This window comes from Erythrolamprus reginae, chromosome 2 (genome assembly GCF_031021105.1).
Source record: "Erythrolamprus reginae isolate rEryReg1 chromosome 2, rEryReg1.hap1, whole genome shotgun sequence".
NCBI lineage: Eukaryota > Metazoa > Chordata > Lepidosauria > Squamata > Dipsadidae > Erythrolamprus > Erythrolamprus reginae.
The window spans coordinates 32,370,914-32,910,913 of NC_091951.1; the positions used below are offsets into that span (position 1 = coordinate 32,370,914).

Genomic DNA, 540,000 nt, shown 5'->3' on the forward strand with positions numbered 1-540,000 from the left:
AAAAGGTTGAAAATCACTGCTCTAGTCCATCCCCCACACGCCACCACCCAAGCAGGAGTCTTTACACCAGTGATGGTGAACCTTCTCTGCCTCTGGTGCCAAAAAACATATGGCTGCGTGTGATTGTGTGCGCACTTCGTGCCCACACACACAATGCAATGCCCTTCCCCAATGTAGGGACACAACCCCCACACTGCCTCCTGCACATGTATACAACATCTTTCATGCACACAGGACACACTGAAGTCTCCGGACTTCCCGTTGGCCCATTTTTTGCCGTCCCCAGAGTTCAGGACTTCCTGAAGCCTGGGGAGAGCAAAAACAGCCAAAAAGGCCGGAAATCTGCTGGCGGGCGTGCACATGTATGTTGGAGCTGACATAGGGCAATGCTTCACCTGCCCTCATATATGGCTCTGCATGCCACCTGCAGCACGTGTGCCATAGGGTCGCCATCTGTGTCTTATACCATCTCTTGTCGAAAGCTTCCAGCGATGAAGCTCCCACAGTGGCAGTGGTGGCTGTGGCTTCTCGTCCTCCTCATCTGGCCGCTAGCCACTCCGAGCGCTTTGGGAATGCCCGCCCCACCCAGCCCCTCCCTTCGCTGAGAGTGCTTTCATCCCGGACTATCAGCAAGGGGGCTGCAGGAGAAGCGGGGCGGGCGTTCTTCTCACAGTGGAGGCCCGCGAAGGTGATTTAGAATGTCGCATGTGCGCACGCGCTTTCCATCCCCCTGCCAGCCCGCCTGGCACATTCAAAATAAGAAAAACCTTCACCGGCCTCCGCAAAGAAGAAAGGAACAGAGAGAGAAAACAAGCGAGAAAGAGAGAGAGCAACAGACAGTGAGATAGAGAGAAAGTGAAAAAGAGAGAGAGAAAGAGGGGGGGAGAAAGAGAGAGAAAGTGAGAGAGAGAGAACAAGAGAGTGGAAGTGTGTGAGAAAAAAAGCAGAGAGACAGACAGAGCAACAGACAGAGCGAGTTAGAAAGGAGAGAGGGAGAGAGACTGAGAAAAAGAGAGAGCAATGGGGGAGAGAGAGAAAGAAAAAGAGAGAAAGAAAGCAAGAGAGAGAGAGAGGGAGAGAGAGGAAGGAAGAGAGTGAGAGAGTGAGAGAGGAAAAAAGCAAGAGAGAGAGAGAAAGCAAGAGAGAGAGAGAAGCAGTGGAAGGAAGGGAGATATGGAGAAATGATAGAAAAAAGGGAAGAAATGAATATTTTAAAGCATGGATTTATTAATAGTTGTTTTTGGTTTTGCTGGTTGTTTTAGTTTTAATAGTAATAGCCGCCCCGAGTCTGCGGAGAGGGGCGGCATATAAATCCAATAAATCTAATCTAAATCTAATCTAATAGATTTTGGTTTTGTTTTATTATTAGAATAGAATAGAATAGAATTTAATTGACCAAGTGAGATTGGACACACAAGGAAATTGTCTTGGTGCATATGCTCTCAGTGTACATGAAATAAAATATACATTTGTCAAGAATCATGTTTGTTTTGTTTTAATAGTAACAGATTTTGGTTTTTGTTTTATTATTAATTTCTTTTAATAAAAAAGGATTTTTTTCTTATCTATCTATCTATCTATCTATCTATCTATCTATCTATCTATCTATCTATCCTTCTATGCCGCCCAGTGCCAAGGGGGACTGCCGCTCAGACGCTATACTTTTCCGCCCACACTGAAAAATTAGAGGGAACATAGGTCTCTCCTGGCCCTTCTCCTCAATAGACTAGCCATGCCCAGTTCCTGTAAGTGTTATCAACCTGGCAATAGAAGCTTTCTAAATATCAAATGGTTCTTGAGGATTAGCCAGCTACACCATCTAATCTGCGTCTTCTGAGCTTTCAGACTTTAAGTCCCTCAGGAAACCTCTCTTTCACACCCGAATGTGTGCACTGAGCTGTTCTACACATTGTATTTATGTGGTGTTTAGTTGTGTGTGGTTTGTAGTTGTTCAGTGGGATGTTGATGACCAATTATTAAGTCATTCATTGTTGTTTTCTTGTGTTGTCCCATCCTTTGCCTCCTAAGTACTTGGTAAAGCTGGTGGTAAATCAGCACTCCTGTTGATTGATAAGGGCCCATTTCCCAGACTTCAGTCGTTTCTCTGGCTAGCTATTCAAATATGGGCACGTTAAGTGTACAATAGGGTTGATATTCCTGGAGGCATCTGTAATATGGTAAATGATTTAGCTTTACTGGATAAATGGCCAAAGCAATGTAAACTGCAGTTTAATGTTTCCAAATGTAAAATAATGCAGAATGCAGCGCGAGACCCATCGTGGGGCTTCCTAGATTCGCCCATGTTTCTGCAACACTCCGTGGCCTGCACTGGCTGCTGATCAGTTTTCAGTCACAATTCAAAGTGTTGGTAATGACCTTTAAAGCCCTACATGGCATTGGGCCAGAATACATCCGGAACCGCCCTTCTACCGCACGAATCCCAGCGGCCGATAAGGTCCCACAGAGTTGGCCTTCTCCGGGTCCCCGTCGACTAAACAATGTCGTTTGGCGGGGCCCAGGGGAAGAGCCTTCTCTGTGGCGTCCCCGGCCCTCTGGAACCAACTCCCCCCAGATATTAGAACGGCCCCCACCCTCCCTGTCTTTTGTAAATTACTTAAAACTCATTTATACCACCAGCCATGGGGGAGTTGAGATAGCTCTTCCCCCTAGGCTACTACAAGTTTGCATGGTATGTTTGTGTGTATGTTTGGTTTTGTAATAGGGGTTTTTAGTTGTTTTTATTATTGGATTGTAAATGTTGTGTTATTATTGTTGTTAGCCGCACCGAGTCTGCGGAGAGGGGTGGCATACAAATCCAATAAATTATTATTATTATTATTATTATTATTATTATTATTATTATTATTGTATTTATGTGGTGTTTAGTTGTGTGTGGTTTGTACCCTGTTTCCCCCGATAGTAAGGACACCCCCGATTGTAAGACGTATCAGGGGTTTCAGGGGGGGTCGGCTAATATAAGCCGTACCCCGAAAGTAAGACATATGTCTTACTTTCGGGGAAACATGGGGGTATTGCCGCCTCCCTCTCATCTAGCTGCGCGCCGCCTCCTGCCCACGTCCGCACCGTCCCCCCTCTCCATACGTCGCCGCGTCTGCCACCTCCCTCTGATCTTAATGAGCGCCGCCTCCTGCCCACTTCCGCGCCGCCCCCCCTCCATACGTCACCGCGTCTAAATGTTAATTTTATGGTTAAAACAAAAAATTCGACAATTGTTTTCCAATATAAGACAATACCCTGAAAGTAAGACATAGTGGGGCTTTTGGGGAAACACGGTAGTTGTTCAGTGGGATGTTGATGACCAATTATTAAGTCATTCATTTTTGTTTTCTTCTGTTGTCTCATCCTTGGCTCCTACGTACTTGGCAAAGCTGGTGGTAAATCAGCACTCCTGTTGATTGATAAGGGCACATTTCCCAGACTTCAGTCGTTTCTCTGGCTAGCTATTCAAATATGGGCACCAGGGCAACTCAGTGGATCCTGATCCAGAACTGCACTCATTCACCTTCATCAAGTTAAACAAGAGATCTAGCAATGGCAACTAAGTTTCACTTTTGGGTTCCCTACTCTGGAAAATTCTTGTGAATCTCTTGGCCAAACAAACGGGCTGTAGCTTACCAAATGACTGATGACCAATGACTAACATGGGTGTCACATGTAATTAGACAATGGATATAATGTTCAAACTGATCTTGATGGATTCAGGTAAGGCAATGAAATCGCACTTATACATCACCTCAATTTCTGTCTATTTGTTAGCAACCATTTACCATGGTTTGTCAAAAAAATGACTTACAACATTTCCACACTTAACATCTATCACAGTGTCTCTGTAATCACGATTTGTTTGCTTGGCAACCAGCATGTATTTATGATACTTGCATTGCTTAGAAGAGCTTAGACTCAATAAGTGGATAAAATGGCAAAATTCAATCTAAACACCTGACTGACTGTGAAACCAACCAACTGTGAAACCAACTGTAATAATTTAATAAAAATCAACTCTAATAATAAATAAATAAAAATAAAATTGATCATATCAAATATTGTTAATTATATTGTGTTGAGGTTATCTGAGGAAATGTCTAAAAAGCCCTGAAATACACTATGTTGTCTTTACATTAAAATACTGCTAAATACAAACAGCTGTAAAGAAAAGGGTGGATTTACTTACTTCTTCAAGATGCTTCCAATGTCCTAAAAAAATAAAGAGAAAAAGCACTGAAAGGAGCCATTTGCTATGCAGAAAATTAAATTCTTACATTCACAAAATAATGAGTAATTTTAATTTTAAAAATCTCATTGTTCTTCCCCCCCCCCCCCCAACTGTTCAACTTGTTGAGTCCAGCCAGAATCTTACAATCTTTTCACTATTATAATTTGAATTAAATTTATGGAAAAGAAAAAAAGGAGCAATAAAGATGATAAGGATTCTGGAAGCCAAACTGTACAATGAATGGCTAGGGGAACACGGCATGCTCAGCCTCACCAAGAGAAGGCTTAGGAGAGACACAACAGCCATCTTCCAATACTTGAAAGGCTGTGATAAGGAAAAGGGCATCAATTCAGTCTCTGTAACACTTAAGGGGCAGAACAAGAGGTGAAGAGTAGAAGCTCCTCACAAAAAGATAAAACCTAAAATAAGGAATAATTTCCTGAGAGTCACAATTATTTATCAGCGCAACAGCTGCCCTCACAGAGTTGTGTGTACTGAGTCACTGGATGATTCCAATAATAATTTGGACAACCATTTTTTAGGGAGAATATGAGGGGCTCCTGCTTTAGGCAGAGGATTAGACGAGATTACTAGAAGACCTCCAAGGTCCCTTCCAGCCCTAGTATTCTATGATCTCAACTTCCTGCCTGACCTGTAAGAGTTTGCTGGCTGGTTCCTGAAGCTTCTCTTCTATCTCCTGGATGAGATGGTCAAGGGAGCAGAGTTCCTCCATGTGCTTGGCCAAACCCTTCTCTTCTCTTGCCATAAGATCCTTTTCCATCTCTTCCATCCTAGTCAATAGGCGCTGCTCCTGTGCTTCTAACAAGAGTTGAAGCTCTCTGAATTCAGCCATTAAATCTTTTTTCACTTCTTTCATCTTGTCCTAGAACACGAAGGAGAAAAAGCAAAGAGCATATTTTTATTCTTATTATTTTATTTTTATTTTTATTGCTATAATAATTAAATAGATTCCTTAAAGAATCTAGAAGTGAGGTGGAAGAATTTTCTAAGAAGAAAAAAACCCCTTTTGATATTAAAAAAACAGGGCGGAGGAAAATATTTTTAATAAAAAAATAGAGTTTAAATGATCTCTTATGAAAATATTCTTGGCAATCCGGGATTCCAAATACAGTGGTACCTCATGATACGAACCCCTCGTCATACGAACATTTCGTGATACGAACCATTTTCACCTTACGAACCGGAGCCGGGGGCGTGGGCTCTCTTACTGCGCATGCGCTCTACCTTATGCTCTCTTACTGCAGCAGAGATTTCCCTGCCTTGTGACTGTCATTTCCGGAATTTCCTATTTGCTTGATGCCCCGCCGGGAGTTCCTGCCTCCTTTTACTTGAGCTGGCAGTCCCGAGGCGGGGAATCCTGGCCGTGGCAAGGACCTGCACTTTGCCTCAGACAAGGCTCCCTGGCTCTCCCTGGGTTTCCCCCGTCACGAAGCCCCCCACTGCCGCCTGGTCCTCCGCGGGGGGGGGGGGGCGGAGCTGTGCCTGAACCTGGAGCCCGCTTGCTCACTTCCTCTTGCTTGTTCTTCCGCAGCTCTTCCCCCCCCCCCCGTGGAGGACCAGGCAAAAGTGGCAGCGGGGGTGTTGGGATCTTTGCTGCTTTAAGGTGACAGGGCGAGCCAGAGAGCTTTGTCTGTTCCACAGCTGGGATTCCCCACCTCGGGACTGCCAGTGCAAGCAAAAGGAGGCGAGGAATTCCATTTGCCCCGGCGGATTCCCTTCTGGGAGGTTTTGTTTGGATGAACTCCGTCGAGCTCATCTCTCTCTCTCTCTCTCCTTCCCCCCTCCCTCTACCTCCCTCCTTCCCTCTCTTCCTTCCTCCCTGCCTCCCTCATCTTCCTCCTGTATTCCGCCTCCCTCCCAGCCTTCGGGCAGCATTCGCCTTCCTCCGCCGCCATCGGCACCCAGCTCCTCCTTGTCTTCTCACTTCTTTACAAGTTGACAGTTGGACGGCGGCGCAGAGGCTGGGGGCGGCGAGGGCGTGTGGAAGAGGTCCACGGGAGAACTGGGGGGAACCGCAGCCACTGCTCCATGGAAGGGACCCAGCTGGGAAGCTCCCGAAGGTGGTCTTTGCGTCGTCCGAGGAAAGCAAGCAGCAGGCATGGGCTGGGGTCTTTCCCCTAGGGGCAAAGGTGGTGGTCGCGGGGTGGTTTTGCTGCAGGCAGGTGTCTAGGCACCGCAGCTCCCCCCAGTTCTCCCTCGGACCTCTTCCACACACCCCGACTCCCCCAGCTTCTGTGCTTTTCTTTCGGCTTCTGGATGGATGGGAGGAGCTAAGCGGCCGGAGGAATCAATGTAAAATGCCGCTGGGCTGGCAACATCTCCGGCTGCTTAGCTCCTCCTGTCCAGCCCGAAGCCGAAAGAAAAGCGTGGAGGCTGCGGGAGTCGGGATGTGTGGAAGAGGTCTGCGGGAGAACCTGGGGGAGCTGCGGTGCCTAGACACCCGCCTGCAGCAAAGCCATCCCGTGACCACCACCTTTGCCCCCAGGGGAAAGACCCCAGCCCACGCCTGCTGCTTGCTCTCCCGGAAAGACCCCAGCCCACACCTTCGGGAGCTTCCCAGCCGGGTCCCTTCCACGGGGCGGTGGCCACAGCTCCCCCCAGTTCTCCCACTGACCCTTTCCACACACACACATCATCCACAGCCTCCGCACCGCCGTCCGGCTGTCATCTTCTAAAGAAGCAAGAGGAGGAGGAACTGGGCACCGGTGGTGGCGGAGGAAGGCGAATGTGGCCCGGAGGCTGGGAGGGAGGCGGAATACAGGAGGAGGAGGAGGAGGGAGGCCAGGAGGGAGAGGGGAAAGGAGGGAGGGAGGAAGGAGAGAGAGAGAAAGGTTTCTGCCTGAAGTTACAGATAGGGGTGGCGGCGCAGCGCGAATCCGGCTAGGGCTTCCCCAACCTTTCCCCAACCGTTACCGGACTCCCGCAAGATGATCCTAGAACCCCAGTGGGGCCTCCCAGACACAAAAATTAAGAGAAGACGCACGTACAAACCGCCCGTGTGTTTCCCTCCCTTCCCTTCCAGTCATTGCAAGCCGGACAGTAACTGTTGACTTTTCGGTTAATCCACCCAGGAGGCTCCCTCCGGGCAGCCTGTGCTGTCTCCCCCCCGTCTCCCCCCCTCCACCCATCCCCGAACAAAATCCGAATGCCGGCGGTAATGAGGCAAAAGGGGGTGAATTTTGGGCTTGCACGCATTAATCGCTTTTCCATTGATTCCTATGGGAAACATTGTTTCGTCTTACGAACTTTTCACCTTACGCACCTCCTCCTGGCACCAAATAAGTTCGTAAGACGAGGTATTACTGTACTTTATTTACTTTATTCAGCAAGCCAAACCCTTTGTATAAAACACGGTACACTTAATCCAACTATGTCATTCAGCGAGTGGTGACATCTTAGTCCCCAGGTTAAGAACAAGTTCTCTGCCCTAACACAGTCATTAATTTGAATTTCATTGGAAGAGGGGCGGGGTCAATGGTCGGATGATGGATTGAAAGTGTTATAATTAGTATAGGGAAGATGATTACACTGGCTATACAGTGACTTTTTTTCTTTTAAGAATAGGGCAGGATGACGGATTGAAAGTGTTATAATTAGTATAGGGTAGATATTCTGGGTTTGTTTAGTAGAGCATGATGAATGTATGGAGTATTTAGCTTTGTTTTTATTCTCTCTTTTTCTTTTTATTTTCCTTCTTATTTTTCCCCTGCTATCTTCTAATCTTTAATCTCTATTTTTATTTTGTATTTTTATTCATGAAAGGGAATTATTTTTAATTAGGTTTTTTTAAAATTCGGCGATATTTGGGATATACAGTGATCCCTCGATTAGCACGGTCTCGATTAGTGTGAAACGCTACAAACACGGTTTTTCAAAAAATATTAATTAAAAAATAAGTCCGCGGTTTTTTTTCTACACCACGGTTTTTCCCGCCCGATGACGTCATACTGATTGCTGATTGGCCAAAATCTCAACCAATCGTTGCAAACGCAAAAAAAAGCTTTGCAACTGTTGGAACTTGTTCAGACTTGTTGGAAGATGCCTCCTAAACGTTGCACACGGAGTGGAGGCGGCGACGCTAAAAAGAGCAGGAGGATACTCACAATTAAAGAGAAAATTGACATTTTGGACATGCTGAAAGAGGGACGCTCTTATGCAGATGTTGGTCGGCAGTATGGGATCAACGAATCGAGTGTGCGAACCATTCGGAAAGACGAGAAAAAGATAAGGCAAAGTTCTCTGATAGCATTCAACAAGGCTGCAAAAAGAATGGTGATGCCTAGAAACAAACGCCATGAAGATGGAAGCTGCTTTGTCCCTGTGGGTACAAGACTGCCGCAAAAAGAGCATTGCTTTGGATACCAACACCATAAGGACCAAGGACCAGCAATTGTACAACCGTCTTGAAGACACAGAAGGAGGCGATGCAGATGAGGGAAACTCAGGTAAGGGCTGGGGTTTTTTATTCTGTCATTACATACTGTATTTAAGTGTTTTTTAAGGAAGGAGCAGGGAAGGAGGGAAGGAAGGAAGGAGGGAAGGAGGGAGGGAAGGAGGGAGGGAGGGAGGGAAGGAAGGAGGGAGGGAGGGAGGGAAGGAGGGAAGGAAGGAAGGAAGGAGGGAAGGAGGGAGGGAAGGAGGTGGGCATTTACTATACAGTACTGTATGCTTTCATTCAAGTCACTTCTCTCTCCCTTTCCTGTCATTCTTCTGCTTCTTCAGCCCCAGCCACATTCACAGCAAGCAAAGGGTGGTTTGAGAAATTTCAACGGCGCTATGGCCTGAAGAGTGTGTCATTGCATGGAGAAGCTGCCTCAGCAGATACAGGTGCAGCAGAAAACTTTGTCCAGGGCACGTTTAAAGACCTAATTGCAGAAGGGGGAGGAGCTGACCAGGTCAGCGAGTGAAGAAGAGGAGGAAGAGGGAGCTGAAGAAGCTGAGGAAGAAGATGTTGGCCTAACGCTTGAGCGGCTTGCAGAAATGAACAGAACTGCTGCACATCTGCAACACATGGCGGAACTTTGGGATCCCAACATGACTCGCTCTATACAGTTTAACGCCTCCCTTGACAACATCTTTGCACCATACAGATCCATGTTAGGCCAGAAAAAGAAACGGCGCCAACAACTGCCCATGACCATGTTTGTCACGAAAACCAAGAGGTCTGTCACACCATCACCTGCAGCGTCCATTGTAGAAATGGTGATAGAAGAAGATCCCTAGTTATCCCAGTTATGCTAACCCCCACCCCACCCCAAAAAAATGTAAATAAATATGTTATTGTTCATAACTTAAGAGTCTTATTCAATGTGTACAGGTACAGGTAGAGGTACAGTAATGGGAAGGGGAAATGGTAATTAAGGGGATGGGAAATGGTAATTTATGGGTTAAAAGTGTTGGGACTGAGTGGCATACAGTACTGTACATACTGTACAGAAGAATGAATGACTGAGTGAATGAAATTCAAACACAGGTGAGGGCTGGGGGGTTTTATTCTGTCATTACACAGTACAGTACAGTATTTAAGTGCTTTTTGAGAAAGGAGGGAGAGAAGGGAGGGAGAGAAGGGAAGGAGGGAGGGAAGGAGGGAGGGAGGGAGGGAAGGAGGGAGGGAGGGAGAGAAGGGAAGGAGGGAGTGAAGGAGGGAAGGTTGCCATTGCCATTGCCGCCAGCGCTGCCCCAAGAAAGCCGGTGAGAGGAAGGAAGGAGGGAGGGAGGGAAGGAGGGAAGGTTGCCATTGCCGCCAGCGCTGCCCCAAGAAAGCCGGTGAGAGGAAGGAAGGAAGGAGGGAAGGAGGGAAGGTTGCCATTGCCGCCAGCGCTGCCCCAAGAAAGCCGGTGAGAGGAAGGAAGGAAGGAGGGAGGGAGGGAGGGAGGGAGGGAGGGAAGGTTGCCATTGCCGCCAGCGCTGCCCCAAGAAAGCCGGTGAGAGGGGCGAATCGGGCGGGCGGGGGGTAGCGGCGAGGAGTCCGGAAAAATCACCATTGCATTGCCAGCCTCCGAACTTGCGTCGCTCCACCTTCTGCGCATGTGCGGCATGGAACAAAGGGCGCGCATGCGCAGATTGTGTTTTTTACTTCCGCACCACTATAACGCGGAAATCGATTAGCGTGGGAGGTCTTGGAACGTAACCCCCGCGCTAATCGAGGGATCACTGTACTATATGGTGGCTTCTCCTCTTTTGCCCTCTTTATATATATTTTAACTACTTTTTGGCAATGGTTGGTTTTAATTTAAATACTGTGTTGGAGGTAATCTGAAAGTTTTGCTCCTTTTCTTTTCCCTTAATGTCCTTTTTCTTTTTCTCTTTTATTCTAGAGGGCATTTATTATGGAAGAGGGTACATGAAAGCATATATGAAAATTGATATGGAGGAGATTTTGAGAAAATTAAAAACATTATGATGTAATTAATTTGATGTGATTAAGAATAGTAATTGGAATAATTATTTTTTGGTTCAGATGTCAAATGGTGAGGAGGTGGCATTGGTTAATTTATATATAACGAAATTGTAAAAATGATATACTGTATTGTAAATTAATTTAAAATAAATGGTATCTTTTTTCTGTATAGGTAATTGGAGAAGAAGAAAAAATTACACCCTCCCCCCAAAAAAATAATTTGAATTTCATTTAAGTCAGAACTTGTACTTACGAATAGGCTGTCTATCATTAAAGATGGCGGATGGGGGTCTCCTTCCTATTAGCTCAGAAAATCCTCACCGTTGGATCAATACTTACAAGTATTTCCTGCACTGTTTTCTCTGTGTCTCTTTTGTATGTAGATATTTTTTCTTTCTGCGCCTTCTGAACCTTCAGGCAATTCTCAGCATTGATCTGAAGAGAAAATACAAGTTTTGAGTTTCTTTTCTGTAAAGAATTTAATTGGAGGGTGTTCTGTCGAGCTCTCTGGCAGACTCCTCCCAAAAATTCACAGGTACAAATTTCAGACACACACACATTTGAAAATTCAAAACAATGTTCTTTATAATGAAAAGTCACTTCAACTAAGCCCTCTTTTGGTATAGCAAAGAGCACTCGTCTCCAAACAAACTGGTAATTTGTACAAGTCCCTTATCAGTTCTGTGATACTTAGCTTGCAGCTGTGAGGCAATTCACAGTCCTTCTTCTTTCACAAACTGAAGCACACTTTGCTCTGGTTTAGTTTCAAAACGGGGAAAAATCAGCACACAAAGTCAAAGTCAGTAAAGCAGTCACGAAACACGGGGATCAGATAATCCTCCACAATGGCCAAACCCACAGGTGGCCTCATTTTCTTTGATAATAATCTCTCAGTTGTTGTTGTTGCCTATGCATCGCTCTCCTCATGAGTGGCTGTATCATTAACTCTTGTTCTGAATCCAAGGAGGAGCTAGATAATTGATCTCCTTCTGAGCTGTCTGCCACAATCTCCTCGTCCCTGTCACTCATGTCTTCTTGGTCAGAGGAGCCTTCATCAGCAGATGGGGGGGGCGGCAAAACAGGCCTGCACGATGTGGATGTCTCCCCCACATCCACAGTCCTTGGGGAAGGAGCAGGGCCAGAGCTAACCACAACAGAGGGAAACTCCAGTTAGAAGATATAGTACAGTGCTCAAAAAAATAAAAGGGAACACACAAAGAACACATCCTAGATCTGAATGAATGAAATATTCTAATTGAATACTTTGTACTGTACAAAGTTGAATGTGCGGACAACATGTGAAATTTATTGTTAATCAGTGTTGCTTCCTAAGTGGACAGTTTGATTTCACAGAAGTTTGATTTATTTGGAATTATATTATGTTGTTAAAGGGTTCCTTTTATTTTGAGCAGTATATATTTCAGTCTTCAACATGGCAGTTGCCAAGCATCCAAATTTTGATCATGTGACCACATAATTCAATGCCTGAGGAGTGTGAAAACAGCTTCTCCCCTCCCCCACCCAGGCTCTCTAGCGGCTGGAAACATCCAGTTTCCCAAGTTCTGGTGGACCCAGTAGGCTCATGTTTCACCCTCCGCAGGCTCAAAAGGCTTTCCTGAAGCCGGGGGAGGGTAAAAATGACCTCCCCCTCCCCTCTGGAAGCCAAAAACGCCCTACCAAAGCCTCGGTGCTAGCCAAAAATCAACTGGCCGGCACACACATAGAGGTTGGAGCTGAGCTAGGGCAACAGTTCGCCTGCCAGCAGATTTGGCTCCAGGTGCCATCTGTGGCATCCGTGCCATAGGTTCACCATCACTGTTCTAGCTTATTATAAAACACACACGCCTTGATAAAGAAAGATTAGCATAAAATATGAAATTTCTGAAGGAGGTCAAAGTAGGTCAAGGCAAGGAATATAAAAAACATTTCAGGGAACCTGTGAGTCAAAGAAACTTAATCTTAACTGTATCAAATTTGTCTTTGTATATGTGGTTGGAGTCTTGGCTCCTTTAATCTCCCCCCCTCCTTTTTTTCTGTTGACCTTTATTAGGTTTATGTTCAGTTGGACTCAGTGTGTATGATTGTGTAGCAGGTAAGTTTTTTAATGACAATGTATTTTAAATCAGTTTTTTAATTTTTTAAGTATTAGATTTGTATTTATACTGTATTGTGATGTTGTGAGCCGCCCCGAGTCATATTATTATTATTATTATTATTATTATTATTATTATTATTATTATTTATTTATTTATTAAATTTGTATGCCGCCCTCTCCGTAGACTCGGGGCGGCTCACAGTAATAATAGAAAAACAATATACAGTATAATACAAATCTAATAATAAAAACTGAAAACGCATAATTTTAAAAATATGCAAAGAACATATTATTATTATTATTATTATTATTATTATTATTATTATTATTATTATTATTATTACTATTATTAAACAATTGCTGAGACCCTTTTGCTGAAGTACTTCAGTACAAGTTTCTTGGATCTTCCCTCGAGTCTGCTTCTCAGTGATGGTTCTGCCCCATGATAATCCCATTTTGCAGACAACAGAGGAAGCAAGTAAATTGGTTCAAAGATTGCCAGGAAGGCAAAGGATTCTAGCTGCCCCTCCGCAGCGATTCCTCCAGGCTGATTCCTACCTTGTATTTCGGGAAAGCCTCCTCCGGAGGGATCACCGAGTGGCCCTTGTGCTCTTCGGAGAACATGCAGTCCACACACATGAGGGTCTCGTGGTACTTGCAAAAGAGCTTGAGGGGCTCCCGGTGCTTCGGGCAGAACGTCCCTACTTCCTCACCCCAAGGACCTCCGCATCGCTTAGCCACTTCCAGAACCCGCGCCAGCTGCCTGTTGGGGAGGACGCTGAGGAGCGCGAAGGTCTGTCTGCACTGGGGACAGGAAGGCTCCGATTCCGACGTCTCCCAACTGCGGGTCAAGCAGCCCCGGCAGAAGTTGTGGCCGCACTCCGGGATGAGCACGGGGTCCTGGAAATACTCCAGGCAGATGGAGCAGGTGGCTTCCTCCAAGAAATCCTGCAAGGGCGCCTCGGACGCCATCGCCGTCTCCAGAAGGAAAGAGAAAGTTAAGTTTCGAAACTTTTCCTGTGAATCAGGTGACCGCCTTTGGGGCTCTGCCCAGGCAGGAAACCGAAAGAAATTGTTGGTCTTCTTTTGGTGAGCTTCTCTGGCTTCTTAAAGGAGAACAGCAGTATTTTAAAAGGGAGAAATTGGATCAAAGATTCACGGGACGGATCCCAAATCGTTTATTATTCGCGCAACCAGCTCGTTAAAGGGGGAGATTGTTTTAAATGCTTGATGGGAAGTAAACCTCCCTGGGACGAAGCCCAATTAAAAAACAATTGATCCTAGCATCCTGTTAAAAGAGGGGGGGATAAAAACACGGGAGAGTGCCCCCCCATCAATTATTGATCCTTAGATCCTGATAAAAGGAGAGGTGGGGAAGTATGGTCCCTTCCTGAATTGTGGGTTTCAAATAGCGTGTGTTTGTGTTATATCTCCTGGGGGGGGGGGGGGGGGCGTGGCTTATGCAAGATGCCCTGCATTTTCTTTCAACATCTTTCAGTGGAAATTGGTTGCTCTGGGATGGAGCTCCATTTTCCCTACCCATTGCGCCCTCCCCCGTCTGGGCAGCAGCCCTCCCCCCTGATATAGGGTCTCCTGTTTGAGCAGGGGGGCTAGACTAGAAGACCACCAAAGTCCCTTGCAGCTCTACTCTGAGTAATTGGTTTATTTATTTGTTTAGTCCAATACAGAGTAATACACAATGAAGGTTATAGAGGATATAGTAGGGAAGATATAGGAGAGACTATAGCACAGTGCACAGAATGCATTCTAGTACGCTTATGTACACCCCTTATTGACCTCTTAGGAACCTGGAGAGGTCAACCATGGATAGTCTACGGGTAACATGTTGGGAGTTAGGGGATGATACTACAGAGTCCGGTAATAAGTTCCACACTTCGACAACCCGAGTACTAAAGTCGTATTTTTTACAGTCAAGTTTGGGGCGGTTAATATTAAGCTTGAATCTGTTGTGTGCTCTTGTGTTGTTGTGGTTGAAGCTGAAGTAGTCTGACAGGCAGGACATTGCAGCATATGATCTTGTGGGCAATACTTAGATCATGTTTAAGGTATCATAGTTCTAAGCTTTCAAGACTCAGGATTGTAAATCTAGTTTTGTGGGTGTTCTGTCAATGGTAGAAGAGTGAAGGGCTCTTGGTTGGTTGGTTGGTTTCAACTCCTGAAAGGGTCCCTCCTTTCCAACCATGCAGGCCCCTTCCCTGCTACAGTCCATTCCTTGTGGATCCAACTCCTCCACTCTGCTCCCTTTGCTCAAGCACCTCCACTTGCCCTACTCGGCTGGACTCTTGTCCTTCCAGCCAGCTGCTTCTGCATCTCTGCAGGCCGATCCTGTGGTTGGGTGGTTTAGTCCTTCCTCTCTTTGCTCTCTCCTCTCCCCTGCTGCTTGCCTGCCTACCACTGCCTCTGTCTGCTCCTCTGTTGATCCCCCTGCTTGTCTCCCTTTCCCCCACATCTTTCCCTCCCTCCTTTCTCCTCCTTTTCTCAACCTATCCCCATCCATTGACCCCCCCTTATTCTGTGGGGTGGAGGCCCCATTACCCTTCTCTGCTCCCTCTTGCCATCTCTCTTTCCTTGGTCTCCTCCTTCCTACCAAAACCTCCTCCTTTCTCTTCCCTTCTCTCTCATCCCCCATGAATTTTTGCTCTACCATGTTTCCCTAAAAATAAGACCATCTTATATTTTTCTGAACCCTGAAATAATTGCTTGGCATTATTGCCATGCACTCAAAAACCCAATTGGGTTAATTATCAGGGGATGTCTTATTTTGCAGAAAACAGGGAATCTGTCTGTCTGTCTGTCTGTCTGTCTGTCTGTCTGTCTGTCTGTCTGTCTGTCTATCTATCATCTAGAGAACTAGAAGGGAAAGAGGGGACATGGTTGAAACATTTAAATATGTTAAAGGGTTAAACAAGGTAAGGAAAGTGAACACAAGAACAAGGGGGCACAATCTGACATTAGTTGCGGGGAAAGATCAGAAATAACATGAGAAAATATTTTATTGAAAGACTAGTAGATGCTTGGAGCAAACTTCCAGCACATGTGGTTGGTAAATCCAAAGTAATTGAATTTAAACATACCTGGGATAAACATATATCCATCCTAAGATAAAATACAGGAAATACTATATGGGCAGACTAGATGGACCATGAGGTCTTTTTCTGCCATCAGTCTTCTATGTTTCTGTCTGCCTGCCTGTCTATCCTATTTTTTATTGTGTGTCCTGCTTGTATTCTTTTCATAAGTAACTCAATGTGACAAATATATCAAATACATCTTCCTCCTATTTTCCCCAGAACAATCCTATGAGATGTGTTGGACTGAGATAGAATGACTAGTTCAGTCACTCCTTTTGCTTTCATGGCTAAAGCAGAACTTGAACTCAATTCTCCCTCTTTCTAGCCTGGTGCTTTAACTACTAGATCAAACTATATCTGAGGCCGCCCATGTCAATATCGAGGCCACTTTTGGGCTGCTCCAGATTGTTGGCTCCTAGTGTCTCTCTGGACGGATTTCTCTCTAGTTTTCTCCACTTACTTTCATCTCCCCAGAAATTCTCCCCTTCATTCCCTCTCCCCACGGTTCATGGAAGCCTGTCACCACATAACAGTGAAGCACAAGTAAGCATAAGAGGGCAGCTGACAGGCTTAGTTAGAATGGTTTGTTAATACAGATCAATTTGCCATGTCCATCCTGGGTAAAAATCTGTGAAATAGACAAGGCAAAGGTACAAGGAAAATCCTAAAAAGTACCACTTATTTAATGACAACATCCAGCACAAAGAGTTCCAAGAATGTGAACAGAGAAGATTTTTCTTACTCCTGGATTCAGGAAGGGAACATTTTTGCTCCTTGTTCTCAGCACCTAGAGAGGATATGAAGATGATTGCTATATGTTTTTATTCTGTTTATTCTGAACTGGAAAGATATGGCAATGAAATAAATCATCTATTTGTCTGCCTATCTATGAATTTATTTACTTGCTTGCTTGCTTGCTTGCTTGCTTGCTTGCTTGCTTGCTTGCTTGCTTGCTTGCTTGCTTGCTTGCTTGCTTGCTTGCTTGCTTGCTTGCTTGCTTGCTTATTTCAACTTCTATGCTGCCCAATCCTGAAGGACTCAATTAATGAATGAATGAATAGCTGGTCCTCATATCTTGATTTCATGCAATGTTCTCTTTCTCTCTCTCTCTAATCACCCTGGTCAGTTTTCAATGGCTTAGATGCTTTGAGATTTTCCAGAGAAGTGCTGTTAGCAATCAAAGTCACCACATCAGAGTTCAGTTTCACTCCTGCTATTATTTATTTTTTACAAATAACTCAAGGTGGAAAACATATCCAAAATATCTTCCTCCTCCTATTTCCACCAAAACTATCCTGAGAATAAATGACTCGGTCACCCAACTGGCTTTCAGATCTATGGCAGGACTTAAACTCCGAGTTTTCTTCTTTCTAGCCTGACACCTTAACCATTAGACCAAACTGGATCTGACCACCCATCTCAATATCAAAACCAGTTTTGGGCTGCCTCGGATTTTTTTTTGTTTTTTTAAAAATATTTTTTTTACTGAATTTTAAACAACAAAAAACAGAGAACAAATAAAAAATGCAAAGAAAAAACATAACATTTGAACAAAAACATTAAAAACAGTACAGAAATACCACTGTACAATACATACATATATAAGCCAGTTACATAACACACCCTTATTTCCTTATTTTACATTTCTAGTAAATTCTGAAAGAAGAAAATTATAATCTCTATGGTTTCCCTATCTATCAACTATATTTCCAGCTGTTTTCATTAAATTTATTATTTACAATTTTCCCTTTATTTTGTAATTATTTATTTGTATTATCTCTTCTGATATCTAGCTACTTGTAGAGGTTTTCCCATACGGTAATGAAGTTTTTCTCTTGTTTGTTTTGTAATTCATGTGTAAGCCTGGTAATTTCAGCACAGTCCATTATTTTATTAATTATCATGTTATCTGACAGGAGATTTTTGTCTTTCCAATGTTGGCCATATGCCAATCTTGCGGCAGTTAGTATATGGATAATTAGATAATAATTTGGTTTAGTATATATTGTCCTAACATAATTCCTAATAAATAGGTCTCAAGTCTTATTTCAATGTCACATTGGGTCATTTCTTTTAGCCAAGTCTTAATTTTTATCCAACTATTTCGTGCCATTTGTCATGACCACCATATATGGTAATATATTCTGTGTTGTTTTTTACATTTCCAAAATAGGGGACCTATGTTGGGATGAATTTTGGTGAGTCTGGCGGGAGTGAAATGCCACTGATAATACATCTTATATAGATTTTCCTTGTAAGGAACCAATAGTGTTAATTTATAGTTTTCTTTCCAGAGTTTGTCCCAGTCGTCTAAATGTATCTAGTATCCAAAGTTTTTCATCCAGGAAGCATGTTAACTGTTCGTTCTATATTATCATATTGTATTAATTGTACATTACATCTGTCTCAGATTGCTTGACCCCTGGTGACCACCTGGAGGAATCTCCCTCCACTTCTCTTGGTCAAGGTTCAGGAGTGGCTTGCCATTGCCCGCTTCCTAGGGCTGAGTGAGAGTGACTGGTCCAAGGTTGCCCAGCAGGCTTTGTGCCGAAGGCAGGATTAGAACTCATGGCTTCTAGCTTGATTTCTTAACTACCACACTACATTGGCTTCTTTTACAGCTACTCAATACAAGGCAGAGTGGGACTTAAAGCAAGAAGGAAAAAGGATGTTATCTAGCATCTTGTCAACTAATGTATTTATTTCATAATGAATTTAATTTTTACAATTCCATTAACAATTCTACTTGAATTTTGGCTTGACCAGGTGAAATATTTAGTTCATATAGCACTCACATCTCCTATGTTTATAACAGATGGTCTGTTTTCTTTTTGTCTTCTGTGTGTCTTCGCGTTCTATGTATGTACAGTATTACAGTGAATAATCACTGATTTGTTTGATTTCACAAAACATAAAAGTAACAACGCCACTCTAAAATAGAAATAAAATCTCATATTGGCAAAAATGAGATAGAAATACATTTATTGACATAAAATTGCAAAGGAATGAACTATAACCCAGGAGACAATCATAAAATTACAATCACTGGTTGCAACTAAACATTAAACAAACAAGCAAAGTACATTAATGGGCAGGAGAACTGTGATGGACATCTAAAATCCATGATTTATGGGTTTGGCTGTAACATGAGCTATCTTTAATACTGATATACCTTAACATATGACATTACATCTTATCAAGCTTATATTATTATTATTATTAATAATAATAATTGGATTTGTATGCCGCCCCTCTCCGTAGACTCGGGGCGGCTAACAACAGTGGTAAAAACAACATGCGACAATCCAATACTAAAACAGCTAAAAACCTTTATTATAAAAACCAGTCATACATACAAACATACCATCCATAAATTGTAGCAGCCTAGGGGAAAAGAATATCTCAGTTCCCCCATGCCTAACGGCAGAGGTGGGTTTTAAGGAACTTACGAAAGGCAAGGAGGGTGGGGGCTATTCTAATCTCTGGGGGGAGTTGGTTCCAGAGGGCTGGGGCCGCCACAGAGAAGGCTCTTCCCCTGGGGCCCGCCAAATGACATTGTTTAGTTGATGGGACCTGGAGAAGGCCCACTCTGTGGGACCTAACTGGTCGCTGGGATTCGTGCGGCAGAAGGCGGTCCCGGAGATAATCTGGCCCGGTGCACACCCCACCTTCTTAGGTTGATTGACTGACCCATTCCTTAAATTTCCAATGCTACACATCTCCAACCAATTTGGTATGGCACATAATAGACAATAAAGGAAGCTGAAGTAGTAAAAAGCTAAGGAACCTCTGCTTTAAAGGCTTTCAGAGATCCCTGCTTGAAAAATGGGATTTTTCCAAAGTTTTGCTTATGGAGGTCCCATTTTTTAGGGGAGGGTCATGCGGGAATCCTTGGCAAAATAGAAACAGGGCCAAAGGGTCTCTCCAACCAAGGAAGCGTCAGAGAATGTATGGAGCAGAGTTAATGTCCTGGCATCAAAAAAGCTCACTTGTCCCCCTTCGCAGTTGAGAGAGACCTGGATCCTCATGGGCCTCTCAGTCAGGACCAGATCAGAGCATCCTGATGGAGACTTGGCCATGTATTTCCCATCCCATTCCCCAATCTGCCAGCAGCTGGTCAGCAGGTAAACATTTGTTACATTCTCTGGCTTTTTGGCAACCCCTACAGCCCATCCTGTTCCATCCCCTACAATTACTTCCCAGAAGTGTCTCCCAGTTGAGAACATCTGACAGCCAAGAACAAAAGGATTATATTCATATCTTTCGGGGTATGGGGAACGAGGAGGATATATTGCTCTACCTAGCAGAAATTTTAGGATGCTTTTTCGATCTCCGGAGATTTGAAGGCTGTTAGGATCGGCTGTGCCTGGGTCCAGAGTTACATTCTCTGTAAGGGGAAAGGGAAGGAAGGATGGAGGAGAAGAAGAACTTCAGTTAGAGACCTTGCGTGTGTCTTCACCTCCAAGAGTTTAACCCTCTTGTGTGAAGGGAGTTCAGCTTCCAAACACCCCGTCCAGGACTGGAAGACTCATTGTTTTCTTTTAAATACCTAAGCTTTGCCTTTTTAAGAGTTCTAATCAAGCAGTAAAATCAACAGGATGTTATTAGTTTGGTACAAATTCAATATTCTTTTCAGTCCCAGGCCATATTTTCCCATTTCTCTAGATCTTTCATTCTACACCAAGATTGATTTCAATTTTCTAGATCATGTATAGAACAGAGCAGAATGGAGTAAAGTGGAGTGGTGTGGAGTAGAGGAGTAGGAGTAGGAATAGGACAGGACACGAAAAAAACAAAACAGAGGAGAGGGCCTGTCACTCAGACATCAAGTTTGGCAGACAGCCCAGGAGGAGATCAATCACCCCTATCATCCCTGGATTTGGAACAAGAAGTTATGACACATCCACACATGCGTAGAGTGATGCACAGGAGAGAACAACTGAAGGATTATTACAGGAGATAAATGGGGCCACCTGTGGTTGGGTGGGGCTGCTGTAATTAGTGCTACAGATAAAAGAGCAGCCTGGTGTTTTAGCCTCATGGCAGTTTATCTGATTCATTGTTTCATCAAGATCGTGGTTTTTTGCCGTTCCAGACTGTGTGTGGACTTTCTGGACTTTAGAATTGAACTCAATGTCCCAGTTATTGGGTGAGCAATTTGACTGCATTTAACCTGTGCCTTGTGTGTACCAGAAAATCCCTTTGACATTTTAAAAAGGGAGCTGTTTCTGTTTTTCTGTTTATAAAGACTTTTGGGGTTTCCTTTTATTGTGTGGTGTGTGTCTTCCTTGACTAATTACCCTGTAATTATGGGCAGTTGAGACACGCCGGCAGAACATAAAGCAGAAGGATATTAATTTAATAAGGTTTTAAAGAAAATTAAGCTTGAATTCAATTAGAAGAAAATTAGATACCTAGAAGACAAAATTAGAGGTCAAGGTTGGGGGGTGGGGCTGGATTGACACCGGAAGTAATTAATTTGGAACTAATAATTTTTGGGGGGAGATTAATTATAAAGAACGTACTAATTAGATACTGTTTTTATCATAATATGAAAATGTTTCCAAATGTATTGAAGGAGTTTGTAAGGAGAAAAATAAAAATAAATTACCCATTAAAAAAAAGAACAGAACAACAGGTTTATTTGCCAAGTGTGATTAGACACTTAGACCCACAAGGAAGTAATAGTTCAAAAATCATAAAACCATTAAAGTTTACTGGATCATCATAGTCTTTAGGGTAACTATTCTTATATTTTTCTTTTTTGTTAATTATCAGATTTCTCTTAAATTACTGGCATCAGAGCTTAAAATTCTAATAATATTTACCTTCCTGTAGTTGAAGTCCACTTTCCAGAGTATCTGGGGAAGAAGAGGGAGGCATTCAGCATCTCATCACTAGAATTCAAGCAACAGAAGGGCCTCCCTACAGATATCCTGGTTTGCTTTCCTTGGACTCAAATCAGGAAATAAGGAATATGGAAAACCAGAAGCCAAAATGTCATTGGTGGCTATACATAGTCCATCAGGTATAAATATATTCTACTATATATTCCATAGGCATGAATACAGATAAGTCAACTTACCACTATATGTGTAGAGGAGTTACAGCGGCACCGAAAAAAGTGATTTATGACCAATTCTCACACTTATGACTGCTGGAGCCTCCCCAGTCACATGACCCAAATTCGGGCACTGGGAACCAGCTTATATTTACCATGGTTGCAGCATCTGGGATTGTCCTCTTCGACCTTCCTGGGGAGCTTCTGACAAGCAAAGTCAATGGGGGAAGCCAGATTCATTTATCAACCACAATTCACTTAACTGCCAGGATTTTCTGAATAACTGTGACAAGAGTCCGTAAAATGGGCCACTGCTCACTTAGTAACTGATTTGCTTAGCAACAGAAATTTTCAGCTCAACTGTCATAAGTCATAAGTCAAAAACTACCTGTATATATATATACATTATACCTGGTGGTAGTTTATTCTGCTGTCCCACTGATCAGTGCATATGGATTTGGGCTACAAAAAATACAGGCAAGTCTCGTCTTACAATCATAACTGAGCCACTGATCCTGAAACCGATCCCTCTTTGATCCATATGACACTGAACCAGAATCTCTCTTGGATGCTCAAAATGTCATCCAGGGCAAAACCCCAGCGGCTCTATTTTACCTCTCAATTTTTTATTGGCCCTTTTCAGAAGCGCAGGGACATCACTGTAATCCCAGATTGCCCTCTTCGGCTCTAGAAGTAAATCCACTGGATTCTCATACGTTTTCTCATCCTGGTACCTGTCAAGTCAAAATAACAGAATAAGAGTGGGAAGGTCATCTAGTCCATCCCCCACCACACCGCCACCCAAGCAGGAGACCTTGCACCAGTGATGGTGAACCTTCTTTGCCTCTGGTGCCAAAAGTGTGGCTGTGTGTGATTGCGTGTGCACTCGTGCCCACACACATAATGCAATGCGCCCCCCAATGCATGGACAAACCCCCCACATTGCCTCCTGCTTATGCGTACAACATCTTTCATGCACACAGGACACACTGAAGTCTCCGGACTTCCCATTGTCCGTTTTTTCGCCATCCCCAGAGTTCAGGACTTCCTGAAGCCTAGGGAGAGCAAAAACAGCCGAAAAGGCCAGAAATCTGCTGGCGGGCGTGTACATGTATGTTGGAGCTGACATAGGGCAATGCTTCACCTGCCTTCAGATATGGCTCTGCATGCCACCTGCAGCACATGTGCCATAGGGTCACCATCAGTGCCTTACACCATCTCTTCTTGAAAGCTTACAGCGATGAAGCTCCCACAGTGTCTGGAAGGCAAGCGGTCCCAGTGGTTCATTCTCTTCAGTCAGGAAATGTATCCTTATTTCTAGGTTGAACCTCTCCTTGATCATTTTTCATCCATTATTCCTTGTCTGGCCTTCAGGTGTTTTCGAAAAAAGGTTGACCCCCCCCCTCCTCTCTGTTACAGCCCCTGAAATACTGGAATGCTGATATCCCATCTCCCCTCATCCTTCTCTTCATTGGACTAGCCATGCCCAGTTCCTGTAACCATTATCAACCTGCCAATAGAAGCTTTCTAAACCATCAAATGGTGCTTGAGGATTAGCCAGCTACATGATCTAATCTGCATCGGTCACCAGAGGTTTTGTCTTCTGAGCTTTCAGACTTTTAAGTCCTTCAGGGAAACTCTCTTTCACACCTGAATGTGTGCACTGAGCTGTTCTATGTGGTATATGTATTGTATTTATGTGGTGTTTAGTTGTGTGTAGTTTGTAGTTGTTCAGTGGGATGTTGATGACCAATTATTAAGTCATTCATTGTTGTTTTCTAGTGTTGTCCCATCCTTGGCTCCTAAGTACAGTGGTACTTCATGATATGAACTTAATTGGTTCCAGAAGGAGGTTCATAAGGTGAAACGTTCGTAAGATGAAACAATGTTTCCCATAGGAATCAATGGAAAAGCGATTAATGCGTGTAAGCTCAGAACTTAGAAACCCGGAAGTCAGGCCGTCATCGCGAAAGGAGTCTTGAGCCTCCCGTTCTCCACCCCCGCCCCTTCGCCGTCCCTGTCTTCCTGACTGAAGCGCTGGGGAGGGAGGCAAGCCGGCCCTTCTGCTCCTCCCCAGCGCTAAAAAGAAAAGTTGACAGCCACCGCTGCCCCTGCGGAGTGCTGAGCCCCTGTTCTCTCCCCCCCCTGCCCCTTCGCCATCCCTGTGTTCCGAGGAGAAGCGCTGGGGAGGGAGGCAAGCCGCCGTTCTGCTTCTCCCCAGCGCTAAAAAGAAAAGTTGCCAGCCAGCGCTGCCCCTGACGGAGTGCTGAGCCTCCCGTTCTCTCCCCGCTGCCCCTTCGCCGTCCCTGTGTTCCTGGGAGAAGCGCTGGGGAGGGAGGCAAGCTGGCCCTTCTGCTCCTCCCCAGTGCTTCTCCCGGAAGTTCGAGTTTGGCGTTCGGGTTCGGGAGGCCGTTGGGAAGCCCCCCGGCTGTTTTAAAAGGTGACAGCTGGGCAGTGGGGCTTCCCAGCGGCCTCCCGAACCCGAACATTTGCCGAACTTCCTGGTTCGGGGTTTGGGAGGCCGCCGAGAAGCCCCACCACCCGGCTGTCACCTTTTAAAACAGCCGCGGGGCTTCTCGGCGGCCTCCCGAACGCCGAACCCGGAAGTTCGGGTTTGGCGTTCGGGTTCAGGAGGATGCAGGGAAGCCCCCCGGCTGTTTCAAAAACCGACAGCCGGGCGGCGGGGCTTCTTGGCAGCGGCGGCGGGTTCGTAAGAAGAAAAAAGTTCATAAGAAGAAGCAAAAATTTTCTGAACCCCGGGTTGGTATCTCAGGTTGTTCATAAGACGATGGGTTCGTATCATGAGGTACCACTGTACTTGGTAAAGCTGGTGGTAAATCAGCACTCCTGTTGATTGATAAGGGCCCATTTCCCAGACTTCAGTTGTTTCTCTGGCTAGCTATTCAAATATGGGCACCAGGGCAACTCAGTGGATCCTGATCCAGAACTGCACTCATTCACCTTCATCAGGTTAAACAAGAGATATAGTAATGGCAACTAAGTTTCAGTTTTGGGTTCCCTACTCTGGAAAATTCTTGTGAATCTCTTGGCCAAACAAACGGGCTGTAGTTTACCAAATGACTGATGACCAATGACTAACATGGGTGTCACAAGTAATTAGACAATGGATATAATGTTCAAACAGATCTTGATGGATTTAGGTAAGGCAATGAAATCGCAGTTATACGTAACCTTCAATTTCTGACTATTTGTTAGCAACAATATTTTCTCACAACATCTATCACAGTGTCTCTGTAATCACGATTTGTTTGCTTGGCAACCAGCATGTATTTATGATACTTGCATTGCTTGGAAGAGCTTAGACTCAATAGGTGGATAAAAGGACCGTTGAACTTACCTGAACGGTCTTCTCGCTGCACTGTGAGGAGAGTCCAATGTGGTTGTTCTTCAGCCTCATTGGCAGGGACTGAGTTAAAAATTAACATAATTATTTCCCGCCCCCCTCTACCTCCTCAGGTTCAGTCAAGAAAAACGAAGGAATAGTGTAAACAAACCAATTTTATTAACTAAGAAGTTAAACTGGTAACGAACTGAACCTCTGGGCCAAGAAGCCGGGAGGGTTTGGACTCTCCTCACAGTGCAGCGAGAAGACCGTTCAGGTAAGTTCAACGGTCCTTCTCCCCTGCACTGTTCGGAGAGTCCAATGTGGGATATACCCAAGCAAACCAACTAGGGCGGGATAGGCTGGACCAGGGGTGTCTGAACACAAACCCGTTGCAGCACTCTGCGACCGAATGCTGCTTCCGATGAAGCGAATGAGTCTATACGGTAGTGTCTGATGAAAGTCGTGGGGGCCGCCCAGGTTGCGGCCCGACAGATGTCATCGATTGACGCCTGTGTGTTCCAGGCGGCAATGGTGGCTGCACTTCTGGTAGAGTGAGCCGTGATTGTCCTTGGCAAAGGTGTCCCACGTGTCCTGTATGCCTCCATAATGCAGGACCGGATCCATCGGCTGATAGTTTTAGAGGACACCTTGTTGCCCATGGATCCTGGGAAGAAGGAAACGAATAATGCTTCTGATTTCCTGAAAGAGCTGGTCCGTCGAATGTAAATCTTTAGAGCTCTACGGACGTCCACTTTGTGCCAGCGTAAGACTGACGGGTGTGAGCCGTGGGTACAGAAGTCCGGTAATATTATGTCCTGGGATCTATGAAATCTTGTGTTGACCTTCGGCAGAAAGCTGGGATCTAACCGAAGAGTAACCCGATCTGGGTGGAACACGCAAAGGTCCGGCCGGACTGACAATGCCGCGAGTTCCGACACCCTGCGAGCAGATGTGATGGCCACTAAGAACGCTACTTTGATTGATAGAAGGCGAAGCGTGATTTCTCTCAGTGGTTCAAAAGGAGGTCCTGTAAGGGCCTGTAAGACCAAAGTCAAATCCCAGGATGGGAAGTGATGGATAACTGGAGGAGAAAGATTCGAGGCTCCTCGGAGAAAGTCTTTAACCCATGGATGATGGGAAATCGATCGAAGGGGGTCTGGTCTTAAGACCGTGGCGATAGCTGCCACCTGCCTGCGAAGGGTGTTTGGGGTCAGCCCTTCGTCCAGCCCCTTCTGTAGGAAGTCTAATAGATGTAAGATGGAGGCTGAGCGAGGGGGGAGCTCTCGAGCTCTGCAGAATCTACAAAACGCTGCCCATGTTGCTTGGTAAATGCGAGTCGTTGACGGGCGTCGAGCCGATTGGATGGTATGGATGACCTTTTCCGACAGGGATTCCGCCCTCAAGCGGTCCCCCTCAATCTCCACACGGCAAGCCTCCACCACTGAGGCTCTGGGTGCACCAACGACCCCTGGGTGAGGGAGAGTCTGTGGTATGGGATCCTCCATGGCGGGGAGGTTGAGAGGTCCATCAAGTCCGCGAACCATGGTCGTCTGGGCCAAAAGGGGGCGACGAGAATCACCTCCGCCTGCTCCGAGAGTATCTTGGAGACTATCCTGGGTAGAAGGCAAGTCGGAGGGAAGGCGTAGAGTAGACCCCTTGGCCATGGGGAGAGGAGCGCATTGATACGGTCGGCTCCCGGGCACGGGAACCGGGAGTAGAATCGGACCACTTGGTTGTTGAGGTGGGTCGCGAACAGGTCCACTACCGGTTCCCCATAACGGTGTATAATGTCCTGGAAAACCTCCGGGTTCAATGACCATTCCCCCGGGTCGATGGTTGTGCGGCTCAACCAATCCGCCTGGGTGTTGTCTGATCCTGAGATGTGTTCTGCTTGGATCGAGACCAGGTGTGTTTCCGCCCAAGACATCAGGGAGTGAGCCTCCTCCATCAAACGGCCCGACCTCGTACCTCCCTGATGATTTATATGGGGCCTTGTTGCTACGTTGTCCGTCATGACGAGGACATGCTGTCCCTCTACCCGGTCTTTGAAGGAGTGGAGTGCCTTGAAGACTGCCCTTAGTTCTAGTAAGTTGATATTGGGGTCCCTCAGGTCGTCTGCTGTCCAGAGACCCTGGGCCACTCTGGAGCCGCAATGTGCTCCCCAGCCGGAGAGGCTCGCATCTGTAGTGATCGTCACCTCCCGATGGTGTAGGAAGGGAGAGCCTCTGGTCAGCGCTTGGGACGTCCACCAGGGCAGAGAGTGACGGACGGGTAACGTGAGACGTACCTGGTGTTTGGAGTGGCTCATGCGTGCTCTTTGGAAGGGGAGGAGGAGCCATTGAAGCGGGCGGGCATGCAGCCGCGCCCATGGGACGATGCTGATGCAGGAGATGAAGACTCCTAGCAGCTGGGATAGAAGGGCCAAGGGGATCCTGGTGCGGTGCTGAATAGAAGCTATCAGCGTCCTCACCCTCTGCTGCCTCTCTGATGACAGGTAAACGATTCCGGCTGCAGAGTCTATCAGAGTTCCCAAATGTAAGAGCTGTTTGGTTGGATTCAGGTGGCTTTTCACATAGTTGATCGTGAAACCACAGGTCTCTAGAGAACGTATTGTCCGTTGTAGATCTAGTCTGGCCTGTTGAGGGCTGCTGGACAAGATGATTACGTCGTCCAGATAGGCCATGAGACGAATGGATCTGGTTCTCAGGTCGGCTGTCAGTACATCCAGAAGCTTGGTGAAAGCTCTGGGGGCCGATGAAAGTCCGAAGGGCATTGCCCTGTACTGGAAATGATGGTCCTGTATACAAAAGCGGAGGAAACGTCGATGATGTGGATGAACTGGTACGTGCAGGTACGCCTCTTTGAGGTCGATGGAGGTCATCCAGTCGTGGTGTCGGATGGATGCCAGGATTGACTGTAAGGAATGCATCTTGAAACGTTGGTAGCGAACATAGATGTTCAGCTGCTTGAGGTTGAGAATCAGGCGGTAGCCGCCGGACGTCTTGGGGACCAAGAACACGATAGAGTAGAACCCCTGTCCTTGTTGATGTACTGGCACCGGTTCTATTGCCCCAATGTCCAACAGGTGTTGTACTTCCCTGGCAATCAGGGAACATCTTGGTTGAGATAGCGACGGGCATTGTAGGAATCTGTCCGGAGGAGTCTGTAGGAAGTTGATGCGCAGACCATTCTTCACGGTATCTAGCGCCCAAATGTCGGTGGAAATAGCCGCCCAAGAGCCTGAGAAGGACTGCAGGCGTCCACCGATGGGTACCTGGATGGGTAAGTCATTTTTGTTTTCGGTACCCTCCTCTGTTCCCGCCCCGAAAGGATCTGCGGGGCTGTTGGAACTGTCGGTTCCTGTCTCCATAACCTGTTCTGTCGGACCTGAAGGATGGCTGCGTGTAGGAGCTCTGTCCATATGGCCTGGTGTTTGAGGCCGCAGGCGCGGCCGTGTCCGCTCGAAAGGGCTGCCTTCTGTAGTATGGGGCCGCCCGCCTGTCTTGCCTCCTCGCCGACCTTGGCAGCACCTTTTTCTTGTCTTTATCCTCGATCAAGACTTTATCTAGTGATTCTCCAAAAAGTGTGGTCCCTTGGTAGGGCGCGGTTGCAAGACGCCATTTCGATTTGGCGTCCGCTTGCCAAGAGCGGAGCCATATTAGGCGTCGAGTGGAAAGGTTGGTAGCCATTGCCCTGGATGAAAACCTAGAAGCAGCCAAGGTGGCATCGGCGGAGAACTCCGTGGAGGCGATCAATTTATTAATGTCTTGGCGAAGGCGAGCGTCCTCCGGGCCCAACCTGGGGAGGATGTCTCGAAGCCAAAGGATTGAGGCCCGGTTGAAGAAGGAGGCTGCCATAGCAGCTCTCAAGGACCAGGCACATAGCTGGTGCATTCTCCGGATCAGGTTCTCGGCCTTCCTATCATCGGGCCGCAAACCATCCGCCATCTCCGATGGAACCAGGGCATTGGAAATTAGCGAGGTAACCGGGGTATCCACAGCCGGGTATTGGAGCAAATCCTCTATTTCTGGATCGAAGGAGTAAAGCTTCTTGTCCAGAGCTGAGGGACCCAGAGCTGCTGCTGGTTGCTGCCAGGGCCTCTTTATGTTTTCTGCAAATATGGGCACTGCAGGGATAGTTTCTGAGTCCCTTTGAGGCTCATTAATGAGTCTGGAAGCGGGTAATGTGCCCACATCCTGGTCAGCCGTCTTTTGGGCACTGGTCAAAGTTAGTGTGGTTCTGGCCTTGTTTAGGAGAACCCTGAAAAGGGGTGCCTTGAATAAGCCTGCTAATACAGGCTGTTCTGGTAAGGTGGCTTCATCCCCCGACAGCTCATTCTCTGGGTCTGAAAAGGCCTCTCTGAACTCTTGCTCCTCCTGAAAAGAGTCATGCAGGGAAGGTGCAGGTGCAGGAGCTGACCAGATATCCTGCCTGCTGGGGCGAGGTGGCAGGGGGGATTGATGTTGTTGTTGGGCCCCAATTGCTATGCCCTGTGCATAAGCTGAAGCAATCATGTCTTGTACCGAGGGAGACATGGCTTGCCAGTTATCTGTAGAGCCCCTGAGCCCTGCTGCTGTGGGCGTGAATGTGGCTGTAGCTGCTGGAGGTTGAGAGGCAGGCCTGCTCCATTCTGATCTCTGAAATCCCTCAGATGGTGGGGGGGCACTTAATGGGCGGTCTGGTGAAAGACCCCCAGCGCTTTGAAAGGGAGGCCCCTCGAAGGTGGCCGATGACAGGGGAGGAGGACCCAGCGGGCTTTGATAAACGGGTGGAATAACCATGGCTGAGGGGCTAGGCCCTTGTCTTGGTTTTGCTTTGTCCAGCTGGGCCTCGAGGGCCTTTATTTTCTTCTCAGCCTCCTTTAGTGCATTGGAGGACTGAGAGCTTTTCCCCTTAGATTTTGAGCTGGGCCCCTTGTCCTTACTTTTATTCTTGGAGGAGGAGGGCACAGGAGCGCTGGGACTGGCTTGAGACATGTTTGTAACAACACCGAGCCAAAAAACACGAGGTTACTGCTTAAAAGCAAGTAAAATGGTGGACTAGGGAAGCTGGTGTCCCCTAAATAACATGTCATCTGTTTTTCCTGCTCGTGATTGGCTGGATACTAGGTAGAAGCCCATAATAGCTTCGTTGTCCTGGCAACGCCCTGAAGCAAGATGGCGGCCCTGGGATAGGCTGAAAAGAGCCTAGTCACTCTGACCCCTTAGCAAACAAGATGGCGGCCGTGACATCAGGCGGGAAAAGCTCTGCTTCTCAAACGGCCGGAGGGGGACTCAGAGGCTTTGGCCCTGCGCCAAAATGGCGGGCGCAACTTCGGGCAGCTTGGCAATCACCTTCTGCACCCCCCCCCCTTCAATTCCTTCGATCTCTGCTCCTCTGAGCGATCGGGAACAAGGTGGCTGCAAAGGGCCTCCGAACAGCTGATCTTTTTTTCTTTTTCCATTGCCGATCGGCAGGAACGCTGTCTGGGAGCTGCTGGGATCGCCTTACAGCTGATTTCCCCCCATGGGGAAATTCTGTGTACTGATTGCTCCTCTGATCGGTAAGAACCGATACTCGGAGACTCGTTGCGCTGGAAAAGTGGTTGGGGGGGGGTCTGATCGCAGGCGTCAGGGACCCCAATCCAGCAATCCCTTTCAGCAAGGCAATACTCCGGAGAGCAGTGGCCTCTCAGGGATTGAAGAGACGGAGAACAATACCCCGGAGGGCAGTGGTTCTCGAGATCCAGGTCTTCCTCCTATAGAGAAAGGGAAAAAAAGGAGAAAAAATTATTGTTAGTAAACATCCTATAAATCTCACATACTGTGAGAAGAAAACTCATAGTCCCTACACTATGACTGAGTTTTTAAGACAGAACCTGAGGAGGTAGAGGGGGGCGGGACATAATTATGTTAATTTTTAACTCAGTCCCTGCCAATGAGGCTGAAGAACAACCACATTGGACTCTCCGAACAGTGCAGGGGAGAATGGCAAAATTCAATCTAAACACCTGACTGACTGTGAAACCAATCAACCGTGAAACCAACTGTAATAATTTAATAAAAATCAACTCTAATAATAAATAAATAAAAATTAAATTGATCATATCAAATATTGTTAATTTTATTGTGTTGAGGTTATCTAAGGAAATGTCTAAACAGCCCTGAAATTATTGTTATTGTTAGAGTTATTGTTAACGGCGAGTATTCTGAGCAGTCAGGTTAGAAGCGGTGTGCCACAAGGGTCTGTTCTGGGTCCTATTCTTTTTAATATGTTTGTGAGTGACATAGGGGAAGGTTTGGTAGGGAAGGTTTGCCTATTTGCCGATGACTCTAAAGTGTGCAATAGGGTTGATATTCCTGGAGGCGTCTGTAATATGGTAAATGATTTAGCTTTACTAGATAAATGGTCAAAGCAATGGAAACTGCAGTTTAATGTTTCCAAATGTAAAATAATGCACTTGGGGAAAAGGAATCCTCATTCTGAGTATTGTATTGGCAGTTCTGTGTTAGCAAATACTTCAGAAGAAAAGGATTTAGGGGTAGTGATTTTTGACAGTCTCAAAATGGGTGAACAGTGCAGTCAGGCGGAGGGAAAGCAAGTAGGATGCTTGGCTGCATAGCTAGAGGTATAACAAGCAGGAAGAGGGAGGTTATGATCCCGCTATATAGAATGCTGGTGAGACCACATTTGGAATACTGTGTTCAGTTCTGGAGACCTCACCTACAAAAAGATATTGACAAAATTGAACGGGTCCAAAGACGGGCTACAATAATGGTGGAAGGTCTTAAGCATAAAACGTATCAGGAAAGACTTAATGAACTCAATCTGTATAGTCTGGAGGACAGAAGGAAAAGGGGGGACATGATCGAAACATTTAAATATATTAAAGGGTTAAATAAGGTCCAGGAGGGAAGTGTTTTTAATAGGAAAGTGAACACAAGAACAAGGGGACACAATCTGAAGTTAGTTGGGGGAAAGATCAAAAGCAACATGAGAAAATATTATTTTACTGAAAGAGTAGTAGATCCTTGGAACAAACTTCCAGCAGACGTGGTAGATAAATCCACAGTAACTGAATTTAAACATGCCTGGAATAAACATATATCCATCCTAAGATAAAATACAGAAAATAGTATAAGGGCAGACTAGATGGACCAGGAGGTCTTTTTCTGCCGTCAGACTTCTATGTTTCTATGTTTCTAAATACAGTATGTTGTCTTTACATTAAAATACAGTAGTCCCTCACTATACCGCGCTTCACTTACTGCGGCTTCACTTCATCGCGGGTTTCTGAGGAAGTCGATCGGCAGATTTAAACAGCCCGCCGAACTCGATCGGCAGGTTTTTTTAAAAAAAAAATTATCTAAAATTGTAAATACTGTATTTAAATACTGTATCTTAAATAAATACTGTGTGGGAAGGGTTTATAAACACTTAAAACAATGAACACTTACCAAACAATTACAATATAAATACTTAAATAAGTACTATCAGTCGATAAATTCCCCATCGCGGATTTCACCTATCGCGGCCAGTTCTGGAACGTAACACCAGCGATAGGTGAGGGACTACTGTAATGCTAAATACAAACAGCAGTTCTCAAAATAGGAAAACTGCTGAAAGATCTGCTGAGAATCTGAGACTGTAAAGAAAAGGGTGGATTTACTTACTTCTTCAAGATGCTTCCAATGTCCTAAAAAATAAAGAGAAAAGGCACTGGAAGGAGCCATTTCCTATGCAGAAAATTAAATTCTTACATTCACAAAATAAATGAAGAATTTTAATTTTAAAAATCTCATTGTTCTTGCCCCACCCCCAACTGTTCAACTTGTTGAGTCCAGCCAGAATCTTACATACAGACATGGAAAAATATATCAATCACCACAAGAGAAGAATGGATGGAAAAAGTAATGGAGGTAGAGAAAAAATGAAAAAATTGACTACTTTAATTAGATTATCACCCAATGTTTCTACTTGGAAGTTGGGTCTAAACTTTGTGCTCAAGATACAAAACAATGAACTCTTAATACTTGATTTTGCTTATTAGACTAATCTGTTTTTCTTGGCTAATAATTGCTAAATGTTCAAAAATAAAAGTTGTGGCTGTTATATTATTTTGCATTTTACTGTACAGAAAAAAGTTGAAAGACAACGTGAGGTCTTTTCCTTTTCCCTTTATCCTATACTTCTTTCCCATTCTTATCCTTCTCTATTTCCCTATTTTCTTTATTTCCGTTTGCGCTTTTCACTATTATAATTTTAATTAAATTTATGGAAAAGAAAAAAAGCAGCAATAAGGATGATAAGGACTCTGGAAGCCAAACTGTACAATGAATGGCTAGGGGAACACAAATATAATTAATTAATTAATTAATTAATTAATTAATTAATGCTCAGCCTAACAAATAGAGGGCTTAGTGGAGATACAACAGCCATCTTCCAATACTAGATTACTAGAAGACCTCCAAGGTTCCTTCCAGCCCTAGCATTCTATGATCTCAACTTCCTGTCTGACCTGTAAGAGTTTGCTGGCTGGTTCCTGAAGCTTCTCTTCTATCTCCTGGATGAGATGGTCAAGGGAGCAGAGTTCCTCCATGTGCTTGGCCAAACCCTTCTCCTCTCTTGCCATAAGGTCCTTCTCCATCTCGTCCATCCTAGTCAATAGGAGCTTCTCCTGTGCTTCTAACAAGAGTTGAAGCTCTCTGAATTCAGCCATTAAATCTTTTTTCACTTCTTTCATCATGTCCTAGAACACGAAGGAGAAAAAGCAAAGAGCATATTTTTATTGTTATTATTTTATTTTTATTTTTATTGCTATAATAATTCAATAGATTCCTTAAAGAATCTAGAAGTGAGTTGGAAGAATTTTCTAAGAAAAAAAAACCCTTTTGATATTAAAAAAATAGTGCGGAGGAAAATATTTTTAATCAAAAAATAGAGTTTAAATGATCTCTTATGAAAATATTGTTGGCAATCTGGGATTCCAAAAAAGGAGACAGAAAAATGTTTGAGTTCACAATTTTTTCCAATTAGATGAAATATGGTTTGCCTTACTTTATTCAGCAAGCCAAACCCTTTGTATAAAACACGGTACACTTAATCCAACTATGTCATTCAGCGACTGGTGACATCTCAGTGCTCTAACAGTGTCATTAATTTGAATTTCTTTGGAAGAGGGGCGGGGTCAATGGTCGCAATGATGGATTGAAAGTGTTATAATTAGTATATGGAAGATGATTACACTGGCTATACAGTGACTTTTTTTCTTTTTAGAATAAGGCATGATGATGGATTGAAAGTGTTATAATTAGTATAGGGAAGATATTCTTACTGTTTTTTTTAGTAGGGCATGATGAATGTATGGAGTATTTAGCTTTGTTTTTATTCTCTCTTTTTCTTTTTATTTATTTATTTATTTATTACTTAGATTTGTATGCCGCCCCTCTCCGAAGACTCGGGGCGGCTCACAACACGTGGAAACAAATCGTAAATAATCTGACAATTTAAAATATTAAAGATTTAAAAAGACCCCATATACTAACAAACATACACACAAGCATACCATATATAAATTAAACATGCCCAGGGGAAGATGTTTCAGTTCCCCCATGCCTGACGGCAAAAGTGGGTTTTAAGGATTTTACGGAAGGCAGGAAGAGTAGGGGCAGTTCTAATCTCCGGGGGGAGTTGGTTCCAGAGGGCCGGTGCCGCCACAGAGAAGGCTCTTCCCCTGGGGTCCGCCAACCGACATTGTTTAGTTGACAGGACCCGGAGAAGGCCCACTCTGTGGGACCTAATCGGTCGCTGGGATTCGTGCGGCAGGAGGCGGTCTCTTTCTTTTCTTTCTTATTTTTCCCCTGCTATCTTCTAATCTTTAATCTCTATTTTTATTTTGTATTTTTATTCATGAAAGGGAATTATTTTTAATTAGGTTCTTTTTTAATTTGGCTTATTAACTTGGCGATATTTGGGATATAGTATATGGTGGCTTCTCCTTTTTTGCCCTCTTTATATATATTTTAACTACTTTTTACCAATGGTTGGTTTTAATTTAAATACTGTGTTGGAAGTAATCTGAATTTTTTGCTCCTTTTCTTTTCCCTTAATGTCCTTTTTCTTTTTCTCTTTTATTCTAGGGGGCATTTATTATGGAAGAGGGTACATGAAAGCATACATGAAAATTGATATGGAGGAGATTTTGAGAAAATTAAAAACATTACGATCTAATTAATTTGATGTGATTAAGAATAGTAACAGCCTAAAATGTATATTGGCAAACAGGTTTCTTTAAAAAATTCTTATCATATAAGGAATTGGAATAATTATTTTTTGGTTCAGATGTCAAATGGTAAGGAGGTGGCATTGGTTAATTTATGTATACCAAAATTTTAAAAGTGATATATTGTAAATTAATGTTATCTTTTTTTCTGTATACGTGATTGGAGAAGGGAAAAAAATTCCCCTCCCCAAAGAATAATTTGAATTTCATTTCAGTCAGAACTTGTACTTACAGATAGGCTGTCTATTATTAAAGATGGCGGAGGGGGTCTCCTTCCTATTAGCTCAGAAAATCCTCACCATTGGATCAATACTTACAAGTACTTCCTGCACTGTTTTCTCTGTGTCTCTTTTGTATGTAGATATTTTTTCTTTCTGCTCCTTCTGAACCTTCAGGCAATCCTCAGCATTGATCTGAAGAGAAAATACAAGTTTTGAGTTTCTTTTCTGTAAAGAATTACATTAGAGGGAAACTCCAATTAGAAGATATAGTACACTGCTCAAAAAAATAAAAGGGAACACACGAAGAACACATCCTAGATCTGAATGAATGAAATACAGTGTTCCCTTGATTTTCGCGGTTTCGAACTTCGCGAATAACCTATACCACGGTTTTTCAAAAAATATTAATTAAAAAATACTTTGTGGGGTTTTTTCCTATACCACGTTTTTCCCCACCCGATGATGTCATATGTCATCGCCAAACTAATAATTTTTACAATAATAATTATTGTTAATAAATAATTATGTTTATAAATATCAGGATCACTAAGTGTCTTATTCAATGGTGAGTACCAGTAATAATGGTGAGTAAATGGGAAATGGTAATTTAAGGGTTTAAAGTGTTAAGGGATGGCTTGTGATACTGTCCCTAGCCAAAAATGGTGTACAGTGATCCCCCGAGTTTCGCGATCCCGATCATTGCGAATCGCTATATCGCGATTTTTCCACCCGGAAGTAAAAACACCATCTGCGCATGCGCGACCCTTTTTTCTATGGCCACGCATGCGTAGATAGTGGAGTTTGCGTTCCCCCGGCAGATCAGCTGCTGGGCGGCTTCCCTGGGTCTTCCCCCTCTTGCTGGCGGGAGGGCGAGCGGCGGGCATCAGCGAGGAGCCGGGGTTTCCCCTTTGCGTGGGCGGCCGGTAAGACCCCAGCGCCGCTTCCCAGCTGAGTCCCGAAGCCAAACGCGGAAGTTCGCCTTTGCCTTCTGGCTTCAGGACTCAGCTGGGAAGCGGCGCGAGCAAACGGCGTGGGCGGGCGAAGGGCGGGTGAGCGGCGGGCGCGCGGGCAGGCAGGCGGCGGACAAGCGGCGGGCGCGGCAGCAGCGAGGAGTTTGCGTGGGCGGCGGGGAAACCCCAATCTTCGGCTCCTCGCTGCTGCGGTGGAAGTAAAAACACCATCTGCGCATGCGCAGATGGTGTTTTTACTTCCGCACCGCTACTTCGCGAAAAACCGATCATCGCGAGGGGTCCTGGAACGGAACCCTCGCGATAATCGGGGGACACCTGTATTTACTTCTGCATCTCTACTTCGCGGAAATTCAACTTTCGCGGGCGGTCTCGGAACGCATCCCCCGCAGAAATCGAGGAAACACTGTATTCTCATTGAATACTTTGTTCTGTACAAAGTTGAATGTGCTGACAACATATGAAATTTATTGTCAATCAGTGTTGCTTCCTAAGTGGCCAGTTTGATTTCACAGAAGTTTGATTTACTTGGAATTATATTGTGTTGTTTAAGGGTTCCTTTTATTTTGAGCAGTATATATTTCAGTCTTCATAAACACATGGCAGTTGCCAAGCATCCAAATTTTGATCATGTGACCACATAATTCAATGCCTGAGGAGTGTGAAAACAGCTTCTCCCCTCCCCCACCCAGGGTCCCTAGTGGCCAGAAACATCCAGTTTCCCAAGTTCTGGTGGGCCCAGTAGGCTCATGTTTCACCCTCCGCAGGCTCAAAAGGCTTTCCTGGAGCCAGGGCAGGGTAAAAATGACCTCCCCCTCCCCTCTAGAAGCCAAAAACGCCCTACCAAAGCCTCCCTGCGAGCCAAAAATCAACTGGCCGGCACACACATGTAGGTTGGAGCTGAGCTAGGGCAATGGTTCGCGTGCCAGCAGATATGGCTCCGGGTGCCATCTGTGGCATCCGTGCCATAGGTCCACCATCACTGTTCTAGCTTATTATAAAACACACATCCCTTGATAAAGAAAGATTAGCATAAAATATGCAATTTCTGAAGGAGGTGAAAGTAGATCAGGACAAGAAATATAAAAAACATTTCACTGAACCAATGAGTCAAGGAAACTTAATCTTAACTGTATCAAATTTGTCTTTGTATATGTGGTTGGAGTCTTGGCTCCTTTAATCTCCACCCCTCCTTTTTTTCTGTTCACCTTTACTATGTTTATGTTCAGTTGCACTGAGTGTGTATGATTGTGTAGCAGATAAGGTTTTTTTATAACAATGTATTTTAAATCAGTTTTTTAATTTTTAAAATATTCGATTTGGATTTATATTGTATTGTTATGTTGTGAGCCGCCCCGAATCTATGGAGAGGGGCGGCATACAAATCTAATAAATTATTATTATCATTATTTATTTATTTATTTATTAAATTTGTATGCCGCCCCTCTCCGTAGACTCGGGGCGGCTCACAGCAGTAATAGAAAAACAATATATAATACAAATCTAATAATAAAAACAAAAAATCCATAATTTTAAAAACATGCACAGAACATTATTATTTATTATTATTATTATTATTATTATTATTATTATTATTATTATTATTATTATTATTATTATTATTATTCTGCTGAGACCCTTTTGCTGAAGTACTTCAATGAAAGTTTCTTGGATTTTCCCTCCAGTCTGCTTCTCAGTGATGGTTCTGCCCTATGCTAATCCCATTTTGCAGACAACAGAGGAAGCAAGTAAATTGGTTCAAACATTGCCAGGAAGGCAAAGGATTCTGGATGTCCCTCCGCAGCGATTCCTCCAGGCTGATTCCTACCTTGTATTCCGGGAAAGCCTCCTCCGGAGGGATCACCGAGTGGCCCTTGTGCTCTTTGGAGACCATGCAGACCACACAGATGAGGGTCTCCTGGTCCTTGCAAAAGAGCTTGAGGGGCTCCCGGTGCTTCGGGCAGAAGCTCCCTCCTTCCTCACCCCAAAGACCTCCGCATCGCTTGGCCACTTCCACCATCCGCGCCAGCTGCCGGTTGGGGAGGACGCTGCGGGGCGCGAAGGTCTGTCTGCACTGGGGACAGGAAACCTCTGATTCCGACGTCTCCCAACTGCGGGTCAAACAGCCCCGGCAGAAGTTGTGGCCGCACTCCGGGATGAGCACGGGGTCCTGGAAATACTCCAGGCAGATGGAGCAGGTGGCTTCCTCCAAGAAATCCTGCAAGGGCGCCTCTGACGCCATCGCCGTCTCCAGAAGGAAAGAGAAAGTTAAGCTTCGAAACTTTTCCTGTGAATCAGGTGACCGCCTTTGGGGCTCTGCCCAGACAGGAAACCGAAACAAATTGTTGGTCTTCTTGTGGTTAGCTTCTCTGGCTTCTTAAAGGAGAACGGCAGTATTTTAAAAGGGAGAAATTGGAGCGAAGATTCACGGGACGGATCCCGAATCGTTTATTATTCGCGCAACCAGCTCGTTAAAGGGGGAAATTGTTTTAAATGCTGGATGGAAGTAAACCTACCTGGGACGAAGTCCAATCATTACAATTTATCCTTGTTCTCAGCACCTAGAGAGGATATGAAGATGATTGCTATATGTTTTCATTATGTTCGTTCTGAACTGGGAAGATATGGCAGTGCAATAAATCGTCTGTCTGTCTATGAATTTATTTGTTTACTTACTTTCTTAAATAATTATTTAATTATTTCGACTTCTATGCCGCCCAATGCTGAAGGACTCAATGAATGATGGAATGAATGAATGAATAGCTGGTCCTCATATCTTGATTGCATGCAATGCTCTTTCTCTCTCTGTTTTTGTCTAATCACCCTGGTCAGTTTTCAATAGCTTAGATGTTTTGAGATTTTTCAGAGAAGTGCTGTTAGCAATCAAAGTCACCATATCAGTGTTCAGTTTCACTCCCTTTTGTTATTTATTTTTTTTACAAATAACTGAAGGTGGCAAACATATCCTAAACCTCCTCCTATTTCCCCCACAACAATCCTGAGAATAAATGACTCAGTCACCCAGCTGGTTTTCAAGGCTATGGCAGGACATAAACTCCGAGTTTTCCTCTTTCTAGCCTGACACCTTAACCACTAGATCAAACTGGACCTGACATCCATCTCAATATCGAAACCAGTTTTGGGCTGCCTCAGATTGTTGGGTTTTTTTTTGTTTCTTTTAAATAAAAATTTTATTGAAATGTAAACAAACAACAACAAAAAACAGAACAAAGAAAAAATGCAAAGAGAAAACATAATATTTGAACAAATCATTAAAAACAGTACAGAAACATCACTGTATAATTCATACGGTACATGTACAAGGCAGTTACATAACACACCCTTATTTTCTTATTTTACAGTTCTAGTATATTCGGAAAGAAAAAAATATTAATCTCTATGCTTTCCCTGTCTATCAACTACATTTCATAGAAACATAGAAACATTGTTTACAATTTCCCCTTTATTTCGTATTTATTTATTTGTTTATATTATCTCTTCTGATATCTAGCCACTTGTAGAGGTTTTCCCATACAGTCCCATTCTCTTGTTTGTTTTGTAATTAATATGTAAGCCTGATCATTTCAGCACAGTCCATTACAGTATTCCCTCGATTTTCGCGGGTTCGAACTTCACGAAAAGTCTATACCACGGTTTTTCAAAAATATTAATTAAAAAATACTTTGCGTTTCCCCCCCCTATACCATGGTTTTTCCCGCCCGATAATGTCATATCACCTTTAATAAATCATTTCATCCACCTTTAATAAATATTTTTTTAAATAAACTTTAATAAATAAACATGGTGAGTAATAATCTAAATGGTTGCTAAGGGAATGGGAAATTGTAATTTAGGGGTTTAAAGTGTTAAGGGAAAGCTTCATAGCCAAAAATAGTGTATTTACTTCCGCATCTCTACTTTGCGGAAATTCGACTTTCGCGGGCGGTCTCGGAACGCATCCCTCGCGAAAATCGAGGGAACACTGTACTTCATTAATTATCATGTTATCTGATGGGAGATTTTTGTCTTTCCAATTTTGGCCATATGCCAATCTTGCGGCAGTTAGTATATGAATAATTAGATAATAATTTGGTTTAGTATATTGTCCTCTCATAATTCCTAATAAATAGGTCTCAAGTCTTATTTCAGTGTCACATTGGGTCATTTCTTTTAGCCAAGTATTAATTTTTATCCAACTACAGTATTTTGTGCCATTTGTCATGACCACCATATATGGTAGTATATTCGGTGTTCTTTTTTACATTTCCAAAATAGGGGACCTATGTTGGGATAAATTTTGGTGAGTCTGGCGGGAGTGAAATGCCATTGATAAAACATCTTATATAGATTTTCCTTGTAAGGAACCAATAGTGTTAATTTATAGTTTTCTTTCCAGAGTTTGTCCCAGTCGTCTAAATGTATCAAGTATCCAAAGTTTTTCATCCAGAAAGCATGTTAACTGTTCCTTCTATATTATCATATTGTATTAATTGTACATTACATCTGCCTCAGATTGCTTGACCCCTGGTGGCCACCTGGAGGAATCTCCCTCCACTTCTCTTGGTCAAGGTTCAGGAGTGGCTTGCCATTGCCCGCTTCCTAGGGCTGAGTGAGAGTGACTGGTCCAAGGTTGCCCAGCAGCCTTTGTGCCAAAGGCAGGATTAGAACTCATGGCTTCTAGCTTGATTTCTTAACTACCACACTAGATTGGCTTCTTTTACAGCTACTCAATATAAGGCAGAGTGGGGCTTAAAGCAAGAAGGAAAAAGGATGTTCTCTGGCATCTTGTCAACTTTTTTTTTTTTTTAAAAATAGTTTTTATTGGTTTTATAGGTTTACATAGCCTGACATCTTATCGGGATTAACACATTTAGAATAGGGCATGATGATTCCGCAGGACATGCAGCGTTAAGGTTAGATTAGGGCATGATGATTTAGCTGGGTATACAGCATGTTTCTCTGGAGTTGATCCTAGTGAGCCAGTGGGGGGATTTTTCTTTTCTTATTCACTGCCTCATTTTATTTTATTTTTATTTATTATTTTTTTACAGTATTTATAGACATATGACTTGGAGAAGGTTGGAGGTAAAAAGGAGTTTAAGGCTAAAAGTTAAGGTTTCATGAATGCATTGGTTCTGTATGAAGGTAGGAGATGAAGTATAAGAAGAGGAGGTTATTTTTCCATTTCTTCTCTTGTGTTTTTCTCTTTCTTTTCTCTTTTTCCCTTGCTTTTCTTCTATTCCTTTTTTAATGCTTGTTTTCCTTTCTTTTTAAACACTTCTTTCTCTTTACTTTATTTTTCAGCTTTTACTCTTAAATTTTATTTCCTTTTTGTTAGTTAGTTGTTATTTGTTTATAATTTTTTTATATAATGGAATATTATTAGGTTTTGTAATTCTGCAATTAGGCTAATTGGGTGTTTTTAGGAGTTGCTATTTGTTGGTTCCTTTTTTTGACGGGTTCTCTCTCCTCGAGTTTGTCACCTGTAGTTTTTTTGGTTGATGTTCTTTTTTTCTTTAGAAGTTTCTTATTAATGGGCGATTATCATTTAAAAAGGTTATTAATTACATATGAAAATTGATATAGAAGACATATGGAGAAATTTGAATTTTATAGCCTAATCAACTTGAGACATTTTAAATCTAGAACAGCTTAAAAGAGGTTTTAGCTAACAATATTTTTGTACAATATAAGAAATTGAGTAACTAATTTTTATCCAGATGTTAAAAGTCAAGGAGGCAGCATTGATGTTTGCATAAATACAATTTGTAAAAGTGAACTATTGTAAAGCAACTTGATGTTTTTGGTGTTTTTTAACTGTACTGTGAATGGAGAGGGGAAAAAAAAATATTGGATAAATGTATCGAGTATCCAAAATTTTTCATCTAGGCAAGCACGCTGTCTTTAACTGTTCCTTCTAAATTATCATATTGTATTAAGTAATTGTACATTACATCTCCCTCAGATTTTTTTACCCCTGGTGGCCACCTGGAGGAATCTCCCTCCACTTCTCTTGGATTGATTTCTTAACAACCCCAATAGATTGGCTTCTTTTGCAGCTACTCAATATAAGGAAGAGTGGCTTAAAGCAAGGAAAAAGAGTGTTATCTGGCATCTTGTCAAGTACTCTAATGTATTTATTTCATAATGAATTTCATTTTTACAATTCCATTAACAATTCTACTTGAATTTTGGCTTGACCAGGTGAAATATTTAGTTCATATAGCACTCACATCTCCTATGTTTATAACAGATGGTATGTTTTCTTTTTGTCTTCTGTGTGTGTTCGCTTTCTATGTACGTACAGTATTACAGTGAATAATCACTGATTTGTTTGATTTCACAAAACATAAAAGTAAGAATGCCACTCTAAAGTAGAAATAAAATCTCATATTGGCAAAAATGAGATAGAAATACATTTATTGACATAAAATTGCAAAGGAATGAACTATAAGCCATGAGACAACCATAAAATTACAATAACTGATTGCAACTAAACATTATACAAACAAGCAAGGTACATAAATGTGATGGATATCTAAAGTCCATGATTTATGGGTTTGGCTGTAACATGAGCTACCTTTAATACTGATACACCTAAACATACGATATTACATCTTATCAAGCTTATAGTGCACACCCCACTTTCTTAGATTGATTGACTGACCCATTCCTTAAATTTCCAAGGCTACACAACTCCAGGCATTTTGGTATGGCACAGAATAAACAATAAAGGAAGCTGAAGTAGTAAAAAGCTAAGCAACTTCTATGTTAAAGGCTCTTAGAGATCCCTGCTTGGCAAATGGGATTTTCCCAAAGTTTTGCTTATGGAGGTCCCCTTTTATTAGGGGAGGGTCATGCGGGAGTTGATGGTGAAATAGAAACAGGGCCAAAGGGTCTCTCCAACCAAGGAAGGGTCAGAGAATGTATGGAGCTGAGTTAATGTCCTGGAATCAAAAAAATTCAGTTTCCCTTCTTCGCAGTTGAGAGAGACCCGGATCCTCGTGGGCCTCTCAGTCAGGACCAGATCAGACCATTCTGATGGAGACTTGGCCATGTATTTCCCTTCCCATTCCCCAATCTTCCAGCAACTGGTCGGCCGATAATCATTTGTTATATTCTCTGGCTTTTTGGCAACCCCTACACCCCATTCTGTTCCATCTCCTACAATTACCTCCCAGAAGTGTCTCCCAGTTGAGAACGTCTGACAGCCAAGGACATAAGGATTATATTCATATCTTTGGATGTATGTGTAACAAGGAGAATATATTGCAGTACCTATAAGAAATCCTACAATGCTTTTTTGATCTCCGGAGATTTGAAGGCTGTTAGGATCGACTGCACATGGATCCAGAGTTACATTCTCTGTAAGGGGGAAGGGAAGGAAGGATGGAGAAGAAGAAGAGATTCAGTTAGAGACCTTGCGTGTGTCTTCACCTCCAAGAGTTTAGCCCTCTTGTGTGAAGGGAGTTCAGCTTCCAAACACCCCGTCCAGGACTGGAAGACTCATTGTTTTCTTTAAACATGACCTAGGCTTGGCCTTCTTAAGAGTTCTCCAACTCTGACAATCGTAAGACTTGTGGACTTCAACTCCCAGAATTCCCTGATAGGGCTGCCAGTGTCCAGGGACCCTGTGTTCCCCGTTTTTCCCAATCACTCAGACTCTCCCCCTCTCTCAGTCCCATCCTGTTACTTGCCAGCCTGTTTCATCCCTCTGACATCTGGCTTTCTCATTCCATTCACTTAGGTTGCCTTGGCCACCTGCCACTCAGCTGCAAGCCCTCAGGATCCCTGAATTATTTGTCCTGCTCTTGGCTCCAAGGCTCAGTTGTTCATCTCTTGGCTCCACTGGTCAATTCCTTTAGTCTCTAGTCTCCTATGTGGTCACCACTCTGCTGATTGACCATCAGGTTAGCAATGCTGGGTAGGGAATTTAGGGAACTGAAGCCCACATGTTTTACAATGGTCAAGGTTGAAGACTTATGGCCAAGTCCTTCAAACCCTTCATAGTGCTCCACCTCTTCGAGCTTCCCGGCACAATTCTCTTCAGCTTCCATCTTGCAGATGAGATTAATGGGATTGGGAGTGAAGAGTGGTTGGCTTTGCCTTCACTAATTTGGTGAGACAGCCACTGCAGTTTCCATTGCTTTGACCACTTATCTAGTAAAGCTAAATCATTTGCCATATTAGATGCCTCCAGGACTTCAATTTTCTAGATTATGTATAGAACAGAGCAGAACGTAGCAGAGTGGAGTAAAGCTGAGTGGCTTAGTGTGGAGTAGAGAAGTAGGAATAGGACACAACAGGACAATAGCTTTATTTGGCCAAGTGTGATCAGACACACAAGGAATTTGTTGCATTTGTATATATAAATGGCAAGTAATCATTCATAAATTATAAAACCATTAGAGTTTACTGGATCATAGTCTTTAGGGTATCTAACTCTGTATTTTTCAATTTTGTTAATTATCATATTTCTCTTAAAGTTACTGGCATCAGAACTTAAAATAGCAAGCAACTAAGATTCTTATATTCTTATATTTACCTTCCTGTAGTTGAAGTACACTTTCCAGAGTATCTGGGGAAGAAGAGGGAGGGATTCAGCATCTCATCACTAGAATTCAAGCAACAGAAGGGCCTCCCTACAGATGTCCTGGTTTGCTTTCCTTGGACTCAAATCAGGAAATAAGGAATATGGAAAACCAGAAGCCAGAATGTCATTGGTGGCTATATATATTCCATCAGGTATAAATATATTCTACTATATATTCCATATGCAGGAAGTTCTCAACTTGCAACTATTTGTGTAGCAAAGTTATCTTGGGGAGCTTCTGACAAGCAAAGTCAATGGGGGAAGCCAGATTCATTTATCAACCACAATTCACTTAACTTCCAGGATTTTCTGAATAACTCTGGCTGTTGTGGTTAGCTCTGGCCCAGCTCCTGCCCCAAGGACTGTGGATGTGGGCTGCAGGCCTGTTTTGCCCTCGGTGGAATCTGCTGATGAAGGCTCCTCTGACCAAGAAGACATGAGTGACAGGGAGGAGGAGAGTCTGGCAGACAGCTCAGAAGGAGATCAATTATCTAGCTCCTCCTTGGATTCAGAACAAGAGTTAATGATACAACCACGCATGCGGAGAGCTATGCATAGGCAACAACAACTGAGAGATTATTATCAAAGAAAATAAGGCCACCTGTGGTTGGGTGGGGCTGTGGTCATTAGTGAGGCTGCTATAAATAGCAGCCTGTGGGTTTGGCCATTGTGGAGGATTATCTGATCGTTGTGTTTCATGACTGCTTTAGAATAGAATAGAATAGAATAGAATAGAATTTTTATTGGCCAAGTGTGATTGGACACACAAGGAATTTGTCTTGGTGCATATGCTCTCAACGTACATAAAATAAAATATACATTTGTCAAGAATCATGTGATACAACACTTAATGATTGTCATAGGGGTCAAATAAGCAATGAAGAAGCAATATTAATAAAAATCTTAGGATATACGCAACATTTTTGTGCGCTGATTTTCCCCCGCTTTGAAACTAAACCAGAGCAAAGTGTGTTTTTTACTTTGTGAAAGAAGAAGGACTGTGAATTGCCTGACAGCTGCAAGCTAAGTATCACAGAACTGATAAGGGACTTGTACAAATTAACAGTTTGTTTGGAGACCAGTGCTCTTTGCTATACCAAAAGAGGGCTTTAGTGAATTTTCCTTTTATTAAGTGAATTTTCCTTATAAAGAACATTGTTTTGAATTTTCAAACGTCTGTGGGTCTGAAATTTGTACCTGTGAACTTTTGGGAGGAGTCTACCAGAGAGCCCGACAGAACACTGGCAAGAGTTCATAAAATGGGGCACTGCTCACTTAGTAACAGACTTGCTTAGCAACATAAATTTTCAGCTCAACTTAGGTCGTAAGTCAAGAACTACCTGTATATATTCCATTATACTTAGTAATAAGTATATTTTACAATCAGACTGAGCCAGAATCTCTCTTGGATGCTCAAAATGTCATCCAGGGTAAAAAACCAGGGGCTCTTTTTTACCTCTCAATTTTTTATTGGCCCTTTTCAGAAGCGCAGGGACATCATTGTAATCCCAGATTGCCCTCTTCGGCTCTAGAAATAAATCCACTGGATTCTCATACGTTTTCTTATCCTGGTACCTGGCAAGTCAAAATAACAGAATAAGAGTGAGAAGGTCATCTAGTCCATCCCCCACCACACCGCCACCCAAGCAGAAGACCTTACACCAGTGATGGTGAACCTTCTTTGCCTCTGGTGCCAAAAAAGTGTGGCTGCGTGTGATTGCCTGCGCACACATGCCCACATACACAATGCAATGCCCCCCCAATGCATGGACACAACCCCCACACTGCCTCCTGCACACGCACACAACATCGTTCATGCACACAGGACACACTGAAGTCTCCGGACTTCCAGTTGGCCTGTTTTTTGCTGTCCCCAGAGTTCAGGACTTCCTGAAGCCTGGAGAGAGCAAAAACCGCCAAAAAGGCCGGAAATCTGCTGACCAGCATGCACCTGCAAGCTGGAGCTGACATAGTGACTCATGACTTTGGCTAGCTATTCAAATATGGGCACTATGGCAACTCAGTGGATCCCGATCCAGAACTGCACTCATCCACCTTCATCAAGTTAAACGAGAGATCCAGCAACAGCAACTAGGTTTCAGTTATGGGCTCCCTACACTGGAACATTCTTGTGAATCTCTTGGCCAAAGAAATGGATTGTGTCTTACCAAATGACTGATGACCAATGACTAATATAGGTGTCATATGCAATTAGACAATGGATATAATGTTCAAACTGATATTGATAGATTAATAACAATAATAATAATTTATTAGATTTGTATGCCGCCCCTCTCCGAAGACTCGGGGCGGCTCATGACAATAATAAAAGGCAATATAACAATAGGACAAATCTAATATTAAAAAGAGATATATAAAAAACCCCAACAATTAAAACCATACAGCACATACATACCAAACATAAAATATAAAAGCCTGGGCGAGATGTCTTAGTTCCCCCATGCCTGGCGATATAGGTGGGTCTTGAGTAATTTGCGAAAGACATGGAGTCTAATCTCCGGGGAGGAGTTGATTCCAGAGGGCCGAGGCCGCCACAGAGAAGGCTCTTCCCCTGGAGCCTGCCAAACAACATTGTTTGGTCGACGGGACCCGGAGAAGACCAACTCTGTGGGACCTTATTGGCCGCTGAGATTTGTGCGGTAAAAGGCGGTTCCGAAGGTATTCTGGTCCAATGCCATGTAGGGCTTTAAAGATCATTACCAACACTTTGAATTGTGACCGGAAACTGATCGGCAGCCAGTGCAGGCCAGAGAGTGTTGTAGAAACATGGGCGAATCTGGGAAGTCCCACGATAGCTCTCCCGGCCACATTCTGCACAATCTGAATAATCTTAAGATAATGCAATGAAATCACACTTACACGTAACCTTCAATTTCTGACTAATTGTTAGTAACTAGTTACAATGGTTGTCAAAAAAAAATGACTTACAACATTTTTCCACTTAACATCTATCACAGTGTCTCTGTAATCATGATTTGTTTGCGTGGCAACCAGCATGTATTTATGATACTTACATTGCTTGGAAAAGCTTAGACTCAATAGGTGGATAAAATGGCAGAATTCTGTCTAAACACCTGACTGACTGTGAAACCAACCAACTGTGAAATCAACTGTAATAATTTAATAAAAATAAATTCTAAGAATAAATAAATATTAAAAATTTATCATATCAAATATTGTTAATTATATTGTGTTGATGTTATCTGAGGAAATGTCTAAAAAGCCCTGAAATACAGTATGTTGTCTTTACATTACAATACAAACTAAATACAAACAGAAGTTCACAAAATAGGAAAACTGCTGGAGGATCTGCTAAGGATCTGAGACGGTAAAGAAAAGGGTGGATTTGCTTACTTTTTCAAGATGCTTCCAATGTCCTAAAAAATAAAGAGAGAAAGCACTGAAAAGAGCAACTCCCTATGCAGAAAATTAAATTCTTACATTCAGAAAATAAATGAGTACAGTGGTACCTCTACTTATAAACTTAATTTGTTCTGTGACCAGGTTTTTAAGTAGAAAAGTTTGCAAGAAGAAGCATTTTTTTCCATAGGAATCAATGTAAAAGCAAATGATGCATGCAATTGGGGAAACCACAGGGAGGGTGGAGTCCGTTTCCTGCCAGGAGATTCCTAGAAAGGCCCCACAGAAGCTTCTCCCTGCCTTTTCTGGTTAGTTTCGGAGGTTCGGGTTTGTAATTCGAAAATGGTTCTTGAGAAGAGGCAAAAAAAATCTTGAACACCTGTTTCTTATCTAGAAAAGTTCGTAAGTAGAGGCGTTCTTAGGTGCGGTACCAGTGTAATTTTAATTTTAAAAATCTCATTGTTCTTTTCCCCCCAGCTGTTCAACTTATTTTAGAGAAGTATTGTTTTTACCTTTTTGCTTAAGAAAAATTATACGCTGGTTGAGTCCAGCACAATTACAGATATGTATGTATAAACATAATAGCAAAAACAAAAGACCATTTGAGAAACAAAATAGTGCATCAACAGGATAGAAAAATCCCCTGCATTTATGCTTCCAGAATCAAAGCAATTTGGAAAGTCCAAGCGGTTATAATACTTTGCATAAGGTGATCAGTATTGTGTTTCTCCTTGCCCTGGAAATTAAGGGGAGGGGGAGATCCTACAAATAACACCCACAACCACATCCCCTAATAGGGGATAAGAACCTCAAATTATGAAGAATATAGAGATGGTGACCAGAACTTTGAATTAATTCTTGCTTTTCCCATGACGTGCTTTTTCTGAATTACATTATGTATGTATCCCTAATTTAATCCATTACAGGTAGTTCTTGACTAAATAGTTCATTTAGTGACCATTCTTTTCCATAGAAAGAAAAAAAGATTACTAAATCAGGAGTTCAAAAAAAGATTTTGAACTTGGTTGAGTGCAGCCAGAAATCTACATGCAGACATAGATAGATATATCAATCTCCACAAGAGAAGAATAGATGGAAAAAGTGATGGAACTAGAAAAAAATTGACTGCTTTAATTAGATATTACCCAATGTTTCTACTTGGAAGTTGGGTCTAAACTTTGTGCTCAAGTTACAAAACAATGAATTCTTAATGCTTGATTTTGCTTATTAGACTAATCTGTTTTTCTTGTTTTGTTTAGTAGACTGATCTGTTTTTCTTGGCTAATAATTGCTAAATATTCAAAAATAAAAGTTGTGGCTTCAATATTATTTTGTATTTTACTGTACGGAAAAAAGTTGCAAGACAATGTGTTTTTTCCCTTTTCCCTTTATCCTACACTTCTTTCCCATTCTTATCTTTCTCTACAGGTATTTCCCCATTTTCTTTATTTCCATTTGCGCTTTTCACTGTTATAATTTTAATTAAATTTATGAAAAAGAAAAAAAAGGAAAGAGTCAAAAAGTGTATTCTGTGGAGGGGCTAAAGAAGGCTATTCCATTTCATCATTGATACAAGATCATACAAAAAAAATGCTGAGACAGAGAGGAGCAATAAAGATGATAATGATTCTGGAGGCCAAACTGTACAATGAATGGCTGAAGGAACAAGGTATGCTCAGCCTAACAAAGAGAAGGCTTAGGGGAGACACAACAGCCATCTTCCAATACTTGAAAGGCTGTGATAAGGAAAAGGGCATCAATTCAGTCTCTAGGACTTGAGGGAAGAACAAGAGGGGAAGAGTAGAAACTCCTCATAAAAAGATCCAACCTAAAACAAGGAATAATTTCCTGAGAATGACAAGTATTTATCAGTGGCGCAGCTTCTCCCACAGAGTTCTGGGTACTGAATCACTGGATAATTCCAATAATAATTTGGACAACCATTTTTTCGGGATGGATAAGGGCTCCTTTCTTGGGCAGAGGATTGGACTAGAGGACCTCCAAGGTCCCTTCTAGCCCTAGTATTCTATGATCTCAACTTCCTGCCTGACCTGTAAGAGTTTGCTGGCTGGCTGCTGAAGCTTCTCTTCTATCTCCTGGATGAGATCGTCAAGAGAGCCGAGTTCCTCCATGTGCTCGGCTAAACCCTTCTCCTTTCTTGCCATAAGATCCTTCTCTGTTTCTTCCATTCTAGTCAATAGGAGCTTCTCCTGTGCTTCTAGCAAGAGTTGTAGCTCTCTGAATTCAGCCATTACATTTTTTTTCACTTCTTTCATCATGTCCTAGAACAAGAGAAAAAGCAAAGGGCATATTTTTATTATCATTTTATTTTTATTGCTATAATAATTAAACAGATTCCTTGAAGAATCTAGAAGTGAGGTGGAAGAATTTCCTAAGAAAAAAAAAACCCTTTTTAATATTTAAAAAAACAGGGCGAAGGAAAATTTCTTTAATAAAAAAGGCTAGAGTTTAAATAATCTCTCATGAAAATTTTCTTGGCAATCAGGGATTCCAAAAAAGGAGACAAAAAAATGTTGAGTTCACAATTTTTTCAATAAGATCGAATATGGCTTGCATTAATTTATTCAGCAAGCCAAACCCATTGTATAAAACGCAGTACACTTAATCCAACTATGACTCATTCATCCCGTGGTGACATCTCAGTCCCCAGCTTAAGTTCTCTGCCCTAATATAGTCTTTAACTTAAATTTCATTTAAATCAGAACTTGTACTTACAGGCTGTCTATTATTAAAGATGGCGGAGGGGGTCTCCTTCCTATTAGCTCAGAAAATCGTCACCGTTGGATCAATACTTACAAGCATTTCCTGCACTGTTTGCTCTGTGTCTCTTTTGTATGTAGATATTTTTTCTTTCTGCTCCTTCTGAACCTTCAGGCAATCCTCAGCATTGATCTGAAGAGAAAGTACAAGTTTTGAGTTTCTTTTCCGTAAAGAATTACATTGGAGGGAAACTCCAGTTAGAAGATATAGTACACTGCTCAAAAAAATAAAGGGAACACTCAAAGAACACATCCTAGATCTGAATGAATGAAATATTCTCAATGAATACTTTGTTCGGTACAAAGTTGAATCTGCTGACAGGTGAAATTTATTGTCAATCAGTGTTGCTTCCTAAGTGGACAGTCTGATTTCACAGAAGTTTGATTTACTTGGAATTATATTGTGTTGTTTAAGTGTTCCTTTTATTTTGAGCAGTATTTATTTCAGTCTTCATAAATACATGGCAGTTGCCAAGCATCCAAATTTCGATCATGTGACCATGGAATTCCTGCAATGATCACAAGGGTGAAAAACTTTACATCACTTTAAAAAAATTATTATATTATTTACATTAAAAACAAAACAAAAAATACAATAATAAATTAAACAAACACTTTAACGACTTATACAGTGTAACCCATACAGCAATTCATATCAACGATTTACATTTATACAATTTGTATAGTTTACACATTCCTCTATTTTTTCCCTAATAGTATATTTTCTTTACAACTCAGTCACAACAAATATAGTCTCATTAACAGTCCTATATATATTGTTTATTTGTTATTGTTATTATTTTCCCTCCTTTCCAACCAATCGTAAAACAAAGTCTAAATTTCATAATACTCCGAGTCCTCCTTATCTTTCATTTCGTTTATTGTCATTCTAATTTCAAATGGTTTTAAGTTTTTAGTGTAATGGCACTAAAGTGAGCTGCCTGAGTCTCCTGGTTGCAGTCATCCCAGAAGCATCAGTGAGAAATGAAACTTTGGGCTGATCAGCAGGAGTGCTTTTTGGAGTCTGCACTCAAGGTTTTGGAGGACTGACAATTTCACTCTAGAGCAAATGTGGAAATGGAGCTGGCACAGGTAACTTATTTCTCCCTATAGACAAATTTATGTTGCTAGGCAAGACTGGGTCACTGCAACCATCATAAATAGATGCCGGTTGCCAAGCATCCCAATTTTGATCAGTGGCCACAGTGTCATAGGTATGAAAATGGACATCGGATACTTTTTTCAATGTTGGAGTAACATTGAACAGTCACTAAACAAATGGTTGTAAATTGAGAACTGTGGTAAATCTGTCTTCAAAAAAATTGCAGGCACAAAGGATAAAGCAGGAGCTGAAGGTTTCAGGTTGGAATTAGAGAAGATTTTTTTTAAAGAAATGGCGGAGGCAGAAAATTGCAGATTAGTAAGACCAGTAAGGAATTCCTGCCTAGCAACAAGAAAATTACAAGAAAATTAGGAGGACTCTGGTTAGAAGGATGCTAGTTAAGGTACATAGACATAAACTTCTAACTTATTATAAATCACACACCCCTTTTGATAAGAAAGCTTATTAGCATAAAATATGCAATTTATGAAGGAGGTTAAAGAAGGTCAGGACAAGAAATATAAAAAACATTTCACTAATGAGTTAGTCAAGGAACCTTAATCTTAACCAGGGCCGCCGATAGACTGGGACTACTGGGAGTTGCGGCCCAGGCCCGGGGAAATTGAATAATGGGGGGGGGGGGGCCCGGTGCTTCTCCTGCTGAGCCCAGTCCTCTCCTGGTGGCTTTCGGCTCCTCCCGCCGAGGAGCTGCAAGGCTGGCCTTGGAACCCCACGCGGCCAGCGTTCCCTCGTGCCCGGCGGGCTCCCCTTTCCTAAACCCCCGCCAGCCCCCTCTTTCCCTTCCCGCCCTGCCCTCCTTCCCCAAGGCGTCCCTTGCCCATCATCCCCTGCCGGGCAATGGGGCAGCAGGACTGCTAGATGGGCAGCTCTTCCGGCGAGGGTAGGCAAGGCGCGCCCTTCTCAGCTCTCGGCCTCTGCCCACGCAGAAAGCATCCTTCCTCGCACCCAGCGCCGGCCATGGGGGCTTCCGCCGCCGCCTTCCCGCAAGGCCCCCCGAGGAGCCGCGTGGGTCTCCAGCCTTCTCCTGGTGAGTCACCACGGCAAGGATGCGGGCGAGGGAGAAAGGGGAACCCGGCGCCTCGGGTGCTTCCCTCTTGCAGTAGACTGGTAGGTGGTTTGTGGGGAGCGGGGGAGGGAATTGTAAAAATCACAATTTCTTTCGTTGCTTTTTCTTTCTTTCTCTATTTCTCTCTTGCTCTTTCATTCTTTTCTTTATCTTGCTTTCTTTCTTTCTCTTGCTTTCTCTCCTTCCTTCCCTCTTTCCATTTCTTTCATTACCCCTCTCTTTTTATTTCTCTTTCATTCTCTTTCTTTCCTCTTTCTTTCGTTTCTTTTTCTTTCTTTCTCTTTCTCTCTTGCTCTTTCATTCTTTTTTTCTTTCTCTTGCTTTCTTTCTCCCTCTTTCTTTCTCTCCTTCCTTCCCTCCTTCCATTTCTTTCATTCCCCCTCTCTTTTTATTTCTCTTTCATTCTTTCTTTTTCTTTCTCTCTTTTACCTTCCCTTCCTCTATTTCTTCTTTTCTTTCTCCTTCCTACCTTCTTCCCTCCCTCCCTTCAGTCCTTCCTCTTACTCTCCCCTTTCATAAGTTTCCTTCCTTCCTTCCTCCGTTCCTGTCCCTTCCCCATTTCTTTCTTTCTTTCCTTCCCTCCCTCCATTTCTTGCTTTCCTTCTCCTTCCTCCCTTCTTTCCTCCCTCACTCCCTTCTTTCACTCCTTCCTCTCTTACTCTCCCCTTTCACACCTTTCCTTGCTTCCTTTGCACCCTTCCTCTGTTCCTGTCCCTTCCCTCTTTCCTTCCTTCCTTCCCACCCTCCGTCCATTCATTCACCCATTCCTCTCTTGATCGCCCCTTTTACCCTTCCTTCCTTCCTAGCTCGCCCTCACCTTTCTTCCCTTCCTTCCAGTTGGGAGTGCCCCCTCAAGACACCCGCCTGACTGCTGGTACCCTGCTTTTTCTCTCCCCTCGTCCTTTCCAGCTCCTTTCCAGTGGCTGCCGGGTGTGAGATCCCCCTCCCCTCTCCCCTCGCTAGAAAGCACATGGTTTTGTCAACAAGGGAGAAATGCCAAGGAGCCATAAATAAGCCACATTCCGCCTGACTGATGCCAGGAGGCTTTTTTTCCTTCTCCGCTCCGGCTTCTTTCTTTCTCCTGGACGAGTCCACACAATCGGCTTAACCCAGTTCCTGAAATAGCCTATGGCAGTGTTTCCCAACCTTGACAATTTGAAGATATCTGGACTTCAACTCCCAGAATTCCCCAGCCAGCATTTGCTGGCTGGGGAATTCTGGGAGTTAAAGTCCAGATATCTTCGAGTTGCCAAGGTTGGGAAACACTGGCCTATGGGACCGCCTCGCGTGGCGTGAAGCGGGAAATGATCTCCGGGGAATGGAGTGGCTTGGCGACTTAAAATAGTTTTAAAATGGCGGGGGGGCAGACACTTAGGCTGTATGGGGCCCCAAAATTCCTGATGGTGGCCCTGATCTTAACTGTATCAAATTTGTCTTTGTATATGGTTGTGATCTTGGCTCCTATAGCTACTGAAGTACTTCAACACAGGTTTCTTGGATCTTCCTTCCAGTCTGCTTCTGAGTGATGGTTCTGCACCAGGATAAATCCACAGACAACAGAGGAAGAAAGTAAATCGGTTCAACGATTGCCAAGAAGGCAAAGGATTCTGGATGCCCCTCCGCAGCGATTCCTCCTGGCTGACTCCTACCTGGTATTCCGGGAAAGCCTCCTCCGCAGGGATTGCCGAGTGGCCCTTGTGCTCTTTGGAGAGCAAGCAGACCAAGCAGATGAGGGTCTCGTCGTCCTTACAAAAGAGCTTGAGGGGCTCCCGGTGCTTCGAGCAGAAGCTCCTTCCCTCCTCACCCCAAGGATCCCCGCATCGCTTGGCCACTTCAGCCACCCGCGCCAGCTGCCTGTTGGGGAGGACGCTGCGCGGCGCGAAGGTCTGTCTGCACTGGGGACAGGAAGCCTCCGATTCCGACGTGCCCCAACTGCGGGTCAAGCAGCCCCGGCAGAAGTTGTGGCCGCACTCCGGGATGAGCACGGGGTCCTGGAAATACTCCAGGCAGATGGAGCAGGTGGTTTCCTCCGCCAAATCCTGCAAGGGCGCCTCGGACGCCATCGCCGTCTCCGGAAGGAAAGAGAAAGTTGTTTTCGCGCCTTTTCCTGCGAATCAGGTGAGCGCCTTTGGGGCTCTGCCCAGGCGTGGAAACCGAAATGAATTGTGGGTCTTGTGTTAGCTTCTCTGACTCCTTAAAGAACAACTGCAGGATTTTAAAAAGGACAAATTGGGGAGGAGCAAAGATTCACGGGACAGATCCCGAAATCGGTTATTATTCGCCCAACCAGCTCGTTAAAGGGGGAAATTGTTTTAAATGCTGGAGAGAAGCAAACTTCCCTGGGACGAACCCCAATCAATTACAGTTGACCCTAGCATCCTGTTAAAGAGGGAGGGGATAAAACTAAGGAGAAGCCAACATTCATGGGGTGCCCCCCGCATTAATTATTGGTCCATAGATTCTGATAAAAGGAGAGGTGGGGAACTATGGTCCCTTGTGGGTTTCAAATACGTGTGTGTGAGTGTGTGCATTATATAAGTTCTGTTTGTTTGTTTGTTTGTTTGTTTGTGTCTATCTTTCTATCTATCTATCTATCTATCTATCTATCTATCTATCTATCTATCTATCTATCTATCTATCTATCTATCTATCTCAGGGTCTCCTGTTTGACCAGAAGGATTAGACTAGAAGACCTTCAATCCTGTTCCCGCTCTATTCTGGTTGGTTGGTCTCAACTCCTGAAAGGGTCACTCTTTTCTACCCTCCAGGCCCCTTCTCTCTCGTCCCCCATGAATTTTTGCTCTACCATGATTCCCTGAAAATAAAACCATATTATATTTTTCTGAACCCTGAAATAATTGCTTGGCATTATTGCCATGCACTCAAAAACCCAATTGGGCTAATTATCAGGGGATGTCTTATTTTGCAGAAAACAGGGAATCTTTCTACGGTATGTATCTATCTATGTATCTATCTATGTATCTATCTATGTATCTATCTATGTATCATCTGAAGGCAGAAGGGAAAGAGGGGACATGATTGAAACATTTAAATATGTTAAAGGATAAAAACAAGGTTCAGGAGGGAAGTGAACACAAGAACAAGGGGGCACAATCTAAGCTCCCCCCAGATATCAGAGTTGCCCCCACCCTCCTTGCCTTTCGCAAGCTCCTTAAAACCCACCTCTGTCATCAGGCATGGGGGAATTGAAATTTCCCTTCCCCCTAGGCTTATAGAATTTATACATGGTATGCTTGTATGTATGAGTGGTTATTTAAATTGGGTTTTTTAAGATTATTTTTAATATTAGATTTGTTTACATTGTCTTTTTATATTGTTGTTAGCAGCCCCATGTCTTCGGAGAGGGGGGGGCATACAAATCTAATAAATACAAATACAAATAGTTGTGGGAAAGATCAGAAATAACATGAGAAAATATTTTATTGAAAGACTGGTTGATGCTTGGAACAAACTTCCAGCACATGTGGTTGGTAAATCCAAAGTAACTGAATTTAAACGTGCCTGGGATAAACATATATCCATCCTAAGATAAAATACAGGAAATACTATAAGGGCAGACTACATGGACCATGAGGTATTTCTCTGCCATCAATCTTCTATGTTTCTGTCTGTTTGTCTATCCTATCTATTTATTGTGTGTCCCACCGGTATTCTTTTCATAAGTAACACAATGTGACAAACATATCAAGTACATCTTCCTCCTCCTATTTTCCCCAGAACAACAATCCTATGAGATGGGTTGGACTGAGATAGAATGATTAGTTCAGTCAGCCATTTGGCTTTCATGGATAAAGCAGGACTTGAACTCAATTCTCCCTCTTTCTAGCCTGGTTCCTTAACTACTCGATCAAACTACATCTGAGGGCACCCATCTCATTATCGAGGCCACTTTTGGGCTGCCTCAGATTGTTGGCCCCTAGTGGCTCCCTGGATGAATTTCCCTGCAGTTTTCTTGGTAAAGATTCAGGAGGGGCTTCCCATTGCCCATTTCCTAGGGCTGACGGTGACTTCATACAATATAAAAAATACATTTTTAAAAAAATAAATTACCTTTTGGGAAAAGACTAGCCAAGCATTCACTGTGTCAGGATCCAGAGTTATGTTTTTCTTGGGGCGAAGAATAGGAAGAAGAAAGTAAAAGGCAAAGGAGAGGAAGCTTGAGGTTGGTAGTATAAAAAGATATAATTTTATACACACAATACTAGTAAAAGAGAAACATTAGGACAGGGGACAAAAGGCACTCTGGTGCACTTATGCATGCCCCTTACTGACCTCTTAGGAATCGGGAGGTCAACCGTAGATAGTGTACGAGTAAAGTTTTGGGGTTTGGGCAATGATACTATAGAGTCAGATAGTGAGTTCCATGCATCAGCTACTTTGTTACTAAAGTCATATTTGAGTTTAGAGCGGTTTATTTTAAGTTTGTATCTGTTCTGTGGTCGTGTGTTGTTGCGGTTGAAGCAGAAGTTGTCATTTACAGGAAGGACATTGTAGCAGATGATTTTATGGGCTATGCTTAGGTCGTGTTTAAGGTTATGTAGTTCTAAGCTTTCTAAACTGTCTCTCATTGCCTACCTCCATGTTCAGGTAAAGAAGCTTTCTCCTTATTCCAGGCAATTGACCTCGAGGCAGCATCTCCAAGTGGTACAACCATTACTTTCGTCTCCCCAATAATTCTCCCCTTCATTCCCTCCCCCCCTTCATGGAAGTCTTTCACCCCATAACAGTGAAGTACAAGTAAGCATAAGAGGGCAGCTGACAGGCTTTGTTAGAATGGTTTGTTAATACAGATCAATTTGCCATCTACATCCTGGGTAAAAATCTGTGAAATAGACAAGGCAAAGGTACAAGGAAAATCCTAATGAGTACCACTTATTTAATGAAAACATCCAGCACGAAGTGTTCCAAGAATGTGAACAGAGAAGATTTTTCTTACTCTTGGATTCAGGAGGGGAAGAAATTGACTAACATTTTTGCTCCTTTTTCTCAGCACCTAGAGAGGATATGAAGATTATTGCTTTATGTTTTTATTCTGTTTATTCTGAACTGGGAAGATCTGGCAGTGCAACAAACCTTCTGTTTGTCTGTCTATCTATGAATGTATTTACTTACTTACTTACTTATTTCAACTTCTATGCTGCCCAATCCCGAACGACTCAATGAATGAATGAATGAAAGAATGAATGAATGAATGAATAGCTGGTCCTCATATCTTGATTTCATGCAATGCTCTCTCTCTCTCTCTGATCACCCTGGTCAGTTTTCAATAGCTTAGATGCTTTGAGATTTTCCAGAGAAGTGCTGTTAGCAATCAAAGTCACCACATCAGAGTTCAGTTTCACTCCCTTTTGTTATTTATTTTTTACAAATAACTCAAGGTGGCAAACATATCCAAAACATCTTCCTCCTATTTCCACCAAAACAATCCTGAGAATAAATGACTCGGTCACCCAGCTGGCTTCCAGGGCTATGGCAGGGCTTAAACTCCAAGTTTTCCTGTTTCTAGCCTGACACCTTATCGGGATTAACACATTTAGAATAGGGCATGATGATTCCGCAGGACATGCAGCGTTAAGGTTAGATTAGGGCATGATGATTTAGCTGGGTATACAGCATGTTTCTCTGGAGTTGATCCTAGTGGACCAGTGGGGGGATTTTTCTTTTCTTATTCACTCTCTCATTTTATTTTTTATTTATTATTTTTTTTACAATATTTATAGACATATGACTTGGAGAAGGTTGGAGATAAAAAGGTATTTAAGGCTAAAGTTAAGGTTTCATGAATGCATTGGTTCTGTATGAAGGTAGGAGATGAAGTATAAGAAGAGGAGGTTATTTTTCCATTTCTTCCTCCCCTTCTTTTCTTGTTTTTCTCTTTCTTTTCTCTTTTTCCCTTGCTTTTCTTCTTTTTTTAATGCTTGTTTTCCTTTCTTTTTAAACACTTCTTTCTTTTTACTTTATTTTTCAACTTTTACTCTTAAATTTTATTTCCTTTTTGTTAGTTAGTTGTTATTTGTTTATAATTTTTTATATAATGGAATATTATTAGGTTTTGTAATTCTGCAATTCGGCTAATTGGGTGTTTTTAGGAGATGCTATTTGTTGGTTCCTTTTTTTGACAGGTTCTCTCTCCTCGGGTTTGTCACCTGTAGTTTTTTTGGTTGATGATCTTTTTTTCTTTAGAAGTTTCTTATTAATGGGCGATTATCATTTTAAAAGGTTATTAATTACATATGAAAATCGATATAGAAGAGATATGGAGAAATTTGAATTTTATAGCCTAATCAACTTGAGACATTTTAAATCTAGAACAGCTTAAAAGAGGTTTTAGCTAACAATATTTTTGTACAATATAAGAAATTGAGTAACTAATTTTTATCCAGATGTAAAAAGTCAAGGAGGCAGCACTGATCTTTGCATAAATACAATTTGTAAAAGTGAACTATTATAAAGCAACTTGATGTTTTTGGTATTTTTTAACTATATTGTGAATGGAGAGAAAAAAATAAAAAAAAATTTGGATAAATGTATCGAGTTTCCAAAGTTTTTCATCCAGGCAAGCACGCTGTCTTTAACTGTTCCTTCTAAATTATCACATTGTATTAAGTAATTGTACATTACATCTGCCTCAGATTGTTTGACCCCTGGTGGCCACCTGGAGGAATCTCCCTCCACTTCTCTTGGATTGATTTCTTAACTACCCCAATAGATTGGCTTCTTTTGCGGCTACTCAATATAAGGAAGACTGGCTTAAAGCAAGGAAAAAGAGTGTTATCTGGCATCTTGTCAAGTAATGTATTTATTTCATAATGAATTTCATTTTTACAATTCCATTAATAATTCTACTTGAATTTTGGCTTGACCACAGTGACATATTTACTTCATTTAGCATTCACATCTCCTATGTTTGTAACAGATGGTACGTTTTCTTTTTGTCAACTATCTTCTTTGTGTCTTCGCTTTCTATGCACATACAGTATTACACTGAATAATCACTCATTTGTTCGATTTCAAAAAACATAAAAGTAACGCCACTCTAAAGTAGAAATAAAATCTCATATTGACAAATAAAATGAGATAGAAATATATTTATTGACATAAAATTGCAAAGGAAGGAACTATAACCCGTGAGACAACCATAAAATTATAACAACTGATTGCAACTAAACATTAAACAAACAAGCAAGATACATAAATGTGATGGACATCTAAAGTCCATGATTTATGGATTTGGCTGTAATGTGAGCTTTCTTTAATACTGATACACCTAAACATATGACATTACATCTTATCCAGCTTATATTGCACATCTCACTTTCTTAGATTGATTGACTGACCCATTCCTTAAATTTCCAAGGCTACACAACTCCAGGCAATTTGGTGTGGCACAGAATAGACAACAAAGGAAGCTGAAGTAGTAAAAAGCTAAGGAACCTCTGCTTTAAAGGCTTTCAGAGATTCAGAGATCCCTGCTTGGCAAATGGGATTTTCCCAAAGTTTTGCTTATGGAGGTCTCCTTTTTTAGGGGAGGGTCATGCGGGTGGTGTTGCTGAAACAGAAACAGGGCCGAAGGGGCTCTCCAACCAAGGAAGCGTCAGAGAATGTATGGAGCAGAATTAATGTCCTGGCATCAAAAAATTTCAGTTTCCCTTCTTCGCAGTTGAGAGAGACTCGGATCCTCGTGGGCCTCTCAGTCAGGACCAGATTAGACAATTGTGATGGAGACTTGGCCATGTATATCCCTTCCCATTGCCCAATCTGCCAGCAGCTGGTCGGCTGATAAACATTTGCTACATTCTCTGGCTTTTTGGCAACCCCTACACCCCATTCTGTTCCATCCCCTACAATTACCTCCCAGAAGTGTCTCCCAGTTGAGAACGTCTGACAGCCAAGGACAAAAGGATTATATTCATATCTTTGGATGTATGAGGAATAAGGAAGATATATTGCTCTACCTAGCAGAAATCCTGCAATGCTTTTTCGATCTCCGGAGATTTGAAGGCTGTTAGGATCGGCTGCATATGGATCCAGAGTTACATTCTCTGTAAGGGGGAAGGGAAGGAAGGATGGAGAAGAAGAAGAGCTTCAGTTAGAGACCTTGCGTGTGTCTTCACCTCCAAGACTTTAACCCTCTTGTGTGAAGGGAGTTCAGCTTCCAAACACCCCGTCCAGGACTGGAAGACTCATTGTTTTTTTTAAACATCACCTAAGCTTGGCCTTGTTAAGAGTTCTCCAACTCTGGCAATTGTAAGACTTGTGGACTTCAACTCCCAGAATTGACTCAGCCTTCCATCCTTCCGAGGTGGGTAAAATGAGGACCCGGATTGTGGGGGCAACAGGCTGGCTCTGTTAAAAAGTACTATTGCTAACATGTTGTAAGCCACCCTGAGTCTAAGGAGAAGGGCGGCATAAAAATTGAATGAATGAATGAATGAATAAATAAATAAATTCACTGATGGGGCTGCCAGTGTCCAGGGACCCTCTGTCCCCCCTTTTCCAAGCACTCAGGCTCTCCCCGTCTCTCAGTCCCATCCTGTTAATTGCCAGCCTGTTTGTCATCCCTCTGACATCTGGCTTTCTCATTCCATTCACTTAGGTTGCCTTTGCCACCCGTAAGTCCTCCTGCCACTCAGCTGCACGCCCTCAGGATCCATCAATTATTTGTCCTGCTCTTGGCTCCAAGGCTCAATGGTTCATCTCTTGCCTCCACTGGTCAATTCCTTTAGTCTCTAGTCTCCTATGTGGTCACCACTCTGCTGATTGCCCTTCAGGTCAGCAATGCTGGATGGGGAATTCAGGGAACTGAAGTCCACACGTCTTACAGCAGCCAAGATTGAAGACTTATGGCCAAGTCCTTCAAACCCTTCATAGTGCTCCATCTCTTCGAGCCTCCCCCCACAATTCTCTTTAGTTTCCATCTTGCCGATGAGATTAATGGGATTGGGAGAGAAGAGTGGTTGGCTTTGTCTTCAATGAGTTGCTGAGACAGCCAAGGTTGAACAGGGACTCTGCCTGGAGCATTAATCCAGAAGATCAGGCAGAGCAAAATGCTGCCATGTTTCAATTCTGAACTGGCAGAGTCGGAAGGATCCCCCAGAGATAACTTGGGACACAGGATGGGATGTGAGGAAGCTCCGCCCTTTTCTCTATGAGCTTCAGGGTATCACAGGCATTGAGAAAAGGGGAGGATCTTGCACAGGAAACCTCTGCATTCACCAGTTTGATGGCCCACAAGGTGGAAGCAATCTGATGCTCCATCTTTGCTATGTGGTTTGACTAAAAGAACCTAATTTCTCTGCTCCTTTCTTGTAAGGGTTTTGAGAGAATACATAAGAAGTAGGAGTAAGCACTATGGCGTATTTGAAGTATTAATGTATGGTTACGATTGTGTAGTACTGATTGTTTTTAATGATAGTGGATTTTTAGCTATAGATTTAATCATTAGATTTGTATTGCATTGTTTATTGTTGTTGTGAGCCACCCTGAGTCTTCGGAGAGGGGCGGCATACAAGTCTAATAAATTATTATTATTATTATTATTATTATTATTATTATTATTATTATAGGAGAAGGATATTAATTTAATAAGATTTTAAAGAAAATTAAGATCCAATTCAATTAGAAGAAAATTAGATACCTAGAGGACAAAATTAGAGGTCAAGGCTAGGGGGGGGGGGTTGGATTGACACTGGAAGTAATTAATTTGGAACTAATAATTTTTGGGGGAGATTAATTATAAAGAATATACTAACTCGATACTGTTTTTATCAGAATATGAAAATGTTTCCAAATATATTGAAGGAGCTTGTAAGGAGAAAAAAAAATTACCCCTTTAGAAAAAAGAACAGAATAGAACAGAACAACAGCTTCATTTGCCGAGTGTGATTAGACACTTAGACACAAGGAATTTCTCTTCGCTGCTCAAGGTCATATTGTACATATAAATAGCAAGCAATACTTCAAAAATCAAAAAATCATTAAAGTTTACTGGATCATCCTAGTCTTTAGGGAAACTAATCCTATATTTTTCTTTTTTGTTAATTATCATGTTTCACTTAAAATTACTGGCATCAGAGCTTAACATTCTAATAATATTTACCTTCCTGTAGTTGAAGTCCACTTTCCAGGGTATCTGGGGAAGAAAAGGGAGGGATTCAGCATCTCAACAGTAGAAATCAAACAACAGAAGGGCCTCCCTACAGATATCCTGGTTTGCTTTCCTTGGACTCAAATCAGGAAATAAGGAATATGGAAAACCAGAAGCCAGAATGTCATTGGTGGCTATACATACTCCATCAGGTATAAATATATTCTACTATACAGTGGTACCTCTACTTAAGAACGCCTCTACGTAAGAACTTTTCTAGATAAGAACCGGGTGTTCAAGATCTTTTTGTCTCTACTTAAACCATTTTCTACTTAAGAACCCAAGCCCGGAATAATTTTACAGGAAATTTGAGAGCAGCACGAAGGCCCGGCCAGTTTCCTGCCATTCCCCCTTTAATCCTGGCCATCTAGGGCTTCTCTGGGCTACCAGAGGAGCCTTTCGGTGATGCTGAAGGAGGTTTTGGCAGTCTAGAGCGAAGAAACCATTTTCCTTTCTCTGGGTGCTTGGAGAGGAAATAAATCTCTGCCAGCGCCCAGAGAAAAGAAACATTCCCTTCGCTCTGGGCAGCCAAGAGTGAACAGAGCGTTTTCCTTTTTCTGGGTGCTGCCTCAGAGTCCCTCTTTTTTTAAAAAAAAAAGCCTTAAAGTTTTGGATTTTTTTGATTCCCCTCACCTCACCTTCTTCCTTCGGCAGTGACTGTCCTCCTCTTCTTCCTCCTCCTCCTCCCACCCAAATTCTGAGCTTTTATTTCTTTCCTAATGGGTTTGCACACATTGTTTGCTTTTACATTGATTCTTATGAGAAAAAATTGCTTCTACTTAAGAACATTTTTGATTAAGAACCTGGTCACGGAACAAATTAAGTTCTTAAGTAAGTAGAGGTACCAGTGTATATTCCATAGGCAGGTAGTTCTCAACTTACAACTATTTGTGCAGTGGAGTTACAGCGGCACCGAAAAAAGTGACTTATGACCAATTCTCACACTTATGATTGCCGGAGCCTCCCGGAGCTCTTTTTTACCTCTCAATTTTTTCTTGGCACTTTTCAGAAGTGCAAGGAAGTCATTACTGTAATCCCAGATTGCCCACTTCGGTTCTAGAAGTAAATCCACTGGATTCTCATAGGTTTCCTTAGCCTGGTACCTGGCAAGTCAAAACAACAGAATAAGAGTGGGAAGACCATCTAGCCCACCCGCCACCACACCGCCACCCAAGCAGAAGACCTTCCACCAGTGATGGTGAACCTTTTTTGGCTCAGCTGACAAAAAGGTATAGGTGCATGTGATAGCATGCCCACACCCATATTGCAATGCCCTCTCCCCCCACACGCATGGAAACAACCCCCATGCTGCCTCCCATACATGCGTACAACCTCCCCCATTCATGCGCACAGGCCACACTGAAGCTTCCAAAGCAGTTCAAGGACAATTTCTTGAAGCCTGTTGAGAGCAAAAACAGCCAAAAGACAAGGCCAAAAATCTGATGGTCAGGGTCTGCATGCATGCTGGAGCTCACGTGCCCTCAGGTATGACTCTGCGTGCCACCTGCAGCACATGTGCCATAGGGTCATCACCTCTGCCTTAGCTTCCTGAAGCCGAACGCCAAACCCGAACTTCCGCGTTCGGAGACTGCTGGGAAGCCGTGTGGCTGTTTTAAAAGGTGACAGCTGGGCTGGGGGGCTTCCCAGCAACCTCCCGAACTGAACCCGGGGTTCAGAAAAACTTTGCCTCTTCTTACGAACTTTTTTCGAGTTACGAACCGGCATTCCGAGGCTGCTGGGAAGCCCCGCCGCCCGGCTGTCACCTTTTAAAACAGCCGCTCGGAAGTTCGGCTTTGCCGTTCGGCTTCGGGAGGCTGGTGGGAAGCCGCCCGGCTGTTTTAAAAGGTCGCAGCCAGGCTGGGGGACTTCCTAGCAGCTTCCTGAACCCCGAACTTTTGCCGAACTTCTGGGTTCGGGAGGCTGCAGGGAAGCCCCCCAGCCCGGCTGCGACCTTTTAAAACAGCCAGGCGGCTTCCCAGCGGCCGCCAAACGCCGAAAGCGGAAGTTCGGCTTTGGCGTTCAGCTTCGGGAGGCTGGTGGACTACACTGGGGGGAAAAAAGAAAAGGAAAAAAAGATAATCTTACCTGTGACATTCTGGAAAATGAATACAGAATTATTATTAAAAGATTTATGGCGAGAATACCATTTAAAAGATAAACAATATACTTTTTATTCTAACCCACACAAGACCTGGTCCAGGATTGCTATGGCTTGGGCTCCAGCTCATATAATGGAACAAATTAGTAAAATAGAAATAGAGACAAATACATGGGCGGATCATAACCCTTTATTTATACATTGGAAAGGTAAAAGGAAAATAAATAATTGGTCAATGGATAGAAATATAACAAAAGATCCAGAGTATAAAAAATGGATAGAGAAAGAATTAGAGATTTTTTTTAAAATAAACAAAAATGGTGATACTACCCCTCAAAACCTATGGGACACAACAAAGGCATATATACGTGGGTTAACAATATCTTTCATAGCAAAAAGAAAAAAGAAAGAAAAGAAAATACATTATGAAAAATTAGTTGAAGAACTTAAAAAATTAGAATTATTAATGCAAAAAGAGGAGAATCATGACAATCAGAGAAAATTAATAAAGCATAAATTGAGATTGATAGAACAAGAACCAATAGTAGAAAAGATAAAGAGAGCAAAACAAGAATATTTTGAACATGCGAACAAACCAGGAAGATGGTTGTCATATAAACTAAGAAAAGAGAGGAAAAATAAAATTATTAAAAATCTGATAGATTCTAAAGGTAAAATAAAACATAGAACAGAAGACAAAAAGGAAATAGTATTAGAATTTTATAGACAATTATATAAGAGAGAAGAAATAAATGAGGATTTAATTTTTGAATATTTGAGAAATATGGAATTACCAGTATTAACTGAAATACAACAAAAAAGATTAAACAAACTACAGAAATGGAATTAAAGCAATCTATAAAGAATCAGAAAAATAATAAAGAGACGGGCCCAGATGCAATACCAGCAGAATTTTATAAGTTAGATATAGAAATACTCTTTTCAAATATGTTGGATATACAATCAAATAGTGGCAGAAGGTAAACTACCCATAACATGGTCAGAAACTTTAATAACTTTAATGCATAAAGCGGACACGGAAAAAGAAAAAATTGAGAATTATAGACCAATTTCATTGTTAAATGTAGATTATAAAATTTTATATAAATATTTGCAAATAGGTTTAAAAGTATTATAAATGATATGATACATAGTGATCAAAATGGATTTCTGCCAGGAAGACAAATTAAAAACAATTTGAGAACAATAGTAAATACATTAGAATATTATGAACAGCACCCAGAAAACAAATGTCACTGATATTTTTAGATGCAAAAAAAGCATTTGACAACGTGGATTGGAATTTTATGAAAATACAGTTAAAAAAGATGAAGGTCGGAACAAAATTCTTTTAACATAATAGATGCTATATATTCGGAGCAATCAGCTTGAATCATAATAAATAGTGAGCAGACAGAAAAAGTAGCAATACAACGAGGAGTAAGACAAGGTTGCCCAATATCACCATTATTATTTATTTTAACCTTAGAAGTATTGTTGGTAAAAATAAGAGCAGATAGGGAAATAAAAGGATTGAAGATTAAAAAACAGACTTATAAAGTACAAGCGTTTGCAGATGATGTGGTGTTTATTTTAGAAGACCCTACAGTATCAATCCCAAGGTTAATAAACTCAATTGAAGAATATGGGAACGTCGCAGGTTTGAAAATAAATAAAGAAAAGACACAGATATTAACAAAAAATATGACAGAGGCACAGAAGAAAAATTTAGAGGATCTATCAAATATGAAAATTACAAAAACGGTGAAGTACTTAGGTATATGGATGACTTCTAAAGCTATATCTTTAAAAAAAGACAATTATTTAAAATTATTAGCCAAGATTTAAAAAGATCTGGAAGTGTGGAGTAATCTACAACTATCACTAGTGGGAAGAATTTCTACAATTAAAATGAATATTCTCCCTAAAATTTTATTTCTCTTTCAAGTTATCCCAATTAACCCTGGAACGAAATTTTTTGTAGAATTAAACAGGATAACAAAAAAATTTATATGGCAAAGTAAAAAACCAAGAATAAAACAAAATTCACTAGAAGATCGTAAAGAAAGAGAAGGCCTAGGCGTTCCAAATTGGAAACTATATTACCAAGCCACTGCCCTAACATGGATAAAAGAGTGGTTGACCTTAGAAAATCAAAGGTTGCTTAATTTAGAAGGACACGACTTAATGTTGGGCTGGCATGCCTTTATATGGTATGAAAAGGTAAAAACAGACTCATATTTTAAAAGTAATATTATTAGGAAAGCGCTGATTGATGTATGGAATGAAATAAAGAAAAATCATTTTTTAGTGATGCCAGAATGGATTTCCCCTATTGAGGCTATTTCACACCCTAATTTTATAACAGAAGGTAAGATTTGGAAATATAAGGATTTATTGGATAATCAGTTGAAACTAAGAACAAAACAAGAATTACAAGAATTAGGAATTGATTTGGACTGGTGGCAATATATACAGATTAGTTCCAGATATCAAATGGATATTAAAACCTATATTTTTAGAAAAGAAAACAATGTGTTAAGTAAATTATTACTCCAAAATCAAGTGAAGTTGATTGGAAATGTATATAAATATTTAATAAACCATAGAATGATAGGTTGGATATTGAAAGACAATATGATCAGTTGGTGCAAAAATTTTGACAAAGAGATAAACTTAGAAACATGGGAAAAGGTATGGGTATATAATTGGAAAATAACAAAATCAATTTCCTTTAAAGAAAATCAAATTAAGATGTTCTATAGATGGCACCTTCCACCATATAGGATTTCCAGAATGTTTCCGACAGTTTCACCTGTTTGTTGGAAATGTGAAAAAAGAAACTGGCACATACTTTCACGCATGGTGGACATGCTCTGAAGCCAAGAAATATTGGAATAAAGTAGAGAAATGGATAAATGAAATAACAAAGAAGATTAAAAAATCTCCTGAATTTTTCCTACTGGGTATTTCAAATATGAGGTATAAAAAAGAAATTTATTATTTAATAATACATATATTGGTTGCGGCAAGTATTATATTTGCACAGAAATGGAAAGAAAAGGAAATACCAAAAGGCGTAGAAGTATTTTTAAAAATTATAGAATGTGCGGAATTAGATATGATGACAAAACGCTTGAATAACCAAGCTGAAACAGAATTTTATAAAATATGGGATAAAGTATATAAATGGTGGAAATTTAAAAAGTTTTAAAAATTAAAAAAGCAAGAATTTATAATTATTTGTACTTATTAATTTGATGGTAAACCGTATGCATATATGAATATGACATAAACATAGGGTATTTTTGCAATATGATAAATTTAGAAGCGATATATTTTATATTTCATTTTACACTAAAACACTCAATATTTGATTTGATAGATAATGAAAATTAATTAATATAGAGAATATAGAGTTAAAATTAATAAGAATATAGTATGTATGTTATGCTTTTGTATCGATCTGATCATAGTTAGGCTATTTCTTTTTTGTATTATTTACACTTCTATGAGAAGCGGAGCAATGGTAGCTCCTTAAATGTTGAATGTTGTCTGTCTTTTGAAAAATCAATTAAAATTTTCTTTAAAAAAATACTGCTAAATATAAACAGAAAATAGGAAAACTGCTGGAGGATCTACTAAGGATATGTGACTGTAAAGAAAAGGGTGGATTTACTTACTTCTTCAAGATGTTTCCAATGTCCTAAAAAAAATAAAGAGGCAAAGCATTGAAAGGAGCCATTTCCTATGCAGAAAATTAAATTCTTACATTAATGAAATAAATGAATAAAACGTCTGGACAACTAATGGACATATAATGTACAGTGATACCTCGTCTTACAAACGCCTTGTCATACAAACTTTTCGAGATACAAACCCAGGGTTTAAGATTTTTTTGCCTCATCTTACAAACTATTTTCACCTTACAAACCCACCTCTGCCGCTGGGATGCCCCGCCTCCAGACTTCTGTTGCCAGCGAAGCACCCATTTTTGCGCTGCTGGGATTCCCCTGAGGCTCCCCCTCCATGGGAAACCCCACCTCCAGACTTCTGTGTTTTTGTGAGGCTGCAGGGGAATCCCAGCAGCGCAAAAATGCAGAAGTCCGGAGGTGGGGTTTCGAGGACGTCGGTGTTTTTGCGATGCTGCCATTTCACTGATGCTCCCTTCGCTGGGAAACCCCACCTCCGGACTTCCGTTGCCAGCAAAGCACTTGTTTTTGCGATGCTGGGATTTCCCTGCAGCATCGCAAAAACACAGAAGTCCGGAGGTGCGGTTTCCCATGGAGGGGAGCCTCAGGGGAATCCTAGCAGCACAAAAAACGGGTGCTTCAGCTGGCAAAAGGGGTGAATTTTGGGCTTGCACGCATTAATCGCTTTTCCACTGATTCCTATGGGAAACATTGTTTCGTCTTACAAACTTTTCACCTTAAGAACCTCGTCCCAGAACCAATTAAGTTTGTAAGACAAGGTATCACTGTACTTTCAATTTTAATTTTAAAAATCTCGTAGTCCCCCCCGCCCCAGTTGTTCAACTTCTTTTAGAGATATCGTTTTTACTTTTTTGTCTAAGAAAAAATGTACACTGGTTGAATCCAGCATAATTACACACAAATACACACACACACACACACATACAGTATTTGTATATAAGAGAAGACTTAGGGTTTATACCTTTTATAAATTAGTCTAATTAATTGTGATTTTTAAAATAATGTTGTGTTTATTAATGAGGGGATTATTTATTGATTGTAAGATGTGTGACTGTTTAAGTTCATGAACGTGAAGATCGACTTTATTGCTGGTAGATATCTGGAGATGAAGGCCTGTGTTACCCCTGCTGAACATGAAATAGAAGCAGGAGGGCCCAGGCTAGATACGTTGGAGAGCTATGACTGTTGGATTGGTATGAATGTGAGATATGACCTGCCAGACACAATGGAGGCTACAGGCGTGTGGGACGGTGTCTCTGGGAAGACTGAGAAACAGAGCGTCACGATCTTAACTGGGAGAGGTGGATATGATGGGAGCCGGGGAGGGGCAGGCGGCTCACGGTGAACAAGGAGTCGCTGCTTAACAGGGATTCCTTGTTCTGGCCCCTCTGTTGTTAATCCATCTAACTCAGCCCGTATAGCTGGTGATGAGCGAGATCAAGGCCCTGGTCTCAAACTGCTGCTGCTCAATGCCAGGTCAGTTGTTAATAATGTTCCCCTCGTCCGAGATCTGATCTTGGATGAGGAGACCGACCTGGCATGTGTAACTGAGACCTGGCTGGGAAAATAGGGTGGGGGTGTTTATTTTATTTATTTATTAGATTTGTATGCCGCCCCTCTCCGTAGACTCAGGGCGGCTAACAACAGTAATAAACAGCATGTAACAAATCTAATGTTTAAAATAATTAAAAACCCTTATTAAAACCAAACATACACACAAACATACCATGCAGAAATTGTATAGGCCTAGAGGGAAAAGGGTAGTTCAGTTCCCCCAGGGCTGACGACAGAGGTGGGTTTTAAGGAGCTTACGAAAGGCAAGGAGAGTGGGTGCAATTCTGATCTCCGGGGGGAGCTGGTTCCAGAGGGTCGGGGCCACCACAGAGAAGGCTGGGTCCCACCAGACGACATTGTTTAGTTGACGGGACCCGAAGAAGACCGACTCTGTGGGACCTAACCGGTTGCTGGGATTCGTGCGGCAGAAGGCGGACCCGGATATAGTCTGGTCCAATGCAATGAAGGGCTTTATAGGTCATAACCAACACTTTGAATTGTGACCGGAAACTGATCGGCAACCAATGCAGACAGCGGAGTGTTGGTGTAACATGGGCATACCTAGGGAAGCCCATGATTGCTCTCGCAGCTGCATTCTGCACGATCTGAAGTTTCCGAACAATTTTCAAAGGTAGCCCCATGTAGAGAGTGTTACAGTAGTCGAGCCTCGAGGTGATGAGGGCATGAGTGACTGTGAGCAGTGACCCCCAGTCCAAATAGGGCCGCAACTGGTGCACCAGGCGAACCTGGGCAAACGCCCCCCTCGCCAGAGCTGAAAGATGTTTCTCCAATGTGAGCTGTGGATCGAGGAGGACACCCAAGTTGTGGACCCTCTCTGAGGGGGGTCAATGTTTTCCCCCCCCCAGGGTAATGGATGGACAGATGGAATTGTCCTTGGGAGGCAAAACCCACAGCCACTCCGTCTTATCAGGGTTGAGTTTGAGTCTGTTGACACCCATCCAGACCCCAACAGCCTCCAGGCACTGGCACATCACATCCACTGCTTCATTGACTGGACATCGGGTGGACATGTATAACTGGGTATCATCTGCATACTGGTGATAGCTCACCCCATGCCTTTGGATGATCTCGCACAGGGGTTTCCTGTAGATATTAAACAGCAGGGGGGAGGACCGACCCCTGAGGCACCTCACAAGGGAGAGACCTAGAGGTCGACATCTGACCCCCCACTAACACTGACTACGACCGACCAGAGCGGTAGGAGAACCACTGTAGAACAGTGCCTCCCACTCCCAACCCCTCCAGTCGGCGCAGAAGGATACCATGGTCTATGGTATTGAAAGCCGCTGAGAGGTCGAGAAGCACCAGGACAGAGGATAAACCCTGGGCCCGGGCCCGCCAGAGATCATCCATCAACGCGACCAAAGCAGTTTCCATGCTGTAGCCGGGCATGAATCCTGACTGTTGAGGGCCTAGATAATCGGCTTCTTCCATGGACTGCTGGAGCGCCACCTCCTTCTCAACAACCTTCCCCATAAAGGGAAGGTTGGAGACTGGACAATAGTTATTGAGAATGGCTGGGTCCAGGGAAGGCTTCTTGAGGAGGGCGCTTGAGGAAATACCTGACTTGCTTGCCCACAGTCCGGCAGATTCCCTGGTGTTAGCCTGGAATAAGGCTTCATCGGGGGCCTTAGACCGGATTGCGTAGTTGGCAGTAGATCCTGAAGAGCTCCTTGGTTCTCTGAGGAGCTCTGTGAGATGAAACACCAGAAGAGACGTCTAGAGCGACGCTGGAGAGCTAGTAAATCTGAATAAGACCGGACACTGCTAAGATCCTTCATCAGGACTTATCTAGTTGTGATCCGGGCAGCAAAACGTTCGCATTTTTCTGCTCTGATTGCGTCCGCAGAATCTCACCCAGCCACCCTGTTTAGGGTGACCCACTCCCTCCTTGATACAAAAAGAGTGGGTGAACCCTTGCAGGGTAGGGCTGAAGAATTTATACAGCTTCTTGAGTATAAAGTCGCTCAGATTTATAGACAGACCTAGACTCCGATTGTGCAATGTCAACAGAGATGAAAGGGACAAGTCTTACTCCTATTGTGTGGGACGACTTTGAATGTGTCACTCCTGATAAAGTGGCCAAAACCATGGGACCGATGAGCTCCTCCACCTGCTTGTTGGACCTCTGTCCCTCCTGGCTGGTATTGGACAGCGGAGAGGTAACACAAGGCTGGATCCAGGCATTGGTCAACACCTCGAGTGAGGGGTCCTTTCCAGTTTAAAGGACGTGGTTGTACAACCCCTCTTCAAGTTGTCAATGGATCCAGATAATTTTAAAAACCTCCAGCTGGTCTCCAACCCTGCGGTCTTTGGATGAAGCCGATTATCTGGACCCGTATCAGTCAAATTCAGGTCCAGTTACCTGAGCGCAATCTCTGGACGCAATTTAAGGTGTTGGTTATTACCTATAAAGCTCTACATGGCATCAGGCCAGACTACTTACAGGACTGTCTTTTGCCAGGTGACTCCCAGCGACTGACTAGAGCCCAAATGGTTGGCCTACTCCAGGTCCCGTCAGCCAAACAATACCGACTAGCAGGACCACGGGAGAGGGCCTTCTGTGGCGGCTCCAGCTCTATGAATCCAACTGCACCCAGAGACCTTCTGAGAGGCAGTGAAAACGTGGTTACGTTGGCAGGCCCTTGGGCCCTAGAGATATGAATGTTTCTTGAATGAATATGCTATTTTGGCATTTTAATCAGTTATTTTATTACTGTCTTTACTGTACTGTATTATTTTATGAGTGTACACCACCTCGAGTCTGAGTTGGACGGCTTAAAAGTTAAATAAATTAAATTAAATTAAATTAAATTAAGGGAGGCACAACAGCCATCTTCCAATGCTTGAAGGGCTGTGATAAGGAAAAAGGCATTGATTTAGCCTCTGTAGAACCTGAGGGCGGAACAAGAGGCAAAGGGTAGAAGCTCCTCATAAAAAGATCCAACCTAAAATAAGGAAGAATTTCCTGAGTGAGAATTATTTATCAGTAAAACAATTTTCCTCACAGAGTTTTGAGTGCTGCCTCACTCATACCAATTTGGACAACAATTATTTCGGGATGGATAAGGCTCCTTTCTTGAGCAGAGGATTGAATTTGAAGACCTCCAAGGTCCCTTCCAGCCCTAGGATTCTTCCAGCTCCATGAACTCAACTCAAGGCACTGGTGATGAGTGTAATTCTGGCCCTGGGCTCAGGCTGCTGCTACTCAATGCCAGGTCGGTGGTAAATAAAGCTCTCCTCATCCGGGATCTGATTCTGGATGAGGAGGCCAACCTGGCTTGTGTGACCGAAACCTGGCTGGGCCTGGAGGGAGGAGTTCCTCTCTCTGAAATTTGCCCAGCCGGGTTTCGGATATGGCATCAGCCCCGACCCCAGAGAAGGGGGGGAGGAGTGGCTATTATAGCCAGGGAGAGCCTTTGCCTGCGTAGACTCGTTGCTCCGGAGATTACGGGATGCGAGTCCCTCCTCGTGAAGTTGGACTTAGGGGTTCAGGTGGGCTTGTTACTCACGTACCTGCCTCCCAGCTGCGTGTCAACAGCCCTGTCTGTGCTGTTCGAGGAGGTAGCTGGGCTGGCGGTGGGGTTTCCCGGACTTATTGTCTCGGGGGACCTCAACCTGCCATCGCTCGGTGAAACCTCAGGACTAGCACAGGAGTTCATGGCCACCATGGCAGCCATGGACCTGACTCAAGTAGTACAGGGTCCGACTCATGAGGGAGGGCATGCACCCGACATGGTATTCCTCTCTGGGCAATTGAGTAATGATCTGAGACTAAGGGGCTTAGAAGTGTTGCCTTTGTCATGGTCAGACCATTTTCTACTGCGGCTTAACTTCCTGGCTCCAATCCTTCCCCACAGAGAGGCGGAACCAATTAGGATGTTCCGCCCCAAACGCCTGATGGACCCAGAGGGCTTTCAGAGGGCACTTGGGGGTATTCCAGATACACTCGTCCACAATTCGGCTGAGTCTCTTGCTGAGGCCTGGAACAAGGCTGCAGCAGAGGCTCTTGACCGGATTGCACCGTTACGACCTCTCCGCGGCACTAGACCCCATAGAGCTCCATGGTTCAACGAGGAGCTCCGGGAGTTGAAACGCCAGAAGAGACGTCTAGAGAAGCGATGGAGGAAGAGTAAGTCTGAATCTGATCGAACACTTGTAAGAGCTTATATTAAGACTTACAAAGTGGTGCTCAAGGCGGCTAGATGCGCGTACCATGCCGCCTTGATTGCAGCAGCGGAATCTTGCCTGGCCGCTCTGTTTAGAGTGACCCGCTCCCTTCTTAATCAGGGGGAAGTTGGGGAGCCGTTACAGAGTAGTGCCAAGGACTTTAATACATTTTTCGCTGATAAAATTGCTCGGATCCGGGCGGACCACAACTCCGATTGGATTGCAGAGTCGACTGACAATGAGTCAGTCGAGGTGACTAGGGCCCGTACTTGTCCATCTGTCTGGGAAGAGTTTGATCTGGTGACACCTGATGAAGTGGACAAGGCCATTGGAGCTGTGAGTTCCGCCACCTGTTTACTGGATCCATGTCCTTCTTGGCTGGTTTCGGCCAGCAGGGAGGTGACACGGGGCTGGGTCCAGGAGATTGTCAACGCCTCCTTGGGGAGGGTGTCCTTTCCGGCTCCTTATAAGGAGGCACTTATGTGCCCCCTCCTCAAGAAGTCTTCCCTGGACCCAGCCGTACTTAATAACTATCGTCCAGTCTCCAACCTTCCCTTTATGGGGAAGGTTGTCGAGAAGGTGGTGGTGCTCCAGCTCCAGCGGTTCTTGGAAGAAGCCGATTATCTAGGTCCTCAGCAGTCGGGTTTCAGACCCGGTTACAGCACGGAAACTGCTTTGGTCGTGTTGATGGATGATCTCTGGCGGGCCCGGGACAGGGGTTTATCCTCTGTCCTAGTGCTTCTTGACCTCTCAGCGGCTTTCAATACTATCGACCATGGTATCCTTCTGCGCCGGCTGGAGGGGTTGGGATTGGGAGGCACTGTTCTCCGGTGGTTCTCCTCCTACCTCTCCGGTCGGTCGCAGTCGGTGTTAGTGGGGGGTCAGAAGTCGACCCCAAGGTCTCTCCCTTGTGGGGTGCCTCAGGGGTCGGTCCTCTCCCCCCTGCTATTTAATATCTACATGAAACCGCTGGGTGAGATCATCCAAGGGCATGGGGTGAGGTATCATCAGTACGCTAATGATACCCAGCTTTACATCTCCACCCCATGTCCAGTCAACGAAGCAGTGGAAGTGATGTGCCGGTGCCTGGAGGCTGTTGGGGCCGGATGGGTGTCAACAGACTCAAGCTCAACCCGGATAAGACGGAATGACTGTGGGTTCTGCCTCCCAAGGACAATTCCATCTGTCCGTCCATCACCCTGGGGGAGGGGGGAATTATTGACCCCCTCGGAGAGGGTCCGCAATTTGGGCGTCCTCCTCGATCCACAGCTCACATTAGAGAAACATCTTTCAGCTGTGGCGAGGAGGGCGTTTGCCCAGGTTCGCCTGGTGCACCAGTTGTGGCCCTATTTGGACCGGGAGTCACTCATGCCCTCATCACCTCGAGGCTCGACTACTGTAACGCTCTCTACATGGGGCTACCTTTGAAGAATGTTCGGAAACTTCAGATCGTGCAGAACGGAGCTGCGAGAGCAATCATTCCAAATATGCCCATGTTACTCCAACACTCCGTAGTCTGCACTGGTTGCCGATCAGTTTCCTGTCACAATTCAAAGTGTTGGTTATTACCTATAAAGCCCTTCATGGCACCAGACCAGGATACCTGTGAGATCGCCTTCTGCCGCACGAATCCCAGCGACCGGTCAGGTCCCACAGAGTTGGCCTTCTCCGGGTCCCCTTGACTAAACAATGACTGGCGGGACCCAGGGGAAGAGCCTTCTCTGTGGCAGCTCCAACCCTCTGGAATCAGCTCCCTCCAGAGATTAGAACTGCCCTCACCCTCCTTGCCTTTCATAAACTCCTCAAAACCCACCTCTGTCGTCAAGCGTGGGAGAACTGAGACATCTCCCCCTGCCTATGTAGTTTTAGTGCATGATATGACTGTATTTATGTTTTTTATTTTGGGGTTTTTTTAAATGTACAATTGCTATTTTACATTTTAAATTATTAGATTTGTCAATACATATTTTTCTTTATCACTGTTGTGAGCCGCCCTGAGTCTACGGAGGGGCGGCATACAAATCTAAGTAATAATAATAATAATAATAATAATAATAATAATAATAATAATCATCATCATCATCATCATCATCATCATCATCATCTCAACTTCCTGCCTGACCTGTAAGAGTTTGCTGGCAGGCTGCTGAAGCTTCTCTTCCATCTCCAGGATGAGATTGTCAAGAGAGCCGAGTTCCTCCGTGTGCTTGGTCAAATTCTTCTCCTCTCCTGCCATAAGATCCTTCTCCATCTCTTCCATTCTAGTCAATAGAAGCTTCTCCTGTGCTTCTAACCAGAGTTGTAGCTCTCTGAATTCAGCCATTACATTTCTTTTCACTTCTTTCATCATGTCCTAGAACAAGAGAGAGAAAAGGCAAAGGGCATTTAAAAAATTTTTAATTGCTACAATAATTCAATAGATTCCTTGAAGAATCTAGGTAGAAGAATTTCCTAAGAGGAAGAAGAAAAAAATCCCTTTTGATATTAAACAACAGGTGATGGGGGGAAAGATTTCTTTAATAGAAAAAGGCTAGAGTTTAAATAATCTCTCATGAAAATTTTCTTGGCAATCAGATTCCAAAAAAGGAGACAAAAATGTTTGTGCTCACAATTTTTTCAATAAGATGAAATATGGTTTGCATTAATTTACCCTTTGTAAAAAACACGGTTCATGGGATAGGGGCACTTAATCCAACTATGATTCATTCAGCCAGTGGTGACATCTCAGTCCCAATTTAAGAACAAGTTCTCTGCCCTACCGTCTTTAACTTGAACTTACAAACAAGCTGCCTATTATTAAAGATGGCGGATGGTGGTCTCCTCCCTATAACCTCAGAAGCTCCTCACCGCTGGATCAATACTTACAAGCATCTTCTGTACTGTTTGCTCTTTGCTTCTTTTGTCTGTAGATATTTTTGCTTTCTGCTCCTTCTGAGCCTTCAGGCAATCCCCAACCTTGATCTGAGGAGAAAATACAATTTCTGAGTTTCTTTTCTGTACAGAATTACATTGGAGGGAAGTTCCAGTTAGAAGATATAGTATATTCAATCTACATAAATACATGGCAGTTGGCAAGCATCCAAATTTTGATCACGTGACCACGGAATGCCTGCAATGATCACAAGGGTGAAAAACCTTACATCACTTTTTTTATTGCCATTCCATAGAAACATAGAAGACTGACGGCAGAAAAAGACCTCATGGTCCATCTAGCCTGCCCTTATACTATTTCCTGTATTTTATCTTACAATGGATATATGTTTATCCCAGGCATGTTTAAATTCGGTTACTGTGCATTTACCAACCACGTCTGCTGGAAGTTTGTTCCAAGGATCTACTACTCTTTCAGTAAAAATATTTTCTCATGTTGCCTTTGATATTTTCTCATGTTGCCTTTGATCTTTCCCCCAACTAACTTCAGATTGTGTCCCCTTGTTCTTGTGTTCACTTTCCTATTAAAAACACTTCCCTCCTGAACCCTATTTAACCCTTTAACATATTTAAATGTTTCGATCATGCCCCCCCTTTTCCTTCTGTCTTCCAGACTATACAGATTGAGTTCATTAAGTCTTTCCTGATACGTTTTATGCTTAAGACCTTCCACCATTCTTGTAGCCCGTCTTTGGACCTGTTCAATTTTGTCAATATCTTTTTGTAGGTGAGGTCTCCAGAACTGAACACAGTACTCCAAATGTGGTCTCACCAGCGCTCTATATAAGGGGATCACAATCTCCCTCTTCCTGCTTGTTATACCTCTAGCTATGCAGCCAAGCATCCTACTTGCCTTTCCTACTGCCCGACCACACTGCTCACCCATTTTGAGACTGTCAGAAATCACTACCCCTAAATCCTTTTCTTCTGAAGTATTGGCTAACACAGAACTGCCAATGCAATACTCAGATTGAGGAGTCCTTTTCCCCAAGTGCATTATTTTACATTTGGAAACATTAAACTGCAGCTTCCATTGCTTTGACCATTTATCTAGTAAAGCTAAATCATTTACCATATTACAGACGCCTCCAGGAATATCAACCCTATTGCGCCCTTTAGAGTCATCGGCAAATAGGCAAACCTTCCCTACCAAACCTTCCCCTATGTCACTCACAAACATATTAAAAAGAATAGGTCCCAGAACAGACCCTTAACATTCCAATTTCAAACGGTCACTAAACAAATGTTTTTAAGTCAAGGCCTACCTGTAATGGCACTAAAGTGAACTGCCTGAGTCTCGTGGTTGCCATCATCCCAGAAACATCACTGAGAAATGAAACTCTGGCCTGATGCAGCAGGAGTGTTTTCCAGGGTCTACACTCAAGATTTCAGAGGTCTACATGACAATTTCACTCTAGAGCAAATGTGGAAAGGGAGCCAGCAAACGGAGCCTATTTCTGCCATTACTAAACCAGAGGGGGAGGTGGAAGAATTTCCTAATTTCTGTTGCTAAGCAACGCAGGGAGACTCAACCGTCATAAATAAATACCAGTTGCCAAGCGTCCCAATTTTGTTTTTGTTTTTTTAAAAAAATTATTTCAAATATATACATTTAAAAGGACATTTTCTCAATTATTACATCTTTATGTTCACCATCAAAGTGGGCAGAAAAAGAAATGAAAGAGAAAACCATAGACATAACAAAGACAGACTGTACATAACCTCACCCCACTGTCTCATCGACAGCTGAGTTTTAACTTATCAGTTTATCATACGGTGAATATTACCAGCGGATACTATTCGGACATAAGTATAACAAATATTCAAATAACTTATATTCCTTGATCCTCTTTCCTTATCTTTTTGCATATACAGTGATACCTCATCTTACAAATGCCTCGTCATACAAACTTTTCGAGATACAAACCCGAGGTTTAAGATTTTTTTGCCTCTTCTTACAAACTATTTTCACTTTACAAACCCACCTCCGGACTTCCGTTGCCAGCAAAGCACCTGATTTTGCGCTACTGGGATTCCCCTGAGACTTCTGTGTTTTTGTGATGCTGCAGGGAAATCCCTGCAGTGCAAAGAATGGGCGCTTCGCTGGCAACGGAAGTCCGGAGGTGGGGTTTCCCAGCGAGGGGAGCATCAGGGAAATCCCAGCAGCGCAAAAATGGGCGCTTCGGCTGGCAAAAGGGGTGAATTTTGGGCTTGCACGCATTAATCGCTTTTCCATTGATTCCTATGGGAAACATTGTTTCGCCTTACAAACTTTTCACCTTAAGAACCTCGTCCCGGAACCAATTAAGTTTGTAAGATAAGGTATCACTGTATAGTCAATTGTTACAAAGTTCTTAAATAAATCTAATATTTTAAAACCCTTTTAAACTTTGAATCTTCTTGGTCTTTAAGCTCCATTGTCATCTTATCTGATTCTGCACAATCGATAATCTTTTTAATCAGACTTCTTTCGGATGGTGTTTCCTGCTTCCAAAATTGTCCAATATTTATCCTTATTGTGTTCCCAATTTTGATCAGTGGCTACAGGAATACTACAATGGTCATAAGTGTTAGAATGTCTAGGTAATAAACCTTCAACAAACTTTAAGTAGAGTTAATGTAGTAATGTGGGTTAGTTAGTCAATGAATCAGACTTGGTAAAAAATAGAACAATATTACAATAGGCAAACAGGCAAATAAGCAATAGTAGTTACACAGTCCAAATATCATACACATATAATCCTAACAATGGTTTACAAACCAGATTAACACACACAGCAGAATATACACACAGCAAATGTAAATCTCTCTAGTATAAACTCCCTCAAGAGGAACATTGTTGGCTCCCTCTTGTGGCCAACCAGCAAATGACTCTTAAAGATACAATTTTAAACTTACATTGTTAGCTTCTGTATTGTAACACCTAACATAGTTACATACAGTATACTAACAATAAGTTGGAAAATGGTCATAAGGTATTTTTTTCAATGGTAGTGCAACACTGAATGGTCACTAAACAAATGGTTGTAAGTCGAGGACTATAGTAAATTGCAGACACAAAGGATAAAGCAGGTTAGAATTAGGGAGGTTTTTTAAAGGAATGGCTGAGGAAGAAAATTGCAGATGAGTTTAGTAAGATCAGCAATGAATGGGGGGACACTGATGCCCTGAGGTGGCGCAGTGGGTAGAGTACAGTATTGCAGGCGTCTAAAACTGACTGCTAGATCTGCAGATCAGCGGTTCCTAACTCATCACCGGCTCAAAGTTGACTCAGCCTTCCATCCTTCCAAGGTGGGTAAAATCAGGACCCAGATTGTGGGGGCAATATGCTGGCTCTGTTAAAAAGTGCTATTGCTAAAATGTACTAAGTCTAAAGAGAAGGGCGGCATTAAAAAAATCAAATACATACATACATACATACATACATACATACATACATACATACATACATAAATGCTTAGCAACAAGACACAGCGGCTGTGGGTACTGCCTCCCAAGGACACGTCCATCTGTCTGTCCATCACCTGGTTGGGGGGAGGAATTGTTGACCCCCTCAGAGAAGGTCCACAACTTGGGCATCCTCCTTGATCCACAGCTGACCTTAGGACTAGATTACCTGCGGGTCCGCCTTCTGCCGCATGAATCCCAGTGTCCGGTTAGGTCCCACAGAGTTGGCCTTCTCCCGGTCCCGTCAACTAAACAACGTCGTTTGGCAGATCCTAGGAGAAGAGTCTTCTCTGTGGGGGGCCCGGCCCTCTCGAATCAACTCCCCCCAGAGATTTGCATTGCCCCCACCCTCCTTGCCTTTACTAAGAACTTGAAAACGCACCTATGCCGGCAGGCTTGGGGTCAGTAGACCCCAGTCTCAACCCAGTAAATGTATTGAATGTGATAGTATGGATGTGATTGTTCGTTATTTAAATTACTAGTTTTAAGACAATTTTTAAAGTACAGTGATACCTTGTCTTACGGACTTAATTGGTTCCAGGAGGAGGTTCATAAGGTGAAAAGTTCGTAAGATAAAACATTGTTTCCCATAGGAATCAATGGGAAAGCGATTAATGCGTGCAAGCCCAAAACTCAGAAACCCAGAAGCCGGGCCACCACCGCCGAAGGAAGCTTGAGCCTCCCGGTCCTCCACACCCCTTCGACGTATGTGTCAACCTGGGTGAAGCGCTGGGGGGAGGGAGTCAGGAAGGTCCTCCTGCTCCGCCCCCTAGCCAAAAACACAAAGGCGGTCTTACGCCGCCCGCTTGAGCCAGGATGACAGCCAGGGCGAAGCGGCGTGGAGCAATGGGAAGCTGAAGCCGCCGGCGGTTTTAGCCTCCCTTTGCTCCACGCCGCTTCGCCGTGCCTGTTGTCCTTGGCGAAGGGCAAGGAGGAGGGACTCAGGAAGGTCCTCCTGCTCCGTCCCCCAGCCGAAAACACAAAGGCGGTCTGCCGCCGCCCGCTTGAGCCAGGATGACCGGCAGGGCGATGCGGCGTGGAGGAATAGGGGGCTCAAATCCCCTTTGCTGTTTTCAGCTGGGAGGAGGGTGCAGGAGAGCCGGCCTGACACTCCGCCCCCCAGAGCTTCGCCTTCCACCGGCCAGGAGGAGGAAGGGGGGCATCTTGGCCAGCTGCTGGAAAGCCAGGGGAAAATCCCAGGCGCTTCAGCTGGCAGTCAGGAGGTGGGGAATCTCGGCGGGGGCGGGAAACGAATGGGAAATCCCATTGGGTGTAGTCACAAGGCAGGGGAATCCCTGCCTCAGTAAGTGAGCGCGCGCGCAGTAAGAGAGCCCAGGGACCCGGGCTCATGTTCGTAAGACGGAAAGGGTTTTTAAGATGAGGCAAAGAAATCTTAACCCCCGGGTTTGTATCTTGAAAAGTTTGCATGATGAGGGGTTCGTAAGACAAGGTATCACTGTAATTATTTTATTCTATTAATTGGCTTAGAAATGTTTTATATTGTATCTTTTTGTCTGTTGTGAGCCGCCCCAAGTCCACAGAAAGGGGCGGCATATAAGTCCAATAAATAAATAAATAAATAACAAGAAAATTACAATAAAGTTAGGAGGACTCAGGTTAGACAGATGTTAGCTAAGGCAGATAGACATAAATTTCTGGATTATAAAATGCACACCCCTTTTGATAAGAAAGCTTATAAGCATACAATATGAAATTTATGAATCAGGTTAAAGTAGCATATTTTGGGAGTATAAGATGCATCTTTTTCCACCCTAAAAAAAGCTGATCATTTGGGTGCATCTTACACTATAAATGGAGTGTAACAATCTTCTCACTCTTACCTTGCAGGCTCTTTCATTGTTTCTCTCTGCAAATAATGTTTTTCAAGCCCTAAGTCTTTGCAGGGTCCGTTTCATTGCTCTAACTTGCTCCAAATAAGTTTCTTTCCAGCCCTAAGCAGCTCTTACCAGCTTGCAAGCTTCTCTCTGAGAAGAAAGTTTTCCAAGCCCTAAGTCTTTGCAGGGTCCTTTTCATTGCTCTAACTTGCTCCAAATAAGTTTCTTTCCAGCCCTAACCAGGTGCTAAAAACATTCCCAGCTCTTACCAGCTTGCAAGCTTCTGAGAAGAAAGCTTTCCAAGCCCTAAGTATTTGCAGGGTTTTTTCCATTGCTCTACTTGCTCCCACTGTTTCTTTGCAGGTGCTAATGATGTCCCCGCTCTTACTGGCTTGCAAGCTCTTTCATTGTTACTCTCTCAGAATAAAGAGTTTTTTACGCCCTGACCAGGCAATAAAATAATGTGCTGAAAAATGCTAGCCAGATGGTAAACAGATTCTTTTCCCTATTTTCCTCCCCAAAAACTAAGGTGCGTCTTATGACTGTAACTTGTTGCTTGTATCCTAAGATTTTTATTAATATTGTTTCTTCATTGCTTATTTGACCCCTAGGCCTGGCAATCATTAAGTGTTGTACCACATGATTCCTGACAAATGTATCTTTTTCTTTTATGTATGCTGAGAGCATATGCACCAAGACAAATTCCTTGTGTGTCCAATCACACTTGGCCAATAAAATTCTATTCTATTCTAAAAATACAGTAGGTCAAGAAAAGAAATACAAAAAACATTTCAAGAAACCAATGAGTTGGTCAAGGAACCTTAATTTTTACTGTATCAAATTTGTCTTTGTATATCGTTGGGGTCTTGGCTCCTTTAGTTGCTGAAGTACTTCAATAAAAGTATTTCAATAAAAGTTTATTGAATCTTCCCTCCAGTCTGCTTCTGAGTGATGGTTCTGCCCCATGCTAAAAGTTTGCAGAAAACAGAGGAAAAATGTAAATTTGTTCAAGGATTGCCAGGAAGGGAAAGGATACTGGATGCCCCTCCGCAGCGATTTCTCCTGGCTGATTCCTACCTGGTATTCCTGGAACGCCTCCTCCGCAGGGATCGCCAAGTGGCCCTTGTGCTCTACGGATCGGTAGCAGACCACACAGATGAGGGTCTTGTGTTGGTTGCAAAAGAGGTTCAGGGGCTCCCGGTGCTTCGAGCAGAAACTCCCTCCTTCCTCGCCCAGGTGGCCTCCGCATCGCTTGGCCACTTCCACCATCCGCGCCAGCTGCCGGTTGGGGAGGACGCTGCGGGGCGCGAAGGTCTGTCTGCACTGGGGACAGGAAGCCGCCGATTCCGACGTCCCCCAACTGCGGGCCAAGCAGCCCCGGCAGAAGTTGTGGCCGCACTCCAGGATGAGCACGGGGTCCTGGAAATACCCCAGGCAAATGGAGCAGGTGGCTTCCTCCAAGAAATCCTGCAAGGGCGCCTCGGACGCCATCGCCGTCTCCAGAAGGAAAAACAGAAGTTAATTTGGCGCCTTTTCCCGCGAATCAGGTTGGCGCCTTTGGGGCTCTGCCCAGGCGTGGAAACCGAAATGAATTGTGGGTCTTGTGTTAGCTTCGCTGACTTCTTATAGAACAACTGCAGGATTTTAAAAAGGACAAATTGGGAAGGAGCAAAGATTCACGGGACGGATCCCGAATCGGTTTATTATTCACCCAACCACTTCATTAAAGGGGGAAATTGTTTTAAATGCTGGAGGGAAGCAAACCGCCCTGGGACGAGCCCCAATCAATTACAATTGATCCTAGCATCCTGTTAAGGAGGTGGTGGTGGGGAATAAAACTGAGAAGCCAACATTCATGGAGTGCGCCCCGCATCAATTATTGGTCCATAGATTCTGATAAAAGGAGAGCTGGTGAACTGGTCTCTTCGAGACTTGTGGGTTTCAAATACGTTTGTGTGCGTGTGTGTGTGTTTGTGTATTATATAAGATCTCCTGTTTGTGTATGTGTATCTATCCATCCATCTATCTATCTTGGGTCTCCTGTTTGAGCAGGGGGACTAGACTAGAAGACCTTCAATCCCGTTCCCGCTCTATTCTGGTTGGTTGGTCTCAACTCCTGAAAGTGTCCCTCTTTTCTACCATCCAGGCCCCTTCTCTCTCGTCCCCCATGAATTTTTGCTCTACCATGTTTCCCTGAAAATAAGACTATATTATATTTTTCTGAACCCTGAAATAATTGATTGGCATTATTGCCATGCACTCAAAACCCCAATTGGGCTAATTATCAGAGGATGTCTTATTTTGCAGGAAACAGGGAATCTATCTATCTATCTATCTATCTATCTATCTATCTATCTATCTATCTATCTATCTATCTATCTATCTATCATCTGAAGACAGAAGGGAAAGAGGGGACATGATTGAAACATTTAAATATGTTAAAGGGTTAAACAAGATTGAGGAGGGAAGTGTTTTTAATAGGAAAGTGAACACAAGAACAAGGCGGCACAATCTGATGTTAGTTGCGGGAAAGATCAGAAATAACATGAGAAAATATTTTATTGAAAGACTAGAAGATGCTTGGAACAAACTTCCAGCACATGTGGTTGGTAAATCCAAAGTAAATGAATTTAAACATACCTGGCATAAACAAATATCCATCCGAAATACTATAAGGGCAGACTAGATGGACCATGAGTTCTTTTTCTGTCGTCAATCTTCTGTTTCTGTCTGCCTGTCTGTCTATCCTATTATTTGTTGTGTGTTTTGCCTGTATTCTTTCCATAAGTAACTCAATGTGACAAATATATCAAGTACATCTTCCTCCTCCTATTTCCCCCACAACAATCCTATGAGGTGGGTTGGACTGAGATAGAATGACTAGTTCAGTCACTCATTTGGCTTTCATGGCTAAAGCAGAACTTGAACTCAATTCTCCCTCTTTCTAGCCTGGTGCTTTAACTACTAGATCAAACTACATCTGAGGCCGCCCATGTCAATATCGAGGCCACTTTGGGCTGCTTCAGATTGTTGGCCCCTACTGGCTCCCTGGACGAATTTCTCTACAGTTTTCTCCACTTACTTTCATCTCCCCAGAAATTCTCCCCTTCATTCCCTCTCCCCACGGTTCATGGAAGCCAGTGAAGCACAAGTAAGCATAAGAGGGCAGCTGACAGGCTTAGTTAGAATGGTTTGTTAATACAGATCAATTTGCCATCTCCATCCTGGGTAAAAATCTGTGAAATAGACAAGGCAAAGGTACAAGGAAAATCCTAATAAGTACCACTTATTTAATGATAACATCCAGCACAAAGAGTTCCAAGAATGTGAACAGAGAAGATTTTTCTTACTCCTGGATTCAGGAGGGGAAGAAATTGACTAACATTTTTGCTCCTTGTTCTCAGCACCTAGAGAGGATATGAAGATGATTGCTATATGTTTTTATTCTGTTTATTCTGAACTGGAAAGATATGGCAGTGCAACAAATCATCTATTTGTCTGCCTATCTATGAATTTATTTATTTACTTACTTACTTATTTCAACTTCTATGCTGCCCAATCCTGAAGGACTCAATGAATGAATGAATGAATGAATAGCTGGTCCTCATATCTTGATTTCATGAAATGTTCTCTCTTTCTCTCTCTCTCTGATCACCCTGGTCAGTTTTCAATTGCTTAGATGCTTTGAGATTTTCCAGAGAAGTGCTGTTAGCAATCAAAAGTCACCACATCTGAGTTCAGTTTCACTCCCATTATTTATTTTTTACAAATAACTCAAGGTGGCAAACATATCCAAAACATCTTCCTCCTCCTATTTCCACCAAAACAATCCTGAGAATAAATGACTCGGTCACCCAGCTGGCTTTCAGATCTATGGCAGGACTTAAACTCCGAGTTTTCTTCTTTCTAGCCTGACACCTTAACCACTAGATCAAAGTGGATCTGACCACCCGTCTCAATATCAAAACCAGTTTTGGGCTGCCTCGGATTTTTTTTGTTTTGTTTTTTAAATAAAATTTTTATTGAATTTTAAACAACAAAAAAGAGAGAACAAATAAAAAATGCAAAGAAAAAATGTAACATTTGAACAAAAACATTTTTTAAAAAGTACAGAAATACCACTGTACAATACATACATATACAAGCCAGTTACATAACACACCCTTATTTCCTTATTTTACATTTCTAGTAAATTCTGAAAGAAAAAAATTATAATCTCTATGGTTTCCCTATATATCAACTATATTTCCAGCTGTTTTCATTAGATTTATTATTTACAATTTTCCCTTTATTTCGTAATTATTTATTTGTATTACCTCTTCTGATATCTAGCCACTTGTAGAGGCTTTCCCATACGGTAATGAAGTTTTTCTCTTGTTTGTTTTGTAATTCATGTGTAAGCCTGGTCATTTCAGCACAATCCATTACTTTATTAATTATCATGTTATCATGTTCTCTGACGGGAGATTTTTGCCATATGCCAAACTTGTGGCAGTTAGTATACGAATAATTAGATAATAATTTGGTTTAGTAAATTGTCCTCTCATAATTCCTAATAAATAGGTCTCAAGTCTTATTTCAATGTCACATTGGGTCATTTCTTTTAGCCAAGTCTTAATTTTTATCCAACTATTTTGTGCCATTTGTCATGACCACCATATATGGTAGTATATTATGTGTTCTTTTTTACATTTCCAAAATAGGGGACCTATGTTGGGATAAATTTTGGTGAGTCTAGTGGAAGCGAAATGCCATCGATAATGCATCTTATATAGATTTTCCTTGTAAGGAACCAGTAGTGTTAATTTATAGTTTTCTTTCCAGAGTTTGTCCCATTTATTGTCGTCTATTTATTTTATTTATTTATTTAATTGGATTTGCATGCCGCCCCTCTCCGAGGACTCGGGGCAGCTCACAGCATATATATAAAAGAACCAGAACAATAATTTAATCCAATTAATACTACAATTTAAAAACAATTAAAAGAAAAAAATTAACCAAACAATTAATTTATTTACCAAACATTCAGCAGTGATACTTAAGGCATTCAGTGGTCAGGGGAAGATCTAAAAGTCCTAAGCCTGGTGGCAAAGATGAGTTTTTAAGCTATTTCGGGAGGCAAGGAGGGAGGGGGCAGTGCAAATCTCTGGGGGGAGTTGATTCCAGAGGGCCGGGGCTCCCACAGAGAAGGCTCTACCCCTAGGTCCCGCCAACCGACATTGTTTGGTCGACAGGAGCCTTAGGAGGCCAACTCTGTAGGACCTCACCGGTCGCTGGGATTAAAGGTATCGAGTATCCAAAGTTTTTCATCCAGGCAAGCATGCTGTCTTTAACTGTTCCTTCTAAATTATCATATTGTATTAAGTAATTGTACATTACATCTGCCTCAGATTGTTTGACCCCTGGTGGCCACCTGGAGAAATCTCCCTCCACTTCTCTTGGATTGATTTCTTAACTACCCCAATAGATTGGCTTCTTTTGCAGCTACTCAATATAAGGAAGAGTGGCTTAAAGCAAGGAAAAAGAGTGTTATCTGGCATCTTGTCAAGTAATGTATTTATTTCATAATGAATTTCATTTTTACAATTCCATTAACAATTCTACTTGAATTTTGGCTTGACCACAGTGACATATTTATTTCATTTAGCACTCACATCTCCTAAGTTTATAACAGATGGTACGTTTTCTTTTTGTCAACTTTTTGTATGTGTCTTCGCTTTCTATACACATACAGTATTGCACTGAATAATCACTCATTTGTTCGATTTCAAAAAACATACAAAGTAACGCCACTCTAAAGTAGAAATAAAATCTCATGTTGACAAATGAGATAGAAATACATTTATTGACATAAAATTGCAAAGGAACTATAACCTGTGAGACACCCATAAAATTACAACTGATTCCAACTAAACAATAAACAAACAAGCAAGGTACATAAATGTGATTGACATCTAAAGTTCATGATTTATGGGTTTCGAGTAACATGAGCTTTCTTTAATACTGATACACCTGAACAAATGACATTACATCTTATCAAGCTTATAGTGAACACCCCACTTTCTTAGATTAATTGTCTGACCCATTCCTTAAATTTCCAAGGCTACACAACTCCAGGCAATTTGGTGTGGCACAGAATAGACAATAAAGGAAGCTGAAGTAGTAAAAAGCTAAGGAACCTCTGTTTTAAAGGCTTTCAGAGATCCCTGCTTGACAAATGGGATTTTTCCAAAGTTTTGCTTATGGAGGTCCCCTTTCTTAGGGGAGGGTCATGCGGGAATTCTTGGAGAAATAGAAACAGGGCCGAAGGGTCTCTCCAACCAAGGAAGCGTCAGAGAATGTATGGAGCAGAGTTAATGTCCTGGCATCAAAAAAGCTCACTTGTCCCCCTTCGCAGTTGAGATAGACCCGGATCCTCGTGGGCCTCTCAATCAGGTCCAGATCAGAGCATCCTGATGGAGACTTGGCCATGTATTTCCCTTTCCATCTCCATTTCACAATCTGCCAGCAGCTGGTCGGCACATAAACATTTGTTACATTCTCTGGCTTCTTGGCAACCCCTACACCGCATTCTGTTCCATTTCCTACAATTACTTCCCAGAAGTGTCTCCCAGTTGAGAAGGTCTGACAGCCAAGGACATAATGATTAAATTCATATCTTTTCATGTATGAGGCAGAAGTAAAACTTACTGCTTTACCTAGCCGAAATGTTAGGATGCTTTTTTGATCTCCGGAGATTCGAAGGCTGTCAGGATCGGCTGTGCCTGGGTCCAGAGTTACATTCTCTGTAAGGGGGAAGGGAAGGAAGGATGGAGAAGAAGAAGAGCTTCAGTTGCAGGCCTTGTGTGTGACTTCACTTCCAAGAGTTTAACCTTCTTGTGTGAAGGGAGTTCAGCTTCCAAACACCTCATAAAGGACTGGAAGACTCTGTTTTTTTAAAACAACAACACCACCTAAGCTTTTCCTTGTTAAGAGTTTTCCAACTCTGGCAATTGTAAGATTTGTAGACTTCAACTCCCAGAATTCACTGATGGGGTTGCCAGTGTCCAGGGACCCTCTGTACCCCTTTTTCCAAGCACTCAGGCTTTCCCACTGTCTAAGTCCCATCCTCTGTTAATTGCTGCCCTGTTTGGCATCCCTCTGACATCTGGCTTTCTCCTTCTATTCACTTAAGTTGCCTTTGCCACCTGCCAGTCTTGCTGCCACTCAGCTGCACGCCATCAGGATCCCTCAAATATTTTTCCTGCTCTTCGCTCCATCGCTCAGCTGTTCATCTCTTCGCTACAATGGTCATTTTCCTTAGTCTCTAGTCTCCTATGTGGCCACCACTCTGCTGATTGCCCTTCAGGTCCGTCATGTTGGATGGGGAATTCAGGGAACTGAAGTCCACACGTCTTACAGTGGCCAAGGTTGAAGGCATATGGCCAAGTCCTTAAAACCCTCTTCTAGCCTCCTTCACAATTCTGTTTAGCTTTCATCTTGCAGATGAGATTAATGGGATTGAGAGTGAAGAGTGGTTGGCTTTGCTTTCACTAATTTGGTGAGACAGCCAAGGTTGAACAGGGACTCTGCCTGGAGCATTCATCTAGAACAGGGGTCAGGAACCTTTTTGGCTAAGAGAGCCGTAAACGCCACATATTTTGAAATATAATTCCGCGAGAGCCGTACGTATCTCCCTTTCTCTCTTTCTTTCTCTCTCTCTTTCTCTCCCCCTCTCTTTGTCTCTTTCTATCTCTTTCTCTCCCGCCCTCTATCTTTCTCTTTTTATCTCTCTCTTTCTCTTTCTCTCTCTCTCTTTCTCCCCCTTCTCTCTGAAGTGGGGAGGGCCGGGTTGGCACCAAGGGAGCTCGAGACGGGGTGCAAAAGCAAGCTACTCTGCTGGCCCAGGCCCACATCGGAAGGAAGGAAGGAAGGAATGGTAAAAGGGGCGATCAAGAGAGGAATGGGTGAATGAATGGACGGAGGGTGGGAAGGAAGGAAGGAAAGAGGGAAGGGACAGGAACAGAGGAAGGGTGCAAAGAAAGCAAGGAAAGGTGTGAAAGGGGAGAGTAAGAGAAGGAGTGAAAGAAGGGAATGAGGGAGGAAACAAGGGAGGAAGGAGAAGGAAAGCAAGAAATGGAGGGAGGGAAGGAAGGAAAGAAAGAAAGAAAGAAAGGGGGAAGGGACAGGAACAGAGGAAGGAAGCAAGGAAACTTATGAAAGGGGAGAGTAAGAGAGGAAGGACTGAAGGAAGGGAGGGAGGGAAGAAGGTAGGAAGGAGAAAGAAAAGAAGAAATAGAGGAAGGGAAGGTAAAAGAGAGAAAGAAAAAGAGCAAGAAAGAAAGCAAGAAAGAGAGAAAGAAAGAATGAAAGAGAAATAAAAATAGAGAGGGGGAATGAAAGAAATGGAAGGAGGGAAGGAAGGAGAGAAAGAAAGAGAAAGAAAGAAAGCAAGAGAAAGAAAAAAGAATGAAAGAGCAAGAGAGAAAGAGAGAAAGAGAAAGAAAGAAAGAAAGAAAGAAAGAAAGAAAGGCAACTTCAAAGAAAGGCTCACTGAGCATCTCTCACTCTCTCTCTCTTTCTATCCCTCTTTCTTTCTCTCTCTTCCTTTCTATCTCTCCTCTTCCTTTCTCTCTCCTCTCTCTCTCCCTCTCTTTCTACCCTCCTTTCTCTTCCTTCCTCCCTTCTCTCCCTCCCTCCCCTCCCTCCCTCCTTCCTTCCTCTCCATTTCTCTTTCCCTCCCTCTCTTTCCCTTTTCTTTCTTTTGGTCCACTTCTCTCTCTCTCCGCTTCTCCACTTGCCTCCCCCTCGCGCCTCGCCCTTCCCACCCGGCCACCCGCGCGCGCTTACCAGCAGCAGGAATTCAAGTAAGCCCAAAAGAAGCCATTGGCTCCGGGCGGCGTTCATGGCCCCCCCGAACCCCCAGCCCAGCTGGAGCTCCCTCTCGCCGCCGCCATCTCCCTATGACTGCCTACGGCCGCTGCAGCTCCCCCCCCCCCCACCGGGCCACAAAGGACACTTGCCGACGCCAGTGAAGCTTCAGCTGGGCGGGGCGCTGCCGGTACTTCCCTCCTGGGGCTCCCGCTCGCAGCTGTCCCCCGGCTTCTGCTCGATGCCGCGGTTTTCGGCGTTGTCCTGCTGTGCCCCAAAGACGGAAGGCGGGAAAAAGGCGAGAAGAATGGAGCCGGCGCTGGGTGTGAGGGAGGATGCTTTCTGTGCGGGCGGAGGACTACCCTCGCCGGAAGAGCTGCCCATCTAGCAGTCCCGCTGCCCCATTGGCCGGCAGGGGATGATGGGCAAGGGACGCCTCGGGGAAGGTGGGCAGGGTGGGAAGGGAAGGAGGGGGCTGGCGGGGGTTTAGGGAAGGGGAGCCGAGGCCAGCCTTGCAGCTCCTCGGCGGGAGGAGTCGAAAGCCACCGGGAGAAGACTGGGCTCAGCAGCAGAAGCGCCGGGCCCGCCCCCCCCATTATCCCATAGACAGGCAGGAGTCCTGTCTGCGAGCCAGATACGGCCATCAAAAGAGCCATATCTGGCTCGCGAGCCATAGGTTCCCGACCCCTGATCTAGAAGATCAGGCAGAGCAAGAGGCTGCCATGTTTCAATTCTGAACTGGCAGAGTCGGAAGGATCCCCCAGAGATAACTTGGGACACAGGATGAAACCCGCTGGGTGAGATCATCCAAGGGCATGGGGTGAGGTATCATCAATACGCCGATGATACCCACTTATACATCTCCACCCCATGTCCAGTCAACAAAGCAGGGGAAGTGATGTGCTGGTGCCTGGAGGCTGTTGGGGCCTGGATGGGTGTCAACAAACTCAAACTCAACCCAGACAAGACGGAGTGGCTGTGGGTCTTACTTCCCAAGGACAATTCCATCTGTCCGTCCATTACCCTGGGGGGGGGAACTACTGACCCCCCTCAGAGAGGGTTCGCAACTTGGGCGTCCTCCTTGATCCACAGCTGACATTGGAACATCATCTTTCGTCTGTGGCGAGGAGGGCATTTGCCCAGGTTCACCTGGTGCACCAGTTGCGGCCCTATTTGGACAGGGAGTTATTGCTCACAGTCGCTCATGCCCTCATCACCTCGAGGTTCGATTACTGCAACACTCTCTACATGGGGATACCTTTGAAAAGTGTTCGGAAACCAGATCGTGCAGAACGCAGCCGCGAGAGCCATCGTGGGGCTTCCAAGATTCGCCCACGTTTCTTCAACACTCCGTGGCTTGCATTGGCTGACGATCGGTTTCCGGTCACAATTCAAAGTGTTGGTTATGACTTTTAAAGCCCTACATGGCAGTGGACCAGAGTACCTTCGGAACCGCCTGCTACCGCACGAATTCCAGCGACCAATAAGGTCCAACAGAGTTGGCCTTCTCCGGGTCCCGTCGACTAAACAATGTCGTTTGGCGGGCCCCAGGGGAAGAGCCTTCTCTGTGGCGGCCCCGGCCCTCTGGAACCAACTCCCCCCGGAGATTAGAACTGCCCCTACTCTCCCTGCCTTCCGTAAACTACTCAAGACTCACTTATACCGCCAGGCATGGGGGAGTTGAGACACCTTTCCCCCAGGTTTTTTTATACTTTGTTTTATGTTTAGTATGAATGTGCTGTTTGGTTTTTTAAATAATGATAGGGTTTTATATGTTTTTAATATTAGATTTGTTCCACTGCTATATTGTTTTTATTACTGTTGTCAGCTGCCCCGTGTAGTAGTAGTAGTAGTAATAATAATAATAATAATAATAATAATAATAATAATAATGTGAGGAAGCTCCGCCCTTTTCTCTATGAGCTTCAGGGTATCACAGGCATGGAGAAAAGGGGAGGATCTTGCAAAGGAAACCTCTGCATTCACCAGTTTGATGGACCACAAGGTGGAAGCAATCTGATGCTCCAACTTTGTTATGTGCTTTGACCCAAAGGACCTAATTTCTCTGCTCCCAAAGACTGCATGTCTCACCAACTTACTATCAGGCAGTAAAATCAAAAGGAGGTAGGAATTCAATATTCCTTTCAGTCCCAGGCCAGAGCATTCATTCTACACAAAGATTTACTTCAATTTTCTATATTATGTATAGAACAGAACAGAACGGAGTAAAGCGGAGTAGTGTAGAATAGAATAGAATAGAATAGAATAGAAGACAATAGAATAGAATAGGATTTTATTGGCCAAGTATGATTGGACACACAAAGAATTTGTCTTGGTGCACATGCTCTCAGCGTACATAATAGAAAAAGATACATTTGTCAAGAATAATGCGGTATAACACTTAATGATTGTCATAGGGGTCAAATAAGCAATGAAGAAACAATCAATATTATAAAAATCTTAGGATACAAACAACACGTTACAGTCATACAGCCCGAAGTAGGAGGAAAAGGATGATAGGAATGATGAGAGAAACTAGTAGAAATAGAAGTGCAGATTTAGTAAAAAGTCTTGACAGTGTTAAGGGAATTATTTGTTTAGTAGAGTGATGGCATTTGGGGGAAAACTGTTCTTGTGTCTAGTTGTCTTGGAGTAGTGGAGTAGGAGTAGGAATAGGACAGTACAGCTTTATTAGGCCAAATCTGATCAGACACACAAGGAATTTGTCTCTGCTGCATAAGCTCATATTCTATATAAATGGCAAGTAATCGTTCATAAATCATAAAATCATTAAGGTCTACTGGATCATCATAGTTTTTAGGGTAACTAATCCTATATTTTTCTTTTTTGTTAATTATCATGTTTCTCTTATAATTACTGGCATCAGAGCTTAAAATTCTAATACTGTAATATTTACCTTCCTGTAGTTGAAGTCCACTTTCCAGAGTATCTGGGGAAGAAGAGGGAGGGATTCAGCATCTCATCACTAGAATTCAAGCAACAGAAGGGCCTCCCTACAGATATCCTGGTTTGCTTTCCTTTGACTCAAATCAGGAAATAAGGAATATGGAAAACCAGAAGCCAGAATGTCACTGGTGGCTATACATACTCCATCAGGTATAAATATATTCCACTATATATTCCATAGGCAGGTAATTCACAACTTACAGCTTATGGATTTTGTAGCAAAGTTACCTTGGGGAGCTTTTGACAAGCAAAGTCAATGGGGGAAGCCAGATTCATTTATCAACCACGATTGACTTCACTGCCAGGATTTTCTGAATAACTCTGGCAAGAGTTCGTAAAATGGGGCACTGCTCACTTAGTAACAGACTTGCTTAGCAGCATAAATTTTCAGCTCAACTTAGGTTGTAAGTCAAGAACTACCTGTATATATTCCATTCTACTTAGTGGTAGCTTATTCTGCTTCCCCAGTGATCAGTGCATATGGATTTGGGCTACAAAGAATACAGGTAAGTCTCATTTTACAATCAGACTGAGCCAGAATCTCTCTTGGATACTCAAAATGTCATCCAGGGTAAAACCCCAGGGGCTCTTTTTTACCTCTCAATTTTTTCTTGGCACTTTTCAGAAGTGCAAGGTCATCACTGTAATCCCAGATTGCCCACTTCGGCTCTAGAAGTAAATCCACTGGATCCTCATACGTTTCCTTAGCCTGGTACCTGGCAAGTCAAAATAACAGAATAAGAGTGGGAAGGTCCTCTATAGTCCACCCACCACCACACCGCCACCCAAGCAGGAGACCTTCCACCAGTGATGGTGAATAGTAATTATTAATGATAATAATGATAATGATAATGATAATAATAATAATAATAATAATAATAATAATAATAATAATAATAATAATAATATATTAGATTTGTATGCTGCCCCTCTCCAAAGACTCGGGCCTGCTCACGACAATAATAAAAACAATGTTACAGTGGAACAAATCTAATATTAAAAAAGGGGAAAAAAACATATAAAACCACATCGTTTCAAACCAAACAACACATACATACCAAACATAAAATATAGAAGCCTGGAGAAGGTGTCTCAGTTCCCCCATGCCTGGCAATATAGGTGGATCTTGAGTAATTTACAAAAATAAAGCCCTTCATGGCATCGGGCCAGAATATCTCCGAGACCACCTTCTGCCACACGAATCCCAGCGACCAGTTAGGTCCCACAGAGTTGGCCTTCTCTGGGTCCCGTCGACTAAACAATGTCGTCTGGCGGGACCCAGGGGAAGAGCCTTCTCTGTGGTGACCCCGACCCTCTGGAACCAGCTCCCCCCAGAGATCAGAACTGCCCCCATCCTCCTCGCCTTTCGTAAGCTCCTTAAAACCCAGGCATGGGAGAACTGAGACTTCTCCCCAGGGCCTATACAGTTTATGAATGGTATGTTTGAGTGTATGTTTTCTTTTTAATACGGGTTTTTTAATGATCTTAATTATTAGATTTGTCATATACTGTTCATTATTGTCGTGAGCTGCCCTGAGTCTACGGAGAGGGGCGGCATACAAATCTAATGAATAAATAACTAAATTCAGGAGGACTTCCTGAAGCTTGGGGAGAGAAAAACTGCCAAAAAGGCTGGAAATCTGCTGGCCAGCGTGCACCTGCAGGCTGGAGCTGAGATAGGGCAACGCCTCACGATATGGCTCTGTGTGCCACCTGTATCACACATGCCATAGAGTCGCCATCAGTGCCTTACATCATCTTTTCTTGAAAGCTTCCAGTGATGAAGCGAATACAATGTCTGAAGGCCAGCTGTTCCAGTGGTTCATTCTCCACAGTCAGGAAATGTCTCCTTATTTCTAGATTGAATCTCTCCTTGATCACTTTCCATCCATTTTTCCTTGTCTGGCCTTCAGGTGCTTTGGAAAACAGGTTGACCCCCTCCTCTCTGTAACAGCCCTTGAAATACTGGAACACTGCTATCATGAGTACGGTTTTTACCATTTTTGAGGCTTTCAACAATGCTAATGAGCTACTAATGTTATTAGAATCTTTGACTATCATAGACCCTTTTAAGGCCTTCTAAAGACCTTTTTGGGACTGTCGGGAATATCGAGTGCCCACCCGCGATCACCTATGATCTGAGGAGGAGATAAGTGAGCGCTGGCTAAGCGAGCGGCAGAGTGAGCCAGTCAAATAAGCTGAAACAAACAAGAAACACCAAGAAAACAAGACCATAAACAAGCTGAACAATAAAGTGGGTGAAATTGGGCAAACAAGTGAGCGAGCGAGCGAGCGAATTGGTGCTGGAGCGACACCAACTTCTCAACAACCTTCCCCATAAAGGGAAGGTTGGAGACAGGACGATAGTTATTAAATATGTCTGGGTCCAGGGAAGGCTTATTGAGGAGGGGGCACACAAGTGCCTCCTTGTATGGAGCCAGAGAGGACCCCTCCCTCAGAGAAGAGTTGGTAATCTCCTGGACCCAGCTCCGTGTCACCTCCCTGCTGGCCGAGACAGCCAGGAGGGACATGGGCAATGTTCACTCTAATTTTTTTTCGGTGTGGCCAGAAAAGTATAGTGTCTGAGCGACAGTCCCTTTGGGACTGGGCGGCATAGAAGTATAAATAAATAAGTAAGTAAGTAAGTAAGTAAGTAAGTAAGTAAGTAAGTAAGTAAGTAAGTAAGTAAGTAAGTAAAAGTAAGTAAGTAAGTAAGTAAGTAAGTAAGTAAATAAATAAATAAATAAGAAAATAATTCCTTTTTTATTAAAAGAAATTAATAATAAAACAAAACCAAAATCTATTACTATTATTACTATCTTCTCCTCTTTTTTCATCCCTGTCTCCTCCCCCCTTCTGTGTGTGTGTGAACTCTTGAACCATTTCCAATAACAGGTGAGCCATTGGAAATGGTTTAAGAGTTTACACACACACACACACACAAACGGCTGGGGTTTTTTCTCTCTGTTATTATTTGGGTGCTTTTTACCATATGCTTTAAATTAAGAGTCACTTCTCTCTCTTTCTCTCTCCCACTCTGGCTCTCCCTCTCTCTCTCTTTCTTTCTCTCTCGTTTTCTTTCTCTCTTTCTATTGCTTTCTTTCTCTCTCACTATTTCTTTCTATCTCTCTTTCTTTCTCTTCTCTCTCTTGCTATCTCTCTCCCCCCTTTCTCTCTCTCTCTCTTTCTCACTTACTTTCTCTCCCCCTCTCTCTCTCTCTGTCAGTGAGGGGGCTGTGACAGCGCTTTCTCCGAGCGCTTCAGGAACGCCTGCCCTGCCTCTACTGAAGCCCTCTTGCTGAAAGTCCGGGACGAAAGTGCTCCCAGCGAGGGGGCTGCGAGAGGGGCATGGCGGGCATTCCTGAAGCGCACGGAGAAAGCCCTCTCTCGCAGCCCCCTGGCTGGGAGCGCTTTTGTCCCGAGAAGCCGCAGCCGCCCGCCACTGCCGCGGAAGAAGTCGCGCCCCAAGGCAGGAGGTGGCGGAGGAGGAGAGGGGGCAGATCGGGCAGGCGGGGGTCAGGGGCGAGAGGTCAGGGGTGCGAGGGGGCTGGAGGCACCGTAGGGAGGCAGGGGCAGCCGCGGCTCCCTTTCCTCCTACTGCCGGCACCTCCCCGCCCCCCCCCACACCCACGAGATGGCAGGGGGATGGGGAGTGCATGCCCATGGAAAAGGGTGCCTGGGGGGGTATTTTGGGGCACGCGCACGCGCGCAGCTTACAGGAAACACTGGACATGGGTCCAGCAAACAGGTGGTGGAGCTCACAGCTCCAATGGCCTTGTCCACTTCATCAGGTGTCATCCGGTCAAACTCGCTCCAAACAGATGAATTAAGCCGGACCCCGTCACCTCGACTGACTCATTGTCAGCCGATTCTGCGCTCCAATTGAAGTCAAAGTCAGTCCAAATCTGAGCGATTTTGTCTGCGAAAAATTTATTAAAAGTCTCGGCAATACCCTGCAAGGGTTCCTCAACTCCCCCCTGATTAAGAAGGGAGCGAGTCACCCTAAACAGGGCGGCCGGGTGAGATTCCGCAGACACAATCAGGCCGACATTGTATGCACGCCTTGTCGACCTGATCTCCACTTTGTAAATCTCAATATGAGCTTTTACAACTGTTCGATCAGATTCGGATCTGGTCTTTATATATGAATTATAAACTTCCTTATCTTGTTTTTTGTTATTAACTATGTAGGCTATTATTAAGCCTCTAATATATGCCTTTAATGTGTCCCAGAGATTTTGGGCTGTTGTTGGTTGTTTTTTATTTTCTGCAAGGAAGAGTTCTGTTTCCTTATTAATAATCTTTATATATTTTTCGTCGTGTAGTATATCTGTAATTATTGTCCACCTCCTAAATTCATTCCTTTCTCCCTGCTATGTGATCTTGAGGGGATTGTAGTGGCCCCACATGTTGGGTTCTATATTGGCTGATTTTAATTTTTTGTACATTGTTTTGCTTGTCCATATCATGTCAATTCTAGAGAATGAGTTATAAGGATTGGAATAGAATGTAAATTCGTCCACCATGTTAATAAATGAAACAGGTAAAGTTGTTGTCTTTGTCTTTTTAGTACCTCCCATCATAAAATCTATTTTTGGATCTACTATTCCATTAAAATCCCCAATAATGCAAATATTTTTTGAATCTATTTTGAGAAGGGTGTCATGTAACTTTTTGTAGAATTGTTTCTGATTTTGGTTTGGGGCATAAATGTTCACTATGATTAATAATAATGGTAATGATAATGATAATGATGATAATGATAATAATAATAATAATAATAATAATAATAATAAGGCTGTTGGGGTCTGGATGGGCACTAATTGCATCCCTATTTGGACAGGGAGTCTCTGCTCACAATCACTCATGCCCTCATCACCTCGATGTTCGACTACTGCAACGCTCTCTACAGGGGGCTACCTTTAAAGAGTGTTCAGAAACTCTAGATTGTGCAGAATGCGGCCGCGAAAGTTATTGTGGGACTCCCTAGATTTGCCCACGTCTCATCAACACTCCACGGCCTGCATTGGTTGGCAATTAGTTTCTGGTCACAATTTAAAGTGTTGGTAATGACCTATAAAGCCTTACGTGGCATCGGACCAGAATACCTTTGGAATCATCATCTGCCGCATGAATCCCAGTGATCGATTAGGTCCCACAGAGTTGGCCTTCTCCGGGTCCTGTTGACTAAACAATTTTGTCTAGTGGGCCCCAGAGGAAGAGCCTTCTCTATAGAGGCCCCAATCCTCTGGAATCAACTCTCTCCAGAGTTCAGAACCACCCCCACCCTCCTTGCCTTTCGTAAGTTACTGAAGACCCACCTATGTCATCAGGCATGGGGAAATTGAGCCCCTGGGTTTATATTATTTATCTATGGTATGTGTTGTATGGTTTTAACATGGTTTTAACAATGGGTTTTAAAATGTTTTTAAAATGTATTAGATTTGTTTACATTGCGGTTATTGTTGTGAGCCGCTCTGAGTCTCTTAAATCTGAATCCGATCAAACACTTGTAAGAGCTCATATTAAGACTTACAAAGTGGCGCTCAAGGCGGCAAGATGCGCGTATCATGCCGCCCTGATTGCATCAGCAGAATCTTGCCCGGCCGCTCTGTTTAGGGTGACTCACTCCCTTCTTAACCGGGAGGAGTGGGGAACCCTTGCAGAGCAGTGCCGAGGATTTTAACACATTTTTCGCTGATAAAATCACTCGGATCCAGAAGGACCTTGACTCCGATTGGATAGCAGAGTCGACTGACAACAAGTCAGTCGAGGTGACTGGGGCCCATCCTTGTCCACCTTTCTGGGAGTAGTTTGACTTGGTGAACCTGATGAAGTGGACAAGCCCATAGGAGTTGTGAGTTCCGCCACCTGTTTACTGGATCCGTGTCCCTCTTGGTTGGTTTTGGCTGGGTCCAGGAGATTGTCAATGCTTCCCTGGGGAGGGGGTCCTTCCCGGCTCCTTACAAGAAGGCACTTGTGCGCCCCCTCGTCATGAAGCCTTTCCTGGACCCAGCCGTAGTTAATAACTATCGTCCTGTCTCCAACCTTCCCTTTATGGGGAAGGTTGTCGAGAAGGTAATGTCTTTCCAGCTCCAACGTTCCTTGGAAGAAGCCGATTATCTAAGCCCTGAACAGTCAGGATTCAGGCCCGGCTACAGCACGGAAACTGCTTTGGTCGCGCTGATGGATGATCTCTGGCAGGCCCGCGGCAGGGGCTTGTCCTCTGTCCTGGTGCTTCTTGACCTCTCAGTGGCTTTTGATACCATCGACCATGGTATCCTTCTGTGCCAGCTTGAGGGTTTGGGAGTGGGAGGCACTGTTCTTCAGTGGTTCCCCTCCTACCTCTCCGGTCGCAGTCGGTTGTAGTGGGGGATGAGAGGTCGATCTCTAAGCCTCTCTCTTGTGGGGTGCCTCAGGGGTCAGTCCTCTCCCCCTTACTATTTAATATCTACATGAAACCTCTGGGTGAGATCATCCAAGGGCATGGGGTGAGGTATCATCAATATGCTGATGATACCCATTGTACATCTCCACCCCATGTCCAGTTGGTGAAGCAGTGGAAGTGATGTGCCGGTTCCTGGAGGCTGTTAGGGTATGGATGGATGTCAACAGGCTAAAAATTAACCCTGACAAGATGGAGTGGATGTGGGTTTTGCCTCCCAAGGACAATTCCATCTGTCCATCCATCATCCTGAGGGGGGAATTATTGACCCCCTCAGAGAGGGTTCGACACTTGGGTGTCCTCCTCGATCCACAGCTAATATTTGACCATGTTTCAGCTATGGCAAGGAGGGCGTTTGCACAGGTTTGCCTGGTGTACCAGTTGCGACCCTATTTGGACAGGGAGTTATTACTCACAGTCACCCATGCCCTCATCACCTCGAGGTTCGACTACTGTAATGCTCTCTACATGGGGCTAACTTTGAAGAGTGTTCGGAAACTCCAGATCGTGCAGAATGCAGCTGCGAAAGCTATTGTGGGGCCACCCAGATTTGCTCACATCTATTCAATACTATGCGGCCTGCATTGGCTGTCGATTGGCTGGTAGACCCGGGGCAGGGGCTTGTCCTCTGTCCTGGTGCTTCTTGACCTCTCAGTGGCTTTCGATACCATCGACCATGGTATCCTTCTGCGCCGGCTGGAGGGGTTGGGAATGGGAGGCACTGTTCTTCAGTGGTTCCCCTCCTACCTCTCTGGTCGGTCGCAGTCGGTTTTAGTGGGGGGTCAGAGGTCGATCTCTAAGGTGGTGTTGCTCCAGCTCCAATGGTCCTTGGAAAAAGCCGATTACCTAAGCCCTCAACAGTCAGGATTCAGGCCCGGCTACAGCGTGAAAACTGCTTTGGTCGCACTGATGGATGATCTCTGGAGGGCCTTATCCTCTTTCCTGGTTTTTCTTGACCTCTCAGCGGCTTTCGATACCATCGATCATGGTATCCTTCTGTGCCAACTGGAGGGGCTGGGAGTGGGAGGCATCATTTTACAGTGGTTCTCCTCCTACCTCTCTGGTCAGTTGTAGTCGGTGTTAGTGGGGGGTCAGAGGTTGACTCCTAGGACCGTACCTTGTGGGGTTCCTCAGGGGTAAGTCTGCTGTTTAATATCTACATGAAACCGCTGGGTGAGATCATCCAAGGGTACTGGGTGAGTTACCACCAGTACGCTGATGATACTCAGCTGTACATCTCCACCCCGTGTCCACTCAGTGAAGCAGTGGAAGTGATGTGCTGGGGTCTGGAGGCTGTCAGGGTCTGGACGGGTGCCAACAGGCTCAAACTCAGTCCAGACAAGACGGAGTGGCTGTGGGTACTGCCTCCCAACAACACTTCCATCTGTCCGTCCATCACCCTGGGAAGGGAATTATTACCCCCCTCAAAGAAAGTCCGCAACTTGGGCATCCTCCTCGATCCACAGCTATCTTTAGAATACCACCTTTTGGCTGTGGCAAGGGGGGTGTTTGCCCAGGTTCACCTGGTTGCAGCCCTATTTGGACAGGTAGTCCTTGCTCATGGTTACTCATGCCCTTATCACCTCGAGGTTCGACTACGTGGGGCTACCTTTGAAGAGTGTTCGGAAACTTCAAATCATCCAAAATGCAGCCACGGGAGCTGTATTGGGCCTCCTGAGGCATGCCCATATCTCAACATTACTCCGTGGACTGCACTGGCTGCCGATTAGTTTCCGGACACAATTCAAAGTGTTAGTTATGACCTATAAAGCCCGGCATGGCATAGGACCAGATTATCTCTGAGACAGCCTTCTGCTGCAAGAATCCCAGGATCTGGTTAGGTCCCACAGAGTTGGTCTCCTCAAGGTCCCATCAGCCAGACAATGCCAGCTGGCGGGGCCTAGGGGAAGACCTTTTTCTGTAGGGAACCCGGCTCTCTGGAAGCAGCTCCCCACAGAGATTCGCGCTACCCCCACCCTCCTTGCTTTCCAAAAAAGTTTGAAAACTCATCTTTGCCGCCAGGCATGGGGCCACTAGATCTCTCTCCCTGACCAATGCGCTTAGAGTGCTCTATTGAGTGAATGATGAATGGAATGTTTTTAAGTTTTTAGGATCTTTTTAAGTCTTTTAATTATAATTAATTGGATCAAATTGTTTTACTATGTATTCTATGTTTGTTGTGAGCCGCCCTGAGTCCAGAGAGAGGGGCGGCATACAAATCCAATTAATAATAATAATGTTTTCCATGATTCCTCTCTTCATTGGACTAGCCATGCCCAGTTCCTGCAACTGTTATCAACCTGCTTGTCAGCGTTCTAAATAACATCTGAGAAATAAAACAAGTCCCAGTCCATTTCTCTCAATGAGAGCTTGATTTATTAACAGAACCATGTTAGCTACGCCATTGTCATTCCGATTCTGAGTACTTCCCAGAATCCCACCTAGGTTAAGGTTCATCTTACATCCCCCACATCCACAAGTTCATCACGAGAGCCAGTCTGTGTGCAGGAGCTTATCAACTTCCTCTTCTCTTCAGTTGAGGCAGAACAAACGGTGGCCTTGGCATGGAGAAAGGAATATTTGGATTCTTTCCCCTCCAACTACTCACTACCCCCCCCCCTTGTGTTGCGTCAGGCTGAACTCTCTAAACTCCACATGAAGACTCAGGCCTGACACTGCGCTTTCTAAACCATCAGATGGTGCTTAAGGATTATTATTATTATTATTATTATTATTATTATTATTATTATTATTATTATTTATTGGATTTGTATGCCGCCCCTCTCCGCAGACTCGGGGCGGCTAACAACAGTGGTAAAACAACATGAACAATCCAATTAATAAAAACAACTAAAAGACCCTTATTATAAAAAACCAAACATACACACAAACATACCATGCATAACTTGTAATAGCCTAGGGGGAAAGGATAACTTAACTCCCCTATGCCTGGCGACAAAGGTGGGCCTTAAGTAATTTGCGAAAGACAAGGAGGGTGGGGGCCGTTCTAATCTCTGGGGGGAGTTGGTTCCAGAGGGCTGGGGCCGCCACAGAGAAGGCTCTTCCCCTGGGGCCCGCCAAACGATCTAATCTGGGTCGGCCATCAGAGGTTTTGTCTTCTGAGCTTTCAGAATTCAAGTTCCTCCAGAAACTTCTCTCTCACACATCAGAATACGTGCATTGGGCTATTATACACATTGTATTTATGTGGTGCCTGGTTGTGTGTGGCTTTTAATTGTTCAGGGGAGGGGGTGTTGATGGCCAGTTATTAAGTCATTGATTGTTGTTTTCTTGTGTGGTCCCATCCTTGGCTCCTAAGTACCTGGTGGTATATCAGCATTCCTGTTGGCTCCTAAGTACTGGTGGTATATCAGCATTCCTGTTGACTGACAAGGGCTTCAGTCATTTTTCTGGCTAGCTATTCAAATATGGGCAACCTGATAACTGAGTGAATCCTGACCCCGAACTTCACTCATCCACCTTCAACAAGTTAAACAAGAGATCCAGTAACGGCAACGATTTGGGCTCCCTACTCTGGAAAATTCTTGTGAATCTCTTGGTCAAAGAAATGGATTGTATCTTACCAAGTGACTGATGACCAATGATTAACATGGGTGACATATGTAATTAGACTATGGATGTAATATTCAAACTGATCTTGATGGATTAAGGTAATGCAATGAAATCAATTTCTTACTAACTGTTAGCAACCAGTTACAATGATGGGTCAAAAAAATGACTTACAACATTTTCGCACTTAACATCTAACACAGTGTCTTGTAATCACAATTTGTTTGCTTGGCAACCGGCATGTATTTACGATACATTGCTCGGAAGAGCTTAGAATCAATAGGTGGATAAAATGGCAAAATTCAATCTAAACACCTGACTGACTGTGAAACCAACTGTGATAATTTAATAAAAATCAATTCTAATAATAAATAAATAAATAAAAAAAATAAATAAAATAAAATTGATCATATCAAATATTGTTAGTTATATTGTGTTGAGGTTATCTGAGGAAATGTCTAAAAAGCCCTGAAATACAGTATGTTGTCTTTACCTTAAAATACTGCTAAATACAAACAGCAGTTCACAAAATAGGAAAACTGCTGGAGGATCTGCTAAGGATCTGAGACAGTAAAGAAAAGGGTGGATTTACTCACTTCTTCAAGATGCTTCCACTGTCCTAAAAAATAAAGAGACAACAGCACTGAAAGGAGCCATTTCCTATGCAGAAAATTAAATTCTTACATTCACAAAATAAATGAGTAATTTTAATTTTAAAAATCTCATTGTTCTTCCTCCCCCACCAACTGTTCAACTTGTTTTAGAGATGTCCTGTTTTTATTTTTTGACTAAGAAAAATTATACATTGGTTGAGTCCAACACAATTACAGATATGTATGTATGTATGTATGTATGTATGTATGTATGTATGTATGTATGTATGTGATTTGGTTGGCTTCAGGCCAGATCCTGTGGCTGTGGGAGCCGTCTGTTTCCAGAAGGCCAGTCTAGCTGCAGCAAGAGTCAGACCAGTCAGACAGCGAACCAAGGTCAAACACAGGGAGAGACAAAGAGCAGGAAGGGACAGCAGAGACAGAGAGGGGAATAATTTCCTGAGAGTGATAATTATTTATCAGTGGAACAACTTCCCTCACAGAATTCTGGGTACTGCATCACTGGATGATTCCAATAATAATTTGGACAACCATTTTGGGGGGATGGTATGAGGGCTCCTGTCTTGGACACAGGATTAGACTAGATTACAGTAGTCCCTCACTATACCGCGCTTCACCTACTGCGGCTTCACTTCATCGCAGGTTTCTGAGGAAGTCGATCGGCAGATTTAAACAGCCCGCCGAACTCGATCGGCAGGTTTTTTTTTAAAAAAAATTGTCTAAAATTGTAAATACTGTATTTAAATACTGTATCTTAAATAAATACTGTGTGGGAAGGGTTTATAAACACTTAAAACAATGAACACTTACCAAACAATTACAATATAAATACTTAAATAAGTACTATCAGTCGATAAATTCCCCATCGCGGATTTCACCTATCGCGGCCAGGTCTGGAACGTAACACCAGCGATAGGTGAGGGACTACTGTACTAGAAGACCTCCAAGCTCCCTTCCAGCCCTAGGATTCTATGATCTCAACTTCCTTCCTGACCTGTAAGAATTTGCTGGCTGGTTCCTGAAGCTTCTCTTCTATCTCCTGGATGAGATTGTCAAGGGAGCCTAGTTCCTCCGTGTGCTTGGCCCAACCCTTCTCCTTTCTTGCCATAAGATCCTTCTCCGTCTCTTCCATTCTAGTCAATAGGAGATTCTCCTGTGCTTCTAACAAGAGTTGTAGCTCTCTGAATTCAGCCATTACATTTTTTTTCACTTCTTTCATCTTGTCCTAGAACAAGAAAGAGAAAAAGCAATGAGCATATTTTTATTGTTATTATTTTATTTTTATTTTTATTGCTATAATAATTAAACAGATTCCTTGAAGAAACTAGAAGTGAGGTGGAAGAATTTCCGAAGAAGAAAAAATCCCTTTTGATATTAAAAAACATGGTGCAGAAAAAGATTTCTTTAATTTAAAAAAGGCTAAATTTTAAATAATCTCTCATGAAAATTTTCTTGCCAAATTTGGAATTTGGAATCAGTGATTCCAAAAAAGGAGACAGAAAAATGTTTGAGTTCACAATTTTTTCAATAAGATCGAATATGGTTTGCATTAATTTATTCAGCAAGCCAAACCTTTGTACAAAACACGGTACATTTAATCCAACTATGACTCATTCAGCCCGTGGTGACATCTAAGTCCCTAGGTTAAGAACACGTTATCTGCTCTAATATCGTCTTTAACCAGAATATCTCTGGGACCGTCTTCTGCCGCACGAATCCCAGCGATCAGTTAGGTCCCACAAAGTTGGCCTTCTCCAGGTCCTGTCGACTAAACAATGCCGTTTGGCGGGACCCAGGGGAAGAGCCTTCTCTGTGGCGGCCCCGATCCTCTGGAACCAACTCCCCCTGGATATCAGAGTTGTCCCCACCCTCCTTGCCTTTCGTAAGCTTCTTAAAACCCACCTCTGTTGTCAGGCATGGGGGAATTTAGATATTTCCTTCCCCCTAGGCTTATAAAATTTATGCATGATATGTCTGTATGTATGATTGGTTGTTTAAATTGGGGTTTTTAAAATTACTTTTAATATTAGATTTGTTTATATTGTCTTTTTACTGTTGTTAGCCGCCCCGAGTCTGCGGAGAGGGGCGGCATACAAATCAAATCAAATCAATCAATCAATCAATCAATCAATCAATCAATAAATAAACTTGAATTTTATTTAAGTCAGACTTTGTACTTACAAACAGGCTGTCTATTATTAAATATGGCGGAGGGGGGTCTCCTTCCTATTAGCTCAGACGCCCCTCACACCTGGATCAATACTTACAAGCATTTCCTGCACTGTTTGCTCTGCGTCTCTTCTGTATGTAGATATTTTTTCTTTCTGCTCCTTCTGAGCCTTCAGGCAATCCTCAACCTTGATCTGAAGAGAAAATACAATTTTTGAGTTTCTTTTCTGTAAAGAATTACATTGGAGGGAAAATCTAGTTATAAAATATAGGATACTGCACAAAGAAAAAAAGGGAACCCTCAAATAACACATCCTAGATCTGAATGAATGAAATATTCTCATTGAATATTTCATTTGCACAACTATTCCATTTGTACAACAGTATGTGAAATAGATTGTCAATCAGTGTTGCTTCCTAAGTAGACAGCTTGATTTTATAGAAGTTTGATTTACTTGGAGCTACATTGTGTTGTTTAAGTGTTCCCTTTATTTTTTTTGAGCAGTGTATATTCAGTCTTCATAAATACATGGCAATTGACAACCATTCAAATTTTGATCATGTGACCACAGAATCCCTGCAATGATCACAAGGGTAAAAAACTTTACATCACTTTAAAAAAATTATTAGATTATTTACATTAAAAACAAAACAAAAGAATATAGAAAAAAAATTAAACAAACACATTAACGACTATACCAGTGATGGAGAACCTTTTTTTCTTCGGATGCGGAAACAGTGTGTGTGCGTGCTATCGTGCATGCATGAGTGCCCACACCCATAATTCAATGTCTGGGGAGGGCAAAAACAGTTTCCCCTGCCCGCCCCCCCCCCCCCCCGGAGGCCAGAAATGGCCTGTTTCCCAAATTCTGGTGGGCCTAGTAGGCTTGTGTTTCTCCCTCCCCAGGCTCCAAAAGTTTCCCTGGAGGCGGGAGAGATTAACCCCACCCCCACGGCTCTCTGGAGGCCAAAAACGCCCTCCCAGAGCCTCCGTGCTGACCAAAAATCAGCTGGCTGGCACACACATGAACATTGGAGCTGAGCTAGCGCAACGGCTCAGATGCCAGCGGATATGGTTCCGGGTGCATAGGTTCACCATCCACAGTGTAACCCCTACAGCAATTAATATCAACAATATACTTTATTTATTATTTTATTTATTAATCAGATTTGTATGCCGCCCCTCTCCGCAGACTTGGGGCGGCTCACAGCAATAATAATACAATGTAAACAAATCCAATATTTAAGTTTAAGTTAATTTAAAACCCCAATTTAAAAACCAATCATACATATTTTTACATATTCCTCTATTTTTACATATTCCTCTATTTTTCCCAATAGTATATTTTCTTTACAACCGAATCACAACAAATATAATCTCATTAACATTCCTATATATTTTGTTTATTTATTATTGTTATTTTTCCCCCTCCTTTCCAACCCATTGTAAAACAAATTCCAAATTTCACAATACTCCGAGTTCTCCTTATTTTTCACTTCTTTTATTGCCGTTCTAACTTCAAATGGTCACTAAACAAATGGTTCTAAGTTGAGGACTACCTGTAATGGCACTAAAGTGAGCTTTTGGAGGACTGACAATTTCACTCTAGAGCAAATGTGGAAAGGGAGCTGGCACAGATAACTTATTTCTCCCTACAGGCAAATTTACTAGGCAAGACCGGGATACTGCAACCATCATAAATAGATGCCGGTTGCCAAGCATCCTGATTTTGATCAGTGGCCCCAGGAATACTACAATGGTCATAAGTATGAAAACGGTCATCAAATACTTTTTTCAATGGTGGGGTAACATTGAACAGTCACTAAACAAATGGTTGTAAGTCAAAATCAGTGTTCTAATAATTGCAGGCACTAAGTATAAAGCAGGAGCTGAAGGTCTCAGGTTGGAATTAGGCAAGTTTTAGGAATGGCCAAGGCAGAAAATTGCAGATGAGTATAGTAAGACCAGTAAGGCAGTGATTTTCAACCTTTTTTGAGCACATTTTTTACATTTACAAAACCCTGGGGCACATTGAGGGGGGGGGGGAGGGGGCTAAAAAAAGTTTGGACAAAATTTTTCTCTCTCTCTTCCTCCCTTTCGCTCAATTTCTCTCTCCCTCCCTCTTTCTCTCCCTTCTTCTTCTTTCTCTCTCTCCATCCCTCTTTCTCCCTTCCTTCCTTCCTCTCTTTTTTGCTCTTTCTCCCTCCCTCCCTCCCTCCCTGTCTTTCTCTCTCCCACCATCCCTTCCCCTCTCTCTCTCTTTCTTGCTCTCTCTCTCGTTCTTTCTCTCTTGCTTTCTTTCTCTCTCTCTTTTTCTTTCTCTCTTGTTTTCTTTCTCTCTCTCTTTCTTTCTTTCTTTCTTTTTTCTCTCTTTCTCATTCTTTTTCTCTTGCTTTCTCTCTCTCTCCCTCTTGCTTTCTTTCTCTCTCTCTCTCTTTCTTTCTCTTTCTCTTGTTTTGTTTCTTGCTTTCTTTCTCTCTCTCTCTTTCTTTCTTTCTCTCTCTCTTGTTTTCTTTCTCTCTCTGAGCTTCACGGCACACCTGACCATGTCTCACGGCACGCTAGTGTGCCGCGGCACACTGGTTGAAAAACACTGCAGTAAGGAATGGGCCGGCAAGGGGGGGGGATGACATTGCTGCCTAGCAACAAGAAAATTACAAGAAAGTTAGGAGGATTCCAGTTAGAAGGATGCTAGCTAAGGCACATAGGCATAAACTTCTACTTTATAATAAAACGCACACCCCTTTTGATAATAAACCTTATTAGCATAAAATACGCAATTTATGAAGAAAGTCAGGACAAGAAACACAAAAAACATTGAGTTAGTCAAAGGACCTTAATCTTAACTGTATCAAATTTGTCTTTGTATATGGTTGGGGTCTTGGCTCCTTTAGCTGCTGAGACCCTTTTGCTGAAGTACTTCAATAAAAGTTTCTTGAATCTTCTCTCCAGTCTGCTTCTAATTGATGGTTCTGCAACAGACTTAACCCAGTTTGCAAACAACAGAGGAAGCAAGTAAATTGGTTCAAGGATTGCCAAGAAGGCAAAGGATTCTGGATGCCCCTCCACAGCGATTCCTCCTAACTGATTCCTACCTGGTATTTCCGGAAAGCTTCCTCCGCAGGGATCGCCGAGTGGCCCTTGTGCTCTTTGGAGACCATGCAGTCCACACAGATGAGGGTCTCGTGGTCCTTACAAAAGAGCTTGTGGGGCTCCCGGTGCTTCGGGCAGAAGCTCCCTCCTTCCTCACCCCAAAGACCTCCGCATCGCTTGGCCACTTCAGCCACCCGCGCCAGCTGCCTGTTGGGGAGGACGCTGAGGAGCGCGAAGGTCTGTCTGCACTGGGGACAGGAAGCCTCCGATTCCGACGTGCCCCAACTGCGAGTCAGGCAGCCTCGGCAGAAGTTGTGGCCGCACACCGGGATGAGCACGGGGTCCTGGAAATACTCCAGGCAAATGGAGCAGGTGGCTTCCTCCAAGAAATCCTGCAAGGGCGCCTCGGACGCCATCGCCGTCTCCAGAGGGAAAGAGAAAGTTAAGCTTCGAAACTTTTCCTGGGAATCAAGTGAGCGTCTTTGGGGCTCTGACCACGCAGGAAACCGAAATGAATTGTCGGTCTTGTGGTTAACTTCGCTGGCTTCTTAAAGAACTGCAGCATTTTAAAAGGGACCAATTGGGAAGGAGCGAAGATGCAGGGGACGGATCCCAAATCGGTTATTATTCGCCCAGCCAGGTCGTTAAAGGGGGAAATCGTTTTAAATGCTGGAGGAAATCGTTTTAATGCAAACCTCCCTGAGACGAACCCCAATCAATTACAATTGATCCTAGCATCCTGTTAAAGAGGTGGGTTTAAAAAAGGGGGTGGGAGAAGCCAACACTCATGAGGTCCCCCCCCTTAGGAAACGACACTGATTGACAATCAATTTCACATGTTGTCTGCACATTCAACTTGGGGGTGGGGTCGAGGCGGTTTACTTTCAGTTTGTATCTGTTGTGTGGTCATGTGTTGTTGTGGTTGAAGCAGAAGTAGTCATTGACAGGAAGGACGTTGAAGCAGATGATTTTGTGGTAGATAAATCCACAGTAACTGAATTTAAACATGCCTGGGATAAACATATATCCATCCTAAGATAAAATACAGAAAATAGTATAAGGGCAGACTAGATGGACCATGAGGTCTTTTTCTGCCGTCAGACTTCTATGTTTCTATTTTATGGGCTATGCTTAGGTCGTGTTTAAGGCAATGTAGTTCTTAGCTTTCTGAACTGTCTTTCATTGCCCACCCCTATGTTCATGTAAAGATGTTTTCATAAAGGTCAGTCCAAGCTTTGGCATGCAGCTCCCTCCTTCTTCCAGCCAAGTGACCTTGAGGAAAGCATCTCCAGGTGGTACAACCCTTACTTTCATCTTCCCAATAATTCTCCCCTTCTTTCCCTCTCCCCCCCCCCTTCATGGAAGTCTATCACCGCGTAACAGTGAAGCACAAGTAAGCATAAGAGGGCAGCTGACAGGCTCAGTTAGAATGGTTTGTTAATACAGATCAATTTGCCATCTACATCCTGGGTAAAAATCTGTGAAATAGACAAGGCAAAGGCACAAGGAAAATCCTAATAAGCACCACTTATTTAATGACAACATCCAGCACAAAGAGTTCCAAGAATGTGAACAGAGAAGATTTTTCTTACTCCTGGATTCAGGAGGGGAAGAAATTGACTAACATTTTTGCTCCTTGTTCTCAGCACCTAGAGAGGATATGAAGATGATTGCTGTTTTCATTCTGTTTATTCTGAACTGGGAAGATATGGCAGTGCAACAAATCGTCTGTCTGTCTGTCTATCTATGAATGTATTTACTTACTTGCTTGCTTGCTTGCTTACTAACTTATTTATTTTGACTTCTCTGCCGCCCAATCCCGAAGGACTCAATGAATGAATGAATGAATGGCTGTTCCCCATATATTGACTTCATGCAATGCTCTCTCTCTCTCTCTCTCTCTGTGTCTGTCTGTCTGTGTTGTAATCATAGGTTCTTAGGTACTGAACACTAGGATAGGACATTACCGGAGGACGGTGTTGTAGCCTAGTGGGTGCTGCATAGAATCTTTATTCCTCCTCTAAAAGAGAGGCAGCGAGTCCAGAAGAGTGGAGCCGGAGTGGCGCAGCAGGTAGAGTGCTGTACTGCAGGCCACTGAAGCTGACTTGTAGATCTGAAGGTCAGCGGTTCAAATCTCATCACCGGCTCAAGGTTGACTCAGCCTTCCATCCTTCCGAGGTGGGTAAAATGACCCGGATTGTGGGGGCAATAGCCTAGCTCTGTTTAAAAAGTGCTGTTGCTAACATGTTGTAAGCCGCCCTGAGTCTAAGGAGAAGGGCGGCATAAAAATTGAATAAATTAATAAATAAATAAGGGCGACAAGCTAGAGTCCATGATCACGTGGTAAACAAATAACTCGATACAAAAGTAAGAAGCCCTACATGGCATTGGACCAGATTACCCCCGGAACCGCCTGCTACCGCACGAATCCCAGCGACCAGTTAGGTCCCAAAGAGTTGGCCTTCTCCGGGTCCCGTTGACTAAACAATGTCGTTCGGTGGGCCCCAGGGGAAGAGCCTTCTTGGTGGCGGCCCCGGCCCTCTGGAACCAACCGCCCCCGGAGATTATAACTGCCCCCACCCTCCCTGTCTTTCGTAAACTACGCAAGACTCGCTTATGCTGCCAGGCATGGGGGGTTTAAGATACTCCTTCCCCCTAGGCCATTACAAGTTAAGCATGGTATGTTTGTGTGTATGTTTGGTTTTATAAGGGTTTTTAGTTGTTTTATTAATTGGATTGTTACATGCTGTTTTTATCATTGTTGTTAGCCGCCCCGAGTCTACGGAGAGGGGCGGCATACAAATCCAATAAATAAATAGTAAGTAAGTAAGTAAGTAAGTAAGTAAGTAAGTAAGTAAGTAAGTAAGTAAGTAAGACATAACGCAGAATTAACTTACCATATAAGGAAATGTATGTCTTACTTTCATTCTTCATCCAATCACACACAACCTAACGGAAGCGCTGTAACAGAGCTTCCGTATAATCATCTATAAGGAAGTCATGAGGAGGTTGCCTCGTAAAGCGCATGACTGGACAGCAGCTGGGGGATGGCTTATTACATGTGGCGCTCGCGGATTGGTTATTTTGTACCACATGTCATGAAAAGTAAAAAAAACAATAAAAGGAGCGATCCAGATTCAATCGGGGTCGTCTCACCCCGAGAAAAACTTTCTCTGTTGACTCTTTTTGTCGCGGCAATTACGGCACCCTGTGCCTTCCCAAGGTCGACCCGCTGGTAAAGGGGTGGATCCCTTTATGTCTGTGTCTGTCTGTCTGTCTGTCTAATCACGCTGGTCAGTTTTCAATTGCTTAGATGCTTTGAGATTTTCCAGAGAAGTGCTGTTAGCAATCAAAGTCACCACATCAGAGTTCAGTTTCACTCCCTTTATTATTTATTTTTTTACAAATGACTCAAGGTGGCAAATATATCCTAAACCTCCTCCTCCTCCTATTTCCCCCGCAACAATTCTGAGAAAAAATGACTCAGTTACCCACTGGCTTTCAGGGCTATAGCAGGACTTAAATTCTGAGTTTTCCTCTTTCTAGCCTGGCGCCTTAACCACTAGATCAGTGTTTCCCAACCTTGGCCACTTGAAGATATTCGGACTTCAACTCCCAGAATTCCCCAGCCAGCATTCGCTGGCTGGGGAATTCTGGGAGTTGAAGTCCAAATATCTTCAAGTGGCCAAGGTTGGGAAACACTGCACTAGATCAAAGTGGATCTGACACCCATCTCAATATCGAAATTAGTTTTGGGCTACCTCGGATTGTTTTTTTCCAACCAAGTGACCTTGAGGCAGCATCTCCAGGTGGTAGAATCCTTACTTTTTTTTTAAGGGTAATTTTTTTTTAAAAAAATTCCTCCATACCAACATTTTTCCATACATTTCAAAATACAGTGGTACCTCATCTTACGAACGCCTCTTCTAACGAACCTTTCAAGATACGAACCCGGTGTTTAAGATTTTTTTTGCCTCTTCTTCCGAACTATTTTCACCTTACGAACCCAAGCCGCTGCTGCTGGGATGAAAGGGTTTCTTTCCCCCCCACTTTTTTGAAGAAAGAAAAGGGAGGGGCGGCTTGGAGGGGGAAAAGACTGCATTTAAATAACTAGAACAGCGTATTTGCAGGCACTGAAAGGGTGTCTTTTGAAGAAAGAAAAGGGAGGGGCGGCTTAGAGGAGGAAAAGACTCCATTTAAATAACTAGGAGAACACCAAGTTTGCAGGCACTGAAAGGGTGTCTTTTGAAGAAAGAAAAGGGAGGGGCGCCTCCCTTGCCTTTCTTCCTTTCCACTCACCCTTTAGCCTAGCCTTGCTTCTTCCACCCGCCCCCTTTAGCTGCTCCTCCCTGCCCTCTGTTCACCTCCCTTCTAAAGTTTGGGATTTTCCTGAAGGATTTGCACGCATTATTTGCTTTTACATTGATTCCTATGGGAAACATTGTTTCGTCTTACAAACTTTTCACCTTACGAACCTCCTCCTGGAACCAATTAAGTTCATATGATGAGGTACCACTGTAGTCAGATTACAATAAAAGCAGTATTTAGTTAGTAAGTCATATATAATTATCCCCCCAAAAATTAATAGTTCCAAATTAATTTTTGGTATTAATCATATCCCTCCAACCTTGACCTTTAACTTTGTCATCCAGATATCCAAATTTTCATCTAATTGAATTCCACATTGATTTCCTTTAACCTTATTACAATAATTTCATCTTATTCTTACAGACACAATTAAGTCACTATATTTGCTCCCCCTTTTCATGTATTCTCCTAAAAAAAATAACTAAAAAACCCCTACTACCTCTTCCAAAATGGAATGAAAAAATTTATTTATTTATTGGATTTGTATGCCGCCCCTCTCCGCAGACTCGAAGATCTCCAAAGATCAGATTTTAATTCCAAAATTTCAAGAGTAAAGCAAATGTATAATTCATGGGTTCTAGTTGATTTTTAGATCCATTTAATGTTAAATAAAAAATCCTTTGATAGTCCGGCTACTTCCATACTTCGCTCTAGGTCAGGGGTGGGCAATTAATTTTGCCGTGGGGCCGCATGAGAAATTGGGATGGTTTTAGAGGACCGGACTAATATACTTAACTCAGTTCTACCCAATACTGTATATATGTTAGACCAAGTATAGGCAAAGTTGGCTCTTGTATGACATAGGCACTTCAATTCCCAGAATTCCTGAGCGAGCAAGGTACATAAATGTGATGGACGTCTAAAGTTGGCAGTAACGACTTCCGGTCTGGAGGAGACTGCAGCGGGATCTCTTTGGCAGCGCTCTGCCCCGAGATCCCTTCTACCCCTCCGAAGGTCGCAAATCGCGATCGGATCGGGCTCGGATGGCCCGATCCCAGAACAGGGGGCTCCCCTCTGCCCGAGGAGCCGTCGCTGAAGCTCCGGAGGCAGCGGTTCACCCCGCAGCTTCGGAGAAGGGAGAACCGATCTTCCTTGCCTAGGAAGATTCGGCCAGCGCATTCTCCCCTCACCCAGCGGGAAGCAAGAAAAAGTTTAAGAAAGTAAAACTATCGTAACCTTTCCAACTGAAAAGGAATACATCACAGAAAAAGACCTAAGGTAAAAAAACTCTTTTTTCGTTCCACGTTTAAAAACAGAAGATTTGATCGCAGCGAAAGCTTTAAGTGAAAGGTTTTTTTTTCAATAAGGCGAAGGTGAAAGTTTTTTTTTCTTCGTTTGGATTCATCCGCAAAATAAAGTTGGCAGTAACATGAGCTTTCTTTAATACTGATACACCTGAACAAATGACATTACATCTTATCCAGCTTATATTGCACACCTGACTTTCTTAGATTGATTGACCCATTCCTTAAATTTCCAAGGCTCTACAACTTCAGGCAATAGAATAGACAACAAAGGAAGCTGAAGTAGTAAAAAGCTAAGGAACCTCTGCTTTAAAGGCTTTCAGAGATCCCTGCTTGACAAATGGGATTTTTCCAAAGTTTTGCTTATGGACGTCCCCTTTTTTAGGGGAGGGTCATGCGGGAGTCTTTGGTGAAATAGAAACAGGGCCAAAGGGTCTCTCCAGCCAAGGAAGCGTCAGAGAATGTATGGAGCAGAGTTAATGTCCCAGGATCAAAAAATTTCAGTTTCCCTTCTTCGCAATTGAGAGAGACTCGGATGCTTGTGGGCCTCCCAGTCAGGACCAGATCAGACCATTCTGATGGAGACTTGGCCATGTATTTCCCTTCCCATTGCCCAATCTGCCAGCAGCTTCTCGGCACATAAATATCGGTTGCATTCTTTGGCTTTTTGGCAACCCCTACACCCCATTCTGTTCCATCCCCTACAATTACCTCCCAGAAGTGTCTCCCAGTTGAGAACGTCTGACAGCCAAGGACAAAAGGATTATATTCATATCTTTGGGGGCATTGAGCATAAGTAATATATACTGATCTACCTAGCAGAAATCCTACGATGCTTTTTCGATCTCCGGAGATTCGAAGGCTGTTAGGATCGGCTGTGCCTGGGTCCAGAGTTACATTCTCTGTAAGGGGGAAGGGAAGGAAGGATGGAGAGGAAGAAGAGCTTCAGTTAGAGACCTTTCGTGTGTCTTCACCTCCAAGAGTTTAACCCTCTTGTGTGAAGGGAGTTCAGCTTCCAAACACCCCGTCCAGGACTGGAAGACTCATTGTTTTTCTTTAAACATCACCTAAGCTTGGCCTTGTTAAGAGTTCTCTAACTCTGACAATCGTAAGACTTGTGGACTTCAGCTCCCAGAATTCCCTGATGGGGCTGCCAGTGTCCAGGGACCCTCTGTAGCCCTTTTTCCAAGCACTCAGGCTCTCCCCCTCTCTCAGTCCCTTCCTGTTAATTGCCAGCCTGTTTGTCATCCCTCTGACATCTGGCTTTCTCATTCCATTCACTTAGGTTGCCTTGGCCACCTGCCAGTCCTCCTGCCACTCAGCTGCACACCCTCAGGATCCATCAATTATTTGTCCTGTTCTTGGCTCCAAGGCTCAATGGTTCATCTCTTGGCTCCACTGGTCAATTCCTTTAGTCTCTAGTCTCCTATGTGGTCACCACTCTGCTGATTGCCCTTCAGGTCAGCCATGCTGGATGGGGAATTCAGCGCCTCTGTCCCCCTCGCGCCCGTGGCTTCTCGCTGCTGCCTCCCACCCCTCCACCCGATCCGCCATTTTTCTCCTCCCGTTTCCCGCCTTGGGACGTGACTCCTCCCGCAGCGGTGGCTGCAGTGGCGGTGGTGGCTGCAACTTCTCATCCTCCTGATCCATCCGCTAGCCGCTCGGAAAACTTTGGGAACACCCACCCCACCCCTCTCGCAGTCCCTTCACTGAGATCGCTTTCGTCCCGGATGTCAGCAAAGGGGCTGCAGGAGAGGCGGGGCAGGTGTTCTTCTCACAGCGGAGGCGGGCGAAGTTTAGTTTGAATGTCGGGCTTGCGTGCCATCCCCATCCCCCTGCCAGCCCGCCTGGAACATTCAAACTAAGAAAAACCTTCGCCTGCCTCCACAGAGAAGAAAGGAAGAGAGAGAAAGAGAGAACAAGAGAGAGACAGAGAGAGAGAGCAACAGATAGAGCAAGATGGAGAGAAAATGAGAAAGAGAGATAGCAAGAGAGAGAGAGAACAAGAGAGAGCAAGTGTGTGTGTGAGAGAAACAAAGCAAGAGAGAGAGAAAGAAAACGAGAAAGTGTGTGTGTGTGAGAGAGAGAGAGATAGAAAGGAGAGAGGGAGACAGAAAGTGAGAAAAAGAGAGAGAGAGCAAAAGGGGAGAGATAGAGAGTGAGAAAGAGAGAAAGAAAGCAAGAGAGAGAGAGAAAGAAAGCGAGAGAGAGACTAGATAGTAAGGAAGAGAGAGTGAGAGAGAGGAAGAAAGCAAGCGAGAGAGAGAAAGCAAGAGAGGGAGAGAAGAGTGGAAGGAAGAGAGAAAGAGAGAAATGATAGAAAAAAAGAGGAGAAAAAAGAGAAATGAGAAAATGATTGAGGCAAAGAATGACAGGAAAGAGAAGTGACTCTTGATTTAAAGCATATGGTAAAAGCACTTAAATAATAACAGAGAAAAAAACCCCCAGCCCTCACCAGTTTTTATTAATAGTTATGTTTTTGGTTTTGCTGGTTGCTTTAGTTTTAATAGTAATAGATTTTGTTTTTGTTTTATTATTAATTTCTTTTAACAAAAAAGAAGGGATTGATTGATTGATACTTCTATGCCGCCCAGTCCCAAGGGGACTGCCGCTCAGACTTTTCTGTCCACTCCGGAAAAAAATTAGAGGGAACATTGCTTACAATGGCCAAGGTTGAAGACTTATGGCCAAGTCCTTCAAACCCTTCATAGTGCTCCACCTCTTTGAGCCTCCTGGCACAATTCTCTTTAGTTTCCATCTTGCAGATGAGATTAATGGGATTGGGAGAGAAGAGTGGTTGGCTTTGTCTTCAATGAGTTGCTGAGACAGCCAAGGTTGAACAGGGACTCTGCCAGGAGCATTAATCCAGAAGATCAGGCAGAGCAAAACGCTGCCATGTTTCAATTCTGAACTTGCAGAGTCGGAAGGATTCCCCAGAGATAACTTGGGACACAGGATGGGATGTGAGGAAGCTCCGTCCTTTTCTCTATGAGCTTCAGGGTATCACAGGCATGGAGAAAAGGGGAGGGTCTTGCACATTAGAGAAACATCTTTCAGCTGTGGCGAGGGAGGCGTTTGCCCAGGTTCGCCTGGTGCACCAGTTGCGGCCCTATCTGGATCGGGAGTCACTGTTCACAGTCACTCATGCCCTCATCACCTCGAGGCTCGACTACTGTAACGCTCTCTACATGGTGCTACCTTTGAAGAGTGTTCGTAAACTTCAGATCGTGCAGAATGCAGCAGCGAGAGCAATCATGGGCTTCCCCAAATATGCCCATGTTACTCCAACACTCCGCAGTCTGCATTGGTTGCCGATCAGTTTCGGGTCACAATTCAAAGTGTTGGTCATCACCTATAAAGCCCTTCATGGCACCGGACCAGGGTATCTACGAGACCGCCTTCTGCCGCACAAATCCCAGCGACCGGTTAGGCCCCACAGAGTTGGTCTCTTCCGGGTCCCATCAACTAAACAATGTCGTTTGGCGGGACCCAGGGGAAGAGCCTTCTCTGTGGCGGCTCCGACCCTCTGGAATCAGCTCCCTCCAGAGATTAGAACTGCCGCCACCCTCCTTGCCTTTCGTAAACTCCTTAAAACCCACCTCTGTCGTCAAGCGTGAGGGAACTGAAACATCTCCCCCTGCCTATGTAATTTTTTGTGTATGATATGACTGTATGTATGTTTTTATATATTGGGTTTTTTTTTGTTTTTTAGACTTTTTAAATGTATTATTGTTATTTTAGATTCTAACTATTAGATTTGTCATTATATATTGTTTTTATCATCATAGTGTTTAGGAAAATTAATCCTATATTTTTCTTTTTTGTTAATTCTCATGTTTCTCTTATAATTACTGGAACAGAGCTTAAAATTGTAATATTTACCTTCCTGTAGCTGAAGTCCATTTTCCAGGGTATCTGGGGAAGAAAAGGGAGGGATTCAGCATCATTTTCCTAGAAAATTTGAGAGCAGCACGAAGGCCCGGGCAGTTTCCTGCCATTCCCCCTTTAATCCTGGCCATCTTGGGCTTTTCTGGGCTGCCAGAGGAGCCTTTCGGTGATGCTTAAGAAGGCTTTGGCAGTCTAGAGTGAACAAAGCATTTTCCTTTCTCTGGGTGCTTGGAGAAGGAATAAACCTCTGCCACGCCCAGAGAAAAGAAATGCTCCCTTCGCTCTGGGCAGCTTAGAGCGAACGGAGTGTTTTCCTTTCTCTGGGCACTTGGAGAGGGAATAAACCTCTGCCACGCCCAGAGAAAAGAAATGCTCCCTTCGCTCTGGGCAGCTTAGAGCGAACGGAGTGTTTTCCTTTCTCTGGGCACTTGGAGAGGGAATAAACCTCTGCCACGCCCAGAGAAAAGAAATGCTCCCTTCGCTCTGGGCAGCTTAGAGCGAACGGAGTGTTTTCCTTTCTCTGGGTGCTGCCTCAGAGTCCCTCCTTTTTTTTTTAAGCCTTAAAATTTTGGATTTTTTTGATTCCCCTTACATCACCTTCTTCCTTCGGCAGCGACTATCCTCCTCCTCTTCTTCCTCTTCCTCCTCCCACCCAAATTCTGAGCTTTTATTTCTTTCCTAATGGGTTTGCGCACATTATTTGCTTTTACATTGATTCCTATGAGAAAAATTGCTTCTACCTAAGAACGTTTCTGATTAAGAACCTGGTCACGGAACAAATTAAATTCTTAAATAGAGGCACCACGGTACATTCTTGGTGTGCTTTCCTTGGACTCAAATCAGGAAATAAGGAATATGGAAAACCAGAAGCCAGAATGCCATTGGTGGTTATACATAGTCCATTGGGTATAAATACTGTACATTCTACTGTATATTCCATAGGCAGGTAGTTCTCAACTTACAACTATTTGTGTAGTGGAGTTACAGCAGCACTGAAAAAAGTGATTTATGACCAATTCTCACACTTATGACAGCTGGAGCCTCCCCAGTCACGTGACCAAAATTCAGGGGCTGGGAACCAGCTTATATTTACGATGGGTGCAGCATCTAGGTTTGTCCTCTTTGACCTTCCTTGAGAGCTTCTGACAAGCAAGGTCAATGGGGGAAGCCAGATTCATTTATCAACCACATTTATCACTTCACTGCCAGAATTTTCTGCATAACTGTGGCAAAAAAGTTCATGAAATAAGGCACTGCTCACTTAGTAACTGACTTGCTTAGCAACAGAAATTTTCAGCTCCTCTGAGGTCGTAAGTCAAGAACTATCTGTATATATTCCATTATACTTAGTGGTAGCTTATTCTGCTTTCCCAGTGATCAGTGCATATGGATTTGGGCTACAAAGCCTGCAGGTAAGTCTCGTTTTACAATCAGACTGAGCCAGAATCTCTCTTGGATGCTCAAAATCTTATCCAGGGTAAAACCCCAGGGGCTCTTTTTTACCTCTCATTTTTTTCTTGGCACTTTTCAGAAGTGCAAGGACATCACTGTAATCCCAGATTGCCCACTTCGGCTCTAGAAGTAAATCCACTGGATTCTCATACGTTTCCTTAGCCTGATACCTGGCAAGTCAAAATAACAGAATAAGAGTGGGAAGGTCATCTAGTCCACCCACCAACACACCGCCACCCAAGCAGGAGACCTTACACCAGTGATGGTGAACCTTTTTTTGGCTCAGGTGACAAAAGGACGCAGGGGCGTGTGGCAGTATATCCACATGCCCACACTCATAATGCAATACACACAACCCCCACGCTGCTACCCACACATGCATACAACCTCCCCAGTACATGCGCACAGGCCACAGTGAAGTCTCCAGACTTCCAGTTGGCCCGTTTTTCTCCATCCCTAGAGTTCAGGAGGATTTCCTGAAGCTTTGGGAGAGCAAAAAGAGTCAAAAAACAAGGCCAGAAATCTGCTGGCCAGAATGCCCATGTATGCTGGAGCTGACACAGGGCTATACCTCACCTACCCTCAGATATCTGCAAGACCGCCTTCTGCCGCACGAATCCCAGTGACCGGTTAGGTCCCACAGAGTTGGCCTTCTCCAGGTCCCGTCGACTAAACAATGTCGTCTGGCAGGACCCAGGGGAAGAGCCTTCTCTGTGGTGACTCCGACCCTCTGGAACCAGCTCCCCTCAGAGATTAGGATTGCCCCCACCCTCCTTGCCTTTTGTAAACTCCTTAAAACCCACCTCTGTCGTCAGGCATGGGGGAATTGAAACATCTCCCTTTTGCCCATATAGTTTTTGTGTATGATTTGATTGTGTGCTTGTTTTTTATATACAGTAGTACCCCTAGATATGAGCATAATTTGTTCCATAAGGGAGCTTGTATCTGGAGGCACTCGTATCTGGAACAAGTTGTTTTTCACCTCCGAGATAACCAAAAGCAAGGATTCTTGCGCCACCTAGTGGATGCTCGGCTCGTATCCCGAATTTCAGCTCGGAAGTAGAACAGAAATGTCTCTCCCCTCCTAGCTCGTATCTTGAAATGCTCACATGTAGAGCAGCTCGTATCTAGAGGTACTACTGTATTGGGGTTTCTTTTTTTGGACTTTTTAACCTAAAACTGTAATTTAGATTGCTAAATATTAGATTTGTTACTATGTACTGTTTTTTACCATTGTTGTGAGCTGCCCCGAGTCTGCGGAGAGGGGCGGCATATAAATCCAATAAATCTAATCTAATCTAATCTATGACTCTGCGTGCCACCTCCAGCACATGTGCCATAGGGCCACCATCAGTGCCTTACACTATCTTTTCTTCAAAGCTGCCAGTGATGAAGCTCTCACAGTGTCTGAAGGCAAGCGGTTCCAGAGGTTCATTCTCCTCAGTCAGGAAATGTCTCCTTATTTCTAGGTTGAATCTCTTCCATCCACTATTCCTTGTCTGGCCTTCAGGTCCTTTGGAAAACAGGTTGACCCCCCTCCTCTCTGTTACAGCCCCTGAAATACTGGAACGCTGATATCATGTCTCCCCTGGCCCTTCTCTTCATTAGACTAGCCATGCCCAGTTCCTGTAACCGTTATCAACCTGTCAATAGAAGCTTTCTAAACCATCGAATGGTGCTTGAGGATTAGCCAGCTACACCATCCAATCTGGGTCGGTCACCAGAGGTTTTGTCGTCTGAGCTTTCAGACTTTAAGTCCCTCAGGAAACCTCTCTATTTCACACCCGAATGTGTGCACTGGGCTATTCTGCACATTGTATTTATGTGATGTCTGGTTGTGTGCAGCTTTTAATTCTTCCGTGGGGTGTTGGTGGCCACCTATTAAAACATTGATTGTTGTTTCCTTGTGTTGTCCTGTCCTTGGCTGCTAAGTACTTGGTAAAGCTGGTGGTAAATCAGCACTCCTGTTGACTGAGAAGGTCCTGTTTCCCAGGCTTTAGTCGTTTGCTTGGTTGTCATAGAGATGGGGAGGGGTAGATAATAAAGGGGGGTTTGGGAAAGTGTGCAGGAGGTGAAAAGTTTTGTTAAGTTTCTATTTCCCAGATGTCGGCGAGACCGTTAGACTGGCAAATTCCTGAGATGCCCGGGAGGAGCATCTTGGACCACCTGATGCGTCTGGACAATGGAGATTGGGTGGATGCCCAACAGGGGGGTGGAAAGGGGTTTTTTAGTATGTGGGTTACGTGCCATTTTCTTCAGATTTTGCTTTGCTTCTGATGCTTCAAGTTGATTTTGATAAATTCACTTTTAACCTTAAATGAAAAGACTCTGAGTTTTATTTGTCTGAATTCTGACTGGCAGCAGCTAACATTTTCTCTGGCTAGCTATTCAAATATGGGCAACCTGGTAACTCAGTGGATCCCGATCCAGAACTTCACTTATCCACCTTCATCAGGTTAAACGAGAGATCTAGTAACGGCAACTAAGTTTCAGTTTTGGGCTCCATATTCTTGAAAATTCTTGTGACTCTCTTGGCCAAAGAAATGGATTGAATCTTACCAAGTGACTGATGACCAATGACTAACATGGGTGTCACATGTAATTAGACAATGGATATAATGTTCAAACAGATCTTGATAGATTAAGGTAATGCAATGAAATCGCACTTACACGTAACCTTCAATTTCTGACTATTTGTTAGCTAACAGTTACTATGGTTGTCAAAAAAATGACTTACAACATTTTTGCACTTAACATCTATCACAGTGTCTCTGTAATCACAATTTGTTTGCTTGGCAACTGGCATGTATTTATGATACTTACATTGCTTGGAAGAGCTTAGACTCAATGGGTGGATAAAATGGCAAAATTCAATCTAAACATCTGTGACTGTGAAACAAACTAACTGTAAAACCAACTGTAATAATTTAATAAAAATAAGCTCTAATAATAAATAAATATAAAAAATTGATTATATCAAATATTGTTATATTGTGTTGACGTTATCTGAGGAAATGTCTAAAAAGCCCTGAAATACAGTATGTTGTCTTTACATTTAAATACAAACAGACGTTTCCAAAATAGGAAAACTGCTGGAGGATCTGCTAAGGATCTGAGACTGTAAAGAAAAGGGTGGATTTACTTACTTCTTCAAGATGCTTCCAATGTCCTAAAAAATAAAGAGACAAAGCACTGAAAGGAGCAAATTCCTATGCAGAAAATTAAATTCTTACATTCACAAAATACAGTGGTACCTCTACTTAAGAACTTAATTCGTTCTGTGACCAGGTTGTTAAGTAGAAAAGTTTGCAACAAGAAGCAATTTGTCCCATAGGGATCAATGTAAAAGCAAATAATGCGTGCAATTGGGGAAACCGCAGGGAGAGTGGAGACCGTTTCCTCCCAGGAGATTCCTAGAGAGGTCCCACAGAGGCTTCTCCCCACCTTTTCCGGCCCTATTTCCACCCAGGGGATTCCTAGAGAGGCCCCACAGAGGCTTCTCCCCACCTTTTCCAGTCCTATTTCCTCCCAGGAGATTCCTAGAGAGGCCCCACAGAGCCTTCTCCCCGCCTTTTCCAGCCCTATTTCCTCCAAGGAGATTCCTAGAGGCCCCACAGAGCCTTCTCCCCGCCTTTTCCGGCCCTATTTTCTCCTAGGAGATTCCTAGGCAGGCCCCACAGAGGCTTCTCCCCACCTTTTCCAGCCCTATTTCCTCCCAGGAGACTCCTAGACAGGCCCCACAGAGGCTTCTCCCCACCTTTTCCGGCCCTATTTCCTCCCAGGAGATTCCTAGACAGGCCCCACAGAGCCTCCTCCCCGCCTTTTCCGGCCCTATTTACTCCCAGGAGATTCCTAGACAGGCCCCACAGAGGTTTCTCCCTGCCTTTTTTGGTTAGTTTTGGAGGCTCGGGTTTGTAAGTGGAAAATGGTTCTTGAGAAGAGGCAAAAAAATCTTGAACACCCGGTTCTTATCTAGAAAAGTTCGTAAGTAGAGGCGTTCTTAGGTAGAGGTACCAGTGTAATTTTAATTTTAAAAATCTCATTGTTCTTTTCCTCCCAGCTGTTCAACTTCTTTTAGAGAAGTATTGTTTTTATTTTTTTGCTTAAGAAAAAATATACACTGGTTGAATCCAGCACAATTACAGATATGTATGTATGTATAAACATAATACCAGGATAGAAAAATCCCCTGCATTTATGCTTCCAGAATCAAAGCAATTTGGAAAGTCCAAGCGGTTATAATACTTTGTGTTTCTCCTTGCCCTGTAAATTAAGGAGAGGGGGAGATCCTACAAATAACACCCACAACCACATCCCCTAATAGGGGATAAGAACCTCAAATTATGAAGAATATACAGAGATGGTGACCAGAACTTTGTATTCTTGCTTTTCCCATGACATGCTTTTTTTTAATTACATTATGTATGTATACCTAATTTAATCCATTACAGGTAGTTCTTGACTAAATAGTTCATTTAGTGACCATTCTTTTCCATAGAAAGAAAAAAAGATTATTAAATCAGGAGTTGAAAAAAAGATTTTGAACTTGGTTGAGTGCAGCCAGAAATCTACATGCAGACATGGAAAGATATATCAATCTCCACAAGAGAAGAATGGATGGGAAAAGTGATGGAACTAGAAAAAAATTGACTGCTTTAATTAGATATTACCCAATGGTTCTACTTGGAAGTTGGGTCTAAACTTTGTGGTCAAGTTACAAAACAATGAATTCTTAATGCTTGATTTGCTTATTAGACTGATCTGTTTTTCTTGTTTTGTTTATTAGACTAATCTGTTTTTCTTGGCTAATAATTGCTAAACATTCAAAAATAAAAGTTGTGGCTTTAATATTATTTTGTATTATACTGTACGGAAAAAAGTTGCAAGACAATGCGTTTCTTCCCTTTTCCCTTTATCCTACACTTCTTTCCCTTTCTTATCCTTCTCTATTTCCCCATTTTCTTTATTTCCATTTGCGCTTTTCACTATTATAATTTTAATTAAATTTATGAAAAAGAAAAAAAAGAAGAGTCAAAAAGAGTATTCTGTGGAGGGGCTAAAACAGTCAATTCCATTTCATCATTGATACAAGATCATACAAAAAAAAAATACTGAGACAGAGAGGAGCAATAAAGATGATAATGATTCTGGAGGCCAAACTGTACAATGAATGGCTGAGGGAACACGGCATGCTCAGCCTAACCAAGAGAAGTCTTAGGGGAGACACGACAGCCATCTTCCAATACTTGAAAGGCTGTGATAAGGAAAAGGGCATCAATTCAGTCTCTGTAGCACTTGAGGGCAGAACAAGAGGTGAAGAGTAGAAGCTCCTCATAAAAAGATCCAATCTAAAAATAAGGAATAATTTCCTGAGAGTGACAAGTATTTATCAGCAAAACAGCTTCCCTCACAGAGTTCTGGGTACTGAATCACTGGATGATTCCAATAATAATTTGGACATTTTTTCGGGATGGTATAAGGCCTCCTGCCTTGGGCACAGGATTAGACTAGATTACTAGAAGACCTCCAAGGTCCCTTCCAGCCCTAGGATTCTATGATCTCAACTTCCTGCCTGACCTGTAAGAGTTTGCTGGCTGGCTGCTGATGCTTCTCTTCTATCTCCCGGATGAGATCGTCAAGGGAGCCGAGTTCCTCCATGTGCTTGGCCAAACCCTTCTCCTCTCTTGCCATAAGATCCTTCTCTGTCTCTTCCATTTTAGTCAATAGGAGCTTCTCCTGTGCTTCCAACAAAAGTTGTAGCTCTCTGAATTCAGCCATTACGGTTTTTTTCACGTCTTTAATCATGTCCTAGAACAAGAAGCAGAAAAAGCAAAAGGCATATTTTTATTGTTATTAATTTATTCAGCAAGCCAAACCCTTTGTATAAAACACGGGAGTCTTAATCCAATTATGACTCATTCAGTGAGTGGTGACATCTCAGTCCCCAGGTTAAGAACAAGTTCTCTGCTCTAATATCGTCTTGAATTTCATTTAAGTCAGACTTTGTACTTACAAACAGGCTGTCTATTATTAAAGATGGCGGAGGGGGTCTCCTTCCTAGTAGCTCAGAAGCCCCTCACCCCTGGATCAATACTTACAAGCATTTCCTGCACTGTTTGCTCTGTGTTTCTTCTGTATGTAGATATTTTTTCTTTCTGCTCCTTCTGAGCCTTCAGGCAATCCTCAACCTTGATCTGAAGAGAAAATACAAGTTTTGAGTTTCTTTTCTGTAAAGAATTACATTGGAGGGAAAATCCAGTTATAAGATATAGGATACTGCTCAGAAAAATAAAGGGAGCCCTCAAATAACACATCCTAGACCTGAATGAATGAAATATTCTCATTGAATATTTCATTTGCACAACTATTCCATTTGCACAACAGCGTGTGAAATTGATTGTCAATCAGCTTTGCTTCCTAAGTAGACAGCTTGATTTCACAGAAGTTTGATTTACTTGGAGCTATATTGTGTTGTTTAAGTGTTCCCTTTATTTTTTTGAGCAGTGTATATTGTTTGCTGAAATTCCTAAAAAGAAATAATCAAAGTTTTATTTGGGCACAGTAATCTCGCTAATGTCCCAAGCGGTTTGCAAAGCACGATGACCCCCCCCCTTAGAGGTGCACAGTTACAGAAACAAAATGCAGGTTAGTTATATCCTAACACAGACCCCTCCCAGGTACGTCAGCTAATCTGATATACTGGGTTACAAATTAAGTTCATCTCCTGATATGTGCATTTCTCCTATCCCCTATCCTTATCTAAAAAGCTACATGCAGGTATTTTGGTTTTCTGTCTCTTAAGATGAAACACAAACAATAGTAGTTTAATCTATGTGTGGTATCTTTCCCAAGTTCCTACAATACTTTGTGTTACAAAGGTCACTTTTAATCAGTCTCAAAAGGGAAGTTCATACAATGGCTACATATTTTTATATACAAAACTTTAATTTTTAAAATCTTCAGCTCTCATATATTCACTCTTCATAAGTACATGGCAATTGCCAAGCATCCAGATTTTGATCATGTGACCACGGAATCCCTACAATGATCACAAGGGTTAAAAACTTTACATCACTTTAAAAAAATTATTAGATTATTTATATTAAAAACAAAAAAAAGAATACAGAAAAAAAATTAAAAATACACATTAACGACTATACCAGTGATGGTGAACCTTTTTTTCTTTGTGTGCCGAAAGAGTTTTTGTGTGCATACTATCGTGCATTTGTGAGTGCCCACACCCATAATTCAATGCCTGGGTAGGGCAAACACACCTTCCCCCGCCCCCCGGAGGCGAGAAACGGCCTGTTTCCCAAATTCTGGTGGGACCAGTAGGTTTGTATTTCTCCCTCCCCAGGCTACAAAAGTTTCCCTCGAGAGAGTAACCCCCCACCCCACCCCGAGGCTCTCTGGAAGCCAAAAACACCTCTGTGCGGGCCAAAACTCAGCTGGCTGGCACACATGTGCACATTGGAGCTGAGCTAGGGCCATAGGTTCGTCATTACAAACTTCCAGCAGGCGTGGTAGCTAAATCCACAGTAACTGAATTTAAACATGCCTGGGATAAACACATATCCATCCTAAGATAAAATACAGAAAATAGTATAAGGGCAGACTAGATGGACCATGAGGTCTTTTTCTGCCGTCAGACTTCTATGTTTCTATGTTTCTATCACTGGACTATACAGTGTAACCCCTACAGCAATTCATATCAACGATTTACAATTATACAATTTGTATGGTTTACATATTCCTCTATTTTTTTCCCAATAGTATATTTTCTTTACAACTCAATCGCAACAAATATAGTCTCATTAACATTCCTATATATTTTGTTTATTTATTATTGGTTTTTGTTCCTCCTTTCCAACTGATTGTAAAACAAATTCCAAATTTCGTAATCCTCTGAGCCCTTCTTATCTTTCAGTTCTTTTATTGCTGTTTTAACTTCAAATGGTCACTAAACAAATAGTTCTAAGTTGAGGTCTACCTGTAATGGCACTAACGTGAGCTGCCTGAGTCTCCTGGTTGCAATCATCCCAGAAGCATCAGTGAGAAATGAAACTTTGGGCTTATCCAGTAGGAGTGTTTTTCGGGGTCTGCACTCAAGATTTTGGAGGACTCCATGACAATTTGGCTCTAGAGCAAATGTGGAAAGGGAGCTGGCACAGGGAACTTATTTCTCCCTACAGGGAAATTTACATTGCTAGGCAAGACCGGGACACTGCAACCATCATAAATAGATGCCGGTTGCCAAGCATCCCAATTTTGATCAGTGGCCCCAGGAATACTACAATGGTCATAACTTATAAGTATGAAAATGGTCATAAGATACTTTTTTCAGTTGTGGGGTGACATTGAACAGTCACTAAAAAAATGGTTGTAAGTGGTAAATCAGTCTTCTAATAATTGCAGGCACAAAGGATAAAGCAGGAGGTGAAGGTCTCAGGTTGGAATTAGGGAAGTTTTTTTTAAAGGAATGGCGGAGGCAGAAAATTGCAGATGAGTTTAGTAAGACCAGTAAGGAATGGGGGGACACTCCTGCCTAGCAACAAGAAAATTACAAGAAAATTAGGAGGATTCCAGTTAGAATGATGCTAGCTAAGGCACATAGGCATAAACATCTAGCTTATTATAAAACAGGAACCCCTTGAAAAGAAAGCTTATTAGTATAAGATATGAAGGAGTTTAAAGAAGGTCAGGACAAGAAATACAAAAAACACTTCAAGAAACCAATGAGTTATTCAAGGAACCTTAATCTTAACTGTATCAAATTTATCTTTGTATATGGTTGGGGTCTTGGCTCCTTTGATCTCCCCCCCTCCTTTTTTCCTCCTTGACCTTTATGTTTATGTTCAGTTGGACTGTGTATGATTGTGTAGCAGATACGTTTTTTATAACAATGTATTGTAAATGCAAGGGGCGAGTACAAGTGCACTAGACTGCCTTCCGTCCCCTGTCCTATTGCTCTCCTATACCTTTCTTCTATTCCTATATCTCTTCTTCTATTCTTTCATTGATATGTTCTATTCCTATATCTTCTTTTCTATTCTTTCATAGATATATTTTACTATGAGTATCTCCTCTATAGCCTTCATGTATTTTACTATGTGTGTGTGTGTGTGTATGTATGTGTGTATGTGTGTGTGTGTATGTATGTATGTGTGTATATATATATATATATACTGTACTATATATATATATATATAGTACAGTGGTACACACACACACACACACACACACACACACACACATATATATATATATATATATATGTGTGTGTGTGTGTGTGATGTTCCTTCAATATACCAGGGTGATTCGACACAAAATGTAACCCTTCCCTGGTACAGAGCTGAAGGGATTGGATACTGTAGCCTAGAGGATAATTCTCTGCCTTAGAAGGCAAAGGTTGCAGGTTCAAGTCCCAGTGGGTATGGCTAGCTGATAAGGCCAAAATAAGGCCGAAATAGATCTATCCTAGTCTCCCTTAATTTTCAAATTCAGCTTAAACATGTGACATATATATATATATATATATATATATATATACACACACACACACACACACACACACACACATACATAAACATACATACACCCCCCCACTAAAACCCTCATTGTGTATTGGAAAAAATAAAAAAATAAAATAAAATTAGTTTTTTAAATTTTTTAATATTAGACTTGTAGTTATATTGTATTGCTGTTATGTTGTGAGCCGACCTGAGTATTCGGAGAGGGGTGGCATACAAATCTAATAAATAATAATAATAATAATAATAATAATAATAATTTATTGTTGTTGTTGTTGTTATTATTATTATTATTATTATTTAACTGCTGAGACCCTTTTGCTGAAGTACTTCAATAAAAGTTTCTTGAATCTTCTCTCCTGTCTGCTTCTGAGTGATGGTCTGCACCAGGATAAATCCAGTTTGCAGACAACAGAGAAAGGAAGTAAACAGATCTAACGATTGCCAGGAAGACAAAGGATTCTGGATGCCCCTCCGCAGCGATTCCTCCTGGCTAATTCCTACCTGGTATTCCGGGAAAGCCTCCTCCGCAGGGATCACCGAGTGGCCTTTGTGCTCTTTGGATCGGTCGCAGACCACACAGATGAGGGTCTCGTGGTCCTTGCAAAAGAGCTTGTGGGGCTCCCGGTGCTTCGGGCAGAAGCTCCCTCCTTCCTCGCCCCAAGGATCCCCGCAGCGCTTGGCTACTTCAGCCATCCGCGACAGCTGCCGGTTGGGGAGGACGCTGCGGGGCGCGAAGGTCTGTCTGCATTGGGGACAGGAAGCCTCCGATTGCGACGTCTCCCAACTGCGGGTCAAGCAGCCCCGGCAGAAGTTGTGGCCGCACTCCGGGATGAGCACGGGGTCCTGGAAATACTCCAGGCAGATGGAGCATGTGGCTTCTTCCAGGAAATCCTGCAGGGACGCCACGGACGCCATCACCGTCTCCAGAAGGAAAGACAAAAGTTACTTTCGCGCCTTTCCCTGCGAATCAGGTGAGCACCTTTGGGGCTCTGCCCAGGCGTGGAAACCGAAATGAATTGTGGGTCTTGTGATTAACTTCGCCGGCAACTGCAGTATTTTTAAAGGGACAACTTGGGAAGGAGCAAAGATTCACGGGACAGATCCCGAATCGGTTTATTATTCGCCCAACCAGCTCGTTAAAGGGGAAAATTGTTTTAAATGCTGGAGAGAAGCAAACCTCCCTGGGACGAACCCCAATCAATTACAATTGATCCTAGCATCCTGTTAAAAAAAGGGGGGTGGGTTTAAAAACACGGGAGAAGCCAACACTCAAGGGGTGCCCCCCAACAATTATTGATCCATATATCCTGATAAAAGGAAAGGTGGGGAACTATGGTCACTTCGTGAATTGTGGTTTTCAAATGGTGTGTCTTTGTGTCTGTGTATAGAGGCAATCAAGGCAAATAAGCCCAAAATAGATTTTACTATGAATCTATTTCGGGCTTATTTGCCTTGATTGCCATTATCAGCAAAAATATGACACACACACACACACACAGATAGACACAAACCTATATTGTATAGTCTCCTGTGTGTGTGTATATATATATGTAGGGTCTCCTGCTTGACCTGGGGGCTAGACTAGAAGACCTCCAAAGCCTCTACCAGCTCCATTCTGATTGATTGATTGATTGATTGATTGACTGACTGGTTTCAACTCCTGAAAGGGTCCCTCGTTTCCACCCATCCAGGCCCCTTCCCTGCTACAGTCCATTCTTTGTGGATGCCACTCCACTCTGCTCCCTTTGCTCAGGCACCTCCAATTGCCCTACTCGGCTGGAGTCTTGTCCTTCCAGCTGGCTACTTCTGCATCTATGAAGCCTTACATGCCATCGGGCCAGAATACCTACGGGACCGCCTTCTGCTGCACAAGTCCCAGCGGCTGATTAGCTCCCTCAGAGTTGGCCGTCTGGCGGGTCCCATCGACTAAACAATGCCGTCTGGTGGGACCCGGGGGAAGAGCCTTCTCTGTGGTGGCCCCTGCCCTCTGGAATCAACTCCAGAGATTTGAATTGCCCCCACCCTCCCTGTCTTCCACAAGATGTTAAAGACCCACTTATGTCGCCAGGCATGGGGGGACTGATCCCCCCCCCCGTTTGCTGATTATAGCACTTGAGAATGGTATGATTGTGTAGTATTGTTTTTTTAATATTAAGGGATTTTAACTTCAGTTTTACTAATATTAGATTTGTACCGCTGATTATTGTATTTTATTATTGTGGTGAGCCGCCCCAAGTCCTTGGAGAGGGGCGGCATACAAATCTAATAAATTATTATTAATTATTATTATTTCAGCAGGCTGATCCTGTGATTGGGTAGTGGTCAGGCCGCCCAGTCAGTCCTTCCTCTCCTTGCTCTATCCTCCCCTGCTGCTTGCCTACCTCTCTGCCACTATTTCTGTATATAAACCACTGTTAATTCTGGGGAATTCTGGGAGCTGAAGTCCAAATATCTTCAAGTTGCCAAAGTTGGGAAACACTGATCTAAAGGCTCTGTGTGCTGTGTTTTGCTCCTGGGTTTATTCCATAATACTAATCATGCTACCAAAATTCTTTTTTGTTGTTTTATTTTAATGTATTAAGCTACCCAAAGTCAAGATAGGAAGCAAACAAATTAAATTTACTTAAATAAATAGTCTCTCCATAGTATTTTATTCATATCTTTTAGCTTTGTATAGAGACAGTCACTAAGTCACTAAGCAAGGACTATCTGTAATTTGAGATCTGGGAGCCACGAATTCAGTCAAACTATTTGCCACTGAGTGACTGCAGTATTTTGTCAAATCCAAGATCTTTTCAATGGAAATCAAATATAATTTTACGATGCAGAAAATGTTATGCCAGGCATGGAAATAAAATTTGATTTTATTTCCATGGTTGGCATTATAGCAAAGGTCTTGGTCAAGAGCATACAACCTTTGCAAAAATTAAGGCATCCGTTTTGCCCCTTAAAAACTATCCCCACATCCCCCAAAATGCAGAATAATGGAGGGGTCACACATATTAAAACAACAGAGATATTAATAAGAACTAACATTTTGTATCCCTGGTTATGAGTAATTGATATCAAACCCCTGTTCAGGAAATATGTCCTTCAGAAGGCTCAGAACAGTTCAGGTTTGACGGTTTTAGGATGCGGTAATATTTCTGCAGCTTTTCCCAAGGGTGGTTGGTATTTTAAGGCTTTCTCCTTCCCGTGAAATTTCTGGTGTTTCACTATGTGCGACCGGTGAGTGAAGCACTTCCCACACTCCAGGCATTTGTAAGGTTTCTCTCCCGTGTGGACCCTCTTGTGAGCCAAGACGTTGGATCGGTCTGAAAAGCGTTTCCCGCACTCGGAACAGGTGTAAGGTTTCTCCCCCGTGTGGACCCTTTTGTGCCTGGCGAGGGAGGAGCTGTCCGCAAAGCGTTTCCCACACTCCGAGCATACGTATGGCTTCTCTCCTGTGTGGATGCGCTGATGTTTGACCAGGCCTGACCTCTGGGCAAAGAACTTCCCACACTCCAAGCAGGTGTAAGGTTTCTCGGCTGTGTGGATACGGCAGTGCTTCACGAGAGACGAGGGCCGCGGAAAACATTTGCCGCACTCCAGGCACTCATACGGTTGTTCTCCTGTGTGGACCATCCAGTGACTCACGAGGGTCGAATGCTGGTCGAAACACTCCCCGCACTCGGAGCATTTGAATGGGTTCATCCCTCTGTGAATCCTCTGGTGGGCTACCACGTGGGACCTGTCCGCGAAACACTTCCCACACTGGAGGCACTTGTAGGGTTTCTTGCCCGTGTGGGCTCTCTGGTGCCTCACGAAGGCCGGGTGGTCGGCAAAATGTTCCCCGCACTGCAAACATTTGTGTTGTTTCTCTTGGAGGTGAACCTTCTGGTGGCTCAAAAGGCCCAACGCTTGACCAAAACACTTCCCGCATTCCAGACACACGTGGTGGCGGTGCCCATCGGCAACCCTGTCCTGACAGTGCGTGACAAGAGCAGACGACCACGGGAAACTCCCCCTGCAGTCTAGGCACTCGTAGGCCTCTTCTTCTGCGTTCATCCTCCAGTGGTCCATGAAGGTAGAAGATCGCCGAGCCTGTTCCTCACAGTCCATACATTCATAAGGTCTCTTTGCGGTGTGCTTTCCCTGTGGCGTTGCAGGGCCTGACCAGCAAGTAAAAGAGTTCCCACAAGTCTCACACAGGAAGGACTCCTTTCCCACAAGGTGGTTCTGATGCGCCTCATTGTAGTATTTGTCATGCAGCAGAGGAGACAAGCCGTTTTCCACAGAATCATCTGGTGGAATAAAAGACAAATACAATTTACCTTATGACCACGGTTGACCCCAAAATTTCTTTAAAAAAAAAAAAATTATTGAATTATTTATATTAAAAACAAAACATAACAAAAACATTGAAAACATAGAATGTAAGACACACAAAAAGAAAAAAAGAGAAAAGAATATGAACATAACAAAACAAAAAAATACATCACTTAATTAATCATTTTGTACTTACACAAGGTGGCTTACATGGGTGAGTGGGCGGCAATATAAATTTTCTAAAACAAATATAAATAAATAAATAACTACTAGATTAAATAGCTCAATAGTTTGATTACTAAACATTTACCTGCATTGGTATTAGATATCTCTGCATCATCCAATATGGAGATTTCTGGCAGCCACGGCTCTTCCCCACGTTCTATCTGAGAGATAAGGGCAGGCTTGAGGGCTAGAAAACCTGAAGGCAAAGTAGATATGGAAGAATGTGATGGGCAGGTCAGGAGCAGGCGTGCCTGAAGAGCATAGTTTTTTTAAAAAAAAACAAGATGGTGCTTGCTAAAAAGTAGGTGGAACTTCCATCATGCCCTTTGTGGCTGCCATTTTGACTCTTTTTTTAAAACCATATCTTGAAGCCACTCTACACAGAGCAAAACATGGCAATATAATAAGAGAATTAAAAAACAATTTTATTGTCATTTTTTTTACTGTGAGTACACTGGCCCAAGTAAAAAAATAGGTTTTGTTGCCTACTGTCACGAGGAAGTTACATCTATCCAAACACCTACAAAAACACACATATACACAAGATAAATACATATCTGCATCATATATATGTATATATACATATATATGCATGTGTGTATGCCGGGGTGGGTTCCAACTTACCTTGCTGCTGGTGGGCTTGACTTGTGGGTATATGCACGCATGCACAGTAACAAAAAATTAAAAATATATAAAAAGCTGGAAAAAAGATGGTGACCACCTGCACAGTGCCAGAACTCACTTCTGCACATGCTCAGAAGGAATTTAAAAAAATAAAAAATAAATAGAAAAAAGATGGCAACACCCACAGATCGGCACCAATCAATCTGACATCATCCACCAAAACAAAAAATATTACACAAATCATGTTTACACACTACAAACAGTCCTAAGTCGTCTGGCGGGACCCAGGGAAAGAGCCTTCTCTCTGGCGGCCCCGGCCCTCTGGAATCAGCTCCCTCCAGAGATTCGCACTGCCCCCACCCTCCTCGCCTTTCGCAACAGTCCCAAGACTCATTTATGTCACCAGACATGGGGCAATTAGATCAAGCCCCTTCCCCTGCTTATGTGATGTAATGTGTGGTTGTGAATGAGTTGGCTGACTGATTTTAGTATACATGGGATTTTAGTAGTAATTTTTAATTAATTAGATTTGTTGTTGTGTTGTTTTTTGTATTCTGTGAGCTGCCCCGAGTCTTTGGAGAAGGGCGGCATACAAATCTAAATAATAATAATAATAATAATAATAATAATAATAATAATAATTCTAAGACCAACAGCAAAAGTTCAATAATCAAAATTAAGGACCAAAAAGTGAGTTTTTAGAAAAATAAGACTTGAGAGCCACCAAACCAGTAGCGAGTTGCTACCGGTACGGTTGAGGACGGCACACTGGTAGCGCACGCAGCCCAGCGTGTTTTTGCTTCTGCGCATGGCAAAATCTCATATGGGGATGAGCGCACATGTGGAAGCGAAAAAAATCAGCAAAATCTCACATACACGTTGTTAGTACATGGTACATGGTTATTTGGGATTGCCATCTTAAACTGCCTATTGTAGTTTTTTGTATTTAAGTAGTAATATCACTTTAAGAGTTTTAGCTGGTTCACCATAAGAGGGCGCAGTACTCTCTCCTACAATGATGCTGTATTGCTCATTCGCTTTTGCCTTTACCTTGAGGGGGGAGTGTGTATTGCTTAGTGCTTGTTATATGCAGTTTATATTGTATTGCTTAGTGCTTGCTATGTGCAGTTTATATTGTATTGCTTAGTGCTTGCTATGTGCAGTTTATGGATCGTTTCTGTTTTATGCATATATGTAAATAGTACTTAATCAGCATAACTAAGTCTGTGTCATTATTGGCTATAACACACACACATCCACACTCTTCTTAATCTCTGCTCGGTCTCATAGCCTAGCTATACCGAGACATACCAACACACGTACATTCCCTCGTGAGATTTTGGTTCCTGTACATGCACAGAAGCAAAAATATGCTGGGACGCACATGTGCGCACGCAGGAGAAGTGAAGCTGCGTGCGCAGCGTACCGTTAGTGGCGGTAATGGGAATCCGCCCCTACACAAAGCCACACCCACCTGAAGGGGGTGAGGGGCACTGAGTTTGTAGCACCAAGAAGGCGGTGGACTGAAAAAGTTTGGGAACCATGATCTAGCCCCTTACCCAGCGAGGCCACAATCCCATAATTTTCCACCATGACATCTTCATACAAACGTCTCTGTTTTCGATCCAGCAGAGCCCCCTGGTCCTCTGTGAAATACACAGCCACATCTTCAAATGTCACTGAATTCTGTAAAGAAAGTAACATTTATCAATATGTATGCGTTCATATGGATCTAGCTAGCTTATTCATTGTTATTCTGTGACTTCTTCCCGCATGGATCCCAGCGGCCACAGAGTTGGCCTTCTCCAGGTCCCGTCAACTAAACAATGTCATCTGGCGGGACCTAGGGGGAGAGCCTTCTCTGTGGCGGCCCCAGCCCTCTGGAACCAACTCCCCCCAGAGATTCAAATTGCCCCCACCCTCCCTGTCTTCCGCAAGATGTTGAAGACCCATTTATGCTGCCAGGCATGGGGATATGAGAGTGGTGTGATTGTGTAGAATTGACTGTTTTTTTAGTAATAATGGGTTCTTAATTTATTTTTTGTATTGGATTTGTATGGTATTGTATTATTACTGCTGTTGTGAGCCGCTCCGAGTCCTCCTGGAGAGGGGTGGCATACAAATCTAATAAATTATTATTATTGTTGTTGTTGTTGTATTTATTTATTTATTTACTTGTTTGTTTGTTTGTTTGACTTATATGCCACCCCTCTTTGTGGACTTGGGGCGGCTTACAACATTTTGATAAAAAGATACAATATATAAAACATTTCTAAGCCAATTAATAGAATAATAAAGTTAGAAATTATCTTAAAAACTGAGCATTTAAAATCAAACTGTCACATACATACTATCACATTGAATACATTCCTTGGGCAGAGGTTGTGGTCTAATGACCCCAAGCCTGATGACATAAGTGTGTTTTCAAATTCCTACAGAGGGCAAGGAGAGTGGGGGCAGTGCGAATCTCTGGGGGGAGTTGATCCCAGAGGGCTGGGGCTCCCACAGAGAAGGCTCTTCCCCTAGGCCCCACCAACCGGCATTGTCTGGCTGATGGGACCATGAGGAGACCAACTCTGTGGGACCTAACTGGACGCTGGGATTCGTGCGGCAGAAGGCGGTCTCGGAGATAATCTGGTCCTACTCCATGTAGGGCTTTATAGGTCATAACCAACACTTTGAATTGTGTCCGGAATCCAATCGGCAGCCAATGCAGTCCATGGAGTGATGGTGAGATACGGGAGAAAGATCAAAAGCAACATAAGAAAATATTATTTTACCGAAAGAGTAGTAGATGCTTGGAACAAACTTCCAGCAGACGTGGTTGGTATATCCACAGTAACTGAATTTAAACATGCCTGGGATAAACATATATCCATACTAAGATAAAATGTGTCCTCCTCCTCTTCTTCCTCCTCCTCCTTCCACCCAAATTCCGAGCTTTTATTTCTTTCCTAATGGGTTTGCATGCATTCTTTGCTTTTACATTGATTCCTATGGGAAAAATTGCTTCTACTTAAGAACGTTTCTACTTAAGAACCTGGTCACGGAATGAATTAAGTTCTTAAGTAGAGGTACCATTGTAGATCCAAATCTCTCTTATCCAATTCTGATGTACTTTGCAGATTCTACATCCGTGTTTCTCAACCTTAGCAACTTTAAGATGTGTGAGTTTCAACTCTCAGAATTCCCCAGCGAACAGGCTGTTAGAAAAATTCTGGGAGTTGAAGTCCACACATCTTAAATTGAGGTTGAGACTGCTCTAAGTAGACTCCAATGCTGCTTTAAAAAAAAAAACCCTGTCCATTTGCTGACATCAAGTTTCCCAGCATTGGATCAGTTTTCCCCAGCTATGTGGACTACCACTCCCAGAATTCTCAGCAACATCCCTGCCAGCAAAAGAATTTTTGGGGCCTTGGCCCCTCAGTCTGTAGATTCCTCATATGCTGAACAGCATTTTTATTCATTTTGTGAAAAGGAAGCCAACTTTCTCACCTTAACGTGATTCTCAGGAATTATGGTCAGTGGACTGAAGTCATCTTCCATTATCCCAGCCAAATGTATTACTGGAGAAAATGATCATAGCATTTGGAGCTCAGTGCGCTGTCTGATTATTTTACCGCTGTGGGGACATATACAGGATTTGTTTGTTAGTGACTCAGTAGTTTCAACTAATCGACATATTCAGGCTTCAAGCCAAGCAATGAAAGATTTGGAGTAGTTTATGTCTCCTTTTTTTCTTTCACCATTCCTCATTTTCTACAAAAATCCAACTTAGGCATTTTACTGGCTGAACGAAAACACATCTTCACCCCAGCCTGGACATTCAATATCCAAAGGCCACCAAGTTATCATACGTGAGGTTCCCCCCCCCCCCCATTCTCAAGCATTTAAAATATAACAACACGAACATATTAACTAGCGGATCGACTCTTGCAACTTCAAGACAGCACATTCTTATTTGAAAAATAGTGTATTTTTCATAGCAAGCAGCTTGTGACACATAAGGGGCGTGCATAAGAGCACCACTGTGCCTATCATCTCTGTCTTACTGTCCTATTGTCCTAATTTACCTGTACCTACTTTGCTTATGTTTTTGTTTACATCAATACCTGCTATCTTGTGCACGTTTTTGACAAACAAACAAACTGTTGCAGGGTACCTCTCTAAAACTGGAATAAGATACGGTATGGAAGACAAGAAGCAACCCACAAATGAAATAGATCTTTTTTTTAAAAAAAATATTATTTTTGAAGGACGGTGAGGGTAAACGGTTCCATTTAGGCAAAAAGTCTTACTTAGCCTCATCTCTACTTCCATAACCCTGAAACGTTAATCCTTAGTTTACGTCAATACCCCCCCCCCCACGTTTGCTACCTGCTAAATGCATCCGACTACAAATCCCATCAACGCCACTAAGCAACCAAACGAAGAGACTGATATACAAGCCAACACATCTGGAAAGCATAGGTTGGAGTAAGCCCTGCGATGCCCTTAAAGGAAAGAGAAGGAGAGACAGATCACCCCGCTGTTGCTTACTCCCACGTCTCCCTCCCATCTCTTTTCCCAGATCACAAAACTTGGCGATCTCTGGCGACCAACTCTCCACCCAATAGCAAAGCAAGAATCCAGGAAGCATATTGTTTTTTCTTTCTCCCTCCCCACCCCCTGCAGCTCTGTGATGCAAAGTTTTTGCACCCCCTCTAAAAGTACGGCCAGAGGATCCCCGCCTTTGGCTGCTTTCCACCCGCCCGCTCGTGCGCTTCCTTACCCGCCCGGGCGCCTCCGCCGCCTCCATTCTTTTGACAATTCCAATTTTGACGTCTTAGTCGCCCCCAGCCAATCCAACCCTTCGGAATCTGGAATCAGGAAGCCTAGTGGCCACTGGGATTTGTGGTCCAATTCGCTTCCCTGCCGAACGGAACCAGAGGCGCTTCTGGGACTCGTAGTCTTCCTTTCCTTTTCACGCCTCAAAAAGTTCGTCTTGATTCCAGGCGCGATAAAGAAGGTTGGACTTCAACTCCCAGAATTCTCTCCCCCCCCCCCCCATTCTTCTCATCCAAGCTGAAGAATCTCCTTGGATGAGAAGCGAAACGTCTTCCCAAAAAAACCTCTTAAAAAAAATCCACTTGCCTCTTGAAAAAACACTTTTGGGTCTCCCAGTTAGTATGATCTGCACTCAGTTTTGGAGATCCAACAAAGCAAGACATAAAAGTGAAGGCAAGTAGACCCTCCACGTTTTATTTATATAGCGTTTATTCAGATATGCTATTCCTGAATCTGGAGGCTCAATTTAAGCATCGTGGCTCGAGTGTTATTTTTGTTGTTGTTGATACAATGGAGTCTATGGAAATTCTCAATCATCCAGGTCATGGTTGCCTCAAAGGGGCTTTTTCAAAAGGCAACTGGACTTTCTTCCCCACCTCCCTTCTCATTCAAGAACCTCAGTAGTAACAGCCCCTAACCCCCAACATTTCTCCCTTAGACTATCCACGATTGACCTCTCCAGGTTCCTAAGAGGTCAGTAAGGGGCATGCATAAGTGCACTAGTGTGCCTTCCGTCCCCTGTCCAATTGTCTCTCCTTATCTCATTCATCTTTTCTTCCTTTCATATATCTTCTCCTCTATTTTTATATCTTTTCTTCGATCCTTTTCTTTAAATATAATACTACATGTCTATTCTCTTCAATGTGTATTTATTGTGTATTGGACAAAATAAATAAATAAAATAAATAACCGAATCAGCTTCTTGGCTGAGAAGCTAAACATCTTCAAATAAAAAAACAAGGAAGTCCAGTTGCCTTTTGAAAAAAAGGACCTTTAGGACATAACCATTTCCCTCCCCCCACCTAGTTACTTTTGCAAAAATGTGCAATAATTTGCCTTCCATGCATAAACTGAAAGTATCTCATAATTCTGAATTGATTTAGCCATTTTTAAAAAATGTTACAGCACCATGTTTTATTTATTTTATTATTAGATTTTAACTTTTCTAACTAAAGCACTGGAACTTACTACGTATAAATAAAATGGTGTATTCAGTGGTGGCGGTGGTAATGGCTGTTGTATCTTTTGTGATTTCTGTGCAACTCAATGTTTATACTTTGTAACTGAATAACTGAAGTTTATAACATATAACTGAATATGCCCCGAGTCCACAGAGAGAGCGGCATATAAATCCAATAAATAAATAAATAAATCTTCTAGTTTATAACATTAACTATAAAGGTTAAATTAATAATAATAATAATAATAATAATAATAATAATAATAATTTTATTTTATTAGATTTGTATGCCGCCCCTCTCCGAAGACTCGGGGCAGCTAAAAGTAGGTACGTGTCTGCTTAAAAGGAAGGAAAATGAAACTGGGCAAAGGGTTGTTTTATGTATATATATTTAATTGATGACAATAACTTTATAAATTACTAATGCAAAAAATTCTTTTTTTTAAAGAAACAGTTTATATAGAGTTGTACATCACAAACTTCTCAAACCAGGACAATTTCAATTTAAAGAAATCCAGCAAAGGTTTTTACAGACAACTCACCCCTCCTTCTTTGTCCTCCAATGTAATATTTAATTACACAATATCAATTTTTAAAGCTTGCACCAGATGTTTTCAGGATTCAAGTCTGCAAATTGCCAAGTTTGAAAAACGCTGCTCTAAAGAATCTCCAAGCAAGCACTTTTCAGGTGAGCTGGAAACAACCAACCCTGTCCTGCACTGTGCATTACTATATCTCAATTTGTTCAAAAAATGAAAAAAGATGGTGACGTCTATGGACAGGCACCCACCAAATTGGTCCTGTGACATCATCAATAGTTTGCTACCAGTTCAGGCGAACTGGTACAAAACAGGAGGAACCCACCTCTGGCAAAGTTTGACCTGCAGCTAATCATAATAATAATAATAATAATTCATTAGCACAGACTCAGAGCTAAACCCACCAATCCTCCAATAACCATAGGTCTGGATCAGTGGTGGGTTGCTGCCAGTTTGGACCAGTTCTTTAGAAATGGAAGCAGAAATTTGCTGTCACTTGCCAAACTGGTAGCGATGACTGACGGTCCACGATCCTGAACATATCTTCCGGTCACCTTGGCTTGCAAAAAAACCCCTCTGCGCATGCGCAGAGACTTCTGGGCAGAGTCACTCTTGTGAAGTGACATCAGCGCATGTGAGCAAAATTCGCACTTCTGTCGCAATGCGAAGCAGTAGGGAAGGCAAGTGGAACCCAGTCCTGGTCCGGATGCTTTGAGGAACAGGATGGTGAAACAGCAATGCTGTGTAAATAGGATGTGGATTTTTTGTCTTGATATTAATGTGTGCTGGATTCTTCCTGGTGCTTCTGTTTCCTCCAAATCCTAATGGAAAAGCCCAGCGGGATGCATTTTTTGGAGTGAGGGAGGCTAGGAAGGTGACCCTAAGGGCCAAGTCCCAGTAAAGATTCATGTCTAACCACTAGGTGGAGCCCAAGATACATTGAAGAACAACAATAGCAATAAAAATACATAATTAATTACAATAGGTAAAGTTTCCGGTGGAAGCATGACATCTAGAATTTGGGAGCATGCTAACTGGGGCATTCTGGGAACTGCAGTCTTATTGCATCAGGAAGTTGTAGGATGAAATTTCCCCACAGTTAGAACAATTAATCAGTGGAACAGCTTGCCTCCAGAAGTTGTGAATGCCCCAACACTGGAAGTTTTAAAGCAGATGTTGGATAAACATCTGTCCCAAGTAGTGTAGGGTTTCCTACCTAAGTAGAGGGTTGGACTAGAAGACCTCCAAGGTCCCTTCCAACTCTGTTCTTATATTGTTATTGAATATAGCATTAATTTTACCCCCGTTATTTCTAGACTAGCAATCATGAATATGCAGAGCAATGAGGCAGCAGTTTGCAAGGTCCCCCGCTCTCTTTCTGTGCCAACCACTGTTTCCTTCATAGAAAGTATCCTCCTCCTCCCACAAAACGTGGTTGCAGCTTGAACCATGGGGAAAAAAACCACAGAAAGCACCACTTCAATAGAGCCATACAAGCATTTACCCTCCTTGCTGTGGCTACCTTGCTGCTGTTTTAAAACACTTGGGAAGTTGTTATTTCTGTATGGTGGAAGATAAAACAACGGACAAACTGATGAACCCAAAACGTGGGACGAACAATATGGACAAGTGAACCAATTGCCCTACATCAGTGATGACGAACCTATGGCACAGGTGCAACGGGTGGCACGCGGAGCCATAACTGCTGGCACACAAACCATTGCTGTAGCTCAGCTCCAACATGCATATGTGGGCCGGCCAGCTGATTTTTGGCTCACACAGAGGCTCTGGGAGGGCGTTTTTGGCTTCCAGAGAGCCTCCGGGGGGATGGGGAGGGTGTTTTTATCCTTCCCCAGCTCCAGAGAAGCCTTTGGAACCTAGGGAGGGCGAAACACGAGCCTACTGGGCCCACCAGAAATTGGGAAACAGGCCGTTTCTGGCCTCCAGAGTGTTGGGTTTAACTACTCTACTACATGCTTGCACTGTCTTGTAAACACATCTCTATGGTCAGGTCGCAATTAACTGACCAGTGTCACCTTTTGATGACCAAAAGGGGCAGGTACTCTGCAGACTATATAAACCTCTGAAGAGTAGATGCTCCTCCCTTCTCTTCTACCTTCTTCTTCTGAACTCCTGTGTGATCCATTGTCCTCGGCTGAGGACACATGTGTGAGATGAAATCCAAAGCCATCCTCACACGTGGGACCATCCAGAAGTTATTAATATGGACTGGAATATAAACGTATCTGCCTGCAATCTATCAATTGCATGAATCGACATAATTGTAAGTAAAGATTGTATTTTTCATCTTTATGAAGGAGTGGTCATTCATTGCTAACAAATGGGATTCTGAACCACGTGTCATTTCTTGCCATGCTAAATCCGCTGCAAATTAAGCCAGCTGAACTCTGCTAATACAAATAATATTAATAATAATCAAAATACCCAACACAGAGGACTTCCGGGAGACAGGAGAAACTGCTTTCGCCCTCCCTAGGCATTGAATTATGGGTGTGGGCGCTCGCGCATGTACAACATTGTGCGTGCATGCTCTTTTGGCACCCAAGGAAAAAAGGTTCACCATCACTGCCCTGCATAGTACTAGCAGTAGCATTTAGTCTTATATAAAGGTTCCCCAACCTGTGGGCAGCAGCCCCCTATTGAGATGTGGCCTATTGGCCGCAGGACTGCGAGAGTGGCTGGCCATTGTGGGCACATGTGCACCCCACACCCCACTCATAGTAGTGTCGTTGTGAGTGCCACATAGGCGCTCCTATTGCCATGTCACACGCACTTGCAGCATTGTTCGTGCTTCTGTGAATACAACGTGCCCATTTGCCTGCCCCTCTCCCCTCCGGGCAACCAATCCGGAAAGGTTGAGCAACTCTGCGAACCCCAAAACATAGTTTTTTATAGCAGTCTCTGGGTGATTTATAATTATATAAGCATATATTGTAAATCACCCAATATAACCAGCAATCCTGCGCCTCATTTTACCGCCCTCGAAAGGATGAGTCAACCTTGAGCCTCGTCAGGATCGAACTCCTGGCTGTGGGCAGTGATAGCCTATGTTACTACACTTTATCCACTGAGCCACTAGGGTTTCAAGTGCAACTGCCATTAAAACTCAGTCCTTCCCACGTTTTAATTGTACATCTCTCTTCAACATTGGTTCTGCCATCAGTATATCTGTCTTCCTTCATCGGCATCTATGAAGCGTTTTTTTAAAATAACCTTTTTTTTTTAAAACCTAAATGTAAATTATTCAGAATGTAATCCATTTGAGTCCGCCGATCTATACTGAATAACATTTCCTTGGCCTTCAAAGCCATCGTCCCATTTAAGGTCGTCAACGGGCCTAACTCCGCGAATGAACTCGATGGTGGACCTTGAGATGGTAGCGTCGCCTAAAACATTTCCCACACTCCAAGCATTTGTAGGGTTTCTCTCCTGTGTGGATTCGCTGGTGCTTCACAAGATTGGATAGCTGGGCGAAACATTTCTCACACGCCAGGCAGTGGTACGGTTTTTCTCCCGTGTGGACTCGTTGGTGACTCACGAGAGCCGAACGTTGAGAGAAACACTTCCCACACGTGGGGCATTTGTAGGGTTTCTCCCCCGTGTGGACTCTCTGGTGATTCACAACATCCGAATGGAGCATAAAAGATTTCCCACAGTGTGGGCATTTGTAAGGTCTCTCCCCTGTGTGGATTCTCCTGTGTTTCACAAGATCAGATTGTTGGGCAAAACTTTTTCCACAGTTCAAGCATTGATATGGTTTCTCCCCCGTGTGAATTCTCTGGTGGTTGACAAGGTTCGACTGATGAGCAAAGTGTCTGCCACACTCCTGACACTTGTAGGGTTTCTCTCCAGTGTGGATTCTTTGATGGCTCACCAGGACAGACTGACGAGCAAAACATTTGGTACACTGTAAGCATTTGTATGGTTTTTCTCCGGTGTGGACTCTCTGGTGGTTGATGAGAACCGAGTGACGGGCAAAACACTTCCCGCACTCCAGACATTTATAAGGTTTCTCCCCCGTGTGGACCCTTCGGTGTCGGATGAGTTGTGACCTCTGAGTGAAACGTTTCACACACTCCAGGCACTCATAAGGTTTTTCTCCTGTGTGGATCCGGTGATGGTTGGCAAGCACGGACTGCCGTGAGAAACACTTTCCACACTCCAAGCATTTAAAGGGTCTCTCTCCTGTGTGGACGCGCTGGTGTTTCACGAGCTCTGAGCGATGAACAAAATATTTTGAACATTCCAGGCATTTGAAAGGTTTCTCTCCCTTGTGAACTAGTCGATGTATGGCAAGATCCGATTTCTGAACGAAGCATTTTCCACATTTACGACAGTAATTTACTTTCCTCAGGGCCCCTGAGGAGAGAAAAACAAATCTTGAAAACAGAAGAGACAACACATTTTAAAGAATTCCTGAATGAGCATTTAGTTATCTATCTATAAGAAAGCAATAGCTAAATGGATACTGATATTTTGTAATAAATATTATTTTTATAGAAACATAGAAACATAGAAACATAGAAGTCTGACGGCAGAAAAAGACCTCATGGTCCATCTAGTCTGCCCTTATACTATTTTCTGTATTTTATCTTAGGATGGATATATGTTTATCCCGGGCATGTTTAAATTCAGTTACTGTGGATTTATCTACCACGTCTGCTGGAAGTTTGTTCCAAGGATCTACTACTCTTTCAGTAAAATAATATTTTCTCATGTTGCTTTTGATCTTTCCCCCTACTAACTTCAGATTGTGTCCCCTTGTTCTTGTGTTCACTTTCCTATTAAAAACACTTCCCTCCTGAACCTTATTTAACCCTTTAATATATTTAAATGTTTCGATCATGTCCCCCCTTTTCCTTCTGTCCTCCAGACTATACAGATTGAGTTCATTAAGTCTTTCCTGATACGTTTTATGCTTAAGACCTTCCACCATTCTTGTAGCCCGTCTTTGGACCCGTTCAATTTTGTCAATATCTTTTTGTAGGTGAGGATATATATACTGTGTGTTGTGAGTTGTCCTCGAACAACTCTGGTAACGATAGATCCTCAGGAGGGTGAGCCAGGCCCATCTTGGTACACTGGGCCAGTGGTTTTGCCAGCTGAGGCAGAGAGTGAGAGTGAGGGAGAAATAGACCTGGATGAACCTGAAGGACCATCAGAGGTGGCAAATATGCCAATGAGAGTAGGGTCTGACTTAGAGGAGGAGGAGGAGGGAGGAGGAGGAAGACCATGAGCCTTTGTTAGATACCTGCTTTAGAATACTAAGAAAAAGACAAGAATACTTCTATGGGAAAAGGAAGTAGATCAAGCTATTGGCCTTTTTTTCTCTCTCCCCCAAGTTTCCTGGAAAACCTGGCACGGAGTCAGAAGCCGGTTCTCTCTGAGAGGACATTTTTTCTAAATAAATTAATTTTAAAAATAAATAAATAAATAAATAAACAAACACACACACACACACACACCACCACCACCACCACCAACAATAATAATAATAATAATACCACCAGAGCTGTAACCAGCCCTAGGGCGAGAGGCCAGTGTGAGGGCTCACACGTTCTGGCTAGGAAGAACATTGGCAAAGGGGATCATACTGCAACCAGCCGGGATCCCTCACCAGGCTTAAAGCTTGCCTGCAAGTGGCTCCAAGGCAGCCCTAACGGCTGAAGGAGACAAAAGGAGCCGGGGGGGGGGGGGAGGACCCAGGGCCCTACCCACCAGCAGATAGAGCTGTACCAAAAGGCCACCGCACCCTACTGCTTCCTCAGGACCAATTTTAAACTGATTAATTTGGAATTACTAACCTAATGAAGATTATTTATAAGGAGTCACAGACAAAATAGGTTATGCTGCCACGAGGTGTCTCTGTTAGAAGCGAGTCGAAAAACTGGGAAGGCATTAATTGCTCACCAAGTGACTCAGCCAAGCTTTAAGCCTCTGTAGATCTTTTTTCACCATTCTAGAGTAGTCTGTAGTTTGTAACTCTAGTTGTTCACCATTCCCCATAGGCTGTGGGAAATTCAGGGTGGAGTTTCAACATTTTGTAATAGAGTCAGTTGATGTTTGGGGGTTCCAGCCATGTTACGCTAGCCAACTGTTATTTTTCTGCTAAACTCCTTGGAGTAAAGATGCCTTGTCTGCGGGGAATCTGGAAAGCTCTAAATGTAAGTCAGTGAAACTAGAGACTCTTTATCTCATAAAGAAATGTGCAATTAGCTTTGATCTTCAGCAGCAGCCTAGCTGCTGGCCTGTTATCTTTTAACTACTCTCACTGAGACGCTGCCATGATGAATTCACGTGCATGAATTTGGCTTGTATAAATAATGCTTTCTATATAAAAAGATTGCTCCTTTGTTTTCAACCTGCGTAGGCCCGGGATAGGACACAGTGGGTTTGGGCGGGGGGTTTCCCCCCAGGCTTTACACAACCCAGAACATTATTGCTTGATCTGTGTAGTTTTATAAATCTCAAAAATAAATAAATCCATGAAGGCCTATGTGATTAATTGACGGCCTTGCCAGTATCATATAAACTTTGGCCAGGAGTTTAATACCATAGTTCAGTGATGGCTAACCTTTTTTGGTTTGTGTGCTAGTTTGCACATGTGTGCTAGCACACACCCATTCCTTCCCCCAATCATGTGCACCCCCTAGTACCCAATGTTCCCTCTAATTTTTTTCCGGTGTGGGCGGAAAAGTATAGTGTCTGAGCGACAGTCCCTTTGGGACTGGGCGGCATAGAAGTATAAATAGATAGATAGATAGATAGATAGATAGATAGATAGATAGATAGATAGATAGATAGATAGATAGATAGATAGACAGACAGACAGACAGACAGACAGACAAACAAATAAACAAATAATGAATAAATAAATAAGAAAAAAAATCCCTTCTTTTTTTATTAAAAGAAATTAATAATAAAACAAAACCAAAATCTATTACTATTATTATTATCTTCTCCTGTTTTTCCATCCCTGTCTCCTCCCCCCTTGTGTGTGTGTGTGTGCGTGCGAACTCTTGAACCATTTCCAATAACAGGTGAGCTATTGGAAATGGTTCAAGAGTTCACACACACACACAAACGGCTGGGTTTTTTCCCCCTCTGTTATTATTTGGGTGCTTTTTACCATATGCTTTAAATCAAGAGTCATTTCTCTCTCTTTCTCTCTCCCCCTCTTGCTCTCTCTCTCTTTTTCTCACTTTCTCTCTCCCTCTCTTTCTATTTCTCTCCCCCTCTTGCTCTCTCTTTCTCTCTATCTCATTTTCTTTCTCTCTTTCTATTGCTTTCTTTCTCTCACACTCTTTCGGGTGGGCGGGGGGCAGGGCCGAGAGGCCAGGGGCGCGAGGGGTCCGGAGGCACCGTGGAGAGGCAGGGGCGGCCGCGGCTCCCTTTCCTCCTACTTCCGGCACCTCCCCGCCCCCGCCCCCCCCACGGGCTGGCAGGGGGGTGGGGAGCGCACGCCCGTGGAAAAGGGTGCGCGGGGGGTATTTTGGGGTGCGTGCATGCGCACGTGCGCAGCTTACAGGGAACGCTGCTTCGTACCCTGCCCCCTGTGCTTAAATACTGTAAGTATGCAAATTGCACCTAGTTCAATGGTAATGGAGCATACAATTATTCTGCTAGCTTCATTTGTGCTCATTCCACTGCTTCTACATTAATCAATTACTCATTTTACTGCTCTACGTATTAATTATATCTTACTCTGTTTTTGCAGGATGGCAAGTTAATTTTGTCCAGTCAAATTCTATGAAGATATTATACTTGTTACCATAAGAGGGAGTTCCTAAATAAGGAATCATTAACTAATTAGTCCGAAATAAGAAATCATTAAGTAATGACTATGTGGTCGTTTAGGACAGTGTTTTTCAACCAGTGTGCTGTGGCACACTAGTGTGCCGTGAGACATGGTCAGGTGTGCCGCGAAGCTCAGAGAGAGAAAGAAAGAGAAAGAAAGAAAGCAAGAGAGAGAGAAAGAACAAGAGAAAGAAAGCAAGAGAGAGAGAGAGAGCAAGAGAGAGAAAGAAAGCAAGAGAGAGAGAGCAAGAGAGAGAAAGAAAGCAACAGAGAGAGAGAGAAAGAGGGAGGGAAGGAGAGAGAGAGAAAGACAGAGGGAGGTAAGGAGGGAGAGAAAGAGAGCAAAAAAGAGAGGAAGGAAAGAAGAGAAAGAAAGAGGGATGGAGAGAGAGAAAGAAAGAGGAAGGAAGGAAGGGAGAGAGAGAGATATAATTTTTTGTCCAAACTTTTTTTAGCCCCGCCCCGCTCAATGTGCCCCAGGGTTTCATAAATGTAAAAAATGTGCCGTGGCTCAAAAAAGGTTGAAAATCACTGGTTTAGGATCATCATGGGTTTGATGGCACATGATCAATTAGAAGATATTAATGAAATGAATTTAACTTCACAGAGAATTTAATTTCTGTTGTGGCTCTTCTTAGTTTTCCTTGATTTTATACATTTTGGATCTATTTTAATTTCACTGACTTTCTGCACTTTAATCTTTATATTCATTTATAAATTTTTAAATTTGTTTGGACTAGCATACCATTCATTCTTAACTGGCAGTGGTTCCAACACAAAAGACTTGACGGTTATTCTAAGACAACCTAAACATGTGCTTTATTCAGAATGTAATTATAAAACTTACAGTGTTTTAAACACTTTTTTTGAATTGTAGTGCATGTGATTTTAAAGAAATTTGTGACCCTGATTTCATTTTAGTCTCTGAGAAAGGCAGATCAAACTACATAGTTGCATTTTGAAGGATCTGTTCAAATAAATTATACTGTAGTTCATCCTTGATTTACAGCAACTCGTTTAATGAGTTCTGTTGTAATCATAGGTTTTTAAGCACTGGAATTTGGGAATAAAATATTGCTGGAGAGTGATGTTTTAAGCCTAAATTATGTGCTGAATAAGATATTAATTTTTCCTCTATGGAAAGGCAGGAAGCAAAGTCCAGGATGAGCAAGCATCCTGCAGAATCATGATAAGGAAATATATGCCTTACACATTCCTTTGTTAATCACCAGTAAATACACATTCCAGGAAAGGGGCAAAGATTGTAGCTTCCGTTAATTATCTATAGGGAAGCCACAAGAGAAGTTTGCTTTATATGGTGCTGGCTTAATGTATGTGGCGTTCGCCAATTGGTTATTCTGTACCACATGTCAGAACTGTGAAAACACAATAAATAGGAGAGACCTTGATCTATTTGAGGTCGTCCTCCCATCGAGAAAACATTCTCTCTGTCATTTCATTCTGATGTGGCAGTCATGGCCTGCTGTGCCTCCCTAGAGGGCGACCCACCGGGGGGAGGGCGGAATGCTTTCAGAGTTCATTTCCCAAATGCCATCACTCTGCTAAACAGATAATTCCCTCACCACTGTCAAACTATTTACTAAGTCTGCACTACTATTACTACTAGATTTTTCTCATCATTCCTATCACTCATTTCCTCCCACTTATGACTCTATGACTGTAACTTGTTGCTTGTATTCTTAAGATTTTTATTAATATTGATTGTTTCCTCATTGCTTATTTGTACCCTTTGACAACCATTAAGTCTTTTACCTCATGATTGACAAATGTATCTTGTCTGTTTATGTACAGTGAGAGCATATGCACCAAAGTCAAATTCCTTGTGTGTCCAATCACACTTGGCCAATAAAATTCTATTCTATTCTATTCTAATCTATTCTAGAGACTATTTGAAGTTACAATGACACTGAAAAAATGACTTTTTGACCATTTTTCACACTTACGACCATTGCAGCATCCCCATAGTCACCTGATCAACATTTAAGCACTTGGCAACTGGTTCATATTTATGATGGCTGCGTCATGTGATCACATTTTGCTACCTTCTGCCAAGCGGAGTCAATGGGTAAGCCGGATTCACTTATCAATTGCTTTACTGACTTAGCAAGTGGCTGCATAGCTAGAGGTATAACAAGCAGGAAGAGGGAGATTGTGATCCCGCTGTATAGAACGCTGGTGAGACCCCATTTGGAATACTGTGTTCAGTTATGGAGACCTCACCTACAAAAAGATATTGACAAAATTGAACGGGTCCAAAGACGGGCTACAAGAATGGTGGAAGGTCTTAAGCATAAAACGTATCAGGAAAGACTTAATGAACTCAATCTGTATAGTCTGGAGGACAGAAGGAAAAGGGGGGACATGATCGAAACATTTAAATATGTCAAAGGGTTAAATAAGGTTCAGGAGGGAAGTGTTTTTAATAGGAAAGTGAACACAAGAACAAGGGGACACAATCTGAAGTTAGTAGGGGGAAAGATCAAAAGCAACATGAGAAAATGTTATTTGACTGAAAGAGTAGTAGATCCTTGGAACAAACTTCCAGCAGATATGGTTGGTAAATCCACAGTAACTGAATTTAAACATGCCCGGGATAAACATATATCCATCCTAAGATAAAATACAAAAAATAGTATAAGGGCAGACTAGATGGATCATGAGGTCTTTTTCTGCCGTCAGTCTTCTATGTTTCTATCAACTGCAGTGACTCATTTAACAACTCTGGCAGGAAAGGTCGTAAAATGGGGCAAAATTCATTTAACAAAATGTCTCATTTTAGCCACATAAATTTTGGGCTCCGTCGAAGACTACGTATATTGAGACAAAAGAAGAGAGATTCCCCTGATTTTATTTGCCAGCTGGGATATTATTATTATTTTTCATCTCTCACCTGAGCTGTTGGCATCCATCCTTTGAGAATCTAACAGCCAAGGTGGTTCTCCTCGTTCCAGACGAGAGATGAGATTTGGCTTCGGAACAGGAACCCCTTGACAGAAAATCAAATTAAAAATCACTGTCCTGAAAACATAAGGGAGAAGCAGAGATTGATCACAGCCCTTTGGATCCGTTTAGCTCCAAGAAAGAAGGGAGACTCATACCTAAGGAGGCCACGTGTTTATAATTCTCCACCATGACTTCTTTGTATAAAGCTCTCTGGGCGGGATCCAGGAGAGCCCCCTGACCCTCGGTGAAATACACGGCCACATCTTTAAATGACACCAGCCTCTGAAAGGACAACAAAAATGGATTCATGGTTTGTATTGTTGTTGACATTCGTCTGAGCATTGATCTATAAAGCCCTTCATGGCATTGGACCAGAATATCTCCGAGACCGCCTTCTGCCGCACGAATCCCAGCGACCGGTTAGGTCCCACAGAGTGGGCCTTCTCCAGGTCCCGTCGACTAAACAATGTCGTCTGGCGGGACCCAGGGGAAGAGCCTTCTCTGTGGCAGCCCCGACTCTCTGGAACCAGCTCCCCCGGAGATTAGGATTGCCCCCACCCTCCTTGCCTTTCGCAAATGTCTTAAAACCCACCTTTGCCGTCAGGCATCGGGGAATTGAGACATCTCCCCCAGGCTTATATAGTTTTGTGTATGGTATGCATGTGTTGTATGTTTTTAAAATAATGAGTTTTTAGATTTTTTTAAATATTAGATTTGTTTATTGTACACTGTTTTATTGTTGTTGTGAGCTGCCCCGAGTCTGCGGAGAGGGGCGGCATACAAATCAAATCAAATCAAATCAAATAAATAAATAGATAAATAAATAAATAAATAAATAAATAATTGTGTCTGTGTCTTGTTTTTATGCCTTTTTTATGTATAAAACCTAGTAAAAAAAATTTTTTAAAAAAGAAAATGGATTCAGCTTCCTTGTCTCTCCAAACCTTCTTCCTCGTTCCGTACCTTGTAGAGGGACCTTGGAGTCCTTACTTAAATATGAGCCAGCAGTGTGCAGCAGCTGCCAAAAAAGCCAACACAGTTCTAGGCTGCATTAACAAAGGGATAGAATCAAGATCATGTGAAGTATTAATACCACTTTATAAGGCCTTGGTAAGGCCATACTTGGAATACTGCATTCAGTTTTAGTCACCACGATGCAAAAAGGATATTGAGACTCTAGAAAAAGTGCAGAGAAGAGCGACAAAGATGATTAGGGGACTGGAGGCTAAAACATGAAGAACAGTCACAAGAACTGGGCATGGCTAGTTTAATGAAAAGAAGGACTAGGGGAGACATGATACCAGTGTTCCAGTATCTCAGGGGTTGCCACAAAAAAGGAGTCAACCTATTCTCCAAAGCACCTGAGGGTAGAACAAGAAGCAGTGAATGGAAACTAAAAAAGGAGAGAGGTACTGTAACTTCTTCCTCCTCTTCTTCTTCTTTCTCTTCTTCTTCTTCTTCTTCTTCTTCTTCTTCTTCTTCTTCTTCTTCTTCTTATTATTATTATTATTATTATTATTATTATTATTATTATTATTATTATTATTATTATTATTATTATTACTATTACTATTATTTCAATACAACACAGCAAACAAGATCACTGTGCTGGATTATTATGATTATGATGATTATTATTAAATAGATTTGTATGCCGCCCCTCTCCGAAGACTCGGGGCGGCTCACAACACAAAACATTACAAATCCAATGATTAAAACAATTTAAAACCCTTAATATAAAAAACAACCATACATCTCATACAAACCATACATAAACGACAGAGGTGGGTTTTAAGGAGTTTACAAAAGGCAAGGAGGGTGGGAGCAATCCTGATCTCCGAGGGGAGTTGATTCCAGAGGGTCGGGGCCACCACAGAGAAGGCTCTTCCCCTGGGTCCCGCTAGACAACATTGTTTTGTCGACAGGATCTGGAGAAGGCCAACTCTGTGGGACCTAACCGGTCGCTGGGATTTGTCCAGCAGAAGGCTTAGAAGTTTAGAACTAAGCAGAAATTTCCAGTGTGGAAATTAAATACGGGGGCAGACTGAATAATAGAAGTTAAAATTTAGAATGTAATCTAGATTATTATAATTATTAAATATAAGAAATGATATATGCAATATGGACTGATATTGAAGATATATGTGATGTCCTGTATGTTTTCAAGGTGGAGAAAAAAATTAAAAAATAAAATAAAAAATTTAGACACTTAGCAACTGGCAAGTATTTATGACAATTGCTGTGTCCTGGGCGGGGTGTCACATGATCCCCTTTTATGACCTTCTGACAGGCAAAGTAAATGGGGAAGCCATATTCACTTAACAACCATGCTACTAACTTAACAAATGTGGTAAGTCGCAAAATGGAGCAAAACTCACTTAGCAAATTTCTCACTTAGCAACATAAATTTTGGGCTCAACTTTGGTCATAAGGACTACCTGCATTCTTCAAATTGAAGTTCACAATCTTTGATGCTGTATCCTTCTCGTTACACATGGCAAGATTTATCCTTGCTGCTGTGAGCATGAAATATCTCAGTAAGTTCTTGTTTCTTGTTAACATATTCTGGAATTAATACTAAGTTAAATGTGATTTCATTTCAAATTTGATCTTTACATTCAAGGATGGTACTTCTATATTTTTCCAGTATGAATGCACCGCATGTTGTGAAATATCCCTCCTGTTTCATGGCATTTCCAACATTTGCTACTGAATAATTTATCTATATTGGAGTTGGAAACCAACCATCTGTAAAAGATTTTACACCAATTATAACTTAAAGTGAATTTAATGGATTTGGGCCACAGTTTTCCCCACTGTTGAGTTGTGGTGATTTCTTTAAAGTTCTGCATCCATTTTATCATACTTTTTTTGTACTTATTCTATCTCCATGTCATATCAGAGTAGGAGTTGACATATGCGCCCTAACAGATGGTGCTCATTTTCAAATTCTGTCACTTTTCTTAATGTCTCCCTTTCATTCTTAAGTTCAAATTTTATCCTTCCAACCATTTGGAAGAACATCTTGCCCTGATTTATATTTTGAATAATTATTACTTTTTCTATTCATGGATCCGAGTGAGCCATATCTGCGTATTAATTCCTGTTTTCTTTACTGTAAATGTCTATGACATGGAAAGTAAGGATTTGAAGGTGAGGATAACAGGCTAATTATTTTTACCAAGAAATTCCATGCTTTTATCAACCTATTATAGTTATTACATAGCCTGAACTTGGTGGAATATGCACTGGTTGTTTACAGCAGTGTTGTGTGGGCTTAAATTTACAAAATTCCCCAGCCAGCCATGAGTTGGACTACACATATGCCACATGAATCCCAGAGACCGGTTAGGTCTCACTGAGTTGGCCTTCTCCAGGTCCTGTCAACTAGACCAGCGTTTCCCAACCGGTGTGCCGCGGCACACTAGTGTGCTGCGAGACACCGTCAGGTGTGCCGCGGCGAGAGGCGGCGGAGGAGAGTGGGCGGATTGGGCGGGCAATGGGGCACCTCCCTGTCCCTGCCTCCCCACGGTGCCTCCGGCCAAACGCGCCCCTGGCTTCTCCGCCCTGCCCCATTGCCCGCCCGATCCGCCCACTCTCCTCCGCCACCGCCTCCTGCCGTGGGGCGAGCAATCCGGAAGTCCGGGACTGTGTGGCTTTGCGCCATGAAGAGAAAACGGCCGACTTTTCCCTGCTGCCGTTTTCTCTTCATGGCGCAAAGCCACACAGTCCCGGACTCCCGGATCGCTCGCTTCTCCGGTCAGCAAAGCCATCTGCCCAGGAAAGCGCCGCGCTGACCGGAGAAGTGAGCGATCCGGGAGTCCGGGACTGTGTGGCTTTCGGCCGGGCTAACGGGAGGCGGCGCGAGGCCGGGCGCTGGGGACGTCTGGGAGGGCGAGGAGGTTGATGGCTGCTGCGCACTCCACTCTCTCTCCGGCTCTCTCTCTTTCTCTCTGTTGCTGGCGTGGTGAACGAGAGAGAAAGAGAGAGAGAGAAAAAGGAGGGGAGAGAGAATGAGAGAAAGAAAGCAAGAGAAAGAGGGGGAAAGAAAGCAAGAGAGAGAGAGAAAGAAAGGGGGGAAGGAGGGAGAGGGAAAGACATAGAGGGAGGGAAGGAGGGAGAGAGAAAGAGAGCAAAAAAGAGAGGAAGAAAGAAAGAAAGAGGGATGGAGAGAAAGAAGGGAAGGAAGGAAGAGAGAGAAAGAGGGAGGGAGAAATAGAGTGAAATGGAGGAAGAGATATTTTTTTTGTCCAAACTTTTCTTTAGCCCCCCCGCCCCCCCTTCAGTGTTCCCCAGAATTTTGAAAACATGAATAATGTGCCGCGGCTCAAAAAAGGTTGGGAAACACTGAACTAGACAATGTCAGTTGGCGGGGCCTAGGAGAAGAGCCTTTTCTGTGGTGGCCCCGGCCCTCTGGAATCAACTTCCCCTGGAGATTCGTACTGCCCCCACCCTCCTTGCCTTCCGCAAGAGTCTTAAGACTCATTTATGCTGCCATTAGATTCTTTCCCCCTGGCCGATGAATGGGCTGAGAAAAACCTGACTGAATGGGAATGGCTGGTTTTTTATGGTTTTTAGTTTTAGATTGTATATTTAATTAATTGGACCCGAAATGTTATACAGTATATTGTTTTACTACACATTGTGATCCACCCCGAGTCCTCGGAGAGGGGTGGCATAAAAGTCCAATTAATAATAATAATAATAATAATAATAACAACAACAACAACAACAACAACAATAAGAACAACAACAATAACAATAACCTGTTTGTTGGAAATGTAAAAAAGAAACTGGCACATATTACATACATGGTGGACATGTCCTGAGGCTAAAAAATTTTGGAACAAAGTAGAGAAATGGATAAATGAAATAACAAAGGAGAAGATTAAAAAATCTCCTGAATTCTTCCTATTGGGCATTCCAAACACAAAGTACAAAAAAGAAATTTATTATTTAATAATACACATATTGGTTGCGGCACGAATTACATTTGCGCAGAAATGGAAAGAAAAGACAATACCAAAAGATGTAGAAGTATTTAAAAAAATTATAGAATGTGCAGAATTAGATATGATGACAAAACTTTTGAATAATCAAACTGAAACAGAATTTTATAAAATATGGGATAAAGTATATGATTGGTGGAATTTTAAAAATAGTATTAAAAATTAAATAAGTAAGAATGTATAACTATTTGAAGATTTATAAGATAGAGTGAAACAGTTTATAGTATGATAAAGTTAGAAGTGTTATCTTTTCCTGCATTTTTTATATTTTATCTTTTTGAATAAGTATACAATATTTTATAAATAAATAAATTTAATTAACATGATTAATATAAAAAATATAGAGTTAAATTTAATAAAAATGTAATGTACACGTGTGACATTTCTGTATTGATCTAACAACAGTTAGGGTTTTATATTTTTGTATTAGTTAGACTTCTACGACAAGCGGAGCAATGGTAGCTCCTTAAATGTTTAACGTTGTTTGTCTTTGTTTGTCTTTTTGAAAAATAATAAAAATATATTTTTTAAAAAAAACAATAACAACAACAAAATAACAATAACAATAATATCTTCAAGTTGCCAAGGCCCCGAGTCTACGGAGAGGGGCGGCATACAAATCTAATAAATAAATAAATGAATGAATGAATGAATAAATAAATAAATACATACATAAATAAATACATAAACAAACAAACAAATAAACAAAGTTAAGAAACACTGCTTTACAGGTAGTCCTCAACTTATAATCATAATTAAGCCCAAATGTTCCATTGTTAAGCAAAATAGCTGTTAAGTGAGTTTTGCCCCATTTTATGATCTTACAAGCCACAGTTCTTAATTGAATCCTTGCAGTTGTTCAGTTAGTGACACGGTTGTTAAGTGAATCTGGCTTGTCAGGTCACAAAAGAGGAGCAAGTGACCCTGCAGCCGTCATAACTATGAATCAATTACCAAGCCTCTGAATTTTGATCCTGTGACTATCAGGATGCTGCAATGAGTCTAACTGAAAACCCATCATTATAAGGCACTTTTTCAGTGCATTGTAACTCAGTTACAACTAAGTGAACTGTTGTTGTCAAGGTTCCAGGTAACATCCGAACTAAATCAGAATCTGAGTCAAAGTACTCCTGAAAGTTCCAATTTATTTCCAGAGCCATCCTGACACCTACAAAGGGAAAGCTGGATCTGAGTTTCCCACCTAGTTGAAAGTTCACATCCCTTATCCCCCACCCACAAACTTGTCACATAGCCCACTCAGATTGTGCCAGCGTGGTCAGCCCTTCCCTCGCTTTCGGCCCCGGTGGGTGGGCATAAGGTGTCCTTAAACCACTCAAAATAATTCTTTGTGGCTGCATCTGTTCTCTCCTGAACTCCCCCCTCCCAAGTTTCCATAACCATCAGGTTTTCTATAGATAATGTGGCAAGCCATTAATTTATCACAAACTTCTGCACTGTCTGTATAGTTTTAAGATATACTGCATGTTTTTAAATACAGTGGTACCTCAAGATACGAACCCCTCGTCTTACGAACAACTTAAGATACGAACCCGGGGTTCAGAAAAAATTTGCCTCTTCTTACGAACTTTTTTCGTGTTACGAACGCCAAACCCGAACTTCCGGGTTCGGCATTCGGGAGGCTGCTGGGAAGCCCCCCGGCTGTTTTAAAAGGTGACAGCCGGGCGGCGGGGCTTCCCAGCAGCCTCCGAACGCCGAACGCGGAAGTTCGGGTTTGGCGTTCGGCTTCGGGAGGCTGCTGGAAAGCTGCCCATCTGTTTTAAAAGGTGACAGCCGGGCTGGGGGGCTTCCCAGCAACCTCCCGAACCCCGAACTTTTGCCGAACTTCCGGGTTTGGGGGGTTGCTGGGAAGCCCCCCAGCCCGGCGGTCACCTTTTAAAACAGCCGGGCGGCTTCCCAGCAGCCTCCAAACGCCGAACGCGGAAGTTCGGGTTTGCCGTTCGGCTTTGGGAGGCTGTTGGAAAGCCGCCCGGCTGTTTTAAAAGGTGACAGCCGGGCTGGGGGGCTTCCCAGCAACCTCCCGAACCCCGAACTTTTGCCGAACCTCCGGGTTCTGGGTTCTGGAGGTTGCTGGGAAGCCCCCCAGCCCGGTGGTCACCTTTTAAAACAGCCGGGCGGCTTTCCAACAGCCTCCCGAAGCCGAACGCCAAACCCAAACTTCCGCGTTTGGCGTTCGGAGGCTGCTGGGAAGCCCCGCCGCCCGGCTGTCACCTTTTAAAACAGTCTGGGGGCTTCTCGGCGGCCTCCCGAACGCCGAACCCGGAAGTTCGGGTTTGGCGTTCGGGAGGTCACTGAGAAGCCCCCAGGCTATTTTAAAAGGTGACAGCTGGGCGGCAGTGTTTTTTTGCGGGGGGGGGGGGGTTTGGTTGCACGGATTAATTGACTTTACATTGTTTCCTATGGGAAACAATGTTTCATCTTACAAACCTTTCATCTTACGAACCTCCCCCGGGAACCAATTAGGTTCGTAAGACGAGGTATGACTGTACTGCAAATCAGTTGGAGTATACAGAAGTAACTTAAAGACCAAAATATTTATTTACTCTTCCAAATAGCTACTTTTTTCCTTAACATTTATGAACCACAATAAACAATACAGATCTTACTATTAAGCACTTCAACTCAAAAATACAAACCTTGGTTACATTACAAAGTAACCTTGCTATATTTTACAATTGTCTACCCATACCATTCTTAGCTTCAGTTGTACAAATCAAGTAATCTTACATTTATTAACTTTTAATAAAGTAACATAGATATGAACTTTGTTCTCCTTATCTTTAAAGGTTTAACTTATCTGAATGTTGACCTAGAGTTAACAATTTATTGCTTACATTGATTGATACATGCCTCTGTGCCCAGCTAACATTTGCATTTAAATAATATAACATTCATCTAATGCAGTGGTTCACAACCTGGGGATCAGGACCCCTTTGGGGGTCGAATGACCGTTTCACAGGGGTCACCTAAGACCATGGGAAAAGACAAATTTTCCATGGGATTAGGAACTAAAGCTTCTATTCTGGCACCTTAGAACATATTTTTACAATCCGACCAATCAGATGTTTACAGTGGGAGTGTCTCTCTAACCTTCCTGCCAATCAGCTTAAAGCTCTGTTGGGAGAATTGGCACTAGACTCATGGTTGGGAGCCACCACAACATGAGTAACTGTATTAAGGGGTCGCCACAGTAGAAAGGTTGAGAGCCACTGACCAAATGCAATAAAATAATTATGCAGGCATGGGAAGAATATAGAAATGTTCCATTTTTAACGGTTAAGAGGGAGAAAGAGGAAGTAGAAAGGGAAGGGAGAATGGAAGGAGTGGAGGAAGGTAGGAAAGGGGAGAGAAGGAGAAAGAAGGTAGAAGGAAGGGATTGAGATAGAGGAAGTGTGAAAAAAGGAAGAAAAACAGACTGATAAATGTTCTGCCGGCATGTTTCAACCGCCCGTAATTACAGGGTAATTAGTCCAGGAAGACACACACCACACGATAAAAGGAAAACCCAAAAGTTTTTATAAACAGAAAAACAGAAACAGCTCCCTTTTTAAATGTCAAAGGGATTTTCTGGTACACACAAGGCACAGGTTAAATGCAATCCAACTGCTCACTCAATAACTGGGAAATTGAATCCAATTCTAAAGTCCAGAGAGTCCACACACAATCTTGAACAGCACAATGAATCAGATAAACTGCCATGAGGCTAAAACACCAGGCTGCACTTTTATCTGTAGCACTAATTACAGCAGCCCCACCCAACCACAGGTGGCCTCATTTTCTCTTGTAATAATCCTTCAGTTGTTGTCTCCTATGCATCACTCTACGCATGCGTGGATGTGTCATTAATTCTTGTTCAGAATCCAGGGATGATACAGATGATTGATCTCCTCCTGGGCTGTCTGCCAAACCCCCCTCTTCCCTGTCACTCACGCTTCCTTGGTCAGAGGAGGCTTGGTCGGCAGATTCCATCGGGAGCAAAACAGGCCTGCGGCATGTGAATGTTTCCCCCACATCCAGCTGCACATTCCTTGGGGCAGGAGCTGGGCCAGAGCTAACCACAACAATAAATAGCAGTATAAAATAGGTGTAAAAATAGGATGATTTATGATAGATTGGGTGAAAATGTATAATTATGTATGTTTGTGTTTTTTATTAAAAATTATTATTTATAAAACATTTAAAAAAAAATATAACATATACACCACAATATAACACAATACAATAGAGAGAGACAACAAAAAAGAAAAGGTACATGATGGTCTATTCAGTATTCACATTGGTTGTTCCCTTTTCCCCTCTCTATTAATTTTCCAATATCTGTTTAAGTTTCAGTTAATTTATAATTTCTCTTTCATACTTTCTAGCCTTTAACCTTGGTTCTCTTCTCTATCCAATTATATAATTTGTTCCAGGTTTCAAAATAATCTGTATCTAATTTGTCCTTTAACTCTGATGTCAGTCTGCACATGTTAAAAATTGTAAATAAGATTTCTTCTTCTATAAGAGCATTTTTATTTTTTCCATTTCTGGGCTATATGTTTTAAGGTAGGTGCATAGATGTACATATGGAAACTGTGGATAATTTTATTTTTTTAAAAACCTACAACCTAGAAATAAGGAAAAAGTTTCTGACAGTGAGAACAACCAACCTGTCATGGTTCCAGGTCACATCCAAATTTAAATCAGAGTCCAAGTCAAGGCATTCCTCAAAGTTCCAATTTATTTCCGGTGCCATCCTGGCACCCACACTGAAGAACTCAAATCTGAGCTTTCCACCCAGTTGAAAGTTCACATGCCTTGTCCCCCCACCCACAAAATTGTCACGTTGCCCACTCAGGTTATGCCAGTGTGGCAACTCCTTCCGCTTCTGCCCAGGTGGTGAACATATGATGGCCTTGAACTTCTCAAAAGAATGCTTCAAGTGCTTTGGAGAATGGCTTGACTTCCTCGTGGCAACCCCTGAGATATTGAAACAACTGCTATCATGTCATCCCAAGTCTTTCTATTTATTAAACTAGACAGACCTGATTTCTGCAATTGTTCTATATATGCTTTAGCCTCCAAGCCCTCTGATCATCTTTGTTGCTCTTCTCTGCACTCTTTCCAGAGTCTCAACATTTTTTTTAACATCGTGTTGACCATTTCTTTGTTTTCAATGAGAATTCTGGAGCTCAAGATATTTCTAACTGTGGTTTGAAGTCCCTCAAAATGATTTTTAAAAGCAACACTTACTTTTATGAAACTGACTTGTAAAGAATTAAATTAGAGATTTGGCACTGATAATGATTCTATAATAGTACATTGGATTAATTTTTCCATTCAAACCAACTTTGTTTTTTTAAAATAAGTTTTTTATTTATAAAACACTTAAAAATATAATATACACATTACAATGTAACACAGTCTTCGGAGAGGGGCGGCATACAAATCCAAATAATAAATAAATAAATAAATAAATAAATAAATACAGACGGATAACAAAAAAGAATAGAAAAGGTACATGACAGTCTCTTCAGTATTCGCATTGATTGCTCCTTCCCTCCTCTATTAATTTTCCAATATCTGTTTAAGTTTCAATTAATTTATAATTTCTCCTTCTTACTTTCTAGCCTTTAACCTTGGTTCTCCTCTCTATCCAATTATACAATTTGTTCCAGGTTTCAAAATAATCTGTGTCTAATTTGTCCTTTAACTCTATCATCAGTCTGTCCATCTCTGCACATGTTAACATTTTAAATAAGATTTCTTTTTCTATAGGAGCATTTTTATTTTTCCATTTCTGGGCGTATGCTATCCTTGCCGCAGTTAAAATACAGTATGTAACATTAGATATATTTTCTTTTTCTTATATTTGTCAATGGTTATTCCCAACAAAAATAATTTTGTAATCTTCTGACAAGCAACGTCAACAGGGAAATTACGGTAAATTCGCTTAACAACTGCATTACTAGTTTAACAACAATAGTGATTTCTTTAACAAGCATGGCAATAAATATCAGAACATGGGGCAAAACTCACTTAGCAAATTTCTCACTTAGCACCAGAAATTCTGGGCTCCATTATGGCCGTACGTCAAGATTACTTGTACAATAAATAAATACAATTTGCTCCTATACTGAGCAACCGTTAAATGCAGTACAATGCAGTGAGCCATGTGCAGATCTGAACATTGGGGAATCAAAACAAAACAGCCATTCATAAACACATGGCACAACATAGGAGAACAAACCCATCAGACTTCAACAGTCCATCTGCATTTAAATGTCAAAGGCTACACTTTTGAAGACAGCAAAGTCCACATTTTGGACAGAGAGGACCGCTGGTTTGAAAGAAGGGTCAAAGAGTTCATCTATGTCAAAACTGAACAGCCCTCTGTCAACAGAGAGGGAGGGATACAACATCATCTATCTCCAATCTACAACACAGTCCTTTCAGTAGTTCCAAGAAGGCTTCGCACCCATTTGCATCACTCAGGTGACCTCAGGTGATGCTGAGGGCACAAATAAACCTCCAGGTGACCTTAGAGACCCACTAAAAGAATGCAAATGGCCAGCTGTCTGCAAGAAGTATAAAACCCTCCCATTCCCCACCATACAGTCAGAGCCGAAGTAGCTTCTTGAATGAGAAGTGAAAAACCTTGAAAGAAAAAGTACCAGTAGCTTGTTCCCAGGACAATGATCCAAGAGATAGCTTGGCATAGGTTTAATGCAAATATAAAGCTTCCCTTTGGATGATGAGGGTATTCAAGAAGTGTAAACAGGGGTCCCTTAAGGCTCTGGCTTTTATTTCCTTTATCTGTTTCCCAAAGTTGAGATACTTACAACTCAGTTCGCCACCCGGGGTCATTTAATTTTATTTATTTTATTCATTCATTTGTTCTTGCCTTGAATGAAACAAGAATGGAATGTAGACCAGAGATGTAGAGAAATCTAAGAGATGTGCAAAAGTGCACCATTGTGCCTATTGTCCCTGTCCTACTGTCCTAACTCACCTGTACCTATTTTGTTTATCTTGTACATGTTTGTTAGATAGATAGCTAGATACTGTATGTATGTATGTATGTATGTATGTATGTATGTATGTATGTATGTATGTACGTTGGTAGGTAGGTAGGTAGGCAGGCAGGCAGGCAGACAGACAGACAGACAGACAGACAGACAGATAGATAGACAGACAGATAAGATAGACAGACAGATCGACAGACAGAGATAGGATACAGATAGATATAAGTAGAGATAGATGATAGATAGATAGATAGATAGATAGATAGATAGATAAATGGATAGATAGATAGATAGATAGATAGATAGATAGATAGATAGATAGATAGATAGATAAACGGATGGATGGATGGATGGATGGATGGATGGATGGATAGATACTGTAGACAGACGGACAGACAGACAGACGGACAAATAACCAACCAAACAACCACTGGTGCAGTGGTTACGAGTGCAGTATTGTAAGCTATTTCTGCTGATCACCAGCTGCCAGCAGTTTGGCAGATCGAATCTCATTAGGCTGAAGATTGACTCAGCCTTCCATCCTTCCAGAAATCCAGATTGTTGGGGGCAATAAGCTTACTCTCTGTAAAACCGCTTAGAGAGGGCTGTAAAGCACTGTGAAGCTGTAATACAAATCTAAATGCTATTGCTAACGCTATTGCTAAACAAACAAATGAACAAATGCATGCATACATACATCCTTTCTGAAAATTGCCCCGGGTTGCATTTACGCTTCCTCCTTCAGCACTCAACCACCCACTTCAAAACGGGCCGCAGGCCTTTTCGGATCTGTCAACCCGCCAACTTCCCTAAGAGCAACTTTGCAGCCTTGGAGAGCCGCCGCCAAAACCCGCCGATCGGACGATCCCTTGCAGCGAAAGAGCTCCTAGCTTGGATCTCTGCGGATCTACCACCACCCCCTCCCCGTTGCAGAAAACAAAGGGATCCCCCCCCAAAAAAACCTCCGGAGCCCCCTCGCGCAGATGGATTGAGAAAAACCCCAGACAAAGGATGGGCGGTCTGCCCAGCCCCCCAACCCCGCCCCGCCTTCTAATGGGGGGATCCTCGATCCCGCCGCCGATCCTCACCCGCATCGGCCGACGGTACGAGGGCGGCTCGCCACCCCCGGGAGGGTTCCCCGTCGCTCCCGACCGACCCTTCAGCGCGATTTCTCCGTCTCCACCGCCGCGGAAATCCACGCCTCCTCCATGGCCGATCGCGCAATCTCAGCCCGCCAGATCGCTGGCTCGGGGAAGCGTTCAAAGAGCCATCTGGCTGCTGGGACGCGTAATCCTCTTCCCAGTGTTTTGCTTGCCGGGCCAAAGCCGACCCACTCGCAGACACTGACACGCGGGATTCTGGGAGCTGTAGTCATCTCACCCACCCCCCATTTTACGCACGGGCGAGAATATTTTCTCTGGTAGCCTGGAGTTAAGCCTCAAGCAAATGACAATCGCTTTGTTAACCCTGCGACGATCTGGAACTGAGCGTTGATTTTTATTTTATTGTATTATATTGTGTTGTATTTATATTATTATTGTAAATCCGCCCTGAGACCTTTGGATTGGGCGACACAGAAGTCGAAAGAAAGAAAGAAAGAAAGAAAGAAAGAAAGAAGAGAAGAAAGAAAGAAAGAACAGAAAGAAAGAAAGAAAGAATTTTATTATTTTTTTAATATATTTTTTAATTTTGGTCAAGCACATATAAGATTAGAATAGAATAGAATAGAATTTTATTGGCCAAGTGTGATTGGACACACAAGGAATTTGTCTTGGTGCATATGCTCTCAGTGTACCTAGAAGAAAAAGATACATTTGTCAAGAATCATGTGGTGCAACAACACTTAATGATTGTCATGGGGGTCAAACAAGCAATGAAGAAACCATCAATATTAATAAAAATATATTGCTCAAAAGAAGAAAGGGAACCCTCAAATAACACATCCTAGATCTGAATGAATGAAATAGTCTCATCGAATACTTTGTTCTGTACAAAAGTCTACGGAGAGGGGTGTCATACAAATCTAATTAATAACAACAACAACAACAACAATAATAATAATAATAATTTGAATGTGCACAACAGCATGTGAAATTGTCAATCAGTGTTGCTTCCTAAGTGGACAGTTTGGTTTCACAAAAGTTTGATTTACTTGGAGTTATATTGTGTTGTTTAAGTATTTCCTTTAATTTTTTTTTTAGCAGTGTACATTAGCTTTACATTTTGGTCCCGTCAAGGATATGATTGCATGATGGTAGTTAGAATGAATGTGAATTCCTGGGGGGGGGTTTATATATACTTTTTGGAGTTTTAACTTTAGTTTTATGTTTGGGTTTCTCTTGCTATATTTTGTATTGTATTTTATTCTCATTTTTGTAAGCCACCCTGTGTCTGCGGAGAAGGGTGGCATAGAAATCCAAATAAATAAATAGAAATCCAAACAAATAAAAGTATAAACATGTATGCACAAGATGGTTATGAGTACACGGGAACATTAGGACAGGGATGGTAGCAATAGCAATAGCATTTAGACTTATATATCACTGCATAGTGCTTTTACAGCCTTCTCTAAGCGGTTTACAGAGTCAGCATATTGCCCCCATCAATCATTTTACCCACTTCGGAAGAATGGAAGGCTGAGTCAACCTGTAGGCACCCTGGTGCGCTTAAAGACCTCTTAGGAATGGGGTGAGGTCAACAGAACAGTAGCTTAAAGATTTGGGGAAGAAACCCCAGTCAGGTAGTGTATTCCAGGTATTGATCACTCTGTTACCAAAATTTGAGACATCTCCCCCGGGCCTATACAATTTATGTATGGTATGTTTGTGTGTATGTTTGCTTTTAATAATGGGGTTTTTAGTGTATTTTTAAAATTATTAGATTTGTTATACATTGTTTTATTGTTGCTGCGAGACGCCCCGAGTCTACGGAGAGGAGGGACATACAAATCTAATAAATAAATAAATATTTTTTGGAGTATAAGATGCACTCCCCCCCCCAAAAAAAAGAGGTGGAAAATTTGGGTGTGTCTTATACTCTGAATGTAGCTTTTACTTGCCATAGGTTTTCTAACACTGTCTTAATCCATTTCCATTTCATTGCTCTTGACAAAGAAGTTTGTCTAAAACCTGTCAAACATCCATCAATCATTTTAGACAGTTTGTCCCACTTTTCCTTCTACCACTGACTATATTGTGTTTTACCAGCAAAATCCCAAAACCTGCTTTATAACTTTACAATGGGGGGGGGGGGGGGGGGGGATCAATGCAGCTACATATTCTCAGTGACAGGCAGAGTTAAGACAGCCTTGTGATTTTGACCAGAAAAATGCTTTCTGAATATTTAAGATTTGAATTGTGTTTAAAGTACCCAAGTCGGGCTGATATAAAAAGATGTAAGTTTTCCCAGGAAGAATTTTGAAATTGGAGCTCAGTCTTAACCCATAATCATTTATTGGCTGTTCCAACAAACATTTATTGTAGGTGTAATGTTGCAGGGATGATTCATAGCAAAAAAAAACAGCTCACCCACAAACCCACCAAATGCAGCACTTTGCTTTTTTTGGTTTGTGTCATTTTGCTATTGGGTTATTCCGCTTTGACATTAGAACAGAAAAATGAAGAGTTAACTATGAAGTTTGTTTGTAGCTATTCTTTATTTTTATTTTAAAAAAACACAATTAGGAAAAATACAAACACACACACAAAAAAAGAAAAAAGACCCAGGACAGCAGGCCTAAGTGCCACCAGAGCAATTTTGAAGAGGACAGCATACACACTTCAACACACACTCAAACGACTCTCACACTCTCACCTTTCAGTCTCTCCCTCTTTTGGGGGAAAGAGAACATTCATCCTTCTTTACACTCTCGCACTTCCCAGCTCGCAGACAGTAGTTGTGGACGGCTTCTCGTGTCCGTCATCCCTTATTTCACCCAGCACTATCTCGGCCTCTTCTCCCCTCCCACCCTAAGGAGATGAGCCAGAGGTTTCTTTGGGGCAACGCTCGGGCCCGGGCCTCTGCAGCAGCAGCTCAGCACCCCACCCCTCCTTGCGGGAGAAAACTCCATGAAGCCTTCTTGGAAGCAGCAGTTGGGCGTGGATCAAGGAACTTCGTAAGAAAAAGGCTTGAGGGGGTGGGGGAGAGTAAAGGCCCCCGGATCTGCCCAACCAGCGTACGGTATACCCATCCGTCTTTCGAGCAGGGGTGGCCCCGAGGACCCCAGGGGGAGAGACATCCAAGCCCCTAGTTGGAAGAATGTCACTTCCAGGAAAGTCACTTCCTTTTCCTGTTTCCTGCTAGCCCCCTCCGTGTTCCCCAAAGTAGAGGGTGCGGTGGGAATGCCGCCGGGCCGGGGGCAGAGTGGAGCGGTGAGACCGCAATGTCGTGCGGGGGTTTTTGCCGGAAAAGGTAGCCGGGGACGGCTGGGTACGGTTGTCGGATGGGGTGGTCCCTTGGCGTCTCAGGAAAGGGGGGCACCGTGGAGCTCTTGATGTGGATGACACGGGTGTCCATCACCTCGCAGTCGACCTGCATCATGACTTCATAGCCCAGGGAGGAGCCGTAGAGGCTCTCTAGAGAAAAGAAGAGAGGACTATTTTTATTAGGTGTTGTTAATAAGATGTATAAAAAAAGAAGTCCAGTATCTGATTTTCCACATCTTGACAGCAGCAATGGAAAAGTGAAAAAATACCAAAAGAGGGGATGTTAATTTAAAAAGTTATGAATTGTGCAGAGATGGACATGTTGTCAAGGAAACTAGAAGGGAAAGAATATTTAGATTATTATAAGATATGGCAGAATTTTTATAATTAGTTAAAAGAGAGAAAGGATAAAGGAAAGGAAATTATACAGAAAGATAGCCTATGAGCAGGGGTGGGCAGCAGGCAGGACAGGGTGGAATGCAGTTCCACTGGTGGAAATGAAGCTGCATGCTCAGCTCCAGCTGACCAGCGGCAGTCACTTCCGGGATTACAGGTCTCAGCTGGGCTCTCCTTTTTCCCCTTGCTGCTGTATCTGCATCTGCATTCCACAATTTTTTCCTCTTTCCTCCTTCCTGGCCTTGGACGAGCTTCCCTCTCTCCTGCCCGGCTCCCCTCCAGTCTCACACGGCCATCTCCCAAGGCCAGGAAGGAGGAAAGAGGAAAAAAGCAAGGAGTGCGCAGCAGCAGCAGCAGCAGCAGCAGCAGGGGGGAAAAAGGGGAGCTGAGCCGAGCCGAGCCGTGCCAAAGCGGTCTAGGCCGTGGGTTTTTTTCCCCCTTGGGAAGCCCTCACTCTGCCTGCAGCTGAGATGAAAAGGCATCGTGCGGCAATAATAACCTTGTAACTCTCCCTCGGCTTTCCGATATTTTTAAATCCCCCCTCCCATCCTCCTCCTCGGAAAGCGGCAGGGAGACCAGCACCGGCAGGAGTTGCAGGGGGCCCTTTTCCTCCTCCCTCTTTTCTCAACAGCTGATCGGCACCCATTCGCCTAGCTACCCAGCCTGAGATGGGGCAACCCAGGAAGGAGAACACAGGAAACGCAAAGCAAATTATCACCCCAGCAAGCAACACTAGTGAAGTTGTAAGTCGAGGACGTAACAGTTCACTTGAACAATGATGATCGTTCAAGCCACTCCCACCTGGTCACATGGCCGGCAAGCCACTCCTACCCAGTTACATGGCCATCAAACTACACCACAAAATGAGCCACACCTACAATGTGGCAGTAAAAATTTTGGCTGCTCATGAGACTAATATAGATTTTTTTAAACCCCAATTCTATTACAAATTCAAAGAAAAGTGTGCAAGCAAAACATTAACAAAAACAAGGCAAAAATGTATGTATATCTCCAGTCGAAATTCTGATAGAAACGGGGATGCAAATATCCCAATTGTATGTTTCTATGTTTGTTTCTTTTATTTTGTTTGTGTATGTTTAAACTAAAAATAATTTAAAAGGAAAAGAAGAGATGCTGAAATACAGCCGCCTTTTGGAAGGAGGGCGGACCACAGCCCAGCCTCTCCCGAGAGGTTCGGTTTCTTTTACCGTTCAGAGCCATGGCCGGCATCACCAGGGACATTTTGGGGCGAGAGGTCTTGTTGTGGCTGATGGCAGGCAGCAGCAGGTGGTCCTAAGAGAAAAGGAGAACAGCGTCAGGTAAGACAGTGGCCCCCAACTTTTTGAAAACCAGGGACAGGTTCCATGGAGAGAGGTTTTCCCGCTGCCTGTATCCCACGGATGGGGCTTTGCTTGTTTGCGTGGACCAGCTTCTGGCACGCCAAGGACTGGGGGTTGGCGACTCCTGAGGTAAGGATCCAGAATACTGATAATTGATCAGGGCAGTATGTTTATTGCTATTGGCCTGTTCACAGGAATTGCACCAGATGAACTGCCCTCTCTCATAGAACTAGATAAGCCCTCCAGGATTTATTTATTTATTTATTGGATTTGTATGCCGCCCCTCTCCGGAGACTCGGAGCGGCTAACAGCAACAATAAAACAGTGTGCAATAGTAATCTAATATTAAAAACGATTAAAAACCCATTAAAATAAAACCCAGACATACATACATACATACCATGCATAGAATTGTAAAGGCCTAGGGGGAAAGAGGATCTCAATTCCCCCATGCCTGACGGAAGAGGTGGGTTTTAAGTAGCTTACGAAAGGCAAGGAGGGTGGGGGCAATTCTAATCTCTGGGGGGAGTTGGTTCCAGAGGGCCGGGACCGCCACAGAGAAGGCTCTTCCCCTGGGTCCTGCCAAGCGACATTGTTTAGTTGATGGGACCCGGAGAAGATCCACTCTGTGGGACCTAACTGGTTTCTAATTTACTAATTTACCGGATTCTCTGTCATTTCCTCCCCTTCAGGATTCCAGTCTAGCCAATCTCTTCACTCATCCCTCTCCCCACTTCAGCCCCATTATGAGAGGTTTATCACTGACTCAGCACCATTGGTCTCTTTGCACCAGAGCATAAGGAGACAATTGTTGTGCTTCCCAGAAACTGGAACAGCAACTTCCGCCATTTCCAGCAAGAAGGGGAGAGAAGGACCTAAATCACATGCTGTAAAACCCAGATCGTTCACCGTTAAACATGCTTAGAATTTCTTAAAAGGGATCATCACTTCTCACTAGAGACTTCAAATTTACCAACAGGCTTACCTCACTTTCCTTCATTTAAGTTATTGACATTATAAAGGACTTATACGTAATTTTTTACCTAGAGACAGGGACATTTGCATATCCTCACACTTCAAAAGGAATTCCCTATTGGCTTCTCCCCCTCTGCATGCTTTCTATTATCTGTTTTTCAGCACAAGAGTTCTGACCTACCTCTTCATACGTAAAGGTTTTCTAACTTAATTTTCCCTTTCAAGGGTTTTAGCAAAAGTTGGGCCTCCACACAGATTTGAACACACTGGCTTGGTCTTCATAAAATCAACCCCTAGACCTAATCTTGGCTGTTCTTTAGAAGGCCAGACCCTGAAGGTGAAACTCATGAGTCACAACCTGTCTATGCAGTTGTTAAACAAATCGCTGCAGTTAATTGAATCACACAATCATTAACAAGTCCAACTTCCCCCATTGACTATGCTTATTAGAAGCAAATTAGTTGTAATGTGTGGCTGCGAAAGTTGGACCCTAAGAAAGGCTGAGCACCAAAGAATGGAGGCCTTTGAACTATGGTGCTGGAGAAGACTCCTGCAAGTCCCTTGGACTGAGGAGGTCAAACTAGTCAGTCCTAAAGGCGATCAACCCTAACTACTCTTTAGAATGCCAGATCCTGAAGATGAAACTCATGGCCACCTACTGAGAAGGAAGAACTCACTGGAGAAGAGCCTAATGCTGGGAAAGATTGAGGCATAAAGAAGAATGGGATGGCAGAGAATGAGGTGGTTGGATGGAGTCACTGAAGCAGTCAGCAGGAGCTTAAATAAACTCCAGTCCAGAAGATGGTAGAGGACAGGGATGCCTGGAGGAACATTGTCCATGTGGTGGGTCAGACACAACTTTGCAACTAACAATCCCAGCGACCAGTTAGGTCCCACAGAGTTGGCCTTCTCTGGGTCCTGTCGACTAAACAATGTCGTCTGGCGGGACCCAGGGGAAGAGCCTTCTCTGTGGCGGCCCCGACCCTCTGGGGCCAACTCCCCCTGGATATCAGAGTTGTCCCCACCCTCCTTGCCTTTCGTAAGCTCCTCAAAACCCACCTCTGTCGTCAGGCATAGGGGAATTGAAATTTTCCCTCCCCCCTAGGCTTATAGAATTTATACATGGTATGTTTGTATGTATGATTGGTTCTTTAAATTGGGGTTTTTAAGATTATTTTTAATATTAGATTTGTTTACATTGTCTTTTTATTGTTGTTAGCTGCCCCGAGTCTGTGGAGAGGGGCAGCATACAAATCTGATTAATAAAATAAATAAATAATAAATAAAATAAAACAAACCTTTATTTGTGATCCAACAGCACTGCTGTAATGGAATGTGGGAATAAACTTGAGAAATGAAGGGAAGAGGTGCTGCCTAGAAGCAGGGGTATCCAACTTTAAGACTTGTGGACTTCAACTCCCAGAATTCCCATGCTGGCTGGGGAACTGAAGTCCATAACTCTTAAAGTTTGTCAAGCTAGGAGACCTCTGGCCTAGAGAACGATCAGATAAAAGTGGAGGGAGCTCACAACTGAATAAGGGGCAAAGCTTTGACAGGAACCCGATCAAGCGGTGAAAAAAAGACAGTGGGAGATTTGTAATTTCACGCTTGCAAGGTTCGGTTTCTGTAGCTGTAACATTAAGTAGAATTAGCTCATCCTGGGTTCCTCGGTCTGGTTCACTTGGGAGGCTGAAAGAATGAGGACGCTCTTCACTCACCCTGCGGAAAGACACAACGTAAAAGGTATCCTCTCGGCGGTCGATGGCATCCATGAAGTCGTGCTCTGTATGGTCGGGATGCTGATACACCTGTAACTGTCTCAGAGAATCCCTAAGAGGGGGAGGGGGGGGACAAGATACAACACATTTTTTCCCAATCCTGACACAAGCACTTCACAAAGCCATAGGATACTGCATAAGAGTCTGAAATGGGGAATGGAGAGGGAAAAAGGGGCTCAACAATATACAACTTAAGAGAAGAGAGCAACTGGCAATTATTGTAGAAGACAATCAGGTTAAACCTGAGAGAGGGGCCAAGTGCATCATCAGCCTTGAGTCCCTTCACGCCTGCAAGAGATCTAAATTCAGCCCACTTTGAATTCTCTTTTATCTACTGACTGTTATTAGTTCAGATTCTTTTTTTATTGCAAGTTTTTCTCTCTCCAGTTTCCATATACAGTATTCATCTGTGCATATACCTTAAAACATATCAAAAACATACATAATTCTACATTTTAATCCTATGTATTATGAATCAACATCCTATTTTTGCACCTATTTTATGCTGCTATTTATCAGTCTGTTTTTCTCATTTGTTTACACTCACCTCCCTCTTATCTCCACCTCTTCCTTCTACCTTTCTCCTCTCCCCCTTCCTACTTCCCTCCACTTCCTCTCTTCTTCCTTCCCTTCCTCTTACTCCCTCTTAACGTTTTCCTGGGTGGTGTTAATCATAATCCATCTTATATTTAACAGACTGACAACCCGCTCTGAGTCTATGGAGAGGGGCCGCATACAAATCTAATAAATAATAATAATAATAATAATATTCCCTCTTTTAAATATCGATGCCCCTTCTAAGCTCATTTTTTAAATATCATATCTATACATAAAGCTCTTTCTTCTAGGTATATACTGTTAATCTAATGCTGCCCCCTCAAAATCTAATTTTGTCACCTGGGTCTACCACCATTTATTCCCCTTTTTCTTCAGTAGTTCAGATTCTTGAAGGGAGCTAAACCTTGTAATAAACCAGTATGTTCATTTGAACTGCCGGAATTTCCTGATTTTCTGCACTTGGCAACTCAGTGATCCCTTGACTTTCGCGGGGGATACGTTCCAAGACCACCCGCGAAAGTCAAATTTCCGCAAAGTAGAGACACTCCCTTCCTTCCTTCCTTCTTCCCCCTCCTCCTCCATTCCTGGTTTTACTTACCCCCAGAACCCGTAGGGGCAATAGGGCGGCAAGCTGGGGCCTTTGCTGCGCTCGCTGCTGGTGCTCAGGGTCAGGGCAGAGGTAGGAGAAACTCAAGGCAAGAGGGATCCAGGTCAGGACTCGAAGTCGGGATTCCAGGCTGTTCAGCTGGGAGGTCGGACGCTACCACTAAGGGAGATGGCTTAGGTGGGCGGGGGGAAGAGGCGGCGGCGGGCAGCAGTAAGGCTCGGCTTCAAGTGGAGTGTACCAACGCTCCGAGAATTAAAGGGGAGGGATCAGGAGGCTGGGGCGGAAGTGGAGGTTTTATTTAAAGAAGCAGTATGGCTGGGGTGGGGAGAGTTAAAACGCACAGGACTGTCCATCGGGCGGCCGCGGGAAAACCTGTGGTGTTCAAAAAAACTGCCAAGTAATTTTTAAATTAATATTTCTTGAAAACCTGTGGTATAGACTTCCGCGAAAGTCGGACCCGCGAAAGTCAAGGGACCACTGTACTTCATCCTTCATACAGAGCTGCAGTGGCACAGTGGTTAGAATGCAGTGCTACTGCCAGCTGGCTGAAGTTCGGCACTTCAAATCTCAGCAGGCTCAAGGTTCACTCAGCCTTCCAACCTTATGGGGTTGGTAAAACTGAGGACCTAGATTGTTGGGGGCAATATGCTGACTTTACAAACCGCGTAGAGAGGGCTGTAAAGCACTGCGAAGAAGTATGTACGTTTAAGTGCTATTGCTATCCTGCAGGTGTCCCAGGAAATGTTCAGGCGGCCACTGGTGCCATAATCAAACTAAGCAAGAAACATAGAAGACTAACGGCAGAAAAAGACCTCATGATCCATCTAGTCTGCCCTTATACTACCTTATACTACCACAATTATTCCCTCCTTGAAATAACTGGAAAAGAGGAGATAGGACCTCTCACACTATGGATCACTGCAATAATTTGAAACAAGCAACTCTGATACTACCATGAGCAAACTTTACCAGTTTCAACTTAAAACAAGAGGAAAGCCCACAAGTGGTTGGGAAACAGTAGAAAACCCCCCACAATCTCTTCCTGCCAGGATGAAGCCGCCAGACAAAACCCTCAAGAGAGAAGGAAAAGAAAATCTGCCACAAGAGCAACTTACCCCTGGGGATATTTGGGCGGGGTGGCTGGAACGTAGTGGGAAGGGCTTGGAGGCTTCTTTTGCGGCTTCTCCTGAAATCCCAAGGACACGGGATGTAGGTAAGGATGGGAGAGATGCTTAGGAGAGTCACACGGATTTCTTCCATTCCTTTTTTCCCCCCCTTATCCACAAGCTACTGGATACTGGTCTTGCTCAGTGCCTATTTTCCTTCCCCTCTTCAAGACGTTGTCATGTCCCTACCTGTCTTCCCTGAGCTGCTTTGCGAGTTTGTAAGGGTTTCCTCCGGTTGATTTGGTGTCGTCGGACCCAGCCGGTGAGCTCATCTGCCAATCTAGAGGTGGGAGAGGAAGGGAGGGAGGATTATCTTAGCGATCTGCAAGCCTCTAAAACCAGTGTTTCTCAGCCCTGGCAATGGGAAGATGTGTGGATTTCAAACTCCTAGAATACCCCCAGCCAGAGATGCTTCCTGGGGAATTTTGGGAGTTGAAATCCGCCCGTCTTCAAGATGCCAAGATGGTTTTCCCGAAAATAAGACCCTGTCTTATGTTTATTTGAACCCTGAAATAAGCGCTTGGCCTTATTGCTATGCACTCAGAAGCCTGATTGGGCTTATTATCAGGGCTTGTCTTATTTGGGGGGGGGAAAGAGGGTAATAGCCAAGGAGTATCGATGACTTCCTCTCCAGAGGACCTACCGGAGCGATTCAGTGCGATTGAATTGGCGGCAATCTGAAGCAAGGAACAGTTCATCCAGGTCCCTCAACATGAGGTCCTTCATCTCTGAGAAGGGAGCTGACAAGTTCCTGTGCATGGGAGAGGGGGGAAAAATTACAGACAGTCCTTGATTTACAACAGTTCATTTAATGACCGTTCAAAATGACTACGGCACTGAAAAAAGAAGTGGCTTACAACCATTTTTCACAGTGGCAACCTTTGCAGCATCCCTATGATCAGGTGATCAAAATCCAGATGCTTAGCGATTGGTTATTGTGTGTCCCAAGATCACGTGACCATTTTTTGACAAGCCAAGTCAATTGGGGAAGCCCAATTCGCTTAAACAGCAGAGGTTTTTAATTTATCAACTGCAGTGATTCACTTAACAACCGTGGCAGGGAAGGTTGTAAAACGGGGTTTGTATTACTGTTGTGAGCCGCCCCGAGTCTTTGGAGAAGGGCGGCATACAAATCTAATAAATAATAATAATAATAATAATAATAATAATAATAATAATAATAATAAATAATAAGATGCCCTGAAGAAATGTCTCAATTAACTACAAAAACATTGGGCTCCATTGCGGTCATTAAGTTGAACAGCTAATGCTGGATAGAAAGAAACCCACATCCCTCATTTACAAACAAGAACCACTAGCCGCAGAGAAATTACCGCATCAGTATCACAATATGCCCTTGGAGCATTCTGTCCTACCTATTCTTTAAGTCACCGTTTTAAAAAATAATAAAAACAAATGCACCACAGCCAGCCCTTCAAGATAGTCCAGACAAGCACCACCAATTGTTCAGTCTTAACACTACCTTTATTGTAAGGTTACAAGAACTGAATCTTATTGACCTGAATCTTTCCCCTCTCTTATTTTTATCTTCCTCAAAATTGGAGAGAGTCATTTCTGATGCTTTCTCCATCCTCCTTCCCACATAAAAGTTTTCCCTTGTCCAGTTGTGTCTGACTCTAGGGGACTTTGCTCATCTCAGTTTCTTAGCAAAGGGAGTCAGCATTGTCTGCACACACTTCCATGGTCTACTCTATACTAAACCAAGGCGAACAAAATGCTGTTACCCTTCCCACCAAGTGGTACCTGTTTATCTACTCGCATTTTCGATCTGTTAGATGGGCAGAAGTTGGAGGAAGTAACATCCCATCATACGGCACTCAGATCTCAAACCCAGGCTGTTAGCTTTCCAGCTGACAAGCTGTTAAGATATTCATGAACTGGGAGAGCCATGATAACAAAGTCAGCCAATGAATAGGCATAGCAGCTAAGTCAGCCAATGGGAGCTAAACACATCTGAGTCTGTGCAGAGAATCAAAATTGAAGCTAGAAGGCTGGGCGTAGCTCAGACGACTCTATACCCTCTGCATTTCTCTGAACTCTGAAACGGCTTATATTTTGCTTGCAATTGCTACTATGTTGAAGAAGAACTCTACTCGCGGTAATGTAAATAAATAAATATACAGTATTACTATGTTTATAAAGAAGTTCATGAATCCAGATGAATCAGTTATCTGTGTGTGCTTCTGAATTTTATTTTTATGCAACAAACTCTGATACAAGCTCAGCATCTTTAACCACTGAGCCACTTTCCTTCCTGCGTATCATTACAATTACTTAGAGGATCCTTCACGTGGTTGAGCAGGAAGATACTGCAGCTTAAAAAAAAACCACCACCAGGATCATTCTAGCAACAATGGTACTCTAAATCAGTGTGCTGGCTGGGGAATTCTGGGTGTTGAAGTCCAAATATCTTCAAGTTGCCAAGGTTGGGAAACACTGCTCTAAATCAACGTTTCTCAACCTCAGCAACTTTGAGATGGTTAGACTTCAACTCCCAGAATTCTTTAAAGTTGCTGAAGTTCAGAAACAACGTAGTGAAATTGCAGCCAGCTGCTTCTCTTGGCACATTATTTCATTTTACATTTTCTGCATCCAAATTACCGGAATTGGGCCTTGCCTGGCCTTGCCAGGGTCTCCTCTTGCGGTTCCTCCTGCTCCTCTTCTGGCATTTCAAGAGCTTCTTGTGTAATGCTTAGAAGATGCCTCTGGCCTGGGCCAGCGTCCGGTTCCTGCTTGGGCTGAGATACATCTTCAACTTTGTGCTCGGTGATACTGGAGAGATTTTAAAAAAAATGGAATCAGCTCTCAGCTCCTTCAAACATAATTATTTCCACCCTACATGGCCTAGTGAACTGCCTCCAAACTATCGTCCTTTTGCAAAAAAAAAAAATCAAGTTCCATGTCCCCATAACCCCCAAAGAATGGGCTGGAGTAGTAAAGTAGTTCCATGTCCCCATAACCCCCAAAGAATGGGCTGGAGTAGTAAAGTAGTTCCATGTCCCCATAACCCCCAAAGAATGGGCTGGAGTAGTAAAGTAGGTAGCCCCTATTTTTCCTGAATCTGTCCCAACAGTGGGGACAAGATCATGTGAAAAAGACACATATTTGTCCAGGATTCTCATAGCTATCAAGAAAGAGGATGCACAGGAGAAAAAAATTGCCTATAGGTTGCAGCAGGGATATGCAAGGCTTACAGAGGACAAAGCAAATGCCTATAAAGCCACAAATAAAAGTGAGAAAATTATGTACCACTTTAAACGCTTGTCTTTTGTGGACAAGAGTCCATTTACCAGAACGTAAAGTGAGCAGGGGGAAAAAGCCAGAGAGGGACAATGAATTATTAACAATAGCTAAGCTATATATTTTTTAAAATGCAGACTTTAAATCTATAACAGTGCTTTTTAATCCTGACAACTTTTAAGATGGGTGGATATCAACCCCCAGAGTTCCCTAAACAAGCATGCTGACTCGGAAATTCTGGAAATGGAAGCCTGCACATCTTAGTTACCAAGTTTGAAATACACTGGGTTTAGATACTTCAAAGTAATTCAAAACAGGATTCTCTAATATATTAAGAGAAAAACATATTTTTTTAAAAAAATTAAGCAGCCTTTAACTTAGAAAATGAACAAAAATCCCAAAGCGAACATCTTTTAACAAATCAGTCAGCGATATATTGTTAGGCTACAGGAGATGAGCAGGGAGGGTTAAATTTGTTATAATCTCAGAGTCCTTATGTTCCCACAAGAAACCAAAGTCCAGCTCCCATGAATGCCGCTGATGCTTTTGTAAGCACCATTAGTTTTGTAAGCACCATTAGTCAATCAGATTCTTGTATATACTGTAGGTAACATAGTTCCCTCTAAGCTGAGCAGTGAGCAATCGCTCACTTAAAAATCATCATCAACTCAGAGTTTTCCAAACCTGCCCAGAAGCCGAGAGGGAAATTATATTATTATTTCTGGGCCGCCCAGTCCCGAAGGGACTGCCGCTCAGACACTATACTTTTCCGCCCACCCCAAAAAAAAATTAGAGGAAACACTGGTAGGTAACATGATATAAACTGGATTCTACTTCTATTTCTGGTTTTCTGCACCTGACATGAATCTGATCTACTAACAGTCAAGCTGAATTGGCGCCAAATAAGGGTTAATGGAATTCATTCTCTTGTGGGAATGTTAGGACTCTAAACTTTAACTCCCCCCTTACATGTACTTGCTCATCTCCTATATACAGTAGCTCTATAGACGTAGTAATAGTAATAGTAGTAGTAGTAGTAGTAGTAGTAATAATAATAATAATAATAATAATAATAATAATAATAATAATAATAATAATAATACAGAATTGGAAGGGACCTTGGAGGTCTTCCAACCCCCTGCTTAGGCAGGAAACCCTACACTACTTCAGACAGATGGTTATCCAACATCTACTTAAAAGTTTCTAGTGTTCGGGCATGAACACAATAGACAGACAACATTGCTTATTTGGCCCCTATGACAATCATTAAGTGTTGTACCTTCTTAAAACTTTTTAAAACCCACCTCTGCTGTCAGGCATGGGGGAACTGAGACATCTCCCCTTGCCTATGCAGTTTTATGTATCGTATGCTTGTGTGTATGTTTTTTATATAATGGGTTTTTAGGTTTTTTAATGTAAAATTGCTATTTTAGACTTAATATTAGATTTGTTATTACATATTGTTTTATCTCTGTTGTGAGCTGCCCCGAGTCTGCGGAGAGGGGCGGCATACAAATCTAATAAATAATAATAATAATAATAATAATAATAATAATTAAGTGTTGTACCACATGATTCTTGACAAATGTATCTTTTTCTTTTATGTACGCTGAGAGCATATGCACCAAGACAAATTCCTTGTGTGTCCAATCACTTGGTTAATAAAATTCTATTCTATTCTATTCATTTTTTTCAGAAACTTCACACAAAAAGAAAATCTTCAGAGCCATTTTACTGAATAAATACTAACATGTCTGAGGGACCACTGTCTAGGCACATCTACAACAGATGAAGCAGAACTGCCCCAGCAATTCAACAACGTCAAAGGGCTTCCAGATGGAGAATGATAGGCGAAACAATCTCATAACCCAAGCTGAGAATGAAACCCCCCAAAGCACCAGGAAGTCTCACCTGACAGGCCCAAAATTGAAGGCTATGAAGAGCAGAACAACCATGACACAGATCACTTTTCGGTTCCCGGAGCCAAACTTCAGGTCGCTGTTCTATATGGGAAGAGAGGGGAGTCATCAGGCATCATGGCAGACCACATACAAAATTTACAGCTCCTTCTAGTGGAGTGGTCTGATTGAATGTTCTGGCTTTTCCCCAACTCCTGGCTGAAATGCTGAACTAGAGCAGCTAATTGCTAAGTTGTGCTGACTGATTGCTAATTGCTGACTGATATTGTACCATCGAGTCTACGGAGAGGGGCGGTATACAAATCCAATAAATTATTATTATTATTATTATAAGTTGATATTGGCTTTTAATGGCCACATGGATAGATTTTCTCCAGGACAATCTGTCCCCAATCTCCTTTTTTCAGGTCTTCCAATAGTGCACCTAAATTATCCTGTTAACAGCCATCAGAACTGGAGAAATGAAACCTGCCAGAACAAAAGGGTCATACCAGCATTCACAATAGGACCCTAAAGGTCTCCAAAAATACAGAAAATATTTCAAAACATGGAGGCACCAGTACCTGGCATTTCAGCTTACTAGGAACTGGCCAGCTCAATAGTAAAAGAATATTACACTATATCCTATATCAGTAGAGAGAAAAATGAGGAATGATGTGACTGGGCTCATATATGATATTGAATACGATTAATGTGGTTAATTTTGTAAATGGTATTATATTCAAGAAGTCAAAAATACAGGTAATCCTCAATTTTCGGCCAGTTGCCTAGGGATTTGTTGAAGTTTACAATGGACTGCAAAAATATATATTTATGAGCCAGGTTCAAAGTTCTGACAGCTGAGCCCTATTCCCCCCCTTAGTCACCTGATCACATATTGGACACTCAGCAACTAGCCTATATTATGGCCATTTGCAGTGCCTCATGATGACATAACTACAATTTATCTCATAAACAATCCCCCCCCCCCAAAAAAAAATCCATTGCAGACAATAGGTTCACTTGATAACACTGTGATAAATGACTGCAGATTCGCTTAACAATCACAACCCAAAAATGTTATAAACTTGGGTCAGACCTATGATGACCTGTTTAACAACCAGCATAAATTACAATTGTAATTCTGGGCTCACTTATGACCGGGGTCCCCAACTCACAGGCTGTGGTTCAGAACTGGGCTGCACAAGTGATGGGTAACTGGGGGTGCAGTTCTACTTATGCGAGTGGCAGGTACAAATGGAGCTGAGCATGTTCATGTGCGCACCTGCCACTCACACAGAATTATTCCTTCACATTTCTTTCCAGCTGGAAAGAATGTGGCCCGCCGACTTAGGGTCATATCTTGATCGACCTGTAAGGAAAGCTCCCTAGCTCAGGAGAAAATGAAAGGTAGAGAACAAATCAAAATGGATTGCCCCAGAGATATTTATTTATTTATTTGATTTTTTAATGCCGCCCTTCTCCTTAGAATCGGGGCAGCTTACAACATGTTAGCAATTGCGCTTTTTAAAAACAGAGCCAGCATATTACCTCCACAATCCAGGTCCTCATTTTACCCACTTCGTAAGGATGGAAGGCTGAGTCAACCTTGAGCCAGTGATAAGATTTGAACCGCTGCAGATCTAGCAGTCAGCTTTAGTGGCCTGCAGTACTGCACTCTACCCACTGCACCATCTCGGCTCATACAATTCAATTCAATTTGGCTTGATATATGGCTAGATAGCTAATACTCTGCACAGTCGTGTTTCAACTGTAAGCAAACAAAGCAATCTTCTATTGCATACCCCATTTGAAAATTGAAAAGTTCTCAGCTACCATCCCCATGATATGGGGGCTCATCATGACAAGGTGCTTTTTGTAAGAAAGCCACAAGTCTCCTTCCAGGTGGAAGGGGCTCACCTCATCCAGGACACCATCTAGCCGCCGGCGGAGGATAGCATTCTCCCGCCGTAGTCGCTCATTTTCTGCAAGGGCCTCTCGCAGCCGGGATTCCAATCCTTGGAGGTATTCCTTCTTTTTTCGGCGGGACTGACAAGCCGATTCACGGTTTTTTATCATACGCTGCTGCCTTTTCAGGACCTTGATCTTGAACAAATCAGTAAGGACAATAATATTCATATGCATAGTATAAAAGAAAGGAGGACACATTTTCTTTTCTGTGGTAGATTTCTGAAATTCAGTTCTTCTATATTTTGCATCAAAGGTAAGTCACACAGAGCTCTTTGCATCCTCCAGAATTTCTGCTGACTTTAGTTCAATATTCTGATTTGTTCACCAAGTAAAACTTATCTGGTTTATCTTATTTTCTCTTCTGCCACAACGATTAGCAAGAGTTATGTATGTACCATAAATTTGCAAACTGTTGCTATTGTATTTATCTCTCCTTTGGGAGATTGTTAAAATATAGGAACTTAACAGAACAGTGTGGCTGTAAATTTGCCCATGTGGAATCCTGAGTGCTTGACGAGCTTGTTTTTTAAAAAAAAAATATTATTATTATTATTATTATTATTATTATTATTATTATTATTATTATTAAGATTTGTATGCCTCCCCTCTCCGCAGACTCGGGGCGGCTGTTTGCAGACATTTCAGTACCTGACTAGGTAACATCATCAGCATTAATGAGTGTAGGGTTTACTTTCTGTTTGTTTTTTCTGCAAAAAACCCCAATTGCTACCAACCTGCCTTCCATTGAGGACCTGTATACTGCTATCACATCCTGGACACAAACTGCTACAATTCCTACCCTCAAAACGATGCTATAGAGCACTACACACCAGAACAAGAAGACACAAGGACATTTTTTTCCCTGAACACCATCACCCTGCTAAACAAATAATTCCCTGAACACTATCAAGCTATTTACTAAGTGTGCACTATTAATCTTCTCATTGTTCCCATCATCAATCTAGTCCCACAAATGACTGTATGACTATAACTTTGTTGCTTGTATCCTTACAATTTATATTGACTGGTTCCTAGTATGATTTGATTGCTTATTTGTACCCAGACTATCATTAAGTGTTATACCTTATGATTCTTGTCAAACTTTTCTTTTATGTACACTGAGAACATATGCACAAAATCCCTTGTGTGTCCAATCACACTTGGCCAATAAAATTCTATTCTATTCTGTTCCGTTCCGTTCCAAGTAGAAAACAATATTCTAATCGGGATAGGAGTAACATAATGGGGCAACAACACCACATCTCCACCAACATTCACAGGGCAAGACAATGCTTATAAATAGACAACAAAATTCACTGCCTTCTAACACTAATGATGTTACCTAACGTCTGGAAGCAAACAAACCAAGCTTGTAAAGCACCAAGAATTCTCACATTTCATCACTGGGCTACAGAGATTCTCTTCTATTGGGAAACTGCACAGGATTTGATGTCATTGAAGAGGAAAACACTGTGGAACTAAAGACTTTTCAAACTTACATCAATCTCTTGATTGCAGGGTCCTATCTGTGCTGGTGCAGGGATGATTGTCTTAGCTTCTGGCTTGGGGACTGAGGGGGAAGGTTTAGGCGAGAGAACTTCCTTCACTGGAGACTGAACCTTGATCAAACCAGACACTGGGAGATGCAGCAGCTCAGACTGGGCAATCACAACACTCTGTGCTGGAACTGAAGCAAAAATTAAAAAATAAAAATCTTCACATACACCATAACCTTCATATAAGAAAACAAAAGTCCTTCCCTCAGAATGTCCTATCCCGCTCCCCCAAAACGAAGAAGCCTATACAGCTAATCACACATTCAACCACTGGAAACTGCTCCATTCATGTTCAAAAATGAAGTCCTCGTCAGTTTACCTGAGATTCCAGGGTTGACGGTCTGTGATTGGGTTACAGGTACTGGCTGCAACAAGATGGTCTTATTGGAAGAGGAAGCTGGCTGTCCTGAGACCGTGGTCACCACAACAGGCTTTGGTTGAATGGGGGGGTTCCGACTAAGGATGCTCTCTGTTTTATTGGGAGCTGCTGGTTTCCCTAAAAGAGAATTGAAGTGTCGAAACAACCTATAAGAATCTATTACAAAAAGATAATGACAAAATTGAACGGGTCCTAAGACGGGCTACAAGAATGGTGGAAGGTCTTAAGCATAAAACGTATCAGGACAGACTTAATGAACTCAATCTGTATAGTCTGGAGGAGAGAAGGAAAAGGGGGGACATGATCGAAACATTTAAATATGTTAAAGGGTTAAATAAGGTCCAGGAGGGAAGTGTTTTTAATAGGAAAGTGAACACAAGAACAAGGGGACACAATCTGAAGTTAGTTGGGGGAAAGATCAAAAGCAACATGAGAAAATATTATTTTACTGAAAGAGTAGTAGATCCTTGGAACAAACTTCCAGGAGACGTGGTAGATAAATCCACAGTAACTGAATTTAAACATGCCTGGTATAAACATATATCCATCCTAAGATAATATACAGAAAATAGTATAAGGGCAGACTAGCTGGACCATGAGGTCTTTTTCTGCCGTCAGACTTCTATGCTTCTATGTTTCTATTACAGTCTCACTCAATTAATTGTACTGATGAAGCCACCTTGAGTTGGGGGGAAGACTCGGCTATTATCGTCTTGAAGGAGGTAAAAAAAACACAGAACAGGAAATAAATGAGAGGTTACACATTTATCGCTCCCTTTCTTCAATGAGTTCGGTTCTGACACTTATTATGCCTGTATTATTTATCTACTTCAAATGAGACCATTTGATAGCTTTCCTTTTAGCTAAAAAAACATGAAGGAAACGGATGCACAAACTTATAAAAGATACATTAAAAAGGAAACAAAACATATAAAATATGTACGGACAGACATATATGATGTTTATCCAATATATTATCAGAAGTACTTAACACAGTAAGTAAAAAAAGATCACCAAACCATATTCTTCATTGAAAATTAGATTTTTGCTAACAAATCATGAATACTCACCAACATTCTAACTAGCATGGGTGAGGCGCCAACTATTAGGATTTAAATTACAAAAGTTGATGTGCAAAATACGAAATGTTGGCTTGGCTCAGAAAACTAAATACGAGGCCAAGAACAACACAGAAAATCTGGAAAATCTGCAGGGGACGTCAAGGCTCACCTTGTAAAGTAAGAACGAACAGAATGTGTTTCTTTCTATTTAAAGAAAATACATTAACATTTGTGATTGTGTGTATGCCACTTCCTTTCCAAAAATAATTTAACAAAAGCTTTGGAAGGGGGGATATAGTGTTCTAATATTTGAGGGGCTGCCACAGAGGGGCTCAAGCTATTTTCCAAGGCACCTGAAGGCCAGACAAGGAAAAATAAGGATAATAATAGAAATAAGGATACTTTTTCTGACTGAGAGAGCAATCGACCAATGGAACAGAAGTTGCCTTTGGAAGTTGTGGGAGCTTCATCACTGGAAGCTTTCAAGAAAAGATTGCTTGGGCTGGGGATTGGACTAGATGACCTACAAAGTTCCTTTCAAATCTGTTAATCTATAAATCTCTGTAAAAAAAATTTGAACTCAATTTTTGGAATAATATGGAAAGGATTTTCCCTTGACATTTTCTTGGACATTTTTTCCAATTTTTTTTCCTGATGAGCTCTACAGATCTGAAATATTTTCTGGCCATCTCTTTTGTTCACACAAAATCAATTAACCGAACTCTTTCTAACTGTTACGAATGGATGCCAGGGACATGGGCAATTCACATACTAATGGATGGAGCTCACACAGAGTGTCCATTGAGAGAAACACCGTCTCCTCAAAGGCCTCATCCCCACTCAGAAAGGAAAGCTAGAGAGAAGAGGAGAATAAATAAATCTGGACAGAACCTGCTGAGAGGCAAAAAGAAAATGTCATATTGCCACTAATGGACGGGTTAGTTCATTAGATTTAATTTACCTTCCAATACATTCACCCACCCATCTCCCGATATTCAGGAAGACTGGTTTTTTTTTAATGCGCAGGACACTCCAACATCAGAATTTGTATCCTCTTCATTGGTTATGAGCATCAATGCAAGCTTTGATGTCTATCTATTGTTGCTAAATTCAGTGCAGAAGCAAGAAATAAATACTGGCTGCTACACGATTCTCCCCAACGTACCTGTCTCAGAAGCTGGGACCACATTGATGTGCACCGTTCCAAAGGGAGGTAAAAGGACATCTCCAAACATGCACGGAGGGGTTGGAGGATGCTCCGTCTTCACTCCAATCGCATCCAGTGGTCCAGCGATCTGAAAGGAAATCAGAGTGTCTCAACACGACAGCCCCAATTATGGTCATGCATTGAGAACTACCGTTACGTCTATTACCATCCAGGCACTGGGGTTGTCTACAAAGAGGCCTCTCAGAAGACCTACCTGCTCTGAGAGTTCGGCAGAAGAGGAGCCTGCCGCAGAAGAATCGGAGGAGGTCCCAGATGAATCGGAGCAATGAGATGAGGCAGGGGAGACCGGCTCAGACTTTACTTGCAACTCTGGAAAAAATAGATGAGAATGATTTGAGACATTTTCAACACCAGGCTGCTGATCCAAGATAAAAAGAAATCGATGGTTAAGTACTCCAACTTTGCCTCTCACACCCATTGTCATGGAAGGGAATGGGAAAGTATAGAATAGAATAGAATAGAATAGGAATTGAATAGAATAGGAACAGGAATAGAATAGAATAGAAAATGAATAGAAAAAGAATAGAATAGGAAATATAGAAAAATATAGAAATAGAGAAACAGAGAAATAATAGAGAAATAGAAGAAGAAATATAGAATTCTGTATTGGCCAAATGTGATTGGACACAGCAGGAATTTGTCTCCACTGCATAAACTCTCAGTGTACATACAAGCAATGTGATAAATCATGATCACAGCCATCATAAAAATACATTCCTCATAAAGCATAAGTTTCAACACTTAGGAATAGTCACAGGATACCAAATAATCAACATAAATCATACTAGGATACTAAATAAAACAATATCAATTGTAAGATACAAGCCTGTCTTCCCCAGCTGCAATTTTTACAGTCTACAACCTAAGTGCTGAATCCTCTAATCCGATTCAGCTTCAACTGCCAAGCTACCAATTCCCTCCCACTCGCCCAGCAGAAACAGCAGATTTCTCATTCATGTCACTTGAAAGGATCTATAACTCTCTGAATGCATGGTGGGGCAGCTATACTTTCTGCTTATATCATCTAAAGGAGAAGTAAAACTCTACATCAGCAAACCCACATAGGAGAAACTTCCTGCTTCCTGGAATTGAAGAGTTATTGGGTTCAAAAAACTGCCTTCTCCTCAATGCCGGGGCCATTTCCTTATCATTCTCAATGAATGATAAAAGAATCTGATTATCCATAGATTCATGTTTCTTCTGCCTTGATTCAAAAAGCACAGTATGGAAGAAACCAACACGGAACCTTGGGTTCAGAAATTAACCACTAATACTACAGCTACATGCTGCTACCTACCACAAGTACTGTTTTCAATAAAAGTTGGCCAACTAATCCTCTCCCAGAACAGTTCCTATCACTCCTAAATATGATTTTATATGATGATAGCTATGTCACTTGAAGAACTGATAGGAATATGTCTCTGTAGATTTGCACTAATAATTAAATTTGGATAGGTACAGAATTCTTATTACAAGGAAAGTGACTTGCAGTTCACGGAGTTTTAACTGGTTCTGCAGCACATCTACTTTTTAAGCAATATATCGCAGCCAAGATAATATCCAGACAACAGGGTAAACTTTCAGCCTCAATCAAAAAGGAAGTCAGAAATGGGGAGATAGGGAAAGGACAGGAAAGAGGAAAAAGCAAGCAAGTGAATATCTTATCTTCTCTGCCTTCAAAAAAGAATTTAAATTGTCAGTTAGAAAAACTTGCTCCAGTTTTTTTCATGCAGGACAGACACAAACTTCACTCATTAAAGTTACTGCACAAAACTGCTCTCAAATTTCTGCATAGCCCAAAGCAATTCTAGGAAACAGAAATAAAAGCTACTTGCTGGATCAGATCAAAGGCTCATGTAGACAAAGATCAGTTAGGTGCTTCGGGGAAGGTAGCAGGCCAAACACAGAATTCATTTTTCTCCCACTCAATTTTTTTTTACTACTAAATATAGATACCTTGTCCATCACTGTCTACTCCTGCTGTCAATAACTAACCAAAGACTTCCCAAAGGTATATTCTTTTAACAGGAGGTACTAGAGAAAAAATCTAGGATTTCTAACATGCAAAATACTTGTCTCTGATCCTGTTTGCCAAATAGCAGTGAGTAGGCAGGTTATACATACATTTGTACTAAGCTGAGATTGCAGGATAACCTAACCTAAATCTCTTCTTTATGAATATCATCTGCCTATCATTTCCAGAGTGATATCATCTTAATTTTTTTTGCAGAAAACACAATCTTCTGACAGCTTAAAAACCAATGGCCTTATAAAAATGTTTCTGAATCACAGGCCACTCAATCAGATCCATCACGGTCTCCTCAGTTCTACAACAAGTTCTTGATAACCTGCCACCTCACATCATAAAAATACTCACCTGGGAATAGGGATTCTTGCAAAGGATCCCAAGGTGGGTCTGGAGGCATAGTTTCCATGTCCATATCAAACCCATCACCGAACTGCTTGTACAGAAAGGAAGATACAGGAAATAAAGCTTTTCATCTATGGGAAGCAATAAGTCTAATTCTTTCTATGTAAGAAACAGAGTGTGATAGCGGTGAGTGGATGTGTAACTGAGGAGGTATCCAGGTAGTCCTCAACTTACAACAGTTCATTAAATGACTGTTGAAAGTTACAGCATCACTGGAAAAAGTAAGTTATGACTAGTTTTCAAGCTTACGACCACTGCAGTATCTCCATGGTCACATAATCAAAATTCAGACAGTTGGCAACTGACTCAGCTTGCAGTGTCTCGGGATCATGTGATCACTTTTGCCGCCTTCTGACAAGCAAAGTCAATGGGACAACCAGGTTCATTTAAGAACCGTGTTACTAACTCAACAACTTCGGAGTCTTCGGAGAGGGGCGGCATACAAGTCCAACTAATAAATAAATAATAAATAAATAAACTGCAATGATTCACTTAACAATTGCAGCAAGGTTGTAAAATGGTGCAAAATTCACTTAATAAATGTCTCCCTTAGCAACATAAATTTTAGGCTCAACTGTAGTTTGGAGTTCCAGTTCAATAAAGCTCTCAGGGCTAGAGATAACATTCTTGGAAATGCAAATCCCAAACTGTACATCTGGAATGCCAGCCATTATATAATTACCACCACACTTCTGCCAAACCCCTGGCAGGGATTTTAACTGACATATTTTAATGTGTAAGGCACATTAGAAGAAACAACAAAAAAGCCAAAGTGTCAGGGATAGGAGTGATCAAGATGCTAAAGGCTATCTAATTCAATTTTTTATAAAGTTATAGAGAAGGGAAGAGAAAGAAAGACTTCATATTGTTGAGAAGTGTGTCCTGCCACTGAGGCATATTGGAAAGCATATATATATATATTTTCTAAAAGCAAAGGTTTTTCTTCTCACCGCAGAACAGGTACCATTACTGTCCATAATGCTGTGTTCAAGACAAGGGAAAAGTTCAGCTGCCACATCTCCATCATTATCCAAGCAGCTGTAAAGACCTGCATCTGGAGGGAGCAGCAAATGCAATTGGATGAGGACTTAGTTAATTCAACCATGGATTATCTCTAAGAATATGATGTTCATCCATTGTGTTCAAAGAGGACCTTGATATCTAACGAGTTGTGGGCTGTACATGTGTCCACAGGTGGCTGGTGAGGCCTATACAGGCACGAAATGTTCTGCCACATGTTGGGCAGGCATGTGTGGGCACCATTGATTATAGTTATTATTAGAGATAACAATATTATTATTATTATTATTATTATCATCTCTAATAATAACAATAATAATCAAATAACATCTGCTTAACCCAGGTCCTTGGGAAGGACTCAATAGTGGATAAAAATATCAAATTCAGTCTAAATATCTAACCACTAACAGTTATACATATTACACACTTACAGGCTTCCTCCAACTTTTATTTCCTGGTACTTAGTTAAGATGCCACCCAAACCAGAACAAAACTGGAAATACCACTTAAGTAAGCCAGTTACAAAGAACCATTTGTTGCCCCATAAAATAATCATGCCATATAAAACTTGCATTTGCCAGGTTAATAATACCTTACGTCAGGTGAATCTCTTACTTAATTTGCAGTGCATAAAGTTTTCCCTATCGTTTAATTAACTGTGTATCACAAGACATGCAAAAAGACCGCCCCCTCCTTCTTCCATATCAGATCTCTTCGGTTTTGATAACCCTAAGCTGGTATTTTTTTAAAAAAAAAAACCCCAAACCCCAACAGCTATACTGCAACACCTGAACGCCCATCGAAAAGCCTTCCTGATAAACTATTAATTCCTTATGCTATAACCTTGAATGACCAAGATCGTTATATCGTTCTGTCTGTCAGACTCCAATTCAGAGCCCGACAGACAAAAATGCAACAGGTGAAGTTTCTCATTGGCGGAAAGTTGTATATTCCCTTGCACACCGGCCTGATATCACCTGTTAAAAAGCCATAAGAGTTTGCAACAAAGTGTTCTTATGTATTAGCGGAACCCTCTGCAATCCCCAGCATTGCAACCAGTGCATAATCTAGGCCTATAGGCCCTGCCGTCTCCTTCGGCCCATTACTGTCCCCCCTTCTTCCATTCACCCCAATCCTCGCTGCTTAGCAGGTTGTCTGCTCGGAAGCGGCTTGAATCGCTCAAAAGCAGCAACTCCGAAGCCAACGCCGCCATCTTCCTTCCGCCTTTCCTATATTACTACTACCACAGCACCGACTTCCACCCCGTCGATTATTGCCATAGCAACACCGCGCGACCCAATGGGATCCCGCTTCATCCCTCCTCTGTCCAACCAGAAGAGAGAAGAGGCGGGACTCAACCTGCATCCCCACCAACGGAACGAAAAGGGTATAGCGGAAGCGCATCGGGAAAGAACCGCGCATGCGTAGGTCCCGTCATGCGGCAAACGAGGGGGCTCGAGGAGGGTAGTTTATAACGGGGTTGTCAAACATTGAACGGAAGTGCGCGTGCGTAAGGCCCGACGCTTCTCGTCCTGCGTTGAATTCTAGCCCGACGGACGGATCTGGCTTCGCTGTGCGCCAACGAATTCTGTGAGGGTGAGGGAACCAGGTGAGTCCCATCTCGACCACGTGCATTGGAGGAGTTAAACGTGACACGCGCATGCGTAGAAAAAGCTTTTAAGACGACGCTGATGGGCGGCGCATGCGTCTGCTGCTTCGTTCGCTGTGCTCCTGGGAATTGTAGTTTTTTTGGTTTTCACATTTAAGATTTTTACGGTGTTGAGTGGGTTGTCTTAAAGGTTATCTACTAATGGTCATTCTGAAGAAATCAATAGTTTGAATATTCTTATCTATAAAATTTAATTAATTAGCATTTCTTAATTTCAATCCATGACTGTAACCAAATCTCACGGATTTATAGTTTATGAGCTTTCTGAGGATAAACATGTAAATGTTAATAGACCTACTAGTTCCCCCCTCAATACTTTTATAGTTTTGCAATATCTCATTCTATACCTAATTAAGGCCATGAAATATTAAAGGATGGGTAAAATGTTTGTGATTATTCTCAGTCATTCTGGTCATAGTTTAATTTATTTGACTTAAATAAATTAAAGATGTCTCAAAGATGCTTTGATGCTTTCAAAAGTCAACTGGACTCCCCCCTCCCCCAAGGAAGAAATTTAGTTTTTTTTATCTTTTTCATCCCCTCATTCCACATTGGGTTGCACAAAATAACGGAAGGCATAAAATAAATCTATCTGCGATCACATGCACAAGCATTCAAAAATGCAACATAGATTTGCAGCTTTTAATTAAGATTCCAGCCAAATCAGTGTTGCTGTTCCTTAAAATAGTTAATCCAAGGACAACTCTTAGCATTCAGTGTCTGACTTATAGCAGAACCTTCATGGATTTAGCACAGTTAGATATCACGGTTTTTAAAATTCTGTAAAGCAAATTAGAAACAGCATCTATGCGGAAAATCAGCAGCTTCAGAATACAGGAATCCATCTGTGGGCCTTATATGGGTCTTAGCAGTTTCTTTCATCTTTTTTAGGACTGAAGGTTTTGCTATCCTTTTCCTGGCTGCAATCCTCTACAGTACAATATTTGTCCTGTATTTATAGAACAAGCTTCTTTGGAGATTCTTTTATTGTAGATACAGGAATTTTTTTAAAACAAAAAATGTTATATAGTGGGTGAACATGTATAGCCTAACAGGCAAGATATACAATGGTACCTCTACTTACAAACTTTATTTGTTCCGTTACCAGGTTCTTAAGTAGAAATGTTTGTAAGAAGAAGCAATTTTTCCCATAGGAATCAATGTAAAAGCAAATAATGGCGTACAATTGGGGAAAGCACAGGGAGGATGGAGGCCCTGTTTTCTCCTAGGAAATTCCTAGAGAGGCCGCACAGAGGCTTTTCCCCGCCTTTTCTGGCCCCGTTTCCTCCCAGGAGATTCCTAGAGAGGCCCCACAGAGGCTTCTCCCTGCCTTTTTCGGTTACAGTTTCGGAGGCTCGGGTTTCTAACTAGAAAATGGTTCTTGAGAAGAGGCAAAAAAAAATTATCTAGAAAAGTTCGTAAGTAGAGGTGTTGTTAGGTAGAGGTACAGTTTGTTGCCAGCCATATTTACATATTTACCGGTACTTCCTTTTGTCAGGTGGTAAGTAGGTGGGATGTTGAATGATTATTATATATTACTAAGCGCTTGATCCCACAACAATGCAGAAAAACATAATTAAAACATTAAAGCTCTGGAAAATATTTTAAAAACAACAGCAAAAATTTTCTATTAATATTGTTTCTCCATTGCTTATTTGACCCCTATGACAATCATTAAGTGTTGTACCACATGATTCTTGACAAATGTATCGTCTTCTTTTATGTACGCTGAGAGCATATGCACCAAGACAAATTCCTTCTGTGTCCAATCACACTTGGCCAATAAAATTCTATTCTATTCTATTCAAAAAGTAATGACAAAAAGGCAACAATCCCTTCTTGCATTAAATAGAGGAATGTATGTTCATGGATATATGTAAAAATAACAGTATTCTATTAATAGCAGATTATTAAATAATACAAGTAGCAAAAAATAAATGCATGCTTCTTGAAGATAAAATTCACTGTAACAGTATTAAGCAGCCCTTAAAACAAATCTGAATATGAAAACTTCAACAAATTTTAGTAATGTCAGTCTGCCGGTGTTTTTCATTAAATGTACAGTACTTGGTAAATCTCAAGTTCTATGAAATAATAAAACAGATCCCTTAAACCTGTGATACTTTTATGTAAGACAGAACTTTTTTCTCTTCTGAGGGAGAGAGAATGTACAATACTGTATTCCATTCCACTACCACAATTTGCCCAGTGAAATCTCTGTACCTCCCAATCTCAGATGGCTCCATTTTACTGTCAAAAGGGAATCAATGTCAATTCTATATTGCAAGATCAATCGCTGCTCCCCTCCCATCAGCAGCTATATCGTCTTTTTAAGAACACTCGCTCTTTCTTTTAAATGCATGAAATACTTCTTTATTTAAGTTTATTTTCATAGTGGAACAATGATAGGAGGACAGAATAAGGGATTCTCAGGTTTGTCCACTTCCTGCATCCGCAGGATTTTGTCAAACAAACCGTCATTTTCCGCTTTGCTGGCCTTTTTATTTTATTTCATCAAGACTTTGGTTCCTGAGTCCCATCTTTGGATGGAGCCGCCTGAGGATGTTTTTCGCTGGCTGGGTAAGGAATGGATGGAGACCCCGCTGGCATTTTGGGGATGGCTACAAGAAAAGATAGCAGTGAGATACATCGGAGCTCCTAGCATAGTCTTTTATTTTTTCATTTTCATATACAGTGGTACCTCATCATACGAACTTAATTGGTTCCAGGAGGAGGTTCCTAAGGTGAAAAGTTTTTAAGATGAAACAATGTTTCCCATAGGAATCAATGTAAAAGCAAATAATGCGTGCAAATCCTTCAGGAAAATCCCAAACTTTAGAAGGGAGGCAAACAGAGGGCAGGGAGGAGCAGCTAAAGGGGGCGGGTGGAAGAAGCAAGGCTAGGCTAAAGGGTGAGTGGGAAGGAAGAAAGGCAAGGGGGGCGCCCCTCCCTTTTCTTTCTTCAAAAGACACCGTTTCAGTGCCTTTGCAAGCATGCAAAATCTTTACTCCCCCAAGCTGCCCCTCCCTTTTCTTTCTTCAAAAGACTCCGTTTCAGTGCCTTTGCAAGCATGCAAAATCTTTACTCCTCCAAGCTTCCCCTCCCTTTTCTTTCTTCAAAAAATACGGTTTCAGTGCCTTTGCAAGCATGCAAAATCTTTACTCCTCCAAGCTGCCCCTCCCTTTTCTTTCTTCAAAAGATACAGTTTCAGTGCCTTTGCAAGCATGCAAAATCTTTACTCCTCCAAGCTGCCCCTCCCTTTTCTTTCTTAAAAAGACAGTTTCAGTGCCTTTGCAAGCATGCAAAATCTTTACTCCTCCAAGCTGCCCTTCCCTTTTCTTTCTTCAAAAAAGGGGAAAAAAAGAAACCCCTTCATCCCAGCAGCAGCTGCTTGGGTTCGTAAGGTGAAAATAGTTCAGAAGAAGAGGCAAAAAAATCTTAAACACCGGGTTCATATCTTGAAAAGTTCGTTAGAAGAGGCGTTCGTAAGATGAGGTACCACTGTATCTCTTCTGCATTTCCTACTATTCCCAACCTTTTTCCCCTAAAGAGACTTTTAGCAATAGCATTTAGACTTACATACCGCTTCACAGTGCTTTACAGCCCTCTCTAAGCGGTTTATTAATTTTTTCGACTTCTATGCCGCCCAATCCCGAAGGACTCTTTTACAGAGAGTAAGCATATTGCCCCCAACAATCTGGGTCCTCATTTTACCGACCTTGGAAGGATGGAAGATTGAGTCAACCTTGAGCCTACTGAGAGTCGATCTGCCAAACTGCTGGCAGCCCTTGATCAGCAGAAATACGGTAGCTTGCAATGCTGCACTCTAACCACTGCGCCACTGAGGCTCATTTTGCCATTGGAAAGCAGGGTATCTCTTGTCTTACCAGTTCGTCATGTCTTGTTCTTGGAAGCCAGCATGCTCTCTGACAGATTCCCAAGGCGCAGGAGCGATGCTATTGTGCTAGCCGCATAGCGACAGGCTAAATTGGAAAGGGAAAAACGTGAATTTATTATTTATTATTATTTATTTATCAGATTTGTATGCCGCCCCTCTCCGTAGACCCGGGGCGGCTAACAGCAATAATAATACAATGTAAACAAATCTAATATTTAAGTTAATTTAAAAAACCCCAATTTAAGAAACCAATCATACATACTGACAATACCCTCCAAGATCTGGACATTTCTGTTTATGGTAGTTTTATTTTTTTTGGGGGGGAGGGGATTTGATCTCTAGAGCAGTGTTTCCCAACCTTGGCAACTTGAAGATATGTGGACTTCAACTCCCAGAATTCCCCAGTCAGCAAATGCTGGCTGGGGACTTCTGGGAGTTGAAGTCCAGATATCTTCAAGTTGCCAAGATTGGGAAACACTGCTCTAGATGATAATAATAACAACAACAACAACAACAACAACAAAGTTGGAAGGGACCTTGGAGGTCTTCTAGTCCAACCCCCTGCTTAGGCAGGAAACCCTACACTACTTCAGACAAATGGTTATCCAACATCTTCTTTAAAACTTCCAGTGTTGGAACGTTCACAACTTCTGGAGGCAAGCTGTTCCACTGGTCAATTGTTCTGTCAGGAAATTTCTCCTTAGTTCTAAGTTACTACTCTCCTTGTTTAGTTTCCACCCATTGCTTCTTGTTCTACCCTCCGGTGCTTTGGAGAATAGCTTGACTCCTTCTTCTTTGTGGCAACCCCTGAGATACAGGAACACTGCTATCATGTCTCCCCCTAGTCCTAGATGCTGTTTGTTTTTTTTACAAAAAGTTTCCTTTTTTATTTTTCTCCTCGTACATCCAGTAGTAAGGGGCATACATAAGCACACCTCTGTGCCTACCGTCCCTGTCCTATTGTCTTCTTTTGTTACTTTTTATCATTACTTATCGAATGTTTTATTTGTATAAATTACCACCCTATAATTGTTTGACAAAATATAAATAAATAAATAAATAAATAATTACATCACCAGAACAAAGCATACTGAAAAAAATCACCCAAAAGAAAAAAAAGCCTTTGCTTTGAACATAGAAACATAGAAGACTGAAGGCAGAAAAAGACTTCATGATCCATCTAGTCTGCCCTTATACAATTTTCTGTATTTTATCTTAGGATGGTTATATGTTTATCCCAGGATGTTTAAATTCAGTTACTGTGGATTTACCAACCACGTCTGCTGGGAGTTTGTTCCAAGGATCTACTACTCTTTCAGTAAAATAATATTTTCTCACGTTGCTTTTGATCTTTCCCCCAACTAACTTCAGATTGTGTCCCCTTGTTCTTGTGTTCACTTTCCTATTAAAAACACTTCCCTCCTGGACCTTATTTAACTCTTTAACATATTTAAATGTTTCGATCATGTCCCCGCTTTTCCTTCAGTCCTTCAGATTATACAGATTGAGTTCATTAAGTCTTTCCTGATACGTTTTATGCTTAAGACCTTCCACCATTCTTGTAGCCCGTCTTAGGACCCGTTCAATTTTGTCAATATCTTTTTGTAGGTGAGGTCTCCAGAACTGAACACAGTATTCCAAATGTGGTCTCACCAGCGCTCTATACAGCGGGATCACAATCTCCCTCTTCCTGCTTGTTATACCTCTAGCTATGCAGCCAAGCATCCTACTTGCTTTCCCTACCGCCTGACTGCACTGTTCACCCATTTTGAGACTGTCAGAAATCACTACCCCTAAATCCTTCTCTTCTGAAGTTTTTGCTAACACAGAACTGACAATACAATGCTCAGATTGAGGATTCCTTTTCCCCAAGTGCATTTGGCTTCAATCTAACTCTTTGCTATCAATCTCTGCCATTCTGAACTTCAATTATCTTTTCACTCAACCTTCCTTTCCCGTCTTCTTCTCCTCTCCCATCTGCACTGCTCAAAAAAAAGAAAAAGGGAACACTTAAACAGCACAATATAACTCCAAGTAAATCAAACTTCTGTGAAATCAAACTGTCCACGTAGGAAGCAACACTCAATGATAATCAATTTCACATGCTGTTGTGCACATTCAACTTTGTACAGAACGAAGTATTCAATGAGAGTACATTCATTCATTCAGATCTAGGATGGGTTATTTGAGGGTTCCCTTTATTTTTTTTGAGCAGTATACTTTCTTTGACTTCCTTCTCCCCCTTCCTTCTGACCTCTAGATGCTGTTTGGGTTAAACTTCCCAGCTTTCTACTTTCATTATTATTATTATTATTATTACTATTATTACTATTACTACTACTACTACTACTACTACTATTATTATTATTATTATTATTATTATTATTATTATTATTAATTAGATGTATGCCGCCCCTCTCCGAAGACTCTGCCAGGTTCCCATGCTTCCCCCTCCCGCTGCCCCAAAGCGATCCCTTGCTTGCTTTTATTTTATTTTCTGCAACTCCTTTCACCTACCACCAATTATGCGTCACGCCATGTATTCGAAGAAACGGGGAGCCGGTCAGCCTGGAGAGCTCCACTGTGTGCGGCAGAAACGGCTTTGTCAAAAGGTGTAGGGGAGGAGCCAGAAGCGAAAGGTGGAGAGAAAGAGAGAGAGAGAAAAGCATTGTGGGAGATGTAGTTTTATTTATCCCTGAAGATTCTGATCCGAGGATGGCAAGCTTTGATTACTGTAGGCAGCAGTCGCCCAGATTAGTGCTGCTGTCTTTAAAATAATATCGTGTGAGTGAGTGTGCAGTTAATTTTTTTAAAAGGAGATTAAAAAGAACAACTAATATAAAGAAAATAAAGGAAAAAGCAAAGACGCCAAAAGAAAGAATGAATACAAAACAAATGAATACAAACTACTAATATCCTATACATATTTTGTAGGTAGGTAAGTAGGTAGTAGATAGATAAATACTGTAGATAGAAAGAGATGGGTGGATGGGATGGATGGATGGATGAATAGATAGATAGATAGATAGATAGATAGATAGATAGATAGATAGAATAAACAAATAAATAAAATAAAATAAACCCTTCAAGAATCTTGATCTCATGTATAAGGTTTTATTTTCACTCCTTCCTGGAATTCAGTTTTGGTTTAAGACTGGGGGAGGGGGGGAATTCTGTGTTCTTAATGTTCTGTTTCTCTTTCTAGAAATTTTTTATCTCTACATATAATATAGTTTGTGTGTGTTTATGCCATATTTCTGGATTTCTTCCCTCCATCTGCAAGGGTTGATGAGACTAATCATTATTATTAGCAGTGATAGTAATTTTTTTTCTTGTTTGTTTGATTGATTGATTTGATTTGATTTATATGCTGCCCAACTCCCTAAGGACTCTGGACGGCTAGTTAAAATGATATTTATTAAATTATTTTCATATAATGTTGGGCTGAGGAACAATTTGAAATTTCATGAAGGGTTCAGCGAGTTGAAAATTTGGCACCCCTGATCTAAAGTTTTCTCTGCCAAAAAGCATACATATTTCATGGAGCAAATTAAGGCAACTAAGTCTCGTCTCCAATCTCTTATAAAATCCCACAAAAGTTTTAACTAATCCAAGCATCCTTTTGAGTTAAAAGTGTCCTCTAAACCCCAGGGGGTTGCCATTTCCAGTTAGCAGAGATTTTAATATGGAGTCCCCAGGTAACCTTGGTTGCATGCTAATGCTTAATCCAAGGGAAATTATGGTGCATGGTTGAAGGGGAATAAAATCACAAGCATCAGAAATGGAAGATACTTTGATGGTGATCAGTTCCAAATACTATTCGGAGCAAGATCTGCTAAAGCATTTTGAACAGATGTTTAAAAGCTTCCAGTGAAGGTGACTATGCCAATTCAGGGGGCAATTAACTGTATTCTATTCGTTGATAGATGTTACTGTCAAGAAATTCTTCTATCCAACCTGAATCTACTTCTCTGCAGACCCAACCCATATTCTACTCCTGCCCTCCGTGCCCCCTCCCCAAATGTAGTCCCTTCTTTAAATAACAACAACTCCAAATATTTGAAGACCGCTTTGTCACGCAGTCGTCAATGCAAATGCATTTATTTCTGTGAACTGCATTTCTGTTCCTATTAATACATCCCCAAATAGCATTTACTTTTTTGCAACTGCATGATACTGTTAGTGCATGTTCAACTTGCAATGTATTAGAATATCTGTATCTTTTACAAACCATAATTGAGAAAACGTAATGCCTTAAATTAAGATTGCATCTGATCATAAGTCTCTCACTAATTATTCTAGTGTTGTTTGATATTTGTACTCGTAACATAGAAAGTGTTCTGCTGGGCTCTATGGTATGAGTCTCCCGAGAATTCAAGGGTACAAATTTCAGACACACACACACACACACACACTTGAAAGTTCAAAAACAATGTTCTTTATCACAAAAATTCAAAAGAAACAATCCCCTTAATCAGTCCTTAAGTACTTAGCTAGCAGCTGTGAAGGAACGTCACAGCCCTCCTTCTTCCACGAAGTGAGACCCCCACACTTTGCTTTGGTTTCAAAGTTGTGAAAAATCAACAAAGTCTGGAAACAGCAAGGCACGGTCCTGAAGAAACAACGATCAGATAATCTTCCACAACAGCCAAGCCGGCACGCTGCTATTTATATCAGCAGCTCTAATTACTGGAGCCCCACCCAAACACAGGTGGCCTCTCTTATCTCCTGTAATATTTCTTCAATTGGTCTCTTTGATGTACAATTCTGCGCCTGCGTGGGTCTAACACTTCCTCATCCGAATTGACCAAAGTAAATGGAGATTGGCTTCCTGGGCTGTGTGCCAAGCCCCCCTCTTCCAAGTCACCCCCACCTTTTTCTTCATCCAGGGAAACTGCACTACCTGACTCTGTCGGCAATAAAACAGGCCTATGACATGTTGATGTTTCCTCTGCATCCACCTCCACATTCCTTGGGGCAGGAGCTGGTCCAGAGCCAACCACAACAGAAACCATAGCATAGAGGGCAGTGATGGCAAACCTTTTTCCCCTCAGGTGCTGAAAGAGCATGTGAGCACACCCATAATTCAATGGTTGGGGAGAATGAAAACAGCTTCTCCCACCCTGTGGAGGCCCTCTGGATGCCACAAATGGCCTGTTTCCCAACTTCTGGTGGGCCCAATAGGCTCGTGTTTCGTCCTCCTCAGGCTCCAAAGGCTTTCTTGGAGCCAGGGGAGAGTAAAAACTCCCTCCCCCATTCCCGCCCCCCCCCCCAGGCTCTCTGGAAGCCAAAAATGCCCTCCCAGAGCTCCTGTGCAAGCCAAAAATCAGCTGGCCAGTACACACATGCACATTGGAGCTGAGCTAGGGCAACGGCTCGGGTGCCAGCAGATATGGCTCCGTTTGCCACCTGTGGCACCCATGCCATAGGTTTGCCATAACTGATATAGGGCGAGAAACTCTGGAGAACCAAAGTGACTCACAATAAGAAAGGAAAGCCGACAGTAATCCGCAATAGTTTTGACCCTGTCCCTGTTTAATTCCGCAATGAATCTATTAAGGAAAGATTAGAGAAGGATTGGGAGCGATGACCGCTGAAATCATATGCTTCCAGCCTGAAATGTGCAGACATAATCACTTTATTGGCTGAAAGACTTAGAATTATAAAAAGAAAAAAAAGGAGAGAAGTATTGGGGCCACATCATCCATTGTACTTAGTGAACTTCAACTTAATGATGGTCAAGAAGCAAGAAAGGCCATTTTGATTTCAAGGGCTCAAAAATAGATTAAGCTTTGCATGCTGGAGGAGTACAATCCTTAGTTGTATAAACAGGGCAGATGGGGTTCCTAGTTATCGCTATTACCGGTACAATGCGCGCACAGCTCTGAATGACCAGTGCACATGCGCATTCAGTGGGCATCTGCAGATTTGTAGATGCTTCATCACTGGATGTTTTTAAGAAGAGACTGGGCAGTCTTGAGCAGGGGACTGGGCTAGAAGATTTCCAAAGTCACTTCCACCTCTATTGTGATTGAGCAATTAAATAAAAAGGTTAATTCTAAGAAGTAAAGGGCAGATTTAGGTCTGCACTTAATAAGGACAGGTAGTCTTTGACTGGCAGTCACAATCTGGACCAACATTTTCATTGCTAAGTGAGGCGATTGTTAATTTTATGACCTTACCAAGGTCATTAAGCAAAATCAGTTGTCTCCTTCAATTGGCTTTGCTTGTTGAAAGCTGGCTGGGAAAGTCACAAGTGACCCCTGGATTGCTGTAATAATTGTAAATACATTATTATTATTATTATTATTATTATTATTATTATTATTATTATTATTTATTAGATTTGTATGCCGCCCCTCTCTGTAGACTCGGGGCGGCTCACAACAATAATAGTACAATATATAACAAATCTAATAATTAAAAGTCATTAAAAAACCCTTATTTAAAAAGAAACATACACACAAACATACCATGCATAAACTGTATAGGCCCAGGGAAAATGTCTCAGTTCCCCCATGCCTGGCAGCAGAGGTGGGTTTTAAGAAGTTTACGAAAGGCATGGAGGGTGGGGGCAGTTCTAATCTCCAGTGGGAGGTGGTTCCAGAGGGTCGGGGCCACCACAGAGAAGGCTCTTCCCCTGGGTCCTGCCAAACGACATTGTTTAGTCGATGGGACCCGGAGAACGCCAACTCTGTGGGACCTAACCGGTCGCTGGAATTCGTGCAGCAGAAGGCGATCTCAGAGATATTCTGGCCCGATGCCAAATGCCTGGCCTCAGGGACTGGTTGCCAAATGCCTGGCCTCAGGGACTGGTTGCCAAATGCCTGGCCTCAGGGACTGGTTGCCAAATGCCTGGCCTCAGGGACACTGCAACCATCTCAGTATCTGGCTCACGGCAGAACCTTGAAGGGCTCAGTTAAATAACAATATTAAGTGTTACGCATGCATTAAGATAATTCAACTACAGGATATAGGAATCTATCATATCTACAAGTGAGGCTTCAAGGTTTAAATCTTAGCTATCACTCTTCCATCTATTTATGTAACAGGATCTTTGCTACCCTTTTACCGGCTCCTGTATAGGCCTTTCTTCTGCATTTATGTAATGATTTTCTTTAAGAGGAGGCTGTATTTTATTATACCTACATGCCTTTTTAAAAATGTGGTATAGTGGGTGAAATGTCTTGCCTAACTGGAAAAATGTACAGTAAATAGTTTCTCATATTTAGCCCAAAGGTGCTTTTGAAGAGGCAATTAAACTTTCTGGTTTTTGTTTGAAGGCGTTTCGCTTCCCATCCAAGCAGCTTCTTCAGTTTCTCATATATTTTTAATTGTATTGATCTATTTACTTCCTTTCCTCAGGGATTGAGTAGGTGGCATGTAGATCTTGAGCTCAGAGCAATAAGAAACAGCTTTTTTGTTACTTAAATATATAAAAAGGAACATTTTAAAAGGAAATATCTGCTTTAGTAACCAAGGATTTTTGGATGGAAAATATATCACTGTTTAATAAAATACATTAAAATGGAAAAAAGGATGACCAAATATGTCATACGTATGACTGCAGTTATGACAAAATTGCAACAAAAGTATTAATGGGTTTTTTTTGTTTTTTTCTCTTTGTCTTGTGGCATTAAATAAGTTAAGTACTATGTATGTATGTGTACGTATGTGAAAAAAGGACAATATATTAATAAATATTAGTAAATAACAGGTTAATAAATATTAATAAATAACAGGTTAATAAGTAAAATAAATAACAAAAATAGCATAAATGTATGTTATAATATCTCCGGGACCGCCTTCTGCCGCACGAATCCCAGCGACCGGTTAGGTCCCACAGAGTTGGCCTTCTCTGGGTCCCGTCGACTAAACAATGTCATTTGGCGGGACCCAGGAGAAGAGCCTTCTCTGTGGCAGCCCCGACCCTCTGGAACCAGCTCCCCCCAGATATCAGAGTTGCCCCCACCCTCCTTGCCTTTCGCAAGCTCCTTAAAACCCACCTCTGTCGTCAGGCATGGGGGAATTGAAATTTTTTCCCTTTCCCCTAGGCTTATAGAATTTATACATGGTATGTTTGTATGATTGGTCTCTTAAATCGGGGTTTTTTAGATTATTTTTTAATATTAGATTTTTTACATTGTTTTCTTTACTGTTGTTAGCCGCCCCGAGTCTTCGGAGAGGGGCGGCATACAAATCAAATCAAATCAAATCAAATCAATAAATAAATATAATGAAGATTACATTCATTGTTAACAGAATTTGAAACCTTTAAAACAAAAATGAATATGAAAACTTTAAGAACCTTTAGTATATGTCAGTCCACCTCTATTTTTCATTAAACCTGCTTTGCAGTGAAGGGCTAACAGAATTTTTACTACCCCACTGTGGGTGTGGCTTATGCAGGATGCCCTCCATTTTCTTTCAACATCTTTCAGTGCAAATTGGGTGTTCTGGAGTGGAGCCCCATTTTCACTACCGGATTGCGTCGTCGTCCCCCCCCCCCCCCCTCTTTCAGGCAGTAGCCCACCCCTGCTGCTTTGTGAATCTTGAAATTTATTAAATAAGAAAATAGATCCCTTAAACTTCTAATTCTTCTTTTCTTTTTGCAAGAACCCTAACAACCCTTTTAATCTCCTGAGACTGAGAAACTGAGGTAGTGTATTGTGTTTCCATTTCATCACCACAATCTGCCAAACCCTATTTCTGAAACTACCAATCTTGGATTGCTTCATATTACTGTCAGAAAGAAATCAAAGTGCAAGATCACACACACCCCTCATCAACGACCAAATCACCTTTTGTTAAACACTCACATTTTTTTTAAAATGCATGAAACACTACTTTATTTCAATTTATTTTCATAGCGGAACAATGAGAGGAGGGCAGAATAAGGGATTCTCAGGTCTGTTCACTTCCCGCATCTGCAGGATTTGTCAAACAGGCCGTCATTTTCCGCTCTGCTCTCCTTTCTATTTTATTTCATCAAGAGCTTCGTTCCTGGTTTCTGACTTCCGATGCAACCGCAGGAGGACATTTTTCGTTGACTGAGCAAGGAATGGATTCACACCCTGCTGGCTTTTTTGTGATGCCTGCAAAAGGAAAGAAAAACAAACGGCAGTGAGCTACACCAGGGGAATCCAGCTCCTAGCCTAATAATAATAATAATAATTTATTATAGCGAAACAAATCTAATACTGTATTAAAAAAGAAGCATATAAAACCCTATCATATTTAAAAGCCAAACAGCACATACATACCAAACATAAAATATAAAAAAGCCTGGGGGAAAGGTGTCTCCCCCCATGCCTGGCGGTATAGGTGGGTCTTGAGTAGTTTACGAAAGACAAGGAGGGTGGGGGCAGTTCTAATCTCTGGGGGGAAGTTGATTCCAGAGGGCCGGGGCCGCCACAGAGAAGGCTCTACCCCTGGGCCTGCCAAACGACATTGTTTAGTTGACGGGACTCGGAGAAGGCCAACTCTGTGGGGCCTTATCAGTTGCTGGGATTCGTGCAGTAGTAGGCGATTCTGGAGGTACTCTGGTCCAATGCCATGTAAGGCTTTAAAGGTCATAACCAACACTTTGAATTGTGACCGGAAATTGATCGGCAGCCAATGCAGGCCACGGAGTGTTGTAGAAACGTGGGCGAATCTGGGAAGCCTCACGATGGCTCTAGCCTAGGGTTATTGTTTCTTCCTTCTTCCTTGAATCCTTATCCCCATCCCCACCCCGCCCAGGAGACTTTGCCAACCGACTGAAGCTGGCTATTGGGAGAGTGGGTATCTCTAACACTGATTTTCAACCTTTTTTGAGCCGCGGCACATTTTTTACATTTACAAAATCTCGGAGCACACCACCAACCAAAATGACACTCTAACACATTGTGATGCATTGTATATCACCCTCTGCAGGGGCCTCTTATAAAAAGAAAAAGGTCAAATATCTATATACAGCATCAGGATAGACATAACCAGCTGAGGCTGAGGCTTCGTCTAGTGGTGGCAACATTTACTTCCAGTCCTGACCAGGATTAGAAATCGGGACTATGGGGAGGAGTAGCAACTTCAACTACTCACCGCGGCCACACAATGACAAGTGCACGGCAGCCTCAGCTTTCACACCTTCTTGGGTGTGGATGAGAGGCTATTGGTTCATCGCTAGTGGTTGGGATGAATCCTAGAAGGTGATTGGTCAGTGAGCATTCCCTGTGCCTCCACTCTTCCTGTCGCACATAGCTGGAGGGATTGTGAGAGGAATGTTTATGTTCAGATGGAGGCGGCTGGCGGCAGGCTGAATAAATGGCCTCCGCGGGTCATATCCGGCATGCGGGCCGTAGTTTGGGGACCCGTGTTTAATTTCCCCACGGCACACCTGACCATGTCTCACGCTGGTTGAAAAACACTGCTCTAACAGACCGTCTTCTGTCTCACACTTCCCAGAGGCTGATTAGAGCCCATAGGGTTGACCTTCTCCAGGTCCTGTCATCCAAATAATGTCAACTGGCAGAGCCGCATAGGAGGGCCTTCTCTGTGGTGGCTCCAGCTCTCTGTAACCAGCTCCCCCCCCCGAGATCCATACCGGCCCCACCCTCCTGCCTTTCTGAAAAGCCTTAAAAACCTGCCTCTGCCGGCAGGAACCATTGAGCGATTAACATCTAGCTCCAACCTAGAATTTTTAGGGGTGAATGTTTCGGGGTTTTAAAATTATTTTATATTGTTTTCAATTTTGTTCTACACTGCCTGGAATCCGACAGGAGTTTATTTATTTATTTATTATTTGTATGCCACCCCTCTCCATAGACTTGGGTGGCTTATAATTGTAAACAATTAAATTAAATTAACTCACCAGCTGGAGTTGTCCGGTTCTTGCAAGTCAACATGGTCTCTCCCACATCCTCATTGCGCAGGAACGATGCTATTTTCCTAGCCACATAACGGCAGGCTGAATTGGAAAAAGGGAGGGGGGGATCAGGAGTGTCTTCCAAGATTTGGACCATTAACTGTGTAGTTAATTTGGGGAATTCAATTTCCAAGGGCTGTCTAGGTTAAACCCTGAGTCCTACGAGATTGGTTGGCACAGAAGTCGAATTAATTAATTTAATTTAATTACTTGCCAGCTTTCTCACCTACCAGCGTCCGCCCCCCCAAAGCATTTTCTTTCTTTTCCTTTTGCAACTCTTCACTTACCACCAATTATGAGTCACACCATCTTCTTGAATGAACAGGGCACCTGGTCAGCCGGTCAGCCTGAAAAGCTCTTGTTTACTCTGGGCGTCAGAAATGGCTTTGTCAAAAGGAAAGGAGGAAGCTGATTCAGCAGATGGAGAGCAGCATTGTGGGAGGTGTAGTTTTATTATCCCTGCTGCAGCTTCAGTTCCAGAGATGACACACTTGGATTATTGTTGTAGGCCCCAGCCTGCCTGGTGCTTTTGTCTTTAATGGTGTTATGCTTAACTATGCATATGATTAAAAAAGTAAAAAGTATAAAAACTCAACAGGAATGAATATAAAATAAGGGTTGAAAAGAAAGGAAAGAAAATCATGCTTGCAAAAATAATAAAGAGCAGTTTGTTCTTCAAACAAAACAAATCTTTTTTTAATTAAACTTTACTGGTTTTAAAAAATATTTTCTTTAAAAACAATAAAAATAATTATACTTTTAGTAATTCTGCATTGATGCATAAAAAAAGAAAAATAAACAATCATATCTACATTTCATCATGGTGCTCTCATTCAGACAGTATTTTTTTAACACAATAGTATAATTATTATTATTATTATTATTATTATTATTATTATTATTATTTATTAGATTTGTATGCCGCCCCTCTCCGCAGACATTTCTATTTACAATTACATATTTTTATGTCTCTATTTACATATTTACATTTTCCATTTCTACTGGCTCTAAGAGTTGCCTATGATCTTCCTCTTTGTTTTTCTTAATTTGATCCATTTGTACCATTGTTCCCACGTTTCATAATATTCTGATTCCTTTTGATCTCTTAGTTCCAACGTAAGTTTATCCAACTCGGAGCAATCATAAATTTTAATTATTATTGCCTTTTCTGGAAGTATCTCGGTATTTTTCCCAAATTGGGCAAAAGTAATCCTAGCTGAGGTCGTTGTGTGCAATATCAAATATTTTTTTCCCCTTGCTATATTCTTTTGTGCAAATTCCCAGTAAGAACAACTCTGGAGTAAATTCTATTGTTACATGCATTATTAGTTCCTGTAGCCATTTATGGATTTTCTTCCAGAATTTATTTGTGTCAGAATACAGCCACCACTTGTGAAATACAACAAATCTTGACCTCATCTGCCAAGGTTTTAATTTTGCTCCTTCCTGGAATTCATGCCATTGCACCTAAGACTGGAAAAAGTTTCTCTATTAGGAAAGTTCTGGCTTTCTCTTTCTACAGAGTTGGAGTGTCCTGGGCAGGGGTGGGTTCAGTAGGGGGTTCGTACCGGAATGGTAAAGCAGTGTTTCACAACCTTGGCAACTTGAAGATATTTGGACTTCAACTCCCAGAATTCCCCAGCCAGTGAATCCACATGCGCAGAAGCAAAACCATGCTGAGATACATGCAAAAGGCACTTGAAGCTGCATGCGCAGCGCACCGGTAGCGGCGATAGGAGCAATCTGCCCCAGGTGGGTTCCTCCCAGTTCGGACCAGATCGCCCTAAGTGGTAGCAACCCGAAGGTGGCGTCACTGAACTGGATCGGCTGGTGCCAGTCCATGGGCGCGGCTAACTATTTGTATGTGTGCATTTGTTTACTCTTTTGAAAGTTTTTCCTGTTCTTTTGTTTGTAAAAGGCCCCTCCCGCCACTCCCCACGTTTAAACTGACCTTTATTCCTTCTGCTCGAAGCACAGCTGATCAGCTCCTCAGCTGTGTTTCGGGCCGATTCAAGCGACTGAGCATTCATGGAAGTCAAATTGCTTTAGGGAACATGCCCGTATGTGCTAGTAGAGTGGGCACGCGCGTGTAAAATATCACAATGTGAACTGATTTGCAATGGTAAGTGGAACCCACCCCTGGTTCCAGGGCGGGGGCAGATTGCTACAACCGCTGCTACCAGTGTGCTTTGGTTGTCCTGCGTGCGATATGTGCATGCATCCTCAGAACATTTTTTGTTATCTGTGCATGTGCAGGAAGCAAAAATGCACTGAAATCAATTCAGTTGTGTTCATAGCACACTCAACACAACCAAAGACGAGTCCAAAGACGGGCTACAAGAATGGTGGAAGGTCTTAAGCATAAAACTTATCAGGAAAGACTTAATGAACTCAATCTGTATAGTCTGGAGGACAGAAGGAAAAGGGGGGACATGATTGAAACATTTAAATATCTCAAAGGGTTAAATAAGGTTCAGGAGAGAAGTGTTTTTAATAGGAAAGTGAACACAAGAACAAGGGGACACAATCTGAAGTTAGTTGGGGGAAAGATCAAAAGCAACATGAGAAAATATTATTTTACTGAAACAGTAGTAGATCCTTGGAACAAACTTCCAGCAGACGTGGTTGGTAAATCCACAGTAACTGAATTTAAACATGCCTGGGATAAACATATATCCACCCTAAGATAAAATACAGGAAATAGTATAAGGGCTGTTGGTATGTCTCAGTATAGCTAAGCTATGAGACCTTTGACATACACTGAGCAGAGAATTTTAACAGAGTGTGGATGTGTGGTAAAGCCAAAGAAAAAGACACAGACTTAGTTATGCTTAATAAGTACTATTTACATATATACAAAATAGAAACAATCCATAACAAGCACTAAGCCATCCAATATAATAAGCACTAAGCAAATACACTCCTCCCTCAAGGCAAAGCAAAAGCGAATGAGCGTTAAAGCATCATTGAGGGAAGGAGTACTGGCGCCTTCTTATGGTGAACCAGCCTAAAATATTTAAAGTGATAGTACAAGAGACTACAATAGGTGGTTTACAATGGCAAACCCTAACAACCATGTACCTTGTACTGACAAGGGCAGACTAGATGGACAATGAGGTCTTTTTCTGCCGTCAGTCTTCTATGTTTCTATGACAAGAAAGATTGTAAGATGGGGGTGGCAGAATTCACTTAACAACTGTCTTGCTTAGCAAACGTAAACAAATGCACTCTGAAGGCTGCAGGGAACCCTCCTGAAGCCTGGAAAGGGCAGAATGGCCTTGCCCCAGGCCAAAAATCAGCTGGCCAGTGCGTGCATGTTCACTGGACCTTACAGAGGGCCACACCTTGCTTTCCTGCTATGACTCCACATGCCAGCTGTGGCACGCAGAGCCATAGGTTCGCCATCACAAATCTAGTCCAACCCACTATACAAGCAGGAGACCCTATCATTCCTGACAAGTAACTGTCCAGTGTCTTCTTAAGAAACCCCACTCACAACTTCTGAAGGAAAGGCGTTCCACTGGTTGATTGTTCTCACTGTCAGGAAATTAATCCTTAGTTCTAGGTTCCTTCATTAGTTTCCATCAAACATAAATCCCAGCGACCGGTTAGGTCCCACAGAGTCGGCATTGTACAGGTCCCGTCAAATAGACAATGTCACTTGGCAGGACCTAGAGGAAGAGCCTTCTCTGAGGGGGCTCCGGCTCTCCGGAATCAACTCTCCCCCCCCCCATAGGGTGAAGTTGATTCCAGAGTTGATTCACTCACTGTCCTGACCCTCCTCACCTTTCGTAAGAGTCTTTAAGACTCGCCTATGCCTCCAAGCTTGGGGTCATTAGATTCTGTCCCCTGGCCAATGAATGTATACTGGGTTTGTTGATTGAGTGGATATGTATGTATTTTAACTGGTTCTTTAGTTTTTAGATTTAACTTAAATTTTAATTAATTGGATTTTGATGTACATTGTCTTTTTATATGTGGTAAGCCGCCCCGAGTCCTCGGAGAGGGGCGGCATATAAATCCAATAAAACTAAACTAAACTAAATCATTAAATGGAATTTTTGTTTCTGTTTAAAATCCGCAGTGAATCTATTATGAGGAAGATTAGGGAAGGATTTGAAGCGATGACCACTGAAATCATATTGAGGGTGAAAATGCTTCCGGACCGAAATGTGCAGACACAATCACTTTGTTGGCTGAAAGCAGAGAAGGCTTAGCGGCTTAGATGACTTTCTCTTACACAAAGAGAAAGGGAGCAAAATTGGGACAATTTCACACACTGTACTTAGTGAACTTCAAATTGACGACGGTGAAAAAGGAAGGTCAATTTGATCTCTGCGGCTCAAATATAGATAAATCTGAACAGTGTGCTGGAGAGATACAATCGTTAAGTCTAGGGAGGAAAGAAATGGCAAATGGAGGCAATAAGTACAATAGGGGCCAGAATTTTCATTGCTAAGTGAGATGGTTACTAAGTGAGCCACCACCTGATTTATAGAAATATAGAAACATAGAAGATTGACGGCAGAAAAAGACCTCATGGTCCATCTAGTCTGCCCTTATATGTATTTTATCTTAGGATGGATTATCCCAGGCACGTTTAAATTCAGTTACTGTGGATTTACCAACCACGTCTGCTGGAAGTTTGTTGACTTATGCGGTTGTTAAACAAATCACTGCAGTTAATTGAATCATGCAGTCATTAAACCAGCCCAACTTCTCCCATTAGCTTATTAGAAGCAAATTAGTTTCAATATATGGCTGTGAAAGGTGGACCATAAGAAAAGCTGAGCACCAAGGAATTGAAGTCTTTGAACTATAGGGCTGGACTGCAAGACGATCCAACTGGTCAGTCTTAGAAGAGATCAGCCCTGACTTCTATTTAGAAGGCCAGATCCTGAAGTTGAAACTCAAATACTTTGGCCACCTAATGAGAAGAAAGGGCTCGCTGGAGAAGAGCCTAATGCTGGGAAAGACTGAGGGCAAAAGAAGAAGGGGACGACAGAAAACGAGGTGGATGGATGGAGTCACTGAATCAATAGGCGTTTGTTTAGATTAGAATAGAACAGAAGAGAAAAGAATGATGTTCATCCATCATGTCCGAAGAGGACCTTGACATCTAATGGGTTGTGGGTTGTAAACGATGTGTCCGCAGTTGGCTGGTAAGGCCTATATGGGCACGAAATGTTCTGCCACATGTTGGACAGACATGTATGGGCACATGTCCACACATGGATAGAATAGAATAGAATAAAATAGAGTAGAATTTTATTGGCCAAGTGTGATTTGGCACACAAGGAATTTGTCCTGGTGCATATGCTCTCGGTGTGCATAAAAGAAATAAACTCCAGGGAATGGTAGAGGACAGGAAGGCTTGGAGGAATATTGTCCATGCAGTCATTGTCCATGATGGGTCAGACACGACTTTGCAACTAACAACAACAAAGGAAGCCCACAAATAGCGATCAAATGACTTCAGGATGCTGCAGGTGTTGTAAAGGTATACCAATTACCAAGTACTTCTTAAGCTCTCTTACCTTCATCAGACCTTTCTCCAAGATAACATTGTCTCAGAATTTAACCAAATGACAAAATGATGGATATCTCAGAGAACTCATTCATTCATTTATCTGTCTGTCTGTCTGTCTGTCTGTCTGTCTGTCTGTCTGTCTGTCTGTCTGTCTGTCTATTTATCATGGATAAAATAGCAGGCATTGGTATAAACATTAGCAAAGTAGTACAGGTAAATTGGGACAATAGGACAGTAGAATAGAATAGAATAGAATAGAATAGAATAGAATAGAATAGAATTTTATTGGTCAAGTGTGATTGGACACACAAGGAATTTGTCTTGGTGCATATGCTCTCAGCGTACATAAAAGAAAAATATAACATTTGTCAAGAATCATGTGGTACAACACTTAATGATTGTCATAGGGGTCAAATAAGCAATGAAGAAACAATCAATATTAATAAAAATCTTAGGATACAAGCAACAAGTTACAGTCATACAGTCCTGAGTAGGAGGAAAAGGATGATAGGAAGGATGAGAAAAACTAGTAGAATAGAAGTGCAGATTTAGTAAAAAGTCTGACAGTGTTGAGGGAATTATTTGTTTAGTAGAGTGATGGCGTTTGGGAAAAATCTGTTCTTGTGTCTACTTGTCTTGGTGTGCAGTGCTCTGTAGCGACGTTTTGAGGGTAGGAGTTGAAAGAGTTTATGTCCAGGATGTGAGGGGTCAGTAAATATTTTCCCTGCCCTCTTTTTGACCCGTGCAGTATACAGGTCCTCAATGGAAGGCAGGTTGGCGGCAATTGTTTTTTCTGCAGTTCTGATTATCCTCTGAAGTCTGTGTCAGTCCTGTTGGGTTTCAGCACCAAACCAGACAGTTATAGAGGTGCAGATAAGAGACTCAATGATTCTTCTGTAGAATTGTATCAGCAGCTCCTTGAGCAGTTTGAGCTTCCTGAGCTGACACAGAAATAAAATTCTTTGTTGTGCTTTTTTGATGATGTTTTTGATGTTAGGTGACCATTTTAGATCTTGAGATATGACAGAACCTAGGAATTTGAAGGTCTCTACTGTTGATACTGTGTTGTCTAGTATTGTGAGAGGTGGAAGGGCGGAAGGGTTTCTCCTAGGACAGGGATGGTAGGCAAAATGGTACACTTATCCATGCCCCTTATGAACCTCTTAGGAATGGGGTGAGGTCAACTGTAAACAGTCTAAGGTTAAAGTTTTAAAGTGGTTTACATTAAGTTTGAATCTATTGTGTGCTCGTGTATCGTTGCGGTTGCAGCTGAAGTATTCATTGACTGATAGGAACATTGGTAGATGATTTTATGAACCACATTTAGGTCAGATCGAAGGCAATGAAGTTCTAAGCTATCTAAGCCCAAAATTTCAAGTCTGGTAGAATAAGGTGTTCAGTTGTGAGCAGAGAAGTGGAGGGTTTCAAAGCCATTCCTCTCTTAAAAAGTGGTTGCCAAACCTCAGTTCCTGGACCCCTGGGTCAGAAGCTCCATAGTGAGCTTTCAGGATCAAGAGAAGACCCTAAATGATGGTGAAATCTTCAAAACAAGGGAGGAAAGGGAAGGATTAGAGAAGGTTTTACTACTTATGTCTCCGGGCACAATTGAAAGTGCTGGTTATGACCTATAAAGCCCTATATGGCTTAGGACCAGACTACCTACGGGACTGTCTTCTGCCTCATGCATCCCAGCGGCCGGTTAGCTCCCACAGAGTTGGCCTTCTCCTGACGGGACCTAGGGGAAGAGCCTCCTCTGTAGTGGCCCCATCTCTTTGGAATGAACTCCCTCTGGAGATACGTACCGCCCCTACCTCCTGGTCTTTCGTAAAGCTCTGAAGACCTACCTCAGCCAGCGGATATGGGGACTGTGAACCACAAGATTGCCCCCCGGCCTATGAATAATTGAATTGGGAGAATGTGGATGACTTAAGCATAAAACGTATCAGGAAAGACTTAATGAACTCAATCTGTATAGTCTGGAGGACAGAAGGAAAAGGGGGGACATGATCGAAACATTTAAATATGTTAAAGGGTTAATTAAGGTCCAGGAGGGAAGTGTTTTTAATAGGAAAGTGAACACAAGAACAAGGGGACACAATCTGAAGTTAGTTGGGGGAAAGATCAAAAGCAACATGAGAAAATATTATTTTACTGAAAGAGTAGTAGATCCTTGGAACAAACTTCCAGCAGACGTGGTTGATAAATCCACAGTAACTGAATTTAAACATGCCTGGGATAAACATATATCCATCCTAAGATAAAATACAGGAAATAGTATAAGGGCAGACTAGATGGATCATGAGGTCTTTTTCTGCCGTCAGTCTTCTATGTTTCTATGACTGCATAAGGTTTTTTTTAAAGATTTTTATTAGTTTTGTATATGTCCTTTTAAAATAATTAGATTTCTCACATATACTGTTTGTATTTGCAATGTTGTATGCCACCCTGAGTCGCTTCAAGAAGGGTGGCATAGAAATCAAAAGAAAGAAAGGAAGGAAGGATGGAATTAAGGAAAGGAAGGAAGGAAGGAAGGGAAGGAAGGAAGGAAGGAAGGAAAGGAAGGAAGGAAGGAAAGGAAGGAAGGAAAGGAAGGAAGGAAAGGAAGGAAGGAAGGAAAGGAAGGAAGGAAAGGAAGGGAAGGAAGGAAGGAAAGGAAGGAAAGGAAGGAAAGGAAGGAAAGGAAGGAAAGAAAGAAAAAGAAAGAAAGAAAGAAAGAAAGAAAGAAAGAAAGAAAGAAAGATTTTCCCTTCCTTCCTGCTTGCCTGCCTCTAACCTGGCTTCTTCTTGAGGGATAGTTTCAGCCTATAATAGTTGCTAGGACAGGTGGTTGCTGAGGAAATGACGTTTCATGGAGAAAGAAGGGGGGAAGGTGGAATGAAATTAGAGAACATACAGGGAGCCAGAAGCCAAATTGCACCCACCCACCCCATCATGTGTCGCCACGGTGGTCTTCTCCATCCTGCGCTGAGAATGGGAACCGAGGAGGAAGCCTGAAATAAAGGAGATGTGACGGTAAATCTCAGTGGTGGGTAGACGGCGGGATTTAGGGTTGATCAGAGTTTTTACACACTCAGTACTATGGGTGTAGGAGTGATGGGTTGGAAAAGCACATGCAAGGCAAGTGGATACAGGATGGATGGGGATTGACTGTTGCCGGGTGTGTAAAATGTCTGTGTGCATGATATAGAAATGACAGAAGATAAGCTAAAAGCTAGCTACTAAATACCAATGTTATGAAACCATAATGATGAATGTGATATTGTTGAAGGAGAATCTCTCTCTCTCTCTCTCTTTTTGGTTGCCTGGGAGAAACTGCAGCAAATTTTAACAAGATTCTACAGAGACAAACACTTTAATAAAATGGAGAGGACAAGTAGGGAACCCCATAAAGACTATATTTCTTTATCATTCTTAGGGTATTTTTCTTTCTTTTTATAATCTGTTTGGAGGCTTAAATCATCTTTTGTTTTTCCTCACAACTATTGTTATGATTTAAGCTGCTGTTGTTCCTGTTTTACAGGCATGGACCAAATGACAAGAATTGTTTCATAGCTTTGAGGCCAGACAGTGAAACTGACCTTGAAATGGGGTTTCTGGGGGGACAGCAACTGGGTTCTTCTAAAAGTGGGTGAGAAGATTATAGACCAAAGAGGTGCGATTTGGCCTCCCGAACCCTCCGCATGTCGCGATTTTGCCTTCCACAGCCCCCAGAAGCACTCTGCAGGTCAAAAACAGGCATTTTTTGGAGAAAATGGGTCTGTTTTTGGCAAAAATGGGGCATGTACAGAGTTTCTGGGTGTTTGGGCAGGCAAAAAAGCGACATGCGGAGGCCAAAACCTATTTTGTTTTCTTCTTTTTCCTCCTGTAAATTTAGGTGTGTCTTATTGTCCGAAAAATATGGTACTTTGGTTTGATTCTCACAGTGCACAAATTTATAATGTGGTTTGTTTGGTTCTGGTGTAATGTTGTGTAAATGTAACATTGGCAACTCATGAGCCATGTTTTCTGGCTTAGTATGTTTTATAAATCCAGTTGGTTTATTCCACAAACCATGGTTAGTATGATACAAAGGACTGAGTCACAGAAGCAGGGAAGGGCTGCTGGGAATTTGCAGGGGTTTGGGAGAACCTCTAACATTTTGTGCAATTTGGAGAATCTCCAAATCCCACTCCCGCTCACCCCACCCTGCCCCTCTCAGGAGTCTCCACACAGCCTGTTTTTGGATTCAAGTAAGCGTGGGGCGCATGTGGAGGCTTGAGGAGGGCAAAAACAGGCCTACCAGAAGTTTGGAAAGGCCAGAAACAGGCCTCTCCCCAGCCTCCAAGGGCCTTTGGAGCCTGGAGAGTCGGTTTTTCGCCCTCCTGGAAGCTGGAGGAGAGCCTCCAGAGCCTTGGGAGGGCACCGCCTCCCCTGTAGTGCAGAAGGCCGACTAGGCCACACCCACCCAGCAACAGATTAGAGAACCCGTTGCTAAACTTTTTGAAGCACACCCCTGAGCAGAAGCATTAAAGTTGTTTCAAGGAATACAATTTATATCTGTCAAGTTCTATATGTTAATACCTGACAGAACAATTAATCAGTGAAACAGCTTGCCTGCGGAAATTGTATTTGTTCCATCCCTGGAGGTTTTTAAGACGAGATTGAGCCGCCATTTGTCCAAAATGTTATGGGGCCGTGATGGCAAACCTATGGCACACATGCCACAGGTGGCATGCAGAACCATATCAGAAGGCACATGAGACTTTGCCATGTTTCAGCTCTAGCATGCATGCGTGTGATGGCTAGCTGCTTTTCAGCTTTGGGAAAGGCTGAAAAGCAGCCTTTTCAGCCTGGACACTTTAGGGAAGCTAAAACTAAACTACCCTGAAGCCCCGGAGGCAAAAAAAAAAAATCACCCAGCAGTTAAAATGCTTTAGGTTTGCCATTGTGCTGCTTTTTTGCATTTCAGAGGGTTCAGGGAAACTTCCTGAAATCCCAGAGTACAAAAAACAGCACAATGGACAAACCGGAAGTATATTTTCTGAACTTCCGGTTTGCCCACTGCGCTGTTCTTTTGTATTCCAGAGCTTCAGGAAGCTTCCCTGAACCCTCGAGTGGAAAAAACAGCACAATGGGCAAACCAGAAGTGTGTTTTCCCAAACTTCCGGTGTGCCCGTTTAAGCATTTTTTTTCACCTACCAGGCTTCAGAAAGGCCTGTGCATTTGCGTGGGGGACAGTGTGGGGGCGCGCATACATGGAGGGGGGGGATGTGGACACATGAACGCATGCTAGCACATCCACACCCAGGGATGGGCTGCTGCCCGGATTGGGGGGGGGAACCCCGTGGGGTAGCGAAAATGGAGCTCCACCACAGAGTACCCAATTTGCACTGAAAGATGTTGAAAGAAAATGCATAACCCACCCCCGACAGTGTGGTAGTAAACGTTTTGGTAGCCCTTCACTGCCCATACCCACCCCTTTTGGCACGCAAACCGAAAGAGGTTCACCATCACTGGTATAGGATCTCCGGCATGAACTGGGGGTGGGTGGGTGGGTTGGACTAGAAGACCTCCATTGTCCCTTCCAATTCTGTTATTCTGTCATTCTTTCCAAGGTCTTAACAATTCCACATTAGAATAACTCCCATTCTCTCTCTTAATGGGACCCAGGACTTTCTCATCGTTCGACGTGGAACCTCAGGGTAGAGGAGAAAGGGATGGCAAGCTCAGAGAAAGCTGGTCTGAAAAGCCAGACTGCTGGAGAACGGGAAGCAGGCAAGACTCTGGACCAGAAAACCCCCATCTGTGACCAAAACATCCAAGACGCTCCCCTTGGGCATGAAAAAAAGAATCTGGGGGACAAGGTAAAAGAGGACCCACCACTTCCCATCCAGTCCCAGCCAGGTGTGTGCTGGCCTTGCCCAGACGGCACCTTTGTCAAGCTGATCCTAACAGCCGGGACAGGTTTAGATAAACCAAAGGAAGGGTCTATCTGCCAAGTGTTCATCGAGGCCAGTCACGAAGGGCCCTTGAGTTACCCGTCCTCCAGGTGGGCTGAAGTGGAGCTGGGCGGGGGCGACGCCGAATGGGACGGTGTGGTGGACCGTGGTTTGGAAACCATGCTGGCAGGGGAGCGGGCTGAACTGAGGTTGTCAGAGGGCGGCGCCATCGCCGTCCAGCTGGCGAGCTTCACGGAGGCCAAAGACTCTTGGGAAATGAGCGCAACCGAGAAGTGGGACTTGGTCCTTAGCAATAAAGACCGTGGCAGTGAGCTGTACAGGGCGGGAGCTATTGCCGCAGCTGCCAGGCGCTACGCTAGGGCCTTACACTTGCTCGTGGTAGCTGCTCCACCCCCGGATTATGACCAGATCAAGGCAGAGCTTCATACTAACTTGGCCGCCTGTCAGCTACGGTTGCACCAGCCGGCCAATGCCGCTCAAAACTGCTCCAAGACTCTTGTGCTCCAACCGGCCAATCCCAAGGCCTTGTTTCGTCGCGGCTTGGCCTATGATGCCATGAACGACTTGGAGGGGGCGGCGCAAGATCTCAAAGGGGTTTTGCGAGTAGAGCCAGGAAACCGAGCAGCTCGACGGGAATTAGAAAGGGTTACTGAGAGGATCCGGGCCCGGGATGCTAGATTGGCTCAAGCCATGCAGAAAATGTTTGCTTGAATAAAACCATTTGACCGTGTCAGCATTTGGGAGTTGCATTTTCGTTAGTGATTCAGGTGGAATGTAATATTGCAGGCTAACTCCACTAACTGCAAGGAGTTCGATCCTGACCTGCTCAAGATTAACTCAGCCTTCCATCCTTCTGAGGTCGGTAAAATGAGGACACAGATTGTTGTGGGCAATGTGCTGATTCTGTAAACAGTTTAGAGAGGGCTGTAAAAGCACTACAAAGCAGTATATAAGTCTAAGTGTTATTGCTATGAAGTTTAATGGCTGGGCAGGATGATACTTTGATGTATTTTCCCAAATCGAACACCATTTGCTGTTGTCACTGTGACTTTATTGCCTGAATCGGGTAGACTAGGCCGAAGCCACGCTGATCCAATGTTTCCTCTTCACATTGGGCAGACTAGGCCGAACGAAGCGGGCCAGCCCCTTACATTTTCTAGGATGGGCCTGCAGACCAGATCTGACCGCATCGCAGGTCGGATGCGGCCTGCAGGCCTTGAAGTTTGACCCTCTGCTCTAGAATCAATGAAAAATATATAATGAAAAATACAAAATAGTCAGCGTTTCGTTTTTAAATGGGCCTAATCTCCCAAGGCCTTCCTCTGCTTTTGGAAGTTAAAATCAGGGAAGGCCAATGACATTTCCCCTATTCCTTCTCTACACAATTCATGCTCAAAGATTTACACATGGTACATTGTGACTCTGGGTTCACACTGCACAAGTACAAACGAGGGATTTTATGGAGGACTTTAGTATAGAAGCCACAGTCCGCCGTCTTTATTTTTAATGCAGAGATGTGGTGGTGTTTTTTTCCCCCCAGACAAGTTTCAGTTGTGAAGATTAGCAAGAAAACACAATTTCTTTGATAACAAAAATCACAGGAAGATAATGTTTGCTAGGGGTTTGAGGACTTCCCAGTTAGATAAATTGGATTAAATTACTCATTTTTTCCTTAAGCAAAGAAACAGCATTATCAGAGCTGCTTTAAAGTTAGCTTTTGTGGCCCATTAGAGCAATGGTGGTTTGATGCTGGTTTGGAACAGTTCACCTGTACCTCTGATAGCAATTAGTACATTTTAAATTTATTTTATTTACTAATTGGATTTATATGCTGCCCCTCTACGAGGACTCTGAACTGGCAGCAATGTCCATGCCCACAAACCAGTTCTCCAGTTGCTGCAGTTGGCAAAGAACCCTCTGCACATGCGCAAAGGGTCATTTGCACGACATGACTCACTTCGCTCGCACCCTTCCATCGCAAAGCGAAGCGGTGGGGAAGGTAAGTGGACCCCTCCCCTGGTCTCCATGCCATTTGAAGGAGAAAGGAAGAGATTTTGAAAACTTGCATCTTGGAAACAAAGGTAGTAAACCATATGCACATTTATACCATAGGCAGAATTTGGGGAGTGGTACTTGCTCGCAAGGCAAGGAAGGAATATGAATATTGCAGAATCCTTATTTATTTATTTTTTAAAAAAACCTAAAACCTTGCAGGTGTGATACTCAGCTGGAGATTCTGCTGTAGTGGAGCAAAGCCAAAACCTCCCACCCTTCTTGCTATTATTATAAGTTTCTCCAGTTCTCTCTTTGCTTTTCTACGGCTGTCACATGCCCAGCGATTGCTTGAAATCCATACATATCCCCCTTTTTTGCTGTTTCTAAGCAACCATCTCCTAAGAGACTGCAGAACTTGGGGATGGTAAGCCAACAGAGGGGGTGAGAAATGATGGACTGGGATGAAAGAAAGGATATCGAACCTTCCGCTTGTAAATAGAATTACATCAGACGCCGGGAATCAATCAAATGTCTTTATTAAGAGAGATTCTGTAACCATGTCACTTTTGCAGACAGAGATAAGAGTATAGAGTCCAACATCCAAAGGGGGGGGGAAGGGGGAATGAATGGGAAGTTTGTATGACAACGTGAGATTTGGCACACATTGGAGATTGACAGGAGGCCTTAAAAATAATGCGGGGGGAAAAATACTCTGTATCGAAGCCTCCCCATGCCTGATCTCCAAAACGCACCATGTTGAGTGCCCATTAAACCAGCCAATCAATTTTGGCCGATGCAACTTAGAAATTATCTATTTATTCATCAGAACGAGGCGTGGTGTCAAAGTCTTAAATTGTCTGATGTCTATTTGTGAAATTAAAGGAGCTGTTTCTGTAAATTGTTCTCCCTTGTTTATATCTATTAGTGTACTACTTGCATGTAATAAACCAGCACCTCAAAAGGAACAGTATTGGTCTTTCTTCTATGCTAATTTACTACCTGGTAGGGTCATTCATAGGAAAAAAAAATCACTTATCAATATCGTTCACTTCCAGACGGAAATAAGGTAGGATTCTGCCACCACCATTTCTAGTGGCATCATTATAGAACGTCTCCAACAATCCATTTGGATGTCCCAAAAGTGGTGGATTACAGACCATTGTTTGATTACGGACCATAGGCATGGATTGCGATTTTGAGCATTTTTCCCAAATCCTCCCTGAAAAACTAGTTGGTATTAATAACCAGAATAGCTCGCTCCTTCTTTTGGCTTGCTACAGGGAGTCCTTAAGTTATGACCATAATGGACCCTAGTCATCATGGCCATAAAGCAGATCAGTCACGCTAACCAACCCAATTTTATGAACTTTTATTGTAAACAGTTAAGATGAGGACTATTCCTATTAGGCTGTTCTGTGGATCGCTTTTTTAAAAAAAAGTAAGCCTGAGGCAGGTTATGATGATAGATGATCAGACAAGTAAGTGTAGCAAGTCAAATAAGGGTCTAAACTTTGTCTAATGTGCTCACTTGGCGCTACTTGCTGGTTAATATTTAAAGCCGGGGAACAAGCAATATACAATTCCCACTTTTGACCTGCAAGGGTGTAGTAGTCCATCCTATTGTCTCGCCAGCCATATTCAAAGTAGACTTTATTCTTTTATTTAGCATATGGTGCTATAAAAGCATCTTCTCTGGAACCCTTTTCTGGATTTTCCCCTAGGTTGGGCATTACTTGATCCTGGAATTGGACCCCTCCCCTATTGACAGACACCTGGAATTTTTGCTGCCGCTTTCTTCCTCCAGTTACTTTTCATGTCCTTGCCCCTTCTTGTTTTCTCGATCAGCTAGATCTTGCAATGTTTTCTGACACTATTGTGTTGGCTGCTATCGAAGTATTGATAGTATCAAAGAATTGCCTAGCTGCAGTTCTTATTAGGCCATTCTTCCTTCCTTCCTTCCTTCCTTCCTTCCTTCCTTCCCTCCCTCCTTTTCCTTCCCTCCTTCCTTCCTCCCTTTGAAGTTTACTGCAATATGCCTTGCCTAATTGACCGTGGATATCAGCCAGTAGCCAAAGAGTTGGCTCACTGAATAAAAGTCACTGACAAAGCAACAAAACTCTCTTAAGCCCTTCTGTTAAGAAAATGGTGAGGATAACATAAAAACGTGGATTGCAGAGCAGTGGAACCAGATGGGAAGAAATCAAACTAAATACAGAGTTTAAAAACCCCCAAACTACAAATTCCACAATCTTCTCCAAGGAAGAAATGTTAGAGAACGATGGTGCAAAATGAAAGGTATAAAAAGAACGATGCTTAAGCCCTGCAAAACAGAACTTAAAAACAAAACAGGCTATGGATTGTACTTTGCACGCTTACCGAATGCAACACTGCTAAACAGCATATGAAAATATATGTCTTCCTACTTACAGAGGGTGACTTTTTTTTCGCTTGGCTTGAAAGCAACGGTTCCTTTCTCGCCTCAGATTAAAACAGGGAGAAAGCCGATCAGGCTCTCCAAATACTGGGTGCCTCTAGCTATTGCAAAAAAAATGGAGAAAGGGAAGCAGCCGATGGAAAAAAATGATTTGGGGGGGGGGATTAGAGAGACAGGGCTTTGACCAAGACTGCGCTGGCGGTCCCGGTCCATACAAGGGCAGCACTAGGCATGCAAACACAGCGGGAGGAAGATGGTTATTTCTTGGTCACAGAAGGCGGAGCCTACTCCTCAGGAAGGAAGGAAGCAAGCAACGTATTCTGGGAAAGGAATGGACGGAGGACAAGCCATGTTCGCTAGGAGCCTTAGCTTATGGAGCACGTCTGAATGGCAGTCCCCTGGAAGTAATTTTTGCTGAGTCGGTACGGCCAGCAAGGCCAACAACAGCCAAGGACGATGGGAGTGGGCGGAGAGTGGGCGGAGAAGGGTTGCCAAGCATTCCGCATGTTGTCGGCAAGGGCGAAGACAGGGGGAGAAGGAGGGGAGGCGGTTGCCAAGGACCATCCCCCGGGGGGTGGCTGTTGCCAGAGCAGTTGTGACCAGTTGTCAGGGTGCAGGAGTAGGCCGAAGAGAGGCGGTTGGTCACTAGGGGTCCCAATCGTTGTCATGGTGCTGAGCGGCAATGATGATCACCACTGTCAGGATGGTGCAAAGGACCATGGCGGCGATGCCCACCGCCAGGCTGATGAAGGAGAAGTTGCGGGCCTCCCGAGAGGCAATTTCAGCCGATACGATGTCGCCGCGGGCAACAGCAGTCCGCACCTGACGGAGGGAACAAAGAGCGTGGGAACAGGAGGAGAACACAGGCGCTGCAGCTGCAAAGCACGTTAGGCACATAGCACAATAGACGCCTTCCCCCATTCAAGGTATCTTAACACGCTCTTCAACAAATGGGAAAAGCTAAAGTGTAGGAGATGAAGAATCCTTTAATAGACTGCAGGACGAGTGGAATTTGCTCTTTTGTACCTTCCTCTTAAGTGTGAGACGCCGCTCTTATGCACATTTATTATTTGTTTTTATAAACCACTCAAGGCAGCAAACATACCTAATATTCCTTCCTCCTCCTATTTTCTCCACAACAACAAATCTATGAGATGGGATGGGCTAAGAGAGAATGATGGGTCCCAAAGTCACCCAGATCTAATAGCTTTCATGCCTAAATAGAGCGCTGGTGAGACCACATTTGGAGTACTGTGTTCAGTTCTGGAGACCTCACCTACAAAAAGATATTGACAAAATTGAACGGATCCAAAGACAGACTACAAGAATGGTGGAAGGTCTTAAGCATAAAACATATCAGGAAAGACTTAATGAACTCAATCTGTATAGTCTGGAGGACAGAAGGAAAAGGGGGGACATGATCGAAACATTTAAATATGTTAAAGGGTTAAATAAGGTCCAGGAGGGAAGTGTTTTTAATAGGAAAGTGAACACAGGGACAAGGGGACACAATCTGAAGTTAGTTGGGGGAAAGATCAAAGGCAACATGAGAAAATATTATTTTACTGAAAGAGTAGTAGATCCTTGGAACAAACTTCCAGCAGACGTGGTTGGTGAATCCACAGTAACTGAATTTAAACATGCCTGGGATAAACATATATCCATCCTAAGATAAAATACAGGAAATAGTATAAGGGCAGACTAGATGGACCATGAGGTCTTTTTCTGCCGTCAGTCTTCTATGTTTCTATGTTTCTAAAACAGGACTAGAACTCAACAATCTCCTGGTTCTAGCCTGGTGTCTTAAACCACTATAGCAGGGGTCGAAATCTTGGCAACTTTAAGACTTATGGACCTCAACTCCAGAATTATTCTGGAAGTTGAAGTCCACAAGTCTTAAAGTTGCCAAGTTTGAAGACCTCTGCACTAGAACAAACTGGTGTTATTAGTCTCAATCACATGAATGGATCTTCTACTCTGGAAATTCTTACTACCATTTTAGTTTTCCTTGTGAGGATGAGTGTGAGGGAAGAGGAGAGTTTCCTGACAGTTTACCTAGTTTCCTGACAGTTTATACAGTATTTATAGGGGTCCCAGTCGAATGACCATTTCACAGGGATCGCCTAAGACCATGGGAAAAGACAAATTTACAGCGTTTACAATGGGGATGTCCCTCTGACCTTTCTGCCAATCAGTTTAAAGCTCTGTTGGGAGAACTGGCACTAGACTTTAGGGTTGGGAGGGTCACCACAACATGTGGAACTGTATTAAGGGGTTGCGGCATAAGAAAGGTTAAGAGCTACCTGATACGTTCCTGTTTCCTTCACTTTAGCAGAATACAGGCAGTCCTCAACTTACAACCACAATTGAGCACAACATTTTTATTGCTAATATTACTAAGTTAGCCACTCTAATGATTCACTTAACAGCCGATTCACTTCACAACAACTGGCAAGAAAGGTCACAAAATGAGGCAAAATTCACGTAACAACTTTTGTCTCACTTAACGACAGATATTTTGGGCTCAATTGTCGTAAGTCAAGGACTACCTGTGTTAAAAGAGCAGCCTAAGCCAGTCTTTCATTTCCTGATGCCCTTTGAAATCATTTTTCTTTTCATCTGATACTTCATATTATTATTATTATTATTATTATTATTATTATTATTATTATTATTATTATTATTTTAAATTGGATTTGTATGCCGCCCCCTCCGCCCCTCTACAAAAAAATATGTATTTTTTTTAGTATTACCATCTTTTCACATAGCTTCTCCATGTCCTCTGAGTAAGTGTTCTCGGCGGCTTGTCAACCACCAATTTGACACGTTACTCATCCTTTGAGCAGATAAACAAAGAGGTGAATGCAACACTTCAGATGGAGGTGGGCACATTGTGGCCTTCCACTGTGACAAAATGGTTGCCTGGCTCCTCAAAGCCCTGGATTACATTCAGAACAAAGCCGCTTGACTCTACAAAATGTGTACAGTACTGTACATGTGTGGGAGGTGAGGATTACCAGCCAGACGTGAACAGGGAGTACCCGCGGCATATGTTCAATCCATTTCCTTTTCTGGGCTGTAGGTTCTTTTCATCTCGTGACGTTTCCAGATCTGGAAAGGGGGCTCTCTACTCCAGAAGGATTTCCTCAGTCACTTTAGCACTTTAAAGGTGTTTGGCAACAAAGACACTTGGATTTCAATGCAGCTGCAGTACACTATTATTTAGGTTGTAGTCCTGCTCACTAAACCATCATCACAGGCAGCTACGAGACCAAAGCCTGTCCAGATTTGTGTTTCTCAACTTTAGCCTTTTTATGAGGCATGGACTTCAACTCCCAGAATTCCCTAGTCAGTATGCCGGCTGAGGAGTTCTGGGAGTTGAAGTCCATGAATCATAAGGGGCTAAGGTTTTTTTAAAAAAACGGTTGGTCTCCGGAAGTACCGTAATTCAAAGTGTTAGTTATCATCTTTAAAGCCCTACATAGCTTAGGACCAGTCTATCTATGGGATCGCCTGCTACCTCATACTTGTCAGTGGCCAATAACGGCCGACAGAGTCAGCCTTCTCCAGGTCCCATCTGTCAAACAATGTTGATTGACGGGACAACAGGGAAGGGCCTTCTCAGTGGCAGCTCTGACCCCTTGGAACCAACTGCCTCCGGAGATCCGCACTATCATCTGGCAGGCCCTGGATCATGACTGACTGACTGTATGTATGTTATTTTAGGGTTATTGTTTGTTTCTATTGTCTTATTTCTGATATTGTAACTTTTTATACTATTTTAAATTATTATTATCATTATTATTAAGAATAAGAATAAGAATATTACTACTACTAAATCTCTAACTATTTGGGCCGCTGACATTCAGTAGGCTCAAAGTTGACTCAGCCATCCATCCTTCCAATGTCGATAAAATGAGGACCCAGATTGTTGGGGGGCAAAAAGGCTGACTCTCTGTATACTGCTTAGAGAGGGCCGTAAAGCACTGTGAAGTGGTATATGTCTAAATCCTATTGCTATAATGCTATTGCATATCTGTGCACTTGCCCATTGCTCATGCGCCCCAGTTTGAAACAGGCTGCAGTAGTGGGCCATGGCCCAGGTTTTGGGGAGCCCTGATTTATAATATAGAAACATAGAAACATAGAAGACTGACGGCAGAAAAAGACCTCATGGTCCATCTAGTCTGCCCTTATACTATTTCCTGTATTTTATCTTACAATGGATCTATGTTTATCCCAGGCATGTTTAAATTCAGTTACTGTGGATTTACCAACCACGTCTGCTGGAAGTTTGTTCCAAGGATCTACTACTCTTTCAGTAAAATAATATTTTCTCACATTGCTTTTGATCTTTCCCCCAACTAACTTCAGATTGTGTCCTCTTGTTCTTGTGTTCACTTTCCTATTAAAAACACTTCCCTCCTGAACCTTATTTAACCCTTTAACATATTTAAATGTTTCGATCATGTCCCCCCTTTTCCTTCTGTTCTCCAGACCAGTGTTTCCCAACCTTTTTTGAGCCGCGGCACATTATTCATATTTTCAAAATCCTGGGGAACACTGAAAGGGGGGGGGGGGGCTAAAGAAAAGTTTGGACAAAAAAACTCTCTCTTCCTCCCTTTCGCTCTATTTCTCCCTCTTTCTCTCTTTTCCTTCCTTCCCTTCTTTCTCTCTCTCCATCCCTCTTTCTTTCTTTCTTCCTCTCTTTTTTGCTCTCTTTCTCTCTCCCTCCTTCCCTTCCTCTATGTCTTTCTCTCTCCCTTGCTCTCTCTCGCTGTCTCTCTTGCTATCTCTTTCTTGCTTTTCTCTCTCTCTTGCTCTCTCTCTCTCTTTCACCGTCTTGCTATATGTCTCTTTCTTTCTCTTTGCCTCTCTTGCTATCTCTCTTTCTTTCTTTCTTTCTTTCTCTCTCTTTCTCTCTCTCTGTCTCTCTTGCTATGTCTCTCTTTCTTTCTCTTTCTCTCTCTCTCTGTGCCTCTCTTGCTAAGTCTCTCTTTTTCTCTTGCTATGTCTCTTTTTCTCTCTCTCTGCCTCTCTTGCTATGTCTCTCTTTCTCTCTCTCTTTCTCTATCTCTCTTTCTCTGCCTCTCTTTCTTGCTCTGTCTCTCTTTCTCTGCCTCTCTTGCTATGTCTCTCTTTCTCTCTCTCTCTGCCTCTCTTATGTCTCTCTTTCTTTCTCTCTCTCTCTCAGCTGACTGCAAGCGGGAGCCCTGACGGCGGCAGCTGGACGTGTTGCTGGACACCGTATATGCCAGGCCCGCAGCGCCAGCATGTACGACGTCCAGCAGCACGTCCAACCGCCATCGTCAGGGCTCCCGCTTGCAGTCAGCTGAGAGAGAGAGAGAGAGAGCGCCCTCTCGCCGCCCCCCCCCGCTCCCATCGCCAGTGCCCTCCCGCCGGGCCACAAAGGACACTTGCCGTCGACGCCAGAGAAGCTCCAGCTGGGCGGGGCGCTGCCGGTACTTCCGTCCTGGGGCTCCCGCTCGCAGCTGTCAACCGGCTCCTGCTCGATGCCGCGGTTTTTGGCGCTCTCCTGCTGGGCCCCAAAGAAGGAAGGCGGGAAAAAGGCGCGAAGAATGGAGCTCTCCTTCTTCTTGCCTTCCTTCTTTGGGGCCCAGCAGGAGAGTGCCGAAAACCGCGGCATCGAGCAGGAGCCGGGGGACAGCTGCGAGCGGGAGCCCCAGAACGGAAGTACCGGCAGCGCCCTGCCCAGCTGGAGCTTGGCGGCACACCTGGCCATGTCTCGCGGCACACTAGTGTGCCGCGGCACACCAGTTGGGAAACGCTGCTCCAGACTATACAGATTGAGTTCATTAAGTCTTTCCTGATAAGTTTTATGCTTAAGACCTTCCACCATTCTTGTAGTCTGTCTTTGGACCCGTTCAATTTGTCAATATCTTTTTGTAGGTGAGGTCTCCAGAACTGAACATAGTATTCCAAATGTGGTCTCACCAGCACTCTATATAGCGGGATCGTAATCTCCCTCTTCCTGCTTGTTATATCTCTAGCTATGCAGCCAAGCATCCTCCTTGCTTTCCTACTGCCCGACCACACTGCTCACCCATTTTGAGACTTTCAGAAATCACTACCCCTAAATCCTTCTCTTCTGAAGTTTTTGCTAGCACAGAACTGCCAATGCAATACTCAGATTGAGGATTCCTTTTCCCCAAGTGCATTATTTTACATTTGGAAACATTAAACTGCAGTTTCCATTGCTTTGGCCATTTATCTAGTAAAGCTAAATCATTTACCATATTGCAGACCCCTCCAGGAATATTGCATACTTTAGAGTAATCGGCAAATAGGCAAACCTTCCCTACCAAAAAGATATAGCTTCCAGAATCCCAATTATGTTCCCTCTGATGTCCTAGATCAGGAGCAGGCAAAGTCACTTGTTTCAAATGGTATAGGTCAGAGGTAGGCAAAGTTGGCTCTTCTATGACATGTGGGCCTTAACTCCCAGAATTCCTGAGCTAGCATGATTGGCTCAGGAATTCTGGGAGTTGAAGTTTATAAGTCATAGAGGAGACAACTTTGCCTACCACTATCCTAGATCACGAGTGTCAAACTTGTGTCATCATGGCGTCATCACATGACGTATTGCAACTTTTTTTCCTCCTTCGCTAAACTGGGCAAGGATGCATCTGGCGCGCGGGCTGCAAGTTTGACACCCGTTTCCTAGACAATGCACTTCCTGAAAAGAAAAACAGCCTTGAATGTCCATCCTGACTAATAAATACAGTTGCTGCATTTGGAAACCCATCTCCTGTACCCCGCTTGCTGGATACCCCACCACTCACCTGCACAGCCTTGATGATAGCAATGATGCCTGTGGGCCAGAAGCAGCAGATGGTGGTGAGGACAGCGATGGGAAGGTAATCGTGGGGTGGGCGCCGGGGTTCCAAGATGGCGATGCCAGGCGTCATCTGTGTTGGGGAGAGGGATGGTGGAGGAGGTGGGTTGGCCTGAGGGTAGGGCTGGAAACAACAATCGAAAAGTTGAATAAAAAATAGATAGATAGATAGGTAGATAGGTAGGTAGGTAGATAGATAGATAGATAGATAGATAGATAGATAGATAGATAGATAGATAGATAACTAAATATTTTATTGTCATTGTTAGTATATTATATGTAACGGACCAGATTACCTCAGGGACCACCTTCTGCTGCACGAATCCCAGCGACCAGTTAGGTCCCACAGAGTGCGTCTTCTCCGGGTCCCGTCAACCAAACAATGTCGCTTGGCGGGACCCAGAGGAAGAGCCTTCTCTGTGGCGGCCCCGGTCCTCAGGAACCAACTCCCCCCAGAGATTAGAATTGCCCCCACCCTCGCCTTTCGAAAGCTGCTTAAAACCCACCTCTTCCGCCAGGCATGGGGTAACTGAGATACACTTCCCCCTAGGCCTTTACAATTTTATGCATGGTATGTCTGTATGTATGATTGGTTTTTATATAATGGGTTTTTATCTGTTTTTAGTATTGGATTTTGTTATATACTGTTTTATTGCTGTTTTTAGCCGCCCCGAGTCTGCGGAGAGGGGCGGCATACAAATCCAATAAATAATAATAATAATAATAATAATAATAATAATAATAATAATAAATATGTTGGATGTTGCAATACAGAAGCTAACAATGTAAGTTTAAGACTGTATCTTTAAGAGTCATTTGCTGGTTGGCCACAAGAGGGAGCCAACGATGTTCCTCTTGGGGGAGTTTATACTAGAGAGATTTATATTTGCTGTGTGTATATTTTGCTGTGTGCGACAACCTGATTTGTAAACCATTATTAGGATTATATGTGTATGATACTGGACTGTGAAACTACTATTGTTTATTTGCCTATCTGTATATAATAATATTGTTCTATATTTGCACTAAGTCTGATTCATTGACTGACTAACCCATGTTGCTACATTAATTCTGCTTAAAGTTTGTTGAAGTTTTATTATATTACCTAGACATTCTAACATTGTATTTGAATACACAGTATACACATGCAACAAAAGTCACACGACACTAAAACCAGTCTCAACACACATAACATTCCCCCCCAAAAATGCCCCACCCACTACAAATTCCCCACCCTGAACCACCCAGACATCTACACAACAGACCAAGAAATAATGTCCAACAGCTCACTGACGGCAACTCTTTAGTTCATTGTTAAGTCCGAGTATAGCTCTCGGATAAAAACTATTCAGAAAAACGTGTGGTCCGAGTTTTAATTGTTCTGCATCTTCTGCCAGAATGCAACAGTTCAAACAGATTGTAAGCAGGAGGAGAAGAGTCTCTGAGAATGTTATGCGCCTTCCTAGAACAGCGGATTGCGAAGATCTCATCCAGGGAGGGTAGCTGGAGCCCAATGATGTTCTGGACAGTTTTAATAATTCTCTGTAGAGCCTTTTTAATCACTATAGAGCTGCTCCTGTACCATGCAAGAATGTCATATGTCAGGACGCTCTCAGTGGTGCTGCGATTATTATTATTATTATTATTATTATTATTATTATTATTATTATTATTATTATTATGTCAATTCAACACAGCAAATGAGATCACTATGCTGGATTTCGTATTTCATCACCAGTCGGGCGCTTCCCAAGCACCTAGGACTGCGTGATGTAGCAGCAAATTATGTTTGCCGATCCCAATTAAGCGGCCTTTTGCAATTGACGGATGGAGATTTTGTCAATTCCGTTGGTTTTCAAATGTCCGCTGACATCCTTTGGCACTACGACCAGCGTGCCAAGTACCACTGGGACCACTTTCACTGGCTTATGCCAGAGTCGTTGCAGCTCGATTTTTAGATCTTCGTATTTCACTAATTTCTCTAGCTGCTTCTCCTCAATTCTGCTGTCCCCTGGGATTGCGATGTCGATGATCCATACTTTCTTTTTCTCCACAATCAGGATGTCTGGTGTGTTATGCTTCAGAATTCGGTCAGTCTGAAGTCGGAAGTCCCACAGTAGTTTTGCTTGCTCATTTTCGACCACTTTTTCGGGCTTATGATCCCACCAGTTCTTTGCCACTGGTAGATGGTAGTTCCGGCACAAGTTCCAGTGGATCATCTGTGCCACAGCATCATGTGGCATTATTATTATTATTATTATTATTATTATTATTATTATTATTATTCATTAGATTTGTATACTGCCCCTCTCCAAGGACTCTGAGCGGCTCACAACACGATAGTAGGACAACAGTAGATGCTGAGATAAATTTATCTTCCTGAGCGTTCTTAGGAACCATTCATTCATTCGTTCAGTCAGTCAATTTAATATCAAGGAAAACAATTTTCAGCCCTAGCAAGTAGAAGAATACTTTAGGGAATGTACCACTCGAAGCTGCAGGTGGTGGAGTGTTACAATTTTGAGTGTTTTCACCCACAGCCCAAAACAGCTCAGTGGTAGATTCTGCAGGTAAAAGACTGCAGCTTCCAATTCTGATATCTCTAACGTGGGAATAGATACTAGAAAACATATACTGTACAGTATTTAAAAAGCTCTTTCAATCTTGGTCTCTGAATGACATAGCAAAATGGAAAGTTCATAGCGAGGACAATGGCTGCGAGGGAGAAATTGGAAAGGAAACCATAGTGAAGAAAGAAAAAAATATATCAAAGGAATAGAGCTGGGGTGACGCAGTGATTAGAGTGCAGCACTGCAGGCTACTTCAGCTAACTGCTAGCTGTAGTTCAGTAGTTCAAATCTCACCGCTGGCTCAAGGTTGACTCAACCTTCCATCCTTCTGAGGTTGGTAAAATGAGGACCCAAATTATTGGGGGCAATAAGCTGATTCTGTCCGTCCATTACCCTGGGGGAGGAACTATTGACCCCCTCAGAGAGGGTGCGCAACTTGGGCGTCCTCCTCGATCCACAGCTGACATTGGAACATCATCTTTCGGCTGTGGCGAGGAGGGCGTTTGCCCAGATTCACCTGGTGCACCAGTTGCGGCCCTATTTGGACAGGGAGTCATTGCTCACAGTCACTCATGCCCTCATCACCTTGAGGTTCGATTACTGCAACGCTCTCTACATGGGGCTACCTTTGAAAAGTGTTCGGAAACTCCAGATCGTGCAGAATGTGGCCGCGAGAGCCATCATGGGGCTTCCCAGATTTGCCCACGTACCTACAACACTCTGTGGCCTGCATTGGCTGCCGATCAGTTTCCGGTCACAATTCAAAGTGTTGGTCATGACCTTTAAAGCCCTACATGGCATTGGACCAGAGTACCTCCAGAACCGCCTGCTACCGCACGAATCCCAGCGGCCGATAAGGTCCCACAGAGTTGGCCTTCTCCGGGTCCCGTCGACTAAACAATGTCGTCTGGCGGGCCCCAGGGGAAGAGCCTTCTCTGTGGCGGCCCCGGCCCTCTGGAATCAACTCCCCCCGGAGATTAGAACTGCTCCCACCCTCCTTGTCTTCCGTAAACTACTTAAGACCCACCTATACCGCCAGGCATGGGGGATTTGAGACACCTTTCCCCCAGGCTTATTATAATTTATGTTTGGTATGTATGTGCTGTTTGGTTTTTAATTATGATAGGGTTTTTAGTTTTTTTAAAAATATTAGATTTGTGCCAGTATAATATTGTTTTTATCGTTGTTGTGAGCCGCCCCGAGTCTTCGGAGAGGGGCGGCATACAAATCTAATAAATTATTATTATTATTATTATTATTATTATTATTATTATTATTATGTAAATTGCTTAGAGAAGACTGTAAAACCACTATGAAGAGGTATGTAAGTCTAAATGCTATTGCTATAAATGCTATGAAGAGAAGGAGGATAAACTCGGGTTTTTACAAATAATGGATGGAAATTTTTTCCCTTAGAATTAATCAAGGAGAGAGGAAGCCTAGAAATAAGTAATTTTGGGACAGTGAGAACAATCAACCAATGGGACAGCTTGCCCTGAGAAATTGTGGGTGCTTCATCACTGAAGGCTTTCAAGAAGAGACTTGACTACCATTTGTCAGAAATGATTGAGCAGGGGGTTGGACTCAATGATCTTACAAGGTCCCTTCTGACTCTGTTATTCTGTCAAATGGAATTCTCTGATCATCTTGACAACAGGCTGGAGAAGTTGTATTGTTGACATATTTGAAGAGCACAAAGGTTTGGGAAAGTGGTGTGGATAGCAACTAAGTTGATGACATGCTCCATATCTTGCGTTAGATTATTATTGTCTTAACAGCAGTTTGCTGAATGGACCACAATTGGCTGATCATGACTGGAGCAGGGTTGGCCTTCTCCAGGTCCCGTCGATTAAGCAGTGCAAGTTGGGGAGGGCCTTCTCTGTGGCTGCCACGGCTCTGGAACCAACTAACCCCCCTCCCCCCGATGTCTGTACTGCTCCCACCCTACTGGCCTGGAATTGGATATGTGTAGTTTAATGAAAAGAAGGACCATGATAGCAGTTTTCCAATATCTCAGGGGCTGCGATTAAGAAGGAGTCAAGCTATTCTCCCAAGCACCTGGAGGCAGGACAAGAAGCAATGGATGGAAACTAATCAGGGAGGGAAGCATCCTAGAACTAAGGAGAAATTTCCTAACAGAACAATTGATCAGTGGAACAACCTGCCTCCAGAAGTTGTAAATGCTCCAACCCTGGAAGTTTTTAAGAGGAGATTGGACAACCATTTGTCTGAAATGGTATAACTCGCAGTGGTTCTCAACCTGGGGGGGTCGGGACCCCTTTGGGGGCCGAATTACTGTTTCACAGAGGTCGCCTAAGACCATGGGAAAAGACAAATTTCCCATGGTGTTAGGAACTAAAGCTTCTATTCCGCCGCCTTGGAACATATTTTAACAATCCGACCAATCAGGCGTTTACACTGGAGGTGTCCCTCTGACCTTCCTGCTAATCAGCTTAAAGCTCTGTTGGGAGAATTGGCGCTAGACTTAGGGTTGGGGGCCACCACAACATGAGGAACTGTATTAAGGAGTCATGGCATTGGAAAGGTTGAGAACCACATAGGGTTTCCTGCCTAAGCAGGGGGTTGGACTAGAAGACTCCACGTTTCTTCCAACTCTGCTATTCTATTCTATTCTATTCTATTCTATTGAAAAAAAGAAGTGAAGTGGTATTTCGCTGTTAACGGGGAAACGCTCTCTCGGCTTCTAAAATTCTGGTCAATGAAAAGGCAAAGCAACGAGTGGCATTTTAAGTATTAGTAGTACAAATCGTCCCATCCAACGTTTCAGAGCAATCCAGCTGCCTGCATTTATTCTCTGGCTGTCTGGCAGGGCCTCCATGGGTCCCCATCCCACCCCTCTCTCCGCCCATTTTTGATGGTGGGCCTGATACAGAAGACAAATTAGCTGTTCTTTTAAAGAAGTTTGTTTGCCCTCCATAGAAAAAAGACAAAACACCGCCTCCAAAGAGCACATAATTAATACGTGTCAGGAGTGTTACAAAAGCCCTAGCCGCAGAAACCCGATTAACATGGTTTTGTTCTTATTAGAATAGATGGATGCTCAGATGCCCTTTCTCCTAAATTGCACCAAGAGGACAGGGTGGAAAACTGGATTGGGTGCTCCCAAACCAAACCCAGCCTACACACTGCCTATGTCCACACAAGTTGTTTTAGCTTCAGGGTTCTTTTTTTGGGTTTAAAAAAACAAAAATAGATAAATGCACTCAGGCTGTTTGACTTAGCGGGATATCTCCATCCAGCCACAGGGGTTTCTAAAGGAAACGGTAGCTTAGGGTTTAATGTTGTGCATCCAACATGTCACTTTTAATTATAGAGCAAGGAAGATGGTTGAAAGAAACAATGGCTCGACATAAAAGGACAAATTACAGTTTCCTTTCAGCTGAAGTTAGTAAGAGTGTAAGGCTGCTTCTCTAAAACACAGGGGCTGTATTTTAGGGAAAGTTTGTCCTCTACTAATCAGACTGACTGCTGCAAAATATAAAAATCATATTGCCTTGTGTTGTTATGTGCCCAGAAATGGAAAGAAGAAAAGGTGGAAAACTAATCAGGGAAAGGACCAACCTAAAACTAGAACTAGAACCTAGAACAATGGGATGTGCATAAGCACACCAATGTGCCTACCATTCCTGTCTTATTGTCCAAATTTACCTGTACCTACTTTGCTTATGTTTATACCAATATCTACTATCTTGTACATGTTTGACAAAATAAATTAAATAAATACCTAAGTAAACAATCTAAGGAGAAATTTTCTATCCTCAAAACGTCGCTATAGAGCACCAGTTTTTTCCCCAAATGCCATCACTCTGCTAAACAAATAATTTATTTATTTGTTTGTTTGTTTGTTTGTTTATTGGATTTGTATGCCGCCCCTCTCCGTAGACTCGGGAGGCTAACAACAGTAATAAAAACAGCATGTAAATCCAATACTAAAACAACTAAAAAACCCTTATTGTAAAACCACACATCCATACAAACAAACAAACATACCATGTACAAATTGTAAAGGCCAAGGGGGAAAGAATATCTCAGTTCACCCATGCCTGATGGCAGAGGTGGGTTTTAAGGCGAGGAGGGTGGGGGCAATTCTAATCTCTGGGGGGGGGGTTGGTTCCAGAGGGCTGGGGTCGCCACAGAGAAGGCTCTTCCCCTGGGCCCCGCCAAATGACATTGTTTTGTTGACGGGACCCAGAGAAGGCCCACTCTGTGGAACTTAACCGGTTGCTGGGATTCGTGCGGCAGAAGACGGTCTCGTAGATACCCTGGTCCGGTGCCATGAAGGGCTTTATAGGTGATGACCAACACTTTGAATTGTGACCAGAAACTGATCGGCAACCAATGCAGGCTGTGGAGTGTTGGTGTTACATGGGCATTTTTGGGAAAGCCCATGATTGCTCTCGCAGCTGCATTCTGCACGATCTGAAGTTTCCGAACACTTTTCAAAGGTAGCCCCATGTAGAGAGCATTACAGTAGTCGAGCCTCAACACTGTCAAACTATTTAGTAAGTCTGCACTACTATTACTATTATTTTTTTCTCACCATTCCAATCACCCTATCTCCTCTCACATATGACTGTATGACTGTAATTTGTTGCTTGTATCCTTGAGATTTTTTATTAATATTGTTTCCTGATTGCTTATTTGACCCGAATGACAATCATTAAGTGTTGTACCTCATGATTCTTGACAAATGTATATTTTATGTAGACTCAGAGCATATGCACCAAAGACAAATTCCTTGTGTGTCCAATCACACTTGGCCAATTCTATTCTATTCTATTTTATTCTACCAATAAGCAGAGAGGACAATTAATCAGTGGAACAAAGTTGTAAATGCTCCAACACTGGAAGTTTTTAAGAAGAGATTGGACAAGCATTTGTCTGAAATGGTAGGTGTTTTCCTGCTTGAGCAGGGGGTTGGACTAGAACAGAGGTCCCCAACCTTTTTTGCACCAGGGACCGGCTTTCAGCTAGACCAGTTTTCCATGGCCCGGTGGGGGGGGGGGAGCTAGCTGTCAGCGGCGCCGTAAAAGGGGCGATCAAGAGAGGAATGGGTGAATGAATGGACGGAGGGTGGGAAGGAAGGAAGGAAAAAGGGAAGGTACAGGAACAGAAGAAGGGTGCAAAGAAGCAAAGAAAGGTGTGAAAGGGGAGAGTAAGAGAGGAAGGAGTGAAAGAAGGGAATGAGGGAGGAAAGAAGGGAGGAAGGAAAAGGAAAGCAAGAAATGGAGGGAGGAAAGGAAGGGAGGAAAGGAAGGAAGGAAGGAAGGAAGAAGGAAAGAGGGAAGGGACAGGAACAGAGGAAGGAAGCAAGGAAACTTATGAAAGGGGAGAGTAAGAGAGGAAGGACTGGAGGGAGGGAGGGAAGAAGGTAGGAAGGAGAAAGAAAAGAAATAGAGGAAGGAAAGGTAAAAGAGAGAAAGAAAAAGAGCAAGAAAGAAAGAAAGAGAAAGAAAGAAAGGCAACTTCAAAGAAAGGCTCACTGAGCATCTCTCACTCTCTCTCTCTTTCTATCCCTCTTTCTTTCTTTCTCTTCCTTTCTCTCTCTCCTCTTCCTTTATCTCCTCTTTCTCTCCCCCCTCTCTCCCCCTTTCCCTCTCTCTTTCTCTCTCCCTCTCTTGCTATCTCTCCCCCCTTTCCCTCTCTTTCTCCCTCTCTTTCTCTCTCTCCCCCCTCTCTCTTTCTCTCTCTCTCCCCCTCTTTCTCTCTCTTCTTCTCACTTTCTCTCTCTTGTTTTCTTTCTGTCTCTTTTGCTTTCTCTCTCTCTCACTCTTTCTCTCTTGTTTTGTTTCTCACGCTCTTTCTCTCTCTTGTTCTCTCTCTCTTGCTATCTCTTTCTCTCCCCCCTTTCTCTCACTCTCTCTTTCTCACTTTCTCTCTATCTTGCTGTCTGTTGCTTTCACTCACTCTCGTTCTCTCTCCGTTCTTCTCAGCGGTGACGCGCGCACGCCCTGCCCGCCTCACATTTGCCGAGAGGACTTTCGCCCCGGGCTCTCAGCAAGGGGGTTTGCATGAGAGGCGGGGCCGGCGGAAGGTGATATTCAATGTCGGGGGCGCACGGGCGGTTTTGCGCGCGCTCCCTATCTCCCTGCTAGCCCACTCGGAATACGTATTCAAAATAAGAAAAGCCTTTGCCGGCGAAGGCTTTTCTTATTTTGAATACAGTATTCCGAGTGGGCTAGCAGGGAGATAGGGAGCGCGCGCAAAACCGCCCGTGCGCCCCCGACATTGAATATCACCTTCCGCCGGCCCCGCCTCTCATGCAGCCCCCTTGCTGAGAGCCCGGGGCGAAAGTCCTCTCGGCAAATGTGAGGCGGGCAGGGCGTGCGTTCCGGGTGCGGGAGGAGCTGCGGTGAAAGGCAGGAGGTGGCAGAGGAGCAGAGGGGGCAAATCGGGCGGGCGGTGGGCAGCGCGGAAAGGCCGAGGGGGCCTTGGTGCCGCGGACCGGCTGAAAACCCCCAACGGCCCGGTCCCGGTCCGCGGACCGGCGGTTGGAGACCCCTGGACTAGAAGACCTCCAAGGTCCCTTTCAATTCTTGTTATTCTGCACTCACAGGGGAAGAATGGATTTTGAAACTAACAAAGCTAGCCAAGATAGCAAACCTGATTGCTTTGCTTAGAGACAATATCCGGATTAAAATTCTTGTGACTTGAAAGACCACTGCTTGATTTCTTAGAAAAAAAATATTTTTCTTAGAAAAATCACATTTTGATTTTGGAATTTGAAGATTGGTTTGGATTAGATTAGAGAAATATAATGGCTTTTAAAACATAAGGCTATTTATATTTAATGAGATAATACCTCTTAGATTAAATTTAAGCAAAGAATATTTTAATGTTGGCATTTTAGGATTGTAGGATTATTAGCTATTTAAATTTAGAGAGAGGTTGCTGTACAGTTATTTTCTTTGGCATAAATTTATTTATTTATTTATTTATTTATTACTTAGATTTGTATGCCGCCCCTCTCCGAAGACTCGGGGCGGCTCACAACATGTAAAAACAAATCATAAGCAATCAGACAGATTTAAAATATTTAAATATTTAAAAAACCCATATACTAACAGTCATACACACAGACATACCATGCATAAATTAAACGTGCCCAGGGGGAGATGTTTCAGTTCCCCCATGCCTGACGGCAAAGGTGGGTTTTAAGGAGTTTACGGAAGGCAGGAAGAGTAGGGGCAGTTCTAATCTCCGGGGGGAGTTGGTTCCAGAGGGCCGGGGCCGCCACAGAGAAGGCTCTTCCCCTGGGGCCCGCCAACCGACATTGTTTAGTTGACGGGACCCGGAGAAGGCCCACTCTGTGGGACCTAATCGGTCGCTGGGATTCGTGCGGCAGGAGGCGGTCTCGGAGATATTCTGGTCCAATGCCATGAAGGGCTTTAAAGGTCATAACCAACACTTTGAATTGTGACCGGAAATTGATCGGCAGCCAATGCAGACTGCGGAGTGATGGTGAAACATGGGCATACCTAGGTAGGCCCATGACTGCTCTCGCAGCTGCATTTTGCACGATCTGAAGTTTCCGAACACTTTTCAAAGGTAGCCCCATGTAGAGAGCATTACAGTAGTCGAACCTCGAGGTGATGAGGGCATGAGTGACTGTGAGCAATGAGTCCCGGTCCAGATAGGGCCGCAACTGGTGCACCAGGCGAACCTGGGCAAACGCCCCCCTCGCCACAGCTGAAAGATGTTGTTCTAATGTGAGCTGTGGATCGAGGAGGACGCCCAAGTTGCGGACCCTCTCTGAGGGGGTCAACAATTCCCCCCCCAGGGTGATGGACGGACAGATGGGATTGTCCTTGGGAGGCAGAACCCACAACCACTCCGTCTTATCCGGGTTGAGCTTGAGTCTGTTGACACCCATCCAGGCCCCAACAGCCTCCAGGCACCGGCACATCACTTCCACCGCTTCGTTGACTGGGCATGGGGTGGAGATGTAAAGCTGGGTATCATCCGCATATTGATGATACCTCACCCCATGTCCTTGGATGATCTCGCCCAGCGGTTTCATGTAGATGTTGAATAGCAGGGGGGAGAGGACCGACTAACACCGACTGCGACCGGCCAGAGAGGTAGGAGGAGAACCACTGAAGAACAGTGCCTCCCACCCCCAGCCCCTCCAGCCGGTGCAGAAGGATACCATGGTCGATGGTATCGAAAGCCGCTGAGAGGTCAAGGAGCACCAGGACAGAGGATAAACCCCTGTCCCGGGCCCGCCAGAGATCATCCATCAACGCGACCAAAGCGGTTTCCGTGCTGTAACCGGGCCTGAAACCCGACTGCCGGGGACCTAGATAATCGGCTTCTTCCAAGGACCGCTGGAGCTGGAGTGCCACCACCTTCTCGACAACCTTCCCCATAAAGGGAAGGTTGGAGACTGGACGATAGTTGTTAAGTACGGCTGGGTCCAGGGAGGGCTTCTTGAGGAGGGGGCGCACAAGCGCTTCTTTATAGAGTGATGGAAAAACTCCCCTCCCCAAGGAAGCGTTGGTAATCTCCTGGGCCCAGCTCCGTGTCACCTCCCTGCTGGCCGAAACCAACCAGGAGGGACACGGATCCAGTAAACAGGTGGCAGAACTCACAGCTCCAATGGCCTTGTCCACTTCATCAGGTGTCACCAGATCAAACTCTTCCCAGACAGGTGGACAAGTACGTGCCCCAGTCACCTCGACTGACTCGTTGTCAGTCGACTCTGTTTTACAATTGGAGTCGAGGTCGGCTCGGATCCGAGCGACTTTATCAGCGAAAAACGTGTTAAAGTCCTCGGCACTACTCTGTAAGGGCTCCCCAACTCCCCCCTGATTAAGAAGGGAGCGGGTCACCCTAAACAGACCTGAATGTCGCAGGTCATTTTTCTTATAAATGTATTCGCTGCCTTTATTTTTTTTCCTCCTGTCACTTTAAATTTGTATGGTTATTCCCTTTCCTTTCTCCCTGTTCTGGATAATAAAGGGTATATGATCACTGGAGTGATATCTAAAGAAATCGTGGTTCCCATTACCTTTGCACTAACTCGCATCTGCAGGATAAAGAGGGAGTCCTTGACAAAGATGATTAGGGGACTGGAGGCTAAAACATATGAAGAACAGTTGCAAGAACTGGGCATGGCTAGCTTAATGAAAAAAGGGACCAGGGGAGACATGATATCAGTGTTCCAATATCTCAGGGGTTGCCACAAAGCAGAAAGACTTGCAACCATTCATTTAAACAACTTTTCAAAGTTACAACGACATTAACAGATGTTGTGGTTAGCTCTGGCCCAGCTCCTGCCCCAAGGAATGTGGTGGTGGATGTGGGGGAAACATCCACATGCCGCAGGCCTGTTTTGCTTCCAGTAGAATCTGTCTTCTCTGACCAAGGAAACATGAGTGACAGGGAAGAGGGGAGTTTGGTAGACAGCCCAGGAGGAGATCAATCATCTGTATCATCTTGGATTCTGAACAAGAATTAATGACACATCCATACATGCGTAAAGTGATGCATAGGAGACAGCAACTGAAGGATTATTATAAGAGAAAATGAGGCCACCTGTGGTTGGGAGGGGCTGCTGTAATTAGTGCTACAGATAAAAGTGCAGCCTGGTGTTTTAGCCTCATGGCAGTTTATCTGATTCCTTGTTTTGTCAAGATCGTGGTTTTTTGCTGTTCAGGATTGTGTGTGTGGACTCTCTGGACTTTAGAATTGGACTCAATTTCCCAGTTATTGGGTGAGCAATTGGATTGCATTTAACCTGTGCCTTGTGTGTACCAGAAAATCCCTTTGACATTTAAAAAGGGAGATGTTTCTGTTTTTCTGTTTATAAAAACTTTTGGGTTTTCCTTTTATCATGTAGTGTGTGTCTTCCTGGACTAATTACCCTGTAATTATGGGTGGTTGAGACACGCCGGCAGAACAAAAAGAGATCGCTTTTGAACCGATCCCTGCATTTGCGACCATTGCAGCAGTAACATGATCAAAATTCAGGGACTTGGCAACTGGCACGTATAGATAGACCTTGACTTTCAACAGTTCATTTAGTGACCGCTCAAGGTTACAACGGCACTGAAAAAATTGACTTTTTTCACACTTATGACCGTTGCAGCATCCTTGTGGTCCCATGAGCAACATTCACACACTTGCCAACTGATTCATTTTTATGACGATTGCAGTGTCCCCAGGGGGGATGGGAGCATCACCTTATCCCTTTTGCGATCTTCAGACAAGCAAAGTCCATGGGGGATTCACTTAACAACTGTGTTACTAAGTTCAGAACTGCAGCGATTCACTTAACAACCGTGGCAGGAAAAGTCATAAAGTGGGACAAGGGTCACTTAGCAAATGTCTCGCTTAGCAACAGAAACAAAGGGGGCTCCACTGGTGGGCTGGAGGTGGAGCTCTCACCTCACAATCGGGAGGCTGTAAGTTCGATCAAAGATAGGGGCAGATATTTCACTCTTTGAACCTGCTGAACACAATTCCTTTTTTAAAAAAATAAGTTTTTATTCACAAATAGAAGAACAATACAAGTCAAAAAGAATAGTAAACGACTATTGCAAACATGTAATTAAGAGAAAGAAAGGGTAGGGAGAAGAAAAAGGAGGAAAAACCTAGCAAAAGAGAAGAAAGAGAAACAAGAAAGATGGACAGAGAGAAAAAAGAGAAAAGAAAATAGAATAAAAAGAAAATAGAAAAAGAAAGGAAAATGGTTACATTGTACAATGGAGATTATGTATAAAGCTGAACACAATTCCACATTTATTTATTTATTTATATTTATTTATTGGATTTATATGCCGCCCCTCTCTGCAGACTTGGGGCGGCTAACAGCAGTAATAAAACAGCATATAATAATAATCCAGTGCTAAAAACAGTTAAAAACCCATTATTATAAAAACCAAACATACATACACATAAAATTGTAGAGGCCTAGGGGAAAGAGTATCTCAATTCCCCCATGCCTGGCGGCAGAGGTGGGTTTTAAGCAGCTTACGAAAGGCAAGGAGGGTGGGGGCAATTCTAATCTCTGGGGGGAGTTGGTTCCAGAGGGCCGGGGCCACCACAGAGAAGGCTCCAGCCATTGGCGACAGGAAGGGCATCTGGCCATTAAAAAAACACTCTGCTATCTCCATTCAGTTCCATGCATGCGCAGAAGCCAAATCTCACATGGGCGGTGCATCACGAGTGCGGAGCTGCGCATTCATCCTGGAATTTCCTACCGGGATGGAGCACCTGAGCGCAACAGCTCCTGCCCACCACTGGCTGTAAGTCAAGGACTACCTATAAGAAAGTCCCAAACTAATACAACCCCAAGAACCGGCTCCGGTTACCCCGCCGACCATAAATACTCACCGCCCCTACAGGGTAGACGGGCACGTATGCCGTACAAGGCTGCAGCTGAACCGGATACCCTGGGTGCATGTAGCCTCCGATGGGAAGTGTCCCGACGGGCGGATGTGTCTGCACTACGTAGCCCTGGGCAGCTCCATTGAACTGAGTTTCCTGCATGTAGGGGTCAGGGGGGAGGCGGGGTAGGGTGGCAGAATGGTGGCGGGGCGGGCGCGGGAGGGTGGCTGACGTGGGGGGAGGCCTGGGGAGAGTCGCAGCCCCTCCAAGCCGGGGCAAAGTGGCTGTGCCCGAATGCACCACCGTAGCGGAGGAATCGCTGTATCCCGGGATAGGGGCATCATGGGGAGGCGGAGGGGGAGGTTGCAAAGGGGTGTTGTAGGGTGGGGGAGAGGTGTGGGGGGTGGAATCAGGAAGTCCTAGTGGGGGAAAAAGAGAGAAAGGAGTAAAGATAAAGGAAACCACCAAAAAGATTACATGTTAGCGCGGAACAGCTCTCAGCCAAGGAAAACCCAGTAAAAAACTTGGTGAAAAGCCATGTGGATATATTTATTCCTGTTCTAATCACACTCCGTTTCCCTGCCTGATCTATTCTGCACCCATTCAAAATAGATATTTTTAAAAAAACCAGCTCCCAAACACGGGCAGCAGACTAGGCAGCCAGCTTGCAATCTGCTACACAGTTCCAGCGTTCAAAATACAGATTAAAAACAGCAACCGAGACAGGATAACTTGCACTAATATTAGCTCAAGCCCACATTTTTCTATCTCGGTTGAGGTTCGTCTTTCCAAAGCAAGATCGACTGGCGTGGAACGAACCTCAGAGTTTGTCAGGAGAAATGCAACGTGACACCAACACCTCGTGTTGCTTTCTGGCTGACCAACGGCCCAGAAACAAAAGAGACCTAATTCTGTCAGCCTGACATCTGCAGAGAAATGTACGTTCAGTCTTTCTGGTTCTCTCATAAAACAGAAAACCCCCACTCGTAAAATGTTTGCCTGCGTAAAACAGAACACGGCATTAACACAGGTTTTTCCTATATGTCGCCTAAAACACGATTTAAGTATTGCCCACAAGATCATATGCTGCAACGTCCTACCTGTCAATGACTACTTCAGCTTCAACTGCAGCAATACAAGAGCACGTAACAGATTCAAACTTAATATTAACCGCTACAAACTTGACTGTAAAAAATATGACTTTAACAAGTGAGTTGTCGAAGCATGGGACTCATTTGATTGGATTGGATTGGATTGGATTTGTATGCCGCCCCTCTCCGCGGCTAACAACAGTAGTAAACAGCATATGACAATCCAGTATAAACAGTTAAAAACCCCTATTGTAAAACCAAACATACATACAGACATACCATGCATAAAATTGTAAAGGCCTAGGGGGAAAGAGTATCTCAATTCCCCCATGCCTGGCAGCAGAAGTGGGTTTTAAGAAGCTTACGAAAGGCAAGGAGGGTGGGGGCAATTCTAATCTCTGGGGGGGAGTTGGTTCCAGAGGGTCAGGGCGGCACAGAGAAGGCTCTTTCCCTGGATCCCGCAAGACGACATTGTTTAGTCGACGGGACCTGGAGAAGACCCACTCGGTGGGACCTAACTGATCGCTGGGATTCGTGCAGCAGAAGGCGGTCCCTGAGATAGTCTGGTCCGGTGCCATGAAGGGCTTTATAGGTCATAACCAACACTTTGAATTGTGACCGGAAACTGATCGGCAACCAATGCAGACTGCGGAGTGTTGGTGTTACATGGGCATTTTTGGGAAAGTCCATGATTGCTCTCGCAGCTGCATTCTGCACGACCTGAAGTTTCCGAACTCATTACCAGACTCAATAGTGTCAACCCCTAACCCCCAACTTTTCTCCCTTAGACTATCCACGATTGACCTCTCCAGGTTCCTAAGAGGTCAGTAAGGGGCGTACATAAGTGCACTAGTGTACCTTTCGTCCCCTGTCCAATTGTCTTTCCTTTATCTCATATATCATATATATTTTCTTCCTTTCATATATCTTCTCCTCTATTTTATATTTTTTTTATATACATTACCTCATGTCTATTCTCTTCTATATGTATTGTGTATTGGACAAAATAAACAAATAAAATAAATAAATAAATAAAAATAAATATAGAGTTGGACATCAGCCCTTCAAGATAGGTCAGGTCAGGAAAGGAGGGTGACCAAAAACACAGGCTAGTCCTCGACTTACAACTGAGTCCAAAATTTCTGTTGCTAAGCAAAACTGTTGTTAAGTCAATTTTGTTCCATTTCACGACCTTTCCTGCCACAGTTGCTAAGTGAATCACTGCAGTTATTATCCAAACCCCAACAGCCTCCAGACACCAGCACATCACTTCCACTGTTTTACTGAGTTTTGAGTGCCCTCAAAACTATACAATTATTCACCAAAGCTGCATTACTATTAGTCTTCTCGTCATTCGTATCACCCATCTCTTCCCACTTAGAAACATAGAAACATAGAAACATAGAAGACTGACGGCAGAAAAAGACCCCATGGTCCATCTAGTCTGCCCTTTTACTATTTCCTGTATTTTATCTTACAATGGATATATGTTTATCCCAGGCATGTTTAAATTCGGTTACTGTGGATTTACCAACCACGTCTGCTGGAAGTTTGTTCCAAGGATCTACTACTCTTTCAGTAAAATAATACTTTCTCATGAATACTTTCTCTATATGTATTGTGTATTGGACAAAATAAACAAATAAAATAAATAAATAAATAAATAAAAATAAATAAATATAGGGTTGGACATCAGCCCTTCAAGATAGGTCAGGTCAGGAAAGGAGGGTGACCAAAAACACAGGCTAGTCCTCGACTTATAGCTGTATGACTGTAACGCTGCTTGTATCCTTATGATTTGTATTAATATTGATTGTTTCCTGATTATTTGAGACCCTGTGACAATCATAGAAATATAGAAACATAGAAGTCTGACGACAGAAAAAGACCTCATGGTCCATCTAGTCTGCCCTTATACTATTTTCTGTATTTTATCTTAGGATGGATATATGTTTATCCCAGGCATGTTTAAATTCAGTTACTGTGGATTTATCTACCACGTCTGCTGGAAGTTTGTTCCAAGGATCTACTACTCTTTCAGTAAAATAATATTTTCTCATGTTGCTTTTAATCTTTTCCCCAACTACGGAGTCTACGGAGAGGGGCGGCATACAAATCAAATCAAATCAAATCAAATCAAATCAAATCAAATCAAATCAAATCAAATCAAAATAAATAAATAATGTGTCCCCTTGTTCTTGTGTTCATTTTCCTATTAAAAACACTTCCCTCCTGGACCTTATTTAACCCTTTAACATATTTAAATGTTTCGATCATGTCCCCCCTTTTCCTTCCGTCCTCCAGACTATACAGATTGAGTTCATTAAGTCTTTCCTGATAAGTTTTATGCTTAAGACCTTCCACCATTCTTGTAGCCTGTCTTTGGACCCGTTCAATTTTGTCAATATCTTTTTGTAGGTGAGGTCTCCAGAACTGAACACAGTATTCCAAATGTGGTCTCACCAGCACTCTATATAGCGGGATCATAATCTCCCTCTTCCTGCTTGTTATACCTCTAGCTATGCAGCCAAGCATCCTACTTGCTTTCCTTACCACCTGACTGCACTGTTCACCCATTTTGAGACTGTCAGAAATCACTACCCCTAAATCCTTTCCTTCTGAAGTTTTTGCTAACACAGAACTGCCAATACAATACTCAGATTGAGGATTCCTTTTCCCCAAGTGCATTATTTTACATTTGGAAACATTAAACTGCAGTTTCCATTGCTTTGACCATTTATCTAGTAAGGCCAAATCATGTACCATATTACAGACGCCTCCAGGAATATCAACCCTATTGCATACTTTAGAGTCATCGGCAAGTGTTAAATGTTGCACCTCACTATTCTTGAAAAATATATCTTGTCTTTTATGTTCACTGAGAGCATATGCACCAAAGACAAATTCCTTGTGTGTCAAGTCACACTTGGCCAATAAAGATAAAGAATTCCATTCTATTCTATTCTATTTTGACATACACAGAAGTGGGAAACAAGAATTCTGAAGGAAAAATACAGTTTTTCTGACTGTGTATCTAGGCCCTTTTCTTGAATTGGGAGATGCATTCAGAGGATCAGCCTGAAAAATGAGAACGTTATTTAGTAGCCAAACATCCTTATTTTTAAGAAGCAATCAACATATGAATGATAAGGTACAGGGGGTGGACAAAAACATGGAAACACTTGACCTTTTTGGTATCATAATGTTTGAACATGTTCAAATCAATCAAAACTTGACATATTTTAATGTTTTTTTTAAATTCTGTTATTTTATATGTTTTTTAAAACTATCTTTTTTTTTTACACAAATTTAAGGAAATTGGTTATAACCTTCTAGAAACGGAAGACTCTCAAACTTTCGAAGAGGCCAAATTGTTGGTGCTTGAATGGCAGGCACTAGTGTAACAGAAAGTGCCCGAATATTTGGCGTTTCAAGAGGTAATGTCTCAAAAGTAATGACTGCTTTTGAAAGAGAAGGGAAAATGTCCTCAGCCAAGCACAGGTCTGGTCGAAAATCGAAGTTGTCTGAGAGAGACCGTCGGACTCTAAAGCAAATTGTTAGAGCGGATCGTAAGACCGCAGCTCCTAAAATCACTGCAGAGCTCAATAGACACGTACAGAACCCAGTTTCCACACAAACTGTTTCAAGGGAGCTTCACAAATCTGGATTCCACGAAAGAGCTGCAAGGTGTTTCCAGTTTTTTGTCCACCCCCTGTAGATAATATGTTTAAATTAAACAATTGTTGTATGCTATATGGCTCAAATTCTGGTTGTATATTGGTGGTGGGGGAAACAAGTGGGGTTAATTAGGTTTCCTAGCGTGGATTCTATTAATCACATGGTCCAGGAAGCCCTATTGAATTATTTCTGAGTGGGGAGGCATGTGGTGTGATTTTAGTTACATAAACTATTTCCCTTCCAGTATGAACGTAGCAAATTGATTTCTGGAGAGCAAATGGAGCACAAAAATGTCAACAACAACAACAAAAGGCATAGAGCTGAAGAACCAATGTCACAGCCTTGCCTGGAGAGGAGACAGTCCCTTAATGTAAGGCACAGGTATCTCACCAAGGTGGCTGAAAGGTAGCTTCTCCGTGGTACCAATGAGCTGAAATTCTTGTGGCTGTGATTTACATTCCTTCAGTCAATCACTCTGCATGCATGCTTCTCTTCAAATCAGTCTTAATAATAATAGTAACAACAGAGTTGGAAGGCACCTTGGAGGTCTTCTAGTCCAACCCCCAGCTTGGGCAGGAGACCCTACACTACTTCAGACAGAAGTTTATCCAACATCTTCTTAAAAACTTCCAGTGTTGGAGCATTCACAACTTCTGGAGGCAAGATGTTCCACTGATCAATTGTGGATCATCTCCTCCCACTTATGACTGTATGACTGTAACTTGTTGCTTGTAACCTTACGATTTATAGTAACAATGATTGTTTCCTGATTGTTTTTTTTGTACCCTATGATAATCATTAAGTGTTGTACCTCGTGATACTTGAGGTACATCTATTCTATTCTATTCTATTCTATTCTATTCTATTCCATTCCATTCCATTCCATTCTATTGTTTGAATGTACGGTACATTGAATTCCTTGTGTGTCCAATCACATTTGGCCAAATAAAGTATCATATTCTACTGTGGCCCTAGAGTCGAGAATGTCTAGCACATATGTGCGAGGGGAGCCTTTACCTTTTATTTATGCACATTTCAAAGCACCTGGGATTATCCGTCCCAGAACCAGTTAGATGGTTAGCTTCCTTAGAGATTGAATTATGACGGGTCCAAAGACGGGCTACAAAAATGGTGGAAGGTCTTAAGCATAAAACCTATCAGGAAAGATTGAATGAACTCAATCTGTATAGTCTGGAGGACAGAAGAGAAAGGGGGGGGGGCATTTAAATATGTTAAAGGGTTAAATAAGATTCAGGAGGGAAGTGTTTTTAGTAGGAACACAAGAAAGAGGAGGCACAATCTGCGGTTAGTTGGGGGGGAAATCAGAAGCAACGTGAGAAAATATTATTTTACTGAAAAAGTAATAGATGCTTGGAACAAACTTCCAGCAAACGTGGTTGGTAAATCCACAGTAACCTAATTTAAACATGCCTGGAATAAAACATATATCCATCCTAAGACAAAATACAGGAAATAGTATAAGGGCAGACTAGATGGACCATGGGGTCTTTTTCTGCCGTCAGTCTTCTATGTTTCGATGACCTCTATCTAACCCATTGCAATTCTATGACTCCTTATTATGATTTTATTACTCTTAATTTAATATATTACTTCCTACATTGTTTTGTATCGTATTGTCCACATACTGTATATATTATTGGGGAAAGATCAAAAGCAACATGAGAAAATATTATTTTACTGAAAAAGTAGTAGATCCTTGGAACAAACTTCCAGCAGACGTGGTTGGTAAATCCACAGTAACTGAATTTAAACATGCCTGGAATAAAACATATATCCATCCTAAGACAAAATACAGGAAATAGTATAAGGGCAGACTAGATGGACCATGGGGTCTTTTTCTGCCATCAGTCTTCTATGTTTCGATGACCTCTATCTAACCCATTGCAATTCTATGACTCCTTATTATGATTTTATTACTCTTAATTTAATATATTACTTCCTACATTGTTTTGTATCGTATTGTCCACATATACTGTATATTATTGGGGAAAGATCAAAAGCAACATGAGAAAATATTAAATTTACTGAAAAAGTAGTAGATCCTTGGAACAAACTTCCAGCAGACGTGGTTGGTAAATCCACAGTAACTGAATTTAAACATGCCTGGGGTAAACATATATCCATCCTAAGATAAAATACAGGAAATAGTACTGTATAAGGGCAGACTAGATGGATCATGAGGTCTTTTTCTGCCGTCAACCTTCTATGTTTCTATTATGCTCCTCTTACACTAAATTTGTATATATCAGTGATTACATGACCGCCATAGAGCGCCACACACTAAATGAAATAAGTAAAATGTATAGATAACAATAGCACTTATATATTGCTTCGCAGTGCTTTACAGCCCTAAAACTCTTGGGTGAAGTCTGATAAGATTAAGGACCTTCAATGTTTTTAGCTGGCTGGGCAGGAACTCAGAAGCTTGCTTTTATTTTAGTCCAATTAATAAAACAGAATACTCTTCAGCAGTGTTCCTTCTAATTTTTTTTTGGGGGGGGCAGAAAAGTATAGTGTCTGAGCGGCAGTCCCTTCGGGACTGGGCGGCACAGAAATAATAAATAAACAAACAAACAAACAAACAAACAAATAAAAAACCCACCCTGTTTTGCCTCAGAGAATTTCAAAATAAAATACTGTACTGTGTGTCTATAACAGTGAGCTCATAATAGGGCAACTCTATCAATATCAAAATGCCACTTAAATAGTTGAGCTAGTTTCAAACTAGATTTTGATTTTCTTTCTCTCTTCCATACTCCCATTCTTTTTCTTTCTCTTTTCCTTCCTCTCTTTTTTTCTATCTGTTTCTCTCTCTTCCTCTCTTCCTCTCTCTCTCCTTCCCTCTCACTCTTTCCCTCTCAGCTTCTGGGCAGGTTTGGAAAACTCTGAGTTGATGATGATTTTTAAGTGAGCGATTGCTCACTGCTCAGCTTAGAGGGAACTATGCTCTTCAGCCTTCCTGTAAATCTGTATTTCTCCCTTCTGCCACAACCAGTTACCGCTGGCACCATGCATCTCTCCCTGCCCTTTGATGGCAATCCAGAAGACAATTGCTCAATTGTCATAAAGGCCCACACTACACACTGCCTGGCCCCAACACAGCATTCTTTCCCTGTCTGAATTAAGTAGGCCAATACAAAGAAATGGGACACATGGCCTCTTCACTCAGCTGTGTTTGGGGTGTGTGTGTCTCAACATGACGCCCCCCAATTACGTGATTCAATTGCCTATCCTTTCCTATGTGTTTTCCTATATATTAGGGTTCAGCAACCAGCGGCTCTGGAGCTATATGTGGCTCTGGAGCTATATGTGGCTCTTTCATCCCTCTGCGGCAGCTCCATCGCTCAAAATATGCATCACAACTACCAATGTGTGACACTCAACAATGTGTAATTTATTAAGCTTTTCAACCCCTGGTAGGTCAACCATGGATAAATCCAAGAAAAGAAAAGTTTCAGAAAGAAAAGAACCTTTAATTCAACCATACATGCTAGTTTTGTGGCCGCTCAGGAAATAGTCAGGCAGAGGAAGAGTTTTTGTGGCTCCCGATGTTTTCATTTCTGTGGGAAACAGGTCCAAATGGCTCTCTGGGGGTTTAAGGTTGCCAACCCTGCTAAATATGGTAGGAAAAACAGGGCCAGAAATTTGATTGCTGCCATCTTCACTTACAGAATAACAGAGACAACAAGGACCTTGGAGGTCTTCTAGTAAAACCACTCCTCAGGCAGAAGATCCTTGACTTAGAACTGTTCATTTAGTGACCGTTCAAAGTTACAACAGCCCTAAAAAAAGGGATCAATTATTTATTTATTTATTTATTTACATTTATTTATTTATTTATTTATTTATTGGATTTGTATGCCGCCCCTCAACAATGATAAAAAACAACATGTAACAATCCAATTTAATAAAACAACTAAAAACCCCTATTATAAAAAACCAAACATACACACAAACATACCATACATAACTTGTAATGGCCATGGGGAAGGAATGTCCTAACTCCCCCATGCCTGACAACAAAGGTCGGTCTTCAGTCATTTGCGAATGACAAGGAGGGTGGGGGCCGTTCTAATCTCTGGGGGGAGTTGATTCCAGAGGGCCGGGGCTGCCACAGAGAAGGCTCTTCCCCTGGGGGCCGCCAAACAACATTGTTTGGTCACCGGGACCCGGAGAAGGCCAACTCTGTGGGACCTTATCAACCGCTGGGATTCGTGCGGTAAAAGGCGGTTCTGGATGTATTCTGGTCCAATGCCATGTAGGGCTTTAAAGGTCATGACCAACACTTTGAATTGTGACCGGAAACCGATCGGCAGCCAGTGCAGGCCGCAGAGTGTTGCAGAAACGTGGGCAAATCTAGGAAGCCCCACGATGGCTCTCGCGGCCGCATTCTGCACGATCTGAAGTTTCCAAACACTCTTCAAAGGTAGCCCCATGTAGAGAGCGTTGCAGTAATCGAACCTCGAGGTGATGAGGGCATGAGTGACTGTGAGCAATGACTCCCTGTCCAAATAGGGCTGCAACTGGTGCACCAGGCGAACCTGGGCAAACGCCCTCCTCGCCACAGCCGAAAGATGATGTTCCAATGTCAGCTATGGATCAAGGAGGACGCCCAAGTTGCGAACCCTCTCTGAGGGGGTCAATAGTTCTCCCCCCAGGGTAATGGACGGACAGATGGAATTGTCCTTCTTGGGAGGCAAGACCCACAGCCACTCCATCTTGTCTGGGTTGAGTTTGAGTTTGTTGACACCCATCCAGGCCCCAACAGCCTCCAGGCACCGGCACATCACTTCCACTGCTTCGTTGCCTGGACCGTTGTTTCACAATTATGGCCTTTGTAAGGTCCACATGATCACCTGAACAATATTCAGATGCTTGGCAACTGATTCATACGACCGTTGCTGTGTCCAAGGTCCTGCAATCCCCTTTTGCAACCTTTTGGCCAGCAAAGTCAATGGGGAGGACAGGTTCACTTAACCACCAGGTTATTAACTTATCAGTTGCGGCAATTCACTTAACAACCATGCAAGAAAAGTCATAAAGTGGGACAAAACTCAAAATGACTCACTTAACAACAGAAATTTTGGGCTCAATTGTGGTCGTAAGTTGAGAACTACCTATATCATTTCAGACAAACGGTTGTATTTAAAAGTGAGGTGATACTGAAGCTTAAAAAGTACTGTGAAGCGGTATATAAGTCTAATGCAATTGCTATTGCTAAAAAAAATTTCCACTGCCATAGCAGTTCCTCTAAGCACAATCTTTGAAATATCTCTCAGTACCGACTCCTTGTCCAACCTATGGTCACTGGCCACAGTCATCCCTATCTTCAAAAATGGAGACCTCAGCCTAATTGAAAATTACAGACCAATGATTGGTTCTGTCATCCATGCACGAGAGAAGACCATTCAAAGGCTGAACATCAATTCTACACCATTTCTGACAGATGGCAGTCCAATCTCTTCCTGAAATCTTCCAGTGATGATGCTCCCACAACTTCCAAAGGCAAAACTGTTTGTGTCAAGCTGGTGCAGAGGTTGTTGATCAATCAATGGCTTGCCACACTGTCAGTAGAAGGCCTGATGTAGAAGGTCATAAAATGGGCCAACACTCATTTAACAGGTGTCTCTCTTAGCGACAGAAATTTCGGGGTCAAAAGTATTGGTCATATAGCTGAGGACCACTTGGCCAAGGCAGGTTTTCCGAGCTCTTAAAAGGACCGAGCTCTCCCCGTTTGGCATACGGTGCGGTCATGCAGAAACAGGCCTGTGGTTTTTCTCTCCACATAAGGAATCATTAAATAAATAATTCAGACACAGCCAGGGCAGAGAGGACGCAGAATTACTCTGGTACAAAGGCAGTTATACAACCTCTTTCTCCCAGGGAGTTCGATCTCCCAGGAACCTCATTTCATTTCAGTCTATTAGCACTTCCTTAATAAATACGCGAGCCGATCTGATGTCATAACAGCATAAGGGAGTTGGAAGGGACCTTGGAGGTCTTCTAGTACCTTATAAAAGGGGGGCAAAACTCAGTTAACAACTGTCTCGCTTTACAACAGATATTTCAGGCACAATCGTAGTCATAGGTTGAGTTCTGTCTGCACTACAACAACAACAACAATAATAATGACAACAATAATAATAATAATAATGACAACAATAACAACAAACAATAACAACAACAACAATAATAGTAGTAATAGTGATGATGATGATGATGATGATGATGATGATGATGATAATAATAATAATAATAATAATAATGAAGTGAAATACGAAGATCTAAAAATTGGGCTGCAACGACTCTGGCATAAGCCAGTGAAAGTGGTCCCAGTGGTATTTGGCATGCTGGGCACAGTGTCAAAGGATCTCAGTGGACATTTGAAAACCATCGAAATTGACAAAATCTCCATCTGTCAATTGCAAAAAAATCGGCATCTGTCAATTGCCGCTTTACTGGGATCGGCACACATAATTCGCCGCTACATCACACAGTCCTAGGTGCTTGGGAAGCACTCGACTGGTGATGAAATACGAAATCCAGCATAGTGATCTTGTTTGCTGTGTTGTATTGACATAATAATAATAATAATAATAATAATAATAATAATAATAATAATAATAGTAATAATAGTAATAATAATAGTAATAATAAGATTTGTATGCCGCCCCTCTCCAAAGACTCAACCTAACTTCTCTCCTGGAGCAAGGTGAATTTCTGGACTCAGGAGCTTTTTTTAGACCCTGGTTGTTATGTAGGCCCATCCTGTGCTGAAACATAAGCAACAAAACTCGGGAATCCCATTTTCATAGTGGAGTTCAATCTATCAGAATAGACCTTGAAGGGACCTTGGAGGTCTTCTAGCCCAGGAGCAGGCAAAGTTGGCTCTTCTATGACTTGTGGACTTCAACTCCCAGAATTCCTGAGCCAATCATGCTAGCTCAGGAATTCTGGGAGTTGAAGTCCAATAGTCATAGAAGAGCCAACTTTGCCTACCCCTGATCTAGTCTAAGCCCCTGCATAAGCAGGAGATCCTACACCAGTAATGGCGAACCTTTTCTGGTTCGTGTGCCATAAGGGTCTGCGTGGGTGTGCTAGCAGGTGTACACATGCCCACACCCCTTCCCTCCCCCCCCACACGCACACACACCCCACACTGCCTCTGCATATGCGCACAATCCCCTGCCCATCCCTGCGCATGGGCATAGGCAGCACTGAAGCCTGGGAGAGTGAAAAACAGGCAAACAGGCAAACCGGAGGATGGGAAAAAAGCACTTCCAGTTTTCCTGTTGTGCTGTTTTTTGCACTCCAGGGCTTCAGGAAGTTTCCATGAAGCCTCTGGAGTGTAAAAAACAGCACAACGGGCAAACCGGAAGTGTGTTTTGTGAACTTCTGGTTTGTCCGTTGGGCAGGTTTTTGGCACTCTGGGGCTTCAGGGAAGCTTCCCTGAATCATCCCAAGGCCGAAAATCTGACATAGGGCAACGTCTCACGTGATAGAAACATAGAAGTTTGACGGCATAAAAAGACCTCACGGTCCATCTAGTCTGCCCTTATACTATTTTTTGTATTTTATCTTAGGATGGATATATGTTTATCCCAGGCATGTTTAAATTCAGTTACTGTGGATTTACCAAGCACCTCTGCTGGAAGTTTGTTCCAAGCATCTACTACTCTTTCAGTAAAATAATATTTCCTCACGTTGCTTTTGATCTTTCCCCCAACTAACCTCAGATTGTGCCCCCTTGTTCTTGTCTTCACTTTCCTATTAAAAACACTTCCCTCCTGAACCTTATTTAACCCTTTAACATATTTAAATGTTTCCATCATGTCCCCCAATTCCCTTCTGTCCTCCAGACCATACAGATTGAGTTCATTAAGTCTTTCCTGATACGTTTTATGTGATCTCAGATATGGCTCCGTATGCCATATCACGGCCCATATTTTCACCATCACAGTCCTATACCATTTCAGATAAGTGGCTGCCCTATCTCTTCTCTAAAACCTCCAGTGATGAAGCCCCCACAACGTGTTCCACTGGTTAATTGTTTTCATTGTTAATTCTCAATTCCATGTTGCTTCTCTCCTTGGTTAGTTTCCATCCATTGCTTCTTTGTCCTGCCCTCGGGTGCTTTGGAAAATAAATTGATCCCTTCTCCATTGTGGCAGCCCCTCAAATACTGGAACACTAGTATCCTGTCTCCTCCTAGTCCTTCTAATAATGGAATGATGGAGGGAAATCGACCAAGGAGAGATTCAATTTGGCATTAAGGAGAAAAATTTCTGACAAGTGACAGCAATCAACCAGTGGAACAGCTTGCCTGCGGAGGTTGTGAGAGCTCCAACAATTGAGACTTTCAAGAAGAAAATGGACTGTAATTTGTCGGAAATGGTGTAGGTATGGGCTAGATCAGGGGTAGGCAAAGTTGACTCTTCTATGACAGGTGGACTTCAACTCCCAGAATTCCTGAGTTAGCATGATTGGCTCAGGACTTCTGGGAGTTGAAGTCCACAAGTCATAGAAGAGCCAACTTTGCCTACCCTGGACTAGATGACCTACAAGGTCTCTTCCAACTCTGTTACTCTAATTGATTTCTTTTCTCTAGACCAGTGTTTTTCAACCAGTGTGCCACGGCACACTAGTCTGCCGTGAGACATGGTCAGGTGTGCCGCAAAGCTCAGAGAGAGAAAGAAAGCAAGAGAGAGAGAGAAAGAGAACAAGAAAGAGAGAGAAAGCAAGAGAGAGAGAAAAAGAACAAGAGAAAGAAAGTAAGAGAGAAAGCAAGAGAGGGAGGGAAGGAGAGAGAAAGACATGGAGGGAGGGAGAGAGAAAGAGAGCAAAAAAGAGAGGAAGGAAGGAAGAGAAAGAAAGAGGGATGGAGAGAGAAAGAAGGAAGGCAGAGAAAGAGGGAGGGAGAGAGAAATAGAGCGAAAGGGAGCGAAATGGAGGAAGAGAGAGAATTTTTTTGTCCAAACTTTTTTTAGCCCCCATCCTCCCCCCGCTCAATGTGCCCCAGGGTTTCGTAAATGTAAAAAATGTGCCGCGGCTCAAAAAAGGTTGAAAATCACTGCTCTAGACTAACCAAACCCAAATCCTGCAACTGTTCTTCATGTTTTAGGCCCCAGGCCCTTAATCATCTTATTTGCTCTTCTATGCACTTCCCCCCCCCAAAGCCTCAATATCTTTTTTTGTAATGGAGTGTCCAAAACTGGATGCAGTGTTCCAGTGGTTGGCCTTACTATAAAGCTTTATAAAGCGGTGCTAATACTTTATGCGATTTTGATTCGATCAAATACTTCCATGTTAAGTTCCTTCCACTTCTAAATGCCCAGGGGGCTCAATGTCACAGAGGGAGGGGCACTTTCTGAGTCGAACATTACTTTTCCTAAATATCCATTTCTCCAAACATCCACTTGCTGGGAAACAAGCCTTTATGAGTAAGAGGGCACGCAGGCATTAGTCCTTAAGGGCTCGATCAATGCGAAGAGGTTGCCGCTGAGCTGGGTGTGGGTGGCATGTTCTCAAATGAACACTGGGTTGCTTTGCTGGCAATAGCAAGTAGCTTTGTGCATTTCCACCTCACTCCCCCCTCCCTTTTTTTTTTTTGCCTGTCAGATCCTGCCTACATTTATTTCACCTCTTATATAGCAGAAGATAATTTTATACCCTGCCATTCCGACAATGAATCCCGGGCTTTGCAGCCTGTGTTCAATTAATTAATTCCTTTCCCCTTTTTTCAGCTCTCAGCTCAACACTTTAAGCCATTTTGTGCAAGTACATACCTGAGAGTGCCATTACATGGTTTTATTTAATGAGAAGGTTAATCAGGATTCAGCTTGATAGTGCAAACAGGAGACTTTAATTGTGCCTTCAGATTCTCTTTGCTTTTAGACTGAGTGCAATAGCAGCACGTTTTCCGGTTCTATGTTTAGGCAAGAAAAACCAAAAGCACAGGTACAGTATATAGGTGGCACCAGAAGTGGCCTGCTAAGGTGGAACGGTGATGTGTGCTTGCCCCCCGTGGCTCTGAGTGCTAGCGGAGTCCAGCACAATTATGCTACTGCACCTGGTCAGGTAGCAAAATCGCACGTGGACACACAGATGTGTGTCACTCTGCCAAAACACGGGTGCATCTGCGTGTCCGCGCACAATTTTTCTACCTGCTGTTGTGGTTAGCTCTGGCCCAGCTCCTGCCCCAAGGACTGTGGATGTGGGGGAGACATCCACATGCTGCAGGCCTGTTTTGCCCCCCCCCCCCCGTGGAATCTGATGATGAAGGCTCCTCTGACCAAGAAGACATGAGTGACAGGGAGGAGGAGAGTGTGGCAGACAGCTCAGAAGGAGATCAATTATCTAGCTCCTCCTTGGATTCGGAACAAGAGTTAATGATACAGCCACGCATGCAGAGAGCGATGCATAGGCAGTAACAACTGAGAGATTATTATCAAAGAAAATGAGGCCACCTGTGGTTGGGTGGGGCTGTGGTAATTAGTGAGGCTGCTATAAATAGCAGCCTGTGGGTTTGGCCATTGTGGAGGATTATCTGATCGTTGTGTTTCGTGCCTGCCTTGCTGACTTTGACCTTTGTGTACTGATTTCCCCCCGCTTTGAAACTAAACCAGAGCAAAGTGTGTTTCACTTTGTGAAAGAAGAAGGAATGTGAATTACCTCACAGCTGCAAGCTAAGTATCTCAGAACTGATAAGGGACTTGTACAAATTACCAATTTGTTTGGAGAAAGAGTGCTTAGTTCATTTGGATTTTTCGTTATAAAGAACAGTGTTTTGAATTGTCAAACGTGTGTGTGTCTGACATTTGTATCTGTGAATTTTCGGGAGGATTCTACCAGAGACCTTAACAGAACACCTGCCCAGGTGCAATAGAGTAATTGTGCTAGACTCCACTAGCACTCAGAGCCATAGAGGTGAGCACACATCACCATTCCACTTTAGCTGCCCACCTCTGGGTGGTATCTGGCTCAATAGTCGTAACTGTGAGAGGATCTTGGAGTCCTAGTGGGACAATCACTTAAATATGAGCCAGCAGTGTGCAGCAGCGGCCAAAAAACCCAACACGGTTCCAGGCTGCATTAACAGAGAGACAGAATCAAGATGATGTGAAGCGTTAATAACACTTTACAATGCCTTGGTAAGGCCACACTTGGAATACTGCATCCAATTTTGGTCGCCATGATGCAAAAAGGATATCGAGACTCTAGAAAGAGTGCAGAGAAGAGCAACAAAGATGATTAGGGGACTGGAGGCCATAATATAGAAAGAACGATTGCAGGGACTGAGAATGAAAAGAAGGACTTGGGGTGATATGATAGCAGTGTTCCAATATCTCAGGAGGTGCCAGAAAGAAGAGGGAGTCAAGTTATTCTCCAAAGCACCTGAGGATAGAACAGGTGGCAATGGGTGGAAACTAAACAAGGAGAGAAGCAACTTAGAACTAAGGAGAAATTTCCTGACAGTTGGAAGAATTAATCAATGGAATAATTTTCCTTCAGAAGTTATAAATATTCAAACATTGGAAGTTTTAAAAAACCATTTGTCTGAAACGGTATTTCCTGCCTGCGCAGAGAGGGTTAGACTAGAACAGTGTTGTTTCCCAACCTTGGCAACTTGAAGATATCTTGACTTCAATTCCCAGAATTCCCCAGCCAGCATTCGCTGGCTGGGGAATTCTGGGAGTTGAAGTCCAAATATCTTAAAATTACCAAGGTTGGGACACACTGGACTAGAAGATCTCTAAACTCCCTTCAAAATCTGTAATTCAAGTTGTTTTCTTTGTCTCTGGAGATTGTTCCAGCTCATTGTTTCTCACTTCATGGAGGGTCCAGCACAATGTCTTGGAAATTTTTGCTTCTACCAATCGTAGTGACAACTTTTGAACCCAGTTTTTCCACTCAATCACAGTTTTATGACTGGCTTCTATAAGTAAACCACAAAATGTTGATAAAAGCCATTCTCGGGGGGGGGGGGATATTTTAACACTTATAGGCCTGTGAAGTGTTTCCTGAAAACAGGTAAGAGAGGCTGATCAGACAATATTTGAAAAACAAAATTACCATCAGTGGTGGACTTGCTACAAAACTAGGTCATATTGGAATACAATAGAAAAGTGGAGAAAGGAAATTACATTACAGGACATAAAGAAAACACCTGAATTATTTTTATTGGGTATAACAAATCAAAAATATAAAAAGGATTTCCCCCCCCTTAATTATTCACATTTTGACAGCAGCTGGAATTGTGTTTGCACAAAATTGGAAAGGTGAAGATATCCCCAAGGAAGATGAGGTAATAAGAAAAATTATGGAATGTGCCGAGATGGACATGATGACAAGGAGGTTAAACAATCATGAAGAATCAGAATTTTATGATATATGGAACAAATTGTATACATGGTTAAATAAAAGGGGAAAAATAAGATTTAAATGATTTGGAATTATATTGAAGTATTAGAACTAGTTATATCTTATTATTTTTATAGATGTAAAGTATATAAAAACAAAAATTATTCTTTTCATTTTATATCAATTTTAAATGTTACCAGTGAATTTTCTTTTTTCTGTAGTAGATAGACTTCAAAAGTAAGTGGGGTAATGGCAACCCCAAATATACATTAAATGTATGTATGTCATGTTTGTCTTTTTATGAAAAATTTAATAAAGTTTAATTAAAAAAAGAAAGAAAAACAAAATTTCAGAGGTCGACAAGACCACAGAGATATTCAGTCAGAAAAAAAACACAACACAAAGTCAAGGAAATAATGAGAAGACTTCTATCAGAACTCACTTTATACCACTAATATATTAGGTTAAGGCAATAAACCTGGAAAAGGTTTTTGATTATCACCTCATGCAGATTGAATCCAACTTGGTGAACCAAACAAAAACCATTTGGTTTTATTTATCCACATTTGTTCATTTGCAGTTCTCTCTTAATGCAGCCAGCCAGGCAGATTAAATTAAATTAAATTAGATTAAATTAAAATTTGGAAATCAGTGTTCTGAAACAAACTCCTGGGCCGTGGCCCATTTGAAACCGGGCTGCAGAAACGTTGAATGAGTACGCACACGGATTTACTTGGGTGAACAGTGGGAAAATGTGCATACAAAGCTCCAGTTGTACAAGCAGCATACGCAAATGGCATGCACGCAGCCTACACTTGCACAAATGGAACTTCACACATGCGCACCCCCACCCCCCCATCCCTGGTCCACAAAGCCAAAAAGGTTGGGGATCACTGTTCTAAATTGTGACTTTCAAGCACAATTGGGACTGGAATTTCAGTTGCTAAGCAATGCAATATTATAGTGAGTTATGCTCAGTTTCATAACTTTTTTTTTTTTTTTGGCCACAGCTGTTAAGTGAATTGTGGGACCGTTAAGCAAATCGGGCTTCCCTCATGGACTTTTCTTGCAAATGACAATCATATTCAATTCAATTCAATTTATTAGATTTGTATGCCGCCCCTCTCCGAAGACTCGGGGCGGCTCACAACAACGATAAAAACAATATTACAATGGCACAAATCTAATATTAAAAATAACTAAAAACCTTATCATAATTAAAAACCAAACAGCACATACATACCAAACATAAATAATAATGAGGCTGGGGGAAGATGTCTCAAATCCCCCATGCCTGGCGGTATAGGTGGGTCTTGAGTAGTTTACGAAAGGCAAGGAGAGTGGGGGCAGTTGTAATCTCCGGGGGGAGTTGATTCCAGAGGGCCGGGGCCGACACAGAGAAGGCTCTTCCCCTAGGGCCCGCCAGACGACATTGTTTAGTCGACGGGACCCGGAGAAGGCCAACTCTGTGGGACCTTATTGGCCGCTGGGATTCATGCGGTAGCAAGCGGTTCCGGAGGTACTCTGGTCCAATGCCATGTAGGGCTTTAAAGGTCATGACCAACACTTTGAATTGTGACCGGAAACTGTGACCAGGACACTGCAACTAAATATATGCCAGTTGACAAGCACCCCAATTTTGATCACATAACTGGGAGGGATCCTCACAGTCTTCATAGGTTAGCCGTAGCAATAGCATTTAGATTTATATGCTGCTTCACAGTGCTTTACAGCCCTCTCTAAGCGGTTTTACAGAGAGTAAGCCTACTGCCCCCAACAATCTGGGTCCTCATTTCATGGACCTCAGAAGGATGGAAGGCTGAGTCAACCTTGAGCCTACTGAGATTCGATCTGCCAAACTGCTGGCAGCCGGTGATCCGCAAAAGTAGCTTGCAGTACTGCACTCTTTTTTAAAAAAAATGTTTTTTATTAATTTTCTTTAAACACACAAGACATACAACATTTAACATTTAAAGAAGCTACCATTGCTCCGCTTGTCTTAGAAGTCTAACTAGTACCAAAAAAAATCTAACTATGGTCAGATCAATATTGGAATACAGTTTTTAATATTTGTACATTCTTTTTAAATTTACCTCTGTGTTTCCATTTTTATGTTATAATTCATATAATTCATATTACTCAAATAAGTTCTCCTGTCTATGAAATATCGTTTTGATAATATAATTAAACTAGTTAAAATCAATTAATTAAACAAATAAATAATAAAAAGCATTAAAGTTATTAATATTAAAAAAATACTCTATCATTATACTATTTTTAATCTATTACTTTATTTATTTATTCATTCATTCATTCATTCATTTATTGGATTTGTATGCCGCCCCTTTCCGGAGACTCGGGGCAGCTAACAGCAATAATAAGACAGCGTACAATAATAATCCAATAATAAAAACGATTAAAAACCCATTAATATAAAAACCAAACATACATACAGACATACCATGCATATAATTGTAAAGGCCTAGGGGGAAAGAGTATCTCAATTCCCCCATGCCTGGCGGCAGAGGTGGGTTTTAAGTAGCTTACGAAAGGCAAGGAGGGTGGGGGCAATTCTAATCTCTGGGGGGAGTTGGTTCCAGAGGGCCGGGGCCGCCACAGAGAAGGCTCTTCCCCTGGGTCTATTATATTGATATAATATAAAGTATATCTATTATAACAATATTTTATAATAATTAAAATCACTTATTCAATTTAAAATGTACTCTTAATACTCTACCATATATATACTGTATATTCAATTTCAGAAAATTCAGTACTGCACTCTAACCACTACGCCACCGAGGCTCATAGTTCAAGGACAGATTGCAGTTTTTTAAGCAGTTGCTAAATTGAAGGTCACCATTTGAGGACTTGCAAATTGGAATGGGTTTGCCTTCAGAAATGGTGGGTGTGTTCCATCACTAGAGGTTTTGTAGAAGATGGCCAGGCTGAGTCAGAGGGAGGGGTGGGTCAAACAAGTCAGAAGTCATGAGTCCCTGCGCACCCACAGTAGACCTAAGTCCTGTTCTGTTGGGCTCTCTGGTAGACTTCTCCCAAAAATTCACAGGTACAAATTTCAGACACACACGTTTGAAAATTCAAAATAATGTTCTTTATAATGAAAATTCACTTAAACTAAGCCCTCTGTTTGTATAGCAAAGAGCACTCGTCTCCAAACAAACTGGTAATTTGTACAAGTCCCTTATCAGTTCTGTGATTCTTAGCTTGCAGCTGTGAGGCAATTCACAGTCCTTCTTCTTTCACAAAGTGAAACACACTCTGCTCTGGTTTAGTTTCAAAGAGGGGGGGGGGAAATCAGCACACAAAAGGTCAAACACAGCAAAGCAGTTACAAAACACAATGATCAGATAATCCTCCACAATGGCCAAACCCACAGGCTGCTATTGCTTCATTAATTACCACAGCCCCACCCAACCACAGGTGGCCTCATTTTCTTTGTTAGTAATCTCTCAGTTGTTGCTGCCTATGCATCGCTCTCCTCATGCGTGGCTGTATCATTAACTCTTGTTCCGAATCCAAGGAGGAGCTAGATAATTGATCTCCTTCTGAGCTGTCTGCCACACTCTCCTCCTCCCTGTCACTCATGTCTTCTTGGTCAGAGGAGCCTTCATCAGCAGATTCCACCGGGAGCAAAACAGGCCTGCAGCATGTGGATGTCTCCCCCACATCCACAGTCCTTGGGGCAGGAGCTGGGCCAGAGCTAACCACAACAAGTCCAGACTACCTTGAATGCCTTTCTTGTCTCCCATCTTTATACTCATTTGAACTGCCTGAATCTACTGATTTCCCAGGCCGCTTGGCAGGTTTTTTAAAGAATAGCAATAGCATTTAGACTTATATACTGCTTCATAGTGCTTTTACAGCCCTCTCTAAGCAGTTTACAGAACCAGTCTATTGCCCCCAACCATCTGGGTCCTCATTTTACCCACCTCGGAAGGATGGACGGTTGAGTCAACCTTGAGCCGGTGGTGAGATTTGAACTGCTGAACTACAGCTAGCAGTTAGCTGAAATAGCCTGCAGTGCTGCACTGTAACCACTGTGCCACCCAAAGAGCAGATTTGACAGCCATTTATCTAGAACAGTGTTTCCCAACCTTAGCAACTTGAAGATATTTGGACTTCAACTCCCAGAATTCCCCAGCCAGCGGATGCTGGTTGGGGAATTCTGGGAGTTGAAGTCCAAATATCTTCAAGTTGCCAAGGTTGGGAAACACTGGTCTAGAATGATATAGGGAAGTGATGGCTAACCTTTTCTGGACTGAGTGCCCAAGGCCCGCAAGCGCCCAAACCCCCAAAATGCAATGCGTGTTCGCCCCGCCATGCATGCACCCAATGGTACTAAGTATGAAGAAGTTGAATTTTGATCACATGATTGTGAGGATGCTACAAAGGCCATAAGTTTGAAAAATGGTCAGACGTCACTTTTTTAGTACAGTAGTAGCTTTGAACAGTCACTAAGTGAGCTAGGTTTACGACTCTGTATTATACACCTCTTATTAAAAGCTATGCTTGTAACGTGCACCAGGAGGTGCTGTTGCTTATACAGAATCCTCAACTTAACCACTGTTTAAGAATGGTTCAAACTTTTTAACACCTTCAGGAAAAGTGATTTAAGACCTGTCTTCACACTTTCAACCATTGCACTATCCGTGTGATTACATGATTACAATTTGGATACTTGGCAACCAGCTCTCATTTATGACCGGCTGCAGTATTTCACGGTCTCATGATCACCATTTGGGACCTTCCCAGCCAGTTTCTGACCAAATAATAATAATAATAACAACAACAACAGCAATAACAACAACAATAATAATAATAATAATAATAATAATAATAATAATAGGGTAAGCTGGATTCACTTAGTGACCATGTGAGTCAGTTCACAAACACAATAAAAATAATTGTAAAAATTGAAGAACCAAGTCAGTGACCGTCCTTAAGTACTTAGCTAGCAGCTGTGAAGAAACGTCACAGTCCTCCTTCTTCCAACGAAGTGAAACACACACACACTTTACTCTGCCCTGATGTCAAAGGCATGAAAAATCAACAAACAAAGTCATCAGATAATCTTCCACAATGGCCAAACCAACACACTGCTATTTGTATCAGCAGCTCTAATTACTAGAGCCCCACCCAAACACAGGTGGCCTCTCTTATCTCCTGTAATATGTCCTAGCTCAGCTCCAATGTGCATGTACGTGCTGACCAGCTGGTTTTTGGCTTGCATAGAGGCTCTGGGAGGGTGTTTTTGGCTTCCAGAGAGCCTCTGGGGGATGGTGTTTTTACCGTCCCCCGGCTCCAGGGAAGCCTTTGGAGGGCGAAATACGAGTCTACTGGGCCCAACAGAAGTTGGGAAACAAGCCGTTTCCAGCCTCCAGAGAGCCTCTGGTGGGTGGGAGAAGCTGTATTCGCCCACCCCAGACATTGAATTATGAGTGTGGGTACTCTCTATTCTTTGTATGCTTTAGTCTCCGGGCCTTTAATCATCTTAGTTGCTCTTAGTTGCAGAACTCTGCATTTGTGGCAGCCCCTCAGGAAATAGTGTGATAGAACATAAAACCCTTAAAAACGAACTCGTACCTTCCTCAGAAATACCTAAAAGGAATACAAATATAGTATTTAGAATTAAAGGAAATAAATATACAATTCCACACCCTAGACATAAATACCCAACATCAGGTTGCTCGACAGTGACAGTCAACAACATGGTTGATAACTTATGTCTTTACTATTGAAACTTAACGTCTTATATGCTTTAAGCACATTTGTCTGTCCATTTTTCATGCTTTCCCCCCTTTTTTTCCTATGTATGTTTTGTTTGTTTTGACTGTTTTTATACGTAGAAAATTAATAAAGATTATTTATAAAAAAGAAAAAAGGAAATAGTGTGATCACCTAGTACACGGAACCAATCCCATACGGCAGTGTTTCCCAACCTTGGCAACTTGAAGATATTTGGACTTCAACTCCCAGAATTCCCCAGCCAGCAAATGCTGGCTGGGGAATTCTGGGAGTTGAAATCTAAATATCTTCAAGTTGCCAAGGTTGGGAAACACTGCCATACGGTACTACAGTACTTCCAATATAAGGCAATACTGTATTTGCTATCCCCGTTGGGTTGCAGATGGGTAATAATAAACAATGGGCCGTGATGACTAGGCCAAATCCTTCCGCTTCAAAGGAGCAGAATATTAAATACTGTCACAGAGAAGTGACAAGGATAAAGGAACCCACAACTGTGGCGTTTTCTGCTTTTAAAGGCTAGACCTCCGAATTACATGAGCGTGTAATCTTCCAGCCTGAAGCTCTATTTCCTTTCGCGTCCCTGGAATAGAAGGACCTGCCTCGGATCAATGCAATCAATTTGTCTCACCAGTGAATTTTCATTTCATTTTCATGACCTGGAACTGGAACTGGCGCTTTCATGGTTTATCCAAGAATCTCCCTGTGTAGCAATTTCAATCTCATTTTTTTCCAGCCTGATGAAAAGACACACCACATGCTGGGCAGATGCAAACAAAACAGGCAGATAAAACCTACCTCAGCGAGTCCTCGACTTACAACCGTTCATTTACCAATTGTTTGAAATTACAATGGCACTGAAAAAAAGAGGGGCGGCATACAAATCCAACAAGTAAATAAATAAATAAATAAATAATTTTTTTTGGCTTGATTGTTTGTTGGGTGTTAATCCTCGTTTATCTGGGTATTGGTTGCAGGAGAAGATTTGTTCTGGTCTTTCGCTTTCCTTCTGAGCTTTTGATCCCTTGTATTCAAACTACTTAATTAGCACAGATCTATCTATCTATCTATCTATCTATCTATCTATCTATCTATCTATCTATCTATCTATCTATCTATCTGCTATCTAGCTAGTCTCTCTCTCTCTCTTCCTCTCTCTAATCTCTTATCATCCATCCCTCCATCTATCCATCCCATCTATCATCTACCATCTATATCTGTCTGTCACATCCCTCCCTCTACTCACCCCCCCATTTATCCATCTATCCATCCATCCTCTCAATCCACATCTTATCTATCTATCTATCTATCTATCTATCTATCTATCTATCTATCTATCTATCTATCTATCCCAGCGAATCCCAGCGGCCGATAAGGTCCCACAGAGTTGGCCTTCTCCGGTCCCGTCGACCAAACAATGTCGTTTGGCGGGCCCCAGGGGAAGAGCCTTCTCTGTGGCGGCCCCAGCCCTCTGGAATCAACCCCCCCCCGGAGATTAGAACAGCCCCCACCCTCGTCTTTCGCAAGTTACTCAAGACCCACCTATATCGCCAGGCATAGGGGAATTAAGACATCTCCCCCAGGCTTTTTTATATTTTATGTTTGGTATGTATGTGTTGTATGGTTTTTAAATTGTTGGGGTTTTTAATGTTATTTTATTATTAGATTTGTCCCATTGTTATACTGTTTTTATTATTGTTGTGAGCCACCCCGAGTCTTCAGAGAGGGGCGGCATACAAATCTAATAAATTGAATTGAATTGAATTGAATTGAATTATCTATCTATCTATCTATCTATCTATCTATCTATCTATCTATCCATATCTATTTATCTGTCTGTCTGTCTGTCTATCCCATCCTTCCCTCCCTCCCTTCAGCCACCCATCATCCATCCGTCCATCTGTCCATCCATCCATCCACCCACCAATCAATCCATATCTACTATATCTATCTATCTGTCAGTCAGTCTGACTGTCAATAATGATGATGTTGATGATGCCTAGGCAGGAAACCCTACACTACTTCAGACAAATAGTTATCCAACATTTTCTTTAAGACTTCCAGTGGTGGAGCATTCACAACTTCGGGAGGCAAGCTGTTCCACTGATTAATTGCTCTAAGTGTCAGAAAATTTCTCCTTAGTTCTAAGTTGCTTCTCTCCTTGTTTAGTTTCCACCCATTGCTTCTTGTCCTACCCTCAGGTACTTTGGAGAATAGTTTGACTCCGTCTTTGTGGCAGCCCCTGAGATATTGGAACACTGCTATCATGTCACCCCTAGTCATTCTTTTCATTAAACTAGACACACCTTGCTGGGTATTGCTTGGAGGAGGTTTGTTCTGGTCTTCTGGTTTCCTTCTAAGCTTTTGATCGCCTCTTTTGAATGGTGTGTAAACGTGGTTTATCTCTATATATCTACTGATGGATGAGTTGTCTGAAATCACACCTTGAACAACACTGGCAGGACAAACTACTGTACATAAACTGGAAGCTAACCCCATACTCTTACGCACTGGTGGTGCTACTTAGTTGTGTAATCAAACGTTTGCAAGAAATTACCAAGTTCAGAGCATGCTTCCATAGTTCAATCCTGAGCTGCAGAGATTTTTTTTCTATGGAAAGTTTATTCTCATCAATGCAAGGAGAAACATAAAATTTCTCGGGTTGTGAATTCTTTCTGGATGAGGAATGTCCATTTGTAGATACAGGTAAGTTCCAAAATATCAAATATCAAGGGGGAAATTTATAGGTTGAGCATACAAAGGGCACACTATATCAAACCATGTACAGTGATACCTCATCTCACAAACTCCTCGTCACACAAACTTTTCGAGATACAAACCCGGGGTTTAAGATTTTTTTGCCTCTTCTTCCAAACTATTTTCATCTTATAAACCCAAGCTGCCGCCACTGGGATGCCGCACCTCCAAACTTTTGTTGCCAGCGAAGTGCCGGTTTTAGCGCTGCTGGGATTCCCCCGAGGCTCCCCTCCATGGGAAACACCACTGCCGGACTTCCTTGTTTTTACGATGCTGCAGGGAAATCCCAGCAGCGCAAAAACGGGCACTTCGCTGGCAAGGGAAGTCTGGAGGTGGGGTTTCCCAACGAGGGGACCCTCAGCGAAATCGCAGCATCACAAAAACACGGAAGTCCGGAGGTGGGGTTTCAAGGACTTCTGTGTTTTTGCAATGCTGCAAATTTGCTGAGGCTCCCCTTGCTGGGAAACCCCACCTCCGGACTTCCGTTGCCAGTGAAGCACCTGTTTTTGTGCTGCTGGGATTCCCCTGCAGCATCACAAAAACAAGGAAGTCCGGAGGTGGGATTTCCCATGGAGGGGAGCCTCAGGGAAATCCCAGCAGCGCAAAAATGGGCGCTTCGGCTGGCAAAAGGGGTGAGTTTTGGGCTTGCATGCATTAGAAACATAGAAACATAGAAACATAGAAGTTTGACGGCAGAAAAAGACCTCATGGTCCATCTAGTCTGCCCTTATACTATTTTCTGTATTTTATCATAGAATGGATGGATGTTTATCCCAGGCATTTTAAAATTCAGTTACTGTGGATTTATCTACCACGTCTGCTGGAAGTTTGTTCCAAGGATCTACTACTCTTTCAGTAAAATAATATTTTCTCATGTTGCTTTTGATCTTTCCCCCAACTAACTTCAGACTGTGTCCCCTTGTTCTTGTGTTCACTTTCCTATTAATTGCTTTTCCATTGATTCCTATGGGAAACATTGTTTCGTCTTACAAACTTTTCACCTTACAAACCTCATCCCGGAACCAATTAAGTTTATAAAACGAGGTATCACTGTATTTTGCCTCAGTCATTATTACAGGCTATAAGGACCCATCTAGCCATCCCAGTTCTGTGACAGCTAATCATCATCATTACAGGTAGTCCTCAATTACAGCAGTTCATTTAGTGAATGACTGTTCAAAGTTATGACAACACTGAAAAAAGCGACTTAAGCTCGCTTTACAACACTTATGACCAAGGTGGCATCCCTACAATCACATGATTAAAATTCAGATGCTTGGCAACTGTATTTATGATGGTTACAGTATCCTGGGGTCACGTGATGCCTTTTAGCCATCTTCTGAAAAAGCAAAATTCCATTGGGAAGCGAGATTCACTTAGCAACCATCTGACTAACATAAGAGCTGCAGAGATTCATTTAACAACGGTGGCGAGAAAAGTAGTAAGAGGGAGTAAAGGTCACTTAACAAATGTCTCACTTAAGCAAGGGAAATTGTGATAGTCTCATCAGTCGAGGGTTACTTGTAGTTTGCCTCCAGTCATCCCTAGCTCAACTGTTTTCTCCTCCTCACTCCTCCTCAACCAAGACAAGACGGAGTGGCTGTCGGTCTTGCACACCAAGGACAATTCCATCTGTTCGTCCATTACCCTGGGGGGGGACTATTGACCCCCTCAGAGAGGGTCTGCAACTTGCGCGTCCTCCTCGATCCACAGCTGACATTGGAACATCATCTTTCGGCTATGGCGAGGGGGGCGTTTGCCCAGGTTCGCCTGGTGCACCAGTTGCGGCCCTATCTGGACAGGGAGTCATTGCTCACGTCCTATCTGGACAGGGAGTCAGTCGCTCATGCCCTCATCACCTCGAGGTTCAATTACTACAACGCTCTCTACATGGGGCTACCTTTGAAAAGTGTTCGGAAACTTCAGATCATGCAGAATGCGGCCACAAGAGCTATCGTGGGGTTTCCTAGATTCGCCCACGTTTCTGCAACACACCGTGGCCTGCGCTGGCTGCCAATCAGTTTCCGGTCACAATTCAAAGTGTTGGTAATGACCTTTAAAGCCCTACATGGCATTGGGCCAGAATACATCCGGAATGGCCTTCTACCGCACCAATCCCAGCGGCCGATAAGGTCCCACAGAGTTGGCCTTCTCTGGGTCCCGTCGACCAAAAAATGTTGTTTGGCGGGCCCCAGGGGAAGAGCCTTCTCTATGGCGGCCCTGGCCCTCTGGAATCAACTCCCCCCAGAGATTAGAACGGCCCCCACCCTCCTTGTCTTTCGCAAATTACTCAAGGCCCACCTTTGTCGCCAGGCATGGGGGAGTTAAGATATTCCTTCCCCTAGGCCATTATAAGTTATGCATGGTATGTTTGCATGTATGTTTGGTTTTTATAATAAGGGTTTTTAATTGTTTTATTAAATTGGATTGTTACATGTTGTTTTTATCATTGTTGTTAGCCGCCCCGAGTCTGCGGAGAGGGGAGGCATGCAAATCCAATAAATAAATAAATAAATTTAAGTTGAATTTTCAGTGAAGGGTTAATCCTAAATCATAACTCCCCCGTCACTTAGCATTACAATGTCTGCCAGAGAATTCCCTCACTGCTTCCCCGAACACAACACGGTCACATTCATGAAATCATGCAGCAACTGAGTTCAACACAAGCTAGACTTTGTATTTTGTGTTAAAATATTAATTAACAATGGGAGGCTTGATATATGAATATCACACGGACAAATTAACACCGCTGGGGAGCCTTCTCTCCTACATTGCAGTTCCTGCAAATAACAACTGCACATCGTCTATATTAAGCTTCTGAGATGTGACTAGGGGGAAAAATCCCACGTTACTAATTCATATTCTCTCTCTCTCTCTCTCTCTCTCTCTCTCTCTCTCTCTCTCTCTCTCTCTCTCTCTCTCTCTCTCTCTCATGCATAGGGATAAAGGTAAAGGTTCCCCTCACACATATGTGTTAGCGTTCCCAACTCTAGGGGGCAGTGTTAGAAATATAGAAACATAGAAGATTGACGGCAGCAAAAGTCCTCATGGTCCTTTCTCATCTACTCTTATACTATTTCCTGTATTTTATCTTAGGATGGATATATGTTTATCCAGGCATGTTTAAATTTAGTTACTGTAGATTTACCAACCACGACTGCTGGAAGTTTGTTCCAAGCATCTAGTACTCTTTCAGTAAAATAATATTTTTTCACGCTACATAGAAACATAGAAGATTGACGGCAGAAAAAGACCTCACGGTCCATCTAGTCTGCCCTTATACTATTTCTTGTATTTTATCTTAGAATGGATCTATGTTTATCCCAGGCATATTTCAGTTCAATTACTGTGGATTTACCAACCACGTCTGCTGGAAGTTTGTTCCAAGCATCTACTACTCTTTCAGTAAAATAATATTTTCTCACGTTACTTCTAATCTTTCCGCCAACTAACAGTTCCATTTTTACTACCGGTGCAATGGTGTCATACGTACCAGTAGGAACCTGATATTGACATACAGGTGCCACCCTCATACACTCTTTTTCACCCTCTGTGTGTGTGCAGAAAGCTTTGCACACGTGCATGGTGTTAAAAACAAGAAAAGGGTGATGTCCAGGCAGATGGTCAGAGCCTCCGCTGCTGCCACTACCAGTTCTCCAAACCAGGGGCTGTGACGCAGTGGGGTTAGTATTGAATATTGAATAGTTTTTATTGTCCTTCCTTCTCTAGTACCTTACTATGATCTGGGGTGGCACAGCAGGTAGAGTGCTGTCCTACAGGCCACTGAAGCTGACTGTAGATCTGCAAGGTCAGTGGTTCAAATCTCATCACTGGCTCAAGGTTGACTCAGCCTTCCATCCTTCCGAGGTGGGTAAAATGAGGACCCGGATTGTGGGGGCAATATGTTGGTTCTGTTAAAAAGTGCTATGGCTAACATGTTGTAAGCCGCCCTGAGTCTAAGGAGAAGGGCGGCATAAAAATAGAATAAATAAATAAAATAAATAAATAAAATAAAATAAAATAAAATAAAATAAATAAAATAAAATAAATAAAATAAATAAAATAAAATAAAATAAAATAAATAAAATAAAATAAAATAAATAAAATAAATAAAATAAATAAAATAAATAAAATAAATAAAATAAATAAAATAAATAAAATAAATAAAATAAATAAAATAAATAAAATAAAATAAAATAAATAAAATAAATAAAATAAATAAAATAAATAAAATAAATAAAATAAATAAAATAAATAAAATAAATAAAATAAATAAAATAAATAAAATAAATAAATAAAATAAAATAAATAAAATAAATAAAATAAATAAAATAAATAAAATAAATAAAATAAATAAAATAAATAAAATAAAATAAATAGTAAATGATCCTTAATTACTTTTAAAATAGGAAATAATGAAACAGTATGTTTTTACCCATAAACACTTTAATCAGTTTAATCATTATCTGGAACTGAACATTTGTAGTAATTAAAGAAAATTGACCTACTTGCCTAATCTGTTATCATACTGAACCTTGTAGGTTCAGTACAAAACCTTAAAATGTTACTGTGCTCCTCAACAAATAATGCTGTCTATCATTTGTCCTTTTTGTGGCTATTCAAATAATGTGACTTAATCAACTGAAAAAGAGTCCAAGCACCTATTACCTTGGTTGGTAAGCCACTCCCATCCAGTCACATGATCTTTAAGCCACCAGCCCCGGTCACACAATTGTCAAACCACTCCCACCTGGTCACATGGCCAGCAAGCCACTCCTACCTGGTCACATGGCCAGCAAGCCACTCCTACCCGGTCACATGATCATCAAGCCATACCCACAAAATAAGCCACGGCCACAGTATGGCAGTAAAAATTTTGGCAGCCCATCACTGCTCCAAACCACCAGTGGTCACTGCTACTGGTACACACAAACTGGGGCGTAACCAGGGGTGGGCTACTGCCCAGACCGGGAGGGGGGGACATGGGGTAGCGAAAGTGGAGCTCCATCCCAGAGCACCCAAATTGCACTGAAAGATGTTGTAAGAAAATGCAGGGCATCCTGCATAAGCCATGCACAAAGTGTGGTAGTAAAAATTTGGTAGCCCTTCACTGGACATATCAGTAGGATTTCACCACTGCCTTCCCATCAAAGGTAGCCACTATTTTTCTACTTGCATTTTATACATGCATTCAAAAGAGGTGCTTGCTATAAGGCAACTCACCTTCCCCAGATGGTTGCACCCCATTTTTCACCAAAATAGGACACCCCTCTAGAGGGTGAATTCATTTTGGTCAACTGGCTTGGTAATATTTTTTTTTTAGGTCATCTTGCTTGATCCTGCCTGCTTTCTATTTCTAGAAAAAAAGGAAGCATCCTAAGGGAGAAAGGGTTTGGGGTTGGGAAAGAGACGTGTAAATGGATTTTTAAATCCATTTTGAAAAAGTTACATATAATACAAGGAGACCAGTGGAGGAGGAAAGAGGGTTGTGTGTGTGAGCTTGAGCAAATACAAAAACCACAAGGATTCCGGTGATAAAAATGGGCCCCTTTGTGGAAATTGTTCTGGAATAGAACAGTCTTATCTCAAAAGTATTAAAATGATGTAGTGTTTAAATAATTGAAAGATGACTCAATACAGAGCGAACACTTACAAGGTCCCTGTTGTTTCCCATCCTTTCACTTTCCTCATTTCTCCTTTGCTACCACGTGAAAAACTGCTATAGTTTATAAGGGGCAATCCAAGAAAAGTGAAGATCTTTATATATCCCAACCATTTAAACAGAATCTTAGGTTTATGCTTAAATCCCTTGTATTCAAGTAGCTACTTAATTAGCACAGATCTGTCTGTCTGTCTGTCTGTCTGTCTGTCTGTCTGTCTGTCTGTCTGTCTATGCAGCCGTGAGAGCTGTTATGGGTGTACCTCGGTTCATCCATATAACATATAAAAAAGTGGTTTTAGGTATTGGATTTGTACCGTTTTTGTTGTGAGCCGCTCCGGGTCTGCGGAGAGGGGCGGCATACAAATCAAATCAAATCAATAAATCAATAAATAAACAAACAAACAAATCTACACTCCACGAGTTGGTGTTTGTTATCACTTATAAAGCCCTACATGGTTTAGGACCAGACAATCTTCAGAACCATCTCCTGCCGCATACCTCCCAGAGATCAATAAGATCAGACAGGCTTGGCCTTCTTTGGGTCCCATTGATTAAGCAATGTAGGTTGGCGGGGCCATGGCGAAGGTCCTTCTCTGTGGTTGCCCCATCTCTATGGAACCAACTCCCTCCCCGGATGTCCATTCTGCTCCCCACCTACTGGCCTTCCAAAAGGCAATGAAGACCTGGCTTTGCCTGTGGGTCGTGAATACTACGATCTGTCACGGCCAAATTACGTTGCTAGGTTAGGTATGTATGCTGGGTAGATTGGATTGTTGTAATGGGATTTTATTGTTTTTATTTTTTAATGAGTTTATTATTAATATTGACTTCTTCTGTTATTGGATTATATTGTGTTTTTATATTGTTGTAAGCAGTCCTGAGTCCCATGAGATTGGGCGGCATAGAAGTCAAATAACAAACAAACAAACAAACAAACAAATAAATAAATAAATAACATCTATCTATCTATCTATCTATCATCTCTGTCTCTCTTATCTATCTATCTATCTATCTATCTATCGATCTATCATCCACTTATCTATCTATCTATCTATCTATCTATCTATCTGTCTATCTATCTATCTATCTATCTATCTATCTAATCTATCTATCTATCATCCACCATCCATTCAATATATCATCTACCATCTATCATCTACCATCTACATCTGTCTGTCTGTCTATCTGTCTGTCTGTCTGTCTGTCTGTCTATCGCATCCCTTTCTCCCTCCCTTTATCCACCCATCCACCCACTCATCCATCCATCCATCCACCATCTATCAATCCATATCTACTATATCTATCTGCCTATCCATATCTGTCTGTCTCTCTGTCTGTCTATCTCATCCCTCCCTCCCTCTAGCCACTCATCCATTCATCCATCCACTCATCCATCCATCCATGCATATCTACTATCTGTCTGTCTTTCTGTCAATAATGATGATGATGACGACGACGATGACAACAACAACAACAACAACAATAATAATAATGCTTAGGCAGGAAACCCTACACTACTTCAGACAAATGGTTATCCAACATCTTAAAAACTTCCTGTGTTGGAGCATTTACAACTTCTGAAAGGAAACTGTTCCACTGACTAGTTGCTCTAACTGTCAGGAAATTTCTCCTTAGTCCCAATTGCTTCTCTCCTTGTTTAGTTTCCACCCACTGTTTCTTGTTCTATCCTCAGGTATTTTGGAGAATAGCTTGGACTCCCTCCATTTTTGTTACCCATACAGTCCGAGCCAGCATACACACTGAACCGAGAATTCACCAACTTATGTTTTCATTTGTCATGTTTGCAAACACCCGGCCAGACTATCCACAAATGTCTGACTATCCACAACTGCCAGATGTCTTTCACAACCCCCTCCTCAGCCCCCCCACACACTCACAACAACATCCAAACGCAACACACACACAGGACCCCTCAGCGTCCAACTTGCTCGAAATCCCAATCCTGCACAAACAGACCCAAATTCCTCACATGCACACAAGGCCAGGGACAAATGCCATCTGCATCCCATTCAAAAACTGCAGCGTTTGTCTGTTTCCCACATATTTTTGGGGTACCCAAATTTCAAGCACACTGACAATTTCCTATGAAATCTTAAAACCCGATGCTCCGTGTTTTGTTTTGGTTTCCCCCCCCCCAGGTCTCTGCCTATCATGACAACATCCCCATTCGAGACCAAGGTACAAAGAATAAATTAGAGTTACAGTACTTTATAATATGTAAATAGATATATTGCTCTTAAGTTAAAATGGTATACTGTACAGAAAATATGCCCCATCTTGGTGGAAGGCTATGAATGATGTTTAGTGGTAGGCACGTTGAGCATTGAGCTCATTTTTGTGTGTTGTGTGAATGTTTTATTATTGCTATAAAAACCAAGAAAAAAAACGTTATTAAAAAAATGACATCATCCCCATTGTCACTCTCTGCTAGCTGCACAACCTACATAGAAACATAGAAGATTAACGGCAGAAAAAGACCTCATGGTCCTTTCTAGTCTGCCCTTATGCTAATTCCTGTATTTTATCTTAGGATGGATATATGTTTATCCCAGGCATGTTTAAATTCAGTGACTGTGGATTTACCAACCACATCTGCTGGAAGTTTGTTCCAAGCATCTACTACTCTTTCAGTAAAATAATATTTTCTCACATTGCTTCTGATCTTTCCCCCAACTAACTTCAGATTGTGCCCCCTTGTTCTTGTGTTCACTTTCCTATTAAAAACACTTCTCTCCTGAACCTTATTTAAACCTTTAACATATTTAAATGTTTCGATCATGTCCCCCCTTTCCCTTCTGTCCTCCAGAGTCCAGACTATACAGATTGAGTTCATTAAGTCTTTCCTGATAGGTTTTATGCTTACTACCTTCCACCATTTTTGTAGCCCGTCTTTGGACCCGTTCAATTTTACCAATATCTTTTTGTAGGTGAGGTCTCTAGAACTAGGTTGACTCAGCCTTCCATCCTTCCGAGGTGGGTAAAATGAGGACCCAGATTGTGGGGGCAATATGCTGGCTCTGTTAAAAAGTGCTATTGCTAACATGTTGTAAGCCGCCCTGAGTCTAAGGAGAAGGGCGGCATAAAAATTGAATAAATAAATAAATGAACACACTATTCCAAATGTGGTCTCACCAGCCCTCTATGCAGCGGGATCGCAATCTCCCTCTTCCTGCTTGTTATACCTCTAGCTATGCAGCCAAGCATTCTACTTGCTTTCCCTACCGCCTGATTGCACCGTTCACCCATTTTGAGACTGTCACTTTGAACATTTCGAAACCTCACACACTATTTATTTATTAATTAAATTATGTATTTATATTTCCATGCCGGCCCAACTCCCTAGGGACTCACAGCAAAAATAGACGCGGATCAATATATATATATAAAAAACAACCCTTTCCATTTCAAATAATGGCAGTCGATTCCTCACACTTCAAGGCGCATCATCCCGAGTAACGTGCACACGTGCGCCAGCCCCTTGTGGAAACCATGACATCCACGCAAAAAACATCTGATCGGGCTGCCGCTTTTCCCCCCTTCCAACCTTTCGCTTCCTTTGATCGCCGCGAGACAAAGCCACGCGCGATAATAATAATAATAATAATAATAATAATAATAATAATAATAATAATAATAATAATAATAATAATAATAATAATTTAAAAACACAACAAAATCCGCAAGTCGCAAAAGCGGGCCTCATCCATTTCGCAGATCCCGGCTAAGGATGCTTTTTTTTTGGAGGGGGGGGCGATATTCTGCACCCCACCCACTCCCCAAACTGCTTTCCTTTAAGTGACATCCCTGCACGCCACGTGCGGCGCATCCTTGCAGAGATGCAACCGCCACCCGCACACACACACATATATTAAATTTCCAGAGACGTAGCTGCATCCGTTCCCTTTCCCACTCGGGGCATTCAAAAACGGGCTTTCTCCCCCGATCCACACTTAAAAATGTTCCAAAATTGGCCCCTTCCCCGTGCATGCAAACCCCCCCCTCTCTCTTCCCCTCCTTCGTCCATGCACCTCCGAGGTCGCGTGGAAATCCACGCGTGCCATTCTGCAAAGCCCCGCGCGCACCGGCTTGGTTCCTTTCCCCCCTATGGGGGGGAAGGTGGAGATGGGGGCGGGCGTGGAGGGGTCCACAGTGGCACGCACGCGCGCGCGATCCCCTCCCACGCGTGTTTCCACCCCCCTCTCCAGTTCCCCTCCCAGAGCGGCTTCTCCTTTACCTGTTTTCTCCGAGGACATCGCGGTGGCTTTGACGAGGCGGCTGCCAACCCGGAGGGTGGATTTGGGGAGAGCGGGAGGGGTGGGTTGGGGGGGTGAGTAGAAAACCTGAGATGGGAGGGAGGATTTTCTGCGTCAGCCCCCTTTTTTCCCCAAACGCGCCTTCCTCTCCCTCCCTCCTCGCACCCCCCCCTCCAGAAAACCACGCGGTCCTGGCTTTGCAAAGATGCGGTTGCCAATTATGGAGCGGGGAGGAAAACGGAGCAAATTTAAAGGAACAGGCGGATCGCCTCGCCTTCCCCATCACCACGCGTTATATTGGGCTCAAGCACTGTTAATCTCTTAATAGATTAACAGTGTTGGAAGGGTCCTTGCAGGTCATCTAGTCCGACCAAGCAGGAGACCCTATATCTGCTTCTACCTAGGGTCGAATTCACAATCTCCTGATTGCTTTTCTCTCCCCCCCTTAAGGTCGGGGAAGGGTCAGACTCTGTGTTTTTGCTCTGCCCCAACAGGACGCACCCATTGGCATAACACACCAGACATCCTGATTGTGGAGAAAAGGAAAGTATGGATCATCGACATCACAATCCCAGGGGACAGCAGAATTGAGGAGAAGCAGCTAGAGAAATTAGTGAAATACGAAGATCTAAAAATCGAGCTGCAACGACTCTGGCATAAGCCCATGAAAGTGGTCCCAGTGGTACTTGGCACGTTGGGAGCAATGCCAAAGGATCTCAGCGGGCATTTGAAAACCATCGGAATTGACAAAATCTCCATCTGTCAATTGCAAAAGGCCGCTTTATTGGGATCGGCAAACATAATTTGCCGCTACATCACGCAGTCCTAGGTGCTTGGGAAGCGCCTGACTGGTGACAAAATATGAAATCCAGCATAGTGATCTTGTTTGCTGTGTTGTATTGACAACAATAATAATAATGATGATGATGATGATGCAGCAAGGGAAGAACAAAATGAGAGACACAGCTATGTTTGTCCAGAAGGGTGTCAGGATCCTTACATTGCTCTGAGGCTGATTAAAAGACCCTTAAGAGGCCCTTCCAAATTTTGGATCTCTCCAGGTGATTTTGGCTGCTCCAGGATTTGTCACACTTGACCGTTTTGGCACCCTCTCCAAGGTCACGTGGTTTACATTTGTGTAGCATTAGTCTCCGAGTCTGCGGAGAGGGGCAGCATACAAATCTAAATAATAAATAAATAAATAAATAAATAAATAATTTAGACTTATATACCGCTTCACAGTGCTTCACAGCCCTCTCTTAAGCGGTTTACAGAGAGTAAGAATATGACATCAACCTATCAGGTCCTTATTTTACTGACCTTGGAAGGATGGAAAGCTGAGTCAACCTACTGCCAAACTGCTGGCAGCCAGTGATCAGCAGATGTAGCTTGCAGTACTGCACTCTAATCACTGCACCACCGAGGCTCTTATTTGGATGCTTGACAAGGGACTCGGAGGGCAGGACAAGAAACAATGGATGGAAACTTAATCAAGGAGAGAAGCAGCCTGGAATTAAGGAGAAAGTTCCTAAGAGGGAGGACAATGAATCAAGTGGAACAGCTTTGCCTTCAGAAATTGTGGGTGCTTTTAGCACTGGAGGTTTTTAAGGAGTTACAGCTGAAATGGTATTGGTCTGTGATGACAAACCTATTCCATTTATGCCACAGGTGACACACGGAGCCATATCTGAAGGCACATGAGATATTTTATTCATTTATTTGTATTTATTTGTTTTGTCAAGTACGTATTGGTGGTATGCATATATATTATTTATATACATGTCCTATGTCAGGTCCAGTGCACATCTACCCACTGGCCAGCTGATTTTCTGCCTCCCAGAGGGCGAGGGGAGGCCATTTTGATCCTCCCCAGACTTTTTATAATGTATTTTTAAATTATTTTTTTTTTCAATTTTTTAACATTAGATTTGTATCTATATTTTATTGCTATTGTGTTGTGAGCCGCCCTGAGTCTTTGGAGAGGGGCGGCATAGAAATCTAATAAATCATCATCATCATCATCATCATCATAATAATAATAAAAATGAAAGCCTCTGGAGTCTGTGGGCAGCGAAAAACAGGCCCAATGGGCCTACCAGAAGTTTATTTATTTATTTATTATTTAGATTTGTATGCCGCCCCTCTCCGCGGACTCGGGACGGCTAGTTCAGAAGTTCAGAAATGAACTTTCGGTAGGCCCATTGGGCCGTTTTTTGCCTTTCTCAGGCTTTACGAAAAGCTTCCTGAAGCCTGGAAATGGCAAAAAACAGCCCAACAGGCCTACCAGAAGTTCACCTGGGTCCGTTTTTTGCCATCCCCAGGCTCCAGGGGCTTTCCTGAAGCTCGGGAAGGGCGAAAAATTATCCAACTGGCCTGCTGGAAGTCCAGAGGCTTCAGTGAGGCCCGCGCACATGCGTATGGGGACCAGCCGGGGAGTTGTGCGTGCATGTGCGGGGGGAAGGCATTGTATTATGAGTGTGGGCATACACATATGCGCCCTTTTGGCCCCCGAGCAAAAAAATGTTTGCCATCACTGGTATAGGTTCTCCTGCTTGAGCAAGGGGCTAGATTAGAAGATCTCTAAGGTCCCTTCCAGATTCTATTCTATTCTATTCCTATTTAATTAATTTAATTTAATTTATTAGATTTGTATGCCACCCCTCTCCGTGGACTCGGAGTCTTCTGATAGCCAACAATCTGGGTCCTCATTTTACCGACCTTGGAAGGATGGAAGGCTGAGTCAACCTACTGAGATATTCGATCTGTGGGCAGCCGGTGATCAGCAGAAGTAGCCGAGCTTCGGTAGCACAAGCCTATAATCCAGGGTGTTGTGGAGGCTGAGACTGGTATGGATAGCTCACAGGTTTGAGGCTGCCGGGAATTATCGGCCAGTGAAGTACCAAGGGCCAGGAGAAACTTACCCTTAAGTCTCCGGGGGTGAACTGATCCATGTCAGAGATGTAATGAACGAAGTCAATGGGGAAGGCAGATTCACTTAACAACCATGTTTCTAATTTAAGAACCGCAGTGATTTGCTTCACAACAGTGGTAAGAAAATCGGGAAAAACTCACCTAACAAATTTCTCGCTTAGCAATATCAATGTTGGGCTCAATTGTGGTCATAAATCAAGGATTACTGGTACTTTAGAAATGCATGACGGTTTCCTTTTGAATGGCCTTATTCCCCATGGCGTTGTCTCCAGGCACACAATTAGTCAGAGATAATTCCTTAAGTCTTCACTGTCTCCACGTGTCTTAGTTTGTTTTTTAAAAAACCATCATTGCTTCAGTTAAAATTATGAATGGAAAGCTCAAATGTTGAAAATAAAGCTGTAATCTTGGACAATCAGTAGCCAAGACAATTGCACATCTTGAAAAGATTTGAGTGTGTGTAACTGTAGCACATGAACTATCCTTAGTATTGCTCATTATAGGATTAAATTTTTTGACAATTGAAAAAACGGAAGCAATCCATGGTTAGCCAACACACTAAGAAGCTCCAGATGCATTTTCTATAAGCCACCTATTAAAAGCTTTGCAAGGATGATCTATTATTGAAATCTTGTACCTTCCAAAGACATATTCAGAATCTCAGAAAATCAAGTAGATATGATTTGTATTGCTGAGGAAAGAAAGGGAGCCACATCAATAAAGCCCAGTTTAGCAATAACCCTTAAACTAATACAGTAATACCTCGTCTTACGAACTTAATTGGTTCCCGGAGGAGGTTCGTAAGGCGAAAAGGAGGTGGGGAGTCCCAATAGGGAATTCCATGGGTGGAGCTTTGACGTCACAAAGACGTCCTTCCTGGCCAGCCAAAACGTGGCCGGCCAGGAAGGATGTCTTTGTGACGTCAAAGCTCCGCCCATGGAATTCCCTATTGGGATTCCCCACCTCGTTTTCAGCCTCCCGACCGGCCCGACAGCTCCGCGGCTCTTTTGAAAAGCTAACAGCCGGGCGGCAGGGCTTCTCAGCATCCTCCTGAACCTGAACGCCGCCCCCGAACTTTTGCTGAACTTCCGGGTCCGGCGTTCGGGAGAACGCCAAGAAGCCCCCCGGCTGTTTCAAAAGGCGACAGCCGGGCGGCGGGGCTTCTCGGCAGCCACCTGAACCCGAACTTTTGCCAAACTTCCGGGTTTGGGGTTCAGGCGGTGGGTTCGTAAGATGGAAAAAGTTCGGAAGAAGAAGCAAAAAATTTCCGAACCCTGGGTTCATATCTTGGATTGTTCGTATGGCGAGGGATTCGTATCACGAGGTACCACTGTATACCACTTCTACAGTATCCTACAGCCCTCCCTGAGCAGTTTAGAGTCAGTCTATTGCCCCCAACAATTTGGGTCCTCATTTTACTGACTCAGGAGGAAGGTTGAGTCAACCTTCAGCAGGTCAGGATCGAACTCTTGTCAATGGGCAGAGTTAGCCTGCAATGCTGCATTCCAACCACTACACCACCATCGTTCCTCAGTTGGTCTAGTGCAGTGGTTCTCAACTTTCCTAATGCCGCGACCTCTTAATACAGTTCTTCATGTTGTGGTGATCCCAACCATAAAAGAATAAAATTGTTAGGAAACTCAGGGGTGGGTTCTAACTTACCTCACTTCATCTGCGCTTAATCCCTCACTGCCTTCATGGTTCATCTTTTGCGGATTTGCTACTTCACGGGTTTTCAAAGGGGGCTTAAATCCATTAAAATTTTTAAATCCATTAAAAATTCATCAAATTCTTCTACAGTACTACTGTACTCTATTAAAGAAACTGGTAGGATACCACATGTAGTTCCAGCTGAGAAACATTATAGAATGAGTGTTTAATGTAAAGGGTGGGTTTTAAAAGTCCAAATACTCGTTAAATACATAAAAAACTCTCTTTCCTCTACTTCACGGAAATTCTTTTTTAAAGGGTAGTCTTGGAACGCATCCCCCGAGTGTATATACACACACACACACTGCTCAAAAAAATAAATAAAGGGAACACTTAAACAACACAATATAACTTCAAGTAAATCAAACTTCTGTGAAATCAAACTGTCCACTTAGGAAGCAACATTGATTGACAATCAATTTCATTTTGTTGTGGATCTGCTTGGAGACGGATAGAGGAGTGGTGTCTCAGTTCCTAAAACCATTGGAAATATGTTTTCCAATGGTCTTATGTGACCCCTAGGAAAGAGTCATTTGACCCCTAAAAGGGTCGCGACCCACAGGTTGAGAACCGCTGGTCTAGTGGTTAAGGCATCAGACTAGAAATCAGGAAACTATGACTTTTAGTCTTATTTTAACCATCAAAGCCGGTTGGATAACTTCAGACCAATCACCAGATCTAGTGTATTACTTTAGCCATGAAAGCCAGCTGGATGACTTTGGGTCAGTCCCCCTCTCTCAGCTGAACTCACCTCACAGGGTTGTTATTATGGGAGAAATAGTCTAAATGCTATTGCCATTAAGTATATTTGTGAATGTGATAGCCTCAAAAACATCTAGACCAGTGTTGGCGAACCTTTTTGGCACCAGGTGTCAAAATGGGAGTGTGAATGGGAAGGAACACCAGAAAACAGAAGAACTCCCCAGCCCGCATGTTAGTACATATCCTACTTTGGGGTTACCATACAGTAAATTAACAAAGTTAGTCTATGTAAGTAGACTGTATCTTTAAGAACTTTTACTGGTTGACCATAAGAGGGCGCCAGCACCGTTCCCTTTGGGGGGGAGTTACTTTGAAATATCTTTGCTTGTGAGCTGTATTATTTTTGCTGTGTGCGGTTTGTGATCTATTGTTAATATTGTTGTATATGTGCAGGAGTACCGGAAACTGGAAGAGCAGTTCCCCAGCTCAGATACGCATGGAAGGAACCTGAGTTTGCGGTTTCCAGTGTGCACATGCATGCTAGTCAGTTGGTCTTCCGGTTTCTGGTGCATATGCGAAGACCAGCTGACCGGCAGGCATGCTCGTACCAGAAACTGGAAGACCAGCTTTCCAGCTTGCACATGCACACCAAGAAGTTTCTCTTCTGGTTTCTGATGCTCCCATGTGCGTGTTGACCAGCTGACCGGTGCGGATGTGTGTGCCGGAACCCAGAAATGCAACGGACAACAGCTGACGTACCCAGAGATGGCTCTGCATGCCACTTCCAGCACATGTGCCATATGTTCACCATCAAAACAGTCAAAACATTGACTGTATTTTAAAATATATATGGGGATTTTCATTTAGAATTTTAACTATTAGATTTGTACGCATATTTATTATTGTATTGTATTTTGTGAGCTGTCCCGAGTCCTTGGAGAAGGGTGGCATACAAGTCTAATAAATATTAGTATTATTAATAATAATAATAATAATAATAATAATAATAATAATAATAATACTGTAATAATAATAATAATAGGGACTTCCGACTTCAGACTGACCGAATTCTGAAGCATAACACACCAGACATTGTGATCGTGGAGAAAAAGAAAGTATGGATCATCGACATCGCAATCCCAGGAGACAACAGAATTGAGGAGAAGCAGCTAGAGAAATTAGTGAAATACGAAGATCTAAAAATCGAGCTGCAACGACTCTGGCATAAGCCCGTGAAAGTGGTCCCAGTGGTACTTGGCACGCTGGGCGCAGTACCAAAGCATCTCAAGCGGACATTTGAAAACCATCGGAATAGACAAAATCTCCATCTGTCAATTGCAAAAGGCCGCTTTACTGGGATCGGCAAACATAATTCGCCGCTACATCACGCAGTCCTAGGTGCTTGGGAAGCGCCCGACTGGTGATGAAATACGAAATCCAGCATAGTGATCTCGTTTGCTGTGTTGTACTGACATAATAATAATAATAATAATAATAATAATAATAATAATAATAATTCCAGCAGACTTCCAGCAGACGTGGTTGGGAAATCCACAGTAACTGAATTTAAACATGCCTGGGATAAACATATATCCATTGTAAGATAAAATACAGGAAATAGTAAAAGGGCAGACTAGATGGACCATGAGGTCTTTTTCTGCCGTCAGTCTTCTATGTTTCTATGTTTCTTATAATAATAATATCTAGACCTCCCTCCCCAGTGGAAGCTAGGGGACTAGGGGACTCTGGACATTCACTGACTTTCAGTCCTAATTTAAGAAGTAAAAAGAGAAAAAAATCCCAGAAGGATGTGTCAAATCACTTCGGCACTGTTACCTAGGAAACGGCATGAACCTCTCAGTGAATCAAGAATCAAGATTGACTTGAAGGTAGACAACAACAAAAAATCCCAACTTTTTTTCTTCTTGGATTCTACATCTATCACCGTCTCAATTCCAGGCTGTCAACCAAGATATGTTTTAGCAGGTTCTTCCAACAGATTGAAGCAGAAGAGATGGGCTCAATAGTTCTGCAAGTTTGGTGTTACTCCAAGGATTGCTTGTGTCTGTTTTTCTTCTGAAAAACGCAAAAGAAAATGTCAGAACAGGACAGATGCCTTGGAAGACGTTGGACTGAGGGTCTGACTGAGCAGACAGCAGGAGTGCATACATTATTATTATTATTATTATTATTATTATTATTATTATTATTATAATACGGAGAGGGGCGGCATACAAATCTAATTAATAATAATAATAATAATAATAACACAGCAAACGAGATCACTATGCTGGATTTCGTATTTCATCACCAGTCAGCACCTAGGACTGTGTGATGTAGCGGCGAATTATGTTGTTGTTGTTGTTATTATTATTATTATTATTATTATTATTTAGATTTGTATGCCGCCCTTCTCCGAAAACTCGGGGTGGCTCACAGAATAAATATAGAAACAAAGCATACAAAACAAATCTAATACATTAAAAAATACAACTAAAAACCCTATATATTACTCAATGAGATAATCCAATCACACCATGCATCACATTTATTGGTCAGGGGGGGCAAGATCTAATTGCCCCAGGCCTGGCGACATAGGTGAGTATTAAGACTCTTGCGGAAAGTGAGGAGGGTGGGGGCAGTACGAATCTCTGGGGGGAGCTGACTCCACATGCCGCTTCCCCTCAAATATCTCTAGGTGTTGCCTATGGACTTCTATAATTATTATTTGTGGGGAGGAGAGGAAACATTTAATGTCATTTAAATCAGGGGTCTCCAAACTTGGCAACTTTAAGACTCGTGGACTTCAACTCCCAGAATTCTCCAGTCAGCATAGTTGACTGGAGAATTCTGGGAGTTGAAGTCCATGAGTCTTAAAGTTGCCAAGTTTGAAATCCTCTGATTTAAATTAATGTTGCCAAATTTCATGCAATTTCTTTGCTCTCATTGGAACCCTCTTTCGCCTTCAGACATAAATGCTCCAATCTTTCAGAATCTCAAAGCAGCAGGGCCAAATCAGAGAAAGCCACAATTTACCTCAGATACCAGACATGATGTTTTTATTGTAACCCAGTTCCTAATTGCCTTCCTATAAGAGTAGAATTACACTCTCATATCCCAGATAGCAGTAGCACTATAGTTACCCTCATTGTTCAGCGTATAAGACACCCCCCCTCACACACACACGCTAAAAGACAGTGAAAATTTGGGTGCATTTTACACACTGAATACAGCCATCCCCACCCTCTGGCCCTCACTCTTTGGCCTCTGCCTTTCAGCAATTTGCCTCCTTGCAGCAAACAGCCTGTTTCAGGTTCAGTTTCAGCATAGGCTGATTAGCACAAGCATCTGGTTGGATTGGCTTCCCGACCATCAGCTGTTTCATGCTGTATTGAGTCAGAGGCCAATTTTTTCCCCTTGTGCCAATCAGGCTGTGCTGAAACTGAAACAGGCCTTTTGCTGCAAGGAGGCAAATTGCTAGGAGGCAGAGGTAGATTTTTTTCTTGTTTTTCTCCTCCCAAAAGTTAGGTGCATCTTATACTTTGGAGCGTCTTATAGTCCAAAAATATAGTTTATACTGCTTCATAATGTTTTACAGTGGGGGTCCCCAACCCCAGGTCCATGGACTGGCATTAGGCCATGGCACGTCAGAAACTGGGCCATGCAAACAAGCTAAGCAGGAGACAGGCAGCACATGAAACCTTGTCCCCTCCAGTTCACGGGAAAACCTCTCACAAGGGAACCAATCCCTGGTGCCCAACAAGTTGGGGGACACTCCCTTACAGCCCTCTCTAAGCAGTTTGCAGAGTCAGCATATTGCCCCCAACAATCTGGGTCCTCATTTTATCCACCGTAGAAGGATGGAAGACTGAATCAATCTTGAGCTGGTCAGGATTGAACACCTGACAGCGGGCAGTGTTTGCCTGCAATACTGCATTTTAACCACCACAGCACTCCGGCTTTGTTGATGCTTCATGGGCATTTCTAATCAATTAGTCTAGATCTCAAACTGAAAATCAAGATCCCAATAAGAACCCCAAATTATTTATAAGGGAGGTGCCAGATAAAATATAAGAGGGAAAAAAGAGCACTTCAACATATGGAAAATGAAGATCGAATGGATGTGTTTGCTAGAAAAAGAGTCATTCTCTTTTCAGTTAAACATACTTCACAAAGTGGGGTACATTTATCCAATTTATGGTGACAAAACATAAACCATATTGCCCAATTGCAACAGGGACATTTGCAATTGTGCAATATGGACATAGCCACCCAGAGTCCTCCAGGAGCGAGGTGGTATATAAATCCAAATAATAAGAAATAATAAATATAAATTGACTTAAAGATTGCCATATGTAATCAAATACATGTGTATACAGTGATATCTCGTCTTACAAACGCCTCGTCATACAAACTTTTCGTGATACAAATCCGGTGTTTAAGATTTTTTTGCCTCTTCTTCCAAACTATTTTCACCTTACAAACCCAAGCCGCCACCACTGGGATGCCCCGCCTCCGGACTTCTGTTGCCAGCGAAGCGCCTGTTTTTGTACTGCTGGGATTCCCCTGAGGCTCCCCTCCATGGGAAACCCCACCTCCGGATTTCCGTGTTTTTGCGAAGCTGCAGGGGAATCTCAGCAGTGCAAAAACGGGTGCTTCGCTGGCAACGGAACTCCGGAGGTGGGGTTTCCCAGCGAGGGGAACCTCAGTGAAATTGCAGCATCACAAAAACACGGAAGTCTGGAGGTGGGGTTTTGAGGACTTCCGTGTTTTTGCAATGCTGCAATTTCGCTGAGGCTCCCCTCACTGGGAAACTCCACCTCCAGACTTCCGTTGCCAGTGAAGCACCCGTTTTTGCGCTGCTGGGATACCCCTGCTGGGATTCCCCTGCAGCATCACAAAAACACGGAAGTCCGGAGATAGGGTTTCCCATGGAGGGGAGCCTCAGGGGAATCCCAGCAGTGCAAAAACGGGCGCTTCGGCTGGCAAAAGGGGTGAGTTTTGGGCTTGCACGCATTAATTGCTTTTCCATTGATTCCTATGGGAAACATTGTTTTGTCTTACAAACTTTTCACCTTACAAACCTCATCCCGGAACCAATTAAGTTCGTAAGACAAGGTATCACTGTATTTGAAAATACTGAAGTTTTCCTCTCAAGGGAAATTTGATGAAATGACCAATGGTGATTGAAATGACATGAAGATCACTCAATGATATTTTTTTTGTATAATTATGATAGTCCTCAACTTACAGCAGTTCATTTAGTGTCTGTTTAAAGTCACTAAATGAATTGTTGTATGTTGAGGATTATCTGTGAGGGAACTTTAACCACTGCACCATCAGGAGTCTTTTACAGGTAGTCCTTGACTTACAAGAGTTCCTTTAGTAACCGTTCTAAGTTACAACGGCACTGAAAACAATGTCTTACGATCATGTTTCACCCTTATGACCATTGCAGCATCCCTGTGGTTACGTGATTTATAGTTGCATGCTTGACAACTGATTCATATTTATGAATATGAATCGGTTATGTTCTGTGATCATTTTTTTATGATTTCTGACAAGCAAAGACAACAGAATAGAATACAATGAATAGAATAGAGTCAACCTATTTTCCAAAGCACCCGAGGGTAGAACAAGAAGCAATAGGTGGAAACTAAATGAGGAGAGAAGTAACTTAGAACTAAGGCACCGGACCAGATTATCTCAGGGACCGCCTTCTGCTGCACGAATCCCAGCGACAAGTTAGGTCCCACAGAGTGGGCCTTCTCCGGGTCCCGTCAACTAAACAATGTCGTTTGGCGGGACCCAGGGGAAGAGCCTTCTCTGTGGCGGCCCCGGCCCTTTGGAACCAACTCCCCCCAGAGATTAGAATTGCCCCCACCCTCCTTGCCTTTCGTAAGCTTCTTAAAACCCACCTCTGCCGTCAGGCATGGGGGAACTGAGATATTCTTTCCCCCTAGGCCTTACAATTTACGCATAGTATGTTTGTATGTATGTTTGGTTTTATAATAAGGTTTTTTTTAGTTGTTTAGTATTGGATTGTTACATGCTGTTTTTTATCACTGTTGTTAGCTGCCCCGAGTCTGCGGAGAGGGGCGGCATACAAATCCAATAAATAATAATAAGGACAAATTTCCTGAGTTATAACAATTTATCAGTGGAACAGCTTGCCTCCAGAAGTTGTGAATGCTCCAACACTGGAAGTTTTTACGAAGATGTTGGATAACCATCTGTCTGCAGTAGTGTAGGGTTTCCTGCCTAAGGAGGGGGTTGGACTAGATCTCCAAGCTCCCTTCCAACTCTGTTGTTGTTGTTATATTAGTATTATTTTAAAAAGAGAATAGAATAGAATAAAATAATAGAGTTGGAAGGGACCTTGGAGGTCTTCTAGTCCAAACCGCTGCTTAGACAGGAAACCCTACACCACTTCAGACAAATCCAACATCATCTTTAAAAACTTCCAATGTTAGAGCATTCACAACTTCTGGAGGCAAGCCGTTCCCACTGATTAATTGTTCTAATTTCAGGAAACGGGGAAGCCAGATTCACTTAACAACCATGTTACTAATTTAACACAATGCAATTATTCACTTAACCGTGACAAGGAAAAAAAAATCATAAAATGGGGCAAAACTCACTTAACAAATTTCTCACTTAGCAACATCAATTCTGGGCTCAATTGTGGTCGTAAGTCAAGGACTGCCTGCATAGTTAGTTTTCGAAGATGTGACCATTCGTTCAGCGACTGTTTGAAGTTATGACGGTGCTGAAAGAAAAGGTTTAGGACCGGTCCCCAAACTCTGATAAGGTTTTCTGAGAAGCGGTTTTGGATATAACAAAGGGATAAGTTTAGGAAGCATTGAGTTAAGCAATCTTGGTAGGAAGAAGTTCACTCAATTCAGAGAGATCCCATTTTAATGAGTTTGCTAATGAGTGACAGCTGGAGTTTTCCTTCTTCAGTTTTCAATAATCAATCATACACACCCTTTTACCACCCATCATTAATATTTTTTTTACCAGCATTAAATCTGAAATAAAATTAAAATGTCCATGGAAATCTTTCTTCCTTGCAATCCTGAAGAGAAACTTGACAGACTTGGTCAATTTAAAAAAAAACAACAATAACAACACATTGACGGAATGGAAGATACCTCAAGACATTGTTCCTCAAGTCATCCCATTGTAATCCTGCAAAGTTTAAGACTCCCTTTTAGATACATATATAAGATTTTAACTTGTGATGTCTTTTATTTCTTTCACCAGACCTCATCCCAATGAAAGCCATTTCCTTTAAGGGTTGAGAGGCCGAGAAATCACTTCATCGTTTTAGAAGGTCATCCTACCATAAACATTTGAGAACTCCTGGGAAAAAGCAAGATTCCCCAAAATCGGGCCATAGCTCATTAGAAACTGGGCCACACAAGTGAGTGAATCTTCCATCTGCACATGCTCAGGAGCTACCCTGTTTTCCCAAAAATAAGACCCAACTGGAAAATAAGCCCTAGCATGATTTTTCAAGTTCCTTGTAATACAAGCCCTACCCCAAAATAAGCCCAAATTAAGATCAGCTGCCAGACGGATGCAATTAGTACCATATTTTCCCCAAAATAAGGCCTAACCAGAAAATAAACCCTAATGCATCTTTTGGAACAAAAAATAATATTTTTGTGGAAATACGGTAGGTAACTCGGAAAACTACACACACACCCATGGTACTAGTCCTGGGTGCCCCAAAAATTGAGGGCAACTAAAGTAAGGCACAATGAGAACATGAATCACAATCGTAGTTCACTATACTGTAAACGCCATTTTGGAATGGACCTGCAACTCAGTCAAAATTTGTTTTTGGTTTTAAATATTTCACTGATCTAAACAAGCAATTAACTCAGCACTTTTCCTGTGAGAAATATACATATATATATCTATGTATATATTTTAAATGTCTTTATTCTGGAAATAAATTAGGATCTGATCTTGCATTTTGAAGATGTATGTATATATTTATATAAAGACAGCCACTTCTCCACACATCCTTTTAAGGGCTAGCAAAGCACATTACGGATTAGGAGTGCTGAGGGATGCTACATCCCAAATTTTGGCCCAAAAGAAGGCAAGGGAGAGATTGGGGATTTCTCAACAACGATGGGTCATCTGTTGGCCTAAGCCTAACACTCAGTCACGTTGAAGCCTGAAGGAAAGTCAAAAAATATTTCTCAGAGTCTTTCAGGCTGGTGCTCTCCAAAGTTCCCCAAACAAGGCCCCCACATCAGCCAGGGCGTTCTGGATGTTTCCGGCTAAGTAAGTGGCATTGGTTTCCTCACAGCAGTTGAAGGCGGTGACGGCAAAATTAACATGGGTAGGCAAAGGGTTGTAGCAAACAGCGTAGCCGTCAGGCACAAGAGGCCCGTAACACATGATGCAGTCCGTGCGGGAAGCAACCTGAAAAGACAAAAGGGAAGTGGGATGAAAAAAACCCCATCTGAATACAGGTAGTTCTCTGACTTACGACCACAATTGAGCCCAACAATTTGTTGTTAAGTGAGACATTAATATTAAGTGAGTTTTGCCCCATTTTATCTATTTATCTAATCTATCTATCTATCTATCTATCTATCTATCTATCTATCTATCTATCTATCTATCTATCTATCTATCTATCTATCTATCTATCCTGCCTGTCTATCGTGGTTCAGCCTGAGGCAGATCAAAGACCAGCTGCGTCTCTGCTGGCTCCATGCCTGGAGGAGGATGACAGCAAAGAGGAGGGGTCTGGGCAGTCGGACGGGGGAGAGTACAGTCAGGAATGTGACGAGGAAGAACAGCATGGGAGCCCCGGGGAGGGGCTCTCCCCAGCCAGTAGCTTGGAGTCTTTGGAGTCATTAGGTGATGAAGCACAAGCTGCCATTAACATGCGACAGAGATGTCTAGATCAAAGGAAGGATCAATTGAAGAAATATTATCAGCATTGAATAAGGAACACCAGGGCTTGGGTGTGGTCCTCATTAGCAGGGAAGGGTTTATAAGGCAGGCAAACTCTTGAAGCCATGTGGAGTGTTATCACTTTGGAGTTGCTGTAACCTGCATTGTTTTCTCGGCGTTTTTGTTCCTGGCTCGTGGCCCAGCAGTCTTGAAGAACCGTGGGAGGTGTATGTCTGTTATCTACAGCCTCGTCTTGGCAGCAAGAATCCTATATTTATGTATGGACAATTGCCTTTGTGTATATATTTGGAGTTCCAGTGTTTTCCTGCTTTGTAAGGACATTTTCTGTTAGCTTCGTTTCTCTTTAACATTCTAAAACTGTATTTGAATTCTACCGGTGTGTGTGGCTTATCTTTTTGGGTTGGTCATAGCTTCCGGAGTGACCCAGACAGAACACTATCTATCTATCTATCTATCTATCTATCTATCTATCTATCTATCTATCTATCTATCTATCTATCTATCTATCTATCTCTATCTATCTATCTATCTATCTATCTATCTATCTATCTATCTATCTATCTATCTATCTATCTATCTATCTATCTATCTATCTATCGGATTTGTATGCCGCCCCTCTCTGCAGACTCGGGGCAGCTAACAACAGCAATAAAACAGCATATAATAATAATCCAATACTAAAACAGTTAAAAACCCTTATTATAAAACCAAACATACGTACAGACATACCATGCATAAAATTGTAAAGGCCTAGGGGGAAAGAGTATCTCAATTCCCCCATGCCTGGCGGCAGAGGTGGGTTTTAAGCAGCTTACGAAAGGCAAGGAGGGTGGGAGCAATTCTAATCTCTGGGGGGAGTTGGTTCCAGAGGGTCGGGGCCGCCAGAGAAGGCTCTTCCCCTGGGTCCTGCCAAACCACATTGTTTAGTCAACAGGACCCGGAGAAGACCCACTCTGTGGGACCTAACTGTTCGCTGGGATTCGTGCAGCAGAAGGTGGTCCCTGAGATAATCTGGTCTGGTGCCATGAAGGGCTTTATAGGTCATAACCAACACTTTGAATTGTGACCGGAAACTGATCAGCAACCAATGCAGACTGCGGAGTGTTGGTGTAACATGGGCATCTTTGGGAAAGCCCATGATTGCTCTCAACAACAACAATACGGTTGTTAAATGAATCTGGCTACCCCACTGACTTTGCTGAAGGTCAGAAGGTCCCAAAAGGTGATCACGATTGCAACTGTCTGTTGTGAGTGGTCCTCGACCAATTCTGGTAATGATAGATTTTGAGAAGGATGAGCCAGACCAATCTTGGTGAGCCAGTGATGTTGCCAGCTGATGCAGAGAAGTGAGAGTGAGGGAAAAATAGATCTGGATGAACCTGAAGAATCACCAGAGGTGGCAGATATGCCAATGACAGTAGGGTCTGACTTAGAGGAGGAAGAGTATGAGCCTTTGCTAGATGCCCACTTTAGAAGACTAAGAAAAAGACAAGAATACTTGTATGGGAAAAGGAAGTAGTTTATAGTTTGGTTACTCTAGGGAATTGTTTACAAATCTCTATAGGTATTTAAGGGTGGTGGATGGGAAATCTGGGGTGGGGTTTCAACATTTTGCAATGGAATCGGTTGATGTTTGAGGTTTCAGCCAGGTTACGCTAGCCAACTGTTATTTCCCTGGAGTAAAAATGTCTTTTGCCAAGGGTCACTATCTAAGACAGGGATTAGCTGTACAGAGAATATCATAACCTGAGTTTATTTATTGCATTTCTATGCCGCTCACTCCGAAATGGACTCTTAGTGGCTAACATAAATACAATACAAGTAAAAAAGCAGTAAAAAACCATCAATAAAATCACATATATCATAAAAAACTCACTATGCGTACTAACAATCAATCTTAATCCCAGGCCTGCTGGAAAAGACAGGTTTTGACGGCTTTCTGGAAGAACAGTAGGGAGGAGATAATGAGAATCTCTAGGGACAATTGATTCCATAGGGTCGGAGCCGCCACAGAGAAGGCTCTTCTCTGAGGTCCCACCAACCAATATTGTTTGGCGGATGGGATCTGGAGAAGGCCGATTCTGTAATACAGGAATACAGTGGTACCTCATGATACGAAGCCCTCGTCATACGAACTTTTCGAGATACGAACCCAGGGTTCGGAATTTTTTTGCCTCTTCTTACGAACTTTTTTCAACTTACGAACCTGCCGCAGCCGCTGGGATATCCCGCCTCCAGACTTTCGTTGCAAGCCAAGTGCCAGTTTTTGTGATCCTGGGATCCCCTGAGGCTCCCCTCCATGAGAAACCCCACCTCCTGGCTTCCTCAAAAATGCGATACTGTAGGGAAATCCCAGGAGGGGAATCCCAGGATCGCAAAAATGGGCAGAGTAGGGGGACAAAAACAGGAAGAAAAGACTCATGGAGCTCAAGGGAGGAGAAAGGTGTGGGGGAGATGAGCAGAGTGGGGTGGGGGGGACAAAAACGGGAGGCAAGGACTCCTGGAGCTCAAGAGAGGCTCTTTTCACCTTGCTTCGTTGGGACTCCCTCCCCCCACTCCGTTCCCCTCAGCTTTGTCTGGCCACCTCTTTTTTTTTTTTTAAGCCTTAATATTTTGGATTCTCCTAATGCGCTTGCACACATTATTGGCTTTTCCATTGATTGCTATGGGAAACACTGTTTCATCTTACGAACTTTTCACCTTACGAACCTTGTCCTGGAACCAATTAAGATCGTAAGACGAGGTATTACTGTATATCAAAGAAGTACAAATTTAGAGCTGTCTGTCTGTACCTGTCCTGTGGAGAGTTTCCAGTACGAAGCCAAGGTATAGGAAATATCCATAAAAAGCTCAGGCACGTGGAAGCCATCCGCTATGGCCTCCATTTTCAGTCCAAGCAAATGGCAGTCGATGCCTTGTCCATCCAGAGCCTGGAAAGATATCGCACAAAATCAGCTACCCCTAGAAGGCAGATTGAACTCATATATGCTCAGCAAACTGAATCTGAGTCTTTAAAGATTTGTGGATTTCAACTCCCAGAGTTCAACTCTCATGGCTGGCTGAGGAATCCTGGGGGTTGAAGTCCACAAGCCTTAAAAAGTTGTCAAGTTTGGAGCTCCCTGGTTTAGACCATGTCTATTAACAATCTGATGTTTTCCTACAGCATGTTCAGCCAAAGGGAAACAGGCAATTCGGATAATTTGATACCATCTTGATCCGGCCACTTCAGGATGAATGTTATTTTTAATGGGTTTTAGATTGTTTTATAGTGTTTTTATGTTATATGCCACCCAGAGTCTGGAAGGAATTGGGCGGCCTATAAGTATAAATCTCTGAATCCTACACGGGAAGAAACCCGAATATGCTAGGAACTTCATACCTGTACCCGTGAAAATCTACGAAAACATGTGATATATATATATTTATATTTATCACATGTTACATACAGAACATAGTTTGTTGGCTATGAATAAATTAACTGCCTTGTAATGGCCCTGGGTTGGGCCTAGAGGCAAAAAGGAGCTGGGACAGGTATGAAGGTCTTGGCATATTCGGGTTTCTTCCCATGTAGGATTCAGAGATTTCTGGTGACATTTCGACGAGGTCCCGCTCGTCATCAAGCTGGTACTTTAGTCCTTGTGTGTTCGCCCTAGCACAAGGACTATGTGTTTGCCCTAGCAAAATAAGCCCGCAAAATAAGCCCGAGTTAAGATCTTCAGCCAATGAGTACTGTATTTCTCTGAAAATAAGACCTAACCAGAAAATACAACCTAATCCATTTTTTGGAGCAAAAAATAATATATGACTTGGTCTTATTTTCGGGGAAACATGGTAACAGGGTAAAACTCAGAGGGAGAAATCTTACGTGTGAAGCCAACTTGTTTGGCTTCACATGTAAGCTGGTGGTGGCTGCAGGCTATTTCAGCCAACTGCTAATTGTAGTTCAGCAGTTCAAATCTCACCACCTGCTCAAGGTTGACCCAGTTTTTCATCTTTCCAAGGTGGGTAAAATGAGGACCCAGATTATTGGGGGCGATATGCTGATTCTGTAAAACCACTTAGGGTCGTAAAAGCACTATGAAGCGGTATATAAGTCTAATTGCTATTGCTATTTTTCTCAGCCATAAGAAGCCAGCAATGGCAAACCATTTTTGAAAATGTTGCCAAGGGAAACGTTGCCAACTTCAAAGTTGACTTGAAAGACATTAAAAATAAATATGCCTACCCCACACGCTTTAGGAGGATAATTTACCTGCTCTGTCAGGGTGCTGTGGAATTCAACTGCTTGTTTCAAGAGAGATAATCTTTCAGGGGCCTAGTGAAAAAAAAAGAGACATGGATTTAGATACCAGAAGAGTCCTGCAAGGCACAATTCAGATCATACACCATGAAGAACGTTCCAAGAACCCATTGAAAGTCTCACTACTAACATACAGGTTTTCTTCAATTTACGATCACAATTCAGCTGGACATTTCTGTCGGTAAGTGAGACATAACATGTGAAGTGCAATTTTAATGCAATTTTATTATGCAAATTATTATACTATTAACTGCAGTGAAAATCACTGCAGTTAATAAATTATAGGTAGTCCTCGACTTTCGATCACAATTGAGCCCCAAATTAAAGTTGTTCAGTGAGAAATTTGTTCAGAAACTCTCGGAGAAAGACCCTTCACTTTCATCCTATACCCGAACTACAGATATTCACCACTATTGCAAAACACCTAACTCAATTACTATCAATCTTTTTTGGAGGGAAAATTGAATACTGTTCTGGTTTCAGGCTAATTCAGATAATAATTGGAATAAATGATTGTCAGATGCATTATATTTGTAAAAACACGACAGCTTCTTTATTTTTCCTTCATCTTCCATTGATACATCTGCTCTGAGGCAGCACATTTTCTCCTTGTCTCCCTCTTTAGCAGTTAAGCAGATTATCTCAGTAGTAACATCAATACATTCCACAAGTCATTCTAAAATTCATGGGCTAATTAGCGCTAGCAAGGAGCCATAAAAATAGGTTATAAATCACACGATTCTTTGCTTACTTGCCGGAGCATGGCTGGGACGCATCCATTTTGGTATGACAAGATTGAACGGAATCAGCTTCTTCTTCCGTTCACAGCCGGATGTGAGGTAATTAATTAACTATTTCCTAACTCATCCTAAAATCTCTTCCCTGTAACTTGTTCTAATCATTTCTGAGGGCATTTGAAGTAGGGGTTAACCCAACTCCAATCATTCCCATTTGATTCATCTGACTCCATTTGTATGTCAGGACCGTCCTCCTCTCCATCACTAACATCACTCTCTATCTGTAAATGAGGCAAATCGGCCAATCCTAAATCGCCGTCACCTTCTGAATCCGAGCTGAAAAGGAGTACAGTGATCCCCCGATCATTGCGAGGGTTCCGTTCCAGGACCCCTAGCAATGATCGGGTTTTAGCGAAGTAGCGCTGCGGAAGTAAAAACACCATCTGCGCATGCGCAGATGGTGTTTTTACTTCCGCAGCGCTAGCGAGGAGCCGAAGATTGGGGGCCGCGCGGCTGTTTTAAAACGTCGCCGCCAGCATGGGGGGCTTGCCAGCACCCCCGGACCCCCAACCCGGGTTTGGGGGGCTGCTAGGAAGCCCCCCATGCCGGCGGCGACGTTTTAAAACAGCCGCGCGGCTTGCCAATTGAGTCCCGAAGACAAACGTCAAAGGCGAACTTCCGCGTTTGTCTTCGGGACTCATTGGGAAGCCGCGCGGCTGTTTTAAAACGTCGCCGCCGGCATGGGGGGCTTCCTAGCAGCCCCCCAAACCCGGGTTGGGGGTCCGGGGGGTGCTGGCAAGCCCCCCATGCCGGCAGCGACGTTTTAAAACAGCCGCGCGGCTTCCCAATGAGTCCCGAAGACAAATGCAAAAGTTCGCCTTTGACGTTTGTCTTCGGGACTCAGTTGGCAAGCCGCGCGGCTGTCTTAAAACGTCGCCGCCGGCATGGGGGGTTTCCTAGCAGCCCCCCAAACCCGGGTTGGGGGTCCGGGGGGTGCTGGCAAGCCCCCCATGCCAGCGGCGACGTTTTAAAACAGCCGCGCGGCCCCCAATCTTCGGCTCCTCGCTAGCGGGCAGGCAGGCGGCGGACTAGCCGTTCGCTGGCACCACTCGCTCGCGCTTCCCAGCTGAGTCCTGAAGCCAATTCGCTTCAGGACTCAGCTGGGAAGCGGCGAGAATGAACGGCGTGGGCGGGCGAAGGGCGGGCGGGCGCGCGGGCAGGCAGGCGGCGGACAAGCCGTTCGCTGGTGCCGCTCGCTCGCGCTTCCCAGCTGAGTCCTGAAGCCAATTCGCTTCAGGACTCAGCTGGGAAGCGGCGAGAATGAACGGCGTGGGCGGGCGAAGGGCGGGTGAGTGGCAGCGAGGAGTTTGCGTGGGCGGTGGGGAAACTCCTCGCTGATGCCAGCCGCTCGCCCTCCCGCCAGCAAGAGGGGGAAGACCTAGGGAAGCCGCCCAGCAGCTGATCTGCTCGGCGCCATCTACGCATGCGTGCCCATAGAAAAAAGGGTGCGCATGCGCAGATGGTGTTTTTACTTCCGGGTTGCAAAATCGCCATATAGCCATTTCGCAATGATCGGGATTGCAATACCCGGGGGATCACTGTATACTATATATTCTGGTCACAATTCAAAGTGTTGGTTATGACCTATAAAGCCCTTCATGGCACCGGACCAGATTATCTCCGGGACCGCCTTCTGCTGCACGAATCCCAGCGACCAGTTAGGTCCCACAGAGTGGGCCTTCTCCGGGTCCCGTCAACTAAACAATGTCGTTTGGCGGGACCCAGGGGAAGAGCCTTCTCTGTGGCGGCTCCGGCCCTTTGGAACCAACTCCTCCCAGAGATTAGAATTGCCCCCACCCTCCTTGCCTTTTGTAAGCTTCTTAAAACCCACCTCTGCCATCAGGCATGGGGGAACTGAGATATTCTTTCCCCCTAGGCCTTATAATTTACGCATGGTATGTTTGGTTTTATAATAAAGGGTTTCTTAGTTATTTAGTATTGGATTGTTACATGCTGTTTTTTATCACTGTTGTTAGCCGTCCCGAGTCTGCGGAGAGGGGCGGCATACAAATCCTATCAATCAATTAATCAATCAATCAATCAATCAATCAATCAATATTGCTGAAATCCCGCCCACCTGCTGGTCATTTTTTGGCCTCTGCATGTCCCATTTTTGTGCCTTTTTCAGACATTGGGGGGGCTGTTTTTGAGGCTTTTTCAGGCTGTTTTTCCTGAAAAAAAATCCTAAGCTATAAAACCCCCTCAAAAATGGGTTGGAAAAAATCCAATAAATAAATAAATAAATAAAATAAATACACAACAAATACTGGCCAAGAGAAATGTGTGCGAAGCTCAAGCTCTTTCTCTCTCATCATGTCTACTTCAAGATCCAGGGGGAGATGGGGACTTGAGGAAATGGGTTGTGTCACCGCAGCCTTAATTTAAAAAAAAAAATTTAAAAAAGACCAGAGCCGGAAAGCTTGAATACCTGGCACTTCTCATCATCCATTGCCTGGGCGAAGGCCAGCACAGCCGAGGTAGCAGAGCGTATGATTTCTGATCGGCCCTGATGGAAGCGACGAAGCGAGGCTGTCTCTGCGGTGGGACACAATTGCCCGTGTGCTCTAGATGGAGGGGGGAAGATCAGTTGTAATACAGGTTTGGAATTTTGCCTCCTTTGTGGACAAAGGAGATTCCCCCCATCTTCCACTGAAAAGATTCTGTAAGGACTTGCCTCTCCTGCCCCTCTCAAGAAAGCAGAACTCTTGAAACAGGCAGCATTTCAAAAGGAACTTTTATGGGGAGATAGTCAGGGGCAGACCCCAATTCTGCTGCTACTGGTGTATTGAACTGTATTCAAAACATTTACATAGCTGCCCATATTTCAACCAATCAAAAAGTTCACACCGTCTTCAAAAGTGTTGTATTTTAAGAGGGTAAGGTGCCCCTTAATTTGGGGGGAGGAAAATGGGTAGGGGGGCTGCCTACCAGGTATTCATCTGGCTAGCATCCTTAGTCTGGTCAGCTTTAGCACATTATTTTAATCCCCTGGTTAAGGCTTTAAAAAAAACACCTGTTCGGAGCGAGTAGCAATTTTAAAAAGCCTGCAAGTATTTAGAGCTGGAAAAAGCATTCTTCGGAGAGAGTAGCAATGAAAAAGCCAGCTGGAAAGCAATGAAAAAACTTGCAAGCGGGCAAGGTTGTTACCACCTCATTAGGGCTGGGGGAAAGCTTCGGAAAAAGCTACATTCAGAGTATAAGATGCACCCAAATTTTCAGCCTTTTTTTAAGAGGAAAAAGGTGTGTCTTATACAGTGATACCTTGTCTTAGGAACTTAATTGGTTCCAGGACGAGGTTCGTAATGTGAAAAGTTCGTAAGACGAAACAATGTTTCCCATAGGAATCAAAGTGATTAATGCGTGCAAGCCAAAAATTCACCCCTTTTGCCAGCCGAAACGCCCGTTTTTGCGCTGCTGGGATTCCCCTGAGGCTCCCCTCCATGGGAAACCCCACCTCCAGATTTTGCGATGCTGCAGGGGAATCCCACCAGCGCGAAAACAGGCACTTCGGCTGGCAACGGAAGTCCGGAGGCGGGGCATCCCAGTGGCGGCGGTGGGTTTGTAAGGTGAAAATAGTTCGGAAGAAGAGGCAAAGAAATCTTAAACCCTGGGTTCGTATCTCAAAAAGTTCGTATGACGAGTGGTTCGTAAGACGAGGTATCACTGTATTCCAAAATATAAGGTAGTCGTGCACACAAAACCACTTTAGTCGCACCCCCTGAAGGTCCATCTCCAGGCACCCGAGATTGGGAATTCCTGTTTCAGATTCTGGATCCTACCCTCATCCTCCCAATTCTTCAATCCATCCTTCGATTTCACCTGCCGGCTCACCTGTAATGTGCCAGCTGCAGCACTACCTGCATGACTGAGTCAGGCCTCAAGTTCTGGCTTTTAAGAAACTCCTTCCCAAAGCCATCATAGGTGAAACAACGGATGTCCAGGTCACTGATGAGGCTGAGAGAGAGAAACGAGAGAGAGAGAGAGACTCAGAGCTCTGATGCTGGGTCGGATGTAGAGAAACGATTCTCTCCTGCAAACCCTTGATGGGATATCTATGGCAGCCTCTCCGGGGGCCCACCCTGCTCCCCGCCTCATAGACATTTTACATTTAGCAATAGCAATAAGACTTATATACCGCTTCATAGCGCTTTTACAACCCTCTCTACAGCGGTTTACAGAATCAGAATCTGGTGGGGTTGTAAGTCGAGGACTTAACAGGAAGCATAAAACCCACCTCTGCCGCCAGGCATGGGGGAACTGAGACATCTCCCCTGGGCCTATACAGTTTATGCATGGTATGTTTGTGTGTATGTTTCTTTTTAATAAGGGGTTCTTAGTGACTTTTAATTATTAGATTTGTTATATATTGTGTTATTATTGTTGTGAGCCGCCACGAGTCTACGGAGAGGGGCAGCATACAAATCAGATTAATAATAATAATAATAATAATAATAATAATAATAATAATAATAATAATAATAGCAGGTTAATTATGGGAGGGAAAACCTATCTATATGATCGATAAGATGCTTTAATGGTGCATAATCAATCCAGAGTTTAAAAAAACTACGTAGTCCTCAATGTATGGCCACAATTGAGGCTAACATTTCCATTGCTGTGAAATATTTGTTAAGTGAATTTTTCTGACCTTTCATTATCACAATTGTTAAGTAAACCACTGCAGCTGTTATGTACAGTCATAAGTATGAAAAAGAGTCACTTTTTTTTCAATGGAGTTGTAACCCTGAATAGTCACCAAATGAACTAGCATTTAGACTTTATAGCATTTTACAGGGGAAGAGCCTTCTCTGTGGTGGCCCCGACCCTCTGGAACCAGCTCCCCCACCCTCCTTGCCTTTCGTAAACTCCTTAAAACCCACCTCTGCCATCAGGCATGGGGGAATTGAGGCATCTCCCCCAGGGCCTATACAGTTTATGCGTGGTATGTTTGTGTGTATGTTTTTGCTTTTTAAGGGGTTTTTAGTGACTTTTAAATTATTAGATTTGTTATACATTGTTTTATTGCTGTTGTGAGCCGCCCTGAGTCTACGGAGAGGGCATACAAATCTAATAAGTAAGTAAGTAAGTAAGTAAGTAAGTAAGTAAGTAAGTAAGTAAGTTAGTTAGTTAGTTAGTTAGTTCTGATCTCCGGGGGGAACCAGCTCCCCCTGGAGATCAGAACTGCCCCCACCCTCCTTGCCTTTCGTAAAGTTCTTAAGACCCATCTCTGCCATCAGGCATGGGGGAACTGAGACATCTCCCCCAGGCCTATACAGTTTATACATGGTATGTTTGTGTGTATGCTTGCTTTTAATAATGGGGGGTTTAGTGTTTTTTAAATTATTAGATTTGTTCTTACATTGTCTTTGTTATTGTTGTGAGCCGCCCCAAGTCTATGGAGAGGGGCGGCATACAAATCTAATAAATAATAATAATAATAATAATAATAATAATAATAATAATAATAATAATAATTAGATTTGTTGTACATTGTTCTATTGTTGTTGTGAGCCACCCCGAGTCTGCGGAGAGGGGTGGCATACAAATCTAATTAATAATAATAATAATAATAATAATAATAATAATAATAATAATAATAAAGTAAGTAAGTAAGTAAGTAAGTAAGTAAGTAAGTAAGTAAGTAAGTAAGTAAGTAAGTAAGTAAGTAAGTAAGTAAGTAAGTAAGTAAGTAAATAAGCGGTTTACAGAATCAGCCTATTGCTCCCAACAATCTGGGTCCTCATTTTATCCACCTCAGAAGGATGGAAGGCTGAGTCAACCTGTACAACCTTACAACTCTTGTAAGTCAAGACTACTGGTGTTATCCACCCCTTCAGTGGGGCTGACAAGGTGCACTACCAAAACAGCAAACCCCCCCCCCCCCCCGCTTACTCACACATCCAGGTTCTGCTTTGCACGCTCAAGGTCACGTTTGACTTCCGGAGTGATGGAAAAATAAAGTTTCTGGGGTATCTGCAGAGGGATCATTGGGCTGCGGGTCATGACTGGATCTTTGCTGAGGGAAAAGAAAGAGAAAAGATGCATCACGTTTAAATCTTTTGAATGTTTCTATTTTTAATAATGACTTTTTATATTTTTCTAAGTTTTTAGATAGGGGCTGCTTTTGCTGACTGTCACACAATACCCAAAGTCGCTTCTTGTGAGATGGGCAGCCGTATACCCTATACTGTACTTCAGACTTTAAGATGCACCTAAATTTTGTTTTTCTTTTTTTTTTACATTAAATTTTTTATTAAATTTCTTCATTAAAAAACATATAACATACAATGAAAAAAGAGACCTCATACAATACACAGATATAATACATAAATATATATAATCAAAACAAAAACAACAACAGAAAAAAAAATAAAGGCAACAAATACTAAAGAAGAAAATAAATCTAATCACAACAAGTGTTAAGTAACAATATATTAACTTATATTTATTTCAAGCTTTGTGAGGAGAAAGAAGAAGAAAAAAACCCTGAGACAGACAGGACCTAAATTTTGAAGAGGAAAACAAAACAAAGGAAATTTCTGGCCTCTATGCACTCCATTTTCAGGCCTTTTCCAGCTTTTTTCCTGCCTGTTTTTGAGGCTTTTTGGTCCAATTTTTGAGGGGGTTTTTTTAGCCCATTTTTGATGTTGTTCCCGGGCTGGGTTTGATGCTTTTTCTGGGCTGTTTTTGAGGCTTTTTCCGGACAGATTTTGAGACTTTTTTCAACCCATTTTTGAGGGTTTTTTATAGCTTGGGGGGGGGGAGTTCAGGAAAAACAGCCTGAAAAAGCCTCAAAAACAGCTCAAAAAGCCTCAAAAACAGCCCCCCAAATGTCTGGAAAAGGCCCAAAAATGGGGCATGCAGAGGTCAAAAAATGACCAGCAGGTGGGTGGGATTTCAGCAATATTTATTTATTTATTAAATTTGTATGCCGCCCCTCTACGAAGACTCGGGGCGGCTAACAACAGTGATAAAAAACAGCATGTAACAATCCAATACTAAAACAACTAAAAAACCCTTATTATAAAACCAAACATACATACAAACATACCATGCATAAATTGTAAAGGCCTAGGGGGAAAGGTGGGTTTTAAGAAGCTTACAAAAGGCAAGGAGGGTGGGGGCAATTCTAATCTCTGGGGGGAGTTGGTTCCAGAGGGCCGGGGCCGCCACAGAGAAGGATCTTCCCCTGGGTCCCGCCAAGCGACATTGTTTAGTTGATGGGACCCAGAGAAGCCCCACTCTGTGGGACCTAACTGGTCGCTGGGATTCGTGCAGCAGTATTTGATCTATAAGACACACAGACATTTTTACCACATTTTGGGAGACAAAAAAGTGTGCCTTATAGTCTGAAAAATACGGTAAATGTGATTAATAAAACTAAAAACTATGCCGCCCCGAGTCTTCGGAGAGGGGTGGCCTACAAATCTAATAAATAATCTAATAAATAATAATAATAAAACAAACATTTACCTAATTCAAATCTCCCAAAGGTATATTTTTCAAGAGGCCGTACTGGACTTTCTCAACAGAATTTCTCAATGGACATTTACCTAATTAAAATATATTCTGTAACAACCTTCCCTGTAGCCAGGTTCATACTCTTGAACAAAGTCCTAATGTGGTTTATTCATTCTGCCATACAGTTATGAGGGGAGCTTAGAAACATAGAAGACTGACGGCAGAAAAAGACCTCATGGTCCATCTAGTCTGCCCTTATACTATTTCCTGTATTTTATCTTACAATGGATATATGTTTATCCAGGCATGTTTAAATTCAGTTACTGTGGATTTACCAACCACGTCTGCTGGAAGTTTGTTCCAAGGATCTACTACTCTTTTAGTAAAATAATATTTTCTCATGTTGCCTTGTCACTGGCTATTTAGTTCAGAGCTGCAATTCAAGGACTGTGGTCTACTGAATGTTTTTGGCAGCACCAGTTAGACATCTGCGCGGTGGAGCCAAGTCAGGCTATCTATCAGTTTCATCACAGCTCCCCCCAATAGGGAACATTACCAATAATCAAGGACATAATCGATGACCGTGGCAATCAACGGCCCCTCAGCGATGGCTTGTTCGTAAAGGACCCCACAGGTGCCATCTTCTCCGATAATGAACTGAAGGCCAGGGGAAAAAGAACAAGTGGAAAGAAGAAATAGAAATGGTTTATTAGGCAGAGAAAACATAAAAATAAAAAGCTGGTTTCAGATAGAGCAGGTCCCCAACTCCCAGGGTTAGGCCCAGAATAAAATACGGTGTATTCCTAAATACAATTTTTAAATATATTCCTAACTTGTTCCTGGCTGAGCTTTGGTGGTGCAGTGGTTAGAGTGCAGTATTGCAAGCTATTTCTGTTGATCACCGGCTGCCAGTATCTTTTTTTTGTATTGTGGTGACCACAGGGTGTTCTTAGTAAGGCTTCATAAAACTATTACCATGTTTCCCTGAAAATAAGACACAAAAGTTGTGCTATGTCTTATTTTCAGGGGGTGACTTATATTTCTCAAATAAGACAAATTCAAAGGCAGAAAAGCTATCACCCCCAAAGAAAGTGTACCGTATGGTACACTGATTATGGTACGGTACCTATCAGTATGGCACCCACACACACAAACGACGGCACTTATATGGTACAACAGTATACTCCCGCTATTGCAGCTTCCGGCCACCAGAGGATGTGCCTGTTTTTTATATATACTGTTTTTTACGAGATTATTAATTTAAATTGGAACTGGATGGGTGGGCATTGGATTTGGTATTGTGTACTGTACTGTTTTTTATTATTGTTGTGAGCCGCCCCGAGTTTGCGGAGAGGGGCGGCATATAAATCCAATAAACCTAACCTAACCTAACTACAGTCTACGCACTGTAGTGGAGACTGTAATGGCGGTGACACAGCAGCAGACTGTGTCTGCTGTACTGGATGATACAAAGCGATGGAAGGGGCCAGCAGGGGACGCCACATTATTATGGTACCGCTATGAACAGCTTTGAATGGTACCGTATGTTTTTCCACCGTACCGTATGTAAACTTGACTACGCCTTATTTTCGGGGGGTGCCTTATATTAGCAAATTCTGCAAAACCTCTGACATGCCTTACTTTCGGGGTACGTCTTATTTTCGGGGAAACAGGATAGAACTTCGTGAGATCTTAATTCTATCTCATTATTGATGCAGCCTAGGATTGCATTGGCTTTTTTGGTTGCTGCTGCACACTGTGTCAGGCCAAAGCCTGCCACATTTAAATGCTTCTTGCTGTGGGAACTTGGGAAGGGTAGCTGCATGCCATGACACTTTCTTTTTAGGTTATCAAGGTCAGCCTTTGTTCAGCATCTGGCTGGAAGCTGCAGGATATGCTGGCAGAAGATGTATGGTTCATGCGATGGACTTGTGAGAGGAAATGCAAGAAAATTAACTTTAACCTGGATGGAGAAGCTTTAGATTCGGCTTCCTCCAGTTGTCTTAATATGGCCTTGTTAATAACTTGAAACTATCAAGAAGGCCAAGCCTTGGACTTTTGATTTATTTCTTGGATGCTGTTTGGAACGCTGACACATTGCTGGCTCATACTTAAGTGATTGTCCACTAAGACCCCAAGATCCCTCACCCAGTTTTTTGTTTGTTTATTGCATTTAGGTGCCACCCCTCTCGGAGGACAGTTACTTGCACTGAGCTAAGTTTCACCTAATCTATACTTGTTCAGTTGGTTTTTTTCCCTACCTAAAGTGTAGAACCTTACTTTTATCTGTATTTTTACCTTTCTAACCTTACTTCAGAACTGGGAAAGGTGCAAAAAAGGGCAACAGGAATGATCAAGGAAATGGAGCACCTCCCTTATGAAACCAGTTTGCAACGCCTTGGTCTCTTCAGCCTTGAAAGACAGCGTGGGGTGACAGCGTGGGATAGAAAAGGTGGATAGAGAAAAATTCTTTTCTCTATCACACAATACTAGGACGAGGGGGCACTCCCTAAAGCTCATAGGTAAGAAAGCGAGGACAAAGAAAGGGAAATATTTCTTCACCCAGAGAGTCGTTGGTTTATGAAATTCTCTTCCAGAAGAGGTTGTGACAGCTGTCAGCCTGGATAGCTTCAAGGCAGGATTAGATAGATTCATGGATGCCAAGTGTATCGATGATTACTGAAACGGATGTCCATGTGCCGCCTCTATGTTGGTTGAGGCAGGCAGGATTCCCTTGAGTACCATTTGTTGGGGGTTGGGAAAGCGAGGGTTCTGCCTTCTCTTTCTGCTCAAGATCCCCATGGACAATTGGTGGGCCACTGTGTGACACAGAATGCTGGACTCGATGGGCTTTGGCCCGATTCAGCATGGCTCTTCTTATGTTTTTTTTATTTATTACTCTACAATTGAGGATTATGTGTCTTTATGCTTCCAAACCGAAGCTTAATTCAAATCCTACTTTGATTCTCACCTGCAGCGTCTTGTCAAACCAGCGATTGCCGCTGTTGGAGTAGCTCCCTCCACCGTGTAGCATCTGAGCTGCTAAACGACTTTGGGTGTGAGCATCGGACACCTTCAGGATAGGGGCATCCAGACAGACGGTGAAGAGGCTACGTTGGATCTTGAGAGCCGATTCCTGGTTCAGCCTGTCTGGATCAAGAAATACCAGATTTAATTTCCGACGTGGTTGTGTTGCAGCACAGGACAGAGCTGAAACCCTTTCTCTGGAAGGGGGGGAAAAGGAGTCAGAAAAGAGGGTGCAACCTTTAAAAAATTTAACCTGATTTCATTCCTTTTTTCATTTACATATAGTTAAAATTAAAGTAAGAATAGAATAGAATAGAATAGAATTTTTATTGGCCAAGTGTGATTGGACACACAAGGAATTTGTCTTGGTGCATATGCTCTCAGCGTACATAAAATAAAATATACATTTGTCAAGAATCATGTGGTACAACACTTAATGATTGGCATAGGGGTCAATAAGCAATGATGAAGCAATATTAATAAAAATCTTAGGATATGCGGCCGCTAGAGTCATCGTGGGGCTTCCTAGATTCGCCCACATTTCTACAACACTCCGTGGCCTGCATTGGCTGCCGATCAGTTTCCGGTCACAATTCTGGCTTCAAGTAAGGGCCTGGTTTGGATTGAAAACAAGCCACATTCTATGTTAATACTACAGTTTAATGCCAGATTTTACTGTAGATCCATTTAATCTACAATCAACAATCTGCAATTGGCAGCCATTTTTAGTTACTATCCTGTAAATTTACCTCTGCTGTTAGATTTTGTATTAATATGCTAATTATGCTGTTGCATTTTTATTATTAGTTGAATAATCAAAATACAATAGTATAAATAGCTTTCTTGCCTGGAAAAGCAATTTACTATTAATCAATGGGCTATAAATTTAGAAACAAAAAGTTTAGTGGAATATGAAGAATAAGTAATAGATGTTTGCCAGTAATATCTGGTAGAAGAGAGAGGAAAATGGTTATAGTGAGGAACTGTGGAAAGAACTTCAAACATCCACCATGGCCACACCCAACTCCAGACACACACACACACACACACACACACACAAACAGGCCCTCCGAGGTCAACACATCCCTGATGCGGCCCTCAATGAAATCGAGTTTGCCACCCCTGCCTTAATGTGTTTACCAGCAGCCATTTGTTACACCTCGATTCAAAATAGAAACATAGAAACATAGAAGATTGACGGCAGAAAAAGACCTCATGGTCCATCGAGGCTGCCCTTATACTATTTCCTGTATTTTATCTTACAATGGATATATGTTTATCCCAGGCATGTTTAAATTCAGTTACTGTGGATTTACCAACAACGTCTGCTGGAAGTTTGTTCCAAGGATCTACTACTCTTTCAGTAAAATAATATTTTCTCATGTTGCTTTTGATCTTTCCCCCAACTAACTTCAGATTGTGTCCCCTTGTTCTTGTGTTCACTTTCCTATTAAAAACACTTCCCTCCTGAACCTTATTTAACCCTTTGACATATTTAATTGTTTCGATCATGTCCCCCCTTTTCCTTCTGTCCTCCAGACTATACAGATTGAGTTCATTAAGTCTTTCCTGATACGTTTTAGGCTTAAGACCTTCCACCATTCTTGTAGCCCGTCTTTGGACCCGTTCAATTTTGTCAATATCTTTTTGTAGGTGAGGTCTCCAGAACTGAACACAGTATTCCAAATGTGGTCTCACCAGCGCTCTATATAGCGGGATCATAATCTCCCTCTTCCTACTTGTTATACCTCTAGCTATGCAGCCAAGCATCCTACTTGCTTTCCCTACCGCCTGACTGCACTGCTCACCCATTTTGAGACTGTCAGAAATCACTACCCCTAAATCCTTCTTTTCTGAACTTTTTGCTAACACAGAACTACCAATGCAATACTCAGATTGAGGATTCCTTTTCCCCAAGTGCATTATTTTACATTTGGAAACATTAAACTGCAGTTTCCATTGCTTTGACCATTTATCTAGTAAAGCTAAATCATTTACCATATTACAGACCCCTCCAGGAATATCAACCCAATGGCAAGAAAATAAAATTAGGAGCAGTTTGACAGTTGACCTTGAGAGGCAGGGCTTCCCTTCACTCAAAATTGAGCATGAACAGCCATCTAACATGGATTCTTTCATCTGGATTCCTGCGTGGAGCGGAGGCTTCATGATCAAAGGCCCATACTGTCTACCTCCCAAAACAGGGCTTCCCATACCTTTCATGAGACTGGTGAAGGCCTCTCCCCAGGTATGTCGGTGGTCACTGGTGAGGATGCCCAAGGGCTCTTTATTCATCTTCCAAGACAAGGAGCGGATTTTTAGTAGCTGCAGGTAGAGCTGATCAATGGTCAGGGGCGTCCCATCACTGTTGTATACTTCAAGCTGGAAGAACTGAGAAAGGAACAATGAATGAGTTGTTAAGTGATGTTTACAACTTTTAAAAGATCTTATGTACTAGCAAAGAAATATGGGGTCTTACATTCAGGTCCCCAAGAATTGGTCCCAACAGATCCAAGGGCCAATGGTTGGACAAACATGCAAGACCGAGAGAAAGAGAAAGAAAGAAAGGAAAGAAAGAGAGAAAGAAAGAAAGGAAGAAAAGAAGAAATGAAGGAAGAAAGAAACAAAGAAAGAAAGAAAAGAAAGAGAGAGAGAGAGAGACAGGGAGGGATTAATCCCAGAATATCTCCGGGACCACCTTCTGCCGCACAAATCCCAGCGACCGAGTTAGGTCCACAGAGTTGGCCTTCTCCAGGTCCCGTTGACTAAACAATGTCGTCTGACGGGACCCAGGGGAAGAGCCTTCTCTGTGGCGGCCCCAACCCTCTGGAACCAGCTTCCCCTGGAGATTAGGATTGCCCCCACCCTCCTTGCTTTTCGTAAACGTCTTAAAACCCACCTCTGTCGCCAGGCATGGGGGAACTGAGATATCTTCCCAGGCCTATATAATTTATATATGGTGTGTTGTGTGTATGTTTTTTTAAATTATGGGTTTTTAGTTTTTTAAATATTACATTTGTATTGTACATTGTTTTCTATTACTGCTGTGAGCCGCCCTGAGTCTGCGGAGAGGGGCGGCATACAAATTTAATAAATAATAATAATAATAATAATAATAATAATAATAATAATAAAAAATTAGATTTCTATGCCGCCCTGAGTCACTTGAGACGGGCGGCATAGAAATCTAATAAATAAATAAATAAATTTTACCTGGAAGTTGCGAACCACGGTAATATAATTTGGGGGTTTCCGTCCAGGAGGAGGCAGAAAAATAGAGTCACGTTTTCGTCCAGGGAGTCGGCAAGAGGCGAAGAGGCGGGAATAGCAGTCCATGCTGAGTGGGTGACCTTGGGAATATTCAACTAGCAGGGTCTGGCTGCGGTGGGGGTGGAAAGAGAAAGGTAACAAATCAGCTTTCTTTCAGCGTCGGACCACAAGATAGCCGCGGGCATCCCTGCATATGAATTTCTGACAATCCTTTGCTCCACTTTTCATCCAGGAGACGAAGCCAGGCTTTAGAATTAAATTTCCCCACCCCCTTAGAACTAGAAGATGGATGGAGCGGCCCGGCGTCTATATCAAGGCTGCAAAGAGTGCAGAGAAGAACAACGAAGAGAACTAGGGGACTAAAACGCACAAAGAACAGTTGCAGGAACTGGGTCTAGGCAAAGTTGGCTCTTCTATGACATGTGGACTTCAACTCCCAGAATTCCTGAGCTAGCATGATTGGCTCAGGAATTCTGGGAGTTGAAGTCCACAAGTCATAGAAGAGCCAACTTTGCCTACCCCTGGTCTAGTTTAATGAAAAGGACTAGGGGGCAACACGATAGCAGAGTTCCAACATCTAAGGGGCTACCACAAAGGAGGGAGGTCAAGCTATTTTCCACAGCACCTGAGGGTAGGATAAGAAGCAATGGATGGAAACTAATCGAGGAGAGAAGCAATGTACAACTAAGGAGGAATTTCCTAACAATCTATCAGTGGAACGACTTGCCTCTGGAAGTTGTGCGTGATCCAACACTGGAGGTTTTTAAGAAGAGACTGGACAACCACTTGTCTGAAATGGTATAGAGCAGGGATGTCAAACCCGATCGCATTGTTTGCCTCTGTGGAGCCAGGGCTGGTGTGGCCTGCATGGGTTGTATTCAGCCCACAAGCAGCCAGTTTGACAGGTCTGGTAATAGGGTTTCCTGTTTGAGCAGGGGCTTGGATTAGAAGGCCTACAAGGTCCCTTCCAACTCTTATTCTGGTTCAAATAAAATGAATGAATGAGTCCTCCCAGGGAGCTTCTGGGGCTCAGAGGAGAATAAGAAGCCAGGTCACCCCACTTCTAGTCTTAGCATCTTTATTAAGTGATGCCCTAAGCCAGTGGTTCTCAACCTGGGGGTCGGGACCCCTTTGGGGGCCCAATGGCCATTTCACGGGGGTCTCCTAAGACCATGGAAAGACAAATGTTCTATAGATGGCATATCACTCCAATAAAATCAGCTAAACTAAACAATAAATTATCACCCTATTGCTGGAAATGCCACCAAGAACAAGGTACTTACGTCCATCTATGGTGGCAATGTAAAAAATCACAGATTTACTGGAGTAAAATTGGACTCTGGATAGAGGAAATGTTAAATTTGAAAATAGACAAAACCCCGGAATGCTTCCTTTTAGGTATCCTAAGACAAAATCTACCAAAAAATCAAACACAATTAATTATCCATATAACCACTGCAGCCAGATTAACTTTCGCACAATGGTGGAAAAACGAAGATATACCCCAAGATGACTTAACAATAAAGAAAATTAAATACTGTGCAGAGATGACCAAGTTAACTATGGCAGTTAGAAACGAAACTGAGTCTTCATTTAATAATTGCTGGGATCCTTTCTACTGTTGGTTAAAAAAAAGAGAACTCGCTTAATAAATGATATGAATTGTATGTATTTGAACAGATACAAATCTGGTATAAAACTCTTCCCTTTCTCTTCAATAGTTGTGAGAGATACCAATATTTAAAAATGGAATGAACTTTTTGTTTTCAAAATCTCTTTACCATGATTTATTCAACGCTTGCTTTTACTTATCTATACTACTAAATTTTGATATAAGGAAATGGGCTGTTGAAATTAAAACTAGTTCATATTCTTAACACAGCTCCACCGCACACCCGCCCATTCTTTTTTTTCCTTTCTTTTTTCTTCTTCTTCTTTTTTTTCCTTCCTTTTTTTGTAAGTTTGTATGTTCATTGATTGTTTTGTTTTTATATCTTGGCATATCATCCAAACACACGACTATTGCTTATGTAATTTGCCATGTTTTAAATGTCAATTGTCATTTGTTTTTTATGTATTCATTGTATAAAAATTAAAAAAAAAGAAAGAAAGAAAGACAAATCTTTCATGGTGTTAGGAACTGAAGCTTCTATTCTGGCACCTTGGAACATATTTTTACAATCCGACCAATCAGGTGTCCTGCTGACCTTCCTGCCAATCAGCTTAAAGCTCTGTTGGGAGAATTGGCGCTAGACTTATGGTTGGGGGTCACCACAACATGAGGGACTGTATTAAGGAGTCGCTGCATTAGAAAGGTTGGAAACCACTGGCTTAAGCACAGCCCAAATGTGATGCCCCTCCACTGGAGCAAAACCTGGGATGCCATCAGACGGAAACAAAAGTGAGGTTGCCAACACCTGCGAACCAATGTTGAAATCTATTTTCCCCCCTTACTGGTTCCATGGGCGTGTCTTGGTGGGAGTCATGTGCCTGGATGAGCGTGGCTATATAGTCATGTGACTGGGGGAAATAAAAAGTTAACAGTTGGGCGTTAGCACGAAATAAACAGTTGGGCTTTACCATGAAAATACTGCCTTTAAGTTCGTGTGTGTGTGAGATTATTATTATTATTATTATTATTATTATTATTATTATTATTATTAATTAGATTTGTATGTCGCCCCTCTCCGTAGAATATGATAAAAACAATATAGAGTGACAAATCTAATAGTTAGAATCTAAAATAACAATAATACATTTAAAAAGTCTAACCCCCCCCCTCCAATATATGAAAACATACATACAGTCATATCATACACAAAAAACTACATAGGCAGGGGGAAATGTTTCAGTTCCCCCATGCTTGACGACAGAGGTGGGTTTTAAGAAGCTTACGAAAGGCAAGGAGGGTGGGGGCAGTTCTAATCTCTGGAGGGAGCTGATTCCAGAGGGTCGGAGCCGCCACAGAGAAGGCTCTTCCCCTGGGTCCCGCCAAACGACATTGTTTAGTTGACGGGACACGGAGGAGACCAACTCTGTGGGACCTAACTGGTCGCTGGGATTCGTGCGGCAGAAGGCGGTCTCGTAGATACCCTGGTCCGGTGCCATGAAGGGCTTTATAAGTAATGACCAACACTTTGAATTGTGACCGGAAACTGATCGGCAACCAATGCAGACTGCGGAGTGTTGGAGTAACATGGGCATATTTTGGAAAGCCCATGATTGCTCTCGCAGCTGGGACAGTTATTAGTACTCGGTTATTGATTAAAAATAAGTTTGAATGAGCTGTGTGTTTTGCTGCATTCTTAGCTGGGTCAGAACATTTGTATGGAAGGAAGGGAAACAGAAACAGATCTCGTCTGGAAGGCTTGACTGGTTCTCCACTTGCACAGGTAAGCCAGAAGGTAAGAGTTTGGGGAAGACAAGAACCCCCAACCAAATAGCCCATTTGGGAGTATAGAAGAAAAAAAGGAAAATTAGAACTTTCTGATTCTGCCAGCTGCCTCTTCCCAGTCTCCCTTGTCCCTGGGAACCACATGCACATCTGGAGCCAGGGTGCACAGTGGTTAGAGTGCAGCACTGCAGATTACTTCAGTTAACTGCTAGCTGAAGTTCAGCAGATCAAATCTCACCAACAGCTCAAGGTTGACTCAGCCTTCCATCCTTCCAAGGTGGGTAAAATGAGGACCCAGATTGTTGGGGGCAATAGGCTGATTTCGTAAAGTGCTTAGAGAAGGCTGTAAAAACACTATGAAGTGGTATATAAGTAGAATAGAATAGAATAGAATAGAATTTTATTGGCCACTCCACTCAAAATAGAATACCCTATGAGACTAGACTTTCAATCCTGGGCCTAGAAAGCCTAGAACTAAGACGCCTTAAACAAGATCTAAGTATTGCCCACAAGATCATATGCTGCAACGTCCTGCCTGTCGGCGACTACTTCAGCTTCAACCACAACAACACAAGAGCACACAAGAGATTTAAACTTAATATTAACCGCTCCAAACCTGACTGTAAAAAATATGACTTCAGTAACCGAGTTGTCGAAGCGTGGAACTCATTACCGGACTCCATAGTGTCATCCCCAAACCCCCAACAATTTACCCTTAGATTATCTATGGTTGACCTATCCAGATTCCTAAGAGGTCAGTAAGGGGTGAGTACAAGTGCACTAGAGTGCCTTCCGTCCCCTGTCCTATTGCTCACCTATATCTCCTATACCTTTCTTCTATTCCTATATCTCTTCTTCTATTCTTTCACTGATATGTTCTACTACTATAACTTCTTTTCTATTCTTTCTTAGATATATTTTACTATGAGTATCTCCTCTATAATCTTCATCATGTATTTTACTATGTGTATATAGATATATACCCACTAAAACCCTCATTGTGTATTGGACAAAACAAATAAAATAAATAAATAAATAAATAAATAAATAGAGTGACAAGGAAAATGTCTTGGTGCATATGCTCTCAGTGTACATAAAAGAAAAAGATACATTTGTCAAGAATCATGTGATACAACACTTAATGATTGTCATAGGGGTCAAATAAGCAATGAAGAAACAATATAAATAAAAGATCTTAGGATATGAGCAACAAGTTAAAGTCATACAGTCCTAAGTGGGAGGAAAAGGATGATAGGAATAATGAGAAAAACTAGTAGAAATAGAAGTGCAGATTTAGTAAAAAGTCTGATGGTGTTGAGGGAGTTATTTGTTTAGTAGAGTGATGGCGTTCGGGAAAAAACTGTTCTTGTGTCTAGTTGTCTTGGTGTGCAGTGCTCTGTAGCGACGTTTTGAGGGTAGGAGTTGAAACAGTTTGTGTCCAGGATGCGAGGGGTCAGTAAATAAATGCTATTGCTATTGCTCTCTTCTTCCCAGGCAAAAACAGCAGTGGCAATAATCACAGTGCTTTATAGCCCTCTCTAAGAGGTTTACGGAGTCAGTATATTGCCCCCCCCCCCAAAATAATCTGGGTCCTCATTTTACCCACCTCAGAAGGATGGAAGGCTGGATCAACCTTGAGATGGTCAGGATTGAACCCCGGCAGTCAGCAGAATTATCTATCTATCTATCTATCTATCTATCTATCTATCTATCTATCTATCTATCTATCTATCAATCAATCATTTATTGGATTTGTATGCTGCCCCTCTCTGTGGACTCGGGGCGGCTAACAACAGAATTAACCTGTAATACTGCCTTCTAACCACTACATCATTGCAACCCACTTTTTCTGCCAATATCTACTGGAAATTTGTCTTTCCGACTTGACCAATGGCTTTCTATTTGCATGGATACTGGCCCTGTACTGGGCCAGTAGATCCAAAGGAACCTACTCACCGGTCAATCTTTGCTTTGAAATCCAGCACCCCCGCAATGAGTTTAGCTGCAAATCTGTGAGAGGAGAAATGAAATACAAGTTAGTACCGCTTTATAATGCCTTGGGATAAGACCGTATTTGGAATCCTCTATGCAGTTTTGGTCAACACTGTAGGCCTTTGCCAATTGTTGCAATGATAGGCAGGACAAAAAGCAATGGGTGGAAACTAATTAAGGAGTTTACAAAAGGCAAGGAGGGTGGGGGCAGTTCTAATCTCTGGGGAGAGCAGGTTCCAGAGGGTCGGGGCCGCCACAGAGAAGGTCGACGGGACCTGGAGAAGGCCAACTCTGTGAGACCTAACCGGTCGCTGGGATTCGTGCGGCAGAAGGCGGTCTCGAGATATTCTGGTCCGATGCCATGAAGGGCTTTATAGGTCATAACCAACACTTTGAATTGTGACCGGAAACTGATTGGCAACCAATGCTTATTGCCATGCACGCAGAAGCCCGATTGGGCTTATTATCAGGGGAGGTCTTATTTTGGGGGAAAACAGGGTACCTGTACATCAGTTACACACGCACCCCTTTCTGGGTGTTCACAAGTCTAGAAATGGGAGGAATTTAAACCAAGAATACATGTAAGGAATTGGACCATTCTAAACAGTGCAATCTCACTTCCATTTTGTCCCACGGACTCTTTCAGAATGGAAAATGATTCAGCAATGCAGTTTTTAAAGCTCACCTAAATAAAACACAATCCTGCCAACACTTTGGAAAGTGAAATAAAGTACTCAGTTACTAATGTTTGATCATTTACCAATGGCAGTAGGAAGGTTGGGGGAAGATTTAATGTTTCTTTAATCAAATTGATTTTCAAAATCTAATTTCCCTTTTTGGTTTTGTTGAACAAATAAGTCAATTAGTATATTTCAGTCCATTCTGCTCACAATCCCATTTTTTAAATTGCTACTTAGTATTTCTCATGGAATTGATACCCCTCTTCATGAATAGATACATAGAAAGGTCATGCTTAAGCTCCATAATTACTAACCATGATATTGCTCCATGAAGAATATAGGAAAAGCTACATTTTTTTGGTTACAAGTTTGCTGTCCTAATTTTACTATGTTGCCAGGATTAAACAATTCCAAAAAGGAAACAAATCCAGTTAAAGTCCTTTTTGAAAAGAAAAAAAAAAAGAGGGGGCACCCGGACTTGAACCAGGGACCTCTTGATCTGCAGTCAAATGCTCTACCGCTGAGCTATACCCCCAGCACATCCCATGTGGCTCCAGGAAGTTTACTCATGTATACTGGTTTGGTTACATATTTGCCTACCACAAACAAAATGAGTTTTAAGCCTTCCTCTCAAAGCAAACTTCTTCACTTCCAGGTGTCAGGCCAGAAACAAATTTTTGCATTCACCTTGCATAATTTTTGGACCAGGGAATTTTTAAAAAGGTGGAAAACTGACTTTTTAAAGAAGGCATCAGACAGATTTAAGGAAAAAAGAGGCCATTCAAGTGCTCACAGACAATCTCACCAGGTCATGTATATTGCTTCTGGGGTTGCAGGTCATTCTTGACTTTACTACAGTTTGTTTATTATTATTATTATTATTATTATTATTATTATTATTATTATTATTATTATTATTATTATTATTATTTAGATTTGTATGCCACTCCTCTCCAAAGACTCGGGGCAGCTCACAGAGTAGATACAGAAATAAACATGTAGCACAAATCTAATAATTAAAAAAACAACTAAAAACCCAGTGGAAGTGATGTGCTGGTGCCTGGAGGCTGTTGGGGTCTGGATGGGTTTCAACAGACTCAAACTCAACCCGGATAAGACAGAGTGGCTGTGGGTTCTGCCTCCCAAGGACAATTCCATCTGTCCGTCCATAACCCTGGGGGGGGGAATTATTGACCCCCTCAGAGAGGGTCCGCAACTTGGGCGTCCTCCTCGATCCACAGCTCACATTAGAAAAACATCTTTCAGCTGTGGTGAGGAGGGCGTTTGGACCGGGAGTCACAGCTCACAGTCACTCATGCCCTCATCACCTCGAGGTTCGACTACTGTAATGCTCTCTACATGGGGCTACCTTTGAAAAGTGTTCGGAAACTTCAGATCGTGCAGAATGCAGCTGTGAGAGCAATCATAGGCTTCCCAAGGTATGCCCATGTTACACCAACACTCCGCAGTCTGCATTGGTTGCCAATCAATTTCCGGTCACAATTCAAACTGTTGGTTATGACCTATAAAGCCCTTCATGGCATCAGACCAGAATATCTCCGGGACCGCCTTCTGCCGCACGAATCCCAGCGACCGGTTAGGTCCCACAGAGTTGGCCTTCTCCAGGTCCCGTCGACTAAACAATGTTGTTTGGCGGGACCCAGGAGAAGAGCCTTCTCTGTGGCGGCCCCGACCCTCTGGAACCAGCTCCCCCCAGATATCAGAGTTGCCCCCACCCTCCTTGCCTTTCGCAAGCTCCTTAAAACCCACCTCTGTCGTCAGACATGGGGGAATTGAAATTTTCCCTTCCCCCTAGGCTTATAGAATTTATACATGGTATGCTTGAATGTATGATTGGTTCTTTAAATTGGGGTTTTAAAGATTATTTTTAATATTAGATTTGTTTACATTGTCTTTTTTATTGTTGTTAGCCACCCTGAGTCTTCGGAGAGGGGCGGCATACAAATCTAATAAACAAACAAACAAACAAACAAACATACAGTCCAATCACACCATACATTATATTTATTGATCAGAGGGGCAAGGTCTAATTGCCCGAGGCCTGGCGACATAGATGGGTTTTGAGGCTCTTGTGGAAGGGGAGGAGGGTGGGGGCAGTATGAATCTCTGGGGGAAGCTGATTCCAGAGCGTCGGCGCCATCACAGAGAAGGCTCTTCCCCTAGGCCCCGTCAAACAACATTGTTTGGTTGATAGGACCTGGAGAAGACCAACTCTGTGAGACCTAACCGGCCGCAGGGATTTATGTGGCAGAAGGCAGTCCCGTAACTAATCTGATCCGATGCCATGTAGGGCTTTTTAAAAGTATTTTTTATTAAATTGTTTTAAAAAGCATAATCAAAAAAGTATATGCATTGGCATATTTGCAATACACAAAGGGAAAAAAAACATACACATCTAAACAAACAAAAAACACCATGGACAATTACAAAATTACATTCTGGTCCAATGCCATGTAGGGCTTTATAGATCATCACCACACTTTGAATTGTGTCCGGAAACCAATCGGCAACCAGTGCAGTCCGCGGAGTGTTGGAGAGACATGGGAATATCTGGGTAGACCCATGACCTCTTGCGCGGTTGCATTCTGCACGATTTGAAGTTTCCGAACACTCTTCAAAGGTAGCCCCATATAGACAGCATTGCAGTAGTCGAACCTTGAGGTGATAAGGGCATGAGTGACTGTGAGCAAGGACTCCCTGTCCAAATTTAGTTTAGTTTTTTCAAAGTTACAACGGCGCTGAAAAACCTACGAGACATGACCATAACGTTTCAGTTACGACCTTTGTAGAGTTCCCGTCATCATGTGATCAAAATTCAATCGCTTGTCAATCATTTCATACTTAAGATGGCTGCCTTATCCCGGAGTCATGTGATCCACTTTTGTGACCTCATGAGCAATGTTCCCTCTAATTTTTTTTCGGTGTGGGCGAAAAAGTATAGTGTCTGAGCGACAGTCCCTTTGGGACTGGGCGGCATAGAAGTATGTATGTATGTATGTATGCATGTATGTATGTATGTATGTAAGTATGTATAGATAGATAGATAAATAAATAAATATTCCCTTTTTTATTAAAAGAAATTAATAATAAAACAAAACCAAAATCTATTACTATTATTACTATCTTCTCCTCTTTTTCCATCCCTGTCTCCTCCCCCCTTGTGTGTGTGTGTGAACTCTTGAACCATTTCCAATAACAGGTGAGCTATTGGAAATGGTTCAAGAGTTCTCACACACATACACACACACACACACACACACACACACACAAACGGCTGGGGTTTTTTTTCTCTGTTATTATTTGGGTGCTTTTTACCATATGCTTTAAATCAGGAGTCATTTCTTTCTCTTTCTCTCTCCCCCTCTTGCTCTCTCTCTCTCTCTCTCTCTCTCGTTTTCTTTCTCTATTTCTATTGCTTTCTCTCTCTCTCTCTCTCACTCTTTCTATCTCTCTTGCTTTCTTTCTCTTCTCTCTCTTGCTATCTCTCCCCCCCCTTTCCCTCTCTCTCTCTTTCTCACTTACTTTCTCTCTCCCTCTCTCTCTGTCAGCGAGGGGGCTGCGAGAGCGCTTTCTCCGAGCGCTTCGGGAACGCCTGCCCTGCCTCTACTGCATCCCCCTTGCTGAAAGTCCAGGACGAAAGCGCTCCCAGCGAAGGGGCTGCGAGAGGGGCGGGGTGGGCATTCCCCAAGCGCCTGGAGAAAGCCCTCTCTCGCAGCCCCCTGGCTGGGAGCACTTTCGTCCCAAGGAGAACCGCAGCCTCCACCGCCGTGAGAGAAGTCACGCCCCAAGGCAGGAGGCGGCAGAGGAGCAGAGGGTGCGGATCGGGCGGGCGGGGGGCAGGGCCGAGAGACCAGGAGTGCTAGGGGGCCGGAGGCACGGTGGGGAGGCAGGGGCGGCTGCGGCTCCCTTTCCTCCTACAGCCGGCACCTCCCCGTCTCCGCACCCCCCCCCCCGGGCTGGCAGGGGGGTGGGGAGCGCACGCCCGTGGAAAAGGGTGTGCGGGGGGGGGGTATTTTGGGGCGTGCGCGCACGCAGCTTACAGAGAACGCTGCTCATGAGCAAAGTACATGGGTAAGCCTTATTGATTGATTGATTGATTGATTGATTGGACTTTTATGCCGCCCCTCTCCGAGGTCTCTGGGTGGCTTACAATATACTGTATAATGGAACAATATACTGTATAACGTCCTATTCACTTATCAATTGATTTTCTAACTTAGCAACTGCAGTGATTCACTTAATAACTGTGGCAAAAAAGTCATTAAATGGGGCAAAATTCAGTTAATGGATGTTTCACTTAACAAAGTTAATGACATGATTCACTTAACCACCGCAGCGATTTGCTTAACATTCATGGCAAAAAAAAAAAAGTCATGAAATCCGATGCAATTCACTTAACAATTCATGTGCTTAGAAGTGAACACCTTGGTTCCAATTCTAGCCCTAAATCAAGATTACCTGCAATTTAAACAACTTATTCAAACTCATTCTCATATACTATTATTCCTTTAAGCTTCCAGTAGAAGTTATTTCTTTCTACCTGACATTCACTGGGTTTCTTCAGGGATTTTAAAATATAAATTGTTGGGAAAAAAAATAAAACAAAAAGAGGGGGCACCCGGACTTGAACCAGGGACCTCTTGATCTGCAGTCAAATGCTCTACCACTGAGCTATACCCCCAGCACACAGGTAAGTCTCCTTAATATCTAGTTTTGGATACTGGTTTTACTGCCTAGTTTCCTCCCATAAATTAATGACAAGGCAGGAAGAAGGTGTGTTACATTTTTGGTAGCCTAAAATTGGGAGTCTGGTAGCCATTTCAAGCCTAGCAAATTTTATTACGAGGCAATAAATGATTACGATTATGATTTATTAGACTTGTATGCCACCCCTCTCCGGAGACTCGGGGTGGCTCACAACAGTGATAAAAACAGTACATGATGACAAATCCAATACTGTAATTAAAATCTAAAAATAATGATAATACATTTAAAAGTCTAAAAACAAGGAACCCCAATATATAAAAACATACATACAATCCTATCATACACAAATACTACATAGGCAGGGGGAGATGTCTCAATTCCCCCACACTTGACGACAGAGGTGGGTTTTGAGGAGTTTACGAAAGGCAGGGAGGGTGGGGGCAGTCCTAATCTCTGGAGGGAGCTGATTCCAGAGGGTCGGAGCCACCACAGAGAAGGCTCTTCCCCTGGGTCCCCCCAGACGGCATTGTTTAGTCGACGGGACCCGGAGAAGGCCAACTCTGTGGGACCTAACCGGACGCTGGGATTCATACAGCAGAAGGCGGTCTCACAGGTATCCTGGTCCGGTGCCATGAAGGGCTTTATAGGTGATGACCAACACTTTGAATGGTGACTGGAAACTGATCGGCAACCAATGCAGACTGCAGAGTGTTGGAGTAATATGGGCATATTTGGGAAAGACCATAATTGCTCTCGCCGCTGCATTCTGCACAATCTGAAGTTTCCGAATACTCTTCAGAGGTAGCCCCATGTAGAGAGCGTTACAATAGTCGAACCTCGAGGTGATGAGGGCATGAGTGACTGTGAGCAGTGACTCCCGGTCCAAATAGGGACGCAACTGGTGCACCAGGCGAACCTGGGCAAACGCCCCCCTTGCCACAGCTGAAAGATGTTTCTCTAATGTGAGCTGTGGATCGAGGATGCCCAGGTTGCGGACCCTCTCTGATATTTGTAAACTGAAGGATCACTTCACCAAATGTGTTTTAAACCTCTAGATCCATGATGGAGAACCTATGGTACATGTGACAGTTGGCACACGAACCCATATCAGAGGGCACATGAGGCATTGCCCTATGTCAGCTCCAGCGCAACACAAGCCACTAAGGAAGGCCATTTTGCTCAGGCAAGAAATGCTATACCACTTCAGACAAATGGTTATCCAATATCTTCTTTAAAATGTCCAGGGTTGGAGCATTCACAACTTCTGGAGGCAGGCTGTTCCACTGGTTAATGGTTCTACCTGTCAGGAAATTTCCCTCTTAGTTCTAAGTTGCTTCTCTCCTTGATTAGTTTCCACCCATTGTTTCTTATTCTACCTTCAGGTATTTTGGAGAATAGTTTGATTATCTCTTCTTTGTAGGATAACTAGTGTACCCCCCCCCTCTGACCATTGAAAGTTATGTGTGGTTATGATTGTGTAGTATCGATTGTTTTTTAAGGTAATGGGTTTTAGTTAGTTGTTAATTATTAGATTTGTATCTGTATTGTTCCATTGTTATTGTGAGCCACCCCGAGTCTTTGGAGAGAGGCGGCATAAAAGTCTAATAAATTATTATTATTATTATTATTATTATTATTATTATTATTATTATTATTATATTAATAAATTATTATTATTATTAATTATTAGTAGCCTCTCCAATACTGGAACACTGGTATTATAGTTGCGGCCCTATCTGGATCGGGAGTCACTGCTCACAGTCACTCATGCCCTCATCACCTCGAGGCTTAACTACTGTAATGTTCTCTACATGGGGCTACCTTTAAAAAGTGTTCGGAAAGTTCAGATCGTGCAGAATGCAGCTGCGAGAGCAATCATGGGCTTCCCTAAATATGCCCATGTCACACCAACATTCCGCAGTCTGCATTGGTTGCCGATCAGTTTCCGGTCATAATTCAAAGTGTTGGTTATGACCTATAAAGCCCTTCATGGCACCGGACCAGATTATCTCAGGGACCACCTTCTGCCGCACGAATCCCAGCGACCGATTAGGTCCCACAGAGTGGGTCTTCTCCGGGTCCCGTCAACTAAACAATGTCGTTTGGCAGGACCCAGGGGAAGAGCCTTCTCTGTGGTGGCCCTGACCCTCTGGAACCAACTCCCCCCAGAGATTAGAATAGCCCCCACCCTCCTTGCCTTTCATAAGCTCCTTAAAACCCACCTCTGCCGTCAGGTATGGGGGAACTGAGATATTCTTTCCCCCTAAGGTTCTACAATTTATGCACGGTATGTTTGTATGTATGATTGGTTTTATAATAAGGGTTTTTAGTTGTTTTAGTATTGGATTGTCACATGCTGTTTTTATCACTGTTGTTAGCCGCCCCAAGTCCACGGATAGGGGCGGCATACAAATCCAATAAATAAATAAATGAATGAATGAATGAATGAATGAATAAATAAATAAATGTCATCCCTAGTCCTCATTTTCATTAAACTAGACATACCCAAATAGGGCAGCCGTTCTTCGTATGTTTTAGCCTCCAGTCCCCCAATCTTTTTCATTGCTCTTCATTGCACTCTTTCCAGAGCATGGGAGTCAAACTCGATTTCATTGAAGGCTGAATCAGGATTGTGTTTGTCTGAGGTGGGTATGGGCGTGGCTGGGGTGGGTGTGGCCAGCTCAACGTTACTTGTGTCAGGGGGCACCTGTGTTGGCCCAAGTGATCTGCCAGCGAAAATGGGCTCCTGAGCTGCATTTCCAGCTTTGACGGCCTCTTGCAACCCTCTGCCAGTGAAAATGGATCTCTGGTTTCACTGCCAGAGGTATCATGGGTTGGTCCTTCGCTGTTTCCAGGACAGCCCCATGGACCTTGAGATTGACATCCCTGTTCTTGAGTCTCAACATCTTTTTTACATCGTTGCAACCAAAACTGCATGTGGGATTCCCAGGTATGGCCTTACTAAAGCATTACAAACGGTATTAACACTTAACGTAATCTTGATTCTATCCATCTATTAAGGAAGCCTAGAACCTGTTGTGAATGGTCCTCGACCAACTCCGGTAAGGATAGATCCAGGCACATCTTGGTACCCTGGGCCAGTGGTTTTGCGAGCTGAGGCAGAGAGTGAGAGTGAGGGAGAGATAGACCTGGATGAACCTGAAAGACCACCAGAGGTGGAAGATATGCCAATGCCGTCTGGCGGGACCCAGGGAAGAGCCTTCTCTGTGGCGGCCCCGGCCCTCTGGAATCAACTCCCCCTGGAGATTCGAACTGCCCCTACTCTCCTCGCCTTCCGCAAAATGTTAAGACCCATCTCTGCCGCCAGGTGTGGGGGGATTAACCTCCCCCCCTTTTTCTCTGACCTCTATATTGATCAGCTGGACTGAATGTGTATGACTGTGTAGTTAATGGGTTTTTAATACATGTATTTTAATTTAGTTTAAATTTTAACGTTAGATTTGTATTGTATTGTATTACTGTCTTGTTGTGAGCCGCCCCGAGTCTTCAGAGAGGGGCGGCATACAAATCTAATAAATTCAATTCAATTCAATGACAGTAGAGACTGACTTAGAGGAGGAGGAGGAAGATCATGAGCCTTTGCTAAATGCCCGCTTTAGAAGACTAAGAAAAAGACAAGAATACTTGTATGGGAAAAGGAAATAGTCTGTAGTTTGTAACTCTAGGGAATTGTTTACCATTCCCCATAAGTATTTATGGGTGGCTGTGGGAAATTCAGGGTGGAGTTTCCCACATTTTGTAATGGAGTCAGTTGATGTTTGGGGTTTCCAGCCATGTTATGCTAGCCAACTGTTATTCCTCAGCTAAAATCCTCGGAGTAGAATTGCCCTGTCTGTGGTGAATCTGGAAAGCTACAAATGTAAGACAGTGAGACTCTTTATCTCATTCAGAAATGCACAAATTAGCTTCAATCTTCAGCAGTAGCCTAGCTACGGAACTGTTATCTTTTAACTCCTCTCAGTGAGAAGCTGCCAAGATGAAGTCACATGCATGACTATGGCTTGCGTAAATGATGCTTTCTATATAAAAAGATTGATTTCAAATATCAGCGTGTGGATTCCTCCTTTGTTTTCAACCTGCGTTGGCCCGGAATAGAACAAAATAGAACAGAACCATGTTGGCTTTTTTGGCAACATTGCTGGCTCATAGGACTAGGACTCCCAAGATCCCTCTCCCAGTTACTACTATTAAGCAAGGGACCACTTAATCTGTATTTGGCCATTTGGTTTTTCTGGTGCGATACACATGCCAGTTAAAATACATTTCCCCACCCCACGCCAACCTACTTTAAACGAACTGCTGTCTTTTAAAATGAAGGAGGCCATTCTTATTCATCTGCTTGGATGAGAAAAATATTTATTAAGTTCTTCTAGATTTCATCATCTACCAACCCTCAGACCCACCCAAAGATTTAAATTACACAGATATTCCTTCTTCCCCAAAAAGGAGAATACAGTGTTCCCTCGATTTTCGCGGGGGATGCATTCCGAGACCGCCCGCAAAAGTTGAATTTCCGCGAAGTAGAGATGCGGAAGTAAATACACTATTTTTGGCTATGAACAGTATCCCAAGCCTTCCCTTAACACTTTAAACCCCTAAATTGCAATTTCCCATTACCTTAGCAACCATTTAGATTATTACTCACCATGTTTCTTTAGTAAAGTTTATTAAAAAAAATATTTATTAAAGGTGGACAAAAGTTTGGTGGTGACATATGACGTCATCAGGCAGGAAAAACCGTGGTATGGGGGGGGGGGAAACCGCAAAGTATTTTTTAATTAATATTTTTGAAAAACCGTGGTATAGACTTTTCGCGAAGTTCGAACCCGCGAAAATCGAGGGAACAATGTATAGCTGAAAATGATTGCCAAGCAACTACTCTCTATTCCCCAAAAAGAGGAGTATGGGATTAAAAACCTTATCTTCAGATATGGAATCTGCTCAATATCTATTTTCCACTTATTCTATCAAAATATCTACTTTGAGAATACTGCAAATATCTCCCTCTCCTCCAAATAATAAAATTTGTTGTCGCTTTTGCCCCTAAAATTAAAAGGAGGGGGCACCCGGACTTGAACCAGGGACCTCTTGATCTGCAGTCAAATGCTCTACCACTGAGCTATACCCCCAACACATAAATAAGTCTCACCCAAGGCCTAGTTGTGGGTGTTGGTTTGACTGGATATTTCTGTTCCTTGCACCTATGAGTAAGTGTATTACACCTATAATTCAACAACTTTCCTGGAGCAAAATGTTTATTATTTTGGGACACCATTGGGAGTGGAGCCTGCACAGCAACTACGTACACATCATACTTTCCAACCTAGAAAAATCTCCTTTCTAGGGATGCCCTCTTTATGGAAAACCTGGGATAGACAGCATTTCCCCCCTCATCAATGCCTTCTTTGGACATAAACAGAAAACTCTCCAAAGGATGCTGAATAGTGATGGGCGAACCAAACCCACACAATTCGGGTCCATACCGGTGTTGGTATGCCGAACAGGAACCCAAAATTTTTTCAAACTTTGCGCAAAGTTCGGGGTTGTGTTTGGAGTTTGACGTCACCGGCAGGTTGCTAAGGACGCCAAAGTGATCACTTCCTGGATTCCATGGAATCCAGGAAGTGATCACCTTGGCGTCCTTAGCAACCTGCCGGTGACATCAAAGCTCCGCCCCCGGAATCTCTTTGTGGGAGGGATTCCCCATTCGGGTTCGAGTTCAGGTTCGGTTCGGGTTCAGCCGAATTTTGCGTAAAGTTCGTCCGAACTTGCCGAACCCGAACACCGTTGGGTTCGCCCATCACTAATGCTGAACTACACCTGCAACAAGATCCTGAATAGCCAGCACCATCAATCTAAGGTTTTCCTCGGGGCCTGGAAAATGGCATTTACCACCCTGGTCTTAACGAAAAAGGATAATGCTTTGAAGATGCTACAAGAGGGGTTGGAGATCTTGCCCTGATTAAGAAGGACTTCGGGTTGCTTCTAGTTTAGCATCAGTTTTCATTCTCCTTGGGAGATCAGGCTGAATTCTGGCAAGATAACCAATTAAAACATAAGACTTCCCACCCCAATCCAATTTGGCATAAACGATAGCAATAGCATTTAGACGTATATACCACTTCACAGTGCTTTACATTGGTTTACAGAGTCAGCATATCGCTCCCAACAATCTGAGTCCTCATTTTGCCCACCTCGGAAGAAGGATGAAGGCTGAGTCAACCTTGAGCCTGGTGGGATTTGAACTGGTCGACTACAGCCAGATGTCAGAAGAAGCAGCTTGTAGTACTTCACTCTAACCACTGCGCCACCAAAGCTCATATAAATTACAGTAGTACCTCTACTTAAGAACATCTCTACTTAAGAACCTTTCTAGATAAGAACCGGGTGTTCAAGATATTTTTGCCTCTTCTTAAGAACCATTTTCTACTTAAGAACCTGAGCCCGGAAAAATTTCTCAGTAAATTTGAGAGCGGCACGAGGACCCAGCCAGTTTCCTGCCATTCCCCCTGGGTTTCTCTCTGTGGCGCAGTGTATGGGAGGCAGCCTCACACTGGGTGTATGGGAAGCGCGTGGTCCTCCTCGCTGCCTCAGAGCCCCTCCTTTTTTTTTAAGCCTTAAAGTTTTGGATTTTTTTGATTCCCCTCACCTCACCTTCTTCCTTTGGCAGCTACTATCTTCCTCCTCCTCTTCTTCCTCCTCCCCCCACCCAAATTATCAGCTTTTATTGATTCCTATGGGAAAAATTGCTTCTACTTACAAACTTTTCTACTTAAGAACCTGGTTACGGAACGAATTAAGTTCTTAAGTAGAGGTACGACTGTACTTTATTTTGAAAAGAAATAGACCGTTTCTTTTTCTCACACATGGAAGGGAAAATATATTTCAAAGCACATTAGGTATTGTTTAAGCTCTTCAAAATGTGACCAACGTCCACACTTTAGATCCAAATAGTTTAAATTAGAAAAACATATTCCATATTCCTCAAAACAGGTGAGAGTGGCATCTCTTGGTTGGCACACAATTGACAACCACTCCTAAAATGCAGGAATATAGACTTAAAACCTTAAGTTTTGGATATGGGATTTGTCTCCGTATTTATTTGCCATTATTCTAGTATTTTTCGGACGATAGTATTTTTCGGACGAAAAGAAGGATTTAGGGGTAGTGACTTCTCAAAATGGGTGAGCAGTGTGGTCGGGCGGTAGGAAAAGCAAGTAGGATGCTTGGCTGCATAGCTAGAGGTATAACAAGCAGGAAGAGGGAGATTGTGATCCCCTTATATAGAGCGCTGGTGAGACCAAATTTGGAATACTGTGTTCAGTTCTGGAGACCTCACTTACAAAAAGATATTGACAAAATTGAACGGATCCAAAGACGGTCTACAAGAATATCAGGAAAGACTTAATGAACTCAACCTGTATAGTCTGGAGGACAGAAGGAAACGGGGGGACATGATCGAAACATTTAAATATGTTAAAGGGTTAAATAAGGTTCAGGAGGGAAGTGTTTTAATAGGAAAGTGAACACAAGAACAAGGGGACACAATCTGAAGTTAGTTGGGGGAATGATCAAAGGCAACATGAGAAAATATTATTTTACTGAAAGAGTAGTAGATCCTTGGAACAAACTTCCAGCAGACGTGGTTGGTAAATCCACAGTAACTGAATTTAAACATGCCTGGGATAAACATATATCCATTGTAAGATTAAATACAGGAATTAGTACAAGGGCAGACTGGATGGACCATGAGGTCTTTTTCTACTGTCAGTCTTCTATGTTTCTATGTTTCTATGACACACTGGAGTATAAGATGCACCTTAGTTTTGGGGGAGGAAAATAAGAAAAAAACTGACTGGTGGGTAGATGGCCTCCCTAACACACCCAATCAGCTGTTCCCAGAGGTGAACTTTAGCAACAGGTTCGTTGATTGTGAGTTCTGTGCTTTGCTTTTTCAGCCTGCGAAACCTTCTTTTCATAGGCTTTTTCAAGCCTGTGAAACCTCTGCTTAAAGAGGCCTTTTTTCAGGCTGTGAAACCTCAATTTCAGAGGCTTTTTTTCAGCCTGTGTAACCTGTTTCAAAGGCATTTTTTCAACCTCTGAAGCCTCCGTTGTAGCCCCACCCAGCCTCTCAAATGAAGATTTCAGAGGCTGAAATAAAAACCTCTGAAACAGAGTTTTCACAGGTGTTTTTCACCTGTGAGGCTGGACGAGGCTACATTTGGTGTATAAGACACACCCAAATTTTCACACTCTTTTATGTGTAGGGAGGTGCATCGTATACTCTGAAAAATATGGTACGTACTTTAGAAATAAAAATCTAATCCAGTTTTTCATAAAGGACTTGAAATTATTCTCCTAATAATTACTATTACTCCCTCAAGCTTTCAGTAGAAGTTATTTCTTCCTACATGACATCCACTGTGTCTCCAGCGATTTCAAAATATAAACTGTTTGGAAAAATAAAACAAAAAGAGGGGGCACCCGGACTTGAACCAGGGACCTCTTGATCTGCAGTCAAATGCTCTACCGCTGAGCTATACCCCCAACACTTAGGTAAGTCTTACCTAAGCTCTGTTTTGTATACTGGTTTTACTGGAAATTTTTGTTCCCTAAATTTATGAGTAATTATATTCAAATGTTACACCTGCAATTCTGTAACAGGCTTCCTGGAGTAGAAACAATGCTCTCTATAGTTCAGTCAGAATGGCAACCAAAATTTTCTCCATCGGACCTTCGAGTCAGCCTGAAAAAAAAGAATGCTAAAATTCGATGGAAGCTCTCAAATAGTGGGGTGGCCCCACTCGGGGCGGGGCATGAAGCGATACCAGGGAGGGCGCATGCGACCCCTGGGAAATGTGTGTTTCCTCTCATAGAAACATAGAAGTCTGACGGCAGAAAAAGACCTCATGGTCCATCTAGTCTGCCCTTATACTATTTTCTGTATTCTATCTTACAATGGATTATCCCAGGCATGTTTAAATTCAGTTACTGTGGATTTATCCACCACGTCTGCTGGAAGTTTGTTCCAAGGATCCACTACTCTTTCAGTAAAATAATATTTTCTCATGTTGCTTTTGATCTTTCCCCCAACTAACTTCAGATTGTGTCCCCTTGTTCTTGTGTTCACTTTCCTATTAAAAACACTTCCCTCCTGGACCTTATTTAACCCTTTAACATATTTAAATGTTTCGATCATGTCCCCCCTTTTCCTTCTGTCCTCCAGACTATACAGATTGAGTTCATGAAGTCTTTCCTGATAGGTTTTATGCTTAAGACCTTCCACCACTCTTGTAGCCCTTTGGACCCGTTCAATTTTGTCAATATCTTTTTGTAGGTGAGGTCTCCAGAACCTCTCAATCTATTCCCCTGGATGGGGAGTGTTTTCTCAGTTGCACGCTGCTCCGAGTCCGGAAGATAAGGCGGCTGGGTGAGGCAGGGCGGCTGCTTGGGTTATTGTTGTCCTCAGCGGCTACCAAATAGCCATGAATGGTGTGGTGAACCTGCTGCTGGACAAGGAGGAGTATCCTTTGCCGCTGGGCAAAAGCCTCAAAGAGCACCCTAAAGCCTCCTTCCACACCATTCGCTGTGAGTGCCCAGCACAGGTTGCGCTTATGGGCCAGGTCGGCGACCCCAAAACATCGGCTTGATTAAGCTGGCCTAGCTCCGTGTCAAAAGAGGGCCTTAACTATGGTAGCCTATGCCTGCCTAACCGAAAACAGGTTCCCCTGGGTTCAGTGTGACTTACTCCCAGGTAAGTGGGTAGAGCAGCCTTCCCCAGTCAATAGTTTGCTTGCAGCTTAAAATAAGTAAAATAATAAATATTAACACCAAAATTCCATTGGAGCCTAGATTAGAGAGTTGGGGGCACATGAAATGTTTACTTAGAACATTAATAGAGCCATGCTGAATCAGGCCAAAGCCCATCGATTCCAGCATTCTGTGTCCCACAGTGGTCCACCAATTGTCCATGGGGATCTTGAGCAGAAAGAGAAGGCAAAACCCTCCCTTTCTCTTGACCCCCAACAAATGGTACTCAAGAGAATCCTGTCTGCCTCAACCAACATAGAGGCGGCACATGGACATCCGTCAACCAACATAGAGGCGGCACATGGACATCCGTTTCAACAACCACCGTTACACTTGGCATCTATGAATCTGTCTAATCCTGCTTTGAAGCTATCAAGGCTGACAGCTGTCATGACGTCTTCTGGAAGGGAATTCCATAAACCAAGGACCCTCTGGGTGAAGAAATATTTCCCTTTATTTGTCCTTGCTTTCTTACCTATGAGCTTTAGGGAGTGCCCCCTCGTCCTAGTATTGTGTGATAGAGAAAAGAATTTTTCTCTATCCACCTTTTCTATCCCATGCATGATTTTATACACTTCGATTAAGTCACCCCTTAAACGCCGTCTTTCAAGGCTGAAGAGACTAAGGCGTTGCAAACTGGTATCATAAGGGAGGTGCTCCATTTCCTTGATCATTCTTGCTTCTTCCTGGGAATGTGCGTAACACAAAAGAATTGAGAAGCACAGATTCTGTCCATAACAACTGTGGCAAGAATAATATTTGCGCAATATTGGAAAAATGAAAATGTACCGGCGGAGGAAGATATAATAGAGAAAATAATAGCATGCGGGGAGATGGATAAATTAACATTGGAATTAAAAAATAAGGAAAAGGCAGAATGTTATGAATATTGGGGCATGTTCCACTGCTGGTTGGAGAAAAGGAAAAAGTAACAAATGTACAGTTAGTATTAGGAGTGAAAGAGAAAAAATGGATATTTCTTGCTGATAATGGGTTAAGGAAAAACAGATACGGAAGTAAGATCAATGTACTGTATATGATTTGATATGTTAAAAATAGCTATGTAATAGGTTGTGAGCACAACAAGAAATTTTTTATTTCTATTTATTAGATTTGTATGCCCCCCCTCTCCGAAGACTCGGGGCGGCTCACAACAATAATAAAAAACAATATTATAGCAAAACAAATCTAATATTAAAGAAGAAGCATATAAAACCCTATCATATTTAAAAATCAAACAACACATACATACCAAACATAAAATATAAAGAGCCTGGGGGATGCAAAACACATTTGCTATACAAATGTCTAATGTTTTTAAATGTCTTTTGTGTTATGTATATATGTGTATAAATAAAATTTTCTATTAAAAAAAAAGAAAATAATTGAGAAGTACTGCTCTATGGAAAGGTAAGGATGGTGATCACTAAACGTCTATGGAGATTCTCAGTCATCCAATTCATAGTTCAACTTCAGCTCTGAGCAAGAGGAAGCTTCTTGAATGAAAAGTGAAACGCTTTCAAAGCAAAATCAGGAAGTCCAATTGCCTCTTGGAAAAAAAAGCATATTTGGCATAAGGACGGTGAGCGCCATCTCTGCCTTTCTTCACACATAAACAGAAAAGGCTGGGTGATAATACTGAATTACACGTGCAAGTAAACCACCGAATAGCGAGCACCGGTAATGACCTGCTGCCCGCATGGGAGGGAATACCAACAAGGGTAGAAACATAGAAACATAGAAGACTGACGGCAGAAAAAGACCCCATGGTCCATCTAGTCTGCCCTTTTACTATTTCCTGTATTTTATCTTACAATGGATATATGTTTATCCCAGGCATGTTTAAATTCGGTTACTGTGGATTTACCAACCACGTCTGCTGGAAGTTTGTTCCAAGGATCTACTACTCTTTCAGTAAAATAATACTTTCTCATGTTGCCTTTGATCTTTCCCCCAACTAACTTCAGATTGTGTCCCCTTGTTCTTGTGTTCACTTTCCTGTTAAAAACACTTCCCTCCTGAACCCTATTTAACCCTTTAACATATTTAAATGTTTTGATCATGTCCCCCCTTTTCCTTCTGTCTTCCAGACTATACTAGTAAGTTTAGTAGTAGTAAGTTTATGCACTATTTATTGAATACTTAATAGTTTTTTTAATTGTCATTCCTTCTCTAGTACCTTAGTATGATCCTTAATTACTTTTAAAATAGGAAATAATCAAATAATTTGTTTTTACCCGTAAACGCTTTAATCATTATCTAGAACCGAACTTTTAGAGCAATTAAAGAAAATTGAGCTACTTGCCTAATCTGTTATCATACTGAACCTTGTGGGTTCAGTACAAAACCTTAAAATGTTACTGCGCTCCTCAACAAATAATGCTGTCGATCATTTGTCGTTTTTTGTGGCTACTCAAATAATGTGACTAAATCAACTGAAAAAGAGTCCAAGCACCTCTTTGAAAATTTTATCTTGGTCGGTAAGCCACTCCCACCCAGTCACATGACCTTCAAGCCAACCCCCAGTCACATGATTGTCAAGCCACTCCCACCCGATCACATGACCATCAAGCCACACCCACCCAATAAGCCATGCCCACAGTGTGGTAGTAAAATTTTTGCAGCCCTTCAAGATTGGCCATTGATCGGTGGCTGGAAATGGTGTTTTTCACCTGGACCTTAAAGGAAAGAGGATAACTCTTTGACGATGCTTTGACGAGAAGAGTCTGGCAAGGACTCTGCTCATTTGCTTTTAATCTTCTGGCAACTTTGTCTAGCTTCTCCTTGTTGTGAGGCTCAAAACATCTTCCAAGGCTTCCTAAGACTCTGGAGAAAGGGACGGTGAGGAGCAAGTTGTCCAATTCCCTTCCACATTGAGATGGTGAGTCTTCTCTTCATTGCTTTTACAACTAGGAGATATCCACAGCCTTGGCTTCGTCAGGAAGGGTTTCAGGCTGCCTCCGTTAGTTTTAACATTGATTCCCTTTGTCCCTTAGTGCACGGGTCCCTGATCCCCAATCCGTGGACCGACACCAGTAAATCACTGCAGTTTACAAGTTAGTAACCTGCTTGTTAAGTGAATCTGGTTTCTCCATTAACTTGCTTGTCACAGAAAGGGATCACATGATCCCAGAACACCTCTGGAGAAAGGAGTAAATGGTTCAAGCCATTTTAGTGGGGGGCAAAAATAAGGGGGCACCCGGACTTGAACCAGGGACCTCTTGATCTGCAGTCAAATGCTCTACCGCTGAGCTATACCCCCAGCACATAGAGAAGCCTCACCTGAGCTCTAATTTTGAGTACTGGTTATACTACAGGTTTCTCTTCCCTAAACTTATGAGTAATCGTTTTCAAATGTTACACCTGTAATTCTGCAACAATTTTCCCGGAGCAGAACAATCCGCTGGGATATAGTTTGGGAGAGTCTGAAAAACACCATCAGAACTTCTAATCTTCAAATAAAAAAAAGGGTCCTAACTTTCCATGGATTTTTCTCTCTTGCAGGAAGATAAGGATGCTGAGCTTCGCTTCTGCCAACAATGTCCTTCTTCAGATATACACTGAAAGGCCTGGCTGGTGTTGAATTACACCTGCAACCAAGATCCTCGATAGGGAGCATCATCAAAAGATGATAGCATTTTCCACCCCGGTCTTAAATAAAGAAAATTAACAGCAATAGCACATAAACTAACCCTGTTTTCCCCAAAATAAAGACATCCCCTGATAATAAGCCCTATTGGGCTTTTGAGTGCTTGGCAATAAGGTCAAGCGCTTATTTCATAAGGTCAAGCACTTATATTAAATATAAGACACAGTTTTATTTTTGGAGAAACACCTTTTAAAAGCCAGGGTAGCACAGTGGTTAGAGTGCAGCATTGCAGGCTACTTCAGCTAGCTGTAGTTCAGCAGTTCAAATCTCACCACTGGGTCATGGTTGACTCAGCCTTCCATCCTTCCGAGGCGGGTAAAATGAGGACCCAGATTGTTGGGGGCAATAGGCCGATTCTGTAAACTGCTTAGAGAGGGCTGTAAAAGCACTATGAAGCAGTATATACCGGTAAGTTTAAATGCTACTGATATATATGGCTTCATAGGGCTTTACAGCCCTCTCTGAGCGATTTACAGAGTTATCATGTTGTCCCCAACAATCTGATTCCTCATTTTATCAAAGGATGGAAGGCTGAGTCAACCATGAGCCTGTCAAGATTGAACTGCTGGCAGTGGGCAGAGTTAGCCTGCAATACTGCACTCTAACCACTGCGCCACCCTCCCACGGCTCTTCTAATGCTTTGATGATGCTCAAAGAGGGGATGGGAAAGACACTGCTTATGGAGAAATCTTTTCACCTTCTAGTAACTTTCTCCAGCGTCTCCTAAGCCGCACAAAAAATGAAGCACCCAAAAAATGTGAAAGAGAAAAAAAAATTCCCAGGTTGCCTGCTGCTCTGGAGGAAATTTATGCTGGCTGGATAATTTTGGGAGTTGAAGTCCACAGGTGGCCAAGTTTGGAGACCTCTGGTCTAAACAGAGGAAAGTAAATTTCACAACACATTCCCTGCTGTTTAAAAGTCCTCCGTGTTTTCTTTAGATCTCTGTTCTTGATATGTTGCTGCGATAAAGATTCTAATTGTTTTAGTTCGTTTGTTAATTGTAAGTACTCTAATTTCTTTTCCTTATTATGTTTTGCTGTATAAGATATTGTTAAACCTCTTATATACGCTTTAACTGTGTCCCATAAATTCTGTGGAGTAGTGTCTGATGTTTTATTAATTTCAAAAAATATTTTTAATTCCTTTTCAATCCAATCCTTATATTTCTTATCAACCAACCCTCACATCCAAATAGTTTAAATCAGAAATATATTCCTTCTTTCCCAAGAAGTGGGTGTAGACGAGAATGGCATCTCTTGCTTGGCAAGCAACCAACGCCTACCCCCAATAACTAAGAATGACAAATTAAGACCTTAGTCTTGGAGAACAGTCTCAATATTTACAGTGTCTCCCTAAAAATAAGACCCTTTACATTTTTTTGATCGCCGAAATAAGCGCTTGGCCTTATTTTCGGGGAGGTCTCATAATTTCAGGGTGCGTGGAGCAAGATTGGACTCCTCTTGCCGTCTTACCTGATTTCCAATTCTGTCTCCTTAACTCTAACCGGAGGAAATGGCAAGGACCAGATATGCAGGTGTTTAAATATTTTTTTGGAGGGTTTATTTTCGGGGGCTGGCTTATTATCTGGGAATGGCTTATTTTTGAGGAAACACGGTATTTTCCACTGATTTTGGTGGCATAGAACAGGGTTCCCCAATTTGTTTGTTTGTTTGTTTATTTATTGGATTTGTATGCTGCCCCTCTCCGTAGACTCGTCTGTGGACTGGCACCACGCTGCGGCACGCCAGAAACCAGGCCTCACAAACATGCAAAGCCCCATCCATGGGATGCAGGCAGCACGTGAAACCACAACCCCTCCACTCCATTGAAAAACCCCTCTCTGTGGAACTAGTCCCTAGTGCTCAAGAGGCCTGTAGAGATTCTCAGTCATCTAGGTCAGTGTTTCCCACCCTTGGCCACTTGAAGATATTTGGACTTCAACTCCCGGAATTCCCCAGCCAGCGAATGCTGGCTGGGGAATTCTGGGACTTGAAGTCCAGATATCTTCAAGTGGCCACGGTTGGGAAACACTGATCTAGGTCATAGATGTCCCAAAGGTGCTTTTTTCAGGAGGCAACTGGACTTCCTTGTTTTTTTTCCTTTGAAGATGTTTCGCTTCTCATCCAAGAAATTTCTTCAGCTCTGACAGGATAGTGGGGACCAGAAAGGTTTATATTTGTTGCAGACAGATGGCAATTTCCATCCTTTTGTGTGTGTGTGTGTGTGTGTGTGTGTGTGTGTGTGTGTGTGTGTGAGAAGCACTTGGAGGTTTATCTCTGTCCTCAAGGTCACCTGAATAGTGCTCCCGGTTCCTGTAATCTGCAATTTTTCCCTCTGGAAATCCATTCCTACTCCCACACCCACTCAAAGGGTATTCATCCCAAATTGTATAGCTAAAAGTCTGTAGAGATTCTTAGTCATCTAGGTCAGTGTTTCCCAACCTTGGCCACTTGAAGATATCTGGACTTCAACTCCCAGAATTCCGGGAGTTGAAGTCCAAAGATCTTCAAGTGGCCAAGGTTGGCAAACACTGATCTAGGTCATGGTTGTCCCACAGGTGCTCCAACAATCCTGTAAATTGGGTGTCAAACTCAAGGCCCTGGGGGCAGATTTGGCCCATAGGGTGCTTAGATCTGGCCCATTTCAGCCATCCTGGAAACAGTGAAGGCCTGGCCCACAGTACCTCTGCCAGCAAAAACAGAGCCCAGGAGGGCTGTGTGAGGCCCTCCGGAGCTCAGGTCTTTGCTGGCAGAAGGCCGCAGGAGGCGTTACAGCCAAAAATGCAGCTCGGAAACCTATTTTTGCTGACAGAGCACTCGGTTCCCCACAGGTGCCCTTGACATGAGTGACATCAAACTGGGCACAGCTACCCTGGCCACACCCACCCCGGCCTCCGCAACCCTGATGCGGCCCTCAATTTAATCAAGTTTGACACACCTGCTCTAAAAAGATTCAAATATGACCAAGCTGTCTGAAAGGAGTATAAAACTGAGGAAGCTCTTGTATGAGAAGCAAAGCATCTTCAAAAAAAAGAACCCAGAAAGTCCAGTTGCCTCATGAAAAAAGCACCTTTTGGGATAGTCCCCAAAAGGTTGGGGCTGCTGACCTAGAAGTTCAAACACTCCCTTTCCCCCTAAAATAAGGGGCACCCGGACTTGAACCAGGGACCCTCTTGATCTGCAGTCAAATGCTCTACCGCTGAGCTATACCCCCACACTTGTTCCTCTCCAACAATCCAGTTAAGGAGACTCATTAAGCCACACCCCTTTCCAGCAGCTGCCAGCCAGAGGTGTACTTATGGGGAGTGATCTCTGTTCGACTGGCCACCCACGCAAGTTTTAAATTGCCCTTCATCTTACGCCAGGCTCAGCTTGATGTGTCTTTGGATAAAGAGCTCTTCAAACAATGCTCCCCAGCTTCAAAGCAATTTGTGTTCAGTGCGCACTCCAGACCTATTGTCTCTGTTGTGATTCCTGCTGGTGATTGGCTAGTGCCGGTTCACTCCTTTAGTCTGGATTAGTGTGTTGCATTAATAATGAGGACCTCCGTTTCAGAGGTTGGGGCTTGAACCTCATCCTTTGAGGACCTCAGATGACCTCTATAGCAGTGTTTCCCAACCTTGGCAACTTGAAGATATTTGGACTTCAATTCCCAGAATTCCCCAGCCAGCATCTGCTGGCTGGGGAATTCTGGGAGTTGAAGTCCAAATATCTTCAAGTTGCCAAGGTTGGGAAACACTGCTCTATAGGGATCTGTGACAATTTACTGCAACCAACTCAATGCAGGATGACAGTTCCCCTACAATTAAAAAAAATGGAGGAATATGACAATGAAAGAAAGGATGCAAAAGGAGGGGAGAGAATAAAATGTCAATGATAAACATTAAAAAAAATATGTATTGATTTTAAATAACACTGGTCAACACAGAAAAATAATCAGCAAAGGTAATATGTCTGGAGTTTGATGTGCTGATTCCAAAAATATGCTTAGTTTTGCTCTATCACATAAGGTTTCTGGTGTAGAAGCATTTTTGTTATTATGTTATTTCTACATTTTCAATATATGTGGTAATTACTGCTTTCTTAATGTCACCAGTATATTTCCTATACCTTATAATAATGATGCTGCTCCATGGAAACTATACCTGCTGCAGAAAAACTATATGCATTTTTGAAATCAGAACAAAAAATTATTCAGAAAAGTACAAGGTCAATGGCGATGATAACAAAAATTATTTTTGTAGACCTGTGTAATTTAATAGAATTATTAAATTGTCCTCCAGCAAGTTAGGGGTAGTGATTTCTGACAGTCTCAAAATGGGTGAGCAGTGTGGTCGGGCGTAGGAAAAGCAAGTGGCTGCATAGCTAGAGGTATAACAAGCAGGAAGAGGGAGATTGTGATCCTCTTATATAGGAGCGCTGGTGAGACCACATTTGGAGTACTGTGTTCAGTTCTGGGAGACCTCATCTACAAAAAGATATTGACAAAATTGAACGGGTCCAAAGACGGGCTACAGAATGGGTAGAAGGTCTTAAGCATAAAACGTACCAGGAAAAATGAACTCAATCTGTATAGTCTGGAGGACAGAAGGAAAAGGGAGGACATGATCAAAAACATTTAAAGGGTTAAATAAGGTCCAGGAGGGAAGGTGTTTTAATAGGAAAGTGAACACAAGAACAAGGGGACACAATCTGAAGTTAGTTGGGGGGAAAGATCAAAAGCAACATGAGAAAATATTATTTTACTGACAGAGCAGTAGATGCTTGAAACAAACTTCCAGCAGATGTGGTTGGTAAATCCACAGTCACTGAATTTAAACATGCCTGGGATAAACATATATCCATCCTAAGATAAAATACAAAAAATAGTATAAGGGCAGACTAGATGGATCATGAGGTCTTTTTCTGGCCGTCAGTCTTCTACGTTTCTATGTTCTAAGTTGTCCCATGGTAACTTGGCCATGTCTCGCAGTGAGTTTTCTGACTGTGAGAACAATCAACCAAAGGGAACAGCTTTGCCTTCAAGAATTGTGGGAGCTTCATCACTGGAAGCTTTCAAGAAGAGATGGCTACCATATGTCCGAAATGGTGTGGAGGTTAGACTAGATGTCCTCCAAGGTCCCTTCCAATGCTACTATTTTATTCTGTTATCCTATCCTAATTCTTATCCTATACTCTCCGACCCTACCCTATGATTCTATCCCAGGCATGTTTAAATTCAGTTACTGTGGATTTACCAACCACGTCTGCTGGATGTTTGTTCCAAGGATCTACTACTATTTTACTGAAAGAATAGTAGATCCTTGGAACAAACTTCCAGCAGACGTGGTTGGTAAATCCACAGTAACTGAATTTAAACATGCCTGGGATAAACATATATCCATTGTAAGATAAAATACAGGAAATAGTACAAGGGCAGACTAGATGGACCATGAGGTCTTTTTCTGCCGTCAGTCTTCTATGTTTCTATTCTGTTGTGTTGTGTTGTGTTCCATTCCTATTCCTATTCCTCTCCACTGTCAGGATTGGGGCCTACCTGATATAATAATCCAAATTGCAAAGACAAGAATTGTAACTATTGTAATGACTTTAACAATGTAAAACTGCTTAGTCACGTTGAATATGCAGATTGTAATGTAATCTGATTGACTGACAAAAGTATATATACATAATGCACCTTTGCATAGGTGTGGCTTGGCTTGGCGGTATTGTGGCTTAGTATGGTTTAGAGTGGCTTGTGAATTAGTGTGCTTGGGGTGGCTGAAGATTTGTAGCTGAATACTGTAACTGAAAATAGTAGATAGAGAATTGTGAGTATTTTGAATAGTAACTTCTAGAGAGAAATAGCTACAGTGTAAATAGTTAGTGTAGGTTTGCTACAGAAGAAGTAAATATTTTTCCTAAGAAAATGGTCTGAGGTAGGTTGGCGAGCTGCTTTGGCTATCTGGGTGGGCTAGTTTCTGCAAATTTATTTTTATTTATTTATTTTAATCAATTTTTATGCCGCCCTTCTCCTTAGACTCAGGGCGGCTTGCAACATGTTAGCAATAGCACTTTTTAAACAGAGCCAGCCTATTGCCCCCACAGTCCGGGTCCTCATTTTACCCACCTCGGAAGGATGGAAGGCTGAGTCAACCTTGAGCCGATTATGAGATATGAACCGCTGACCTTCAGATCTACAGTCAGCTTCAGTGGCCTGCAGTACAGCACTCTACCTGCGGCGCCACCCCGGCTCCTCCAACGTTACTCCTCCAACGTTACTCCAACATCCACTCCACTCTATTCTATTCAATTGGCTGTGACAAGTTGTCCCATTCCGTTCTACAGATGCCTTAATGTACCTTGGGGACACATGGACATTTTTCTCAAGCCATTCTTTCATCCCTTTTCATTTTAATGATGGGCTAGAGTAGGAATCTCTGATTTGTATGCTTGAAACCAGCTCAATTAAAAAAATAATAAATTCACGGCCATATCTTGAGATGTTGACATGCTACACATGGGCTGATGGGAGCCACAACTGGCTACATTTTTGCCACATGGTAAACCATCAACCATCATTTGGAAACCTAATTGGCCGGCTCACCCAATTTGCTGAACAAACTTCTAAGTCATGTTACAACCACAGAGCCCCTACCATAAAATAAGATGACCCTGAAGATCTTAAAAATAGGCCAATGCATTCCAAAAATGTCCCGTATTTTGTTGGGGGAGGGGGGGGGGGAAGCATATATGGAACATTGGTTAAAATCCCACACCAGATGTCTCACCTCAATTGTCCTCTCCAGTCATTGAAATCCTGCTTGGGCAGGACAACAGCTGGGCTTGAGTGAACTACCAGGGGAAGGTGATTCTCCAAGTAGGCTGTCTGAATCCACCAGTCTCTGATCTAGAATGAATTAGATAAGGTTAGAATATGAATGTCGTCAATCAATCGTCACAATGCGCGGAGGAGTGAGGAAGGTTTATGGCAGGAATCAGCAAGCTGCAGTTCTGGAACCACATGTGGCTCTTTCAACCCTCTGCTGTGGTTCCCTCTCGCCGGCCGACACCACAATTTTGAGAAGAGCTTCAGAGTTTTGGGGTGAGAGGGAAGCAGGGCGTGCCAGGAAGACACTCTATGGTAAGGGGCGGATTTTCTGGTCAGCTCCACAATTGATAGGGCTTTCGGTTAGGACATGCAGAGGAAAAAGGATGTTGTGCTAGGAGGAAACTCTATGATGGGTGAACTGGACTTCCGGTCAGCTCCAGAATTGGAAGGGGAGACTTCCGTTTAGAACAAAAAGGTGTAGAACCAACAGGGCATACACACCCTTGTGTCTTGCTGGAGGAAGGCCATAGAATGGGATGGAGATTACATGGAAACATAGGGAGTATAGAAAAACATCATTCTTTGATGAGTGCGGAGAGGGGCGGCATACAAATCTAATTAATAATAATAATAATAATAATAATAATAATAATAATAATAATAATAATTTCTTGTGTGCAAGTTTCATTAAGAAAAGGTGGTGCATTACTTTCTGGGTGACCCTTGTACAATAATGTAAATATGGGGGTGTATAGGTCAGAATTCCTCTGCACACGGATATAGTAGGGACTGACTTACCAAATAGGGTTTTGCCTTTTGGGTGTAATGAAAAAAAATGCATTTCTTTTATCAGTGTTTTTTCGGTAAGAAGACAAGAGCTGGGCTTTCATGCTGACAGCCCCATAATTAAGGAATAATCCCTTGTGCTCAGGATGGCTCTTTAAAAAATGTTCTTATTTCCGAGTGATTAGAGTAGCTTATCTCGTTTTGTGCTTGTTTATTGTTCGGGTAATGAGTTTTCAGTTGTTTTCCATCATTGAAAAATATCCTGTTATCTGTTTGCTGATGTACACTACTCTGAACTGGCCACATGGGGGCAGCCAACAAATGTTGTTGGTAGATAAATAAAGCCATACATACAGCATATATAATTGAGCAGCAAGAAATTTAAAATATGTGAAAACTTTTTAAGCAATGCATAAAGCCATTTTTTTTTTGCAGAGTGCAAGTTTCTGCATCAAGGAATTTATATTTGCAAATTCCAAGGGGAGGGAATACAAAAAAACATGCCATGTTTTTTGGCTTAAAACATAAAATTGTATACAGCAGAGTGTAAGACGCACCAGAGTGCAAATTTTGGGGGAGGAAAATAGGGGGGGAAATAATCTGCCCATCAGGTATTCACTGTTAGTAATTCAAGCTCTCAATGTGAAAGTTAAAAGAAACAGCTTTCAATCAAAAAGCAAACCCACAAAATACACAGGTTCAACACCAAAGTAACTATGCCAAGAAAAGGGTTCGTTTCCTAACAATAAAAACATTCTAAACAAATGGGCACATAACGCGCTATCATGTGTGTGCAATAAGAAAGAAAAGAGAGGGGGAAAAACAACAAAGTGAAGACAGCAAACTAAAATACAATAATCAGAGGTGAAAGGGATTTTTGCTGGGGCAGAAGGGAAACAAAGAAAAAGGTACCATTTGTTCTGCCCGCGTGTCCCAACTGCCTGTAATTACAGGGTAATTAGTCCAGAAAGACACACACCACACAATAGAACGAAAACCAAAAGTCTTTATCAACAGAAAAGCAGAAAAAACTCCCTTTTCAAATGTCAAAGGTATTTTCTGGTACACACAAGGCACAGGTTAAATGCAATCCAATTTCTCACCCAGTAACTGGGAAATTGAGTCCAATTCCAAAGTCCATAAAGTCCACACACAGTCTTGAACAGGGAAACAGCAAACCACGATCTTGACGAAACTATGAATCAGATAAACTTCCACAAGGCTAAACCAGCACGCTGTTCTTTTTATCTGTAGCACTAATTACAGCAGCCCCACCCAACCACAGGTGGCCTCACTTATCTCCTGTAATAATCCTTCAGTTGTTCTCTCCTATGCATCACTTTACGCATGCGTGGGTCCGTCATAAGTTCTTGTTCAGAATCCAGGGATGATAAGGATGATTGATCTCCTCCTGGTCTGTCTGCCAAACTCCCCTCTTCCCTGCCACTCACGTTTCCTTCGTCAGAGGAGCCTTCGTTGGGAGATTCTATCGGGAGCAAAACAGGCCTGTGGCATATGGATGTTTCCCCCACATCCATCTCCACATTCCTTGGGGCAGGAGCTGGGCCAGAGCCAACCACAACACCATTTAAACAAACATAACACCTTTTCCCAAAGTCCAGACATAAAGAGGGGACTATATCAACATTCATCTGGCTAGTCCTTAGTCTGGTCAGCTTCAGCACATTAGTTTGCTGTTTTTTTGAGTGCATGTGCTTGCTTTTTATCCCCTGGTTGGGGATAAAATATAAAATATGGGGTTTTTAAAATATTTAAATATTTTTAAATTTGTCTGTTTACTTATGATTTGTTTCTACATGTTGTGAGCCGCCCCGAGTCTTTGGAGAGGGGCGGCATACAAATCTAAGTAATAAATAAATAAAATAAATAAAAAACAGTTTCTAAAACACTTCATTTTCCCCTCTCTCTTCAGAGAGGGAAACAATGAGAAAAGTAGGCAAAGGGAAGATTGCTTAGCTAGCAAAGCACAGAAGATTGCTTCACTCTTTAGCACCGTGTTAGGGCTGAAAAAAGGCTCAGCTGAATGTCGGTGGGAGAAGCAATGAAAAAAGCAGGCAAAGGAATAATAATAATAATAATAATAATAATAATAATAATAATAATAATAATAATTTATTAGACTTGTATGCAGCCCCTCTCAGAAAGTCGCTTAGCTAGCAAAGCACAGGAAGATCATGTTAGCACTTTGTTAAGGATGAAAAAACATCTTAGTAAAAGCTACATTTGCAGTATAAGGCGCACTCAAATTTTCAGCCTCTTTTAGTGTGGAAAAGGATGTGTCTTAAACTCCAAAAATAGGATAAACTGCATCAACTGAATTTTTGCATTAGTGCCACATCCAGCTGGGATAATTAATAAAGTCGGTCAGGCATGGATTGAACATTCTACTTTCCCGCTGAAAGGAATGTCCAGCTTCAGTGGACCAAAACAAGAGAAAGCTTTAATATTTTTCCTCCAAAATATTAATTATCAGCTCCCCACTGACGCAAAGGGTCATTAAAACAACAAGGACAAGAACACTGAAAACAAGGTCTAGTAAGATTATCATGTTTGCTTTTTTCCACACTTGGAGGTCCAATGGTCTAATTCAAATTAGACAACCCGTGACTCATTGTTTCAGAGATATTTCCTTATTTAAACAGAGGAACAAAAATGACCGAAGCTAGGCAAAAAAAAAAGCAGTAACAGAAGGAGCAACTTTTAATGGTCAACGTTTTTCATGTTTTAATGTTCTAATTGCTTTATATTGCTGTTTCATGATGTTATAAGCCAGCCACAGATGCATTCCACAGTGCAATAGGTGGCAAATAAATATAAGAAATAAATGAACTTTGGACTTCCCACTGGCTTCTCCATTGATTTTCCTTGTGGGAAGCCAGCAAGGAACTAGCGTGGATAAAAATAGATGGTTTTTTATTTAAATCAGATTTTTTTTATTTAAATCAGATTTTTTTATTTAAATCAGTTTTTAAAATTTTAATAGAACTTTTTATTATCAAATTTATTTTAATAAAAGACCAACGAATGTGTTTAGAATAAATTATTGATTGAGTGAATGTTAGCTGAATCTTTTAATTTTTAGGATGTTTTTAAGTTTTTTAATAAATTATTATTAATTGGATCAAATTGTTTTATTATGTATTCCTTGTTTCTTGTGAGCGGCCCTGAGTCCACAGAGAGGGGCAAGCATGCAAATCCAATAAATAAATAAAATAATAAATAAATAAATAAAATCTATCTAAAGATAGTTTGTTAATAATTTAGTTTATTCAGCATGAAACAGAGCTTAGTTATGTAGCATGTGGTTATATATATTCTGCAATATTGGGACCGTCGGCGAGTCAACAGCGGGTCAGAGGTGGAGTTGCTGCGGGACAGAGATGACAGTTGCTCTTTAAAAATTATGATTTAAATTAAGCCTTTTTACTAGTGATTTAAATTAACTTGATTTAAATCAAACCCACCCTGCAGGGAGTACTGAAAATAACAAACACATGACTGCAGCTTACTGTAGTAGTACGATAGACCTGTAGCACTGAAGCAGCCACAACTTTGCCAAGTTCCCATCCCAAGGGGGTCCTAGGTCCTGGGTCTTTTATAACCCATTTGAGATCCGTTGATTCAAAAATTTAGAGCCCATCTGAGATCTGTTGATTCAAAAATTGTTGCCCTATGATGCACCGTCTCAACCAATTGAAGATTATAATTAATCACTGGGGAACAGTTTGTAACAATTTCTGTTGAGTTTGATTTTTGAGCGCTAAGCTGATTGGCAGGAAGGTCAGGGGGACACCTCCACTGTAAACACCTGATTGGTTGGATTATAAAAATATGTTCCAAAGCACCAGAATACAAGCTTTAGTTCCTAACACCATGAAATATTGGTCTTAGCCGACCCTTGTGAAATGGTCATTCAACCCCCTAAAGCAGAGGTTCTCAACCTTTCCAATGCCGCAACCCCTTAATACAGTTCCTCATGTTGTGGTGACCCCCAGCCATAAGTCTACCGCCAATTCTCCCAATAGAGTTTTAAGCTGATTGGCAGGAAGATCAGAGGGACACCCATACTGTAAACGCCTGATTGGTCGGAATGTAAAAATATGTTCCAAGGCACCAGAATAGAAGCTTTAATTGCTAACACCATGGAAAATTTGTCTTTTCCCCCATGGTCTTAGGTGACCCCTGTAAAACGGTCATTCGACCCCCAAAGGGGTCCCGACCCCTAGGTTGAGAACCACTGGTCTAGACCAGGGGTCTCCAACCGCCGGTCCGCGGACCGGCACCGGGCCGTTGGGGGTTTTCAGCCGGTCCGCGGCGCCAGGGCCCCCTCGGCCTTTCCGCGCTGCCCACCGCCCGCCCGATTTGCCCCCTCTGCTCCTCTGCCACCTCCTGCCTTTCACCGCAGCTCCTCCCGCACCCGGAACGCACGCCCTGCCCGCCTCACATTTGCCGAGAGGACTTTCGCCCCGGGCTCTCAGCAAGGGGGCTGCATGAGAGGCGGGGCCGGCGGAAGGTGATATTCAATGTCGGGGGCGCACGGGCGGTTTTGCGCGCGCTCCCTATCTCCCTGCTAGCCCACTCGGAATACTGTATTCAAAATAAGAAAAGCCTTCGCCGGCAAAGGCTTTTCTTATTTTGAATACGTATTCCGAGTGGGCTAGCAGGGAGATAGGGAGCGCGCGCAAAACCGCCCGTGCGCCCCCGACATTGAATATCACCTTCCGCCGGCCCCGCCTCTCATGCAAACCCCCTTGCTGAGAGCCCGGGGCGAAAGTCCTCTCGGCAAATGTGAGGCGGGCAGGGCGTGCGCGCGTCACCGCTGAGAAGAACGGAGAGAGAACGAGAGTGAGTGAAAGCAACAGACAGCAAGATAGAGAGAAAGTGAGAAAGAGAGAGTGAGAGAAAGGGGGGGAGAGAAAGAGATAGCAAGAGAGAGAGAACAAGAGAGAGAAAGAGCGTGAGAAACAAAACAAGAGAGAAAGAGTGAGAGAGAGAGAAAGCAAAAGAGACAGAAAGAAAACAAGAGAGAGAAAGTGAGAAGAAGAGAGAGAAAGAGGGGGAGAGAGAGAGAAAGAGAGAGGGGGGAGAGAGAGAAAGAGAGGGAGAAAGAGAGGGAAAGGGGGAGAGATAGCAAGAGAGGGAGAGAGAAAGAGAGAGGGAAAGGGGGAGAGAGGGGGGAGAGAAAGAGGAGATAAAGGAAGAGGAGAGAGAGAAAGGAAGAGAAAGAAAGAAAGAGGGATAGAAAGAGAGAGAGAGTGAGAGATGCTCAGTGAGCCTTTCTTTGAAGTTGCCTTTCTTTCTTTCTTTCTCTTTCTTTCTTTCTTTCTTGCTCTTTTTCTCTCTCTTTTACCTTTCCTTCCTCTATTTCTTTTCTTTCTCCTTCCTACCTTCTTCCCTCCCTCCCTCCAGTCCTTCCTCTCTTACTCTCCCCTTTCATAAGTTTCCTTGCTTCCTTCCTCTGTTCCTGTACCTTCCCTCTTTCCTTCTTTCTTCCTTCCTCCCTTCCTTTCCTCCCTCCATTTCTTGCTTTCCTTTTCCTTCCTCCCTTCTTTCCTCCCTCATTCCCTTCTTTCACTCCTTCCTCTCTTACTCTCCCCTTTCACACCTTTCTTTGCTTCTTTGCACCCTTCTTCTGTTCCTGTACCTTCCCTCTTTCCTTCCTTCCTTCCCACCCTCCGTCCATTCATTCACCCATTCCTCTCTTGATCGCCCCTTTTACGGCGCCGCTGACAGCTAGCTCCCCCCCCCCCACCGGGCCATGGAAAACTGGTCTAGCTGAAAGCCGGTCCCTGGTGCAAAAAAGGTTGGGGACCTCTGGTCTAGACGAACTCCTGAAAAACTTTGCTGGCCAAAACTGGGGGGGGGAAGGGGGCCACAGAACAGACGCACACACAGCTCAACTATTGAGCTGCCCGTGCATATATGTCAACCCCATTGCTCGAACACACACGCATGCCGGTCCTACTACTCGCACAGTTGGGTTTCAAATAGGCTACTGGGGTGTGGGACGCCACTCTGGGCAGTTTACAATATCAGCATGTTGTTCCCAACCATCTGGGTCCCCATTTAATCAGCCTCGGAAGGAACCGATTAGGTCCCACAGAGTTGGCCTTCTCCGGGTCCCATCGACTAAACAATGTCGTTTGGCGGGTCCCAGGGGAAGAGCCTTCTCTGTGGCGGCCCCGACTCTCTGGAACCAGCTCCCCCCGGAGATCAGAACTGCCCCCACCCTCCTTGCCTTTCGTAAACTCCTTAAAACCCACCTTTGTCGCCAGGCATGGGGCAATTGAGATATCTCCCTTGGGCCTATACAATTTATGTATGGTACGTTTGTGTGTATGTCTGTTTAATAACGGGGTTTTTAAAATGTTTTTAAATTATTAGATTTGTCATGAATTGTTTTATTGCTGTTGTGAGCCGCCCCGAGTCTACGGAGAGGGGCGGCATACAAATCTAGTAAGTAAGTAAGTAAGTAAGTAAGTAAGTAAGTAAGTAAGTAAGTAAGTAAGTAAGTAAGTAAGTAAGTAAGTAAGTAAGTAAGTAGATAAGTAGATAAGTAGATAAGTAAATAGATAAGTAAATAGATAAGTAAATAGATAAGTAAATAAATAAGTAAATAAATAAGTAAATAAACAAACAAACAAACAAGTAAATAAATAAATAAATAAAATCGCAGTCTGAGTCAACCTTCAGCTCAGTCAGAATCGAACTGAATGGCTGTGGGCAGAGTTTGCCTGCAATTCTGCATTCCAGCCACTGCACACCCAGGGCTCCACTTCCTTACCCAGTTCTCCATGCGGGCAGCCCTGCATTTCAGCCGCACCTGGAGCCTCTCGCCTTCTCCGCCTGGGGCCTCAAAGGCTGCCACCAGCTGCCGCGTCTGCTCCAGGTCTTTAGGGTTCACCAGGGGCTCCAGGGAACGCAGGTACTGGCTCATGGTATGGGCCAACGATGGTATGGGCTGACGTGGGAGGGCAAGGGAAGAGGCATTTCGGTAGTGGAACACCTGGAAAATCAAAAGGAGACAAGAGAGAACTTGGCATATTTGCTTGATCAATACATTTTCTTTCTTGGAGCTGGATTGTTATAACCCATCGATCCATATCCACAAAACCCAATTAGAATAGAATAGAATAGAATTTTTTTATTGGCCAAGTATGATTGGACACACAAGGAATTTGTCTTGGTGCATATACTTTACAGGTAGTCCTGGATTTACAACCATTCATTTAGTTAAACGTGGCCTCCAGGAAGGACGTCTTTGTGACGTCAAAGCTCCGACCATGGAATTCCCTATTGGGATTCTCCACCTCCATTTCAGCCTCCAGATCGGCCGAAAACAATGACGCCGATCGCAAAAACAGCGCTCTGCTGGGTGCCGCCGCCTGGCTGTAACCTTCTGAAACAGCTGGGCGCTTCTCGGAGACCTCCGGAATCCGAACCTGAACCTGAACTTTTGCTGAACTTCCAGGTTCGGCGTTCAGAACGCCGAGAAGCCCCCCAGCTGTTTCAGAAGGTGACAGGTGGGTGGCGGCGCTTTGCGGCGGCCTCCCAAACCCGAACCCAAAAGGTTCGGCAAATGTTCGGGTTCGGGAGAACGCCGAGAAGCCCCCTGGCTGTTTCAAAAGGTGACAGCCAGGCAACGGCGCCCAGTGGTGCACCATTTTGCGATTTTTCCCCCCACTTGCAAGCATTAATCGCTTTTACATTGTTTTCTATGGGAAACATTGTTTCGTCTTACGAAGTTTTCGCCTTACGAACCTCCTTCCAGAACCAATTAAGTTCGTACGACAAGGTATTACTGTATTTTTATCTTAGGATGGATATATCTTTATCCCAGGCATGTTTAAATTCAGTTACTGTGGATTTATCTACCACGTCTGCTGGAAGTTTGTTCCAAGGATCTACTACTCTTTCAGTAAAATAATATTTTCTCATGTTGCTTTTGATCTTTCCCCCAACTAACTTCAGATTGTGTCCCCTTGTTCTTGTGTTCACTTTCCTATTAAAAACACTTCCCTCCTGGACCTTATTTAACACTTTAACATATTTAAATGTTTCAATCATGTCCCCCCTTTCCCTTCTGTCCTCCAGACTATACAGATTGACTTCATTAAGTCTTTCCTGATATGTTTTATGCTTAAGACCTTCCACCATTCTTGTAGCCCGTCTTTGGACCCGTTCAATTTTCTCAATATCTTTTTGTAGGTGAGGTCTCCAGAACTGAACACAGCATTCCAAATGTAGTCTCACCAGCGCTCTATATAGCGGGATGTTTTTATTTGTTGGAAGCCGCCCAGACTCCTTCAGGAATTGGGTGGCATATAAATATAATTAATAAATAAATAGTAAATAATAAATAAATGATCAAAATTCAGAGAGTGGCCAACTGGCCCGCATTTACTACTATTCACAGCAGGGGTCACCAACCTTTTGAACCTCAGGGACCACTAAATTAATAATTTTAAATCTCCAGGACTACTAATATGATCTGCCTAATGACCGGCTGACTGGGCATGACTAGGTAGTCATGGCCAACTTGATGTCACTCATGTCCAGGGGTGCCTCACTGGCCTTTACTCACCCCTCCCCTCCCAGCCCCTCCTCGTCTGCTCACCCAGGCTCCTTAGGACCCCAGTAGGAAGCCGTTGTTGGAGCTAAGAGGCCACTATGAGAAAGAGTTTGCAAAATAGCTGGGTCAGTTCAAATTGGATCTGACTGAGAAGGAGGTTCAGCGGAAGCACCTCAGTGAGGACTACAAGCATAGGCTTTCCAGCAGAAGGAAGACCTGCAGGAGTCCAAGGCCAGGTACCGGCATCTGGAGGCTCAACGGGCTGAGATGGTCAGCCTGTTCCAGGCCATGATACAATTCCCCTGGAACAAGGACCTCTGGTTCTTTACCACCAGCAGTGCTTCCCTCCAGCCTTTGCCCAAAGCTCAGGGGCTGTAGTTTGAGGACCCCTAATTTAGTGCAATATAAAAAATGCAAATAATTTTTCTGCAAACCACCAAAATTTTCTCATGGACCACCAATGGTCCATGGACCACCAATTGGTGGTCACTAGTTTACAGCATCCTGCAGTTGTGACCACATGTCACCCTATTTTTTTGCTGGAAATTGGTGTTTATCTGGTTTCTGGCAAAAAAAAGTCCCATAGCAAACAATGGATTGGCTTAAATATTCACTTATTGACTGCCACCCCCCAAAAAAAGATTGTAACATCGTTGCTAAACAATTGCCATGAAAAGATTGCAAAACAGGTCACATTGTAATCCGCTTAAGGAACAACACCTGTATAGACTATCTTGTACCGATTTGTGTAGGCAATCTAGTATCAGCAATACCAGGTAGACCAGATGAAAAAACCAATGCCATTGTCAGGAGCAAAAAGTCGGAAGCTAAGATAGAGTTTAAACATACTACAAGGTTTATTTCATACTACTACTACATAAGAATCTGGACAAGGCAAATTGGCACCAGGTAAGAGTCAACAGACTTCAAGGGGATTAGGACTTAGGTCTCTTACTACTACTACTATTACTACTACTACTACTACTACTACTACTACTGTTACTACTACTCATCATCATCATCATCATCATCAACAACAACAATCAAAACAACAACAACAAAGTTGAAAGGGACCTTGGAGATCTTCAAGTCCAACCCCTTGCTTAGGCAGGAAACCCTACACTATTTCAGACAGATGGTTGTCCAACATCTGCTTAAAAACTTCCAGTGTTGGAGCATTCGCAACTTCTGGAGGCAAGCCGTTCCACTGTTAATTGTTCTAACTGTCAAGAAATTTCTCCTTAGTTCTAAGCTACTTCTCTCCTTGATTAGTTTTCACCCATTGCTTCTTGTTCTACCCTCAGGTGCTTTGGAAAATAGTTTGACTCCTTCTTCTCTGTGGCAACCCCTGAGATACTGGAAGACTCCTATCGTCTGGTCCTTCTTTTCATTAAACTAGCAACCATTCTTCATATGTTTTAACCTCTAATCCCTTAATTATCTTTGTTGCTCTTCTCTGCACTCTTTCCAGAGTCTCAATATCCTTTTGGCATCGTGGCGACCAAAACTGAATGCAGTATTCCAAGAGTGGCCTTACCAAGGCCTTATAAAGTGGTATTAACACTTCACGTGATCTTGATTCCATCCCTGTGTTAATGCAGCCTAGAAATGAGGCATTACAGGGGCATTAGAGACTCTAAACCAGTGATGGTGAACCTTTTTTCCCTTAGGTGCCGAAAGAGCATGGGTATGCACTATCGCACATGCGCGAGTGCCCATACCCATAATTCAATGCCTGGAGAGGGTGAAAGCAGCTTCCCCCACCCCCTGGACGCCCTCTAGAGGCCAGAAATGGCCTGTTTCCCAACTTCTGGCGGGCCCAGTAGGCTCATGTTTCATTCTCCCCAGGCTCCAAAGGCTTCCCTGGAGCCTGGGAGGGTAAAAACGCCCTCCTCCATTTCTCTGGAGGCTCTATGGAAGCCAAAAACGCCCTTCCAGAGCCTCTGTGCAAGCCAAAAATCATCTGGCCGACACACACATGCACATTGGAGCTGAGCTAGGGAATTATTATTATTATTATTATTATTATTATTATTATTATTATTAATTAGATTTGTATGCCGTCCCTCTCTGCAGACTCGGGACGGCTCACAGCAATGATAAAAACAATATACAGAAACAAATCTAACATTAAAGTTTAAAATAACAATTTTACATTAAAAAGCCTAAAAACCCCAATATATAAAAAAGCATACACACAAACATATCATACATACAACTACATAGGCAAGGGGGGGATGTCTCAGTTCCCCCATGCTTGACAGCAGAGATGGGTTTTAAGAAGTTTACGAAAGGCAAGGAGGGTGGGGGCAGTCCTGATCCCTGGGGGGAGCTGGTTCCAGAGGGTCGGGGCCACCACAGAGAAGGCTCTACCCCTGGGTCCCACCAGACGATATTGTTTAGTCAATGGGACCTGGAGAAGGCCAACTCTGTGGGACATAACTGGCTGCTGGGATTCATGCGGCAGAAAGCGGTGTCGCAGAATGGCTTGCGTGCCAACAAAAAATGGCTCCGCGTGCCACCTGTGGCACCCGTGCCGTAGGTTCTCCATCACTACTCTAAACCCAAACTGGAATGTTCATGCATACATGCGTGTGCCAAAGTGCTGGAAACTCAAAGACCAGCCAGTCAGTGCACCAGAAACCAGAAGAGCAACTGGCGACAGCATGCGTAACCACAGAGAGGGGTCTGTATGCCGACCCATAGGTTCGGCATCACGGCTCTAAATTAATGTCATATTTGACCCCACCCTCAGGCACGTCTTGGTCATCTCCTGTAGCCGTAATGGCAAACCTATGGCACGAGTGCCACAGTTGGCACACAGAGCCATATCTAATGGCATTGGACCAGAGTACCTCCGGAACCGCCTACTACCGCACGAATCCCAGCGGCCGATAAAGTCCCACAGTTGGCCTTCTTCGGATCCCATCGACTAAACAATGTCGTTTGGCGGGCCCCAGGGGAAGAGCCTTCTCTGTGGTGGCCCCGGCCCTCTGGAATCAACTTCCCCCAGAGATTAGAACTGCCCCCACCCTCCTTGTCTTTCGTAAATTACTCAAGACTCACGTATACCGCCAGGCATGGGGGAGTTGAGACACCTTTCCCCCCAGGCTTCTTTATATTTTGTTTCATGTTTGGTATGAATGTGCTGTTTGGTTTTTTAAATACAGTGATCCCCCGATCATTGCGGGGGTTCCGTTCCAGGACCCCCCGCAACGAGCGGGTTTTCGCGAAGTAGCGCTGCGGAAGTAAAAACACCATCTGCGCATGCGCAGATGGTGTTTTTACTTCCCAGCAGCGAGGAGCCGAAGATTGGGGTTTCCCCGCCGCCCCCGCAAACTCCTCGCTGCTGCCGCGCCCCGCCCGCCCTGAAAGGGAAAGCCCCCCCAGGCCGGCTCCAATCCCCCCAGGCCGGCTCCGATCCCCCAGGCCGGCTCCGATCGTTTTAAAACAGGCGCGCCGCTTCTCCGCTGACTCCTGGCGAACTTCCCCGCTTTAGGAGTCAGCGGAGAAGCGGCGCGCCTGTTTTAAAAGATCGGAGCCGGCCTGGGGGGGCTTTCCAGCAACCCCCGAGCCCGGGTTGGGGGCTCGGGGGTTGCTGGAAAACCCTCCCAGGCCGGCTCCGATCGTTTTAAAACAGGCGCGCCGCTTCTCCGCTGACTCCTGGCGAACTTCCCGGGCGAAGGGCGGGTGAGCGGCGAGCGGCGGGTGGCCGGGCGAATGGCGGGCGAGCGGCGAACGGCGGGTGGCCGGGCGAATGGCGGGCGAGCGGGTGCTGGGGGGGGCTTCGCCCTCCCGCCAGCAAGAGGGGGAAGACCCAGGGAAGCCGCCCAGCAGCTGATCTGCCCGGCGCCATCTACGCATGCATGCCCATAGAAAAAAGGGCACGCATGCGCAGATGGTGTTTTGACTTCCGGGTTGAAAAATCGCAAATTAGCCTGTTCGCAATGGTCGGGAACGCAATAACCGGGGGATCACTGTATATGATAGGGTTTTATATGCTTCTTTTAATATTAGATTTGTTTTGTTATAATATTGTTTTTATTGTTGTGAGCCGCCCCGTGTCTTCGGAGAGAGGCGGCATACAAATCTAATAAATAATAATAATAATAATAATAATAATAATAATAATAATAATAATAATAATAATAATGGCATGCAATGCATTGCCTTGCCACATGTGCACTCTGACCAGCTGATTTCCGGCCTTCCAGAGGGCAAGGGAGACCATTTCAAGCCTCCTCAGACTCCAGAGGCTTTCTTGAAGCCTGGGTAGGGAGAAAAATGATCCAACGGGCCTAGTGAAAATACGGAGGCTTCAGTGAGGCCTACACATGTGGGGGCAGAGCAGGGGGGAAGGCATTGCATTATGGGCCCTTTTGGCACCTGAGGGGGGGGAAAAAGGTTCGCTATCACTGTCCTATAGCCATGTAGATCAGAATCACAGTTATTGGAACAGCTGTAAGCAATAGAACCTTCCCAAGTCTCAACGTGCTTCCACCTTCCTCACTTTATCTCCATGTGAACTTGGGAGGGGCTTCTTTGACATGTTTACTCACCTTGCATTCTTGGCCTGGCTCCAGGCCCTTCTAATCTGACCTTAGCAGCTCAACCTTTCTGCTGTTCAAAGTCATTCTCTATGCTCTCACCCTCTCTCGATATATTTTCCTGTCTCATATCCTTTGCCACTGATCGGAGAGGACTGGAGCCCAGCTCTAGGAACAGCAGATGATGTTTTCTAGGGATCAGTTCATTAAAACCATTGACTCCCCCCGTCTACCTTGCTCTGAACTTGGAGGCTTTCACTTGGATTAAGAGGCATCACTAAATAAGGCCCACGATGCAGCCACCTCAATGAAATGAACAGGGTTCAATAATAATAATAATAATAATAATTAATAACAATGTATTAGATTTGTATGCTGCCCCTCTCCAAAGACTCGGGGTGGCTCAAGGTTTATCTAGTCCAGTTTTTCTCAAATACAGTATTTTATTTATGTATTTATGTGATTTGATTTGATTTTATAATGCCACCCTTATTTATTTATATTTATTTATTTATTTATTTATTTATTCATTCATTCATTTGTCCAATACACAAATACATAGGAAGAAAAATAGACATGTAGTAATATATATAAGGGTAAAGTGAACTTAGAGGAGAGGATATATGAAAGAAAGAAAATATATATGATAAGTGAGAGAAAGGAAAGACAATTGGACAGGGGACAAAAGGCACACCAGTACACTTATGTACGCCCCTTACTGGCCTCTTAGGAACCTGGAGAGGTCAATCGAGGTCCTTCTCCTTAGACTCAGGGCGGCTTACAACATGTTAGCAATAGCACTTTTTAACAGAGCTGGCATATTGCCCCCACAATCCAGGTCCTCATTTTACCCATCTCAGGAGGATGGAAGGCTGAGTCAACCTTGAGCCGGTGATGAGATTTGAACCGCTGACCTTCAGATCTAGCAGTCAGCTTTAGTGGCCTGCAGTACTGCACTCTACCTGCTGTGCCACCTAATAGTGAGGTGCACCTCCATGGGGGGACACGGACAGGGGTGGATTGCAATTATGGCCGCTACCGGTGTGCTTCTCGCGGAGTTACCTGAGACCCCGATGCGTGCGCGTCAGAACGGGATTTGCTTCCCGCGCATATGTAGGAAGTCAAATTTTGTGTGAGTATACATATGAGCATGAGATTTTGGCAATTTTCACCATTTTATTTTTGCTTCTGCACATGCACAGAAGCAAATAAAATCAGCAAATGTCGCCAAAATCACACAAGAAGCAAATTTGCGGAGTCTGTGGAGAGGGGCGGCATACAAATCTAAATAATAAATAATAAATAATAATAAATAATAAAAATAAATAAATAACTTTTGCTCCGATCTGCAAAAGTAAAAAAAAATCACCAAAAATCGCTGGAATCTTGCGAGTGTGCATGTCCTCTCGCAAGATTTTTCTTCCTATGCAACACAGAAGGAAAATCTCGCTCGAACGCACACGTGGACCCATCGCTCACCTCCATTTTCACTACCGCAACGCTGTCTCCCTCCCCTCCCCCATCCAGGTAGGAACCCAATAGCTGAACCCAGTATCGCAATTTGCTGTATGTCTTGCTTTTTTAAAATAAGGGGTTTTTAGAGACTTTTTAATATTAGATTTGTGATACATTGTTTTTATTGTTGTTGTGAACCGCCCCGAGTCTGCGGAGAGGGGCGGCATACAAATCCAATAAATAAATAAATAAATAAATAAACAAACAAACAAACAAACAAACAAACAAACTTGGATTTCCCACAGGATAATGATGGAAGAAAAGTCACAAAAGCATGGGAAAATAAGGGCTCCTTTGCAGGGACAAAGGAGGGGGAAAGATCAAAAGCAACATGAGAAAATATTATTTTACTGAAAGAGTAGTAGATCCTTGGAACAAACTTCCAGCAGACGTGGTTGGTAAATCCACAGTAACTGAATTTAAACATGCCTGGGATAAACATATATCCATCCTAAGATAAAATACAGAAAATAGTATAAGGGCAGACTAGATGGACCATGAGGTCTTTTTCTGCCACAAGTCTTCTATGTTTCTATGACAAAGGGAAACATTTGTAATTATTTTTAACATGTAACTGTTTAAAACTCTTTAGGCATTAGATACTATGCTCCCTTAACTACCCAACTTACATCTAATAAATTAGTTATTTTATTTATTTATTTGTTTGTTTGTTTGGTTTTTTTATCAAATAAAAAGAGAGAGGGGAGGCATACAAATCTAATAAATTATTGTTATTATGCACTGTGAAGCACAAGTAAACACTGGAGGTTTTTAAGAAGAGACTGGACAACCATTTGTCTGAAATAGACCATGTCCATGATGGCAATCCTATGGCACATGTGCCAGAGGTGGTACACGGAGCTTTCTCTGTGGGCATGTGTGTGCCATTGCCAGCACCTCTTATGGTTTCCGCGGCGCCGCCACAGCACAGGAAAATGGCAAAAAAACAGCAAAATATAACAGGCTGTATTTCAGGCCAATTTTTAAGCCTTTGGGGGTGGGGGGCATTTTCCGGTCATTTTTGGCACTCCAATGGAAAGACGCCTCCAAAAACAGCCTGAAAACAGTCCAAAAATTGGTTCCCAAAATGGCCTGAAAACACCCTCCCCCAAAAGGCCCAAAATCAGGCATGTGCGTGTGCCCAGCCAGCTGGTTTTTGGGTTTTCACCCCTCCAGCACACACACACATGCCCGCCTGTTCCAATTTGGGCATTCGGTGCCAAAAAGGTTCACCATCACTGATATAGGATTTCTTGCCTGAGCAGGGGGTTGGACTAGAAGACCTCCAAGGTCCCTTTCCAACTGTTCTGTTTTATTCTTCTTCTTCCTATTCCTACTATTCCTATCTATCTATCTATCTATCTATCTATCTATCTATCTATCTATCTATCTATCTATCTATCTAACTGATTTGTATGCCGCCCCTCTCCGAAGACTCGGGGCGGCTCACAACAGCAATAAAAACAATATAACAGTGGAACAAATCTAATATTAAAAACATATAAAACCCTATCATTATTTAAAAACCAAACAGCAACATTCATACCAAACATAAAACAAAGTACAGTGATACCTCAAGATACGAACTTAATTGGTGTCGGGAGGACGTTCGTAAGGTGAAAAGTTCGTAAGATGAAACATTGTTTCCCATAGGAATCAAAGGAAAAGCAATTAATGCGTGAAAGCCCAAAACTGAGAAACCGGGAAGCCGGCCACCACCACCAAAGGAGGCTTGAGCCTCCCTTTGCCCCACGCTGCTTCGCCCTGCCTGTTGTCCTGGGTGAAGTGCTGGGGGGAGGGAGTCAGGAAGGTCCTCCTGCTCCCCTCCCCAGCCAAAAACACAAAGACAGGCAGGGCGGAGCAGCGTGGAGCAAAGGGAGGCTGAAACCGCGGGCGGCTTCAGTTTCCCATTGCTCCGCGGGAGCGGCAGACCGCCTTTATATTTTTGGCTGGGGGGGGGAAGCAGGAGGCGCAGGATCGGGCCGGCGGTGGGCGCGCTGTGAGGTAGCAGGTCAGCATCCTGGGCGGCTGGGCGAGGAGGCGCGGCCGAGCGGACCTGGCTCCGGCTAGACCTCCAGCGAGAATGGGGCCAGCAGTGGGCGCGGCGGCAGCGGTAGCGGTGAGGTTGCATCCGATTCGGGGCTGGCGGCCCCCAACGCAATGGGGAACATCGGCGCGGGAGGCAGGAGAGGACCGGGCGACTGGAGCAGCAGCGCGGCTTCTTTTTGCCTGGGAGGGAAGGTGAAATGCCGGCGGCTCTAGCAGCTGCTACGAGCGGCATTTCACCTTCCCTCCCAGGCAAAAAGATGCCGGGGAGAGGGGCACGCCTTCCGCCTGGGAAGTCCGGCCCCATCATCCCAGAATGCCGGCAACTTTTTGCCTGGGAGAGAAAGTGAAATGCCGCTCGTAGCAGCTGCTATGAGCGGCATTTCACCTTCTCTCCCAGGCAAAAAGATGCCGGGGAGAGGGGCACGCCTTCCGCCTGGGAAATCCGGCCCCATCATCCCAGAATGCCGGCAACTTTTTGCCTGGGAGAGAAAGTGAAATGCCGCTCCTAGCAGCTGCTACGAGCGGCATTTCACCTTCTCTCCCAGGCAAAAAGATGCCGGGGAGAGGGGCACGCATTCTGCCTGGGAAGTCCGGCCCCATCATCCCAGAATGCCGGCAACTTTTTGCCTGGGAGAGAAAGTGAAATGCCGCTCCTAGCAGCTGCTACGAGCGGCATTTCATCTTCTCTCCCAGGCAAAAAGATGCCGGGGAGAGGGGCACGCCTTCCGCCTGGGAAGTCCGGCCCCATCATCCCAGAATGCCGGCAACTTTTTGCCTGGGAGAGTCGGCTGCGGGCGGGAGGAAGGCGATTGTTCCGCTGCCGCCAGCAAGGCCTGGCTGGCAGCGGAAGATGTAACGGAGCCCACGGGGGATTCGCTTTCCTCCCGCCCGCAGCCGACTGACCGTGGGCTCCTTCGCAACCTCGGAGAGCTTCCAGGGCATGAAAGCTCACGAAAACCAGGAAGCTCTCCGAGGTCGGGAAGGAGCCCACGATCAGTCTCGGCTGCGGGCGGGAGGAAAGCGAATGCCACGGGGCTGGGCTCGGCTCCCCCCCTTACCAGCCCAGCCGCGGAACGCTCCATTCTGTTCCCTGCCGGCCTGATTGAGCGGCCGGCGGTCTCCATTCAGGGAACAGAATGGAGCCTTCCGCGGCGGGGCTGGTAAGGGGGGGAGCCGAGGGGGAAGCCGAGCCCAGCGTGGTCTCCTTCGCAACCTCGGAGAGCTTCCAGGGCATGAAAGCTCACAAAAACCAGGAAGCTCTCCGAGGTCGGGAAGGAGCCCACGATCAGTCTCGGCTGCGGGTGGGAGGAAAGCAAATGCCACGGGGCTGGGCTCGGCTCCCCCCTCGGCTCCCCCCCTTACCAGCCCCGCCGCGGAACGCTCCATTCTGTTCCCTGCCGGCCTGATTGAGCGGCCGGCGGTCTCCATTCAGGGAACAGAATGGAGCCTTCCGCGGCGGGGCTGGTAAGGGGGGGAGCCGAGGGGGAAGCCGAGCCCAGCCCCGTGGCATTCGCTTTCCTCCCGCCCGCAGCCGAGACTGATCGTGGGCTCCTTCGCAACCTCGGAGAGCTTCCAGGGCATGAAAGCTCACGAAAACCAGGAAGCTCTCCGAGGTCGGGAAGGAGCCCACGGTCAGTCGGCTGCGGGTGGGAGGAAAGCGAATGCCACGGGGCTGGGCTCGGCTCCCCCCTCGGCTCCCCCCCTTACCTGTTTGAGCGGCCGGCGGTCTCCATTCAGGGAACAGAATGGAGCCTTCCGCGGCGAGGCTGGTAAGGGGGGGAGCCGAGGGGGGAGCCGAGCCCAGCCCCGTGGCATTCCCTTTCCTCCCGCCAGCCCCTCAAGTTGGATGCACCCTCGCTGGCCCGCTCGGCCGCGCCTCCTCGCCCGCCGCCCGCCCAGGATGCAGACCTGCTGCCTCGCCCCACGCCCGCCGATCCTGCGCCTCCTGCTTCCCCCCCCCAGCCAAATATACAAAGGCTGTCAGCCGCCGCCCGCGGAGCAATGGGAAGCTGAAGCCGCCGGCGGTTTCAGACTCCCTTTGCTCCAGGCTGCTCTTCCCTGCCTGTCAGACCGTCTCTGTGTTTTTCGCTGGGGGGGGGAGAGCAGGAGGACCTTCCTGACTCCCTCCCCCAGCGCCGGACCTCCTGCCCTCTCTCCCAGACAAAACCCCAAAGTGGCCTCCCGAACCCGGAAAGAAGCCCCGCCGCCGGCTGTCACCTTTTAAAACAGCCGGGCGGCTTTCCAGCAGCCTCCGAACGCTGAACCCGGAAGTTCGGGTTTGGCGTTCGTAACACGAAAAAAGTTCGTAGGAAGAGGCAAATTTTTCCTGAACCCCGGGTTCGTATCACGAGTTGTTCGTAAGACGAGGGGTTCGTATCTTGAGGTACCACTGTATAAAAAATAGCCTGGGGGAAAAGTGTCTCAACTCCCCCATGCCTGGCGGTATAAGTGAGTCAGTATAAGACAGGAAGGGTGGGGGCAGTTCTAATCTCCGGGGGGGGGGGAGTTGGTTCCAGAGGGCCGCCACAGAGAAGGCTCTTCCCCTGGGGCCCGCCAAACGACATTGTTTAGTCGACGAGACCCAGAGAAGGCCAACTCTGTGGAACCTTATCGGTTGCTGGGATTCGTGCGGTAGCAGGCGGTTCTGGAGGTACTCTGGTCCAATGCCATGTAGGGCTTTAAAGGTCACGACCAACACTTTGAATTGTGACCAGAAACTGATCGGCAGCCAATGCAAGCCACGGAGTGTTGAAGAAACGTGGCCGAATCTTGGAAGCCCCACGATGGCTCTCGCGGCTGCGTTCTGCACGAATTCCTTTTTTTAAAAGTTTTTTATTTTATTTTTCATTTCATATTCATACAAATATCAGTGCATATACCTTGCATATATCTCAAAGACATGCATAATTACATAGTTAGTTATATATTATATATATATAGTTAGTTATATAGTTAGTTATATATTATATATATATAATATTTATAACAGCACCCCATCTTATTAATCAATTACAGTATTCCTATTCCTAATGGGATTCAGATTTTTGTTTCCTCAAATGAGATTTCCACTGATATAATACAAACTAAACACTACACTACTTGTAAATGTCTTGATACTCCACTTTGCTATGAAGGTTGGTCTAACCATTAAGGTAATTTTTGATTTGCTAGCTAGATCTAAGACATCAGAGAAAGAGGACTGGCTTCGATTGGACAAAACACAAGCCACTCTGCCCAAAGAGATTGGCTCTGATCTACCTTCCCACCTTCTGTAAAATAGAGAAGCACTCCAAAGAAGAACCAAGAAAGACATCCCTGCCTATCAACTTCCACCCAGAAGGCCCCCATGACATTTCTCCCAACTGGTGAGAACCTCCCACCTGTTTGGGAATCCAACATCTTAATTCAAGGAGGTAAAATTGTTCATTTAAACAGATTACAGTGATCCCCCGTTTATTGCGTCCCCAACCATTGCGAACAGGGTACTTCGCTATTTTTCAACCCGGAAGTCAAAATACCATCTACGCATGCGTGCCCGTTTTTTCTATGGGCACGCATGCGTAGATGGCAACCGGCTTCCCTGGGTCTTCCCCCTCTTGCTGGCGTCAGCGAGGAGTTTTCCCCACCGCCCACGCAAACTCCTCGCTGCCGCCCGCCCTTCGCCCGCCCACGCGGTTCATTCTCGCCGCTTTCGAGCTGAGTCCTGAAGCGAATTCGCTCCAGGACTCAGCTCGAAAGCGCGGAGAGCCAGCGTGGACAAGCCGTTCGCTAGCGCTGGCTATCGGCGCTTTTGAGCTGAGTCCGGAAGAGAATTCGCTCCCGGACTCAGCTCGAAAGCGCCGATAGCCAGCGCGGAGGAGCCGTTCGCTAGCGCTGGCTATCGGCGCTTTTGAGCTGAGTCCGGAAGAGAATTCGCTCCCGGACTCAGCTCGAAAGCGCCGATAGCCAGCGTGGAGGAGCCGAAGATTGGGGGCGGCGCGGCTATTTTAAAATGTCGCCGCCGGCATGGGGGGCTTGCCAGCACCCCCCGGACCCCCAACCCGGGTTTGGGGGGCTGCTAGGAAGCCCCCCATGCCGGCGGCAAACAGCCGCGCCGCCCCCAATCTTCGGTTCCTCGCTAGCGCTGTGGGAGTAAAAACACCATCTGCACATGCGCAGATGGTGTTTTTACTTCCGCAGCGCTACTTCGCGAAAACCCGCTCGTTGCGGGGGGTCCTGGAACGGAACCCTCGCAACGAGCGGGGGATCACTGTATATTGATTTCAATTGGAGTTTTTGTGTAACCATCCTTTTCCTTGTTCCTGTATTTTCCCCAATCAATTTTTTTTAAATCTAGAATTTGGTTCTTCTGGTTTAGTGAGGGAATTTCTCATCAATGGACAGCTAAGGGCTTAACATAATATGTGAACTCAATAAAGTTCAATAAATCATGGTTAAAACCATGGCTTGGCACAACATGAGAATCTACCCTCTGATTTCCACTATCCTTAACTAAAACTTTTGACTATTAAATGTTTTCTTAATGTGGGGAAAAGATCCTTAAAATGCTTGTACACCAAGGCAGAGATGGATCTGTAACAATACGAATCTCCAAATCTCTCATACAAATCCAATCAATCAATCAATCAATCAATGGAATAAAATTATTATATCTTCTATTGGGAGGTTGTACACCTCCCAATTCTCAAGGACCAGAAACTACTAAACTTTCAAAGATTTCAGAGAAACTGTTCCCTCCCTCCTACCCGCCCAACATCCCAGACACCAATCCAGAGAGTATCATTGCTTATTTAGCAGACTCTAGAGTTTGGTTATAAGTAGGAAAACTGGAATGAAAAAAAGTCTGGTGGTGAACACCAACCAGAAAAAAAGAGGCACCTTTGTTAAGGAAAACTTAACCAATCTTTTACCAACCCGCGGTAATTTATGCCATATGCCGATTATCTGACTCCTTATTCCTCCCCCTGGGGGCCTTCGTTTTTTCAGCAGATCTAATCTTTTATTATTATTATTCACAAAAAACAGTAAAATAATAATGATAATAACTCACATATTTAAGCAAACTGTTCCTATTGTTGTTGTTATTATTATTTTATTATTATTATCATTATCAATAATAATAATAATAATAATAGGAACAATTTGCATACATGAGTCAATGGAAAGTTGGCCAATAGTATCTCTTTATTTTCCCTGTTTTCTTTTTTTACCTTTACCTTTCTTTTTCTCCTTACCAAGTATTAATCCAGTCTAGGCTTATGTGTTAAGACAACTATGTAACTAACTAAATAAGAGCAAACTATAGTAAATATACTTCATTGATATAAAAAGGTATAAAGGAGAAAGAATGGTACTAAAAACCTCAACCAATGGCAAACATGTTTGTTTATTTTAATTGTTTAGTAATGTTTATTTTAAAACATAATAGTAGCAGTAGTAATAATAATAATAATAATAATAGTAATCATAGTAATAGTAATAGTAATAGTAATAGTAATAATAATAATAATAATAATAATAATAATAATAATAATAATAATTTGTATGTCCCCAACTCCCGAAGGACTGGGCGGCTTACAACAATAAACAGTGTAGAAAAACAATTTAAAACCACATTGATGCAGTCTTAACGCGATCTCCAGCAGCAAACCTGTATTTAAACGGGTTTTATCTCCTTCCCGAAAGGTAATTAACCCACGATTGAATGCCAGCAGGGCTCGGCCATATGCCATCCTATTATTAGAACTGCATTGTTTATAAGGCGGTTCTAATGAAAAAGCGCAAATATTATAACCCGAGACCAAACCTCGCCTTTGAGACCGCGCGGCCAAATCAGAGGTTTTTATAGCTCCCAATCGAAAGAAGACGGCGATTTTAAATGCGCTTCATTTTATACAAACGGGGGTGCTGCTACCGCCGCCTTCTTCCCCGCGCGATGGACAAAAGCCAGCCATCTGGATCTGCGGAGCTTTTGCGCTTAAAAGCAAAGCGCTTGCACGGAAAGCCTCTTTGCACGCGATCCCGGCTGCTTTTGCTTTTTTTTTTTTTGCACGGGACCGCTTTCCAGGACCGTTTGCACGCGGCTCCCCTTAACTTTGTGGATCACCCCCCCCTGCCCCCAAATTGCAGGGTCGATCTTCCCCCCCCCCCCCCCGCCTCCGTGGGCAAACGTTGCCTTCTGCACGTCCGCGCGCGCTGGTGGCAATCGTTGCAAAAAAACCACACACACACAAAACCCCTCCCGCCTTAAACTTTTGCACGCCTTGCTAACCTTCGCCGTTTTGCAAACAAAAAACAAAACAAAAGGGAAGGGGCGGCGGAGGAGAGTTATTTGGAACTGACCGTAGGCGCCGAGAGGTTGCTCTGGCCGCAGCCCCAAGGCCGCCACAACGCCCTCCACCTCCCCATTGCGCGGATCCCATGCGCCTTCCCTGGAAAGCCCCAGGCTTTGCGGAGTTTGCGAGGGGTGGGCGGCGAGGAAAGCGGAATCCGAGCTGACCCGGTTGCGAACGTGTTGTCACTTCCTGCACCAGGGGGAGGAAACTGCAAGCGGGAGAGAGGGGAGGGTGCCTCCCTCCCGCTGCCCCCCCCATCTGTTCTCTATTATTAGAAGAATCGCAGAATAATAAAATTGCTTCATTGTCGTTTTAAGTGCACGCTAATTGGCGTAGGTTAAAATGAAATTTCGTTGCATGCAGTTCTCCAAAGGGTCAGCACTTCCAATACACAGAATGGAATTGGAAATAGGAATGGAATGGATAGGATAGGATTTTTTAATTTAATTTTATTTGTTTGTTTTGTCACGTACGTATTGGTATAATATAATAGATATAATATTATGGTATATAATAGATATGGTATAATATAAAAGATATAATATTTATGATACTACCGGTAGTAAAATCTCTACTTCACCTTCAACCGCAACAACACACGCAAACGCAATAGATTTAAACTAAACGTCAACCGCTCCAAACTAGACTGCAAAAAATACGACTTCAGCAATGAGTAATCAATGCCTGGAATGCACTACCTGACTGTGGTTTCTACTCCTAACCCCAAAACCTTTAACCTTAGACTATCTACAATTGATAGTCTCCACTTTCTAAGAGGTCTGTAAGGGGTGTGCATAACCGCACCATTGTACCTACCGTTCCCTGTCCTATAGTCTTCTATCATTACTTTTTATCATTACTTATCTAATGTTTCATTTGTACAAATTGCCACCCTATAATTGTTTGACAAACAAACAAACAAACAAATAAATAAAATAAAATAAAAAGAGAAACGTTAGGGCAGGGGATGGAAGGCACTCTGGTGCATTTATGCACGCCCCTTACTGACCTCTTAGGAATCGGGAGAGGTCAACAATGAATAGTCTAAAAGTAAAGTTTTGGGGGTTAGGTGATGATACTACAGAGTCTGGAAGTGAGTTCCATGCATCAACTACTTGGTTACTAAAGTTGTATTTCCTGCAATCGAGTTTAGAGCAGTTTACTTTAAGTTTGTATCTGTTGTGTGCTTGTGTGTTGTTGTGGATGAAGTAGTCGTTGACAGGAAGAACGTTGTAGTAGATGATTTTATGGGCTATGCTTAGGTCGTGAAGTTCTAAGCTTTCTAAACCTAGGATTGTAAGTCCAGTTGTGTAGGGAATTCTGTTGTGAGTGGAGGAATGGAGGGCTCTTCTAGTAAAGTATCTCTGGACATTTTCTTTCTTTTATAACTCCCTATAATTGTTTGACAAACAAACAAATAAATAAAATAAAAAGAAACGTTAGGGCAGGGGTTGGAAGGCACTCTGGTGCACTTATGCACTCCCCTTACTGACCTCTTGTGTGCAATAGCGTACATGTGCATACTTTCGGCACCCGAGGAAAAAAGGTTCCCCATCACTATTCTATACCATTTCAGACCGGTTGGTATCCAGCCTCATCTTAAAAACCACCAGTGATGAGGTTACTTCTGAAAGCAAAGCTGTTCCACTGGTTAATTGTCCTCACTGTTAGGAAGCTTCTCCTTAATTCCAGGTTGCTTCTCTCTTTGATCAGTTTTCATCTATTGTTTCTTGTCCTGCCCTCCTGTGCTTTGGAGAATAGGTTGCTCCCCTCTTCTTTGTAGCAGTGTTAGGACTCTGCCCATAATTGTTGGGTTGGCAGTATATTAGCTGCAGGTGTTGCAGACTGCCACAAGAGGGAGCTAGCCTATTTCTCTGAGCCACCCTCTCTGTTTCTCTTTGTCTGGCTACTCACTGTTAATGGCTATTCACTCTTAGGCTTGCTCTGCAATTCTCTGCATGCTCTGTATTGTAGTTATGTATTACAGCTAAAATGTGTTTAGGCTTGATGTTTTTGTTCGCTGATTATGACCAAGGGAACTGGTAAGAAAGATTATGTACTTAATATTGGGATTGTTATTCTGACTTATTATGTGTATGATTTTGGATTGTTTATCTGAAGATGTTATTTCCCAAAGTAAACTTTAATTCAAGTTAGTATATCTCTGTGTGGCTGAGCAGCTATTCACAACTAATCTCAACCTAAACATTTCTGTGTGTGCCCAACCTTGGTAAACAAGCATTACTCATACATTAACAAGCAGCCTCTCAAATATTGGAATACTCCTATCTTGTCTCCTCTTCCCCCAGTCCTTCTTTTCGCTAGATGAGCCAAACCCAAATCCTGTGACTATTTTTAATATGTTTTAGTCTCCAGGCCTTTGATCATCTTAGTTACTCTTCTCTGCCCTTTTTCCAAAGTCTCAACATCTTTTTTGCAATGGGGTGGCGAAAACTGGATGTGGTGTTCCAGGTGTGGCCTTCCTTAGGTTTTACTAATTGGTCACATGAATTTATGCCTGTTTATATCCGGCTACTAACATGCAGACTGGTACAATCAAGACTTCCCAAATAAGGAAAAAGCTAAGCGAGGTTGGACTTGGCAAAGAACCAGTGTGGGAGGCCACGTGAAATAAATTTATCTATCTATCTATCTATCTATCTATCTATCTATCTATCTATCTATCTATCTATCTATCTATCTATTGTTAGAGTTGAAAGGGACCATGAAGGCCATCGAGTTCAACCCCCTGCCCAAGCAGGAACCCTATAGTACACCAGTCAAGTGGCAGTTCAATCTTCTCTTAAAAATGTCCAGAGTGTTGGAGTTCACAACGTCCGCTGGTAGGTTGTTCCATTGGTTGATCGCTCTGACCGTCAGGAAGTTCCTCCTTATCTCCATGTTGAATCTCTCCTTGGTCAGCTTCCAGCCATTGTTCCTCGTCCGGCCCTCTGGTGCCCTGAAGAATAAAGTGATCCCCTCCTCTCTGTGACATCCCCTCGTATACTTGTAGACTGCTATCATGTCCGCTCTGGCCCTCCTTTTCTCTGGGCTATCCATGCCCAGTTCCCTCAATCTCTCTTCGTAAGTCTTGGTTTTCAATCCCTTAATCATCTTGGTTGCTCTTTTTTGCACCTTCTCCAGAGTTTCAATGTCTCTTTTGAAGTGTAGTGACCAGAACTGAATACAATACTCCAGGTGTGGTCGGACCAGGGTGTAGTAGAGTGGTATTAAGACTTCCCTGGTCTTGCAGTGTATTCCCCTGTTGATACAGCTTAGGATTGTGTTGGCTTTTTTAGCTGCTGCTGCACATTGTTGGCTCATGTTTAGTTGATTGTCCACCAAGACTCCGAGGTCTCTTTCGCAGTCGCTACTGCTAAGAGGGGTTTCTCCCAGATTGTATGTGTGTCCAGGGTTTTTTCTGCCTAGGTGAAGGACTTTGCTCTTGTTGATGTTGAACATCATTTTGTTGGTGTGGTCCCACTGTGTTAGTTTGTCTAGGACTTTCTGTAATTTGAGCTTGTCTTCTAGGGTATTGGCTACCCCCGCCAGCTTGGTGTCGTCTGCGAATTTGATCAGTTGCCCTTCTATTCCCTCGTCCAAGTCGTTGATGAAAATGTTGAAGAGCACAGGGCCCAGGACTGAACCCTTTGGTACCCCACTGCCTACGTTCTTCCATGTGGATTTGGAACTGCTGAGGACAACTCGTTGGATGCGGTTGGTCAGCCAGCTATTGATCCATCTGCATGTGTTGTAGTCTACTCTGCTTTTTTCTAATTTGTTGATTAGGAGATAGTGGTTGACTTTGTCGAAAGCTTTGCTGAAGTCTAAGTATATGAGGTCCGCCGTGTTGTGCTGGTCTACTGATTTGGTTATGGTGTTGAAAAGGGATATCAGATTGGTTTGACATGATTTGTTTCTGACAAACCCGTGTTGGCTGTTGGATATTATCTTGTTTGTTTCCTGGTAGTGGCAAAGCTGTTTTTTAAATTGTTTTCTCCAGTATTTTCCCAGGTATTGAAGTCTGGCTAATAGGTCTGTAGTTGCTTGGATCTGTCCTTTTCCCTTAAGGAAAATCCTTAAGGTAGCCCTGCATTTCTCAACCTTTGGAGTCTGCGGAGAGGGGCGGTATACAAATCTAATAAATAAAAATCTAATCTAAAAATCTAATAAATAAATCTAATAAATAAATAAAAACCTTGGCCATGCTAAGATATGTGGACTTAAACTCTCAGAATTCCCCAGCCAACTTCCCCTACTCGGCATTGGAGAGGAATGGCCTAGCATTCAAGCAAAGAAAACATTAGAAACTCAGAAAATTAGAATATCGTGCAAATGTTCATTTATTTCAGTAATGCAACTTAAAAAGGGAAAGGTAATATATCAGAGAGACTTGTTACATGCAAGGCAAGATAGTTCAAGCTATGATTTGTCATAATTGTGATGGTTATGGGTACAGCTCATGAAAACCCCAACCTCAGAAAATTAGTATACAGTGTTCCCTCAATTTTCGCGGGGAATGCGTTCCGAGACCGCCCGCAAAAGTCGAATTTCTGCGAAGTAGAGATGCGGAAGTAAATACACTATTTTTGGCTATGAACAGTATCACAAGCCTTCCCTTAGCACTTTAAACCCCTAAATTGCAATTTCCCATTCCCTTAGCAACCATTTAGATTATTACTCACCATGTTTCTTTATTAAAGTTTATTAAAAAAAAATTTTATTAAAGGTGGACGAAAGTTTGGTGATGACATATGACATCATCGGGCAGGAAAAACTGTGGTATAGGGGGAGAAACCACAAAGTATTTTTTAATTAATATTTTTGAAAAACCGTGGTATAGACTTTTCGTGAAGTTCAAGCCCGCGAAAATCGAGGGAACACTGTATTACATGCAATCAATAAAACAAGGATTGCACATAGAACAATATCAGACCTCTGGAAAGTATAAGCGTGCATATGTACTCAGTACTTGGTTTGGGCCATTTGCAGCTTCATTTTGGCATGGCATGGAAGTTATCAGGCTGTGGCACTGCTGAGGTGTTATGGAAGACCAGGATGCTTCAATAGTGGCCTTCAGCTCTTCTCCATTGTCTCATGTCTCTCATCTTTCTCTTGGCAATGTCCCATAGAGATTCAGGTAAGGCAAATTTGCTGGCCAATCAAGCACAATAATCCTACATTCATTCAACCAGGTTTGGGTGCTTTTGGCAGTGTGGGCAGGTGTCACGTCCTGCTAGAAAATTGAAGTCAGCTTCCCCATAGAGTTCGTCTGCGGAAGGAAGCATGAAGTGCTCCAAAAACTCCTGGTAGATGGCTACATTGACCCTGACTTAATGAAGCACAGTGGACCAACACCAGCAGATGACATGGCTCCCCAAATCAACACAAACTGTGGAAACATCACACTGGACTTCAAGCTTCTTGCAGGGTGTGCCTCTCCATTCTTCCTCCATACTCTGTGTGCTTGGTTTCCAAACGAGATGCAAAAGTTTCCACAGTCTGTGTTGATTGGGGGAACCATGTCATCTGCTGGTGTTGGTCCACATTGCTTCATTAAGTCCAGGGTCAACGCAGCCATCTACCAGGAGATTGCTAAACACCCTTCATTTTATACAAACAATATATGACTCAAATGAAAAACCAGAATCAACGTGCATTTTTTGCTGGCTCTGCTCTGAAAAAATTTATTGGCTTCTGCCTAGATTAGCGATAATAAATAACAGGAGAAAATCTTTCTCTCTCTCTTTCTCTCTCTCTCCCCTTCCCTCTCTCCCTCTCCCTCCATTTCTCTCTCCATTTCTCTCTTTCCCCTCCCTCCCTGTCTCTCTCATCCTCCTCCCTCTCTCCTTCCCACCCTTCTTCTCTCCCTCCTTTCTCCCTCACTCAATTTCTCTCTCTCCCTTTCCCTCCCTCTCCCTTCCTCCCTTCCCTCACCATCATCCCTCCCCCTCCCTCGTTCCCTCTCTCTCCCCCTCTCTCCATCTCCCCCTCCCTCTCTTTCTCTCTCCCCCTCTCTCCATCTTTCCCCCCTCTCTCCCTCCTTCCTTCTCCCTCCCTTGCTCTCCTTTCCTCTCCCCTCTCTCTCTTTCAACCTGCTGATGTCTGAAAAACAGGGCCATTAAAAAAGAAGCAGCAAAGAATTGCTGCAGGAACTCCGCAGTATTGCAAACTCGTAAGTCTCTATTCCTTGACAGCTGGAAACCCTGAAAACAAAAAAATTATTGTCTGAAAAGTGCAGGTGCCACTTGTCAGATCCCCATTCCAGGCGCCGAGGACTTAGAACCATTGTTGGTTTTCTTGGTGTCACTGTTTGTGTTCAGCAGGGCGGGATATTAGATAACCTGGCAAGCCAATAACCGCAGGACAGAGGTGACTGTTGTTATTTCTGGGTGTTGTGAAATTTAAACTGTGCAGGACATCCAAGATCGGATCCCCACCCTAGGAGGCTTGGGAGAGGAGAAGAGATCCCGTCTTGCAATCCTGTCTGTAACAAACTACATTAAGCTCTAAATAAGTGCCCTTCATTGTCCATGGACACATTTTATTGGGAATAATAGGTATAAAAGATGGTGAAGGTGCTAGATCAGGAGTGGGGAAACCCAGGTTCTAGGTCCCGCTTCATCTACAGAAGCTCTCTTGGAGAATCTGGGACAATTAATAATAATTAATAATAATAATTTATTAGACTTGTATGCCGCCCCTCTATGGAGACTCAGGGTGGTTCACAACAACAATGGCGTGTCCCAGGGGAAAAGTCTTCTCTGTGGTGGCCCCAACCCTCTGGAACAAGCTCCCCCCGGAGATTAGAATTCCCCGCACCCTCCTTGCCTTCCGTAAACTCCTTAAAACTCACCTCTGCCGTCAGGCATGGGGGAATTGAGGCATTCCCCCTCCCTCCCCCGGGCCTATATAATTTATGTATGGTGTGACTGTGTGTATGACTGGTTTAATAATGGGGTTTTTAAATGTTTTTTAAATTTATTAGATTTGTTGTGAATTGTCTTATTGTATGCTGTGAGCCGCCCCGAGTCTACGGAGAGGGGCGGCATACAAATCTAATAAATAAATAAAAATAAATAATAAAAACAATATACTGTAGGTACAAATCTAATAATTAAAACTATGACTAAAGCCCATTATCTTAAAAACAATCAATTACACAATCATAAACACACATAACTCTTCTTAAGAGCATGTACTAATTGCTCCATAAATGGGTCTTAAGGTTCTTGTGGGAGGCGAGGGGGGGCAGTTCAAATCTCTGGAGGGACCTGATTCCAGAGGGCTGGGGCCACCACAGAGAAAGCTCTTCCCCTGGACCCCACCAGATGATATTGTCTAGTCAACGGGACCTGGTCGACGGGACCTGGAGAAGGCCAACGTTGTGGGACCAGCTTGGTCTAGTGGTGAAAGTGTTGGGCTGGCCCTAAGGAGATACAAGTTCTAGAATTATGATGGCAAACCTATGACAAGGGTGCACCTGTGATACACAGAGCGATATTGGAGGGCAGGCGAGACTTTGTCCTGTGCCAGCTACAGCATGTATGTGTGTGTGCACTGGCCATCTGATTTTTGGCTTTCAGAAAGGCCGTTTCGCCCTTTGGATGCTTCAGGGAAGCTTTCCTGAAGCCCCGGAGGCAAAAATATCACCCAACGTATAAACCGGAAGTTTGCAAAAATGCACTTCCGGTTTGCCCGTTGTGCTGTTTTTTGCAATCCAGAGCTTCAGGAAGCTTCCATGAACCCTCCAGAGTGCATAAAACCCCAGCACAATGGCAAACCTTAAACATGACCTAAGCATTGCCCACAAGATCATATGCTACAACGTCCTCCCTGTCAATGACTACTTCAGCTTCAATTACAACAACACAAGAGCACGCAACAGATTCAAACTTAAAATTAACCGCTCCAAACTTGACTGTAAAAAATACGACTTTATTTATTTATTTATTTATTTATTTATTTATGTATTTATTTATTTATTTATTTATTTATTTATTTATTTATTTATTTATTTATTTATTTATTTATTTATTTATTAGATTTGTATGCCGCCCCTCTCCGTAGACTTTAGTAATCAAGTAGCTGATGCATCGAACTCATTACCAGCAATGTCATCCCCTAACCCCTAAAATGTTACCCTTAGACTATCCATGGTTGACCTCTCCTGATTCTAGTGATGATGCACCCACAACTTCGGAAAGCAAGCTGTTCTACTAGTTAATTGTCCTGTTAAGAAATTTCTCCTTAATTCCAGGTTGCTTCTCTGCTTGATTAGTTTCCATCCATTATTTATTGTCCTGCCTTCTGGTGCCTGGGAGAACAATTTAGCCCTCTCTTCTTTGTGGCGGCCCTTCAAATATTGGAATACTGCTATCATGTCCCTTCCTACCACCAAACCACCAAACATCTCCAAAGTTCCCAATCATGTCACTAGCTCTACAGCAGGGGTAGGGAAGGATGGACCCTTTAGGACATGTGGACTTCAACTCCCAGAATTCCTGAGCCAGCATTCCGGCAGTTGAAGTCCACAAATCATAAAAGGACCATCATTCCCCAATCTCCGCCCTAAAACTTGTCTGACATTGCCTGTCAGGAAAACAATAAGGAAGCCTTTCTGGATTGCTGAAAAGCATTTTGTTTTGATGAATTATTTCTCTGCCTACTTTTCTTCTACCAACACTAGAAAAACAATTGTGGTTTGCTGCCAAACGTCTGGGGATACTCCCAAAGGTATATCTGTCAAGTCAGTTTTATATGAGCTTCCCTTTATGGGAACCTAGCCCTGTTCTAACTCACTTTACACCAAGGATTCCCAGGAGACTTCAAGCTACAGTAGACAAATTTCCTTTTGTGATGTTGACAACCAGTTTTTCTTGTTCAGAAGCTATGTTGATGAGAATGAGCAAGTCATTTCTTCCAATGGGTTTGCACAATATGTCCTTTATTTGCTTATTATTTATTAAATCATTAGTAGCTAGATACCTGTGCTTTGCCACAAAACTGTGTGATCGGGCTTGATACATTGACACACAACTTGAAAATGTATGTAGAATATGTAACTCCTTAGCATCAGAGCGTGTTAATATAAGGCAACTGGCAGTTGGAACAGAGTTCTTTTCAGGTGAGGAGGGGGAGTAGAATGTCTAAACTCCCAGCTCGCAGGCTGGATGAGTCACGTGCTGGCCACGCCCATGCCTGGTTTAGCGAAGGCATGGCATCAGAGAGTGTTTATTTATTTATTTTATTTTATTTATTTGTTTGATTTTTATGCCACCCTTCTCCTTAGACTCAGGGCAGCTTACAACATGTCAGCAATAGCACTTTTTAACAGAGCCAGCCTATTGCCCCCACAATCCGGGTCCTCATTTTACCCACCTCGGAAGGATGGAAGGCTGAGTCAACCTTGAGCCGGTGATGAGATTTGAACTGCTGACCTACAGATCCAATCAGCTTCGGTGGCCTGCAGTACAGCACCTTACCTGCTGCGCCACCCCGGCTCTGTTCTCTGTGTTAATAACAATATAAGAAATACTAATAATCTGATGGTCCTTTAGAAAAACCATTTCTTAGTGAGCACCTAGAAGCCAAGAGGAACGTATGTGCCAACTTTCAAGTTTGTAGGCTTCACAGTTCTGGAGATTTTGTGATGAGTGAGCGGTATTTGGCTTTTGATAGATGATAGATAGATAGATAGATAGATAGATGATACATAGATAGATAGATAGATGATACATAGATAGATAGATAGATAGATAGATAGATAGATAGATAGATGATAGATAGATAGATGATAGATGATAGATAGATAGATAGATGATAGACAGATGGATAGATAGATAGATGATAGATAGATGAACTCAATCTGTATAGTCTGGAAGACAGAAGGAAAAGGGGGGACATGATCGAAACATTTAAATATGTTAAAGGGTTAAATAGGGTTCAGGAGGGAAGTGTTTTTAACAGGAAAGTGAACACAAGAACAAGGGGACACAATCTGAAGTTAGTTGGGGGAAAGATCAAAGGCAACATGAGAAAATATTATTTTACTGAAAGAGTAGTAGATCCTTGGAACAAACTTCCAGCAGATGTGGTTGGGAAATCCACAGTAACTGAATTTAAACATGCCTGGGATAAACATATATCCATCCTAAGATAAAATACAGGAAATAGTAAAAGGGCAGACTAGATGGACCAAGAGGTCTTTTTCTGCCGTCAGTCTTCTATGTTTCTATGTTTCTATGTTTCTAGATAGATGATAGATAGATAGATAGATAGATAGATAGATAGATAGATAGATGATAGATAGATAGATGATAGATGATAGATAGATAGATGATAGATAGATGATAGATAGATGATAGATAGATAGATAGATAGATGATAGATGATAGATAGATAGATGATAGATAGATGATAGATAGATAGATAGATGATAGATAGATAGATGATAGATGGATAGATAGATAGATAGATAGATAGATAGATAGATGATAAATGATAGATAGATGACAGACAGACAGACAGACAGACAGATACAATAGTGTGCTTCCATTTGTGATACTTCTTTCACAAGTTCACAACTATCTTGCAAGAAAGGAAATCATCCAGTAGATTTTTGGTGATTGAAGGTAGATATGAGTCTGGATCTCCAAGGATCTAGTCCAGTTCGGTAACCACTGGTAATCCTCAACTTTGGACCACAGTTGGGATTAGAATTCCCATTGTTAATCAAGGCAGTGAGTCCCCCAACTTTATGATCCTTTTTGCCTTGTTTGTTAAGCAAATCACTGCAGTTGTTAAGTGAATCACATGGGTGTTATGTGAGTCCAGTTTCTCCATGGACTTTGCCTGGTCAGAAGCCATCAGGGAAAGTCACAAATAGCAATCACAGGACCCCCAAGCGTGTTATAAATACAGGCTGCTTTCCAAACAACCAAATTCCGATCATGTGACCGCAGAAGGATGCCATGACAGTCATAAGTGTGAGGAGTGATCTTTAAGTCATATCTTTCAGTGATGTTGTAACTTTGATCAATCGCTAAACAAATGTTTGTAATCTGAGGACTACTTGCGTTCATGACTCTAGTTTGGTGCTAGGGCTCTGTCACAGATTAGTTAGTTGCCATCGTGCATGTAATTTTGCCCAAGCAATATTTGAGAGGCTGCCACAAAAGACGAGGGGATCAATTTATTTTCCAAAATATCGGAAGGCAGGACAAGCAACAATGGATGGAAACTAATTGAGAAGAGAAGCAACCTGGAATTAAGGAGAAAGGTCCTGATAATAAGGACAATTAACCAGTAGAACGGCTTAGCCTTCAAAAGGTGTGGGTGCTTCATCACTGGAGTTTTTTGAGATGTGACTGGACAACTGCCTATCTAAAATGGTATAAGGTTTCCTGCTTGAACAGGGGGGTTGACTAAAAGATTTCTAGCTCTATTCTGATTGACTTTTTTTTTTTTTTAAATTACAAATAAAAAATTGCCCAGAACATGGGAAAATAGGAAACGCCACTGCTTGAGTGGCACACCTTTTATACACTTTTAAAATGCACATATTGTCACTAGTCAATCAATAATAAATAGCCATCATCATGTATACATTTCAGCAGTCATAGCAAGCCAAGGATTTGATTCAACTAAAAGGTGGAAAGAGTGTCAAGGTTTTAATCTTATCACCAACATTCCTACACTAAAAGCATTCTTAAGAAACTTGGTACCAGGATCTCATCAATCCCCTTGATAAGAAAGAAGACAAAATGTTTTCATCTACAGATAGTCCTCCACAGACCCCTCAAAATTTGCAGGCAACCTGTCACTTAATATAATCAAAATTAGCCATTTGCAATAAATAGTTGGACAGACTGAATTATTGGGAATTTGAAATGTAACTCGGGTTATTTTACCAGTTTTATAAGAGCTAATATAAACATATGGATCGGCCTTAAAGGTATATGTGTTGTTATGTATGCTTTTCAAGGTGGAGAAAAATAAAAATTCACAAAAAAATGGTATAGGTAGGTCCTCAACTTGCAACAGTTCATATAGTGACTGTTCAAAGTTACAACGGCACTGAAAAGATGTGACTTATGACTGCTTTTCACAGTTACGACCTTTGCAGCATCCTCATAGTTGTGTGTTACTTGGCAAAGTTCAGATACTTGGCAACTGATTCGTACTTAGGACCATTGCAGTGTCTTGGGTTCATATGATGCTATTGACAGAGTTCCAAATAGCATCCAAAACTAAATCAGAGTCTGAGGCAAAGTATTCCTCAAAGTCCCAATTTATTAGCAGAGCTAATGTTGGTGAATCTGAAGAGAAACCCGAATCTGAAGTCCTGTGGGTTTCTCCACCCAGTTGAAAGTTCAAGCCCTTGTCCCCATACCCCCAAGTCCATCACGTTGACCAATCTTCATCTGCCAACTTGGCAGTGACTCTCATCTCCTTCTGTGTAAGTGCAGGAGTGCGAAGACAAAGGGTGACCTTGACCATCTGGAAGGAATTTGTTATGGCTACCTGCAGACAGTCCCTCAGCTAAGATTACATTTTAAAATACAGTGGTACCTCTACCTAAGAACGCCTCTACTTACGAACTTTTCTAGATAATAATCAGGCGTTCAAGGTTTTTTTGCCTCTTCTCAAGAACCATTTTCCACTTACAAACTCGAGCCTCTGAAACTGGGGCTCTCTAGGAATCTCCTGGGAGGAAACAGGGCCTACACCCTCCCTGTGGTTTCCCCAATCGCACACATTATTTGCTTTTACATTGATTCCTATGGGAAAAATTGCTTCTTCTTACAAACTTTTCTACTTAAGAACCTGGTCACGGAACGAATTAAGTTCGTAAGTAGAGGTACCACTGTATCATAAAGTGTGGCAGGCCAAAGACCCCAACTAAAATGGCTTCGACCTGATACTCTCTTTTTTCGACCTTCTGATAAGTAAAGTTAACGAGGAAGTCAGATTCACTTAACAACCGAGTTACTAACTTGTCAACTGCAGTGATTCACTTAAAAACTGTGGCAAGGAAGGTCATAAAACAGGGCAGAATGTCAGGATTCATATTAGAACTGACTTAACAAAATATTTTAATTATCAACAAAAATTTGGGGGTCAAAATTTCTACCAGGATTTTGGGGTCAAAATTTCTATCTACCAGAAATAGGTATAGTGAAGACTATCTATTTCTGGTGGATAGCAGTCACTGGAAGTCCTTTGCAGTTATGGTTTAATTTTTAGATCTTTTAAAAAATTTAACGCCTGTGTTCTTATATCCATGTTTATTCTGTTTATCTCTTCCAGTCCAACTAGAAGCCTAATGGAGCTGTTTGGAGCTTGGTGGGGCACCCTATCTCGTTGAGGGCTTTGTGCCCAAGAGAATCTACAGCCTGGAATGATAACTTTTGCACCATCCCTCTTAAAGGTGTGTGGTTTGCCCAGCTCTCTCTGTAGCCTAGGCACAATTTAAAATAGGTTCTGTGGCTCAAATCATAGAGTTCTCAATGCTAGAATGGGAGGGAGGGAGAGAGGGAAGAGGAGGAGGAGGAAGAGAAATAATTATGGTTTACAGCCAGAGCTTTTCAGGTCACTCCATTGCTGGTTTACATCTGCTTAAGCAGCCTCTTGACATTTTACACTTGAAAGACTGTTATCAGCTCTTGATAGAAAATGTCCAAAGATACTTTACTAGAAGAGCCCTCCACTCCTCCACTTGTAACAGATTGCCCTACGCTATTAGACTTACAATCCTAGGTTTAGAAAGCATAGAACTACGCCGTCTTAAACACAACCTAAACATAGCCCATAAAATCATCTGCTACAATGTCCTTCCTGTCAACGACTACTTCAGCTTCAATCACAACAACACACGAGCACATAACAGATAATAATAATAATATTAATAATAATATTAATAATAATAATATTAATAATAATATTAATAATAATATTAATAATAATATTAATAATAATATTAATAATAATAATATTAATAATAATAATAATAATAATAATAATTATTATTATTATTATTATTATTATTCATTGGATTTGTATGCCGCCCTTCTCCGAAGACTCGGGGCGGCTCACAACATAACAGCAATGCAATATAGATACAAATCTAATGTAAAAAAATTGGAAAAACTAATTTAAAAATACATTATAAAAACTTATCTACCACACAGTCATACACACTCAGTCCAACTAAATAAAAAACATAATAAACATAATAAGGTCAGCAAAAAAGGAGGGGGGAGATTAATCCTCCCAAGCCTGGCGGCAAAGGTGTCTTCAACATTTTACAGAAGGCGAGGAGGGGCAGTTTGAATCTCCGGGGGAGAATTGATTCCAGAGGGCCGGGGCCACCACAGAGAAGGCTCTTCCCCTGGGTCCCGCCTGCAGGAAATACGACTTTAGTAACCGAGTAGTTGATTCATGGAACTCACTAACTACCAGACTCTCTAGTATCATCACCTAACCCAAAAACCTTTACCTTTTGACTATCCACTGTTGACATCTCCTGATTCCTAAGAGGTCAGTAAGGGGTGTGCATAAGCGCACCAGAGTGCCTTCCGTCCCCTGTCCTAATGTTTCTCTTTTACTAGTATCATGTATATCTTATATCTTTGCATACCATCAATACCTACGTGATTGTTTTCCAAGTAAACACAATCACAAGTCACCACAAACCACAACTCTTGGTTTTAATGTAATCTGGTGAAATGTTGGAACAGATTAGAGTCTGGGAGAAGAAGTCACTCCAAAGAACTGTTCTCTCTCTCTCTCTCTTTCTTTCTCTCTCTCCTCCCTCCCTCTTTCCTTTCCCCTATCCATCCATCCCTCCCCCTCCCTCTTTTCCTTTCCCTCTCCATCTCTCTCCCCCCTTTCTCTGTCTCCTCTCTGTCTCCTTCTCCTTCTCCCTCTCCCTCCTTCCTTCTTTCCCTTTACCTCTCTATCCCTTTCTCCCTCTCTGCCTCCCTCCCTTTCTCCCTTTTTTAGGTTACATGTTAGAAATAGGATTCTATAGTGTGAGGAGTTCCAATTTAATTGAGAACTATTTTGAGGCTATAAGTAACCCCGGAGAGCATAGCAGCAGCAGCCGGTAAGTGCAACCCCCACCTGGTTATAAGTGTATTCACAGCAGCACAAAGCCAAAGACTTCAGCCTGACGTTGGCGAGTGTGATCTTGCCAAAATGTTGCAAAAACATTCACAATATTACATGGGGGGGGGGGGGAACCGAACACACAAAAATTTACATACATATACCCGTGAAAATCTACAAAAACAAATACACACACACACACACACACAAAAGCATGCATAGTATATTAAATGAAATTTGTGTTTTCATACCTTTGGGACAGGGGTGTCAAGCTCAAGGCCCATGGGCTGGATTTGGCTTATAGAGTGGAAGGTGTTAAGCATAAAACGTATCAGGAAAGACTTAATGAACTCAATCTCTATAGTCTGGAGGACAGAAGGGAAAGGGGGGGACATGATCGAAACATTTAAATATGTTAAAAAGGGTTAAATAAGATTCAGGAGGGAAGTGTTTTTAAAAGGAAAGTGAACACAAGAACAAGGGGGCACAATCTGAGGTTAGTTGGGGGAAAGATCAGAAGCAACATGAGAAAATATTATTTTACTGAAAGAGTAGTAAATCCTTGGAACAAACTTCCAGCAGACATGGTTGGTAAATCCACAGTAACTGAATTTAAACATGCCTGGGATAAACATAGAGGAAATAGATGGACCATGAGGTCTTTTTTCTGCCGTCAATCTTCTATGTTTCTATGTTTCTACATACATATATACATACATACATACACATACATTTCTATGTTTCTTTCTTTCTACATACACCTACAAAGTCTACCAAGAGGGGCGGCATACAAATCTAATAAATAAAATAATAATAATAATAATAATAATAATAATAATAATAATAATAATACATATACCCATGAAAATCTATAAACACACACACACACACACACAAACAAACAGAGTATATTAAGTGAAATTTGTGTTTTCATACCTTTGGGACAGGGGTGTCAACCTCAAGGCCCGTGGGCTAGATTTGGCTTGCAGAGTGCTTAGATCTGGCCCGTGGGAACAGTGAAGGAATGAACCGCCAACAATAATGAGGCTTGAAAGGGTTCAGATTTTGGTCATGACAGCCTCCTACAGCCTTCTGCCAGTGAAAATGGAGCTTGAGGGGGTCTCACACCACCCTCCTAAGCTCCATTTTCACTACCAGAGGGATGGAAGGGGCGGTCGCAGCTGAAAACTGAGCTCAGGAGACCGTTTTTTGCTAGCAGAGTGCTCGAGCCACCACAAGCCCCCCTGACACTAGTGATACCAAACTGGACACACCCACCCAAACTCAAACTCAACTCTAATATCGCCCTCAGTGAAATCAAGTTTGACACCCCTGCTTTGGGATAACCAAGTTTATCGATCCAGAAGAGCCTTTAGCTGACCTTGGTTAAACTCTATTGTGCAAGCTGAGCCTCCCTTTATGTTTAATCAAGCTGATTTATAATCTGTAATTGTGCTGAGAACCCAGCCAGTTGGATTCAGGAAGTCTCCTAGAAAGTCAGTCATTAACTAGTGTGCTGGCCAGCTCTGTTCTAAATTAAAAATTAAAAATGGCCATTCCAGAACCATGGGCAGCGCTCTTATCTATTTTATCCCTTAGAGCCCTAATTTGTCCTGCAGAAACTGAGCAATACAGGCAGGATTCAGGGGGAGCAGTGAGATCCTATGAAAAGATGCGAGGGCAGTGCATCGTTGTGGGGTGGCTTTGAATAAGATAACTTTTATTGTCACTTTTTCTGTGAACTTGCGTGCATTAAAAAATTAAATTCTCTCAAAAGTACACAAACACATACACACTATATACCCACACTCATATACAGGATGGGATGGGATGGAAGAATATAATATAATGGAATGGAATGGAACGGAACATAACAGCATAACAGAGTTAAAAGGGGCCTTGCAGGACATCTAATCCAAACGCTGCTCAAGCAGGAGATTCTAATCTATACCGTTTTTTGACAGATGGCTGTCCAATCTCTGGAGACAGTCTCTTAGCCTCGAATCCCCTAATCAACTTGGTTGCATTTCCCTGCACTCTTTCTAGAGTCTCAAAGTATTTTTAATAGTGTGATGATCAAAACTGGATGAAATATTGTCGTGCATGTGAGTGCACGTGACCCATGTTTTTGCTTCCTGTGCATTCACAGGGATGGAATAGAATAGACCAGACCAGACCAGACCAGAATAGTGTGTGTACAAATTATACACACAAACACACATACAGCACCCACCCACCCATCCACACCATATATATTAATCACAGACCATAAGTGCACTAGTGTGCCTTCCGTCCCCTGTCCAATTGTCTCTCCTATATTTTATATATCTTTTTTCCCATTCATATATCTTTTCCTCTACTCTTCATTGACGTATTCTATTCTCATACCTTTTCTTCTATTCTTTCCCGGATATTTACTACTACATGTTTTTATTCTCTTTAACTTTCAATTTGTATTGGACAAAATAAATGAATAAAATAAAATAAAATAAAATAAAATAAAATAATAAATTTAGAATACATAGTGGAAATGTTTGCAAAAACAACTTTTAGGGCTTTAGGGATAACGTGTTGGATTTGGAATAAGATATACAGTATTTTTGCATGCAAGTGCTAATTCACGACCACTTTCCCTGCAAACAGCTTCCAAAGGCAACGTGGAAAGGGGTTAGGCTGGGGTTGTGTGTGTGAAGGCTTAGAGCTTTGGTACCTGCGTTGCCGGGGACTCCTGCGCGGTTGCTAAGGCGTTTGTAGAGGGGACCCCTGCCGGATCTGACGCGCCGGCGCGATAGCACAAAAGGGGAAATAAACAAGAAGGGAGAGCGAAGGAGGGAGTGACATCAGCTGGCGGAAGGCGGCAGGGAAGCGGCTGCCGGCTCCATCCAGGGCAAGAACTGGTGGGTAATAATCGGGGAAATGAATCGGTCGCTTATTATATTACATTATGCCTATCATATACGTATGAGAGATTTAGAGATGAGATTCAGCTTATTATACATACTGTATATACGAGAGGTTTAAGAAGGGACTGGAATTGCTGGATGACCGTATCTTGGACTGAGTCGAATGCAATATTGGACTTTTCCAATCATACAAAGTGCATATTTTCGCCGAAAAGGGTTGATTCCCTCGGTCTCGATCCGGGGAAGTTCTTATTCCTTTTAAATCTTGTGCAGGGCGGGACTTTTCTCTCACCCCCTTCCCTATCCATCCTACTGTTTGTACTAGGGAGAGAAGCTAATGAAATTGCAAAGGCAATTCCTTCCTTCCTTCCTTCCCCTCCCTCCCTCCCTCTTTCTTTCTTTCTTTCTTTCCCTCCCTCCCTTCTTTCTTCCCTCTCTCCCTCTTTCTTCCTTCCTTCCCTCCCTCTTTCTTCCCTCCCTCCCTCTTTCTTTCCTTCCTCCCTCCCTCCTTTCTTCCCTTCCTCCCTCCCTGCCTCCCTCTTTCTTTCTTCCTCCCTCCTTTTTTCTTTCTTTCTTTTTCTTTCTTTCTTTCTTCCCTCCGTCCCTCCGTCCCACCCTTCTTTCTTTCTTTCCTTCCTCCTTCTTTTTTCTTTCCCTCTTTCTTTCTTTCTTTCTCTCTTTCTCTCTCTCTCTTTCTTTCTCTCTTTCTTCCCTCCCTCCCTTCTTTCTTTCTTTCGGGGGGGGGGCAAACGTAAGCCCACACGACTTGCAAAGAGTGGACTCGTAACTGCATACGCGGAGGGAAGCCCTGAAACGAAAGGATCATGGGCCGTGTAGTTTCTTCTCGCGACTAGAGGGCGCCGACAAGGGGCAAAGCGGAAGATTCACGGGTTGACTCTTCTTGCCACCTCATCCAAATCGGAGAAGGGAAAGATTTCACTTGGGGGGCGGAAGAGAAATGAGGCGCAGGAATTGGGCGCCTCCCCCCGGTTTATTTTAAACCGGAGGTCATCGGAGCTCTTTCCCTCGCCTCCAAAAGATGCTGCTGCTGCTGCTGTGCCTTTAAGAGCCGGGAGGCAGCTCCGGATTGGGAGCTTGTAAAGCGGCTTTGCAAAAAATAAAATCAAAAGAGCCAGGCGGGCGCTGTCTCTCTCTCCGCCGCCCTTGCTGGGTCTTGCACCGGGGCAGTTAAGCAGAGATGGAGGAGCCACTCATCTGGCGGTGACGCGACGTGACGGGAGTCGCCATTCGCCTGGAATTGTTTGGCACGGTTTTGGAGACGCGCGGTCTGGCAAAGGTGATCGCCTGGCGAACGGCAGGCCTTTTCCCCTTCTATTGGGCGGGAAGGAGTGAGGCCTGGGGTCTCTCGGGGGTTTCTAGCTGGGTTTTGGAGAGCGATCGCAATCCGATTTCTGGCCAATCCGCGGTGTGGTCGATTCTTGCATTCGGGCGACGTGGCCTTCAGTAGGATTGTGTGTGTGTGTGTGTGTGTGTGTGTGTGTGTGTGTGTGTTGGGTTCTCACAACCCATCGTGGTCAATAGTGGCTGGCTGGTTAGTAGTCCGTGTGGTACGGTTAAGATTTGTGACCGATTTTTTCCATAACAGGTAGTCCTCGACTTACAAGTTCAACTAGTGACTGCTGGGGGGGGGGGATTTGGGAACGGTTTTCACACTTACCGTGCCCGTGTGTGATTAAAATTCAACTGACTAAGCAATAGCATTTAATAAAAAAAGCCAACACAGTTGTAGGCTCCATTAACATAGGGATAGAATCAAGATCACGTGAAGTGTTGATACCATAAGGCCATACATGGAATACTGCATTCAGTTTTGGTCCCCACCATGTAAAAAGGATGTTGAGACTCTAGAAAGACTCTAGAGAAGAGGAACAAATATGATTAGGGGACTGGAGGCTAAAACATATGAAGAATGGTTGCAGGAACTGGGCATGGCTAGTTTAATGAAAAGAAGGACCAGGGGAGATATGATATCAGTCTTCCAGTATCTCAGAGGTTGCCACCAAGAAGAAGGCGCCAACCTATTCTCCAAAGCACCTGAGGGTAGAACAAGAAGCAATGGGTGGAAACTAAACAAGGAGAGAAGTAATTTATAACTAAGGAGAAATTTCCTGATAGTCAGAACGGTTTATCAGTGGAACAGCTTGCCTCCAGAAGTTGTGAATGCCCCAACACTGGAAGTTTTTAAGCAGATGCTGGATAACCAACCATCTGTCTGAAGTAGTGTAGGGTTTCCTGCCTAAGCAAGGGGTTGGACTAGAAGATCTCCAAGGTCCCTTCTAACTCTGTTGTTGTTGTTATTATTATTATTTATTATTATTTATTATTATTATTATTATTATTATTATTATTATTATTATTATTATTATTGTTAGTAGTAGTAGTAGTAGTAGTAGTAGTAGTAGTAGTAGTAGTATTATGACATATATCTCTTCACAGTGCTTTATAGCCCTCTCTAAGCAGTAAGCCTATTGCCCCCAACAATCTAGGTCCTCATTTTACCGACCTCAGAAGGATGGAAAGCTGAGTCAATTTTGAGCCTGGTGAGATTCGAACTGCAAAACTGCTGGCAGCCGGTGAACAGCAGAAGTAGCTTGCAATAATGCACTCTTACCACTGCACCACCCAGGCTGTTGAATTGAATTGGCAACTGACTTATATTTATGATGGTGGCAGACAGAGTGTCCTGTGGTCATAGGATCCCTTTTTGCAACCTTCAGCAAAATAGATAGGGAAGGCAAATACACTTAACAACTATTGTTACTCATTTAAACAGCTGCAGCGATCTGTTTAACAACTGTGAGGGGGGGAAAGGGCCAAAACTCACTTAACAAATGTCTCACTCAGGGCAGAAATGCTGGGCTTGATTGGGACTGTAAGAAGAGGACTAGCTGTATGGGAAGAAGGCATTGGATGTAAACTGACGGATGACATTTGAGCTTGGGGAGTTATTGAGCCCGCATGACTGGTGTGAGATGCCATGGGTTAAATATATCTGCCCTGAAAAAGTGGGATAATTGTGTCCTTGTAGAGTGTGTTTCAGTTACAGGTAACTGTAGCACTAGCACTACTGTAAGAATTGTTTCCTTTGTAATTAGGCTTAGCTACTGCCGCATTTAACTTTTGGATTTTCCCGTGCCGTGATTCACCCCTTCATTGGTCAGTTTTTCTTGTTCTTTTTCATCTCAGTCCTTCTAAAGGTCATGCTGCCTTAGGAAACAGGAACACTAAAAGGAAGCACCTTTTATATCGCCAAATGGATGTTGGATCCAGTAAATGATTGCCTTATGTTTGCAGGGCAGGATTCCTGGGTTGTGATCTAGTAACTCTTGGTGGGTGGGTGGATTTGAAATTTGGAACCAGGTCAAGAAGTGATTGGGGAAAAGAGGCATTCAGACTGTTCAGGGATCTCGTTTCAAAAACAAGAAGAGTAAACTACAGTTAATCAAAACTGATTAACTGTCAGAACAATTAATCAATGGAACAGCTTGCCTCCAGAAGTTGGGAACGCCCCAACACTGAAAGTTTTTAAGCAGATGTTGGATAACCATCTGTCTGAAGTAGTGTAGGGTTTCCTACCTAAGCAGGGGGTTGGACTAGAAGACTTCCAAGATCCCTTCCAACTCTGCTGTTGTTGTAGTTGTTGTTACTGTAGATTTTAAAAAGTCCCCCATTTGGAGCCCAGAACTTGCATGCATAAGAATAAAAGAGTTGGAAGGGATCTTGGAGGTCTTCTAGTCCAACCCCCTGCTCAGACAGGAAACTCTATATCCATGATGACGAACCTATGGCACTTGTGCCCGAAGTAGCACACGAAGCCATGTTGCCTGGCACATGCGGCATTGCCCATTCCTCTTCTGGGTTTCTGGCGTGTGTGCACACACACCAATCAGCTGGCCTTGCAGCAGTGCCAAAATCTGGAAGAGCTGGTCTTCTGTTTTCCGATGTGAGCATACGTGCCGGCCAGCTGATCTGCGCATCTGCATACAATGGCAGTAACCGGAAGACTTGCTGACCGGCGCGCGCATGGAACCTGGAAGAGCCGGGGTGGCACAGCAGGTAGAGTGCTGTACTGCAGGCCACTGAAGCTGACTGTAGATCTGTAGGTCAGCGGTTCAAATCTGATCTCTGGCTCAAGGTTGACTCAGCCTTCCATCCTTCTGAGGTGGGTAAAATGAGGACCCGGATTGTGGGGGCAATAGGTTGGTTCTGTTAAAAAGTGCTATTGCTAATGTGTTGTAAGCCGCCCTGAGTCTAAGGAGAAGGGCGGCATAAAAATCGACTGAATAAATAAAATAAATAAATAAATAAAATAAGTACATTTTCTGGTGTGTGCATGCCCCCTGGGTAGCCCCTCTTCCTGGTTATGGTCCAGACAAGCATGTGCATGAGCACAAAGTGCTCCACTTATGGCATTTGGTGCCGAAAAGGTTCACCGTCACCGCTTGATATCATTTCAGAGAAATGGTTATCTAATCTCTTCTTAAAAACTTCCAGTGTTGGAGCATTCACAACATCTGAAGGCAAGTTGTTCCACTGATTAATTGTTCTGTCAGGAATTTTCTCCTTAGTTCTAAGTTGCTTCTCTCCTTGTTTAGTTTCCACCCATTGCTTCTTGTTCTACCCTCAAGGTGCTTTGGAGAATAAGTTGACTCCTTCTTCTTTGTGGCAACCTCTGAGATATTGGGGCACTGCTATCATGTCTCCCCTGGCCCTTCTTTTCATTAAACTAGACATACCCAGTTCCTGCAACCATTCTTTAATTTAATTTAATTTATTAGATTTGTATGAAATCCCTCTCTGAAGTCCAAAGACTTTATATGCAAAGTATTAAGGGGAGAAATCATTCTCATCATTGCTATCATCCATTTCCTCCCACTGTATGACTGTAACTTGTTTGCTTGTATCCTTAAGATTTTTTTATGTATTGAGTGTTTCCTCGTTGCTTATTTGACTCCTGTGACAATCATTAAGTGTTGTACCGCATGATTCTTGACAAGTGTATATTTTCTTTTACGTACATTGAGGGCATCTGCACCAAAGACAAATTCCATGTGTGTGCAATCACACTTGGCCAACGAAGAATTCTATTCTATTCTATTCTATTCTATTCTATTCTATATTGTGTGCCTACGTAGAATAGTTCATAGGCCTTGCTTTTAGCCTGTGTGAAGCTAATTAGTATGCTAACAAATTATGATTTAGCACAGTGGTTCTCAAACTGTGGTGATTTGTCAAGGGGTGGTGGTGTCTGTGAAAGCTTGAAAAAATGGTATAATTTAAATCTTGAGTTAAGCCTCAGTGGGTCCTGGCCATGGCTCATGGTCCAAAAAAAGCTATTTAAAGGGAATCCGTGGTGATTTAGCATATTGTACATAAGCAGTAGTGACTAATTTAGTAGAGTTGGTCTTCGACTTAGGGCCTCAATGGAGCCTAACATTTCTGTTGCTAAGCGAGACATTTGTTAAGTACGTTTTGCCTCATTTTATAAACTTCCTTGGCACCATTGTTAAATAAATCACTGCAATTGTTCAACTGGTAACATGGTTGTTAAGTGAATCTGGCTTCCACATTGATTTTGATGGTCAGAAGATTACAAAAGTGGATCCACAGCACCCCAGGACACCTCAACCCTCATAAGGGATAGAATCAATATCATGTGAAGTGTTGATACCACTTTATAAGGCCTTGGTAAGGCCACACTTGGAATACTGCATTCAGTTTTGGTCACCACAGTACAAAAAGGATGCTGAGACTCTAAAAAGAGTGCAGAGAAGAGCGACAAAGATGATTAGGGGACTGGAGGCTAAAACATATGAAGAAGGGTTGCAGGAACTGAGCATGGCTAGTCTAATGAAAAGAAGGACCAAGGGGAGACACGATAGCAGTGTTCCAGTATCTCAGGGGTTGCCACAAAGAAGAAAGAGTCAACTTATTATCCAAAGCACCTGAGGGTGGAACAAGAAGTAATGGATGGAAACTAAAGAAGAAGAGAAGCAACTTAGAACTAAGGAAAAAATTTCCTGACAGTTAGAACAATTAACCAGTGGAACAGCTTGCCTCCAGAAGTTGTGAATACTCCAACACTAGATGTTGGATAACCATTTGTTTGAAGTAGTTTAGGTTTCCTGCCTAAGTAGAGAGTTGGACTAGAAGACCTCCAAGGTCTCTTCCAACTCTGTTGTTGTTTTGTTGTTGTTGTTGTTGTTGTTGTTGTTATTATTATTATTATTATTATTATTATTATTATTATTATTATAAATATGAATCAGTTGCCAAGCATCTAAATTGTGATCACATGACCATGTGGCTACTGCAACAGTTTGTAAGTGTGAAGAACGGTCATAAGACACTTTTTCACTGCCACGGAAACTTGGAACCGTCACTAAATGAAACACTTGTAAGTCGAGCACGATCTGTATATCATAGCATAGCCTGTGTACTTTGCATATATGCAACTTGGCTTAGTTCATTCTTCATACTTCATAATGTGGGGTTTGGTTTTGTTACATTGTGTGCACCGAATCATAACGTTTATGAACCAGGGTTCCTAGCTTCCAACAAAATAGGAACTTTTCTATTCTTACAGATGTATCGGAGAGAATGCTGTAAGGTTAAAAAATAGGGAAGCATACTTAGAAACATAGAAGACTGACGGCAGAAAAAGACCTCATGGTCCATCTAGTCTGCCCTTATACTATTTTCTGTACTTTATCTTACAATGGATATATGTTTATCCCAGGCATGTTTAAACTCAGTTACTGTGGATTTACCAACCATGTCTGCTGGAAGTTTATTCCAAGGATCTACTACTCTTTCAGTAAAATAATATTTTCTTATGTTGCTTTTGATCTTTCCCCCAACTAACCTCAGATTGTGTCCCTTTGTTCTTGTGTTCACTTTCCTAATAAAAACACTTCCCTTGAACAGTAGTTGCATAACTACTGGTAGATTTAGCTGTATTTGTGTTTCCTTTTTATCTGATGCCTTTTATTTGCTTAATATTCTTTAATCTTTTTGTGCAGTTCACATAACATTGCTAATGCTGAAAGAGTACAGTAGGATGGATGTGTACCGATGATTAAAAATGGGTATTTTTGAGCCCATGCTCACCTCAGTGGCTTATTTTATTTATTTATTTATCTATTTATCTATTTATCTATTTATCTATCTATCTATCTATCTATCTATCTATCTATCTATCTATCTATCTATCTATTTATTAGATTTGTATGCCGCCCCTTTCCGTAGACTCGGGGCGGCTCACAACATAATAAAACAATTCATAACAAATCTAATAATTTACAATTTAAAATTTAAAGTAGTTAAGAAAACCCCATTTTTAAGCAGACATACCTACAAACATACCATACATAAATTATATAGGCCCGAGGGAGATATCTCAATTCCCCCATGCCTGATGACAAAGGTGGGTTTTGAGGAGTTTACGAAAGGCAAGGAGGGTAGGGGCAGTTCTAATCTCTGGGGCAAGCTGGTTCCAGAGAGTCGGGGCCGCCACAGAGAAGGCTCTTCCCCTGGGGCCGGCCAACTGACATTGTTTAGTTGACGGGACCCGGAGAAGGCCGACTCTGTTGGACCTAATCGGTCGCTGGGATTCGTGCAGCAGAAGGCGGTCTCGGAGATATTCCGGTCCGATGCCATGAAGGGCTTTATAGGTCATAACTAACACTTTGAATTGTGACTGGAAATTGATCGGCAACCAATGCAGTCTGCGGAGTGTTGGTGTTACATGGGCATTTTTGGGAAAGCCCATGACTGCTCTCGCAGCTGCATTCTGCACGATCTGAAGTTTCCAAACACTTTTCAAAGGTAGCCCCATGTAGAGAGCGTTACAGTATTCAGAACTAAAAATTCAGTTTTTTTTAAAAAAATCCCCAAATCCATCTTATTATTATTTCTATAACTGGAAAGAGTAACTATGTCTAAGTTTAATTCAACCATGTTTATAAGTTTGATACACAAAGCCACAATCGAACCTCATGGGCTGGATTCTTACAAACTGTGTTTTGGCTGATTTTTTCTTCAGCATGGCATGTGAAATAACCAGCAAGAAAAGTCACATCATGATTGATTGCATCATTTGGCAATCAGAAATCATTGTTGATCTTACTACAAGTCAGCCAGATCAAACACTAGATCTCAGAATAAATTTTCTCCAACTGTGTCTAAAGATAATTTTTCTGAATCTTTACCTTTTACAGAGAGTCTTCAAGTTATGACCACAATTGAGCCCAAAATTTATGCTGCTAAGCGAGAAATTTGTTAGGTAAGTTTCGCCCCATTTGATGCCTTTTCTTCTTTGCCATCTTTGTTAAGTGGCACTTGTTAAATTAGTAACACGGTTTGTGAAATGAAAACGGTTTCCCCGTTGACTTTGCTTGTCAAAAGGCTGGTGAGACCACATTTGGAATACTCTGTTCAGTTCTGGAGACCTCACTTACAAAAAGATATTGATAAAATTGAATGGGTCCAAAGATGGGCTACAAAAATGGTGGAAGGTCTTAAGCATAAAACTTATCAGGAAAGACTTAATGAACTCAATCTGTATAGTCTGGAGGACAGAAGGAAAAGGGGGGACATGATCGAAACATTTAAATATGTTAAAGGGTTAAATAAGGTTCAGGAGGGAAGTGTTTTTAATAGGAAAGTGAACACAAGAACAAGGGGTCACAATCTGAGGTTAGTTGGGGGAAAGATCAGAAGCAAGGTAAGAAAACATTATTTTACTATAAGAGTAGTAAATGCTTGGAACAAACTTCTAGCAGATGCGGTTGGTACATCCACAGTAACTGAATTTAAACATGCCTGGGATAAACATATATCCATCCTAAGATAAAATACAGGAAATAGTAAAAGGGCAGACTAGATGGACTATGGGGTCTTTTTCTGCTGTCAATCTTCTATGTTTCTAGGTTGAGTGTAGTTTCACCCACTTTATATGTATGTCTTTGGTTTTTCTTACCTAGGTGTAGGCAGTGAAGGGCTGCCAAGATTTTTACTACCACACTCTGACCATGCCTTGCAATTTTCAGTGCATATTGGGTGCTCTGGGGTGGAATTCCATTTTCGCTATCCCACTCCATCCCGTCCCCTGGTCTGGACAGCAGCACAGCCCCTGGGTGTTGGATTATACTTTTCTCTGCATTGAATTTCATTTTATTTGTTCTGGCGTAGTGTACAAGTCTGTCAAGATCCATCTGGATCCTGAGCCTGTCCTCTGGGGCATTGGTTACTCCCACCAGCATGGTATTATCTGCAAATTTGGTTAGTTCCCCTTCTAATCCCTCATTTAGGCCATTAAAGATATTAAACAGCACTGGGCCTAGAATGGATTGGGTGGCCATTTGTCTGAAAGGGTGTAGGACTCCTGCTTTAGGGGTTTGGACTAGATTACCTAAAACAGTGATGGTGGACCTATGGCAAGGGTGCCACAGGTGGCACGCATAGCCATAATAATAATAATAATAATAATAATAATAATAATAATAATAATAATAATAATAATTTCTTAGATTTGTATGCCGCCCCTCTCCGAGGACTCGGGGCGGCTCACAACAATGATAAAAACGATATTATAGCGAAGCAAATCTAATATTAAAAAAGAAGCATATATTTAAAAACCAAACAACACATACATACCAAACATAAAATATAAAGAGCCTGGGGGAAAGGTGTAGATGGGTCTTGAGTAGTTTACGAAAGACAAGGAGGGTGGGGGCAGTTCTAATATTGGCTGGCATGCGAGCAGCTCCAACGTTCATGTGTGTGCCAGCCAATTGATTTTTGGTTCACACAGAGGCTCTGGGAGGGCATTTCTGGCTTTCAGAGAGCCTCCAGGGGGATGGGGAGGGCGCTTTTACTCTTCCCCAGCTCCAGGGAAGCCTACTGGGCCCACCAGAAGTTGGGAAACATTTCTGGCCTGCAGAGGGCCTCCATGGGATGGGGGAAGCTGTTTTCACTCTCCCCAGGCATTGATTGATTGATTGATTCATTCATTCATTCATTCATTCATTTATTAGATATCTCCATAGACTCGGGGCGGCTCACAACAACAATAAAACAATTCATGACAAATCTAATAATTTAAAAACATTTTTAAAAACTCCGTTATTAAGCAGACATACACACAGACATACCATACATAAATTGTATAGGCCCAGGGGAGATATTTCAAATCCCCCATGCCTGGCAGCAAAGGTGGGTTTTAAGGAGCTTACGAAAGGCAAGGAGGGTGGGGGCAGTTCTAATCTCTGGGGGGAACTGGTTCCAGAGAGTCAGGGCCACCACAGAGAAGGCTCTTCCCCTGGGACCCGCCAAACGACATTGTTTAGTCGACGGGATCCGGAGAAGGCAGAAGGCAGTCACGGAGATATTCTGATCCGGTGCCATGAAGGGCTTTATAGGTCATAACCAACACTTTGAATTGTGCCCGGAAACTGATCGGCAACCAATGCAGACTGCGGAGTGTTGGTGTAACATGGGCATACCTGGGGAAGCCCATGATTGCTCTCGTAGCTGCATTCTGCACGATCTGAAGTTTCCGAACATTTTTCAAAGGTAGCCCCATGTAGAGAACATTACAGTAGTAGAATCTCGAGGTGATGAGAGCGTGAGTGACTGTGAGCAGTGAATTATTGTTTTGGGCACTCGCAGATGTGCGATAACACGCACCCACTCTCTTTTGGCACCCGAGGAAAAAAAGGTTCGCCATCATTGACCTACAAGATTCCTTCCAGATCTAGTAATCTATCTATCTATGGTAGTTCGCGGACTACCTGTATTTTTATTTTTTTTTAAAAATCCATATATTAGGAGAGGAAAATTTATGATGGAGTTGAATAGAAGCTTCTTTAGCCAAGCCTACATAAACAATTCCCAGTGGCACTCCTAGTTTTAGCTGTATCACCTTGGACTTTTGTACTTTTCCTGGACAAATGAAAATAACAAGCTACATATATTTTAGATATTGCTGTGCTGCATTGGCTTTCAGTGCCATCACTTAGCTCTATCCCTTTGGGGCCTTTAATCTTCCTGCAGTTTCTGGCTATGCATCTTCCTTTCCACTTAAAAAAAAGTACCATAACGTTTTGCAACCAGCCAGCTATAGGCCTTGTGTTAAAAGCTAAATGCTATGGCTAGGATTTGTCATCCTCGACTTATGACCACAATTGAGCCCCAAGATTTCTGTTGCTAAGTGAGACAGGTAAATGTGTTCTGCCCTGTTTTAAGATCTTTCTTGCCACACTCATTAAGTGAATCACTGTAATTGTGAAGTTGATAATGGATCATTTTTTGTCAAGTGGACCAGATGAAATTCAAGCCTTATTTGAAAAGAAATCATCACAAAAACAACATATATGATAGTAAAACATGTGCTTTTTCTAATGAAATAAACATGAAGATGATTGAAGGTGAGAAAAAAGAGAGTGATAGAAAAAAACATGTTATTTTTAATGAAGATGATTGAAGACGATGAAACAGAGCTCTCTGTTTCTCACGTTAAATCATCTTCATTTTATTACATTAGAAAGAGCACGGTTTTTTCCTACCATATATGTTGCTTTTGTGATGGTTTCTCTTCAAATAAGGCTGCAAAAATCAGTCAAGTGAAAAAAAAATGTGCCTCTTTTTCTGTAAACCTTCAATTATCATAGTGGTTATTAACCTTTCTAATGCTGCGACCCCTTAATACAGTTCCTCAGGTTGTGGTGACCCCCAGCCATAAGTCTAGTGCCAGTTCTCTCAACAGAGCTTTAAGATGATTGGCAAGAAGGTCAGAGGGACACCTCCACTGTAAATGCCTGATTGGTCGGGTCAGATTGAAAAAAATATGTTCCAAGGTGCCAGAATGTTTTTTCCCATGGTCTTAGGCGACCCCTATGAAACGGTCATTTGACCCCTCAAAAGGATCCCGGCCCCCAGGTTGAGAACCACTGAATTAGAGCGAAACAGAGCATAATAGGGCAACAATTTTTGAACCAAGGTAGCCCAGGTGGACAAATTGGCATGCAAAATTTAGGGCGATGACTCCTGTGGGATTTAAATTTGTGGCTGCTTCAGTGTTGTTATGCCACTGTGCTGCCACCCAGAGGTTCAGTGGACTGCTGCCCTAGTCCTATGGATAACGTAGTTTCTCCTTCACCAATGCAGTTCTAGCCTGGATTAACAAAAGGATAGAATCAAGATTGCATGAGGTTATAGTATCCCTTTATAATGCCTTAGTAAGACCACACTTGGAATGTGGCATCTAGTTTCAATTACAGTGTTCCCTCGATTTTCACGGGTTCGAACTTCACGAATAGCCTATACCACGGTTATTCAAAAAATATTAATTAAAAAATACTTTGCAGGTTTTTTTCTATACCACAGTTTTTCCTGCCCAATGACATCATACGTCATCGCCAAACATCATACGTCATTGCAAATACTGTAAATAACAAAAAAAATTATTATTGTTAATAAATAATTATGTTTATAAATATCAGGATCACTAAATGTCTTATTCAACGGTGAGTACCAGTAATAATGATGAGTAAATGGTTGTTAAGGGAATGGGAAATGGCAATTTAGGGGTTTAAAGTGTTAAGGGATGGCTTGTGATACTGTCCATAGCCAAAAATGGTGTATCTACTTCCGCATCTCTACTTCGCGGAAATTCGACTTTCGCGGGCGATCTCGGAATGCATCTCCGTCGAAATCGAGGGAACACTGTACCATGATATCAAAAAGATGTTGAGACTCAGGAGAGAGTGTAGAAAAGAGCAACAAAGATGATTAAGGACTGAAAGCTAAAACATATGGAGAATGGTTGCAGGAATTGGTTATGTCTAGACCAGCAATGGCGAACCAATGACACACATGCAGATAAATCCAACCCACCCACCCATCGTATAGGGTTTCCTGCCTAGGGGGGTTGGACTAGAAGACCTCCAAGGTCCCTTCCAACTCTGCTATTCTGTTACCAAATATAAAAAAAAACCCCAATTCCATATAACCATCAGCAGTTGGATAGATAGATCAATCGTGCTATTGGCTACCAGAGGATCGTCAGCTGTGGTCAAGCCAGAAAGATTTTACTCCTATTTCTACAGCTTTTTACACTGTGTCATTCTTTTTTTCCTGCTTAGGTATGGAAATGTTTCTGAAATGATGTCTCAGTAGGTCATGGGTTGTCTTGTACATTTTAAAATACAATGGTACCTCTAGCTAAGAACGCCTCTACTTACGAACTTTTCTAGATAAGAACTGGGTGTTCAAGATTTTTTTGCCTCTTAAGAACCATTTTCTTTTTCTTTCTTTAAAAAAAATATATTTATTAATTTTCATTAAAAAGTCAAACAGGACAGACATACATTTAACATATATTTGGGGCTACAATTGGCTTGGCATTGAGGCTGATGAATAAGATAGGAGACGCGGTTTGATTGCCTGGTGAAAAGGGTAGGTACGTTTTCCTTGACTGATGATAATTTGAACCATTTATATGGTGTTGCATTCAAATATGTGTGTGCTTTTTTATACCTATATTATATAGGTGTCAAACCTGTGACAGGTAAAGATATACAGGTGCTTAAAACAGGACCTTCTTCACCGATTGCTTTGAAATTTTGGCACAATGTTGCATTTGAATATGTGTGTGTTTTTATATGTGGTTATGATGAATGTGAATATCTGAGTTTAAATACCTCTGGGGTTTTAGTATTAGTTTTATATTTGGATTTCCCTTTATTGTATCTTGCATTTTATTCCTATTTTTGTAAGCTGTCCTGAGTCTACAGAGAAAGGCAGCAAAGAAATCCAAACAAATAAAAATAAATAAATACCTATTATTATTTTGATGTCATACCTGTGACAGGTAAAAACAGAAGCAATGAAGCTGTCTGGTGAATTCTTTCATTTCCCATACATGAACGAAGGACCTGTTGTGCTAATTAGATTGATTTTGGCAGCAATTTGATTTCCAAATGGCACAGCCTTGGCTCTTGCGTCATCCAGAATAGCTGTGACATTGCTACCAGGTGGAAGAACTTCTCATTCCGCTTTGAAATTGCCATTCAATATGCAACATGCAAAGGTCTGGACAGGACCTTTCAAAGGTGAAGATGTCCTCATTCTTCGCATTCCCATGATTCCAACCGATATGCCATTTCAATTACAGAGATTGCAATTCCCAATTCGATTGCCGCTTGCAATCACCATCAACAAAGCTTAAGGCCAACCTTCAGAATTGTGCGGTTTAGATCTACACACGGATTGCTTCTCACATGGACAATTATATGTTGAATGTTCTAGAGTTGGCAAACTAGACGAACCAGACTGAGCCACAGCAACGTGTGGCTGGGTACAGCTAGTACCAAATAAATTATTTATATCAATCTCATTGGATCCCATTGAAGGAATCTACAAGGCTTCCTCTCTCTGTGGTCTCCCTGGCCTACTTCACAATTGGTTTCATCATGGCTTAGGATTTGTTTTGTTGTGACCTAGTGTTTGAGTGAAACAGCCATCACAATTCGGGAAGATATTTAATTTAGGCTTATTTATAGCAACTCATTCCTATTGCAGTTACTAATTCCTATTTAAGAGTCCCAAACTTGTGGAATAGCTAAGCCGTAACCAAGCAGGGGAAGGAATGGCTCATCTTTGCATCCTGTGACATCAAAATGTTTGACTGTTTAATACAAAAAGGTTGGAAAAGATTTCAGAGATTAGGATAATGGTTATAATAATAGCTGTGATTGTGCACCTTTAGGGTGGAGTGTGTTTCTTTGTGTATTTATTTATCTATATATCAATATCTATATATTGAAATTGATATATTTATATAAATTTTTAAAAATCCAACCCAAAAAAATCTAGTAGCCAAACCAGTATATAAAGATTAACACTGAACAGTGTGTCTTTTAAACAATGCTCTGTGGTGCAACAGAGTCCATGGAAATTCTGTAATTAAAATATTAACCTAAGAATAAGATAATAATAGGGTGGGATACCTAGGTCCTCTATTAACTCATTAGCCCAGTGTCTCCCAATTTCAGCAGCTTTCAGATGTGAAGACTTCAACTCCCAGATTTCTGGGAGTCAGTGCACACATCTTAAAGGTTGTTAAAATTGCACTACTGCAGCGCTCTCTACATGGGGCTACCTTTGAAGAGTGTTTGGAAACTTCAGATCGTGCAGAACGCGGCCACAAAAGCCATCGTGGGGCTTCCAAGATCTGCCCACGTTTCACCAACACTCCGCGGCCTGCACTGGCTGCCGATCAGTTTCCGGTCACAATTCAAAGTGTTGGTTATGACCTATAAAGCCCTACATGGCATCGAACCAGAATATCTCCGAGACCACCTCCTGCCGCACGAATCCCAGTGGCCGATTAGGTCCCACAGAGTTGGCCTTCTCCAGGTCCCGTCGACCAAACAATGTCGGCTGGTGGGACCCAGGGGAAGAGCCTTCTCTGTGGCGGCCCCGGCCCTATGGAATCAACTCCCTCCAGAGATTCGAATAGCCCCCATGCTCCTTGCCTTCCGTAAAATGCTTAAGACCCACTTTTGTCGCCAGGTGTGGGGATAATTACCATCTTTCCCCCTTTTTATTATATTTTTGGCCTTACTGCATGATAGATTAGGTTGAATGTGTGTGACTGCATAGCTAGGGGTTTTATTATGTTATTAATGTCTTTTAAATGGATCTAATTTTTTATTGTTAGATTTGTAATGTATTGTATTACGGCTATGCTGTGAGCCGCCCCGAGTCTTCGGAGAGGGGTGGCATACAAATCTAATAAACTATAACTAGTCAAACAAGCCCTTTTTAAAGGCCATTAGGTGCAAGGAAGAAGGAAGGTGATTCCCTGAGTCTTCAGCCTAGTAGTTCCTGGTAGGCCCCCCGCCCCCCAAAAAATCCCTGAACACCCCAAAGTGTTCTGGAGCAAGAAACATAAGGAGCAAATGGGATTGTAATGAGAAATAAGGACAGACAGATACAAGTGCGACCAGAATGGTCACATGTAGTTTATATTAAGTCTTGGCTCAAAAACACCTGTCAAGAAACTTGCTCAATAAGACATGTAACAGTTGTGTAGGTCCAGGACAGTCACAATTGACCTGTTTTGATTTATAATCAATGGATGGAGAGAAGTAGTAAGAACTGACAGGGGAACTATTGCAGTAACCAATATGTGAAACCATCAGATTATTTATCAATGAAAACACAGTGTCCTGCACCAGAAGCCCTCTAGATGTATTCCTATCCCTGCCTACTACACAGGGGTGCGTTCTTCTTTTCTTCACTGCCACCAAGTTACTCTTGGTTCTATAGAACCGGTCCAAACTGGGAGGAACTGACCTCTACACTTTTTCAGTGCCATTGTATATTTGAACAATCAGTGAATGAGTAAATTGAATAGTCAGTTGTAATCCACTGTTGTCATTGGTTGTTTTATATAATTCCAATTGAAATGATCAACGTGATGCCTTTCAAATATTTTTGTTCCCATCCATTAAATACAGCCAGGGAGCACCAATGAGGAGAACAAAATATTTCTCCTTAATGGGGACAATCATTAAGTGTTTTTACCTTATGATTCTTGACAGATGTATACTGTATTTTCTTTTATGTACACTGAGAGCATGTGCACCAAAGACAAATTCCTTAGGTGTCCAAACACACTTGGACAATGAAGAATTCTATTCTATTCCATTCCATTCCTGAAGGTCCTCAGGTTTTTATTAATGGAAGAAACTCACGATCCTTTCTCTGCATTGCTACAAAATCTTCTGCCTGCCTTATAAAGAAACACATTTTAAACAGACTTATTTGTAGGTGAAAAGGTTTGTGGATTGTAACCTCAGTTCTGGCTTTTAAAATCAGTAACTAATGTTGCTATCTGTAGGAATACAAAGAGATCAGAGAGTAGGTATGCAAAAGTGTATATATGACAAAGGCTTTATTTACTGGCCCTCAGACAATGAAAGTCTTTCCCCAAATTTATCTGTTGCAATAAATCATGGTTTATTTGATGTGGTGGAACAAGCTATAAATTCCGTTTCACAATCCATAATGCCTGGATTTATCTCAAGCCAAAGCAACAGCCTTTTGATTGACATTTGGTTTCTTTCTTTCTTGTATAATGATATGTTACATTTATGAAGGCCAAAAGATCTGACCAGCAAAGCCTATCTAAGAGGCCAAGCCTAAGATAAAACAATTGATAGATATTATGTAAAACATTTGAAAACTAAAATGTATTAAGGGATTAGCTAAGGGATTAATTTTGTAGCCATAGCTAAGAAGTTGGCTGTGGCCACTTGCAACTTTGAAATTTTTAACCTGATAGTAACATTTTAACATTTTCAGAAATATCTCTCTTGGTGTTCTTCAGGATTGTAAACATTAGATGCTTATTTTAAAAGGATCTAAGCCAGTGGTTCTCAACCTTTCTAAGGCCACGACCCCTTAATACAGTTCCTCGTGTTGTGGTGATCCCCAACCATAAGTCTAGCGCCAATTCTCCCAACAGAGCTTTGAGCTGATTGGCAGGAAGGAACACCTGATTGGTAGGATTGTAAAACTATCTTCCAAGATGCCAGAATATAAGCTTTAGTTCCTAATACCAGGAGAAATTTGTCTTTTCCCAGGGTCTCAGGCGACCCCCATAAAATGGTCATTTGACCCCCAAAGGGGTCCCAACCTCAAGGTTGAGAACCACTGATCTAAACAATCTAAAATTTCTTTACCTGAAAATAAGCCCTTTCAAAGTTTCTATATGAGGCGATGCAGAAGATTGCACTGATAAATATTTCAGCTTTCTAGATCTGTTCCAAAGCATTGATTTTTTTTAAAAAAAATTTCTAAGTAATCTTAAAATACATTTTTGCTTGTCCATCTCTGGCTCAGTGCAATTCTGTTTTCAGTACAATTATTTGCTATTAATGTTTGGGCTATAATGCTAAGTTATATGCTTTTTTAGTGGAAGGGAATTGAACAAATTTAGATTTTTGTATTGAATATATACCCATCTATTTTAATAAGCAATTTATTCTAGTGGTTTCTGGCCACACTATAGCATAGAATATCAGGATAAAGTGCGCTTCATAAATAATAGAATGATACTGGAAGTGTTTAGCAATAATGGCAATAAATGTTATGTTCTCTTTGAGTGCATAGCTTACCTTTCCGGAATTTCTTTATCCTGTCTTCTTTTTGCATTTTCCTTCCTTTTAAAAACCCATTTATGATCTGAAACTACTCGGGGATAGGTTTCACACATTCCTGTAAAGCCTGGTTTGCTTTATGATGTGCTTAACCATGGTCCAGACAAGGTCCCCCAGTTCCAAACTTGCAGAATAGATTTAACAGAGGTATAAGATTGTGGGAACAGGGCAAATTTCCCTTTGCCGATGCAACTAACGTTATCCACGAGCCCTCTTCAGGTTTCTCCCACGTGGTATTTTCTGTTATATGGTCATATAACAGAAAATACCGGTCAATGACTACTTCAGCTTCAACCGCAACAACACAAGAGCACGCAACAGATTCAAACTTAATATTAACCGCTCCAAACTTGACTGTAAAAAATATGACTTAAACAATCGAGTTGTCGAAGCGTGGAACTCATTACCGGACTCAATAGTGTCAACCCCTAACCCCCAACATTTCTCCCTTAGATTATCCACGATTGACCTCTCCAGGTTCCTAAGAGGTCAGTGAGGGGCGTACATAAGTGCACTAGTGTGCCTTTCGTCCCCTGTCCAATTGTCTTTCCTTTATCTCATATATCATATATATTTTCTTCCTTTCATATATCTTCTCCTCTATTTTTACATATTATCTTTATATATATTACTTCATGTCTATTCTCTTCCATATGTATTGTGTATTGGACAAATGAATAAATAATATATATATATATATATATATATATATATGTGTGTGTGTGTGTGTGTGTGTGTGTGTGTGTGTGTGTGTGTGTAGGATGTCTTTATTGAGTCCAAGGTTATAATTATTTAATTGATGCAACTTCCCTGTCATCAAAATCCTGTCAGATTGTAGATAGCTTCCATCTCAAGCTTGTTATTGGCTATAGTTACCTAATATACATCTTTCAGCTGTGGCGAGGGGGGCGTTTGCCCAGGTTCGCCTGGTGCACCAGTTATGGCCTTATTTGGACCGGGAGTCACTGCTCACAGTCGCTAATGCCCTCATCACCTTGAGGCTCGACTACTGTAATGCTCTCTACATGGGGCTACCTTTGAAAAATGTTCGGAAACTTCAGATCGTGCAGAATGCAGCTCTGAGAACAATCATGGGCTTCCCTAAGTATGCCCGTGATACACCAACACTCCACAGTCTGCATTGGTTGCCGATCAGTTTTCAGTCACAATTCAAAGTGTTGATTATGACCTATAAAGCCCTTCATGGCATCGGACCAGAATATCTCCAGGACTGCCTTCTGCCGCACGAATCCCAGTGACCAGTTAGGTTCCACAGAGTTGGCCTTCTCCGGGTCCTGTCAACTAAACAATGTCATCTGGCGGGACCCAGGGGAAGAGTCTTCTCTGTGGCGGCCCTGACCCTCTGGAACCAGCTCCCCCCAGAGATCAGAATTGCCCCCCACCTTCCTCGCCTTTCGTACATCAGGCATGGGGGAATTGAGATATTCCTTTCCCCCCAGGCCTATACAATTTATGCATGGTATGTTTGTGTGTATGTTTGATTTTTAATAAGGGTTTTTAGTTATTTTAAATATTAGATTTGTCATATGCTGTTTTATTATTGTTGTTAGCCGCCCCGAGTCCTGCCAGTCAGCGACTACTTCAGCTTCAACCACAACAACACAAGAGCACACAACAGATTTAAACTTAATATTAACTGCTCCAAACTTGACTGTAAAAAATATGACTTCAATAACCGAGTTGTCAAAGCATGGAACTCATTACCGGACTCCATAGAGTCATCCCCAAACCCCAAACAATTTACCCTTGGATTATCCATGGTTGACCTATCCAGATTCCTAAGAGGTCAGTAAGGGGCGAGTACAAGTGCACTAGAGTGCCTTCCATCCCCTGTCCTATTGCTCTCCTATATCTCCTATACCTTTCTTCTATTCCTATATCTCTTCTTCTATTCTTTCATTGATATGTTCTATTCCTATATCTTCTCTTCTCTTCTTTCTTAGATATATTTTACTATGAGTATCTCCTCTATAACTTTCATCATGTATTTTACTATGTGTATACCCACTAAAACCCTCATTGTGTATTGGACAAAATGAATAAATTAAATAAATAAATATATGGTCTCCTACTTGAGCAGGAGGCTGATCTATAAGACCTCTAAGGTACCTTCCAGATCAATTCTGGTAGAAGCTGCTCAGTGTGATATTGAAGTATAGGCATACGGTGTCCACTTTCCCGTAGTATCTCAACTGCTTCCTGTATTATAGAGCCTGTATTCAGGGTTTGGCCTAGTTGACCCCTGTGGCCTTGTCCAGTTGTGCTGTATTTTATTCAGTCCACTTCCCGAATGTTTTACCTGGTGACCTTTAGTTTGGTTAACGTTTGAGCAGGTTGCACCTGATAATCGTGAGTCACTTTTACAGCTCTCTGTCATCGTGGGTTAGTGGAAATTTTGCTTGTCTCAGACACCCTTGTTAAAACTGTTGGCTGTAGCATCGCAGAGCGAGTTAACTTGATGTTGACTCATGAATTGACGCCTCACCTGGGTTCCTCTTCAAAAGCAGGTTTTTAAAAAATGGAAGGAAGGATGAGTAAATGTAGAACACCAGGAATTCCCCGGCAGCTCGCTCCTTCTCTTCCATTTTTTTCTTTTTCTTTTCTTTTCCTGAGTTTTCACACTGCCTGGTGCTGGGTCAGATGCTGGGGCTCAGTTCCCCAATCAGCATGATGAGTAGCTGGATGAGAATTTAAGACAGATTCAGGTTAAATGTTCCAGGTAAAATGTTGCAGGTAGCATCCAAGCTAAATCAGACCAGGTTACCTCCGGGGCCGCCTTCTGCCGCATGAGTCCCAGCAACTGGTTAGGTCCCACAGAGTCGGCCTTCTCCAGGTCACGTCAATTAGACAATGTCATTTGGTGGGACCTAGGGGAAGAGCCTTCTCTGTGGGGGCCCCAGCCCTCTGGAATCAGCTCCCTCCGGAGATTCACACTGCCCCCACCCTCCTCGCTTAAAGACCTATTTATGCTGCCAGGCTTGGGGCCATTAGACCCTAGCCCCCTGGCCGACGAGTATTGTATGATTTGCTGTGTGAATGGCAATGACTGATTTTAAATCTTATTAGAAGATTGACGGCAGAAAAAGACCTCACAGTCCATCTAGTCTGCCCTTATATTATTTCCTGTATATAATGGGGAAAAGGAATCCTCAATCTGAGTATTGTATTGGCAGTTCTGTGTTTGCAAACACTTCAGAAGAGAAGGATTTAGGGGTATTGATTTCTGACAGACTCAAAATGGGTGAGCAGTGTGGTTGGGCGGTAGGAAAAGCAAGTAGGATGCTTGGCTGCATAGCTAGAGGTATAACAAGCAGGAAGAGGGAGATTGTGATCCCTTTATATAGAGCGCTGGTGAGACCACATTTGGAATACTGTGTTCAGTTCTGGAGACCTCACCTACAAAAAGATATGGACAAAATTGAATGGGTCCAAAGACAGGCTACAAGAATGGTGGAAGGTCTTAAGCATAAAATGTATCATGAAAGACTTAATGAACTCAATCTGTATAGTCTGGAGGACAGAAGGAAAAGGGGGGACATGATCGAAACACTTAAATATGTTAAAGGGTTAAATAAGGTTCAGGAGGGAAGTGTTTTTAATAGGAAAGTGAACACAAGAACAAGGGGACACAATCTGAAGTTAGTTGGAGGAAAGATCAAAATCAACGTGAGAAAATATTATTTTACTGAAAGAGTAGTAGATCCTTGGAACAAACTTCCAGCAGACATGGTTGGTAAATCCACAGTAACTGAATTTAAACATGCCTGGGATGAACATATATCCATTGTAAGATAAAATACAGGAAATATTATAAGGGCAGACTAGATGGACCATGAGGTCTTTTTCTGCCATCAGTCTTCTATGTTTCTATGTTTCTTATCTTAGGATGGATCTATGTTTATCCCAGGCATGTTTAAATTCAGTTACTGTGGATTTACCGACCACATCTGCTGGAAGTTTGTTCCAAGCATCTACTACTCTTTCAGTAAAGTAATATTTTCTCACATTACTTCTAATCTTTCCCCCAACTAACCTCAGATTGTGCCCCCTAGAGTTTTTAATTTTTTTTCAGTATATTAATTGGATTTTTATATATGTATATGGTATATTGTTTTTGACATGTTGTAAGCCACCCTGAGTCCTCGGAGATGGGGCAGCATACAAATCCAATTAATAAAATAAAAAAAAATAAAAAATAAATCAGAGTCCAAGTCAAAGTACTTCTCAAAGTTCCAATTTATTGCCGGAGCCATCCTGGCACCTATACTTTGAAACCTAAATCTGAGTTTCCCACCCAGTTGAAAGTTCACATCCCTTGTCCGTCACCCACAAACCTGTCACATTGCCCACTTAGATTGTGCCAGCGTGGCCAGTCCTCCTTCCACTTCCGCCCAGGTGAGTGATCATAGGATGGCCTTGAACCACTCAAAAAAATGCTTTGTGACTGCATGTGTGCCCTCATGAAAATCACCCCTCCCAAGTTCCCATAAACATCAGGCCTTCTATAGATAGTGTGGGAAGCCGTTAATTTATCTCCAACTTCTGCACCAGCTTGACAGAATGATGACCAAACTGAATGATCATGTTGAAACAACCCCGATTTCCCCATGCAACTAGGAGGCCGAGTTGAGAAATACCCATTTAAGAAATACTTTTTTGCAAAACAGGAGGCATTTATGCCACATGCGTGTATGAAGCAGACCAACGGTGTTTCTTGCATCATTCAGTTCTTGCATTAGTTCTTTGAACTCTCTTAAGTAGTTATTTCATGAAGGGAAAAGAGGAGTAGAATTGGCCTGGGCCATTCTGGATTGAATTTATGGAATCCTGATTCTGATAGAGGACAGAACCTTCTACTTTGAGACCGCTACTTTGAGACCGCAAGGAAATATAAATATGCAAAAGGAAAGCAAAGTTGCTTCCTCCCATATTTAGGAATACCAGTCATATGGCTCTTCCCTAGTAAAAGCTGATTTGGAGGCGAGCCTGTAGCACAGAGGTTAATATCCTGCCTTGCAATGCAGCATGCTACAGGTTCAAATCCCAGTAAGGGTAGGTCTAGCTGACGAGACCATAACAAGGTCGAAATAGATCTATACTAGGCTCCCTTCCTTTTCACTTATCAGCAAAAATATGTAACATATATTTTTATTTATTTATTTGGATTTCTAGTCTGCCCTTCTCCAGCAGACTCAGGGTGGCTTATAAAATAATATCAGCACAAAATACAAAATATTTGAAACACAAGCATAAAATGTCTTAAAACCGTAGACATTAAAACTATTTCAAGCAAGTTCATCCTAGTCACAATCATACTATCAGCTGGAGCTGGGTGTCAATGCTCAATGGCCCCAGTCTTGCTGGCAAAGGTGTGTTTTGAAAACCTTTTGAAAGGCCAGGAGGGTAAGGGCAGTGCAAATCTCTGGGGGGAGTTGATTCCAAAGGACCGGAGCTGCTACAGAGAAGGCCCTTCCTCTAGGCCCCGACAGTCGACATTGCTTGGCTGATGGGACCTGGAGGATTAAATAAGGTTCAGGAGGGAAGTGTTTTTAATAGGAAAGTGAAGACAAGAACAAGGGAGCGCAATCTGAGGTTAGTTGGGGAAAATATCAGAAGCAACGTGAGAAAATATTATTTTACTGAAAGAGTAGTAGATGTTTGGAATAAACTTCTAGCAGACGTGGTTGATAAATCCACAGTAACTGAATTTAAACATGACTGGGATAAACATATATCCATCCTAAGATAAAACACAGGAAATAGTGTAAGGGCAGACTAGATGGACCATGAGGTCTTTTTCTGCTGTCAATCTTCTATGTTTCTATCAGGTTTGCAAGTTAAGAAATTTCCTTTTATATTTTTTACCATAAAAGCAGTACAAATAAAGTCCCCTTCAAATTGAGTTCAGCTCCTGGTAGCTGCCTGGACATATTTATGCAACTTTTTTTTTGTTGGCAAGAATACAGAAATGCTGCCACCTGTTGAGTCAGTTAGCAAACAGAGATATCTAAAGAGCTTCAGGATGGAAAAATTCCAATTCAAACTACTGTATCTTGTTCCAACCTCAACTATTCTGACATGCCAGATATGTTTCCAACATCTTGGACTTGGAATCAAGGGAAGTTTGGAAACCACAGAAATGGAACCTTAAAATTTTTCGTACATCCTACCTTCTTTGAACCTTGAGTCATAAAACAAGGGCCTGATTATCCTGTCCTTCAAGATGTGTCTTTCACTATTCAGAATAGAATAGAATAACAGTTGCAAGGGGCCTTGAAGGTCATCTAATCCCAAGCGGGAGAACCTATACCAATGATGGCTAATGATGGTGGGACCCAGGAGAAGAGCCTTCTCTGTGGCGGCCCCGACCCTCTGGAACCAGCTCCCCCCGGAGATCAGAACTGCCCCCACCCTCCTTGCCTTTCGTAAAGTTCTTAAGACCCATCTCTGCCGTCAGGCATGGGGGAACTGAGACATTTCCCCCGGGCCTATACAGTTTATACATGGTATGTTTGTGTGTATGTTTGCTTTTAATAATGGGTTTTTTAGTGTTTTAGTGTTTTTTAAATTATTAGATTTGTTCTTACATTGTCTTTGTTATTGTTGTGAGCTGCCCCGAGTCTACGGAGAGGGGCGGCATACAAATCTAATAAATAATAATAAATAATAATAATTATAACCCTTTTTTCCTGGGGTGCCGAAAGAGCGTGCATATACACTATCGTGCATGCACACACACCCATAATTCAATGCCTGGGTAGGACGAAAACAGCTTCCCCTGCCCCCAAGAGGCCCTCTGGAGGCTGGAAACTGCGTGTTTTCCAACTTCTGGTGGGTCCAGTAGGTTCGTGTTTCGCCCTCCCCAGGCTCCAAAGGCTTCCCTGGAGCTGGGGGAGGGTAAAAATGCCCTCCCCCATCCCCCTGGAGGCTCTCTGGAAGCCAAAAATGCCCTCCCAGAGCCTCTGTGTGAGCCCAGAATCAACTGGTCAGCACACACAGGCACATTGGAGCTAAGCTAGGGCAATGGCTCATGTGCCAGCAGATATGTCTCCAGATGCCACCTGTGGCACCCGTGCCATAGGTTCACCATCACTGACCTATACCTTTTCTGAAAGGTAGCTGTCCAGCCCCTTCTTGAAAGCTTCCGGTGATGAAGCTCCCACATCTCCTACCCTCAAAACGTCGCTACAGAGCACTGCACACCAAGACAACTAGACACAAGAACAGTTTTTTCCCAAACGCCATCACTCTACTAAACAAATAATTCCCTCAACACTGTCAGACTTTCTACTAAATCTGCACTTCTATTCGACTAGTTTTTCTCATCATTCCTATCACCCATTTCCTCCCATGTTGACTGTATTACTGTAACTTGTTGCGTATATCCTAAGATTTTTATTAATATTGCTTCTTCATTGCTTATTTGACCCCTATGACAATCATTAAGTGTTGTACCACATGATTCTTGACAAATGTATATTTTATTTTATGTACGCTGAGAGCATATGCACCAAGACAAATTCCTTGTGTGTCCAATCACACTTGGCCAATAAAAATTCTATTCTATTCTATTCTATTCTAATCTACTCCATTCCATTCCATTCTATTCTATTCTGAAGGCAAATCTATTCCATTGGTTGATTGTTTCACATTTCCAGGTTGGATCTCTCCTTGTTCAGCCTCCATCCATTATTCCTTGTCTGGCCTTCAGGTGCCTTGGAAAATAGCTTGGCCCCTTCTGCTCTGTGACAGCCCCTCAAATATTTGAAGACTGCTATCACGTCTCCCCTGGTCCTTCTCTTCACTAAACTAGCCATGCCCAGGTCCTGTAACCGTTCTTCACACGTTTTAGCCTCTAGTCCCCTAATAATCTTTGTTGATCTTCTCTGCACTCCTTCTAGACTCTAGTCTCAGCATCTTTCGAGTTGCTATTCTCGGATGCTATTTTGAACACGGACACCCTGTGAGGTAGATTTGGCTTGAAGAGGGATGGGCAACTGGTCCAAAGTCATCTGGCTGGAATTTATTTATTTATTATTAGATTTGTATGCCGCCCCTCTCCGTGGATTCGGGGCGGCTCACAGCAACAACAAAACAATGTACAACAAATCTAATAATTTAAAAAGCACTAAAAACCCCATTATTAAAAGCAAACATACATACAACCATACCATGCATAAACTGTATAGGCCCAGGGGAGATGTCTCAATTCCCCCATGCCTGACGGCAGAGGTGGGTTTTAAGGAGTTTGTGAAAGGCAAGGAGGGTGGGGGCAATCCTAATCTCTGGGGGGAGCTGGTTCCAGAGAGTCGGGGCCGCCACAGAGAAGGCTCTTCCCCTGGGTCCCGCCAAATGACATTGTTTAGTCGACGGGACACAGAGAAGGAACTCTGTGGGACCTAACCAGTCGCTGGGATTCGTGCGTTAGAAGGCAGTCTCGGAGATATTCTGGTCCTATGCAATGAAGGGTTTTATAGGTCATAACCAACACTTTGAATTGTGACCGGAAACTGATCGGCAACCAATGCAGACTGCGGAGTGTTGGTGTAACATGGGCATACCTTGGGAAGCCCATGATTGCTCTCGCAACTGGATTCTGCATGATCTGAAGTTTCCGAACACTTTTCAAAGGTAGCCCCATGTAGAGAGCATTACAGTAGTCGAACCTCAAGGTGATGAGCGCACGAGTGACTGTGACCAGTGACTCCCGGTCCAGATAGGGCCGCAACTGGTGCACCAGGCGAACCTGGGCAAACGTCCACCTCGCCACAGCTGAAAGATGGTTCTCTAATGTGAGCTGTGGATCTAGGAGGACGCCCAAGTTGCGGACCCTCTCTGAGGGGGTCAATAATTCCCCGCCCCCAGGGTTATGGACGGATAGATGGAATTCTCTCTGGGAGGCAGAACCCACAGCCACTCCGTATTATCCGGGTTGGGTTTGAGTCTGTTGACACCCATCCAGACCCCAACAGCCTCCAGGCACCGGCACATCACTTGATGGCTAAGGTGGGACTTGAACTCATAGTCTCCTGGTTTCTAACCTCTGGTGCCTTTTCCTGTCTACCAACGCTATTACCATGTCAGATATGATTTCTTTCCCGTGACTTGGTTTTGACAAAGCCATGCTGACATTTAGCAATCACAGGCATTGTCTGCCCTAGATAAAAGCAGAAAGTCACCAGACAGTTGAATCCTTTGATACTCTCCGGGGTATCACATCCCAGCTCTGCAGGGAAAAATATATATCCATTCAATGGAAGGACAGTTAGCAATTCATTATTCATTGTAATTTTTTTAAAAGAAAACTATTTTATTAGGTTTAGGAACTGCCTTAACACTGAAGCCGCTCTGGGTGACTCCCAAAACAGCATGAAATGTGATTTTAAGAAAATAGATAGATAAGATGGGTTCCACCCATTTAATACAAACTGTGTACAGAGATAAAAATATGAGAAGTGCTACATTGGACCCAAGAAACTCTAAACTATTAAGCAGGGGTTTAGCAAAGATAGCCACTTCTCTGATTTGTTTGTTTGTCTGTCTGTCTGTCTATTTATTAGATTTGTATGCCGCCCCTCTCCATAGACTCAGGGTGGCTAACAACAGTAAAAAGACAATATGAACAAATCTAATATTAAAAGTAATGTAAAAAAAACCAATTTAAGAAACCAATCATATTTGATCTATATCTCAGCCTTGCTTTGATCAACTTAAGGTACTCTATGTATAACACGGAATTCAGAATAACAGTTGTTGGAAGGGATCCTGAAGATCTTCTAGTCCAACCCTGTGCTTGAGCAGGAGACTCTACACCAGGGGTAGGCAAAGTTGGCTCTTCTATGACTTGTGAACTTCAACTTCCAGAATTCCTGAGCCAATCATGCTCAGGGAGTTGAAGTCCACATGTCACAGAAGAACCAATTTTGCCATTCTTGCCAAGTGGCTGTCCAGTCTCCATTGTGTTTTTCTATCACAACGATCTTGGGCAGAGAGAAAACAACAAAGTTATCCAACCAACTTTCCTGGTTAAAGGTAGAGTTTAAAAACAAGCAAACCCAAAACTCTCCCAGTTTGGTGTTGCCTTAACCACTACACCACACTGCCTGTAATACAGTTCTCAGAGGCCTTCCACTGAAAACATTTGTCAATTCTAACTACAGTTGTTCTATGAAGGTCATAGTCTTCAAATTATATTCACTTGTTCAGGACTGTTTGAAGTTACAGACGGACTGAAAAAAAAATGACTTATGACTGTTTTTCCCCCTTATGCCCATTTTCAGCATACCTGGGTTCACATGATCAAAAGTCAGACACTTGGCAACTGGTATGTATGTATGACTATTATAATGCTCCCCGGAGTCATGTGATCATCTTCTATGAACTTCTGATGAGCAAACCGAACCGCGCCAGTTATGTCATTGTGACATCACCAGCGGGTCGCTACCAGTTCAAGCAAACTGGTCCAAACCGGTAGGAATCCTTCCCTGGGCAGGTGGTAGCATGACCAATTTTTTTGTTGCTTCAATCAAATTGGTGCTGTTCGGTGCAGGTAGAGAGTAAGGCATTGAACACTGACATCCTCTACAAAATGTTTGGAAGCCAACCCACAAGCTCGGAGAATGAATCTTCACCCTCATCTTATACCCGAGCTATGGGTATACAGTGATACCTCGTCTTACAAACGCCTCGTCATACAAACTTTTCAAGATACAAACCCGGGGTTTAAGATATTTTTGCCCCTTCTTACAAACTATTTTCACCTTACAAACCCACCGCCGCCGCTGTGATGCCCCACCTCCCGACCTCCGTTGCCAGCGAAGCACCCGTTTTTGCGCATCGCAAAAACAAGCGCTTCGCTGGCAACGGAAGTCCGGCTTCGCTGGCAACGGAAGTCCGGAGGTGGGGTTTCCCAGTGAGGGGAGCATCAGTGAAATCGCAGCATCGCAAAAACACAGAGGTCCGGAGGTGGGGTTTCAAGGACTTCGGTGTTTTGGCGATGCTGTGATTTCACTGATGCTCCCTTCGCTGGGAAACCCCACCTCTGGACTTCCGTTGCCAGCAAAGCGCTCGTTTCTGCGATGCTGGTATTCCCCTGCTGGGATTTCCCTGCAGCATAGCAAAAACACAGAGGTCCGGAGGTGGGGTTTCCCATGGAGGGGAGCCTCATGTGAATCCCAGCAGCGCAAAAATGGGCACTTCGGCTGGCAAAAAGGGTGAATTTTGAGCTTGCATGCATTAATCGCTTTTCCATTGATTCCTATAGGAAACATTGTTTCATCTTACAAACTTTTCACCTTAAGAACCTCGTCCCGCAACCAATTAAGTTTGTAAGACAAGGTATCACTGTACTTCCATTACTGCATATATTTACTTCTCTCCTGTCATATTCTCATCATACACTAAAAAATAATAAGAGTTAAATGGATCCAGCTTTCCCCATCAACTTTGCTTAAGAGCTGTGGTGATGCAATGATTAGGATATGGTACTTGCAGGCTACTTCTGCTGACTGCCAGCTGACTGCAGTTCGGGAGTTCGATCCTGACCAGTTCAAGGTTGACTCGGCTTTCCATCCTTCCAAGGTGGGTAGAATGAGGGCCCAGATTGTTGGGTGCCAATAGGTTAATTATATAAATGCATTAGAGCAGTGGTTCTCAACCTAGGGGTCAGGACCCCTTTGGGGGTCGAATGACCATTTCACAGGGGTCGCCTAAGACCCTGGGAAAAGACAAATTTCCCACAGTGCTAGGAACTAAAGCTTCTATTCTGGCACCTTGGACCAATCTGACCAATCAGGCATTTACATTGGGGGTGTCCCTCTGACCTTCCTGCCAATCAGCTTAAAGCTCTGTTGGGAGAATTGGTGCTAGGCTTATGATTGGGGGTCACCACAACAAGAGGAACTGTATTAAAGGGTTGTGGCATTAGAAAGTTTAAGAACTGCCTTAGAGAAAGGCTGTAAAGCACTCTGAAGCGGTATATAAGTCTGTGTGCTATTTACTGTTATCAAAAAGGAGCTGGGAAAGTTGCAAATGATGAGCATATGATCTACCGAGTTGCTAAAAGAATAATAAATGCATGTTGGATGCCAAGCTCTCAAATTTTGATTACGTGTGAGCCTGACGATGTTACAGCGATCCTAATCAAGAACTCCAGTCATTAATTGGGGGTTTTTTTCAGTGCTGTTGTAACTTTAGACAGTTGCTAAATAAATGCTTGTAAGTAGGAAGACTACCTGTAACTCATGCCCTTATTTATTACTGTTATAGTTGGATGTGTGGAAATGGCCAATGTCCTAATTATCTTTTGGGATGTAACAGCAACACCAACACCAACACCACCACCACCAACAACAACAACAACAACAAGGATTTGGAAGGAACCTTGGAGGTCTTCTAGTCCAATGCCCTGCATAGGCAGGAAACCTTATATCACTTCAGTCAATGGTTATCCAACATCTTCTTAAAACCTTCCAGTGTTGGAGCACTCACAACTTCTGGAGACAAGCTGTTCCGCTGATTAATTGTTCTAACTGTCAGGAAATTTCTCCTTAGTTCTAAGTTGATTCTCTCCTTGTTTAGTTTCCATCCATTGCTTCTTATTCTAAGGTGCTTTGGAGAATAGTTTGACTCCTTCTTTGTGGCAACCACTGAGATATTGGAACACTGCTATCATGTCTCCCTTGGTCCTTCTTTTCATTAAACTAGCCATGCCAAGTTCCTGCGACCATTCTTTATATGTTTTAATCTCCAGTCCCCTAATCATCTTTGTTGCTCTTCTCTGCACTTTTTCTAGAGTCTCAATATCCTTTTTGCATCGTGGCGACCAAAACTGAATGCAGTATTCCAAGTGTGGCCTTACCAAAGCCTTATTTTTTTTAAAAAGTATTTTTATTGAATTTTTCTTAAAAATACAAACAAAGATATATAACATTGAACATTCAAGGAGCTGCCATTACTCCGCTTATCTTAGAAGTCTAACTACTACAAAAAATAAAAACCTAACTATAATCAGATCAATAGAAAAATAGCATTATTTATATTAAGCATTTATTAAATTTGACTCTATATGTTAATTTAATTACTTTGTCTGTAAATTACTTCTTTTAAGAAAAATATAATATAATGAATAGCATATCTAAGTTTACTCTACTGTAAACATTTGTAAACTATTAAACTCTAACTTATAAAATTTCAAACTATAGGTTCAAAAAAACCCCTAAATTCTTGTTACTTTAACTTGTAATGTTATTTTTAAAATCCCACCATTCATATAATTTATTCCATATTTTATAATATTCTGTTTCTACTTGATTATTCAAGCGTTTTGTCATCATGTCTAATTCTGCACATTCCATAATTTCTTTATAAACTTCTGGGTCCTTTGGTATTTCCTTATCTTTCCATTTCTGCGCACATGTAATTCTTGCTGCAACCAATATATGTATTATTAAATAATAAATTTCTTTTTTTTACTTAATATTTGAAATACCCAATAAGAAAAATTCAGGAGATTTTTTAATCTTCTCCTTTGTTATTTCATTTATCCATTTCTCTACTTTATCCCAATATTCTTTTGCCTCTAAACATGTCCACCATACATGGTAATATGTACCAATTTCCACACTTCACCTGATCTTGATTCTATCCTCTGTTAATGCAGCCTAGAACTGTGTTTCTTTCTTGCTGATAATATTTCTCAGCTGGAAGGCAGAATGCTAATAATTACAGATCTATAATGATGTTCCTTCCCTACATGCATTGTATGTCATATTCATAACAAAGGCCGGTCTGTTTGGAGGGTTGGGGAAGAAAACATCCCAAAAGAAGATAAATGGTGTACCACAAGATAGTGGTGAAGATAATGGTGAAGCAGCTCCATAATGTTGCCCAGGAAATTACCCAGTAATACCTGTGATCATCAACGGATGACCTTCGCCCTAAATCTTTATGCTTTTAATAACATTTCTCCTCTTTCAGATGAAAGCTTTATGAGAGCCAACTGCCCATATTAAAGAATATGGGTCAATAAAAGCTTTTACACAAAATCCTTGGCGGGCCTAGCTTGTAGCAAAAATATCATTGTTCTCTGAAACCACGTCATTCCTTTTTGGGGTTACCCAGATCTGCTTTGTCATTTGCTACCATACTGGGGGAATGGGTTGGGATGACATAGCATAGCATAGAGCTGGAAGGGGACCTTGGAGGTCTTCTAGTCTAGCCCTCTGTTGAAGCGGGAGAACCTATACCATTTCAGACAAGTGACTGTCCAGTCTCTTCTTAAAAACCTCCAACAATGGAGTGCCCATGATTTCTGAAGGCAAGCTGGTTAATGGTCCTCCCTCTTAAGAAGTCTCTCCTTAATTCCAGGTTGCTTAGAAACATAGAAACATAGAAGACTGACGGCAGAAAAAGACCTCTAGTCTGCCCTTATACTATTTCCTGTATTTTATCTTAGGATGGATATACAGTGGTCCCCCGAGTTTCGCGATCTCGGTCATTGCGAAACGCTATATCGCGATTTTTCAACCCGGAAGTAAAAACACCATCTGCGCATGCGCGCCCTTTTTTCTATGGCCACGCATGCGTAGATGGTGCCGGGCAGATCAGCTGCTGGGTGGCTTCCCTGGGTCTTCCCCCTCTTGCTGGCGGGAGGGCGAGCGGCGGGCATCAGCGAGGAGTTTGCGTGGGCGGCGGGGAAACCCCAGCGCCGCTTCCCAGCTGAGTCCTGAAGCCAAACGCGGAAGTTCGCTTCAGGGCTCAGCTGGGAAGCGGCGCGAGCGAACGGCGTGGGCGGGCGAAGGGCGGGCGCGCGGGCAGGCAGGCGGCAGACAAGCGGCGGGCGGACAAGCGGCGGGCGCGGCAGCAGCAAGGAGTTTGTGTGGGTGGCGGGGAAACCCCAGCGCCGCTTCCCAGCTGAGTCCAGAAGCCAAACGCGGAAGTTCGCTTCAGGACTCAGCTGGGAAGCGGCGCGAGCGAACGGCGTGGGCGGGCGAAAGGCGGGCGCGCGGGCAGGCAGGCGGCGGACAAGCGGCGGGCGGACAAGCGGCGGGCGCGGCAACAGCGAGGAGTTTGCGTGGGCGGCGGGGAAACCCCAATCTTCGGCTCCTCGCTGCTGCGGCGGAAGTAAAAACACCATCTGCGCATGCTACTTCGCGAAAAACCGATCATCGCGAGGGGTCCTGGAACGGAACCCTCGCGATAATCGGGGGACCATGTTTATCCCAGGCATGTTTAAATTCAGTTACTGTGGATTTACCAACCACGTCTGCTGAAAGTTTGTTCCAAGGATCTATTGCTCTTTCAGTGAAATAATATTTCCTCACGTTGCTTTTGATCTTTCCCCCAACTAACTTCAGATTGTGTCCCCTTGTTCTTGTGTTCACTTTCCTATTAAAAACATTTGAACCTCCTGAACCTTATTTAACCCTTTAACATATTTAAATGTTTCGATCATGTCCCCCCTTTTCCTTCTGTCCTGCAGACCAGTGATTTTCAACCTTTTTTGAGCCGCGGCACATTTTTTACATTTACGAAACCCTGGGGCACATTGAGCGGGGGGGGGGGGGGGGGGGAGCTAAAAAAAGTTTGGACAAAAAAATTCTCTCTCTCCCTCCCCTTCACTCTATTTCTTTCTCCCTCCCTCTTTCTCTCCCTTCCTTCCTCTTTCTTTCTCTCTTTCTCCATCCCTTTCTCTTCCTTCCTTCCTCTTTTTTGCTCTCTTTCTCTCTCCCTCCCTACCTCCCTCTATGTCTTTCTCTCTCTCTCCTTCCCTCCCTCTTTCTCTCTCTCTCTTGCTTTCTTTCTCTCTCTTGCTCTCTCTCTCTTTGTCTTGTTTTCTCTCTCTCTCTTGCTTTCTTTCTCTCTCTCTTGTTCTCTTTCTCTTTCTCTCGCTCTTTCTCTCTCTTTCTTTCTCTCTCTCTCTCCTGCTTTCTTTCTCTCTGAGCTTCGCGGCACACCTGACCATGTCTCACGGCACACTAGTGTGCCACGGCACACTGGTTGAAAAACACTGCTCCAGACTATACAGATTGAGTTCATTAAGTCTTTCCTGATACGTTTTATGCTTAAGACCTTCCACCATTCTTGTAGCCCATCTTTGGACCAGTTCAATTTTGTCAATATCTTTTTGTAGGTGAGATCTCCAGAACTGAACACAGTATTCCAAATGTGGTCTCACCAGCGCTCTATATAAGGGGATCACAATCTCCCTCTTCCTGCTTGTTATACCTCTAGCTATGCAGCCAAGCATCCTACTTGCTTTTCCTACTGCCCGACCACACTGCTCACCCATTTTGAGACTGTCAGAAATCACTACCCCTAAATCCTTTTCTTCTGAAGTTTTTGCTAACTCAGAACTGCCAATGCAATACTCAGATTGAGGATTCCTTTTCCCCAAGTGCATTATTTTACATTTGGAAACATTAAACTGCAGTTTCCATTGCTTTGACCATTTATCTAGTAAAGCTAAATCATTTACCATATTACAGACCCCTCCAGGAATATCAACCCTATTGCACACTTTAGAGTCATCGGCAAATAGGCAAACCTTCCCTACCAAACCTTCCCCTATGTCACTCACAAATATATTTAAAAGAATAGGACCCAGAACAGACCCTTGTGGCACACCGCTTGTAACCTGTCTCTGCTCAGAATACTTGCCATTAATAATAACTCTCTGATGTCTACACTTCAGCCAGCTTGAAATCCTTTGATTAGTTTCTTCTCTCTTTGATTAGTTTCCAGCCATTGTTTCTTGTCCTGTCCTCTGGTGCTTTGGAGAATAATTTGACCCTCTCTTCTTTGTGGCAGTCTCTCCACATACAGAAAGACTGCTATCCTGTCATCACCTCTAATTTTTATTTTCTCTAAACTAGCCAAACCCAAATCCTACAGCTGTTCTTCATATCTCCAAGCCATTGGTCATCTTAGTTGCTCTTTTTCTGAACTTCTTGTATTGGCAGTTCTGTGTTAGCAAAAACTTCAGAAGAGAAGGATTTAGGGATAGTGATTTCTGACAGTCTCAAAATGGATGAGCAGTGTGGTCAGGTGGAAGGGAAAGCAAGTAGAATGCTTGGCTGCATAGCTAGAGGTATAACAAGTAGGAGGAGGGAGAATGTGGTCCTGTTGTATAGAGCGTTGGTGAGACCACATTTGGAATACTGTGTCCAGTTCTGGAGACCTCACCTACAAAATGGATAAAATTGAATGGGTCCAAAAACGGGCTACAAAAATGGTGGAAGGTCTTAAGCATAAAACTTATCAGGAAAGACTAAATGAACGCAATTTGTATAGTCTGGAGGACAGAAGGGAAAGGGGGGGGGCATGATCGAAACATTTAAATGCGTTAAAGGATTAAATAAGGTTCAGGAGAGAAGTGTTTTTAATAGGAAAGTGAACACAAGAATAAGGGGGGGAAATCTGAGGTTAGTTGGGGGAAAGATCAGAAGCAAGGTGAGAAAATATTATTTTACTGAAAGAGTAGTAGATGCTTGGAACAAACTTCCAGCAGACATGGTTGATAAATCCACAGTAACTGAATTTAAAGATGCCTGGGATAAACTTATATCCATCCTAAGATAAAAATACAGGAAATAGTATAAGGGCAGACTAGATGGATCATGAGGTCTTTTTCTGCCCTCAATCTTCTATGTTTCTTCCAAAGTCCAGACATCTTTTTTGTAGCATGGTGACCAAAATTGGTGTGCTCTTACTAAGGGCTCTATAAAGCAGTACTAATACTTCAGGTGATCTTGATTCTATACCTCTTTCTAAACCAGGATTGTAATAGCTTTTTTGGCTGCTGCTGCACACTAATTGGTTCATAGGAACTAGTTGTTCTCTGCATATTCACCTTGGAGTTTTGTTTTTCCCCTTAGGTGAACAGGGAATGGCATGTTCTCTGAACTTTAAGGTATAACACACGACCGGAAATTGTTTTAATCCAGTTTGGTATAACTAAATCTATCATTTAACTTATGTAAAGTTTTTTTCCCCTTACCACACTTAAAAAACCCTCTATAATCTCATAATAGATCTGATTTCCCAATGGGTTGGGGAAAAAATCTCTCCAGGTTCATTTGTGAATAAAAATGTGGTTTTCTTGCATTTATTTTTAAACACGTTTGCATGCTTGGAACAAAATAGGCTTGCAGGAATGAGAAATATGATTCCAAACCCTTAGGCTGTCATATTCAAAATGTTACAGGTAACATATGGTAGTAGGAATAAACAACTGGGATTTTTCCAGATGTTTTGTAGGTCCGTCTGAGCCTCAGACCACAGAATCTGTAGCAAAAGATTTGGGAACACGGGGAACTAGGATTTCCTCTGATAAACTGCAATAAAATAGGGCTTTGCTTGGAATCTATAAAGACGTCAAGAATTGTAGATGATAAAAAAAGTTACCTTTTATTTATTGAATTTCTTAGCCACCAAATTCCAATGGCTTCTAGGCTATGTACCTACAGGGCAGATAGTCCTCAACTTACAACAGTTCATTTAGTGTCCATTCGAAGGTACAATATCACTTTTAAAAAATGACTTATGATCATGTTTCACATTTACAACCAACAGTCTCACGTTAAAACTCAATCTGTATAATCTGGAGGACAGAAGGAAAAGGGGGGACATGATTGAAACATTTAAATATGTTAAAGGGTAAAATAAGGTTCAGGAGGGAAGTGTTTTTAATAGGAAAGTGAACACAAGAACAAGGGGACACAATCTGAAGTTAGTTGGGGGAAAGATCAAAAGCAACGTGAGAAAATATTATTTGACTGAAAGAGTAGTAGATCCTTGGAACAAACTTCCAACAGATGTGGTTGGTAAATCCACAGTAACTGAATTTAAACATGAAATTAACATAGACTTTGGTAGCCTTTTCTATAAAGGTGGTCCTCGACTTACAGCTGTACAATCATTTAGTGACTGTTCCAAGTTACAACAGCACTGGAAAAAACATTAACTTGCAACCAGTTCTAAATCTGTTGCACTTTTGCCACAGACATATAATTGCCATTTATTACTTTCCCGGCCGGTTCCCAACAAACAGTGGGCGAATCCAGATTCATTTAATGACCATTTAATGGCTGGAATGATGCTATCTTGCCAAGTTATCTGGAATTTATCTGTGAGAAGGACGTTATCTTGTCAAGTTATCTGGGATTCATTTTGGCTCGTGACTTCTGAGAAAGTGAATGGAGCGTCCTCTTAGAATGACCTTTGCCCCCTGTGGGGTGCCTCCATGTGTCATGTGATTTCTCTGGGTAGTCGGAGGGGATAATTTTTACAGATTTTTTTGGAAATTGTAGAACCTCAATCAAGACTTTGGCAGTGGCTCCTTCTCTTTTGGAAGCCCTTCCTGAATGTGGAGCAGATAAATAACGATCATCCAGTCTCTAGCTCTCTTTTAGTAAAGGTTAATGGGTCTTAAACATGCCTGAGATAAACATATAGAAACATAGAAACATAGAAGACTGATGGCAGAAAAAGACCTCATGGTCCATCTAGTCTGCCCTTATACTATTTCCTGTACAGTATTTTATCTTACAATGGATATGTACTGTATGTTTATCCCAGGCATGGTTAAATTCAGTTACTGTGGATTTACCAACCTGTATTTTATCTTACAATGGATATATGTTTATCCCAGGCATGTTTAAATTCAGTTACTGTGGATTTACCAACCATGTCTGCTGGAAGTTTGTTCCAAGCATCTGCTACTCTTTCAGTGAAATAATATTTTCTCATGTTGCTTTTGATCTTTCCCCCAACTAACTTCAGATTGTGTCCCCTTGTTCTTGTATTCACTTTCCTATTACAAACACTTCCCTCCTGAACCTTATTTAACCCCTTAACATATTTAAATGTTTTGATCATGTCCCCCCTTTTCCTTCTGTCTTCCACACTATACAGATTCATTAAGTTCATTAAGTCTTTCATGATTCATTAAGTTCATTAAGTCTTTCATGATACGTTTTATGCTTAAGACCTTTCACCATTTTTGTAGCCCGTCTTTGGACCCGTTCAATTTTGTCAATATCTTTTTGTAGGTGAGGTCTCCAGAACTGGACACAGTATTCCAAATGTGGTCTCACCAGCCCTCTATATAGCGGGATCATAATCTCCCTCTTCCTGCTTGTTATACCTCTAGCTATGCAGCCAAGCATCCTACTTGCTTTCCCTACCGCCTGACTGCACTGTCCACCCATTGTGAGACTGTCAGAAATCACTACCCCTAAATCCTTTTCTTCTGAAGTTTTTGCTAACACAGAACTGCCAATGCAATACTCAGATTGAGGATTCCTTTTCCCCAACTGCATTATTTTACACAATTACTGCAGTTGTGAAGCTGGTAATGTGGTCCTTAAGCGAATCTGGCTTCCCCATCAACTTTGCTTGTCAGAAGGTTTCAAAAGGAGCTCACATGACCAAAGGTCACAGTTGCCAAGCCTCTGAATTTTGGTTCACGTATCCATGGGAATGCTGCAACGGTCATTAGTGTGAAAAATGGTCGTAAGTCACTTTTTCTAAAGTGGCTTACGACCATTTTTCACACTAATGACCGTTGTAGCATTAGAAAATGCTGTTGAAAGTTTGAAACAAACTATTGTAAGTAACATGTATGGAATTGGAAGGGCGTTGGTATGTTCTTGGATGAGGGTTGTGGAGACTTGAATGGAGAAAGTTCTCTCGTCTTGATCTGTTTACAACTCTTGGTGGCTTTCAATACCACCAACTATGGTTACTTCCTGGGCTATCTGCATGACTTAGGAATTGGTGGCGCTGTTTCAGATTGGTTCTGGACTGACTGGACCAATGGTTTTTCAGAGAATATTCTCTTTCTATGCTTCTCTTCACTGAGTCATAATAACAATAATAACAGTAATAACAACAACAACAACATGCCCATGTTTCTCCAACACTCCGCGGACTGCATTGGTTGCTGATTGGTTTCTGGACACAATTCAAAGTGTTGGTAATGACCTACAAAGCCCGACATGGCATCGGGCCAGATTACTTGCAAGACCGCCTTCTGCCATATGAATCTCAGCGACTGGTTAGGTCCCACAGAGTCGGCCTTCTCCAGGTCCCGTCAACTAGACAATATCGTTTGTTGGGTCCCAGGAAAAGAGCCTTCTCTGTGGAGGCCCCGGCCTTCTGGAATCAGCTCGCCCCAGATATTTGCACTGCCCCCACCCTCCTTGCCTTTTGCAAGAGTCTTGAGACTCACTTATGTTGCCAGGCTTGGGGCAATTAGGTCTTGGCCTCCTGGCCAATAAATGTGATGTATGGCTGTGATCTGAAGTTGTATGATTGATTTTTAATATATTGGGGTTTTAGGTTATGTAGTTTTAATTAATTAGATTTGTCTTTGTATTTATTGTTTTATATTATATGCTGTAAGCCATCCCAAGTTTTCAGAAAGGGTCGGCATACAAATCTAATAAACAAACAAACAAAACAACAACAACAACAACAACAACAATAATAGCAACAACAGCAACAATATAATTGGAAGGGACCTTGGAGGTCTTCTAGTCCATCCCCCTGCTTAGGCAGGAAACTCTACACTACTTCAGACAAATGGGTAACCAACATCTTCTTAAAAACTTCCAATATTGGAGCATTCACAACGTCTGGCAAGCCATTCCACAAATTATCTTTCAGGATAATTTCTTTTTAGTTCTAAGTTGCTTCTGTCCTTGATTAGTTTCCATCCATTGCTTCTTTGTCCTGCCCTCAGCTGCTTTGGAGAATAGGTTGACTCCCTCTTCTCAACCCCTGAGATATTGGAACACTATCACGTCTCCCCTACTTCTTTTCATGGATCCATAACTGAATGTGGGTATTTTTGTTCTTCTGTGATAGAGATACCCACTGAATAAGATATGGAGGTTGTAGAGGCTGTTCGACCTTCTATGTAGCCCACTTTATCTCCACTTCATCTGAAATCACAATGTATAAAACCTCTGTAGCCATCGGTGGTGCCTGTTGCTTGTCAAGTCTTGTGTTGATCAATGATAACAGGAATTCCTTGTCTCCACCCAAAGGTGTTGCTGTCGCTTGAAAGGAAAGGGGAGGAGCTAGGAGAAGTCCTTCTTAATCCCAACATCCTGGCCAGAACCATGCCATAGAGCTCAAGGTCTCTCCAAGCACATCGTCCAGAAGTGGGAGTTGCCAATAGAAGTGTGAGCAGGTAAGACTTTATCTTAGGTGTGTTTTTAACTCCCAGAAAATACTGTCTTCACCACTGGAGACATCTCATAGATGCAGATCTTTCATGTAAGAGCATGTCAACACTACAATTGTTAGTGTGGTTAGTGCTTCCAGGAAATTACAGGCTTGGTCTTCCAAGGTAATTCTGTATTCCCAACATGCTCAGCGTGAATTGTTTATATCGAAATGAGACCTAGTGTGAATGAGCCCAAGGCCTGTCGGCTTGTTTTAAGCATTGACTTTGAGCCAGAGCTCTCTGTGTGTCTTAAGACCTTCCACCAGAAGGTCTTATGCTTAAGACCTTCTGGTGGGAGGTCTTAAGCATAAAACTTATCAGGAAAGACTTAATGAACTCAATCTGTATAGTCTGGAGGACAGAAGGGAAAGGGGAGACATGATCCGGAACATTTAAATATGTTAAAGGGTTAAATAAGGTTCAGGGGGAAAGTGTTTTTAATAGGAAAGTGAACACAAGAACAAGGGGCACAATCTGAAGTTAGTTGGAGGAAAGATCAGAAGCAAGGTGATAAAATATTATTTTACTGAAAGAGTAGTAGATGCTTGGAACAAACTTCCAGCAGACGTGGTTGTTAAATCCTCAGTAACTGAATTTAAACATGCCTGGGATAAACATACATCCATCCTAAGATAAAACACAGGAAATAGTATAAGGGCAGACTAGATGGACCATGGAGTCTATGTTTCTATGTCTTAATTCTCTCGATTGTGTGTGTGTGTTCAACCTCTCAGAAAGTCAGTCCTGTATTTTAGATGTATGTGTGTGTGTTTGTGTTTTATTTATTTATTTTATTCCTTATTTTATTTATTTATTTATTTATTTATTTATTTATTATTATTATTTATTTTTATTATTTTTATTTTTATTTTTATTTTTATTTTTTATTTTTATTTTTATTTTTATTTTTTATTGTATTTATATGCTGCCCCTCTTCGAAGACTCAGATATAAAAAAACAATTAAAAATACCTTAAATCCAATTTAAATTTAAAACTAACTAATCTAAAACCCAAGTTCCTTAAAAATCAATCACTCCCATTCAAACATGATTGAAACATTTAAATATATTAAAGGGTTAAATAAGGTCCAGGAGGGAAGTGTTTTTAATAGGAAAGTGAACACAAGAACAAGGGGACACAATCTGAAGTTAGTTGGGGGAAAGATCAAAAGCAACATAAGAAAATATTATTTTACTGAAAGAGTAGTAGATCCTTGGAACAAACTTCCAGCAGACGTGGTTGGTAAATCCACAGTAACTGAATTTAAACATGCCTGGGATAAACATATATCCATCCTAAGATAAAATACAGAAAATAGTATAAGGGCATACTAGATGGACCATGAGGTCTTTTTCTGCCGTCAGACTTCTATGTTTCTATGTTTCTAAACAATCAAACATACATTTCATTCATCGGCCAGGGGGCTAGAATCTAATGGCCCAAACCCTGACAGCACAAATGGGTCTTCCAACAATTGCGGAAGGCGGGGAGAGTGGGGGCAGTGTGGTGTTGTTTCTCTATATTTCTCTATATTTCAGCTTGCCTTTCTTTTATTTATTTTATTTATTAGAACTTGTCAAACCTAAACAAGAATAAGAATGCAAGAATAAAAATATAGGCACAGGGACAATTAGGCATGTTAGTGCACTTATGCACATCCCCTCTAACTAACCGCTTAAGTATGAAGTAAGGTCCACAGAAGTCATTTTGTGACTGGAACTGTGAAAATTTGTAGCTGAAACAACAGAAAAACTGAAAAACAGCTGAGAAAGTCAAAATGACATCTGCAACCAAAATTTTGTCTTCCCCCTGTTTTTTATAATGATAAGATTTTATTCATGTGATCCCTGTCCATTACCTTGACTTGTATGACAAGCATCCTCTGAAGATATTCTCCTGCAACCGTTACTTTCATATTTTGGGCAAATTCTCTCCTACATAGAATAGAATAGAATAAAGGAGAGGAGGAGAATAATAGAATAGAATAGAATAGAATAGAGGAGAGGAGAGGAGAAGAGAATAATAGAATAGAATAGAACAGAACAGATCAGAACAGAATAGAATTCTTTATTGGCTAAGTGTGATTGGACACACAAGGAATTTGTCTTGGTGCATATGCTCTCAGTGTACTTAAAAGAAAAGATACATTTGTCAAGAATCATGAGGTACAACACTTAACGATTGTCAAAGGGGTCAAATAAGCAATGAAGAAACAATCAATATTAATAAAAATCTTAAGGATACAAGCAACAAGTTACAGTCATACAGTCATAAGTGGGAGGAAATGGGTGATAAGAATGATGAGAAAAAACTGGTAGCAATAGTAGTGCAGACTTAGTAAATAGTTTGACAGTATTGAGAGAATTATTTGTTTAGCAGAGTGATAATGTTCGGGAAAAACTGTTCTTGGGTCTAGTTGTCTTGGTGTGCAGTGCTCTATAGTGTCATTTTGAGGATAGGAATTGAAACAATTTATGTCCAAGATGCGAGGGGTCAGTAAATATTTTCACATCCCTCTTTTTGACTCGTGCAGTATACAGGTCCTCAATGGAAAGCAGGTTGGCAGCAATTGTCTTTTCTGCAGTTCTGATTATCCTCTGAAGTCTGTGTTGGTCTTGTTGGGTTGCAGAACCAAACCAAACATATTTTTTTTTTTTACAAATAACTTGCTAAGCCTAAATGAGTCATGGTTCCGAGGTAACACAGATTCCCCTTTCTGGCCAAACAGAGATTAGCAAGTGTGCCCAAAGCATAGTAAATAATAATAATAATAATAATAATAATAATAATAATAATAATAATAATAATTTATTAGATTTGTATGCCGCCCCTCTCCGAAGACTCGGGACGGCTCACAACAATAATAAAAGACAATAAGACATTGCAACAAATCTAATATTAAAAGAGAAAGATATATAAAACCCCAACAATTAAAAACCATGCAACACATACCTACCAAAACATAAAACATAAAAGCCTTGGGGAGGTGTCTCAGTTCCCCCATGCCTGGTGATATAGGTGGGTCTTGAGTAATTTGCGAAAGACAAGGAGGGTGGGGGCCGTTCTAATCTCCAGGGGGAGTTGATTCCAGGGGGACGGAGCCACCACAGAGAAGGCTCTTCCCCTGGGGCCCGCCAAACAACATTGTTTGGTCGACGGGACCTGGAGAAGGCCAACTCTGTGGGACCTTATCGGCCGCTGGGATTCGTGCGGTAGAAGGCGGTTCCGGAGGTAATCTGGTCCCCTGCCAAATGTCTTTTCAATCAATTGACAATCACCATTTTTCACACTTACAACCGTTGTGGCATCCTCATACTCACATGATCAAAATTCAGATATATGGCAATTGACTCATATTTAAGATGGTTGCAGGGTTGTGGGGTCATGTCATCCCCTTTTAAGACATTCTGACAATCAGAATCAACGGGGAAGCCAGATTAATTTAACGACCATGTTTCTAACTTAACAACTGCAATGATTCACTCAACATTTGTGGCAAGCAAGGTCATAGAAGGGGGCAAAGCTCGCTTAACAAATGTATCACTTCGCAATATAAATGTGGGGTTCAATTGTGGTTGTAAGTCAAGGACTATTTGCATTCTGTCTATTTCTTTCTGCCTAACCCATTTTATGCAGTTGCTATGAAGGTCAGTTCAAAGTGTAGTTTTAAGAGCCTTAAAATCCACCTGGAGTTTTTCTAGGGAGAAACTAGATATTGAGAAAAGATAGGCATAGCTTGGTTGAATATTCATGGATCACCTGACAGAGATTATTACTTGGCATTTTCCCAAAAGTCAGCCCACGGAGGCTTGCTTAACTAGCGTTTATTGAATAAGTGTTAGTTGACTGAGTTCACATATTGTGTCAAGTCATGCTTCGCCCGGAAGCCACAATGTTGTGCTTGGCCATAAACCGTGATTAATGAACTTTGTTGCATAAACCCAATATACTGGTTGTATGCCAAGCAACCTTCAGTGTAGCATTAGCTAAATGTGTAAACCTGGTTTATCTAAATAAACCTGCAACTTTGTGGACATACAAAGTTGCAGAAGGCTGAGCTAGAGAAATCCTGGCTAGTTAATAATATAGTAGGTCAGTCTTTTGAATCAGCAACCTGTCATCTCCTTCTCCTTTGTGGTATTTATTGCCAACCTGTCTTGGTATTTATTGCCAACCTGTCTTCCATTGAGGACTTGTATACTGCACGAGTCAAAAAGATGGCAGTGAAAATATTTACTGACCTCTCGCGCCCTGGACATAAATTGTTTCAATTCCTACCCTCAAAACAACACGATAGAGCACTGCACACTAAGACAACCAGACACAAGAACAGTTTTTTACCAAACGCCATCACTCTGCTAAGGAAATAATTCCCTCATCATTGTCAAACTATTCACTAGGACTGCATTACTATTAATCTTCTCAACATTCCTATCATCTATCTCCTCCCACTGATGACTGTATGACTGTAACTTGTTGGTTGTATCCTTACGATTATTATTAATATTGTTTGTTTCCTGATTGTTTATTTGTACCCTATGACAATCATTAAGTGTTGTACCTCATGATTCTTGACAAATGTATCTTTTCTTTTATGTACACTGAGAGCATATGTACCAAAGATAAATTTCTTGTGTGTCCAATCACACTTGGCCAATAAAAGAATTCCATTTCCAAGAAGGTAGAAATATTTTATATCAATGATTGTAGGTTTCTTTGGGGGTACATCAACATAGGTGGATATGACCAGGTACCTCAGGGACCGCCTAATGCTGCACGAATCCCAGCGACCAGTTAGGTCCCACAGAGTGGGTCTTCTCCGGGTCCCGTCAACTAAACAATGCCGCTTGGCAGGTCCCAGGGGAAGAGCCTTTTCTGTGGCGGCCCCGGCCCTCTGGAACCAACTCCCCCCAGAGATTAGAATTGCCCCCACCCTCCTTGCCTTTCGTAAGTTACTTAAAACCCACCTCTGCCGCCAGGCATGGGGGAATTGTGATGCTCTTTCCCCCTAGGCCTTTACAATTTTATGCATGGTATGTCTGTATGTATGTTTGGTTTTTTTATATTAATGGGTTTTTAATCATTTTTAGTATTGGATTACTACTGTACACTGTCTTATTATTGCTGTTAGGCTCCCCGAGTCTCCGGAGAGGGGCGGCATACAAATCCAATAATAATAATAATAATAATAATAATAATAATAATAATAATAATAATAATAATAATAATAATAATAATACCTAAACTTGGGTTTTACAAGCATCCGTTTGAGTTATTTTTCTCAATAGCTTTATTAAATCTGCCAAAGTAAAAAATAACAAAAGAATTATCAAGAAAGGAAAATGTAGAAAGAAAGATACCCAAAAAAGGATGACTTCTGACTCCTTTTGCAGTACTGTAGATAAGAAATGAAATTCAACTCTTACGGTAAAATTACAGATTTTTCTTTTCTTTTCATGATCCTGTAACCCCTTGGATTGGGTTAGGTTTTGGGCGACTGAATGAAGCTGAGCGTTTGCTGCCCGGATGCCCTTCCTGACATCTATGTGGAGTTCACAGCAGATATTTTCCCTTTGCTTAATAGAAAAAAGATTTTCAAGACTTTTCGAGATTCAAACTTTCTTAAAACAGTCTTGGGTCTTTAACTATTATTTTTTTAATTTTATTCTCATCCTTTATTTATTTATTTTATTTATTTATTAGATTTGTATGCCGCCCCTCTCCATAGACTCGGGGAGGCTCACAACAGAAAAAAACAGTTCATAACAAATCTAATAATTTACAATTTAAAATATTTAAAAAACCCCATTTTTAAGCAGACATACCTACAAACATACCATACATAAATTGTATAGGCCCAGGGGAGATATCTCAGTTCCTCCATGCCTGATGGCAAAGGTGGGTTTTGAGGTGTTTACGAAAGGCAAGGAGGGTGGGGGAAGTTCTAATCTCTGGGGGGAGTTGGTTCCAGAGAGTTGGGGCCGCCACAGAGAAGGCTCTTCCCCTGGGGCCCGCCAACCGACATTGTTTAGTTGACGGGACCCGGAGAAGGCCAACTCTGTGGGACCTAATCGGTCACTGGGATTCGTGCAGCAGAAGGCGGTCTCGGAGATAATCTGGTCCGATGCCAGGAAGGGCTTTGCATCCTGATAGATAAATATATGTCTCTGTTTGGGATTGAAAGCTTCTTGAGTGTGAGGCGAGGATCTACACCTCTAGGCCCCCACACTGTCTAAAATTACACATTAACATCCATTTTAAAACAATCTCTAGTTTTTCTAGTCATCAAATCCATATGTGATCATTTTTATTCAGTTTCCCACCAGAAGTCCAAAAGAGGCTAAAACGTAGATCGCTGTCTTTTCTCTAAACATCCACACCTTCATTCTTCATTCTTTGTTATATTGCAAGCTCTAGATTTTAGTTTCCAAATCTGGAAGAGTCTCAAATTGGAATGTGTTTGTTTATGGAGTCAAATGAATGGGATGCATTCAGGTCTTGGATTAGGCTTTTGAGTTGGAAAACTGTTTTTTCCCCCTGGATGACGCAATCCATGCTTTTCAGCGCTGATTTACAAGGGTCACTGCCTGCTTTTGTAAAAGTAGGTCAGTGGAATTCCTGCCTGGTGAGGAATAATAGCGGATCAGGGTTCATTTTCACATCCGTCCTGCATTTACGGACGTCGAGTAGACTAAGGCAAATCATTTCTGCTTGTATGAATCCTGGTCATAGTTCCCTCTAAGCTGAGCAGTGAGCAATCGCTCACTTAAAAATCATCATCAACTCAGAGTTTTCCAAACCTGCCCAGAAGCCGAGAGGGAAAGAGTGAGAGGGAAGGAGAGAGATGAAGAGAGGAAGAGAGAGAAACAGATAGAAAAAAGAGAGGAAGGAAAAGAGAAAGAAAAAGAATGGGAGTAAGGAAGAGAGAAAGAAAATCAAAATCTAGTTTGAAACTAGCTCAACTATTTAAGTGGCATTTTGAAATTGATAGTGTTGCCCTATTATGAGCTCACTGTTATAGACAAACAGTACAGTATTTTATTTTGAAATTCTCTGATGCAAAACAGGGTGGGTTTTTTGATTTATTTATTTATTTATTTGTTTGTTTGTTTGTTTGTTTGTTTGTTTATTTATTTATTTATTTATTTATTTATTTATTTATTTATTTATTTATTTATTATTCCTGTGCCGCCCAGTCCTGAAGGGACTGCCGCTCGGACACTTCCCCCCCCCCCCAAAAAAAAAATTAGAGGGAACACTGATCCTGGTGCCACTATTTGAAAAAATAAATGGCATCATCTGGGTTGAGTTGCTGGGAGAGTGATCAGAGAAAACATTGAAAGTGAATGTGTTTTGAAGATATACTGTGCATTGTTTCATTCACAGGGGCAATGAGAATTTTTCCCTTTTGTTTTATATTTCTGATTTTACATTGATAATGGGTAGAGCTTCCTAATTACTCGTGCCTGATAGGTTTAACGATCCTTCATTCTCTTTCTTTTTTTCCCTTCCCAGTCAAAGACAAAAAGATTGTGATTTATTTTTTAATTATATTTATAGGCCACCCATTTCACCACGGAGTAACTCCAGGTGGCTTGCATTGTTAAAGAGATAAAACTATATAAATAATATATAGCATACAAATCTAAATAATAATAATAATAATAATAATAATAATAATAATAATAATAATATTGAAATACGAAGATCTAAAAATCGAGCTGCAACGACTCTGGCATAAGCCAGTGAAAGTGGTCCCAGTGGTACTTGGCACGCTGGGCGCAGTACCAAAGGATCTCAGCGGACATTTGAAAACCATTGGAATTGACAAAATCTCCATCTGTCAATTGCAAAAGGCCACTTTACTGGGATCAGCAAACATAATTCGCAGCTACATCACGCAGTCCTAGGTGCTTGGGAAGCGCCCGACTGGTGATGAAATACGAAATTCAGCATAGTGATCTTGTTTGCTGTGTTGTACTGACGTAATAATAATAATAATGATAATAATAATAATATAGGACCAGGTTACTTATGAGACTATCTCCTGCCTCATGAATCCCAGTGAGTGGTCAGGTCCCACAGAATTGGCCTTCTCCAGGTCCTGTCTGTTAAACAATGCTGCCTGGCGGGATCTTCTCTGTGGCAGCTCCGGCCCTTTGGAATCAACTCCCTCCTGGCCTTTCGTATGGCTTTAAAAACTCACCTCTGCTGGTGGGTTTGAGGCCGTTGAGCATCGGCATCCTGCTTCAGCCACATATATGACTGTAAAGGAATGAACATGGATGATTTGTTTTTTAAAATTTGGGGTTTTCAGATTACCGTAGATTTAGATTAGTTTTAATGTTTCCGTTTCTTGCATGTTCCTTTTGTATTTATTCTTGTTTTGTAAGCCGCCCTGAGTCTGCGGAGAAGAGTGGCCTAGAAATAATAAATAAATGAATGAATGAATGAATGAATAAATAAATAAATAAATAAATAAATACAAAAATGCAAAATACAACAGAAAAAGCCCTAGATCAATGATGGTGAACCTTTTTCCCCTCAGGTGCCAAAAGCACACGCTATCATGCATTCACATGTGGCCACACCCATAATTCAATCACCCAGTGCCCCACCTCATGCATATGGGTGCACGCTCCCCCCTGCTCACCTCATTTCTCGACTTCCGGTGAGTCTGGTAGGCCCGTTTTTCACTCTCCCCAGGCTCCAGACGCTTTCTTGGAGGCTGGGGAGGGCAAAAATGCCCTCCCCACACACACCCAGAGGTCCTTTGGAGGCAAAAAATGAGCCAAAAATCAACTAGCTGGCACACACATGCACACTGGAGCAGAGCTAGGGCAACGGCTCTATGATTCTAGAAACATAGAAACATAGAAGACTGACGGCAGAAAAAGACCTCATGATCCATCTAGTCTGCCCTTATACTATTTCCTGTATTTTTATCTTAGGATGGATATATGTTTATCCCAGGCATGTTTAAATTCAGTTACTGTGGATTTACCAACCACGTCTGCTGGAAGTTTGTTCCAAGGATCTACTAATCTTTCAGTAAAATAATATTTTCTCATGTTGCTTTTGATCTTTCCCCCAACTAACTTCAGATTGTGTCCCCTTGTTCTTGTATTCACTTTCCTATTGAAAACACTTCTCTCCTGAACCTTATTTAACCCCCTAGGCCTTTACAATTTTATGCATGGTATGTCTGTATGTATGATTGGTTTTTATAATAAGGGTTTTTAACTGTTTTTAGTATTGGATTATTGCTATATGCTGTTTTATTACTGTTGTTAGCCGCCCCGAGTCTGTGGAGAGGGGCGGCATACAAACCCAATTATTATTATTATTATTATTATTATTATTATTATTATTAATAATAATAATAATAATAATAATAATAATATTTAAATGTTTCGATCATGTCTCCCCTTTTCCTTCTGTCCTCCAGACTATACAGATTGAGTTCATTAAGTCTTTCCTGATACGTTTTATGCTTAAGACCTTCCACCATTCTTGTAGCCTGTCTTTGGACCCGTTCAATTTTGTCAATATCTTTTTGTAGGTGAGGTTCTGTGTGCCACATGTTCACTATCATGGCCCTAGATAAATGATGGGGAGGGAGGGAAGAGGAAGGGAGTAGAGAGGAGGTGGGATTGGTTCTTAATCTATCAACCACCTCCAATGACCGTAGCGAGATTGGCCTTTGCTCAAAAATGGAAAAACAATGAAACTCCCACCGAAGAAGAGATTTTATATAAAATATTATCCTGTGCAGAGATGGACAGACTAACAAAGGAGCTAAAAGAGAAAAATGAAACAGAGTATTTTGAAACCTGGGATAAATTTTATCATTGGTGGAAAAAGAGGAAAGCCAGGATGATGAATTAACGGCAAAATTTGGAGATATATAGAATTTTATTTCTTTTTATTCCATTTCCTTTTAAGAAAGATAATGGATGTATATTTAGGAGGAGAAGTAACCAAGTAGAAATATGTAAACTGGATTATCCGTAATGTACTTGTCTATTTGTCTTTTATGTTTGCTTTGTTTTTAATTGCATTATAAATTAAAAAAAACTTTTAAAAACCACTTCCAGTGGGATGCTTCCCCATTGGAGCTCCAAACCAACTGGCAAAACCAGGTCTGTTAAGCTCTTATGGAAGGAAGTCTTTAAAGTCTTACAGAAAACTTTAAGGTTTTACAAAAGGTCAGGAGGATTGGATCAGAGAGAAATACAGAATTCATGCTTTGGATTGTACCAACTTGAACTTACGAGTGTAAAATATGAAACAGAGTGCCCACAAAAAACAAGATGTCAGAGAGATGTACCTTATTTTGACAAGTTTAATGCAAAGATACTGTCTCTCTGGGGGTAGACAGCAAAAGAAACTTATGAGATTTTTTTTAACCAAGAGTATAACTTTACTGAGGATTCCCTATGGGTACAGAAGTAGAAAAACCAGATTTAACTATTTCATGCGCAAACAGTATAGGAAAACTTTCCCTTTTCTCCCTGGACCTTTCATCATTCATTCTCCACGGGTGATTTGCACTTGCATTGTTTTGGGAAGAGTTTGCCTTGGATGTTCTTGGATATAAAGCCCTTCATGGCATCGGACCAGAATATCTCCGGGACCACCTTCTGCCGCACGAATCCCAGCGGCTGATTAGGTCCCACAGAGTTGGCCTTCTCCGGGTCCCGTCGACCAAACAATGTCGTTTGGTGGGTCCCAGGGGAAGAGCCTTCTCTGTGGCGGCCCCGACCCTCTGGAACCAGCTCCCCCCTGAGATTAGAACAGCCCCCACCCTCCTTGCCTTTCGTAAACTCCTTAAGACCCACCTCTGTCATCAGGCATGGGGGAACTGAAATATCTTCCCCAGGCCTATACTGTTTATGTATGGTATGTTGTGTGAATGTTTTTTAAATTATGGGTTTTTAGCTTTCTAATTATTGAATTTGTATTTTGCACTGTTTTTCTGTTGCTGTTGTGAACCGCCCCGAGTCTGCGGAGAGGAGCGGCATACAAATTTAATAAATAAATAAATCAAATAAATGTTGGATCCATCTCAGGCTTCCAGTCTCAAGACTTTCATTTCAAATTTCCCTCCCAAACCTCCCTTACATTCCAATGCATTCCCTCCCGCCCATTCTTGACATGGGCATAGACTAGAGAGATCTTCAAACTTGGCAACTTTAAGACTTGTGGACTTCTGGGAGAATTCTGGGAGTTGAAGTCCACAAGTCTTAAAAGTTGCCAAGTTTGGGGACACCTGCCGTAGACTCAGTGTTTCCCACTTCTAGGTTGGTCAGTCACTCCATAATATATTGTTGAGCAGAGGAAAGAATTGCTGCCTTAAATGGACAGTGAGAAATCTCTTACTTTTGGACTGAAAGTCATTTTAACCCTTTTCTCTCATCCAGCTGGTGAGACCATGCCACACCACCGAGGCTGTCTCCGGTTGCTGGCTGCTTTCTGCCTCACCTTCCTCTTCCTCACGTTCACCGCCTCTTACAAGCCTGTCATCGTTGTCCATGGCCTGTTTGACAGCCCTTCTGACTTCCAGCTCTTGCTTAATTTCATCAATGAGGTGAGTGGGGGAGGCCACACTGATCAGACTGATGAGGGATGATGGGAATTATAGACGTTGACCTCATAAATATTTTTTTTAATCCTCTCCTCTCTTAGAAACATAGAAGACTGACGGCAGAAAAAGACCTCATGATCCATCTAGTCTACCTTTATACTATTTTTTGTACTTTATCTTAGGATGGATCTATGTTTATCCCAGGCATGTTTAAATTCAGTTATTGTGGATTTACCAACCATGTCTGCTGGAAGTTTGTTCCAAGGATCTACTCCTCTTTCAGTAAAATAATATTTTCTCATGTTGCTTTTGATCTTTCCCCCAACTAACTTCAGATTGTGTCCCTTTGTTCTTGTGTTCACATTCCTATTAAAAACACTTCCCTCCTGAACCTTATTTAACCCTTTTGACATATTTAAATGTTTTGATCATATCCCCCCTTTTCCTTCTCTCCTCCGACTATGCAGATTGACTTCATTAAGTCTTTAATGATACGTTTTATGCTTAAGACCTTCCACCATTCTTGTAGCCCGTCTTTGGACCCGTTCAATTTTGTCAATCTCTTTTTGTAGGTGAGATCGCCAGAACTGAACACGGTATTCCAAATGTGGTCTCACCAGCGCTCTATGTAGCGGGATCACAATCTCCCTCTTCCTGCTTGTTATACCTCTAGCTATGCAGCCAAGCATCCTACTTGCTTTTCCTACCACCCGACCGCACTGCTAACCCATTTTGAGACTGTCAGAAATCACTACCCCTGAATCCTTCTCTTCTGAAGTTTTTGCTAACACAGATCTTCCAACACAATACTCAGGTTGAGGATTCCTTTTCCCCAAGTGCATTATTTTACATTTGGAAACATTAAACTGCAGTTTCCATTGCTCTTCCTCCTCCTCTCCTCTTCTCCTCCTCCCTTCCTCCTCCTCCTCTCCTTTTCCTTCTGCTCCTTTCACCCCCTCTTCTCTCCTCTCCTCCTTTCTTCTCTTCCTTTCTCCTCCTTCCCTCTTTCTCCTATATTTTTCTTCTCCTCCCCTTTGCTAATCTTGGAGGGAGAACATCTCTAGCCACCTTGTCCTGATTTGAATCTAGATTAGAGAGTATTTTATTTTTCAGGGCCTCCGGTGACTCATTCTGAGCAGGCTGTAGACAGAACATACCGTACATACTCCTTTGTGGTGCAATAAACAGGCTGATATTGCACAGGGAGTGTGCTGGAAAATCTGGTTTTTCTGGGCAGGAGAAAATAAAGGCTGAAACTCTGAAGTTGGTAAATGGTGGAAGGTCTTAAGCATAAAACGTATCAGGAAAGACTTAATGAACTCCATCTGTATAGTCTGGAGGACAGAAGGAAAAGGGGGGACATGATTGAAACATTTAAATATGTTAAAGGGTTAAATAAGGTCCAGGAGGGAAGTGTTTTTAATAAGAAAGTGAACACAAGAATGAGGGGACACAATCTGAAGTTGGTTGGGGGAAAGATCAAAAGCAACATGAGAAAATATTATTTTACTGAAAGAGTAGTAGATCCTTGGAACAAACTTCCAGCAGACGTGGTAGATAAATCCACAGTAACTGAATTTAAACATGCCTGAGATAAACATATATCCATCCTAAGATAAAATACAGAAAATAATATAAGGGCAGACTAGATGGACCATGAGGTCTTTTTCTGCCGTCAGACTTCTATGTTTCTATGTTTTATTGCCATCCAAATCTCAACTCATGACCCTTTAAATCTTATAATTTCTTGGTTTGAAAGGTCACCCATTCTTTCATCCAGACCAAGCAACAGATCACAAAATATAATTTTAAATCTGGTAAACCCAAGCCTCCTTTTTCTTTTAATTGTCTTGCAACAATTTATGCTTAGTCTCAGTTTTCCCCCTCTCTCTTGCCATGTGAACTTAGAAACATCCTTTTGCCATTGTTTTCAATTATACAATCCATCAATCATTGGTATTGATAATGTCTGAAATAGAAACCACATCTTTGGTAAAACATTCATCTTGATTATGGAAATTCTACCCAACAAAGATAATTATAATTTAACTCTTTTTTCAAGATTAGTCAGCATACTCCCTTCCTCTACCCCATTTTTCATTTGCAGCACTCTATTGGTTGACAATTATAGTTGTACTTCAATACTGATCATTAATTGGTTGACAATTATAGTGGCTGACAATTATAGTGGTACTTCAATTCTCATCATTAATTGGTTCCAAAAACTATTACCAAACAGATTTTTCCCATAAGGAATAATGTAATGAATCACAAGACAGCTGACGCTGAAAAGTTCTGGCTCGTATGTTGAGTACTAAACAAACAACGACTATCAGGACAAAACGTTCATGTCAAAATGCGCTGAGTACCAAATTCGATGAGTTTCAAAGCAATTGAGTACCAGGGAACCATTGTATGTCTCAGTAGGATTATGAGCCAAGATCTCATTAATCCAAGTTTGCCCTGATCTAATCACTACATCACACTGCCTCAATACATGAAAGAGAAAGGAGGGTGGAAATCACCACCAGGAGATATCCCCCCCATCTTGGGGTATCATCAAAGACACTTTCTTCAAATTACAAGGCAAAACAAGTTTAGGATTGCTGTTTTCTGCACAGTATGACTACTGTGTAGTGACTAAACTGTGGTTGTGTAGTGACTAAACTTTGAGCAACTTTGTTGGTTTGGAACAAGAATATTTAGGAAAAACTGGATGATCAGATCTTCGCCGATGGCGATAAGGAATAAATTGGGACTAAGTAACAAATGTAGCTTTATGTTTATTATGAAATTTGTATCTAGGAGGACACAGATTGGAGTAGTGTACGGCTTATCATATTTTTCGGAGTACAAGATGCACTGAAGTATAAGATGCACCTTAATTTGGGGAGAGGAAAATAGGTTAAAAAAAATCTACCTACCAGGTATTCATGTGGCCAGTGTCTTTAGTCTGATCAGCTTCAGCACATTATTTTATCCCCTGGTTAGGGCTGGAAAAAACCCTTCATCGGAGGGAGTAGCAATGAATACAAGCCTGTGTGCTGGGAAGATTGTTAGAACCTTGTTAGGACTGAAGAAACCTTTTTCGGAGGGAGTAGCAGTGAAAACAAGCCTGCAAGCCAGGAAGAGCCAGGAAGATCATTAGCACTTTGTTAGGAGTGAGAAAAAAAGTTTTGAGAAAGCTACATCCAGAGTATAAGACGCACCCAAATTTTCAGCTTCTTTTAGGAAAGAAAAGGGTGCGTTTTATACTGTGAAAATATGGTAGCTTGTTTCTTCTTTGTAAATCTTTTATATTTTCTGTTGAAAGCTGTATGTTGTTACTTTACCAAAAGGAAAAAATGACTTTATGTAACTTTTATTTTATTTATTTATTTATTTGTTTGTTTGTTTTGTCACGTACATATTGATGGTATACATATAATATTTATATACATGATACTAGTAAAAGAGAAACAAGAAGGGGACAGAAGGCACTATGGTGCAATTTTGCATGCCCCTTACTGATTTTTCCCAGCGTCCAAAGAATGGGATAAAAGATTGAAAATACCTTGTGCTTTTCCCCCTTGTCAAATTCCTACAGACTCATCCAGGAACCAACGTTTCAGTTGTGGATTTGTTTGACCGAACGGAAAGCTTGAAATCTCTATGGATGCAAGTGGAGGGGTTCCGACAAGCGATTTACCCTATTATGCAGAATGCTGTGGACGGGGTCCACCTTTTCTGCTATTCACAAGGTATGCTTGTGGCCCCTTTTCCAAAACTTGATTCTTTTCTGTTAAGATCTTTAAATTGAATAGCTGGAGCAGTGGGGTTGTGCAGTGAGCCACACACTGAGGGTGCTGCAAAGTCCCTGAGGGGAACGATGTCTCAAAGGGACTGAGAGCAACCCCAGCCATGGGGGGTCACTCACGAATGCCAATCCTAGAAAGAAGACTTGGACACATCTCTCTCTGGGTGAAATGACACAGTATTGAGCTGTGCACCTCCTTTTATTGGGGGAATATGCAAATGGGAATGATTACACATACATGTCAAGTGATATACAAACATCCAATAACGTAACTCTAAAACATGACACAACTTCCGAGTCCTTCCTATCTCCATATGGCACGTAACCAGTTTTTCACTGAGCAAATGACTCTCATGGCCAATTACCTGGGACCTTTTGTTGTTAACACAGCTATCTCCTGTTTACCACAAAGCAAGGTCTTTTATCACAGCCTTCGTCCTGTTTACCCCAGGCAATGTAAATTGCATCCTTTGATCACACCTGATTTAACCCTTTAACATATTTAAATGTTTCAAACATGTCCCCGCTTTCCCTTCTGTCCTCCAGACTATACAGATTGAGTTCATGAAGTCTTTCCTGATACGTTGGGGGCCAACTAGTTTGGACCCAAATAATTGGGCGCCATATACAGATTCTGTAAGTGGTAGAAAGGTCTGTAAAGCCTGGTGAAGTGGTATATAAGTAGCAACAGCATTTATACTTATATACCACTTCATAGTGCTTTTACAGCCCTCTCTAAGTAGTTTACACAATCAGCCTATTGCCCCCAACAGTCTAGGTCCTCATCTTACCACCTCGGAAGGATGGAAGGCTGAGTCAACTTTGAGCTGGTGGTGAGATTTCAACTGCTGAACTGCAGCTAGCAGTTAGCTGAAGTAGACTGCATTGCCACTGCACACCCTAGCTGTTCCTGGGGTGTCTCTTCCAGTCTACGTGTTATTGCTATTTATTTAAAAGTACAAGTCTGTGTCAGCATGGTGGATCTATTTGGATACCGGCTGCGCAATTCCTTGACCAATTTTCACTCTGTCCTGCAGGAGGACTCATTTGTCGTGCTCTGCTCTCTACGATGCCCGACCACAATGTGGACACATTCATCTCTCTCTCGTCCCCACAAATGGGGCAGTATGGAGGTAAGTAATGAAACAAGGATAAGGGATGCTCTGGTGACATTTGTGCGGGAATTTCGATGCAAGTCTGGAGTGTAAGGGGGGAAAAGGAAGAAAAGAAAGCAGAGACTTATAACTCTTTTCAATGCAGTAGAACAGAGCAGCATTAAAAGCTACCTATCTTCCGTACCAGTTTGGATCATGCGCTTCCATCGTGTGCGCTTTTTCACACTCTGCACATGCGCAGAAGGCTTTATGCATGCGCAGAGGGTGAAAAACAAGAAAATGACGACGCCCTGGCAGGTGTACAGCTTCACACTGTTACTGCTACCAGTTCTCCAAACCACCGGAGGCCACGGCTGTTCTGGTTTCAGGCTAATTCAGGTAATAATTGGAACAAATGATTGCTGGAAACCTTATTTTTGTAAAAACACAGGAAAACTCCTCTTTATTTTCCTTTCACTTTTCATTAAAACAGTTGCTATTACTGCCATTCATTCTTGTTTCCCAGTTAAGCAGTAGGCAGATTATCACAGTAGTAACTTCAAAACATTCCACAAGTCATTCTAAAATTTATGGGCTAATCAGTGCTAGCGAAGAGCCATAAAACCAGGTTATAAATCATATGGTTAATTGTTTCCGTGCCGGGAGCGCAACTGGAAAGAAACCATCTTGGTATTACAAAATTGACATAATCAGCTTCTCTCCCATTCACATCCGGATGTGAGGTAATTAATTAATTAGTTCCTCATCTCTAAGGTCCTATAATCTCCTCCCTCTCACTTCCTCTAATCTTTTCTGGTAGCTTCTGAAGCGGGGGTTAACCCATCTCCAATCCTGCCCATTAGATTCATCTGAACCTATGTGTATGTTACAATCTTCTTCCTTTCCTTCACTAACACTCCCCTCTGTCTGTAAATTAAGTAAATTGGCCAATTCTAAATCCGAGCATGCCCCAGGCTGAAAGGGAGTATACACAACAACAATGGCTACCAGTAAGACCAAACCAGGCTCAACTGGTAACATTTTACCCCTGTAATAGAGTAGACATATAGTAAAAACTCAACTTTTTGCTTTACACTTTTGATAGACACTAGTCGTTTCTATAACAACAAAGAAAGAATAATATTTTCAGATAATCATTACATCCTTTACCCTCTCTTCCTCCATTTTATTTTTAAGCATATAATTATACAGTCACGAGATTGTTTTTTCCTCGGGGCTTATTAGAATTTCATCTATTTCTTGATAATTCAGTTGGAAATCATATCTTACCAGGTCTGCTTTATATTTATTCTGCAATTGAAAATATGGCCATCAGTCGATACTTAATCCCTCTTCTGCTAGATCTTCCCTTGATTTAAATTGATTTTGTTCATTTAGTAATTTTTTATAAGTAATTCTATTATTTAAGCAGAATAGGTTAGGGTGCATTACTGCTTCCAGGGGCGACAACCATTTAGGAAACTGAATATAAAATTCTACCCCTGGAATAGAGTAGAAGTATAGTTAGAAACTCAAACTTTTTGCTTTACATTTTTGATAGACACTAGTCATTTCTATAACAACAAAGAAATAATGTTTTCATTATCTTATTCCTTGTCATGTTTGGTTTACCGTTGATGTCTCACCAATCCAGGTTTCAATTTTGCACCCCCATTTATGCATTTGTTTCTATTATTATATATTTAAACTATATTATGTATATTTATATAGGGAGATAAACTATATTTCATCTATTTATATAGGGTGATAATTTTATCTGTAATTTTGTATTAATTTTATTTTGTAAGCCACCCTGAGTCCCCTGGAGAAGGGCGGCCTAGAAATTAAATAGACAGACAGACAGACAGACAGGTTTATACAGGTAGTCCTCGACTTATGACTATAGATGAGTTTCAAATTTCTATTGTGAAGCAAGACATTTGTCAAGTGAGTTTTGCCCCACTTTATGACCTTTCTAGCCATAAGAAAGGGAATCCCTGCAGTAGTTAAATTAGTTTCACAGTTGTTAAGTAAATCTGGCTTCCCTATTGACTTTGCTTGTCAGAAGGCCATAAAAGCTGTTCACATCACCCCGAGCCACTGAAACTGTCATATATATGAGACTGTTGCCAAGAATCTGAATTTTGATTGCATGACCCCAGGGATGTGACATCACTCATAAGTGTGAAAAACAGTCATAAGTCACTTTTGTCAGTGCCTTTGATCACTAAATGAACTTGTAAATCCAGGGCTACCTGTATTTAGCATTATGCATTTATTTATATTTATATTTGCATTGCTCAGATGGAAATCTCTGGAATTTTGACAGCCCCATCTCCTAGCTTTTCCAACTGGAGCCACCTTCAAAGTGGGTGGACTTCAGCTCCCAAATTAGCTGGGATGCGTACGGCTATTTACTTTAAAAAGTAAGATTAGGGATGGCTACCCAAGCTAGTTGTCTTGCGTGCTTTAGCCTTCCCTGCATACAGGGTGATCCTATCTATAAACATCAGATTACCGTATTTTTCAGAGTATGAGATACACCGGAGCATAAGACACACCTTAATTTTGGGGGAGGAAAATAGGGAAAAAATCTGCCTGAATAGACACTAGCCTATTCACCTGGCTAGTGTCCTTCGTCTGATCAGCTTCAGCACATGATTTTATCCCTTGGTTAGGGCTGAAAAAAAACTTCTTTGGAGGCAACAGCAATGAAAACAAGCCTGTAAAGACTTAAGGCTGGAAAAAAAAATCTTCTTCAGAGTAGCAATGAAAACAAACCTGCAAGCCGGGAAGACATTAGGGCTAAAAAAACCCATTTTTTTCTGAAGGACTAGCAATGAAAAAAGCTGGGAACAGCCAGAAAGATCATTAGGGCTGGGGGAAAAAACTTCCAAAAAGCTACATTCAGAGGATAAGATGCACCCAAATTTTCAGCCTCTTTTAGCAGGGGAACAGGTGCCTCTTATACTCCCAAAATTACAATAGGTTACAAAATGCCCTCATCACCTCGAGATTCGACTACTGTAACACTCTTTACATGGGCCTACCTTTGAAAAGTGTTCGGGAACTTCAGATCGTGCAGAATGCAGCTGCGAGAGCAATCATGGGCTTCCCCAGATATGCCCATGTCACACCAACACTCTGCAGTCTGCATTGGTTGCCGATCAATTTCCGGTCACAATTCAAAGTGTTGGTTATAACCTATAAAGCCCTTCATGGCATCGGACCAGAATATCTCTGGGACTGCCTTCTGCCGCACGAATCCCAACGACCTGTTAGGTCCCACAGAGTTGGCCTTCTCCGGGTCCCGTCGACGAAACAATGTCGTTTGGCGGGTCCCAGGGGAAGAGCCTTCTCTGTGGCAGCCCCGACTCTCTGGAACCAGCTCCCCCTGGAGATTAGAACTGCCCCCACCCTCCTTGCCTTCCGTAAACTCCTTAAAACCCACCTTTGCCGCCAGGCATGGGGGAATTGAGATTTCTCCCCCGGGCCTATACAATTTATGTACGGTATGTTTGTATATATGTCTGATTAATAATGGGGTTTTTAAAAATGTTTTTAAATTATTAGATTTGTTATGAATTGTTCTATTGCTGTTCTGAGCCGCCCCGAGTCTACGGAGAGGGGCGGCATACAAATCTAATAACTAAATAACTAAATAACTAAATACAGTAACTAAATAACTAAATAACTAAATAACTAAATAACTAAATAACTAAATAACTAAATAACTAAATAACTAAATAACTAAATAACTACCGTAAATAACTAAATAACTAAATAAACAAACAAACAAATAAAAGGATATATCTGTGATGGTGAGCCTATGACACATGTGACAGAGGTGGCAGCGTGCACCATTGCCCCAGGTCAGATCTGCGTGGTGCTTCATTTGTGGGCTTCTCTTTTCCTGCAAATGCCGAAACAGAAGCTCACGAAAGAAAAAGATCTTATTTCTTGCCGCGTTGCCGGTGTTTGGATGCCCTGCTTCCTGCCGGCCAACTGGTCTTCAGGTCTCTGCTGTGCATGTTCGTGCATGTCCACCCATGCACACATTTGCATACGCACACTTACTTTTCAGTTTCAGGATGCACACGTCCGCAGTTTGGGTACACGGTGCCTAAAAAGGTTTGCCATCCCTTCGGATAGAAGATCCTGAACTTAAAACAGTGGCGGGGAAAACTGCTCACTGTCATCCTCTATGTTTCTTTTTTCAATGCAGACACCAAGTACTTGAAGTGGCTCTTTCCGCACTACATGAAAAGCAACCTCTACCGCCTCTGCTACACACAGCTGGGTCAAGACGTCTCCATCTGCAACTACTGGAATGGTAAAATTCGGTCGGCTTTGTGACTTCAGCAGTTATTCTGCATTTCATGGGGGGCTTTGGCGGGTTTAAACTGTTTTCACCTAGGAACAATAATGGACTTTTGCCCCCATAGGAGGGGGGACACAGTGGGGTAGTAAGTTCATGCACTATTTATTGAATACTTAATAATTTTTTTATTGTCCTTCCTTCTCTAGTACCTTAGCATGATCCTTAATTGGGGTTTTTTAGATTATTTTTAATATTAGATTTGTTTACATTGTCTTTTTATTGTTGTTAGCCGCCCTGAGTCTGCGGAGAGGGGCGGCATACAAATCTGATTAATAATAATAATAATAATAATAATAATAATAATAATAATAATAATAATAAAATTTACTTTTAATATAGGAAATAATTAAATAGCATGTTTTTACCCATAAACGCTTTAACCATCTTAATCATTATCTAGAACTGAACTTTTATAGCAATTAAGGAAAACTGAGCTACTTGCCTAATGTGTTATCATACTGAACCTTGTGGGTTCAGCACAAAACCTTAAAATGTTACTGTGCTCCTCAACAAGTAATGCTGTCTGTCATTTGTCCTTTTTGTGGCTATTCAAATAATGTGACTTAATCAACTGAAAAAGAGTCCAAGTTCCTATTCGAAAACCTATCTTGGTCGGAAAGCCACTCCCACCTAGTCATATGACCTTTAAGCCACCACCCCCAGTCAAACGATTGTCGAGCCACTCCCACATGGTCACATGGCCGGCAAACCACTCCTACCCGGTCACATGACCATCAAGCCACACCCACAAAATAAACAGTGGGCAGTAAAATTTTTGGCAGCCCATCACTGCCTACGAAAGAAGGCAAAAATATCTTGCATGATGTTGCAAGATCAAATCTGGGTCGGTCACCAGGACTACAGTTTTTGAGGACTAGAGTGACCGGATAGGAGTGGCTTGCCGGCCATATGACCAGGTGGGAGTGGCTTGACAATCATGTGACTTTTGTCTTCGGATCTTTCGGACTCGTGCTGGATCCCTTCCTCACGGAACTTCTCTCTCCCTTTCTCCAGAATGTTTTCATCCATATTACGGAATTCATATATTTTTGTAAGGCCATGGTTTGTTTTAAATGTGGTTTGCTGCAGTGGTGGGCTGTTGCTGGTTCTGATTGGTTCAGGTGAAATGGTAGTTCCGACAATCAGCTGCCCCCCCCAAGCCCCTGCCCTATCCTGTCCTATACAGTAGTACCTCTAAATACGAGTTTAATTCGTTCCAGAAGGGAGCTTGTATGTCGAACAACTCATATATGGAACAAATGGCTTTAGACTTTGTTTTTCCCCTCTGAGATAACCAGAAGCAAGGATTCTTGCGCCACCTAGTGGACGCTCGGCTCGTATCCCGAATTTGAGCTCGGGTCTTGAAAAGAAATTTCTCTCCCCTCGTGGCTCGTATCTTGGAATACTCGCATGTGGAGCAGCTCGTATCTAGAGGCACTACTGTATTTCCTTCTTCCTGGTTCAGCTGATTTATGCAGTGCAGCTGATTTCTGTCCTTTCACTGTTCTACTTACCAGGGCTGCCTTTAGAAGTTAAGCCGCTGAGCTTCAAATTGCTGTATTTTGAATGCTGCACATGAGTGTGTTAAACGGAAGCACGATCACGAACCGGTGGTTAAGCCAGTTGCAGCCCACTGAATTTCCAGTAGCTCAGCTAATAACATTAAGCGGTCACCAAAGAAATTGCGTTGTGGTTCATGCAACGGGTGAACTCATCTGTTGGCCTGGTTCTTATCCTAAGCCAAATTGGATGGCCAAATGTAATTGGGTTGGGTGAATACAGTTCACTAAGCCGTAAGCTGTGGTTTTCAAATGATAATAACTGAATTCACACTATAGATTTAGCTTAACATTAAATAATGTCTTAAGTGGGGTGTTTGATTTGGCCTCTTACTTCCACATAATTCCTTAACAGGCCAATATTTATCCACAATTTCCCTTTCCAGTGTGGGAGCTGTTTGAGGCATTGCTTATACAAAATAGTATCATCTATGCCAAAAGTGTTAAATTAGCATTTTTAATTGCTCGTTTCCAGGATTAAAAATTGGCTCAGATCTACTTTCATATCTAAAATGTAGGAGGACAGAGAAATTTGGGCTAGGTTCATACATTGCCCTAAATCTCAAGGCTGATTTAGTGATTTAATTGATATACAGTGTGCCCTCACTTTTCGCGGGGGATGCGTTCCGAGACCGCCCACGAAAGTCAAATTTCCGCGAAGTAGAGATGCGGAAGTAAATACACTATTTTTGGCTATGAACAGTATCGCAAACCTTCCCTTAACACTTTAAACCCCTAAGTTGCAATTTTCCATTCCCTTAGCAACCATTTAGATTATTACTCACCATGTTTATTTATTAAAGTTTATTAAAAAAATATTTATTAAAAGCAGACAAAAGTTTGGCAATGATATATGACGTCATCGGGTGTGAAAAACCGTGGTATAGGGGGAAAAACAGCGAAGTATTTTTTTAATTAATATTTTTGAAAAACCGTGGTATAGACCTTTTGCAAAGTTCGAACCTGCGAAAATCGAGGGATCACTGTATATCCTTTAGTCAGGGGTGGGCTGCTGCCCGGACCATGTAGGGGACGCAGTGGGGTAGCGAAAATGGAGCACCCAATTTGCACAGAAAGATGTTGAAATAAAATGCAGGGCATCCTGCATAAGCCATGCCCACAGTGTGACAGTAAAAATTTTGGTAGCCTTTCACTGCCTTTAGTGATTCTAAACACTAAACACTTGTACTGGTACCTCCCTCACGTTCCTCGCTGTTGTATCGAGGGCAGCCCATTCTAAAAGAAAAAGTCTCACGAGTTTGAAAAGTTTGATTGAACTTGCAAGACATTTTCAAGACTATTTACAGTCTCAGTGGAGAGTTGGGGTGTGAAATGTTTACTTCTTCCTGGTGTGTGTGTGTGTAACAGAAAATAATTAAGAAGTACTGCTTTGGTATAGAAACAAAGGTTACTCTCAACTTTTCTCTCCTCCGCTCCCTCCCTGTGTCTTTTGCATTTTCAGATCCCCACCATCGAGATCTTTACCTCAACAATAGCAATTTCTTGGCCGTCTTGAATGACGAGAGGCTTCATCCCAATGCAAGTGGTAAATGTTTTTTTGATAACCTTCAATTCCAGTACAGAAGGGGAGAGGAGGTGGAGTAGCTACATTTGAAAAGTGTTCGGAAACTTCAGATCGTGCAGAATGCAACTGCAAGAGCAATCATGGGCTTCCCCAGGTATGCCCATGTTACATCAACACTCCACAGTCTGCATTGGTTGCCGATGAGTTTCCGGTCACAATTCAAAGTGTTGGTTATGACCTATAAAGCCCTTCATGGCATCGGACCAGAATATCTCCGGGACCGCCTTCTGCCGCACAAATCCCAGCGACCGATTAGGTCCCACAGAGTTGGCCTTCTCCGGGTCCCGTCGACTAAACAATGTCGTCTGGCGGGTCCCAGGGGAAGAGCCTTCTCTGTGGCGGCCCTGACTCTTTGGAACCAGCTCCACCCGGAGATTAGAACTGCTTCCACAATCCTTGCCTTCAGTAAACTCCTTAAAACTCACCTCTATAAATAGATAGATAGATAGATAGATAGATAATAGATAGATAGATAGATAGATAGATAGATAGATAGATAGATAGATAGATAGATAGATAAATGCCACATATTCCTGTGGTTAATTCAAAATATAGGTAGTCCTTGACTTACAACCACACTTGAGCTCAAAGTCTCCCATGCTGAGCGAGTTACAGTAGTTAGGGGAATTTTGCCCCATTTTATGACCTTTTTTTTGCCACAGCTGTTAAGTGAATCACTATAGTTGTGGTGCAGTTGTTAGTAACATGGTGGTGAGGTGAACTTGACTTCTCCATTAACTTAGCTTATTCAGAAAGTTGCAACAAATTGGATCATGTGACGCTGCTACCTTCATAAATAAGTCAGCTACCAAACATCTGAATTTTGATCATGTGGCCATGAGGGTGCTGGAACGGTCATAAGTGTGAAAAATGGTCATAAGTCACTTTTTTCAGTGCTGTTCTAAGATCATTCACTAAACAAATTGTTGTAGGTAGAGGACAGCCAGTATTATCTTAGTTTCCTTAATACTTGTACCAGAATTTGCTGTTAACTGGTGTTTGTTGAACTGGTGTTTGTTCTTCCCGAGGGTAGAAAAATGCAGCAAAGGCCACCTTGAATGGTCTCATTTGGAGGCAAAAACATGGCACTTCAAAGATTGTTAAACTGCCACTCCCACAAGGCTTTGCTTATATGACTGGTACAATGAAGGATGCTGGGAGTTTTACTTCATCAGTGTTTGAAAGACTGCATAGTCTTCATTCCTGAATTAGAACCAAACAAGGAAAGCTATAGATCATTTTTGACTTACTACTGGTTATTTAACAATCACTTTTGGTTGTGACCAAAAATTGTTTAAAGTTACTTATGACCTTAACTTATGAAGTTATGACTACGACCCCTCCTCTCCCCCGTCACATGATCTCTCCCCGTCACATGATCCCGTCATATGACCACACTAGCATAGGCAACCAGCTCACCTTTATGATTGTTTTAGCATCCTGTTGGCACAGGACTGCCATTTGGTACATTTTAAATTGATTTAATCAAATTGAGATATCACCCATCTCGCTCTCAAGAGTGAGTCTTTTCTGGTAAATAGATTTGCTTAACAACCACGTGATTCACTTTACAACTGTCATAAAAATTATCGTTAAAAACAAGTCCAGTCACGTGGTATCTCAACTTAGGACCATCACAACTTACAACCGAAAAATTGTTGTCTCTATTGTGGTCAAAGATTACCTGTAGTGGCTAGGCAGCCATCGGTCCAGGATGCTTTAGTCCAGTGGTTCTCAATCTGGTGGTCAGGACCACTTTGGGGGTCAAATGACCGTTTCACAGGGGTCGCCTAAGAAAATAGGAAAAGACAAGTTTCCCACGGCATTAGGAATTAAAGCGTCTATTCTGGCCCCTTGGAACGTCCCGTCAACAAAACAATGTCGTTTGGCGGGGCCCAGGGGAAAAGCCTTCTCTGTGATGGCCCCGGCCCTCTGGAACCAACTCCCCCCGGAGATTAGAATTGCCCCCACCCTCCTTGCCTTTCGTAAGCTCCTTAAAACCCACCTCTGCTGTCAGGCATGGGAGAACTGAGATATTCTTTCCCCCTAGGCCTTTACAATTCATGTATGGTATGTTTGTATGTATGGATGTTTGGTTTTACAATAAGGTTTTTTTAGTTGTTTTAGTATTGGATTTACATGCTGTTTTTTGTTACTGTTGTTAGCTGCCTCCGAGTCTACGGAGAGGGGCGGCATACAAATCCAATAAATAAAATAAAATAATAATAAATAAATAATTTTTTACTATCTGACCAATCAGGCATTTGCAGTGGGGGTGTTCCTCTGACCTTCCTGCCAATCAGCTTAACGCTCTGTTGGGAGAATTGGCGCTAGAGTTATGGTTGGGGTCACCACAACATGAGGAGCTGTATTAAGGGGTCACGGCATTAGAAAGGTTGAGAACCACCGTGTTTAGTCAAACTGGATTTCTTTGAGGGCCAGATCAGTATTGCAATTTGCTTCCGTGGGGGCTGCTGGGTGGATGGATGCCTCCTGCGGCACCCTTTCGGCCAAAACAGGACACACGCATAGCCCCCCTCATGCCCCATTTTGGCTGCCAAAAGCACCATGGACCTGCCCTTTGCTATTTCCAGGTCGGCCCCACTGGCCAGATTTAAGCACCCCATGGGCCAGATCCGGCTCATGGGGCTTGAGTTTGACACCTTTATTTTAGTTTAATTCCTGCACCAAGAAAATTCAGTGTCCTAAATAGCTCTCTCCAGCTCTACAATTCTCTGATCAAAACCCCCAGAGCAAACCAAAGCTCCAATGTATTTCTGCCAAAAGGGATGATTGTTTAGGAGCCTGTCCAAAGTCAGCCCTAAAGATAGAGCTGCCTTTGTGCCTTCAGCAATAGCTTAGAAGCAGGAGTACACATGACTATATTTGCAAGCAAAACATTTCCTAATATGGAAAATGCAAGGTGGCTGGAATAATCATTACTCAATTTTCCCCCCTCCTGTCTAAGCCCTTTCATGGAGGCCTGGCCAAGCCAGATCAGACGGGGGCTTTAAAATTCAAGCTCATCAAACTTTGGGATAACTTGTGACGTGCCAGTTCAAAATTCTTGCTTCCGGCATAGCATTTATGGCATGAAATAATTTTATTTTTTGGCATCGTTTCTGGGCTAAACGAGTTGTGTTTTTTTAAAAAAATATCTTCGCAATGTGTGTATTTCGCCTCCCAGAATTCCCCAGCCAGAATTTCCAACTCCCAGCTGGGGAATTTTAGGAGTTCAAAGCCCACATCTTTTTAAAGGTTGGCTAAGGTCAGAAAACAGTAGTCCAACCTATACATTAATTCATAAAAACAATTGCCACATCACAAATCTTAAAGTAAAAAAGGAACACAAAGCCAGAAGGGAAAAAAAGAGATAATTAAATGCTTCAGACATGACAACTTTAGTAGAAATTTCCTGGAGGTTGAGTGGGTTGTTTCATTTGTCTACATGGGTGGAGCAGGAAAATCTATTTCTGGCCCGGAACTTCCTCTCTACCTGGGGCCATGTGAGGGGCGGGGCCAGTGAAATTATGATGTCATTGGAGTAGGTGAAGCTGAAATACACAGGCTCATTTTTTAGTTGTTTTAAAGAGAAAATAGGTGCCTTTTCCACTTACTGTATTTTTCTGACTATAAGACGCACCTGTGTATAAGATGCACTAATTGTCGCCCCCAGGAGAACTCTGCAAAACTCCCAAATCCTCTGTGCGCCTCATTTTTCGCAAAAACAGATCCGTTTTCACCCATTTTTGTCAAAAATAGGGCACAGAGGGGGTTTGGAAAGTCTGCAGATTGCATCTCGGCCTGGGGGAAGATAAAAATGCCCGGTTTTGGAATGGTCCGTTTTTTGCCCATTTTTGTGGAAAACGGCACACAGAGGGTTTGGGAAGCTTGCAGATTGCTCCTGGAGGCTGGGGGAAGGCAAAACTGCCCCCATTTTTGAAAAAAAAAAAACCCTGGCAAAAAATGAGTTGGTTTTTGCAAAAAACAAGGGTGTTTTTGCCTCCCCCCGGTCCCCAGGAGCACTCTACAGGGCTCCTAAACCCTCTGGGCTTACCATTTTTTGCAAAAACAGTGAAAAGTAGGGCACACAGAGGGTTTGGGATGCCTGCGGAGTGCTCTTGGGGGCTGGGGAAAGATAAAAACGTCCCTGGTTTTATAAAAAATGGCTCAGTTTTTTGCCATTCCCCCCCCTCCCCAAATGGGGTGTGCCAAAGGTTTGGGAGGCCTGAACAGTGCTCTTGGAGGCTGAGGAAAGGCAAAAACGTCCTTGTTTTGCAAAATACCAACTCATTTTTTGCCCATTTACTTGCAAAAACCGGGGTGGCTTTGCCTTCTGCCAGCCCCCAGGAGCAACTGTGCAGGCCTCCCAACCAGGGATGGGGTACTGCCTGGACGGGGGGAAACGCAGTGGGGTAGTAAAAATGGAGCTCCACCCCAGAGCACCCAATTTGTACTGAAAGATGTTGAAAGAAAATGCATAAGCCACGCCCACAGTGTGGTAGTAAAATTTTTGGTAGGCCTTCTCTGCTCCCAATTCCTCGGTGCACTCTATTTTTATGAAAAATGAACCTATTTTTCACAAAAATGGGACATGGGGGTGGGATTTGGGAGGCCCAAAATGGCTGTCTTCGATGTATAAGAAGCACCAACCATTCCACTCTCTTTTAGGGAGGAAAAAGGGGCACGTCTTATACTCCGAAAAATAAGATAAGTTAGTAATCAGTTGTTAAGTGAAACATGGCTTTTCCGTTCACTTTTCTCATCGGAAGGCCGCAAAAAGTGATCACATGACCCTGGGATACGGCAGCCATCATAAATGAATAAACTAATTGCCAAGCAGCCAATTTTTTCCTCACATAACCCCAGGAATGCTGCAGCGGTTGGGTGAAAAATGACCCTAAGTCACTTATTCAGCGATGTTGTCATTTCAGACGGTCACTAAATGAAGGGCTGTCAGAATGGTGCAGTGGCCTAAAGATGTAGCCTTACAATTAAGGAGCTGTGAGTTTGATCCTAGGTAGAGGCAGATATTTTTCTCTCTGGATTAGTAGTGAGTTGCTACCGGTGCAGTAGAGGATGGTCCCACTGGTAGTGGCCTCCAGATTGTGCAATTTGCGCGCAACAGCTACCGGTGCCAGTCCTATGGGCGCCACCATCTTTTTTCTTCAATTTTTCTCAGTCATCCAAGGTCTTGGTTGTCCCAAAGGTGCGGGGTTTTTTTCTAAGAGGCAGCTGGACTTTCTGGGGTTTTTTTGAAGACATTTCGTTCCTGATCTAAGAAGTGTCTTCAGTTCTGACTATCCTGTCAAGAGTTGAAGAAGCTTCTTGAATGAGAAGCGAAATGTCTTCAAAAAACCCCAGAAAGTCCAGTCGCCTCTTTGTAGAAGGACATGGGGAAAGTTCTCTTTTGTTGACTGCTGAGGAGGCAAGAAGAGGGAAAGGGGAGAGAATTTAGAATTTAGAGAGTATATAGACTTATATACTACTTCACAGTGCTTCACAGCCCTCTCTAAGCAGTTTATAGAAAGTAAGTACAGTGATACCTCATCTTACGAACTTAATTGGTTCTGGGATGAGGTCTGTAAGGTGAAAAATTTGTAAGCCCAAAACTCACCCCTTTTGCCAGCCGAAGCACCCATTTTTGCACTGCTGGGATTCCCCTGAGGCTCCCCTCGCTGGGAAACCCCACCTCCAAACTTCAGTGTTTTTGTGATGCTGCAGGGGAATCCCAGCAGCACAAAAACGGGTGCTTCCTTGGCAACGGAAGTCCGAAGGTGGGGTTTCCCAGCGAGGGGAGCCTCAGCGAAATTGCAGCATCGCAAAAACAAGGAAGTCCTCAAAATCCCACCTCTGGACTTCCGTGTTTTTGTGATGCTGCGATTTCGCTGAGGCTCCCCTTGCTGGGAAACCCCATTTCCAGACTTCCGTTGCCAGCAAAGCACCCATTTTTGCACTGCTGGGATTCCCCTGCAGCATCGCAAAAACACGTCCAGAGGTGGTGTTTCCCATGGAGGGGAGCCTCAGGGGAATCCCAGCAGCGCAAAAACGGGTGCTTCGCTGGCAACAGAAGTCCGGAGGTGGGGCATCCCAGTGGCGGCAGCTTGGGTTTGTAAGGTGAAAATAGTTTGTAAGAAGAGGCAAAAAAAATCTTAAACCCCGGGTTTGTATCTCGAAAAGTTTGTATGACGAGGGGCTTGTAAGATGAGGTATCACTGTATATTGCCCCCAACAATCTGGGTCCTCATTTTACCAACCTCGGAGGGATGGAAGGCTGAGTCAACCTTGAGCCTACTGAGATTCGATCTGCCAAACTGCTGGCAGCCGATGATCAGCAGAAGTAGCTTCCACTACAGCACTCTAACCACTGCGCCACCAAAGCTCTTCCAGGGAGGGGAAGGGAAGGAGGAGAAACTGGGAAAGCAACCACGTTTCTGAAGTTAACCTGCTTCCCTCGCAGCGTGGAAGAGAAACCTTTTGCGGATCCGCAAGTTGATTCTGATCGGCGGCCCAGATGACGGGGTCATCATGCCCTGGGAATCCAGGTGAGTTTTCGGATCTGTAGCATTCACTCTGACTGAATCAAAACATGCTTTCCAGCACCTGGCGTGTGGGAAAGGAGAGACACATACCCTGCGTCTTCCATATCACTTCAGTTTTTATTTTCTGCATCCATCTTAAGAGCTTTTCTGGAGTGGTGGCGGTTGGCCTAGAGACGGCGCTCTCACCTCACAATCAGGAGGCTGTGGGTTTGATCCTCGGTAGAGGCAGATATTTCTCTCTCTGGGCAAACTGAGAATATATCTGCTGAACAACACTCCACATTGTTCTGCCGGCGTGTTTCAACCTCCCATAATTACAGGGTAATTAGTCCAGGAAAACACATACCACACGATAAAAGGAAAACCCAAAAGTTTTTATAAACAGAAAAACAGAAACAGCTCCCTTTTTTAAATGTCAAAGGGATTTTCTGGTACACACCAGGCACAGGTTAAATGCAATCCAATTGCTCACCCAATAACTGGAAAATTGAGTCCAATTCTAAAGTCCAGAGAGTCCACACACAATCTTGAACAGCACACAAACCACGATCTTGACAAAACAATGAATCAGATAAACTGCCACAAGGCTAAACCAGCACGCTGTTCTTTTTATCTGTAGCACTAATTACAGCAGCCCCACCCAACCACAGGTGGCCTCATTTTCTCTTGTAATAATCCTTCAGTTGTTGTCTCCTATGCATCACTCTACGCATGCGTGGATGTGTCATTAATTCTTGTTCAGAATCCAAGGATGATACAGATGATTGATCTCCTCCTGGCCTGTCTGCAAAACTCCCCTCTTCCCTGTCACTCATGCTTCCTTGGTCAGAGGAGGCTTCATCGGCAAATTCCATCGGGAGCAAAACAGGCCTGCGGCATGTGGATGTTTCCCCCACATCCACCTGCACATTCCTTGTGGTAGGAGCTGGGCCAGAGCTAACCACAACACACATTGGCAACATGAAGGGCATCCGGACATTAAAACACTTTGCTAGCTCCATTCAGTTGGCTAGACTCCATCCCGCAAGGGATTATGGGGTCATTAAATGATGATGATAATGATGATGATGATGAATTGTGATGAAAAAGGAATTGAAATATTTAAAAAGAAGAAGGTGTGGGGTTATCTCCCAGACCAGACTATTTATGGGACCGCCTTCTATCTCAATACCTCCCAGCAACCAATAAGGGCCCACAGAGTTGGCCTTCTCCAGATCCCATCCACCAAACAATGCTGGTTGGTGGGGCCATAGGGAAGGGCCTTCTCTGTGGCAGCTCTGATGCTTTGGAACCAACTGCCTCTGAAAATCCATGTTATCCCCACCCTACCAGTCTTCCAGAAAGCTGTTAAGCCCTGACTTTTCCGGCGGGCCTGGGGCCATGAATGATTGAGAGAATGTATGTTTTTTTAGGGTTATAAATGCATTTTTACTTTGTTTTTTACTATGCTCGTTGTTGTAATTTTCATTTATTTATTTGTTTGTTTGTTTGTTTGTTTGTTTGTTTATTTTTTAATGCCACCCTTCTCCTTAGACTCAGGGCGGCTTACAACAGGTTAGCAATAGCACTTTTTAAGGACAGAGCCAGCATATTGCCCCCACAATCCAGGTCCTCATTTTACCCACCTCGGAAGGATGGAAGGCTGAGTCAACCTTGAGCCAGTGATGAGATCTGAACCGCTGACCTGCAGATCTAGCAATCAGCTTTTTAGTGGCCTGCAGTACTGCACGCTACCCACTGCGCCACCTCGGCTCCTATTTATATTATTTTGTATTTATTGTTATTGTAAGCCGGCCAGAGTCCAATTTGGAATTGGGCGGCATATAAATTGCACAAATTAATTAATTAATCAGATACACTGTGTAAATCTACATGGATTGTTCTGTCTTGTTTCTTTTATAGTATGTTTGCCTTCTATGATGTTAACGAGACGGTAAAGCATATGACATCTCAGCCGGTGAGTAAGGACAGGTTAACAATGCAAGCTGGGGGGGAAAAGTGGTAGGAAGAATATATTTTGGTTTATAGTGTGGTTTCTGAACTTTTTGCCATCACACCTCCCTTTAGTGCAGGTGCATCCCCAAATTTTGCCTTCCTTGCCCAAAACTGCTTATCAGGAAGACCTTTGTCAACAATTAGAAACAAAACCTCTATAATAAGCCTTTGTTATGTTTACATTCAGTTGGACTGAGTGTGTATGATTTGTGTAGCAGATACGTTTTTTATTACAATGTATTTAAAATTAGTTTTTTAAATTTTTTAACATTAGATTTGTATTTATGTTGTATTGCTGTTAGGTTGTGAGCCGCCCCGAGTCTTCGGAGAGGGGCGGCATACAAATCTAATTAATAATAATAATAATAATAATAATAATAATAATCCCGTGAAAGTGGTCCCAGTGGAACTTGGCACGCTGGGCGCAGTACCAAAGGATCTCAGCGGACATTTGAAAACCATCGGAATTGACAAAATCTCCATCTGTCAATTGCAAAAGGCCGCTTTACTGTGATCAGCAAACATAATTCACCGCTACATCACGCAGTCTTAGGTGCTTGGGAAGCGCCCGACTGGTGATGAAATACGAAATCCAGCATAGTGATCTCGTTTGCTGTGTTGTACTGACATAATAATAATAATAATAATAATAATAATAATAATAATAATAATAATAATATTGTTGTTGTTATTGTTATTGTTAGTTTAATGGCAGTCAACTCCATTAAACTTTTAATGTCACAGTAAAATAATAAAAGCCTATCTGAAAGATCAGTTCAAGGAGACATGCCTTAGCTGATCTAAAAATCAGGAACATGGGTGACATTCTTAGTTTGGAAGGGACACTCTGCATAATTTGGGTCTGATATAACCTTTCATGCCTGCCCCACAAGCAAGTACCTTAAAGGAGAGATTCCATCCACGTGGGGTGTCCTGCAGATCTTAAAAATTCTCATGGAGTTAGCCTCTTAAATAGGCACCCCCAAACTAGCTTGTTTTAAGTAACCCATCTATGGAGAGTTTCAATCATCCAAGTGATGGTTGTCTCAAAGGTGCTTTTTCCAAAAGACAACTGGACTTTGGGGAGTTTTTTTCCCTTTCAAAAAGTTTTGCTTCTCATCGAAACATGTAAATATGTTAAAGGGCTAAATAAGGTCCAGGAGGGAAGTGTTTATAATAGGAAAGTGAACACAAGAACAAGGGGACACAATCTGAAGTTAGTTGGGGGAAAGATCAAAAGCAACATGAGAAAATATTATTTCACTGAAAGAAATGCTTGGAACAAACTTCCAGCAGATGTGGTTGATAAATCCACAGTAACTGAATTTAAACATGCCTGGGATAAACATATATCCATCCTAAAATAAAATACAGAAAATAGTATAAGGGCAGACTAGATGGATCATGAGGTCTTTTTCTTCCGTCAGTCTTCTATGTTTCTATGTTTCTATCTAAGAGGTTTCTGGTAAGCAAATGTTTCAAAGGAAAAAAACAAACAAACCAAGTAAGTCCAGTTATCTTTTGCAAATTCTCCGCTCCATCTTTGGGACAACCGTGACCTGGATGATTGAGAATCTCTATGGATACTTCTGCCTTGAAAACTCACAAGCATGTTCCAATCTATATACACTGCTCAAAAAAATAAAGGGAACACTCAAAGAACGCATCCTAGATCTGAATGAATGAAATATTGAATACTTTGTTCTGTACAAGGTTGAATGTGCACAGCAGCGTGTGAAATTGATTGGTCAATCAGTGTTGCTTCCTAAGTGGATGGTTTGATTTCACAGAAGTTTGATTTACTTGGAGTTATATTGTGTTGTTTAAGTGTTCCCTTTATTTTTTGAGCAGTGGGATGGCTATGGAATCTGAAATTAAATTTTATTGAAATGACTTGTTTAATAACAAATATTGTGCAGACAGTCCTCGACTTACAATCACAATTGAGCCCCAATTTTTTTTTTAGCTAAGTGAGAAATTTGTTAAGTGAGCTTTACCACCTTTCTTGCCACAATTGTTAAGGGAATCCCTCCAGTTAGCAAGTTAGTGACAGGGTGGTTAAGTTAATCTGGCTTTCCCATTGACTTTGCTTGTCGGAAGGTTGCAAAAGGGGATCACATGACTCCCTAGACCAATGATGGCGAACCTTTTTTGGTTCGTCCCCCCACGCTGCCCCCTGCACATGCGCACAGGCCTTTTTGAAGCCTGGTAGGTGAAAAAAATGCCCAAATGGGCAAACCGGAAGTTCAGGAAAACACACTTCCGGTTTGCCGTTGTGCTGTTGTCAGATTTGGGTTTCCCCAGATGTGCCAATATGACATCTCTAATAAAATGGAGTCTCTTTTCATTGTGGGGGGGAGGCGTTACTTGGAACCCTGACATAATGTTTCTCTACCTCAGCATCCTTAAACCTGCGTGGACTTCAACTCCCAGAATTCCCCAGGCAAGAAGCCAGCTGGGAAATTCTGGCAGTTGAAACCCACACGTCTTAAATGTTGCTAAGGTTGAAAAAACCCCCTCAAAATGTGTGTTTTGGTGCTGCTTCGAAGGTCCATCCAGTTGAATTTTTGGGTTTTTGTTGGTTCTTTCTCAGGTCTACCTCCTTGACACGTTTGGCTTGAAGACTCTGGATGCGCGTGGCGACATTGTCTTCTGCAAAATGGCCAACGTTTCCCACACGAACTGGCATTCCAACCGCACCGTCTATGACACTTGCATTGACAAATGGCTGACGTAGCCAGTCAAGTATGGAAGAGGAAGAGAGAGATGGAGAGTCGAAAACCCCGAGCTGTGTTCTCTGACCTCAACTTGGCATTTCTCCTCCTACAGTGGGGAAAAAAAATAAAATCACCTGCCTGTAACTTTTCTAGGATTCCCCCCCCACACAGCAGAAGGAACTTTTTCCCTGCAAGACACTTTGGTGGAAGCTAGTAGCAAATTTGTGTGCTCTAAGATGCTGCGTGGAAGACCTCAAATGAACTGGATCCTTAGTCCTTTGTTGTGGTTAAGCTTCAAGACAAAACAAGTAGACAAAAAAACAGAAGACTGCGAATGGATTACACTAGCGTGTAATCAAATACACCCAAAAGTCATGTTTTCTAGTAGCAAGCCTATGGCAGAAACATAATGACTGTGAGAACTGGATTATTTACCATTTTTAGGTATCAACTCTGGTGTTTAGCATCATTTGATCTCCTGTTTGAAATATTTTAGTTGCATAGATTATATTTTTCACATTATAATAATGTATCAGCTATCCAGGACTGAGTTTAAAAGAAACTAACCCAATATTTGTGACAACAGATTCTGGGTTGTGGGAGAGGGAAATATTATCATTCAGTTGACTTTCGTGCTCCAATTATTGCTTTGATTTTCACCCGAGGGGGAAGAAAAGTAAATGCGTAAACTTTGATCCAGATTCCAGTTCTACGTCACTAAAGAAAACGCCGATGGAATGTCAGAAAATGCAAATAACTCAAGAGTTCCAGTGGAAAGCATATATTTGTGTGTGTGTGTGTCTTTACATAATCAAGCTGGAAATAGCTCAAGGATCCCTGCCTCCAGTTATACATCAAAATCAATATTATAAATTATCAATTGACTTTGGGAGAGCAAACTGCATCGGTGTAATATTTCCTCTCTCTTTGGAAGCACAACCTCAGGATGGCAATAGAAAGCCAATTTAGATAAAAAATGTTAGTGATTTTGCTTTATTTTTTAAAAAATGTGTATTTAAGAGTGACTAGCCATTTTTAAGAGACCAGAACTTCCAATAAGGTGATTTTTTCTCTCTGTTTCTAGATAAGAAGCTTCACAGCTTTGCCTGCAAACAGTATTAAACTCCTACCTTTTTATCAAGTTACAAAAAAGATGTTTACAAGGACTCAGGTTTAACTTTTAACATTAGATTGGGTATGAAGGGGGAAATGAGTTACATTGAAGCTGAGATTCCAAGGAGATGCTTTTCAGATGTGTCCAAAGTATCTTTTGCCTTCCAGATGTTTCTGAATTTAAGCCCAGGAGTGGGCTGCTGCCCAGAGGGGGGTGGCGGGAACCCAGTGGGATAGTAAAAATGGAGCTCCACTCCAGAGCACCCAATTTACACTGAAGGATGTTGAAAGAAAATGCAGGGCGTCCTGCATAAGCCACACCCACAGTGAGGTAGTAAAAAGTTTGGTAGCCCTTCACTGCTTATTCTGGGGGCTGCTGGCTGGGCTGCTTGTGGTGGTTTAGCAGCATCTGGAAGGTCACAGCTATGTACTCCATGTAGAAAGTCTTTACAAATGGAGTTGGTAATCTTACAGGGAGTACAATTCTTTGGGGAGACAATTGAGAATGTGACACACAGAGACCTGTAGTTTAAAGTGATAGAATCCTGTTACTTGAAAAAGTTGACATAAAAAAGTTATTAAAGGGTTCTCCCCTGAACCCCCCCCCTTTTAAATATTTCCAGCTGCCTTCTATCCTTCATTAAAAATTTTCAGTCATTATGGTTTCTGAACTTTAGTTATTATGGTTTCAGTCATTATGGTTTTTCTGAACATTATGGATTGTGGTGTAACTGTGATGGGAGAGCTGAGCCACTAGAGTTTTTTGGGTATTCACCTTTGGTTTTGGGTTTCTCCGAATTCTCTATTTCGCTTGTTTAGGAGGAAGTGACACAACTTAGCTGCCTTCTAGTAAACAAGGTGACCCACAAATTTGATATAGGGGGATTAGGGATTTGTCAATCTATCGAACTAGGAGCACTTGTGGTTTTTTTTATATATACTCTCCAGCAAGGTGGAGATAGGATCAGATTATCAGAAAAAAATTTTTTTGAGAAAACTCTGACAATCAGACAAGAGACTCAGAAATATCAGCCCCGTTTTTTTTGCTCTGAATGCTAGAACAACATTACATTAGATTATTATTAGAGTTGTAAGGGACCTTGTAGGTCATCTAGTCCAACCCAGCTCATGCACGGGAATTCCTACACTATTTTGGACAAATGGCAGTCCAATCTCCCTTTGAAAGTCTCAACATCCCTCCACACAACAATATGCTATTATCTCAGATTGTTTGGGCAAAGCAGGATTATCTGAAGAGATGTTCTTTGTTTTGTTGCTTTTTACAATATATATATATAGATAGATAGATAGATAGATAGATAGAGATAGATAGATAGAGATATCTATATCTATCTATCTATCTCTATCATCTATCTATCTATCGCTATCTATCTATCATCTATCTATCTATCTATCTATCTATCTATCTATCTATCTATCTATCTATCTATCTATCTATCTCTATCATCTATCTATCTAAATATCAACTATCTATCTCTATTTATCCATCCATCCATCCATCCATCCATCCACCCACCCACCCACCAGAGGCCGAAAAGCTTAATAAATTGCACATCAGTCAATATCACACATTGGCAGCTGTGACGCATATTTTGAGTCACGGAGCTGCAGTGGAGGAATGAAAGAGCCGCATGCGCAGTACTGGGTTCCTAGGGGGACAGTGGAGGATGGCATTCCAGTAGGAAAAATGCATCCCCGATGCATGACATTTTGCCAATTTTTGGCGGGTTTTTTGCTTCCGCAAAGCAAAAAAAATGCCGAAAATCGGCAAAATCTCATGTGTGCAAGCATCTTCACAGGAGATTTGGCTTCCTGTGCATGTGCAGAAGACAAATCCCGCACCAACGCATGTGCGCCCACCCACCAGACAATAACTAATTAGTACCATGGTTATTAAGTCAATCTGGTTTCTCCATCGACTTTCAAAAAGTTACAAAAGGGGACCGCATGATTCTGGGGCATGGCAGCCATCATAAATATGAGTCAGTTGACAACTGTCTGAATTGTAATCACGTGATCATGGGGAGGCTGCAATGGTTGTAAAGTGTGACAGGTGGTCACAAGTTTTTTTTTCCATTGTCACAACTTTGAACGGTCAATAAATGAACTGTTGTAATCCAGGACTACCTTTAACGACATCTATAGCGCAAATGCTGATTATTGTATTTTTGGAGTATAAGACACACCCTTTTACTCCCGAAAATTCAGGTGTGTCTTATACTCTGAATGTACCATTTTTCCAGCTCTAACTAGCTGTTAACAATCGTCCTAGTTCATACCTTACAAGCTCTTTCATTGTTTCTCTCTGTGAAGAATGTTTTCCAAGTCCTAAGTCACTGCAGGGTTTTTTTCATTGCTCTAACTTGCTCTGAGTAAGTTTCTTCCCAGCCCTAACCAGGTGCTAACAATGTTCCCAGCTTTACCGGCTTGCAAGCTTTTTCATTGTTACTCTCTGCAAAGAAGAATGTTTTCCAAACCCTGTCTTATTTTTTTTTTCATTCTCTATTTGCCCCAAATGTTTCTTTCCAGCCACAATCAGGTGCTAACAATGTTTCCAAATCTTACAGCTTGTAAACTCTTTCATTATTAATTACTCTCTGCAAAGAAGAACATGGCATTGGACCAGAATACCTCCGGAACTGCCTTCTACCGCACAAATCCCAGCGGCCGATAAGGTCCCACAGAGTTGGCCTTCTCCGGGTCCCGTCGACCAAACAATGTCGTTTGGCGGGCCCCAGGGGAAGAGCCTTCTCTGTGGCAGCCCCGGCCCTCTGGTATCAATTCCCCTCAGAGATTAGAACAGCCCTCACCCTCCTTGTCTTTCGCAAATTACTCAAGACCCACCTTTATCGCCAGGCGTGGGGGAACTGAGACATCCTCCCCCAGGCTTTTATATTTTATGTTTGGTATGTATGTGTTGTACATTACTGGGGTTTTAGATATGTTTTATTTTAATATTAGATTTGTTTCACTGTTATATTGTTTCTATTACTGTTGTGAGCCGCCCCGAGGCTTCGGAGAGGGGCAGCATACAAATCTAATAAATAATAATAATAATAATAATATATACCGCTTCACACTGCTCTCTAAGCGGTTTACACAATAAGCATATTGCCCCCCAACAATCTGGGTCCTCATTTTACTCACTACGGATCAAGGTTGGCTCAGCTTTCCATCCTTCTGAGGAGGGTAAAATGAGGACCCAGATTGTTGGGGGCAATAGGCTGATTCTGTAAACTGCTTAGAGAGGGCTGTAAAAACATGATGAAGTGGTATATAAGTCTAAATGCTATTGTTACTGCTATGGAGAGCAAGTTCCCAACTAGAGCCAGGGGTGGGCAAAGATGGCTCTTCTATGACCTGTAGACTTCAACTCCCAGGATTTCTGAGTCAATCATGCTAGCTCAGGAATTCTGGGAGTTGAAGTCCACAGGTCATAGAAGAGCCAACTTTGCCAACCCCTGAACTAGACCATTTGTTTTTCTCTTGGAAAGGTCGCTCTCCCTCTGTTGAGCCTCGCTTGCCAGCCACCGCCCTTTGCAGGCTTCCCATGACCCAGGTCGGGCGTCAAAAACACGCCCCGGGTGGCTTTGGTTGCAGATGCAAAATGAAGGCGGAGGACGCGACGTGGCAGGAACCGGCCTGTCCTCAGGTGAGCAAAGGCTCTTTATAATCCTCGCCGGCCTTCTAGATCTAGTGGCGCAGCTCCCTCTGGCGGCGTGTCCGAGAACTGCTAACTGGTGAGCCCAAACTGCTGGGGGGGGGGGAGGGGATTTAAGTCTAATTATTTTAGAATTGTATCCAGCATTGGTTATTGGATGAAATTAATTGCAAATACAGTAAGTTTGTGTTCAAAATAAGTTTGTTTTCAAAATAATTCACAGTACAGTATTCTCATCCATTTATTTATTGTAAATAATGCTTATTTTTTCAATGTTTTCATTCATTTTGTACTAATTATGTTAAAAGTGTGCTCACTATAAGATAGTGCAACTCCTTATATACTGCTCAAAAAATAAAGGGAACACTCAAATAACACATCCTAGATCTGAATGAATGAAATATTTCCATTGAATACTTTGTTTTGTACAAAGTTGAATGTGCACAACAGCCTGAGAAATTGATTATCAATCAGTGTTGCTTCCTAAGTGGACAGTTTGATTTCACAGAAGTTTGATTTACTTGGAGTTATATTGTGTTGTCTAAGTGTTCCCCCTTTTTTTGAGCAGTGTATTTGTAAGTTATTGTTACGTTTCCATGGGCACTTTCTTCAAAGTTCCTGCACCATCGGATTTTTTTTAAAAAAAATGTAAATATGATATGTAACTAAATAAATGTAAATAAACAAATTATATGTAGTAACTATGGCCAGATCCGGCCTGCAAAACTCCGGACCGCCTCTAGATGGCAGCAAAGACCGTGCAGCGAAGTCACCCGGGCTCCCTGAAGTTGGCAGATCGGGATTCAAAGGAAACACATTGCTCAGACCTTGAAAGGGTGTCGGGCAAATCTAGTTCGGCCAAGGAGCCGCTTCTCTGCGGAGCGTTCACACGACCCGCGAAGTTCCCGTTTGCAAACTCGGATCCGCCAGGCGCACCGGAGGCGCAGAGGCAAGCGGGCGAGGGCCGGGGGTGGGTGGGTAAAGGTCTGGGACGTTTTAACCGGGACGGCAAAGAAGAATCGGAGTGGCGGATCGTGAAAAACGGGGCTCGATCTTGCAAAGGAACCCCACCCCCCGACGAGGGATCGACCGGGAATCCCAGATCCCAAGGAACTTGGCGCTTAGTTAGGATCTGCTCCCGTAGTTTCTGAAAAATCCGGAAGTGAGGCTTGCACAGGGCGCCTGTCGGTCTTCGACGCGCGAGAGGGGTTAAGAGGACAATCCGGGAATCCCTTCCGACCAATTCCTGATCCTTTCGCCGAGGACGGGGGTGGAGCGATCCCGTTTAAAGGGATCGCTTCGGTGAAAGTCCGGGGGGGGGACCCCTCGCCGTCAGCGAGCACGAATCAGGTGCAGTTCGATACAGCAAGGAGAGTATTTTTTTTTCTCCCCACTTTCCCCCTGGTTGTATTTTATTCTACCTGTTGCAAATGGCAGAGAAAGCACGGCTGGCGTGATTTAAGGTGCGTCTCCAAACACTTTAGTTAAAAGAGGTTTAGATTTTGCAAACGGGATAATTGGTGGAGCAGAGGTTTTGTTCCGGGCGTTGAATTTATTTATTTCCATTTATTTGTTTGTTTGTTTTGTCCAATACACAATTATACACAATGAGGGTTATAGAGGATATAATCAGGTAGAATGTATTAAAGGGAGAATAGAGGAGAAAATAAAGGAGTGAAATATAACTATGAGAGAATAGCAGGAAAAGATAGAGGTATAGAAGAGAAGATATAGGAGATATGGGAGAGACAATAGGACAGGGGACGGTAGGCACTCTGGTGCACTTATGTACGCCCCTTACTGACCTCTTAGGAACTTGGTGAGGTCAATCGTGGATAGTCTAAGGGTAAAGTGTTGGGGGTTAGGGGATGATACTACAGAGTCTGGTAGTGAATTCCACGCTTCGACAACTCGATTACCAAAGTCGTATTTTTTACAGTCAAGTTTGGAGCGGTTAATATTAAGCTTGAATCTTTTGTGGGCTCTTGTGTTGTTGTGGTTGAAGCTGAAGTAGTCTTTGACAGGCAGGACGTTGCAGCATATTTGTTTTGTCAAGAAAGTATTGGTGGTGTACAAAGATATAATAATATTTATATACATGATACTGGTAAAAGGGAAACATGAAGACAGGGGACGGAAGGCACTCTGGTGCACTTATGCAGGCCATGTAGTAAGGATCTGATAATCCGGGCCGGATCAAAGATTACAAAGAATTGTAATCTGATTGTCTGTGGAGATTCTCAAATCATCCAGGTCATGGGTTGTCCCAAAGGTGCCTTTTCTTGTTTGTTTGCTTGCTTGCTTGTTTGTTTGTTTGTTTTATTTATTTTTTGATTGCATTGGATTTGATTTGATTTGATTTGTATGCCGCCCCTCTCCGTAGACTCGGGGTGGCTAACAACAATAATAAAATAGCGTATGACAAATCTAATATTTAAAATAGCTTAAAAAAACCTTATTAAAAGCCAAACATACCATGCATAAATTGTATAGGCCTGGGGGGAAAGGAATATCTCAATTCCCCCATGCCTGACGACAGAGTTGGGTTTTAAAGAGCTTATGAAAGGCAAGGAGGGTGGGGGCAATTCTGATCTCTGGGGGGAGCTGGTTCCAGAGGGTCGGGGCTGCCACAGAGAAGGCTCTTCTTTTTTCTTTGAAGATGGTTTGCTTGTCACTTGGGAAGCTTCTTGGACTTTTTTTCCCTTGGGGGGGCAGAAATAGTGCAAAGCTTCTAGCCCCTCCCCGAGACCGTGAAAAGCCCAAACCCTTATCCAAGGAGGAGCCCCTCCCTGCATCCCCCAACCTTTTGGGAGGTGGAGCTCCTGTGCCAGGTGTGCTCTGATCTCCTCGCCCTTTGCTCTGGGGTGGAGTGGCCAGGAGAAAGGTAAGAGGGAAGAAATTGTAGCTAGTGAGAAATATCCCCCCCACCTCTGCAAGGAACGGCTCCCACTCTCTCCAACTGGAGAGTAGGAAGGAAGTTTCAGTGGGCCGGGACTTCTTCCTTCTTCAGACCTTCTTGGTTAAGCTCAAAATCCAGCCCGAGAAGTTTGCCTTAAAGCTGGTCTCCTGGTTCTGCAAGCTGGTTTCCTGGTTTGCAACCTGCATCCCCAAAGGGACCGAGTGGGATTTGTGGCATCTCCGTGGCAAAAGGCTTTAAGGTGACATCGATAGGTTAAAAGGGACCCGAAGTCTGACGCAGCAGCTGGTTTTTCCTGTTTCTGAATCTGGGCAGGGCTGAAAGGAAAGAAAGGCCCATATTCTTAAGGACAGAAGTACATTACCTGTCAGGTGGCTGGCAGATTGCTCCGGACCAGCTGGAAGCGATCAGGAAAACCTGTTGATTTGGGAGGTTCTGGGGTTTGGTCTGCAAAGGTGTGTTGGTTTGGGTGACAGGAAGCCTGATGTGACTGGAAGGCTTTTAGCTTTGTTGTGTTTTAATGTACTTAATTGTGAAAGTCATATGTCATATTTGTGGGGAAATGTGCCTGGTGCTTTCATTTTTGAACTGGATTCTTCTCTTTAAAATAAGGCAGCTTCATTCTCTCCCCCTCCTCTCTTGTCTGTCACTGTCTCTGTCTGTCTGTCTGTGTGTCCATCTATCTATCTATCTATCTATCTATCTATCTATCTATCTATCTATCTATCTATCTATCTATCTATCTTTGCCTCTCTCTCTCTGTCTCTCTCGCTCTCATACAAACACACACACACACACACCTTAGCCTAATCAGTTTTGTAAACATTGGAAGAAACATCCATATGGGTTCTATTCATGCATATAAACCTTTATGACAGTGAACCAACCCTATGTTACATGTAATCCCTCTATTGATCTTTTCCTTTAAGCTTCTTATCAATGGATGACCATCTGCCTCCTTTCTTGGTGATCCAAGTGAGGCTTTCTGGTCCACAGTTGTGCTCTCCAAAGAAAATTGAAAGTGTCCGGGAAAAGGAACAAAGATGGTGAGGGCACTGCAGGCTAAAATCTATGAAGAACGGTGGAATTGTCTAGCTTAATGAAAAGAAAGACTAGGGAAGGCATGATAGCGGTGTTCCAATATCTCAGGGGTTGCCACAAAGAAGAGGGAGTCAAGCTATTCTCCAAAGCACCAGAAGGCAGGACAAGAAGCAATGGGTGGAAACTAATCAAGGAGAGAAGCAACTTAGAACTAAGGAGAAATTTCCTGACAGAATAATTAACCAGTGGAACAGCTTGCCTTTAGAGGTTGTGGGTACTTCACCCTTGAAGGTTTTAAAGAAGAGATTGGACAATCATTTAAATATAGGCTCTCCTGCTTGAGCCAGAGGTTAGACTGGAAGATCTTCACAGTCACTTTCAGCTTTATTCTGATTGATTGATTGATTGATTGATTACTCTTGGATTCAGGGCCAGGGGCTCATTTGAAAACAGCCGGGTCTTCCTTTGAAGTTTGTGTTTCCTACTTGCCCGACCCAGACAGTCTTTCTTGGAAAGGAAAAGCGATGAAAGGTTGTGTATTTTTGCACTGTGTTTCCCCACCCTTTGTAATTACTATATCTGGGAAGAAATCACAGCATACAATGTTCCTTCTGCATTTTAAAGCATGTTTTTATACTTTTTGCTCTTCCCTGGTCAGGCACAACTATCGTATTTTTCAGAGTATAAGATGCACCTTTTTTTCCTCCCTAAAAGAGGCTGAAAATTTGGGTGCATGTTATACTTTGAATGTAGCTTTTTTCTGAAGCTTTCCCCTCCCCTCCAGCTCTAACTAGGTGCTAAAGATGTTCCCAGCTTTAACCAGATTGCAAGCTCTTTCATTGTTACTCTCTCCCAAGAATATTTTTCCAGCCCTAAGTCTTTGCAGGCTTTTTTTTAATTGCTCTACTTGTTTCGAATAAATTTATTTCCAGCTCTAAAGAAGTGATAACAATGTTCCAACTCTTACTAGCTTGCAATCTCTTTCCCTATTTTCCTCCTCAAAAACTAAGGTGCATCTTATACTCCAAACAGTACGGTACTTTGAGCTCTTTGTATGTAGTGGGGGAGGAAGGGATACCTACTTTTGTTTTTCCAGAAAATTATTTTGCTTGCTTCCTGTTTTATCCAAACTTCCTACTTGTCCAGAAAATTCTGGTTTTAGTTCTGTGAATATCCATGTTTGGAGAATCAGTTTTGTATTATAAAGTGGAAATGTTTGCAATGGGAATCTCTGGTGGCTTATTTGTTTTCTTGGTTCTGCAGAGATCTGCAGAGAGTAGTCAAAAAGGTCAAAATGGCAGCCATGAGGTTCAATAAAAACTGGAGGCAAAAACATATGGGAGTTGAAGTCCACAAGTCATAAAAGAGGCAATTTTGCCTACCCCTGCTCTAAAAAGAGTGCAGAGTAGAGAAAAAAAGATGATTAGAGGACTGGAGGCTAAAACATATGAAGAATGATTGCAGGAGCTGGGTATGTCTAGTTCTAGAAGGACTACTAGGAGAGACATGACGTTGTTCCAATATCTCAGAGGCTGCCTCAAAGAAGAGAGTATCAAACTATTCTTCAAAAACAAGAAGCAATGGGTGGAAATTAAACAAGGAGAGAAGCAACCTAGAACTAAGGAGAAATTTCATGACAGATAGAACAGTTAATCAGTGGAACAACTTGCCTCCAGAAGTTGTGAGTGTTGGAAGTTTAAGAAGATGTTTGATAACCGTTTGTCTGAAGCAGTGTAGAGGTTCCTACCTAAGTAGGGTTGGACTAAAAGATGTCCAAGGGTCCATCTGAAGCCATTTTAGTTGGGATCTTTGGCCTGCCCCCAGGCAACCCACTAGGAGCCGGGATATGTCTGCACTTTATAGTATTTTAATGTGCATTCTTTATCGTGGCAATTGGGGAGGGGAAAGGGGGAGGCAGGAAAAGAAGGAATGGCAGGAAGGAAGGAGGGAAGGAGAAGGAAGAGGATGGGGAGGGAGGGAAGGAAAGAGGAGAAGGAAGGAAATTGGGGTGGGAGGGAAGGAAGGAAGGAAGGATAGTTGTAGGCATAAAAATACCCCTCAGATATGACATGGGTTAAAATGTGGTTTTTTAATATAAAGGAAAAGAAAAGGATATTAATGTTGCTTTTTATAATCATCCTTTCTATCTACATTTTTACAATGTGTCTGTATTAAGTTTATGCCAGTTTAATTTCTAACTGGGACTATTTTGTTGTTTTTGTTGGGTTTTTTTAGTGCATTGAAGAGAAGAAAAACAAAACAGGTATAGAGTTACTGCTAAGTACTATTTAAGCAAAATCATCACACAATATTAAGATACAACTTAGTCCTGTGACATAGTATTAACTCTAGACCAACTAGAACATAGGTATCAAACTCAATTTCATTGAGGGCTGCATTAGGGCTGTGTTTGACCTTAGAGGGGGCAGGGGGCGTGGCCAGGATGGGCGTGGCCAGCTTGATGTCACTTGTGTCAGAGGGGCACCTGTGGCAATCTGAGTGTTCCGCCAGTGAAAATGGGCTCTTGATCTCTGTTTTAGGCTGGGAAGGCCTCCTGCAACCCTCCACCAGCGAAAACAGAGATCAGGAGGGCCACATCTTTTGACAAACCTGGATTAGATGGTGGGAAATGGAAGGATTTATAATGACCAGCTGACTGCAAGGAATAGAGAGAGCCGCGGTGGCGTAGTGGTTAGAGTGCAGCACTGCAGGCAACTTCAAGTAACTGCTAGCTGTAGTTCAGCAGTTCAGATCTCACTCCCGGCTCAAGGTTGACTCAGCCTTCCAGCCTTCTGAGGTGGGTAAAATGAGGCCCCAGATTGTTGAAGGCAATATTATGATTCTGTAAACCGCTTACAGAGGGCTGTAAAAGCACTATGAAGCGGTATATAAGTCTAAATGCTAATGCTAATAATAATAATAATAATAATAATAATAATAATAATAATAATAATAATAATATATTAGATTTGTATGCTGCCCCTCTCCGGCGGCTCACAACAATAATAATAACAATGTTACAATGGAAACAAATCTAATATTAAAAAAAACAGCTAAAATATTGCTAAATGCTATTGCTATATAAATCCTTTCATTCTCCCACCATCCAGTCGGAGCTGAAGAAACTTCTCAGATGAAAAGCAAAACATCTTAAAAATTTTTTAAAAGCCAAGAAAGAGCAGTTGCTTCCTGAAAAAGCACCTTTGGGATTTGATCATAGAAACATAGAAGATTGACGGCAGAAAAAGACCTCATGGTCCATCTAGTCTGCCCTTATACTATTTCCTGTATTTTATCTTAGGATGTATGGGATATATGTTTATCCCAGGCATGTTTAAATTCAGTTACTGTGGATTTACCAACCACGTCTGTTGGAAGTTTGTTCCAAGCATCTCTTTCAGTTAAATAATATTTTCTCACGTTGCTTCTGATCTTTCCTCCAACTGCCCCCTTGTTCTTGTGTTAACTTTCCTATTAAAAACACTTCCCTCCTGAACCTTATCTAACCATGGAAGGGTCCATGGAAGTCTGAGAAACACTGGGAATAATTTTTTCCTTTCTCTTCCGCTTCCACAGTGCTTCTGAACTCATGGAGAGCCCCAACAATTTCTGCCGTCTTTGTGGCACCGTGCTGCGTGGGAATCACCGGCGGTGGCTTTTCAGCCGGAGCGGTAGCAGCTCGCGCCTCGACCTGCTGGTGATACTGTCCTATGTCCTCGACCGAGAGCTTCCTCAGCGTGGAGATGGGCGTGGAGAATTCCTATGTGGGAAATGCGCCCAGGCCTTGGGGCGGGTGTACCACTTTGACACGGTCATCGCACGGATCCAAGCTCTCTCCATTGAGCGCCTCCAGCGCCTGCTTTCAGAGAAAGACCAGTTGGCCCGCTCGCTGCGCCACATCTACACGCGGCGATTTCCAGATAACGGGGCCTCCATGTCCTATGCGGGCGAAGAGATCTCAGCCAGCATAGCGGATTTGCCTCAAGTGCAGTACCAGCGTCTCCTGCAGGACAATATGGCCCTCTCCGAATATGAGTGCTGGGCTGATGCCCCCAACACCAGCCACCAGGGCACCCCGTGTCGGAACCGTCAATGCCGCAGCTGCCACGGGTTGAGGGTGGACGACAACAATTATGAGTGGGTGTGCCGGACACCGAGGCGGCTGGGAACGTGGTCCCCTGTCTTCTCCCTCTGCCGGGACAAGTCGCAGAGCATGCCCACGGTATGCTGTGTGGGTTCCCAGGCCTCTCTGCGGTCCCAGAGCTTGGGTGACGTCGAGTCATGTTCCATGCTATCGTTGGACACTTTGCCTGAATCGGAACTAGCTTGGGAAGCACTGAAAAACCTGAAGGACATTAGAAGGAAGCGCCTGAAGGTCCCATTGGGAAGTAAGATCCCCGTCTTGGTGGGCAACTGGCGGGGGGCCACTCCTCGGAGGGAGAGCCCAGTGGGAGAAGAATCCTATGAAGACCTAATGGATGAGTTTCTGCCTCTTAAGCCAAAGGTAAGAGGCACGGGAAAGGTAAATTAGTGTCAGCTGAGTTTAGGAATAAAGGTAGTCCTTAATACAGTGGTACCTCTGCTTAAGAACTTAATTCATTCCGTGACCAGGTTCTTAAGTAGAAACGTTTGTAAGTACAAGCAATTTTTCCTGTAGGAATCATTGTAAAAGCAAATAATGCATGCAAACTCATTAGGAAAGAAATAAAAGTTCGGAATTTGGTTGGGAGGAGGAGGAGGAGGAATAAGGAGGAAGACAGTCGCTGCTGAAGGAAGAAGGTGAAATGAGGGGAATCAAAAAAATACAAAACTTTAAGGCTTAAAAAAAAAAAGAGAGACTCTGAGGCATAGTTCCCTCTAAGCTGAGCAGGTGAGCAATCGCTCACTTAAAAATCATCATCAACTCAGAGTTTTCCAAAGCTGCCCAGAAGCCGAGAGGGAAATTTTATTATTATTTCTGTGTCGCCCAGTCCCAAAGGGACTGCCGCTCAGACACTATACTTTTCCGCCCACCCGAAAAAAAATTTAGAGAGAACACTGCTCTGAGGTGGTGCCCAGAGAAAGGAAAACGCTCTGTTTGCTCTGGGCTGCCCGGAGCGAAAAGAGTGTTTCTTTTCTCTGGGCACTGGCAGAGGTTTATTCCCTCTCCAAGTGCCCAAAGAAAGGAAAATGCTTTGTTTGCTCTAGACTACCAAAGCCTCCTTACGCACCACCGAAAGGTTCTTCTGGCAGTCCAGAAAAGCCCGAGATGGCCGGGATTAAAGGGGGAATGGCAGGAAACTGGCCAGGCCTTCGTGCAGCTCTCAAATTTCCTGGGAAAATTTTCTGGGCTCGGGTTCTTAAATAGAAAATGGTTCTTAAGAAGAGGCAAAAAAATCTTGAACACCCGGTTCTTATCGAGAAAAGTTCTTAAGTAGAGGCATTCTTAAGTAGAGGTACCACTGTATATGACCACAATTGAGCCCAAAATTTGAAATGAAAAATGGTCATAAGTCACTTTTTTACAGTGCCATTGCAACTTTGAACAGTCACTCAACAAACTGGTAAGTCGAGGACTACCTGTAATCCTAGGTCAGTGATGGCGAACCTTTTTTGGTTCACATGCCAAAAGGGTGTGGGTGCAGCACTACTATGAGCGCACATGCCCTCACCTATTCCCTCCTCCTCTCGCATTAAATAAAATAAAATAAAATAAAACTAAACAAATTAAATTAAATTAATTAAATTAATCTAAATAAATTAAATTAAACTAAACAAATTAAATTAAACTAAACAAATTAAATTAAATTAATTAATCTAAATAAATTAAACTAAACAAATTAAATTAAACTAATTAAATTAATCTAGATAAATTAAACTAATTAAATTAATCTAGATAAATTAAACTAATTAAATTAAATTTAACAAATTAAATTACCGGTACTTATTGGACTTGTATGTCGCCCCTCCTTGTGTAGGTCTAAGGTCACATGGTTGGTCAAGCCATGTGCTGCCCAAAGGACTCTGGGCAGCTTCCAGCAAATAAAAATAATTTCTAAAACTGTGAAAACAGATTCCAAAACAATAAAAACATTCATTAATAACTCAAATTAAACCACACATACTCAAACTAACATTCCTCATTCAACGGTCCCAGGCCTGCTGGAAAAGCCAGGTCTTTACAGCCTTGTGGAAGGTTGGCAAGTTTAGGGAGAATATGAATCTCTGGAGGCAGTTGGTCCTATAGGGTCGGGGCCACTACCGAGAAGGCTTTCCTCCCGGGGACCTGCCAGCCAACATTGTTTGGCTGACAGGACCCGGAGAAGGCCGACCCTGTGAGTTCTTGCTGGTCGCTGGAAGGTATGCAGTAGAATTTGACAGCCCTGGCATAGGATCTCCTGCTTGTGTGTAGGGAGTTGGGCTAGAAGACGTTTAAGGTCCCTTTCCAACTCTGTTTCTGTCTTTCCCAAAGCTCCAGGTTCAGCCGTCACTGCACCAGGACCTCCAAAGATCTTTTGATAACTTGAAGGAACTTCTTGAAACAGCCAAGGGAGAATTGAAGAGCTTTCAGGAGAAACAAGGAGAGGCACCCGGCCAGGTAGAGTCTTCCTTGTTAAATGGGTGAGCAGTGTGGTCGGGGGGTAGGAAAAGCAAGTAGGATGCTTGGCTGCATAGCTAGAGGTATATCAAGCAGGAAGAGGGAGATTGTGATCCCCTTATATACAGCGCTGGTGAGACCACATTTGGAATACTGTGTTCAGTTCTGGAGACCTCACCTACAAAAAGATATGGATAAAATTGAATGGGTCCAAAGACGGGCTACAAGAATGGTGGAAGGTCTTAAGCATAAAACGTATCAGGAAAGACTTCATGAACTCAATCTGTATAGTCTGGAGGACAGAAGGAAAAGGGGGGACATGACCGAAACATTTAAATATGTTAAAGGGTTAAATAAGGTTCAGGAGGGAAGTGTTTTTAATAGGAAAGTGAACACGAGAACAAGGGGACACAATCTGAAGTTAGTTGGGGGAAAGATCAAAAGCAACGTGAGAAAATATTATTTCACTAAAAGAGTAGTAGATCCTTGGAACAAACTTCCAGCAGACGTGGTTGGTAAATCCACAGTAACTGAATTTAAACATGCCTGGGATAAACATATATCCATTGTAAGATAAAATACAGGAAATAGTATAAGGGCAGACTAGATGGACCATGAGGTCTTTTTCTGCCGTCAGTCTTCTATGTTTCTATGTTTCTTTTATTAAGCAGTTCCTCCCAAGCAACTGGTGAGGACCCAGGACAGAGGAATTGACCCCTCCGACTCCTGGATCCCCCTCTTGTACATCCCCATTTGTTTGCTCCAGGAGCAAGTTAGTTTTACACTCAATAAACTGGGCTGGTGCAGGTTGAGAGGCTTTTAGATTACATTTTAAGCTTAGATTTCTTCTATTTTGTTTACTTTTTTGTATTTATCTTAGTGGTGAGCCACCCTACGTCTATGGAGAAGGGCGGCATAGAAATCTAAATAATAAATAAATAGATAATAAAACTTGCCAGGGGTGCTCATCGCAACATTGCCTTGCGCGATTTTACTTCCGCACATGCTCAGAGTGGTGAAAAATTGCAAAAAAAAAAAAATTACAAAAAAAGAGAGCTATTGTAAGAATGAAAATGGAAAATCTTTTTTGTTAGACATGCTGTAATATACATAGATTAAAATGAGATAAAAACCAGATTTCTGTGATGTAGTAAGGGGGGTTTAATTATATGATTCGGAAAGAATTGTATCTGTAATAATTTGTACTTTCTACCTTTGTTTGTACCTTCTATTCTTGAATTTAAGTAAATACTTTTATTTCTAATGAGACAGAGCTAAATTAGTATAGCATGAAAAATACCAATATGGAAAACTGCAAACTGTATATTGTGTATAATTACATATAAAACACAATAAGAAAAGAAAGAGAGAGCAAGATACAGTATCTATCTAATTTTTAACTTTGTATACATTTTTGTTTGTTTTTGTATTATGTACTTGAATTTACAACTCCTAATAAAATTTATAAAATAAAAAAAGAGATGGCGGTGCACACAGACCGGCAAAGACAGCACAGAATTGTCACACCAAAATTGCATCATTGGTGGGCCTCTACCAGAGCATGCTCACCAGACTGCGCCGGTAGGAACCCACCTTTGAAACAAAGTGCAGCCTTTCTTCCTAAGAAGGGCTTTATGACTGTGTAAGCTTATTCTGCCCACCATAACGCTTCCTTTTCAGCCTGTTCTAGGTGTGTTTGAGCCATATCTAATTGGCCAAAAAGGTAGGTTTCCTACTGGGCAACTAAGTGGTTCACATAACTGCAGTGGTTCACATAAGATTTTACATTTTTTTCTGGCCGCATATGACTTACTTACTTAATTATTTATTTTATTTATTTTATTTATTTTATTCATTTTATTCATTTTATTCATTTTATTCATTTTATTCATTTTATTCATTTTATTCATTTTATTCATTTTATTCATTTTATTCATTTTATTTATTTTATTTATTTTATTTATTTTATTTTATTTATTTCATTTTATTTATTTTATTTATTTTATTTATTTTATTTATTTTATTTATTTTATTTATTTTATTTATTTTATTTATTTTATTTACTTTATTTACTTTATTTACTTTATTTACTTTATTTATTTATTTATTTATTTTTATTTTATTTATTTTATTTTATTTTTTATTTTTTTTGTTTATTTTGTTTATTTTGTTTATTTTGTTTATTTTATTTTTTTTATTTTATTTTATCTATTTTATCTATTTTATCTATTTTATCTATTTTATCTATTTTATCTATTTTATCTATTTTATCTATTTTATTTATTTTTTTATTTTTTTTTATTTTATTTTATTTTATTTTATTTTATTTATTTTGTCCAATTTTGTTTGTTTGTTTGTTTGTTTGTTTATTTTGTCCAATACATAATACACATTGAAGAGAAAGATACGTAATAATATAAGTAAAGAAAAGAATAGAAGAAAAGATATAAAAGTATAGGTGAACATATTTGAAAGGAAGAAAAGATAAATGAGATAAGGAGAGACAATTGGACAGGGGACGGAAGGCACACACTGGTGCACTTATGCACGCCCCTTACTGACCTCTAAGGAACCTGGAGAGGTCAATCGTGGATAGTCTAAGGGAAAAATGTTTCGGGTTAGGGGTTGACACTACTGAGTCGGGTAATGAGTTCCACGCTTCGACAGTTCGGTTGCTGAAGTCATATTTTTTACAGTCAAGACTTGATTGGGATGTTTGATAGTATGATTCTGGTGGCATATTTAAGGGTTTTATAGTACTTTTAATTGTTGTATTTTAATTATTTATAGTTTTAATTTTGTTTTGAAGTCTCCCTAAGTCCTACGGGATTGGGCAGCATATGCATCTAAATAATAAATAAATAAATTGGCTGTAAGTGTGAACTGGTCATAACTCACTTTTTTCAGTACTGTTGTAACTTCGAGATATCAGTAAATAAATAGTTGTAACTCAAGGACCACCTGTACTTTCAGACATGGAAAGTCCTGTTACTATAACCTTGCACTAGAGACAGCTAATAATTCTGGCTATGCTTCTTATCTGGACTACCTCGCAAGGGTGGAATATTTTCCTTTTTATTTTTTCCCCATCCCAATCTCTGCAACACAGGAAACTAGTTTTCCACTTGAGGAGGCCATAAATCACCCGGAGCAACTGATCCATCAACTGACCAGGTGTCTGCAAAGCAAAGAGGAGGTGTTACAGGTGAGCCGAACAAGAGAGACACTATCAGATTCAATTGACTACATTAATCAAGATTTCCCTGTATTGCTTGTATGCATTTATGTTTGCTTGTGCTGTATTTCATAAGGAAAATATTGAATAAGCAGGGAATATGGGCTTAAGAATTATTTGAGATGCAAATATAATATTCATAGAAACATAGAATATTGACGGCAGAAAATGGGCAGGATATAAATTTCATAAAGAAACAAATACTTGAAATTTTGGCCTTAGACAATTTAGAACTATGTCACCTTCAATCTGATCTAAATGTAGTTCATAAAATCATCTGCCACAATATCCTACCTGTCAATGGCTACTTCTGCTTCAACTGCAGCAGTACATGAGCCATGGGTGGATAATCGATACAAACTTATGGTAAACCACTCCAAATTCAATTGCAGAAAATACGATTCCAGCAACGGTGGTCAATGCCTGGGATGCATCACCTGATTCTCTCGTTTCTTCCCCAAACCCCCAAAACTTTAACCTTAGACTGTCTGACCTCACCTGATTCCTAAGAGGTCTGTAAGGGGCGTGCATAAGTGCACCATCGTGCCTACCATCCCTGTCTTACTATCCTATTGTCCTCACTTATCCATCTTATGTTTATACCTATCTATGCCTGCTATACAAACAAACCAACAAACCAATAAACACTCCAAATATAATGAAAAAGAAGAGATGAAAGTGAGGGGGGGGGGAGGAAGTAGGGAAGAATTTGGAAAAGAAACTCTGATTCTTTTATCTTAATTCTTTTATCTTAATTTTCTGCTCCAGGACTGCCTGGTCATTTTGCTGTCACTCGGATTGCCTGGGGTGAATGCCCCCAAGTTGGAAACCCTGATCAAGCAGATGGCCCTGCGTCTGAAAGACAGAGACCAAGCATTGGAGGTAAGCCATAAAGAGGAAAAGGACATAGCTCATCCGTTGGAGAGCAACTGTATTAGTAACATATTAGTAACCTATCACCTTCAACCACAACAACACATGAGCAGCACATAGATTCAAACTAAATGCCAACCACTCTAAACTAGTCTGCAAAAAATATGACTTCAGCAACAGAGTGATCAACGCCTGGAAAGTACTACCTGATTCTGTGGTTTCTTCCCCAAACTGCAAACCCTTTAACCTTAGACTATCTACAATTGACCTCTCCCCCTTTCTAAGAGGTCTGTAAGGGGCGTGCATAAGCGCACCATTGTGCCTACTGTCCCTGTCCTACTGTTCTATCATTACTTTTTTTCATTACTTTTCTAATATTGTAATTATACAAATTACCATCCTATAATTGTTTGATAGATAGATAAATAAATAAAATAAAATGTATTTTTTCTTTTTATGTGCACTAAGAGCATATACACCGAAGATAAATTCTTTGTGTGTCAAATCACACTTGGCCAATAAAGAGTTCAGTTCTATTCTATTCTATTCTATTCCATTCCAATCCTAGGTTTAGAAAGCTTAGAACTACGTTGGCTTAAACACAATCTAAGCATAGCCCCTAAAATCATCTGCTACAACGTCCTTCCTGTCAACGACTACTTCAGTTTCAACCACAACAATACATGAACACACAATAGATGCTAACTTAAAGGAAACCACTCTAAACTCGACTGCAGGAAATATGACTTTAGTAACTGAGTAGTTGATGCATGGAACTCACAACCAGATTCTGTAGTATCATCACCTATCCCCCAAAACTTTACCCTCAGACTATCCACGGTTGATCTCTCCCGATTCCTAAGAGGTCAGTAAGGGGGGTGCATAAGTGCACCAGAGTGCCTTCCGTCCCCTGTCCTAATGTTTCTTTTTTATTAGTACCATGCATATGAATATTATTATATCTTTGCATACCACCAATATATACTTGACAAAACAAACAAAAAAAATATAAAATAAAATAAATAAACATGTCTGTCTATTTAACTGTCTATATCTGTAGCTATAGCTATCTAATCTATATCTGCATCAGTCCATTGTCTATCCTATACTGTATCTCTCTCTCTCTCTTTCTCTCTTTCTCCATCCATCCATCCATCCATCCATTTTTCTATCTATCTATCTATCTATCTATCTATCTATCTATCTATCTATCTATCTATCTATCTATCTACCTACCTACCTACCTATCTATCTATCATAACTCCTAATTTTCTCTCTTTGCTTTGACCGTCACAGAAGACTCAATCCAGCCATTTCTTGGCCCTGGAATCCGTTCATCGTCAGCTAAGACACCTTCAAGAAGCATTGAAAGATAAAGACGCTGACTTGGCACGGCTCAATACCAGCCTCCGCACGCAAGAGGAGACCATGCATGTATGAATGGGCAGATCTGGGTTCAAGTCGGGAGGGGTACAGTAATGCGGACAATGTCATGGAAGATTGCGTGACTTGGTGCAGCACGATGGGAGAAGTCATTGCAGCCCTGGCTTCCTTCATGGTAGTTTATCTCATGTTTCTGGATTTGTGAAGTTTTCAAAAAACTTCAAACATTGGAAGCATGATGGCTCAAGTGGGTAGGATCCTGGGCTGATGATCAGCAGGATTGGGTTTGCTGTCGTGTGGCAGAGTGAGCTCCCATCATTTGCGCCAGCTTCTGTTGACCCAGCAGTTTGAAAGAGGGCCACTGCAAGTAGATAGATGGGTACCACTTTGATGGAAAGCTTTGATGGGGATGCAAAAGGAATCCCTAACTGTGTATCTCTTGGACAATGGTGATGTCACCAGTTGATCCTTTCACCATGGAAGAGCTTTGTTCAGGGAAGGCCTGCCGTTTTCGGTGCTTACCTACCGGTGCTCCTTCCAAGGCCATCACAGATGCCCCGGTGGTCGTGCAGGTGCCCATTGGTGCACGATTTCACTTCTGCACATGCACAGAAATGAAATCTAGTGTGAAGACTCTCACACGAGTGAGGTTTCAGTGACTTTTGCCAATATTTTTGCTTCCGCATATGCGCCAAAGCAAAAAATTGGCAAAAATCAGCAAAATCTCACTTGCGTGAGCATCTTCACGTAAGATTTCACTTGCTGCACATCCGCAGAAGCGAAATCTTGCATGGGGGCGCCCATGTGCATGTCGGAAGTGCACAGCTTTGCACACATCTTCAAAATCGATACTGGAACGGAGCACCTTACCGTTCTGGTAGCAGTCCTTCACTGGCTTTGGTGTTTCCAAAATAGCAGTATAACTTCAAATAGTGTTTTAAAAATATTGCATTTTACTTCTTTTCAAATGTCTTGCCACTAGGAGCATAGAGAAGCATTGACTGATTGTTTCATGACAGATGTATTGTATCACACTTTCTTTATTTGTTTATATGTTATTTATACATTTATATGTTTTTAATAACATTTATAAATTCTATTTTCTTTATGTTTTTAAAGTATACATTCTTGCTGTATGAACCAAGTAGTCCTCAACTTACAGCGGTTGCTTAAAGAACATTAAAATTATAACAGACCTCCCTAGTAGTACAGTGGTACCTCTACCTAAGAATGCTTCTACTTATGAACTTTGCTAGATAAGAACCGGGTGTTCAAGATTTTTTTTGCCTCTTCTCAAGAACCATTTTCTACTTATAAACCTGAGCCTCTGAAAAGGCAGGGAGAAGCCTCCATGGGGCCTCTCTAGGAATCTCCTGGGAGGAAACAGGGCCGGAAAAGGTGGGGAGAAGCCTCCATGGGGCCTCTCTAGGAATCTCCTGGGAAGAAACAGGGCCGGAAAAGGCGGGGAGAAGCCTCCATGGGGCCTCTCTAGGAATCTCCTGGGAGGAAACAGGGCCAGAAAAGGTGGGGAGAACCTCCATGGGGCCTCTCTAGGAACCTCCTGGGAGGAAACAAGGCCTCCATCCTCCCTGTGGTTTCCCCAATCAAATACATTATTTGCTTTTACATTGATGCCTATGTGAAAAATTGCTTCTTCTTACAAACCTTTCTACTTAAAAACCTGGCCAGGGAACAAATTAAGTTCTTAAGTAGAGATACCACTGTACTTACAATCTAGTTCTGAAATTCCAATGTCCAGTCCCCTTCCCGGTGGTCATGTGACCTCATGTCAGGCGCTTAGTAATTGGCTCACATTTCCAGCCATTTGCAACAACCTTACGTTCCCATGATAGTATTTATGATGGTTTTGTTGAAAACTAGCATTTGGTTCTGAATTTCAGCAGAACTGGCTCATAGGAAACAAGGGGTTTGCTTTAGGGCCATGGTGCTCACTTTACAACGATTGCTTAAGGACCATACTGTTAACTTAATTTTTGTTTGTGTCTTTTAATGACCTTGTAATCCCTTACATCGGGGTAGAGTCAGGGCAACTGGACGGAGCACAGTGTTTATTAGCTTCACATGTCCCAGTGACCGAAAATGTCGCACAGAGTCAGCCTCTTCCAAGTCCCATCAGCCAAACGATGCCAGCTGGCGAGGCCATGGGGAAGAGCCTTCTCCGCCATGGCCCCGATCTTCTGGAACCAACTCCCCCTGGAGATTCCTACTGTCCCAACTCTCCTAGGCTTTCGAAAAGAGTTTAAAACACACCTATGTTGGCAGGCCTGGGGGCGTTAAGCAATGGCCCTCTACCCCGGACATTAGTATGTATGAGTATTGGTTGTCTGTTGTTTTATTGGGATAAACGTTTTAGTGTTTTTATTATGTACTGGGGTAATTTTTAAAAATTTTGTATTATGCTTTTATTGTGGTAAGCCGCCCTGAGTCTGTGAGGAGAAGGGTGGTCTATTAATTAATTAATTAATTAATTAAATACATACAATGATACCTCTTCTTGCGAACGTAATTCGTTCCATGACCAGGTTCTTAAGTAGAAAAATTTGTAAGAAGAAACAATTTTTCCAATAGGAATCAATGTCAAAACAAATAATGTGTGCGATTGGGGAAACACAGGGAAGGTGGAGGCCCCGTGTCCTCCCAGGAGATTCCTAGAGAGGCCCCACAGAGGCTTCTCCCCGCCTTTTCCGGCCCTGTTTCCTCCCAGGAGATTCCTAGAGAGGCCCCACAGAGGCTTCTCTCTGCCTTTTCGGAGAAGTGGAAAATGATTCTGGAGAAGAGGCAAAAAATCTTGAACACCCGGTTCTTATCTAGAAACGTTCGTAAGTAGAGGCATTCTTAGGTTAATGTACCACTGTATATGAGTGTTGGTTGCCTATTGTTTTATTGGGATAAACTTTTTAGTGCTGTTATTGTGTATTGAGGTAATTTTTTAAAATTTTGTATTATGCTTTTATTGTTGTAAACCACCCTGAGTCTGTGAGAAGGGTGACCTATATACAGTATTAAACAAACAAACAAACACAGTTCTGGAGACCTCACCTATAAGTGAGAAGAAAAGGATTTAGGGGTAGTGATTTTCTGACAGTCTCAAAATGGAGGTGAACAGTGCAGTCAGGGGGTAGGGAAAGCAAGTAGGATGCTTGGCTGCATAGCTAGAGGTATAACAAACAGGAAGAGGGAGATTATGATCCTGCTATATAGAGTGCTGGTGAGACCACATTTGGAATACTGTGTTCAGTTCTGGAGACCTCACCTATAAAAAAGGTACTGACAAAATTGAACGGGTCCAAAGACGGGCTACAAGAATGGTAGAAGGTCTTAAGCATAAAACGTATCAGGAAAGACTTAATGAACTCAATCTGTATAGTCTGGTGGACAGAAGGAAAAGGGGGGGGGACATGATCGACACATTTAAATATATTAAAGGGTTAAATAAGGTCCAGGAGGGAAGTGTTTTTAATAGGAAAGTAAACACAAGAACAAGGGGACACAATCTGAAGTTAGTTGGGGGAAAGATCAAAAGCAACATGAGAAAATATTATTTTATTGAAAGAGTAGTAGATCCTTGGAACAAACTTCCAACAGACGTGGTTGGTAAATCCACAGTAACTGAATTTAAACATGCCTGGGAGAAACATATATCCATCCTAAGATAAAAATACAGGAAATAGTATAAGGGCCAGACTAGATGGACCATGAGGTCTTTTTGTGCCGTCATTCTTCTATGTTTCTATTTTTTTGTGTAACACACACACTGGTCCTTCTTCCTCAATGTCCTAGGCTCTGCGGGAAGTTTTGAACCAGAAGGAGCGGGAAACCCATCGCTTGGAGTCCCTCTGCGCCTCATCTCAGGGAGTTCTGGCAACTGCAGGGCCAAACCTTGGTCTTTGCTTTGAAGGAGAAGGAAACCTTAATTAAAGCACTCCAGGAAGCTTTGACCAGTAGCACCAAGGATGTGGAGGGTAGCTCTTCCTCTACCAAATTCAGATTTTAGTTTATTGATAAGGTTGTCCAGGTAGTCCTCGACTTACAACTGGTCACGTGAGCAAAATTCAGGCACTCAGCAGCTGATTCATATTTATGATGGTTGCAGTTTCCCCAGGGTCACAAAGTGATCATCTTTTGCGACCTTCTGACAAACAAAGTCAAGGGGGAAATCAAATTCACGTTAACAACTGTGTTACTGACTCCATGTTACTAACTTAACAACTGTAGCCGATTTACTTAACAGCCGTGGTAAGAAAAGTCGTAAAATGGGGGAGAAGTCTCTTTAAAAACAACAGTCTCACTTAGCAAGATAAATGTTGGGCTCAATTGGGCTCAACCCTTGGTGTTGGTCTGAAAGAAAGAGATTTGTCCAGAGTAGTCAGGGAAACTACATGGCTAAGAGATTATTATGCCCTATGGGTATATAACTGTTCTGTCTGGGTTCCCCCAGATGCCAACACCAACTAAAAAGAGTAGCCAGACACACTGGTGAAAAGCAAAGTCATTTTATATCTTTGAAAACAAACACAGATAACAAAAACTGTTCTTACAAACTGGAATGCTATGAAGCTTCACAGAAGAGTCACCACCGGCCAGACAATACAACAGGCTTCTTGCTGGGCACACACACCACTGTAGATAATAAAACCACGCCTCCCCCAAGTTTTTCAGCCTTCGAGGCCACAAGCCAGAATCAGAGATGCCAAGGATCGAAGCAAGGTCACAGGACTCCCAAAAATAACTCTCCACAATACAGGAAGGGCGGGGCCTGCCTTTTCAACCTTTCTGAGGGAGAACCACACCCCAAACCCAGCTGTTGCCTATTAGGGATGGAAATAACCTGGCTAATTGTCCCCTTCTTTGTGCTGCCCTTCTCTGCCTCATATCTATGATGGCTTGTGCGTTCTCATCTAATGGACTCCAGGCTACTCGCTGGGGAGAGCTCCCCCCCGGGGGTCTCAGGCTGTTCTCCCTCTCCTCGTCCTGACATTCCTCTTCCCCGTCTGCCTGGTCCTCCTCCTCCTCCTGTTCCTCGTCCTCCCCCCTCTGAGCATGGAGCCGGCAGAGTTCCAGCCATTCCCTGAGGAGCCTCAGACTGAATCACAACAATAACTAGAAAATAACTAAATCAATTTCTCTTAAAGAAAAATCAAATTAAGATGTTTTATAAATGGCACCTTCCACCATATAGGATCTCAAAGATGTTCCCAAATACCGCTCCTATTTGTTGGAAATGTAAAAAAAGAAATTGGTACATATTTTCACATATGGTGGACCTGCCCTAAAGTTAGGACCTATTGGAACAAGGTAGAAAAATGGTTAAAGGAAATAACGAATAAGGAGATTAAAAAGGCTCCGGAATTCTCCCTCCTAGGCATTACTGATACTAAATATAAAAAAGAAATATACTATTTAATAATTCATATATTAGTAGCGGCAAGAATTACATTTGCCCAAAAATGGAAAGAAAAGGAAATACCAAAAGACGAGGAGGTTTTTAAGAAAATCATGGGAATATGCAGAATTAGATATGATGACGAGACGGCTAAATAATCAAATGGAACACAGAGTTTTATAAAACTTGGGAGGAAAGTATATAATTGGTGGAATATTAAATTGAATAAATGATGTATTGAAATTTTATAGATAAGTTTTTTTTAATCCAAGTAATTGATTTTATATATTTAAACCACAATGTTATAATACAAATGTTGAAGTAGATATTATATTATAGTAGGTATATTAAGAAATATTATGAATAAGCTTTTAGATTTATTAATTGATTTTTAATTATTTTAATTACAATGTTGAAATGGAAATGTTGAAATAGACGTTATATTATAGTAGTGTATTAAGAATTTTTCTGTATTGATCTGAATCACAACTAGTTTTCTTTTTTGTATTAGTAAGACTTCTATACTTAGTGGGGCGATGGTAGCTCCTCTAAATGTTAAATGTTGTTTGTTTTGTTTGTCTTAAAAAAAAATCAATAAAAAATATTTTTTTTAAAAAAAGAGAGATTATTATGCCCTAGGCTTGCCTTCTCCTAGTCTAGCATTTTCCCCACTACCCTACTTGCACATTCAAACATGTTTAGATGTAGCATGCATAGAACACGGTTCTTTCCAGATCGGACAACTCCGATATATCTTTGCCCACCTCTTTTGTCTCCGTTCTAGGCTCTTGCAAATTCCCTAAGCAGCTCCGATTTGGCTCCAGCCTTGCTCCAGCAGATCCAGGAGAAGGAAGCTTTGTTGGCCCAGTCCTTGGCTGAACAGACACGGCTCCAGGCTGAGTGGCAGAGGCATCTTCAGGTGGTAGAAGATGCAGCCACTGCCCGAGAACATAAACTCCAGGTAATGATAGGTATGACTGGGGGTATCCCGTGATTCGGGAACCCTAAAGACGGTTGGTCCTTTTCTTCAATCTTGTCTTTGATCTTCTTCTTCGTCGTCGTCTTCTTCTTCTTCTTCTTCTTCCTATTATTATTATTATTATTATTATTATTATTATTATTATTATTATTATTAATTACATTTGTATGTCGCCCCTCTCCGCAGACTCAGGGCGGCTCACAACAGTAATAGCACAATATATAACGAATCTAATAATTAAAAGTCACTAAAACCCCTTATTTAAAAAGAAACATACACGCAAACATATACCATGCATAAACTGTATAAGCCCAGGGGAAATGTCTCAGTTCTCCCATGCCTGGTGGCAGAGGTGGGTTTTAAGGAGTTTACAAAAGGCAAGGAGGGTGGGGGCAGTTCTAATCTCCGGGGGGAGCTGGTTCCAGAGGGTCGGGGCCACCACAGAGAAGGCTCTTCCCCTGGGTCCCGCCAGACAACATTGTTTAGTCGATGGGACCCGGAATAGGCCAACTCTGTGTGACATTTTCGGTCGCTGGGACATGTGAGGCCAATAAACACTGTGCTCCATTCAGTTGCCCTGACTCTACCCCGACGTAAGGAAATACAAGGTCATTAAAAGACACAAATAAAATGTGGAAAGACCTTTGGGGATGTGATGACCCAGGGCACAGTACAGAGATAACACAAACAGCTGGCAGCTCAAATTGGTCCTTTTAGTGCTCCAAATCTCCCCCAAACAGCCTCTGGTCACAATTAGCCCTGCCCAGTGCTGTCTGCACCAGGACTGAACAGCAATAAATCCCAAATTTATCTAGCAAAACAAGAACAAAGCAAGGAGTTCAGAGACCAAAAGTTACAGATAATCAGCCCAGAACACAACACAAGAATGCAAGGATTCTTGGCAAGTTCAAATGTTGGCGCACAATACTCTAGGACAGGGATAGGCAACGTTGGCTCTTCTATGACTTGTGGACTTCAACTCCCAGAATTCCTGAGCCAGTCATGCCAGCTCAGGAATTCTGGGAGTTGAAGTCCACATGTCATAAAAGAGCCAACTTTGCCTACCCCTGCTCTAAGGACAGTGATGGCGAACCTATGGCACGTGTGCCACAGGTTGCACGCGGAGCAATATCAGAGGGCACACAAGGTGTTGCCCTATGGCAGTTCCAGTGCATATGCACATGCTAGCCAGCTGATTTTTGGCCTTGGGAAAGGCTGCTTCGCTCCCAGAGGCTTCAGGGAAGTTTCCCTGAATCTCTGGAGTGTAAAAAATTGCCAAACAGGCAAACCAGAAGTTTGGAAAAAGAGACTTCTGATTTTGCCCAGTGTGCTGTTTTTTGCACTCTTCAGGAAACGGTTGATTTTTTTTAGATTTGATCTAATTTTTTTTTTTTTAAGAGTTTTGTACATTTGATCTTTTTTTTTTATTGTACTCCTTCTCTGTGGAAGTAAATGGCTTCTGCTCCTCTGTGCCTATTTAGGAGCAGCTACGTCAACAATCTCAGGATGCCAAAGAGCGAAGCCAGGAAATCGCACAAGTCCGCAGGCAACTAATCCAGGCTGAAGCCAAACTAAGCCAAGGAGCTGTTCTCCTAGAGGAACGCTGCACAAAATTGGCTGGACTCCAAGAGATGGAGAACCTAAAGGCACATGCGCTGGAGGTGATCAAAATTATCAATGCGTTTGCACTAGGTTTGGGAAACGGTTAAATGACAGGAAGAGGATTCTCAGGTTTGGGGGTCAGAGCTACACATTGTTTCTCCAAATTTCAAGCAATCCTCAACTGAACAATCACGTTTGTGACCACAACTTCTGCTGCCAAGCAAGGCGGTTGTACAACCTTCCACTCCAAATTGTACAACCTTCCCCTCCATCCCCCCACAGTGGTTAAGCAAACCACAGCAAATTCACTTGCCTAAAATTTTTGTCTAAGTGAATTTGACTTTTCCCATTGATGTGACTTGTTGGGAAGCTCACAATTGATTATCACATGACCCAGGATATGTCAGCCACTGTAACTATGTGGTTACAATGGGCCCATGTTTTGAACACATGATTTTAGGGGTGCTGCCACAGTTGTAACGGTGAGGACTGGTTTTTTCCAGTGCCATTCCAACTTTGAACGGTCAGTAAATGAATGGTTGTAAGTTGAGGGCTACCTGTCTTATCTGGATGGTACATTGGTTGCTAAGTGACTAGTCGTAAGTTGAGGACTCCATGTAGCCTCTTCATACAAGATTAATCATCAGCAGTGTTTTCTCCAAAGTGGTGCCTTTTCGGTTTAACATTTATCGTAATTTTTGGAGTAAAAGACACCGGAGTATAAGACGCACCTTAGTTTTCGGGGAGGAAAATAGGGGAAAAACTCTGTCTAGAAACTTTCATCTGGCTTGCATCCTTAGTCTGGACAGCTTCAGCACATTACTTTATCCCCTCATTAAGGGCTTAAAAAAACCTTACCTGGAGTGAGTAGCAATGAAAAAAAGTCTGCAAAGACTTAGGGCCAGGAAAAACCATTCTTCGCAGAGAGTAACAATGAAAAAGCCTGCAGGCTGGTAAGAGCTGGAAATATTGTTAGCACCTTGTTACGGCTAGAAAAAACCTTATTCAGAACGAGTAGCAATGAAAAAGCCTGCAAACTAGGAAGATTGTTAGCGCCTCATTAGGGCTAGAAAAAAAAGCGTTCAAAAAGCTACATTCAGTGTATAAGACACACCAAAATTTCAGTCTCTTTTAGGGAGGAAAAAGGTTCATCTTATAGTCTGAAAAATACAGTACAGTGATACCTCGTCTTACAAACGCCTCACCATACAAACTTTTCGAGATACAAACCCGGGGTTTAAGATTTTTTTGCCTCTTCTTACAAACTATTTTCACCTTACAAACCCACCGCCACCACTGTGATGCACCGCCTCCGGACTTCCATTGCCAGCAAAGCACCCATTTCTGCGCTGCTGGGATTCCCCTGAGCTCCCCTCCATGGGAAACGCCACTTCTGGACTTCTGTGTTTTTGCGATGTTGCAGGGGAATACCAGCATGGGAATCCCAGCAGCGGAAAAACAGGCGCTTTGCTGGCAACGGAAGTCCGGAGGTGGGGTTTCCCAGCGAGAGGAGCCTCAGTGAAATTGCAGCATTGCAAAAACACAGAAGTCCAGAGGTGGGGTTTCTCATGGAGGGGAGCCTCAGGGGAATCCCAGCAGTGTAAAAACGGGTGCTTCGGCTGGCAAAAGGGGTGAATTTTGGGCTTGCACGCATTAATTGCTTTTCCATTGATTCCTATGGGAAATATTGTTTCGTCTTACAAACTTTTCACCTTAAGAACCTCGTCCCAGAACCCATTAAGTTTGTAAGACAAGGTATCACTGTACAGTGTTCCCTTGATTTTCGTGGGTTCGAACTTCGTGAAAAGTCTATACCATGGTTTTTCAAAAATATTAATTAAAAAATACTTTGCGGGTTTTCCCCCTATACCACGGTTTTTCTCACCCGATGACGTCATATGTCATCGCCAAACTTTCATCCGCCTTTAATAAATATATTTTTTAATAAACTTAAATAAACATGGTGAACAATAATCTAAATGGTTGCTAAGGGAATGGGAAATTGTAATTTAGGGGTTTAAAGTGTTAAGGGAAGGCCTGTGATACTGTTCATAGCCAAAAATAGTGTATTTACTTCCGCATCTCTACTTCGCGGAAATTCGACTTTTGCGGGCGGTCTCGGAACGCATCTCCCGCGAAAATTGAGGGAACACTGTATATTGGTTTGTAGGATAAGATACAAATGCACAAGTAAATAGGAACACTATGAGAGGGAAAGGGTGGAAGAGAAGCAAGGAAGGGTAATAAAAGAAAAAGAAACATCGATTCGACTCCCAACTCTGTTGCAGTAAAATAAGGCATTAACATCAAATTACAACTTCTTGATTTTTTCAAAATAACATGAACAAGCCATTTCTCTAAAGCAGTGATTTTCAACCTTTTTTGAGCCGCGGCACATTTTTTACTTTTATGAAACCCTGGGGCACATTGAGTGGAGGGGGGGGGGGCTAAAAAAAGTTTGGACAAAAAAATTCTCTCTCTCTCTTCCTCCCTTTCGCTCTATTTCTCTCTCCCTCCCTCTTTCTCTCCCTTCCTTCCTCTTTCTTTCTCTCTCCATCCCTCTTTCTTTCTCTTCCTTCCTTCCTCTCTTTTTTGCTCTTTCTCTCTCCCTCCCTACCTCCCTGTCTTTTTCTCTCTCCTTCCTTCCCTCTCTCTCTTTCTCTCTCTCTTTCTTTCTTTCTCTTGTTCTCTTGCTTTCTCTCTCTCCGAGCTTCACGGCACACCTGACCATGTCTCGCGGCACACTAGTGTGCCACGGCACACTGGTTGAAAAACACTGCTCTAAAGATCTATCAATCTAATTGGTAAAACCCCAAATCAAAGTTTCATTCTTTTCCACTCTAAGCACAAAGTTCAGAAGCGGTTTCCATGTGGAACAAAATGGTGCTTTTTCAGCAGGCAAGGTTTACTCAGGGAAGCCCACAGGTGTCAAAAATAATCAAGATGGCAGCCACGTGATCCCACATTAAAAATGTGGTGAGGCTACATCCGCCATCTTGACCTTTGACTCCCCTGCCCCTTCCCATATATCCCTGGATTTACTCCTGGTTCAACTTCACTTTCCTCTTCTATTTTTGGCAGAAAGCTTTGCGAGAGGGAGAGGAGAAGGACCGTCTCCTTCAACGCTTGCAGGCCCACTGGGCCGTGGCAAGAAAGCACGTTCCAGGGGGACAAAGTAAGTCATGGGTACAAGGCTGAGAGTATGGGAAGGGCAACCAGGGCCAGCTCATTGCCTACTCTTGAAAAAGAAAACACTTATGGATGGGAACTGGGCCTCAATAAAGAGTTAAGAGTGGGAGAGCAGCTTTCACCACACTGGAGATGCTGGGCATATACAGTTGGATTTGGCTCCATTTGGGTTTGGCTTGGTGGATGAACTCTTAAGAGGGAGGGAGGAGAGGAAGGGAAGAGAAGAGAAAGGACACGAGGAGAGGAGAGGGAGAAAGGATGTGAGGAGAGGAAAGGAGAAAGGAAAGGAAAGGAAAGGAAAGGAAGAAATGGCAATAGCAATATCAGCACTAGCACTTAAACTTACATACCACTTTACAGCCCTCTCTAAGCGGTTTACAGAGCCAGCATATTGCCTCCAACAATCTGGATCCTCATTTTACCCACCTCGGAAGGATGGAAGGCTGAGTCGATATTGAGCCGGTCAGAATCAAACTGCTGGCAGTCAGTAGTGTTCATAGTTCCCTCTAAGCTGAGCAGTGAGCAATCGCTCACTTAAAAATCATCATCAACTCAGAGTTTTCCAAACCTGCCCAGAAGCCGAGAGGGAAAGAGTGAGAGGGAAGGAGAGAGAGAGGAAGAGAGGAAGAGAGAGAAAGATAGAAAAAAGAGAGGAAGGAAAGGAGAAAAAAAAGAATGGGAGTAAGGAAGAGAGAAAGAAAATCAAAATCTAGTTTGAAACTAGCTCAACTATTTAAGTGGCATTTTGATATTGATAGAGTTGCCCTATTATGAGCTCACTGTTATAGACACACAGTACAGTATTTTATTTTGAAATTCTCTGAGGCAAAACAGGGTGGGTTTTTTGTTTGTTTGTTTATTTATTTATTTATTTATTTATTTCTGTCTGTGCTGCCCAGTCCCGAAGGGACTGCCGCTCAGACACTATACTTTTCCGCCCACCCCCCAAAAAAATTAGAGGGACCACTGGTAGTGTTAGCTTGCAATACTGCATTCGAACCACTGCGCCACCACAGGAAAGGGAAAGAGAAAAGGATGAATGGGTGGGTGGATGAAAGGAAGGAAGGAAGGAAGGCAAAGGAAAAAAAGGGAGGAGGAGGAAGAGAAGGAAGGAAAGAAGAAATCGAGGGAGGAGAAGGAGGGAGGAAGGAAGGAGGTAAAGGAGGAATGGGAGGAAGGAGGGAGGGAGAAAGGAAAGGGAGGGAGGGTGGAAAAGAAAGGGAAGGAGGAAAGGGTGGGAGGGAGAAAGGAAGGCTAATTGTGTTGGAGAAAAACGTTAGACATTGTAAATACTTGCTGGTTGCCAAGGACACAAATTTTGATTATGCTGACATGAGGATCCTGTAACTGTCGTATGAGGACTAGTTGTAAGTCCCTTTTTCAGTGCTGCTGTAATTTGTTTGCTAAACAAATGGTTGTAAACTGAGGATTACCTATAGCTGCCATTTATAACCATTCTTTGTTTTCCTTCCATCTTTTTAAGTTTTATTTTTCTCAACCCTCCGCTAAAAAAGGGAAATGTAATTAAATGATGCTACTTCCTCTCCAACTTCAACCACCTGCAACCTGCTCTGGAACTGGTCATATCCTGTGGTAACTGAAGTAGCATTGACTCCGGCCCAGTTCTTTTGGCAAACTGTCTTCTTCCCTCCAGAGCATTCCTTCCTAGGCTTTAAAAGCAGCAGCGAACCTCACAACACCTGCGACACTAACATTCAGGGAGGCCTCAAAAACCAATAATAATCAGTGGTGGGTTGCTACCAGTTCGTACCGGTTTGGACAAACCCGTAGCGACGTCAGCAGGAGGCTCCACCCACCTGCCCTGACGTCATCACAGACTATCTGAGCATGCTCAGAAGCCAGCATATGTGCACACATGTCTCTGAACCAGTAGCAAAGGTAAATAAAACCCGTTACTGATAATGTGTTTTTTCCCTCATTTTCAGGCCATTTCCTGCTTCCTCCCCTTTGAACCCAATTTCCAAGATCCGAAGAAATAAAGAGATGCCAAAGAATGAGAATTGGCCACTGGATGAATAGAAATAATGAGACGTTGATTGAATGGTTGGGGTGGTGTTTTGATTTTTATGGCTTGGGGGGAGGGAAGGGATGTGTTGCTGGATGAACGTGGATGGGGTTGCATTTCCCTATTCAATGAGGAGAGCTCCTCCGAAGATTTTTGCAAGCTAGAAGCTGCTACTTTAGACATTCACTGCCTGAAATAAATTAAAATGACAATATGAAGCCATCTCTGCTGTCTCTGAAGTTTCTTTGGGGGTTTTTTTCAAAGAGGGTGGCCCATTCTGGATCAGACCAGAAACCAAAACACGAAGAGGAGGTTCAACGTTAGAACCTTAACCCATCCGTGGGATTTGCTGTATTTCTTGGAATTCTGTGGCTTGTAAAACAACGGGTTAGCCCACAATTAAGAAAACTTTTTTTTAAAAAAATCCAAATCTACAGATAGGCCTTGACTTAGAGCAGTTCATTTAGTGACCATTCAAAGTAACAATGCCACTGAAAAAAAGTGACTCAAGACTGTTTTTTAAACGACCGTTGCCACATCACCATGATCATATGATCAAAATTCGGATGCTTGGCAACTGGCTCATATTTATGATGATAGCAGTGTCCTGGTGTGTGTGTGTGAGATCCCCCTTTGTAGCAAAAGTCACATTCACGTAGCTCCTCGAGAAAGCCAAGAATGTAGTCCTTTTAAACACAAGCCGAAACACAAGAACTGAAACTCAATTTCTAGGATGAACTGCATTGTTCTCTGCACCGAAGTGCCATGTGACTACTCCTTAAATAGCTTGAGGGCATGGCCCAGTAGTCAGCAGTGCTACTCCCAAGTAAACCTGAGTAACCACTCGTGCCACCTAGAGGCCCTGCGAACCCAAGCATCAAGAAGAGGCTCCTCCTCTTCTCCCGAGTCACTCAGAAAGTGCAGAAGCCCTGGTTGCTATTCAGCCAATGACACCACTGTCGGTCTTGGGTGCCAGGAATACAGGATGCCTATACCATGCCTCCACTGTCTCTGAGTCCTCTGGGTCCATTACTAATTGCGCAGGATGCAAACAGACCACAATAGATGTCAAAGTAGATTCATTGAGGGCCGCATCAGGGTTGTTTAACCTTGGGGAGTGGGGGGGAAGTGGTCAGCTCAACATCACTCATGTCAGGGGGCAACTGTGGTGCCAAGTGCTAAGACAGGACTTCCATGAGACCCTGGCTCACTCTTATTATAATCTCCCTTCCTTCCCTCCTTTCCTTTTTCCTTTCCTTACTTCCTTTTTTCTTCCCATTTTTCCTTCTTCTTTTTTGTCTTTCCTCTTTCCCACTCCTTGCATGCTCAAATATCAAAGGAGAAACATTTATCCTTTTGTTTTTAGTTGGTTTTGCTAGCCCTCTGCTACCAAGAACGGAGCTGCATCCTGGCTCCCAAGCTCCATTTTTGCTGGCAGAGGCACTGTGGACCATTCCTTTGCTGTTCCCAGGCTGACCCCATGGGCCAGATCTAAGCAACCTGTGGACCAGATTTGGCCCACAAACCTTGAGTTTGACACTCCTGTTCTAGAAATTCCAGTTGCCTCTTGAAAAAACATCTTTGGGACAACAATGACTTGGATGATTGAGAATTTCCATAGACATTGCGTGAAGCGAGTTGGGCTGAATTAGAATGACTGGCCCAAAATCATCCTGTCCTTTGCTCCTGAACTCATAATCAGGGGCTATGATTATTGGCGAGTTGCTGCCGGTTCAGACCAGTTCAAGCGAACTGGTGGTTGTTCCAACGATCAGCTGGTCCCGCTCACCCATCCCTGCTCTATCCTGTCCTATATTTCCTTCTTTCTGGCTCAGCTTTGTTATGCCGGCATGTCCCAACCGCCGGATAATTACAGGGAAATTAGTCCAGAAAGACACACACCATGCGATAGAAGGAAAACCAAAAGTCTTTATCAACAGAAAAGCAGAAAAACTCCCTTTTTAAACGTCAAAGGGATTTTCTGGTGCACACAAGGCACAGGTTAAATGCAATCCAATTTCTCACCCAATAACTGGGAAAATTGAGTCCAAATTCCAAAGTCCAGAAAGTCCATACACAGTCTTGAACAGGGAAACAGCAAAACCACGATCTTGATGAACTATGAATCAGATAAACTTCCACAAGGCTAAACCAGCATGCTGCTCTTTTTATCTGTAGCACTAATTACAGCAGCCCCACCCAACCACAGGTGGCCTCATTTTCTCTTGTAATAATCCTTCAGTTGTTGTCTCCTATGCACCACCCTATGCATGTGTGGATGTGTCATTAATTCTTGTTCAGAATCCAGGGATGATACAGATGATTGATCTCCTCCTGGGCTGTCTGCCAAACTCCCCTCTTTCCTGTCACTCATGCTTCCTTGGTCAGAGGAGACAGATTCTACTGGAAGCAAAACAGGCCTGCGGCATGTGGATGTTTCCCCCACATCCACCTCCACATTCCTTGGGGCAGGAGCTGGGCCAGAACTAACCACAACACTCAGCCTGCCTGGCTTATCACTGAGCGGCCGACACCACAGCCCCTCACAGGGAGAGAGAGACAGGATGGCTGAGGCAGCCGGCGAGTCCCAGGTGGCTTCCCTGTGGGAGAAAGTGGCTGTGCTGGAAACAGAGTTGAGCGCCGGCCGGAGCCTCAGGCGGGAAAAGAAGCAGCGCCTCTGGCCAAATTATGGAGGCAGGTTGAAAAACTTGGTAAAGTCAGCAATGGTAAAAGAAATGAAAAGACAACATCTACTGTACAAATGCAAACTGAAGACTCTGCTGCGTGGTTATATGCAGATTATTACTATCTTTATAATTATTACAACTGTTCTGAATTATTTTGGGGGGGGCAAAGAAAAAAATGAAGCGGTGGTTTGACATTACTGGATCATGTACAGGAAATGGAACTGTAGTTTCAACCTGTTTGTTTAAAAACAAAAACATAACAAAATAAGTGTATAACTGTTACTAGGGCTGTGAGAATGTCAAAAATAAAGTCTAAATTAAAAAATAGCCTTGTGTCATCCTTTTCCTTGGTGTTCTTCTTGAAACTCTTGAAGATTCCCTAGACACTGCCTGAAGAAGTCCACTTTTTGAAGATCCACTTCTCCAGAGTGTCTCGATAATGCCATCCTATTTAAGCATCAAACATATTAGACAAACATTTGTCTAATATTAGCATATTAGCAAACATGAATGCTCTATCTTGAAATCAAATTATTTATTAATTAATTAATTAATTAATTAATTAATTAATTAATTATTTGGATTTGTATTCCACCTAACGCCATAGCATTTTACATGAAAACTGTGCATAATATGCATCATTCTGTGTTCCTATGTTGGGTAGAAAATCATGGTATTACAGAGGAACATGAACACAGGATAGATATTAATGATAAGCGGTGCCGGCTATGGATTGTTTTGTGCATACCCAACAGAGAGAGCAGAGGTCTTCGAACTTGGCAACTTTAAGACTTGTGGACTTCAACTCCCAGAATTCTCCAGCCAGCATAGCTGGCTATAGAATTCTGGGAGTTGAAGTCCACAAGTCTTAAAGTTGCCAAGTTTGGGAACCCCTGAGAGAGAGAGATCAGAGGGTTGGAGAAGAGACCGAACGCGCACCTCTTCACCATTCCAGAGATTTTTCAGTCATCCCCCCCCACCCCGGTCAATTATGTCTCGCTTTACCGAAGTTATAATCTGGTCACCTTAAATTGTACAAAAATACAATTACTCCATCAGAAAACAATACTATAGATAACATTTATAAATGCGTAGAAATGAAAAAAATGACTATGGAAATTAAGGGAATAAATGATAAAGAATTTGATGAGAGATGGAATAATCGGCACAAATGGATTGAGGATAGAAACAAGGTAGTATGATATAATGTGTTAGTTAGTGCATACAAAAACAGATAAACCTATAAATATGAAATAGATAATGTTTAAGGGTGTATAAAAACAGATGGATAAGTAAGCAATTCACATACTTATTTACTTACCTGTCATGCGTATTTATTGATACCTCTGTACATTTATAAGTTTATATATTTATATCTATCTTATTTATTATACCTGCCTTATTTTCTAGAAAAAAATACATTGTATATAGAAACATAGAAGACTGACAGCAGAAAAAGACCTCATGGTCCATCTAGTCTGCCCTTATACTATTTCCTGTATTTTATCTTAGGATGGATTTATGTTTATCCTAGGCATGTTTAAATGTAATATGTATGTAGATATGTAGATATGTAAATAAGAAATACAATGAAATGGGTTGAGATCTGTAAAGACTATTGTGATCTATATTTATTTTTAATCTGCAAAGTTTAATAAATAAATCTTTAAAAAATAAATAAAAGAATGGGATTATTGGAACCAGGTAAACTCTTATTAGCAAAATGAGAGAGTGTATATACAGAAGGAAGATCGCAAACACTTGTTATTTGAAATCATATTTAATATACACATATTCTTTGTATAAAACAATTTTTTTTTCATTTTTATACATGAGAAAAATCTATGTACAGAAAATGCCTGCAACGGCACTTGATTTGAAGAGCAGTGGTTGTGCATCTTGCCATAATATTGTGTTTATGATTTTTCTTTTTTATTTTAATGGCAAGAGATACTCTGAAAAGGGGGGGGGAAAGGAAAAACCAATGCAGGATGATAAAAGTGGGGAGGGGGAGCAAAAATAGAGGTTGGCATAAATTAAGCTGGTTTGTAAATCAAAAATTCAGGACAAATGTTGGCACTGCAATATCAGAAATTGGAGTTTATCCACAAAGGCACTTAGGAAATAAAGTGGCCAACATTCACCTTACCAAAAACCATTTGTCATTTGGTGCTTGTCCAGTGCAATATTGAACAATTCAACCAGTAAGACATTCAGAAAGAGAATTGGCTACAGAGGAAAAAGAACAATTCGATCTGAAATACAAGTTGGAATAATTTACCAAGTTTCAGACAAGTCTTTGGCCGGGGAAGGAGTTTAGAAACAGGAATTCAACAACACACTGGGTTTAAATCCTCTAACAATTGTCAAGGATAAAAATATAAATCGGAGACACAGGGTTGGAACAGCCCTTTAGAAAATGTTCCCAGTATCTGAAAAGGCCAACCATGCACTAACATTCACCGAAGCTGAACAAGGATGGACCGAGCAATCAAAACGATTTGGATTCCAACTCCAGCTCGGGAGGACATCTAGAGAACATCTGGACACCTGGCCCAAGGCACTCTTCCAGAGGGTATATCCACTCTATGTGTCAGGGAAGCAGGACGTTTCTGAGATTGTTCCACACAGAGATGGTGGCAACAGGAGAAGATCTGCTTCTGCAGGACACGTTCTAAGAAGGAGTTTTGTTGAGGTTCACCACTGCCTGATTTGGCCCGGAATGTAGCTAAAAAGAAGGTTGCATTTTACAAATGGAGCAAGTGGACAACCAAAGAGTATGGAAAGAACCCTGATCTAGACCCTGAAAGACAGAAAGACAATTGGGTGCAAAAGAGCCATGATAGGTTGGATGATCCCAAACCAGGCTTCTTCTGAAGCAGAAAAGGTTTGGGAAGATCAAAATGGAGATCAAAACAAGGATTCCACGGGAGAGAAATTAAATAGATTATTCATAAATAGACAATCTGCAATATGATTAACAATAAATACCAATATGGGTGGAGTTGTTTCCTGTAAATGGCACCATGGCAACAAAAAAATAACACGAGGAAGAGTTTCCAAGTCAAGTTGTGGAAGTCATTGTGTGAAGGGGAAAGGGGGGTGCATTACATTGTCTCTGATGTGGATGAAAAGAAATGATAGGGACCAATAACATAAATTGATGGGTTTCTTCCAGCCACTATTTGTCCTTGGCCTTCTTGTTATTCTTGTTCAAGATCTTCATAAGAGACTTGGACATGTAATAGGGCTTCCTTGGTGTACCATCATTTCGCTCCAGGTCTTCCACTACGGGTACAAAGAGAAGGCATTTACACCAGGCTGGTTGTATGGTACATTTCTTCTCCAATTTGAGACTCTGCAGATACTGTTCTGATCCTTGATTCCTGCTGACTGCATTGGACAGCTCCCTGACATTCTCTTACCGAGTTTCCCCGAAAATAAGACACTGTCTTATATTAATTTTTGCTCCAAAAGTTGTGCTACGTCTTATTTTCGGGGGGTGCCTTATATTTCTCAAATAAGACAAATTCAAAGGCAGAAAAACTGACACACCCAAAGAAAGTGTACCGTACGGTACACTGATTACGGTACGGTACCTGTCAGTATGGCACCCACACACACAAACGACGGCACTTATATGGTACAACAGTATACTCCTGCTATTGCAGCTTCTGGCCACCAGAGGAACTACAGCCTACGCACTGTAGTGGAGACTGTAATGGCGGTGAGACAACAGCAGACTGTGTCTGCTGTACTGGACGGTACAAAGCGATGGAAGGGGCCAGCAGGGGAGGCCACATTATTACAGTACCGCTATGAACAGCTTTGAATGGTACCGTATGTTTTTCCACCGTACCGTATGTAAACTTGACTATGCCTTATTTTCGGGGGGTGCCTTATATTAGCAAATTCTGCAAAACCTGACATGCCTTACTTTCGGGGTAGGTCTTATTTTCGGGAAAACAGGGTAGCAACGTTTTCATAGATGTGCATAGAATAACTGAGATGGAAGAGACCTTGGAGGTTTTCGACTTCAACCTCTTGCTCGATCAGGAGACCTTATGCCAGAGTTCTTAAAACTCAGCAACTTTAAGACTTGTGGACTTCAACTCCCAGAATTCTCCAGTCAGCATAGCTGGCTGGAGAATTCTAGGAGTTGAAGTCCACAAGTCTTAGTGCCAAGTTGGAGTGGGATCCCTGCCCTATGCCATTTCAGAGAAGTGGCTGTTCAATATGGGCTGGGGTGGCGTGGTGGTTAGAGTGGGGCACCGCAGGCTACTTCAGCTAACTGCTAGCTGTAGCTCAGCAGTTCAAATCTCACCACTGGCTCAAGGTTGACTCAGCCTTCCATCCTTCCGAGGTGGGTAAAATGAGGACTCAGATTGTTGGGGGCAATATGCTAATTCTGTAACCTGCTTAGGTCCTCATTTTACCCACCTTGGAAAGATAAAGGAGTACCTGTGGGTTTAACACCCTTAGTAGTAGCTGAATTTAGGAGGCAATGTGCAATTTAGTTTAAGCCCTTGACCCAGCATTGTCTGAAAACGTTTCCATGGACTTGTAGCCAGCATGACATCCCACCACAGTGGCAAAACGCGAAAAGCTATTAGCTTCTTGTGAAGTACCTGCCACACAATGGTAAGACTGAAAGTGCTGTAGCATAGACTTCTCTGGTGTCTTTTAGGCTATTGAGCTGCTACACCTCCTTATATGGGTGGTACGTATTGATATTTACTGTATTAAACATTAAAAGTAATGCATTTGCCACCGCTACCTCTCTCACCATTGTTTGATGGGATTTTAATACTGTATCATTAAGGCTGGCAAATTGTTTTGGTCTCACAGATCCCAGAGAGGATCTTGGGGATCTCCTAATTCCTTGGGTCCCACTTCGAGAAACACTGTTCTGGGGGGAAATGACATCCAGAAATGTGAGGAGGAATACTCACAGAAACAGAGGAACAGCGTGTCAACACACATATTGTAGACACTGAAGAATCCTTGGGCGATGAGGTAGGAACCCACAACCACAGTCTGAAGCAAAGGAAAGAGAGGAAATACATGAGAGAACTGAAAGTTAGTGAGAAATTCAATTTTAGAATACTGTGGGATGCTATTCATTGTATGATATTCCTATCAACCATGTTCTTAAAGATGTTGATTGGTGGTTCACAATTTATATTCAGGATACCAAAGTTGGGAAGGGACTTTGCATGTCTTCTAGTCCAACCCACTGGTCAAACAGGAGACACTACACCAGGGATAGGCAAAGTTGGCTCTTCTATGACTTGTGGATTTCAACTCCCAGAATTCCTGAGCCAATCATGCTAGCTCAAGAATTCTGGGAGTTGAAGTCCACATGTCACAGAAGAGCCAACTTTGCCTACCCCTGCCCTACACCATTTCAGACAAGTGGTTGTCCAATCACTTCTTAAAAACTTCCAATGTTGGAGCAACCCACAACTTCCAAAGGCAAAGCTGTTCCACTGATTAATTGTTCTAACTGTCAGGAAATTTCTAAGTTACTTCTCCTCATTTAGTTTCCACCCATTGCTTCTTGTCCTGTCCTCAGGTGCTTTGGAGAATTATTTGACTCCCTCTTCTTTGTGACAGCCCCTGAGATATTGGAACACTGTTATCATGTCTCCCCTAGTCCTTCTTTCCATTAAATTAGACATACCCAGTTCCTGCAACTGTTCTTCAGAGGTTTCCAGTCCCCTAATCATCTTTGTTTGATTTGATTGGATTGGATTGGATTGGATTTGTATGCCGCCCCTCTCCATAGACTCGGGGCGGCTAACAACAGTAGCAAACAGCATATGACAATCCAATGTAAACAGTTAAAAACCCCTATTGTAAAACCAAACATACATACAGACATACCATGCGTAAATTGTAAAGGCCTAGGGGGAAAGAATATCTCAGTTCCCCCATGCCTGACGGCAGAGGTGGGTTTTAAGAAGCTTACGAAAGGCGAGGAGGGTGGGGGCAATTCTAATCTCTGGGGGGAGTTGGTTACAGAGGGCCGGGGCCGCCACAGAGAAGGCTCTTCCCCTGGGTCCCGCCAAGCGACATTGTTTAATTGACGGGACCCGGAGAAGGCCCACTCTGTGGGACCTAACTGGTCGCTGGGATTCGTGCAGCAGAAGGCGGTCCCTGAGATAATCTGGTCCGGTGCCATGAAGGGCTTTATAGGTCATAACCAACACTTTGAATTGTGACCGGAAACTGATTGGCAACCAATGCAGACTGCGGAGTGTTGGTGTAACATGGGCATATTTGGAGAAGCCCATGGTTGCTCTCGCAGCTGCATTCTGCACGATCTGAAGTTTCCGAACACTTTTCAAAGGTAGCCCCATGTAGAGAGCATTACAGTAGTCAAGCCTCGAGGTGATGAGAGCATGAGTGACTGTGAGCAGTGACTCCTGGTCCAGATAGGGCCGCAACTGGTGCACCAGGCGAACCTCGGCAAACGCCCCCCTTGCCACAGCTGAAAGATGTTTCTCTAATGTGAGCTGTGGATCGAGGAGGATGCCCAAATTGCGGACCCTCTCTGAGGGGGTCAATGACTCCCCCCCCAGGGTTATGGATGGACAGATAGAATTGTCCTTGGGAGGCAAAACCCACAGCCACTCCGCCTTATCAGGGTTGAGTTTGAGTCTGCAACAGTGGTGGGTTCTAAATTAGATTGCCAGCAGTTCACATGTGAAGAAGCATACTGGGCAAGTGGACAGAGCATCCCAGGTGAGTGGGCGGAGTGTCCTGGGCAGATGGACGGAATCGTCTGCCACCGTCATTATCAGATCTAAGAACTGGTCTGATCTGGGAGCAATCACTGTTGAACTGCAATGTCCCACAGTTAAAACTATGATTTTTCATTGGTGCTTTTTAAAAAAGCAATTTCTGTCATTTATTTCTGCTTTCCAGCAAAAAAAATCAGATAAAATGGATTTGCTGGACAACTGTGGCCAGGGCCGCCATCAGGAATTTTGGGGCCCCATACAGCCTAAGTGTCTGGGGCCCCCTCCCCCTCCCCGCCATTTTAAAACTACTTTTTAAAAGTTTTTAAGAAGATGTTAGATAATCATCTGAAAATAGCTGTAAATAAAACCCGATGTTCCCAGAATTAACTTTATTCATAAGATTATGATAGCAACAACTTGACCTTAGTTTTACTGGAACTATAGAATAATCATATAATAACCGCTGATGTTACAGGCCATATAACTATATAAAGAAGGAACTGTGAGGATAACAGTTCAAAAGGGACGGGGGTGGTGTTTGTTATGTTGTTTTGTTGCTTGTCTTATAAAATGCAAATACAAAATTTAAACAAACAAATAAGTATATTGTAAAATGATAGATTATGTACTATCTTATTTTTTTAATGTTTACATAATAACTACTTTTTTTAAAAAAAATCATCTGTCTGAAGTAGTGTAGGATTCCTGTCTAAGCAGGGGGTTAGACTAGAAGACCTCCAAGGTGCCTTCCCACTGTTATTCTATTCTAATTATCCAGGGGGTTGTGTAGTTATCAGTGGTATTAAAATAGGAGCTGTTAAAAAAAAACCAAATACAATTTCATATTGCTTCACATCTCAATATCCTTTTCAATCTAGTTTTTACGCCCATCGGTGAACGCAAGTCTGAACGAGCCCGTGGTATCCAAGTTAATTTCAAAGTACACTGCTCAAAAAAAAGTGAAGGGAACACTTAAACAACACAATATAAACTCCAAGTTGTCAATCAGCGTTGCTTCCTAAGTGGACAGTTTGATTTCACAGAAGTTTGATTTACTTGGAGTTATATTGTATTGTTTAAGTGTTTCCTTTATTTTTTTGAGCAGTGTAGATAGAGCAGGAGGTCTCCAATCTTGGCGACTTTAAGACTTGCAGACTTCAACTCCTAGAGTTCCTCAGCCAGCGAAGCTGCCTGGGGAACTCTGGGAGTTGAAGTCCGCAAGTCTTAAAGTCGCCAAGGTTGGAGACCCTCTGATAATACAGGGATTCTATCGTTGTATAAGTCAGTGTTTCCCAACCTTTTTTGAGCCACGGCACATTATTCATATTTTCAAAATCCTGGGGAACATTGAGCGGGGGGGGGGGGGGCGCTAAAGAAAAGTTTGGACAAAAATCCCCTCTCTCTTCCTCCCTTTCGCTCTATTTCTCCCTCTTTCTCTCTTTTCCTTCCTTCCATTCTTTCTCTCCATCCCTCTTTCTTTCTTTCTTCCTCTCTTTTTTGCTCTCTTTCTCTCTCCTTCCCTTCCTCTGTCTTTCTCTCTCCCTTGCTCTCTCTCTCTCTGTCTCCCTTGCTATCTCTTTCTTGCTTTTTTCTCTCTCTGTTTCACTGTCTTGCTATATGTCTCTTTCTTTCTCTTTGCCTCTCTTGCTATCTCTCTTTCTTTCTCTCTCTTTCTCTCTCTCTGTCTCTCTTTCTTTCTCTCTCTCTCTGCCTCTCTTGCTAAGTCTCTCTTTTTCTCTTGCTATGCCTCTCTTTCTTTTTCTCTCTCTCTGCCTCTCTTGCTATGTCTCTCTTTCTCTCTCTCTTTCTCTATCTCTCTTTCTCTGCCTGTCTTGCTGTCTTTCTTTCTTGCTCTGTCTCTCTCTCTCTGCCTCTCTTGCTAAGTCTCTCTTTTTCTCTTGCTATGTCTCTCTTTCTTTTTCTCTCTCTCTGCCTCTCTTGCTATGTCTCTCTTTCACTCTCTCTTTCTCTATATCTCTTTCTCTGCCTCTCTTGCTGTCTTTCTTTCTTGCTCTGTCTCTCTTTCTCTGCCTCTCTTGCTATGTCTCTCTTTCTCTCTCTCTCTGCCTCTCTTATATGTCTCTCTTTCTTTCTTTCTTTCTCTCTCTCTCTCAGCTGACTGCAAGCGGGAGCCCTGATGGCGGCAGCTGGACGTGCTGCTGGACACTGTATATGCCAGGCCCGCAGCGCCAGCATGTACGACGTCCAGCAGCACGTCCAACCGCACGTCAGGGCTCCCGCTTGCAGTCAGCTGAGAGAGAGAGAGAGAGCGCTCCCTCTCACCGCCGCCTGGAGCTCCCTCTCGCCGCCGCCATCTCCCCGCGACTGCCTGCGGCCGCTGCAGCCGCCCCCCGTCCTACCGCCTCCCACCGGGCCACAAAGGACACTTGCCGACGATGCCAGGAAAGCTCCAGCTGGGCGGGGCGCTGCCAGTACTTCCGTCCTGGGGCTCCTGCTCGCAGCTGTCCCCCGGCTTCTGCTCGATGCCGCGGTTTTCTGCGCTCTCCTCCTGGGCCCCAAAGAAGGAAGGCGGGAAAAAGGCGCGAAGAATGAAGCTCTCCTTCTTCCTGACTTCCTTCTTTGGGGCCCAGCAGGAGAGCGCCAAAAACCGCGGCATCGAGCAGGAGCGCACTGTTACAACCGGGTTCTGAAGACCAGCCCCACATGACAACAAACCTCCCTTCTTTTGCTTTGGGAAGGCGCCTCGAGTTTCCCTCACGTCCATTCATCCGGGTTATTTTTCTTTTACCAAAGGGAAGCTCTGATTGACGGCGTTAATGCGGGGCCCCTCTAATCACCGGGCCCGGTACGGGGCTCCCAGTAGTACCCGTCTATCGGCGGCCCTGACTGTGGCATTTGCTTAATGACCACAACATTCACCTAACAACTTCCTCAAAAAAAAACCCGGATTCAGTCACAGGATGCCTCAATTTATGACAATGATTGATGACCATAATTACAGACTCTGTAATGATCCTAAGTCAAGGACTACCTGTAGCTCAACCCTCAGATTCCAATTTTGTATCTCCTCTGTCCAAAATTGTTTTATAAGAAAGTTTCAAGGAGGCAGAAAGAAGCCACGTAATTGCCCACCAAAACAGCCGCCGTGACATACCAGAATGGGCAACCAGTAGTAGTTGAGGGCTGGGGACTTGAACCGAGGATCATCAATGGGGATTCTTCCCGTGAAGAAGAAAAAGGACAGGACACCAACTCCTCCAACTACCAGGAGCTTCCCAAAGAACAGCAGCAGATCTGTGACTTTATCCAGGACTACGACTCTGCATTGAGAAGAAGCGAAAGGTGAAAGGGATACCATATCTCCCTCCTTCCTTGGACAGGTTTGTCTGAGGGACTCAGCCCTCCCAACTTGGTTACCTGACAACGTTCCGCATCAGGAGATTGAAGGCATTTTTGGCTGAGACACAGAAGTTCTTTCCATAAACGGCAATCTGAAATGAAGGGGATGGGTATTTTTTATTAGTTCATTATATAAACTAACTTCCCAAAAATAATACTGGGAAGGTAAGGAGGGAGAAGAGAAGGGGAAAATGTAGGACAAAGGGGAAAAAGAGGCATTGACTTATGCCTATATAATGGTATAGGATTTATTATTAATTAATTTATTTTATTAATCAGATTTGTATGCCGCCCCTCTCCGCAGACTCGGGGCGGCTCACAGCAATAATAATACAATGTAAACAAATCTAATATTTAAGTTAATTTAAAAACCCCCAATTTAGAAACCAATCATACATACTAGCATACCATACATAAATTTTATAAGCCTAGGGGGAGGGAAAATGTCAATTCCCCCATGCCTGACGACAGAGGTGGGTTTTAAGGAGCTTACGAAAGACTAGGAGGGTAGGGGGCAACTCTGATATCTGGGGGGAGTTGGTTCAAAAGGGTCGGGGCCGCCACAGAGAAGGCTCTTCCCCTGGGTCCCGCCAAACGACATTGTTTAGTTGACGGGACCCGGAGAAGGCCAACTCTGTGGGACCTAACTGGTCGCTGGGATTCGTGCGGCAGAAGGCGGTCCCGGAGATATTCTGGTCCGGTGCCATGAAGGGCTTCCTGAGCAGGGGGTTAGACTAGAAGACTACCAAGGTCCCTTCCAACCAAAGGTAGTTTCCTGCTGGTTCGGACTGGTTCTATAGAACTGGTAGCGGGAATTTCCCCCCGCTCACTGAAATGACAGTGATGGCCGGCTGGCCACGCCCTGAACTGGTTCTCTTGGCACAATCTATTCTATTCTATTCTATTCTATTCTGTCCTGTTCTGTCTTGTTCTGTTCTCTTCTATATTCTCTTCTATATTCTCTTCTCTTCTCTTCTATTCCATCCTATTCTCTCTTCCTCTTCTCTATTTTCTCTTCTCTTCTATTTTCTCTTTTCTTTTCTTCTCTCCTCTTCTCTTTTCTCTTCCTTATGCTTTCTTCTTTTACATAGCCTCAAACCAGAACTTTTCTTTTTTACATAGTGTTATAAACTAGCCATTTCTATAACAACAAGTGGAGTTTAATAATAACAGCCATGACTTACCATAATGTAAGCATTCCGGTTGAGGAATTTGATAAATTTCTCCAAACACCAGAAACAACATTTCAGACAGCATAGAAAAAATTTGGCTACCGCATTTCCGGAATCTGCAAAATATCAAAGAAGAATTAGAAGTACAGTAAAACCAAGAGTGAAATGCTACTGGTTTGGAGCAGTTTGCCCGAACCGGTAGTAAAAAAAAATGCTTTTAAAAAATAAAATTTTAAAAAAGAGGTTCTGACGATTAGCTGTAGTAATTAGCCGTGCTGTGCGATCATCGGAACTTAAAAAAAACATTTTAAAGGCATTTTTACTACTGGTTCGGGCAAATAGGTAGTAAAAATGCTTTCAAACATTTTTTTTAAAAAGGTTCCAACATTTAGCTATGTGCTATGTGATTGACAGAACCTTTAAAAAAAAGTTTTAAAACCATTTTTTTTACTACTGGTTCCGAATAGGTAGCAAAAAATGCTTTAAAAAAGAGTACCAATGATCATGGATACTGCTCATTGCCACAGCTGTTCATCGTAACTTTTTTTAAAAATGTAAAGCATTTTTAAACTACCGCTTCGAACTGGTAGTTTAAAAAATGCTTTAAAGAAGTTTAAATAAAAGTTGGCCACACCCACCCAGCTACCTGACCCCCCCCCCACCAAGCCACGCCCACCAAGCCATGCCCACAGAACCGGTAGAGAAAATTTTTGAATTTCAACCACTGAATAAGACCGACATAGCTTAAGTCTGAAAGATGCTTCCCCCCCCCAAAAGGCAACTGGACTGTTTTTCTTTCTTGAGGTAGAAAACATTTCGCTTTTTATCCAGGAAGCTTCAATGGTTCTGATGGTTCATCAATTCTGATGGAATCCAGGTTCATGTGCTTCTTATCTGCCTTTCCCCGAAAGACTGTTGTCGGATTGTTATAATTGTTTGGGGCATATTATGGCTTGGAATGGAAATAATTACCAGCCGATAAAATAAAAGAGGTTTTGAGGATGGCATTCATGCCGTACTATTGACCAGGAAGCCTAGGTCAGAACAGGGTGCCTGTCCCTCCAAATCTCCGTTGTGGTTTGCAACGTGCTGGGCGACACCTGTGCAGGTCTAAATGGAGCTCCATTTTGGCCGGCAAACTGTCGGGCAAATCCTGCACTGGCCAAAACAGAGGGGCACGCGTGACTGAGATGCTGGAGAGGAGACAGCTTGCTAGATCTTCACATGGTAAAGTGACCTGGCGTGGCATGTTGAGTGGGGGTGGGGGAAAAGCAATTGTGAGGAGCACAAAGTATTTCAGTGGGTCGGGGAGGTCTTGTATGGTCTTAGAAACATAGAAACATCGAAGACTGATGGCAGAAAAAGACCTCATGGTCCATCTAGTCTTCCCTTATACTATTTCCTGTATTTTATCTTACAATGGATATATGTTTATCCCAGACATGTTTAAATTCAGTTACTGTGGATTTACCAACCACGTTTGCTGAAAGTTTGTTCCAAGCATCTACTACTCTTTCAGTAAAATAATATTTTCTCATGTTGCTTTTGATCTTTCCCCCAACTAACTTCAGATTGTGTCCCCTTGTTCTTGTGTTCACTTTCCTATTATAAAAACACTTCCCTCCTGGACCTTATTTAACCCTTTAACATATTTAAATGCCCCCCCCCCCTTTCCTTCTGTCCTCCAGACTATACAGATTGAGTCCATTAAGTCTTTCCTGATACGTTTTATGCTTAAGACCTTCCACCATTCTTGTAGCCCGTCTTTGGACCCGTTCAATTTTGTCAATATCTTTTTGTAGGCCCTCCTCATGGCCCTCCCCACCTTGAAATACCTCATGTACACTTAACAACCCTCGCATTTGATTAGGGAATGCATGGGCGAAAGGAGGGAGTGATCCCATTCAAGCTACGAGATTCACTCCCTTGAATCCTCGGGTTATGAATGGAAAAAGTGGGCTCCATTACATTCGTGACACAAGGATTACTTGTGAGTCACTCAAAAATCTGCAAGGCTAGTGCAAAATCTGGGCTTAAAGGGACCCAATAAGTGACTGTCACTTACTCGGTCCCATTAAACCCAGTGGTTCTCAACCTGGGGGTTGGGATCCCTTGGAAGGGTCAAACAATTGTTTCACAGGGGTCGCCTAAGACCATGTGAAAAGACAAATTTCCCATGGTGTTAGGGACTAAAGCTTCTATTCTGGTGCCATATTTTTACAATCTGACCAATCAGGCGTTTACAGTGGGAGTGTCCCTCTGACCTTCCTGCCAATCAGCTTAAAGCTCTGTTGGGAGAATTGGTGCTAGACTTATGGTTGGGGGTCACCACAACATGAGGAACTGTATTAAGGGGTTGCGACATTAGAAAGGTTGAGAACCACTGAGACAAGGTGCACCATGTACAGGAGCTCATGCTGCATGCAAGCAATTCTGTACCTATTTGGGCTCCTTGTAACTGGAGAACGTTATTTCTGTCACCATCTTCCAAACCCCTCCCGACTTTGAAAGATTCACACTAGTCATGTCCAGCATCTTAGACCCAACGGATTATTTCCCCAAATGGCTATTTCATCATCGTCAAGCCAGTTTGTCACTTGCCTTTCAACTTGTGGTCCAGATATTCTAGTACGATGCGTATCAGTTGAACGATGGTGAGGATAAGAGAGCCAAAAGCTAGTGACCCAATGTGGTATCTGTGGATAAATTATTTATTATACTTTATTTATACTCAATTTAATTTACTACATATCCCAACCCCTCCCAAGCTCTGTTTTCGCTGGCAGAGGAACTATGGGCCGATTCTTTGCTGTTTCTGGGTCAGCCCTGTTTCTAAGCACCCCGTGAGTCACTATATCACCCTTACTTCAAATTATACATTTGAATTACATTATATCATTGAGGCTACATACTTTTTTTTACTAATCTTAAGATGAACAAAGTTAACACTAGGTTCTATTTTCATTATGGAGCAATCACTTATTCAAGCTGTTGGGGGATGAACTCTCATTTGACACATTATTTCCATGTAGCACCTTCACCAGGTTTCAATTCCCTTTGATATAATTTGCTCTTGTTTCTGAATACAGTAGTACCCCTAGATACGAGCATAATTCGTTCCATAAGGGAACTTGTATCTCGAGGCAACTCGTATTCTGGAACAAATAACTTTTTTCCCCTCCGAGATAACCAAAGCAAGGATTCTAACCAAAAGCAAAGATTCTTGCGCCACCTAGTGGACGCTCGGCTCGTATACCGAATTTCAGCTCGGGAGTAGAACAGAAATGTCTCTCCCCTCCTAGCTCGTATCTGGAAATACTCGCATGTAGAGCAGCTCGTATCTAGAGGTACTACTGTATTGCCAGTTTCTCATCATGTTTCTTGTCAAAGTACCATCCCACATAGAAACATAGAAGACTGACTGCAGAAAAAGACCTCATGGTCCATCTAGTCTGCCCTTATACTATTTCTTGTATTTTATCTTAGAATGGATCTATGTTTATCCCAGGCATGTTTAAATTCAGTTTCTGTGGATTTACCAACCACGTCTGCTGGAAGTTTGTTCCAAGGATCTACTACTCTTTCAGTAAAATAATATTTTCTCACGTTGCTTTTGATCTTTCCCCCAACTAACTTCAGATTGTGTCCCCTTGTTCTTGTGTTCACTTTTCTATAAAAAACACTTCCCTCCTGAACCTTATTTAACCCTTTGACATATTTAAATGTTTCGATCATGTCCCCCCTTTTCCTTCTGTCCTCCAGACTATACAGATTGAGTTCATTAAGTCTTTCCTGATACGTTTTATGCTTAAGACCTTCCACCATTCTTGTAGCCCGTCTTTGGACCCGTTCAATTTTGTCAGGTGAGGCCTCCAGAACTGAACACAGTATGTGGTCTCACCAGCACTCTATATAGCGGGATCATAATGTCCCTCTTCCTGCTTGTTATATCTCTAGCTATGCAGCCAAGCATCCTACTTGCTTTTCCTATCACCCGACCACACTGCTCACCCATTTTGAGACTGTCAGAAATCACTACCCCTAAATCCTTCTCTTCTGCAGTTTTTGCTAAAACAGAACTGCCAATACAATACTCAGATTGAGAATTTCTTTTCCCCACCAAGAATCCTATGGGACAAAATATAAGAGGCCAGTGATCTTGCACCAAGTAGATAATATTCATGGTAGTTACGTAGGTCCAGATGACCTAGGCCTCAACCAGGGTCAACTAAATCCAAAATGACCTCTTAGGTTACTGATGAGGCTCTATTCAGTAAATAATCTCCCAGGAGTTCCTTTTTCTGGATTGACCAACTGGACAGTTGACAGCACTTTTCAGAAAACTATGATATGGATGACTGAGAATCTCCTTAGACATTTCTCCTCAAACTACACACCTTAATGTCCGGAGGAAGGAACTGGCCAGGGCACAGGCTGGGATATCTTGAGGCTTGTGGAAGGCCCAGTAATAAGAGGCAAAGGCTCCCGCAAGTACACACTGTCCCAGAGCAATGACGAAGTTGATACACCAAAGGAAGCCCACAATGTTGTAGATTTGCAGATTGAAGAGATTGCGCTGGTAAAGCCCTTCATCATTATATTTGTAGAAGATGCATTCAGTCATGCAAGGGTGAGTGACAGAGGCATTGAAATCCTGAGAAAAGAAAGAACAAGACACATGTGATACAGGTCGTCCTCGACTTATAGATTAGATTAGATTTATTGGATTTATATGCCGCCCCTCTCTGCAAAATCGGGGCGGCTCAGAACAAAATAAAAACAATACATAATAACAAATCCAATACCCACCAATCCAATTACAATGTTAAGCTAAAAGATTCATAAAAAAACAACCCCAGAATATTAAAAAACAAGCACACAATCAATCTAACACCAAAACAACATGGGCAAGGGGGAGATGTTTCAGTTCCCCCATGCCTGATGGCAGAGGTGGGTTTTAAGGAGTTTGCAAAAGGCAAGGAGGGTGGGGGCAATCCTAATCTCAGGGGGGAGCTGGTTCCAGAGGGTCAGAGCTGCCACAGAGAAGGCTCTTCCCCTGGGTCCCGCCAGACGACATTGTTTAGTCGACAGGACCCGGAGAAGGCCAACTCTGTGGACCGAACCGGTCGCTGGGATTCGTGCGGCAGAAGGTGGTCCCGGAGATATTCTGGTCCGGTGCCATGAAGGGCTTTATAGGTCATAACCAACACTTTGAATTGTGACCGGAAACTGATCGGCAACCAATGCAGACTGCGGAGTGTTGGAGTGATATGGGCATACTTAGAGAAGCCCATAATTGCTCTCGCAGCTGCATTCTGCACGATCTGAAGTTTCCGAACACTTTTCAAAGGTAGCCCCATGTAGAGAGCGTTACAGTAGTCGAGCCTCGAGGTGATGAGGGCATGAGTGACTGTGAGCAATGACTCCCGGTCCAAATAGGGCCGCAACTGGCGCACCAGGCGAACCTGGGCAAATGCCCCCCTCGCCACAGCTGAAAGGTGTTTCTCTAATGTGAGCTGTGGATCGAGGAGGATGCCCAAGTTGCGGACCCTCTCTGAGGGGGTTAATAATTCCCCCCCCCAGGGTAATGGATGGACAGATAGAATTGTCCTTGGGAGGCAAGACCCACAGCCACTCCGTCTTGTCTGGATTGAGTTTGAGTTTGTTGACACCCATCCAGGCCCCAACAGCCTCCAGGCACCGGCACATCACTTCCACTGCTTCGTTGACTGGACATGGGGTGGAGATGTATAACTGGGTATCATCGGCGTATTGCTGATACCTCACTCCATGTCCATGGATGATCTCGCCCAGCGGTTTCATGTAGATATTAAATAGCAGGGGGGAGAAGACCGACCCGTGAGGCACCCAACAAGGGAGAGACCTCGAGGTTGACCTCTGACCCCCCACTAACACCGACTGCGACCAACCGGAGAGGTAGGAGGAGAACCACTGGAGAACAGTGCCTCCCACTCCCAACCCCTCCAGCCGGTGCAGAAGGATACCATGGTCGATGGTATCAAAAGCCGCTGAGAGGTCAAGGAGCACCAGGACAGAGAACGCAATAGAGACCCAAATTTCTTTTATAAAGTGAGACATTTGTTGAGTGAGTTTCATCTTCTTTTATGATCTTTCTTGCTTGTATAAACAGAGGCACATAATCAAAATCACATGAAATATTAATAATACAATGGTACCTGTACCTAAGAATGCCTCTACTTATGAAGTTTTCTAGATAAGAACTGGGTGTTCAAGATTTTTTTGCCTCTTCTCAAGAACTTTTTTCCACTTAGAAACTCAAGCCTCTGAAACTGTAACCGGAAAAGGCAGGGAGAAGCCTCCGTAGGGCCTCTCTAAGAATCTCCTGGGAGGAAACAGGGCCGGAAAAGGCAGCGAGAAGCCTCCGTGGAACCTCACTAGGAATCTTCTGGGAGGAAACAGGGCCGGAAAAGGCAGGGAGAAGCCTCCATGGGGCCTCTCTAGGAATCTCCTGGGAGGAAACAGGGCCGGAAAAGGCAGGGAGAAGCCTCCATGGGGCCTCTCTAGGAATCTCCTGGGAGGAAACAGAGACTCCACCCTCCCTGTGGTTTCCCTAATCGCACGCATTATTTGCTTTTACATTGATTCCTATGGAAAAAAAATTGCTTCTTCTTACAAACTTTTCTACTTAAGAATCTGGTCACGGCACAAAGAAGAGGGGGGTCAATTTATTTTCCAAAACAAGATACAATGGAAACTAATGAAGGAGAAAAGCATCATGGAATTAAGGAGAAACTTCCTAACAGTGAAAACAATTAGCCAGTGGAACAGCTTGCCTTCGTAAATTGTGGGTGAGATAAATTAGGTTATGTTTCAGTGAAAGAACAAGATGGCGGCTGAACCAAAAAACCAAGAATGATCAAAGATGTTAGGATATTGAATTTAGTAGCTGGAACAGTGAAGTGCACAGAGACTCGTGCAATGGCCTAGAGGGGGAGCTCTCGCCTCACAATCAGGAGACCTTGAGTTCAATCCTAGGTGGAGGCAGATACAGTATTTCTCTCTCTGAGCACAATGAGAATAGTATATCTGCTGAATATAACTCCACACTGGTGACAAGAAGGGCATTGGGCCAGTAAACAGTTCCATTCAGTTGCCCAGACCCAGTAGTGGATTGCTACCGGTACGGTTGAGGACGGTAGTGAAAATTGTGCTGCGTGCTCAGCTTCTCTTCTACTGCGTGTGCATGTCCCAGTGTGTTTTTGCTTCTGCACATGCACAGGAAGCAAAATATTGTAAGGGGACACATGCACATGAGAAATTTTGGCTATTTTTTGCTTCGGCACATGCGTAGAAGCCAAAAAAATGCCAAAATGTCTCTCTCGCGCGCGTCCTATGCATGCACAGAAGCAAAAACATGCTGGGATAATAATAATAATAATAATAATAATAATAATAATAATAATAATAATAATAATAATAATAATAATAATAGATTTGTATGCCGCCCCTCTCCGAAGACTCGAGATGCACACACGCAGAAGAGAAGCTGAGCACCCAGCGCATCGATAGCAGCGGTAATGGGAATCTGCCCCTGCCCAGACTCTATCCTGCATGGGATTATGGAGTCATTAAAAGATGACGGTGGTGAGCAGTTGATTGTTCGGACAGTGCTGACTCATGCATGGGGCAAGCTTCCTTGTTTGTTTGTTTTATTTTATTTTATTTTATTTTATTATTTATTTCATTTCATTTCATTTCATTTCATTTCATTTTATTTTATTTATTAGATTTGTATGCCACCCCTCTCCCAAGACTCAGGATGCACACACGCAGAAGAGAAGCTGAGCACCCAGCGCATCGATAGCAGCGGTAATGGGAATCTGCCCCTGCCCAGACTCTATCCCGCATAGGATTATGGGGTCATTAAAAGATGATGGTGGTAAGCAGTTGATTGTTCGGACAGTGCTGACTCATGCATGGGGCAAGCTTCCTTGTTTGTTTGTTTTATTTTATTTTATTTTATTTTATTTTATTTTATTTTATTTTATTTTATTTTATTTTATTTTATTTTATTTTATTTTATTTTATTATTTTATTCATAACAAATCTAATAATTTACAATTTAAAATATTTTAAAAATCCCATTATTAAGCAGACATACGTACAAACATACCATACATAAATTGTATAGGCCCGGGGGGAGATATCTCAGTTCCCCCATGCCTGATGACAAAGGTGGGTTTTGAGGAGTTTACGAAAGGCAAGGAGGGTGGGGGCAGTTCTAATCTCTGGGGGGAGCTGGTTCCAGAGAGTCGGGGCCGCCACAGAGAAGGCTCTTCCCCTGGGGCCCGCCAAACGACATTGTTTAGTTGACGGGACCTGGAGAAGGCCCACTCTGTGGGACCTAATCGGTCGCTGGGATTCGTGCAGCAGAAGGCAGTCTCAGAGATATTCTGGTCTGATGCCATGAAGGGCTTTATAGGTCATAACCAACACTTTGAATTGTGACCCGTAGTATATAAAACAGTGCATATAAACAAATCTAATATAATAATAATAATAATGATAATAATAATTTATTAAACTTGTATACCGCTCTTCTCCGAAGACTCAGGGCAGCTCACAACTAAAAACTACAAACTAAAAACCCAATATAATAAAATCAGTCAGCCAATTCAATCACAGTCATACACCACAATTAGTAGTCAGGAGGGGTCTTGATCTAATTGCCCCATGCCTGGTGACATAAGTGAGTCTTGAGACTCTTGCAGAAGGCGAGGAGGGTGGGGGCAGTGAGAATCTCCAGGGGGAGCTGATTCCAGAGGGCCGGGGCCGCCACAAAGAAGGCTCTTCCCCTAGGCCTTGCCAGACGACATTGTCTGGTCGACGGGACCTGGAGAAGGCCAACTCTGTGGGACCTAACCGGCCACTGGGATTCATACGGCAGAAGCTACGTTGTGGGTTGGTTGTTGTGGGTGCGGATGGGGAGTTTCCTTTTTTCCTATCTTTTCCTTTTGTGCGATCTGTATACTCTTTAATTTACCTCACAATGTTCCTGCATTCATGACTATCTTAGGTTTTCTCTTTCCGCATGATGATTAAAAAGACTAAACTGTACCAAAATGGGTGAACAGTGTGGTCAGGCGGTAGGGAAAGCAAGTAGAATGCTTGGCTGCATAGCTAGAGGTATAACATGCAGGAAGAGGGAGATTGTGATCCTGCTGTACAGAGCGCTGGTGAGACCACATTTGGAATACTGTATTCAGTTCTGGAGACCTCACCTATAAAAAGATATTGACAAAATTGAACGGGTCCAAAGACGGGCTACAAGAATGGTGGGAGGTCTTAAGCATAAAACGTATCAGGAAAGACTTAATGAACTCAATCTGTATAGTCTGGAGGACAGAAGGAAAAGGGGGAACATGATCGAAACATTTAAATAACATTTAAATAATTTAAAGGATTAAATAAGGTTCGGGGGGAGGTGTTTTTAATAGGAAAGTGAACACAAGAACAAGGGGGCACAATCTGAGGTTAGTTGGGGGAAAGATCAGAACCAACGTGAGAAAATATTATTTTACTAAAAGAGTAGTAGATGCTTGGAACAAACTTCCAGCAGACGTGGCTAGTAAATCCACAGTAATCGAATTTAAACATGCCTGGGATAAACATATATCCATCCTAAGATAAAATACAGGAAATAGTATAAGGGCAGACTAGATGGACCATGAGGTCTTTTTCTGCTGTCAATCTTCTATGTTTCTATGTTTCTATACATTTGCATTACTCTCTCTGCCTGGGCAACTGCTGCGCAATTCCCTGATCCAAGATACTTTGGTTTTGCATCTGACCACTTACCATTGGACTGCAACTTTCATTACCACGATATTTTTCACAGCCCGGGGCAGAGTCATTTATTGGGGCAATACGAAAAAGGGGCTCTCCGGAAGTAGAAAGGTATCTTGAAAAATGGAAAACAGTCAAGGAAGTTTTCAGACAAAAATAGTATCCCCTCCTGTCCATCACAATGTGGAATAGAATAGAACATTGGCCAAGTGTGATTGGACACGTAAGGAATTTGTCTCCAGTGTGTAAGTAGTAATAGCAATAGCACTTAGCAATACAGTGATCCCTCGAGTTTCGCGATCTCGATCTTCGCGAAACGCTATATCGCGATTTTTAAAAAAATATTAATTAAAAAAAACCCACTTCCGGGTTTGGCTTCGGGAGTCAGCTGGGAAGCGGCGCGGCTGTTTTAAAAGGTCGCAGCCGGCCTGGGGGGCTTCCCAGCACCCCCCTGAACCCCCAACCCGGGTTCGGGGGGGTGCTGGGAAGCCCCCCAGGACAGCCGCGCCGCTTCCCAGCTGAGTCCTGAAGCCAAACGCCAAAGGCGAATTTCCGCGTTTGGCTTCAGGACTCAGCTGGGAAGCGGCGCGGCTGTTTTAAAAGGTCGCAGCTGGCCTGGGGGGCTTCCCAGCACCCCCCCGAACCCCCAACCTGGGTCTTCCCGGCTGCCCACGCAAAGGGGAAACCCCAGCTCCTCGCTGATGCCCGGCGCTCGCCCACCCGCCAGCAAGAGGGGGAAGACCCAGGGAAGGTTCCTTCGGCCGCCCAGCAGCTGATCTGCTCGGTAGCGCAGCAGCAGCGAGGAGCCGAATCGGGGTTTCCCCTTTGCGTGGGCAGCGGGGAACGCAAACTCCACCATCTACGCATGCGCGGCCATAGAAAAAAGGGTGCGCATGCGCAGATGGTGTTTTTACTTCCGCAACCCTACATCGCGAAAAATCGATTATCGTGAGGGGTCTTGGAACGGAACCCTCGCGACAATAGAGGGATCACTGTATACCACTTCACAATGCTTTACAACCCTTTACCATATTTTTTGGAGTATAAGACACAATGGAGTATAAGACCACCTTAGTTTTTGGGGAGGAAAATAGGGAAAAGAATCTGCTTACTAGGTATTCATCTGGCTAGCATACTTAGTCTGGTCAGCTTCAGCACATTATTTTATCCCCTGGTTAGGGCTTTAAAAAAACCTTATTCAGAGAGAATAACAATGAAAGATCTTGCAAGCCAGGAAGAGCTGGGAACATTGTTAGCACTTGATTAGGGCTGGAAAGAAACATTTGGAGCAAGTTACAGCAATGGGGAAAAACCCTGCAAAGACATTCTTTGCAAAAAACATTCTTTGCAAAGAGTAACAATGAAAGAACCTGCAAGGTAAGAGCTGGGAAGATCGTTAGCACCTAGTTAGGGCTGGAGAAAAAATAATATTTAAAAAAAAGCTACATTCAGAGTATAAGATGCACCTGAATTTTCAGCCTCTTTTAGGGAGGAAAAAGATGTGTCTTATACTCCAAAGATACGGTAGTTTACAGTGTCAGCATATTAACCCCTCAATCTGGGTCCTCATTTTACTGACCTCGGAAGGATGGAATGCTAAGTCAAACTTAAGGCTAGTGAGATTTGAACCGCTGTGTATACATGCAGACGTGTTTGTGTGTGTGTAAATGAAAGGTCACAGCATCGTCGGAAAGGATACAGAGCCGTCATGCCCCAATAGGCCACGCAGATCACGATTAAGATGAAAGTCAGCATTGGGTAGACGAGGGTGGACATTATATGCCCAATGGCTCTGGAGAAAGAGACAATGGAGAACTATCAGCCTCTCCCTCGGTTCCCACCCAGAATCTAAAACTGCAATGGCACCAAAGCGTTGCAGGGCTCCACTTACCGGCTGGCTTCCTTGATGAGTGCGATGGCAATGAAGATCCGGTTGCGGAGGAACACGAGACTAAGAAGCAGGATGGCTTCCGCCACACAGAGGACAATCACTGGAGGAGAGAGAGAGAGAGAGAGAGGGAGGGAGGGAGAGAGAGAGAGAGAGAGAGAGAGAGAGAGAGAGAGAGAGAGAGAGAAAGGAGATGATTTGACTGCACCCACCTCGAAAGAAGCTGGGAAAAGTTTTGGACCAAATCACCCCAATGGATCAAAACCATGATTGGCCTGTTATTCATTTATAAGCTTGTTATTATCTTGCATTTCCAAGTCACAGTTAGTACAAATCTATCACCAAATAAGAAAATGGGTGAAGCCTAAGCTTATCCATGCACGTATACCTACCATCCATCCATCTATCTCTCTCCCCTCCTCCTCCTCTCCTTTTCTCTCTCATCTATCTCTCATCTATCTGTCTGTCTGTCTATCTATCATCTATCTATCTATCTATCTATCTATCTATCTATCTATCTATCTATCTATCTATCATCTATCTATCTATCTATCTATCTATCTATCATCTATCTATCTTTCATCTATCTATCTATCTTTCATCTATCTATCTATCTATCTATCTATCTATCTATCTATCTATCTATCTAACATCTATCTATCTATCTATCTATCTATCTATCATCTATCTATCTATCTATCTATCTATCTATCATCTATCTATCTCTCTATCTTTCATCTATCTATCTATCTATCATCTATCTATCTATCTATCTTTCATCTATCTATCTATCATCTATCTATCTATCTATCTATCATCTATCTATCTTTCATCTATCTATCTTTCATCTATCTATCTATCTATCATCTATCTATCTATCATCTATCTATCTATCTATCTATCTATCTATCTATCATCTATCTATCTATCTATCATCTATCTATCTATCTATCTATCTTTCATCTATCTATCTATCTATCTATCTATCTATCTATCTATCTATCTATCATCTATCTATCTATCTATCTATCTTTCATCTATCTATCTATCTATCTATCTATCTATCTATTTATCATCTATCTATCTATCTATCTATCTATCTATCTATCTATCTATCTATCTATCCATCCATCCATCCATCCATCCATCCATCCATCCATCCATATACTGCACAAGTCAAAAAGAGGGCCGTTTTATGTCCAGGGCATCCTTGACATAAACAGTTTAAACTCCTACCCTCAAAACGTCGCTACAGAGCACTGCACACCAAGACAACTAGACACAAGAACAGTTTTTTCCTGAACACCATTACTCTGCTAAACAAATAATTCCCTCAACACTGTCAAACTATTTACTAAGTCTGCATTACTATTACTAGTAGTTTTGTCCTATCAATCCTACCAACCATTTCCTCCCACTTATGACTATATGACTGTAACTTGTTGCTTGTATCCTTAATATTTTTATTAATACTGTTTCCTCATTGCTTATTTGACCCCTATGACAATCATTAAGTGTTGTACCTCATGATTTTTGACAAATGTATCTTTTTGTTTTATGTACACTGAGAGCATACGCACCAAAGACAAATTCCTTGTGTATGCAATCACTCTTGGCCAATAAAGAATACTATTCTATTCTATTCTATTCTATTCTATCTATTCTATTCTATCCTATCTATTCTATCTATTCTATCTATTCTATTCTATTCTATCTATTCTATTCTATCTATTCTATCTATTCTATTCTATTTATTCTATTCTATTCTATCCTATCTATTCTATTCTATTCTATTCTATTCTATACAACTGTTTTGCTTCCTAAATGAAACTCTTGTGTTCCAGTTGTAGTCGTAAGCTGAGGAATAATGGTATTTCGGTAAGAACTGGGTAAAGGGAGTGAGAGCTAAGGAGAAATGAACATCGAAAAAAGGATGAAGTTTAAGCAAAGCCTACGGGGAGTGGGAAGAACTACATGGAAACGCAGCCCCTTCTTTGCTTCCGATCAGATGCTCCTGCCCTTGTCCTGCTCCCACACCTTCCCAAGACCCACAACAGGGCATGTATCTGTGCCAAAAGAAGTTCAATCCTCTGCCATGACTTACAGGCTACCAGCCAAGTCTCCTTCACACTGCCATAAGCACTCCAATTGGTGGTAAATCCAATGGTCTGTATAGTGGCTCCCTGCTTTTTGAGGGTATCATACTCTGTATAACAGTGGTAAATTCCTGAAACAACACAAAACAAAAAAGACTGGTTGGGAAAAAAAACTAAACAAGAACATTATTCAAATCTTATTTCCTTCCCTCCGTCATCTTGTTTCAGAAGAGTTCTTTCCCCATTTCAACCTTTTTTACTATAGCAACCGACTAGTGGTGCGATGTGCATACAGGATGGCCCCAGGACACCATATCTTGGTGATTGTTAAGTTATGGCACTCCAGATGTTGCCAAATTACAAGTCCCGGCGCATCACTCACTGCTGGCCAAAAGGGATAAGGGTGCAAGGTCTGAATTCGTTAACATCTGGAGAGTCGCAGGGCTCTCCAAACTTGAAAATTTGAGAAGACTTGTGGACTTCAACTCCCAGAATTCCTCAGCCAGCCATGCTTTAAATCTTTAAAAGTTTTTCAAGATTTGGACAGAAAGGAAGTTCTTCCTATCCATAACAGTGTTTCTCAACCTTGGCAACTTTAAGAAACATAGAAACATAGAAGATTGACGGCAGAAAAAGACCTCATGGTCCATCTAGTCTGCCCTTAGACTATTTCCTGTATCTTTGGACCCGTTCAATTTTATCAATCTTTTTTTTTTGTAAAGTCTCCGGAACTGAACACAGTATTCCAAATGAGGTCTCACCAGCTCTCTATACAGCAGGATCACAATCTTCCTCTTCCTGCTTGTTATATCTCTAGCTATGCAGCAAAGCATTCTTCTTGCTTTCCCTACTGCCTGACCGCACTGTTTTCCCATTTTGAGACGGTCAAAAATCACTACCCCTAAATCCTTCTCTTCTGAAGTTTTTGCAACACAGAACTGCATTAAGTTGCATGGCTGGCTGGAGAACTCTGGGAGTTGAAGTCCATACATCTTAAATTTGCCAAGGATGAAAAAACCTCCAATCTATAGACTGAGGAGCCTATTTGGAATATTTGGTAGATCTGTCATAGCAAACCCCAGAATGCTCAAGGCTGTTAGGATCTGGATAGGTGTCAACAGACTCAAACTCAACCCTGACAAGATGGAGTGGCTGTGGGTTTTGCCTCCCAGGGACAATTCCATCTGTCCGTCCATTATCCTGGAGGGGGGGAATTATTGACCCCCTTGGAGAGGGTCTGCAAGTTGGGGTCCTCCTGGATCTACAGCTAACATTAGAGTACCATCTTTCGGCTGTGGCGAGGAGGGCATTTGCCCAGGTTTGCCTGGTGCACTAGTTGCAGCCCTATTTGGACAGGGAGTCTCTGCTCACAGTCGCTCATGCCCTCATCACCTCGAGGTTCGACTACTGCAACACTCTCTACATGGGGCTACCTTTGAAAAGTGTTTGGAAACTTCAGATTGTGCAGAATGTGGCCCCGAGAGCAATCATGGGCTTTCCTAGATATGCCCATGTTTTGTCAACACTCCCCGGCCTGCACTGGCTGCCAATCAGTTTCCGGTCACAATTCAAAGTGTTGGTTATGACCTATAAAGCCCTACACGGCATCTGACCAGAATACCTTCAGGACCACCTTCTGCCGCACAAATTCCAGCGAACGATTAGGTCTCACAGAGTTCGCCTTCTCCGGGTCCCGTCAATTAAGCAATGCCGTCCGGCGGGACCCAGGGGAAGAGCCTTCTCTGTGGCAGCCCCGGCCCTCTGGAATCAACTCCCCCTGGAGATCAGGACTGCCCCCACCCTCCTTGCCTTTCGAAAGCTCCTGAAAACCCACCTATGTAGCCAAGCATGGGCGGCATACAAATCTAAATAATAAATAAATAAATAAATAAAATAAATTGATATATACCCCTCAGTTATTATGGTTTATGTATGGTTTGTTTGGGTTGTATGATTGCTTTTTATTATAAGGGTTTTTTTCAAACTATTTTTTAAGCATTGGATTTGTACACTGTATATTGTTTGTTGTGAGCTGCTCTGAGTCTTCGGAGAGGGGCGACATAGAAATGTAATAAATTATTATTAATAATAATAATTATTTATTAGATTTGTATGCCGCCCTTCTCTGAAGACTCAGGGCGGCTTACAGGATACAAAAGCAACACAACAACAAATCGAATAATTAAAATCCCATATATAATAAATCAGTCAGCCAATTCACATTACTAAAGCGGCCTTGCCCATTTACCAAATGATTGACATGATGGGACCTGACTGGTTAAAAAAGGTTCCCCAAACCATTGTCCACTTCTATTTCTTGTGGTGGCACCCTTAGCCCATTCATCAGTTTGGCGCAGTAGATCAAGGTCTTTGGTCTCATGTTACTCACCGTATGCCATGATGCCTACTAGTCCCACAATAAGAACCCATACCAGGACACCAGCAATGAACCTCAGCAGCAGCAGGAAAATAAGGCTCAGTAACATGGCAATCAGAAGGCCTCTGGAAAGAGAACAGCATGAAAGAGAAAAGGATGGGATTGTTTGGTTTGTTTGTTTGTTTATTCATTCATTCATTCATTTATTTATTTATTTATTTATTGGATTTGTATGCTGCCCCTCTCCGTAGACTCAGGGTGGCTAACAACAGTAATAAAAACAGCATAGAAACAATCCAATATTAAAACAGTTAAAAACCCTTATCATAAAACCAAACATACATACAGACATACCATGCATAAAATTGTAAAGGCCTAGGGGGAAAGAGTATCTCAGTTCCCCCATGCCTGGCAGCAGAGGTGGGTTTTAAGAAGCTTACGAAAGGCAAGGAGGGCAGGGGCAATTCTAATCTCTGGGGGGAGTTGGTTCCAGAGGGCCAGGGCTGCCCCAGAGAAGGCTTTTCCCCTGGGTCCCGCCAAGCGACATTGTTTAGTTGACGGGACCCGGAGAAGACCCACTCTGTGGGACTTAACTGGTCCCTGGGATTCGTGCAGCAGAAGGCGGTCCCTGAGATAATCTGGTCCGGTGCCATGAAGGGCTTTATAGGTCATAACCAACACTTTGAATTGTGACCGGAAACTGATCGGCAACCAATGCAGACTGCGGAGTGTTGGTGTAACATGGGCATATTTGGGAAAGCCCATGATTGCTCTCGCAGCTGCATTCTGCACGACCTGAAGTTTCCGAACACTTTTCAAAGGTAGCCCCATGTAGAGAGCATTACAGTAATCGAGCCTCGAGATGATGAGGGATGGAGTGACTTTCTTCGTCACCTGTTCTGCTTGTAAACTCTAATCTCCCTGTCTAGTCCCTCCTCAAACTCTTTTCCTGAGCAGAAAGATTAAAAAAACCAAAAGTTACTTAATGTATAAAGCATTATGCTTTATTTTGTCTTGTTTGTATGTATGTATGCTTTTTTTCCAATGTCATTTTTGGTTTTATTAATGTAAATAACTAATAAAGATTTTTTTTTTAAAAAAACCCCCAAATCTGAAGGATTTTCTTAATTACGTTATGGCTCACGAAATGCCCGACAACTTTAGAGCTAATCCTCCCGTCTTAAAGAAATGAGAAACAAAAACTATATTTTGTACTGAAGAGTTTTCAGCACCTTTAATACATCAATTAGAGATGCATCCCTTGTCTTTCAACCAACTTTCGACTGAGATATTGTGTCCTCAGCTACATCCATTCTGGAACTTAGAGCAGGACTCTTAGAGCCTGGCTGAGGAATTCTGGGAGTTGAAGTCCCCATGGTATAAATTTGCCAATGTTGGGGACCCCTGTTTTAGTGAATAATGCCTTTAATCTAAAGATAGAACAGCCATCATATTTTAGTTTAATTTAATTGGATTTGTATGCCGCCACTTTCCGAGGACTCGGGGTGGCTCACAGCATATATAAAAGACATAACAATACAGTTTATCCAATTAATATTCTTAAAAATCCTTAAAAATTCTAACTTTAAAACATTCATTTACATTCACTCAATAAATCACATTAAAGACATTCGTTGGTCAGGGGGAAGATCTAATGTCCCCAGGCCTGGAGGCAAAGATGCATTTTTAAACTCTTTTGGAAGGCAAGGTGGGTGGAGGCAGTGCAAATCTCCGGGGGGGAACTGATTCCAGAGGTCCGGGGCCTCCACAGAGAAGGCTCTTCCCCTAGGCCCTACCAGCCGACGTTGTTTGATTGACGGGACCCTAAGGAGACCAACTCTGTGGGACCTCACTGGACACTGAGAATCTGGCAAAACTATTGCATTTCCCTGAAAATAAGACCCCGTCTTATATTTTTTAAAACCCTGAAATAAATGCTTGGCCTTATTGCCATGACGTTAAATGCCTGGTTGGTCTTATTATCAGGGGATGTATTATTTTGAGGGGAAACAGGGCATCACTTTGGGAAAGGAAAATGGTAGCAGAATATTTTTGGGTACCTAGTCATCTAAGCCAATAAGGAACAAGCTCTTTTGTGTGATCAAAATACAGTGACTTTGTCTTTCCAATTCTGACAATAAGAATTGTTACAGAAAATAATAATTAGTAGTAGAAATGTAGGGAGGTGCCCCATAACATAACAAACACAATAGAACAGAATATACACAAAGCCCTCTGGATTTCCCCATCCATGGACAATTTCCTATTGTGGGAAGAAGTACTCACACGAGAATCCATACCCACGACCGTGTAAAATCCTCAAATATCTTCACACTGATATCCTTCACGTTGAGAGAACTTAGAAGCTGTCTATAAAAACAAGAAGCCAAACTGAAGAAGAGAATCCATACTGAAAAACATTGTACTTTGATGTCCTCCCTTCCATTCCATTGCAAAAGTATGCCAACAGTTTGTTAGATCTATATAACCGGTCTCTATTCAGCCGCAGGAATTGTGGCATTGATTATTTACTGCTGGACAGTTTAAGGTGCAGTAATCCCCTATTTTTGCAACTATAAATTCCAGCAGTAGTGATGGGCGAACCCAACGGTGTTCGGGTTCGGCAAGTTCAGACGAACTTTATGCAAAATTCAGCCGAACCCGAACCCAAATGGGGAATCCCATGAAGAGATTCCGGGGGCAGAGCTTTGACGTCACGTATACCAGCAGGTTGCTAAGGACGCCAAGGTGATCACTTCCTGGATTCCATGGAATCCAGGAAGTGATCACCTTGGCGTCCTTAGCAACCTGCCAGTGACGTCAAAGCTCCGAACGCCGAACGCGATCCCAAACTTTGCCCGAAGTTTCAAAACATTTCGGGTTCTGTTCGGCATACCAAACACCGCAAAATTCAGTACGGACCCGAATTGTGCGAGTTCGGTTCGCCCATCACTATCCAGCAGTACTTCCATCCTTATGTAAGTACACAAAATTTGTGGAGTTCTCAGTGCTGAGCCTGGTTTTTACCTTGAAGACATTTTGTTACCTAATGTGGGGTTTGCTTCCTGTTCAATATAAAATAAGTTGCCCTACCACCATTGGTGAGAATGTTGTTTTCTCTTTGACAGTTCCTTGATTAGAGTACTGTATTGTCTTCTACTCGATTGTTTGCCTGGTGTTAATCCCTGCTTATCTGAGTGTTCACTGCTGAATATGAGATATTCTTCTTTCCTTCTTAGCGTTTTAATGCCTCTTTTGAATGGTGTGTAAATGTGATTTAGTACCTCTATATATCTATTGATGGCTGATTTGTGTGAAATCATACCCACCAACCCTGGCAAAGCAAGCTACTGTATATAAACAGGGAGCAAACTCCTGCACTCAATAGCACTGATAATGTTTCCTAGTTGACCCTACAGTTCAACCCTGAGTTACATATAATAATAATAACGGAGTTGGAAGGGACCTTAGAGATCTTCTAGCCCAACCCCCTGCTTAGGCAGGAAACCCTACACTACTTCAGACAGAAGTTTATCCAACATCTGCTTAAAAACTTCCAGTGTTGGGGCATTCACAACTTCTGGAGGCAAGCCGTTCCACTGATTAAATGTTCTGACTGTCAGGAAATTTCTCCTTAGTTCTAAGTTACTTCTTTCCTTGTTTAATTTCCATCCATTGCTTCTTGTTATACCTCCAGGTGCTTTGGCGAATAGGTTGACTCCTTCTTCTGTGTGGCAACCCCTGAGATACTGGAACACTGCTATCATGTCACCCCAGTCCTTCTTTCCATTAAACTAGCCATGCCCAGTTCCTGCAGCCGTTCTTCATATATTCTCTTGTGTTGGAAACAGGGAGTTTGCTATATATTGCCTTGTGTTGTTTTTTTCCATGGCCAGCTCAGACACATGGTGTCAAGCCGTACAATACAAATTTAGAGATTGGGGCATCCTAAAAATCAAATGAAATTAAATCATTCTGGTAAGGCCAGCAAGTTTCTTGGATCACATAGACCCCCATAAAGCATCAAACAACCAAGACAAGGGCGAGTTTTCACCGATGGAGATAACTCTATGATAAAAGACAGACTAGAACCATAAAAATAATGCAATTATTTTTTAAAGTAATTTATTGAACAGATTTGCACTTAAAATTCTTCAAAGTACTGTCCTTGGGCCTCTACACATTTTTTCCAGTGACTCTGCCATGACTGGTATGCGCCCTGGAAGGCGTCTTCGGGGACCTCTCGCAAGGTCTTCATCACGGCTCATTGGATCTCTTCTATGGCTGAAAAACGCACCTTGCCACAACGCGCGACGAGTCCGCAAGTTCCTGGCCAAAGACCAGGTGCCAACGCTGCCCCCCCCCATAGTCCTGATGTCGCCCCAGCAGACTTCTTTTTGTTCCCATTCCTGAAAGGAACCCGTTTTTCGTCCATAGAAGAGATCCAATCAGCCGTGATGAAGACCTTGCGAGAGATTCCTGAAGACGCCTTCCAGGGTGCGTACCGGTCATGGCAGAGTCGATGGAAAAAAATGTGTAGAGGCCCAAGGACAGTACTTTGAAGAATTTTAAGTGTTTGTGCAAATCTGTTCAATAAATTACTTTTTTAAAAATTGCATTACTTTTGGGACGCACCCTGTAGATCTCTGTGTTTTCTTAATCCGGTTGGATTTTGAAAACCAGATCTGGGAGAGAGTTAAATTGCCACTGACTGTAAGACATTTGCCCGGAGAAAGGTCTTGAAGATTTCAAATCAGTATTGGCGTGCACATGTGTGCATCAGAGCAATATTTGATTTGCTAGAGCAGTGTTTTTCAACCAGTGTGCCGTGGCACACTAGTGTGCCGCGAGACATGGTCAGGTGTGCCGCGAAGCTCAGAGAGAAAGAAAGCAAGGGAGAGAGAAAGCAAGAGAGAAAGAAAGCAAGCAAGAGAGAGAGAAAGCAAGAGAGAAAGAAAGCAAGGGAGAGAGAGAAAGAAAGCAAGAGAGAGAGAAAACAAGAGAAAGAAAGAGAGAGAGAAAGAGAGAGAGAGAGAGAGAGAAAGAGAGAGAAAGAAAGAAAGAGAGAGGGAGAAAGAGAGGGAGGGAAGGAGAGAGAGAGAAAGACATAGAGGGAGGGAGGGAGAGAGAAAGAGAGCAAAAAAGAGAGGAAGGAAGGGAGAGAAAGAGGGAGGCAGAAAGAAATAGAGTGAAGGGGAGGAAGAGAGAGAGAGAGAATTTTTTTGTCCAAACTTTTTTAGCCCCCCCCCCCCCCCGCTCAATGTGCCCCAGGGTTTTGTAAATGTAAAAAATGTGCCGCGGCTCAAAAAAGGTTGAAAATCACTGTGCTATAGGAAGCTTTTGTGTGAGATTTCGGTGATTTTCAGCGATTTTTTTGCAGACATCACACATGCCCACCTGTCTTCTCACGAGATTTGCTTCCTGCACATGTGCAGAAGCCAAAACTCGCTCCGACGCATGCCCCCGTCTGCTGGGTGCTCCTGCGTACCCACCGGTCACCCAGAGCTGTGTGCGCATGAGGTAAGTTGGGACCCCTGCCTGTTTCTAACTATATATATATATAAAAAAACTTACTCTGTGCCGTTTCTGATGTATCCCACGGTTTCATTCGCTGACATTGTCCCCACACTAAAGCTTCCAACATCAGAGAGGTTAAAAGAAGGCAAGCAACGATTAAGAACTGTAAATAAAGGGGGAGGGATATAAATTAGGGGTCATTCTGGAAAGACCATTGACAAGAACTATTCCTTTCTGCAAAGTCACCTTAGGGTGAATTACAAATGATTAAAACACATTTGGGAGCAAATGCATTCATTTGCTGGAATCAACTCCCCCCAGAGATTCGCACTGCCTGCTCCATTCTCCTTGCCTTCCATGAGAATATGTATGTGACAGTTTGATTTTAAATGTTTAGTTTTTTAAAGATAATTTTTAAATTAATTATATTATTAATGGGCTTAGAAATGTTTTAAAATTGTATCTTTTAATCAAAATTATATTATTATTATTATTATTATTATTATTATTATTATTATTATTATTATTATTATTTATTAGATTTGTATGCTGCCCCTCTCCGTAGACTCGGGGCGGCTTACAGCAATGATAAAAAGAATGTATAACAAATCTAATATTTAAAATCTCTAAAAAAAACTTATTTAAAAAGCAAAACATACAAACAAATATACCATGCATAAACTATATAGGCCTGGGGGAGATGTCTCAATTCCCCCATGCCTGACAGCAGAGGTGGGTTTTGAGGAGTTTACGAAAGGCAAGGAGGGTGGGGGCAATTCTAATCTCCGGGGGAAGTTGGTTCCAGAGGGTCAGGGCCACCACAGAGAAGACTCTTCCCCTGGGTCCCGTCAAACGACACTGCTTAGTCGACGGGACCCGGAGAAGGCCAACTCGCTGGGATTCGTGCGGCAGAAGGCGGTCCTGGAGATATTCTGGTCCGGTGCCATGAAGGGCTTTATAGGTCATAACCAACACTTTGAATTGTGACCGGAAACTGATCGGCAACCAATGCAGACTGCGGAGTGTTGATGTAACAAGGGCATACCTTGGGAAGCCCATGATTGCTCTCGCAGCTGCATTCTGCACGATCTGAAGTTTCCGAACATTCTTCAGAGGTAGCCCCATGTAGAGAGCATTACATTCTCTAATGTAAGCTGTGGATCGAGGAGGACGCCTAAGTTGCGGACCCTCTCTGAGGGGGTCAATAATTTCCTCCCCCAGGGTTATGGACGGATAGATGGAATTGTCCCTGGGAGGCAAAACCCACAGCCACTCCGTCTTATCAGGGTTCAGTTTGAGTCTGTTGACACCCATCCAGACCCTAACAGCCTCCAGGCACTGGCACATCACTTCCACTGCTTCGTTGACTGGACATGGGGTAGAGATGTACAACTGGGTATCATCGGCGTACTGATGATACCTCACCCCATGCCCTTGGATGATCTCACCCAGCGGTTTCATGTAGATATTGAATAGCAGGGGGAGAGGACAAATGATTAAAACACATTTGGGAGCAAATGCATTCATTTGCTGGAATCAACTCCCCCCAGAGATTCGCACAGCCCCCACTCTCCTTGCCTTCCATGAGAATTTGAAAATGCACTTATGTCATCAGGTTTGGGGTCATTAGACCCCCAGCCTCTGCCCAATGAATGTACCTGATGTGATAGTATGTATGTGACAGTTTGATTTTAAATGTTTAGTTTTTTAAAGATAATTTTTAAATTAACTATATTATTAATGGGCTTAGAAATGTTTTAAAATTGTATCTTTTTATCAAAATGTTGTGAGCCACCCTGAGTCCATGGAGAGGGGTGGCATATAAGTCCAATTATAAATAAAAATATATAAATAAATAAATTTGTTTTCCTTCTTTAGCACCAATAATTCTCCTATGGTTTATTTTCCAATTTCCTGTCGTCGTCCCCCCCCCCCCCGACACTGGAAATGCTTTGGCCTAAAAACTGTTTTTGTACCAATGTTTCTCAACTTTTACAATTTTAAAACTGGTAGATTTCAATTTGCAGAATTCCCTGGCCAACATAGAAATCAAATTAATAAATAATTAATAAATAAATAATTGAAGATTCTATTATTCCATTAACAAACCACAGGTGGTGCAAAGTATCATGTTGATTAAGGAATTCTGAAAGTTGAACTCTGCAACTGTCGTAAGTATAAGTCCTCTATCAAACATCTGAATATAAATCACCTGACCACAAGGATGCTGCAAGGGTCGTAAGTGTGAAAAATTGTCATAACTCACTATATTCAGTGTCCTTGTAACTTCAAATGGTCACAAAATGAACTGTTGTAAGTCAAAGGACTATCAGTATAGCCAAAGTTTGAAAACCTGACATCTCTGTTCTAAGATCTTTTTTTTGCTTTCTGTCATTATAGTAATGCCATAGCTCAAGTGTCTTTTTTTTTTTGTCCTTTGCAGAATGTACACTTACTTGGCTGGGTTGGGATGGTGAATTGAAGACAAAGTTGCTGGTCGATGATTTCTGACACAGTCTGGGAGAAAAAAAGCAAGATAATCTCATAGCAATGTTGCATTCAGATAATAGAAGAACCCCTAATGGGGGAATTCTTGGGATTTAAGTGCCAGGAATACTGCAAAGAGACAAGAATCATTAAGGGGAAAATGGGAGATTTTACTATTCTCAAAATGACTCCAAGATTTGCAGAAGAAAATATAAATATAAATATAAATATAAATATAAATAATATAAATAATATAAATAATATAAATAATATAAATAATATAAATAATATAAATAATATAAATAATATAAATAATATAAATAATATAAATAATATAAATAATATAAATAATATAAATAATATAAATAATATAAATAATATAAATAATATAAATATAAATATAAATATGTGTGTATATTTATATATCTGTATGTGTGTGTGTGTGTGTATGTATATATCTATCTATCTCTATCTCTATCTCTATCTCTATCTCTATCTCTATCTCTATCTCTATCTCTCTATCTATCTATCTCTATCTCTATCTCTCTATCTATCTATCTATCTATCTATCTATCTATCTATCTATCTATCTATCTATCTATCTATATGGTACAGAGCTGGAGGGATCAAGGTCTGGTGGGTCAACTGCTAACTCTCTGCCTTACAAGGCAGAGGCTGCCAGATCAAATCCCAGTAAGGAAGGGTGTGGATAGCTGATGAGGCCAGAAAAAGGCCGAAATGGTGCCATCCTAGCCATCGAGTTCAACCCCCTGCCCAAGCAGGAACCCTATAGTACACCAGTCAAGTGGCAGTTCAATCTTCTCTTAAAAATGTCCAGAGTTTTGGAGTTTACAACGTCCGCTGGTAGGTTGTTCCATTGGTTGATCGCTCTGACCATCAGGAAGTTCCTCCTTATCTCCATATTGAATCTCTCCTTGGTCAGCTTCCAGCTGTTGTTCCTCGTCCGGCCCTCTGGTGCCCTGAAGAATAAAGTGATCCCCTCCTCTCTGTGACATCCCCTCGTATACTTGTAGACTGCTATCATGTCCGCTCTGGCCCTCCTTTCCTCTAGGCTATCCATGCCCAGTTCCCTCAGTCTCTCTTCGTAACTCTTGGTTTCCAATCCCTTAATCATCTTGGTTGCTCTTTTTTGCACCTTCTCCAGAGTTTCAATGTCTCTTTTGAAGTGTGGTGACCAGAACTGAATACAGGACTCCAGGTTTGGTCGGACCAGGGCGTAGTAGAGTGGTATTAAGACTTCCCTGGCCTTGGAGTTTATTCCCCTGTTGATGCAGCTTAGGATTGTGTTGGCTTTTTTTAGCTGCTGCTGCACATTGTTGGCTCATGTTTAGTTGATTGTCCACTAAGACTCTGAGGTTTCTTTCGCAGTCGCTACTGCTAAGAGGGGTTTCTCCCAGGTTGTACGTGTGTCCAGGGTTTTTTCTGCCTAGGTGAAGGACTTTGCTCTTGTCGATGTTAAACATCATTTTGTTGGCGTGGGCCCACTGTGTTAGTCTGTCTAGGTCTTTCTGTAATTTGAGCCTGTCTTCTAGGGTACAGTATTGGCTACCCCCGCCAGTTTGGTGTCGTCTGTCTGTCTGTATGTATATGTTTTTGTAGATTTTCATAGGTACAGGTATGAAGGTCTTGGCATATTCGGGTTTCTTCCTGTGTAAGTTTCAGAGATTCCTTTCAATGTTTCGACAAGGTCCCACTTGTCATCTTCAGGCTGGTGCTTTTGGCTTTGTGCTAGGGCAAACAAAGCCCTACACACACACATACACACACACACACACACACAAGCAATAAGCACCAACATGGACATTAAGAGCTGGGAAACCTTGACCTCTGATCATTCAGTGAAATCTGGGTGCCGGGCAGGGGACCGAATGGATCTGTCCTCAATATGGAAGAGATTGCCACTCTCGGATTGGCCATTTTAGCCACACTAGATGCTGTTTTAGGAACTCTTTCCAGAGCATGAGGCCATAGTCTTTCGAGACTGAAGGTTGCCAATGTGTGTGTGTGTGATTCATTCATTCATTCATTCATGGGAGAAAAAAACAGTGCAGTTGCCTTTTGGGAAAGAAATAAAAAACACCTTTGAGAGAAGGCCCCACTGAATATCCCAGGAAACTTGAAACACCCTTCAAGATTACAGGGAAGGCAAAGAAGGAACGTGTCATGCCAAAGGCATCATTTGATTTGGAGACATTGGCCTGCCACACATTATGCATTAGACCAGTGTTTCTCAGCCTTGGCCGCTGGAAGATGTGTGGACTTCAACTCCCAGAATTCCCCAGCCAGCAGAGCATTAGACTGTATTCATGCTGTGGGAATTTGGGAAGGGCTGCTGCATGAGGGAAGTAGAAATGTAGCCATAACAAATTATTTCTAGATTATCAAGGTCATCCTTTGTTTGAAACCTGCCCGGAAGTTGATGAGAGTAACTGACATTCAATTCAATTCAATTCAATTTATTAGATTTGTATAACGCCCCTCTCCGAAGGCTCGGGGCGGCTCACAACAATGGTAAAAACAATATTATAGTGGCACAAACCTAATATTAAAAGAAATAACTAAAACCCTATCATATTAAAACCAGACAACACATACATACCAAACATAAATTATAAGGAGCCTGGGGGAAAGATGTCGCATGAAGGAGGCTGGTCAACACGACAAACTTCTGGGTGTGGAAATAAGGGAATGAACTTTAAAATGGGTGGAGAAACCCACCCCCCACCCCCCCCGGATTTCAGATTCGGCTTTCTCCCAGATGTGCTAACGTGGCTCTGCTAATAAATTGGAACTATGAGGAATGCTGTGGCTTGGATTTAATTTCGGATGCTATTTGGGATCTTGACAGAAAGATTAGGACCATCCAAAGGCAACTTACCAAGCTTGTGGTTTCCACATCAATGCTAGGTTGGCACATTGTCTGGTTCCATATCTCAGATGGTTTCTTTTTTAAGACACTTACAGGAAGTATATCAGTTGGAGGCACCGGCCAAAATCTGCTGGGGCATTGGGAGACACAAATCTGAAAAGGAAGGAGTACAGGGAATCAGTTTGTAAAACCATCTGCAATTGTTTCTCTTCCATCCTATGTCAACTCGGGACATTCAAACTGCCCCAGAAGCTGCTGATACAGATTTATAGAAGAATTAGTGTTGTACCTCATGATTCTTGTCAAATGTATATTTTCTTTTATGTACACTGAGAGTATATGCACCAAGATAAATTCCTGGTGTGTCCAATCACACTTGGCCAATAAAGAATTCTAGGAAGTGATCACCTTGGTGTCCTTAGCAACCTACCGGTATACGTGACGTCAAAGCTCCGCCCCCGGAATCTCTTCGTGGGAGGGATTCCCCAGCTCCTTCAAAGGGAGGTCTTTTCATGTAAAAAAATAATAATTTATTTTTACAAAAAAGGACGTCGCAGCGGCACTGTAAGCAAAGGGAGGTCTTTTCACGTAATTTTTTTAAAAAAAATTTACGTGAAAGGACCTTTCTTTGCTTGCGGCACCACTGCGGCGTCCTTTTTCGTAAAAATAAAAATAAATAAAAATAAAAAATCTGTTAAAATAAAAAACGATGGGATTCTGGGGGTGGAGCTTTGGTGCCACGGACCGTTCGGGTTCGGCCGAACTTTGCGTGAAGTTCGTCTGAACTTGCTGAACCCGAACACCGTTGGGTTGGCTCATCACTACTTGTGGACTTCAACTCCCAGCATGGCCGGCTAAGGAATTCTGGGAATTGAAGTCCACACCTCATAAAGTTGCCAAGGTTGGAGACCTCTGATCTAGGTCATTTTCTTCCAAAAGTGGTTTTTCAGGAGGCAACTGGACTTTCTTGTGGTTTTTTCCCCCTTTGAAGACATTTTGCTTCTCATCCAAGAAGCTTCTTGAACTCTGACATCCCTACAATTTGGGATGAACACCCTTTGAATGGTGTGGGAGTAGGAATGGATAGCCAGAGAACAAAATTTCACTTAATAAATGTCCCACTTAACAACAGGAGTTTGTGGCCGTAAGCTGTACATACATATTAGACATTAATACAGGTAGTCCTCGAGTTACTACCACAATTGGCCGCCAAGGATTCTGTTGCTAAGTGAGACATTTGTTGTTCATTTTGCCCTGTTTTACACCCTTCGCCACGGTCGCTAAGTGAATCACTGCAGTTGTTAAATTAGTGACATGGTTGTTAAGTGAATCTGGCTTGCTTGTCAGAAGGTCGCAGAAGAGGATCACATTCCCTGGGACACTGCAACCGTCATAAGTGTGAGTCACTTGCCCAAAAGTCTGAATTTTGATCACGTGACTAGGGGATGCTGCAACAGTTGTAAGTGTGAAAAACGGTCATAAGCCACTTTTTTCAGGGTCGTCATAACTTTGAACAGTCATTAAACAAACTGTTGTAAGTCAAGGATGACCCTGTGTATCGTTTTGTCATTAAAAATATTCTCTAAATGTTAAAATTATGAAAAAGAAGTTTGGGAGGCCTGAAAGGTCTACAAGACATGCACAAAAGCAGATATGCACATTGTCCTCCTGTAGCGACTGCCTTGTTTAGTGACTGTTTGCAATTACAAAGGTAATGAAAAAGTAACCTTACGACCAATAGTTGTGCTTATGACTTCCTCAGGTCAATAAAGCAAAGTTGAAATAAGTACAGTTATAATTTCACATAGGGATTGCTTTGCTTAACAACCAAGTTGCAATCGATAACAGGGACTATCTGAACCATATTCTACACACACACACACACTCACACACACAGCAGGAACGATCTTACCTGTGGGGTTGGGCATTGCAAGCCTTTCATTGCTATTGCCAGTGGATTCGTTTCCACTACACACCTCATGAGGTTGAAGTAGAGAAGGTAAGGTTTGCC

At 42.7% G+C, this 540,000-nt stretch overlaps 15 protein-coding genes, 6 non-coding genes and 1 pseudogene across 28 annotated transcripts in view; 4 read left to right on the plus strand and 18 right to left on the minus strand.

Annotated features, from left to right (window-relative positions):
- Nucleotides 1-4,188: 4,188 nt before the first annotated feature.
- Nucleotides 4,189-13,816, minus strand: LOC139159309 (zinc finger protein RFP-like). The gene is made up of 4 exons (XM_070736632.1): nt 13,309-13,816; nt 10,995-11,090; nt 4,887-5,117; nt 4,189-4,215 (listed from the first exon to the last, which is right to left on the minus strand). Exons 1-4 carry the CDS (start codon nt 13,720-13,722, stop codon nt 4,189-4,191), a joined length of 768 nt encoding a protein of 255 aa, XP_070592733.1. The 5' UTR covers nt 13,723-13,816.
- Nucleotides 13,817-18,807: 4,991 nt separating this feature from the next.
- LOC139160106 (E3 ubiquitin-protein ligase TRIM39-like) lies at nt 18,808-38,984 on the minus strand. Its single transcript, XM_070737643.1, has 7 exons — nt 38,528-38,984; nt 35,828-35,923; nt 33,747-33,977; nt 32,902-32,924; nt 22,519-22,637; nt 21,671-21,703; nt 18,808-20,229 (listed from the first exon to the last, which is right to left on the minus strand). The coding sequence occupies exons 1-7, from the start codon at nt 38,939-38,941 to the stop codon at nt 19,709-19,711; spliced, it is 1,437 nt and encodes a 478-aa protein (XP_070593744.1). The 5' UTR covers nt 38,942-38,984; the 3' UTR covers nt 18,808-19,708.
- Nucleotides 38,985-43,102: 4,118 nt separating this feature from the next.
- Nucleotides 43,103-55,931, minus strand: LOC139160105 (E3 ubiquitin-protein ligase TRIM39-like). The gene is made up of 7 exons (XM_070737642.1): nt 55,292-55,931; nt 51,491-51,586; nt 50,725-50,955; nt 48,668-48,690; nt 46,749-46,867; nt 45,245-45,277; nt 43,103-44,064 (listed from the first exon to the last, which is right to left on the minus strand). The coding sequence occupies exons 1-7, from the start codon at nt 55,703-55,705 to the stop codon at nt 43,544-43,546; spliced, it is 1,437 nt and encodes a 478-aa protein (XP_070593743.1). The 5' UTR covers nt 55,706-55,931; the 3' UTR covers nt 43,103-43,543.
- A 4,805-nt stretch (nt 55,932-60,736) lies between these two features.
- Nucleotides 60,737-85,296, minus strand: LOC139160104 (E3 ubiquitin-protein ligase TRIM39-like). The gene is made up of 7 exons (XM_070737641.1): nt 84,657-85,296; nt 78,232-78,327; nt 77,489-77,719; nt 69,592-69,614; nt 64,792-64,913; nt 63,763-63,795; nt 60,737-61,705 (listed from the first exon to the last, which is right to left on the minus strand). Exons 1-7 carry the CDS (start codon nt 85,068-85,070, stop codon nt 61,185-61,187), a joined length of 1,440 nt encoding a protein of 479 aa, XP_070593742.1. The 5' UTR covers nt 85,071-85,296; the 3' UTR covers nt 60,737-61,184.
- A 4,109-nt stretch (nt 85,297-89,405) lies between these two features.
- LOC139160107 (E3 ubiquitin-protein ligase TRIM39-like) lies at nt 89,406-111,819 on the minus strand. The gene is made up of 7 exons (XM_070737644.1): nt 111,291-111,819; nt 108,293-108,388; nt 107,020-107,250; nt 106,008-106,030; nt 95,994-96,112; nt 95,347-95,379; nt 89,406-90,364 (listed from the first exon to the last, which is right to left on the minus strand). Exons 1-7 carry the CDS (start codon nt 111,702-111,704, stop codon nt 89,838-89,840), a joined length of 1,443 nt encoding a protein of 480 aa, XP_070593745.1. The 5' UTR covers nt 111,705-111,819; the 3' UTR covers nt 89,406-89,837.
- Nucleotides 111,820-117,014: 5,195 nt separating this feature from the next.
- LOC139158342 (E3 ubiquitin-protein ligase TRIM39-like) lies at nt 117,015-132,789 on the minus strand. The gene is made up of 7 exons (XM_070735645.1): nt 132,275-132,789; nt 128,339-128,434; nt 127,818-128,048; nt 125,387-125,409; nt 122,292-122,410; nt 120,783-120,815; nt 117,015-117,802 (listed from the first exon to the last, which is right to left on the minus strand). Exons 1-7 carry the CDS (start codon nt 132,686-132,688, stop codon nt 117,282-117,284), a joined length of 1,437 nt encoding a protein of 478 aa, XP_070591746.1. The 5' UTR covers nt 132,689-132,789; the 3' UTR covers nt 117,015-117,281.
- A 1,616-nt stretch (nt 132,790-134,405) lies between these two features.
- On the minus strand, nt 134,406-167,458 carry LOC139160139 (zinc finger protein 420-like). The gene is made up of 5 exons (XM_070737705.1): nt 167,378-167,458; nt 154,414-154,540; nt 154,206-154,301; nt 146,853-147,856; nt 134,406-135,646 (listed from the first exon to the last, which is right to left on the minus strand). Exons 1-5 carry the CDS (start codon nt 167,381-167,383, stop codon nt 134,876-134,878), a joined length of 2,004 nt encoding a protein of 667 aa, XP_070593806.1. The 5' UTR covers nt 167,384-167,458; the 3' UTR covers nt 134,406-134,875.
- A 2,467-nt stretch (nt 167,459-169,925) lies between these two features.
- ATF6B (activating transcription factor 6 beta) lies at nt 169,926-193,636 on the minus strand. Its single transcript, XM_070737689.1, has 16 exons — nt 193,467-193,636; nt 192,269-192,372; nt 191,265-191,346; nt 189,081-189,196; nt 188,825-188,954; nt 186,539-186,715; nt 186,163-186,350; nt 184,613-184,798; nt 182,706-182,797; nt 180,156-180,326; nt 178,177-178,284; nt 177,723-177,813; nt 177,483-177,553; nt 175,143-175,254; nt 172,318-172,402; nt 169,926-170,863 (listed from the first exon to the last, which is right to left on the minus strand). The coding sequence occupies exons 1-16, from the start codon at nt 193,549-193,551 to the stop codon at nt 170,565-170,567; spliced, it is 2,097 nt and encodes a 698-aa protein (XP_070593790.1). The 5' UTR covers nt 193,552-193,636; the 3' UTR covers nt 169,926-170,564.
- A 96-nt stretch (nt 193,637-193,732) lies between these two features.
- FKBPL (FKBP prolyl isomerase like) lies at nt 193,733-223,237 on the plus strand. Of its 4 annotated transcripts, none has more exons than XM_070737694.1 (2): nt 193,733-193,947; nt 219,988-223,237. In XM_070737694.1, exon 2 carries the CDS (start codon nt 220,035-220,037, stop codon nt 220,986-220,988), a length of 954 nt encoding a protein of 317 aa, XP_070593795.1. In that variant the 5' UTR covers nt 193,733-193,947; nt 219,988-220,034; the 3' UTR covers nt 220,989-223,237. The 4 variants fall into 4 exon arrangements, with proteins under 4 accessions (XP_070593795.1, XP_070593798.1, XP_070593794.1 ...); XM_070737697.1 differs by having other exon boundaries at nt 193,864-193,947; nt 219,933-223,237; XM_070737693.1 differs by lacking the exon at nt 193,733-193,947 and adding an exon at nt 217,171-217,350.
- Nucleotides 222,792-281,256, minus strand: PRRT1 (proline rich transmembrane protein 1). Its single transcript, XM_070737702.1, has 4 exons — nt 281,075-281,256; nt 245,491-245,903; nt 231,510-231,686; nt 222,792-225,528 (listed from the first exon to the last, which is right to left on the minus strand). The coding sequence occupies exons 1-4, from the start codon at nt 281,091-281,093 to the stop codon at nt 225,352-225,354; spliced, it is 786 nt and encodes a 261-aa protein (XP_070593803.1). The 5' UTR covers nt 281,094-281,256; the 3' UTR covers nt 222,792-225,351.
- Nucleotides 281,257-293,336: 12,080 nt separating this feature from the next.
- Nucleotides 293,337-369,346, minus strand: LOC139160134 (carnitine O-acetyltransferase-like). Its single transcript, XM_070737692.1, has 14 exons — nt 369,151-369,346; nt 352,910-353,131; nt 345,278-345,396; nt 319,585-319,638; nt 314,178-314,343; nt 313,181-313,355; nt 310,909-311,087; nt 308,494-308,594; nt 306,373-306,492; nt 304,308-304,430; nt 302,905-303,040; nt 299,632-299,694; nt 298,172-298,309; nt 293,337-294,878 (listed from the first exon to the last, which is right to left on the minus strand). The coding sequence occupies exons 1-14, from the start codon at nt 369,214-369,216 to the stop codon at nt 294,663-294,665; spliced, it is 1,878 nt and encodes a 625-aa protein (XP_070593793.1). The 5' UTR covers nt 369,217-369,346; the 3' UTR covers nt 293,337-294,662.
- Nucleotides 320,764-320,835, minus strand: TRNAC-GCA (transfer RNA cysteine (anticodon GCA)). The gene has a single exon. It is a non-coding gene; the product is annotated as a tRNA-Cys (tRNA).
- TRNAC-GCA (transfer RNA cysteine (anticodon GCA)) lies at nt 324,931-325,002 on the minus strand. Its single transcript has one exon. It is a non-coding gene; the product is annotated as a tRNA-Cys (tRNA).
- On the minus strand, nt 330,107-330,178 carry TRNAC-GCA (transfer RNA cysteine (anticodon GCA)). The gene has a single exon. It is a non-coding gene; the product is annotated as a tRNA-Cys (tRNA).
- TRNAC-GCA (transfer RNA cysteine (anticodon GCA)) lies at nt 333,525-333,596 on the minus strand. The gene has a single exon. It is a non-coding gene; the product is annotated as a tRNA-Cys (tRNA).
- On the minus strand, nt 338,050-338,121 carry TRNAC-GCA (transfer RNA cysteine (anticodon GCA)). Its single transcript has one exon. It is a non-coding gene; the product is annotated as a tRNA-Cys (tRNA).
- On the minus strand, nt 341,649-341,721 carry TRNAC-GCA (transfer RNA cysteine (anticodon GCA)). The gene has a single exon. It is a non-coding gene; the product is annotated as a tRNA-Cys (tRNA).
- Nucleotides 369,347-387,053: 17,707 nt separating the features above from the next.
- PPT2 (palmitoyl-protein thioesterase 2) lies at nt 387,054-464,693 on the plus strand. Of its 4 annotated transcripts, none has more exons than XM_070737699.1 (11): nt 387,054-387,151; nt 395,398-395,462; nt 427,482-427,627; nt 439,088-439,254; nt 442,838-442,991; nt 444,085-444,180; nt 448,367-448,474; nt 451,544-451,627; nt 458,127-458,211; nt 460,111-460,165; nt 462,797-464,693. In XM_070737699.1, the coding sequence occupies exons 4-11, from the start codon at nt 439,099-439,101 to the stop codon at nt 462,938-462,940; spliced, it is 882 nt and encodes a 293-aa protein (XP_070593800.1). In that variant the 5' UTR covers nt 387,054-387,151; nt 395,398-395,462; nt 427,482-427,627; nt 439,088-439,098; the 3' UTR covers nt 462,941-464,693. The 4 variants fall into 4 exon arrangements, with proteins under 4 accessions (XP_070593800.1, XP_070593799.1, XP_070593801.1 ...); XM_070737701.1 differs by lacking the exon at nt 387,054-387,151 and adding an exon at nt 388,078-388,454; XM_070737698.1 differs by lacking the exon at nt 395,398-395,462.
- A 5,826-nt stretch (nt 464,694-470,519) lies between these two features.
- LOC139160131 (uncharacterized) lies at nt 470,520-487,680 on the plus strand. Its single transcript, XM_070737690.1, has 7 exons — nt 470,520-470,599; nt 475,250-476,177; nt 478,125-478,250; nt 481,360-481,455; nt 482,254-482,367; nt 483,655-483,792; nt 487,543-487,680. The coding sequence occupies exons 2-7, from the start codon at nt 475,263-475,265 to the stop codon at nt 487,678-487,680; spliced, it is 1,527 nt and encodes a 508-aa protein (XP_070593791.1). The 5' UTR covers nt 470,520-470,599; nt 475,250-475,262.
- LOC139160138 (coiled-coil domain-containing protein 91-like) lies at nt 487,590-497,163 on the plus strand. Its single transcript, XM_070737703.1, has 5 exons — nt 487,590-487,724; nt 489,930-490,106; nt 491,606-491,785; nt 494,808-494,901; nt 496,862-497,163. Exons 1-5 carry the CDS (start codon nt 487,716-487,718, stop codon nt 496,885-496,887), a joined length of 486 nt encoding a protein of 161 aa, XP_070593804.1. The 5' UTR covers nt 487,590-487,715; the 3' UTR covers nt 496,888-497,163.
- Nucleotides 497,164-501,392: 4,229 nt separating this feature from the next.
- The window catches only part of SLC44A4 (solute carrier family 44 member 4), a 78,986-nt gene continuing 40,378 nt past the window's right edge, over nt 501,393-540,000 (minus strand). For both annotated transcript variants that reach the window (XM_070737687.1, XM_070737688.1), the window contains 17 exons: nt 539,902-540,000; nt 537,999-538,142; nt 535,069-535,129; nt 532,670-532,775; nt 529,382-529,465; nt 527,108-527,220; nt 524,727-524,849; nt 522,626-522,725; nt 522,434-522,526; nt 520,747-520,849; nt 515,304-515,560; nt 513,508-513,602; nt 510,919-511,022; nt 509,753-509,826; nt 509,490-509,655; nt 504,581-504,665; nt 501,393-502,916 (listed from right to left, as the gene is read on the minus strand). The exon at nt 539,902-540,000 is cut by the window's right edge and continues 1 nt beyond it. In XM_070737687.1, the coding sequence (XP_070593788.1) occupies nt 502,810-502,916; nt 504,581-504,665; nt 509,490-509,655; nt 509,753-509,826; nt 510,919-511,022; nt 513,508-513,602; nt 515,304-515,560; nt 520,747-520,849; nt 522,434-522,526; nt 522,626-522,725; nt 524,727-524,849; nt 527,108-527,220; nt 529,382-529,465; nt 532,670-532,775; nt 535,069-535,129; nt 537,999-538,142; nt 539,902-540,000 (1,914 nt within the window). In that variant the 3' untranslated portion in view covers nt 501,393-502,809. The remainder of the gene's footprint in view (nt 502,917-504,580; nt 504,666-509,489; nt 509,656-509,752; nt 509,827-510,918; nt 511,023-513,507; nt 513,603-515,303; nt 515,561-520,746; nt 520,850-522,433; nt 522,527-522,625; nt 522,726-524,726; nt 524,850-527,107; nt 527,221-529,381; nt 529,466-532,669; nt 532,776-535,068; nt 535,130-537,998; nt 538,143-539,901) is intronic.
- On the minus strand, nt 513,908-515,089 carry LOC139163230 (NADH dehydrogenase [ubiquinone] 1 beta subcomplex subunit 1 pseudogene; annotated as a pseudogene).

Excerpts from the sequence above, each read along its gene's own strand:
- LOC139159309 (XM_070736632.1), bottom strand. The coding sequence starts at position 13,722 with ATGGCGTCCGAGGCGCCCTTGCAGGATTTCTTGGAGGAAGCCACCTGC. Across the intron at positions 11,091-13,308 it reads AGGCTTTCCCGAAATACAAG|ATCAATGCTGAGAATTGCCT; the intron begins GTAGGAATCAGC and ends TTTTCTCTTCAG. Across the intron at positions 4,216-4,886 it reads CAGCCAGCAAACTCTTACAG|GACATTGGAAGCATCTTGAA; the intron begins GTCAGGCAGGAA and ends TTATTTTTTTAG.
- LOC139160106 (XM_070737643.1), bottom strand. The coding sequence starts at position 38,941 with ATGGCGTCAGAGGCGCCCTTGCAGGATTTCTTGGAGGAAGCCACCTGC. Across the intron at positions 32,925-33,746 it reads CAGCCAGCAAACTCTTACAG|GACATTGGAAGCATCTTGAA; the intron begins GTCAGACAGGAA and ends TTTATTTTTTAG. Across the intron at positions 22,638-32,901 it reads ATTGGAAGCATCTTGAAGAA|GTACCAGGATGAGAAAACGT; the intron begins GTAAGTAAATCC and ends TTGACTTGACAG.
- LOC139160105 (XM_070737642.1), bottom strand. The coding sequence starts at position 55,705 with ATGGCGTCCGAGGCGCCCTTGCAGGATTTGGCGGAGGAAACCACCTGC. Across the intron at positions 51,587-55,291 it reads AGGCTTTCCCGGAATACCAG|ATCAATGCTGAGGATTGCCT; the intron begins GTAGGAGTCAGC and ends CTTTCTCTTCAG. Across the intron at positions 45,278-46,748 it reads GGCCAATAAAAAATTGAGAG|ATACTCTGGAAAGTGTACTT; the intron begins GTAAAAAAGAGC and ends CTTCTTCCCCAG.
- LOC139160104 (XM_070737641.1), bottom strand. The coding sequence starts at position 85,070 with ATGGCGTCCGAGGCGCCCTTGCAGGATTTCTTGGAGGAAGCCACCTGC. Across the intron at positions 77,720-78,231 it reads AAACAGTACAGAAGATGCTT|GACATGATGAAAGAAGTGAA; the intron begins GTAAGTATTGAT and ends CTCTTGTTCTAG. Across the intron at positions 69,615-77,488 it reads CTGCCAGCAAACTCTTACAG|GACATTGGAAACATCTTGAA; the intron begins GTCAGGCAGGAA and ends TATTTTTTTTAG.
- LOC139160107 (XM_070737644.1), bottom strand. The coding sequence starts at position 111,704 with ATGGCGTCCGAGGCGCCCTTGCAGGATTTCTTGGAGGAAGCCACCTGC. Across the intron at positions 108,389-111,290 it reads AAGCTTTCCGGAAATACCAG|ATCAAGGTTGAGGATTGCCT; the intron begins GTAGGAATCAGT and ends TTTTCTCTTCAG. Across the intron at positions 106,031-107,019 it reads CAGCCAGCAAATTCTTACAG|GACAGTGGAAGCATCTTGAA; the intron begins GTCAGGAAGGAA and ends TTTATTTTTTAG.
- LOC139158342 (XM_070735645.1), bottom strand. The coding sequence starts at position 132,688 with ATGGCGTCCGTGGCGTCCCTGCAGGATTTCCTGGAAGAAGCCACATGC. Across the intron at positions 128,435-132,274 it reads AGGCTTTCCCGGAATACCAG|ATCAAGGTTGAGGATTGCCT; the intron begins GTAGGAATTAGC and ends TTTTCTCTTCAG. Across the intron at positions 120,816-122,291 it reads TGCCAAGAAAAAAATGAGAG|ATACCCTGGAAAATGGACTT; the intron begins GTAAAAAAGAGC and ends TTTCTTCCCCAG.
- LOC139160139 (XM_070737705.1), bottom strand. Across the intron at positions 154,302-154,413 it reads TAAACACGTGGCCTCCTTAG|GGGTTCCTGTTCCGAAGCCA; the intron begins GTATGAGTCTCC and ends TTTTCTGTCAAG. Across the intron at positions 147,857-154,205 it reads GATGGATGCCAACAGCTCAG|GGGCCCTGAGGAAAGTAAAT; the intron begins GTGAGAGATGAA and ends TTCTCTCCTCAG.
- ATF6B (XM_070737689.1), bottom strand. The coding sequence starts at position 193,551 with ATGGCGGCGTTGGCTTCGGAGTTGCTGCTTTTGAGCGATTCAAGCCGC. Across the intron at positions 189,197-191,264 it reads GCAAGAATCCCTATTCCCAG|AGTTGCAAGTAAAGTCTGAG; the intron begins GTGAGTATTTTT and ends TATTTTTTCCAG. Across the intron at positions 177,814-178,176 it reads AATCGCACTGAATCGCTCCG|ATTGGCAGATGAGCTCACCG; the intron begins GTAGGTCCTCTG and ends TCCCACCTCTAG.
- FKBPL (XM_070737694.1), top strand. The coding sequence starts at position 220,035 with ATGGCAAGCTCAGAGAAAGCTGGTCTGAAAAGCCAGACTGCTGGAGAA.
- PRRT1 (XM_070737702.1), bottom strand. Across the intron at positions 231,687-245,490 it reads CCGTCTACCCTGTAGGGGCG|CCCTACCCTCAGGCCAACCC; the intron begins GTGAGTATTTAT and ends TGTTGTTTCCAG. Across the intron at positions 225,529-231,509 it reads CTATCATCAAGGCTGTGCAG|GTGCGGACTGCTGTTGCCCG; the intron begins GTGAGTGGTGGG and ends TCCCTCCGTCAG.
- LOC139160134 (XM_070737692.1), bottom strand. The coding sequence starts at position 369,216 with ATGGGGAGGTGGAGGGCGTTGTGGCGGCCTTGGGGCTGCGGCCAGAGC. Across the intron at positions 304,431-306,372 it reads GCAAAGCAGAACCTGGATGT|CCTCATCAGTGACCTGGACA; the intron begins GTGAGTAAGCGG and ends TCTCTCTCTCAG. Across the intron at positions 298,310-299,631 it reads ACAGCACCCTGACAGAGCAG|GCTCTGGATGGACAAGGCAT; the intron begins GTAAATTATCCT and ends ATATCTTTCCAG.
- PPT2 (XM_070737699.1), top strand. The coding sequence starts at position 439,099 with ATGCCACACCACCGAGGCTGTCTCCGGTTGCTGGCTGCTTTCTGCCTC. Across the intron at positions 444,181-448,366 it reads ACAAATGGGGCAGTATGGAG|ACACCAAGTACTTGAAGTGG; the intron begins GTAAGTAATGAA and ends TTTTCAATGCAG. Across the intron at positions 448,475-451,543 it reads CATCTGCAACTACTGGAATG|ATCCCCACCATCGAGATCTT; the intron begins GTAAAATTCGGT and ends TTGCATTTTCAG.
- LOC139160131 (XM_070737690.1), top strand. The coding sequence starts at position 475,263 with ATGGAGAGCCCCAACAATTTCTGCCGTCTTTGTGGCACCGTGCTGCGT. Across the intron at positions 482,368-483,654 it reads ACAGAGACCAAGCATTGGAG|AAGACTCAATCCAGCCATTT; the intron begins GTAAGCCATAAA and ends TGACCGTCACAG. Across the intron at positions 483,793-487,542 it reads CGCAAGAGGAGACCATGCAT|GCTCTGCGGGAAGTTTTGAA; the intron begins GTATGAATGGGC and ends TCAATGTCCTAG.
- LOC139160138 (XM_070737703.1), top strand. Across the intron at positions 490,107-491,605 it reads CCCGAGAACATAAACTCCAG|GAGCAGCTACGTCAACAATC; the intron begins GTAATGATAGGT and ends GTGCCTATTTAG. Across the intron at positions 494,902-496,861 it reads GCACGTTCCAGGGGGACAAA|GCCATTTCCTGCTTCCTCCC; the intron begins GTAAGTCATGGG and ends CCTCATTTTCAG.